Raw genomic sequence first — 566,679 nt, forward strand, 5'->3', positions numbered from 1 at the left:
CATAGGTAGGAGACGGTGGTCAGATGCCCCAGGTCTTCTGGCTTATGCTCTAGTTCACCAGGAGACCCTCTGGGCCCTGGTTGGTACCCACCTCTGTGTGATCACTTTGGAATTAGGAGGCACACTTGCCTGGAGGACAGCCAGAGCCAGCAGGCAGCTCTGTCAATGAAACAGAAGCTTCTACTGAGACAAAACTAAACTGTCTCCTGGCCTTGCCCCTTGAGGTCAGACCAAACCTCCTTATGTCTGAAGACAGTTGTCCTCACTCCTCTGGGTCATTAACCACTTGGAAAAGTGATGTCCTGAAATCATCACCCCCTGGTTTGGTCCCATTTGCTACTGGCTCTATGAAAATATTTCTCTTGGGCACCTCCCACCTCACAGCTTCTTTTACCTTGAAGGTCAGTGGGGGACAAGGCGAGGGGGGCCTCCCTAGAGCTGGACAATATATTGATAGCATTTAGGATCACATCAGATTTTTTTATTCCAAGAATCAGGCTGTGCTTATGAGATTCAGCTCACAACCCTGGGCTAAATCGGTGGGAATTAGACAGACAGGCACAGGAGGCTCAGAAGGAAACAGTAACATTCCAGGGTGACACAGCCAGCAAGAAGCAGGCTGTAGTGAAACCCTGGGCCTTTGCCTCCAAGCCTCCTCCCACCACAGGGGCTCTGGACCTCTGCACTCTGGTTAGGGGGCTTCTTTCACAAGGGCTGGTGGGAGAGTTATGCTGCAGTGGAGGGGTGTGGCTGTTTGCTCTGATCTGGTAGGACATGCTTTAAGTGATGCTGGCTCCTCACAGCCCAGTTCTCCTGGGATGTCACATGTCCAGAATCCCTTCCTGCAATGTGCAGGACTAACAGCTGAAGCCCCAGCCCCAGGTTAGTGGAGATGTCCTCTTGCCCAGCTCTCAACTTCACCTACTTCCTGCAGGGGAAGCTCTGCAGGTCTTGGGATGGAGGTCCTTAAGGACTCTGGGTCCCAGGCACCTGTGCAGATGCACAAGCCTGAGGTTTCCATTGGAGCAAATGGTCCTGGAAAGTGGTCTCCCCTTCCCACTTTCTCTCTTTCTCTTTCAGCATAAATGCCCAACTTTCTTTTATTCCCAAGTGTAAAATTTGGCTCCTAAAAAGCCACTGCCTTCGGAGGCCAAGGCGAGTGGATCACTTGAGGTCAGAAGTTAGAGACCAGCCTGGCCAACATGATGAAACCCTGTCTCTACTGAAAATACAAAAGTTAGCCAGGCGTGGTGGCTGGTGCCTGTACTCCCAGCTACCTGGGAGGCTGAGGCAGGAGATTTGCTTGAACCCAGGAGACAGAGGTTGCAGTGAGCTGAGATCATGCTATTGTGCTCCAGCCTGGGTGACAGAGTGAGACCCTGACTCGAAAAAAAAAAGCCACTTCCCACTTGTGCATGACCTATGACCTCAAGCACCAGCCACAAGGCACTCCTTACAGGAGTACCCACAGGAGATTTCTCACTTCTCTGCCTTAGGTGATCCCACTTGAGAGGAGGCCCAAGCTTCTGTCTCCCCAGAGGTGAACATCTGTTGGATATTAAGGAATCTCCTTGAGGATGGGCCAGGGTGGGGTGCGCTGGGTGAGCACCAGGTACTCTTAGCTCCAGGCATCACACTTCTCCCATGCCACCTGCTCCCTGCGGCCTCGTGTATTCGAGAGGGGAGTAGGATATGGATTAGAATCACCTGGAGAGATTTTTAAAGTGATGCCTAAGGTCCATCCCCATATATTCAAATTCCTTATTGATCTTGGGTGGCAGACACCACGCTATGAAACAGGCATCGCTAGACACAGCTTCTGTGACTGCAAGCAATTCACTCCTGACTTCTGGAGGTGAAAGGCTGTGGTGGAAATCTCAGAGCCTGCTGGAAGTAGCAAGTCCTGCAGAAAGCAGTTGCGGAAGAGAGGTTTCAGGAGCCAGGGGGAAAAAAGTGCTCATAGTGAAGCTCTGAGTTAGAGAGGAAGCAAGGCAAGGATTATACTCAAATGTCCCCAAACAGCCAGGCATAAGTCAGGGCAACTAGGAAAGATAGGGGTCTGAAGTTTGGGCCAACAGGATCCAAAAAGGCTAGACCCAAAGCATCCAGAACATGGCTTTCAAGTTGTCAACTGCAAGTCAACTGGATGAGGAAAGGTCTGGCTTGATTCAAAGTTGATCGGTGCTTTTTCCTGGAATGGGTCCTCCCCACCCCAGACAGTTCAGTGCACCTGACCAGGACAAGGGGCAATCACTGGACCTTGGTTCTGGCAGGCAGGCAGCCTTGGCAGGTAGATGGTTTAGAAATTGGGAAGGAGGAGAAAAAATGGGGACTAGTGAAAAATCCCACTGGTTAGGAAGAAGGCCTGGAGATGTCTCTAAAGACTGAATAGGGTCATGAGGAGGAAGACCAGGTTTGGGTAGCAAGTCTCCCCACTCTCTCTTAAGAGGTAGGGAAAGACTTTACTGAGGGCCAGATGCCAGGCCAGGGAGCTTGGGATGAAGAATTCCTTGAGTTTCCATCTTTCTGCAAGTTTGGCTGATCCTAAGCCCTCTGGGGTCTGGACAGCAAGCTCCACATGCTCGTCCCTCCCTACAAAGAGTAGAACCTTCTTTGGGGCCCAGGATTTTATACTGTGCAGCAACGATTTCACCCTCCACTTCTCTGTGAGTGCTTCCTATGTTGCATATGTGAAACCCACCCACAGGTTAGAAGTGCAGAGGCCTGGCTGGGTGCAGTGGCTCATGCCTGTAATCCTAGCACTTTGGGAGGCCGAGGCGGGTGGATCACAAGGTCTAGAGATTGAGACCATCCTGGGCAACATGGCGAAACCCCATCTCTACTAAAAATATAAAAATTAGCTGGGCGTGGTGGCGCACACCTGTAGTTCCAGCTACTCTGGAGGCTGAGGCAGGAGAATTGCTTGAACCCGGGAGGCAGAGGTTGCAGTGAGCCGAGATCACACCACTGCACTCCAGCCTGGGTGACAGAGTGAGACGCCATCTCAAAAAAAAAAAAAAAAAAAAAAAAAAAGTGCAGAGGCCTTACTATGGGCTTGTAAGATCCGGTTGACAGTTTTAGAACAATTCCTTATAATTAGAGACTGGGTGGTAGGGAACAGGGGTGGGTGAGCCCAGGGGTATGGTGGGAGATGGACAGATCTATTTTTTTCCTTCAACTAGGCTGAGCAGAGAAGATCCAGATAAATGCAGCCCTTCATTCAAGGCTACACTTTCTGATGGCTATTACATTTGAACTCCAAGAGGTAAACTCTGTTTCACTTCTTCTGCAAAGCCTTTTCAAAGCTTTTCCATAAAACTGTAGCTCAACACTAAGTAAGTTGTCCCTTCACTGAATCCTATAGCACAGTAGTTCTTAAATTTGAGCATCAGCCAAGCGCAGTGGTCCACGCCTATAATCCCAGAACTCTGAGGCCAAGGTGGAGGATTGCTTGAGCCCAGGAGTTTGAAACCAGCCTGGAAAACACAGGGAGACCCCGCCTCTCTACAAAATTAAAAAATATATAAAAATTTTGAGCATGTATTAGAATCACCCAGAGGGCAGAGAGAGTATGGAGCACCCCCACAGTATAGTAGGTCTGGGCTGGAGCCCAAAGATTTGCATTCCTAACAAGTTCACAGGTTATACCAATGCTGCAGGTCTGGAACCATGCTTTGAGAACCACAGCTGTTAACATATATGCTCTACCTTATAATTTCATCTCTTATTTGTATTGTCTAGAAATAGTCCTGAATTATTCTTAGCGTATCAGTCTGTCTTCTCGACCAGATTTCAATTCCTGCAGTGGCAGAGGTTGTATATATTTTCTACCACATCAATTAGCATTATTGGACACATAGTCTACTAAGTACTTATACACTGGGAAGAGCTTCAGAGAACTTGAATTCTTCAAGGAGACAGGGATCAACTATGGTTAATTATAGGATTTCCACATTTTGCAAAAGATCATCTAATTTTTCCTCATCATTCATATTTGCAGAGAAAAGTCTTCATTTCCTTGAGCAATATCCTAATCTCATTAAAGAAACACTCCAGTCTTGATTTAGGAAAAAAAGATTCATTCCTTCATCCTTCCAAATAAGGTACAGTACAACTCAATAACAATGCACATTACTGAAAAACACAATTGCGTCTTATATTGCTCACTACTCTTTAAGTATAATTCAGATATTAAGGAAAATAACTGCTAATCACATTAACACATTACAGAAATCAAAATTAACTTACCACACAAAATAAATTAAAACATTAAATATTAACCTTTTCAGTGCAACATATACAGACATCAGAGTAAGGAGTTCTAAAAAAAAGCATCAGGTTTATTATAATAAAGATAATGAAAAGTTGACCATTTTAGTAAATTATTAAGACTAAGAAGAGGAGTTGCTTTTTCAGTACTCTCTCTCTCTCTGTGTGAACCACTAGATCTTTCAGAAAGCCTGGTAAATCAATGGCTAGAGAGAACAGGTCTTATGTTAGAACATTTAAAAATATACATGTTTGTCTTACTTCTGCAATGTGTTCTTGGTTTTGGGCATTTGAGTCATTCCTCCTTCTGTGACTGGGCAGGTTGGAAGAGATCAAAGCCCAGAACCAACTAGAGGGCAGGGGTCTCCTGAGCAGTGTTAGAGCCTCATTAGTCCATCCCGGCCAAATTGACTGAAAAAGCAACTGGTGACCCATGTGCCCTCGAAAACCTGGCTTGAAGATAACAGGCAGTTTTCTGTACCTGCAAAACACAATCCCTTGAGAAGCTCCAGAAGCACAAATTCTCCTCCCTTACCAGTGTGGGTGGGTGAGTGGCAATCCCATCTTTTTCTCCTTTCTCAGGGAAAAGAACTCTAGGGCCATTCTGCCCATCTCTCCTGCGGGGACACAATGGCCAGCCCATCCCTGGCTTGGTTCCACGTGTGTCCAGCCGGGGCCCTGTCTTCCAGATCAGGGTTGGCTGCTGTCTATCTTTCCATGTAGAAGAAAACATTTCCTGTCAGGATGCTTAAAAAAAGTCACAGCCTGTAGAGCAGTGGGAAAAATCCAGGCTCCATAAGAGTATTGGAGGCCTTTTAAAAAATGTTTGTTATTTTTTTAAATGGGGGCTTTTCATTGTCTCCTGAGCCATTGGAAACAGCGATGCTCCCCACTGCCAGGTGTGTGGCAGCTTACCAGGTCAGGATGTTAAATGATTCTCTAATTGTAGTGAACAATTCATTTTCTAAAGGGCAAGGAAACACAGGGAGCTTGCAGAGATGGATTAGAAGATGCATTTTTAACTTGAAATGGAGTATTTTTGCAGCTAACCAAAGACTACCATTGCCATTAAATGGCAGAGGGATCCAATGCTTATCAGTCATTTGATTTCTAGAAGAAAAATCCCCAAATAAGCCAGGCTGTTCTATCCTGAGGCATGGACAATGGTCCAACCAGGCTTGCATTGATGCAGCCTCTTTTTCAGACCTGCTGGTTTCCAAAGGACTGACTTGGAAGGCACTTCTAGGGAGGCGTATATGTGAGGCCTCTCACTGCATGTGTGTTACAGGCATAAGGATGAGGGCACTGGCAGGTGTGACTTGCTGGACCTAGGAACTAGAACATTCACAGACACTAAATCTCAAGTCTTCGCAGGGAACCTCTGCTTCCGCCATCTGTCCAGCCTCATTCCTACGCCTCTGCAAAGTCTCTTGGATGCTAACTACTGATTGATAGAGGTCTAAAAACCAGTGTCCGTTGATTGGTCTCTAAGCAGGATGCTACAGTCAAGCCTCAACCCACATATCTGGCCCAAGGGATGTAAACTTGAACTTATTTTAGTAATTTAAAAACCTGGAGCTGTGTCAACTACGTTGCTAGGGGGTCAGCTCTGAACAGATCCAAGTGCTTCAGGTGTGGCATTGTTAAATAAGAGTGCCAAAAATGAAGACACGGGTCATAGAATTGTCTGAATTATAAAAAAAAATAAAGAGAAAATTCATAGAAATTGTTCTTCCAGACCAAGGAAGAAGAATTAGGGGAAGACAAAATTCTCTGAAAATTTCAAGCCAATTTAACATATTTTAAATGTACCTTTCACGATGTAATAAGCTAGGTGCACTTAAGAGTTAATACATAGAAATCTTTCACTTTTCAGATATTAGTAGCATTTCCTCACATAAGGAGTTTATATATTATTTCTTCATTACTCTGTTTCCAAATTTTAATGAAAATTCCTAGGGATGAGCTATCCACTATGTATTTGAAGGGACCCACTGTTTCTCACAGGCAGGCCCCATGGGTCAGATGGACCCAGATGCTCAGGGGAACAATTGCTCCTTCTCTTGAGGGGAAAGGAAGACCCACATAGTGGAGGTGACTTGTTAGAGTTTTTGTTAATAAAGCCGGCATCCTGAATGGAAATGAGGAAAAAAAAATTACTGGAATAGTTTTCCTAGTGCTCGAAAATAAATAGCAAAGTTAAACTTCTCCTTTTAAAAATAAAGCAACAAACCAACCAAGCAACAAAATGGAAAATAAATGACTGGTCCCCCTTTCATGGATTTGGCCTGAAATGCCTATGGCTCGTGGCTAATGTTCTATTTCTAAACATACTTACCGAGGGCTCACGAGGAAGTGAACCCATTTAATCACTGAGCAGTACAATATGTATTGGGTTTATCCTGTGTAGACACACACACTCTTCCTCTCTCCCCAACAGAGGGGACAGATCCCTGCTGATGGATTTGCTAAGTTTTCTCCCAGAACGTATTGAGGCATTTACCGGCTTTGTGGCTTCAATGGCACCATTTCTGAACCCCTACCTTTATTCCTACCAGTAACCCAGCCTCTGGTTCCATCTCCGCACCCTGGAAGACTTTTCCCAAGCCTTAGCTGTCTTGAAGAGGCCAGACATTTCTAATCAGTATAGCTTTTCAGTCAGCAACACATACATCATTAATGTAGAAGTCTGAAGGGGTTTTATACTTTTTACATTGACTTAAGAGATTAAAAATAAAACCATTATCCATCTAATAAATAAGACATCATCTCCAAGGGTGGCGATAGCTTGGGATGGTCTTCAATGTCATGTGTCCATGGAAGATGTTGGGCTGGTTGAGGGTCTCGTGGTTAGAGGATACAGCTTCTCTTAAAGCTAGGGTCTTCATGTGATATTAAACAGTTTCCCCTCCTTCACTTTCTTCCCCAGTAGGCAAATGACAGAAAACAATAACTATAGAAATCTCCTGTGTTGGGCAGAATTCTGTTGTGGGGAGGTGGCCCATTAAAAAGAAATATATAGCCTGGAATCCATGGCTGGCAGAAGACAACTGCACACATGTGGACTCAGACACCAACTGCTGCACACACCTCACCTAGGTGAACAGGAGTCCGTCTCTTTGCAGTTCTTTTTTAACAAGTCTTGAAATCGTGGTCCGCTGATTTCTTCTCTAGGTCACACTGAATAACCCCAAGCAGACGGAGTTCTTGACAGAGTTTTGAAGGCCCACAAAAGGCTGCACAGGTGATTACAGGCCAAGTAGGAAGGTCTGTGGCACACCCAGGCATCTCTGGCAGTGCTGTCCTGAAGAAGCCTTTCTTTATTGATCTGCCACAGTCCACCTGGCCAAACTCCTCCTCTGGGCTCTTCAGACCACTGGCAGGAAGGAAAAACAGGTTAAGCACTGTGGGCCACACCCTGGCCACGTTGGGAAAATAAGCTTAGGAAAGAGACTTGGAGATGGCAGAGCCAATGTCACCAAGTTCTCTCGGGCAGTTAGGCCCGAGTCCAAATTCTGCTGGTTCAGTCTCAGGGACCGCAACCTCTGACCTAGTACTTTCAGTGCCAAAGGAAGCTAGAGAGACTGATTGAAAGTGAGTGAGTGAGTGAGTGATAGCAGAAGGAAGGCAGATGGGGGGGAGCGGGGGGATGCCCCCTGTTGTGAGGGTCTCATTTTAATCTGGCCTGCAGTCAGATCCTGTAAGGGGTGGCTTGGTGGGCAGCCCTAGTCCAGGGCTCTGGTGGCAGAAAGGCTTCCCCTGAGGCCATACAAGAATGGACCCATTTATTTTTCAATGGCTGGGCCCTGAGGGTATCCTCTGTGTCTGTCGTGGTGAGGCAGCATGGACCGTCCTCAGTTCCTGAGTTCAGCTTAGCCTGGACATGTCTCTAGGTCCTTGCCATGGTTCTTCTAGAGGTGCTCACAGGTGAGTACCACTGGTTCACCCATCCTTTAGGCCCAGCAGGCCTGACAGGTGCTATATGAGGTTGTGATATGCACCATCTGAGGGAGAGGGACTTCAGCCCAGGTTGCCATCTCTAAAGGCCAGACCCATCCCCAGGCTTAGAGCTAACTTCTTAAATGTGGGTAGAGAAGAAGTGACATTAACAAGAAACTTACTCCACCCCAAATGACTCTGTTAGGTTCAGACAAATGCTACAGAATCTATTACAAATTTTCTTAAAAGATTAAAAACATTTTTCTATTGGTGCTAAAAGAAAAAATAAAAATATTTACCTTCATTAGCTCAATAGATTAGCCCAAGGTAGCTGAAAGGAGATGTTGAGAGGGGGCTTTAGAGGCCCTGGTTCTCATCCTCACTCCCCCACTGATTCCCAGTGGGACCCAAGCAGGCTGTCATCAGACTCAGTTTACCCACATCGCTCATGAGCCATCCTCTTCCTAAGACCACTGTAAGGCTGAATGGATTTGCATCCTCAAGAGCTGTGGCTCCTAAATCTCAAGTGCCGCTCCCGCACTCTCTGTGTGCTCCCTTACTGTGCACGATGACTATGGTTATTGAAATAAAGAACAAACACATATGTTCTTGGGGCTTCAGCTCCCTCCAGATGACCATGAGCTCTAATGAATGCACATGTGTCCAGCCTCCCAGAAGCCTTCCTCCCTACCCTCTCCATGGACCCTGGAACTTCTGAACGCCAACTGTTTACTAGGGAAGGACACCTCTGGGTGGATTCGCTTTAATGACTGTCTCTTGACCCACTATGTCCTCAAGAAGAACTTTACGATGGGCTCTCTTGGTCAAAATTGAATCCCTGAAAAGCTGGCCGGTGTGAGACTTTTCCAGCCCTGTTTGGATGAAGGACTCTTCACCTCCACAAGCACAGAGCCACTGATGCTCCGAGGAGGCTCCTGAGGTGCAAGCTGGGCCCCACATCCTGATGTCTTCATGGATGTTGGCGAAAATATCCAGGAAACAAGGTAAACTTAATGAAGATCATAGGATCTAAGGGTTTTAAGGTCATTAGAGACCTTTCATAGGCCAAATTCCTCCTTTTACAGATGAAAAAGGGGAAGTGACTTTCTCAAGGGAAAGAGAATGAACATCTCTTGAGTGCCTACAATTGGGTGATACACTATACTAGGTATTTTATATCAGTACTCCTCCAATTTGCACATCTTTTTAAGAATAAGAAAACCGAGGGTAAGCCGGGCACAGTGGCTCATGCCTGTAATCCCAGCACTTTGGGAGGCCGAGGCAGGCAGATCACCTGAGGTCAGGAGTTTGAGACCAGCCTGGCCAATACTGCGAAACCCCGTCTCTACTAAAAATACAAAAATTTTCTGGGCGTGGTGGTGGGCAGCCTGTAATCCCAGCTACTCGAGAGGCTGAGGCAGGAGAATCACTTGAAACTGGGAGGTGGAGATTGCAGTGAGCCGAGATCACGCCATTGCACTCCAGCCTGGGTGATAGAGTAAGACTCCGTCTCAAAAAACAAAACAAAACAACAAAACAAAAAAACTCTGAGGCTGTGAGAGGTGAGTAACTTGTCAAAGGTCCCACAGCCACCAGCCAGGATGTAAGGGGTCCCTACTAAGTAAAAGGCACCTATGAATAAACTAAACCTGACTTGGTAGAATGAAACAGTCTCTTCCTTTTCTCCTCTCTTCCTGCTTCATACTCCAGGAACTTCTGCCCTGACTTGGAGAAGGTGGTCGTTTTCTCCACCCAATAGTGTCTCCCACCAGAGAAGAGTCTCCTTACCTGTTTCTGAGTGGCAGCAAGCGGTTCTTCCCTTCAGGAGGGCGCTGGGCTTCTCGTGCCGGCAGATGAGGGCCCGGCACCACTCACAGTGTTTTCGGACCTGGCAGCAGCTGCAAAGACACAGAGGACCCAGTCTGGGCAGGAGCCTGGTAGGAGGGCCAGGGTGGTACAGCATCTGCCCTAGGGGCCTGCTGGGCAGCTCCAGCTCTAAACCAGCTCCAAACCAGCTCCCCATGGGGGCTTCTAGAGGGACAGGCACCATAGGGGGCTGAGGGCATTGTAGGGCAGTGGTTTTTTGGGGCAGATGCTGGCCAACAACAAAAGCATCTGTTGGCTACCCTAAAGTATTTGCTCTGTTTCTGCAAGCTGACCTGGCTCCAGCTTCCCCAGCTGTCAGAGAGAACTGGTCCTCCACTCGGCTTTCTTGATAAAGAACCAGGTGGGTAATTCCACAAGTGTAATGGCCTCAGAATTGGGACAAAGGACTGGGATAAAGTGGCCACCTCCAGCTGGCAGGGCTGTGAGGGTTTAGGAAGAGGTTATTCATCTGGTATTGCCAGTAGCAGAACAAGGAACTTGGATGGCTGAATTGACCCATGGAAAAAAATGGAAGAATGAGTTATGGATCTCAATGGCTTTGAATCCTGCTTTCAGGACTAAAATTCTCTAGTTTTGGAACATCTACCCTCTCTGTAAACCTGTGTGACCCGGAGTCCTGAGGCATCAGGGTTATAAAGGCTCCTGCCTCCCTCTGTGGGCAGGAATGGAGAGTTTTCAGACTTTGCATGAAAAAAAAAAAGCCCCAAAAGAACAGAAAAGAAAGCACTGAGTGAGAGATGAGTTCCCCACAGACGCTACCAGCCATTTCCCTTGGGCTATCGTGGAGAACTTTGTTTCCACTCATTCTAACCCTAATTCGTATATAATTTATGTATCCCTGGGCTAGGGTTGGAGTTAGGAGAAATTTCCTAAGGTGAGCCAGGTGGCAGAGATGAAGAAATAAGCCTGTTGCTGGGCTTCTCTCTTGGTATCTGGTGGGCATTTCACGATTCCCATCCCAGCCCCTGTCTTGGCACTGTCCTGCAGTGAGAAGCTGCAAAGGTTACTGGAGCCCCTGAATCTTTGGACAGCAGGGCTAAGGAGGAGGCTCTGAGACCTTCCTGCCCAAGCTGCTTATGTTACAGGTGAAAACCGGGAGCCCAGAGCAGTGTGCCTGGGCACGAGGCCCTTCTGAGTTGCAGAGTCTGGGCTGGAAACAGTACATCCCATGCCAGGGGGCTCTAAAGGCCTTGGTTCCAGAGCCATCAATGACTACTTTCTCACAGTCAGCCAGCCAGGTGGACTTGTCCTTGTCACTTCCCAGATAGGAGCATCCCCGGGCAATGGGATCAAGGCCTCTAGATCCCTCCAGCATGGGACAAGCTGGTCCCAACTTGGACCCTGCAACTCAGGAGGGCCCTAAGCCCAGGAAGCCAGCAGCCTGGCAGGAGTGAGAGCTTAGTCTCTGGCTCATGGATTCTGAACTTGGTCTCTGGCAGGGAGACCAAGGCTGGGAAGGGACACAGGAGTTGGGACTGGCCGCCTCCCTGGAAATGAGAGATGCTGTCTAGGCACCTAGATCATTCCTGTTTCCAGACAATCTGCCAAAATTAGCTCTTAGGTCCCTCTGGGGAGGCCTGTGTGGGCCACCAGTCTTGTTCCTAAGTCCCTGTGACCCTCCTGGCCATAGACACAGGACAATGGAAGGATGGGGCAGCACACACAGCTACTGGCCATGAGAAGCAAGGCTGGCAGCCCACTAGCTTGCTCCTGCTCCTCGAGGAGGGCCCTTCTGAGTGACAGAGCCTGGGCTGTGGCCCAGTCTGAACCAGAGCTACTTGTCTTCTCCCAGCAAACATGTTTTTCCAAGGCCCCTGGAAGCAGAATGGATACTGCTTGGTGGGGAGGGAAAGGCCAGCCCAGCTCAGACCTCAAACCTCACCACTCAGTGCTGCCTTGGTCCAGGAGAAGGATGTGAGCAGGTTGTGGCTACTGTCAACAAGCTGGGGCTCTAACGGGTGCCTCACTGTTACCAGAACCAGGGCCATGTGTTTCAGATGTCTCAATAGCCACAAACCAAAGGGACAGTTTGTTTATCTGTCCAAATCTTAGGCAACCTTGGAGGGTGTAAGTCTGGCTTCTTGCATCGACATGTAGCTACTGACCACAACCTTGCCAGAGGGGCCCATCCACTGACTGTCTCCACCATGAGTTAACCTACACTGAATTGAATGGCAGCCTTTAACTGTCCTGTGACTTCTTTGTGCATATCCAATTAGGTATATTAGGTTGGTGCAAAAGTAATTGTGGTTTTGGCCTTAAAAAGTAATGGTGAAAACTGCAATTACTTTTGCACCAACCTAATAAATCCCCTAAGACTCAGACTTTAGATATTTCCAGGGAATAAATCTGGCATAGTTCCAAATGCTAGGAATATTGCACTGTATTCCCAGGGTCTCTGACCCTGCACAGCAGTCCAGTCAGGAGATGTGGGCAAGCAAATGGGGCCAGGACACACCTGAAAAGGTCTCTCCTGGTCTAGGCCCCAGGGAGGCTTCCTGGAAGATACAACACAGCAACTGAGTTTTGGAGGATGAGGAGGGGCAGAGAAGTGGACAAAGAGGAAGGGCTGTGCAGAATGATGGTCATCAGCCTGTAACAGCAACAATGGCCCTCGACATGTATTTGCAAAGTGACTTCTGCAGAGAGGAAGTACTTCTGGTGCTGATGGAAGGAGGCTAGGAGCTGTCTCTAGTCCTCTCTGGAGCACCTGCCCATGTCATCACTATTCTGAAGACTCCAACAACCGTGGAAAGAACGAGCATGCCTTTGGTTCTGCACTGGCCTCCACAGTGCACCAACCCCCCAGCTGGGGATCCGCCCAGGATGCATGAGGCTTTCATGCAGCTTGGCTGCCACGCCATGCCAACAGTCATCAAAGTAGCATTTAGCTTTCCTGACAGCACTCAGACATCCCAGAAATAAGCTGTGCTGAGGTGGCCCTGTTATCTGGATATACTGCGGATGTCCCTGGTAGGGGAGGTGGGCAGGGGACCTGGCCTTAGGGGCAGCAAGTACTCACTGTATCAGCACACATGTGATGATAAGGACAGCCAGGGCCACGATGGAGACCACCACCAAGGCGGTGATGGCCTGCTTCTTCTGGCTGGCAGCCACCACGGCCAGGAGGTCCGCATGCTCACAGCGTGCACCAACGTACCCAGAATGGCAGCTGGGGAAGAAAGGAACGTCAGTGCACTCTCCTGACAAAAGGTCTTGTTACCCTAGCTCTCCAGGGAGGGCTTTCCTGGAGGGACCCAGAGCCTGCAGGTAAAGCCCAAAGGGGCCCTGCCAGCTTTTGCAATTGGAGGGAAAGGTGTCAGCAAAATGCCTGTTTCCCTGTCGCAGGCACCGCTGCTTATGTGGAGAAGGGAAGGGGAATCTAATCATCCTTATCATCTGCGGAGGCAAGCTACGGCTGAAGCAATCCATGACTATTGTGACTGTGCCAAATCCTGGAGGAATAAAGGCAGCACATGTGTTCATGACATAAGCCTCATGTTGGCAGTTCATAAAAAATCCAGGTTAGTTTTAAACCAAATGTGGTTTTCAGACTTTCTGGTGATGAGAAAGAAAACACCTGAAACCAGTGGAGACATTGGCTTGTGGTTTGCCTTTTTATCTTCTTCAAGTTTAGTTAGTTCTTCAAGTATTTACCAGGTTACTCAGCATGACTACCTGGTCATTGTAGGACTGGAGAAATCACTACTCTCCTGTGAACTCTGGTGTCCTCCTATCCATCAATACCTGGCCCACCTCCACCCAGGCTTAGTAAAGGCACAAGCAAGGTCGTGTCTGAATGTGCGTGTAGCCTGTACAGTGTGGTGCTAATACCAGGTGATGTAATTCCTGGTATTGCTACCATTCAGAGTCAGTCCTGGGCATCAAGATTTTTAAAGCTCCCAGCTGATTCCAGTGGGCAGGGGAGGGCGAGTCATTCAGAGGTTCTTTGGTATTAATCTTTCAATCACGGCCCCCTGCTATGCCCAGATGGGTCTCAAAAGTGCTTCGGGATGTGCCCTGGCCATAAGGATGGGATGGTCATTTTCTTTTACAGGCATCCCCTCACCCTGAGCCACTAATCCCCCAAGCATGTGATTCTTCTTAATAAAAGATACTTAGCTTAGACACTGGTCCCTTTGTTACTTCGTTACTCCCTTTGTATAGAGTAACATTCTTATCGTCAATAGAAATCTAAGATCGCCACTTCCTTTGCCAGGCGGGACTTCTTTTTTTTTTTTTTGAGATGGAGTCTCACTCTTGTGCCCAGCCTGGAGTGCAGTGGCGGGATCTCGGCTCACTGCAACCTCCGTCTCCTGAGTTCAAGTGGTTCTCCTGCCTCAGCCTCCCGAGTAGCTGGGATTACAGGCACATGCCACCATGCCTGGCTAATTTTTGTATTTTTAGTAGAGACGGGGTTTCACCATGTTGGCCACGCTGGTCTCGAGCTCTTGACCTCAGGTGATCCACCCACCTCGGCCTCCCAAAGTGCTGGGATTATAGGCGTGAATCACAGTGCCCGGCCTGCTGGTGAGGACTTCTTAACAGAGCAGCCCCATATCATATGCTAGATTTAAAGTTTTGTTTAGTTTTGTTTTTCCCCCAGACATGGCAGTGATAGCTAAACTTTTCTAAAGAGTTTATCTTTTGATTAATTAGCTAGCCTCTAACCTTCGCTTTTAGATTAAAAGGCCCTTGAAGACTAGGCACACTGAGAGGGGATCACAGAACTCTGAATAAGAACACTGACTTTCAACGGCTCAGGGGCTATGGGACAGGGGCAGGGTTTTTTTTGTTTGTTTGCTTGCTTTGATTTTAATAACAAAATTACATAAAGGCAAAGGTCAAGAAACAGCTCTCCCTGCAGGCACTGGCCCTTTCCTATGAGGCGGAGGCGAAGAGTGGGCTAGACTCCAGGCTGAGAGGTGATAAGCAACAGGCTTAGGCAGTGCATAAATCTAAGCCATCCATATCTCAAGAAAATCCTGCAAAGGGTCCCTCCCTCTAGCTCCTCCTCTCCTGCACCCAGATGGCTCTCCAACCTTCCAGATGGGGTCCCTGAATCGTGCACTTCCTCTGTGATATCTAGCCCTCTCTCCTGCAGGGCCCTAATCCACCCCTGTACTTTATCTCCCACCCACCTAGGTTCCAGCCAATCCAAGTTGTTGCCACTCCCCACCCCCAGCCCAGTGTTAAATCCACACACTGCACCTAGCACAGTTCCCAGCATGTGGGGACTCAGGACACACCTGCAGAATGAATGAACAACTACCCTCCATTGTGCATCTCAACTCCGGCTACCTTTTCCACCTGGAATATCATTCCTCACTCTCCTCCTCAGGCTCCATCCCAAGGACCACATTCTCCAGAAGGATGTAATTTACAGACTCGTTTACGTTCATTTTTGTCATCCATCCATCCATTCTTCCATAGCTCACTTGGATCTCCCTAACCTCTCCTCCCTGAACCCCCCAGGACTATGCCCACCTTTCTGACTGCTCTTCTCTGACCAGCTTCACTTCTGGTCCCAGCCTTCTTGCTCTTGCAGGGCAGGGCTTAGCTCTACAGAAACCTCCGGTGAACCACTGAACAGAATGGGGCCGGGGAGCCTGGGCTTTGGAATGGATTATCAGATTTGTAACCAGGAGTTGTGGACAAGCCAATGAGACTTCTATGCAAAGGGTTAGGGTTAGGGTTAGTGCTTCTTTCTCCCGGGGAAAGGTACCATAATGAGGATTTGCAGAGTCTTTTGTGAAAGTCTCAGCGTATAGGAAGGTGAGCAACCCATGACAATTTCACACAGCTTGAAACGTTTCTACTTCAACCAGCAGGCCCTGGGAAAGAGGGATTCTAGCACCTCACCTATTATTTGGCACTAAAAACACTGCGATTTAACACATCAATACTGGAGACCCCAATACATTTCATTTAAATAAAATAGTGGCAGCCAAGTGCTAATTACAACACATAACATTCACTGCAAGCATTAGGCTAAACTCCTACATGAATCATCTCTTTTAATCCCAGCAATCACAACTGACCTGTGAGGTTGCGACTATTATTTACCTTGTTTGACAGATGAAGAAACAAAAGCTTCTAGAGGTTTGGGAACTAACAATCTCACCCAGTAAGGCTACCTTTCTGGGTTAATGCAGACTGGTTTGGAAGATACCCTGGGCTAGTGATTTAGTGACAAACACAAATCTGATCAGGCACAAGAGATGGGCTACTGATTGTCCTGGAGCGAGGTCTCCTTGCTCAGTGTGGCAAGGGGCAAAGGTGCCCCCAGACAGTGCCGTCTTAATGCACCAAGGGAGATAACCCCCTGGGCTGGGACACACCTTGCTGACTTTCCATGCTTTTTCTACCAGAGGAACATTTGCCATTCATGCATGCTGGCCCCTGCAAATCAGCTCTGCTTTAAAACCGCCCCAGCAGGAGCCCCAGCCCCTTAGGAAAGTCTTCATGCCAACAAGAATGCCTATCACTCTAGTGTTAATAGCTGCAAACGCTCAACTCCCAGTCCCACACAGTGAGGGAACCCAACATGCTTCTGAGCGAACACTTCCCCAAGGTGGGAGGCACCTGGGTAACTGCCTCATCATTGGGACTCCAGGTCATGACCTAGAAGAGCTCCAAGAACAGTGCGTCTTAGCCCCAAGCAGCCCAGTGGGTCTCACCTACAGTTGGGACCTCCCCAATCAAAATCTCTCTGCAAATGGGGCCTGGGCATTTTAAAGAAAGGGCCAAAAGGTAATTCTGACACTGCCAGAGTTGAGAGCCACCATGAAGTTTTTAACAGAGAAACCAACGTTTCTCAACTGTGGCTGCCTATTGAAATTGCATGCAGAGCTTTCAAAAATCCTGATGTCCAGGCCACACCTTTAGATCAATTAAATCAGAATCTCTGGGAGTCAGTCCTGGGCATCAAGATTTTTAAAGCTCCTAGCTGATTCCAGTGGGCAGGGGAGGGCGATCCTTTCTCTTCCTAGTTGTAATAATGGAAATGCTTCTCAGCTGCTCTTTATGACGGAAAAAGAAAAAGGTTTGGTGACATACTTTTTTTAAAAAAAAAACTTCCCAAGCTTCTACTAATATTAGACTTAATTATGCTGATTATTTTAGGCACAAGTCACAGAAGGAGTGGGAAGAGTCACCTCACCTGGCTGCAAATGAATCACACTTGATCCAGCTGCTGTTCTCTCCTTTGCCTCAGGTAGGCGTTGGTTCTCACCTGGCTGCACATTCCACAGGGCTATGAGACAGTGGGTGCACTAGGACCAAGGGCACGTGTATTGGGCTCACACATTCTCAGCCTTTCAAGAACCAGATTCACCAAGTCCTATAACCTCTGTGCTCTGGGGGCTGGTGGGGAGAGGGCTGGAGTATGGTCAGCCCTACTTACATACTCCTTCCAGCAGGACCTCACAACATCCCTTGGCTGTGGTGATGGTGCCAACAGCGGCCACAATAGCAAACACTTGAGCTCATATGCTGTGCTGGGAACTGGGCTTGAATGTTCTCCAGTGCTGTCTAATAGAACTTCCCGTGATCATGACAGAGTCTATATCTGGGCAGATGAATACAGTAGCCACTAGCTACCCTGAGGTATTACATCCTTAAAATGTGGCTAGTGAGACTGAGAAACTAAATTTTAATCAATTAATTTAAGTAGTCCCACTACTTAAGAGTCCAGTGGCTCTTGTCATAGGCAGCAATTGCTCTCTATATATTATCATCCCTGGGTCCCCATTACAATCCTATGAAGTATTAGTATCCTCATTTTGTGCACAAAGAAACAGAGGCTTAAAGGGGCCAAGTCACTTGTATGGGAGACTCAGCTGGACTTTACCTCGGTCTGCCTGACCTCCCATCCATGCCTTTAACTGTGCTGTCCTCCTGCCTGGTGTGTGACCCCCACTCTGGGAGGACCTGCACTTTCTCCAGACCTGTGGATGGCAGTGATGTCATCCTTCTTAACCCTACCCCCACCACCTGCTGATGGATCTATGTAAGGGGGCTCGAGTACCAACAAGAAAACTGCCCCCAATCCTAATCTCTGGGGAGGCGCCACCTTGGTCACACAGGCAGCCAGTTATGAACTGATGGTGGTCAGGTCTCTTCGGGTGTTTAACTCTGTTCAGATTCCACTGGAAGGGTCTGTGGCCAGGGCCAGGTGGAATGTTTCCCTTGGCTGACAGGAATTTGCTTTCATACTTTGCTGTGGGAAAGTTGTCAGGGAGTTGGGTCACCGAGGAGCATTTGGGACAGGTGAGAAACTTCAAACTGGTTGCCAGGGGTAAACTTGTCACCTGGGTGTCTTCCTTCAACGGTTTTCCTTTGTTTGAAGGCTTCTGCAGGCAGCAGACCAATGGTGTGGGGAATCTGCCTCGGGGAAAAAGTGGTGAGAGTCCTAACCTTGCATTTCTATAGCTTTACTGTCTTTGCAAATTCTCTTCCCATTAGTTTTCTGATGTGGTTGGGACTAGGGGATTTATTAAAGGGAGCTGTAAAATACCATCTAGGGTTCACTTGAAGCATAAATATGTAAGGCTAGTTTTCACCACCTTTGGCAGTCTGTGACTAGTTATTTGTTTAAACTTTTTTTTCTTTCCTTCATTTTATAGCGTGAGATGTCATTTTAGGTTCTCTGGAAACCTAAAGACTGTTGTTCTTATGGAGGATGGAGTTTAAGACTTACGATATTTTAGAAAGTGCTCCCTCTCTCGAGACTAGAATCCTGGCTCCCTGTGGGTTTGCTTGATGAGGCCATGATAGATGGGGCCTGACCTCAGGGTATGTCAGGCTTATTGACCAGGATGTGTGTGTCAGCTTCCCAGGGCCGGGCAAGTCACAGGAGCAGGGACAGAGTGTTCTACTTTCTCTGCATGCACTCAAGAGTTTCTGGTCTAGTGGGAATTCATTAATTAGAACATTCTTTTGGGTACTGTAAATACAAAAAGGGATAAGGTGTGGTTCTGTCTTCCCAGAGCTCACAAGCCATCAGGGGGTAAGGAGTGCCGTCAGAGGGGTCTGCAGAGGACCCTGTCCCAGGGCTGAACACATGCAAGCCCCAAGGGGTCCCACGGATGGCAAAGTGAGCCAAGTGGCCTAGTGTAAGCAGAGCAGCAGGGCAACAGGTGACCAGGGACCAGTGTCATGTTGCTGTCGGGAATTTTGGGGAGAGGTGGAGAATGAAGGGCTGGAGAGCGCGAGCCCTATCTGGGGCGGCACACCTGAGTGAGTCCGAGCTGAGGGGCTGTGTTTGGAAGTTCAGGCCCGGTGTTGCCATTCTGCTTATTCAAGAGGAGCTGGATGTCTGCATGGAAATGTGAAATCTCCCTTCTAAAATGCTGACAACTGATTAAAGCCATCTAAGAACAGCGTGGCTCACTATGTGTTGCCATGTAAAGCATTTCTGCAGACTGAATACTGTCCCTGGGCCATCAAGATCCAGGGGGGAAACTGAGGTAAAGAGGTGTAATTGCTTGCATGGCCGTGCCTCCCCCAAGATGGTCAGCTTTTCCAAATGCGAGTGTGTCTCAGCTGTCTCTGTAGCCCCGCACTTGGCCCATAGGAAAAACTTGTTAAGAGTTTGTGGTCAGGGAACTGGGCTTGGGGATGACCCTGGCCTTTCTCAGGAGGAGGGTTAATTTGCAGGGGGAAAATGCCTGGAAGCAAAAGAGCTGAGTGGTTTGAGGTGAATTTTGCCAAGCAGAGGCACAGCACCCTCTGGGCAGCAGCTGGGAGCATGGGTTCTGGTGCTGGAATGATGGGACTGAACTCCACCTCTGCCGGTTACTAGCTCTGGGACTCTGGGCAAGTTGCTCAACTTCTCTGAACCCCAGCTTTCTCACTTATACAACAAGGGTAATAATCCCTACTTGAGAGGGGAGTTGTGAGGGATCCATGGTTGCGGTATGCAGAGTGCTGGGTACCATGCCTGCCATGAACTAAGCTTTTATTGAGCACTTACTATTATTATTAATAGTAACGTGTATGATGTGAATGTGGAGAGATGGCCAATCACCCTGATTAGCAAAGTGTAAGGGTGTGTGAATGTGATGGACAGTTCCCTTGGGCCAAGAGCAAGGCTTGGGACTGAGGGGAATGGGAGAGCAGTCACCCACCCCAGCGTTCAGAAGGCTTCTAACAGCTGAAGAGGGGGCTCTTCTGCCACACAGGTGGCTGTGGCTTGGCTTGCCTGGCTGCCAGCTCTTGGAAAATTTACACCAGCCCTGATCTGGTGGGGAGGGCACCTGAGGAAGAAAAACTGAGCTTCTGACTCACTTTGGGTCAGAACTTGGTAAAGACCTGCCCTTTTTCTCCAAAGAGGATTCTCTCTACTCATAGCCCAGTGCACAAGAGGCCCTGTATGCTTGATTCTGGGCCGAGCCCTGGACGTGGCTGGTGGGAGAGTACCTTCTGCCTGTTGTACAGGGAAGCTTTCTGATATCTGGGTCAAGAGGGCAAACTTCCTTCAGGGCCAGTGTTTTTCCACAATGACCAGGGCACTCATGAAAACAACCCCATCAGTCCCCCAGGGGCCCCTAGTATGTTAATTATTAATAAGAATGATAATCATGAATAATGACAGTGTCTATCATCATCATCATCGTGCTTTGTATTAACAGGGTGTGGAGGCCTGTCATCTGGAGGAGTTTCTTAGCCCTGCGGTGTTCCGAGGAGGAGGGTGGCCAGTGTGCCTCTCCTTCTTTCTCTCCAGGTGAGGGCTCAGAGGCACCCTGAGGGGCCTGCCCAGACTCACACAGCTGCACCTCAGACAGAGGAAAGCCCTGACCACACCGCCTACTGCAGCAGGCTCTCCTGGTCCCCAGGCTCCTGGGCTGATGCATCTGATGGCCTTAAGCATCATGGCTAAGAACTCAGCTTCAGGAGCCAAAGAGGCTGGCTTGAGTCCAGGCCCTGCTATGCGGGCTGGGTATAGCCTCTCTTTCTTCTTCATGGGGTCAGTATGATTAAATGAGTTAGCACACGGATTGTACTTCAAACAGTACTTGACATGAAGCCAAAACCTTAATAGGTGCCAGTTTTTATTAATGATTAGTATGAAACTGCCAATCCTCAACCATATTTTACCTACAAAAATGGCAATTTCATATGGATCCATGACTCTTAACTGGGGGGCAATTTTGCCCTGCAGAGGACATTTGACAATGTCTGGAGATATTTTTGATTGGCACGGCCAGGGATAGTAGTGCTATTGGCATCTAGTAGATAGAGGCCAGGGATACCGCTGACTTCCTTCAGTATACAGGTCAGTTTCCACAACAGAATGACCCAGCTCCAAATGTAATAGTGCCAAGGTTCAATATAGGTCCCCCTAATAGTATTCTATTATAGACAGACTGATTGTCTTTAAATATGTCTTTCTGAAACCCACATGGCTTCCATTGCCTAAAGAATAAAGACAGCTTTCAACAGGCTCTGGCCTCCACTTTGTCTCTAAGCTGGTCTCCTCTCTGTCTCCCTGGTGTAGCCACACTGATCTGCAGTAGCAGATCCCCTGAGCATGTGAGGCCTGGAACAACCTCTCTACTCCCCCTAACTGGTCTAACCCTAACACCTGCTCTGGGAAGCTTTCTTCGAGTGAATTTCTTCCCCAACCTGGCTGACTGTGGCAGTCGCTGTGGCTCTGAACTAATGTGATTCCCAGGTCCCACTCCTGGAGATTCTGATTCCGTAGGTCAGAGCAGAGTTCAGTAATACTTCGAGAAGCCCCCCAAGGAGGATGATGCTCAGCCAGGTGTGGAGACCACCATGCATGTCCTGCATCTTTATTTCTAAGTCGCTTCTGGTTCTGTTACCATTTATGTACACTAGCCCTTCACCTGCACTTCTGGCTTGTTTTATGAGCTGGATTGTGAAGATGCTAGAGGGCAGAGACCACATCTTAGAGACTTTGGCCACTCAAAGTTATCCATCCCAGTGCCTTGTGCTCCAGAAATTCTAAGTTGTGAATTAAATTTGAATCCAAGAATTTTCAGACTTTGCTAAACCCATGAGTGACCTGAGATGCTTGTTAAAAATGCAGGGCCCCAGGCTTGAACTTCCCGGGGTTCTGCCTCAGTGGCTGTGGGCTGGGGGCCTTGGAACCTGGATTTTTAGACATCTGGTTTTGAAAAAGGTGTCCCTCAGCCCCACTGTTCCAATCCTCTGACACATCTGGCTCCAGGGGTCTCGGAGCCTCTGGCAAGTCTTATGGAGGTAAATGCTCTTCTAATTGGATATTGGACTGACCCCAGCCCCAGATCTCCAGGAGAACAGGGGATACTTACACACATGCTGGCTTGTCCTCCTGCACCAAAAACCTGCAGGTTCCATGGAAGCAGAACTGAGTGTGGGAATCTGGGCAGTCATTAAAATGGGACACCACTGCTGCAGCCACGGGCGGGTCTGCTGGGGAGAGGAAAGATGCAGGGCTCAGATCCAGGAACAGCTGACATGCAAACCCCACACCTCCCACCCTACCAGTCAAGAAGGTGGAGCCCCTGATGGCTGGGACTTTGGGTTCTCACCTGGGGCACACCCTCCTCAGCTCTCACTTACTTTCTAAAGCCTAAGACAGGCCTAGAGCTCCTGTATAGCGTGCTTTCCAGCTTTTTGTTTTTGTAGACAGCAAAACAAATTTCCCCTCAAACTAACGTAATTCAAAGACAACAGAGCAATTTTACTATTTCAACACAAGAGCTACCTAATTTCACTTTTGCAAAGTGACAGTGATTTTTTTTTAGATAGCTGTCATAAGAATCTGTTTTGAAAGCAAGAGAATGGAAAGGTACAAAAGAATATTCTGTAACCATTAAATTGATGCAGAAGCAGAAGAGTTAATGATGCAAAAAGGTGCTTATGATATACAGTAAGTTAAGTAAATGGGTTTCCAGTATTGTCTGTATAGCGGTGGCTCACGCCTGTAATCCCAGCACTCTGGGAGGCCGAGGCAGACGGATCATGAGGTCAGGAGATCGAGACCATCCTGGCTAACACGGTGACACCCGTCTCTACTAAAAATACAAAAAATTAGCCGGGCGAGGTGACGGGCGACTGTAGTCCCAGCTACTTGGGAGGCTGAGGCAGGAGAATGGCGAGAACCCCGGGGGGCGGAGCCTGCAGTGAGCCGAGATTGTGCCACTGCACTCTGCACTCCAGCCTGGGCGACAGCAAGACTCTGTCTCAAAAAAAACCAAAAAAACAAACAAACAAAAAAACCAAAAAAACCCAACACAAATAGAAATTAGACATGAAGGAGTCTGGGAAGGACATACACTAAGATGGTAGCAGGGCTTCTCTTGGTAGGATTAGGAGTGATAAGGCTATAAAGATTACTTAGAGTCCCATTACTGGGTATATACCCAAAGGAATATAAATCATTCTATGATAAAGATACACACATGCGTCTGTTCGTGGCAGGCCTATTCACAATGGTAAAGACATGGAACCAACCCAAATGCCCATCAATGACAGACTGGGTAAAGAAAATGTAATACATATACACCATGGAATACTATGCAGCCATAAAAAGGAATGAGATCATGTCCTTTGCAGGGACATGGATGAAGCTGGAAGCCATTATCCTCAGCAAACTAACGCAGGAAGAGAAAAACCAAACACTGCATGTTCTCACTTATAAGTGGGAGCTGAACAAAGAGAACACGTGGACACAGGGAGAGTGTGGGGGGAGTGTTCTCCCCCCATACCCTTTTGGGGGAGGGTGTTGGGGGAGAACATTAGGGAAAAGAACTAATGCATGCTGGGCTTAATACCTAGGTGATGGATTGTTATGTGCAGCAAACCACCATGGCACATGTTTACCTATGTAACGAACCTGCACATCCTGCACATGTACCCTGGAACTTAAAAAAATTAAATAATTTTAAAAAAAAGATTACTTAAAGCAAGAAACCCATATGAGAGCAGCACAGTCAGTGTTGGGAAATTCTTTTCTCTTTCCCATAATGGGGAGAGAGGAAAAAGAGCAGAGTAGGGGCTGAGATGGGTCCTACTCAGAGCCCTAGTACCATGACTCTCACGAGCTTGGGGTGGTCACCAAACCTCTCAGGGTTTTCCATCCCTGGCTTTCAGACAGGAATAAAAATAGCCAGCCAATTCAGGAGCACCGTCATGCACAACAGACCTGCTGACCAGGCAGCACTTTGGGCTTATTTTTTTCCACTCCCATTTTGTCCAAAGTAAATTTGAGGCATGGTATGTAGCTATTTCAAGACAGCTCCATCGATATAGTCTCCACTGCTTCTTTCAACAGGTCCTCTTATGCTTCTATTTTGGGTATTTCAGGAGTGAGTCTTGCCCACTTAGTTTTTTTGGGGAAAAAAATCCATGTTCCTGGAGCTCTTGCTCTCTGAGAAAGGACAGAACATTTAATATCTTGGGAGATTTTAGACCATCACTAAATATTAAACTCCTGTTGCTATCTTTCTATTCATGAGCTGCTTCTAGAAGTGTCATCATTTTAGAAATCCCATAATTCCAGGGGGGAAAAGCAGAGGCTAAAAATACAACAGAATCCTTGACATTGAAGGAGACACATTGTGTAGTGGTTAAAAACATGGGCTTTGCAGTCAGAGGCACGGGTTTGAATCCTGCCTCTGCCACCTGAAGCAGCTGGCCTCTCCTAGCCTGCCTCTGCAGCTACAAGACAGCGGGTCCCCCTGCCTCCTTGGTCCTCTGCGGTTGAATGAGGTAATGCTTGTTAAGTTCTGTACTCAAGAGATTGTCTGGTATGACACTCAGCTGTTAGCTCTCCTGTTGTCACCACTGACAATCCCAAGATATGAATGAATATCCACGTGATAAAACCACTACAGTAAGTAATCCCCCCATACATTCAGTGAGGTATAACTAAAAGTCCAAGTGTCCCCTTTAGCCCTTAATGACAGTTACTGTCTTTCACACATGAGGACAAGCAGAGAAGCCCAAAGCCAGGTGGAGATATCGACCTGGGGCTGCTGGACCCTCCTCTGAGCAGGAGTCTGCAGGACTGCTGGGTCCAGTTGCCTGGGCTGGTTACAGTCACCTGCATGTGCTTGGCTTGAGTGGTTGAGGAACAGGCCCAGTCACTGGCTAACAGTAGACGCTGGATGCTGAATTGAGACAGGAAGGGTCTGCTGTAGTTTGCATAACTGGCTTCTCTGTGCTCACTGAACTTGTCAAGGAACAAACACAGAGAGATGAAGGGGCTAGACTCTAGAGGCCAATGCAGGCCGGCAAGGCAGCAAAACTTCATCTGTACTTACAGCCACTTCCCATTGCTCACGTTAGCTCCGCCTCCTGTCAGTTTAGCAGTGGCATTAGATTCTCATAGGAGCGGGAAACCTATTGTGAACTGTGCATGTGAGGGATCTAGGCTGTGTACTTCTTATGAGAATCTAATACTTGATGATCTGTCACTGTCTCCCATCACCCCCAAATTGGACTGTCTAGTTGCAGAGAAACAAGCCCAGGGCTCCTCCCGATTCTACATTATGGTGAGTTGTATAATTATTTCATTAAATATTACAATGTAATAATAATAGAAATAAAGTACACAATAAATGTAACAAGCTGGAATCATCCTGAAACCAGCACCTCTCCCAAGTCTGTGGAAAAATTGTGTTCCATGCAACTGGTCCCTGGTGTCAAAAAGGTTGGGGGCTGCTGGGCTAGTGGATCTCATTTGATGTACATGTTCAAAAAGGCTTTTGACAGGCTCCACAAAAGGCCGTTTAAACCACCACCTCCAAGTGGCTAGAGGAAGTCCCTTTGTCAGGGCTTTGGGCTGGGTTCCTCCAAGTGTGATCTGCAGACAGACAGCTTCACATTCCCCTGAGTTTGCCTGCCACCCCTACCCAGCCCAGACCTACTGAATCAGGATCTCTGGGGTGAGGCCCAGAAATCTGTGGGACAAACTTGCTAGGTGATTTTTTAAAGTCAGGCCTATTGAAATAGAATTGCTATACTGTAATGTTTGCCCTGCAGGTAATTAATTAATTAATTAATTAATTTATATTTTTATTTTGAGACAGGGTCTCACTTCATCATCCAGGCTGGAGTGCAGTGGCACGTTCATGGCTCACTGCAGCCTTGACCTCCTAGGCTCAAGCAATCCTCCCACCTCAGCCTCCAGAGTAGCTGGGATTAACAGGTACATTCCACTGCACCCAGCTAATTTTTGTATCTTAGTAGAGAGACAGAGTGTCACCACATTGCCCAGGCTGGCCTCGAACTCCTGGGCTCAAGTGATCTGCCTACCTCGGCCTCCCAAAGTGCTGAGATTATAGGTGCGAGCCGCCACGTCTGGCCCCCTGCAGGTGATCCTGATGCACACTAATGTTTGAGACGCAGGCTTGTGTTACACAGAAGCAAAGGATAAATGGGCTCTTGCAAAAGTGGAAAGGCCAGGGTCCTTTTTGGAGCTGATTATCTTCCAGCTCTTCAAACTCCTGTGTGACTCTAAAGCCTGAAATCTGCTGAGGTTCTTCGTGGTAAAGTATTAGGTCAGTAGAAATACAAAGAAAGAGAAAACTTGGAATCTGTTTTGGAACACTTCTCTAAAACTGATTGGTGAAGGGTGGACTCTGCTATGGTCTCATTTAACCCCTATTGATGGATACCTTTGCCTCTTTTTATAAATGACATGAGGTGGTGTTATAAAAATAGGTACCATAAAAAGGCAATGCAAACGAGAAACAAGTGTGTGTGGGAGAAACAGCGAGAAGGAGAGAGACGGGAGAGAGGGACATAAAAAGGAAGAAGGAGGGAAGGAGACAGGAAGGGAGACAGAGAGTAGAGAGAGACGGGGTGGGGTTATGAGAGCGATAAGAGAGAGAAGGAACAGAAGAAGAGGGGAGGGAGGGAAACAGGAAGAAACAGACAGGCGGGCAGTGAGAGAGGGAAGGAGAGATTGGGACAAAGGAAAGTAAGGGTAAGGAGCAGCAATGAGCAAAACAGGCACCAGGTTAATACACAAAGATGGATATCAGAAAATCACACGCACATGCCAAAGCTGAGGGACAAATCTAACTCTATGCCTCCTGGCAGTCTTAGCAAGGATGTATAAGGTTCATTAGATAGGAATATATATACTTGTTCTGCACAAGCTGGACAGGCTCAGCTTTCCCTAAGTCTGTGGTTGGAGAGCAACGGTCAGAGAGCAACTTCTCTTCTTCTGCGGGTGTTTTTGAAGGGGACTTCATGTGCTGTGGTGGATGACATCCTGAACAATTTCCCAAAGAAGCATCTGCCCGTGTAAACCATCAGTTCTTTCACTTCACACAGCTCACTAAGAAGCCAGAAGAGTCCAAGCTGTGAAGAAGCTCCATGCAACAGTAACAGTGATGGCAGATGACATGTGGTGGTCTCGCTCTGTGTATTCAGAGACCAGAGTGGAAACAAGCCTGAGGCTTAGAGTGCAAGTTCCTGGTCCTCCATAATTCCACCTGTCTGCCTCAGCCCAAAGGGCAGAGAGGATGAAGGGAGCTTGATGCTAGTGGATTATCATTAGAAGGTTGTTTATTAAAAAAAACCCTTTTCCTGACTACAACCATGATACATTCACTCTTGAAACTTTTTCAAAAGTTTCAAGACATTTTCTCATTACAAAAGTGACATATTTTTAGGAAATTAAAATAAATCAATATATAATAAGTACCATATTAGAGAATAAAACCCATCTGTAATCCACTATGTAGAGAGAACCATGTAAGTATACACTGCACACGAACATGCACCTAAACTTACTCTTTCTATTCTGTTACGTGCATTCTCCTCCCCGCACCCCCCCCACCATATAACCAAACTTCTTAAAAACAAGCATTTAATTCAAGTTCGAGGTTCTTTGCGCAGGGTGCTGTCCTGCCCCCACCACCCAGGAAGTTCAATGTGCACCATGTGCAGAACGGGTTCCTCTTCCACTGGCATATTTGGCAGCTTTGTAGCTTGTCACAGGTTTTCTGATAGGGGATGTGATTCACACTTGAGACCTAAGTGGACAGGGAGGAGTGGGTCAAACCACAGTCCCAAGGGCAAGCCACACTGTGACCACTCTGCTCTTCCTGTGCACCCTTAGGATGAGCCAGCTCCAGGAGGGGCAGCACTGGGGCTTGTGCGCCCCTAGGGTGCTGTACGAGCCTCGTGAGCTGATGTGCTTTACTAAAGCCATCTCCAACAAGTGAGGGCGGAGTAACTGTTCTCATTTGAGGGCCTTTAAAGGTGTTTGTCTTAGATCCTCCCAGACTCAGCAAAGAACACCCCAAATACCAGGGCAGGGTCAGCCCAGGCAGACAAGGCTATTCCTATGAGAGGCACTTTGGTGAAGGTAGGGGAGGGCAGGGACAGGGATGTCACTTATTGAGTGCTTGCTAAGTGCTGGGGGCTTTCCTTACATCATCCGCCAAGTCGAGGCAGGGTAGGCGGCCTGCTTTAACCTAAGTAGTCTCCATTTTTTAGATAAGAAAACTAAACTGAAGCTTAGACAACCTTGTCAATGGGCAAGGGTTTGCTCAGTAACTTAGAGTACCATCTCCTCCTTGGGGGGCAAAACTGCCTCCAGTTATTTTATAAAAATGAGCATTACAAGGAACCCCCCAAATTCCTGGTATCTTTCCTAAGAATGATTCTCTCAGCCTCTCTCTCAGAGTCTGCCTCTTTCTTTTCTTCCTGCTTTTCTCTCTCTCCCCCTATTTTTTTCTCTATCTCCCTTCACTCTCCCTTTCCCACTCTATTGTTTTTTCTGGAAATTCAAGAAAATAGCGAGTGAGGGAAGGAAAGGCCTAGAGACTTAAAATTTAAAAAAAGAATCACTTAGAAAAGGAAGGTGGCAAAGGCCAGCAGGGAATATCCAAAGAAAGTCTCCCCAAGATGTGCCAGCTGAGGGCAGAGAAGGACTGGCACTGGCCCCCAGGACTCTGGCCCATCTCCTCCAGACACCAAGTCTGAGTAGCACTTGGGGCTGACGATAGGAAAAGCAAATGTTCCAGGTTTTGGAACAGACCTCATATCGAGCCCACCAGCAGCTGGAGTTTCAAAGCCACTCAGTTCCTGTTGCCATGAAATTTATGAGAGGCCCCTCCAGCATGTTAACCAAACGCACATCTTGCAGACACCACTGCTCTCTGGGGAAGCTGTGAAAGCTTTGCCTAGAGACCACAGACCCACTAACAGGGCCTGGAGCCCAACCCTACTTACAGGAAGAGGGTCTGGAATAGCAATTGAGGGGCAGGGAAATCCCCCATCCAATTCACAGGAGGGGTCTCCGTAGTTCAGAGGAGCCAGGGAGACAGCCATCTGGACAGCTCCTCCCAACAGCCCTGCTCCCCTGGGAGCAGCATCCACACCCCTGAGCGCAATCACCCCCTTTAAAAGCAGCCCTAATTGGACTTCATGCTGTGCTGGTCAGCGGGAGCCGGCTGAGCCTGTGGCTCTTAACTCTCTTCCCCAGATGTCAAAAGTTGTGAACACGTTTGCCCATTGCAGAGCTTACATCATTTACAGCCATTTCATAACTTCCTCAGATATCATGGCTAACTTTCTAACAATTTAATCATGACGTCTGGCTTTTTAGTAGGAACTTTCAGCCAAAGTTTCTGACCTGGGACTAAATATTTTGTCTTCAGATACTACAATGGCAAAGCCAACTAATACTTTTTGGATGTCTAGGAGAAAAGGCAGTAGATTAATTTAGTAAAGATGGGAGTCAGCAGTAGCTACTGGGGAAGCTGGCGGGGGGTATAAATCTGATACTCCCAGGTATCAAGGCCTCCATTCCACCCTGAGGCCAGGCTGGAGTCACCCAAAGCTCTGGACTCAGCTCTGGGATGGGAGGCTGGCTTCAGGGCAGCAGCAGGCCCAGTTTACAAGGGTGGAACTCCAAGCTTGGGAGGTGATGCGTGAACCTGCAAAAGCAGCTATGGAGTGAAGGAGAGGCTGGTGCGGAGGCTTACACTCGGGTGGCAGAACTGCTAAGCCAGAGCTTAGAGAAGTAAATGGTCTAGAACCCAGTGGCTGCCCAGAGAGACTTGGTGAGCAGGGATCCTGCTCCCCTGGGCAGGTGGGGGGAGGTGAGAATAATTCTTACTTTTTGTGAATGATCCCGAAGAGGAAGGGCACTGTCAGCATCTAGTGTGGCAATGCTACTGACCTTTGCAGAGAGAGCAATGCCCTATCAAGGAAACTGATCGACAGGGGCATTTCCTGGGGCTGTGTGTGCAGGCAGAAGAACAAGAGGGTTTTCAAATGAGCAGCGGATGTCAGCAGAGTTACGGAAAGGGAATCCCTGTCACATTTACAGTAGGAAATTGATCTCAAGTGTTACCAACTAATGAGGGGAATTCAATTTTGCTGTCTTAGAGGGGGGTGTGTGGGATGGTGGAGATGAGATAAATATAATTATGCAACTCATTCATTATTAAACCCAAGATCACTATCTTTTAAACGATGGATATAAAACCATTTGAAAACAGAGTTTAGCCTGCAGTACCATCATTTAAGAGGGAAGGGGCCTTCGTTGTAGTTAAGCAGTGAAAGAGAGAAAGGTAACTATAGTGCTACAGTTCTCTTGCTGTTCCACTTGTTCAGCTGGGTGGGGTGGGGCAGGGCCATTTTTGTCTCTATCATTCCCCAACCCCAGATTCACAATTTACTGAGAGAACTCCTATGCTTAAAAGAGAACATATTTTTCCTATAACATAATCCCTGAAAAATCTCCTAATTCTTCAGTGATCTTTTCCAATATTGACCAAATCTGACCCTATTTGCTTTTTAACTTTCCCTGATCATACACTGACTTTAGATCCTACCCACCCCTCCATCCCCACTGAAGGGCAGAGACTCCATATTATCTCACCAAACATCAAAAGCACCCTGTGGGGTTAGCATTATTAGTCTCTATTTTTAAGATAAGAAAACAAAACTGAAGCTTAGATAACCTTGTCAATGGACATATAGCTGGAATGTAGTAGAACTGAAATTTGATCTCAGTTTTCTCTGATATTGAGATACTGAAGAGCTATAGAAAATTAGGATGCTATTCAAGTCCAGAAAGACAAATGCTGAGAAGGCACATGATCCCAACCCACAAATCACGCTGGCAGTGAGGAAGGGGAACACTTAACTAGTGAACATCTTCTAGTAATCAGAAAGGGGCACTTTCAGGAGAAACAAGAGGAAGTATTACTTTATTTGGGGGAGGAGTGGGGAACTATACATATGGAACTTATTATTCTCACAAGGGAGCAGTGGTTGAAAATACAGATGCAAAAGAGATTTCTACATGTCCAGGGATGATGGTTAATTGAGGAGCTGCTGGAAGTAGGGTGGTGGCTGGAACATGAGATGCTATCAGGCCTTCCACTAAGGGCAGGAACCTCTGGGCTACACAGTGCTCTTGTCCAGGAGCTCAGAGCAGGCCTAAGATGGACTTCTGAATTGCTTTTGCAGCTTCAAACAAGATGCTGTAGGGGAAACCTAAGGGAACATCTGAGCCATTTTAATTCCCTCTGACCATTTCTCCCTTTGGGAAAAACCCAAGGGGCATCAGATGTGATGGAACCAAATTCAAACAAAGATATTGGTAAAGAAACACACAATTTAGTTTCTACTTTCCTACAAAGATACTGGTTATTGATAACACAGCAGCCGTGTGTGTGTGTGTGTGTGTGTGTGTGTGTGTGTGTACTGGGAAAAAAGATAGAGTCAGAGAAGCCCCAGTGGGGTTCATCATGCTTACTTTGAAGGCAAAAGCAGAGTTTGCATCATTTTGGTACCTTTTCATTTTCCAACAGGGAGAAGAAAATCAGATAACATGAACACAGAAGTATTTTGCCAGCTTTCAATTTTATCTAAAGTACCTGGTCTTAGAGTTTTTAACCCAATGTAGAATTTTCTGAGGTTGGACTATGATGATGATGACATTATTATTAGGAGCAGCTACTATTGGATTGTCCACCTACTGCAAGTGCTATGCCCAGCATTTTATAGAGCGAATTCTATTTAATCCCCACAAAAATCTTGCAAGGAAATCCTCACTATCTCATCTTACAGATGAAGAAAGTGGAGCTGAGGGGGGTTAAAGTTGTTCAATGATGCGAAGTCAGCAAATGGCAGAGCGGAAACCAGAACTCATGGTTGGTTTCCTCTAAAGCTCTCGCCCTTTCTAATACAGCACACTGTCACTTCAGAGGGCATGGTGCGTGTGTGGATGTGTGTGAGAGAGAGTTGAGAGTTAAGAAGTCCTTATGGGCATCTTCCACACACTCAAGATGACTCTCATTTGGAAAATAACAAATCAGGAATTACCAGGAAAATTTAGGGGCATTTTAGAATTAAAAGGGCTAAGAGTCCCAAGGCAAATGGCTTTAATTAGCAAAGAGGCTTTGGGAAATTAAAATAAAACCTCAGTGGAATCATGTTAAGTGCAGGCTAAAACCAGAGACTGTATCCATCCAAAGATGCACGACATACATATTTCAACTTGGCCTGTTACCTGTACCCCGACTCCCCCTGGGAAGACCACTACCTCCCCCAAAAGGCACAAGGAGGAGAGAGGCAGGTATGAGACTCCACAAGCAGCCTGCCAATCACCATTCTACATTCATTATGGATTAAAATGCAATGGAAATAGACAGGAAATATACTGGACGAAGATCACACTCTCTGCCACTAAGCTCCTCTTCCTCCTCATGACCCCATTTCTCCAGCTCCCAGGTTGCTTCTTCTATCCCTACTACCTTGGTCTTAGTAATTTTAAGCAAAAAAAAAAAAAAAAAAAAAAAAAAATTAAGAAAATTACAGGTCACGATTTTGCTTTGAGGACTGGAAGCTAAGCCTCCCCCTTTTCTTTTAATATGTGATAATTTGATTTCAAAGAGACAAATCATTTCCTTCTTTCATCTCTTCAAACCAGAAAGCCCCTTATTGTAATTACATCCTCTTGGTGTCAACCAGCATTTGGAAAATACTTTACTTCCAAGTTCCATTCACAAGGTAAACAAGGAGGTTTATGTTTGGCTTTCATCAGCTGGCTTTGAACGAGAATGTGAATGGCTCTGGGAACTGGAGCCCAGTCCTGCTGGATGGGGAATTCTGTTCTGGCTTTGTTGGAGGAACAGCCCCGTTAGAGCCCAGGGCTACCTGCCTTTGCAGTCTCTGTGTGCCTCTATTCTCCTTATAAATATCAAAATTGTTAGGTAAAGTGGTTGGCAGGAAACTCTCAATCCACCCTTAGGAAAAAATGCTTCCTCTTGTTGAGTCTTTGAACCATAATCCCCTTAAACCCTCTACACTGAGCACATATAAGCGCTATTGGGATGATTGTTTTTCTAGAACATTTTATGTCCTCAGAACTTTTGACAGGTGCCTTTTTTCATCGGCAGTTTGCAGATGCCGTGTGGGTGGAAGAAGGATACTCCTCATTTTAAGTGAGGAAACTGAAGAATACAGAGGTAAATTTAAGGCAAAGCTCAACAGTCTTAAAAACATAGAAGTGAATTTGTAGTTGGGACTATGTCCCATGACAAAGATGTGACTCTCTTTCCTATTCCCTCTGAGTTTTGTACAGATGATTTTGCTTGTCCTTAGATAAAAGCCCTTCAATCAAGATTATATTCAAGAGGAAAGAAGCTGAGATGTAAGAGAGTGGTCGAATTATACGCAATTATTTTTTTTTATAAATTTTCGAATTTCATGAAGTGAGCATTTTAGAGTTTGAACACAACCATTTAAAATTAAAACCCCATAACACTATAAACACAGTTAAAGCTTAACCAATTTTTATTGTTAGTGTTTTATTCACAGACAGAATTGTAGTGTTATAGAAGACTGGCCTTGAGGAATCTAGATTTAATCTGCACAAGAAAAATCATGTTACTGCCTCATGTTTTATCAATAAAAAGGAAGAAGGAGGAAGGAGACAAAATAATCATTTAGAGAAGACAGAAGATGCTTAGAAGAAAGATGTTTGGTAAGAGATGACCTCGGGCTTGGTCTCTATGGACAGAAACCTCACACACTCCTACCATAAACAACAAAATCCCAAAAGAGTACAGCCTATTTGATCCATTTCCAACCACTATACTTATGTCACTTTTTTTCTTTTAATTGAAAGAGTTCAGCTGGGAAACTGCTCTCTGAAGGAGGCAGGGAATATGCAAAAGATAAAGTGTGGGCCAGAGACTCCCAGGAGTTCCCCTAAATCCAAAGTCCTTTTTCTCCTGAGAATAGAGACTACATTTCCCAGCCTCCCTTGCAGTTAGGTGTGACCATGTGACCAGGATATATGGCCAGTGGATCTCAGCAGAGGTAACATGCTCCACTTGCAGGCTTGGTCCATAAGAACCTCCCGGTGTGACCTCCCTTTGTCTTTTCCCAGCTGCTGTCTGATTAGAGAGGCTCCTGCAGGACATGGAGGAGGGAGGAGCCACAGGATGGAAGAAGCCTGGGTCCTTGAATAAGCACATGGAAAGAAGTCTGCAGGGCCAGGAAAACCTGCAGAGCCTTTGACATGAGCAGGAAATAAACAATATTCAGGGTTTATCTGTTACAGCAGGGAGTGTTACTCTAATGCCAAGCCTGAAGTCTGGCATTAGGGGTTGGTTAGAGAATTTCTGATGTGGGATGAATCCTCACAATAAATCATATCCTTTTCTCTCTTTCTCTGTCTCTTCTGGGAGCCTCATCCAAACATCAACATGCCCTGTGCTTACAATCTGAAGTCAATCTGGCCCTGATTGGGAGGCTCCACTTTGAAACCCTGGTCCCCAGCTTAAGGTCTGTTCTGTCCGTTCTCCATCCTGGAGGGATCAGGTCGACCTTCACAAACCTCTCCAGGAGTAGTAACAGTCTTTTGGGGTGAGGAGTGAGATCAGCTTTGTAATTGAACAAAGTGTGGATGGGGCAAAGGCTGCTTCTGCAACTCTATAAAACAAAATATAAAATGGTGCCGCCACAATTGACAGCAGGCAGGGCACAACTGTTTTGATGGAAATGCTATACAGCTGATGCAAATATACTGCATTCTCAAAACCCTCTGGGCAGAAATCGCCAAGGCAGGACAGCATGGTAACTACTATAACATCAATCTTCTTGACATAGAAGATGGATGCCCTACAGTTCTCCAAATGGCCATGATCATGTATCTCACCAGCTGCAAAATCTTAAATCGATACCACTGGAAAAAAAAAAAGCATGACCATCCTGGCCCAGAATATCTTGATCATATCTTGTTATAACTGGGAACTTCTCATCCATCCATTCTTTAGTTTTACTGGCAATGTGTTACACATCAAACAACTTTTTATAACAGCCCCCACAAGGGATTTTATAATTTGTTATTTAAAAGTTATGCATCTTCATTGTATAATTTTTGGAAATACAAATATCCTAAGCAAATGACTTGCTGTCTTATCACTGAGAAGAAATAACCTGTGTTTAGAAAACATTTTACAAATGCTTATTATTTTTAGTAGGTTGCCTTTTTTGTCTTTTGTATAAAAGATCATGTTTCTTTGACTTCTTTCCCCTTTTGTGGTGATTTAGAATATAAATACTCTTTTTAATTTGTTTACATTTTAAAAAAATTTAGTTTATTTTCTCAATTATCAATGTTAAAAATGAAATTTGATGTGTCATTTGATAAAAAATTAGCATGCTTACTTCCTCCTTCTTTTTCTTCCCAGTTACCAGTTTTTATTTGTCATCTGATTTCATATCCTCATTATTTTATATATAAAACTTATATTTCAGTAATTAATTTTGACATCTGTACTAGTATAACTAAACTGACAACAGTTGCTTGGACACATTATCGCTGGTTTTGAAAAAATTATATCCTCCCCATTTGGGGGTTTTTATCTTGATATAGCTGTTATCTAGTTGAAGAGGCTCTTTGGACATTTTTTCCAGGAAGGGCATGTGAAAAGTATATCCATATAACGAAATATTATATGTCTGAGAACATCTGTGTTTCATTCATGTACATGGCTTTGCATATGAATGACAACTTGGGTCATGAGCTTTGGACCCCATAGGCCTCCCACCACTGACTTCTGGCTTGTAGTTGATGAAAAAACTGAAGCTAGATTTACTATATTCCTTTGTAACCTGCTTTTATTTTCACTTCAGTGCTTATAAGACCTTTTCTTTGCAATGAGAACTGGTTAAATTACCCTGAAGTTAATGCTTTCAATCTTAAGGACAAGTCTTTTTCAGCTTAAGAAAGTTCTCTTTAATGATCTTTGATGATTGTGTCAGCCTTAGTTTTCTTTTTTCCTTTTGGAATTATCTGTATATTGGATCACCGGGTCCTTTTTTCCTTTTTTTCTCATTATTTTTGTTTTTCAGTCCTGAGTTCTGGGAGAAATTTTCCAGCCCATTAAAAAAAATTACTGACTTTACTGTGATATCTAATCTTCTGCTCATTAGTGTATTATGGATTTAAAATTGGTCACCATATTCTGTCATCTCTTTGTAGCTGTTTCTTACTTGTTTCATAGATGCAGTGTCAGCTTCAGTCTTGAAGACATAAATTAGATTATTCAATATCTTTACCCATTTCTTAGGAATAGAGGCATTAGTTGAAATTCCTCAAAAAATCTTCTCATATGATGAAATCCTTTCTTGTGGCCAGCGATTTCTTGCATCATCATCTTTACAGAGAAAGATCTGCTTTCGTGTAGCATCATGGGGAGTTAATTTGGGCTTCAACAGAGACAATGGCCCTATTCAATATTTTGGGGCTAGATAAAGACAGAAAAGGGGAAGTTTAACTGTAGCGCCTTCAAATACCTAAGAAATCTATTTGGTAGAAGCAGGAGACAACAGGTACACACCAAAGAGTTTTCTCTTTTCCCCTGTGTTTTCCAGACATTCATGCCATGCCAGTAGTGAGAGCTGACTGAGTTTGTCACTTATTGTGGCCTTGACTGTGTCCTTTCTTAAGGCATTGGCAGGATCCAGATGGCCTGCCCTCACCCTCATACCTTGGCCTTCCAAGGTTGGGCTGTTTGGGTGATTCTGCTCCTGACAATCCTGTCTTCCAGAGGAGTGATTGTTGGACTAGGGTAGGAGGGCTGCCACCTGCACGCTCACTGGCAGAAATTCTTCAGAGCTTCTAGTACTGATATACATTTAGAAATGGTTTCATATTTCACAGATCATTTCAGTGAGTGTCCAAGGGTAGATTGGACTAAGGGAGGAGTAAACGTGGTATGCTGTAGTGTTAATTTCCCTGGAAACCCTTTGCTTATGGACGTTTTCTACATTATATGCCCACATGGTGACCAATATAACAGTGCCTCGCCACCCCCACCAACCACTTAAAAAGTTTCTCCATGAGGCTATTTTAAAAATGAGTGCATTCTCAGTTCTCTCTATGGGAATCCCCAGCAAAGCATCAGCTAGTATTTTTGCATGCTCAAAGAGTGGACTGATTTCCGTTGGTGGATATCTGAGCCTTCCCTGGATAATATCCCCCAGAGCTGCAACCCCCCTCCCTCTCTCCAAGGTGTGCCAGGATTCCCCGTGAGGAAAACTCCATGCCAACATTCCTGCCTCTTCCATGATCTAAAGGCTCTGCCTCATAAAAAAGTTGGGAATTCCTGGTTTAAATCCCCTGGGCTAAGTGTAAATCAAGCAACTTGGAGCTCTGCTCTTACAAGGAGAAATGTTGGGGGATTCCAGAAACACCAGGGTCATTTTACCTCTTAATAGTTTCTCCAAGCCATACTGGTTCAGAAGCAAAGACCTCATAGTTCCATGAAAAATTTGTTTTTCCTCAAAACTAAAAGAAATGAAGCCCTAAGGGTCTCATTTCACAAAATTCTCCCCTAGTCCAGAAGTGAAATATCAAAGAGTTGGAGGTACTCACAGCTAACTTTCTACCCAGTCAGGGTTCTGCATATGGTGTCCCTGGGAGAGGACACCCAGCCTGTGCTCTACTCTTCCAGTACTCAGGGGCTCAGTCTCTAAGGTAGTACTAAGTACTACTGCCCCAAATAGAATGAGCTGCCTTAGTACTGGCATTCTATTTGGGCAGATTATTGCTAGGAGGTTCTTCCTTAAACACATTAACATCTGCCTCCCAGAAACCTCTGTGTATTGTTTTGAATTCCATCCTTGGAAGCCACACAGAATAAGTCTCCCTCTTCTATACAGCAGTCCTTTCCCATTTCTATAGTCAGCCACCAAACCTCTGGGTCTTTGTGGTCCTAAACTCCCCTTGACATCCAGCCTCCAAGGTAGCTCCCAATGATCCCTACCTCCTGGTATCCACAGCCTTGTGAAGTCCCCTCCCATACTGTCTCAGGGCTGGTCTGTGCGACCAATAGAATATGAATGGGATGTGACTTCAGAGACTAGGTCATAAAAGGCACTGTAACTTCTGCCTTGTTCTCTTTGTCTCTCTCTCTTGGATTGGTCACTCTGGAGGAAGCTAGTTGCTAAGTCATTGAGACACACAATGGAGAGGTCCATGTGGAAAGACTGAGGCCTCCCAACAATAGCTTGTAAGTGAGCCATTCTTCAGCCCCACTCAAGCCTTCAGATGACAGTGCAGCCCCAGTTGCCATCTTGACAGCAACCTCAATGAGAGACCCTGACCCAGAACCTCCCAGCAAAGCCACTTCTGAATTCCTCTCAGACCCTGTGTGGGAAAATAAATGTTTATTGCTTTAAGCTACTAAATTTTAATTTGTCATATAGCAATAAATAACATACACTTTGAGTTTCTATAAGTATTCTTTAAGCAAGAAAGTCTGCAAACCTCTCACCTCAGGGAAAATTCTGATTTTTTTTTTTTTTAGTGCCTTTCTTAAAATAGTCTACTATAGAGTAATGGGGACAACAACAACAACAAAACACATTTACCAAATACGTTGGATGTTGGCCTTTGTGCTAACAGTTTTATACGTACTACCTAAGTTAATTCTTATAAAAGCCCTGTGATATAGGTTCTATTATTCTATCCATTTTACAGATGAGGAATACAGGTTTAGAGAGGTTAAAAGCCTTGCCTAAAGATGTAGGGCTAGGAAGAGGCAGAAGGGAAATCCAAAAACAGGCAGTGTGACCTCAGAGTCCTAGCTCTAAAGCTCTAGGTTACAGGAACAGAGTACAGTAGGAAAACCACCTCCCATGACCTGATTTCTACATTGATAGAACTTAGTTCTCCATCAATTTTGCCAGCAGTCCTGGAATGCTGTTGGATTATATAAATTTGTGGTCAGCTAAGGCCTCTGGCTGTTTCTCCACTTAAACTACTGTCAAATTTGGCCTCATATCTTCCTGATTAAATCATTACTCTTAACCTAAATACTGACTGTTATTATAAATGTGTCACTGTTCAATTTAACTTGGTTGGTTGGCTGTGATCCATTGTTCTGGCTCAAAACTTTTTTTTTTTCTCTTGAGTCTTTATTCTATCATCCAATACTTCAGCTATCATTCTGGGCACTGTGTTGTCTCTAAATCTGATAAACTTTTCCTTATATGTCTTCCTTTGATTTGCTCATAAAAGTCTCAACAGGAAAGAAGGATAAAGCCTGCTGGCACACCCAGGAGTCCCCCTTCTAGGTCAATGCGAATACATCAACAAATGTTTTCTGAAGATGACCTAGTTAAAAACGTCCTACCCTTCCCAAAAGCTTCTAGGTAAACCCATGTTGAGTATGTTTGGGGATCTCTTCATTTAAAGAGGTCACTGGCATTGTTCCTTCTCACCAACTAGCCAACTGTGAACTCTTGTAACTCATATTTCTCCATTTTGTCCAACTGAATATTTTGATTTTGTCATGTGCCTTGTTGAACTCAACGTGTATCCTCTTATACAGCCTTATGCTGGTGGCATTTCCCTCATCAGTCTTACAACACTAAAAAAGAAGTAAAGTTAATCTGCTGTGACTTTTCATTCTTTATTTGCTGTAATAAATTGGTCTAATGTTTTCCTGGGAGTGTCAAGTTTTATAATCTACATTCTAAACAATCTTCAGGCATTTTTACATCATTAAAGTCAGAAATGTATTTGTCTTTTTCCATTCTCTGAGCAATTTTTACATTTGCTGCTATTTCTTAAAAATCACCAACAGGGATGGGTGATTTTTGCTACAGGTTTCTCAGTACATTGAAGTAAAATTCATCTGTACCTGTGATGAGTAAACTCATCTGTGGTATTAGGGGTCTTTTACTAGGATACTCACTCAACCTTTTATTTCATATTTACTATGTTTGTTTTATTCTTTTTGACAGAAAATATAAAAGCAAAATTATGTCAATAATAGTCTTTTCCTGGTTTTGCACTAACCTTTTCTACCTGCCACAAGAGATGGACTTATTCCTTCCTTTTTTTACCTGTCTGCTCCCAAAGATAGCCTCAGAAAACCATTGGTTTGTGGCCAATAGCCACAACTCTAGTTCTTTCTGTCCTTCAGTTTTCCTGACATTCTCATAAACACCTGCCACCTAGGAGGCACTAACGTGCTTGTTCCCTCAACAAAGTGCTCTTCCATTCTATTCTTTGTCACCTCTTGGGACACATCCTTCTTTTGATGTTCTTGCATAACTTACTAGATGATGTATCAGAGAATTCCTTCTGCAGCCACATTTGGGTTCCTTACAGTCTCTCTCCCCTTTACTTTCTCATGAACCCTTTGACTACAAACTCAGAACTCTATGAGCCTCTCAACTGGCCTGGCCTTATTCCCTTGTAGAATCATGCTTGTGGGATCACATGTGGTTTTACCCTGAATTTTTGGACACTCTGATTGCCTGAAATTGAACTCTACCTAGTGTTTCCTTCTCTCACTTCTATAGCACATATAGATATCAACCTGTTATCCTTTCTGATCAAGACTGCATTCACAGAAGCAGGTGTCCCTGTTGTCTTCTTTATCTTCTGAGTAATACATAACCAACAAGTATGTAAAGAATTCTTCAGGTGTTCAATTTGCAGCATGCTGAGATTTCCAGAAAATATACCCATCTGAAGTTTGTTGCCAAACCACATTCTATCCTTATGACTACTTTGTCATCAAGATCCAGACAATATTAATTTCTTAGATCAACCATCTATCTACAGAATTGATCTATGATGATTTAACTTTTGATATCCCGATTATTTTTTCTTGAAGCAACTGTCCATGTCATTATTGAGCCTATTTGTTTATTTGGGGCTGCCTGGCAAACATTTCTTTACTTCATAACAGCACTCAGGTTTTCTTTTAGGGAATTACCTCTTCCCCTACAGGTTTACATTGGCTTATCACCATGTTCAGATGTGCTACCCACCCTTCCATCCTCTTTACCTCAAATATGAATCTTGATAAGAAAGACAAAAAGATAATGCTGATGGAATTCATGCATTATAACTGTGGCATGTTGAGCAGAGTTTCTGTTCTGAGATAGAATCTGCCATTCCTGATTCCTGGCTTCCTGGAGTCATCTGGGTTACTGTTCTGTTCTAAGGGTGATTCTCCAGCTTTCCCACAGATTCTGTGTGCTCCCAACAGCCTTCCAACAAAGTTGCTTTTGTTCAAGTTAGTTGGAATTGATTGTTGCAACCAAAGAACCCTAGTTGATGTATTCGGAACAAGATCTGTTCTTCAACTGACTTCTTATAATGCTATTCCTTGTCACCAATTCTCCAGTGCCCACAGGATCATGGAATCACCCATTCAACTCACTGCAACCATTGATTCGCTTCAGTTTTCCAAAAACATTTCCTCAACAAGCCCACAGGCAGAAACTGAATTAAAATGCCAAGTTTCATCTATTCACTGCCCCCAAAGTGAGCTATAAATCTGTAGTTACCCAAGGTGGTAAGTCTTGTTTATAGCAATACTGTGTTCTGTAGCCTTACCGCTCTTCCTTCTTCTCTCAAGCTCACCCTTCCTAAATTGATACGCCTACCTTCACAGTCATCCCCCCCCTTTCTTTTTGAGACAGACTCTTGCCCTGTCACCCAGGCTAGAGTGCAGTGGCACGATCTGGCTCACTGCAACCCCCGCCTCCTGGGTTCAAGTGATTCTTCTGCCTCAGCCTCCCGAGTAGCTGGGATTACAGGTGCCCGCCACCGTGCCTGGCTAATTTTTGTATTTTTAGTAGAGATGGGGTTTCACCATGTTGGCCAGGCTGGTCTCGAACTCCTGACCTCATGATCCACCTGCCTCGGCCTCCCAAAGTGCTGGCACAGTCCCTTTTAGTGTTTTATGAAATTAGAAAATAAATCCAGGATCACCTCTGAAGACTGAGAATCAATCCAAAGGAACCGAGCACTGCTTAGTTTTCAAACCATCCCTGCTACCCTTCCCATAGCATCTGGCTTGACCATTTTGAGACTTTTTTCCCTCCCTGCAATTTCAGCTTAGGGACATACTGATCAGCTCAGTGGCTCTTTTGCCAAACATGTACTTACTTACTTCCCTGTCTTTGTATGCTACAAAGACATTATAGCTGAAATTATATTCATATATTGCATTTATACAGGCAACCACCCCACTCTGGTGGCTGGCTGTGTTGGCCCTTCTCCATCAAGTCTCAGATGAACAGTCAAGAAAGACCAGATACTTACTAATTGGCTACATCAGGGGCAACGCTGTATCCTTCAGCAGGAAGTCACAATTCACAATCATATTTCCTCCTCCTGGAACCGAGGACTCTTCTACACTCCCAAATGCCAAGCTGATAGTATTTGAAAGGCAAAAGCTCACAAAATATATATCTTAATTACAGTGCCCTGAACATATTTTTCCTAGCCTGCTACATCAGGAAGTCATTGCTTTCTACTGCCCACTGGAGTGGACTTTTCCCTCACCTACCCACTTGTGACACTCTTCTTGCAGATGGAGGTCTATATTTTGCCTCCAGCCAATATGGCAAAAATGACCTCTGTAGACTTAGATGGTGAAACAATGAATATTCTGACCTATTCCACAGTGGCCCTTAAGGGACGAAGGGTACAGGGAACAAAGGCAGGATATTTTGCCTCCTTCCATCCGTGTCTGAGTACCTCTAAGGTATACTCCTCTTGGTTGTATGAGACCCCAACCACAAACACCAAAGCTGTCTCTCAAAAACATCTAAGCAAATTGCAACAAGATCCTTATAATTGCACCCCCTGCCTTTATTCATTTCTTGTGTTTTTTGTTTGTTTGTTGTTGTTGTTTGTCTTTTTTTTTGAGACAGGGTCTCACTTTGTTGTTCAGGCTGGAGTGCAGTGAGGCAAACACAGCCTCCTGGGTTCAAGTCATCCTCCTGCCTCTGCCTCCCAAGTAGCTGGGACTACAGGTGCGCGCTACCACACCAGGCTACTTTTTGTGTTTTTTTGTAGAGATGAGGATTTGCATGTTGCCTAGACTGGTATCAAACTCTTGAGCTCAAGCTATCTGCCTGCCATGGCCCCCTAAAGTGCTGGAATTATAGGCGTGAGCTACCATGCCTGCCTATTTCTTGGTGTTTTTTTTTAGACAGAGTCTTGCTCTGTTGCCCAGGCTGGAGTGCAGTGGCACGATCTCGGCTCACTGCAAGCTCCACCTCCCGGGTTCACACTCATTCTCCTGTCTCAGCCTCCTGAGTAGCTGGGACTACAGAAGCCCGCCACCACACCCAGCTAATTTTTGTATTTTTAGTAGAGATGGGGTTTCACTGTGTTAGCCAGGATGGTCTCGATCTCCTGACCTCGTGATCTGCCCGCCTCGGCCTCCCAAAGTGCTAGGATTACAGGCATGTGCCACTGCGCCCAGCCCTATTTCTTGTTTTTAATCACTTTTGAAATTGCAAAAGCAATACATGTTTAAGAGAGAAAACTTGAGAGAACAGAAGAGTACAAAGAAAGAATAAACTCAAAGCATGCAAAAGCCATTCACAGATAACCACTATTAAAACTTTGGAATATAAATATTGTCTTTATTTTGTGTTCTGTGTGCCCAACAGGGAATAAAACGATACTACTCATGAACACTTCCCCAACTCAATTAAGTATTATGCTACAGGTTGAGTATTCTTTATCCAAAGTGCCTGGGATTGGAAGTCTTTTGGATTTTGGATTTTTTCAAATTTTGAATATTTGCATATACATATATGAGATATGAGATATCCTGGGGATGGGACCCAACTCTAAACATAAAATTCATTTGTTTCATATATACCTTATACACATATCTTGAAGGTAATTTTATATAATATTGTAGATAATTTTGGGCATGAAACAAAGTTTTGACTGTATTCTAACTGTGACCACATGAGGTCAGGTGTAGAATTTTCCATTTGTGGTGTCATGTTGGTGCTCAAAGAGGTTCAGATTGTGGAGGATTTTAGATTTCAGGTTTTGGGATTAGGGATGCTTAGTCTGGACATGGTAATCTTTGATGGCTGAAGTTTTCATCTAATATATACTGTTTAACCAATCTCCTCTTATTGGGCATTGTGATAGCTTCCCAATATCTCACTATTATGAAACATTATATGAAACCGAATATCCTTCTACATAGATCTTTGTTCACGCACATTTATGATTATTTTTCTGAGAGTAGAATTAGTGTGGCAAAGGAATGCTCCTTTTTCTGAGACACATTATCAAGCTGCATTCCAGGAAATTTGTAACAATTTACACTCCCCTGAGGAGGAGATGAGTGTTTCTTCATAACCGTTCCAATGCTAGATATTTTTCATTTCCCTTCTCGTCAATTTCGTGGCAATGTATAAGAATCTCTTATGTTAACTGCATTTTCTTAATTTCTTGATGTAGATTTTTTTCATATGATTATTAACATTTGTATTTCAACTTTGGTTAATTAGCTGTTTATATCTTTTGCCTACTTTTCTAGTGATACATTCTTTCTTGTCTATTTGAAAGTACTCTTTAAAATACTAATAACTCTGTATCCCGTTATATATGTTACAAATAATTTGTGGTTTGTGTCTTCCTTTTGCTTATGCAGAAGTCACCCTGACATTATTAGAGGCCTTCCCTTTCTTAAGATTATATAAATATTTACCTACACTTCCTTCCATTATTTTATTGCTTATATTTAATTCTAAACCATCTATATTTAGTGCATAAGACGTATTTCATTATTTTCTAAACAGCCAACCAATTATCCTAACTCCATTTGTTGAACAGTTTATCATCTCCTTATTGATTTGAAATGTTACCTTTATCATAGGCTAATAACTCACTTTCAGTCTTTCTACTTAGTTCTACTGAGATTCTGTTTCTGTACCAGCACCAAAGCATTTACTGTAACCTTGCAATATGTTTAATATCTGGCAGTACAAATTTACAAATTTGTCATCTTCCCTTGCCCCTACCCCTCATTTTTTTGAAAACACTTTGAATACTCTCCCGTTTGTTTTTCCAGGTGACCGTTAGAATCATTTATAAGTTCTCTTCCCCATATCCAAACCGTTAGAGGACTGACATTATAATTATACATCAAGTTAGAGATAACTGGCCCATTTACAACAAGGAGTTTTCCTAGTCACAAATGTGCTATGCTTCTCCATTTATTCGCATTTCTGTGATGCACCCTGCAGTAAAGTTCCATGGAAGTCCTGCATACAACCACCACTGCTGGATTTATTATTTCTCTGTAACACCGTCAGCTTACTTTTAACCATCCCTGACAGAAAAAGGAAAGGCCTCCAGCCACCAAGCCCTGCTATAATACCATACATTGGAGGCTGGAAGGGTGTTCCAGGGCTGGAAAGATGGCACAAAAGATTCCGAGTCAGCAGCACGGGCCCCAGTAGCAGCTCTGTCACACTCACTCTAGATGACTTTGGCCAAGTCCTTCCCATCCCTGGGTCTCAGTTTACTCCTCTGTAAACTGTGCTGCCTGTCTGTTCCTGGGGAGAGGGTGCCTGGCTCTGTGCCACAGGCAGAGGCTCCCTGGGCAGGTGAGCGCCTTCTCCCACCAGCTGTTAGAAAAAGGTGGGCGTTGGAATGCTGCTCAGAGGCACCCTGGCTTCGCTCAACCTGGAGTTTCACACACCCATTCCTTAACCTCATTCTCTCCCTATTTCATTCCTCTTCCCACGCAGTGTTTACTAAAATCTCTCAACACCAGACGAAGCACAAGACCAGGATGTTCTGGGCTGCCTGGGGAATGTTCCCACAACGGTGAGCCGCTGGGCAGAGAATCACACGGTTGCCACCCATTCAAGGCGGGGGCGCCCCAGTCTCCAACTCAGGGGTCACTGATGTGCTCAAGGACAAGAAAACCATCAGACAATGTCTGAGAGAGGGGCTTTTCCTTCGGTGCTTACAAATAAAATACAAAAATCCTCACAGGAAAAGGAGGATAAAGGCTGTGGTGGCTTTGCTGTTTGTTTACAAAGCAGTCAAGGGACAAGTGAGAACCTGTGTGGCATTTTATACTCACTGTGTCTACCATGTAGGGTCTAGCTATAGGTTCTCTTTTATAGTCTAGGAACTTGCTGTTCAAAATGTGGTCCACAGACAAGTGCCACTGGTGCTACCTGGGAGCTTGTTAGAAATGCAGAGTGTCAGGCCTCACCCCTGAGCCACTGAATCTGAATCTGCATTTTAACCAGGCCCCCAGGAGAGTCCTCCACACATTGTAGGCTGAGATATGTAGCTCTGGTTTACCGCCTTTCAATCTTCCACACGCATTGCAGTCACCTTGGAAAAGTACCCATGCCAGGGCCCACCCCCACACCCAGAGATAATGATTTAATTGTTATGGGGTGCAGCCAGGACAATGGGATTTTTAAAAACTCTTCAGGTGATTGTAACATATAGCAAAGTTTGAGAACAACTGGTCTAGTATACACACAAATAGATTAAAAGAAAAAATGAGAAATCCCTTCCTGGACTATAAATAGAATCATAGAAAGTTTATAAACAACTGTAGCAAAATTTATTGAAAATAAATTGAACATATAACCACCAATCTGATGTCTTTACCATATAGTGTCAATAAATGATGCACTTGAGAAAATAACAACGAATTGCACTATTCAGAGAAGGTAAAAGATAAGATATTCTCTCTCCCATCTTCTTTCCACCTTGTGACTAATTAAAACAAAACCTCCTCATATAGTAATTTTCAAATGATGGCAAATGGGAACATTTTTGTGCTTCAGCCTTAGCACAATTTTCCTTTAGCACTGGAAATTTCAGTCGGATAATGCGCTTTGCACTGCAGTTACGTAAGTACAGTGGAAGTTCTTGTGTTCACTTATAGAATACAGAGTTTCCTTTTACTCACACACTCCTTTAATGCAGTTGGACATCAATCTTTCCCGCTTAGAAAGGAGGTTTTGTTTCACTGCCAGGGGATAGAACTTCCAAAAAACACAAATGTCTTTCAGCATCATGTTGAGTAAATAATCAAGGGGGTATGAATTGGTCTCTCTCTAACTTCCTGCCTTATTTTGCTTTCAACTCATAGGTGAGTTATGAAAAGACATCTGCCCTAACGTTCTAGCCACCTAGGCAGGATGTCAGCTCCAAAGACAAGTCTCAGCTTATGGTGCTTCCCATGCTTTTTTTGTTTATCTGGTCCTGGAGTCCGCTTACAAAACATAAAGTGTAGATATGTCTGTGGACCAATTAGTGCCTTTCCATTCAATTCAAGCCATTCATAAAATTGACTCAGAAAAATAGAAAGTGGCTCTTGGTTCAGGTTTCCCCAAGCAGATCAGGTTTTATATAGGATATCACGATATTCGGTGGGGAATTGATCACAGAAAAACTGACAGCATTCTGTAGTCCAAGCCCAGAGGCAGCACAGAGTTCACCCACCCACCTACCCATCTACCTTTAATTGAACTCCTATTAAGAAGGCACTGTCAGCTCCTATGGCCCCACCAGAAACCCAGCAAGTTTGCTGAGATTGGGTCTGAGGACAATGAGTGGAGGTTCAGGATGGTGCTTCCTTCAGGCTATTCAGCAGCCAGGTATGTAGTATCAGGGATGGGGTTGGAATGGGGTCTCCCAGGACAAACCCATGTTGGGGCATGGCAACAATAAGGTGTGGGGAGGTTGGCCAGGACCAGTGGCTTTCAGTTCAGTAAAGTGTGGGGGGCCCAAAACCCTCCCAACCCAAACCAAAGTTTTCAGCTTGGTATGATTCAGAAGTCATCCATACCACACCAGGCAAGGAAAGCCCACTCCACTCAAGATGGCTCCACCAAAGCCCACCTGTGCTTCCATGAGTCTCTGGATTGTGAACTGGCCTATATGAAACTTGGTTTTTAAAAAAGTTCATTCCCTTTATCTTTTTGAAAATTCAAAAAGTATGAAAGTGTACAATGTCAAGTCTCCCTCTTACCCTGTTCCCAGCCAGCCATGCCCCTTCCCCGGAGACAGTGGCATAACAGGGTCCCATGCACATGACTGTTGGCACTGCCTTTATTCTTTGAAGGGCTCTTCCTTTATGAGCAAAAGACACTTTTTGCTGTCCTCTGGCCCCCTAAGGAAAGGCTCACATATGGCTTCCCTGCCCTGTGCAAGATTCCATGGCTCTGTCAGTTTCCTACCCTCATCCCTTGGGAAGTCCCAGGGCAGCACTCCACACATCATAGAGTAAGAGTGCATAAAACCCACCAAATGAGCTGCACAATGGCACATCTCCAGCTTCTTGTAGGTGAGAACTTCAATTCTACATTTTTTAAATTTCTTACCAAATATTAACTTAGCTCTTTCCTTGTGCAGGAATACTTGGCTAGATGCTGCAGAAAAGAAAAACCATGAGCAAGTCATGCCTTATATTCACAGGATCTTAGACCTGCATGAGGTCTAAGATTTATGATGATACAGGGAGAGGAAAAAGTATCAAGAAGGGAAGAAATGGTGGAAGGTAAGAATATAGACAAAACTTTGGGACCTGACATAGCCAGGGCTTGGGAAGGGAAGAAGAGAGAGCAAGCTTGTCCTATATTGATGCGAGCTACCCCATAACCTATAATTGCACCTTAACAGATACTTGAATGCGCCATTTCCTTCTCCACACCTGGTGAAGGTGGAGCCCAGAGGAGAGGACTCTAGAGCAGGAATTAATGGGCTCTGGCTTGGATCATGGTCAATCGAGCATGGCCCTGACATCTTCTCAGCTGGACTGTGGTCCCTTGAGGTCCAGTGTGGACAAGATGAGTGGCTGCATGCCCCATTTCTCACCATCGCCAGGCAAACAAGCATTATTTTCCCATTTCATAGACAAGGAAACAGAAGCAAGAGGTTAAGTGACTTGTCTAAGGATGCTCTCTGCTGGTTGGCACCAGGGCCATTCCAGAGCGCCACGACTGTCTGGTGATTCAGGCCCAGGCTTCTGTTTTCTTCTCTCACTGTATGAGGCTTTGTTCACCTTGATGTTTCTGGACATCCCTTTTAATTATTGAACTGAATTCGTGTAAAGTAGGGGTTTTCCATATTCTCATCTTTAACTTCAAAACCCAGGTTCCATTTCACAACTTTTCCAAATGTTGGGTTAACAAGTCATAACTACGACCCTTTTACATGTTTCTTAATCACCAATTGTGCTTCAAATGTGCTCTGAAAAACAAAGGTGCCTTTCATGTTATTCCCTGATTAAAAAAAACTTTACATTTAGTTAGAATGCTAAATTCTATAGCAATTTGTGTCCAATGGTTATAAGACTAATTCATTCTGATTTTAAAACTCATTCTCACTTAAAAATTTTAAAATGTAGCCCTCATTCCCTATAGGCTCATATACAAATATGAAAACTACATGTATATATTTATCTTTCATATATTCAATCTCAAATGGTAATGAATATTGATTATGGTTCCTGTGCTTATATATAGATGAAAGAATGTACATGATAAAACCCAAATGCTCCACGTACCAAGTTATTAAACATGCCATATACCCTGTAGTATCAAGCAGTAACTCTCACCATTCACATTTCAGTTTCCTTCAGCAGCACTGACTGCGGCTTTCTATGGGCCAGAGAGCATGTGAGGAGACTCAGGAGGCCCACCTTCCCTTCTGGACAAGTGACCGGGGGAACCTGGGCTGTTCCACTGCATGGCCTTGACGTGACACTATAGCTTCAAACTTCTTATTCTGTATGTACAAAATTTTGCAGTGATTTTAGCATAGGAGTCTGGGTAGGAGGGATCTTTCAGGACATCTTTGCAGAAAGACCTAGGACCACCATGGGAGACTCTGTGAGGCCTCCACCCCCGATTTGTTTTGGTTCTGATGGCTTCTAACCTCTGTGTTTGCCTCCACAGTACCCTCTGAAATGTTCCAGAATCCCCCATATGAGAACACACTATTCACCCAAGCACCCACCCCAAAAAGGAAAATGCTAACAACAGTGTAGCCAGCTTTTAAAACAAATAAACTAAAATCTACTCGGCAGCCTCACCCATACTTACCAGTGCCATAACAATGACATACCTAATGATGGTTAACAAATGCTTAAGGAGGAACAGAACTTTAGAGCAAGAAGGGAACCTTAGTGATGAAGAAAAGGAGCTCTAAAGAGGTGACTTCCTAAGGTTGGGACTAGAATCTAGGCCTCTGAACTTCCCACTCAGGACCAACTCGTGTATACGCTCTACATTAGTACAAATTTGATTTTTCCTCCTTTTCCAAATGCATTAGTTTCCCATTGCTGCTATAACAGATTACCACAAATTTAGTGGCTTAAAATCACCCACATTATCTCACATTTCTGGATGTCAGAAGTCTGAAATGAGTCTTATGGGGATAAACTCAAAGTGTCATCACCAGGAGGGATGGTTCCCTCTGGAGATTGTAGGGGAGAATCTGTTTCATCTTTTCCACCTTCTAGAATCTGCTTGAATCCTCTGGCTTGAGGCTGCATCACTCCAAGCTCTGCTTCCCTCAACACATCTTCTCTTCTGTTTGTGAACCTCTTCCCATCCTCTTATAAAGGTCTTGTGGTTATACTGGGCCCACTCAGATAATCCAAGATACTCTTCCCATTTCAAGGTCCTTAACCCCACCTGCAAAGTCCCCTTTGCCATGTAAGGTAGCATAGTCAGAGTTTCTGGAGAATATGAGTTGGACATCTTTGGGGGACCACAATTCAGCCTTCTGCACCAAATGAAAATAATTTCCTTCTGTTTGTTCAATCATCTGTCTGTGCTTGGAGTTTTCCTGATAAGTATCTGGCTGCAATGAACACTAAGCTAAGTTTTGGCACAAATCCACCCATGCTTATTTCCTTAGGATAAATTTTTAGAAGTGTTATTTCTGGGTCAACAGATAAGCAGGGCTTATTTTTCAGCCTTATGATAAGTATTACCAAATGGCTCTCATAAATGTTGTACAATTTATATACCCAATAAGTCTCCGACCTTATCTGCTTTGTACGCAGCTCTTATTTTTATCTTCACTAATTTGACCAATGAAAATGATATTTCATTAATTTGCATCTCTTTGATGACTAGTAAGGCTGGACATCTTTTCTATGTTTATTGGCCGTATGTAGTTTTTCTTTTGTGACTTGCCTATTCCAATAATTTGCTTATTCTCTTATTGATGTGTTAAAATTTTTGTTATTGGTGTGTGAGTTTATTTTACATATTAAGGATATAAATCCTCTTTAGGATTCAAACACTAGCAAATACGGATTTTATTTATAGTGGTTTTCAGGAGATGTTCAGAAAATTATAATTTTTATGTCTCTATTTTCCTTTATGGTTTCTGTTTTCAATGCTCTGATTAGACCTCCTTTTGTGTAAGCTATATAAATATCCACTTATTTCCTTGGAGAAATTTTATGCTTCCATTTAAAAAGTATTTCAATCACCTAGAACTTATTTTAGAATGTCATTACGTTTTTAGATCTAGATTCTTTTTAAATGTTTAACCTACCATCTCAGAATAATTTGTGACATGGTCCGCTCCTTCCCTATGGATGTGAAATGCCACTACTATCACATGTCAGCTTATGCATAACTGGGTTTCTTTTGGAGCTTGCCATGCTGGCTCATGAATGTGTCTATTCTTGTCCCAGTGTTGCAATGTTTTAATTATTTCAGTGTTTTAATGTTTATTAATATTTGGAGGTACAAATCCCTCCACATTTTACATGAGCATTTTCTTGTGCCTTAAAGGTGAACTTTAGAATCATTTAGTTAAGTTCCCCCTTATTCATCCTAATCTTGTGGAAAGAGTAACTAGAACTGCCTTGGGTTTCTAAAGTAATAATGGGAAGAACAGTTCTATAACCTTTTACTTTCCCAGGGGCACAGGTCTCTCTATTAGTCAAATAAATTACCTTAAAAGGAAATTTTATGGTATTCTTCAAACAGATTCTGACACATCTTTTAAAGATTATTTCTACTTGGTCTATAGTCTATATTTTACAACTATTTTGAAGGTGATTCTCTCCAGTATATTTTTTATTGTTACTATGATTATTGTTATTTGAGGGAGATTCTTTTAAGTGTATAATATCATTAACTATAAGCACAATGTTGTACAGCAGATCAATAAAGTTTTTCATCTTGCATAACTGGAACATTCTACCGTTTGAATAGTATAATAATTCCCCATTTTCCCCTCCTGCTCAGTATATTTTTAATTGGTTATTGATGGTTTATAGGAAAACTACTGACTGTTTTCTTACTTGCACCCTACTGGCTACTTTTAAGATTTCTAATAGGCATTTGTGGCAGTTTGTGCGTGCTTCCTTGATATATACTCATATAATTTGTAGAAATAGTGATTTATCTCTTTTCCAACCAGAGGCTCCTGAGCACTGAGGAGCCTGGCTGCCGTGGAGATCTCAGCTGAATACTGCAAAGCTGCTGCCATACCCACATGTGTGAACCTGAAGGCCCCGAGACTGGGGGAAGGAGGTGGTGTTACCAGAGCAGTATCACTGTTATCTGAAGCTTGGACACTGCTTTCCAGTTGCTGCCATAAATTATTTTTATTGTTTTTTAAAAATGAGACTTTAAGACACATATTGCTTCTCAAATAAGAGTCATTCGTAATCTTCACACTCAAGGCAGATCTCCACAGCTCCCTCCAAAATATGCTTCTACCAGAACCCTTTCTTGTTACCACCAAGTTCTTTTGCAGAAAATAGCAGAAAAGGACCTATTTCAAAGGCCATGGACAAAAAATTTTGAGCCACAGGGAAAAAAAAACAGAATACTTCATGCTATTATACCTATGAAGATACAGAAAGAGGCAAAAACTTAATATTGAACCATAACCTCAGACCTGACTCTGGCACAAACCTTTATAGGCAGACAAACCTGAGAGCAAATATTGGCTCTTTGTGACTTACTAATTCTGACCTTGGGCAAGTCACTGAAACTCTCTGGGGCTCAGTTTCCCCATGAATCAATAGGGAATGTTATAAAGGCAAAATGGGTGATATAAAGCACTTGGTATGGTGCATAGTGTTCCTTCCTTCTTTACTTCCTTCATTCATTTACTCACTCAACAAAATATCAAGTGTCTTGTATGCGTCATGCACTGTGCTGGGTACTGGGGATCCATTAATTAACTAGACAGACAAGGTCCCTGCCCTCAAGGAACTTAAGTCTAATGGGGGAGGCAGGCAAATAAGTAAATAAACAAACGAAATCATTATAGACAGCACTGGGTGCTACTAAGGAAATGCACAGAGATGTGATGAAGAGCTACTGCCAGAATCACCATGCAGGGAAAACTTCTCTGAAATGGTGAAGCACATCTGAGACCCGAAGGACATGAATGAGTCAGCCACTGGAAAAACTGGGGAAAGAGCATTCCAGGCAGAAGGAGGAGCAAGTGCAAAGCCTAGAAGTTAGAGAAGGACATGATACATCTGGGAAAAAGAAAGGAGACCAGGGAACCGGAGCATAGAAAGTAAGGAAGAAAGACGTATGAGCTACAGATGGAGTGGGAATGGGTGTTGCACCCGGCAGAGCTCTGCAGGGCAATGGAGAGCTTGGACTTTACTCTGAGAGTATGTTACTATGTATGTTCTTGTAGCTGTTGATATGAGAGATGCAGTATTGGGTTTGCCATTTAAACCAGAAGCTTACACACATTTTTAACTATTTTCTTTGCAACAAAGTATATGACATAGATCTTAACTTAGGAGGCTCATTTTAAGATTGCTAAGCATTTCTGTTCAATTCAGTGAATCTCCAAGGTCCACAACCAGACCTAACCCCATGCACAAAATAATGAAAAGCACTTTCTTCACCTACTATATGGGAGGCACTGAAATAAGAAAAGCCTGCACCAGTGGTCACTGCCTACAAGGAGCTGAGGTCCTTGAGCATCTTCTCCTTTGGGCACATTGCATCCCAGCCCTGCTAACTTCTGATTAAGAACCAGCTGTAGAAAGGAGGGCCAGGCTGGTGGGTAGGATAAGAGAAAGTGGCCTCCAGGTTTTGAAAAGACAGTGGTGGCCTGTGATCTGCTGCTTGACATAAAACTTCCACTGCCAAGAACCTTGGCCATGTCAGCCTGACCAGTAAGAATCATTTTACAGAACCTATGTCACAGCTATCCAGGCTAAGCAATTCTTTCCATCATTTTTTAAAGCTAATTCATATCAAATGCGCAAATCTGTATTTTCACAAAAGGTGTTACAGTTATTTACTTGAGGTACTCTTGCATTGTTCTGCCTTGAAAATTGTTAGATACAAGAGGAAAAATAACTAAAAACAGCTTATTCCAGCATTAACTCTTAGCTCTGCCAATGGAAGAAAGCCAATGTGGTATTTTTATAACCAAAGAAAACTGACTGTTGGTACAATTTCCAGTTTACATAACAGTAGCATTCCAAGAGCTTGTTTGTAAATCATTTGGTGAGATCTCAGAATCCACAGGAAACAGAATATTACAAAAAGTGGGTGAAAGAGCTGGAGCAGCTCATAAAAGCTGGTCTTACCTATTGCATACCTCACCTCTTAAACAGAGTGCTGCTAAATCTGCCATTCTTAACAATACCACCAGGGACAATGTTGGGCACAAATTTTCTGAGAATATGGATTCCTTATGCTGTTCAAACCATCAGCCAGCAGGCTTGGGGCTCCCCCAGGGCCCTGCCTTTCCTGGCATGGGACTAGGGTGGCAGGTGGGAAATAGGCTGCAGGAAGAGGAGGAGATGAGGTTGCAGAGGACCAGAGGTTTGAGGCACCAGTTTCAGATTAACAGAGAGTAAGGGCAACGGGGCTTGGGCTAAGGGTTTTGGAACAGGCTGGAGAGAAAAAAATCAAGACAAGGAATGAGTTTTTTCTTCTCTTTATCCCCTTTATCATCAAGTTAAGTGGAGGGGAGGGGAGGTAGAAGGGACCACCCATTTACTGACTGTAAAAGGTGGCAGGTGCAAAGGTGTGGTGGATGCTGCCCCTCCTCTCCTGGTTTTGTGTGTGGCAGTGAGATCATGTCATACATATATGACAGCTTGCACAGATCTAGTTTGCATAAAAGTCCACACCTGCCAGTGTATAATGGCCAGTATTTGTTCTATATTATAGTTGACAAATGCTTTCACATTCATTTGATCTTTACTGCCTTCAACAGACATGCAAAACCAGATTCGGTCTGTGTTAGAGTCAGGATTCAAGAGTCCTTCCCTCTTTTTCCCCTACACTTGTGGTTTTCAACCCTGGCTGCATACTAGAATCTCTGGGGGAGGTTTTAAAAATTACTGATGCCTGGATGCCATCCCCAGGCCCTGTAAATTAGAATCTCTGGGGTGGGGCCAGGACACTAGTGTTTTTAAAACTCCCCAGGTAATTCTAACGTGCAGCCATAGTTGAGAACTCTAGTTCTACTCAATGGTCCTCAAACTTACAGTGAATATGAATCACTAGGGGAGTTAAAAATGCAGATCCCCAGGCCCTACCTCTGAGATTTGCATTTGGCCTATGAAGCAGACATTCCCATTGCTTACCAGTGTACACTCACCTCTATTTCTAGGTATATAGAGGCCTTCCCGGTCTCCTTGGAGCTAGGTATGGCCATATGAGTTGTTTCAGAGAATGAAATGTGAGCACTGACAAGTAACGCATAACTAGGCGGGAGTACCCAGCTTGCTGATGGATCCCACTTGCTGATATGGAGGTCTAACCTGAACTATCAGTTTTCCTGGGGAGTATCCCAGGGCCCGCAGTGGACACAGAGTGACCGAGAGTTAAACCTGCTGTTAAGCCAGTGAAATTTTGTCACTGCAGCATAACCTAACATCTCCTGACTGAACCTTTTAGTCTGGAGTAAATCTTAATTTTTACAAGCGTTCTGGGTGATTCTTATGCCAACAGCCTATGGTCCACACTTTTAGAAGTAACCTCGATGCCATATTAACTTTCTGTACTTCGTTTCTTTATAAAGAAATAGGTGAGCTACAGAGAGCTAGTATTCACTTATTTACTCAACTTTTATTTTGTATCTATTGTGTCAGACATTGCACTAGGGGTTCATCCGTATGCAGAGCATTTTCACAAGTACAGGGACATGAGAAAGCACTCAACAGCTGGCTGCAGCACAATATTGGGGTGAGACTGAGGAAGGATGACCCTGGGGCTGGCGTTTAGGGAGAAACCCAGGATTGAAGGAAAGGATGTGAGTGAAAACAAATGTGTCGCAAGGTTCTAAAACTGTGAAATAAACATAAGCCGCATAAGTAATTCTATATATTCTAGTAGCCACCTTTAGGATAAAAAGGTGAAATTGATTTGAATAATGTATTTAATTTAACCAAATAAGGTCAAAATAGTGTTACTTCAATAAACAAGCAATACAAACATTTATCGATAAGATATTCAGTTTTAATGTACTAAGTCTTCACTATATGGTATATGGTATCTATTTTCAACACATCTCCATTGGAACTAGCCATGTGTCAAGCACTCCACAGCTGCATGTGGCTGCCATATTGGACGATGCAGTTCTAGACAGAGCTGCCAGAGGCTTCTCGGGATATCCTCTTCAAGGAGGTACCACATGCAAGTGGCCTGGGCATCAGGAACTCTTTTACTTAAAAACAAAAATATTAACTGAGAATCCTCTCTGGTCCAGATTTTTAATAGTATCAGCCTTTGAACACCAATAAAAATACACTGATATTTTAAAATATTGGTATCATCAAAGCTCTCTCCCCAAACAACATCCTGGTTCAGGGGCTACATTCACTCACAAAGTGATACTACTTAAGCAGAGTTTAAAAAAAAAAAAGTTAACTTGTAGTCTTAATGGCAAAATGTACTTTTGGAGAATTCTTGTGGCTAAATGAGTTAGTACTACTTTTTTTCCAAGAGCAACTATTTGAATAGCCCTGTAGTACCAACACTCTACCAAGGTTGATCATTTTGACTTGAAACGTGACCAGTAGGGAGGAAGAACTGCTCAACTCAGCTCCTTCTCCCAGTGCAGTAAAACAGACTGTCTGGTGCTACCTCCACTGTATCCTAAATCAAAGGGGCTCTCTCTCCTAGAAGAGCTGGCCCTGGGCACCCTTGCTCTGAGCCATTTGAGTTCTTTATACAGGAACTCCTTGTGTAGGCTTCCATATAAGCCCCCTTATCAGATGGATGGCTTGCAAATATTTTCTCCCATTCCATAGGTTGTCTCTTCACACTGTTGATTGTTTCCTTGGCTGTGCAGAAGCATTTTAATTGGGTGTAATCCTTTTCTCTATTTTGTTTTTGTTGCCTGTGCTTTTAGGGCCATCTCCAAAAAAAAAAAAAAAATTGCAGAGACTGATGTTATGGAGCTCTTTCTCTGTTTTCTTCTAGTAGTTTCACAGTTTCAGATCTTACTTTTAAGTCTTCATCCATTTTGAGTCGATTTTTGTATTTGTTATGCGATGAGGGTCTTAAGTACATGAACTCCTGCATATGTTAATTAGCTTGATTTAGCCATTCCCTAATGTATACTTATATTGGAACATGTACACCACATATATTTTTTGGTCAAAAAAATTTTAAAGAAAAAATTTTTAAAGTGCTCTTTGCTTGCAATTTTTTTTTTTTTTTTCTCCTCCAGGGAAACTTCTTCAGTGCCCTCAAGAGAGGACAGCCTGCATCCTTCCTAACACCATTTTGTTCACAAGTCTGGCAGACAGTCATTTAATTCAGGCAATGGTTTGCAGTTCTATTTGTCACCTTCACCACTGAGAAGAACCCAAGGGCAATGACTGTCCTTGGTTCATCTCTGATGCCCAGTACAGCCCTCTGCAGTAAGCCCTCCTGCTCACTCACAAAAATGCTTAAACAAGAAAGAGAGAAAGTCAACTTAAATTGGGCCAAAGAGCCCTTCAGTATAATAATACCCTGTTACTCCAGGGTACCGAAGAACTCTCTTTTTCTTTTTTTGAGCAGGTATGATTTTCTTCCACGTTGTCCCCCAGATGGTAAAGAATTTAAACTCAAATAGCTCTAGTTCCCCAATTAGGTATACTCTCCATTTAATGAGCTAATTATTTTCCATCTTTATACATTTCTAACCTGTACTCTCACTTCAATTCTTACAGCATTAGCATCAAAAGGGAAATTAGGCGCTAACTTTTCTCACATAAAGTGCTATGAATAGTCTCCATCTGTGATCATCACCTCTCCCTGAACCTTTCACACCAAAGGAGAGCAACCTGTTTGTATTTTAAAGAACAGTGTGAAAAGGGCTTCTGTGGAGCAAGCGAGCAAGTGAGAACATGACTTCCTCAAGCAAATGGTCCTGCCGTTTTCACCTCTGTGCTTGTGTGGCAGGTTCTGGGCACTTGCAGGGAGCTGAGACCTTCCTTTGCCTTCCTCTTCTGCCCTCCTGTGCCTCTGCTTCTCTGGCCTTCAGCCTTTCCACACAGCAGCCCTGGTGGTTCCCTCCAATTTATCGATGTTCCTCCTGAATCTTGTTGCTGGAATAGTGCAAAGCATTCCACGTCTCCCATAAGTAAAGGAAAGCACCGAGGGGGTGTGTTTTCTCTGCTTTGGGTGCTGTAATTCTAAAAGTAAAGCTCAGTGTTTTGGCATCTACTGGAATAGCGGGTTCCATGACCCTACTTCCCAACAGCCAAAGTGTGGCTTCCTTTGATCTGTTTTTGTTTGTTTGTTTTTGTTTTTGTTTTTGAGATGGAGTCTCACTCTATTGCCCAGGCTGGAGTGCAATGGCATGATCTAGGCTCACTGCAACCTTCGCTTCCCGGGTTCAAGTGGTTCTCATGCCTCAGCCTCCCGAGTAGCTGGGATTACAGGTGTGAGTCACCATGCCTGGCTAAGACGGGATTTTACCATGTTGGCCAGGCTGGTCTTGAACTCCTGACCTCGAGTGATCTGCTACCTTGGCCTCCCAAAGTGCTGGGATTACAGGTGTGAGCCACCACACCCAGCTGATCTGTTCTTTAAGTGTCAAAAATAACTCCTTAGTGTTGAGTTATGCGATTGATCCTGTCATGGCCCTTATGACTTTAAGCTCAAATCATGTCTCTGCCATCAATTGGCTCAGGCCATCTTGGTATTTCAGATACCATTTCTTACTTGAATGTTATTGCTTTCTGTCTTTGTAAATCTAAATGAAAAGAATTATAACAAATACTTACATAGGACTTACCTGTGTCCTATGTAAGCCTCGCCCTGTTCTAAGTGCTTTACGTATATTCTCTCATTTCATTCTCACGGAGACCCTGTGGGGTAGGTTCTGCTGTTATCTCCACATTACAGATGGGGGACGGAGGCACAGAGTGGTTAAGAAACGGAACTAGTTCAACCATTGTGGAAGTCAGTGTGGGAATTCCTCAGGGATCTAGAACTAGAAATACCATTTGACCCAGCCATCCCATTACTGGTTATATACACAAAGGATTATAAATCATGCTGCTATAAAGACACATGCACACGTATGTTTATTGCAGCACTATTCACAATAGCAAAGACTTGGAACCAACCCAAATGTCCAACAATGATAGACTGGATTAAGAAGATGTGGCACATATACACCATGGAACACTGTGCAGCCATAAAAAATGATGAGTTCATGTCCTTTGTAGGGACATGGATGAAGCTGGAAACCATCGTTCTCAGCAAACTATCACAAGGACAAAAAACCAAACACCGCATGTTCTCACTCATAGGTGGGAATTGAACAATGAGAACACATGGACACAGGAAGGGGAACATCACACACCGGGGCCTGTTGTGAGGTGGGGGGAGGGGGGAGGGATAGCATTAGGAGATATACCTAATGTAAATGACGAGTTAATGGGTGCAGCACACCAACATGGCACATGAATACATATGTAACAAACCTGCACGTTGCGCACATGTACCCTAAAACCTAAAGTATAATAATAATAATAAAAAAAAAAAAAGAAACTTGCCTAAGGTCATAGTCCCCAGGGGGCACAGTTAAGCTTTAAATCTAGGTCATCTGGCTCCTGACTTTAACCACCGTGCTATCAAATACTTACAGTTTTTATTTGTAGGCAACTTTTCATCAAGCCAAATTTAAATAATAAAAAGGCATGATTTCCTCACATGTTAATGAGAAGCGGAAATCAAGCGATCCATTTGCTCTGACCTAGAGGCCCCGTCCTTGGACATACACCCAAGGTGGCTAGCAGATGGTGAGCTCTGTGCACAGAATCAAGCTAAGGAGAGGGAAGACTGCGTTTTCATCCCCACTGACTTTGTGACTTTGGAGTCTGACAGGTTCAATCCCCTGTGCTTCATAAGCCTACTGACACAGTCATCTTCAGTCAATTCACGAAAAGACTCTTTTAGGAAACATCTATTTGTGACCAGGTTTGTGCAAAAACATTTACAATAATAAGAACCTAGACACCACAGAACAAAGTCCATCACAGGAAACAAGTCAGTGTTTGTTGAGTGGAAGAAAATGTATACAGGCTGGGCACGGGGACTCATGCCTGTAATCCCAACACTGGGAGGCCGAGGTGGGTGGATCACTTGAGCTCAGGAGTTCGAGATGAACCTGGGCAACATGGCAAAAACTCACCTCTAAAAAAACACAAAAATTAGCCTGTGTGGTGGCATGTGCCTGTAGTCCCAGCTACTTGGGAGGCTGAGTTGGGAGGATTACTTGAGCCCAGGAGGTGGAAGTTGCAGTGAGCTGAGATAGCGTCACTGCACTCCAGCCTGGGCAACAGAGCAAGACTCTGTACCAAAACCAAAAACAAAACAAAACAAATATATATATATATATATATATATATATATACACACATACATACATACATACACACACACACACACACACACACACACACACACAGAAGATTCCATAGTTTTGTGATAAGATAAAAATAAAAGCTTATATATACATACATGCATATACTCACATGTGCATTGGTATATATGTATACATGTGCACATTCACACATATAGTTATACACACACATACCTGGCTTTAAGCTGTATGTCTAAATTTTAATGAAATGAAGGGTTAAAAACCCAAGAAAGTGGTTTCCAATCTGTCTTGGGGAAGGGGAAGAAAAAGAGTCACACAGTTATTTAATGCAAAGTGTTTGTAAATCTCCCCTCAAATAACACCTGTGGTCTGAGTGAGATGTATGTGTATCTGTGTGTGTGTATGTTTTTGAAGCATAGTGGTGAAGTGCTTAGAATTCTGCAGCCAGTTACCTGGGTTTAAATCCCAGCTCTGCCACTTTCTAACTAGGTGACCTTGGGCAAGTTACTTAACTTCTCTGTGCCTCAATTTTGCCAACTGTAAAATGGAGCTAATAGTAGTACCTTCTTCTTAGAGTTGTTGTAGAAATAAATAAAGCTAAATGGAGCAGCACCCAGCATATAGGGAGTACTCTATAAGTGTTAGTTCATATTATTATGTAAATTCTATTGTGATTGATAAAATACAAATTCATTTTAAAGTGTCACTGAGTTCTCATAGCAGCTTTTGACCATTATGTTTATTAACTCATTTAATATAATTTACGTTAATAATAAAGGCACAACTACTCTCTGTGGGGTCTCACACAATTTTGATGTTAAAAATGGATCTTTATTCTGAAAAAGGTTGGGAAGCACTGGTCAAGGGCTGAATCCCTGGGAAATTGCCCACAATGGCAACTGCAATCTGGTTATCATTTGGTCAGGGGTGCATCTAGGTTTCTAGAGCCTGTCACTGTGCTGGGCTGTTTCTTTAACAGGATATCAGATATAGAGGCTCCTGTGGACTGTTAGGTGATTAATCGTATTTCTATTTTTCATATCTAAGAGCACCAGGAAGATGCATTTGTGGCAGATTTCATAGCAATACCCGACAAGTTTCACTTTCAAGATCTTAAAGATACCTTTCTGGACCTACTGTGCAAGGCAAGGAGACATGCTCATTAAATCCAAGCCCCCAAAAGTCAAAACGAAAAAAGACCCTAAAAGAGGGATTCCTCCTGAAGCTGCTAAGTGACAACTAGGAAGGAAAAAAAAAACAAAAAACTTTCTCCTTTTGAGCCCCCACTACATTGTGAATAGAACTGAGGCCCTCCATTCTGCTTCATCTAATCCATTTTCTCCTGTGTTTTGGTATTTAAGAAACATTTTAGTCAATGCAACCTGGTGATAAAATGGCCAGATGTGTGAAATCACTTTCCATTACACATTCTGATAACGTAATTGGGCCGTAACTTTCAAGACAGGAAACGAGGAAAGGAGATTCTGAACAAATCCATAAAGCAAACAGTGGGAGAGCCTGCTTGTGGGGACATCTGAGCCTCACTGGATTAAAATAGCTGCAGGTCTCTTCATCAGTAAATAACCAGATGCTCCAGGTCAATCTCTGAACTCAGAAGCCAGGAGTTTGGGCTTGCACAGCCAGAAAACAGAGCTGATGTTTCACCAGAAAGCCACCGTGTTCATCATTTCATCACAGTAAGGCCAATGAGAGAGAAGACGTTTGAGGTTTGAGGTGGCCCAAGTTCTGAGGTTTTTGACTTTTCTTTACCAAAGTCCTGGGTGAATACTAGAAAGTCAGTCCTGGGTCACACACATTTCACAGACTCCCAGTGACCAGCACTGTCCGGCCGAGGTAAAGCAAGAACTTGGGGGATGGAGAAGTGCTGTCACCTTCTGGTGAGAGTATCTCAGCCTACAAGGGCAGTACATTCAGCCTCATCTTCCCATCCAACTGTAATAAAATGTGGTTGATGACTAAAAATGCAGATTTCTGGATCGCATGCTGTAAGGGCCTAGGAATCTGCATTTCAACAGAGTCAGCAGGATGACTGTTACGCACACTGAAATGTAAGACCACTACCATAGGACTTAACTCCAGGTGGCAAAAAGTAACCATAAAGATACAGCTTTGCTTCACACTGTATGCATCACCAGTAATGATAAAAAGGGTAGTAACAGCAGCAGCAGCAGCTAACACTTAGAGTAGCTGCCGTGTATACAAACAGTTGCAAGTGCTTTATAGTCAACTCTTAATTGTCACATCAACCCTATGATAGGTACTATTATTATCCCCATTCTACAGGCAAGGAAGCCAGGCACAGAGAGGTTAAGTATCTTGCCCAAGGTCTCACAGCTAGTAGGTGGCAGAGGTGGAATTTGAACTTGGACTGTCTGGTTTCAGAGTCTTCACATTTGAGAGACTGACCATAGACCTGGATGCCCAGAAAGACCCAACCTCTCTGTTGAAACCTGGAAGTGTTAAGTACTTGAAATTTCTGCAAAGTGGGTCAATATTTAGGAGTCACAGGCACTGAAGAAGAGTTTGGATGAATATTCCCAGACTTCTGAGGCAAAGTGGCAAATGCTGGGGACAACTCATCCAGACAGCAAAGGTCCTGTGAGTGCTGCTGTGCAGGGGAGTGAGGCCTGGGAGCCAAGCTACAAAAATGGGTGTCCCTCATGCAAGGCGCCACTGTTTCCCCATGCTCTAGAAACAGCCGTACTGCCTGAGCCTCGGAGCCTCGGCAGGTGCAGTCACTGGACTGCAAGGCCGAGGCAGCCTGCACTCAGTGCACACTGGCCAACAGACCTGCAGGGCAGCCACTGCCTCTTCTTTCTAGACACTGGAAAAACAGGAAAGCACAATGCAAATGAAATTCACATATAGTCTCATTAACCAGAGATCATTAATGTGAACACTATATGCCCTGTATTTTTGCATCTGTGTATATAGTTTATAAGTTCGAGTTACATCATCCAATTTTATATACTACTTTTTCTATGTATATATCATGTGTATTTTCCCAATCTTTAAACATTCCTCATCAACATGATTTTAAAGGGCTACATAGTAGCCTATCTGTCTACCTGTTCCATAACTATTTTCCTCTTGTTGACATTGGCTACTTTTCACTCTACTGGATAATAACCTAACATCTGATTGTTCTGTAAAACAGATCCCTAAGTACGATAGTTGGGTCACAGGGCATATACAATTTTTAAGTTTTCACTTACTAATACTAAGGAATTCGGTTCGCTATTAATGTTAAGCTATTTCTCAGGAGGTTATGTCCATATTCACATCCATTAGTTTTGTCATTTGCCTTGCCTCTTTTGAAGATGGTAGATGCGCTATTAACTGAGCTCCACTTAAACCAAGGCCCTGATTTACCTAACCCCATACTCTCCATTTCTTTGCTAAAGCATCTAGACCAATGCCCTCAGCATGCAAAACCTCAGTTGGCTACTCTAGTTTATCAACCTATTTCTGTTCTCAACAGTTAGGCTATATATTTACCAAGAGGCCATTTGCATTTGTTGCCAAACCTGTTTATGTCAGCTGTACTCATTATTGCACTTATGTAACTTAATTACATATTATGTAAATTAATGAAATACCTGTGCATAAGAAAAGAGCTGTTGTTTCTATAAGTAGAGAGTTTTGGAAAAATGAAGACGAACTGCTGCTAAGTTAGGGTGGATAAGACAACTATAAAAGACTAGGAGGGCTGGGCATGGTGGCTCATGCCTGTAAACCCAGCACTTTGGGACGCTGAGGCGGGTGGATCATTTGAGGTCAGGAGTTTGAGACCAGCCTGGCCTACACGGCGAAACCCTGTCTCCACTAAAAATACAAAAATTAGCTGGGCGTGGTAGCCGGTGCCTGTAATCCCAGCTACTGGGGAGGCTGAGGCAGGAGAATCGCTTGAATCTGGGAGGCAGAGGTTGCAGTGAGCCAAGATTGCACCATTGCACGCTAGCCTGGGTGACAAGAGCAAAACTCCATCTCAAAACAAACAAACAAAAAACTAGGGAGGTGAAGGGGGGGAATGTTATAGGTCTAGAAAGATTTATGGCACTTACTCTGCAAGTGTCTAAGCTCTTATTTATGAATAAATCAAATCTGGAAATTATAGAAGAAGTGATATGGGTGTAATTCATGCAAGTAAAGTGATGCAGAATGCCAATATATGAATCTATTAATAACTAAAACAAGAGTCATGAAATGGTACCTGTCCTTCCTCCATGTGATGCACTCTGAAATTCTCTAAACTATTCAATTCCACTTTTAAAAATGTTGATTATGACCCGTAAAGTGATTCTGCAACTCAGTTTGAAAAGACATTGACTTCATTCCACTCCTTCATTTTATTGATGGCAGAACGGAGGTTCAAGAAGATTTAAGAGGTCTGTTAAGGTGTTGCAGCCAGTGAGTCAGAATTACGATTCTGGACTGCATATCCTGTGTTCTGTCTACTACCCTGAGCAGCTTTTGCTCAAAAAGCACTGACCCAGCACAATTTCCTTTGCAAAAAAAGTAGAAGGTGAAATGAGAATGTGGATGACAAGGATAAATCTTGGAGAGGAAAGGAAGAATCCCTCATTCCCTCCTAATGCTCTTCTAAGCATTCTTTAAAGTAAACACAAATGAGTGTATGTGGTTTTATCCCCAAACTGAGACATACCAAGTGTCTTGTATTATAGACACATATTTGGAGCAGGTGAGCCATGTAGTACCTGGGTAGAAAACATGAGCCTTCTAATTTTAGAATGACTTCAGCTCCATGTGGGAAAACTCTAGACAATGGAACGGGGAAGCAGTTTGCAGTTCTGAAAAGCTTTTGTTAGGCGAGATGAGCAATAACCAGATTGCTTGCTTGCTGGCTGACACACGTTCTACCTGTTTTCCAAACAAGTAAAGCCTTCAAAGGCTTTTCCCTATAATCTCATCTGCCTTCCTTCTGTGCACCCCCAGCTCAAACTTGCCACCTAAACGTATTTAAGCCCAGGGTCACCACTGAGATCTGATCACCATCTCCCTAAGCCAGCTGATAATGGTGACATTCCCCATGAATAATCGCACTGTAAATTTCCATGTTCTTTCATCCTCACCTCTGAGAAGCCTCCCAGACACTAAATTAAGCAAGCCTTCAAACATGCCTTGATTCCAGGTGGGTGTCCCTAGACACAGGCCAGAGGAAGGAGCAGAAGTTCAGAGGTTTAAAGTGCCGCCCTGAGTACCCAGCTCATGCAAGGCAGATAGCAGATGGAAGCCTGGAGGCTGGTTCCCGGGCGCCTGAGTAATGCCCTCACCACACCCCCTTGGTCATTAGAGTGAGTCTCATGGAAATATGAGAACCAGATGGGCAGCCTGGGAACTGTGCAACATTTCTCAGGGTTAAGCAAGTAGCCACCCAACAACTTCTTAACCAGGGTGCATTCTGTCCCTCTTAAGGGGCATTTAAAAGTGTCTTTTGAAGATAGGTCATAACTCCTTCCTGGAGAGGGTGTGACAGGTGTTCTAAGCTATAGGTGCTGCCACCCTCGTCCTGCCTCCAGCTAATGTTTCTCTGCATGCTTTACAAATTGACAACCAACCTGATAAAAATACTCTGTCCCCAACCATGCTATTGATTTCACTCCCATGGCAACTATTTTCTAAATCATGCATTAAGCAGTCAGCCAAGTTTGCCCGTATCATTGTGACACATTCCCCCACGGGTTCCCATGCTGTCTTTTCTCACCTGCATGGGAGGCTCCTTGAGGACAAGGCAGAGAAAGCCTGCTCCTTTGTATAGTTCCAGCAACTAGAATCTTTGAACCTGAATGTAAAAAAGCATCTAGTTCCAAGAAAATCAAATACGTGTCAGTGACACTACCACTTCCCTACCTTGGGCCTATGACAATTAGCATCACCAATGGATCAGTGCAGTACTTCCTAAAACCTGCAGTCAGCCTTATAACCCTCCCCACCCTGGCTCTCCAAGTCATCTCTACCAATCCATCAGTGTGTGGTCATGTGAAAAACCTCACAGGCCACTTCTGATTCAAGTCCAATAGATGAGGAAACAAATCCAAACAGGAACCAGAAAACTAACTTGCCCAGTGACTGGACAAAAAAACTCAAAAAAACCCTCAGAAAACTCAGAAAAAACTGAGACCAAATGGCCCAAAACCCATGATCTCTCACCTCCAGCCTCAGTCACCACATCCCTCTGCTGTCCCACTCAAATTGTCTGAGAAGCGTTTACTAATGACAATGCCAGTTTCCTATGACGCTGGCATCATCTGCCCTTTATATTTGGGGATCTAAGAGAAATGAAGACAGGAAGAAACCAATGAAATGTCAAGAAGAAAGGCCAAGAGCAATGGTCAAGTTATAAGAACACAGAACTTTTTTTTTCCCCAAAATGCACAAGAAAGGCCAGGCGTGGTGACTCATGCTTGTAATCCCAGCACTTTGGGAGGCCAAAGTGGGAGGACTGCTGGAGTCCAGGAATTTGAGACCAGCCTGGGCAACATAGCAAGATCTCATTTCTAAAAATAAAAGAAAAAAAATGCACAAGAAAGCCACATGAGATAAGCCCCATGCTCTTTTGAGCCCATTTAACACCTTTGATTAGCACATGGAGTTTGCAATTTTCTCTCCACAATGTTCCATTAAAGTGTGTCGGCTTCACCCTGAGTACTCCTGTTGCCCTATGCTCTAGTGCTGTCACTCAGGAATGTATCAAAACCTATCTTGCATCCGTTATTATTTCTCATTCCCATCAACTCTTACAGTGAGAAGGCCTGCAAATTTACATCATGGGTAAAGTCCTTATAGCTTTTGTTCTAAAATTACCCATTTTCACACCTAACTGGTGGGGATGGTTTCACACCATTTACATTTTTCTGGATGGTTTGTTTCTGGATTGATTCTGGGATTGAGTAAAGGAGCCCACCAGCATCCAGAGCATTGGGAGTTAGGGGCACTCAGATGTGAAAGTCACTCAGCAGAGACATGAATACATTTTATGAAAACAGTGTTCACCTGAAAAGAAATATAAGTAGAATGCAAGATACAAAAACATGAAAGTAAATGCAAATTAAAACGAAGTAGCACAAAATTAAATACAGCATCATCTACCTTCCATATCTGAGGATCTAACAAAAAGGAATCATCATTGCCTTTCTGGTGCAGTAATGGAATTGTGGTGACGTTTTAAAAGGCTTTATCTGTTACGTATACGCATTGAAGTGTTACGAGTGAAGTGGGCTTTGCTTTAAAATACCCCGGCACAGGGAGAAATTAGAAAGATAGGGAGAATAGATCAAAGAAAAATGACAGAATGATGCTAATTGTCAAAGCTGGGTGATGGGTATACAGGAACTGATTTCACTATCTCTTCTTCTGTGGATGAAGGTTTCTCTAATACAATGTTAACAGAGAGTTTTACTTATTAGTCATGAATACACACACACACACACACACACACACACACACACACACACTTGCTACAATGACGGGCAGTGAGTGTGGCTGGTGGGAGTTGGTCCCCAGTTTGAGCTGCGCCCACCACAGGATTTCAGCCCTGTGCGGTGATGAGAGAGTGGGTGGGATGGGGTGGGAAGGCCTACCAGGGCCTGAGCAGTCCTCTAGGGGACAGGAAGGACACCCTAAAGGAAAGAAAGTTAAGCATAAGCCTGATCTAGTCATAAAGCCCCAGCCTTTGGAGGTGTGACTATAACACGGTCATCACCACTTGGACTTTTCTCCTGGCCCAGCCCTCTCTGGATTCATGTCTGGGTCTCATGGGGCAGGGCCAAGAGTAAATAACTCTGGAAAGAGTAATTTCATTAAATCTCTAAGGCCCTGGGGTGCAAGTTCTGTAGCTCAGTGACCCATCAAACAGAGAGCAACAGAGAGGGCAGACGGGCAGCCACCTCCCTCCTCTGCAGACTGGCAGCCAACCCGGGGGGCTTGAGGCTCTCTGGACTTTAGAAGGTGTGGCACTGCCTCTGCTCTCACAGACCACCTCAGGCCCCCGAGTGGCACTGAGCTGGTTACAGGGTAATATGCAACGCAGCAGGGGTTCAACTGCTGTTTTCTGACCACATGTCACAATGAGGGGAAGTAAACCTCAGAGATGTTCTCATAGAAAGTTCAGGAAGAAAAGATGGAACAGAGGTTGTTCACGACTGCAAAAAGAATAGTCCCCTTCTGGACAAATTTATCAGGTCTGCCCACATCTGCCCAGCAGGGCCTAGGGAACCCCAAAAGGCCTAGGCAGGAGTTATGCCAGGCTCCTGGGGAACAGGCTCCAGGGCGACATCCCTTAGGGTTTTCTTGTCTGTCTGAATGGATGGAGACTTGGAGGAGGGGGTCAAATAACCAAGAGGACCCCCTTCTCTATGCATGGCAGTGTCAGCACTTGCCATCATTGCAACTTGTCACCTGATTCAGTGGAGAACATGGCTCTTGGCCTACCAGGTCTTAGAGTGTGAATCAGGAGGAGCAGGAGGAAGGCTTCACCAGAGAGCCGGGAAACTAGGGATAGAGGCCTGGGGCACAGGACTCCATCTCCCCCTTCTGGCTTAATCTCAAGGCCTTTATACCTCAGTTCTACCCAATTTGGCTTAGAAGAGAACAGGGAGGGTGAGGAAAACACAGGAGGCTTCTTAGCCCATGGAGATGCGTGGAGATCATAGTGACAAGTATCAAAATGAGTGGTAACCCCCAACTGGCCCAGTGTCCAGGTTCTCTCAAATGATACCCAGTGCGTAAGTGTTGCTAGAGTATCAGTACTTTCTAGTGTTTGGGCAGGTCACCAGAGGTCTATCTGTAGGAGGGGCAGAAGGTGAAGCTTGGGGCAAGTGCATTCTAGAAAGGGGGTTGGGGCAATTCTGAGAATGGCATGGTGAAGTTACTAAGCTATCCTCTTTTTCCTCCCTATATGTTCATATCTGAGTCCTTTGTGGATGGGAGGTAATTAAAAAGTGAAAGTACTGCTTTATGGAAACCCTAGTAGACCCTGGACTCCAGATGCACTGTTTTGAGGTGGACACACTTACACCTTTCCACTTCCAGCCCCAACAAAGCACGACACAGAGTGGGACAGGCATTTTCTTCTGTGTCATCATGGACCACCAAGTGGCTTAGGCACCTTAAGGGTCCAAGCGCATCAAGGATAACAGTAGCAAGGGGGACTGGTGGGGCTGCAGGAGCAGTGGTACCCAGTGGGACTGGCAGTGTCGCCTCCAGTGGGTTTGGAGGGAAAGGCCTGAAGGAGGAGAAGAGACCAGGGACACGGTGTGGTTGGCTACAGAATTTATGAATAGGTAAGAAACCCGCCCCCTCCCACTGGAACCTCTCTGAAATAACTATGGAGACACAGCAGGAGGCTAGTGCAGTAACAGATGGGAGCAGAAGTTACTGAAACACACTCTGTGCTAACCAGGGAGTTGTGGGACTGGTGCACTCACACACTGCTGGGAGAAATCAGCACCATTCACTCGGAAAGCTATCTGGCAGTTTGTACCAAGGGTCATAAATCTGTATTTATTCCTGTTTCCGGAGACACATGCTGAGGAAAGAATCCAAAAGGTGGAAAAAGCTTCTAGGCATGAAGAGGTAGCATCATAACTTAAGAAACTAGAGCCACCGTAAATATCCAATGGGAAATGTTTCATTAAATCACCCATGTTCACTTTAATGAGACAGCATGACATTTTAAGAGAAGAGATTTCAAGACTTTCCAGCAACATGGAACAATGCACAGCCCCAACATTTGAGCTTAAAAAGCAGGAATCCACATTGTTTCCTCACCAGGACTACTCGTATAAAAATATTAACACACATGGAGAAAGGGCAAAAGCAACATGCAAATCAAACAGAGGTTGCTCCCCTGCAGTGCTGTGGCCACTGATGGTTTGCCTCCTACATGTCCCAAGCTCTCCACTATTTTGATTTAGAATCTTTAAAATAATAATAAAAAAAAATACCGATTTTTTTTTTTTTTTTACTATAAGTATTAAAACGTAAACCAGAAAATAACTAAACAAAGGTCACCGATGAGGGTTCAGAAATCTGGGTTCTACTTCAGGTGGACTATTACGAGAGTGGGGAAAACAGCTGGCCCCAAGCTCTGGGGTCCTGCAGGCCCTGTTTTGGCACACTTGCCCACAGGAATTGTCTGAACAGCTGAAGAGAGACACGTAGGGGAGGCCCCTGAGGGGGCCAGGAACAGCCCCCCCTTGGGCCTGCAGTTAAGACCTTCCAGTGAGCGCCTCCTCGCCCCTGAGGAGGGGGCAGAGAGGACTCCGGGACAGGCGTGTGCTCGGTGGGCAGGAGGCCAGGGAGGGAGCTCTTGAGGAGCCACACAGCAGCAGGCCCGCTCCCTTCCCACACACGATCCACACACCCACGGCAGCTGCACTCACCACTCAGCGGGGACGTGCTGTTCTCCAAGGCCTGGCACGCAGCCAACACAATACCTGTTGGGTGGAGGAGAAGAGGGAAAAGGTCAGAGTCTGCTTGGCAAATGATGTCCTCAGACGCTTAGAGGGCAGGCCCTTTGACAGGCAAAGGTTCGGTAGTTTCACAGAGTGGCCGGTAGACAGGCTCAGCTACATAATTTGTGGATATCAGTGCAAAATGAGCACATGGGACCCCTTGTTGAAAAAGTAAGAAGAAAATGCCCATGAAAAGCACTGAAATCCAGAGCCTTCCACTTCTTCCCAGTCTCTCTCTCCATCTGTCAGGGTGGTTTTGGCCTTTGTTTTTTCTTAACACCTTATAAATATATATTTTTTTATGGTGGGAAAATATACGTAACATAAAATTTACCATTTCAACCATTTTAATTGTACATTTCAGTGACATTAAGTACCTTCACCCTGTTGTTCATGTCATCATGTTTGTTTGCTATTTATGTCATTGCTGTCCTTTGGGTATGAGGATACCCACAGGTTGAGTGCAGCCTCTCACAGGTATACCCCAGGGACAGAGTGTGTAAGGGAGCAAAGGACCCACTCCCTCTGGGGTTTCCTTCCAGCTGGCAGCCGGGCCAATGTGCTGTGACCCAGCTGGGGGTTGAGGGGTCTAGTCAGGTATCTCTTATTCCCAGGAAGTGGCTGTCCCAACCCAAGATGGATGGGTGACCCCTTAAGGATATTGCCTCCTCCCTGCCAGGATGTACTAGGTACCTGGATCAGGGGGAGTCAAGCAGCTCACCCCTCTCTAGTTGCCCACTGAAGATGCCATGGAGCTGCCAGTCCAGAATGGGGACAGCTGCCACCATGCCGTACCCTGAGATGCCATGTACTTAACCCCAGGCCCTGCCAGGGATAGATCATGGCAGGAGCAAGAAAACCTAGGGGAGGCAGGGAGATATTAATAAGCAGGACCACGGGAACAAAGCCTCTAAGCCCCCAGTGCATACTGTATTGTCCCACTGGACTTCACCTACAAGACGCAAATTTAAAGATAAAACTACAAGATTTTTAAGACTGCAACTGCAGAGTGTTAAACCTCAAGCTCAGGGCCCTTGTGAGCATGGGGTCCTGTGTGACCTATACAGGTTGCATGCCCATAAAACCAGCCCTGCCAACAGATGACCTTTATGTGCCTTCAGATTACAGTACTCGAGGTTTCTGGAAATGGTAGCAACCTTCCAATGAAGAAGGAACCTCTTCTGAGTTATGCAATCAGCATGAGCCACATTAGAATGACTTCCCAAAACTGAAACGCAAAAAGATGCCACAGTTGCTGTGCCGAGGGGCTGGGCCTCTGACAGGTTAGCTCAGAAAGCAAATGAATCAAGTTAGCACAGGAAACAAGCAAAGTTCTGTCTGTTACAGGATCGATGCAGCCCCCTACTCTGCAGGCTGTGAGGGTTCCTTGCCCCTTTTCACTTAGGGTGTAGACACAGAAGTCCTGACTCTCAAAGAACAAAACACACTTGGAATAGATAAAGCAATCATGCTCCCGATGTTCCTTCCAACCTCTGAAATGAGAAACATAAGAACTTCAGACTGCTTTTACTGGAGGTCTGGCATGGACCTCCGAAAGACTTTTACAGAATCCTAAGCCAGATGTTTGGGCTGGAGTTGGAGGCAGGGCAGGGGGACAGGGAGAGAAAATCAGTAAAATCATGCATGTCTTCCCTGTGCAATTCTTTCTTGCTGTCCAATTGATGCTAATTTTGGAAGCAAGGCTCCCAGGGCCCCTCTGTCACCCACACACCAGTGTTAAAACAAGGCATCCCCATCCAAGCCGGGAAAAGTCAGCAGTTGCCCCCTTGAAGCTGGGGAACAGTCATGTTCTGACTTCGCTGGCACTGCCACAAACCATCCTTGGCTAAAGTCAGCCAGTGACTCATAATAGTGTTCAAGGATGACACCGGGGATGCTTTGCATACTCTGAGGGGAAGCGTGACTTGCCTGTCACAAACTGCCCCGAACTAAAGAATTATCTTCATGCCCTGTTCCTGCTCCCTATCCTGTCAGTCAGGGTGAACCCAGTCAGCATGGTTCCTGGGCTCCATGTTGGCCTCTGTTTAAGCAAAACCCAGACAAGAAAGCAAACACTGTACAGCTGAATCCAGGACAAGACACTGATGAGCACCACTGCTCCAGGAAGATGAGGGTGTGCAATGGGGGCCTGCTCCCCAGCCTTGGGGCAAATTACTTCACCTTCTGTTCCTCACCTGTGAGCTCGCAGCTGCTAAACTCACAGAGGTGTTTTGGGAATGAATTAAAGTTTGCAAAACCACGATGTTCCACAGATGAAAGACACTGGCTTTTTATTCATAATTTGAGCAACACAAGAAGAATAGGTCCTTTCTATACCCTCACGGAAAACAACTTCTTGGTGCCCTGGGCTTCACTCTGCAATCTTGATCCATGCCTAGCATCAGCTGAGGCCCTGTGATGAGCGGCAAGGCCTCTGCTTTGTCTTCATCATGTGGTGAACCTAAGAGGACCCTGGAGCAGGAGGACAGGGCTCAGGTCTCTCACTTTGCAGGTGGATGTGTACCACTTTTTGGGCATGACCTAGTCCCAGGCCCAGTGCTAATGTTCTGCATGTGTTCTCTTACTTAGTCCTTATAACAACTCATGACATAGGTGCCTCCCAACCTTCTGGTCCAGCTGGTAGAAATGCCCAGTCATAGAGATGAAGAAACTGAGGCTTAGAGAGGTTAAGAAATTTGCCCAAGCTCCTGCAGCCACATTCAAACTCAAGTGTCTCCAACTCCCATGCACAAGACAGTGTCTAATTACCAGACCACACCACAGTCCTTCTCACCATGGCCAGTTGTGACACAGGTGTGTATTCAGCAGTCACAAACCCCAAGTTAGTCCAAACAACAGACTCTGCAGGCCCAGCGGCTGAGCCTTGATCCGTCTCTCCCTGAGAGTCATGCATTGCCTCTTGGGGATTCTCCCACTGCCTCCAGTCTCCCTGCCATGAACAAGGTCTAATGAGGGGCAAAGGTATGAGCACCCAGGCTCACCAGCTGCCCAGCCCTCTGGCCACACGACTGTGCTTAGAAAGCCAGGCTGTGTGAGGACCTTCCAGAAACATGTGGCCTTGGCAGGCTCCAAGGGTCACTCCAAACAAAGGAAGGATGGGGAGAGGACAGCCACAGGCACCGCAGCCACATGCAGTGGCTCAGGGAGACACACAGTGCACAGGCCTGGTGGCCCACAGCCACAGGCTCCTCCTGCCTAAGTTTCAAAGCAGGTCCTTGCCCGCCGCAGGCCCTCGGGACAGGAAGGCTTCTAGGAATCCCTTCTAGGCCACTCCTGCTGGCATCCTATTTCTGTTTAAATAGCTCCAAAGAGGGAAATCCCAAGACTGTGGACTTCAAAAAGAAAAAAGAAAAGAAGGGGGTGGTATCAAGGGGAAAACCACATGCAACGGAAGAAAACCCTTATGAAAGGCTGATCCTGTGTCCCTCAAAATAGAGTGGGAACCTGGTCTGCCCTTAGGAAGGACAAGTGTTGCCATGCTTATCGTTCAGCTGTTTGGTACTCAGGTAAATGTTCCCAACAGAAACAAGGTAAAAAGGAGGCTCACCCATTTAGCTCATGAGTCCCCAGAAGTGGAGCCATCCCAAAACCTATGTGCTGATGTGTCAATGGGAAATGCTCTTAAGAGAGGCTGGACACCCCTCTCCCCTGGGCCCCAGAGCAGGATACCCCCACTCCAACTCCTCAATCAGGCATGGGACTAGCAATTCTGCACAGATACCCAGGCTGTGCCTTCAGCGTCAGACACCCTTCATCATCAACCACCCATTGGCCTGGTGACCACCTCTTCTGTGGACACTCAGCTATAGTGCCTGGAGCTGGGAGGAGCATCCTCTGGCCCCTGACCACCTCAGCAGAGTGGACCATGTCCTGCTCTGGCCTCTGCTGGGGCTGGGGTTTGCTTTCAGGCCCCTATGTACTCCACTGCATGGATCAGTTGCTCCCTCTAGAATATCAAGAGCTCTACCTTTCACCTGTTTGGGATCCTCTAAGCCAGACTTCCTGCATGAAGGGATGAAGGGTAAGTTTTTGTTTTCAGGGGGATGTGGGAGGATGAAGAGGCTGCAGCAGGTCCTTTTGGATGAAGGATGTTCTGGATTCAGACGAGGTGGTGAGGAAAGGCCTTTGGATGAAGAACACGCTCAGGGCGGGAGGATAGGAATTGTGCTAGAGGGCAGGGCAGAAGGGAGTGTGGGTATTCAGAGGGCAGCAGGTTTCCCCCTTCCTCCCCTACCATTCTTAGACCTGGCAGGTCCTAAGGAACAGGAAGTAGTTAGTGGTACGTAGACGGTGGGAATCCTGCTGCTCAGGGAGAGGTCTGCAAAGGCTCCCATGTAGGCATAAATATATAAAGAAATGGGCCACACAGAACCCAGGGCCAGATAGTATAGGTTCATGGCATCTTCCCTTATGAATTATATCCCAACATTCAAATTTTATTTGCAAGCATGGCAGGATTTTAACTGCGTAGCAAAAATCACTAAATTGTATGATTTCATCAATATTTTTAAATCCAAGAGGTTGACAGCCAGGTGAGGATGCTGGCTTCAGGGTAAGAACTGATTAAGAAGGAAAAAGGGAAGGCCCTGCAGAGGAGGACTATGAGCAAGGCTGGTAGGATGAGCGTACCATGGACTATCCATAAACTCATTGGGATATTAAGGTCAAAAGTAGCCATGTGGCATCTCCATTGGACAGCAGCAAGTTCCAACTAGAAAAATCTCGGGAAATACTTCATGATTATGACATCACAGGAAATGATCCAGCATTACCTGAAAGCTCATAGGAATTTTCCATATCCATCTAAACATATCTGACAATAGCAAAAAACAAAGTATTCAGAATGAATCTTCAGGATCAGGGAGGCAAGAGAGATGGGCAGATGGGTGCCTGCACCACAACCCCCTACCACTTTCTAGCCTGTCACAGCACAGCAGAAAGGGGCTTTGCCATCAGGCCTGGGTGCAAATCCTGGCTCTGCCACTCCTTCACTGTGAGATCTTGGCTCTATTATGTACCCTTGCTAAGGCTTGGTGTGCTCATCCATAAAACAAGGATAACAGCCCTTCATGGGACTTGCAAGGATTAAGTGAAACAAAATGAAATAGAGTACATGAGGTCCATAAGTCACCATGAGCACCCACTGAACACAGCACTTGATGGGGCTTCATGTTGGTCCTGTTTCATCATAACTTCCAGGAAGTTCAGGATGATGAGGAGGTGGTCATGACCCTCCTCCCTTTGGAAATCACTAAGGGAACTTCAACGAAGGGTTTTACTTGAGGCCCCGGGGTCGCCCAGCTGCAGGCTACTGATGTTCCATGGACTGATCTTGAAATAGCATGCCTTTTACGCCTTTTGAGGGTTTAAATAGTCAAAATTGTGAAACCCGGACTCCACTAAAAATACAAAAATCAGCTGGGTGTGGTGGTGGGCATCTGTAATACCAGCTACTTGGGAGGCAGAGGAGGAGAATTGTTTGAACCTGGGAGGCGGAGATTGCAGGGAGCCAAGATTGTGCCACTGCACTCCAGCCTGGGTGACAGAGCGAGACTCCCACTCCAAAAAAAAAAAATTGTTATTTACTTATGTTAACTAATCAAATATTTATTTAGCACCTACATACTGTGAGCAAATTAAGTAAAAAAAGAGAAATCTGAGACCTTTGACTTTCCCTTAAAATGTTCAAGTCACGTGGGACAGCAACTACCCGAGAAAAATGGAATCCTCCCTACTTCAACAAAGGCAGACAAGTGTAGGCTGTTGAAGTTATCACTACAGCCCACCAAGGCACCGGACCGACCCTATATTCCCATAGATGCTTCCCCTGCTTCCATGCCCAAACACTATCTCCAACCTCCACCACTCTCCACAAGGCCTGTACCCCAGATCATGTGTTCAAAATTGAACTCATGTCTTCCACCTCTTCCTTGGTTCTGGGCGGGACTGATAACTAGGCAGTCATTGTCAGCCCTTCCCTCTCCTTCACCCAGTATCCAAGCCAAGCCCTCCTACACACCCAGCCTCCACACCGTCCATCCTATCCATCCCCCTGCATCCCTGCTGTTACTGCCCCAATTCAGGCCCTATCATCTCTCCCTGTGCTATCAAAATAGTTGTTAGACTGGTTTTCTTGCCAACAGCTTAAAAAAAAAAATCTTTGCTCCTACTACTAGACTGACCTTGCTGAATGAAATCACTCCTATCCTCTAAGCTCTCCATGGGCTCTGTACCACTCACAGAACCCAGCGCAGAGACAGAACCCAGCCCCAAGTCCTGAGTAGAGATTTAGCATGCATAACCTGATCCTAGACCTCGTTTCCACCTAAACTCCACCCATTCCCTCCTGTCAGGTCCTCTGACCCCAGCTGCCCAGCACTGCCCCTTTTCCCTGCACAAAAATTGGCACTCCCAACTTGGTGCCTTGGGTTCATGCTACTAGGATCCTCACCCAACTTCTTATGGCTGCTGACTTTAGTTTAGTTGCCTGAGCCTCAGTTTCCTTCACTGTAAAAGCAGATAAAGATATCCAACTCTTGCACAGGGTTGTTTAGAGATTAAACGAGAGACACATGAGAAAAATGTGGTATATTGAGTGACACACAATAAACATGCAACAAATGGTAGCTGCTACTATTGATAGTTTTTTTTGTTGTTGTTTGTTTGTTTTTTTTTTTTTTTTTTTTTGAGTCTCGCTCTGTCTCCTAGGCTGGAGTGCAGTGGCACGATCTTGGCTCACTGCAACCTCTGCCTTCCGAATTCAAGCGATTCTTCTGCCTCCGCCTCCCGAGTAGCTGGGACCACAGGCACGCGCCACCATGCCTGGCTAATTTTTGTAGTTTTAGTAGAGACGGGGTTTCACCATATTGGCCAGGCTGGTCTTGAACTCCTGACTTCATGATTCACCTGCCTTGGCCTCCCAAAGTGCTGGGATTACAGGCGCAGGCCACCGTACCGAACCTATTGACAGTTTTCATTCACATCATGCTGATCTCTCAAGTCGGCATATCCCATCCTCTACCCATGGGAATCAAATTGGCCTCTCAAAGCCTTGCTCAAATGTCAGAAATAATCATTTCTTCCTCAGAGGAATCCTTACTTTATTCTGCCTTGCAGTTCAGAAGTTTTTACATCTTACCTGTCTCTCCTCTCTAGTGCGGTCAGGAGCTGTGGCTAAATCATCTCTATCCTTACACCTGGCCTAACGCACCTACATAGGATTTTAATACATTTATGTTGAACTGAATTTCTCTAAGAGGTCACCAGCTTGAAAACAGAGTTAAAGTCTCATCAAAGACTTGGACTAGGGGCTGGGTAGTGAGTAGTGAGGGTGTACAGATGGGGAATGGGAAAACCTGCAGATCCTCGGGAATTCCTTTACTTCTAGTCTAGATCCCTGCCGCTACAGCTCTAGGTCTTGGTTCTTACTCTAATTTCAGTGGAGATGAGGAGCACTTGAATTTTTATTTCCAACTTTTATTTTTTATTTATTTACTTTTTTATGATGGAGTCTTACTCTGTTGCCCAGGCTGGAGTACAGTGGCATGATCTCAGCTCACTGCAACCTCCACCTCCCAGGTTCAAGCAATTCTCCTGCCTCAGCCTCCTGAATAGCTGGGATACAGGTGTGTGTCATCACACCCGGCTAATTTTTTATATTTTTGGTACAGACGAGGTTTCACCATGTTGGCCAGGCTGGTCTTAAACTCCCGACCTTAAGTGATCCACCTGCCTCGACCTCCCAAAGTGCTGGGATCACAGCCAACTTTTATTTTAAGTTCAGGGGTACACGTGCAGGATGTGCAGGTTTGTTACTTAAGTAGACGTGGGCCATGGTGGTTTGCTGCACAGAGCACTTGAATCCTGACATTCATTCATTCAACAAGTGCTCACTGAGCACCTGCTGCACCATTAGCGGGACATTGTCTAGGTGCTGGGCAGAGAGCAATGAATGAAAAGTCCCTTCCTATGAGAAAGGATCCTTCCAATTCTCAAAAGCCATTGAACTCCATTATAAATAGCTGTACCATTGTTCAGTTGGGTGGTAAGTTAAATCTGTGTTTTTCTATTTAAATGATATTAAATATTCCCACTACAATATTGAAAAATCCATGAGGAATGAAGGAACTGTCATCCTTATCCAAAGCCCGGATTTAAGTCTGCTGAAGTGGCCTGTCAAGTGGATCCTGCATTGTTTGGTCACCCGATGAGATGACCCCTGAAATATTTTATTTTCCTACCCTTAACTCATTTTGTTGGCTTTTCCTGAAACTTTTATAAGAACACAAAGACTTCCATCCAGTGACCCCAAAGAGGCCTGGCCATATCCCAAGGAGGCTAAGACAGAGGAGTGAACGCTCATTGTGAACGTTCGTTGTGAATGTTGTGTCCCAGGGCTCTTCAAGCAAAGGCAAGACTTGCCACAAGGAGTTTACAATCCAGATGATTGAAGCAAACACACTCACTGGTGTTCCTGTATCTCTGATGCTCCCTATTACAGCCCTTTCTTCCACCCAAATGTTTCTACCTAGTCCGGGTCTCTTACAAACACTAACTCCTTCTCTTCTGCGTAGAAAAGCCTCCTTACTGCCTGACGTCATTTCTACCAGCCTTCCAGGTCGAGCTCAATCCCCAAGTCCTCCACGATGCCCCCTGACCACTCTGGCAGGCAGAGCTCCCTGCCTGCACCTCCTAATACCCACCAGCACTGGGCTGGGTATAAGATCAGGTCACTCACATGGACTAGTATCTCCTGTCCCTCCTTCTCTCAGCCCAGACCTCATTTCCCACCATTACTGATTTAGGAGAGCTGGTTACTATCTTTCCCTACTTCAAGAGACAAATGAGAATATTGGCAAACTGCTTTGAACTCTTTAGAGTCAATGCCACTAACAAGTGCCCAGAACTGACACCACAGAAGTAACCTAGTTGTTACATAACCCTTTGCAGCTATGTTAACAGAGAAGTAACATAGCTGCAAAAGGAGGTGAAATGCTTTTCCTGACATCTGGAGAAGCATGCAAAAAATAAACAACTAAATAAAAAAGGCACAGAGACCCTTGGAGGAGGAGCCAGTTGCTTCCTGTTGAGACACTTTTGTTTCTAAGGCCCGGCCACTGTGATGCAACAACTCACACTGCCACACAGACATCTTCCTGTATTCTCCCCAACATGTTACCCACTTCAAAGCCTTATAGAATAAGGCTGCCCACTGATCTGGTGGTCCGAGAGAACCCTCTCTCATAAAGCAAAGCAAATAGCAGATAGGTAAAACATCTTTATCCAACAGTGTTAACCAGGATGCAGCACGCATCTGGCTAGAGGTGAGGAAGGCCCTGTGCTTGCTCTCACCTGTGCAGATCTATGCCACACCCTTTTGTGCCAGGAGGAAGCAATTGTCTCTTCCGAAGAGTTTAAGCCTTATCAAAGACTTAGACCAGGGGCTGGGTACTGAGTCAACCTTCCTCTTCCCCAGGCCTGCTCACGCACTGGCTGGCTGAGGGCCCCCATCCAAATTCCTGGAATTTCAAGGCAACAGGGCGAGTATCGCCGAGCCCTCTCGGGCTGGCTGGAGTTCCCCAGCTGCTGAATCACCAACAGGCTCTACCAGGGCCGAGTTCTGAGGTTGCAGAGAAGCCGTGCCAAGCTGAGGCACTCTGAAAACCTGTTCCAGCTGACTGGCACTGTGACACGAGGCCTTGAGGTGTCTCTGGAAAGGGTTACACTTGATTTTCCCAGAGTCCAGGAGGGAGGAAGAAGGGGATGGCGGCAGTGGGCTAGGGACAAAGCTGGGGATAAAGTGGCAGATGCTATAGCTATCCACAGGGCCCTGGGCCCTTTGCATTGTGAACCAGCTGAGCAGAGGGCACCTGGCTGACAAGAAGTACAGGAACCAAACACCACCTCTGGAAGGATCCATGGGGAGGTTATAAGTCCCTCCCTATCCGTGAAGGCCCATTGGCCCCATCTCAACTTCCCTGGCCTGTGATGTCTCAGAATTACCATCCTCTGGGCCCAGGTGAGCAGTGGTTCTGCTGGTGTGCACCTCGGGCCAGCAAAGTTAGACTCTTGGTGGCTGAAATCAAACCAAGCCCATCCCCTCAGCTCAGTCAAAGCCATGTGTGGGCATCATTCACACAAGTGGCTTGAAAGTAGGGTATGAGCAGGGAGGAGGTAAAAACAAGCAATCCTTGAACTCTGTCCCATTTCCTCCATGTGAATAGCTTGGTGATGACAAACTCATCCCTGCACCCTGGTGCACAACACCCTGGACACCCCGGAACCACCCTGCAGAAGGCATTGTGAGGCTTTGGGTTTGGGCCAATACAAATACCAGTGTGACTTGGCAGAATCTCAGATCAATGCAGCATCAGCCTGGAAGTAGGGGATGGGGGAAGGGGACAATGCTGCCCCATTGCTAATCCCCACTGTCCACCTTGGGGGCTGGCCACAGGACACCCCTTAGGCATGCTCACTTGAGTTGATAAGGGTGGCTGATTAAGAAGCAAGTTCAATCAAGAAGGAAACAAATCCCCAGAACTACAGGTTTTCAAGAGTTAAGGGGTAAATACACTTACTTCTTGCAGCTCCACATTTCTCAACCCACATCACACTGCAAACTGGCAGAATCTCTAAGTTCTCCTCCTTGGGCCCCAGAAGCAAGGGGCAGGAGGAGGGAGAAGAGGCTAGTAGGGGAGAAAGGCCTGGGCAACAAGTGCAGGCTCCAGGTGCTGAAGAGGAGGAGTGGACGGGGTGGTACTCAGATTTACTCCCTTTCACTGGGAGACCTTGACCAGACCACCCGCTAGCCCAGGGGTTCTTACTGCTGGTAGCAGATGCCCCTTAGGGAGCATCTGAGAACCTGTGGTGGGAGGTGCTTTCTGACTGTCACAAGGACTAGGGGGCACTACTGGTACTTAATGGTGGGGCCGCGGATGCTAAGTTTCTGATTTCTGTAATGCACAGAACCTTGTCTTGCTTAACATATTGACAGTGCACTCTGTTGAGAAATTCTGGGCCCCAACAGAGAAAGTCTCTTCAACTGCAGGTCATTTAGTTTCCAACTGTATATGGGCAGATGTACCCAAAACTCAGGGGAAATGCAACAAGCTTGTAGTCACATGAGCAGACAGGGCCACTCATTAGAGCCTTGAAAATGGTCACAGAAGGACCATGGTGATCCAACCTGCCCCATTTACCTGGAATGCTTTTTCCTGTCAGCTCTTCCCTCTATTCTCCAGGTCATCAGCCTGTGCCTGTCTTGTCTGTCTCTTTGTATTAACCCAAAGCATTCAGGTTACACAACATGAAGCCTATTTATAAAGTAACAAGACTGACAAGTCACAAAACCCACTCCAGGTGTTTTATAGTGGTGGGGTTCCAATGAGACTCGGAAGCCCCAAGAGGGAAGAAACACACGGGGATGATGCATTTGACTTTCTTTTGGTCCACTGCCAGATTTTAAGGCCCCTAATGTATCTCCCTCAGGTCAATACATGTTCTTACCAGCCACGTGTAGCAAAGCTGTTCAGTTAATGCCCCAAATGCACTTAGTTGTATGGGCAGAATCTCATTTATTGACTCGAGACAAACCAGTAAGGAACAAGGCATGCCAACCCCAGAGCTGTGGGGCAGAGAGCATCATGTATCTTTTAGCAGTGTCAATTTAAGACATTTTAAAGGAAAACAAAAATCCCGGAGAAAATGCAATAGCTCTGCTATGGGAAAATGGGAGTGGGATCTCCCCTACCAACCCTGCTCTAGTCCATTTTCCCCTTTAACTTTTGCTGGGGAAAGGGTGGTGATGAGAAGCAAAAAGGAGGGAGAGGGAAAAGAGGAAGTTTTCTGCTAGGATGGTTTAGTTCTAGCAAGAACAGAGACCAGCAGGAAGACTACAGAAAGAAGAATGAAGGTGGCAGCATTTCACCTTTAAGTCCCATGTAAGAGTGCAGTGAGAAAAGGGTTTCAGGTTACTAACAGTTAGTGTATTTCTGAAGTATTTTCTGGAAAAATTAGACTCATCTAAATGAAAGTGGTTCAGGAGTCAAAACCAATTGATAAAGTGGTCCAGACACTTTAGAAGACAGTTTTTCAGTTTCTTACAAAATCAAACACACCCTTATACAATCCAGCAATAGTGCTCCTTGGTATTTACCCAAATTAGTTGAAAACTTATCTTCAAAGAAAAATCTGCATATAGATGCTTACAGTAGCTTTAATCATAACTGTGAAAACTTGGAAGCAACCAAAATATTCTTCAGTAGGTAAATGGATAAACAAATTGTGGTACATTCATACAATGGGATATTATACAGCAATGAAAATAAATAAGCATCAAGTCACATAGAGAAAGCTTAAATACATATTACTGCATGAAAGACGCCAGTCTGAAAAGGCTGTATATTGTATGATTCTAACTATATGACAGTCTGAAAAAGGCAAAACTGTAGAGATTGTAAAAAGATCAGTAGTTGCCAGGGGCTTGGGAGAGGGGAGAAAGGGATGAACAGGTGTAGCACAGGCAATTTTTAGGTCAGTGAAATGACTCTGTACAATACTATAATGGTGGGTATGTGTCATTATAAATCTGTCCAAACACATAGAATGTACAACTACAAGAGTGAGCCCTAATGTAAACGAGGGACTTTAGTTTATATCTAACTTTAGTTAACTAATATTAACTTTAGTTAATAATGTACCAAAATTGACTCATCAATTGTAACAAACATATCACACCAATGCAGGATGTTAATAACAGGTGAAACTATGCAGTGGGGTAAAGCTCTCTGTGCTTTCTGCTCAATTTTTCTGTAAATCTAAAGCTACTCTAAAAAAGTATTCTATTACCAGCTGATGACAGTTACAGCACTGTGAAGTTGGATGACTTTACTCTGCACTCTGGATTGTCCAGTCATACTGTTTCCCTAGGTTCAAGTACAACGTCCTTCTCCTAAGGAAGCCATGGCAGGGGCAGCTTGAGTCAGACATTTCTGGAAATGCAGAGGAGACACTGCTTAGTCGTGGATGAGCAGCCTTGTACGGAGCACTGTGGCTCTCAGCCTCATCTGCTGCCCTGTGGGCTCAGCTGATTGCAAAGACAGACAAAGCTCACTTCCAGCCTTTGCCATCACTATGAATTCTACCCTGCTGAAAACAGAGAGGGCAGAAGCACGCTTATTTCTCACCTATGGTGAAATGTGTTGAAGGGCTATGTTCAGTAACATCTAATTTTAGTCAACTAGTCTTAACTTTAGTTAATAATATACCAATATTTTTGATATATTTTGAACAATTGCTCATTAATTGTAACAAACATACTACACCAATATCACATGTTAATAACAGGGTCATAGTAGCATGTATTCACAGTGGCTCCCAGGGAGAAGCAATGACCAGCTTCGGTCAGTAGCTGATCTCGCCGGGCTGGGCTGCCCTGTACCCCAAGCCTCACTCTCACACTGGGAGCATGTCAGACGAGAGGAGGCCGAGAAAAACAATGATCCCTGTGGAAAGAGGCATGGAAAAGGCAGGGGTTGGGGGAGTGGGGAGGGAAGGGTAGAACGATGTGGGGGGCGGGTGGGTCTTCCAGAGAAGTCATCTAGTAGAAAGGTTGACAGGCACACAGTCAGGAATCTGAGCAGCCTTTGAAACAACCAAGAAAAGCCAGTATCCTGGTTTTAGTGCAACTGGCCTTGCTTGTGTGGTTTCCCACAAAAAAGATGATGTATCTTAGGCGCTCTGGCTCTCAGCTGGGGATAAGTTATCAATACAATTTTTAAAAATCTATTGTCAGTGAGCTCTGTGACCAAGAGGGCAGAACCTAAGAGTTACTACAAGGGTAGTTTAATTCAACTTCTTGACCCTCCAGCTATATAAGGGAGGGCTCCCAAGTGGGTATCAGACACGGCCTTTATCATAAAATGAAGCTACAGCTACACAGAATTCTTCCAGCCTCCTCTCCCTGTTCCTTCTTACACTTCAGGAGAGAAAGGTACAAGAGAGCACTGGGTGGGACGAGGGGGGCTTTTAATTGTCCAGCATCCACCTCTGGTGAAAATGTGTAGCAAGCAGCTCACTCCCATCCCTGGCTTTATCTTTGTTGCCAGCACTGTTACAACCTGACATTTTATGGTATGTATGTCTGTTTGTTTTCTGTCTCCTTGGGACCAAGTCAGGTGTGTGAGGTGGAGGGGAGTGTTTTTGGTTCACCGTATTCTCATTGCCCAGAACAGTGCCTGACACATAGACAAGCTATCAGCAAACACTTGCTGAAAGAATTGTTTCTTTTCAAGCCAAACCTGCCAGGCAGTTCCGCAGAGACATCCAGGGGGCATGAACTACAGAAGACAACACTTGGACTCTCCTATTTGAGCAGCAGCACTTTATAAGCACCTTGTGGAATCTAGGTGATTTCCATCTGGAGTAAGGAGACACTGTTCCAACCTTTCTGTGATGACAGTTCTCCAACAAATAACACAGACACTGGAGCATTTTTCATCACGGATGCGTGTAAATAAATAGTCATCATGGATGTCTTTTCTGAATAGATGACATCTGACACAGGCCTGAATAAAACGAGGGAGCCAGATCTGGAAATATCTGGAGGAAGAGCACGTGCAAAGGTCCTGAGGAGTGAATCCCCCCGCCCCAGTCCTAGAAAAGAGCAGGTGGCTGCTGTGGCTGGGGGAGGGCACACCGGGAAATGAGGCTGGAGAGATGCTGGGGCAGACGCCTCCAGTGGGGAGCACTAGGGGCCTGGACTTTATTCCAAGCTGGGCAGCCCCTGGAAGACTTTGAGCAGAGGAGCAATAACATCTGATGCATGTGACAGAAGAGACACTCAGGGTCCTGGGGACAGAAGAGGCCTTAAGGAGGCACAAGTGGGAACTGGAAGAATGGGGTGAGATCACTGCAGAAGTTCAGGCAAAGGTCACAGTGGGGTGGCCACTGGGACATGAGAGTTGTCAGACATAGAATATAACAGAAACAGAGCCAGCAGAACTTCCTGAGGGACTGAATGTGGGGGTATACTTTGGCCTCATTCTTCCCTCTGCCTCTATCTATACTATTCCCTGCCTTCTCCTTCTACTTCCTAGGCTATGTTCAACCTCCAAGGCCAGTTCAAGTACCAATGTCTGCAAGAACCTTTCCTGACCACCTCAGATGGGAGATTCTGTCTCCCTCAAAAAAATTTAAAAAGCAAACATGAAGAAGTAGGAACTCAGGCTTAGAGATATCCATTAGCAGGCTCAACTCCTGTGAGAGTCAGACCTACATGAGTAAATCTTATCTTGGTCTGGATAGTTTAAAACTTCTCTGAAGCACTTTCAAGTTCCCTTCCAGGGTCTGCCCACCATCCCTGAAATATTAATACTTCAGGATGCTGCCACCTGGAATGAAGGCTTTGTCCTTGGTCATTCACAGGCAGATCCCAGGGATCTCCATCTAAGGCAGTGGTGTCCAATCTTTTGGCTTCTCTGGGCCACATTGGAAGAAGAAGAATAAGAACACACATAAAATACACTAACAATAGCTGATAAGCCAAAAATAAAATCACAAAAAATCTTGTAATGTTTTAAGAAAGTTTATGAATTTGTGTTGGGCCACATTCAAAGCCCTCCTGGGCCACAGGCGGCCCATGGGCCACAGGTTGGACAACCTTTGTCTAAGGTAACCCCAGGTTTACTTATAAGACATGCATTAAATACCCAGGAGAAATTAGCCTGCAGATGACAACGGCTATGCCCAAGGCTTTCTGGAAGCTCACACAGTGTCTCATCTAGCTCAGCACAGACCTCAGCAATACCACCTGCAGGCAGGTCTGACAGCAACCCAAGCTCAGAGGTGAAGGGTCCACAAGGACCAAAGCAAACAGGCTCGGTGCTGGCCTGGTACCAGAGCACGTGCAAGCTGCAAATGCCCAGCCCAAGACTGTGCTCTCCTCTAGGTTTCTATGCCCTCAATGTACCACCTCTGCAGCAATCCCTGAGGCCCCAGGTCTCCACTTTCCTTTATATCTCCACACTGCACCTGTGGGAGAAAGTTTAACAGAGATAGCCACCTCCACTGAAGTGGGTGTGATGATGCTGAGCTGGCTGCTCGGGCAGGAGCACTGAGACATACCCTATATCCTCCAGGGAAAGGAGTCCTCCCCTCTAAGAAAAGGTAGAAGGCAGTGTTCCTTCTGACTAAGAGCCAGACAGAATACTCATGTGATAACTCAACAAGGGCCCAAAGTTGACAGACCTGAACGTCCACACAGAGTATGGTCAGTCCCATTAGCTGTGTTTTTTTGCCTCTTACTTCGAGGGGAGGCAGACACCCCAGTGTGTCCTGAAGGGTTTCAAACATACCAGTCCACACCCTCATGGGCTCTTTGCCTTGCTGGGAAGCCAATCCTGTCTAACAGGACTCCGTAGTGATTCTCCATGGCTATGGTACTAGATTTATGGAACACCTTTTAAAGCCTCAAGTACTGCGTTTAAAAAAATAAAAAGCCATGAGATATAAGCAACATAAGTGGGGACACCTTCAACTAATTCTTAGAAACACATATTTTCCTCATTCTTAAGGAAAAGAGTCCACCATCTCAAGCAAGAATGCAAATACACTGCGCTTGTATCACCACCTCCATACAGAACCCACAGCAGACATTACTAATTGATCACAGCACTACTTCCTGCTGAACTCAGATGCAGCTTCCAAGTCCTTCTAAACAGCCACTTCCAAATGATCACAGTTGTCACAGAAGATGGAATATTTCCCACTTGCTTCAAACAATATCTGCTGCTATGTCAAGGATGTGGGTGGAAGGAAAAAAAGAGGGAAGTGAAGAGAGACTCTTAAGGGTAAAGTATGTCATCAATGAAAACATTGATCAACCCTTGAATGTCACTGCAGAGAATGAACACAAGGGCAAGAGGAAAGGTGAAATAAGAAGTCCATGAAGTAGGAAATGAAACCTCTACTTGAAACACACCCACACTCTCACATACTCACACAAAATTATTGCCAATGGAGCAAGAGGTCATCCAGAGACACTCGTTGGTATTGACTACAAAATGAAAGTGGATTCTTTTCCCCCCAGTATAAGGGAGGCAGTACACAAGAATATCAACAGCTATTCATACCAATCTATCTACCTCCTTAAAGCAAATGGTTTTTATATAAACAAAGTTCCAGATTTTCAGAAAATTTCTGCCTGTGAAGCCTCTGAAAATAGCTCATCAGGTGATAAACAGACCAGTTGAAAGCGACGAAACCATTTATGGGAGAAGCTAAAATAGAGAAAACCCAAACCAGCACATAGCTAGGGAGTTTAGAACAATCCAGATTTTGTTCTTGCTTTCTAATTATCTTATTGGGAACCTAAACATGAGTTTTCCCAAAGTTAATGACTTTATCTTCACGGCCAAGCAGGGAGGCCATTCATCTACTTTTGCTCTGCCCCAGTGGAGTCAGATGACATCACAGCCCCCAGAGAGCAGGCACGCTTGGCTTTGCCTCCAGCCTCTGGGGCCTTGGCTCAGGGAAGAGGAGCATGCACACAAAGATAGGGATTCCCTTTCCAACACAATCCTCTTCCTCATTCACAAGGGCGGCTGGTGCCGGCCTTGTTTAAAGTATATTCAAGGGAAGATGCATATCATATCTTATTTACTGGGATAAAAAACATACACTAGGCTCCTACGCCTGTGGTTCATTTCTCAAGGCTCGGGACTCAGAGAAACTGCCCATCCTCTCTTAGCCCATCCCCATCCGTGGCCTGTGAACAGTCACTGCTAGAGCAGAACCCTCTCCCTGCTTTAGGCAGTTCCTCCCCCAGAGGAGCCAAAAACAGCCAGAAAGTGCTGTTCCCTGATTGTAGGTGGTGAAGCACATCTCTGAATAATTAAGCAAGTGTATATTCTTTTTCTTTTTTTTTTTTTTTAACAGGGCCTCACTCTGTTGCCTAGGCTGGAGTGCAGTGGCACAATCACTGCTCACTGCAGCCTCGACCTCCCTGGGCTCAGGTGACTCTCTCACCTCAGTCTCCCAAGTAGCTGGGGTGACAGATGCACACAACCACGCCCAGCTAATTTTTGTATTTTTTTTTTTCATAGAGACAGGGTTTCACCATATTGCCTGGTCTTGAACTCTGGGCTCAAGTGATCCGCCCATCTCAGCCTCCCAAAGTGCTGGGATTACAGGCGTGAGCCGCCACGCCCAGCGGTTTATTTTCTTTACTGCTGGAAAACAGCGTCTTTTCCTTGTTATCACTCACTGGTTCTGTGCAGTTTGGACTCCTTGTGTTCTGAGGTACAAGCTGAAAAGATGAAGAAATTTCGACCCAAAGGGACTGCTCTGTTATAAAATGTTAAACCTTTTCCCCCTACCCCCACCCCCCAACACCTGCTGAATGTTACAACGGAAGCACATCAATCAGGTGAGGAAGAAAAATTTTAGATTGTGGGTCACAAAGATTAGCTGACCCAGATGAAGATCAAGGAAGCCTCTAGTGCAATGTGGACAAAAACTGCAGAAAATACCACAAGGGCCTCTGGTCTGAGCAGCAGAATTTTTAAAAGAAGCTAATGTCTGTGTGTTTAAATCTCAGGAGATAGGTTAGTTTCTTGGCTTCTGAAAACATCAACTCTTCCTCCCCAACAGACCAGCAGGATAGGCTGCTGGATAGGCTGCTGGTCTTGTTAACTGTGTTAACTATGTTAACTGTTAACTGTTAACAAATTAACTGTGTTAACACAGTTAACAAGTAGTCAACTTTTGTCGAGGAGAAGGGGTGGGCCCTGCAGTAGATGTAATCTGCTTCAAGTAATTCAGAGATGTGAATGATTTGGAATTACAAGCAAATTAAGGGGAAACTCTCCTAAAGGAAGACCATAAGGTCCTTTAAATAAGAGACAGATGTTTAAAATCCACATTTTTTTTTTCCAGAAGCTCATTCATTGCAAAGAAGTCTGTCTCACTGGTTGTTTTGTGTGTTAGCAATACACTGTTTGCCAATGCATACAACTCTCTTTATCTAAAGGAAAAAAAAAAATACACCTTTAACAAACATTTGTAGAATGCACACACTGTGGCCCTGCTCTAACACTTGGGGATGCAGACCCGAACCAGATACTGAAGTGTCCACTATTCGGAGGTACAAAGACCACCCAAAAATGCTGCCAGCTGAATGAAGTTCTTACATACAAGTAAAAGAGCAAATGCTATTTTTGTTCTCATCTGCTGTTCCTTCAAGTCAGTGGAAATGCCTGTGCTTTTTGTAGGTTCATGTCATCGCTAAAGTTGGTGGGGACAAGTCTGAAAGTAAGCCAGCTATTAGCAACTGTGCTCTCGCAGGTTCTATCTTTAGTTGGACTGTGAAGAACTAAAAGTGTTAAAGTAAAAGTGTTAAAGACTCTGCAGCCTTCTGCCATTGTTTGGGGGAAATGTTGGTGGGGAGGTGTAGAGGGGGATGAGGAGGAGGTGAAGCCAGTGCCCCAGGGGCTGTGGCTCAATGTGCCCCATGACTTCCAGGCGTGTCACTCACTGGGGGACAGACTGCCTACATCAACAGATCACTCTTCAAATCAAACACCTTTAAAAAAAATTTATGGTAGAAAAGCAAACAAGCCCCCACCAATGAATTTATTATTAGAGGTTCCTTGGTCATAATAAAATATGTCAAATAGCATGCCTCTTGTGATCATCTGAATACCTGAACTGTTGACTGAAGGAGGGAAAAAACCACTCTACCATACTTGTTTTTTTATATTTCCTAGCACTGGGAAGGGCAGTATTTCTTTTTAACCAGCATGACAACCACCTATGTGGGAATTACTCTCATCATGGTAAATATGTCGGAGAGTGGCTGTCTGAAAGTCTGGCTGCATTTAGCCCAAGTCTGTTACACGATGGTGCTCTCACACACAAACAACTCCAGGCACCTCAGCATCCACAGCCTTCCACAGGCTGATATGGAGAGTCAGAATGGAAGCAGCATGGCTAGGATGGCAGGCAAGGGTCCTGGGCTCAAATCCTTATTCTGCTACTTGCTGGCAGAGGGAACTTGGGCAAGTCACCTAACAATTTTGTGCCTCAGTTCAGTTTTTTTTTTAAATCTCTAAAATGGAGATACCATATCTCATAAGATTGCTAGGTGGGTTAAAGGAGTTTGTACAATATGTAAGGTACTGGAAGAACTATGAGCCAGGCAACCTTCTAACTATTGGCCATTATCTTTTAGAAGAAAGCACCCTTGCCCTGTCATACCAAGAAGGTGCCCAAGGTGTCCACTGTGTACCTCATGCCATATTGTAAAAAACTGTGTGTCTGCTCCTGCCATGATCTATAAAAAATTCAGGAGCTGAGGGCAAGGGCTAGGTCATGGTTCTCTTTGCATTAATAACACCAGACCCAGCAGAGTATCTAATATACAGTTAAATGTTTACTAAAGTGAACAATCCACAAAATAAATCACCAAAATAAATATGTAGATACATAGCATCTCCCACTTCGTGCTGATCTTAGTTTTGTTATTCATTCCATTGCCTCTATAAGCATTAAGTAAAGAAAGTAGCTACCTCAGGTGAATTAAGCACCAAATGTTACATTAGGCCTAGTTCACAAAAATCACAATTACTGTTTGATCACTTAGATATATCCTACATGGGATGATAGCATAGATATTCCACATGCCTCTGCTCTCACTATTAAAAGAAAAATGCCCTGCTTTTTATCTGAAATCCAAAACATCCAATTTAGTTGAAAGGACTGTTTTGTTTGTTTTTCCCTCTGTTGCACCGTATGGGAAAGAGACACTTCACAAGAAAATAAGGTCGTATTACATAGTGAATTGATGTTGTTTTCCTAAGAGTAAATCCCTAACTTTGAAGTGGTTCACTGGTGCAATACCAGTCTGTTAGCCAAAATCTTCTACAACCCATATAGGATTCAAAAAAGAATTTATTTGAAATTATGACCTCAATAAAAGAAAGCCCCATTATCTTGACCCTAGTAGAATGCTTGTCCAGGAAACTGGAGTAATGCTTTTTTTCTCTCTCTCCACAATTAAAGTTAAAATTGAGCAGAGTTCTGTTTAACTAAGTCAGGAAGAAAACTGAACTCACTGGAACTTCTCATTCACAAGTACTGAGGGAGACTATGTCAACTACAGGTATCACATGAGCATAAAGAGTTTATTAGAGAAGACCTTTATTGAGAGACGCAGAAATAGCTTCTGAATCATTAAAGAATGACGAAGTTACTAAGCAATCCTTAATGTGTATGTGCACCTAACAACAGTGTCAAAATCCATGAGGCAAAAACTAATAGAACAGCAAGGAGAAATAGAGGAATCCACTATTATGGGTAGTGACTTCAATATCCCTCTAGCAGAAGTGGTTAGATCTGGCAGGCAGAAATCAGTAAGGACATAGTTGAGCTCTGGCAACAGCAGAATACACATTCTTCTTAAGCTCCTGTGGAACATTCACCAAGAGAGACCACGTTCTGGGCCATAAAATATACCTTAACACATTTAAAGAAATAGAAATCATACAATGCATGCTCTCAGACCACGATGGAAATAAACTAGAAATCAATAACAGAAAGAGAGCTGAAAAATCCCCCAGTACTGGAGAAGAAACAACACACTTCTAAACAACACATGGGTCAAAAAGGAAACTCAAGAGCAGTTAAAAATATTTTGAACTAAATGAAAAGAAAAATACAACTTATCAAAATGTGTGGGATGCAGCAAAAGCAGTGCTTAGAGGAAGATTTATAGCACTTACTGAATATATTACAAAGAAGAGATATCTAAAATCAATACGCTAAGCTTCCACTTTAGGAAACTAGAAAGAGAAGAGCCAATTAAGTGCAAAGTAAACAGAAGAAAGATGAAGTGATTCATTTTAGTTACTGTTTTGCTCTGTGCTGAGTATCTGAAAATTAGTCATCCACATGGGATAGCACAGGCATATTTCATTTGATAGAACTTTGCTTTATTGTGCCTCACAGATACTGTGGTTTTTTGTTTTGTTTTCTTTTTTCTTTTTCTTTTTCTTTTTTTTTTTTTTACAAATTTAAAGTTTGTGGCATCTATCCAACAGCAAGCGCTCACTTCGTGTCTCTGTGTCACATTTTGGTAATAATCACAATTCATTATTATTATAATATCTGTTATGGTGACAGGTGCTCAGTGATCTTTGATGTTACTATTGTAATTGTTTCGGGGTGCCATGAACCACACCCGTAGAAGACAGCAAACTTAGCTGATCAATGGAGCAGTCAGAACACACATTTATCAGTCATTTCTCCATCTCTCTCCTTCTCCTCAGGCCTCCCTATTCCCTGAGACACAATAATATTAAAACTAGGCCAATCAATAAACCTACAATGGCCTCTCAGTTTTGAAGTGAAAGGAAGAGTGGCATGTCTCTCACTTTAAATCAAAAGCTAGAAATGATTGCACTTAGTGAAGTCTGCATGTTGTAAGCAGAAATAGGCCAAAAGCTAGGCTTCTTGCTCCAAACAATTAGCTAACTTGTGAATGCGAAGGGAAAGTTCTTGGAGAAAATTAAAAGTGCTACTCCAGTGAATACACAAATGATAAGAGAGCACAATAGCCTTATGGTTGTTATGGAGAAAGTTTCAGTGGTCTGGAAAGAAGATCAAACCAGCTAAAACTTGCCCTTAAACCAAAGCCTACTCCAGAGTAAGCCCCTAGTTCTTTGATTCTGAGAGAGGTGAAGAAGCTGCAGAAGAAAGTTGGAAGCTAGCAGAGGCTGGTTCAAGAGGTTTAAGGAAAGATGCCCTCTCCATAACATGACAGTGCACAGCGAAGCAGCAAGTGCTGACGTAGGAGCTGCAGCAAGTTATCCAGAAGATCTAGCTAAGACCATTGATGAAGGTGGCTACTCTGCACAATAAATTTTCAGTGCAGATGAAACAGCCTTCAATTAGAAGATGATGCCATCTAGGATGTTTGTAGCTATGGAGAAGTCAATGCCTGGCTTAAAAGCTTCAAAAGACAGGCTGATTCTCTTGTTAGGGGCTAATGCAGCTGGTGACTTTAGGTTGAAGCCAATGTTCATTTACCATTCAAGATTCCAAAGTCCTTATGCTATATCTACTCTGCCTGTCCTCTACAAATGGAACAGCAAAGCCTGATTACAGCATATCTGTTTACAGTATGGTTTATGGAATATTTTAAGCCCACTGTTGAGATCTACTGCTCAGAAAAAAAAAGCATTTCTTTCAAAATGTTACTATTCATTGACAATGCACCTGGGTCGCCCAAGAGCTCTGATGGAGCTGTGTAAGGAGCTTAAAGTTGTTTCCATGACTGCTAACACAGCAACCACTATGCGGCCCATGCTCATTAAAGAGCAATTTCAAATTTCAAGTCTTAAGACCTACATTTTATAATGCTATTGCTGCCACAGATTTGTGATTCTGCTGATGGGTCTGGGTAAAGTAAATTAAAAATCTTGTGGAAATGATTCACCATTCTAGATGACATTAAGAACATTTGTAATTCATGGGAATAGGTCAAAATATCAACATTAATAGGAGTTTGGAAGAAGTTGATTCCAACCCTGATGACTGACTTTGAGGGGTTTGAGACTTCAATGGAGGAAGCAACTACAGATGTGGTGGGAATAGCAAGAGAACTGGAATTAGAAGTAAAGCCCGAAGATGAGACTGAATTGCTGCAATTTCAATAAAATTTGAACAGATGTAGAGTTATTTCTTCTGGATGAACAAAGAAAGTGGTTTCCTGAGATGGAATCTACTCCTGGTGAAGATGCTGTGAACATTGTGGAAATGACAACACAGGACTTAGAGTATTCCATAAACTTAGTTGGTAAGGCAGTGGTAGGGTTTGAGAGGACTGACTCCAAGTCTGAAAGAAGTTCTGCTATGAGTAAAATGCTATCAAACAGAATCACATGCCACAGAGAAATCTTTCATGAAAGGAAGAATCAATTAGCATGGCAAATTTCATCGTTGTCTTATTTTAAGAAATTGCTCCAGTTACCCTAACCTTCAGCAACCACAACCCTGATCAGTCAGCAGCCAACGACATCAAGGTGATATCCTTCACCAACAAAGATTATGATTTGCTGAAGGCTTAGATAATTGTTAGCATTTTAAACAATACAGTATTTTTAATTAAGGTATGTAATTTGTTTAGGCATAATGCTATTGCACACTTAATAGAACACAGTATAGTGTAAACATAACTTTTATATGCACCGGGAAACCAAAAAGTTCATGTGACTCACTTTATTGTGATATCTGCTTTATTGTGGTGGCCCGGAGCTGGGCCTGCTGTATCTCTGAGGTATGCCTATACTTCTCAAACTTTTCCATCAAAACCCCCGTAAAATGGCAGAGAGAGGGAACTCATACCTATCCCTCTAGTCTGGGAACACAGCCTGAAGCAATCCAATGGAAGAAAAAAAAATCACAATTTACATAAAGCCTTATCTTTTATCCTAAAAATTAACTTTGATATTTTTGTTTGTTTGTTTGAGGTGGAGTCTCACTCTGTCGCCCAGGCTGGAGTGAAGTGGCACAATCTCAGCACACTGCAACCTCCGCCTCCTAGGTTCAAGCGATTCTCCTGTCTCAGCTTCTCAAGTAGCTGGGATTACAGGCACCTGCCATTATGCCCAGCTAATTTTTATATTTTTAGTAGAGTTGGGGTTTCAACATGTTGGCCAGGCTGGTCTTGAACTCCTGACCTCAAGTGATCTGCCCGCCTCGGCCTCCCAAAGTGCTGGGATTACAGGTATGAGACACCACAGCCAGACAACCTTGATATTTCAATCTTGCATCCTATTCATTAACACATCTAAGTTTGTTTTAATATAGAAAACAATGTTATGACTTGCCACTTAAGTTCCTTTTTCATTCTCTAGTTGTTCCCGTGCCAGGTGTGGTCTGTGGTTCCACATATGCCATGGCATACTCTACACTAGTACTCCCATTTGAGAAGGGGACATGAAAATAGACAGTCTCAGTTCACCAGAATGTGGAGGATTGCAGGCCTGCCTCATGACCCGGCCCAATTCTTATAAAACACTAAGTTCCAGAAACAATAGGAGAGAGGATAAGCAGGTTCACCATGCCTTTCAGTACAGTAAGACCCAGTGCCCACCAGTCTCTGGCCAAGTGAGAGAATGGCCAGAGAACAGAGAGAGAAACGTGGTAAGTAATCCTTCCCTTCAACATCACCTAGGTAGGAGGGAAGTCAAGGTCTCATTATGAGGGTTAGAAGTGATGGGTATCCACTGGAATACACTTTATCTTCTTGGTCCTGAATATTTTCTGCCTTAATTTTCTAGTGCAATAACACATTCCAACTCATAAGAGTGGTTCATTATAGCCATGATCCTTAGATCAATGGAACAGAACAGAAACTCGACAGACAGACCCAAGTACTCCTAAGAATGTATCAAGTGACAAAGTGAGATTTGAGATCAGTGAGTGGAGAATAAACTATTCAATAAATGATGTTAGAATAACTGGATCATTATTTGACAAAAAGGCAAGTTAGATGTTTACCCCACATCTTACACCAAAATCCACACCCAAAGAATTAAAATTTAGATTTGAAGGTAACTACATAAATGTATGAGGGGAAATCAGAGATCAAAGAGTCACAGAAAATCATTTCTACCCCAAGACTAAGTATTACACAAAAGTAGAAATCATAAAGGGATTATGAACAGATTTTTAGTCCCTAAGGTTAAAAACAAAAAAATTACACTTTTAGTAAACCTAAATACAACTCACATAAATTTAAAAGGCAAGATGACAAAATATTTTCAGTGTGTATTTTTAAAAACTGCTTACAAATCAATAATAAAATCACTAACCTACCCAAAACAGGGCCTAAGGATACAAACAGGTAACTCACAAGAAAATAAATTTAAATACTCAACCATGAAGCAGCATTCAATCTTACTGAAAACCAAAGAAATACAAATTAAAATGAGATACCATTTTGCCAACAGAATTAGCAAAGTCTAGAGAATGAAAATATTCACAACCATTCACACATAAACAATAGAAGTATAAACGTGCACAGCTTTTCTGTTGTCAAAATATATTAAGAGACAAAAAAAGTGTGAAACTTTTGACCTAGTGATCAATTTCTCATGATTCATCCATAGAAAATAATTTTAAAATGCTGATAATAACTCAGTGGCAAGAATTTTCATTTCAGGTTTGAATATTTAAAAGTTTAAAGCAATCTATATCTCCATCAATAGCGATGGATTAATAAGTGATAAGAGTTGTATAACAGAATATATCCTAGCCATTAAAAATTAATAGTTTATAGATATATTTATATGTTTGCCACAGAAATATTTTCCCCATATACTGTAAGCGAAAAGCAGATTTTAAAACAGAATCTAGCAATGTTGTGAAGGGAAAAAAATGACTATACAAATATCTGTATCCTTGCCCAGAAAGAAGGCTGGTAGGACACCTGGCAGTTAAATCTAGTAAGAGGATGTCTCTGGTGAGTCAATCTGGGGGTGTTTTTACACGCTGTTTGCAGATTCTGATTTCTGCTTCATTTTGGGAAAACAATGTGCAGGATTGAACTGAGGCTGGTGGAAAAGGAGTGTGTCGTGAAGAGCTCACACAGGGAGATGGCAGCAGAGGATGCACGTGTTCTATGAATGAGAAGAGGCCGGTGCTGTGGCCAGCACAGGGGTGTGCTTGTTTTGAGGGTTTTCTTTGTTGGGGGAGGAGAGTGCTTGATGAGATTCAGAGAGAGTCCAGATCCAGAAGGATTCTCCATCTGTGTGATCTATGAGTTTACCTCACATTCCTAAAAACTGCTCAGGCCCCAGGCTTGCTTTCATTCCAGTTCAGGGACCTATGATTCATCCCCTGAAACCCTAATTATAACACCCTAGGTCTGCTATGTGCAAAAAACATCTGTCATTGTTGAAATTTGCTGGCAGGGAGTGTGTACAGCACGCAGACCGGCCTGATGATGCGATCCTCCACTGCAAAACTTAAAACCCAGAAACCATCCCGAGGTGAGAAGGGTTCCAGCCAAAAGTTTCCAACTGCGCTCGGTGACAAATAAGATGGACAGGTTATGGCCACCATAATTCATTTGGCAATTCCTCAGGGCTGCTGCCATGGCGGAAGTTACAGATCTTAAGCTCTGTCAACCCCCCCAAAAAATATATATCATAAATTTGAGTTTTCCTTGTTAGTTGCTAAGAACTGGGAGAGGGAAGGGAGGAAAGTCTGTAATTGCAAACACCTTGTTTATCAGCTTCAGCCACTTTTGTGTGACCACATTACCTGAACTATTAGCCAGTTAATCTCCTATGCCTCTTGGAAGTACAGTAATTACAAAGAGAATGCCTCAGACCTGGCAAGAGATGATGAAAACGAGTAAAGGTATATCTATCCTCTCAGCGCCTAGGAGAATTGTTTACTGACCTCATTCAAACTCAGACTAAAGCCCCTAAGGAACCCAAGCTGAAGATACGGTCTCATTGTAAGAATCTAATATTTTAACCTAGAAGTGCTGATTTTAAAAACACAGCAGAAAATAAACAAAATCAACCAACCAACAATAAATTCTCTCATATAAGCATTGGTTGTGCACCTAATGGACACAATGGTAAATTTGGAGGTTTTTAAGGTGTATTTGGAGGTTTTCAAGCTTTTTAAAGTTTAACAAAGCATCAAGATGCTGCTCAGCAGCCTCAGCTACAAATTACAATGTCATATACTCTCCAAATCAGAAGTGGCATTGCTATAACAACTGTGGTATATGCACGTATGCAGACAAACTAAGGTTATTTACCTGGTCTTATGGGAACACTGTTACTTATGAAACTTTTCCTTCAATTTTATTTAAAAGAAGGGTATTTGCACTTTGGGAGGCCGAGGTGGGCAGATCATTTAAGGTCAGGAGTTCGAGACCAGCCTGGCCAACATGGTGAAACCCTATCTCTACTAAAAATACAAAAATTAGCCGGGCGTAGTGGCGGGCGCCTGTAATCCCAGGTACTTGGGAGGCTGAAGCAGGAGAATCGCTTGAACCCGGGAGGTGGAGGTTGCAGTGAGCCAAGATTGCGCCATTGCACTCCAGCCTGGGTAACAAGAGTGAAACTCCACCTAAAAAAAATAAAAAGAAAACTTAAAAATAAAAGAAGGGTTTTTTCCCTCTAAATATCATCAAGAAAAACAAACTTTAAAATATGTCTTATCTTGGGGGCCTTGATACTTACTTTATTTCACATTTGTTAAAGTCATATTACTAGGCCTGGCATGGTGGCTCATGCCCGTAATCCCAGCACTTTGGGAGGCTGAGGCAGGTGGATCTCTTGAGTCCAGGAGTTTGAGACCAGCCTGGCCAACATGGCAAAACCCCATCTCTACTAAAGAATACAAAAATTAGCTGGGCATGGTACACAGCTGTAATCCCAGCTACTTGGGAGGCTGAGGCACGAGAATTGCTTGAACTCAGGAGGCAGAGGTTGCAGTGAGCTGAGATTGCGCCACTTCACCCTAGCCTGGGCGACAGAGCGAGACTCTGTCTCAAAAAAAAAAAAAAGAAAAAAAAAGACTACATTAACTGGGGCCACAGATACAAAAAATGTTTCTTTAATTAAAAGGAGTTCATTTATAAATCTATGCTAAAATTTTAGAAATTTGAGTTGAATAGATTGTGAGGAAAATATGTAATTACCAAAACTGACTCAAAAAGTAGAAAATTTGAACTGACCACTAAAAAGGGACCAGGCCAGAAGCTTCTTAGCAATTTCTTTCAAGCCTTCACAAAATTGTTGGTTATCCTGATACTTCAACTAGCAGAACACAAAAAAGATGAGATGCTTTAAAATTTATTTTATAAAGCTGACATAATATTGATATCAAAATCTAAAAAAGAAAACAAAGCCCCAAATACTTCATAATGGAGCAGATCTAGCAGTTTATACAGAGAATAATACCACATAGCCAAGAAGAGTTTATTTCAAGAATTTAAAGGTGGCTTTAACATAATTGAGTCAATCAATGTCCTCAAAACATTTGAGGGAAAAAACCCACACATTATTGCCTCCTGCTTTAAAAAACTAACAAAACAAAAAATGCCAACTCTTTTAGTAAATTATGATGAGAAACATATTTTAACATCATAAAGAATATATGTGTATATATAATATATAACCAAAAAGTCAGCTTCGTACTTAAGTGTTAAATGCGCAAACATTACCCGTAAAGCCATGAAAAATACAAGGATATCTACTGCCTTTTAAGAAACCATGCTCTTAAAGTCCTGGTCTATGCTATAAGTAAGAAGAGATTCAAATATTAATAATTTAATATTTAATAAAAGATTAAAATAAGATATTTAATAAGAGATTAAAATATTAAAAGGAAGGAGGCAAAGTTATTATTATTCAAGCTTAAATGATCATCTACCTAGAAAACCTAAGAGGATCAACTGAAGGACTATTAGAATTAACAAAACTCGTTAAGATATAAATATGAAAAAAAAGCTTTTATATACCAGCAATAACCAATTAGAATAGATAGCAGGGGGAAATGTCTCCCACATTAGAACACAGGTCCACGAGAACTGGAACTCTGCCTCATTCTTGGCTGAATCCCTAGCATCTAGAAGTGGTCCCAGCACAGAACAGGTGCTTGGTAATTATTTGCAGAATAAATGAGTGAACACATTCACAATAAGGGCAAAAATACCAAATAATGGAACCAAACTGATATTCCATAAACAGATTCCAATACTTAAGAATTTAGCATATGAAAATAAACCAGGCACAGAAAGATAAACTTCACATGTTCTCACTTATTCATGGCAGCTGAAAATGAAAACAATTGAACTCATGGAGACAGAGTCGAATGATGGTTACCAGAGGCTAGAAAGGGTAGTGGGTGGTGTGGGAGTGGAGGTGGTTAAAGCGTACAAAAAATAGTTAGAAAGAATAAGATCTAGTATTTGATAGCAGAACAGAGGACTATAGTCAATAATAATTTAATTTTATATTTTAAAATAGCTAAAAGAGTATAATTGGATTGTTTGTATCACAAGGGATAAATGCTTGAGGTCACAGATGCTCCATTTACCTTGATGTGTTTATTACACATTGCATGCCTATATATAAAAATATCTCAGGTACCCTATAAATATATATACCTACTATGTACCCACAAGAATTAAAAATTGTAAAAATGTTGGAAGGAGACCAAGGAGATGAAGGACACGAAGGAGACGAAGGAGATGAAGAAGACAAAGAAGACGAAGATGAAGACGAAGAAAAAGAAGAAGAAGAAGAAGAGGAAGAAGAAGAAAGCATATTGTGTCTCATTTTAAACTGCTAGTAGGGCAGAACTGAGATTTGAATCCAGAGTCTGTGAGAGTCCAAGTCTTGTGCGCTTAGTTCCTATGCCACAGTATGCCCCAGATCTTATAATTTTACAAAGAACCGGTTTTAGTTGTTTTAAAAAAACAGAATTTGTCATATGATGAAAATGGAATTTCAAACCACAGGGGGAAGGGTAGATTATTCCATAAATAGCATTTTAGACTACTAACTGGTTAACTGTTTCAAAAAATGAAAATGAGTTACATCTCACAACATACCCTAGAAAAATTATAGATAAAATATTTCAACATAATATATGAGATCACTAAAGAATTACAAGAAAAAAAGTAAGAAAATATTGGCATATCTTGGAATAAGAAAAGGTTTTCCTAAATATATAAGTAAAGGTAGAACACTAATGGGGAAAGATGCATAGTTTCTGCTACATAAAAATAAAAACCTTAGGTATGTCAAAATACCATAAACAAAACAGTAAAAGATAAAAAATAAATGGGGGAAAATACTTGCAATGTATGACAGAAAAAGGATTACTATTCTTCTCATATAAAGTGTTATTATAAAACTCCAAGAAAAGGATGATCAATCAATAAGAAAAAAATTTTTAAAGGTTAAGATGCAAGTAGCAAAATGACAAATGTCCAACAAATTTACTGACTCTAACAAATACTACATATGAAAACTGGGCTGAGATCATTTTTCTCCAATCAACTTGGCAAATGTTAAATCTAACTTACAGTGTTATGGAAGATCAAGAAAGTGAGAGAAAAGGCCAATTTCTAGAAATTTATTCTAAATATTACAGGATGTGCCAAACATTTCTGTACAAGAATGCCTGTTGTATTACTTCTTTGACTTTAGGCACTATAGATTTAATATATGCTTCTTATAAAAAATTAACCAATTCAGAGCAAGACACTGGAACCTGCCCTTTTAAATTTAGTGTATTGCAAAAACCCTTCATTACTTTTTTTTATTTTTAATGTCAACTTTTATTTTTAGATTCAGGGGTACATGTGCAGGTTTGTTACATGGGTATATCGTGTAATTCTGTGATTTGGGGTACAATTCATTGTTACCCAGATAGTAAGAATGGTGCCCAATAGACAGTTTTTCAACACTTGCTCCCTCTCTCCATCCCAATGAAAAACCTTATTATTATTATTTTTGTTTTGAGACAGGGCCAGGCTGGAGTGCAGTGGCTCAATCATGACTCACTGCAACCTCGACCTCCCAGGCTCCAGTGATCCACCAGCCTCAGCCTCCCAAGTAGCTGGGACTACAGGCATGCACTACCACACCCCGCTAATTTTTCTTTTTTCTTTTTTTTTTGAAGAGATTGTGGGGAGTATCTCACTGGGAGCTGCAGACAAAGCTGTTCCTATCTGGCCATCTTTGATCCAGCCATGGTGGGAGTCTCACTATGTTGCCCAGGCTGGTCTTGAACTCCTGGGCTCAAGTGATCTGCCTGCCTCAACCTCCCAAAGGGCTGGGATTACAGGTGTGAGCCACCTTGCTTGGCCAGAAAACCTTTTAATAGCTAAATCTTTTAAATAGCTACACAGTAAATCATTGTACTGACATAGAAAAATAAAGGATTTAAGAAATCTCCTTAAATAATTATAGCAGTGTGGTACTAGCAACTTGTTCTTACAAACAATTCAATAGTCACCATCTTCTACATTTTTCTTTGCACATTTCAACATGTATTTATGTAGGATATATCAAAAAGTGAAATTGATGACTCAGAAGTTATGCCCACTTAAAATTTGTAGCTATTGCCACGCTGACTTTTAAAAAAATGTTGTATCGGTTAATATTCCCACAACAATGTGTGGATTATTCATAATAGTGACAAATAGGAAAAATCTATATGGTCAAAGTGCTTCAAAAGTCGTTACAATAAATGTAGTCAAGGGAGTATTTCCCAGCCACTAGAAATGCTATAGATGAATGTTTAATGACCCAAAAAATGTTTGTTGGCTGGGCACGGTGGCTCATGCCTGTAATCCAGCACTTTGGGAGGCCGAGGCGGGCAGATTGCCTGAGGTCAGGAGTTCAAGACCAGCCTGGCCAACAAGAAGAAATCCTGTCTCTACTAAAAACACAAAAATTAGCTGGAAATCACTTAAACCTGGGAGGCAGAGGTTGCAGTGAGCCTAGATCGTGCCACTGCACTCCAGCCTGGGCAACAGAGCGAGCCTCCATCTCAAGAAAAAAAAAAAAAAACATGAAAAACAAACAAAAACTATTATGAAAGATTAAGTTACAAAAACAAGTACATTAAACAGTGTGAACCCACTGGAATTCATATATGCTTTTAAAGAATAGATACTTACACTATCTATATAATAGTATAAAAATAGAATAAGTATAGATAGTATACTATCTATACTTATACTACTATATTATATATATAGATAGTATACTATATATGCTATATATGTAATATAGTATACTATCTATACAATATATACTATCTATATATATACTATCTATAGATATATATAGAGATATATATATCTATATATAGAGAGATATATATATCTATAGATAGATAGTATACTATAAAGAATAGATCCATCAGGTTCTAAAACAAAATGTGAATCAGTTATCTTTCCATGGTGGAATTATAGGTCATGAAAACACTCTCTTACACTTGTCTTAATTTTCCAAGTGTTCTAGAGAAAAAATATGATTTGCAATTGTGAAGACATTAAATTATAATCTATTTTTTAAAACAATAAAATGCTATCCTGAAGACTACCAGCATTAGTGATGCAAGACTTTATATGCAACCACCCTTGATTGCCATAATAAAGAATTTTTCAGGATTAACATGAACACCACCAAGTGTTTGCCAACTGAGTACCTCAGAGTATCCTGCACTGGGTCCCCACGAGGTCATCAAATACTTATTGGTCCCTGCTGAGGCTCGGCCTGTGCTCAGAGGTGCCAAACACAGAGGTGAGGAGGAAGAAGCCCTCAAACTGATAGAGGAGAGAGGTTAAGCACCAATCAACATTAATCCAAACCAGAACACAGTGGGGCCAGGGCTCTGCTACCGGGGTTCCCAGCTGGAAAAGTTAACACATTCCAAGATGAAAACAGGTGAAGCAATGGCAGCCTGGTTGTTACCTAAAGGGGTTCCGTCTTGAGGAAACCCTAAGCAGCAGCAAATACTTCAAGGGTACAAATGCGAAGGTGAAGAAAACGGAAAGCCTTTCACAGTAAGGGAACAACAACAACAAAAATTAAAGCCAAACGTGCTAGGCATAGAACTCACTTGATTAGGGGAGCAGCTCCATGTGAAACAAATTTGCTTCCTCTGACTTAGAGCACTAGCAAAATACATTAAATTCCATCTCAATAAACTTCCAACTTTTTCTAAGCCCAGGTAGCAACTATTTATTTCTTAAGTCATACTCAGTACAACAAACGTGTAATCCTTAACAGAATTTACCATTTTACCCAGTTTTTACCTAGATTTTTAGTGTTATTCTAAAGGGAATGTGCCTTGAAGAGCTCCTAAGAGATGGTTTTGGTAGTGTAGATTTCTGGCTTTCTTGAGCCTATGAAAGATTTTTATACTTGACATTTCCTAGGGGGAAGAAAAGGCTAAACAAAACCAAAAGCCACCATAAAAGTCTCCCAATCTTCCTCTATCTAAGTGCAGTCTTAAACATATTAGCCCTTTAGCAAAGAGCTATGTTCATATTTTTAATTAGGTGATTAAAAATATTTGAAACGGCAGCAAGACAACGGTCAGCTTTTGGTAATCCAAAGGAAAAGGTGACATGATTAGCACTGGCAAGCTTAAGTTTAATAACATGGGATCGTTACATTTTCCATGGATAACGAACAAGAACACTTAAAATGAAGACGTCTCAGCAAGAGGGCTAACTCTGTCCTGGTCGGCATGACAGGCCTTAAAGTGCCTTTAATAGTAGCTTGTAAATTCACGGTGGCATTTACAAGCGTCTGAACGTACTTTAGGTAACATGCAATTGGTTAAGCCAAAAGTTTCCCTAACAGCAACTGACTGAAAAGCAGTGGTTCTCCAAGGGTCCCTTCTGCCCTTTCCCCATCAGCAACATACGCCACACCTGGGAACTTGTCAGCCAGGCAAACCTCCCACCTACTGAATCACAACCGCAGTGGAGGAGGCCTGGCCATCCATTTTAACCAGCCCTCCAGATCATTCCAATGTAAGGCCTGCTGTAGAGGATACTACAGAGGTTTTGAGTGTGACACCAAGCACAAGATGCCTAATTCAGTGTGTACAAGCCATTTTCATTTCCATTAACCAAACCTCCTCTTCCCGTTGCCCATCCCTTTTAGAGGGCAGTGCAAAGAGTAGGACCTTGTTCAAGACACACTTTGAAAAGGTCCTTAGGCCTAATGGAAAAGTCATCTATTTTTCATATGTTGCCACAGTAACAGTAACAAGAAGCATCACTTATTCCTATAAGAAAAGTCCCCTTTGCAGGGGACATTGAGTATTTATAGAAAGATCACTTTATCCTGAGGAACCCAAAATCTGGAAAAGCAAATATGGAAAACTCAGCCTCTAAGGCTTCCATATACAGCTTTACAGCCCATGTTCTAAGTGAACACTCCCTAATTATGGCTGCCCAATACGGAAAACATGTGTCCTAGGAAAACCTCCACTGTCTACTCTGAAAGACATCACGTCCAGGTAATAGAGAAAAGAAACGTCTTCTTTCAGTTCCCGTACTGGTCCCTCAGTCCTGACTTAAACAGGGAAGGTGATCTATTTCGCCTCTGCCCATCCTTAATGCTACTTCATTTCCTATGACATCATTCTTTAGGTCCACATTCGGTCCTTACTTACGGGAGTTGCCATAAAAATAATAAAGCTTATCTCTGGATTATAAAATCCATTTTTGTATCATAAGATCAGTTGCATTTTGTGTGCAGTCCTTATTTTTTTTTATAAATAGCTTCCATATTTACCATCTCATTTGAGTCTTACAACAGCCTGTGAGGTGGGCACAGTTTTATTATTCCCACTTTACAGATGACAAAACTGGAACTTAGTGCTAACTTCCATAAACAACTGATCGTTGAATACTAAAGGAGATACAAAAAATTTGCATAAAAAATTAAATAATTAAATAATTAAAATTAAAAAAGATTAAATTAAAAAGAATTAAAGAATTCATGATGTCTAAAAGAACCTCCAGGGCCGGGCACGGTGGCTCACGCCTGTAATCCCAGCCCTTTGGGAGGCTGAGGTGGGTGGATCACGCGGTCAGGAGATGCAGACCATCCTGGCTAACACGGTGAAACCCCGTCTCTACTAAAAATATATTTAAAAAATTAGCCGGGCGTGGTGGCGGGCGCCTGTAGTCCCAGCTAATCGGGAGGCTGAGGCAGAATGGCGTGAACCCGGGAGGCGGAGCTTGCAGTGAGCCGAGATCGCGCCACTGCACTCCAGCCTGGGAGACAGAGCGAGACTCCGTCTCAAAAAACAAAAAACCAAAAAAACAAAAGAAAACAAAACAAAAAAACCCTCCAGATTTGCTTGAATTTGTCATTGGCCAAATCATATTCACCAGAAATTACCTAGGTAGGTTTTTAGGTTGGGTGATATTTTTCGAAGGAATGGTAAAGAGCATGGAGATGAGATAAACGAAAACCTACAAACTCTCCCAGTTATACAACTCACATAACCTGCAATGATGTCTGGAATTCTATGGGGCCCAAAGTAACAACAACAATGATGATGATGATAAGATTAAGATCTTACTACATACCAGGCACCCTTCTGCATACATTAAATATATTCAACAACCCTATTAATATCCCCATTTTGCAGGTGAGAAAAACAAGGCATAGAAAAGCTAAGTAACTTGCCCAAGATCACACATCTTGCTCCGTGAACACAGAGGAGGAAATGTAACTGGAAATGCCAAGCCCCCGTGCGGTCTGCCTGCCAGTGATGGAAACCTGACATGGGAGGGCAGCCACCACAGGAACCTGGGTTATGTTTCCAGTGTTGCCATTTGGGCAACAGTCTTCACATTCTCTTACTGAAAACATTAATCAATGCTCAGGTTCCAAGTAATCAAACATTAACCGAGACTCCTAACAGCCAGTTCCTTCTCAGACTAGCCCCACGGAGGTTTCCTAGATCTCGGGTAGCGATGGAACACTGGTTGATTCTCCTGGAACTGCCTTCAACTATTTAAGAAAAATCAGAGGGGAAAGCAGCTTTGAAGGAAATGTGCAAAGTAAAGCTATATGTGGGAGGCAGCAGTTCTAGTAAACGCACAGAACTCACAGCTGTGATTTTTCTTTTAAAGACATATAAATAAAAAGGAGTCCTCACTGGTGTAAATTACTCCTGCCTTTTTTTTTTCTCCACTTTTTTCAACTGCTCACATTTTGGAACTGTGTGAGCAAGTTTTTACATATTGATCAATCTTTTAAAGTTTATACATCATTTTCTTAAAGAAGGAAACAAAGATCAAGCTGAAAAGAACATTCAGGCAAAAGAGAAAAATTACATGATGAATGAATGCAGTCTTTGTGGGCGAGAATTCTGGGATGGGAGTGTGGGGTGTAGGGACAGCTTTCAAACACTTACTCAAATGTGCTTATCTTCATCATTTCCTGCCTCTAATTTTTACCGAATAACCACCTTGAGATCCCAGGAATTCAATAGGAAACTCAATTTAACAACAAGTTCCAGGGTATTCCACATAATCTCTCTTTAAGGCAAAGTCCCAAAAGAGAGATGGGACTATAATGACCACAAGTTAGGTGACTTTTCATATTCACATTCCTTCCACGTTCTTCGACAATCCTGGTCCAGTTACTTACTGTGGACCCTGTGTGCTTTACTTTCCTCTGCTATATAATGAGAATAATATTAACACCTTCTTTATCCGGTTGGTGTGAAAACTGCATGAATAAATGTAAAGCACTTGGACTGTGTCTGACACAGAGTAAAATGCTCGAATAGCATCAGCTGTTATTACTACTACTACTTACTACTATTATTTGCAAAAACATTACAAGGGATAATTATATCCAGGAAGCTTCCCTTGTATTGGTAATGTTTTATTGCTTTTTCTAAAATTTAAATCAGAGCAACAGTCAATACATGCACACAAAAAAGGCAATTCTTCAAAAATGTGGGGGAAAAGCCTCCCATACCCATGTTACCTGCTGGTGAGTTTCAGGTAAGGGTGTAGCTGGGAGCATCCGGTTCCAAGACTGCCTTGTATTTCTCTTACAGGATGCCTCCCCTTCTGCTGCGGTTTTTAATCAGCGTTTCTAGGGCAGGCTTGCAGGCGGGGCCGCGAACCCCCTGTAGTTGTACACGGAGCTGGGTGAGGCTGCGGCTCTGGGCATTTCTGGGGAGGAGTTCCATGGCTTTCCACAGACTCTAACCACCCTGCAGCGAGCCGCATGCTATACGGGTTAAACTCGGGGCATATCGAACGAACAATTCACTTCACGGAAGACTAGCAATAACCAGGACACCTGCGCTATTGATCAGCTATCTCAACACCAGAGAGACCCACCAGCACAAGGGGCAAGAATTGGCCAGGAGGCGCGCGGCGCTGCGCCCTCACCGCGTCCAGACAGACCCTTGAACTTCACCGCCAAAAAACGCACCGCTCCGCAGACCCGACCCGGGAGAGGGGTTTAACTTCCCCTCACCTTTCCCATCCCTCCTTCATTTCCAAGGACATACTCAAAGGAAACTGGCAACACTCGGTCTAGGGTTTCGCTCCTGCCCTCGGCGGACACCGAAACCACTTCTCCCAGGGAAGTTAATTAAAGGAACCATTAATCCGCCCAAAAATCCAAAACCTACCCCCAAAGCTCAAGAGCTCTGAAAAGAGATCGAGGGCGCCTCTGCCGATCTTGAACATCTCTGCTCGTCGCTGGGGCTTAGAGGTGGGCAGGGGGTGCCAAAGGGGCGCAGGCAAGACCCGGCCAGAGGGTTAGACGCCGGCCCCCGTTCCGAGGCGGCCCAGTCTACACGCCAGCGACGCCGGCTGAGCCGGGCTTGGAGGCAGCCAGGTAAGCAGGTAGGTGTAGGCATGTGTCTGAGCAGACACACAGCTGCGGCGGATTAAAGTTCAAGCCCGTTCACACTCCGCTTCCCCTTCCCAGGTGTTCTCACGCACGGCCCAGGCAGCCACTTTCCCGGGGAAGCCTCGGCGCTCGACCGGACAGTCCCCTCTTTGTCATTCTTAATGACTCCCCTTGCCTCCCAGGCGCCAACCCATTGAGACTACTCGCTTCTCTCCACTCTCCCAGGCGGGCGCAGAAACCCCCGGAAAGGGGAACTCGGCGGGGACCGGGGGAAGCAGGGTGTCGCGCGGCGCAGGGGGCGCCGCAGCCGGCGTACGTACCCAGAGCGAACAGGGCGAGCTGTCCAGCCGAGGGGACCATTTTACGGGCGGGCGGGCAGCAGGCTCTCCAGCCTCCTGCCCTACCTGCGGTGCCCGAGTGGCGGAGCGGCGCCGCGGTGCGGGGGAAAAAGACGCAGACTAGGCAGGGCCTGCCCCCGGCGCGGGAGGGCGGAGGGAGGACCGAGCGCCTCTCTGCTGGCACTCGCCCCGCAGCGCTGCCCGCCGGGCGGAAATAGGAAGGCGGCTACCGTCACCTCCTCGCCACTCGGCGACCGGGGCACAGCTGACCCCCCCCTCCCGCCCCGATGGGGGTGCCCCCCTGAGGGCACAGAGGGTGGGGGTTTGGGGTAAGGGGCGGGGACGCTGAGCGCACCGAGCAGGGCGCGGGCTGCTGGGCGGGGCGACCTGGGATCCCAGAGCCTGGCGGCGCGAGCCGGGCACCCGGGCCGACGAAAAGGCAGGAAGCGCCTGACTTCAGACACCACCCCCGACTGCCAGCGCCGTGCGGCAGCGGACTCCAGCGTGCGGGGTCGGCGCCGGCCGCGTAGCCGGATTGTCCTGGGCCGCAGTGGCGGCTTCCAGGCTCTAGGCGGCGGAGCGGAGCCGCCCGGGCACCCGTTACCTACACCGAGGGGCCGCTCCTGGGGCATCTCTGGGGCGGGGAAGGCTGGAGGCTGGGGACGCAGCCAGGAAAGGGACCTGTGAGTTTCGCCGGCCGCTTGCCAAGACTTGGCTCAAGGAAAGTGGTCCCCTGAATCAATGAAGAATTTGTTAAACCAGGTTTCCCACCTGTGCCACAGTTCCCATCAATTCTGGCAACGCCTGCCGCCTTACCTCCCAGGCAGGCCACATCGTTAAGATCAGTCTTCGTACTTCTGGCCTGGGACTGATAAAAAATGGGTCTCTGTGACGAATCTGGTTATATGGCACCACCAGCTGAGGCCAAAAGCCTGCTAGCCTGCCACCAAGTGTACCCCGAAAGAGGGGTGTGTGGGCCCGAGTCACCTGGGTGGTCCTTTCAGGATTTGTGGCTCTGAGGTGGCCCCTGGTGCTGGAATTTGGGGAGGTGGAGGGGATAGAGGGAAGACATTCTGGGCGAAGAGTGGAAGATCCATAGGTTCCTCGGTGACCCTCATGGGGACAGTACACCCGGGAGATTCATGTTCTCCAGGTACCCGGAGCTCACGGACTGACCCTCTTCTCCTGCCTCCTCTGGCCTACGTGCTCCGGGTAGATCCACTTTCCTTGAAGGTGGGGGTGGGGGCTGTTGGGCCTGGGGAATCTTTTGCTGTTTACTTGGGGAGGCTCAGGCTCTCACGGTTGACCTCTGCCCAGTTTGTTTCATGTAAGTAGAGCAACCTAGTTTCAAGAAGGAAGCACCAGGCCATTGGTCTCAACATTTGGGCAGGAAGCACCAGTGTAAATCATTCCTTTCAATAGATTTGTCGGAGCATACTTTGTTCTTTTAGGGTAAATCTTTTCCTTGGTCCACCCCATGCATGTACAAGGCACACATGCACTTCCTTTAGTAGGTTGTCCCTGACTCCCACTTCCTTCAGGTTGATCTTGACCTGCTCTGGTGGTTTCCCTGTCTCCTCCCTAAACTAGTCTGCTTTGGCTACAGAAGGGGAGGAATCAGGGGTTCCCCCACCCTTCTCCTGTTCCCCAGGACTAGAGAAGGACCTGACTCCTTGCTTCCTACTGGAACACGCAAATCAAGCTCACTGTGGCTGAGGGATGGCTGCCCAGCCGGCTGAGGGTCATGTTCAGCAGTTTCTGCTTATCTGTCCCCTACCCCCAAAGTCAGAGGTGGAGGGAAGTAGCAGAATCAAGTCAATTTCCTTCATGATTGGAAAATATTTTAAATCAAGAGGTAACTTGCAGGCCAGGCATGGTGGCTCACACCTGTAATACCATCACTTTGGGAGGCTGAGGTGGGTGGATTGCTTGAGCTCAGGAGTTCGAGACCAGCCTGGGCAACATGGTAAAACCCCCCATTTCTACTAAACATACAAAAAATTAGCCAGACATGGTGGCGTGCGTCTGTAGTCCCAGCTACTTGGGAGGCTGAGGCACGAGAATCACTTGAACCTGGGAGGCAGAGGTTGCAGTGAGCCAAGATTGTGCCACTGCACTCCAGCCTGGATGACAGAACAAGACTCTGTCTCAAAAAAAAAAAAAAAAGAAAAAAAGAGATGGCCGGGCGCGGTGGCTCACGCCTGTAATCCCAGCACTTTGGGAGGCCGAGGCGGGCGGATCACGAGGTCAGGAGATCGAGACCATCCCGGCTAAAACGGTGAAACCCCGTCTCTACTAAAAATACAAAAAAAATTAGCCGGGCGTAGTGGCGGGCGCCTGTAGTCCCAGCTACTTGGGAGGCTGAGGCAGGAGAATGGCGTGAACCCGGGAGGCGGAGCTTGCAGTGAGCCGAGATCCCGCCACTGCACTCCAGCCTGGGCGACAGAGCGAGACTCCGTCTCAAAAAAAAAAAAAAAAAAAAAAAAAGAAAAAAAGAGATAACTTGCCATCTTACAAACTAAAGAGTATCCAAATCAAAGTACATTCTAATGCTTGAAAATCATTAATTCTCCCTCCAAGATTTTCAAAAGCTGGTCCATATCTGTGGTTTTATAACCCTCCAATTCATTCAAGTCAAACAGGTCATCAGGGGCTGGGTGTTTTTTTTTTTTTTTTTAACTTAAAGATCATTTTTTTGGTAAACTGAATTGAAATGATTTTTAAACGTTTAGTCATAGAGGAAACCTAATATCCTAAATTGTTGATGCTCTATCTTTTGTATTTTATATATCTCATTTAATCCTCACAATAATCTTATGAGATAGATCCCATCCCCTTTTATAAGAGAAGAATCAAGACTGAGTGAATTTAGTAACTTACCCAGAATTACACAGCCAATAAAGGGCAGAGCTTGATTTTGAAAGCAGAACAAGCTGGTTCTGAGGCTTATGTGCTGGCTTCTCTGCTATACTGCCTCGGTTTCCACATTTTCAATAAGGATAATGCTTAACTCATTGGGTTGATGTGAGTACTAAATGCAAGAATTTATTTGCATACTTAGCATAATATTTGACATCAACAAAACTACCTATTATTTAAAGGAAAACTCCCTCAGTGGACACACCTTTCCCTTGTCTTAGTTCCTTACCACTATCTTTATGTTATCATTTTCATATCAGCTTCTTTGCTTGAGCATATGCATGTACATGCACGTGCATACCTCTTCCTATGGGAAATATTTTCATAGGTGAATCAGGAGGTATGAAGTTGTTTCTCAGCTGTGGTGTGAAAGAAATAAGAAAAAAATTGACAGAACGCGATTTAGAGCAAAGCAATCATTTTTCCTAAAGGGTGGTGTGACATTTTGTATTGGAACACCTCACTCTCTGAGCCGAGTGAAATTCCAACTGTAGCCCCTTGAAGCTGTGTGGAGACTCAGGTATGCGCCTTCACCTACAGACACTGCATCTGTCTCGCGTGGCCACTGCAGCTCCTGTTTCTCTGCACGTGGAGCCTGATGATTATGTGGCCTTCCCACTAAGAGTCTGCCTGGACTGCCTTTGCACACACTTGCTGCAGCTGGCCTTGAGCTCAGTATAATCTCTTCTGTGAGAAGCCAATCACAGCCTCTCCTCCCTGTGCAAACAAGAGAACTATGTTATGCTCTACTGAGAGCCGGTAAACCGCCCTGTCAGTTTTCCCTTTCCTTTCTCCTACATGCTTATTATAGAGGGTATGTTTAAAGAGCCCTCTTCTTCACTGTGATCAGCCTCCCCTTCCTTCCTGATTCATTTGTGGAAGTGATTGTGGAGCTATGAGCACCAGAGCCTTCCCTGAATAATTCAGGCCAGCTGAGCTTGCTGTTTTAGATCAGCAGTTACCCAAGATACTGGGGATTGAACAGCCCAGACATTCTTTGGGAGGAAGCACAGCCATGGGCCCAGCATTGAAGGAATTACAATTCCCACAGTCAAGCCCCAGGGAGCAGTAACTGGGCTGGTTCAGGTGGCTGCAGGACCTTCCTGGGTGACAGCAGCAGACAGCCAGGCTCAGAGGGAAAACAGGATGGGGCACCTGGTGCAGAGGGAGGGCAAAGGAGAGATGTCATCTGTGTATGAGAAAGAAAGAGGGAAGTTTTATTAAGGACTCTGGAGAACTGTGTTTAGGGAGAGTGAGGAGATTTTAATGTGTTAAGGGATTTAGAAAAAGAAATCTATTGTCTAAATATCAGCTCCCTCTGGGGCCTTAGCTATTAGTGTGTTCCTTATCTCTTGCCAAAGGAAAAAGTAGGAAACCTTATGCTGGGCTCATTTTTACAGTTTTCATCACCAGCATAATGGGCGAGGTAAGAAGAGATAAGAGGCATTTGCTTTGTTCTCAGCTACCTGCGTGATTTTCGTTGCCAGTGTTGTCCAAAGATTGGTCTGACCTTCTGCTTAACATCTGCCATCCCCCAGCTCTCAGGCCTACGTTTGGAATGCACATTGAAGTTGAAATTGAAGCTCAAATCTTTCCTTTCCAGAGGAGATTTCACAGAATGGCTCTAAAGCCCAGTATTGAAGTGTGGAGGTTGGTGTTCCACTAGTGGTCCAAGCAGCTCCATGTCCTAGTCAAGGTGCTAGGTCAGAGTCTCTGGGACTCAGGGCCACCAGGTGGCTACCACGTGAAAGACATTATATAGTTTGTGAACTTCCTAGACGACAGGATGCAGTAGCAGTACCCACAGGATTGAGCGCAGCTGCTGTGAAGCCATTCCATTAAGCGTGCTTGGAGGCAGGATAGCTTTGCATTCAATTCTGTCCTCCTATCTTTGCTACTTTCCTCAGCAGTCTCAACCACACAGCCATACCCTTCTGGAGACTGGAAAGATTGCCCCAGCAGGAGTGCCCCTGGGAAAGTCCTAAATCAAGCACCCAGAAATACTCAGGCAAGTACACTTAATGATGTTGATGGAAATAGGGTAGTGATGATTAACAGAAGCAAAAGAGAGATAGGAGAAAGAAAATATGAAGAATCAAGGAAGGAGAAATCAAAGAACTATAGAGAGCTGAAAAGGTGGCTTGGTAATTTATTTTTCAGTATGGGTCAGTGTGCCTGATAAACTCAAGAGATTCTCCCCAAGCTCAGAGGAAAAGGGAAAATAAATTGAGAGAGCTAAGGTATGAGACAAAGCCAAAGCCAGAATATCCAAAATACTGATGGAGTGCTCAGAAAGAAAGCAGAGAGCTGATAGAAGAGAAACTTCTTATATCCCCCAACAGGAGGAACTAGTGATGGGAAGAGGGTGTTATGCCTCCCACAAGTCTATAAGGTGGAGAGGATCTTGTTTAAAGAGACTATGAAAGGTGCAAGGATAAACTTGCATTCTGTGACAGACATCCAAACCCTCACCTTGAACTTCTCATACCACCCCCACCCCCTGCTTCCAAACTCCATTGAAGAACCAAAGGAAAATAATGGTAGGGGAAACTCTATGTCATTGTTCAAAACTGAAAGAAGGATTCCACCCACATGCCAGACGTTTTAAGGAATTTCTGTAAGACTTAATGCAGATGAGACCAGTTTGACAGAAGGATTTGACAACCTTCAATTCACCTCAGAGAAAAGCCTCTCCAGGGAAGGACCCCCGCCCCCAACCCCAGACTCAGTAATGCTCCCAAATTGGTCATGACAAGAGCTGCAGGCAAAAATAAACCACAGAGGCCGGGCATGGTGACTTATGCCTGTAATCCCAGCACTTTGGGAGGCCAAGGTGGGTGGATCACCTGAGGTCAGAGTTCGAGACCAGCCTGGTCAACATAGCGAAACCCTTTCTCTGCTAAAAATTCAAAAAAATTAGCTGAGTGTGGTTGTGGGCAACTGTAATCCTAGCTCCTCGGGAGGCTGAGGCAGGAGAATCTCTTGAACCCGGGAGGCAGAGGTTGCAGTAGGCCGAACTCGCGCCACTGCACTCCAGCCTGGGCGGCAGAGCATGACTCTGTCTCAAATAAACAAACAAACAAACAAACAAACAAACAAACAAACCACAGAAAACTCATGTGGGGCAAGTCTCCATCCTCTTGAAACATTTAGGAAGTGCCCAGGTACTGGGGTGCATACAGAGCAGGGATCCCACTGAGGGGATCCTAATTTGGTGCCTGGTACAGAGACAACATTGCTGGGGGGCAGTGGCGAAGGCAGCCACACAAGCTCCTTGCTGGCTTTATGTGTTTACAACAGTGGGGAAAAGAAACTCTTCAATATGAAGGCGAAACTCTGCTCTCTTGGGGGCCCCCACAGAGCACCACTGGCTCTTAATAGTTTTCTTTCATCTCTTTATTCCACATGTGTCCATTGCAAGCCTGTTGTGTTCCAGGCACTGGGTTAGGCACTTGTCGACAATGGAGAAGTGAAGTGTTTTCTGCTTTGTGGAGCTACTCAGGCAAAAGAATCAGGTTACCTCCAAAGTTAAAAAAAATCATAACTGACATTGACATTTGACATAATTGCCAAAGTAAACAAAGCAATACCCATGGAATTTTGAAGGGAAATGATTGTGACACAAAATTCTGTTTCTTACCAACATATTTCAGATAATCTATTTAAAAGTAAACCATTTATGTACCACTCCAAATGAAAACGAAAGAATCCACAGAAAATATTCCAGCCAAGCAAATAAACTCAATAAAGTGAAAGAAATGTCAGTGAATGACAGCAATAAAATTTAATGTTGAACCTAACTCCTGATTTTTAATATGTTGTACTGCTCACTGTTGGTTGTCAATAGGATGGAGATTTTACTTTCCTTCCTGCTAACAGAATCCCAATTTTGTTTGGTTGACAGCATGCCTCTGCCCACAGGAGGAGGCACGACAATCCCTTGGCCTTTGCTGATGATTGGCCTCGGGCCAGGCACATGACTAAATCTGGCCAATGAAATGTCAGGGGGAGTCTCCTGTTAGGCTTTTTGGGAAGGAATTTGCTTCTTGATAAAGTCAAGCAAGGTAGCTTGACTTTCTGCCTCAAAGTTGGTTGTCAAAAGATGAAATATCTGGAGTTGTGGCATCCATCTTGTGACTCTGAGGAGGAGGCCAACAGAATCTGAGACATGCCCACCTTGATATTGAAGAGCTAGCTGCTGAGCCAGCCCTGGACCTGTTTCTTTCACCCATGTTTCTATGTGGGATAATTACATGTCCATAATGTCTGAGATATGGAAGAGCGTTCTAAAACAGTATACATGGATTAGGAGTTGGGACTAAATAATAATAAAGTAAATCTAAAGGCCCATATTATTGTCTTAGAAATTGGGAGGACGGGGTGGCGTAGGAGAAGGGAAAGTAAAAATGTGCTTGTATTTGCTTGTTTTTCCTTCCTTCCTTCCTTCCTTCCTTCCTTCCTTCCTTCCTTCCTTCCTTCCTTCCTTTCTTCCAAGTCTTGCCCTCTCACCCAGGCTGGAGTGCAATGGTGCAATCTTGGTTCACCTCCACCTCCTGGATTCAAGCAATTCTCCCACCTCAGCCTCCTAAGTAGCTGGGATTACAGGCATATGCCACGAGACCTGGCTTATTTTTGTATTTTTAGTAGAGATGGCGTTTCACTATGTTGGCCAGGGTGGTCTCAAACTCCTGACCACAGGTGATCTGCCTGCCTCGGCCTCCCAAACTGCTGGGATTACAGGTGTGAGCCACGGTACCAGGCTCATCTTTTGTTGAAGAGAATTAATAGCTACCGTGAAATCTTTCCTCTGACAGAGAAATTTAAAATTTATTTAAAAATTTAAAGGTAACTAGTAATAGAATAAAAATAGAATTTATCCACATTTCTAAAAGAACAAAGAGAGTGAGCAAGAGATGTTGTGTGTAACATTAATGTAGCAAGAAGAAAGAACAAGGAAAATCCCAAGATAGAAAAGCCAGGAAGCATATAAAATATGATCAGATGGTAGAAGTAAACACAAATATATCTGTGTTCTCGTTAATCATGAGTAGGTTTAACTGCTCCTTTAAAATACAAAATCTGACGAGAGGCTTATAAGAAACACACCCAATAGTGATTTATATCACTATTAAGCAAAAACCATTGCTCAGTAAATGCAAACCAAACAAAACCTGGGGAGGTGATACAATGAGGAGAAAACTAAAATTCACAACAAAAAGGAAATTAATATATACACAGGATCATTTTAGTCAAAACTGTTAGAAATATAAGAAAACCTACAAGGACAAATTTATAATTCCTTTGTATTGGTAGATTGTAACATGAATGGCCCCCAGTGAAGCAAACTTCCCATTACCCCCTCCTTGTGTAGTCCCCTCCCACATGGACTGTGGGTTTGGCCATGAGACTTACTTTGGTTGATGGAATGTGAGTAAAGAGAATGATGCATGCAGAGACTCCATAAACTCCTGTGCATTAGGGCTTGTGCTCTTGGAATGTTTCTGCATCATGAACAGCTGCCAATCTAGTCTACTAGAGGCTAATGAGGGGCTGCATGGAGCACAGCCCCCATTACTGAACCCAGCCCCCCACCCCACCTACCAGTTGAATTTGGCTGTAAGAGTGAACCCAGTCAACCCATAGAATTGTGATAAATAATAAAATGCCATTGTTTTAAGTCACTAAATTTTAGTGGGGCTTGTTGTGCAGCAGTAAGTAATGACCACACTTTGTCAAACCCGAGCATCTCTTTCTGTCTGTGGCTCCTCAAAAGGAAAAATTAAGTAAAGTTATGATTAATTTGAATAATTTGTCCGATATAATTAATACATACAAATCAACATTTTCTACTCTGTAAATATATATTCCTTTCAAGTATCTTTAGAAGATTTTAAAGAAATGATCATATGCCAACCCTCAGAATCTTAAGTAATTCTAAGAAAACACTTTTGCCGGGCACGGTGGCTCACGTCTGTAATCCCAGCACTTTGGGAAGCCGAGGCGGGCAGATCACTTGAGGTCAGGAGTTCGAGACCAGCTGGCTAACATAGTGAAACCCCGTCTCTACTAAAAATACAAAAATTAGCCAGATGTGGTGGCACATGCCTGTAATCTCACCTACTCGGGAGGCTGAGGCAGGAGAATCACCTGAACCCAGGAGGCGGAGGTTGCAGTGAACCGGGATTGCGCCACTGCACTCCACCCTCCATCTCAAAAAAAAAAAAAAGAAAACACTTTTTAGGTTATAGCCATTGACTATAATACAATTAAACTAGAACTTAATAACAAAAGGACAACTTAAACATCTAATCACTTGGAAATAAATTTTTTAATCCATATTACTCTTGGATCAAAGAGAAAATGTATGCTACAAAATGGTTATGAAAGCAAAATCAAAACATTTGGGATTCAGCTAAAGTTATATGCAAAGAAAAATTTGTAGACACAAATTTTCTTTTATTATCAAGAAACTAAACTCACTAAATTAACAATTTGACTGAAATGAGAAGGAAAAAGCAATAAAGTAAAACTATGGAAGGCAAAAATATGGGTTTACAATTAAAGCATACCTTAATGAATTTAAAGATTGGAAAGAAATGCAAGAGCATTTTGAAAATAATGAAACCATAACAAGACTAATCATGAACAGTAGTGAGAAAATTGAAAATGCACAACGTTGGGAATGAGAAGTGGCATAGAAAAGGTGTTTTAATTATAAGAAAATATGTAATTGAATGTTAATGAATTTTAAAATTTTATTAAAATTAATAAATTTTCCAGGAAAATATAATTGCTAAATTGACTCAAGAACTAGAAAACTTGAAAAGACTAATAATCAAAGAAGAAAGGGATATGTTGTTAAATAATTACTTTATAAAAAAGGCCTGTTCCATAGAGTTATACCGTGGATTTCTTTTCACTCAAGAAATTTAATGTTCTTGCTGTTTAAAATATTCCAGAACATTAAAAAAGAATGAAAAAGGTCCCAATTCAGCTTTTGAAGCTAAAGTAACCCCGATACCCCAAACTAACTAAATTAGCAAAAACAAAAAGCAAAAAAAGAAAACAGAAGATCGATCGGACCTAAGAGTATAGATGAAAAAAGGTAAATAAAATGCTAGCAAATCAAAACTAAAATGTTATTAAAAATAATACACTGTGACCAAGTAGAGTTTGTTCTAGTAATTCAGGTAATGTTTCATTAATATAAATAATTACATCTTAAAATCAAAGATAAAACTTATAATTATCTACAGTGGCTGGAAAATTTCTTTGTTAACTAGAAACAGGGTATTTCATTTATGTAAAGAATACCTCTGTTAAATCAGCATTGATAAAATCCTTCATATTAAGACATTTGAAGTATTCTTATTAATGGGACCAAACAAGGATGCCAATTTAACCACAATTATATAACATTTTCCATACAGTTTGATTTGTGTGAAGAATCTTAGAATCTTAAGGTTTTTTGATACTGAGTACATTTATCCATTCTTTCCCCACTTCAAACAAGGTATTGTTTGAAATAATACTTTTATCATATGGCAAATTCTTTAACATTCTTGGTTCCACGCCCCCCCCCCGGACTTATATTCTGTATTAATTATTTCTCTATCTCTGTCCCCTCCCACAACTTCACACTGTTTTGCATTAGTTTAACTTCATAATGTGTTCTTACGACTATTTTAAATCACACATACACACATACACACACTCCCCCAAACTTCCCTACAGAAAAGTTTTACCAATTAACATTCCTACCAGCTGTGTGGTAGGCTGTTTCCAACATTGGGCCTTTTTCCCCAAGCCAAGTTAATATAAATTATTGATTTTTTGGGTCACCTACAGCTTGGAGAATCTGGTGAAAACTACGAACTGTTTTGCCTACTACTCCCATATATATTTATATTTATATCCACATCTCTATATACCAAATTGCACATATTATTATAGGTGTTTATAGACTCTCTGGAGTTTATGATGGATCCCAGGTTAACAACATCTGCAGTAAATATTCATCTATACTTATTCTTGCACATTTATATTTTACATTTTTAGCTCTTTAATTCAATGGAAATGTATTTTGATGACTATTTACAATATATTCCTAAAAATGTACAGTATGATCCAATTTTTGTCCCTCCCCATAAATATATTATATACATGCATAGAGAAACAGAAAGCTGCAGATATAGCAAAATGTTTCAATACTGTGGGTGGTAAAATTGAGTGATTCTTTGTCTATTCTCTGTTTCTTTATTTAAATTTTCCACAATAAATCTATTTCGCTTTTGTAATAAGAAACAGATTAATTTCTTTCAGAAGGAAAAGCAGTGAGAATGGTTTGGTTGGTTACAGAGCTACAGGAATGAGAGGTGGGAGAGTTTCTCTTCCTTTGTGGGTAGAGATGATTAGGGGGTCGTGGAGAGTGAAGTTTGAACATCAACTGTTTGCACTGGTGCACCAGGGCAGGCAGGAATCAGAGGCTGTCTGGGCCAATCTCACTGCCTGGACACAGGCGCCTCAGTGTGAACCGGGGCCTGTGATGGGCCGATACTGCTCGTTCCTGGAACAAGGGCCCTGTGTCTTCCACTGTCCAACACAAAGGACAGAGTTCCCCTGTTTACTTTGGATTAGAAATGTTCAAATGAAGGACAGCAACAACATTTGAGTTTTTCCTCTTTTCAGTTTCTTACAAAAAAACAAATTGTAGTAAGTCAGAGATTTTTTTGGCATCTTCGGTGAATAAAATCAATCAGACTAGATCGCTGAAGGAGTCTTAAAGAGCTTCCCTTGTTTACTATGTTTTTTAGATTTATGGCTTAAAGCTTAAGAAGTAGCAGTGACTGACTAGGCCTCTGAATTGTCCATTCATTTCCCAAGAAATGAGGCATTCCCAATTCCTTGGTCAGTTGGGCGAAGTGACCTTTGACCTTTGGCAATAAGCTCATTCTAGGCTGGAAGTAATCACATAATTATGGAAACACTCCTTCCTTTTGTCCAACCTCCCACACACTTCGAAATACTCCTTTCCTTTCAGATGCTCATTCAAAACCCCCCTCAATTAGACCTGCTAAGACATAGAGTTTGTATCAGACATAGAAGTCTTTAAATCATCAAAGTCTAAGTGGTCCCATGTTGAAAGACTGTGCCTAACACTATAGGGAATAAGACCTTGAATACCATGGTGGTAAGGTGGAAACTGTGTGGCCTTTTGTGATGTCTGGGTTCAAATCTTAGCTCCAGCACTAATGGCTAAGGACAACTTTCTGAACGTTTCTGATCGTCAATTTCCTTACCTGTAAAATGGGGGATATGATAGTACCCAGCATATAAAGTCATTATGAAGATCAAATGAGATGATGTGTATGAAAGGGTGTAAGTCAGAGCCTGGCATATGAAAATCACTCAATGCATAGTGGCTGCCATCACTGCTGTGACTTGCAACTGTTGTCACCTCACGTGGAATAGGTGGTTACAGCATTCGCCCAGTCCAGGAAGATGGGGCTAACCTGGTGTGTGTATAGGACTAGAAAAGTAGTTTGCCAGGACAGTGATTTTCTGTCTGATACTGGCTTGTAGTTGGGTAACTACCATAATATCAGTAATTACCAAAGGAAGTGGATATAGAAATCCTGGGGAAGGGCTTTTGTACTCCATATCTCCCCTGCTCTTCCAGTACTGTGAGAGTGAGAATGCCCATCTGTGATGAGAGGTGCTCCGACAGGGATGTGATGTGCACATGAATGATACAGAAAGGGGAAAGGGAGCCTGCTAATTTTGATCCATTTTATCATCTTCTGCCCTGTCAGCTCTAACCATTACTAACATCATCAGGGGCAAGTATCTGAAGTGACATTTGCTTGTTGTATCCCAGGTCATAAGGGTTCCTCAGTGTGACGGTTAATCTTATATGTCAACTTGACAGGGCTAAGGTATGCCCAAATAGCTGTGTGTGTCTGTGAGGTTGTTTCCGGAGGAGATTAGCCTTTGAATTGGTAAACAGAGTAAAAATCTGCCCTCATCAATAAAAGTGGGTATCACCCTACCCAAGCAGGGCCTGAATAGAATTAAAAGGTGGAGGAAGGGCAAATTTCTTCTGATTGAGCTGAGACATCCACCTTCTCCTGGTCTTGGACATCAGCATTCCTGGTTCTTGGGTCCTCAGACATGAACGGGGGCTTACACCATTGGCCCTCACTTCTTGAATCTTTGAACTGAGACTGGGACTTACAACCTTGGCTCCCCTCGTTCTCAGCCCTTAAGGCTTGGACTGGAACTACATCACTGGCTTAGCTGGGATGGCAGATTTGGGACTTCTTAGCTTCAGTAATGGTGTGAGCCAAGCCCTCCTAATAAATCTCTTTCTCTGTATCTTCATAGCCCCTATTGTTCTTGTTTCTCTGGAGAACTTTGAGTCATATACTCAGTCTGCCCTTTTGGGGGTGCTATGCAGAGTTGAATCTCCAAAGGTCTGACACAAGGAGTGGAATCACGAGCACCATGGCAGGGCCTTCCCACTTCTTTTTATCTTGAGTTTCTACTGGCCACCAGCAGGAATGCAGAAAGGAAAAGTGTAGTAAATCCTCATTTAACATCATTGATGGGTTCTTGGAAATTGCAATGTATAACAAAACCAGTTTTACCATAGGCTAATTGACATAAACAAGAGTTAAGTTCTTACGGCATATTTCTGGTTACAAAAACATCACCAAACTTCTGAATAAAGACTAAAACACTTCTAGTATTAAACATTGAAATAAATGTGAGCTATACTGACATTTAAGAAAGATGAATAAAAACAAGTAAGATTATTATTTACCCACTTATTCCAGTTCAGCGGAAGGGGTGGCTGGAACCTACCCTGGCAGCTCAGAGCACCAGGCAGGAACCAGCCCTGGACAGGGCACCGGCCCACCGTAGGGCGCTCATACACACACCCGCACTCACTCACTGGGGCCCTGTAGACACAACAAGGAACCTGACATGCACATCTCTGGGATGTGGGAAGGAACTGGAGAGCCTGGAGAAAGCCCACACGGACACAGGGAGAATATGCAGACTCCACTCAGACAGTGGCTCCAGCCAGGAATTGATTTTTTTTTCTCATCAACATTACAACAAAACGATAGTGAACAAAACATTATTTGAGGACCCACTGTGAACCAACAGATTTTAAGATATAGCCAAGATCACACAAAGAAAATCCCCTAAACATATGTCATTTCTTTACACATCACGTTTTCCGAATTCCGATGAGAACAAGCGTTTATTCCCCCACAGGTAGATGAGCGATGTTGAGAGCAGAAGTGATTGCTCTGAGAAACTGTTGGAAAACCAAGAGTCTTAAAGTCAGTAATTTATTTGACGATTGATGCTTCAGGGGACAGGAGCCGTTTGTTGGGCTTCACGCTCACTTTAGAACCTTTCGTTGGCCAGGCGCGGTGGCTCACACCTGTCAGCACTTTGGGAGGCCGAGGCAGGTGGATCACGAGGTCAAAAGATCAAGAACATCCTGGCCAACATGGTGAAACCCCGTCTCTACTAAAAATACAAAAATTAGCTGGGTGTGGTGGTGGGCACCTGTAGTCCCAGCTACTCGGGAGGCTGAGGCAGGAGAATCCCTTGAATCCAGGAGGCACAGGTTGTAGTGAGCTGAGATGGTGCCACTGCACTCTAGTCTGGTGACAGAGCAAGAGTCCGTCTCAAGAAAAAAAAAAAGAAAAGAAAAAGAAAAAAAGAACCTTTTGTTGCTTCCTTTCCCTGGGCTGTATCGTCTCTCTCCTTGCCACCCCACTTGGCCTTGCTCTCCTATCACATTTTCCCTTCCCTCTTGTCCTCTCTCTCTTCCTATTTCTCACTTTCTCTCTCTGTTTACCAGCAATAGGAGAAAGTAAGCATCATAAGATTTTTTATTTAATGTTAACGTCATTGATTTTAAGAGATCTTTATGTTGTCGTTTTTTCTTGTTTTAATTAAAAACCTAAATCTAGTTGACCTTATTCAGATGTAATTCACTTAACTTTTTTCCCACTGTGTGTGCTTGTATTTTAAATTAACAACAATCCTTTGACTTCTGTGCTGATCTGAAAGGTGTTTTATCCTGCCATTTTATTTCTTACTGTTAGATAACTGGACCTCTAGTGTGTGTGTGTGTGTGTGTGTGTGTGTGTGTGTGTGTGTTTTCTTGCAAGCATTTTTATAAACTTGACAATGTATGTTTGCAAATATAGTAGTAAGTAACTCAGCATAATCCAGTTCTTGCCCATGACACAGCCTTCACCTATGCTCTGAAACTGCACCTCAGATCTGAGAAAAATGTGCCCGCCTGGTCCTTGACTTAGATATCACTAAAGATCTGGCCATCAGCCTCTTCCTGATGCCAGACACAAGTCAGGTGAGTAACCTGCTTCTCCAGTTGGGCAGGACTTTGGGATTCCCCTGGATGAGACTCCTGGGTAGGATAGATCCCCTGATATTACTGTTGGATCACACCGAATGAGATAACCAAATTTTCCTTCTCATGGTGCCACTTACAAAGGGCTTCTGAATAATTATCTGTTTGATCCTTACACCAACCCTAGGAGGTGAAGCTACTAATGTTATCCCCAATTTAAAGATGTGAAAACTGAGACTCACGGAAACTAGGTGACTTGTCTAGGGTCACACAGCCAGGAAACGTCAAGGTGAGAATTTGAACCCTGGCCTTCTGAACTTGAGATCCAGGGCCTGGCACAGAGTGGGCCCAGCAGACATTTCTTCTTCCCATCACACCTGCCATGAGCTAAAGAAAAGTCATCACTTCTGTCTTGTAGGACCGGCTCTTCAGGGAAGGACATCCCCACAACCAGGACCCCTGGCAAAGAGGAATTAAAGACCCAGTTGTGTTGTGATGTTCATTATTCAGATCTCGGAGCGCTCACGGATCTCTTGGATGTCCCCTGCCAGCTCAACTGATGAGACTGCTACTTTATGTACCACTGCTTGAAAAAGAAGGGAATCTCCTATTTCTCACACAGGATAACAGTTGAGAGTCATTGCCACAATAAAACAGACATGTTAGCGGTCAGGTTCATATAAGGACTAAGCGGCCCCATGAATCACATAGGACTGGCTAATCCTAGGACACTCCTCTCTGTGGTTTGCTAGGTAGCAGAGAGGGGAAGCTAAATAGTAGTTTCTAATAACAACTGGGAAGGCTTTTTCTTTTTAAATAAAAATGGAATTGGCATAATTGGGAATGAAGATAAAGCTTGGAACCAAGTTAGAGAAGGCAAAGTGTACGTAGAAGAGCTGTTACAAATATAAAACTTGGCTGCGTTCTTTGTGAAGGCTCAAACTTGGGAAGGTTAAATACCATAAATTTTTTCATTTGTTCTGTATTTTGATCCTGAAAAGAAAGCTGGCTTTGCCCATGTATTACTTTAAAAACTTGGGGGAAAGGAGAAGAAAGGGACAAGTTTTTAAAAACTGTTTGAAAACATTACAGCTGAAAGAAGCTACATAGGAGCTGGGTAGAGAACCTAGTGACTAAGAGAATGAGGAATGCCGAGTACGCATCCTGTGGGCGGGGCTCTACCCTTGCCGCTTTCAGGTACGGGAATCTTGACACCAAACATGTTCTCACATGCATGGTGGTGTGAATGATTTGAAGGAATTTGTAGTTAGTATAAGGAAGAACCTGGAACATGTTTAATGATTTACCCCAGGAGATCATAATAAACAATGTAAAATTTGGGAGACATCTCTGAGTTCCCTGGCTCTTGCAGAATTCAGCTGGGCAGTCAGAACCAGTACTGTGCCCTCGGGTATGTCTCTGGAAGTCCCAGGAAGATAAGAGATATCTAGACATGAGACTTGGTTGAGGCAACCCTACTCACCAGCTATGCTCCCAATCAAAATGCCCTCCTTCTAATTCTATTAGAATTATTCCCACACTTACTGCATTCTCATATTCTCAGAAGCACGCACACACACACACACAAACAACCTTCCATGCTTCCAAGTTTAAATGACTCCTGTTAACTCCTAGTTGCCTTTAAGGGCTCAGCCAAAACCTCACCTTTTCAGGGGCCCCCTTGATTCCTCAAACATGGTCAGGGCCACCCATGGACTCTGATACTGCCCTATAGACCTCTCAGTGGCACTCATAGCACTTCCTTTGTCCCCATCTCAGCGTGTTTTGTCTGATCCCACAATGCAGGTATGGATGCCCGTCCACCCCAATATACCTCTCACTGGATTCTCTTGGCCTTGCAGGCATCTTGGGGTGGTCAGTGGAAGGATCCCCAGAAGGATGTGGAGGCTGTGTGCCTCCTAGGTGGAAGTGGGAATCAAGCTGGGCATTGGAACCATGGGGATTGGGCTTAGAGAAGAAAGTCGCTGATTTTGTGAGCTCAACCACACAGCACCATCTTCCCAGCAGTGATAAGGCCTCTGATGGAGAGCTGCTAAGGTGCTGTGAAGTCCAGACACTAAGCCTGTGAACTTGGGTCCCTCAATGGGGGCTTGCCATAGTCAAGCATAGAAGGAGGGGCTCCTCCACAGAGGCCAGCCCCTGTGGGAGCCACCCAGTCTGAGGAATAGGGCTCTATCTCATTTTCCTGGATGACATCACCCAGGAATAGCAGGGATCAATGGATGAACATCAACAGCCTGGGCTTCTCAAGCCAGATTTAATTTTTCAAGCCAGATTTAAAAGGTCTTTTCTTTCATCTAAATTTATAACTATTATGCCCATAGCACAAGTATAATTACATAAGGACTTCCAAAATTGTTAGTTTTCATGTCTACCTTCCTCTGTTAGAAGTGTATATACCTAGCACAAAGTCCAGAAGGTGCTTGATTCTCAATCAATATTCATTCAATGAATGAGTGAACTAATCCTTGAAACTCCTTAAATCTTCCAATAATCCCAAGCCCTTTTGTTGGAACCTTTGACCAAAACAAAGTCATAAAACCACCACTACCCCACATGTCTTTGGGAACTAGTCTATGTTAGCCCTGCAAGTCTGAAAGCTTAGCTTTGTTTTGTTTTGTTTTTATTTTTAAATTTTTTTTTTCCTACAGCGTCACTCTCAGGATATGACAGCATCACTTTTGAAAAACAGGTTGTTGTTTTTTTTTTTAAAAAGGTAAGAAGACAACAAGGAGTCGGCCTCACACACTATGGATTAGATTTCTTAATCAAGTGTTCACCTTCCACCTCTCGTGGTCCTACCATATCACCCTTTTCTCTTGTGTTTTTCCAGATTTAACTGCCTGATCAAATAGTTTTACAAGAATAAACTCAGGAAACAGGTTGAGAAATGAGCAGCTGAGACTGGAGTGTTCACTTTGCAAAGAACATACTACGAAAAGATCTGCACTCTAGGAGGTCTCAGCTGATGAGGAAGATGCTAGCACAGTGTCCTATGGTCAGAAAAGATGACCTGGCAAGAGGGGGAGTGGAGGAGAGGCAGGAAAGGGGATCCCTTCATGCTGAAATCAATGCAATGATGTCTGATATATACAGAAAAACAGGTCTTGTATAAATATGTCATTATAAGTGACAAGATAATAACATTTTCTAGTGTATGGATTCTATTTCTTTATGTCATTCTGGTCAACCAAAAACAATCCTATTTGGCAGATTTCTGGCATTTTGCCTCTTCCCCTAATGACAGATCTAAACACATATATAAAAATAGGTGGCCACAAAGAAATAACTTCTGGCTTTAAATGTCATTTGGCTAGAAATGTCTCAGGCAGCCTCTCCCAACTTTCCTGTGATATCTTTGAAAACAAAGAGAAAGACAAGAACTCAAAACAAGCACCAGAAACTTGACCCAATCAAAGTCTTACCCAGATTCTTGGAAGCATTGTTCTTAATTACAAGGCAAGAAACATAGGATTGATACAAACCCATCCAAATTATGCCTCATGTAATAGAAGTCAGTGGGAAGCCAGCTGCCCCTATTTTCTTAGAGACACAGAGATTCACGGTCTGTACCAACCAGAACACTAAGCGGGCACCCATGTGCCATGGAAGTCCTGCTTTTTGAGGATGCCAGTACTACATCTATTTGGAGATAGCACCTCCCAGGAAATAACTGGCCAGGAAGTGTGTGTATACGTGGGGGAGGGGTAGGAAGAAGGAGAACCAGCAATTTGTACTGTATCTTGGGAGGTGTAACTTTAACTTTACAAGCTAAACACTACAGGCAAGGGTGGAGACAGGAAGATTCCTAATAGCAGGACACTCTATCAATTGCAGTTTTGCAGGTGACTCTGTGGGTCACAAGAATAGAGAACCAGATGGGGAATGTGCTACCTCAGTAGAATGAAAATGTTATTTGGTGCATGTCTGCTAGAAACTGAAAATTGGTCTGGACTCATGCATGTCAACTTGTACTTCAGGTCTGAAAAGGGGATGCATATGTATAAAATTCAACAGAATGTACAAATAATTAAGATTAATAAGTGACCTGAGCAAGGATGCAGAATACAAGGTCAATTAATTTCTATGTACTAGCAATAAATAATTTTAAATGAAGTAAAAATACTATATACAACATAAAATCATCAAATATTAAAGAATAAATACAATAGAATATGTTTAAGATCTCTACATTGAAAACTATAAAACACTGAAGGGAAAATGTTTAAAAGACCAAAATAAATGGAGGAATATACCATGTTTGTGGATCAAAGCATACAATATTGTTAAGACGTCAATCCTCACTAAATTCTATTGTAATCCCAATCCAAATCCCAAATATTCTTCTACAATATGGCTTTGCCACTGCCCCATCAATAGAAGTTTACTTTTTCTCTCTTTGAATCTAGATAGGCTTATATGCTTCATGGCTTCCTCGGCAGGTGATAAATGGCAATTCAGCTTCAACCTGGATTACAGGAATAGCCATTGTTTTAGACTTCAACTGTCACGTAAGCAGTTCAGCTGAACTGAGGCACCATGACGTGAGGAAGCCCAAAGTCAGCCTATCTGGAGGGATCACATGGAGAGGTCCCAAGACTACACAAAAAGAAGATGATATGAATGCCTGGCCAGCCCCTAGCTGCTCTAGTTCCTTGCTGTTCCAGCTCCAGCCATCATCCAACTGCAACTGCATGAGAGACCCCAGAAGCATAGAGCTAAGCCCTTCCCAAATTCCTTCCCACAGAAACCCTGAGAGATAATAAATGACTGTTGTTGTTTTCAATCACTGTTTTGAAATTGGTTGTTAGGCAGCAAGAGAAGCCAGAACAGGGACCTTGGAATACACAGAATTTCTTAATCAGGATACAAAAAGAGCTAACCACAAGCTTTAAAAAATGATACATTGGATTTCATTAAAATTAAGAACTTCAGTTTATCAGAAGATACTACTTATCAGAAGAGAGTGAGAAGGTAAGTGACAAAATGGGAGAAGTTTTCACAAACCATATCTGACAAAAGGACTTGTATACAGTATGTAAAAGAATGCCAAAAAGTAAGAAGAAAAAGACAACAAACAACCCAATAAAGATGTTCACAAAACCCTTAAACAGTCACTTTATAAAAGAGAGTGTCTAAATAGCTAATAAGCATATATCAAGTTTTCAATATTATTATTCATCAGGAAATAGGAATTGAAACCACAATGAGAAACCACCATACACTCATCAGAATGGCTAAAATCAAAACTAACAAGAGTAAGCATTGGCAGTGATGTGGAGAAATTGGAACCTTTATATATTGCGGATGGTAGTATAAAACAGTGTGACCGATTTGGAAAATTGTTTGGCAATATCCATTAAGCTAAATATAGTTCTACCTTATGACCCAGATATTTCACTGCTAGGTATATACCCACTAGAAAAGAGTTCATATGTTCACCAAAAGGTATATACAACAATGTTCACAGCGCCTTAATTAATAACATCCCCAAGCTGGAAATAATGAAAATGTTCATAAACAGAAGAATGGGCAATAAATTATGGTATATTTACACAACAGAATACTCAACAATAAAAACAACAAACTACTGATACCACAAAAGCATGGATAAAGATCCCAGACAGTATGCTGAGCAAAATAAATGGGCATGAAAGAATACATACTGTATGTTTCCATTCATAGTAGTCCCCCCTTATCCGTGGTTTTGCTTTCTGCGGTTTAGGTGCCAGTGGTCAACCTCGGTCCAAAAATAGATGAGTAGAGTACAATAAGATATTTTGGGAGAGATGGGGGGAGAGAGGGAGAGAGAGAGAGAGAGACCATATTTACAAAATTTTTATTGCAGTGTATTATTGTTCTATTTTACTATTATTGTTAACCTCTTGCTATGCCTAATTTATAAATTACACTTTATCATAGGTATGTAAGTACAGGGAAAAAAAACATAGTATAGATGAAGTTTGGTACTATCTACAGTTTCAGGCATCTACTAGGGGTCTTGTAACATATACCACATGGATAATCCAGGGACTACCTCATATGTTCAAGAGCAGACAAAATTAACATAATGGAAGTCAGAATAGTGGTTACTTTGCAGGGGTAGAAGGAACAAGGGAGCTTTCTGGGATGTTAGAAGCATTCGGTATCTTGATCTGGATGGTAGTTACACTAGAAAATACATATGAAAAAATTCATTGAGCTATACATTTAAGAGTAGTGATTCTACATATTTTACTGAATGTATATTATACCCCTACTAAAAAGTAGAAAGAAAAAACAGAAAAAAATATGCCAGAATATTAAGTGTATAACCAGACCGTCCTGAGAAAACTGGCATACACCACCACCCTATTTTTTAGGGAAAGGGACAAGAATGATATAAGGAAGTTTTTAATGGAAACTAAAATGTAATAAATTAAAATCCACTTTGAGTTCAGTAAAAAGCAGAATTAGTGCTGAAGAAAACTGAATTAGTTATGAGAATGAAAAAAACAGGAAAAAACACCTCATAATTAAGATGAAAGGGGCAAGTCATGAAAACAAGAGAGAAGATAATAGGTATAGATTGGTGACCAGAACAAAGCAGACCAGAAATAATCAAAGATATGGCAGAAGAAAAGTATTTGAACTCTAGGTAATAGCAGAAGAATTCCTTGCATCTCACTCAAAATTTGTGAACAGGGACCCATCTATGGCAGAACTGCCTAACTGACCACCATAGCTTATGCTCCCCTTTCCATGGCACAGTGTTGTCAGCAGGCAGCTTCCCAGACAGGAACTGCATTTCCCACCTTTTTCTGTATCTAGGACAGGCCATGTACTAATTCTCATTAATGAATGTTACACATGTTATTTCCAGACCACTGTAGTTAAAAAGTCATTATACCTTCTTCTCCCTTTTCTGCCAGCTAGCTATTGATGCTGGTGATGTTAGAAGCCATTAGTTGAAGATGGCACGTGTTCCATCAGCCAAGGTCCCTGAATGACTGTGTGGAGCACAGTCTTCTCTTAAGCCCCACTACAAACCAGAAACTACACATTAGACAATTCTGTTGTGTTAAGCTACTGAAATATTTGGATTTATTTGCTCCAGTAAATATAAAGCAATGGGAACTCTCATAGTTGGCTGATTGGAGAGGTACAACTACATTGGAAAACTGTTCGGATTACCCAATAAAGTTGAACATGTAGATACTCTTTGACCCAGGAATTCAACTTCTAGTTATATATCCTATATGCAATGAATGTTTACAGCAGTATGGTTTATAGTAGTGAACAATAGGAAACCACCCAAATTTTCATCAAAAGTATGTCAGATGAGGGCTGAGCACAGTGGCTCATGCCTGTAATCTCAGCACTTTGGGAGTCCAAGGCAGAGGGATGGCTTGAGGCCAGGAGTTCAAGACCCACCTGGGCAACATAGCAAGACTCTGTCTCTATAAAAAATAAAATAAAAAGTAGGTCACATGAATTGTGACATATTCATAACAATAATAAACCACAGAAAAATAAGCAAAACAAATTACAGATTATACAGAAACATGGATAAATATAAAAACGTAATATTTAGTTAAAGAAGCATGTTCCATAAGAATATATATAATATGATTCCTTTTATATAAAATACAAAGATCAGGCAAAATTAAGCAATATACACCTACGTCTTGCTTAAGGACTTTAACCCACTCTTGGAAACCCCGCTGCTAGGTAAAAAGCCATTAAATAAAAATATTTTTTCATTCCTTAACTTTCAGTGGAAAAATTATGATATACTCCATTGCAACCCAAGATACCTAAACAAATTGTATAGATAAAAATATGTTGATCAAGCAATGAAAAATAAAAGCTCTAAAAGTAATAAACACCAGCTTGAAAGGAAATAAAAACTATCTTAAATGTATGTGATGACATTTATTGCATTCACAGAGATTGTAGAGAAGTCTATTCAGAAAATATTCACGTTATTTAGGTGGTCTTAGAACAAGAAATGACAGAACATTTCTCAATGCATTTCTCAAAGCTGGTATAACCCTGATACCAAACTGGACAATGACTAGAAAAAAAGAGAGAGATGACTTTAAATTATTGATCTGACCTATGAATATAAATTTTAAAAAAATCATAAAGAAAATACTAGCAAATTGAAATCATCAGAAATTTGAAAGAAATACTCCATGACCAAGTAGACCTTGTTGAAGTAATGTAAGAATGGTATAATTATGGACATAAATGCTTAATTTATCGCATTGTAGGTCAAAGAGAAAAACACAGTATTAATAGATATCAAAAGTAATTTGATAAAAGTCAATATTTACTTTTTATTAATCCTCTAGTAAATTGGGAACAAGGGGTTTTTTCCTTAATATATATTTAAATAAAACCGACTGCCAATATTATTTTCAATGATAAACACTAGAGGTATTCCATTCAAACTAGGAAAAAGACAAGGAACATTCTATCGCCTATTCTTATCACTTTTCTGAAAGTGCTAATAAATGCAATTAGATCTTTAAATAATTAAGCAGTGCAGGTTGGAAAAGCAGAGAAAAATGATCATTTTAAACATATTATCAAATTTTCTACCTGGAAAAATGTTAGATGGATGGAGTGGTGGGGGCAGTCCTCCCTTAGTGTAGGCAGTAAGAGAGTGTATATCCTGTGGAGAATTTTAAAAACAATGATAAATTGACTAAAAGTCTGCCTGCTTTTATAATCACTTGAGAGGGACAGTTCTAAACAACGCCAGTAACAAAATATTCTTCCTCCTAAAAAATACTCTAACTTCTATACAATTGTTGCAGTTATTGTTGAGTTTAAATAATGCATGTTTCCACTTAGTTGATTTTCATTACTTATCCATTAATAAACATTGTGTCCTACATGGAATTAATTGAGACCTCTCAGGTAAATAGTCAGCCCCTGATACACATGGATTTAGTTACACGGGTTGTTTGGAAAGTAAGTTTATAACAATTTAGAGTCATTTAATCCTGCTTCAGAGGCACTTTGTGTCTCCAATTCTGTGGCACTACATAGTCCTACACTGAAAGAGATTTGCAATAAACAATAAAGGCACAGTAACTGTAAGGGTAAAGAAATAGAGCTGGAGTTACTTCAATTTGGTCATGTGACCATTGCCAGAAGAATTCAAAAGGGCAGAGTTTGAATGTCTTGATCATTTTCACCAAGAATAGAAACTCATTCTTTTTTTTTTTTTTAACCGCTCCTTGTAGATAAGGACTACCCCATGGGCAGCACGCTGACAGTAGCCTTTAAACATTTTATTTATTTATTTTTGAGACAGAGTCTCAGTCTGTCGCCCAGGCTGGAGTGCAGTGACATATTCTTGCTCACAGCAACCTCTGCCTCCCAAATTTGAGCAATTCTCCTGCCTCAGTCACCTGAGTAGCTGGGATTACAAGCACGTACCACCATGCCCAGCTAATTTTTTGTATTTTTAGTAGAGACGGGGATTCGCCATGTTGGCCAGGCTGGTCTTGAACTCCTGATCTCAAGTGATCTGCCCACCTCGGCCTCCCAAAGTGCTGGGATAACAGGTGTGAGCCACTGTGCCTGGCCAAGAATGAAAACTCATTCTAAAGCAATGGATCAAGTAATGGCAATGTTTGCTATGATCCTCCTATTTTCTATGATTTTTGCAAGAGAAGAAAAACTTCATAGGTTTTTATAAAATGTAATAGAAATATATGATGAATTTCTTGGTGAAGATATTTTAATGACAGCATCATTGTAACAACAGATGCAAGGAAGCCAGGGAGGATCCCCTAGCGATAATCTAGGTGGAAGGAGATGGTTACCGGGACCAGGGTGATACTGGTGGAGTTGGTGAGAATTTTGGGTGGATAGCAATGACAGGAATGGCAGGATTGACTGATGGTGGTGTGACAGGAAGAGATTTCTGGCCTGAGCAACTGGGCAGTTGGAAATGCCACTTACTGCCATGGGGAAGAAAATGAAAGGTACAATCTTTTTGGGGGGGTGCAGAAGTTAGTTTTGGACATGCTAAATTTAAGAGTAGATATCTAAGCAAATTTGCCAAATAGGCAGCTGAATATACCAGTCTGGGCTGGAGGTATGGATTTTGAACCCTCTTGAAGCAAGAGGGTCTGTTTCATGAGCTGGGATTTTGTCCTACCCATGCTGAAAACAAATAGGAAAGGACAAATAACCAACTTCATAATTAAAATCTTTAGGATTAGATGATTTAGCTTGGATCACACAACTGCAAAGAACAGATTGCATCTATTGGGGTCCCCACCCATGCTTTGGACTTCAATTGTGTTAACCTCAACATCCTCAGGAATTGCTCTGTAGCACATTGACATGTGATCCAGAAATGCATCAGTATCTGGTTTTTAACTAATGTGATGTCAGTGAGTCTGTGATGCAGCTGAAGCTGGAAAATCTCCTCCATATCAATGGATTCAGGCAGGTCCCCCATAGATGCTACAGGCCTTTGTTATAGGACCTTGGCTCATCAAGAAACAAAAAGTTTTTAATATTGCTCACCTATTCTAAAATTGTTTCTATGCCTTTCTGAAAATTTTTCCCTTTTAAGAAAAAACCATGAGGGGCAAGGTCAGGGTTGGAGGCCCTCCAGCAGTCCATGATGGTGATAATGGGCATGCCTGCTGCGGTCCCCAGTCTCAGCCTTGCTGTCTCTGGCTTGTAAAGCCTGGTTTGGGTATCAAGGGCAATACTAGGGTTTTCTGGATACAACTGTAACTTGCAATTAAGAGCAACCCAAAGGACAATTTGGCAGCTATGGAGGTCATGCTGCCACCTGAAACTTACAAATGTAACTACTTCTTACACTCCTACCAGCATTCTGTGTGGCCAACTTTAATTTGCATTTCTTTGTATACTAGTGAAATTGATCATTTTCTTAATATATTCACTGGCTGTTCTTTTTTCTTCTTTAAATTCTGTCATTTTTAACCAAAATTCTTGTTATGTGTAGTCTGTTGATTTTATTTTTAGTAGTGCATGAATTGAAATTGTTTACTCCATAAGAATTTCCATTTTTTTTCTGTTCTGTTCTAAATGGTCTCTGAATACATCCTGAATATTATCTTTGAACATTTTATTTCATTTCTGGTGGTAGCACTTTAGGGGTGTCCTGATGTTTAAAACCAGCTAACTTGTTAATCCCCTCCCCATGAGCGGCCAACTGGAGTCAATGAAGAAGCCTTCATTGAAATCTCCTCCAATATTGCTGCATTTGAGGGATTCATATAACCCAGCTGAAATATCCATGGTCAAGCCAAGCCTTTCCTGATAAGATATATCTGCACAATGCTGTTTAACCATATCTACTTGGGCATTCTGGATTCTGCACAGTCTTCAAAAGTGAATGCCTGAAACCAAACACCCAACCCACTCTCCACACACTTTCTTACATCTTCTATGCATTTGGACATGGTGATGGATGTGGGGGTGGGGGAATGAGGAAGTGACTGCTAGGGCCCCTGAGGTTGTAAATGCTACCAAAGTCAGGATTTCTAGGGGAAATAAAAAGCTATTTTAAGCAGACCAATTGCTGTCACTCTAGTTTAGGTTAAACCCTACAAGCTCCTCTGGAGTTGCAGCTGTCTTTGTTCAGCTGGGATAGCTGTAAAAATAATAGGGCCCATCACACACAGCACACATACTGTTGTACTCTTTCACATCGGCTCTAGGGTTCTGCTGGGGTTATAGACACTGTTGCCCTTGCAATGGTCAAAATAAAACCATTCCGACTGAGGGCACCCTGATGCCACAATTTATGGAACGTCATAAATTCATTAATAGGTAATGTAGCATTTGTATAAGCTCTCTATGATGTTGTTGAAAGCTTGCTGATAGCATGGAAGAGGACAACTGAACAACAACAACAAAAATCCACCTTTCATCATCACAACAGAAAGCACGGAGTATTTGAATCTCTAAGAATAGTTCTGCATTAAATCGACAAGTTGTCTACCTGGTGCTAAGATGGAGAGAGGAAAATAAGCGGATGGCACTTTAAATTCATGAAACCACGTTTCAGTTTGGGAGCTGATCCTTATAGATGCCCTAATAGGACTTCAGTGAGATCTAGGGAGCCTCCCCAGCCCAGTGAGTCTCACGACGAAATCTCTAACATCTCCCAGTCCGTGGCTTCTCAAATAAAGCGACTTCATTTAACTGCATGAAGTTTATCTTTATCCTCATATGCAGCTTGAAAACTATTCTCCCCCATCCATCTCTGTATCTGTGCCAACAAAAGGAAATATATATATACTTGTAAGCATATATGTGCTTATATGTATGTATGTGTATGTGTGTACATACCCCCCCACACCAACTTATAAGATAATAAAAAAAATTTTCTGTCAAACTTCAAGCAAATGTTTAAAGTCCAGAGATAATTCTAGCTCCAAACATCACCCAAGCACAGTAGTCCACCAGGAAGCATAAAGCTGATAATTTTCCCTTCCTGTGATCACAGCTGATTCAGCACTGCAGGATGTAGAGTGAAGAGGAGAATCTAAAAACTCTAAATCAGAAAACAGAGCTGCAGCTTCTTAAAAACTTCCTAACTTTATGTGTATCTTTAGATATGCCTTGGAAACCCTGGATGTCATAGTAGTTTGATTTTTTAAAGTGGGCTGTGGATGTCACACAGAGATGGTAGAAATGCAACGAGTCTACGCGTTGTAAGAAGGTGTTGCAGGGACGCCGAAGGGGCTTCTCTACCTGCTTTCATCTAGCAGAGGCCCCCTTTCCTCTCTCTCTTCCTGTCTCCTTTCCCCACCCTTCCTCCTCACCAGTCATATTTTCCAAACATTTTGCTCTGCAGGTAATTCGTTTCCCATCAGGTGACCCTTGCAGCCTACGCTCAAATGTGTCTTCTGCAGATCATAGTTGCCAGTTGACCTACTCGTCTTCCTCAAACCCTTTTTTGTGCTTCTTTCTTATAAACCTGCATGATGAAGAAGCTACAACAGGAAAAATGTGTGGACATGAAGGGAACTTGTGAGTAGGTGCTGTTGAGTACATGCCTGTGTGTGTATATGTGCTAGGGACACCTACCAGGGAGGTCCAAGTGGATAAGGCCTTCAAATAAGATTCTGATGGTATAAACCAATTTGGTTTACACATGCTTAGGAGTGTGACATGGTTTTATCATCTTTTTGGAAAAGCTTCTATGTCTGAGGGATGTGCTTGAGGAGAGATGGGTGCAGGGAGTGGCGAGGGTGCTGGGTGTGAAGGCTTACATTGTGTTTGGAAATCAGCTTCAGGTTTGGTGTTGCACATTTTTCTGAGAGTTTCAGAGCTAGTGTTTCTTAATTTTTGAGTCTTTTGGAAAATATCATCAAACAGCCAAGATTAAGAGAGAGATGGGGGCAGGGAAGGGGGTTTGAGGCTGCTGAAGCCCCAGGTTCAGATGTAAACCCCAGAGGGGTTTCAATTCAGGGATCTCAAACCCTTACCTGAGCTTTATTTCTACTATTCAGAGAGTTTCCTCACAACTCACCCTATCCCACCCACAGAAATAGTCATTTCAGACTTATGGGGGCAGAAGCATTTTCTGAGAACCTGGTACTGGTAGTTTTTGGTACAATATTTTAGCAAGATAGGGTTATAAGAGCTCTTAAACATCTTGGTTTAGTTTAGACATAATGGCTGCAATCTTATTTATGGAATGAAGATTAAAAGACGTAACCAAAAAATGTTCGTGGGGGCAGGCTGAAGTGGGTTGCTGATTAAGAGATTAGCTTGATGACATTAAGATGAAAGTGAAGGGGTAGGGGGAGATGGCTGGATTAGTTAAAAACATATGGCCAGTGTAGTAGACTACAGATGCGTTTTCACAGTTTAAGGCTTCTGTTCCTAGTAAGAGATTTAGTGTGAATATAACCCTTCAGGATACAGTCATTCCTTCTGTGGCTCTTTGCTTTAGTTTACATACTTAGCAAACAGGATACAAGCCTCCTACCCTGAGGGTCTGTGGGGGCAAGCAAGTATTGGCCATGGCACACATCTCAGGTTCGGGACCCACCCAAATTGTCACATCCTTACCGAATTCTCCCTGCCTCCACTGCATCCCCAAATGGCTTGGACATGGACTTGGGAAGGCTTTCATTGGCCTCCAAATTGCCGTATGCAGGGTTTCTGCCTGAGACACCCAGCACCTCTCGCAATTCAGTGTCGGGCTGACATTATTCTCAAAGCCTCATCACTGATGACAGTGAGGTGAGCAAGAATCAAGGGCTTCGTTTTTTAAAACAATCTGTCAGCAGCTTTCAAAGTTGAATCTCAGGTCTTGTCCTCCCCTAGGCTTTAGTGATCTCTGGTAAACTGAATTAAAGCACATTAAATGCTCATTTAGGAGCACATTGGCCGCCTTATCCAAAGACACTTGCAAAGGGTGTAGGAGACTGGCCTAGTTTAGTAGCATCCAGGCACAGTGAGGACGTGGCATCATTTTGGCCTTCAGCCTCCTGCAGTCTCTAAACCTCAGTATCTGAGTCTGTTTTGGCTGCTACAACAATATGCCTTAGACTGGGTAATTTATAAACAGTACAAATTTATTGCTTACAGTTATGGAGGCTGGGAAGTCCAAGATCAAGGCACCAACAGATTTGGTGTCTGGAAAGGGCTAGTTTTCTGCTTCAAAGATGGCACCTTCTCACTACCTTTTTTATAAGGGCAGTAATCTCATTCATGAAGACCTAATTACCTCCCAAAGGCCCACGTCTTAATACGATTGCATTGAAGATTAGGTTTTAACATATGGATTTTGAGGGGAAACATACCTTCAGACCATAGACTGGTTTAGCCTGGATTCTTTAGAATTGGGCCTGATGGAACAGGAAACAATATTTTAAACAGTTAAAACAAAAGGTGGGTGGTGTGGGGAGGCGTGGTGGCTCATGCCTGTAATCCCAGCATTTTGGGAGGCTAAGGCGGAGGGATCGCTCGAGCCCAGGAACTGGAGACCAGTCTGGCCAACATAGTAAAACCTCATCTCCACCAAAAAAAAAAAAAAAAAACCCAAAAATTAGCTGGGCTAATTGAGTAGTCCCAGCTACACGAGAGGCTGAGGTGGGAGGATCACCTAAGCCTGGGAGGTCGAGGCCGCAGTGAGCCATGATTGCATCATTGCACTCCAGCCTGGGTGACAGAGAAAGACCCTGTCTCAAAAAAAAAAAAAAAAAAAAAAAAAAAAAAAGAGTACGGAGACAATGCTAGCCACGGAGATGGTCAAGAGGCTCACCTTCACTATGGGCTCTTGTTCTAAAATCAGATTGTGGTAATGGCTGCACAATTTTGTAAATATACTAAAAAGTGTTGAAAATCATTACAGCACGTGAATCATACCACAGTAAAGCTGTTAAATAAAAAAGAAAAAAATATGGATCACAGACACCTACTTCTCCTGGTGGATGAACAACTGGTGACTCCAGCATAACCCAAAGCTGCATTAGAAAACCCTAAAAATTCTGTTTTCTCTGAACAAAGTCAGTGAGCAGAAATTCCAACGATGCAGATTCTGCCTTAAGAAGGGGCCTTCTAGTTTACAGTCCCCTAAAACTTAAAGTATAATAATAATAATAATAAAAAAGAAGGGGCCTTCTATTACAAAGACCCAATTAGCGAATGGAAGACTTTCTATGAGGTAGTGCCCTCCCTAGCACTAGATTCATACTCAGCAGTCTACCAGGGACAGAGGACCAAGGACTCTGCATTGAAACAGGTGTTGTGATGCCTCCTGGGATGATTCCAAGCTCTGAGGTCAGGGATCCTAGTGTTGGGATGTGGCAAATCCCCTTTTCTCTCTGAGGCTCAGTTTGTTCATCCAGAAGCTGGGGATGTTTCTGCTACATTTCTAATTCATTTGGATGGGATGTTTATGTGATGCTCTGAGATGTTGATCAAAGAGGCCAGAGGAACACAGATTCCCTGAAGACTTAGACTTAGGTAATGACAGGAACTCGGCAACTGACAGACTACAATTGTGTGCCCATAATAATAGTAATTAATGCAAGAATAATAACTTCGTTTTCTATTTCCTATTCCCACTTTTATTCTGGGAAGCTCACAAACCCAATAGAAAAAAAATTTGGCCACTTCTTGGGTGTGGTCTTATTGTAGTATTTTAATGTTTGCTTTAGTATTCATTGTTTTAAAAAATTATAAAAGTGCTATGTTGCCTGTAAGAAATTTAGAAAAGGCAGAAAGCAATGAAAGGAATATAAATTAAATGAGAATCCCACAACCCAGTGATAACCACTATTAACATATATATTTGTTGTATTTTGGTATGTATCTTTCCAATCATATAGAAATATATTGTTTTACAGAAATTATAATGTTTGTAAGCTAATTTCTAATTTAACAATATATTGCAGTCTTTTCTAAGTCATTAAATATGCTTCTAAAATTATCTTTAATGGTTGCACAGTTTTGTATTACACTCTATTAATAGAATAGATAGGTTTATCTATTAATAGAAAATTAATATATTACATGTATTAATAATTACATCAATAAATTATAAAATTAATATATAGTTTATGTTAAACTATAAAATTTTTATATTAGTTAACATATTTTATATATTACTATATATTAAAATGTAAAATTGATATATGTTAATATATAAGCATATATTAATATATTTAATCGATTTCCTATTATTGTAGCTTTAGGTTACTTCCAATTGTTTCTGATATTGGCAATAAAATTTTTTAGGTCAAGATTTTGTGCATATAAAAATATGCATTTTTTTTTTTTTTTTTTTTTTTTGGAGACAGAGTTTCACTCTTGCTGCCCAGGCTTGAGTGCAATGGCGCGATCTTGGCTCACTGCAACCTCTGCCTCCTGGGTTCAAGCAATTCTGCCTCAGCCTCCCCGGTAGCTGGGATTACAGGCATGCGCCACTATGCCTAGCTAATTTTGTATTTTTAGTAGAGATGGGGTTTCACCATGTTGGTCAGGCTAGTCTCGAACCCCCGACCTCAGGTGATCCGCCCACCTCGGCCTCCCAAAGTGCTGGGATTACAGGCGTGAGCCACCGAGCCGGACCAAAAATATGCATATTTTTATAAATGCTCTGGACATGGACGCTAGATGTGTAATTTCTGGTTCAAAATATATAAATATTATTCAGATTTTTGTTATTTATTTCTAAAAGGTCCTTCAAAGAGTTTGTGTATATTATACACAAGCCATCAGGGCATGAGGGTACCCATTTCCCCACGTCTTCTTTAATTCTAGTTATTATCATGATTAAATATGCCAGTTTTGTAGCTATGTATTCAACGGTATCTCATTTTTTTAAATTTGCATTTTTCTGGTCATTATTGAGCTTGACTATTTATTCAGCATCAACATTTGTTTATATTTTTCCTTTTGTGAATTGTATCCTCATGTCTTCTGTTCATTTTTTTGTTGGACAATTCATCTTTTTTTCTGTTGATTTATATATATTACGGATAGCAAATCATTGCTTCCTTTATAAGTTGCAAATATTTCTTCCCATGTTGTTGTTTGCCTATTAATATTTTTTTGGAGGGAAAGATAAGTTTATTCTTTTCTAACTTTATTTTTTATTGCAGTAAAATATGCATATATAATTTACCATCTTTACCATTTTTAGGTGTACAGGTCACAGTAATAAACACATTTATATATTTTTTTCCCTTTATCCCTCCTTCCCCCTTACCCTTCCAGACTGGCCTGTTATTTTTATTTAAGATTTTTTTTGATATACAAATTTCTTAACATTGTCAAAATCTAATGATTTTATTCATTTACAATTTCTGTCTTTGGCACAATTCTTAGAAAGTACTTCCGTACCCAGAATGTATATAACTATTTTTCTTTGGAGTTTTTATAATTTCACAGTTTACATTCACATCTTTATGTTACCTGGTATTGATGTGGATTTATTGTGTGAAGTAGAAATTTCATTTTTTTCCAAATGGTTAGGCATTAGACCAATTATTGAAAAATTTACTCTTATTTATCTAGTTTGAGGGGCCACCTTTATCATGTATTACAATTTCATGTATATTTTTATCTGTCTTTGGACTTGTAATTCATTTTCATCAATTTGCCAGCCTTAGCCTATGTTGCTCCTAGACTATCTCAACTAGTGTTACTTGTTATCCATTATTTTGTTATATGTTGTAATATCTGGTAGGACAAATGGCTGCTCATTTCATAGAAGTTTATTCTAGATATTTGACAATTTCTGTAGCTATGGTTATTGGAAACTGTTTCTCCATTAGATATTTGTAACTAGTTACTGCTTTTTAACTACATGCTTTAGCATGTCACAACTAACTAAATTGTTTTTATTAGTTTGAGTATTGTTCCGTAGAAAGCAGAAAAATAATTTATTCCAAAAAACGACAGAGCAATCCTGAAAACAGACTTTGGTGTATTTCCATCACTTGGGGGCAGATGTTTCTTCTGCGCACTTTCTCTTTCTGATTGTCTCACTGGGGTCTTCAGCACCGCAGCAGCCTCTGCATATGTCTCAAACACATGGCTTGCTGCCATGTTGCGAAAGGACAGGAGCCATCTTCAGATGCACAGATTCCCTAAAAGAGATTTAACATATTTCTCTCATATGTCAGAAGGGAACACAATACTGAAGTTCAGAATAAGCTATTCAAATGTTCAAGACATCTGAGAGCCAAGCAGATGTGTTGAGGAAGGCAGTCAGGAGTAGGAGGCACTCTTGCAGATAAATGAATGCCTTCTGTCACCAACATAACAAAGCACTGAGCAGCGTGTCCTCTTCCTTGAGGCCAAGGATGCTTGCGTTTCATATTTTAGTTGTGGTCCAAGGAGAGGGTTGAGGTGGGCTGGAATTGCAGTTAGTCAAAGGAGATGGCAGCAAACTAACTAGGTTGTCAGAATGGTGATGAGAGCTTCCCAGTGAGTACCCCGGGGATCAACCAGGGGACCAAGGCCCGAGAACACATTTATCCAGTGAAAGCGCTGTGAGGTTTTTGTACACCAGGGCTACCACCGTAGCTGCCACCTCTGTACCTGCTGATGCACTTTTGTCCCCTTGCAGTTCTGATATTTGAAAAATTGATTCCCTCATATTTCCTGCTAGGTAATAATATCTGCAATTGATGAAGATTTAATCTCTTTCCTATATATGTTTTTCTCTTCTTTATCTTTTTTTTTTGTGTTTTACTGCATTGACTAGCCATTTAATTTTTTTTTTAATTTTTAATTTTTATGGGTACATAGTAGCTGTATATATTTATGGGGTATATGAAATTGACTAGCCATTATAGACCAATGAATAAACAAGCAAACAAGACAGACCTATCTTTGCCCTATTTTTAACCCCTGGAATGCTTCTAACTTTTCACTGCTAAATATATTGTTGGCAATATATTTATTGCCAACAATAATTTGGAATAATATATTGGAATAATATATTATTCCAATATATTATATTATTTATATTATAAATAATATAAACAATATAAATATATAAATAATTATAAATAATTTATAATATATTTATAATATATTATATTATAAATAAATAATAATTATATTATAAATAATAATTTGGAATAATTTGGAATAATATATTGGAAATATACTAAGACATTTCTTTCTTGTTCTTATTTACTAAGAATTCTCTTTTTTAAAAAGGAATTGGCCAGGCGTGGTGGCTCACGCTTGTAATCCCAGCACTTTGGGAGGCTGAGGCGGCAGGGAATCACCTGAGGTTGGGAGTTCGAGACCAGCCTGACCAAGATGGAGAAACCCTGTCTCTACTAAAAATACAAAATTAGCCAGGCGTGGTGGCATGTGTCTGTAATCCCAGCTACTCAGGAGGCTGAGGCAGGAGAATCACTTGAACCTGGGAGGCGGAGGTTGCAGTGAGCCGAGATCACTCCATTGTACTCCAGCATGGGCAACAAGAGCAAAACTCCGTCTCAAAAAAAAAAAAAAAAAAAAAAAGAATTGATAAATGTTCCTTTGCTATTTTCCTATTTATATACTAAATTCTAATAATAGATTTTCCATTGTTGGGCCAGAATTGCATTCTGGAAAAAACTATTCTACCTGGAATAAACGTTGAAAATATACACTGTGTGGTATATTATTTAAACTATACTACTCAAAAAGATTCTCTAAATACAATACTAAAGATTGTATTTAGAAATTTTCCCACTGTGTGGATAAAATAAAATGGCCTGTAATTTTTGTTGTCATTTTTGCCTTCAGGGCTACGTTAGCTTTATTTTATAAATTGAATTTTACTTGATTAATCAGAAAGCCTTTTACATTTTTGTATTCTCTAGAGCAATTTTTAAAAGTCTCTCCCTTAATTATTTTTTTCTTAAAGCCTTGAAATAACTTTCCCATAAATTGTTTGAATCTGCCCTTTCAGAACGTTGCCTCCCAAGTCATTGGCGAGTGCCCATCGTCAATGTGTTCTCTCTCTCTCTCCTTATATTCCACATTCCCTGGTCTGACATCTTCAAGGTCTATTCTCAGATGTACTCCTTGGCTCCTCCCAGTATCTACGGGTGAGGTCCTACAACTCTTCCTGGAGGAAAAACCATATTTCTATCCTCAGGCTGGTTTGGCACATGATCGTTGTTGTTAGCCCATAGACAACTATGAGCGACAAGGGTGGATATCACAAGGTACCTGCGTCAGGTGAAGTCTCTGAAGTGCCTCCAGGCAAGGGGAGATGCTCTCTCTCTGATAACGGGGAGACGGCCACTTCTCCTGGTGCAGACAATTCAGGGGTGTCTGGGAGTTCAAGATTATTAGGTTCATATATCCAAATGTCCACATCTCAGTTCTCACAGATTCATTCTTTTTGTATCACTTCAACATGTGAGACCTACTGTGAATACAGGTAGTCTCTTTTTCTATTTTGCTACCTCTACAATTAGATACTGGGCCTGACTTTTGACGCAGTCAGCCTTATAGCTGCTAGAAATGAAGGATCTCATTAAACGCTTCTATAGAAGCAATTTGGCTTACATAGCATGTTTTGTGTGTTCAGAGTTGGCTGTCCTGATTCCACCATTTTCTTTTTTTCAAGACTTTCAATGCAGTTAACAAAAGCTGGACAACTCCATAATCCTTGTAACTGCTATTGCCATCCAACTGTCCAAACGCTACCCCTACCACTTAACCCAACACATTCCCTCCCAGCTGTGCCTCATCCCAGTCAACCCCAGGTAAGACTTCTAGTAATTTTGATGTCAATGCATGTTAGGAGTTCTTGTCACCCTACTTACCGCCAGTTATGGAGACCGATGGCCATCTGACCCAAGAGTGGCCCATCTAAAGTCCCACCCTGAAGGTCCACTTTCTAGGACTGCTCTTACTACCAACTGTCATAGCCTGAGTTCCCCTTAAAGCAGAGTCTGAGACCAAAGCTTAGGTATGAATGTTCATTTGGGAGTGTGGATCTAGGGGTTAGGACAGGAGCAAGAGAAGAATAAAAGAAATAAACAGGGAAAGAGGGAAAATCACAACAAGGATGTGTTATCAAGTTGAACAACTGCTACAGGGTGCTCAATCCCAATGGACAATCTGAGATGTGTTATGACATGTGGCTCAAGGCCTTGCTCCTGGGAAAAGAGAGGGGAAAGCATTTATCCACTGGCTCCCTGTTTCTCCCAATTCCTGGTTGAAGGTTGCCCCAAACGACATTAAATATTTCTCATCTTGGTTGAGCAGGCAGGGTGCCACTACATCCTGCACTGAGGAGTGTCAGAGAAGGCCTGGGGCAGGGTGAAACAAAGTGCTGTTGGATTGCACCTGCTGGAGGTTGTTCAAAGCCAGAGCAGAGCTGGTAGCCATAGTTGTGAGTGAAATAAGAGCTGAGGCCCAGAGGACTAATTACAGTACCCACAGCTCGGGTATCCACAGTTTGGGCACTACCTTTAGTCCTCTGGAACTAAACACTGTGATTAGGAGTTTTCTTTTACAACTTTTAAAATATCTGAGGTCTGCAGATCACTTGAGGTCAGGAGTTCGAGACCAGCCTGGCCAACACGGTGAAACCCTGTCTCCACTAAAAGTATAAAAATTAGCCGGGTGTGGTTGTGCGCACCTGTAGTCCCAGCTACTCAGGAGCTCTGACGCAGGAGAATCCCTTGAACCCGGGAGGCAGAGGTTGCAGTGGGCTGAGATCGCGCCACTGTACTCCAGCCTGGGCAACAGAGTGAGACTCCATCCCAAACAAACAAAAAAAAACAAAATCAGAATTAGTAATGTAATCAGGCTTTCTATCTCCTATTGAGTTCATTTTGGTAACTTACATGTTCCTTTGAAAATCATTTCATTTCATTAAGATCTTCAAATATGCTAGCATGATTTTCTCTCTCCCTCCCTCTCTTTCACTACGTTTTTAAAGGGTTGTCTAAATTAGTGTTATTTGTTTTTTTTTTTTTTTTTAGAAAGAGTCTCACTCTGTCTCCTAGGCTGAAGTGCAGTGGCATGATCTTGGCTCACTGCAACCTCTGCTTGCCAGGTTCAAGCAATTCTCCTATCTCAGCCTCCCTAGCAGCTGGGATTGCTGGTGTATGCCACCATGCTTGGCTAATTTTTTTATTTTTAATAGAGACGGGGTTTTGCCATGTTGGCCAGCCTGGCCTCGAACTCCTGGCCTCAAGTGATCCACCTCAGCCTCCCAAAGTGCTGGGATTACAGGCGTGAGCCACTGTGCCTAGCTGTTTTTGTTTTGAAGTTTTTTTTTTCTTTTCATAAAAACCAGCCTGGATTGAATTATTAATGACACTTTTCTGTTTTTCAACTTATCAATTTCTGCTTTCATTATATGAATACTTTTTAACAGCTTTATTTTACATTTAAAAACTTTCCTATTGAGATAAACAATTCATTTATTTTCATTATTTCTTTTAAAAATAATAATAGCATTTTAGAATATGATTTTCTTTCTGACTATGGCTTTGTCATCTGCCAAAAGTTTTGAAACTGGTGTTTTATTGTTGCTATTTTCAGAACAGTATTTAATTATATGTTTTATTTCCTTTCTTACTCAAGAGTTATTTAGAAGAGTGTTGCTTAATTTCTTGCTATTTTAATTCTACTATTTAATATTTTTCTCACTAATTATTTGTGTTATGATTATGGTCAAAGAGAGTTTACATTTTTAAGAATTTATTGACATTTCTTTATGGCCTAATATGTTACCTCAGTTTACAAACTGGCCATTTAAAAGCAATATTAATTAGGTACTTGTGAACTATAAATGTTGAAAAGCTTATTGATTATTTAATTCCTTTATGTGTCAATTTAATGCATCATGGTCCATGATGATAAGAAATGATAAATGTTATCACTAAGATTATAGTCTTATCCATTTCTGCTTGAGTTTTAAGATCTAATTTTTAATATTTAGCTGCTATCTTATTCAGGACATAAACACTGATGAGCTTATCTCCTTTGTGAATTGCATCTTGTATTGATATAATATTCCATATGTTTTTTTCTTGAATTCTTTGTTCACTATTAACATTGTCATTCCTACTTCAGTTGTTGCTTTGTCTTATTTTCATTTATGTCCTATATTTTTGTACATCCTTTTAAAGAGGAGCTTTGTGGGTCACTTTATTTTAGGCCTGCCATTTGTAAACACTGTATATGACTCAGATTTCTGTGGAGGAAACAGAAAACCCCTTATGTGTTTTAAGTGAAAAGGGATTTAATATAAGGAATTAGGTGCTTACAGAAGCATTAGGCTAGGCTGAAGGAATGAAGAGGTTGGCAGCCCCCACTGGACTCACAGCACCACATCTGCTGCCGTGGGTCGAGAAGTTACTGCTGCTGCTGCCAGCACAACTGCCTCTTAGCCCATGAAGCTGGTGACCAGGCACTGGAACACAGGTCTGGCTGCTACCAATAGTCTTGTTTGTCCAAACCTGTTTCCTGTCAACCAGCAGCAGCAAGGTGGCCTCCACTTCACCTCCACCTGCTAAATCTCCCTTGAATGCATCTTATTGGCCCAACCTAATTTGCACCTAGCACCGTCATTTGGAAGGCCTTTGAAAAAGGTAATTTTTAGTTTTACAACCCCTCCAAGTAGGAGGATGGAATGGAAAAGCCATTCCATCTTAGGAAAGCCAATCCAAGAATCTACCATATAGTTTTGAAGTTTGCCTTTTGAATTCTGAGAACCCTTCTGTTTCAAATGGAGAGAGTAGCCCAGTCACATTTATTAGAAATGATATTGATCTAACTTCTTTATTCTTATGTTTATGTGCATTTCTACTTTTCTTTTTAATCTTTTGTCATACTGATTTTTTAAAGTAATTTGCAAGTTTTGTATTCTATTTTATTCTACAATTATTTTTAGTTGAAGTATACATAAATAAATATATATTTAGATTATGTATATCTTTAGGTTAAGTATATACTTCCATACCTTTTTCAGGGTCAAGCATGAATCAGTATCTGTCAACCCATGTACCGGATATCCTAGTCAGGGGGCTCTTGCTGGCAAAAAAGAGAAGCCTTCCGCCAATCTGAATAGAAGATGATTTCAGTGAAAGGATACTTGGTGGATCATAGAGTTGGTGGGAGGCCTGGAGAGCCAGGCTGGGGGAGTGGGCAGGTGGAGCAGGCTGTTTAGAGTCCTGCTGCTGCCAGTCCCACAGCCCCAGGGCACAGGCCTCTTCTCCTCACCTCCCTTCCTCTAGGTTCAGACCCTGGGCAGGGCTTCCTAGTAGCTGAATTTAGGCCATCCACCTGGGCTCTAGTTGTTTTTTTTTTTTTTTTTTTTTTTTGAGATGGAGTCTCGCTCTGTCACCCAGGCTGGAGTGCAGTGGCACGATCTTGGCTCACTGCAACCTCCGCCTCCGAGGTTCAAGCGATTCTTCTGCCTCAGCCTCCTGAGTAACTGGGATTACAGGCATGTGCCACCATGCCCAGCTAGTTTTGTATTTTTAGTACAGACGGGGTTTCTCCATGTCGGTCAGGCTGGTCTCGAACTCCTGACCTCGTGATCTGCCCGCCTCAGCCTCCCAAAGTGCTGGGATTAAAAGGCTGGCCCCACATTCCACCAAGACTCGCACAGTGGCTGATTCCTTGAACCTAGGAAGGTGTCAGGTGCTGTACCCCAAACATTGAAGTGTCCGCGGTACATATCCCCTCATTGTAAAAGATGAGAAATTTAGTCTGTTTTCCCTTCTTCTTTTTAGTTTGATCAACAAGCACTTATTGACTGCTTTGTAAGAATCAGAAATTGTCATAGGCACAAATTATGTAAATCAAAAGGCCAATTCCTGTCTGCAAGGAATGCATAGTTTGGTACGGGAGAGAACTAGATACTTAAAGGTGCTGTTTTACTGTGATGGGACACATACTAGGAGCATGTATGTTCACAGGGTGGGATTGGAGCAGAGGAAAGAGATGCTTAGCTCTGTCTGAGTGGGAGAGGATGAGTCTGATATGATCTCAAAAGAGGATCATTTTCCAGGTGTTCAGGGTAGGGGAGAAAGGCACAAGCACTCGGATATGTGGAACAACATGGTGCACAGAAAATATATGCACTTTGCTGTCACCAGGACAAGTGTCACCTGTGTAGGCAGGACCAGAGGAGCTGGGGCTGGAGAGTTAGATGGGGCCACCTCACATTAGAGGTGACCGACGGAAGAGGACCCAGCAGAACATGGCCATCCCTACCCCAGCCACATTGGAGCCTGCTGATTCTCTCTCTCTGAAATTTGCTGAGTCTTTGGATCCACAGAGCTTCTAACCCTGCTGGAGCCTGGAGAAGAGGAGAGGGGGGAGCAGAGAGACAGTAGAGATGAGAGAAGGGTGCTGAAAGATGTACCCCGCTTCTGGCTCAGTGAAGACATGACATTTTCCCACAGTTCAGTAGGCACCAGAGAAGGTGGCAAGGCTTGAGTGGCCTTTAGGTTAAGGGGCCCCTGAGGCATTTTCTGAAGGGAGGACCACCTGTGTCAGGAAACTTGCACAGGGGGAGGCCTCACTGGGTCAAGAGAGGACAGCATTTGGATGGCTGACCTTCAGGGGCCACTGAGGACCCACTGGTATTAGCCAGAGAAGTAGCAATACCAAACAGAGTGACCACAAGAGGGACCTTTTGAAAAGAAAGAAGGAAACAATAGTTGCTGGAGAGGATGTGGAGAAACAGGAATGCTTTTACACTGTTGGTGGGAGTGTAAATTAGTTCAACCATTGCGGAAGACAGTGTGGTGATTCCTCAAGGATCTAGAACCAGAAATACCATTTAACCCAGCAATCCCATTACTGGGTATATACCCAAAGGATTAGAAATCATTTTACTATAAAGACACATGCACACATATGTTTATTGTAGCACTATTTACAATAGCAAAGACTTGGAACCAACCCGAATGCCCATCAATGATAGACTGGATAAAGAAAATGTGTCTCATATACACCATGGAATACTATGCAACCATAAAAAAGAATGAGTTCATGTCCTTTGCAGGGACATGGATGAAGCTGGAAACCATCATCCTCAGCAAACTAACATAGGAACAGAAAACCAAACAGCGTATGGTCTAACTCATAAGTGAGAGTTGAACAATGAGAACACATGGACACAGGGAGGGGAACATCACAAACCGGGGCCTGTTCGGGGGTGGTGGGCAAGGGGAGAACATTAGGACAAATACCAAATGCATGCAGGGCTTAAAACTTAAATGACAGGTTAATAGGTGCAGCAAACCACCATGGCACATGTATACCTATGTAACAAACCTGCACGTTCTGCACATGTATCCAGAACTTAAAGTTAAAAAAAAATAAGATCTGGGGATCTAATGTGCAGCATGGTGACAACAGTTAATAATGTTGTATTATATACTTGGAATTAGCTAAGAGAGAGTTTATCTTAAGAGTTCTCACCAAAAAAAACAAAAATTAAAAAGGGAAACTATGTGATTTGAGGGATGGATATGTTAATTAACTTGATTGTGGTAATTATTTTACAATACATACCTATATCAAATCTTCATGTTGTACACTTTAAATATATACTTTAAATATGGGAAAAAAAAGAAAAGAAAGAAAACCCTTCATGTCTATGCCTCCAATGGGCTGAGTCTTCTCAATAGCCTTGGCATTTGTTGGTGGCTAATTGAGGATGCCAAGGAGGGATTTCACTACAGGGCTTGGAACACAGCAGTACTTCCTTAAAATTATCCTTAGAATCTCTTTCTCCTTCCAGCCGCTGCTCAAATCCTACCCTCTTCCACCACCTCTTAAATCTTTTTCCTGCCTGCATTTTCTTACATAAAGCAATCTACTACTGCCATCGGTTCATTCACTCACCGGAACCTGTCTTGCCAGGACCTGACCTCAGCAGACTGAGTCATACCAGCATCATCCTTGTTGGGGCCCAGGTCTGCATCCCGCTTCCGGCCCCAGCCCCACTGTTAGCTCCATCAGGTCCTCTGGGGCACACCAAGGAGGCCGTTTTCTCTCCCTTTTTCTGAATTAGATCCCCAGAAACAAGACATCAGGCTTCCTGGGGAAATCTAATTTTGCTCATGAATTTGACCATTCATTGTTGCTCAGTTACCTGTGCCCAGCTCTTTCTGCCTTTTCAAACTGCACTCAGCTGTGCCCTTGAATGAACTGGGGCAGAAGTCCTTAGGTCCTGATCACACATGCTGTTCCCAACTTCCCTTCCCCTTGACACGCTGTGGTGAACTCTGAATTCCAGCACGTCTCCACTCTGCTGTAGAGCCTTTCTAGGGCTGGCAAGCATTCTGCCACAGAGCTGGTCTTTGTGGCTTTATGCCCACAGTAATTACTAGGGCTGGGCCATGCAACCGTCTAACCTCTTCAATTTACAGCCTCCAGGATCTGCCACCCCTGTGGCATTTGGAGGGTGTCTAACCACAGACCGGACGTGCGTGGTAGCAGGTGGTCTGCTTGATTGCTGGTCCTTCAGTGACCCCTCTGCTCTCCAGTGGCCAGACAGGGATTCAGAACATGCCCAGGCATGTCTGCTACTGACGTCCTCATCCATGAAATTCCCAATATCTGCAGAAATTGTGTATTTGTACATGTTGATTCTATAATAAATACTGAATCCCAGCCTGTACTGCAGAAAGGCTTCCTTAGCCTCTCAGTCTGGCTTACGTAAAGCAGCGTAAGTGTGATTCTCCATTTCACACACCGGGGCCCTTAACATTCCATGCCCTCATGGCTCTAATTCTGATTTTGGAACAGACCCCACCATTTCCCTCTTTTTGAAGGTGACTTTGCAAGGATCACATAACTCCTGTTGGGCCAACTTCCTTTCCCTTGTACTATGAGCATAACAACTAGATGGTCAACCCGAAAGCTCATTCTTGTCACAGTTCTGGGGGGATCAGTTACCTGAAGCATACTCAGGTTGAAACCCCAGACAAACCTTACCAAATATGATGTGAACATTCCAGTCTGCCCTGTAGACCCTCACTATGGTATCACATCCCAATAAACACAAGCCCACCTCAAAAGAAAAAAGAAAGATTGATAAGTAATGCAGGTCTTTACTTCTTGTAAACCCAGAAGAGAGGATTACATAGCACGTCAGACAAAAATATCTCTTAAAATCCTTTCTAAGCAATTCTTGTTATGCCCGAACTTTGATTTCTCATCAGTTTCTTATGGTGAGTGCCCTATACCTAAATCCCTCCAGTATTTCCTCCATTTCTTTGCCTCTCTGTTCCTTTCTTTCTTTCTCTCTTTTTCCCTCTCTCCTTCTGTCCTGTTATTACATTTCCTTAGTGTTTCATTGCATCTGCTTCTCTGGTCAGCAAAACAAAACCATCTCCTTTGAGGCCCACCCTTCTTAAAAGGACCAGAGGGATAAATTTTTTTTTCTGCAGTTATTTTTTAATTAAACTTTTTATTTTGAGATAAATGTAGGCTCACATGCAGTTTTAAGAAATAATACAGATTAATCCCTTGTGTGTTTCCCCAATGGTAACATGTTGCCAAACCATAGCATAATTTGATATTGTCATCGATACAGTCAAGTACAGACCATTTCTATCCCATAAAGATCCCTCATGTTGTCATTTTATGGGCACATTTACTTCCCTCTCTGTCACCCTTCCTTAGCCCTTGGCAATCACTAATCTGTTCTCCATTTTGGTAATTGTGTCATTTCAAGACTGTTATATAAATGAAATAATACAGTAGATAACCGTTTGAGAGTGGCTTTTTCACTGAGCATACTTCTCTGGATTCATCCAGTTTGGTGCCTGTATCATATTAATAATTCCTTTTCATTGCTGAGTAGTATTCTACAGTAAGGATATACCACAGTTTATTTAACCATTTACTCCTTGAAAGACATCTGGTTTGTTTCCAGTTTTTGGCTATTGGAATTAAGCTGCTATTCATGTAAAAGGTTTTGTGTAAACCTAGGTTGTCATTTCTCTGGGATATATATATATATCCAGGAGTGCAATTGCTGGGTCATTTGGTAGCTATATGTTTAATGTTTTTAAAGAAACTGCCAAACATTTTTCCAGAATGACCTTTCTGTCCTTGCCAGCATTTGGTTGGTGTCACTATTTTTTAATTTTAGCCATTCTGGTAAGTGTGTAGTGACATTTCATTGTGGTTTTAATTTGCATTGTCTTGATAGCTAATGATATGAAATATCTTTTCATATGCTTTTTTGCTATCTGTATGTCACTTTCCGTATCTTTTGCCCATTTTCTAAGTGGATTGTTTGCTTTTTTACTGTTGAATATCGAGAGTTCTCTATATATTCTCAATACTAGTTCTTTGTTAGATGCATGGTTTGAAAATATTTTCTCCAATGCCCTTTCTTTTCACCCACTTAAGAGGGTCTTTCACCAGACAAACATTTTTAAGTTTGATGAAGTCCAATTTATCAGTTTTTCCTTTTATGGACCATGCTTTTGGGATCAAATCTAAGAATTCTTTGCCTAACCCTAGATGTCAAGCATTTTTTGTGTGCTTTTTTTCTGTAAAAGTTTTATAGTTTTACATTTTACATTTAAATCCATGATTCATTGTTGAATTAATTTTTGTGTAAAGATGTGAGACTCAGAGGTTCATCATGTCCAGTGTCCCAGCACCATTTGAAAATGTTGAAAAGCTATCTTTCCTGTATTAAATTGTTTTGCATCTTTGTCAAAAATGAGATGGGCATATTCATGTGGGTCTATTTCTGGGTTCTCTGTTCTGTTTCATTGATCATGTGGCCTTTGTGATCTTTGCCAATATCACACTGTTTTGGTTACTGTAGCTATATAAGAAGTCTAGGAATTGGATAGACTGCTTCTACTTTATTCTTCTTTTTCACAGTTGTTTGAGCTATTCTAGTTATTTTGACTGCCCATATAAATTTTAGAATAATGTTGTTTGTGTCTTTAAAAATCTTGCTGAGATTTTGATAGGAATTGTGTTAAAAGTGTACATCAATTTGGGGAGAATTGAATTTGTTACTATGTTGAGTCTTCCAATTCATATTGGAAGTCTTCCATTCATATTTCAATATTATATCTCTTCAACATTATATCTCCCTATTAGTTATATCTTTGGTTTCTTTCATCAGTATTATATACTATTCAGCATAGAAGTCCTATATGTTTTGTTAGATATACATCTATTTCTTTTTTAGTGATTATAAATGATATTGTATTTTTCATTTCAGTGGCTGTGTGTTCATTGCTAGAATATAGAAATACACTCTTTTGTATGTTTATTTTGTATTCTGTGACCTTGCTGAAGTCACTTATTAGTTATATGAAGGTTTTTTAAAAAATATTCCTTAGGATTGTCTATGTGCAAATTGGGACAGTTCTATTTTCTCCTTTCTAATCTGTGTGCTCTTCATTCCTCCCAGCTCCCCATTATATTGGTTAGAACTTTCAGCACTTGGTAAGTAAGAGTAGAGCAGACATCCTTGCCTTGTTCCCAATCTCAGGAGGAAAGCATTCAGTCTTTCTCCACTAAGTATACTGTTAGCTGTAGGGTTTTTTTGTAGATGTTCTTCATCAAATTGAGGGAATTCCTGTCTATTCCTGTTTTCCTTTTCTTTTTTTCTGAGAGCTTTTATCATGAATCAGTGTCAAATATTGTCAAATGTGTTTTCTGCAACGATTAATCATGTGATTTTTCTTCTTTAGCCTGTTAATATGATAGATTACATTGGTTGACTTCGAATAGTGAGCCAGCCTTGCTTGCATCCCTGGAATAAACTTCTTCACTTGGTCATGTTATATAAATCTTTTCATGGATTGGTGAATTCTACTTGCTAATATTTTGTTTAGAATTTTTGCATCTGTATTCATGAGGACTATTGGTCTGCAGTTTTTATCTATCTATTTATTTATTTATTTATTAAATATTTTTTAGTTTATCTTGCTGTTCTTTTTTTTATACTTTAAGTTCTAGGGTACATGTGCACAACGTGCAGGTTTGTTACATATGTATACATATGCCATTTATGCAGCCAACAGACACATGAAAAAATGCTCATCATCACTGCCCATCAGAGAAATGCAAATCAAAACCACAATGAGATACCATCTCACACCAGTTAGAATGGTGATCATTAAAAAGTCAGGAAACAACAGGTGCTGGAGAGGATGTGGAGAAATAGGAACACTTCTACACTGTTGGTGGGACTGTAAACTGGTTCAACCATTGTGGAAGACAGTGTGGTGATTCCTCAAGGATCTAGAACTAGAAATACCATTTGACCCACTATCCCATTACTGGGTATATACCCAAAGGATTAGAAATCATGCTGCTATAAAGACACATGCACACGTATGTTTATTGCGGCACTATTCACAATAGCAAAGATTTGGAACCAACCCAAATGTCCATCAATGGTAGACTGGATTAAGAAAATGTGGCACATATACACCATGGAATACTATGCAGCCATAAAAAAGGATGAGTTCATGTCCTTTGTAGGGACATGGATGAAGCTGGAAACCATCATTCTCAGCAAACTGTCGCAATGACAAAAAACCAAACACCGCATGTTCTCACTCACAGGTGGGAATTGAACAATGAGAACACTTGGACACAGGGTGGGGAACATCACACACCTGGGCCCGTCGTGAGGTGGGGGAAGCGGGGAGGGATAGCATTAGGAGATATACCTAATGTAAATGATGAGTTAATGGGTGCAGCACACCAATATGGCACATGTATACGTATGTAACAAAACTGCACGTTGTGCACATGTACCCTAGAACTTAAAGTATAATAATAATAATGATAAAAAACAACAGCAAGATGGTCTGCTGTTTTTAAAATTTATACTGCCTTTTTCTGGTTTTGGTAACAGGGTAATATTAACTTCATAAAATGAGTTGGGAGATGTTTTTTCCTCTTCTGCTTTCTGGAAGATATTGTGTAGAACTGGTGTTAATTCTTATTCAGTGTTTGGTAGTGAAATAATCAAGGCTTCGGAATTTCTTTTGTAGGAGTTTTATAACTACAGATTAAATTTTCTTGATAGGTAAAAGGTTATTCAAATATGTTTTTTATTGGGTAAGTTGTGATAGTTTGGTTTCTCCAAGGAATGGTTTTTCTGAGAATTTCTGAGAATGAAATTCTTTTTTTTTTTTTTTCTTTTGAGACGGGCTTACTCTGTCACCTAGGCTAGAGTGTGGCGGCACAATCACGACTCATGGCAGCCATGACCTCCTAGGTTCAAGCATTTTTTGTAGAGACAGGGTTTTGCCATGTTGCCCAGGTTGGTCTCCAACTCCTAGGCTCAAGTGATCCACCCGCTTCGTCCTCCCAAAGTGCTGGGTCTACAGGCGTGAGCCACTGCATCCAGTCAGTATTCTCTCGTTTTTGATGTCTGTAGAGTCTGCAGTGATATCCTCTGTTTATTACTAGTATTGGTAATTTGTGTCTTCTCTCTTTTTATTTGTCAGTCTTGTTAGAAGTTTGACCATATTCTTGATATTTTTCAAAGAACCACCTCTTCCTTCCATTGATTTTATCTATTGTTTTCCTGTTTTCAAGTTTATTGATTTGTGTTCTTTGTTATTTTTTTTCTTCTGTCTGCTACAGGTTTATTTTGTTCTTTTTATGCTAAGTTCTTAAGATTGGAGCTTAGGTTTTTTATTCAAGTCTTTCCTTTTTTCCCAATTATATACGTTTAGTGCTGTAAATTTCCCTCTCGGCAGCTTTAGCTATGTGCCACAAATTTTTAATATGTTATATTTTCATTTTCATTCAGTTCAAGGTATTTTTAAACTTCTCTTTAGACTGCATCTTTGACCCATGTATTATTTAGAAGTATGTTATTTTGTTTCCAAGTGTTTGAAGATTTTCCTGTTATCTTCTTGTTATTGATTTCTGGTTTGATTTCAATTGTGGTCAGAGAGCATGCTCTGTATGGACTTACTTTTTGTATCTATTGAGATTTGTTTTATGGTCCAGGATATGGTCTATCTCGGTGTATGTTCTCTGTGGGCACTTGAAAACAGTGTATATTCTGCTGTTTTAGGGTGGCGTATTCTATTAATGCCAATTTGATACTTTTGGTAGATGGTTCTGTTAAGTTCTTCTATATCTTTGCTGATTTTCTGCCTAGTTTTATAAAATTTTGAGGGGTGATAGTGTTGAAGTCTCCAACTATAATTATGAATTTGTCTATTTTTCCTTTCAGTTTTATCAGTTTTTGCTTCAAATATTTTGTAGCTCTGTTGTTTGGTACATACATATTTAGGATTTATGTATTTACCCTTGATGGATTTACCCTTTTATCATTATATAATGTTCCACTTTTCTCTCACAAATTTGTTTGTTTTGATGTCTACTTTATCTGATGTTAATATAGACAATTTTGCTTATTTTTATTTTTCCATTTACATGATATATCTTTTCCCATCCTTTAACTTTTAATCTGCCTATGTCATTATATTTGAAATGAGTTTTTTCTTGACAGCAGTTATAGCATGTTTTAAAATTTACTTTGCTAATCCTTCTTTTATTGGGTATATTTAAACCTTTTAATGTTATTGTTCATATGATAAGGCTTAAGTTTCCCATTTTATTTTTTGTTTTAAGTTTATTCTCTTTGTTAGAGTTTTTTCTTGCCTTCTTGTGAGTTACTTAAATAATTTTTTAGAACTCCATTTTGATTTATCTATGCTGTTTTTGAATGTCTCTTTTTGTATAGTTTTTTTTTAGTGGTTGTTCTAGGTATTACATTATATATACATAACTTATCACAGTGTGCTGGTGTTTTCATTTTACTAGTTTGACTGAAGTATAGAAACTTTATCTACCTTTGCACATCTTTATCTTCTCCCACATCAGACAGTTTTATAATTTCTGCTTCAATCATCAAACATAATTTAGTAAACTCAAGAGGAAAAGGAAAGCCTAATATATATTTACCTATATTTTTGCTTATAGTAATCTTTCTTTCTCTCTCTTTTTGATGTCCCAGTATTTCTTCTTTAACTGCTTCATTTCTATTTATAGAATTTCCTTTAGCCATTCTTTTAGGGTAGGTTTGTTGGTGTCAAATTGTCTTAGTTTTCCTTTATCTGAGATTGTCTTCCTCTCTGGGTTGGCAGTTTTTTTCTCTTTCAGCACTTGAAAAATATTGTGCCACTTCCTTCAGGCCTCAGTGGTTTCTGATAAGAAATCCTCTCTCATTAGAGTTATTTTTCCTCTATTGGCAAGCTTTTCATCTGGTTGTCTTTAAGATTTTTTTGTCTTTAGTTTTCAAAATTTAATTATAATGTGTCTTGGTATAGATTTCTTAGGTTTTATCCTGTTTGGGGGTTTATTCAGCTTTCTAAATCTGTAGGTTTATGTCACTTGGCAAATTGAAGGAATTTTTGCCTTTATGTCTTTAACTACTTTTTCAGTCCTATCCTTTTTCTTCTCTCCTTCCAGGACTCCAGTAACATGAATGTTAGATCTTTTGTTACAGTTCCATAAGTCCTTAAGGCTCTGTATATTTTTAAAGTTAATTTTCTCTCTTTTATTCATATTGGCTAGTTTCATTGTTCTATCTTCCAGATCATGAATTCTTTCCTACATCCCTCCATTCTGCTGTTGAGCCCATCTACTGAGTTTTTTATTTATTATATTTTTCAGTTCCAAAGTTTACATTTGGTTGCCTTTATATATATATATATATATATATTTTTTTTTTTTTTTGATGGAGTTTCACTTTGTCGCCAGGCTGGAGTGCAGTGGCTAGATCTTGTCTCACTGCAATCTCTGTCTCCTGGGTTCAAGCGATTCTCCTGCCTCAGCCTCCTGAGTAGCTGGGATTACAGGCATGCGCCACCACACCCAGCTAATTTTTGTATTTTTGGTAGAGACAGGGTTTCACCATATTGGCCAAGATGGTCTCCATCTCCTGACCTCGTGATCCGCCCCCCTTGGCCTCCCAAAGTGCTGGGATTACAGGTGTGAGCCACTGCCCCTGGCCTATTCTTCTCTTTCCTTCCTGAGACTTTCTGTTTCTTTGCTGAGGTGTTCTGTTTTTTTCATGTTTGAAGTATATTTGTAATTTCTTATTGAAATATTTTTATCATACATGCTTTTAAATCTTTGTCAAATGCTTCTAACATCTCTGACCTCTTGATGGTGGTGTGTATTGGCTTTTTTATAATTCAGTTTGAGATCTTCTTGGTTCTTGCAAATCAGATGAATGATTTTCAATTAAAATCTGGACATTTTTGTTTTGCATTCTATAACTCCGGATATTCTCTTTTAGCTGGCTTTCTTTGATACTGCTATGGCAGGTTCCTTAGGTCCCAGGTCCCTGGTTAGTCTGCCTTCTTCTCTCCCCCTTTTAGAATCTTCTTATGCTTATTTTACATATAATGTCCAGGATTTTTAGCTGTGATTTGCAGGAGGAATAAGAAAAAGTACAGCTATTCCATCTTCCCAGAAGTGTTTGTTTGTTTGAGACAGAGTATAGCTCAGTCACTCAGACTGCAGTGCAGTGGCACACTCTTGGCTCATTGCAGTCTCCACTTCCCAGGCTCAAGTGATCCTCCCACCTCAGCCTCTCTAGTGACTGAGACTACAGGTGACTGCCACCAAACCCAACTAATTTTTGTAATTTTTTTTGGTAGAGATCGGGTTTTGCCATGTTGCCCAAGCTGGTCTTGAACTCCTGGGCTCAAGGGATCTGCCCACCTCAGCCTCCCAACGTGCTAGGATTACAGGTGTGAGCCATCATGCCTGGCCAGAAGTAGAAGTCAGGCAATAATTTTAAACCATTACATGTAAGTTATTGTCTTTGTCACACATCAAATCAAAATAATATTTTTGTTTTATACAAACTGTTCTAGGGGCTATATAGCAGGTGGATTTGAGCATAACCCAAATGAAATCTGATAAATTTTGAAGTTATTGACAGAAATGAAAAGACATAGTGGTAGGGTGGATGGAGAGAAAGGGAGAATTCTAGGAATACCATAATGTGCTGCATAATGATGTTTCAGTCAATTAGGGACCACATATGGGACAGTGGTCCCAAAAGATTACAATATCATATTTTTACTGTACATTTTCTATGTTTATATATACAAATACTTACTACTGTGTTACAGTTGTCTCCAGTATTTAGTACAGTAACATGCTGTACAGGTTTGCAGCCTAGGATCAATAGGCTATACCCTATAGCCTAGGGGTGTAGTAGGCTATGCCATCTAGGTTTGTGCAAGTACGCTCTATGATGTTTGCACAACAAAGAAATCACCCAACACATTTATCAGGCATATCCCCAGTGTTAATCAATGTATGGCTGTGTTTAGGAGACAAAACAGATAGGACTAAGTGATTTTTTGAATATAGGGAATGCATGAAAGGAAAGAGGCTAGACTGTTTTTTATATCTTGGGATCCAATATGGTGGGTTCATTATAAGACTGGGAACGCAGGAGGAGGAGTAGGTCTCATAAAGAGGAGAAGGAAGAAAGATATGTTTGGTTTTAGATACGTTGAGTTTGAGAGACTCACAGATCATCCAAGTGGAGTCGCCTATCAAGCAGTTATATATGCCGATGTAAAGAAGTATAGGGGAGAGGACAGAGCTGGTTCTACTTGTTTGAATGTCCTCAGCACAATATGGTAGTAAAACCATGAGAGAGGGAGTGACTTGGGTAAGAATAGAGAAGGAAGAGCAGTGCGCCAAGGAGCAGGAGCTTGAATGTGGAGGAATAAGAGGGAGGGGAGAGAGTGGAGAGAGCAAGTGCAGACCTGCTTCTCACAGTTTGGTGCACAGGGAAGGATAATGGTAGGAAAGGAGCTACATAGTGAGGATTAGTATTAATTTTTCACTATGCTTATAAGAAGAAGAAAAACATACGGTAGGGAGGAAGTTGAAGATGTAGGAGAGACTGGTGGACCAAGGGGCAAGCAACCAACTGGGGATGTAGAGGAAGGACTGGCTTCAAGCCCAAGTCCAGATACTAGATCCTTTGAGTCTGGAGAAATGGAGGTGAAGATGAGGCAGATGTAGATAAATCTTCAGATGGGGAGCAGGAAAGGGAAGTCATTTATAGATGCCCACTCCAATTACCTTAATGAAGTGGGTGGTAGGTCCTCTCCTGGGATAAGAGCGAGGGGGAGCTTGGACATGATGCTAAGGACTTGAAAAGAGAGAAGGTGTTGCCTATGGACAAGGAAAGGGGTGTCGGTTGGGTCTGAGTTCTCAGCTTAGGTTGGACACATGGACCCTGCAGTGGCAGCCCCACTGTTAAGGACTAAGATGGTTTTCCAATCGAGTACACAAGTCAGCCCTAACCGTATTTTAATCTGTGTAATGTGGGCCAGAATTGATACGTTCTTGGCAACAGAAAAAAATGAATAAGACATCTTACTGATGGTTTTTCAATGCAGAAAAAAATGTTAATGTGAAATTTGCTCTACAAGACATTCATTTGTAAATACCACTGGTAACAGACTTGTATGGTTTGTGTTGTATAATTAGTGTGAAAGAAAGAAAGGAATTCCATGAATTGCCTATATTTCACTGCTTGGGCACCGAATCAACTGAGGTCAGGTAATAATAAGCAGTCTTGCTACCAGCCTTATTCATTGAATCATCTCTTAGGTTGCCAAGACAATGCTCTTCTTTATGCCACATGGAGGCCTAGCCTCTGTGATTGTAGGAACTCCTGCCAACTCAGCTCTTGGCTTGGTGACCCGAGGGTTCTCAGGCCACATCCTCAGAGACAGCCGGTGCCACGGACACATCCGTTGTCTTGTTGCCACACGATAGCTATTGAAAACCCCAAAGTGGAGACTCACTGCAGAACCTCTATTCAGTCCACACAGAGCCCCAGGGAGAACAGGGCTGACGTCAGCCTGGGAGGTGAGAAGCCCGAACCCAGAGAAGGCAGGCTGTGTTCCAGGACATGACAGTTTCTGTGGAGAGAAGATATATGTCCTTCTCTCTGCTAGAGCATGGCTAAAGCTGGAGGGGCAGTGAAGCTGAGCCCTCTAAGGAGTTCAGTTCATGCATTATTCAGGAGGTGGCCAAGAAAGGCTGAGATGGCAGAGGGAGACAGAAACAAATTTATATTTCAAGCTGAAGATTCCATTATGAAACCAAATTCTATTTAAATGAAGTCCTGAGTCTGGTCATCCAAGTAAATCCAGGAGTAAGAGGAGCCCAGGGTGGTCCCTCTATCCCCAGGCAGTGTGAAGAGTCTGCTATTGGTCCTAAATTTGCTTGGATCATCTCTTCCTTTCACTAAAGAAAGAACAAAAACAGGCATTTATTGAATACCGTTTGTGGTTCGCCTTCTTGAACAGGCCTTCCTTAATCTTCACAACAACCTGTAAAGCAAAGATAAGCACTTACCTTTTATAGTAGAGGAGAGTGAGGAGTGGAGGGGGTTAAGGAACTTACCTACTGACAAATAAACATAAGTGGTGGGGCTGGGATTAGGACCCAGGTTTTGTGACATAGAAGCCTACAAATACTCTTCCCCTTGTATCCAAAGAAACCAATAAAGTAATCTTCTCTGTGTTTCTTTCTGTTCAAGGTGCCCACTTATGCATCCTAAGAATTTGTAACTCAAGATTGAATGACCTCAGAGGGCAAGTGGGCATTTGCCCAATGGCTTAGAGGGTTGGAGGGTCATTTTTCACTTTTATGGATTTTGGAAAAGGCACAACTCAATGTCTTTGAATTTGATGTTTCTCCCTGCCTAGAGCACTCATTTTATACTTGTTTATATCCTGATGCAGGTACGTCCTGGGAGACTGGACCTCAGTAGCTTCATCATTTCTGGAACGGGGACTTGAGGTATTGGTTTTTTGGGATCCAAAAGTCAGAACACATGGTCTAACGAAAGCCTGTTTATGATTTATAAACATGTATGTATAAAAGGAATAACAACCGAAACCCATCTACTTGCACAGGTTAATAAATGATTTTTATGGAAGGGTTCACAATTATGAGTCATCCTGGCTGAATCTGCAGTAACAGCATCACGCTGAGAATGGGGGAATATTCAGGACACCCTTGCTGAATAGAACTCATTTTAATTGAGCTGCATGATGTCCTGACACACAGAAATGCCTTGCCAGCTTTTCAAGTGGATGTCCTGCCCCTGTTGCTGTCAAAAGATGCTACAAGTAGAAACACCTTCTGTTAATAATCCCGAGTGGGTCACGCATATTTTCCTTCAGTAGTCGTGCTAATACTCTCAGGAAGTGAGCCTCTTTGAAGCTACTGAATCTCCTTCCCAGTCCCCAGGGCCTGGTGCTGGTCCCCTTGGCACACGGTCTCCAGGTACATCTCTTTGGGGTACCAGAGTGGCACGTCCCCTGCAATCTGCTTGTAACCCTGAGCAAAGACTTCACGCTGCTGACCAGGCCCATGGCCCATGTGCCCTGTCAGGCCTCTGCTACTTAGCCTGGCCACAGCCTTGATGTCACACCTGTCCCTCCACACCATTCTGTGATTTCTTCTGTGATTCTTTCTTCCATGGATGATGTTCTGCTTAACCCTTCCCAATAACTGGAATAATCCCTTAGAATATTGATCCGTTGTAAATCACTGCTCACATCCCCATGTCTTCAGGTTTTTCACAGAGCCTTCCTTCCACTTCCTGCCTTGAACAGCTCTCTCTCAGGAAAAGCTGGGGCCTGGCACCCATGGGTGTAGCCTGGGAGGTTGAAAGTTTTGTGGAGAAGACCCACCTCCAGCATAGCAGCTGGGGAGTGCTGTATTCATGGCTGAGTGAGGCGTCTAGGTGGGTGAACCTGAGAACAGTTTCACAGGGCATGTGCCTCCAGTGTGGTGCAGGGAGGTGCCAAGATGATCAGCAGAACCAAAGAGGTCCTGTCCTTGGGACAAGAAGGAAAAAGGCAATGTAAACCCGACACTGGTGGCCTCACCTCAGTAGCAGACAAAGCTGAGGAATAAGACGATGCCAAGTTCCCTTGGACAAGCTGACCCTCAGCAGAGGCCAGTGAGGCTCAACAGAGGCCAAAGGCCATTCTGGCACCTCCCTCTCAAGTCATGAGGATGACATCTGAAAATAGAGATCATTTTACGTCTTCCTTTCTAATCTGAGTGCTTTGTATTTCTTTTTCTCACCCAGTTGGCCTTGCTAGAAGCTTCCAGTATATTTTTGGAAGTTTTAAGTGTTGCTGTGGCTTCTTCCAAGCCATTTGCTCTTGGGTGGGCAGGGGATGAGCAGGCCATGGTACTGCCCCTTCCTGTGGCCATGATTCCCCGAAGCCCTGTTTCTATTAAAGACACATTTATGGCCAGGCGCGGTGGCTCACACCTGTAATCCCAGCACTTTGGGAGGCCGAGGCAGGTGGATCGCCTGAAGTCAGGAGTTTGAGACCAGCCTGGCCAACATGGCAAACCCCATCTCTACTAAAAATACAAAAATTAGCTGGGCGTGGGGGCGGGCGCTTGTAATCCCAGCTACTCGGGAGGCTGAGGCCGAGAGAATCGTTTGAACCTGGGAGGCAGAGGTTGCAGTGAGCCGAGATCACCCCACTGCACTCCAGCTTGGGCAACGGATTGAGACTCTGTCTCAAAAAAAAAAAAATTATAATGATCTATGAAATTATCTGAATAGGCTTTAAGAACTTTCCAAGTTTTAGTTTTTCTCCTAGCTTCATACCCCCTGTTTCCTTCCAGGTGGGATTGGATGAGAGAGACTTTCAGAATGGCCATCCCACAACCACCTCTAAATCCTGGAAGATGTTCCTGGAATACTGCCCATGGGACCCCTGGAGCCACATCCCTAAGGATAGACTAGGGAATCAAATAAGCTGGAACACTGCCCAGGATCCTCTGTCCATCCCCTCTTCCTTGCATGTGGACAGAGGGCTATTGCATCCCCAGCTACTGCAAACCATTGGATAGTTTAAGGGACTGGTCATTTGGTTGATTTTCTGTAAATTAATCTGGAGACATCTTCTCTAGCATAAACCTGAGGGAGGGAAAGCCAGTCCATTCCTACCAGAACAGGATAACGTGGAAGAAAGAGGAAAAGAGGGTGGGAGTCAAAAATGTCTAGTTTGCCACCAACTGCCAAGCACCACTCTAAGGTTGTGAAGGCTGCACATGGCAGTAGCTCCAGGACTTACTGCATGAGAAGAGAGAGCAAAGAGGATATGGAGAGAGGACCTGATGCTCCCAAAGCTCACACTCCTTGACCATGTAGTGCCTATGGAAGAAGAAATCTAAGAATGTTATGACTGCGACTTAGAGGGGCAATGGCTTAGCTCTGATCCTGCCACATGGGATGAAAGTGAAATCCTGCAGGCAGAACCAAAAAGAGCAGAAGGTGGGTGAAGTGTTAGTGGAAATGGATAGTATTTGGCTAGAAGATCCAAGGGAAGCCTGAATCCCATCTAACCATCACTTCTCCCTCTGTGAGGCTCCGGCAAGAGCTGCTCATACAAGGAGCAAGAGCAGAAAGGCACTCAAGTGTCACATGATAGCGGAACCAGAGCCTAATCCCTTCCAGAGCAGGTCAAAGCTGGGGTGGAGCAGGTAGCTTAGGAGCTCCCTAAGCCTGAGTCCAAGTCTTGGGGGTCTTGTCTTCTTCTGGTGGGTTCCATGGTATGGGAGGCTGAAGCAATCAGCAATATGCTCAGGCCAATCCTCAGTGGGAGAGAGGCATGGTGCGGCCCATGATTCTGGTGCATTAAGTGTAAGTGAGAGTGGAGCCTGGCTGTGCCACCACCTCTGTAATAATGCTGCCACCTCTGTAACGATGCTGCCACCTCTGTAACGATGCTGCCACGTCTGTAACGATGCTGCCACGTCTGTAACGATGCTGCCACCTCTGTAACGATGCTGCCACCTCTGTAACGATGCTGCCACCTCTGTAACGATGCTGTCACCTCTGTAACGATGCTGCCACCTCTGTAATGATGCTGCCACCTCTGTAATGATGCTGCCCACCAATAAACAAGACCCAGGTGGTTCCCTCAGTGTTGATCAATCAAATTAGCAACTATTCCTTTCTGGAGGAGTTGGGAAGGGGATGGGTAGACTGGTTGATGGAGAAGTGGGAGATATTGGAGATAACAATGACAATCATTTAAACTGGACCTGGAAGTTCTGAGAAAATGCCATAAACACAAACCAGACATGGGGCATGGATATTTGAAAGAAGTCGAAAAAAATATTATTTGTATTTGTGGCTAGAATATTCAAGAGAATTAACTAAAAAGCTATTATATAAAGAAACTAGTTATGTACTAGAAAATAATAGAAATACCAAATACTTTACTACAGATCGCCAGTAACCAGATAAAAAGATGATCCATTCATTAAAGTATAAGATACCCTAGTAAGAAATCTGTATGACCTAATGGAAAAAAAAAACCCTGCAAATTCTATTAAATGATATTGAGACAAAAAAAATGCCATGCTTTTTTCCACTTAAAATTATGTGATGAGCATTTTTCAAGTCAATAAACATTCTTTTAAAACATCATTTAGAAAAATTGCATAACATCCCATTGAATTGATATAACAGCACTTACTAAACAAATTGCTTTAAACATTTGCAACATTTTCATTTTTTTTGCAACTTTACTTGCAAAAACAACAACAGCTGTACATAAATCTTTGTCCACCTTTCAGTTGTTTCCTTAAGGTAAATTTCAGAGGTTTTTGCATGGTTTTATCATAGAAACATAATTGCTGACTCAAAGCATGTGATATAAAGATTTCTAGAGAGCTTGGGCTCATGATCAAGTGAGGCTACCCCTTTCACTGCATTCTTGGTGGCGGTAACTATTATTTTTAAAATTTTTGCTAAATATGATAGCTAAAAAAATAGCATTTTATTCTTTTTGCCCTTTCTTTTTTTGCATAAACAAGTAAAGTGAACAGAACAGGGATTAAGAGTAAGGGCTTGAAAGTTAGACTGAGCAGGACCCAGCTTCTACCCTTTTGCCCTCACCAATTTTTAGACCAGGGATAGTATGGTGCCTTTCTTACAGGCCTGCGAAGAGTATAGGAGATGATGCCTACAAAGCCCGAAACTGTCCTGGAGTTGTCATCCAGTGCTGGCTCCTGAAACAATTATAATGAACCCCGCCCCCCCCCTTCCCAGCCTCTGGAAAATACAGCATCTCTTGGCCTGTCTCTTAGGCTTTCAGTTCTGACATCACTCCTGAAAGCTGCCTTGGGTGTGTTGTCTCCATATTCCCCACCCTCCTGTGTGTGCCTCTAGTCCATGAGAAGTTCCACCCTGGCCAGAGGGGAGTGTGGATGCTCTCTCTCTAAGATGCTGGTTCTGTGTCCCTTCACTTCAGGCCAGGGCTGGGCAGCAGCTCTGGTGGGCTACTCTGGGCCTCTGCACTCTGACTACCAGTGCAGTGGAGAACTCTGTATATCTAATGAGCTCAGCCCATCAGCATTAACACTCAGAGTCCTCCACTTCGATGGCAGCAGACATTGCTACAATCACACTCCTGGACTCTGCCATCACATGCTTCTCCCTGGGAAAACCACGGTCAGCCCTGGGATCTCAGAGCCACTCTTCATAGGGGCAAGGAAACGGATCAGCAAATTTCTAAGGATGGGTTTGGAACTGAGTTGAGTGTGCCTGTCTGTAGTATCTCCCACAGTATCTATGTGGGAGTATCTTATCAATGCAGAATTACTTATGACAGAATAACTGAGTATACTCATATTAGATCAGGATGCTCTGATGTGATCGTCTTGTTAGGGGCCATTGATTGCAAAGGGACCATCCCCTTTGGGAGGAGGTGGGGCTTCCCCCTAAAGGGAGTGGAGTTTCCCATTGTCAATCATCTTGGAAGGAGTTTTACCTGGAATAGTAAATGAGGAATAGGGAGGCAAATCTCAGAGCGAAGAGATTCAAAAACCCTTTCCTCTCTCTGGGTCTTGTCGAGTTGGTTTGAACTTACAGGCTCAAGAGTAGAGCTGGTAGTGGAGAGAAGCTGGCCCCTGTCCCATGGAGGTGTGATCCTGGGCCTGGGCTGCATCTGGTGTCGTCTCCCTGACCCATCACCCCTACCATCTCTGAACCTTCCGCTCCTGGCTTAGCCATTACTGCGAGGAATTAAGGGATGGGCGTGTGCTTGTCCTTGGGAGGAGGTGCTTCAGGCAAGAGCAGCAGGAGTCTTGGGAGATCCCCAGCTTAGTGTTGGTGAAGGCTCGTTGGTGGCTCAGCTGCCAAGAGTGAGACACAGGCCCTTGCTGCCAGCAGCGCCCAGCAGAGGTCTGCGGAACATGAAATCAGTTCTGCTTGAACCTCAGAAATCCTTAGAAGGGCAGAGACAACTAGATACAACACTAGATTCCTGCAGGAAAGCATCATGGGGGTGATAAGGCCATATTAATTCTAGGTATAAATAGAAATATGATCTTGTAGGCTGATGAGGCCTAGGGCATACCAGTTACAGTTTAAAAGGGATAATGAGTTAGAAGGTGCATTTTAAAAGTGGAATATTTAACCATGACAACACATGTTTGCAGCCAAATCCATGAAAAAAAGTTCAAAATCTCAAAGATTAATTTCTGGGAATGTGGAAAGTCAGATATCTTGAAAAATACTCATGGCACATTTATAATAACAATTAAAAATATTAAGACCCTAGGAATAAATCCAATAAAAGTATGTAGCTATCAGTGGAGAAGATGATTAAACTTTACAGAAAGACATTAAAGAAGGCTTAAATACATGGGAACTTAGAGCATATGAGAAAACTCCAAATCACAAAGATACCCTATACCCACCACCTAGGTTTTACTAACATTTTATTCTTCCTGCTTTATCATGTGTCTGTCCATCTACACATCCCTCTCTCTCCATCCATCAATCTGTCTTATTTTTTAAATGTATTGGAAGGTAAGTTGCAGGCATCAGTATGCTTCCTCCTAAATAGTTTTGCATGCACACCATTAGTTAGGGAGGCTTGAGGATCTTTCAGCCACCTGTGTAGCATGGATTCAGGTCCCAAACTGTATGAAGGCCAGCTTTTATTTACAAATTCACAGCGAAGAGAGCCCTTCTTTTTTTTTTTTTTTTTCTTTTCTTTTTCCTCTACCTAGAGCCAAGGCTGAGACATGCATTCTTGCTGCCTTCATTTTTGTGGGATCGACATTTTCTTTTATGCTTTTGTAACTGATGGTATAGCCCTCGGTAGTCACTATTTTATTTGAGTCTCCAATACACCCTTCCACCGTGGGAGCATCCTGTCCTATGTATGGCCATGCAAATGATGTTCCAGTCATGGGGAATTGCCATAAGTCCCTGGGCCTACCACTGACTGTTTCTCACTCACCTCTCTGGATTCCCACCCTGTTTGTTTGGGGCCTTTAGAGACGTTCCTTAGTGTCTTGAAAGCATGTGTTTGAAAACATTTTTTAGTCAGGCATGTAGTCGTGGTCTGTATTGTGCATTGTGGTATAAAGTAGGTTTGACTGTAAATCCATACCTCCCACCCAGATGGCTACATATGTCCTAGGAACTGTCCCCAAAGTCGTCATTGTCTTCATCAGTTGCCATCTTAAGGTTGGCACCCTCGGGATTGTAACATTGTGACTTAACCAAATTCTAGGAGCTTTTTTCCTTTCCTACTTCTCTTTCCCCTCCTTCCTTCTTCCTTTTGGCTGAACACACATTAGCAGAATAGAATATTCCACCCCTCTGTATAGCACTCCCAGAACCCCCCACTCCAGGAGTAGTTAGGGGACCACCATGTAACAGCACAATATTGCCAAAACTTGCTCTTCCTTTGTGTAAGAGGAAGGTGTCTGGCCATTAAGCTGGTGGCCAAAGACCTTAACTGTCTTGGTCTGTAGAGGCTGCTGTAACAGAGTGCCACCGTCTGGATGGCCTATCAGCAACAGAAATTGGTTCTCACACTCCTGGAAGCTGGAAGTCCCAGATCAAGATGCTGGCAGATTTGGTGTCTGGTGAGGACCTGCTTCCTGGCCCAAAGACGGATGTCTTCTAGCTTTGTCCTCACATGGCAGGAGGAGGCAGAGAGCCCTCTGGAGTCTCTTATAAAGGTACTAATACTGTCAGCCTCCATCCTCAGGACTGAATCACCTCACAAAGACCCCACCTCCCAATATCATTACACTGGGGGTTAGGTTGTCAATATATGAATTTAGGGGAACATAAACATTCAGTTTATTGCACCCACAAATGAGTCCCACTCAATAATTCATACTGTAAACTCCAGTCCAGCCTTTGCTTAGATAGACACAGTGTGTGCCAATGACCTCACATCTCTAGCAAGGCTAGGAGATCCAGAGGCTGGAAGCACCCCAGGAGCCTCTTGCCTAACTGTGTGTTCTGCTGATGGTTCAGGAAATCCATATACAGTACTACCAAAGGTTCCAGAGATCCATAAAGCACTATTTTTACAACGTGAACTTCTTCAACTAAACCCTCTAGTCCTGTATAGCCCAAGTCCGGTGACTCAGTTTGTAAAGGGTTAATTACTTGTGGAGTTCTTCTCTGCCTTGGAAAGTAAAGAAAGCAAGGAAAGCAGGTGACAGGAAGCTAACAGCAGCCCCTCTAGCTGTCTTTGCAGGAGAACCTCCTATTGCAGTTAGGTAGCCCTTGCAGGGTATCTGGCTGGAGGTCAGGTTTCCCTTGGAACACCCCCTTGCTCAGCTCACTAAGGGCAGCAGGGTTCCTCCTGGAGAGCTTTTCTGGAGGAGCCACCAGGTGTGAGCCACTTATGGCTAGCCACATCCGGAGTTCAGACAATTCATCTGGTGTGAAACCTCTTCTGGGAATATTCTCCTAACTCAGCAGAGTGGAGTGAGTAACCTGCTCCCAGGTGCCTGTCACAGCTTGACAGGTCAGCCTGACCTCACATCTAGAAGGCAGGTAGTAAAGCTCAGGGAGTGTTGCAACCTTGGTTTATAACCACAGCACGTGTCCAAGGTAGACAGAATGGAAGCGCTGAGCCTGATACTCCACAGGGCTCACTCCTGAGAGCCAGGCCAGCCTCTGGGGATGACAGGGGGTCCCACCCGCTTCGCTGTGATACCGGCCCAGCCTGCCTGGGAGCCACTGCTCCCCAAGCAGGGCAGAGCATAAACAGTGCACCTTGGACACACCAGCATGGAATGCATGGGGGCACTCCTCGCTTCTGGGTGCCCTGTGCGTTTTGTTCTCCTGCATCTTCAAGGAAGAGAGGAACACTCTGGAAATAGAAGACTCAGGGAAGAAGCCCTTTACTCCTCATAGGGCGTGAGTGTTTTTAGCCCACCAAGTCCTGTGGCCCAGAACCTGGGTCCCACCATGACAGAAAGATAAAGTGTATCTTTTCAGAGAGGACCTCAGATGACTGTGGCATGGTGCTTGGCATTTCCTGAGAAATGTTGCATCCAGCCAGCCTAAGTCTGTGCATCAAAGGTTGTGAGCCACCATCTTGAAGATCACAGTTGCTAAAACAGAAATTAAGTGACAGGGAGGTGACAGGTTATAATGTATCAATAAGGACAAACAGGGTAGAAGGAATCAACCTCAGCCTGGAAAAATTCAGACCCTGCAGTTGTTGGCAAAGAAAAAGGCGTCCATGGTCTGGCTGAAAGGCTGACTTGCTGGAACACTCCAGGGAACTGGGCGCAGAGAGTGTCAGAACTGTTCACAACATTCTAAACCCAGTCCCAGTTTGGGCCTAACCTTAAGCAAGGACTGGCTTAGGGAATCTGTTTTCCACATCTTGGAAAAGGGTTTGATGATACCTACTACTTGGATGTGCACTGAAGGATTTAATTAATGTTTGCAAAGCACTTTGAGATGCAGTTGTAGGGCCCACAGCCAAAAACATAGCCAGCTTGTTTAGATTGGCAGTAAAAAAGTTAAGCACTCTTTACTAATTAACACCCTATTAGTATAACAGCAATATCCATGTTGAGTTACTCAAGACCGTGTTTATTTTCACCACTCTGTGTAGTTTGGTTTCTAAGCTAAGGAAGTCTGAACTTACCTGGTGGTGTGAGGTAATCAATTACTGAAACCTCCCTTCAAGCCAAACTCTACCGACAAAGAAATATGCTAAGATGGGTGCATGCCAGGAAATGCCAGTCAAACAGGTGCCTGTTGGGGAAAGACCATAACCAGAAACCCTGGCAAATATTTCCCAAACCAAAGCTCCCTGGACTCCAGAATGCAGTTCCTGGGAGGAGCCTGGCTGGGCATGAGGAGGGTGCCACCTGCTGGCACCAGGGTGTATTTTCTGTGATTTGCAAGCCCACGTGCAAGTGTCTGCAGGAACAGAATTTAAGACAATTGGCCAGGTGCGGTGGCTCACGCCTGTAACCCCAGAACTCTAGGAGGCTGAGGTGGGCGGATCACCTGAGGTCAGGAGTTCGAGACCAGCATGGCCAACATGGTGAAACCCTGTCTCTACTAATCAGTTGGGCGTGGTGGCGCATGCCTGTAATCCCAGCTACTTGGGAGGCTGAGGCAGGAGAATCACTTGAACCTGGGAGGCAGAGGTTGTGGTGAGCCGAGATCGTGCCACTGCACTCCAGCCTGGGAGACAGAGCAAGACTCCACCTCAAAAAAATTATTAGACCCACCTCCATTTCTATAAATGGCAATAAAGTCCAACATAACCATTATGGGAAAGTAAAATACACAAATATAGGCCTGTGCGATGTAGTATACCTGGAAAGTTTAGAAAGGAGCAGAGGTTGCTTTTTGCAGCTAATAATCTTGCAATAACAATGGCAGATTTATAAATTGTACTTCAGTCGGGACCTACGTTTTATCTAATTCTATTTAACATATAAATATCTCTTAATTAAGCTGTGTTCACCAATTGAAAATGTCTACACTGGATTTGGCACAGCAATAAATTATGCTTGCATTAATTTTCATCAATGTCGAATTTGTTGGCTTCAAAACATTTTTTGGTGTGCTACCAGCCCTAAAGAGGTTATGAAGTTGAGAGTAGAACTGTCAACACAGGCATAATCCACTAAGTAAGTAGCTAATGATTGCTAGACAATAGATGAATAGCCAAACATTGAGAGTAGCCAACCTGTACACAAATAAATTAATCTCTGAATCAATTCATTCAGAAGGTGAGGAAGTGAGCCGTGCAGATATCGGAGGGCAAACTGCACAAGTCAGAGGGCACAGCAATGGAAAGGTGCTAAGGAGGGAGTGTTCCTGGCATCCTAAGGAGGAGCAGGGAGCCAGTCCTAGAGTAGAGTGAGTGGGGCCCTTTCAACCTGGACATGTGGAGCAGTCTTGAGTCCAACCAGAAGCTGGGAGTCCGGTCTGGCCCAGCCTACCCCACCCCAAATCACAGCCAATCTATAGACCTAGGAGCATGGAAATAAATTATCAGGGTTGTAAGTCACTGAAATTGTAAGACCATTTGTTATGCAGCATTATTATAGCAATAGCTGACAAACACATTAATCTAATAATCACCCTATTGTACTAGCAGATGAGATCATACAGGTAATGGGGGTGAAGGGCAGATTTATAAGGTCTTGTAGCCAGTAATGGAGGAAGAACACCAGGAGAGTGGTGTTCAGAGATCAAATGAAGAAAGAATGTTAAAGAAGACAGCAGGACCCAAAGTATCAAATGCTACAGATAAGAGAGTGACCATATACTTTACTATACAAAGTATGGCACTTTTAAAGTCGAAAAAGGGCACCCAACTTTGGCAGGACAACAATAAGCTAGGGATGTTCTGGGCGAACTGAGATGTGTGGTCAAGTAAAGTGAGAATTGAGGTTTGAACACAGATTTAGCAACTAAGAAGTCACTGATAATCTCCCCAAGAGCAGTTTTGGTGAACTAGAGGGTTGAGTTTAGTCCAGTTGGATTGAGTTCAAGAAAAAGTGGTAAGAGTGTGAGTACAGGCAACTTTTCTGAGAAACGTTGCTGTAAATGAGAAAAGTAAATGGGGAAATAGCTAAAGGGAGATGTGAAAACAATATTTGGCATTTTTTTAATAGGAGAAGGATATAAATGTTTATTTGCTGATGGGAATGATGCAGCTAACAGGAGAAAGTTTGTGATAAGAGGGAGAGGGAGAAATGCTATGTGAGGCCCTTGAGTATAGGAGAGAGGCTGGGATCTGATGGACAAATGAGGGTGTCGTCCTCTGCTAGGATCAGGATCCACTCATCCAAGGAATAAGATGGAAGGCAAGGAGTAGACACAGAGTGAGAGATGATGGAATGTTTCTTTTAATTTTGTCAGTGAAACTGAAAGCAAATTCGTCAGCTGAGAGGAGGAGAGCTTGCAGGAGGAGAGAGGGAAAAGTTTGAAATCACTGATACAGGAGCCCAAAAGAAATTATTTAGGCAGTTAGTGAGGGTAACAGAGTCCTCAGTAAGGTTTTCCTTTTAATGAAAAGCAGCCCCAAGATCATTTCTTTTTTAACAAAGAGCATCCTGAAAACTCAAGCTGCAGATATAGAAAAGCAAGCTAGAAGCTTGCACGGGCGAATGCCAGCAGCTGCGCCAATAGAAAAGTGATACCTGGAAGCAAGGCATGTTCAACATGGAGGCTCCTTCTTCCCTTTTCTTTGTCAACATGTGTGCAGTAAAGAAGCAGACAACCTGGGGCCGGCCAGACAGAGGATTCATCTGCATAACAAAAGATTAGGATGGGGTGGCCAGCTTCTTCCCAAGCTATGTAAATGGCACACCTGGTCCGACCAATCTTTTGGGCCCTATGTAAATCAGACACTGCCTCCTCAAGCTAGTCTATGATACCCCATGCATTTCACCTCAGAACCTGAAGACGCACTCCAGAGCCCCTCTCTATTTGCAGGAGAAAGAGCTTTTCTCCTTCTTTTGCCTATTAAACCTTCACTCTTAACCTCACTGCTTGTGGTCCATGTCCTTGATTTCCTTGGTGTGAGGCCACGAACCTTGGGTGTTACCCCAGACAAACAATGCCATTTCATTACTACCCAGGACATGGGAGACTGATTACACCAGGGGGACACTGTCAGGCCTCTGAGCCTAAGCTAAGCCATCATATCCCCTGTGACCTGCACGTACACATCCAGATGGCCGGTTCCTGCCTTAACTGATGACATTATCTTGTGAAATTCCTTCTCCTGGCTCATCCTGGCTCAAAAGCTCCCCTACTGAGCACCTTGTGACCCCCACTCCTGCCTGCCAGAGAACCCCCCTTTTTCCTTTACCTACCCAAATCCTATAAAACGGCCCCACCCCTATCTCCCTTCGCTGACTCTCTTTTCAGACTCAGCCCGCCTGCACCCAGGTGAAATAAACAGCTTTATTGCTCACACAAAGCCTGTTTGGTGGTCTCTTTACACAGATGCGCATGAAATTTGGTGCCGTGACTCGGATCGGGGGACCTCCCTTGGAAGATCAATCCTCTGTCCTCCTGTTCTTTGTTCCATGAGAAAGATCCCCCTACAACCTCAGGTCCTCAGACCGACCAGCCCAAGAAACATCTCACCAATTTTAAATCTGGTAAGTGGCCTCTTTTTACTCTCTTCTCCAACCTCCCTCGCTATCCCTCAACCTCTTTCCCCTTTCAATCTTGGCACCACACTTCAATCTCCCCCTTCTCTTAATTTCAATTCCTTTCATTTTCTGGTAGAGACAAAGGAGACACGTTTTATCCGTGGACCCAAAACTCCAGCACCAGTCACGGACTGGGAAGGCAGCCTTCCCTTGGTGTTTAATCATTACAGGGATGCCTCTCTGACTATTCACCCATGTTTCAGAGGTGTCAGACCATGCAGGGACGCCTGCCTTGGTCCTTCACCCTTAGCGGCAAGTCCTGCTTTTCTGGGGGAGGGGCAAGTACCCCAATCCCTTCTCTCCATGTCTCTACCCCTTCTCTGCCTTTCTGAGGGGCAAGAAACCCCCAACCCCTTCTCCTTCACTCTTAGTGGCAAGTCCCGCTTTTCTAGGGGAGGGCCAAGTACCCCAACCTCTTCCTCTCCATGTCTCTACCCCTTCTCTGCCTTTCTGGGGGGCAAGAAACCCCCAACCCCTTCTCCTTCACTCTTAGCAGCAAGTCCTGCTTTTCTAGGGGAGGGCCAAGTACCCCAACCTCATATCTCTGCACCCCGATCCCTTATTTCCATACCCCAACCTCATATCTCTGTGCCCCGAGCCCTTATTTCCACACCCCGACCTCTTATCTCTGTGCCCCAATCCCTTATTTCTGCACTCCGACCTCTTATCTCTGTGCCCCAACCCCTTATTTCCATGCCCCGATCCCTTCTCTGCTTTTCTGGAGGGCAAGAACCCCCCACCCCTTCTCCGTGTCTCTACTCTCTTTTCTCTAGGCTTGCCTCCTTCACTATAGGCACTCTTCCACCTTCCATTCCTCCTTCTTCTCCCTTAGCCTGTATTCTTAAGAACTTAAAACCTCTTCAACTCTCACCTGACCTAAAATCTAAGCATCTTATTTTCTCCTGCAATGCCGCTTGACCCCAATACAAACTCGACAGTAGTTCCAAATAGCCGGAAAATGGCACTTTCAATTTTTCCATCCTACAAGATCTAAATAATTCTTGTCGTAAAATAGGCAAATGGTCTGAGGTGCCTGACGTCCAGGCATTCTTTTACACATCAGTCCCTCTCTAGTCTCTGTTCCCAATGCAAGTTATCCCAAATCTTCCTTTTTTCCCTCCCGCCTGTCCCCTCAGTCCCAACCCCAAGCATCGCTGAGTCTTTCTAATCTTCCTTTTCTACAGACCCATCTGACCTCTCCCCTCCTCGCCAGGCCGAGCTAGGTCCCAATTCTTCCTCAGCCTCTGCTCCTCCACCCTATAATCTTTTTATTGCCACCCCTCCTCACACCTGGTCGGGCTTACAGTTTCATTTCGTGACTAGCCCTCCCCCACCTGCCCAGCAATTTACTCTTAAAAAGGTGGCTGGAGCTAAAGGCATAATCAAGGTTAATGCTCCTTTTTCTTTATCAGACCTCTCCCAAATCAGTGAGCATTTAGGCTCTTTCATCAAACATTAAAAACCCAGCCCAGTTCATGGCTTGTTCAGCAGCAACCCTGAGACGCTTTACAGCCCTAGACCCTAAAAGGTCAAAAGGCCGTCTTATTCTCAATATACATTTTATTAGCCAATCTGCTCCCGACATTAAATAAAACTCCAAAAATTAAATTCTGGCCCTCAAACCCCACAACAGGATTTAATTAACCTCGCCTTCAAGGTGTACAATAATAGAAAAAAGTTGCAATTCCTTGCCTCCACTGTGAGACAAACCCCAGCCACATCTCCAGCACACAAGAACTTCCAAACGCCTGAACCGCAGTGGCCAGTTGTTCCTCCAGAACCTCCTCCCCCAGGAGCTTGCTACAAGTGCTGGAAATCTGGCCACCTGGCCAAGGAATGCCCGCAGCCTGGGATTCCTCCTAAGCCACGTCCCATCTGTGTAGGACCCCACTGAAAATCGGACTGTTCAACTCACCTGGCAGCCACTTCCAGAGCCCCTGGAACTCTGGCCCAAGGCTCTCTGACTGACTCCTTCCCAGATCTTCTCGGCTTAGCAGCTGAAGACTGACACTGCCCGATCGCCTCGGAAGCCCTTTAAACCAGCACGGACACCGAGCTTCAGGTAACTCTCACAGTAGAAAGTAAGTCCGTCCCATTCTTAATCAATATGGAAGCTACCCACTCCACATTACCTTCTTTTCAAGGGCCTGTTTCCCTTGCTTCCATAACTGTTGTGGGTATTGACGGCCAGGCTTCTAAACATCTTAAAACTCCCCAACTCTGGTGCCAACTTAGACAAACTCTTATAAGCACTCCTTCTTAGTTATCCCCACCTGCCCAGTTCCCTTATTAGGCCGAGACACTTTAACTAAATTATCTGCTTCCCTGACTATTCCTAGGCTATAGCCACACCTAATTGCCACCTTTTCCCCCAGTTCAATGTCTCCTTCACATCCTCCCCTTGTATCTCCCCACCTTAAACCACAAGTATAAGACACGTCTACTCCCTCCTTAGTGACTGATCATGCACCCCTTACCATCCCATTAAAACCTAATCACACTTACCCCACTCAATGCCAATATCCCATCCCGCAGCACGCTTTAAAAAGATTAAAGCCTGTTATCACTCACCTGCTACAGCATGGCCTTTTAAAGCCTATAAACTCTCCTTACCATTCCCCCATTTTACCTGTCCTAAAACCAGACAAGTCTTACAGGTTAGTTCAGAATCTGCGCCTTATCAACCAAATTGTTTTGCCTGTCCACCCTGTGGTGCCAAACCCATATACTCTCCTATCCTCAATACCTGCCTCTACAACCCATTATTCTGTTCTAGATCTCAAACCTGCTTTCTTTACTATTCCTTTGCACCCTTCATCCCAGCCTCTCTTTGCTTTCATTTAGACTGGCCCTGACACCCATTAGGCTCAGCAAATTACCTGGGCTGTACTGCCACAAGGCTTCACAGACATCCCCCATTACTTCAGTCAAGCCCAAATTTCTTCCTTATCTGTTACCTGTCTCGGCGTAATTCTTATAAAAACACACGTGCTCTCCCTGCCAATTGTGTCTGACTGATCTCTCAAACCCCAACACCTTCTACATCCTAGGCATGGTAAGATACTTTCTACTTTAGATACCTGGTTTTGCCATCCTAACAAAACCATTATATAAATTCACAAAAAGAAACCTAGCTGACCCCATAGATCCTAAATCCTTTCCCCACTCCTTTTTCCATTCCTTGAAGACAGCTTTAGAGACTGCCCCCATCCGAGCTCTCCCTGACTCATCCCAACCCTTTTCATTACACACAGCCGAAGTGCAGGGCTGTGCAGTCGGAATTCTTACACAAGGACTGGGATCGCGTCCTGTAGCCTTTTTGTCCAAACAACTTGACCTTACTGTTTTAGGTTGGCCATAATGTCTCCGTGCAGTGGCTGCTGCCACCCTAATACTTTCAGAGGCCCTTAAAATCACAAACTATGCTCAACTCACTCTATACAGCTCTCATAATTTCCAAAATCTATTTTCTTCCTCACACCTGACACATATACTTTCTGCTCCCCGGCTCCTTCATCTCTCTGATCCACCTGACGTTCACCCCATTTCCCCACATTTCCTTCTTCCCTGTTTCTCACCCTGATCACACTTAGTTTATTGACGGCAGTTCCACCAGGCTTAATTGCCACACACCAGCAAAGGCAGGCTATGCTATAGTACAAGCCACTAGCCCGCCTCTTAGAACCTCTCATTTCCTTTCCATCGTAGAAATCTATCCTCAAGGAAATAACTTCTCAATGTTCCATCTGCTATTCTACTACTCCTCAGGGATTATTCAGGCCCCCTCCCTTCCCTACACATCAAGCTCAGGGATTTGCCCCCGCCCAGGACTGGCAAATTAGCTTTACTCAACATGCCCCGAGTCAGGAAACTAAGTTACCTCTTAGTCTAAGTAGACACTTTCACTGAATAAGTAAAGACCTTTCCTACAGGGTCTGAGAAGGCCACCGCAGTCATTTCTTCCCTTCTGTCAGACATAATTCCTCAGTTTGGCCTTCCCACCTCTATACCGTCTGAGAGCAGACCGGCCTTTATTAGTCAAATCAGCCAAGCATTTTTTCAGGCTGTTAGTATTCAGTGAAACCTTTATATCCCTTACAGTCCTCAGTCTTCAGGAAAAGTAGAACAGACTAATGGTCTTTTAAAAACACACCTCACCAAGCTCAGCCACCAACTTAAAAAGGACTGGACAATACTTTTACCACTTTCCCTTCTCAGAAGTCAGACCTGTCCTCAGAATGCTACAAAATACAGCCCATTTGAGCTCCTGTATAGACGCTCCTTTTTATTAGGCCCCAGTCTCATTCGACACCAGACCAACTTAGACTGTGCCCCAAAAAACTTGTCATCCCTACTGTCTTCTGTCTAGTCATACTCCTATTCACCGTTCTCAACTATTCATACTTGCCCTGCTCTTGTTTACACTGCCGGTTTACACTGTTTCTCCAAGCCATCACAGCTGATATCTCCTGGTGCTATCCCCAAACCGCCACTCTTAACTCTTGAAGTAAATAAATAATCTTTGCTGGCAGGACTATGCTGAATCTCCTTAGGTATTCTCTAATCAGATGTCCTAGGTCCTCCCAATTCTTAGACCTTTTATACCTGTTTTTCTCCTCTTATTCCATTTAGTTTTTCAATTCATACAAAACTGTATCCAGGCCATCACCAATAATTCTAAATGACAAACGTTTCTTCTAACAGTCCCACAATATCACCCCTTACCATAAAATCTTCCTTCAGCTTAATCTCTCCCACTCTAGGTTCCCACGCCGCCCCTAATCCTGCTCGAAGCAGCCCTGAGAAACATCGCCCATTATCTCTCCATACCATCCCCCAAAATTTTCGCCGTCCCAACACTTTACCACTATTTCATTTTATTTTTCTTATTAATATAAGAAGACAGGAATGTCAGGCCTCTGAGCCCAAGCTAAGCCTTCATATCCCCTGTGACCTGCATGTACACATCCAGATGGCCGGTTCCTGCCTTAACTGATGACATTCCACCACAAAAGAAATGAAAATGGCCTGTTCCTGCCTTAACTGGTGACATTATCTTGTGAAATTCCTTCTCCTGGCTCATCCTGGCTCAAAAGCTCCCCTACTGAGCACCTTGTGACCCCCACTCCTGCCTGCCAGAGAACAACCCCTGCTTTTTCCTTTATCTACCCAAATCCTATAAAACGACCCCACCCCTATCTCCCTTCGCTGACTCTCTTTTCGGACTCAGCCCGCCTGCACCCAGGTGATTAAAAGCTTTATTGCTCACACAAAGCCTGTTTGGTGGTCTCTTCACACTGACCCGCATGAAAGACACAGTAAGATTGCCCACCAGCAGTAAAGGGCATGCGGTCAGGAATCGAAAGTGCAATCAGCGGAGGCGACTCCGTTTCTGCTTAAGATGTAGAAAACTGCAAAAGAAAATATGCTACCCCATTCTAAGCTGCTACACAATCACAATTTCTCTGGAAACCATCAGAGAGCTGAGGTTACACAGCAACAAACTACTTGAATTTCAAAGAGAGGTAAGGTTTCCTGAGGAGAGATGGAACTCACTAACTGTAACACTTGTGGCAAAGCTGGGGAGGAAGGAGCTCCAGAAGGGACAAGTGGGTAAGAAGAAATAAGCTAAAGCACTGGCCAGCCACCAAAGGCCAAGTGTGAGCTAGTGTGTCCGTCCAGACTCCCTGGGAGCTGTGACCCAGGGGCCTTTGGGCTCACTCACAAGCTCCTCCCCACCAGTTTCCATGGGCAGGGCGGGAGATCCGAAAGCCCTTCCCTCAGAGGCACAGGCAGGTTAAACAGTTCCCCAGGCCCTGCTCTTGGACAAGAGAAGAAGAAGAGTGACAGGACAGGGCAAAAACATATTTTAAGAGATAGTAGTCAGTAATTTTATAAAGATAATGAAATACATCCAATGACAGATCCAAAAAACTTGGAGAACCAAGAAGGATAAACACCAAAAGATACAGATAAAACAAACCAAAACAGAAAAACACCTGGACACAGCACAGTGTCCCCGGAAAACCACTGTTAAAGAGAGAATCCTGAAGGCAGCTAGTGGGGAGGAAGGGAGGAAAGGGCACATGACATATAAAGGAAAAAAGAATCGCAGTAGAATCTCCTTAGAAACCACACAAGCAGAAGATAGTGGGGCAACACCATTCAAATACAAAGAGCAAAAAAGTTCTCCATCCAGAACTCTCCTTCCAGTGAAAATAGCTTTCAAAAATGAAGGCAAAATAACAACTTTTTCAGAAAAACAACCAAGAGAATTCGTTGCCAATAGACTTATGCTACAAGAAATGTTAGAGGAAATTCTCCAGGCAGGGGGAATATGGCACCAGACAGAAACTTGGAACTGTAAAAAGAAATCAAGAGCGCTAGAAATGCTGAAAATGAAGGTAAATTAATTCTTTTTAATTGCACTAAAAGATAATTTTCTAAAGTGAAGTCATCAAACATTTTGTGAAAGGGCCAGATATTAATAATAAATATTTTAGGCTTGCAGGACATACAGTCTCAGTTGCAGCTACTCAGATCTGCTGCTGTAGTTGGAAAGCAGCCAGGACATGTGTAAACAAATGGGTGTGGCTGTGTGCCAGTAAACTTTATTTATAAAAATGTTTGGCTGACCTGATGGTCATGGTTTGCTGGCCTCTGGCCTAAAGCAAAAACTATACAAATGCATTGTGGGGTTTAAAAACATTTAAAAGTAAAATGTAAGACAAAAATAGCACCAAGGATCAGAGGAACAAATTGGAAGTATACTGTTGTAAGGTTTCTACACCACTGTGAGTGGTATAATATTATTTAGAGGTATACTGTAATAAGTTAAAAATGTACATTGTAAACTCTAGGGCAGCTATTAAATATTTTTTTAAAAGAGGCAAAAGAATAAGCCAGTAGTAGAGACACAATTATATCATAAAAAGTACTCAATCCTGAAGCAGACAGAAAAAGAGGGAAAAGAAGGAATGAAGAACAGATGGGACAAATTGAAAACAACTAGCAAGATGGTAGAGTTAAACCCTACTATGCCACTAATTAGATGTAAATAGTCTAAATACTCCTATTAAAAGACAGAAATTGTCAAAATTGTATTTTAAAAGGCTCAACCATATGCTGTCTAGAAGAAACTCGCTTTTTTAAAACTTATTTTAGGTTCAGGGGCACATGTGCAGGTTCGTTATATAGATACACTTGTGTCATGGGGATTTGTTGTACAGATAATAGTTCATCACTCAGGTACTAAGCCTAGTACCCAATACTTATTTTCTCTGATCCTGTCACTCTTCCTACCCTCCACCCTCAAGGAGGCCACAGTGTCTGTTGTTCCCTTTTTTGTGTCCATGTGTTCTCATTATTTAGCTCCCACTTACAAGTGAGAACATGTGGTATTTGGTTTTCTGTTGCTGCGTTAGCTTGCTAAGGATAATGGCTTCCAGCTCCATCCACGTCCCTGCAAAGGACATGATCTGGTTCCTTTTTATGGCTGCGTAGTATTCCATGGTGTATATGTATGTACCACATTTTCTTTATACGGTCTGTCACTGATGGACATTTAGGATGATTCTGTGTCTTTGCTATTGTGAATAGTGCTGCAATGAACAGTTGTGTGTACATCTTCATGGGAGCACGATTTATATTCCTTTGGGTATATACCCAGTAATAGGATTGTTGGGTCAAATGGTAGTTCTGTTTTTAGCCCTTTGAGGAATCACCACACAGCTTTCCACAATGGTTGAACTCATTTACACTCCTACCAACAGTGTGTAAGCGAGAAATCCTTAATATGTTTTAATATGAACATACAGATGGGATAAAAGGATAGAAAAAGATATACGATGCAAATGCTAATCAAAAGAAAGCTGAAGTGGCTATATTCATATCAAAGATTTCAAAGGAAAGAATATTACTAGGGATAATAAAGAGCAACATTACATAATGATCATTTCACAACAAAGCCTTAACAATCCTAAATGTGTATGTGTCTAAGAACAGAATTTTAAAGTAAATGAAATGAAGGCTGGGCATGGCAGCTCATGCCTGTAATCCCAGCACTTTAGGAGGTGGAGGTGGGTGGATCACTTAAGGCCAGGAGTTCGAGACCAGCCTGGCCAACATCGTGAAACCCCGTCTCTACTAAAGATACAAAAATTAGCTGGGCATGGTGGCGCATGCCTGTAATCCCAGCTACTTGGGAGGCTGAGACAGCAGAATCACTTGAACCTGGGAGGCAGAGGTTGCAGTGAGCCCAGATTATACCACTGCACTCCAGCCTGGGTGACAGAGCGAGACTCCATCTCAAAAATAAATAAACAAATGATTACATGAAATTAAAGTAAATGAAATGAAAACTGAAGTACTGAAAGGAGAAAGACAAAGCCATAATTATAGTTGAAGACTTCAAAACTCTGTTCTCATTAATTGATAGAAAAAGTAAATAGAAAATCAATGGCAGTATAGAAGACCTGAAGAACATGAACAACCAACTTGACCTAATTGACGTTGCTAGAACAGTTCACCTGGCAACAGCAGAATACACATTCATTTTGAGTGCACAGGGAATGTTCATCAAAATAGGTCCATCATGTTTTGAACCACAGAACAAACTGCAACAAATGTAAGAGAATTAAAATTATAAGGTACAAACGGTCAGAATGTTTTTATGCTCATATCCCCCCTGAATCATTTGTGCAGGTTTAGGTACAAGGTAAGCAAGAGTCGGATTTAACTAGGTTCGGGATTTTTCCATGTGAGCTTGTGTAAAGAGGGAGCAGGTAAAGGAGTTTTAAGGAAGTGATTATAGGATTGGACAATGGAATTTAAGCTAGGTAAGACATAAAATAAGAATATGAGGAGCATTGAAAAATATACTAGGATCAAAGGGCTGGAAGATCTGATAGTAATTATTGATGTTTGAGTATCAGAAAAAGCAAGCTGGCTATTTACATGATGATTGTCAGAGTGGATGCTTGAAATAGATATTATTGGTAAAGCCAAGGTCAGAGGTATAACCACAGGAATGAGTAACTGAGGTACAATGGAGAACATGCTCACTGAAAGAGACAGGGTCGAGGAACTGAGATGCTGGGTACTGGAAACGTCATCCGTGTCACTAATAAAACATCATCAATTGTGAAAGTAGCAGTGTTGAAGAGCATGATTGTGAACTAAGAGCTAAAATCTTTGAGGAATAAAGGGAAATGACTGGGTGGTGTAGGTGACTGCCACAAGATGCGTGGGTAGTATGTAGTCTGATGACATGAGATGTTATTAGTAGGAAAAGAAGACCTGTCTAATACCAGCAATGAGCATCAAGCATAATGCCCTGCCAGACTCAATGGTGCTAGGAAGCAAGAGAAAAACACCTCCCAGAGGAAGGCTACAGAAGAAGCAATGTCCTTAAAAGAATATGAGCTTCTCAAAGAGAATCAGGCAGCATTCTAATTATTTCCTTACTGTGAAACAGGTAAAGTAGCATGAGGATTTTAATGTATAAATTGGAAGGCTATGCACACAATTTTTTTTCCTTTCCACCTGAGACTCCAGTAAAATGATGGTGAAGGAATAAACTCGTATCCTAAATGAATTGGGAAAGAGATCATTGGTAGGTAAGGGGTTTCAATGAATTTCTTACAGATGAAAAGAGAATGTAAGACATTTCATGAAGAAACAGTGTGAAACAAAGCATCTCAGAATATGCAGGAGGAAACTGCAGCAAAGGAGAAAGCCAATGGCCCCAGGAAGCTCCAGAAGGCTTCAGGACCAGGCCCCAGTTGGCAGTTATAAAGGAGGGCAGGGGTAAGAAGGAGGGTCCTAAAAGAAAGGAGTTAACTCAAAGTGGACCCCTCTCACTTCCTCTTTTTAACCCTATTGCCAAGAAATACATTGTAGGAAGCCCGGCATTTCCTTCAGGTCAAAAATTACAGGACACTTCTCTAAAGATACTGAATGTACTCCCAGGGGCCAAATAGGACTCCTAGAGTTGGTAAAATCCTTGAGAGTAAAGCCTTCCCTTTATGCAATTGGGAAATCCCAGTTTAGAGGCTGACTTTCTACAGTTTATCTAAAAGAGCATTGGGCCTACAGCTGATCCCTGCCCACACTGCAGAGCTTCTAGTCAGCATACGCATTCCTAGGAGAGAGCTAGGAAGAAAAATAGACACACCTTGGATAAGCAAGTAAACTGATGGCAGTTCTGGAGAAAAATCAACACCATTCCCCATTATTAAGTAGAACCAATCACCAGAAAGAAGACAAACACCTGAGCATAAAATGACAAGGCTAATTCAAACAGAACAAATTACTCCAAAAGAAATAGGTAACTTAGTGAAGAAAGGAAAACATTAAAAAAAAAAAAAACAACTCTAACGAATAGCCCCAGAATTTTTGAGTTGTTGTATGAATATGGACAAAAACATAAGCAGAATGCTATTTAAAAGGAACAATAAGAAAATTAATTAGGAAAAATTAATAGAGTAATTGAAGGATAAAGTCAAAGAAATTTCCCAGAACATAAGGCAAAGAGATGGAACCAGAGAGAAAGGATCTATTTAGAAAGTCAATTATCCGACTAATAGAATTTCCAGAGTGAGAAAACAGAGAAAGTGGATCAAACAAATCATATAAGAAATTTTCCCAGAGCTGAAAAGAAGCAGTTTTTAGCCTTAAAAAGTTCACATAGTGCTGACAATCACACACTCTTTAACACATTTCTGCACACTGAAGATAGGGTACATCTAAAAGCAGAGAGAGAGAGACGGAGGAAGTGGCCAGTGGGGGGAGAGAAACAGAAATTCCTTAAAAATCAGAAGTCAGATTGACATTAAACTTCTCATCAGCAACTAGATTCTAGAAGATAATGGATCCAATTCCTTCTAGGTTCTGAGAGAAAATTATTTTGAATATAGAATTCTATATATTGCTAAATTATCAATCAAATGTCAGGCTGAAATAAAATATTTTCAGAAATGCAAAGCAAAGGAAGTGTGGCTGCCATGAGAATGTGCCTTGCAGATCTCTGATTACAGGAGTGTAACTGACCATGGGCCCCACTTTTGTGCCTGAAATCTGTTGGCACATTTGTGTCATGGCTGCTCCCAGCCAAAGACTGAATGTAGCAGAGATACTAACCCAGACCCATTCCTGGGAGACAGGGGACTCTCCAACAACTGTGTCAAACTTTTCGTCTGACTGAATGGAATCTAAAACACTTCTACCCAACCTTCTCTCCCTCTCTCCATCATTCAGGGTCAAACCTGCATCATGCTCTGATATCTCTCCAAGCCTTATCCAGATCTTTCTCTATTTTTACTCATGACTTGAAATTTACTTTTCAGGGGACCCAGACTAATAGAAAGTTTATCTCCTATGGAACTTCTTGAGGAAAAAACCTGCAAAACCAAGGGTGAAAAGGGGGAAAAAAACAAACAGAATGAGCAAGACATGAGATATAAATGGCAAACCTAACCAGAGTTCAGTAAATAGGAAGTTGTGCAACAGGTCTGAAAAAGAAATTAGAGTGGATGTCTGGTTTGAATACGGCTGTTCAAAGTTACCTTTCTCCCTCTCTTTTCCTGGAATTTATCCAAAAGCAACAAGGAAAATGAGACACAAAACTGCAAACTTCACTTTAAAAGAAGCTTAGAGATAACTAAAACACCAGTCTATATGATAAGTAGAAGAACTGCCATAAACAGGGAGCTTGACGGGGGCATTTGCGTACAGAAAGGATGCTGCAGAGAGAAGGTGCTGTGGCCACAGATCTCAGAAAAAGCCAGCAAAATTACCGATCTTAAAGATGAAGGGAATCCTTGGCAGGCAAAATCAAACCCTTGTTTTTCTAATTGTGTTGAGGAGTACTCTATCAGTAAAAGTGACCCTGAATCTAATTTGGTTCCAAAATACAAATGCGATAGAACAAGAAATCATACTGATAAGCCATAATAATGGAAAGTGGTCTATCTCTTTGGCAGTGAGGGAAAAAAGAGCTCTTGCATTAAAACAAACAAACAAATGGCACACTGGCCTTTCTTCATTAGCTGGGAAACAATAAAAGTGAAACCAGCACACACACAAATTCCAGTTAGCCTGGAACATGGCCCTGGCCCCACTGACACATGAATCTCATTCTAAGAGGTGTTCCAGAAATAACTCATTTTCTGCAATGTTGAGTAATGTAAAACAAAGCAGCATATAATTTATATGAAAATGTTAAAAGAAAAGGAAAAGAAGAAAACAGGGAAAACAAAAGACAGAGAGCCTGAAAATGTTGTCATGGAGCAGATGAAATTTTGACCACAAATATTTCACCATGGATTAAACATATATGCAACAGACAATTATCTTTCTAAAGTAAGAGGACAAAGAAGAGATGCAAGAGCTGGGGAAGAGATGATAAAACAGCAGGAGAAGATGAAAAGTAAACTGGCAGAACTTAAAAAAGCAGTAAAAGAAATAAATGAAGCCATGATTGAAATAAAGGAAAAGAAACATTGTGAAAAACAAATAAGAGAGACATAAAATATTAAATTTAAAAATCAAAATGTTAAAAAGGATTACAGAGGAAAATTAGAGATATCAGATACAGACAAAAGAGATCCAACATACATTAATTGGAACCCCTGACAAAGAAAATCAAAATAATGAACCACATATATTTACTTTGCTAAATATTTGGACATGGTGAAAGGTAGTGAAAGTATATGCTCTGGTCTCCCCTTTTTGACAGAGGCCTTTCAAAATTCTAAGCATGCCTCAGAGTCTTCCTTGGCTTTGAAGCTACGTGGACTTGGATTTGAATCTTGGCTCTTCAAGTTGCTACAAGAGGCTCCAGCAAGTTATTTAATAGCTCTGGGCCCCAGTATTCTCATCTGTATAATGCACCTGTTAATACCTACTACATAAGAATGCTGTGAGAATTAAACGAGAATTGCGCATAGTGCCTGAAACGTAGCAGGCAGGGTAAACAAAGAGATCATTTAACTAGAAGAGAGCCATTGAAGGGAATCCTAACCAGATCCCTTTTTGTCTTTTGGTAACCAAGTCTTAGAAGATAAGAGAGAATAGTAACGTTCCTTAGGCTAGACAGTGTACCGATGTGGTGCCAAATTCCTGGGCTTGAATCCCAGCTCCACCATATACAAGTTGGGAGATCTTAGATAAGTTACATAACCTCTCTGTGCCTCAGTTTCTTCATTTGATAACAATAGTACTCATCTACTAGGACCGGTATGAGAATTCAATGAATTAATATATATAAAGTAGTCAGATGACCTCTTGGATGATAATAAATACAGGCATGTGTCACACAACAGCTTTTCAGTCAACCAACAGGTTATAATACAGTACTTTTACTGTAACTTTTCCACATTTAGATATATTTAAATACACAAATACCACTGTGTTACAATTGCCTACAGTATTCAGTACAGTAACATGCTGTACTGATTTGAAGCCATACAACATAGCTGTGTAGTAGGTTATACCATTCAGGTTTGTTTAAGTACACTCTATGATCTTCAAACAATAATGAAATCAGCTAACACTGCATTTCTCAGAAAGTATCCTCAGCATTAAGTGACAGATGAATAAATGTTGGCTATCACTGGGTTTGGAAAATTAGCCTTGAGGGCCTCCAGGTTAAGATGTCGAGTTGAAGCAACAAAAGCAAAAACAGACAAATGGGATTGCATCAAACTAAAAAGCTTCTACATGACAAAGGAATCAATTAATAGAAAGAAAAGGCAACTCACAGATTGGGTGAAAATATTTTCAAATCATACATCAAATCAGAGGCTAATATACAAAGTAAACAAGGAACTCAAACTACTCAATAACAAGAAAACAACCTATTAAAAATGGGCGAATGACTTGAATAGACATTTCTCAAAAGAAGACATATAACTGGACAACAGATATATCCAAAAATGTTCAACATCTTTACTCATAAGAGTAATGAAAATTAAACCACAATGAGATATCATCTCACACCTGTTAGATTGGTTGTTATCAAAAAGAGGAAAGATAACAAGTGTTGGTGAGGATGTGGGGAAAAGAGAACCCTTATGCACTGTTGGTGGGAATGTAAATCAGTACAGCCATTTTGGAAAACTGTGGAGGTTCCTCAAAAAAACTAAAAATAGAATTATCATATGATCCACCAATCCCACTCCTGGGTATATACCCAAAGGAATTGAAATCAGTATATTGAAGACATATCTGCACTTCCATGTTCATCGCAGCGCTATACACAATAGCCAAGATATGGAAACAACCTAAGTGCTCATTCATGGATGAATGGATTTTTTTTAATGTGGTGTATTTGTAAATGGAATACTCTTCAGCCTTAAAATAACCCAGGAAATTCTGTCATTTGTGACAACGAGGATAAACCTAAAGGACATTTCAGTGAAATAAGCCAGGCACAAAGAGACAAATACTGTGTGATTTCATTTATATGAGGAATCTCAAAAAGTCAGTCTCATAGAAGAGAGTAGAATGGTGGTTACCAGAGGCTGGGTGGCAGGTGGGAGGGTTGAAAGGGAAAGAGGAGACACTGGTCAATGGGTTTGAAGTTTCAGTTAGATAAGAGGAACAAGCTCTGGTGTTCTACTGCACAGCACAGTGACTATAGTTAATAATAATATATATTTCAAAATAGCTAAAAGAGGATTTTAGATGTTCTTGCCAACAAGGAATGATAAATATTCGAGGTGATGAATATGCTAATTCACCTGACGTGATCATTCTACAGTGTATACATGTATTGAAACAACACATTTTACACCATAAATATGTGTAATTCTTGTCAATTAAAAATAAAACAAAACTTAAAAATATAAACAAAAATCAATTTTTAAAAAGATGCCTATTTGAATATATGTCTGATGTCCCTCGCCAGTAAAGAAATTTTAAAACAAACCGAAAACATAAACTCACATGGACAAGAGGAGAGAACAGCTATAAAATATTTGAAGCTAGAAAGCAGAAGTGTGAGTGGTAACTGGATTAGCAGATCTGATAAAGCTGAACCTTAAGTCATCTATAGAGAAAGTGAAGAACCAACTTGATTTATTCCACAGAGTCCTCAAAGGGCTCAGAACTGGGCAGCATTGGGCACCTCCAGAACTGTGGATGAAAGGGTACTCAAAAAAGAACAGGAAGTGAAATCCATTGAGAAGTGATTAGATTCCCGAGTTCCCTTCTTTACTCCATACTCCTGGTGACTGCCCTTTTCCCACCCTCTCAGAAGACTGGGAGTTTTTCTGTAAAGAGGGGAAACAAAGGCTTGAGCACTGCACAGAAAACAAGGATACTTAGTTAGCACATACAACTGAATTCCAAGACCCCCAGTCCACTTTCCACATTCGTCTCCCAAAATGTCAGGATCCAGAAGCTGGAGAGAAGAGTCTTTCTTGAGGAATCTAAACAGCCTAAGAAAAAAGATCCTGAATTGGAGGTTCCCAGCACACAACCCTGAGACTACTCCACCACGAAGCTCTAATCTATCAAGGCCTTCATACACTCAGAACTTCTTAGAACAGCTTTTTAGACCCCAATCTTAGTCAAGAACAGACAGCCAAACACTGACAAAGTTCTCTAATGTGGAATAAAGAGACCCAAACAAATAAATAGTGGAAAGAAACCCCTAGAGAAAATAGTCAATGCAGAAAGAATAAAACTTTTTTTAAAAGTTGTTAATATTCCTGGAGAACAGGAGAGATTGCATCAATGAAGGAAGAACAGGATGTTATTTTAAAAAGAAATAAAACATTTGATAAACAATAACAACAACAGAAGCTCTTTAAAATGAAAATATGATGATGGAAAGAAACTCGATAGAACTGGAAACTAAACTGGAAGAAATTTCCTGAAAAATGGAGGAGAAAGACAAAGAAATGGGAAGTAGGAGAGACAATATAAGAACATTAGAGGGTAAGTACGACAGATCCAAAATCCAACCAATTGGAATTGCAAAGGAATACAGAGAAGGCTGTGGGGAATAAATCATCAACAATAGCTGAAGAAAACTTCATATTCTTATATGACTTTCTAGATTTAAAGGGCTCAGTGAGAATCCTGCAAATTGATTAAAACTAAACCTATGTGAAGGCATCTCATCGTGATCTTTCAGAACCCTGAGGACAAAGAGAAGATTTTAAAGCTTCCAGAGAGAAAAACTATACTGTATAAAAAGGAGGAAGAATCTGAATGGCTTTGGGCTTCTCAATAGCAACACCAAAAGCAAGAAGACAGTAGAGCAAAGCCCCCCAAATTACAAAAAGTTACTGAAAATTTTTCCAACCTAGGAAATTTAATTTTTTTCAAGCTATAATTCTGTAGGTAGCCAATAATCAAGGAAGTATATGGGCATAATAAAGACATCTTTGGACATGCAAAGTCTCAAAAGCTCTGCCTCCCATGTCTGCTTTCTCAGGAAACTATTAGAAGCTGTTGGAAGTAAAGCAAGAAAGAGAAGGACATGGGACATGGGATAAAGAAAATGAATTTCAGCTAGGTGCAGTGGCTGACGCCTGTAATCCCAGCCCTTTGGGAGGCCGAGGCTCCTTTGGGAGCCCTTTGGATCATGAGGTCAGGAGATCGAGACCATCCTGGCTAACACGGTGAAACCCCGTCTCTACTAAAAATGCAAAAAATTAGACGGGCATGGTGGTGGGCGCCTGTAGTCCCAGCTACTTGGGAGGCTGAGGCAGATGAATGTCATGCACCTGGCAGGCAGAGCTTGCAGTGAGCCAAGATCATGCCATTGCACTCTGCACTCCAGCCTGGGTGACAGAGCGAGACTCCATCTCAAAAAAATAAAAATAAAATAAAATAAAATAAAATAAAATAAAATAAAATAAAATAAAATAAAGAAAATGAATTTCAACCCAGGAGAGAAGTGAAGGAAGTCACCAAGAGTACGGTGAACAAAGATCCCAGAGTGACATCTGATGACGTACAGGGCACCTGGGTCAGACTGAAGCAGTATCCTCAAGGGACAGCCACAATGAGGAACATCATCACTGTGTCCATCACTGTTGTACCATCATTTTAACCTGATCAGACTGTTGGAGCATGTACTCCATTAAAACAAGGTATTAAACTAAAAAGAGGAAGATATCAAAGAAACAGAGAATCCAACTCAAAGAAAAAGGCAAATAAATAAATAAATAAATAAATAAAATAAAATAAAATAAAAAAATCCCAAGGATGGCAGCAAAAAGGAATCAGTCCCAGAAAGACAGGTATACAGCAGCCTGGCAAGCCTAGAGAAAAACCAGCCTAGATAGGAGAAGGCAAATCTTCATGAGAGATGTTTCTAACAGAAATTAAAAACAAAAAAAGAACAGTTAGATTGCTTGATGTTGTTGGCTTTATAGAAAAGTGTTTGGGAGACTTTCAGAAGTTGCAAGATAAATTAGCAATAAGTACAGAAAATTAAGTAAATAAAAAGAAGGCAATTATTAACTACAGATGAAACAAAAGGTAAGAAAGGAAACATAATCATAGTGCACGACAATGCTCAGCTGTGAATAATATTTGTCCAGGCATAATGATATAAACAGATAATATTAATCTGACCAAAAACCATAATCAAATTGCATGGGGAGGAGGGGGGACAGGAAGCAGACGGATAGAGATGATGCTGTAAGAGAACTAGATCCTCATCTAGCATAACAGGAAGTCAGTAGATAATATCTCAAATTGATAAAGTAAAAGATAACAGAATATACATGTTGTTTAGAAATATGAAGATATGTAAACCCAGGAAAAAAGCAGTTGAAAGTGGAAGACTCTAGAGAGGGGAACAGGTAGGGGTGGGGAAGGATGGGACAGGGAATCATGTTTTGTTACAAGTATATTAGCTCAATTTGATGTTTGGAACTGTGTGCACTGAAAAAAAAAAACTAATTTGAAAAATCAATTAATTTCTCTTAGCAAGAGGTGTCTCATGGCTGCCCTGACTCAAACGTAAGGCTTAGAAAATAATGACAATCTTGCCCCTCCCCAAAAAACCCAGCCTCTTATTTTTGTGTAGCTGTGTATTTCTTAAAGTATGTTATTATTTCAAAGAATTATACCCATATCAAATATCTTGGAGACGAAGAAAGTTATTCACAGGGAAGAAAATTATAACGAAGCAGGAAATTCTTAAATGCAAGTTTAAACACCTTCCTAAACTTCAACCATTGTAATTTATCATGTAGCTAATTTCCTTTTTGACTTATTGGGAAATCTTTAGGTCCCCCCCATTCCTGTGTTGTCTGGTTCAGCCCTTGGCCTGTTGATGGCCTTTTAGCTCCTTGGGACCTGCTCTGGGGGAGCTCCAGGGACTCAGGCTCCTCCTGGCTTCAGCCTGTGTCCAGTTCTTTTTTTTTTTTTTCCTATAATAGTGAGCTTTAAGATTTTTATTTTATTTTATTTTAAAAATGTTAAGAGACAGGGTCTTGCTGTGTTGCCCAGGCTAGAGTGTAGTGGCTATTCACAGGCATGATCATCATAACTACTGTAGCCTTGAACTCCTGGCCTCCAAGGATCCTCCTACCTCAGCCTCCCAAATAGCAGGGATATCAGGTGCACACCACAGTGCATGGGTCCCGTGCCCAGTTCTTTCTTAACTGGCTTATCTTCCATTTGACAGGCAAGAATGCACCCTCCCTGGGGACAGAGACCTGCTCATCACTCTGAACCTGGTACAGAAAATGCCCAAAAATTATTAGTTGAAAGAACAAATTGCTTTCCTAACCTCAGAACAACCCTGAAGTGGCTGTTAGAGCTGAAGGGATCCTAGTGTACCTAGTCCAATCACCTTATTTTGCAGAAGCTCAGATAGGAGCCAGCATGTGTTCAGGCCACTTTGTGAGTTAGATGCTGAGCTAGAGATATTCGTTTCCTGTGGCTGCTGTAACAGAGCACCACAAACTGGGTGCCTTTACAACATCAGAAATCCAAAATCAAGGTGTGGGCATGGCCAGGCTCCCTCCAAAAGCTTTAGAGGGGGATTCTCCTTTGCCTCCTCCAGCTTCTGGTAGCTTCAGGAGTTATTTGGATCACGGCAGCCTGACTCCAATTTCTGCCTCTGCTTTCATGTGGCTGTCTTCCCTCTTTGTTTGGGTGTCTGTGTGACTTCCTATGGCATCCTCCTTTTGTGTCTTCGCATCGTCTTTCTATAAGGACACCAGTCATGCTGGATTAAAGGCTCATGCTACTCCAGTATGACTTCATCTTAACTAACTGTATCTGCAATGACCTTATTTGCAAATAATAATTCAACCTATAACAGTATGGAAAACAGATTTTCTGTTCCTGGCTTGGCAGGTTTACCACTAGGTCACCTGGCTGCCCTTCTCTCTGAGTTAAGTGGCCTAGCTCCATCCCTCCTGGTAAAGATGGTTCTTCCATCTTGCTGATAGGAGTACTTTAAAGTTACTGCTTAAAGGTGAGTTTGCACTTTAAAAGGAGCTCTTAAAAATCAGAGGTTCCAGGTCAGGAGATTGAGAACAACCTGGCTAACACAGTGAAACCTGGTCTGTACTAAAAAGTACAAAAAATTAGCCAGGTGTGGTGGCACACGCCTGTAGTCCCAGCTACTTGGGAGGCTGAGGCAGGAGAATCGCTTGAACTCAGGAGGCAGAGGTTGCAGTGAGCCAAGATCGTGCCACTGCACTCCAGCCTGGGTGACAGAGCGAGACTCCATCTAAAAAAAAAAAAAAAAAAAAAAAAAGTCAGAGGTTTCATGAAGAACTAAATAAATAAAATACGTGATAAGTTGAGAGACAGAATTTCAAACTTGGTGAAAGGCAGTGGGGGAGATATTTGAGAACGTGTCCATCCTGGCATCCCTCCAGCCCACTTCCTGAGTTTTGCCCTCTACTCATGAGCCCAGACATGACAAAGGGCATTCTGACAGAGAAAGGCTCACCCTGCCTCTGAGAAGATGCAATGTCAGGACCACTGTCCTCTTCTGCTTCCCATACCTCAGCATCCTCCTTACCCTGGGGCTCCCAGCGATGGCTGGAAGGTTGGAGAAAGGAGGTGGAACGGAATGCTCCCTTAACACTCACCTTGCCCCTGTCACTTTGAGTCCATGCCTTTCCTGCCATGTTCAATAGCCTGCTCCCCTCCAGGTGCCACAATGACCCAACCAAGCCCACAGTGACAGGGAAACAGGAGCCCAGGATCATGGATCTCTTTCTCATACGGAAGAACAAGGATGATGGTCTCACCCTTTAGGATGACACAATCTTTTGAGTTGGGACGTGCTGTCTTTGCTTCTTTTCAATGGAGACCACAAGCCTCTGTGGATAACAGGCTGGCGGGTCATGCTGGTCCTGTAGTGTTTGTTTTTAAAGCCACGAGAATCAATCTGATTCATGTCCTTAATGATTCAGCCTTCCCTGTAATTGTGAGAGAGGAGAGGTTTGTCTTGCGGCCTCCACGTCTCCCTCCTGGTTATCTACCCTTCTCCCCTCCATTGCCATAAATTGCACCAATCCTAAAGGCAGTGGCCCACACCTTTGTGGTAATGTGTCACCCCCCCAGGAGTCTTCACACTGTTAAAGAGCAAAGCAGTGAGGGGACTCTGAAGGACAGAGCCTTTTGTATGAAGAGGGCCATTTGGGGATAGGGGTGAGGTTGGATGGCTTCCAGTCCGCCCTCCACTATCTGTGCTTGGAACTGATGTGGGTGGTGGGCTTTCCTGCCAGGAGCCCCATCTTCCAGCTGGAGGAGGGCCTGAAGGGCGACGCTCATGGGCTGGCAACGGCGAAGGCGGGTCAAGGGCCCAGTGAAGTGGCCACAGGGACCAGATGCAGGGAAACCGTCATGCGCTGCCACCAAAATAAACTTCAAAGGCAGTGACAAGATAGACATGCTGGGTAATGACATCCTGGAGCTTCCTTTCATCTCAGCATCTGGAATCCTGAAAACATTCATTATGCCTTCCTCCCTTTGAATGGAGGAGGAATCGTGCAGTTGTCACTGAGGCAGGACATCTCAGGCCCCTGGGAAAGAGCCCTGGGCTGGAACCAGGAGTTCCATGGGGTTCCAGCCTCAGCCCTGTCAATGCAGTGGTTCTTAGGCAAATTCCTTAACCTGAGTTTTGGTTTTGTTTTGTTTAAAAATGGAAATAATAATAATAATAATAATAATAATAATAATAATAATAAACAGGAACTTTGGGAAGCACTTGGCTCCAGGTATTGTATGAGGGCTGCACCTGCCTTATCCCAGGAGGCCCACACAGTACCTCAGGAGACCAGGGTGGCCACAGAGCCCGTTCTGCAGATCAAAAAGCCAAGTCCTTGAGAGAATGATTGACCTTGCCAGTAAGTAGAGGTGCTGGTGTATGAATGCAAGTCTGCTGGCTGCAAAGGCAGGGCCGATAGGCTGAAAAGAAAGTCTAATAAGTGGAGGTTCTTCAGAAAGTTCTGCCTTCCACAGAAGTCAGGGGCAGGCGAGGGAGCAGAGTCTGGGCCCATCCTGCCTTCCACACCAGGTCAGGCTGTGGCATCTCAGAGCCAACTTCCCTGCTGCTGGTGCTTGTGCAAGATTTAGTCAGATTTCTAGGGACTTGATGATATGGAAGGAACAGCATAGAATGTCCTAGACTAAAATGTTGTCTTGTTCCTTTCAAACCCCTCACTTGGCTTCTTAAACCTTCAGCCTAGGAAAGCCAAACCGTTCTAGCCTTAATCAGTTCTGGGAACGCAGTCACCATAGTAGGAAGAAAATTTTAACAACATTCTTCTGTGGTGTTGCTTTCTACCCCTCCCTGGGGCCGAGGAACATTATTTGATGGTGGAAAAAAAATTAGGGGTGGGGAGGGGAAGTGTCTTTTCTCCTTTTGCTATTGGAAAGGAGATTGATTTTTGTAATGAACAATGATGCACTTCAAATTAATGCCATCAAGATTCCACAGCACCATAGCCTGATCCTTGCTCTAGTACCTGTGAATGACCAGCCAGGAGAGAAAGCCCTCCAGGGCCTTGTGCCCTCTGCACCAGGAAAGGCAGCCCCTCAGAGTGCCTGTGGTTTCAGAGCTTTCTCCCCCTAAGCAGGTTTGCTGGGCACCGGGCTGAGCACCATGGTTACACTGGGTGGAGGATGGTGAGATCCCCCCACTTCTGGTAGTGAGCCATGGGAGACCACACTTGCACTGAAGGGCCAGGTGAGGAGTAGGTGAGGCGGGCACAGGAACACAGGATGGTCAGGACACGGGATGGTGTCCTCAAGTCCAGCAGGTGAGCCTGGAGGCATAGTTAGGGCCAGATCCAAAAGGTATCCTTGCAAGTCGTGTTGAATGAGTGGCGTGCCCAGTGAGGAATGGGCAATCTTGAAGGATTTTTTTTTCTCTCTTTTTTTTTTTTGAGATAAGGTTTCACTCTGTTCCCCAGGCTGGAGTGCAGTGGCACGATCTTGGCTTACTGCAACCTTGACCTACCTGGCTCAAGCGGCCCTCCCACCACCTCAGCCTCCCAAGTAGCTGGGACTACAGGCATGCACCACCAAGCCCAGCTAATTTTTGTATTTTTTGTAGAAATCTGGTTTTGCCATGTTGGCCAGGCTGGTCTTGACCTCCTGGGTTCAAGTGATCTTCCTGCCTCCGAGTAGCTACTGCCTCCGAGTAGCTACAGGTGCAGGCCACCGCGCCTGGCTAACTAAAAAAAAAAAAAGAAAAAGAAAAAAAATTTTTTTTTAAGAGACAGGGTCTCGCTATGTGGTCCAGGCTAAATCTAGAAGGATTTGAGGCAAGAACGTAGAAGAATTTAGAAAACCTAGATGATTCCTGTGTGAGAAGAGCGCCCCCGGGAGGCCTCGTGGCAGGACAGCAAGGCTGGGAGGGTGCTGCCAATTCACCAAACATAAATGACTGGGCCTGAGCCAATTCCCTGAAGACAGAGATACGCGTTATTTTTAAGCTTTTTGTTCAACTTTCTGCAAAAGAAACCACTGTCTATTGAATATTCTATGTCGCTAGTGAGAATTTAAGACATAAAGCAAGATTTCCTCAAAAGATAGTCATTGTTTTGTGATTGGCTTCCAGGGCTGGAGTATAAACTTGAGGAGATGAAATCAAACATTCATCACAGGATTTCAACATCCTTTTCTTATTTCAAATTGTGGCTGCTTGTTGTTCTTCATTTAGGGACTCACTTGGTGGTTATAATAATATTGACAGCTGACACAGAGCTTCTTCCATGTCCTGCTGGGTTCTAGGAGCTTTATTTATTTATTTTAGACAGGGTCTTGCTCTGTACCCCAGGCTGGAGTGCAGTAGTGTGATCTTGGCTCACTGCAGACTTGACCTCCCAGGCTCAGGTCATCCTCCCACATCAGCCTCCTGAGTAGCTGGAACCACAGGTGCACGCCATCATGCCCAGCTAATTTTTTTTTTGTAGAGACGGGGTTTCACCATGTTGCCCAGGCTTTCTCAAATTCCTGGGCTCAAGCAATCCTCCCACTTTGGCCTCCCAAAATGCTGAGATTACAGGTCACCACGCCCAGCCTAGGAGCTTTAAACAGATCAAATTGTTTCATGTTTACAATAACCCAAAGAGCTGCGCATCACGATTGGTTTTTTTGTTTGTTTGTTTCGTTTTGTTTTGATTTTTTGAGGCAGAATCTCGCTGTGTCGCCCAGGCTGGAGTGCAGTGGTGTGATTTTGGCTCACTATAGCCTTCACCTCCCATGTTCAAGTGGTTCTCTTGCCTCAGCCTCCCGAGTAGGTGGGACTACAGGTGCCTGCCACCATGCCCAGCTAATTTTTGTATTTTTAGTAGAGACGGGGTTTTGCCATGTTGGCCAAGCTGGTCTCAAACTCCTGACCTCAGGTGATCCGCCTGCCTTGGTCTCTCAAAGTGCCGGGATTACAGCCTTGAGCCTCCCACAGGTGAGGGCATTAAATAATCACACAGCTAGCAGTGGCAGAGCTGGGACTTGAACCCAAGCAGCCTGGCTCCAGAGCCCCACTTACCTGCCTTCTCATGATATAACATGCCCAGGACAGGCCAGCACGTAGTGGTACCAAAATGCAGGCAGGTTCTTTACCCGGAAGCATATATGCAAGGTTTTGTGTCTGTGTTCATTCTCCTGGAGGGAGAGTCTAGCTCTTGACACCTTCTTGATCCCAGTGGGTTAAGAGCCTCCAACAGTAACATTCAGGAGCCCCGGGGTCTAGCACTGCCTCTATCACTAAGCAGCAGTGTGACGTTGGGCAAGCTGCTTCACCTCTGTGCTTCAGTCTCCTCATCTGTAGAATGGAGGAGGAGCAGTAAACTATGTGATCTCAACAACTTCTTCCAGCTCTAATGTTCTATAGCTCTGAATTAGTTCTATAAATGTCTGAGCCTCTACCCTGCATAAGCCAAGGTGCCTTGCTAGGTCCTGGAGTGACAAGGAGGAAGAAGAGCATCCTGCACCTCAGAGGAGCTTGCCTTCTCATCCAGGAAAACAGCCACTAGGTCTTGTCTCCCTCAAGGACAGCTGGGGGCTGAGAGAGGAGACAGCACCATGATGTTGGGATAGCGCCCTGGGGTGACAGGAGCCACGAAGCCTGTGAGCTGGGTTTTGGACTCAGTCACCCCCTGGGCATTAGGACAACTCTAGGTGCGTCTGGGGGAGGCCTCAAGAGGGAAGTGCTAGCTGTTCTGTCACTATGGCTGTGTGGAGCCCGAACAGTGAGTGGAAAGAAAGTAAGAGACATGATCCCATATGCCCCGCAAGCTGGCTCATGGGTTATGGGTGATATTTATAGACAATACAGCTAGGATAAAGCCTAGAGCAAAAGGCCAGGTCAGCAAATGCTGCTGCCTCTAGTGACAGTGATGAGAATTGTCGCACAGAGGCTGGGATTCGAGACCTATGGTATACTCTCAGGAGTGGCAGTGTTTGGGAGATGGCTAACAGATACGATGAAGGTGCCTCCCTAAATGCATTGAGGAAGTAGCCACCCAAAAGTGCAATCTGTGGCAAATAAGTTGTCATCCTGAGCCGGATCACCTCTGGGTGATCTGATAAAGTTAGTTTTCTAGCCCTACAAGGGAGAAAGCCAGAATGACAGTGACCCAACAACAGGCCAGCGCACTTCCTGCCTGTGTGTATCATGCTCCAGTGCCCAAGAATGGGAGGGAGAGCATTGCTACGGCTCACCATTAAGATTTTAACACCATGAGAGGGTTCCTGGTGTCACTGCATGTCAGTATCACCGTGAGGAAATTCTTGCAGCCTTTAGACCCCAGTGAAGGCAAAAGGAGGCTTTACTTTTTCCAGCCCTCGTTAACCTGACAAATCAACCAGCTGTCTTAGACAAATCTTGGCAAGCGTTTGTCTTGCCTTGTTTATAACAAAACATTTCCCACCCAAGCCTGTGGTCAGGTTTTGTTTTTTAATGAATGGGAATGAGGATATTGCACTGCCTTCTCAGGAACTTCACAGAGAGTCACTACTGTTTCCTGACCTCTCCTTGGGACTTCAGGAAGCGATACTGACCTTAGACCCCAATAAAAGGGGCTTGGGTCCTGTGCCTCAGAGGGCCCTGCCTGACCCTTTCTTTGGCCACGCCTTTCATGAGGGTGGAGTGAGCGGGGCCAAGGAGACACGCTCACCTGGTGCTACACTGTGCCCTGGTGATCTAGGACCCCAAATTCCCTGCCCAAACAGCTGCAGCCTACTTCTAGGGTCCACACAGGTTCTTCCCAGAGTTCATTTTCCCAGGGACTCACAGGGTGTCCAGAAAGCAGCCATTTGCCTGGGGGTATGGGTGAAGCCTGGGCATGCACTCTGGGTGTCCACATGTGTGCTCACAAGGCCACCTGTGTCACGGGATGGACACAGCATTGGGAACAGGAGGATAATGGTCCTCTCCTCACACTGCCATTTTCCTCTGGGGAGCTCCAGCAAGTCTGAACTCTACATTTGAACCTAGCTTTCTAGCTCATGACGAATTTGTAAAACTAGGAAGATAGAATATATTTAACTTAAAATGTTTAGCTTGATGTAAAACTCTTCGATGTCTAGAGTATTGAGCCTCCAATGATATGCAAACCCTGCACCGCCAAAGGTTCAGAGCAGTTGTGTTGGCCAGAAATGATCTTTGTTGTATGCTGAGATTGTACAAAGCAAAGACCCACCTCTAGAGAAGCACTCCTGTTCCTAACTCTGAAGTCAGGATATTTTGAACAGGTAAAACAATGTAAACTGAGATAATCAATTTTAAGTTTATTTTAGAATGATGCCAATGATGTGAGTGTGGCTGTGTGTGTGTGCATGCATATTTGGATGTGTGCGGTTGTGTGTCTATGTGTGTGTGTGTGCGTGCACATGTGTTTGTGTGTATGCATGCATTAATTTTAAAAATGGTAGAAACCAATGTCTAGAGGTCTGAATCAGTGGAAAATGTTATGGTGTCCCCACTGAAAAATTCAAAATTAAAATAATCTTAAATCATCAAAAATTATTCCCCTAGATTCTGATTTTTTTCCATATTGATTATTTCCCTGTTTTGCAGATGAGAAGACTGTGGCTTGGAGACGTTAAGTGACTTACCCAAGGGCACAGAGCTCATGAACCTGAATCAGGGTTCACGCCAAACAGTGTGGCTCTGGGGCCCCGGGCTCCTGTACACTATTCTGCATGATCTCTTGGCCTGGAGAACAGACCCAGGTGGACTGGGGCCATCACTCTGGATGCCCAAAAGATGAGGACTTCTTAGGAAGTTGAGCAGCGAGCACTAGATATTATTAATAGATGTCAATAGCTGCTCAGACATAGTAATCAAATGAATTCTAAGGTCTTGAATGTAAGGAGACTCACCACTTATCCTTCATCCCTTTGCTGGTGACAAGAAGAGACCAAGGTTTGTGATGGTACTGCTGGGGGCTGCCTGTCAGAAAAAGGAAGGCATCCTGCTTGGACCGGTTTCTGCAGAGGAAGGAAAGAAAGGAAACGTCGTCCCCTGGTGGGCATCGTTGGTAGCGGCAGTAGGCAGCCGACCAGCATTAGGTATGAGGAGGATGTTAAGGCAAGGAGGTTTCTCGAGTCCTGGTGAATTATCATGTTGTAACTATCCCATGGCCATTTAAAAGGAATGTGCATTCTGCTTAAAGGATATATATGCGTCTATTAAATCAAGATGCTTTTATTGTTACATTCTTCAAATCCTCTATATTCATATATAAATCCATGCATATGAAAATATATGAATATATAGTCTAAATTCATATATATAGTCTATATTCATATATGTATATATTTCTTGTGTCAATTACGAGGGGCAGAGAGACATGTTAAAATCTCCTGGCTATAATTTTTATTTGTCTATTTTCCTTCATACACTGCTATGGTTTGAATATCCCTTCCAAAACTCATGTTGAAATTTAATTGCCATTGTAACAGTACTAAGAGGTGGAATCTTTAAGAGATAATTAGGCCATGAGGACTCCACTGTCTCGAATGGATTAGTGTTGCTATCATGGGAATAGTTTCGCTATAAAAGAGTGAAGAAAGACCCCCTTTTCTCTCTCACCCTCTCTTGCCCTTCTGTCTTCTGCCATGGGATGACACAGAAAGAAGGCTTCACCAAATGCTGGTGCCTTGATCTTGGACTTCCCAGCTTCCAGATGTGAGAGAAATAAATCTGTGTTCATTATAAATGACCCAGTCTCAGGTAATCTGTTTAGCAGAAAAAACAGACTAAGATTCCCCCAGCTGTTTTTGCTTCAGATATTTAAATACATTCAAATACGGTGTTGCTATTTGCAGTGTACAGTATGTTACTCAACACAAAAAAAAGTTTTCTACTGTGATGTCTTCACTGTGGATTGGGCTTTTTGTGTAAACTAGGCCCCTAAACCTTTGACCCTGTCCTGTTCTTCCTTCCGTTACATTTGCTTAATTGTTTCTTTGCACATTCACTCCTTTATCATTTACATTTCTGCTATTTGATATGTATCTTTTGTACAGCAGACAATGGATTTCATTTTTTGACTCAATCTGAAACCCTCCCTTAAAAATTATAATAGTTTAGTCCATTCATATTTATGTTGAAAACATATATTTAGTCATACTTCTTTTTTTTTTTTTTGAGATGGAGTTTCGCTCTTGTGCAATGGCACTATCTTGGCTCACTGCAATCTCCGCCTCCCAGGTTCAAGTGATTCTCCTGCCTCAGCCTCCAAAATAGCTGGGATTACAGAAGCATACCACCACACCTGGCTAATTTTGTATTTTTAGTACAGATGGGGTTTCATCATGTTGGTAAGGCTGGTCTCAAACTCCTGACCTCAAGTGATCCTCCTGCCTTGGCCTCCCAAAGTGCTGGGATTACAGGCGTGAGTCACCACGCTCGGCCTAGTCATGCTTCTACTTGGTGTTCTGCTTTTCATTTTTAAAATGTTCCCTTGCCTTTCCCCCCTTTTTTCTGACTTTTGGTGTATAAATTAATTTTTAAGAGCTTTATGGAGGTACAGTTGACATGCAATAAATAGCACATATTTATGTATATCAATGTATATAACAATTTCTGATATATGTGTACACCCATGAAACTATCACCACAGGTAACGCACATCTCCATCACCCCCAAAGGCTTCCCCGTGCCCCTTAGTAATCCCTCCGCCCCACATGACACCCACCCCTATCATCACTGATCTATTTCCTGTCACTCTAGATTAGTCTACTTTTTCTAGGATTTTATGTAAATGGAATCATACAGTATATACTTCTCTTTGGCTTCTCTCTCTGAGCATTATTATTTTGAGATTCATCTATATTGCAGCGTGCATCAAGAATGTATTCCTTTCATTGTGGAGTGTTATTCCAATATATAGGTATATCACAGTTTATTCACCAGTTGATGGGAATTTGGGTCACTTCAAGTTTTTAGCTATTACAAATAAAACTGCTATGAACATTTGTGCACAAATCTTTGTATGAACATATGCTTTTATTTCCCTTGAGCAAACATCTACAAGTGGAATGGCTAGATCATTTAGTAGATATAGGCTTAATTTTTTTTAAGAAACTGGTAAACTGTTTTTCAAAGTTGTACTGTCTACATTACCATCAGCAGTGTATGAGACTTCCAGTTTCCCCACATCCTTGCTAACACTTAGTATAGTCTTTGCTCTTAAGTTTAGCCATTTTAATGGGTGGGTAGTGGGATCCCATGTGGCTTTCATTTTCATTTGATAATCCTTTCGTGTGCTTATTTGCTATTCAACTGTCTTCTTTAGTAAAGTGTATATGAAAATCTTTTGCCATTTTAATTGGGTTTTATTGTGATATCATTGAGTAGCCCATGTTAAGAGTTTATTATATATTCTGGATACAAGTTCTTTATCAGATATATGCTTTGCAAATATTTTCTCCCAGTCTGAAATATTCAGCCCAAAATATTAATAGTGCTGAGTATGAAAAACTTTGCTGTAACTGTTTTATAATTTTACTGACAATTTTAGGTTTTATAGGATTTATATCTTTAACTTATCACAACATACCTTCACCTTCAACTGATATTACTTCATGTATAGCAGAAGAACATTGCAGTAGTATATTCAATTTCCCTCCCCCAATATTAGTGCTATTGTTGTCAGACATTTTGTTTTTACAAGTTATAAACCCCATGCCTCAATGTAATTTTTGTTTATACAGTCAGTTGTCCTTTAAAGAAATTTAGAGTGGGCACAGTGGCTCACACCTGTAACCCCAGCACTTTGGGAGGCCAAGGTGGGAGGATCACTTGAGCCCAGGAGTTCAAAACCAGCTTGGACAACATCGTGGGATGCTGTCTTTACAAAAAAATATAAAAAGTAGCCAGGTGTGGTGGTGTGCACCTGTGTCCCATCTACTTGGGAGGCTGAGGTGGGAGGATCGCTTGAGCCCAGGAGGTTGAGGCTGCAGTGAGCCATGGTGGTGCTACTGCATTCCAGCCTGGGTGACAGAGTGAGACTCTGTCAAAAAAAGAAAAAAAAAGAAAGAAGAAAGAAAGAAAGGAAAGAAAGAAAGAAAGAGAGAAAGAAAGAAAGAAAAGAAAGGAAGGAAAGAAAGAAAAGAAAAAAGAAAAAAAGGAGAGAGAAATTTAAATAACCCCCAAATCTTACATCTTTCCTCCTGTAGTTACCATTTCTGATGTTCTTCCTCCTTTGTGCAGATTCACATTTCCATTGGATATTTTCCTTCTACATGAAGAACATTAAGATTTATTGAAGGTGCTGCTTCTGATGATGGATTTTTTTTTCAGCTTTTGTAAATCTGAAAAAGTATTTCATCTTCACTTTTTTGTTATTGTTAAAAGCCCAGCTGTGTAATCATCTTCACTTTTGAAAGAGATTTGTACTAGGCACGGAATTCTACGTTGACAGTTTCTTGTTCAGTACTTTAAAGGTGTTATTTTATTGTCTTCTCACTTGTACTGTTTTTGAGAAGAAATCTGCTTGTACCTCCGTATTTGTTTCTGTGTGCATAGTTTTTTTATTTTGGTTGCTTTTAACATTTTCTCATTATCACTGGTTTTGAGCAATTTGTCAATGATGTGCCTTGGTGTGATTATCTTCGTTTCTTGTGCTTGGGTTCATTGAGCTTCCTGGATCTGTAGCTTTATAGTTTTAATGAAATTTGGGGAAATGTTGGCCATTATTTCTTCAATTTGTTTTTCTGCCTCCTTCTTTCAGAAACTGAAAGCACACATATATTATGCTGCTTGAAATTGTCCAAGAACTCACTGATGCTCTGTTAATTTTTAAAAATTCTCTTTCTCTCTGTGTTTCATTTTGGATAGTTTCTATTGCTATGTCTTCAAGTTCACCAACCTTTTCTTCTGCGATGTCTAATCTGCTGATAATTCCATTGAGTGTATTTTTCATCTCACACATTGTAGTTTTCATCTCCAGAAGCTTGATTTGTGTTTTTTTTTAATATCTTCCATGTCTCTACTTAACTTTTTGAACATATGGAATACACCTATAATAATACGTCTGCCAAATCCAACATCTGAATTAGTTCTAGGTCAGCTTTGATTGATATATATTTTATCTTCATTGTTAGTCACATTTTCCTGTCTCTTTGCAAGTCTGATAATCTCTTGTTAGATACCGAATGTTGTACATTTTTCTTGTTGGGTGCTACATGTTTCTGTATTCTTGTCAATAATCTTGACCTTAGTTCTGACATGCAGTTATTTAGAAACAGTTTGATCCTTTTGGGTCTTGTGTTTAAGATTTGCTAGACAGGACCAGAGCAGTCTTTATTCTAGTGCTAATTATTTCCCACTACTAAGGCAAGACAGAGTTCTCTCAAGTGTACTCCATCCAATGACCCATGAATCATGAAGTTTTTCAGTCAGCCTGGAAGGGACAGACACTATTCCTGACCCCACGTTGGTACTGGGCAGTGTTACTTCTAAGGCTTTGGGTAGGCTGTTTTGTTTTGTTTTGGTTTTAAGTCTTGGGTAGTTTCCTCACATACATATACTGATTGGTATGCATCTGAATACTCAGAGGGGCACATCTGCATCTATGTACAGTCTCTCCCTTCTGCTACCCTATCCTGCAAACTCTAGCTAGCTTCTTCTCCCAGGACTCTCAGCTCCATCTGCTTAACTGAGTTTGCCCGGATTCACCTTTCCTGTGCCATGGCCTAGAAATTCTATTAAGGCAGTAAGCTGGGACAATCATAGATAGGGGTCACTTCCTGGATTTCTCAACTCTCCGGCATCATTGTTCTTTACTGCTGGATGTGAAGTGGTTTGAAGACCATTGTTTCATATATTTTATTCATTTTTTGGTTATTGTAGGCAGGATGGTAAATTTAGTCTATTACTCCATCTTAGCTGAATTCCTATTCTTATTTTTCTCTTTAGTGATTTGGAAGATATAGAGCCTTTTAATAAGGATTATCTTTTAAATTCTTATAAACCATCTCTAAGTTCACAATTGGCTGTGGACTGAATGTTTACGCCTTCCCAAATTCATATGTTGAAATCCTAATCCCCAATGTGATTGTATTAGGAGGTGGGACCTCCTAATTTTGGAGGAAGTTAAATTATGAGCGTGGAGCCCTCATGAATCGGATTAGTGTCTTACAAAAGATGGTGAGAACTCTCTCACTATCTTTCCACTATGTGGAGATACAAGGAGAAACCGGTAATCTACAGCCTGGAAAATGGCCCTCACCAGAACCCAACCACGCTGACATCCTGATCTTGGACTTTGAGTCTCCAGAACTGTAAAAAATAAATGTTTGGTGTCTGACCCACCCCATCCCTGGCCATTTGTTATAGCAGCCTGAACTAATACAACAATTTTATATGTAATTGAGCCAATATTCTTCCAACAATTTAAAAAATAATCTATTAAATCTCTTTTGCCAATAATGAGAAACTTAGCATGTTTAACTCCCTGCTGCTCCAAATTATTATTTATTATATATATATATCCTAATAACTACTTTTAAACATTTGCATTGAGTTGGTTAAATTAATGAAAAATTAGACTTAGCAATACATTTATGTGGTTTCATTGCTTGCTACCTTATTCTAGTCAAATGCCTTTCTCCTTCTTGAGTTATTCACTTATATACATTTTCCAATCCACTGGACACGATTGTCTAATTTTTTTCAAGGGATGGGCTCGGGATCCTTCCATGTTTAGACACGTCTTTATGTTCTCATCTATGATAAATAACATTCAACCTGCTATTGATGGCTTATGCCTTGTGTTTACATATGGCAGTGTTTTTCATCACTAAAAAAAAATGTTTCTTGACTTAAAGTGCTCCCTTTTCATAACTGGCTGATCTTTTCGGTAAATGGTATATTAATAGAGATTTCCTGAACCATTCTCCTGCTTCTTGCAGTAACTCAGTGGCATTGAGGACAATGTGTTCTAGTTTCCCAGCTTGGTCTTCTTTTAAGCTACTAAATTGTGACGTGATTTTTCTCCATGCTTACTCTTAACACAGTGAGATCTCTATCCAGATTAGAGTTCGCTCCTGTCAGAGATGTGCATCCCCCTTGTGCAAAGGCACAAATGAAGAGAAAAGGAACATTTTCTATTTCTTATGGTTACATTTTGCCAGATTTGAGATCTAGTTATCTGGGTGGCAGTGGTGGAATCCACAATAACTTGGCTGAAAGTTTCTTTTTTTCATATTTATCCAGGTAGCCAGGATTAGGGGGGCCACGGTGCCCTTCCTTGATCCTATCTGGATTCTGGTGCTTCACATCCCTGACTCTTCCTCACTTCCTCGTTACTTAGATCTTGCAAATAGGGTCCTGGCAGTGTGAACCCCAGCACTTTCCTCATTGTTCTTGAAACCAGGAGGGGCCTCCACCACATTTTCCTGACGATCTCTCTGCCACCCTCACTGCTCCCTCTGAGTAGGAGCTATCTCAGCTGTAGGTCCTTCCCACTTCTTCTCCAGCCTGACTTTCCTTTCACATGTAGTGAATTGTGGGTTTCACTTCCTGCAGTTTCAGTTACCTATGGCCAACCAGGGTCCAAGAAAATTAAATGGAAAATTCCAGAAATAAACAATTCATAAGCTTTTGTTGTTGTTGTTTTTGAAATGGAGTCTTATTCTGTCACCCAGGCTGGAGTGCAGTGGTGCAATCTCAGCTCACTGCAACCTCTGCCTTCCAGGTTCAAGCAATTCTTCTGCCTCAGCCTCCCAAGTAACCTCCTGAGACTACAGGCGCCCGCCACCACACCTGTCTAATTTTTGTACTTTTAGTAGCGATGGGGTTTCACCATTTCGGTCAGGCTGGTCTCGAACTCCTGACCTCAGGTGATCCACTCGCCTCGGCCTCCCAAAGTGCTGGGATTACAGGGGTGAGCCACCGTGCCTTAAATTGCGTGTTTGTTCTGAGTAGTGTGCTGCAATATCTCATCATCCCATTTGTTCAGTGCTATCTACCTGGGAGCACAAATAACCCTTTGTCAGTGTATTCACGCTGTCTACACTACCTGCCCACTAGTCACTCAGTAGCCGTCTTGATTATCAGATTGGCTGTAACAGTATCACCATGCGTGTGTTCAAGTAATGCTTATTGTACTTTTATTACAGCACATTGTTATAATAGTTCTAATTTATTATTGTGAATCTCTTACTGCTCCTAATTTATAAACTTTCTCAGAGGTATATATGTATAGGAAAAATCATAGTGTGTCTAGGGGTCAGTGCTATTTAAGGTTTCAGGCACCCATGGGGGGGTCTTGGAAAGTATCCCCAGCAGATAAGGGGGTACTGCTGTATATGCGCTGGAGAAATTTCTTAATATCTCTGGCAGATAGAGGGCACTCTGCTCCTACATTAGTTTCCCTTTAGTCATAGTGCAAACTTAGGAAGAGTTCAACTTGTGGGTTTGCGTGACAATCTTTTTTTTTTTTTTTTTGAGACAGAGTTTCGCTCTTGTTGCCCAGGCTGGAGTGCAATGGCACGATCTTGGCTCACCGCAACCTCCGCCTCTTGGGTTCAAGCAATTCTCCTGCCTCAGCCTCCCAAGTAGCTGGGATTACAGGCACCCGCCACCACGCCCGGCAAATTTTGTGTTATAAGTAGAGACGGGGTTTCTCCATGTTGGTCAGGCTGGTCTCAGCATGATAATCTTAAACTGTAGCAAGCTTTATAAAGTGGTGTCAGCAGATTGACTATTGTCCTTGACCTGATCGATGTACACAGCTGTGAGAGCACACAGAAGTCATATTCCTTACAGGTGGATTCCTGGGTGACTGCAGCAAGGGAGAAACTGATGGCTTTGGGGCACCCGAGGGGCTGGGTTCCTTGTTTCCAAGTTTACAGGAGCTGTGGAAACTTCAGGATACCTGGATGCAAGAGGAGGAAGAGGGGCTCTACCCTTGGATACAGGCAGTCTGTGGAAAGCAGACGTGCCCATAACAGTGGGCCTGAGAGTAATGACGGGGACTGCTCTTGTGCTCAGGGCACCCGGCAGTGAGCAGCAGTGGAAAGAGCCAGGGCTTGGTTACCTACAAGACCTTAGCTGAACTTGGGCTTTACCACATATTAACCTGTGGCCCAAGAAAAGTCTCCTTACTTCATCTGTAAAGTAAGTAGTAATAACAGAATCACCCTCTGGGTTTTATGGGGGCTCAGTGGGTGCGATGCATGAGATACTTAAACAACACCTGCCACATATGTGTGGATACTCAAGGAATACTGAGCTTCCACAGTAGTTTTTGAATAAAGAGGAGCCAAAGGCTCTCTTTCCTCTTTTCTCTCTTCCTTTTTCCCCACCTAGTCTCTCCATTCTCCTTTCACCCCTTGGGGTGACTTCTTAGCCCTCTCCAAGATTCTCACTCTGGCCTGACACCCTCTTCCATTCCAGCCTATAGATCTGCCGCTGCTGCTGCCCTGCAGGGCCGTCCACATGTGTGTTTGTGCAATGCTCCTCCCCTATCCCAACCCACCTAAACTGAGCTTCCTCCACAGAGCTGTTTCAAATCCACATGGCCATTTCCTTTTCAGGAGAGTCTAGTATTTTATAACCGCCCTTCCCAAATCAGAACACAAGTAGACACATGTTCAGCTTTCCGTGTGTGAGAAATGGCCTCAAGGGTACAATTTTCTTGCGTGGTCCATGTTTCCACAGGGCCCCCTTTCTGACTTCTCCCCTGGGAGCCAGGAGAGCTGAGGAGCCGACAGAGATGGGGCACACACACTGGGAAGCCAAGCACGTTAGATTTACTAGGGTCATGTCTGCAGGTGAGGTAACAGCACACACATACAGAAATTCACGGGCAGAGATGCCACCGCAGCATCACCGTCAGACACCAAAGCAGCAGGAGGGCTCAGGAAGTGGCTTTGGAAAGTTCTCGTGAAAATCAAAGGGCAGCTTTGGTGCTCAGAGATTCAAACAGAAAACTATACAAAACCAACCCATAAATATATATATATATATAATATGTGTATATATATAAAATTGCAAAATAAAAGCCCAAGAAACTAACCACCGATCTGCACGTCAGTGGCTCAAAAAGTGTTAGCATAGAGAAAGGCAAAACCATCTGTGGGGGTGATGCATACTCAAGGGGGCCGGCATTTCAGTAGCAGAAAGAGTATTTACATGGAACCCCTATTTGAAACCTCACAATACTAGGAAAAGCTAAACACAGACAATGTATGTACAAGGGAAGACAGTAAGTACTCTTGCGTGACGATTGTCAGACACAGACATTTCACTGAAACCATCCATAGCTTTAGAGAACACTGCATTCTATCTAGACTGGGTTCCTGCTTGCCTGCACCCCAGCCAGGCGATCTCAGGCTCTGGACCGTATGTTCTCCCCCACCTGGCCTCTTCCCGGAGAGAGCAAACACTAAGATGTTGGTTGCAGCATAAATTGCAGGAATTTAAAGGTGGGGCAGTCCTTGGGTATCAATCAATCACCCACAAAGCAGGACCAACAGGTGTGAGGTGGAGTGGAAGTGTGGGGGTGGGGTTCCCTGAAATATATTCCCATTTTATAATGTGTTTCAAGTGTGGCCACTCTGCCCTTGGTCCAATTGCCATCCTCCTTCTGATTCACGTTAAAAGGGGAGATCTGGCCTTTGGGTTTTTAAACATTATACAAGATAATTTGCTGGGGGAGAGAAGAGTTTAGGGTCTTTCTACAGTTATTCTCCCACCACCCCCCAAACTCTTACGTTTTCTTTAAACTACCTAGAGATAAGCAATTTGCCGATCACAGCTGGCCTCAGTTCGGGACACAGTGGGTGAGGAGAGGAGCCCAGGACCTGACTCTACTAGAAAACTGCCAGTGCTTTCTCACACTGAGCCTCAGACTCCAGCTCTGCCTGAACCCCTTCCCTGCACCAATAATGATCATTTCTCCCCCATCTGCAGGCCCCAATTTCCCATAGCAATGACCCAACTTTTGGGAAAATCTAGAAGGTAAGTGGCACCAAACATCAATATAGCCAAACCTAATATCACCTAAGTATGAACCAATGCGACCCATTGTTTCTGTATACATAAGAACACTCCCAGCTGGAGATTCTTCCTAATTGTTCCTAAGATGAAAAGCCTACATTCTCAAGGGAATTGTCTCTATAAAAATGATGAAAGGTGTTCTCCACTAAGGGACACCCCACTGAAGTCCCCACACTGCTTCCCGGTGAGCGTGGCTGCTCATTGTGAGAGGTAAAGGGATGTTGGGCATTCCTTGGTGACCGAGCTCTACGTGTGGTCTCTCATTTATGACAGAAAGTGTGCCACATCTGAATAGGTTGGTTAGACGGGGCTTCTGGAAGTAATTACACTCCATGTACGCTTTCTTATGTTATGGTGCAAGTGGAAATGTGCACAGATAACCAATGTGCACATTTCATGAGTTTACAGTCACTACAGGCCTCTTACTTCTTGCATTAAACTATCCCTTTCAGAACAGATGTGAAACAGATGATAGGCTGCCTCACTGGCTTTTAGATTGTAGGGTGCCCTGTCCTTTCTGTGGGAGTGGAGAGCTTAAATTTAGCCTCTCCCTCATTTCTTTTCAGACTCTTTGAGTGCTAAGGTCTTAGAGTTCAACTGAGCTCCAGTGATGAGAGAGAATGTAAAAAGACCTGTTTCCTCTATGCTCAGTCAACTGCGACTGTGCCAACCAACTCTAGGGCTTCTGCTGACCTGCATGTGTAAAATGAGTAAGGGGTAAATGTTCTCTCATTTGTTCACTAGTCAAGAACTGATTACCCTTGTCCCAAAACTAGAACATAAAATTCACACAAAAGAAAAAACGTGTCAGCTGGCACAGTGGCTCATTCCTGTAATCCCAGCACTTTGGGAAGCCGAGGCAGGTGGATCACGAGGTCAGGAGTTCAAGACCAGCCTGGCCAACATGGTGAAACCCCGTCTCTACTAAAAATACAAAAATTAGCTGGGCAAGGTGGCGGGCTCCTGTAATTCCAGCTACTTGGGAGGCTGAGACAGAAGAATCGCTTGAAAAACCGGGAGGCAGAGGTTGCAGTGAGCTAAGATTGCACCACTGCACTCCAGCCTGGGCAACAAAGAGCAAAGCTCCGTCTAAAAAAAAAAAAAAAAAAAAAAAAAAAGAAAGAAAAAGAAAAAACATGTCATGCAGACCTATGCGTAGGCTGTGTGTTTACCCTCCACATACCTTCATGGAAAAATTGAAAATTATTTTTAGACTTTCAGAGGCGAATCATGCTGTTGGGCAAATGGTTCTTTCAAATCCATGGCAATCAAAGAAGTGGATTTATAGCATTTTCCCCCACACTAGCAGTAGCCCTGCTACAACAATGCCAAACATCTGAATGACTGTCTTGCCATGTCACCATGAGCAAGTGACGGTATCATCCACAGGGAATGGGATTCAAATTCAGTCTACATGGATCAGTGGCAGAGGGCAGTGCTTTACAGTGGGGTTCTTACTGTAAGAACTTACTGCTCTTCATCCAATTTCCCCCAAGTCCTTTAAAAAGAACTTATCTGTTCACAGAGGAAGAACCCTGTTTTAGTTATAGGAGAGTGGAGGGGGTCAACTGGCCAAAGTAGGACAGTTACTTGGGTTGCATGCAGGCCAGGAGGCTCTTAGGGAGTCCAGATCTGGGCTAGAAGGTGTCTCTTTCTGCAGTTTGGGAGGAAGGTCACATGGTATGGACGGTTCTCTCACACCACTGTTGGGTGCAGCCAACACTACGCAAGGAGCCGTTGGAGCCAAGCCTGTCTCTGCGAAACCACTAATCCTTCTTGTCCTCTCTCCTCCTGCCTGCCTTGCGATGGAAATAAGCTCAGAAACCTCTCCACTTCCCAGCTCAGCCAGCCACAGAGCAGCACATTGGTTCAAATGTTACCCTTTTCTCTGGCACATCCAAGCACAGTAGCTCAACCAGACATGAACCTACTGCCCACCAAATCTGAGCTCTTGAATACACATTTTCTCCAGTCAGATATTGGTCAAAGTTTTCAGCCAACTTTTATCCACAGCCAAAGAAAATGGCCTTTCCTTTCTAATAGCCTGTAGATTTGTTTGGACCACATGTCTGTTTCTGTAGCATTTGGTGCATGTCCTCAAGCCTGGAGCTAAATGTGCCACATTCTGTGCAAGGGAAGAAGAAATGGCAGGATGGCTGGACACCTCTCCCAGCAATTCTACACCAAGACAAAATAAAACTGGAAACATTAGCTCTTTGAATGCTCCCCTCTCCTTGTTGAAAATCCCTCTTAAGGTGCTTTATCCAAAGACTTTTATGGAAATAAATTTTGTGTTGGAAACTCACTATCTGCTGTAGAGGAAACATCGTGTAAAGCAGGCCATCAACTATGTTTTAGTATTGACATTTCAAAAAGGCCTCATAGCTCCCATGCCACCATCCCACGCCCATCCAGTCCACAGTCTCCATTCAGCCACCAAAGGGATTTTCCTAAAATGCAATTCTGATCATGACTCTATCCTGATTTAAAGGCTCCAGTGGCTCCAAACCCCTTCCATGACAAGTCTAGCTCCTCCACACTTCCTACCAGTTTCCTTAGGATTCAGCCCTGCCTACCTATGAAGGGACCCCTCAACCCCTGAGCTTCCACATCATGCTCTGGCAATGCCACGTTGCTCAGCGGAACCCATCATGGCATTTCATGCGTCCACACCTTTGCACATTCTTCCCTCATTGTGGCATGCCCTGCCAATCCTTTCATTCTACTGGAAATTTACTCTTTGTTTTAAAACCTTAGCAGCCATTGCTTCTCTCAGGGTTTCTCTGGTCCCCAAGATAGTTAATTGATGCTTTCTTATGCCACCTTGGTACCCTTGCCTGTTTTGCAATTTGTCTATACACCTCCTATGCTCATGAACTTCTTGAGGGCAGGAACTATGCCTATCCTCATGCCTGGCCCTTGACCCAAGCTCAATGCATGTTTTTGGAATGCATGAGGAATGAACCAACTGACAGGTTCATCTATCAATAGAAAGTGGGCCCATGGCATAAATTCCCAGAATAATGCTGCAGCAAGACTCCACCCAATGAGGCCTAAGTGAGGCCTCATTGTCAAGGGAATAGAGTGTGTTGAATGCAGAGGCAATCAACATCACCCCCGAAGTAGAACAACTCGCACACAAAAGGCTGCATCAGAGGTCGTGTTCACCATTCTCACAACATCGTTTGCCACTTATTATTCTAGTCATAATGATGGCTCTCTTTCAACGTCAGCATAATGCCTGGTGCTCAGTGGATCCTTAACAAATACCATGTAAGGATAAATGAATAAGTGTGAAATCTACTTTTTAAAAGAAGGCATCAAGGGATTGGCTTTTAAAGGCATTTCCCATATGACAGATTTTTCTGAGGCATGAGTGGGTTGTCCCTCCTAAAATTTGACCCAATCAGGAAGTAGAACAGAGATGGAGCCTGGGGTAGCAGTTAGGAATCTGCACTAGAGAGACACAGTGTCAGGTTTACCTTGGTCCTAGGTCAGTTTCCTTCCTTCTCAAGAAATAGCCAACTATGGATGGTATTTCCCGCCCCAACCAGAAGGCTCTTGCCTCTCCTTTGTCAGAGGCACACAGTAGCATCACCACAGTCCACATTGACCAGGAACTTCACGTGCAGTGATGAGGATGAGCACAGGGTGTTCCCTACCTTTGCTTCACGTGCTAACATTATGCAATGGAGAACAGTCATAGAGACAAATCCTGGATGAAAACCACCACCCCTGGGGATTAAAGTTGTCTGTTCACCATAGCTGTTAAGAGCAAGGGCTCTGGACTCAGACTGACCTGGATTCAAATCCAGGATCCAGATCTTTCTAGCCAAGTCAGCTGGGACAAGTCAATTATCATTTTAGGGGGTCAATTTCCTCACCCACAAAATGGGAATGATCTTACCCCCCTCAAAGGATTACTGTGAGGGTTAAAGAATGTAATGTATGTGAAGCCTGCACAGTGTCTATAGATAGCAAGTGCTCAAAAGTGGAAAACTATGATTAAGAACTTTCAAAAATATTTTCACGATAGTCAGATCAAAAGGAAAAATATTCTTTCAAGACACGGTGCTTTCAAGAGAATGGATTGTCTAATTTTTAGGAGCCAACAAATGCTCATTAATCAATGCCCCACGGAAGAACATGAGAAGACAGTGTTGGCATTTAAAACAATAACTGTGGCCATTACCAGGCCCCAGGATGGACAGATAGGGACAAGGACAGGGATACCCAGCATTTCTCTGAGAGCTGGTGCAAGAGGATTAATCCTGAAGGGCTCATTTCTGATTCTCCTCTGCTGGACAAAGAATGACTGAGTTGGAACCTCAGAGGGTGCAAGTCAAGGTGCCAAGAGTAAGATGCCAGTTTCGGTCTGTAAGCAAGTGTTTCTGGGGGTGAGGGAAGGTCAGGGGAAACCTGACCACTGGACAGGAGTGAGGCAGGTACAGTGCATTGCTCCAGGTGTCATGCAAAGCTAGAAAGTCAGCATTTCCTCTGTTGTTTTGATCCTCCTTATACAACCCAAAGCCAACAGAGGATTTCAACTTCCCCAAATTTCTGCCCTGAGCATTAAACAACTTTTTCCTATGCTAAATTTGGTTTTAGTTTTGAAGTGCCTGAGATGCACAATTCAAAGGGGTCAAGTTCCTGGCCTCTTATGTTGATGAAACCATCCCCAATCCTCAGCTTACATGGCTTGCCCCTATGCCTACCACCTCTTATAGCTCTTCCATCCATCATTCAAGAGGTTCCATGAAGAAAGCTCAGGGTTAATGTTTGGGGTAGTACAAGCTAAGCCATCAGCCCTTGGGAACAAAGATTACTTTCTGTTGGAGGGGTCAATTTGGCTAGTCACTTTGAGCAGCAGGGCAGGGACCCAAAGTGGAAAAGAGAAGAGATTTTTAAATGTAGAGATAGCTCCATCCACAGGAGATTGGATTCCTGGGAAGAAATGGACCTTACTCAGGGGAAGCCTTGACCTCTGATTTAGTCTGAGCCTGTGAGAGCTCACGGCCCATTTCTGGCCTTCTTGCCCTAGGCTCAGATTGGTGGACAGCATCCAAACAAAGGCAGCCCACAACTAGGCAGTGTTGTGTAGTAGAAGGAGCACTGGACTGGAAGTCAGGAGACCTGAATTCGAGTGCAGGCTCTGCCGCTAACTAGCTGTGTGACCTTGGGCAAGTCACCTGATTTCTCTTGGGCAACTGTAAAACGAAGGGTTGGTCGGGTGATCTCTAAGTTCCCCTTCCGAATGTGGTCCAGGGTCCTACTCTATCCCTCCTTAGCCCTGTGCTTGCAGGGACAGAGATGGGAGAAGGGAAGGGGAGGAGAGAGAGGAGGCAGGAGGGAGCCCAAGGGTGTCATGAATCAGGACTCCACTTTCTCCTTCTTTTTGCTCTTTTTCAGGAAGGAGGGGGTTCGGAATTTCTTTTTCTTCTTTGAGGGAGACTTGGAAGGTGAGCCCTCTGGGGACATGGGGCCGCTGGTGACCGACTCGGTTTTGTCCTTAGAGGTATCAACATCCGTGTCAGCACTGGTGGTCATCTGGCTCAGGCCTTTGCTGAGGATTTCCTCTGCCGTCTGCTCCTCCTCCCTCCCGTTGACCACCACCCCTTCCGGCTGGGTTGTTTCGGGCTCTGTGGTGGCGGCTTTGCTTGTTTCTGTCTTCTTAGTACCTTCTAGAAAAAGATCAAAAGATATGACCTGTAAGATTTCATTCAGGTGACAGCTTCCACCTGGGGCTAACAGAACCATTTCTAGGGAATTCTATAAAATCAATCCAGAGCGAGGGGAGGGCCAGCCTGATGTTGAGGGATGGCTACCAGAGACAGATGGAAGGACTGGGTTCTGATCTGCACCTTCCATGTGGCCTGTCCTGGGAACACCCCCTTGCAGGCTGGCAGCTCTGGGCTCTTGTCTATGAATTTAGATGGATATTAATGTCTGAAGTGGCAGGAGGCCCGGCTGGGGTCCAGCTCAGAGTTTTTCTAGGCAAGAAAGAAGAAACAGACACAGAGAAAGGAGAAGGCGTGAGGTGTACAGCTTGGTGGAGACATCTAAGCATTGCTGTAACCAGTTTAGTTTCACCAATAAAAACATGGAAATTACATGTCCTCAAACCCATTTCATTTTCTACACCAGTGAGGAACTCCAAGAAATATGGAGAATATCTTCCCAGTAGGCAGAGGGAGAGTGGAATTCCTTATATAACACAGACCCCATATTTCCAAGACATGTTAGTCAAAAGGGGAAGACCCCTGGTCAGCCCTTTCTAGCAGCCACTGGGGCCCCCAGGTCTTTATTCCACCTGGGAATCTGTCGGGATCGCGGGAATGTTCAAGGCCAGAGTTACTCAGGCCCCAGAAACCAAACCCTCCTGCCACCCTTTCTCCCCCTCCCCACTCTCACTCAACCTTGCTTCCACACAACCTTTCAGATGCCTGGATGGGGTGAGAGTCAGGGAGATTGTAAAACCACAGACTGAAAAGTAGAAAGCAAGGTAAATATTATCTGATGCCTCTCCTCCCCACTGCACAGTTAAGAAGGCTGAAGAACACAGTACCATGGTGGGCAGACCTCGGCTTACCAACTTCCGGTTCAGCTTCTTCTCACGACGGGAACTGAAAGGAGTGTGTGTGGGTGAGCACGTGTGAGTGTGTACAAGTGTGTGTGAGTGTGCAAGTGTGTGTGTGGGTGTGTGAGGGTGTGCAAGTGTGAGTGGGCAGGTTGTGTGTGGTGTAAGTGTGTAAGTTTGAGTATGCAAGTGAGATTGTTTGCCATGAGTGTGTCTGTGTGTGTGGTGTGAGCATGTGCGAACCAGTGTGTGTGACAGTGAGTGGTATATGAGTGTGGGAGTGAGCGTTTACAAATGTGTTTGTGTAAGTGTGTGTGAGTGCACATGAGCATATGCGAGGGTGTGAATGTGTGCGAGTGAGTGTGTGACACACCTGTGTGGTGTGTGTGTGATGGGCACATATGAATGCAGTGTGTGTGTTGCCACATCACAAGAAGGAACCCGGCATGCTGAGGTGTATGGAATCGTGGGTGATGTGGAAGGTATAGTCAGTGTTACAGAGGGAGCGAGTGAAGGACTCAGTTTTAGGAGAAGCCTGGGGTCTTAACAGGGGTGAAGTCTGGGGAAGTGCACGGTTACATGGAGGATGGGACAGAGTGGGGTAACTTGTGGACAGTTAAAGTGGACTAGTGAACCACCTGGGCCAGATCTCCCTGTAACAAAGTCTTTGCAACTCCTGACACTGCTGGGCAAGTCAAAGTGCCCCCTCCAGACCACTGCGGAGCACCAGCTCCCTCTTGGTATCAAAGACTTTGGCCACTGCTCCCAGTCTTCCCACTGCCCAGCCCATGTCCTGTCATCCTCATCCAGTGTCCCATCCCGTCCCGCCACGTAATACTGTGGCCATCACTTGGCAGTACTCTTGAGTGCCATAAACCAGGCTGGACACAACCATCTCTCTGTCCACTCTCCTATTCCCACTTCGCCTGCTTCCTGCCATACCAAGCTGCTGGTCCTGGACCTCTCACTGTCATCCCAGCCCATTCCCCTCTGGAAGGCCCTTCTCTCTCCTCTGTGTCCCCAGCCTTCACTCCATATAATGAATCACCTTGAGTGTTACTTCTTCCTTCAAGTCTCTCCTGATCCTCGTTCCCACTTCCAGGTAGAGTTTATCACTCCTTCCTTTCTGCCTCTGCTATCTAAACTTCCATCACAGCATCTGCAAAACGATCACACTTGTTTTTTTGTTTTTTTTTTTTTCCCGAAACAGTCCTGCTCTGTCGCTTAGAGCTGGAGTGCAATGGTGGAATCTCGGCTCACTGCAATCTCCACCTCCTAGGTTCAAGCAATTCTCCTGCCTCAGCCTCCCAAGTAGCTGGGATTACAGGTGCCCACTACCAAGCCCAGCTAATTTTTGTATTTTTAGTAGAGATGGGGTTTCACCATGTTGGCCAGGATGGTCTCGAACTCCTGACCTCGTGATCCGCCCACCTTGGCCTCCCAAAGTGCTGGGATTACAGGCGTGAGCCACTGCATCCAGCCCACACTTGTTTTTTATGCCTATCTCCTCCCCCTTCTACACTGAAATGAATTAGGGCAAAATTGTGTCTAATGACCTATGTCACTAGCTCACAGAAGGCACTCAGAAAAGGTCTGTGGAATCCATGAATGGTTGAAGGCATGAGCAAATAAATGAATATGTGAATGGATTTATTCTAACCAAGCCAATATCATCACCTAATCTTTTCTTATCTATCCCAGCCTGAGCCTTCTAAGCTGAACTGGATCCACTCATGTAAATGAACACCAGCCCTGAGTGCTGGCCTTTGTCTCCTGTACCTATGCCCTGGTCTTCCCTCTCATCTTCCTGGGCTCTCCAGGGCTCTGCAACTTCAAACTAGACCCTCACTGCAGGGCCTTCACTTGGATGATACATTAGGATGCATTTCTCAAGACTGACCCTTGGCGCTCTCCTCTAAGATGGTTGGGGCACTTGCCTTCTAGCTCCGTGAAGACAACTATGGATAAGAGGGGCTCCCACTTTCTGTCCAAGTGTCATTTCCTGCCTGGTGGCAATGAGTATCTTCACTCCAATGGCCTCCTTCAACCATGCCCCTCATCCATGTCCCTTTGCCCATACCTGCCCTGCTGTCAACCTAAGCAACAGCCTCAGCCCCTGGTGTGTGTCTGGTTTAGGAGAGCAACACCCAAGGTTCTTCTCACCATGTAGAAAGTGGGGGCCACAGATGGTGCATCTGCCATGATTCAGAGAGGTTCCACATCATGAATTGTTTGAGGAGTCATAGCAAATGGAAAATGGGGCTTGGAGGAGCCAGGTTCCCAACTAAGGTCACCACTCCCTCAACTATAGAGTCAGAGACCACTGGAGGGTTCCACTGGCCAAGAGAAGGGACAGGGCTCCAGAAATCAACATGTGTTAGGCCCCTGGAAAGTACTGAGGACAGGCTCTGATAGCCTAGACCCCTCCTCTGTCAACAGGCTGAAAACCAGGCTGGGAGAGGCCCCAGGAACTAGGGTCAGATGGGAACTCACCTTCTAGCCTCTTCTAAGAAGAACCTTTGACTTTATCTCCTGAATGGTGGGAACCTGGAGCTCTGGGAATAGGGGATATTGTGGGGGTGAGTAGAGTGGGGCAGAAGCTGGAAAATGGGGGCTCTGTCCAAGGATGGTGACTGGAAAGCTGGGGGAGAGACAGGAGGCAATGGGAGAACAGGTGACGGGAACGAGACTGGACTCTGAAGTCAGGGCCCACACCCAGACCCTGTGGGTTGGGAGACAAAGGACTAAAAGGCTGCTAGAGGCTGGAGGAGGAGGGGGGCTTCTGTGGGAGGCGCAGAGCTGGTTTGGACACACTGCCTCTCCAACTTGATTTCTCACTAGCCCACAGCCTCCAACCACTGGCTGTGTCTTGGCCACCAATGAACATGTGGTGGTTAATTTTAATGTGTCAGCTTGACTGGGTAAGGGATGCCCAGATAGTTGATAAAACAATATTTCTGGGTGTGTCTGTGAGGGTGTTTCCAGAAGAGATTCGCTTTTTGGTGGGGGGATGGAATTTCGCTCTTGTCACCCAGGCTGGAGTGTAATGGTGCAATAACTCACTGCAACCTCTGCCTCCCGGGTTCAAGTGATTGTCCTGCCTCAGCCTCCCGAGTAGCTGGGATTACAGGCGCATGTCACCACGCCCAGCAAATTTTTGTATTTTTAGTAGAGACAGGGTTTCACCATGTTGGCCAGGCTGATCTCAAACTCCGGACCTCAGGCGATCCACCAGCCTCAGCCTCCCAAAGTGCTGGGATTACAGGTGTGAGCCACCATGCCCGTCCAGGATTAGCATTTGAATCAGTAGTCGGAATATAGAAGATCTGCCCTCACCAACATGGTTGGACACCATCCAATCTGTTTAGGGCCCTCTCACATAGAACAAAAAGGTGGAGGAAGGGCAAATTCTCTCTGTTCTTGAGCCGCGACACCCATCTTCTCCTGCCCTGAAGCTTAGAGCTCCTGGTTCTCAGGCCTCAGACTCAGACTGAGTTACACCAGTGGCTTTCCTGTTCTAGAGCCTGGAGACAACATACTCTTCAGCCTCCATAATCACATGAGGCAATTCCCCTAGGAAGTCTCCTCTTATCTCTCTATATATCCCCTTGGTTCTGTTTCTCTGGAGAACTCTAATACAGTCCCCTTCCAGGAATGCCAGCTCCCCCAGCTTCCTAGGCACCACCCCTGCACAGCCCATGCCACTCCTGTCTGCCGCTCCAAGCATGTACCTATCCAAGGTCTGGCTCAAGCCACACTGCATCTGGACAGCCTCCCCTGACATTGGACAATGAGCTCGCCTTCCTGTAAACCCACTGCTCACATATTCATTTTACACTTGCATGTGTCATTTATCTTTTTTTCTTTTGAGAGTCTATTCATCACCCAAGTACACTGTTTATGACAGAAACTCTTTTACGTCTCTAACAATCATCATGCAGCTCAGTGACAACATGTTCAAGCCATGTTTACTGCTGCTGACGTCTGCCAAGTGAGGTCAGATGAAGGCTCAACAGAGGATGCCTTGTATCAGCTCAGCAGCTGGGCTCTTCTGTGGCCGTGCACTGGGGTAAAGACATGGAGAAGGAATATGGACCTTGCATAATTGAAGGAGCAAGGCTGCCTTTCCTTCTCTTGCCTGCTGACATCTCAGGCTCAAACACATGACCTCTTGCCTCAAGCCCCCCAGCTTTGAGAAGCCCTCTCTTTGCAGCAGGGAAGACACCAGTGGAGGGCCTAGAAACAGGATTTGCTGACGCGCTTCTGAACACAAGGTCAATCAGATGGATCCTGACCTACATTCCAAATGCAAGGAGAACTGGTCACTGCCATGTACAGCTTTTACTTTTCTCTTGAAAAGGCAGTGCCACACCATTGCATAGAGAGGTCATAGAGAGATTCATTAAAGACCTTGAAAAAAAACATGTCCTATGTTGACACAAGGGCTGGGCACTCATGCAGCAACAGTCAAGAAGGCCCACGGGTGCTCAAAGAACAGAGCAGAGGGGAAGAAGAGCAACAAGCTGAGCTGCCCATGGCCGACCATTGAGCTGGATGCTGGCCACGCAGAGAGGTTTGCAACAGAGTTTCTGTCTGGGTTTAAATTCTCAAACATCCGTGTCTGAAAGAATCACCCAGAGAGCTTGTGAAAATGCATCTTCTTTAGTGTTGTCCTCACAATAAACTGAAACAGAAGGTGGACCAAGAAATAGAGATTTTTAACAAGTCCCCAGGTAATTCTGATACAAAAGGCCCATTAGCCACACATTGAGAAACATAAGTTTAGAATGCTATGCTTTATCCGACGTTTACTTACCCCCAAAAACTGAGAGTACCACTGATAAAAAAGAAAGTAGAGCTTCTCATAAATGGATGCAGTGGACTCTGTGACTCCCATCCACTCACCACAGCTAGGATACAAATGTTCCTCTAAGTACCCAAATATACTTTCAGTATCTGGTAGAGCTTGTGTGCAAATATGACCCCAATGAGCTATCCCTCCGGGTATCCACACTGAATCTGGGCTGGCCCTGTGGCTGGCAAAACCAATAGAATGCAGTGGAAGATCCACAAAGCAGGCCTCAGGCCAAAGACTTAAGAAGGCCTAGCAACTTCTATTTTCACAGTTTTGGGAGCCTTATACCACCATGTATAAAGTCCAACAACCCTGATGGAAAAACATGTAGAGAGGCCGCATGGGTGGGCCCTGAGACCACATAGAGGGAGAGAGAGACAGACAGAGAGACAGACAGACAGACAGACACCCAGCCATCTCAGTGTCCCAGCTGAGCCCAGCCTTCTAGCTGCCCCTGCTAAGGTACCAGGCATGTAAGTGCACCATCTTGGAAGTTCCAGCTTAGTCAAGCTCCCTACTGACTGGAGCCCTCCGCAGATATCACATCAATTAGAAATCATCCAGCTAAGCCCCAACAACCCCAGTCAACCCACAAAAGAACTAATTTCCGTAATACTAGTTCTTATTCTATACCATGACTTAAATCAAATATTATTGCTGCATCACAAACCACCCTAAAACTTAGTGGCTTAAAACATCAAGTACTGTATTAGCTCTCACAATTTGGAGAACATGGTAGATAAAAAGGACTAACTTATGTAAAGCATATTACAAAGTACTTTTATATTCAGTAGCTCATTTTATCCTGACAACATGCTGTGGGTTAGGAAAGGCAGATTCATGTTATTCCCATCCAGCAGTGTTTTTAAATGACTTGTTTGAGATGGCTAGATTAGTTAGTGGCAGAGCTGATCATGTGATCATGTGATGTCAAATACAGGGCTATTTCTTTGCAGGCGTAGCCAGTTGCCCTGAGGGTTCAGCAGAGGATAAGGTGAGCTGGGACAAGGGTCTGACAGGAGCTAAAGAGAAGGTGATAGCACAGATGACCAGATGCAAAGGCTCTCTCTGATGGCCAGCCTTCAGAGAGGCTGATGGGGTAGGAGTCAGGTAGACAGATGAGGAGTGACACTGAGGCGACTCAGCATAAGAGAATTGAGGACATGGTGGCAAATGGTTGGAAAAAGCCATCCCTGATCTGATGGGTGGGCTAGATGTGAAAGAGCAGAGACTTGCATGGTGGGTCAGTTCTGTCTGCCCAGGAGTCCAGCAAGCCTGTGAGCAGCCTGGCCAAGGCTTCACACCGGGCTCCCCACCCAACTACAGCTTGTGTCCTCGTCATGCAGGGTCTGCTCCAAGGTGCCATGCTCCCTAGCTCTGTCTGTTATAGGAAGTGGGTTATGGGAAGTATCTTCAAGACAACTCTTCTAACAACTCAACCGTGGGCCCCTCCAGGGGAAGAATGAAGAATCCTGCTATAGGGTGTAAAATGTCAGGCAGTGGGTAAACAGCTACCCCACCCATTGCATGCCCTTCCTGGCCCTTGTCCCACTCCTCCATGAGCCTCCTCTCCAGCCCTGGATTTCCTTCCTGCAGCTGGAACACATGTCCTGAAGACCCTAGCAGACCAGGCCCTCTATGCATCCTTATAAGGCAGTTCAGGCTCTAGCCCAAAACCTAGATGAGGCCACAGGTTCCTTCAAGGTGCCTGTGCATTAGGAAGAGGGGTAGGAGTGAGCGCCTGAGAGCCGTAAGCACTCTACCACCGGGAGTGCCCGAGAGTTGGCCCTACTGCCTGCAAACTCTTGGGAGCTTGTTGCTTCTGGGCGTGTGTGCCTGTGTGTTTGTGTATGTGTGTGGCCTATGTGTGTATATCCACATCTCATGTAGAGAAGCCTAATCCATGCATAGTGCATGTGGAATTGGCCATGAATTTTACAGCCAGGAAACTTCCCAAAGGCAGAGTTGTGAGTCGCAAAAGAAAAATGTGGGGAGAAATCTATTTCTTTTGAAAAAAAAAATCCTCCCTCCCCCATTGCAAGGGTTGCAGTGAGTTAGTAAACAGCCTCTCTATACTTACTACAGAGACAAGTATTCAGAATCGGAGGAAACTCCTTTGATGAAGGCACAAATGGGAAGAGAAAGGAAGACATTGTGGAGACAGGTTGACAACACCACAGTGAGACACAATGAACACAACAGTCGGGGTACATCCACTTGGGGCTCTGGCCTCAAGCAGACGGGTTTCTTCTGGCAACACTGGGCCTGCACAGGAGGCAATAGTTTGCTTGTGGAGGGAGCTCAGGGTTGGGGGATTCTATCAGAATCCACACGTGTGGCCGTTCTACTCCAGAGGGAGAAGATTCCAATAGGCCACCAGATTTCTGCTCTCTGGGTAGCAGGACAGCTCTGTCTGGTGGGGGTCTCCGGGGACCTGGGATGGAGTGTGCATGCCCTGGAGTGATTCCAGGAGCTCAGTAAAGATACTTTTATGATTTAGGTGGCCAGGAACTATAATTCTTATCCACTTTATGTATACTATTAACCATAACCGTAATTGCATCTTAAATTATTTAAGTCCTGCTTTTACTCTTTCAAAGTATGTTTTCACCTACACTTCCCTTATACATATATAAAAAGGGACTATATGAGTAGCCCCATCTGACAGTCAACAAAACTGAGGCTCAGAGATGCTGATTTGCTAAAATTAGCTGTTATTACTAGTTAGCAGTTCAGTTGGGCCTCGAACTCCGTTCTTTAAGCTAGTAGCTCTCTATTGAAGCTGTTTTCAACCTGGAACACACTTTAGATTCCCCTGGAGAGACGTGAAAACTCCAGGCTGTACTCCTAAACCCACCTGACTCCAGACTTTTCTGAGTTTTCCTTAACTCAGAAAAGCTGGGGATGGGATCCAAGAATCAAGACGGTTAAAGCTCCGCAAGTGATTCCAATGTGCGGTTAAGGTTGAGTATGACATCATTACCCTCACCTGGGAAATTCAGCATCTTAGGCCACATCCCAGACTTACTAAGTAGAATCTTCAGTTTCACAAGATCCCCAGGTGGTACCTATACACGTTAAGGTCTGAGAAAGGGGCTAGTGCATCTGGAAAGGCCTAACAGCCCCGGCCATGTCTGAGTTGGGGCAAGGAGCCGGGGGCCAGCCAGTAACTTATTCTTCATTGCTTATACTGGGTTTAAGCTGCAAGGTGTAGTGTTATAGCTTGTGAGTGAAACAACATGAAACTTGATAACCCCTATTTCTGATTTCCTAGAAATAGCAGAGGGGAAAGATTTTCAGATTAGGGGCAACACGAGTGGAAGGCAGGGCACCTTCCCAGCCTGCAGATGCACCCCTCTCCCTCCCTCCCAGCCTACTCAGCTGGACTCACCCTCTAAAGACTTGGAAGGAGAGACTAAAGGGCTCTTTGTCTCTGCCTCCTTCGCTGGGCTCTGCACTGGAGAAGCAGGTGCAGACTTTGCAGGTGAGCCAGGCTCTTCTGGGGCAGTTTCTTTCTCTCCTGAAAAAACAGAAAAACACCTCAGGATAGAGGTCAAATAGAGAAGAGATGGGCAGGGAAATAAAGCCTTTTAAAAATTACTTTTTTCTATTTGGTCATCAATCCTCCTGGCTGATAATGAGACTTCTAGCTGAAGTTAGCTCCTCCCCCTGACCTTCTTAGATTTCTGCTACTTCCCTGGGAAGGCCAATGGGAGAGGGTGGAGTCATGTTTCCTTCATCAAAACACACCTACCAATATGTTACTCCAGATGTGGAGGGCAACGCTGAAGAACTCGCACACGGCCGGACCAGAGCCTGGCTCTCGTTCCTGTCCTGTCTCTGAAGAGAACCAGCCAGGAGCTTTGTGTCGTGAGCACAGAGCACATCAACGGGTAAGAGGTGGACCCACAACCACCAACTCCCCTTATTTTATTTTTTGCTGACTCCCCTTAAAAACACCCATGATTTCTTTGCATGTAACTATTGTTTAATTCATCAAATTTACATTTTCTGTCCAAACAATCCCTAGGGATAAAAAGTGCCATGTTCCTCTATTTGCTTTTCAATTGGCACATTAGAGCTCCAAGCAAGCCAGCAAGGGTTTTTTGGTTTTTGCTGTTGTTGTTTGAGATGAAGTCTCCCTCTGTCACCCAGGCTGGAGTGCAGTGGTGTGACCTCAGCTCACTGTAACCTCCGCCTTCTGGGTTCAAGCAATTCTCCTGCCACAGCCTCCTGAGTATCTGAGATTTTTGGCGTGTACCACCATGCCTGGCTAATTTTTGTATTTTTAGTAGAGACGGGGTTTCACCATGTTGGCCAGACTGGTCTCGAACTGCTGACCTCAGGTGATCCACCAGCCTTGGCCTCCCAACGTGCTGGGATTACAGGCCATTCCTGGCCAGCAAGGGTTTTTTAAGTGTCTGCTTTGTGTCCAGGAAGGTGGCTGACTTGGGGTGAGGAATGGAGATGGTGGAAGAAGACCCTGCCTTGAGGGAGTGTCAGTCTAGCCCAGTGGACACAACCAAAAGCTGAATTATGTGTCTCAGACCCCAAGTGGTCAGGAAGCAAAGAGAAGGGACAGCTCAATTTGGGTGGAGTAGAGAGGGTGACAGGGAGGCCCTTCCTAGCTGGAGAGGGGTTTGAGAGGAAGCCGGGACTGATCAGGCTAGCCAAGAAGGGGAACCATGCCAGGAAGAGACAAAGGTAGGAACAAGGGCATACAAGCTACTGTGAGTGAATATTTGGGAGTCAACACAGAGAGATGGGCTTCACTCAAGAATCTGAAATAAAGGAGCGAGAAAAAGACACAAAGGTGTCAGCTGGTGGAGGGTTTTGATTGCCAGGCTAAAAGGCTTATAGTAGACCTGGTGGGAAATAATAATGATGACTATGATCATTATTATAGCTAAAATTGATCTGGTGTTTACTGGCCTAAGCCATATTTGTAGGCACTTCTCTAAGCACATTACAAGTATTAACTCCTTTATGCCCGGTAAGAGGGTCAAGTGAGGTCATGAAGGCACCGAGTAACTGTCAGGAACAGAGCAATGAAGGGCATTTTTGTGATTAATGGAACTACAGTAGAAATATTCTTTGATGATGGGGCAGGAAGGTCCTCTCTTGGTAGTCCTGAGCTCTCCCCTCCACCCTGGGGGACTTGGAAGCAAGGGTGTGCCTCAGGGTCATTTACCATCAAGTTCTAGTTTCTTCCTCTCCACCTCTTTCTTGTACTCCTCCAACTCCTGGTCAGTGAGTTGGCTGAAGGGGTTGGGCACCGTCTCCTCTGAATCGTCTTTGGTATCCTCGTCTCCCTTGGACATCAGCTGGCTCTCTGTAGACTGAAAGTTAACCACAGAGGGTGTGTCGCTCTCTGAACGCCGCAGTTGGGGTGCAGGCCCCAGCTTCCTTTTAGATTCATGTGGCTGCAAGCGGTCTTGCTAGGGACAGCGTGGCATGCAGCTCCTTGGAAACAGCTCAGGGCCTTGGGGTAGGGATTGTTCTTTCCTCCCCATTGCTACCTTACCCCTAGATTTTGCAACTGGCTGGATGAATATAGGGGGTCCACAGTCTGCCCCTGAAATAAAATCAAAGGATGCTCCCGAGCAGAAGGAAGACACACCTTTATTGCAATCCCTTCTATGGACACTTCCAAGCCATCACTATGCAAATACAGTTGGTGGCCCAAAGCCAGTCAGCCAAAGCCCAGCAAGCATAGCATTGGCTCAAGCAAGCTTCATGCCAGCCATTCCCCACCACTGCCCTCCCCGCCCCCACAGCAGTGCAAGCCACAACACACAGCATTAAGTTATATGCACAACACACAGCAGCTTCAGTGCTCTCAGTCCAAACTGTTAGTCCTGTTTCACACACAGTTGTAAGTGACAAAGGGGCCAAGGTTCCTGAGTCTCAGATCTTCAACCTGCCTGTACCGCAGGTCCCTGCAGGGATACTGGCAAAATCACTGGGTTTTGCCACCTCTGTGGAGCCCGTGGTTCTAGGGAGCTGACCAGCCGGCCCTTACATAAGCTTCAGGAATTCTTTGACCCCTCTAGCCCAAGATAGGAACTAAAATTCAGACTCCACAGCCTTTTTTCCTAATTCAGCATCCTCATCTTGGCCTTTGAGGATGCAGTGCTCTGAAGCTGAGGAGCAAAGAGAGTGAAGCCAAAGGGAGGTGAGCCTGGAGGCTGCCAGTCCTCCCTGCCCTGGCCCGCCAGGTCTTCTGCCCCTGGGCCCCTTCCAAAAGGGAGGCCACAGTAGGCCTAATGTAGGGAATCATGGAGTCAACCGAGAATCCAAGACCAAAAACCCAAGAAGAGGGACTCCGAGAAGAGCACTTGGTATAAATGGCAGGGGAGATTTTTGTTTGTTTTTTTAACAGTGTTGCTCATTGTAATGAACTCTCACCTCCCGCCAGAACATGGCTATTTCTATACTTGACCCTGCGGGATATTCAGTGTTCCCCATCTTGGCTGAGTTGGGGTTGGGGGGAGGTAAGTGTGATGATACAACTTTCACACTTCTCCTGCCAATGGGCACCCACCCTGTGGGCTGCAGTCTTGACCTGAAATCATTGCATCATCACAATTTGCCCTGCAGAGAGGAACATTTCCTGTATTTCCCCAATTTTTACTGCTAAGGAAAATGTCATGCCCATTGCTACCTTGCAAGGAGCAGCAGTGATTTCAAACACATGCCAGAATTCTGAACTTCACCCCTTTTGCTAAGCACTAGACAAAACACTGTTCTATCTCAAGCACAAAAACAATTACAATACTTTCTAACTCAATGTGGGTTTGTGTGGGTAATATTGTCCCTTCCCATCCTGTAGGAGCATGGGTCCTGTCTATATACCCCTTCTCTATGGGTACATGATCATCTTTCCAGAGCTCTGGTTGGATGATGTCATACCAGGCTCAGAGGTCAGAGACTCTCAGGGCTGGGCACACCTGGGGCACCTGGGAGTCTCCAGCCCCAAGCCTATGAGTCCCCACTTCACGGGGTAGTAAGGGAGGACAGAGTGGAGTTCCATGGCAGGAGGTACGGAAGCCGGCCGCATCACTCCTGCAGGCAGGCTGGGCTGCTGTTCTCCAGCCCAGTGCCCACAGGGGCCATCAGACATTGTCCTCCCTGGTCCTCACAGCACCCCTGTGAGGTTGGCCTCCATTTTGCAGCAAGAGCACCGGCACCCAAGATCACAGGGGAAGGTGGGTATGAGGACTCAGGGGTCCTGCAACCCAGCCCCAGGCACAGAAGACCCCGAAGGCAAACACGTTTCCCCGCCAGTCAGGGGCAGCCTCTGCTCTACCGGGCTTCGGCTCTTCTCGGCAATGACGCTCGCCAGGAGCTGGGACTGAGGCCCCGCTGACTTCACATCTTGTCGGTTTTGTTCTCGAATCTGTGTGGAAAGGGGAGAGGAAGAGTGAGCTGGCTGTTCAGGGTCAGCGTGGAGTTTGGGAGGGGGCATACGGGTGTGCCTGGGGTCTAGAAAGGTCCTCTAGCGGTGTGGGAGCCCGTCACCTATCCTAATGCAATCCTTGTACTTTAAGGGGGGGCCTCCAAGTCTGTTCCAGGGTGAATTAGCAATTTATGTAAAGCACCAGATTTTCATGAAACCAGAAGGAGCTGTAAACTATGAAAAGTAAAATGAGGCATAGTTGATCCTAAGAAGCCCCTGAGGAATTTGTTTTAAATACAGATTCTAGGCACCCCCCACCATTGAATCTGAATATCTGGGGAGAGGGGAGAGGGGAGAGGGAGGGAGGGTGGTAGAGGAGGGTGACCCAGGAATCTCAACTTTCAACAAGCGCTGTAGGGTATCCGGGTCCACACACTGCCACACTATCCTGTGAGCGATCTGATCTGTTAGAGGTGCCTGCTACAACTGCAGTTTTAAAGTAACATTAAAAATACACGCAAGTGAACTGTCAGGCAAAAGTCCGGAAACAAACACAGCAATCTTGAAATATTGCCAATAAGCCAAAAGGAAAATGGTATAAAATTTATTAAAACTCATTTTGTGGGCAGGACTTTCAGAGACAGCTGGTGTGTAAACCAAGCTGTGCTCTAGGTAAAGGGTTACGGGACCACAGGAGTACAGCGCTTAGCACAGCACCTGGGCCATGGTCAGTCAATGGTAGTTTCTCTCTCCTGTGAGGCATGTGAGATGTCAGCGAGTCAGGCACATCCTGGGAACTCAGCTCCTGTTTGTGGGACCTGAGACCCCCCAGTGTGGGAGAAGAAAGAGTGGGATAAACAGACCCCACTTACCTTGTTCCTCATCTCCAGTACTTCCTGGGGGTCAGTATAGAGAGGCACAAATTGGTTTGGGTTTTCGATGCGAATCGGCATGCCACTGCTGGATTTCTCCACCTCGTCAGCCTTCATCCACTGCACAAACACAAGGTCATGGGGCTGAGGTGAGGGAACAGGCCCATGAGTCCTCCCCAGTGGTCCACCCACGAGATCTGGGCCCAACATCCTGCATGGAAGGTCAGCAAGCCTACTCATAGACACTCTCTCTTCTTAGGCCTCTTTGATGTCTGTCTCCAGGAGCAGAGAATGGCAACAGATGACCCAGTTACCAATGAAGGCCCTCAGGCCAAAGGTCGGCTATAAAGAACATCCAAGAGTTGGGGTCAGAACCTTGGGAACCAGCTTTGATACACAGGCAACCACTTGGGCTTCAGTATTAGGTAACTTGATTTGAGTTTGGAGAGCTTCATATTGTTTTATGAAGAGCTATTCTATTTGGCTGTTGGCTACTTTTATGTTAATAAAAAATTGAGAGCCTGTGGGTGGGGACAGGGAGAGAAAATATAACTTCATAGAAGTGGCTGTACAGCCCACCTCCTGGGCTTGCATCAGATCTGAAGTCCCAATGTTAAATGCTCCTCCCTTGAATTTCCCAAGAGCCCCCTGTGGATGTGGGAGAAAGAAGCACAAACCAACTGGTTCTGGGTCATGTGCCTGGTCCAACTGCCCTCTGGAGAAATCTGCTCCTTAGACCCAAAAACTCAGGCAGAGGTGCAAGGAAGAAGTGGTCAGGGGCTCAGTGGGCCTGAGCAGCTGCTCCCAGAGGCCTAATAGGAAGCCCAAAGAGGATGCTACTAACCTGGGGCAGGAGAGGTTTGTTCTGTTCCCGTTTTAAAAATGCTTCACCCTGCTAATGCAGCCTGCCCCTCTCTGCCCGGGTCTGTCCTGGGCTCCCCCTTACCGTGGTCTTGGGTCGGGGGCTGCCCATGCTCCTCTGGACCTCATCGGCCACATTGACCCGCAGGTAGGTGTTGGGCGTATTGAGCCAGCGGGTCTTCTCCTTCTGCTGCTTCTGGGCATGCTGTCGCAGGGCGGGCACCGGGGCACCGTCCTCCTCAAACACGAAGGCTGTGACCGTGGCTGGAATCTCCACCTCACTTTTGTGTTTGGTTTTCTCTTGAACAAAGGGGTGGCGATACGTGTAACCTGTTCTGTAGCCCTATAAAGGACAAAAATAGAACCACTTATGGGGTGAGAAAAAAGGCCTGTACCTGCACATACATGCACACACACCTTTCCTTCCGTCTGCTTAAAGGACTCTTCATGTAAACCCAAATCTCCATTAAACAATCTAGGCTTTCCACTCTTCTGGTATATTTCAGAACTGTTCCCTCCTCCTGGTCCCCCATCCCCTCTCTTTCTCTACCCCAACAAGTCCTCTGATCAGGGCTGAGAAAATCCCTAGACCTTTGTGGACCAGATAGACAGAGCTCCTCATCCAAATGGAGCCACAGATTTCCTCTGGTCCAGTGGCTCCCAGCCCTGGCTGTACACTAGAATCACGGGGGGAGCTTCACACAAACACTGATGCCTGGGCCCTGATGCAGAGTTGCCCATTTAATCAGATCACAGTGTGGCCTGGGCTACAGGATCTTTAAAAGCTTCCCAGCTGATTTAACAGTCACCCCTCCCTTCCTTGACTGTGAAACTTCTTAACAATTTCCTTCTAGGAACCCTGAAATCAGACTCAAGAACATTCCTGTCTCCTAAGCAAGGCCACATCCCCTCAAAGCTGGAGCTGACTGCTTCTTGGAGAGAACAAACATTCTGGAATCTTGGCAGCTGTTGGAGCAATATTCAGCTCTCTTTGTCTTCTTTTATTTTTAAATTAAAATGACATTATTTTTCTGATTATAAAGGAAATACAGATCCATGTAGAAAAATTAAGCAAAATTAAAAAAAATAAGGAAAAAACGGAATTTTATGCAAACTCTCACCCCAGAGACAATCACTAAAAACCTTTCCAGTCATATCTCTATGCATATACATGTGTGTCCATATATGTTTGATACTAGTAAAATGGATATTTCCAATTACATATAATGGCTACTTAACTATTTTCCTTTGTAAATTGTTTATGTTCTCAGCCCATTTTTCTATTGATGTTTCTGTTTTTCACATTGATTTGTAAGCTCTTTGTAAATTAAGAATATTAATTTTTTCACTATCATAGATGGTGAAAATATTTCCCTCCATACTTTGTCTTTTACCTTGTTTATGGTGGGGGAGTGGCTTATAGAAATGCAAGTTTTGAATTGTTTAATATCATATCTATTAATATTTGTCAAGATTGCAGCCTTTTGTGCCGTGCTTGATAAGTCTTCCCTAACACAAGGGCATCAAAAACATAAGTCTATGTTTTTTAATACCCCTATGAGTTCACTTTTTATGTTTACCATTTTGACAAACCAGGAATTTATCTTGTTGAAATAAATGAAGTAGCATCTGCCTTAGCTTTCCTTCCCAGATGGCAAGTAGTCTATCTTTCCCTCACTGATTTATAAAGTGCCTGCTTTTCCTGTGTTAAATTCTCATATATTTTGGATCTATTTCTGGATTCTCTAAGCTGTTGCATTGTTTTGCACATCCATTCTGCTAGTGCCACGCCATTTAGTTGCCAAAGTTTTATCACACTTTGTCATGAGGTGGAATTAGTATTCCTAATTACTTTTCTTTTTATAACATTGCCCTAGCCATTCTGAATTTCACATGGAAGGATATTTTGTCAAGTCCTCATACCTTCCCCCATTTTTGAAAGAAATCCATTGACTTTATTGATTAATTTTGGGGAAGTAACCTCTTTACCCTATTGAAGCTTTCTAACCAAGAATAAATTATAGCTCTTCACTGACTTCAGGTTTTCTCTGATGTCTATTAATAAAGTTTTATGGTTTTAAAAACACGGATTATGCTTTTTAGTGTTTTATGATTGTGATCCATTTGCAAATAGGATTATTTTCTCCCATTATTATATTTTCAAAGTAGTTAAGATACAAAAACTACTGATTTTTGTATATATTTGCATAATTGTCCACCTTAAACTGAAATCACCTTTGCAAAATTATGACAGTACTCTATCTTGCTTCTAGCCTCACAAGCTGGCTGGCTTTGCTCATTCCTGGATGTGAGCCAAACTAACTTCAGGAGAAATTTAGTTTATAGTGTAAATGACGATAGCCCTTCCCAAAAACTAAACTATCCTTGTAAAACTGATGAAAGACCACCAAGTTAGGAAGAGGAAAGGGGCCTGAATTTTACTAAAATGTAGGCATAGTTAAATAATTACCAGCTATTATTCCAGAGGTCACACGATTTGCAACTTCCCCAATTACTCCTGTAAATAATATCACTATTATAGAACCTAAAATTGGCCTTTGGAGGTATCTTTTCAGGCTTTCACATTTCTGACAACTGGATGGCTCTGGGACTCAGTCAGTTCTGTGGCCCTACCCACAGGCAGACTCAGTGCACGAGGACCATATTCCACACTTCTATGATTGTATCCCCAACCAATCAGTATCACCCATACCTTAGCCCCCTACCCACCAAACTATCTTTGAATCTTCCTGGCACAGTGGCTCACACCTGTAATTTCAGCACCTTAGGAGGCTGAGACAGGTGAGTCACTTGAGCCCAAGTGTTTAAGACCAGGAATCTTTGAAAAACCCCCTTTGAAAAATCCCTAACCTCTGAGGCTTCAGTGAGATTGATTTGAGTCTGTCTCCTGCATGGCATGGCCAGCCTCGCATCAGTTAAACTCTCTCTTTACTGTAATGCCATGGTCTCTGTGAACTGAATTTGCTTGTGCAATGGGCAGGAAGAACCCGTCAGGTAGTTACAAAAGTATTCTCATTATTTTTAATATTTTTTCAGTTGTTTTTTTTTTGGACTTTATAGGCATGTAACCATATTATCTGTAAATAATAGTTTCCTTTCCTTTATAATATTTATACCTCTTATGCTTCATTGCCTTGGATTGAATTCCAATATTATTCTAGAATAATATTAAATAATAGTGCTATGACCAAGAATAATTGTTTTGTTTAAAAGTTTAATAGGTACATGCCACCATGCCTGGCCATGTTTTGTATTTTTTGTAGAGATAGGGTCTTGCTATGTTGCCCAGGCTGGTCTTGAACTCCTGGGCTCAAGCGATCCACCTCTGACTCAGACTCCCAAGGTGCTGAGATTACAGGTATGAGCCACCATACTGGACAGATCAAAAGTTTTTATCCTTTGATGCTTCAATATCATGAAATACATTTAAAAGATTTATAGATTGATATTATTAAGCCATCCCTGAATTCTAGGAATGAGCCACCAGTTATTGTATATTATTATTTTACTATTAGGCTTGATACTATTTGCTAGTTTTCATGTAGCATTTTTCATCAACGTTCAAAGAAAAATTGGTCTAAATATATTACAATTATTATGGCTTAGTATTCTTTTTTCACTCCTCTCAGAAAGAGTTTAAATAACAGAATTATCTGTGTCTTAAAGGTTGGAAAGAATTCTTGTATGAAACCATCTAGTCGCGGTGCTTTCTTTAGGCATAGATTACTCAGCATACAAATGTTAATGGGAGTTGCATTTTCACTGTGGATTGTACCTTTCATTATTATAAAGCGGCCCTCATGGTCAGCCTGGTAACAAAGTAGAGATGATTTGGAGGAACTGAAGACAGGGAGAAATGTATTAATTATTGCCATAACCTTGACATGATAAAGAAGGCCCAAGATGGTAGCAGTGAGGATGGGAAAAATGAATCAGATGGAATGTTATAAAGATAGATTTCATCTTTCACTTCTCTGAGCAATCTAAGAAGTTACAGCCTCTTATGCAATTAGCTCCTCATTGCATATGCTTTCCTCTTGTTCTTGAATTGTCACCTGTTTATATCTCATATTATCAGCTAAATTGTTAGCCCTCAGAAGAAGAAAGAATGTCTTAAAATTTTTTTTGTATCCTTTGAAGAGCCAGCCCACTCCTAGACACATACTAGTTTAATTCCTTACATGACTGATTGGTTCATTTATTCATTACAATAGGATATTGTTACAAAGGTGCTGCCTAGGATTAAGGAAATTAGTAGTATTATGTGTTTTCTGTATTAAAGTCATGAAATGGACAGAAAGACAGAACTAACTATATAAGAGGTATGAGCAAAGCCCCAGTATAAGATAGGCTCTGTGTCCCAGTTTTTACTGGAGTATGACCTTTTTTTTTTTTTTTTTTGAGACAGAGTCTCACTCTGTCACCCAGACTAGAGTGCAGTGGCACAATGTCGGCTCACTGCAACCTCCGCCTCCCAGTTCAATTCTCCTGCCTCAGCCTCAGCCTCCTGAGTAGCTGGGACTACAGGTATGTGCCACCATGCCCAGCTAATTTTTTGTATTTTTTTTTAGTAGAGACAGTGTTTCACTGCATTAGCCAGGATGGTCTCAATCTCCTGACCTTGTGATCTGCCTGCCTCGGCCTCCCAGAGTGCTGGGATTAAAGGTGTGAGCCACTGCGCCCGGCCTGGACTACGACTTTTCATAGAGGACACTGCAGATATGAGAACATCCACAGCACTTAGTTGTGGGTGGCAAAGTCCACAGTTTACAAAAATTCAACTACTGTTAGAATAACCACACATTCTAAATCAAATTTCCCATCAATGAGGCTTCAACAACCTAGTTGTGATGCTGGCAATTCTTGTGCCCACCTGATGCCTTGTACTTCCTGGTTCCAGGGGGCTAAGCCTCAATGGACTGGCCTGGAAGGGCAATGGCAGGAGACTCACCAGGTTGTCCAGCATCCTCATGAGGGCCTCAAACTCATGCTCCCCCAGCCGACTCTTCTGCATAGGCCCAAAGGTGCTCCCGGCCCACTGCACGGAGCCCACCTCATGGGGCCGGTGCTTCTCCTGCTCCAGGAGGATGAGGTTCTCCACTCCCCCGGCACTGGACAGAGCCGACACCTGTAGCAAAGAGCAGAGAGCCCTCAGCCCATGTGCACATGGGTACCCTGCACTTATCTATGCTCCTGTATGTGATGAGAGAATGGGGAGTCCAGAGGAGAACTTAGAGGCCAAACTGAGAAAGAGCCACCCATACTTGATGGGCATGCCCCCATTTCCAAGAAAAGAGCTATTAGTTTATTTTCTGATGCCAGTTCTTAGAGATTATAAAGAAGGAAACAGCAAGCATTAAACCTTAAGAATCAAAACAGAGGACTGAAAGTTACCTGGGATACAGACTAACCTAGAATTGTGATTGTATCTGGGGAGGGAGGGAAGATGAGACAGGAAAGGACTTCAAAGCGGACTTCAGTTCTTGTTTGTAATATTTTGTTCTTCAAGATTTGAAGCCAGAGGTTATGAATATGTTTGATCTGATTGGTAGGTATGGGTGTCTATTATGTTAGTCTCTGCACTTTTCTGTATGTTTGAAATATCTCCTATTTTTTTTTATTTTTATTTTGAGACAGTGTCTCTGTTGCCCAGGCTGGAGGGCAGTGGCACAATCTCGGATCACTGCAGCCTTAACCTCCCAGGCTTCAGCTATCCTCCCACCTCAGCCTCCTGAGTAGCTGGGACTACAGATGTGCACTACCACATTCAGCAAATTTTTGTATTTTTTGTAGAGATGGGAGTCCTGCCATGTTGGCCAGGCTGGTCTCGAACCCCTGGGCTCAAGCAATCTACCTGCCTTGGCCTCCCAATGTGCTGGGATTACAGGCATGAACCACCATTGCTGACCTCTCCTATATTTTTTTAAAAGTCACTTGAAAGAAATAGGCTGGCTCCCAAGCCAATGAAATTTATTTGTAACCTCATGGGATGAATTCACAGGTCCAAAGGAAAAATACATTCTCCACAATGGGGTTAGTCAGTCAAGGAAGCCCAGAGAAAGGAGACAGATAAAATGCTTGTAGTGTACAGCCAAGCACTGTGCAGGGGTGAGAGTTCCCACACATGGACTTAGAGTGTCTGTCTCATTGTCAAGGCTCCATGGGGAGGGCAATGCAGGTGGTTGTAGGCAATGGACTCTGAGTATTAGGACAAGAGGTGTGTGTATATAGCAGGCAATTTTGGAATGATCCTAAAAAACACTCATTAATCTAACAAATCCCCTTTTTTTTAAATTCTGTGCTTATCTAATGGTACATTCTATTTACCCTCATGTATCTACCACTCAGATATAATTGGTTAGGGTTTGGCTTCCTGGATGACAAATCTAGCTACATAAAGAGACAATGGCTTATGAATAGTCCAGGTGGTGAGCCAGGTGTTCTGCACTGCACATTATTATATTAGCATTCCAATAAGATATGATATCCCATGTTAGCCTGCTTGTTATGGGAAACTGCTTTAATTATGCAAACTTTCAGTATTTTTGTGACAGTTATTTTTTACTGGAAATGAAAAAATCCAATTTAACCTGCTGACAAATGCAGGTCTATGAACCCAAGAGGATCAGGGACAGACCTTAGAGTATGTTAAATTCATCATTTAACAAATGCCCCTGTGATACTTCTCTGAGGTCAGCCAGGCAGCCCTCCCAGGTGACCCCCGTCACCCTATGAAGAGAAGGAAGCAAGAATATTATCTACGCCCTTCTCGTCCAAGCCATGTGTCTAGCAGAAGATAAACAGACTTCTCCCACTGCCCCTCACAGTCCTGGTGAGGCAGCGCTTCTCCAGGTAGTGTTTAAGGGCACAGACCTGGGCACCAGGCTGCCCAGGTTTGAATCCTGGCTCTGCCACTTACCAACTGTGTGACTTTTAGTAGCTATTTACCATCTGTGTACCTCAGTTTCCTCTAAAATGAAAATAGCAGAACCTACCTTGTGAGAAGTCTTTAAGGTAATAGATCTAAAGCACTTAGTGTATCACCTGGTACATATGGGGTGAAGTATAATGTTCTAATGAATGAATTTTGAGAAGCGCTATTCCCTGGGGACCCATACTTAATGGAGAAGAAGAGAGGGAGAGACTGCCCACAACCTTGCAAGAGCTGCCTCCTCCCACCTCCCTCTTCCTCCCCCAGTTTCCATGGTGATGGGTAGCAGATGGAGAAGAACTGCTTGAGCTTCTTCCCATCTGCCTGTCGGCAGAGCAGGGAGCTGCCTCTCTCAGCAGGGGATGACCCAGTTTCCTGGAACCCCAAATTGATGGGGATCAGAGAGAACACCATCCCCAGGAGAAATAAATAGGCTCTCAGCCTTGAACTACTAACATGACCACAGCCACGTTCGCTTGTTTGCCAAGGTCACCAAGGAAGAAAACTTGGCCCACAATGGAAACAGAGCTTCAGTGCTGGCCGCTTCACCCAAAAATGACCTGGCTAGGGCTGCGCTCCCAGCGGCACCTGCAGTCACTGTTACCTAGGCTCTTTCATGCCCTGATCCACCCACACCTCCTCTAGGCTTTCCTGCTTTTTTCTTCCACATCTTCCAGCTCTATTCCCGTCTCTAGAAGCCTCTCTGCTCTACCAGCTGGGGGAAAAAAAGGTCACTGGAGCTTGCCCGGGGTTATCTGTCTGCATTGCCTGAGGTCCTGTAACAAGGTCTCAGCAAACCAATCCTGAAACGAAAGTGATAGCAGCTGAGGGAAGGGGGCTGTCAGGTACAGAAGCCCACAGCTCTGCCCTTGAAACTGCCCAGAAACTGTTTCTGGGGTTCTGGATCCTGGGAGAGGCATACTTCACCATGTGGGGTGGTGCGACACATGGGCATCCCTCTCCCTTCATTTTTAGGGCTGAGCTGTCTTTGCAGAGATGATGTTTTTACAGGAGATATTTTCTTATTGAAGAATCTTCTCCAGAAGGAAGATAGGGAGCTCTTAAGAGTTCAGATGTGGGAAAGGGAGAGTAGCTTCCCGGTATCCCAGAGGCTCCACCAGATTCTTCCACCAGTCAGTGGTCAGAGCTTAGGGCCAGAATCTTTGGTTGGGCAGCAGCCGGAGGCGCTACATCACATCAGAAAGGCACCAGCTGGGTCTGTGTCCACCTGCCCCTGTTCTGACCACTGCCTCTAATACTTCATCATTATCTTCACAGCTATCCTCACCACATATCCTTTTAAAACGATTGAAAAGGTCCCACTGCAGAGCCTCCACCAGCGACACTTCCAGGCAGATCTCAATCTCCCCAGAGTGCCTCCAAGAGAAAGACCTCTTCCTCTGGGTGCTGCTCTGCCTAGGCCAGCCAGGAGAGGGCGGACGGGACACCAAGGGGCTGGGCAAAGAGCTGACTCATCCAGGAGCAACGGGCCTCCATATGTCAGTTGAGTCCTAAAAATAGCATCAGCAACACCCCTCTTTGTGTCCTCACAGTGACCCGCTGGGCCCCACGTCTACAGTTGAGGAGACAGAGGCTCAAGCAGGGCAAGTCCTCTACCCAAGGGCACACAGCCCAGAGTGGGGAGGATGGAGCCTGGTCAGCCTGGTCTGGTTAATAAGGTCTTTTCAGGGTTGTGCAAGGCCCCCTACCTGCCCCTGACCAACTTGCCACATTGAAAAGTGTGTGCTTGGCTTATCCAACACCACCTTGTTGTCTATACAACTACAGGTTTGTCTGTTTTCCTACTGCTTCTCCAACTCCTCTAGGGGGTTCCCTGATCACTGACACTACTGTCTTCTCCATCCCTTCCCGGTTAGGGATTTCATGATGGCTTCCTGGATATCACTTGGGGTTGCTCTGGCTGTTAAGGCTGCCACGTCAACACTCTGATTGGTCTGCTTTCCGCTTCTTTTTCTGGACGTGACCATGTCCCTGGCCTTTGCAAACCAACCCCCTCCCCTCAAAACAAACAAACAAACAAACAAACAAACAAACAAACAAACACCTACCTGTGTGTCTGTTGGGCATAGGTGCAACAGGTATACCCCACGTAACATATGAGCATGGTAAAAAATTTCTTTGCCTTATTACAATTTCTCCCACTGTCCAGTTGATGAGCCCAGGCAGCTCCCCAGACTGGGCACTGACCCCTAAGAAGTGGGTATTTATTGCTTGTTAGACAATGTTGATGCATTTTTCAAAGCCACAGAACTAATCCTAAGTGTGAAACTTTAGAAGGATAAGATGGTGCCAAGGCAGAGAAATAGGGCAAGGCTTTTAGATGGCTGGGATCAAAAGACTCCCTGAATCACAGCCAACAGGGTCACCACGTTTGCCCACAGGCCCCTGTCAGAGCCCACTCCTGGGCCCACTTTCCAGGAGAATTTGCTCACCTGTATCTCACATGCAGCCTGCAGGTGGAAGATCTTGTAAAATGCCTCCTCTACCGTGTCACCCAGAGCAACCACTCCATGGTTTCTTAGCACCAGGATCTGTAGAGAAATAAATAGTCAATTAAAACCTTAAGTCCTCTAAACTTTAGTTAAGAGGGAGAGGTTTTCCATTTTATTTAGATCAACTTCCACAACCAATCCCAGGGCCCCTTCTCCCAACTCCTTATGTTCTCTAATCAAATACCCCAAAGCTACCCCACATGGGATTTTAACTCAAAGCATCTACCCTAAGAAATTGAAAAGACATTTTAAAACTGGGACTAAATAGCTTGATCAATTTCTTTAGGCAACGCCTGGGTTTTTATGCATTTTAAAAATTGAAATTGAAAAGGCATTTTAAAACTGAGACTAAATAGCTTGGTCAATTTCTTTAGGCAATGCCTGGGTTTTTAGGCCTTGGAAAGCTTAGAAGCTTGAAAAACTGCTGTGTATATTAAAGTGAATGAAGTTGTTTGCTATCCAATACAGAGTTCCCACCTCAATAGCAATCTCTTGCTCCTGTGACTTAGTTGACGTGGGAGTCAAAACCCAGGGGGCGGCTCTCTGAGAGGTGGCCCTACAGAAACAGGTGAGTCACGTCACCTCTTTGGGTCTTAGGTTTCTGCACCATAAACTCAACAAGGCCCTGTCAGCTCTGAGATCTCACAGCTCTAGAAAGAGGCCACAGTGACCTTCTCATCTAACTCATCGGTTTTATAGAAAAGAAAATAAAAGCCTGAAAAGACTAAAAGTCTCAGCCGTGGTGGGTCACGCCTGTAATCCCAGCACTTTGGGAGGCTAAGGTGGGCAGATCACTTGAGGTCAGGAGTTCGAGACCAGCCTGGCCAACATGGTGAAACCCCGTCTCTACTAAAAATACAAAAATTAAAAAATTAGCTGGGTGTGATGGGGCCTGCCTGTAGTCCCAGCTACTCGGGAGGGTGAGGTGGGAGGATCACTTGAACCTGGGGGCTGCAGTGAGCTGAGATCGCACCATTGTACCCCAGTCGGTGACAGAGCAAGACTCCGTCTCAAAAAAAAACCAAAAACGGAAAGTCTCTCAGCTAATTAGGGGAAGCATCTGAACTAGAAGCCAGGGGTTCTCACTATTAGTGCAATGTTTTAGACTCAGTCAGGGAAAGCTGAGTAAAAGTGGGGGAACCCAAACTGAATTTGTACCAAGAGCACAACTCCCCAAAGTTCAACTGCATCTTCCCTCTGAAACTTTTCTTCGTTGGTTTTACTCTCAAGAACTCTCTGGAACCAGATGACACCAGCCTGGGAGCTGGGACACAGATCCATGTGTCAGATCTGTCTCCAGGCAGAGCCTGGGCTGAAGCCTGATGGCTCTAAACATCACATCCTCTCCTGTTGAAAACAGCTGGTATTTTTTCCTCTCAAGTGCCAGAGAAACAGAAAGAGACGATGGCTGTGGCCCACAAAAAGTACTACAAACAATGAATACCCCATCTCTCAAATTCTTGTAGCACTTCGTAGATGTGAATATTTCATCCCTCTCCCCACACTCTAAATAATGTTCTGGAGGATGTCAGGAGAGAGAGGTGGGATACCTCACTGTGTTAGAGATGAGAAGACAGGGACTCATGGGAAATGATTCAGGCAGTGCATTCCTTGCCAGGACAGCGGCAAAGCATCCATCAACCAAGACTAGCCTCCGTGGCTGTGCCATACTGAGCTAACCATCCCCAAATATGTGCTGTTATAAAACAGGGCTCAAGAGTTCAGTCAAGCAACAACAAGATTCCATTTTTCTCTTGCAAGCTAGTGGAAAAATAAAGGCGACAACACTCAAGTTTGGGGAGACTGCAGGGAAGTGGCACTCTCATATCCTAGACATGGGGTGGAAGAGTGAACAAACCGTGTGGGGCAATTTGGCGGCATGAAGTGAGAGTTCTAGCCCGTGCAGCCCTAGGAACTTATCCTAAGAAACTCATCTCAAGTTCACACAAAGATTTAGCTGACAGGATTTTCATCAATGTGTTGTTTTTATTAAGAAAAAACTCAGGAAGAAAAAAAAAATTTTTTTTTTTTGAGACAGGGTCTAACTCTGTTGCCCAGGCTGGAGTATAGCAATGTGATCACAGCTCACTGCAGCCTTCACCTTCTGGAGTCAATCGATCCTCCCACCTCAGCCTCCTGAGTAGCTGGGACCACAGGTGCATACCACCAAGCTTCACTAATTTTTGTATTTTTTGTAGAGACAGGGTTTGGCCATGTTGCCCAGGCTGGTCTTGAACTCCTGGGCTCAAGTGCTCCACCCACCTTGGCCTCCCAAAGTGTTGGGATTACGGGCATGAGCCCTGCACCCAGCTGAAAAATACCTTTTAATGTTCAACCACAGAAGAGTATTCAGGTAAATTATAGCACAACTATTCCCATAATGAAGTCTGTGAATAGTTGTGCTATAATTTAATTAAATTTAATAATTAAAAATGGTGATAGAGAAAATATTTAATAACATACAAAGGTAATTACTATATATTGCTGAGGGAAAACAACTTATTTTATGATCCTAGTTTTGCAAATATAAATTTCAATATATTTGGGGTACACAGCAAAATCTCAGGGTAGTGGGATAGAGATCTTTCTTTTTTTTCCCCCCTCTCTCCCTCCCTTATTGTCCAATGAACATATGTCACTTTTGTGATGTTGGCTTTTGACAATGCCACTCTAGATTATTGTCCCAGAAGAGCTAAGCTAACCTTGCAGGTGGGTCCAAGGCACTTCTGCAGGTTGATCCGATCGGCTTCCTGCTCCATTTCCCCATTGAAGTCATAATAGGCCATGTCCCCCACCAGCAGGGCATTGTGGGAGACAGGCAGGAGGCCCCACTTCATGGCCGACACCTTAGAGAGACAATGGCATGGTTAGCACCTGCAGCCCTCCCTGCCCTTTCCTCAGAGCAGCACAGTCCAGCTCTACTCTGGGGGCCAGTGAGGGGTGAGGGGTGAGGAGTGAGGGGTGAGGTTGGGGAGCAGGCACAAGAAAGGCCTGGGCTCCTCTACCACCTGGCTTGGGCGTTGTGTCACGCTGCTTGCTCTAGTGTCTTTCCATCACTGTTTTCACAGCAGCCATGTCAACATATCACCTTTTAGAACTGCTAGAAAGAATGCACTCCAGAGACCTATTGCTGCCCCTCCCACTCCCCCCACCTCACACACAGCTTTGCTCTTGTCATACAACTCTGGGAAGAGGCAGGCTGTGGTGGAGTTTGTACGAGGCTAGGGTAAGCAGAGTCCAGATCTCTTGGGGTAGGCTGGAGACCCTCAGCTTTGGTTTCAGTGCAGACTAGGTCACAATTTTTAACAAACAGAGAGGCCCATTGAAAAGTCCCATTTTAAAATGAATGAAATTATTTGCTGCCCAGTATAAAGGTCCCACTTCAAAAGCAATCTCTTGCCCCTGGAACTAGGACAATACAAGTGCTGGGGACCAGGGTTGAAACACATTCCCCCACCACTTATTAAAAGTAAGCTGCTCATGGTGGACAGAGTGTGCAATAATTTATTTATTTTTTTTTTTAGCAAGGAGCATGGAGAGGTTTAGAAGAACCCTTGCCCTCCTTCATTCATTCTGCCCTGACTCAGCCCTGAGCTCTGCAAAGATGCATGCTCAGCACAAATACATCTTCACATCTTAGTCCAAATTCTGGAAAGTCTGAATGCTCACAACCAGTGTGTTTTGCTGAGAAAACGGGCTGATGACAAGTCAGCCTACTCTGTCCCTGTACATGTGTGGCCTGGGGGTCAGCAGGATAGGGTAGGGTTCGGGGGGAGTACCCAGAACTGGTTGTCTGCCTGCCGTCTTTCCAAGTGACATCGCAGTGTCTTAGGTACACATGGAGAAATGATCAGAGGGGGACAACCTGCTCATTGAGTCTCTTCTTTGTATTCTTTCCCAGTTTTGCTTGCTCCGTCCCCTACTCTCAGCCTACCCTGAGCTATGGGAAAACGGGCACAGTCCAGGTTCCCACTAACTGGTTGTCCTCTGTCAAGATATCTCCTTGCCAGAGCCTGGCTTCGTGGGGGCAGGCCCCACGCCTTGGTCCAACAGGACTGACCTGAGTAGAAACTTAGCAGGTACTGCTTGTGTATGCAGTATGTGGGGGATGCGATGGAACAGACATTCCATGTCTTCACGTTATGCTATGACTTCAGTAGTCAGAAAGATGGAGAGGCTGGGCGTTTCCACGTTGGGAGTTCTCTCGCTTCACCTTGGCCTGAGTTCTAGATCTTTCCAGACTGTTTTAAGTGACGAGATTGCTACAACCTCGGCAGCCTTACGTCTTTCCTTGGGTGGCTGAGAAGGAGTCCACTCACCGCTGCTGTGGCCGGTGTGTGCAGGTGGATGATGCAGCGCACGTCGGGCCTCGCTGCATAGATGGCCGAGTGCAGACAGAAGCCTGTGGTGTCCACTGGGAAGCAGCTGCTGCCCTTCTCCACCACCTCTCCCAGAATGTTCACCTTGATCTGCGCCAGGGAAGAAGAGAGACTTATGGCAACAGGGTGGCCGAGGCCCCGCACTCCTCTCCCAGCTGGTGGGCCCAGCATGTGCCGCCCACCTGTCTTCACACATTCCAGACACCATGAGCAATGACGGACTTGGTGTTGGAAGAAAACAAACCAGTTCCTGCCCTCAGTGAGTGCACAGTCTAACGGGACACAGACGATTATAATTCAGCAGGAGAAATGCGAGAGCAGAGTTTCTCAGACTTTGTTCACGTGAATCACCTGAAGCCCAGTCAAATGCAGGTTCTGATTCAGAGGCTGAGGGGGCCCTGAGAGCCTGCATTTCTAACAAGTTCTCAAGTGATCCACAGACCACACATGGGGTAGCAAAGTGCTAGAAAAGAGTCATGCACAGAATTCTCTAGACAGAGACAGGGGGAGTCTTTCATCCCATCAGAAAAGGAGCATCTGAGAGGCCTTCCAGGGGGAGTAATGTCTACACTGAGCCCTTTCTCAACGAGGCTCAAAGAGGCTGCGGCTGCTTTACCAGTGACAGCTCTAGCCTCACTCCGTGCCCCTACTCCCCTGCCTCCTGGATAAAAAGTAGTAAAATATTCAATCACAGAATGTCCTGTGTCCTGAAAGCCCACAATCCAAGGTAAACAGAACTCTCTCTCAAATCACTCAGCACAAATCCAAATCCTGAAGCCAGCCCCTCCCAGTACGCTCTCACTGAACACCTCCCCGATTTCCCGGAGTGCAATCTCCCGGCAGCTGGAAGTTAACCTAACTTCACTGACTGCAGTTGTTCCCTGGACATTAACAAGCCAGATGATAGTCTCTAAAACTCATGACAACTTTAGCCCTTAAAACTGAGACACCCGTGACATCCTGAATGTGGCACACAGGGCAGTTCCTCAACTTGCCCATCACCCCCACCCCAGAAAGTCCAGGCAGACAAGATGGGTATCAAAGCAGGGAGACAGACTCTAATGTGGGCGGAGGGATGTGCTGCTGGCGTTTGCTTACACAGAAGCATCAGGAAGATGTTCAACAAATCTCCACTTACAATATCCTATTTTAAGTGAATTTCACAGACTTCAAAGCAGCGTGACCCCTAAAAGCTGCAGCAACTCTCCCGCCTCAGGTACTTTAAACCCAAGTGTGGAGTGCTGCCCTCTGGTTTCCCTCAGCCCAGCTCCCCCACTTCCTCAGACATGTGGCCTGTTTAGAATTCCCTCTCTCAGATGATCTCTCTCTGATCTTACATATTTTATATCTCATTGTTGGATGTGTGATCTGTTGTCATTCAAGAACCTCCACAGCCTAATACAGCAGCCACCCTCCCATACGGTGCCTTTGTACAAATGAGAAAGCAGGTACCCCCTCTTGAGGACAGCCCAGGGACATAGGGCTTGGTGTGTGGGTATTGCCTTTGTGCAAATTCAAAACAGAAGCCCAATGCTAGGACACTTAGTGAGTGGAGCACAGGTTGGATTTCACCCTCTCTTCTCTTCCTCATTAGCCAGGCTCCCTTGTGCAGTGCACAAACTGCACAACCACACACAGCAGCCCTATGTCTACACACAATTCATAAACATCTCATGCCCATGACTCAAACCTGTATCTCTAGCCTGCATCTCTTCTGAACCTAGAATAACCAAATGCCAACTGACATCTCTTGAAAGTCCCACCAGCTTCTCAAACTCAATCCCATATTCCCAATCCAACTGATCAGCAGGCCTACTAAGCATAGAGGCCCGGAATTTCCTTCCCAGCTTGCTGTAATAACCCCACCTAGGTGTCGGTTGGCCTCTACACAGCTTTCAGAGTGATCTTTCTACAACAGAAATCTGCTTGCATTACTCCCCTGCTCGCATTTCAGTGGCTCTGAGTGTCCAGCAGAATAAAGCCAAAGCACCATAACAGGATCTTCCATGCCATTTATCACCTGGACCCGATCCCCTTCCCAAGGTCACCTCCAGATACTGAATACTTGAGCCAGACTTGGCCTGTCTTCCCAAATGCATGCACAGGGCTCTGGTATGCATCTGGGTTTGATGCATGCTGCACTCCTGCTAAGGACACAGTCACCTCTGCCAAACCTCTCCTTGCCACCATGATCTAAGTCTGCTTACCCCGCTGGTTCATATCCCACTGACTCCACTCCTGCACCATGGTTTCAGCTAGACGCCTCCTCCCTCATTCCCTCTTTCTCCTACAGCTCCTGGCGGGGTAGGGTGCCCCTTTCCAGGCTCCCCAAGCTTCCTTCACCTCTACTGGAACACTCGGTAACCCTGAGCTTTCATAGCTGATTACCTCGCCTCTCTCCTCCAACCAGACCATGAACACCTTACGGACAGAGCCTGTGTCATCCTTTTCTCTGTGGTCCCAACTCTGACTTGGCCATCATCTCCTTGGGTAGCCTTGTGCAAGCTGCTTACCCTCCCTGGGCACCAGTTTCCTTTCTTACCTCTCAAGTGGCCTTGGCCATGGTAGAAGTCCTGCCCTGCCTAGATATTCTATGACTTGCTGAGCCTGGACTTTTGAGTGAGTAGCCGCGCTCTACACCTGAGCATGTCTCAAGCCTGGCAGAAGCCCCCAAGGTAGTGTCCTCCTCTCCGAGGTACATGGCATAGCAGCCACAGCCCATGTATCTGAGAAGGATTGGGCCTTTTCTGCTTCTAAGACAGTCCTTTCTACTGCTTTCCTCCCCCCATCTGGAAATATTTCCTGAACTAAAGCAACTTTTGCAAGCCTCTACCTCATCTAAAAGGAGCAACACTGAAAAGGGACCCAGAAGCATCTCTAATGGTGCCAGTGCTGGACAAATCTCGTGCTGCTTTGGGTCTTATTCTAATGTATCCCCCTAACCAGAAAGGCCCCCCATTCCCAACCATTGTGGTCTAATCCCAGGTGTAGCCATCCCATGAGTCTGCTGAGAGGATGCCAGGCCCATCTCCACTCCCTCCTCCCTCCCACTGCACTTGCCACCTCCTCCTGGCAATTGGTCTCTTGGTCGCATCATGCTCTGGACACTTAGTTTGTTCCATGTGTCTTCTCTGCCCTATCAGATTGTGAGCTCCACAGCGCAACAGTGACCAATTTGGAGATGACCTAGCACTGTGGGAACAGAGAGAGTGCTGTCATTTCAATAAGGAGTGGGCAGTGATGCTGGACTGTACTCACCAGGCTGGACGCTGTGACTTCACTGCAAGAAACTCCCTTAGGGCTGATCAGGAAGTGGTCCTGCTCCTTGCTGACTCTCAACTGGAGGAAAGACACAAGTTCTCAGGGGCAAGGAGGGAGAAAGGACATTTCCAAGGACACTGTGCTTGAATCCCCTCTTCCCCTGAATCTACTGCACCCAAGTCCATCTCTAATGAACCCTTATCTCTCCCCCCCAGCCATAAGAGATAAAAAGAACTCAGCTTTTATTTGGAGCAGGAGAAAGGGAGCTACAAAAGGAAACTCACTATGATCAAGGGTAGCTCTAGGATAGGATCCAGGAGTTCCTTCCCATCCAAAAAAGTGCCCACTGGGCAGGATGCCTTATCAATGACCACAGTGGTTAAAAAACTTGGAAGGGTTCAGTGCATTTTAGCCAAAGGTCACCAGCAGTGCCATGGCCATGCCAAGGGTCAGGAGTTCTCCCTTTGGGTTTTGTGGGACCACATGCAGTGCCCCACCCAATTCCAGGGCGTTCTGCTCACCGTGACATAGGTGTCACTCAGCTGGGCCCAGCCATAGAGGTCCAGGAGTCGGTAGACACTGCTGATCTTGCACCGCATGAGCCGCTCCCCTTTGGCCAGGTTCAGGGAGTCAGCTGTGTGGAGGTCATTGATAGGCGTCATCATGGAGACATCTGCAGGGACAGTGCAGTTCTCTCAGGGCCAGGGCCCATCTGCCCTCCCCTTCCTTGCTCCAGTGTTCTCCAAATTCTCACTGGCACTAAAACTGCACAGGAGACTTCCCCAGGCAGGGAATTAAACATTCTTTGACCCTTACCTGGGGCAGGAGTCCACAGAATCGACGTCTGTGCCCAATAAAGTCTGCTCATTCAGATAAACTTTTGCTCAAAAATCATGGCAAGTCTCAAGGCCACAGAATGAAGGGTTCTGGGAATGCCACACAGGTTCTGGGAATGCCAAGCTTACCATAAACTCTGAAGATGGGCACTGAATCAAAGCAAGAATAAACCTCTGAGTGGAAACATGGGTATATTTCATCAGTTATTATTAATGAAGAAGTTACTCGTCATTAAACCAGCTATTACATTGTTTTAACGACACCATGTAATCACATTTTCTGTGATTTAGAAACAGGGAAAATAGAAAGCCAGATCAGAGCTGGGTGCGGTGGCTCACACCTGTAATCCCAGCATTTTGGGAGGTCGAGGCGGGCGGATCACAAGGTCGAGAGATCAAGACCATCCTGGCCAACACAGTGAAACCCCGTCTCTACTAAAAATACAAAAATTAGCTGGGTGTGGTGGCACGCGCCTGTAATACCAGCTACTCAGGAGGCTGAGGCAGGAGAATCGTTTGAACCTGGGAGGTGGAGGTTGCAGTGCACCACTGCACGCCAGCCTGGGGACAGAGCGAGACTCCGTCCCCCACACCCTCCCAAAAAAAGAAAGCCAGATCAGCCTGAAAGTAACTTCCTCAAGTTTTTCTAACAAGTCATAAACTTCTGGAAGTGAGTGCAGCTGTGGCTGGCTGAAAGGCCAGAGGCCTCAGGCAGGGTACCTAGGCTCCTCTCTGGGCATGCAGTCCCTTAGCTATACGGTGGTTCTTTCTGGGAATTTGAGGGGATGTGGAAGGGATTTGGAAATGGGCCTAGAGGGTTTGATAGTCTTGTCCTCAGGGCATGCAAGGGTCTAGGATATGACATCCAGTCTATCCCGTTAACCATGATGACCACTGCCTACATGCCTCAGGAAGGGAGCAGAGGGCATCTGAGCTCTAGCATCTGAATCAGCATCTAGGAACTAATAAGAGAATCAATAGGAAAGGTTCTGGCTTAAAATGGTGTCTGGCTGGGAGCCTCCTGATGCTGCCTCTCCCAGCTCCCACCAAAGATTTTAATGGATCAGGATGCTCTTTGGAAGCTTTTACCACCTCTGTGAAACTTGCTGCAGTACGATGTATATCCTGCATCGAGTGTGCCATTAGTGGAAGTGATGACGTGGTCTACAAAAGCGAGGGCGGACGATGTATGTCCTGCATCGAGTGTGCCATTAGTGGAAGTGATGATGTGGTCTACAAAAAGCGAGGGCAGACTGGGTGCTGGGCCAACATCCAGCGAGCAGAGTAGGCCTTGAATCACCCATGTCAGGAAACGCACACAAGGGCCTTGCCAACCAGAGGTGATACACCTCCAGGGCAGGTGCCCTGCAAACACAGATAGCAGGGACAGCAGTGGTCCAAAAGCCTAGTTAGACTGCCAAGGACAACAACAAACTTCCAAAGTTAAGGATTTCTAATTCAAATTGACCAGTTTGGGATTGCCTCCTCCCCTCTGTGGGTTCCCCAGACAAGAAATTACTTCTCTGCTTCATGCCTAGCAGCGAGGAGGGCATGTCAAAAGCACAGGGCCCCAGGCAAAGGTGGGCAGGTGGGGCTGATGTTGGGAGGTCTATATAGTCTATACCACAGTTCTTTGAATACTTCTCCTACAAATAACCATGGGGCCCCAGTGATGGCCAGGGGGCCAGAACAGGTCTGAAAATACTCACCCCATCACATCATCTGTGTCTGTATCAAAGACAGTCCCTCTCCCCAACCCCGTGGAGGTTCAACTAAGAGGATGACCTCACCCACAGGTACAAGGGGCAGAAGAAGAAGAGAACAGGAGGGCTCAAAAGGAGCTCCCGATCCCCTGCTCTGAGTCTCAAGAGAGGTGGGATGAAGACAGGTTGATTAATGAGTACAAAAACACAGACAGACCGAATAAGTTCTAGAATTTGAAAGTACAATAGGGCAACTGTAGTTAACAAGAATTCATAGTGTATTTCAAAACAGCTAGAAGAAAAGACGTGGAATGCTCCCAATAAATAAATGATAAGTGTTTGAGGTGATGGTTATTCCAATTATCCTGATTTGATCATTATATTATTATTTATATATAAAAATGTCGCTTGTACCCCATAAATATGTACAACTATTAGGTATCCATTTTAAAAAGAAAATAATATTACAACAAGTTTTTAAAAGCTTATTCTAATTGGCCTCACGAAAGTTAGGATGGCTAAATGTCACGTTTATAAATCAGATCTAACTGAGCCATTTAGTCAAAGTACCTAAGAAAACACAGAAAAAGATGAAAACTCACCATGGTCCCTGAAAGCTAAGACTTAAGGGCACACTGATGCTCAAAACCCCAATTTCTAAGGCAAATGGAGCTAGACAGATAACAACCTATCTGGGCTTGAACTCTTGGTACTTGAAACTTCCCCTCTCCGCATCCCTGACTCAGATATCCTGGATGTGTACCAAGCAGATTTCCAGGCATCCATCTGTCTTCCTGACAGATGTTGATTGGTGAGGCAATGGGAATGCTGGTCAGCCCCATTCCTTTCTCAGGAGGAAGAGTATAATGACAGACGTGGAAAGGATGGTAGAGAATATGACAGATTTGGGAGATAAAAACCAGAGAGCCCGGCTATAGATAAGCCATGTGAATATGGTAGAAGAAACATTTTCTGAACTGTAAAAAAAAAGACCTGTGCATGTGAGTACTCACTGATTATGGGGAAAGTTCATATAAAGAAAAAAACCTACAATTATATGCTTCCTGGTAACATTTCTGAAATACAGGGATAAGGGGAAAATATCCATAAGCATCTAGAAAAAAAATGTTTGGCGACCTAAAAAGGAACCAAAAAAATTGGCTATCCCATTTCTCTGTTACAGCCACAGAATGTCAGATGGCAATGCTATAGGAAGTTTACAAAAAATAAAAACAGGCCAGGCACAGTGGCTCACACCTGCAGTCCCAGCACTCTGGGAAGCGGATGCAGAAAACTCGCTTGAGCCTAGGAGTTTCAGACCAGCCTGGGCAACACAGTGAGAACTCGTCTCTATAAAAAATTTTAAAATTGCCCAGGCATGGTGGCACATGCCTGTAGTCCCAGCTACTTGGGAGGCTGAGGCAGAAAGATCACTTGAGCCCAGGAGGTTGAGGCTGCAGTGAGCTGTGTTTGCACCATTGCTCTCCAGCCTAGGAGACAGGGCAAGATCCTGTCTCAAAAACAAAACAAAAAAAACCCCACTAAAATAAAGTGGCTCCAAAAAGGTAAAAATAAAAGGAAGATCAAAAATACACCAGGCAAATATAAACAAAAACTACGCAGAGGTCATCACATTATTATCAAAATAGAAGTTGGGCAAAACAATATTCTCTTATACAAAGAAGCTATTTAATAGGTCATTTTATATGAATTAAAGGTGCAATCAATAATGAAGCTATAACTATCAGTCATGCTTATGCCGTGAATATTTCAAGACATAGAAAGCAAAAACTATCATAAATACCAAGAGAAATGAACAGAAATCAAATGTAATGGGAGAAAATTGTTTACAAAATCAAATTAAGACAAAAATATAGATTAAATACCATGCTATAGAGATGGTATATACCCATTATCATTTTTAAATGATATTATTAGGTCACAGAGAATACCTGAATATATCTCCAACACAGAAATTAAATAGGCCATATTTTCTAAACATAATGCAATAAAATCCAATGCTATTAGCAAACCTTTAAAAGACTAAGCATTCAACCACTTGGAAATAAGAAAACACTCCTAGATAGCTCTTAGAAGAAAAATAAAGTCCAAACAGCAACTGCAAGCTATTTAGAAATTAACAATAAAATAATTACTATGTGTCAAATTCCTGAGATAAGGCCAAACATATACTCATAGAAAAAAATTTATAGCCTTAAATGTCTTTATTATTGAATTCAGTATAAAAATAAATACATTTTATGCTGCTCTAGAAAATACATAAATAACAAAATAGAAAAGTTATGGAAAAGGATTAATGAATATAGAAATAAAACTAATGAATCAGGAAGCAGAAAGAATAACAGGACCAATAAGTAAATCCAAGAATTGGCTTATGTGAGATGATCTATGAATAAACAAATATCTAGATTGGTCAATAAAGAGAAAGCAAAAATTTACATAGCACCAGGAATGAGAATGGGATGTTATCTCATCTACTTTAGCAGGAAATTTGAATGATAAAAATAATATTGTAAATGACTCATAATTTTGAAAAACTCCATAAAATGGTTTATTTTACACAAAATATATGACGAAAATTTAACCAAGAAGCAGCAAAATAAATTTTAAAACCCCAGATGAAACTGAGGACAAAAACATCAAAAATCCCTAAAAATATTCCAGATCTAGATGACATTCTAAGTGAATAATAAATCTCAAGGAACAGAGATTTCCTATCTTATTTAAACTATATCAGGGTAAAAAAGAGAGAGAAATCACCTTGATTCATGTTATGAAATTACAGTCATGGTATCAATACTAGGTAAAGACTGCCCAAAAAGTGAACTGCTAACCAATCTCATGTGTGAATATGAATGCAAAAATCTTTAATAAAATTCTGGAAAATCAAATCCAGAAGGGTATTTTTAAAAGAATGCATCAAGACCAAGAATGATTTATTTCAGTAATGAAAAAGGAGTTCAATACTCAGAAATCTGTTACTAAAACTCATCACCTCAATAGTTCAAGGGAAAAAAAAACCAATAAATGGCCAAAATGTATTTTATGACATTCAACATCCATTCCTGAGAAAAACTCATAGTGAACTAGAATAAAAAGATATTTCCTCAACACGATAAAAAATAATTGTCTCAAACTCTTGTGGTAAAACAACTTCCATTAAAGTCAGAAATAAGACAAGGATAATTAATCTATTATTAAACATTGTTCTGAAAGTTCTAACAGATGCAATGAGAAAACTGGAAAAATAAACCAATGGGTAAATGTTGAAATGAAGGAAGCAAAATGATCATGATTTGCAGATTATGTGATTTTTGTATATACAATACCCAAAAGAATTAACTGAGATGATATTAAAATTTAAATAAGAGTTCAATAAGGGGCTAGTGTATACACACATGCACACACACACTTATATGTATATATATATCTAACAATTTATCTTAAATGAGAACTATAACCAGAAAGAAAATAGAATGGATAAAGATTCACTTAAAATAACAAAGTTATTTAAAAATTTCAGAGTAAACTTCATAAGAAATTAGTAAGAACTACATGAAAATAATTACTAAACTTCTCTGATGGATATGAAAGAAGACTTAAATAAATAAAAGACATATCTCATTTCTGAAAAGATTTACAATTCACTCATGTAAATATCTTTAAGTACCTACTATGTGCCAGATACATTCTAAATCAAAGGATATAGCAGTGGACCAAACTTACAAATTTCCCCTACAGAGCTTACATTCTAATATAAAATTATAAATTTATAAATTCTTCACCAAATCAATTTATTCGTTTAATGTAATCCCAATCAAAATCCCAAAAGGAATTTTTAAGGTCAATGGGGGGACTTGATAAAATAATTCTAAAGTTTGATTTTTGTTTTTGCTTTTTTGAGATGGAATCTTGCTCTGTCACTCAGACTGGAGTGCAGTGGTGCAATCTCAGCTCACTGCAACCTCCACCTCTAGGGTTCAAACAATTCTCCCACCTCAGCCTCCCAAGTAGCTGGGATTACAGGCATGCAACACCATGCCTGGCTAATTTTTATATTTTTAGTAGAGACAGGGTGTCACCATGTTGGCCGGGCTGGTCTCAAACTCCTGACCTCAGGTGATCCACCTGCTTTGGCCTCCCAAAGTGCTGGGATTACAGGCATGAACCATTGTGCCTGGCCTAAAGTTATTGTAAAGAATAAACTTGTACAAACAGTTGAGGAAAATTGACAAATGCATAATTAAGGGTATTTGTTCCATCAGATGATGAAACATGGGAAAGGTATTTCTAAGCATGCAATCAAAAGCAGAACACACAAAGGAAAATTACAATGGTTTCCGCTACACAGAAACTAAAGAATTCTACAAGACAAAAAAAATGCCATGGACAAAACTAAAAGACAAAGGAGAAACTGGAAAAAAAAAAAGCAATATATTTGACAGATAATAGAGAAACAGCTTTACTTTATAAAAATGTAAAAATCTATAAGAAAATAATACACTAATAGGAAAATAGGCAAAGGATGTAAAAAGGCAATTTACTATAAAAAGAAAGTCAGGGGCGGGCACGGTGGCTCACGTCTGTAATGCTAACACTTTGGGAGACCGGGGTGGGTGGATCACTTGAACCCAGAAGTGCCAAACCAGCCTGGGCAACATGGTGAAACCCTGTCTCCACAAAAAATACAAAAATTAGCCAGGCATGTGGTGCGTGCCCGTGGTCCCAGCTACTTGGCAGGCTGAAGTGGGAGGATTGCTTGAGCCTGGAAGGTTGCAGTGGGCTGAGATTGCACCACTACACTCTAGCCTGGGCAACAGAGTGAGATTCTGCGTGAAAGAAAGGAAAGAAAAGAAAAAGGAAAGGAAGAAGAAAAGAAAAGAAAGAAAAGAAAAAGGAAAGGAAAGGAAGAAGAAAAGAAAACGAAAGAAAGAGAAAGAGAGAAAGAGAAAGAGAGAGAGAAAGGAAGAAAATCATGTCCAATATGTATGTGAAAATACATTAATATATCCAACCTCATCAGTAGTCAAACAAATGCACATTAAAACACAAATAAAGTATTATTTGTCACCTACTGAATCAGGAGGATGAAACAAATGGTAGTATACACTATGGACCAGGGTAGAGGAAATGGGCACTCTACCGCATTACTGTTGGGAACGTAAATTGGATCCATTTGGAGAAAGGATGTAATCTGCCATTCTGCATTAAAGTCTTTAAAACATGCATGCATGTACTTCAATTCAGCAATTCTACTAGTAATTTATCTTAAGAAAATAATCACGGATATAATCTCAGGTTTATTTACAAGGATGTTTATTGCATTGTTCCTAACAGAAAAAGTTGGAAATAACCTAAAAGTCCAACAATGGGAAATTTATTAAATAGCATGTATCCACCAAAAATTATATTATAGAACCATATTTTATGTGATTACATTTGTGTTTGCATAATCTATATATGTTAAGAAAAAAAGGACTGGAAGGATATATGTTCACCAAAATATTAAGAATAGTAATATGAGGGCTTTAAGAACACAGTAGAATGATTTCTGCTTCCCTTTCTTGGTTATTTTCACAGTTTTCAGCCATAATCCTGTAATAATCTTATTGAGGGGGAGTTATTTTTTGATGCTTGTGTTTTAAACGTTATGGGCAGAGCATAACAGCCCAGGAGGGTGGCTTCCTGCATAGCCCTGGCTGGCTCCTCTCAGCCCTCATCTGTGGAGTCAGGTTGGCCTGTCTAGTGGGGCATGGAAACACAGGCTTCAGTGGTCTCTTCCCGTCCACTGAAGTCACCTCCACCCTCTTATTCCTGGCATTGGGGTAATTTTTCTGTGGACGTTTAATTTGCAGCAACATCAGAAGCAGAGCCAGGTACCTCTCTGGCTGCTGCTGAGCTCCCCAAGGCCTGATAACACAATGGGCTGCTTACTCCATAGCCTGGCAACCAGATGCTTCTTGCTGCTCCTCCCTCTCTTCCCCACCCCACCCTCCCCTCCACCTCTGCTCCTGGCAGCTCCCCAGACACCACATACTCATGGAAGATGTCGGGAAGACTGCGTGGGAGGTGCTGGCCATGAAGTCCGCGATCTGTCGCAGGGCCCAGATGTTGGAGGAGTTGTTCCCCTTCTTCATCTGCTCCTGGATGAGGCCTTCCAGCTCCTCCCTGAAAGACTGAAGCAGGCCCCGAGGTGCTTGTCCCCCCACAGCCTCTCACACAGCTGCCCAACAATGAGCTCTTCCAAGTGCCCACCCCTTGCCCCTGGGTCAGCTAGGTCAGGGCCATGCTCAGGGTCCCCAGCTACAGGGGACACTGAGCAGTTCCACTAGGACCTCAGGAATTGCTGTATGGGAAGCAACAAAGAAATGCTGGGAATGGATCTTGTGTTCCCTTGCCCTGTGGGCAGTAATCCAGATTCCAGGTCCTTTCTGTGTCTAAATGAGGGCCAAGACCCCTCCCCACCATCAGACATGGTAGGACTTCACTTTAGTAATGAAGGACATTTTTTTAGGCAGAACTGAATGGAGAGAGCCACCATCCCTCTCCATTAGCGATGCCTGTGATTCTTTCGGGCTTCAGTTTCCTCATGTGCTTAATGAAAGGGTAGGAGGAAGAACAGGAAGATTTGATGACCTCTGAGGTCACTTCCACTCCTGATGTCCAACTCTAAGCCTGGCTTTTCAGACCATGAAGCCATAAGCAAGGAATCCTGCCCACCAGGTGGCAGGAGAAAACACTCAGGAGGAAATGGGGGGCCACTTAGGTGTGTTGGCCAACCTGTAAAAGGGAAGAAGGAAGCAGGCCCTCCTCCAACCCCTATTTACTGCCTGAGCCCTGAAATCTGGGCTGGTGCTAACTCTGCCGCCTCTCCTAACCCCCTTGCCACCCCTCCTAGTCACACTCTGGGGGTTTTCCCAGAGGCTCTTCACCCCAATGCTTTCAGCATCTGCCATATTCCTCCCAGCTCCCCAACACAATATCTGGGCACAGATATTGGACCTCGGCCCATTCCCTGGAGCTGCTCTGTGTGGCCTGAGTATGCACCATGGCTCCCAGCCAGGGTCTCACACAGCCCCTGCACAGGCCCTGGCTCTCTGGAGCCCAGAAGGCCAAGGCAGAGCGGCTCCCATCTCGAGCCCATCCTGGCAAGCAATTGGAGATGCCAACTCTGTCCCTGGGCTTCCCGATCCTTAGGATCATGGGCTGATTCCTGAGGCCCCCCAAGCTCTTCCTCAGTCAGACCCCTCTTGCCTCCACCACAGTGATCTCCCTCTGCCTTCAGTGGTCCACAGGGCCCACCCTTCGGCCTTCTCAAGGCACTACCTGCCTCAAGGAGGAGCTGTGTCCATGCCAGGCAGGAACCAACTGGCCCCAAGTAAGGAGGGATGTGAGTGATCCCGACTTGCCTTCCCTTCCCACACCCCATCCCACAGCCCGGCTGAGCCCTCCACTCTGCCCACCTCCTGGGGCTTCCAGGCTCTCCTCAGCCCCATCCCATTCATGTCAAAGCTTCATTTGTCCCGACAGAAAGTTCTTACTTTGTGGTGTTCAGTAAAGGGAGCCCCAAGCCCTCCTCCTGGCACCCTGCTGGTCTCTAGTTTACATGGATTTGTCCGTTCACTGTCATAGCTTTTGGTGAGGAGGGAAGACTGGGAACTGAGGCTCCGAAGGGGCACAGGAAACTGAGGGGGACTCCTGTCTCCGTCCCACCTCCCCCCGCACCAAGCCAAACTGCCACACACAAGCCAGGTTCTGCCATCCACCAGTTACAAGGGAGAGTGTCAAGGCCCCAGGTGACCAGATCCGTCTTGCTCAGTGGGCTTACATTTCTACTGACCCTGAGCAAGGGAAAGAGGAGTTACTCATCTTTCGGGTGGGTACACGTCCTGAAGAGCCAGCGCCCCCTGCGCCCTCTCCCGCCCGGGTCAGCCCCACTCACGGGACTCTGCAGGATCATGGTGACGCGCTTCTTCTGCTCCATCAGGTTGAAGTCCTGCCGCAGGTCCGCCGCCCGGTTGCGAAGGCGCATGTACTCGGGGTCGTCCTCTGAGAAGCGGTCAAAGTAAGGCTGCCCCTGCGGGGGCGGCGGCGAGGCAGCCTCGGGGACCGTCTCTTCGCTCATTTTCCCGGTGGGTTTGCAATTCGCTCCTGGAACTCTACAGAGAAGGGGAGAGGGTATGCGGTCAGGTTGGTGCTCCCCATCGGGGTACACGTTTCTCAGAGCACAGGGCTAGGTTCAGTTGGATTCTCAGTGGGGTACGGCTGTTCCTAGGATGGTAGAGGCAGAGCCTGGGGAGGAGGGCAGGACGCCAGCAGCGGCCCCATATACCCATCTATAGGGGCGCTGCTGTGCCATGAGACTAAGTAAAAACATGGGTTCAGGTGTCCACTCCCTTCCCCAACTAGCCAGCCCTTAAATGGTCACACTTGGCTTGGAGTAGAGAGTTCCCCGAATGGAAACATGACCTGCAGACCTTGTTGAGCATTTCTGTGATGCACACCTATGCAGTGGTAAGCTACTTACTGGAAATCAGTACTTCATCTAAAATGGAAACCCTCTAATAAGGCCCCTCAAAAATTATGGTGGAAATAGCTAATGCATGCTGGGCTTAACACCTAGGTAATGGGTTGATAGGCGCAGCAAACCACCATGGCACACATTTACCTATGTAACAAACCTGCACATCCTGCACACGTATCACAGAACTAAAAAGAAAAAAAAATTATGGTGGGAAATTCACAAAAGAATACTACTATTAAACAGGGCCTACTAAGACTACTACTAAAAGAGCACAGGAACTACTGAAACGTGGGAAGCGCTTTGCCCAATGCTTTTCTTTACAACTTAAACTTCGCTCTGGCCCCTGGAAAGGAATTTATTGGTGAATCTGTTTTTCTGAAACTTGTTTTAATGCAGAATCAGATTCTTATTCCAAGTTTAAAAAGAGGTGTGCAACTTTATTAATGGAAAATTATTTTCTCTCCAATCCCATTCAACTCATGTTGAGAAACAACAACTAAATATGGTTTGCAGGGTGCCATGCTGCCCGGCTGCCAGAGCCCCACGTGCTGCGTGTAAACCTGCTCCCTGGAGCAAGGACCACGACAGCCTCTGGAAAGTCAAGCTGGGGGAAACCTGTGGATTTTTTCTAATCAAGAATACTTTTTAAAATGTGTGAATGATGAATGAAGAAATGTTTTCTGTTGCTATCTTGGAGCCCTTCTGAAGAGTAAGCCTGCAGTTCCGGGCTTCACTTCCCGGCAGTGGGAATTTGCGAAGCCCGTCTCCTTTCCTGTGTCGGCACTGCAAGGCCTTCAAATCGGTGCTCTGCCCCTTCAACACCCAGGGTGGCCTTACAGAGCGTTGGCCTTCTCCCTGCTGGCTGATTCTCTTCTCAGCAGAAGGCAGCATGTACTTTGGCTGAACAATAATTAGCTTTTTAACATATATGTGAAGATACAAATAAAAGAGCATTACAAGGGACCAGGACACCTGGGTTCTCATCCATAACCTGCCACTCCCTTGCTTTACCTCCATGGGCTCCCATTCCATGAGGAGATGGAATGCTCTCTTGTTCTTTGGGAGAAGACTCCTGGCCTCCCAGGTCCTGATCTGCCCTTTGCCTGTGGCTGGCCAGTCCTGGCTCCCTCCGGCCTTGCTCCAGCAGTCCTGTTGGCCCCAGCCTACCCTTGATTCTGGTCAGAAGCTCATTACAAAGGAGGCTTTGCTGATGTCCAGTAGAGCATATTCTTGTTGTCCCTGAGCTGCCTGTAACCTCTTCTTCCACATTCTACCAGAACTCCACACACTACCTTTGCAGTCTCTCTGGGTGGGGTGAGGGGAGAATGATGCCATAGATAAGCTTGGAGGACAGTGGAAGGCCATCCCATCAGCCCAGAATACACAGATGGTTTCCTGTTGTTCTTGTTTGCATTCTTCCTCTAGGGGAAAGGCAAACAGTTCGTTCAAGGGAAGGCGCATGGACAGAGTTCCTCAAGGGTCAGCTGATGGCCTGAGCCCTCAGCCTAGAGCAGTGGTTCTCAACCTTGGGTGCACAATAGCATCACCTGGGAACTTTAAAAAGTACTGATGCCAGATATTCTAATATAATTAGTCTGAGGTATGACCTGGACATCAGGATTTTTCAAAAGCTCCCTAATCCCTAGTGAGCAGCCTCGGTTGAAATATCCATAGTTTAGATGTTAATGGTTGCAACATGTAATGGAAGGCATCCATTCCAGGTGTTGGCCATTTCTAGCAAGTCTGACATAAGATGGCACAAAACCTCACATAATCTGACTCTCACATCACAGGCCAAGTCCCATAGCTGTCTAGGCCCCTCCCCTCGTTCAAACCACCATCTGCTATCATACACTTGGCCTGGGACATGTTACATTAAGTTTGGCCTAAAGCTGCCTCCTTACATATTTTAAGTGTGGCCTAAGGGCTTTTCCACGTATAATAAACTGTAACCCAACTTGATGTGTAATAGACTGTAACCTACTCTTGTGACAAGTAGCTGAGTCTCAGCCAACCACAGCAGCTGAGCTTCCACCAATCACAGGTAGCCAACTATTCAAACACTATTCCAATAAAGCAAATACAAAGCTGTAACCAATCCAGTCATTTCTGTATCTCACTTCCATTTTCTGTAGGTCACTTTCCTTTTTCTGTCCATAAATGTATCCAATCATGTGGCAGCCTCAGAGTCACTCAGAAACCATTCTGATTCTGAGGGCTCCCAAGTTCCTGAATCATGCTTTGCTCAAACTCTGTTAAGTTTAATTCATCTAAAATTTTTCTTTTAACAGGCAGTGGGAGTGCTCCAAATGCCACCATGGCCCACTTCTGCAAAGCTGCCAAACCAGGACCTATGATCTTAATCATTCCACTAGTTAGTCATCTTCTTATGAAAGCCCTTACCTGATCTCCCCCAACCAGCACCACACTTACCAGCGGTGTTGACAAAATATTTGATAATAGGGGACGGAGATGAAGGGTCGGAGGTAGGGGAAGGGGTCTGCTGGGAGTGGGAGCCAAAAAAAAAAAAAAAGATTCTGTAAAGAAAGATTTTGAAACAGATTTGGCAGGCTGCTAGAATGGTTGTGGTCATACTTGGCAACATTTAAATCCAGACCCTTTCCTTTCATCTGAATGGAAAAAGAGTGAGTCAGGGATGTTGCTGGTGGACTGAGCTCTAGACTAGAAGTCAGGGACCTGCAATCTTGCCCCTATCTGTCACTCAGTAGCTGCATGGGCTTGGGCAAGTCATTGCCTCTCTCTGGGTCTCACTTTGCCCAGCTCTAAATCAGAAAATGAACCAAATGACCTCTGGGGTCCCTTCTAGCTCTGACACTCTATGATTTATCTGAGTTGGAGACAGATACATTCGTGTAATAAAGGCGGAAGCATGGAGGATCTGGGTTTCCTGGAGCAAGAGATCTTCCCGCTTTCCCCCAGAGCCTCTCCCACAAGTCAGATGCCAAAAGAGAAACATCTGCAAAGAACACACATTGGCCTTGTGGATTCCAGTCAGTCCCACGTGCATGGCGTTAGTTAAGAATATTTCACCTCTATCATGCTCACACCCAACCTCATCCCTGGACCTTGAGGATAAGAAGGGATGACAAAGTCAAACATAATAGAACTGCATCAGAGCCACACAGACATGTGGCCCCCACTCAGATTCTTCTGGGCAGGCAGCACGGCAGAACAAAATTCTTCCAGAGACATCACCTCATCGAACCCCACTCCTTCTCTGTTTAGTGACTCATCATAGTAAATTAATTCTCTTTGGCACTTTCAAAGCCCTGAACCTTTTATATTATTTTTAAAACAGCAACAAGCAACTCCCCTTCCCCAGTGAGTACACTGGATGTGAGCATAGGCATGTGAGCCCCCTGTGCTCCCTAGGACTCCAGGCTCTAAGCCAACTGAACTCTCAGCTTCTCTGGGACTGGGATCATTTTGGCCAGCACAGCCTTGTACTGAGCCTTCCAGGCAGGAAAAGGTTGACCCTCTCCCCTTCCCCATGGAGTGGTTGCATTCCCCAGTAACTGATCTGTGAAGGCTGTGAAGTAGCTCTGCCCTCCCTGAAGTACAAAGAACCAAGAAGCTCTGGGCCTGATGGACAGGAGCTCACACCGCTATGCCCCAGGGCCTGCCTTCCCTTCTTAGAGCCCTGCCCCAGAGGGTTGCTCCAGAGGTACTCCGATGGGGGTGGTGTAGGACATGGAAGCCCTGACTCCATCACCATCACAGCAGGGGCCTGAGCCAACCCTTTGGCTTTGTGAATCACAGGCATCCTCTTGTGCTCCTTCCTTCTGTCTCCAAAAAGTTATGTGCAGAATGGCTTAGCGATTAAAAGCACAGACTCTGGAACAAGACTACCTGGGTTCAAATCTCAGCTGTGCCACTTATTATCTGTGTAATCTTGAGCTAGTTAACTGCTCTGTGCCTCCGTTTCCCCACATATAAAATGGGGACTGTAGTAAATTAACTACCTTGAAACGTACTTGTGAGGATTAGTGAAGTTAATGTATGTGGAGTATTTAAAACAGGGCTTGGTATATAGCAAGTGCTATTAACTATTTACTCTTATCATGTGTGATTGAGGGGCTTAAGTCATCTTAGCATTAGGAATTCAAGTAATGAGAGGCTTGTGATTCAATTATAAACAGGTGCACACTAAATAACTGTAATTATGTGTTTTAGTCTAAAAAACTAATTCAATCTTGAGCTACATCGACAAAAAGAAGAACATCCAGAAAAAGACTGAGAATGCCCAGTTTCCCAACCAGATAATGGGAACAGGTCAACCTCGATATCACAAAAAAGAAGCTCACCAGGATGCTGAAGATCAGAGGAGACCAGCGTGTGATGAGCCAGGTATGATATAAGAAAGACTATATGTCATCTTTGTCCCTGGTTCCTGGCACAGAGTTTCAAAAACCTTTGGAATTCCTAAAATGCCCAAAAGACAGTAGGAATGTCTTTTGTTATTCATCATGAGCCTCTTTCAACTGAACCTGAGTTTATACTAATAAGGTGACCTATGATAGGCCCTTGGTTTCAAGGAAGGGTCTAGCCACCCCAGAAAACCCAAGCACATGATTAGAAGCCTGTAGCAGCAGCTCCACCCCCCACCAATCCCGCCACTTCCAAAGTGGGGAGAGGGGCTAGAGATTGAGTCCAGACAAGTGGCAAATGATTTAACCACTCATGCCTCTGTAACAAATGCCCCTTGATTTTTAAAAAAACTCTGGACAGCAAGGTGTAACAAATGCCCCTTGATTTTTAAAAAAAACTCTGGACAGCAAGGTGTGGGGGAACTTCCTAGTTGGTGAACACATTGATGTGCTGGGAGAGTTATGGGCCTGGATTCCACAGGAGAGAGCACGGAAGCTCTGTGCGCCCCACCTTACACTCTGACCTATGGATGCATCTCTTCCATGTGGGTGTTCCAGAGTTGGACCCTTTGAAATATGATTGCAAGTACCATACTTTCGGTGAGTTCTGTGACTCATTCTAATGAATTATTGAACCTGAAGAGGGGTCATGGGAACTCCTAAATTTATAGCCAAGTCAGTTGGAAGCATGGGTGACCTGGGGACCCCAGTTGTGGCTGGTGCCTGAGGTGGGGATGGTCATATTGGTGACCTTGTCCTTTATCTTGTAGTAGTTAGCTTGTGTGCCCTTCAACTTAGGGTAGTTCATGTCAGAATTGAATTGAATTGTAGGACAGCCAACTGATGACAGGGAATTGGTGACATAATATTACCAGGCAACTTTTATTCATGATGTATTTTCGCCCCCAGGACCAATCTATGAGGTCGATATTATTGTTCCAGTTTTACTTGAACAAAATAAAGATAGGCTGGGTGCAGTGGCTCATGTCTGTAATCCCAGCACTTTGGGAGGCCGAGGCGGATGGATCACCTGAAGTCAGGAGTTCAAGACCAGCCTGGCCAACATGGTGAAACCCTGTCTCTATTAAAAATACAAAAATTAGGCGGGCATGGTGGTGTGCACCTGTAGTCCCAGCTACTTGGGAGGCTGAGGCAGGAGAATCGCTTGAACCTGGGAGGCAGAGGTTGCAGTGAGCTGAGATCACACCACTGCACTCCAGCCTGGGTGAAAGAGGGAGACCCTGTCTCAAAAAAAATAAATAAATAAAAAAAAAAAAAAAGAAACTGAATCACAAAGAGATTAACAAACTTGCTCAAGGTCACACAGATAACAGTGGAATCATGATTTCAACCAGGTTTGTCTCTAGCCCCACATCCTGCAGTTCTCCACTCCATCATTCTGTCCCAGAACATCTGCTGGGCTGCCATGTGGAAGAAGAATTAGGCTGGTTCTCTAGAACCTCAGAGGCCAGAACTAGGAAACCAGGTGGTTGTTACATACAGGCAGATTGCAGCTGAGGGCATGGGGGAGAACTTCCTAAGGGCAAGAGCTGCTCAGTAATGGGAAGGTGGAACAGGCTGCCTTGTCAGGTGGGGAGTTCTCCCTGCTGGGAGTCAGAGTGAGCACAGGATGCTGTAAAGGGGCTTCTGTCCTTGCTGAACCACGGGCAGGTGGTGGACTAGTGACTTCTAAGGTCCTTCAGATTCTATGGTAGGTCTTGAGTCAGCAGGATAAGGGGACTTCATAGCAATGACCTGAGTGTCTGGAAGCTCATCCTCATGCAAAGGGCCTTGTCTGTACCTCACGTGATGGGCCCAGCCAAAAAGTGTGCATCACCCCCGTCACCACCAGAAACTACTGCTTACTTACCGGGAGGCTGGCCCAGCCCTGTCCAAGGCTCCTTCTGTTCACTGCTCAGTCTGCACCCCCTAGCTCCACTCTCAAGGGTGCCGGCCACATCTACACAACCTCAAACATCCAGGTGGAAACTGCAAAACACAAACACGACAAGTGTCAGGGCCTGCACCACCATGACTCTTCACCTGATTTATAAGAGCTTCTGGGAAATTCCTTAAAATGAACTTGAAATGAATTTTTATTTTAAAAGCAAATTATGCCTTTAAAAAGGTAAAGAGGCCAGGCACAGTGGCTCATGTCTGTAATCCCAGCACTTTGGGAGGCCAAGGTGGGGGGATCACGAGGTCAAGAGATCGGGACCATCCAGGCCAATATGGTGAAACCCCATCTCTACTAAAAATACAAAAATTAGCTGGGCGTGGTGGTGGGTGCCTGTAGTCCCAGCTACTCTGGAGGCTGAGGCAGGAGAATTGCTTGAATCCGGGAGGTGGAGGTTGCAGTGAGCCAAGATCGCGCCACTGCACTCCAGCCTGGGGGAGGGAGTGAGACTCTGTCTCAAAAGAAAAAAGGTAAAGAAAGCTGCATTATCTTTACAATTGGGATCAAAATTCCTTTTAAAGAGAAGAATTGGAGAATTTCTTTGCTGAGTGCTGGCTGGCAAGGCCTCCAGGGAAAGCGGTTGCCCTGGCCTGGTGGAGGGCGCAGAATGTGGAACTCCTGCACGAGCCCAGACGTGGTGGCGAGTTGCTGGGCTGGGAGGATCTCCCTTCCTGAGACCCCCAAAACACTTCACTAACAGCTGCTAAACTCACAGATGCTAATGTGAGTGATGTTTGGATGCAGCCCAAGACGCAGAAGCAGCCTGAAGAATATCGCATCCCAGGAAAATGGGAGAGTTTTAGATTTGCACAGGCTGTCCATGGGTGAATTCAAGGCCATTTCACCCAGAGTTCAAGGGGAAGAAAGGCCCCAGCTAATACCTGGATAAAAGGTCCTAAAGTACTACTGAAGGAGGAATATAAAGTTGTTAATACCTTACAAACTAGGGTGAGTTACTACTCCAAAACTCCTAGGAATCAAGGTCTTCAAAGCATTAATTGTCAAAATGTTTAAGAATAAAGACAAGTAATGACAAGTGATCATTTTCCATTTTCACTTGGACATCCTGTTGTTCTGACCCAGAGCTGCTGGGGGCTGTCTCACCCAGGGCTGGCAGCATCCCTGAGTACCCCCACCCTACCGCCACCTGCCCATGGCTCTGGCTCACTGGCAGCTCACTTCATCCCTGACCCAATGCTGTCCAGAGTGGAGGCATTCGAAGAGACTCGTCCCACCAATGAGGGACAAGGAGAACTCATCTTGGTAGGTACAATGTGCCTGTGGGAATCCAGGATACCTGCACACCCACTAAGGCTCAGCCTCCTCCTCAATCCAGCCAGGGGGCCTGGGGCTCAGTGTTTCAGTGCCAGATGGTCCCTGAGCCCAGTCCTGATGCTCGCCCATCTACTTAGGAACAGGTTGCTTCTAAGAATGAGACTGTGCTCTGCACATCCAGTGCCGGCTGAGCTCCTTCTCCCAGAGGTTCTATTTTTAGCTAGAACAGGGTCCTAGCCACCACTTGATGCTGCCTTTCTCCAATGGCCTCCCTTCCAGGGCTGGCCTCAGGGTGGGGTTTGCTGATGTATCTCCACTGCCCTCCCTAAGAACCAATCTTGCAGCCTCAAACACCAGCTTCCTCTCCTTCCCCAGAAGGTCTGAGGCTGCCCTGTGGCCACAACCTGCTAAGATTTGAATTTTCAGAATCTCAGCTATTTTTTGTGTGTGCTAATAGAATTCATCCTTTGCCCCTAGAAGTAGCCTGCACCATTCTTGTAAGAAAGCAAACATTGACCCCCAATGTAAATATACAGTGAACAAAATAATTCCCACCCCAACCCCCATTGCTGCTGAAATTCCCCACCAGAGCACCATTCCTTGGGTTATGGTGTTACGCCCTAATTAAAATGAAAATAGTCCTGAGAGGTATTTGAGGCAATTGTATTAGCTAGAAACCATTGTCCTGTGGCAATGAAACTGTCAAATCTCTGATTGGGGAGTTGGGCTGAGCAGGCAGGACAGGCACCAGATCAGCAAGTTTTAATGAGAGAAGGGAAGAGAAAGAGGCCTAATGCCAGGGCTGCTCTAGAGAGGCCCCAGCACCTAGAGCAGGGCTGCCATCCTGGGGGAGTTTAGATAATCCTGGCCAGACAGAACCCTCTGAGCCTGCTGAAGCTGCTGTACCAAGCACAGCATCACCTCTTGTGCAGACTTCAGCTTCCTAGCACATGCGTTGAGAACCTAGCTCTCTCCAGCTTCCAGCCCCCACATCCCTCAGGCAGAGCAGAGATGCAAGGGACAGTGTGAGCCATGGTGCCCCATGTAGTGAAAACAGATGCCTGACACCCCCTGGGTGGTTCAGAAAGCACCAGAGGCACAGCCCCTCAGAGCCACCTGCCCCCTGCTCTTGGTGTGCAGTCAAGCTGGGCTGTGAGGCGGCAGGAGTTAGGGCAGTACATTCTAGTCCTTGTTGGCTGCCCTCTGAACTGTGAACCCGGACATTAAAACACTCAGGGGCCTTTGCCTATTCCTGTGTCCTGCAGCCTCGTTAAAAATCAACCTGCAAATGGACCATCACTCCTGCTCACCACACACCGCAGCCTCCCCAGCCCCCTCCTCTCTGCCCCCTACCAACCAGGCATCCCACCATGGGATCCCACCTTGACTCCCTCTTTTTGCCCTGCACATTTAATTGGTCACTGAGGTCTCTGGTTTTATGTCCTAAATATCTCTCCACCCGCAGCGCCAGGCCCTGAATCATGCCTCCATCTCTCCATCCTTTAATGATCTCTGGTCCACAGTCCTTCCTGGCCCATGCCTGTCACTGCCCTGCTAAAAATCCATCTCTGTCTCTAGTGGCCGTGTTCCTTAACCTTTTTTTTTCTTTTTAAAGCCCTGCTTTTCCAACCAAAACCTAGTCAAATTTAGCCTTTATTACCAAAATGGCAGGTATACTTTTCACATTTTCCAAATATAAAGTGTTAAATCCAAATGGGCTTTGTCAAACCAAATGCACACCCCATGTTAACAATCCAAGCCCATCGATGCCCAGCTGGGAGCTGTGCGTTTTTCTCTCTGCCAGCCCCTTCTCCTTGAGGACAGCTACCCTGTAGGATGAGGCTGAGACTCAGATGACACCTCTATTCCCAGCCCCCTGACCTCTCTGCATTTGCCCTGCTCTCCAGGGGCTATTCCCAGGACCCAAGAGGCACAAAGCAGATTCTTGGTTGGGGCTGGAGTCTGCCAGGAACACCCTCCTCTCTTCACCTCCTCCCTGCATTTCATGTGTCCTCTCCTCTGGCAGCCTGCCCCCTACACCCCCGCCCTGGGCTTTCACATCACTTTTACTTGCCTCTTCCATTCCACTTGCAGCCTGGCAGCAACAATCTATTACCGTGAGCTCCTGGCAGGCGGCCTGTGTCTCTGCGTTTCTCTATCCTCCCTGTTGCCATAGGGCCTGGTGCCAGTTAGGTGCTGAACAAATGTTAGTTGAAGGTAAATTGGGAAGAGCTGGGCCAGCTTAATGAAGCAGCCCTGTCCAGCCCTGAGGTCCCAGCAGCAAGTGAGGACTGAGGGGAGCTCACGGTACAGTGTGAGGAGACAGACCCTGAAGGGTAAGGTGCTGAGTGTTCATGGAGGAGTGCATGGCAGGTGCCTCAGTGCCCAAATCACCTCTTGTCTTGGTATATAACTGAGTGGCTGGCCCCTCAGCCACCCTTCTTGCCTAATTTGAGACAGAACCCAGCAACAGATTGCAACTCTTACATTAACAAATCCGACATTAATTATGGGGAGACAGAGAGGAAGGTAATATTACATACCATGCATCACACACAACAACCTCCTTGGCTCTCCCATGTTCAGCCCTGCTCTCTTCTCTGTCTCTCTCACCTCCTCCCTTGAGCACCCCCTCACCTCCCTCAGCTGGGACCCTCCTCTCTGCACAGAGGAACCCAGGAGCTCCCTCTAGGCCTGGCAAGCTCACTTCCTCACACCTCTGCAGCCCCTCAGCAGAGTCCCTGCTTGGGATTCGCCCTGGTAGGAGGGCAGCTGGAGACTACACATCATGAGACACGCTTCCTGTCACCAAGCATCTTCTTCCCTGTCCCACTGAAGACCAAGTACATGTAACCACTGGAGTATGAAATCACATTTCTATGGATCGTTCCTTGTGGCTATAAGAGAAACAAAAGGTCTACAAGGGGAGTAATAGATGCCCGAGTTGTCTGACTTTTTGTTAAAATCGGCTTAAGCTTCATGTGCCCTAAGCAGAGGCAGGCGCCATCTCCTGCCACTTCAGTGGGGGAGTCTCCAGACAGGAACAGACAGTCTGTGTGGCTCAGCACCCAGAGCTCAAAGTGGAAAGACGCAAGCTGCCACTTCCCAGGTGCTCCCCAACAGCCATGGCCATGGGTCCCTCAGCAGTCCTGGCCTCTGAAAGCCCCAGGCCCCGGCCCCACGGATCAGCTCCCCACAAGGACGGCATAGCATTTGCTCCAGGACTTAGGCTAGAAGTCAGAAGCCAGACTTACCGATCCCTAAATGAGACTCCCACAAGTGAGAGAGGAGATGGTCAGGGCTGAGCTGCTGCTACTTTTACAGAATAAATGAAGACAGTTGAATAAGGGACTGGACCGCACCCTGCCTGATGTGTTCAGATAAAGAGAAGGCTCATGCCTCTGGTGGGTGGGATTATGGGGAAAGCTTATCATCATTTTTTCAAATGCTTCTGAATTTTACAAAGTTCTAGATTAGGTATTAACTGCTGTGATCATTTAAGCCAAAAATAGTTGAAAAGAAGAAAGAGAGAAAGAGGCAGGACAGCGATGGTAAAGTCTATGTCCATCTCCAGACACCCCCTTAGTTGGAAGAATCCTTTAACTCCTTCACTGCTGCAGACCCCATAAGTACTTATTTCTGGGCATCCCTGGTGCAAACATTCCTAGTGAAGTCCAGTGAATTTTAAAAGTCCTCCAGCAAACGACCTCAAACCTAATAGTTGGTAGGCAACGTTTTTCTGTTCTTCTATCCAGGAATTGGATTGTTGTGGCATGAATGGACTGAGTATTCTTTCTTACAGACTTGGAATCATTCCCATACCCTCTAACTAAATAAACAGTTATTTGTCAAGTATCTGTTGGTGCCCGGGAGTGAGCAAGAACTAGAACTGGATGTGAGAGGGAAGATGGCTGGGAGAAATGAGACATGGCCCTGCCTGCTAGAGGCCCACAGTCATGTTCGTATTCCTGAAAAACTTGCATGCAAGTGAAACATACATAGATACATGCACATATATGCAGATATGTAATTAACTGTTAAGGGCAACACACTACAGGGCCCCAACAATGAATGCTGAGGTGATCAGAAATGAATGTGTTTAATGCTTGTTGGGAAGGGAGACTGGAAACCTTGGGTGCACATAATGAGGACCAAGGTCCTGAGTTAGATCCTGAAGAAAGACATTATTCAATCAACAAAAGCTGTGAAACTCCAATAAGTGCCCAGTGCTATGCCCAGCCCTGCAGTGAAGGACCCAGCATCCTGGTTTTTCGGGAGAGGAAATTGAGGCTGCAGGAACCTGGGTGACTTGATTCAGGCCACAGAGCTGGTGAAAGGCAGAACCTGGGTTTGAACCCCTCTAGTTCCAGAGCCTGTTCTCCTGTTACTTCACCACACTTTCTGCCCCTCATTCGAACAAAGGGGAGCAGATGCCAGGGGCCTGGTAGGAGGTGGGGGAATGGACATCAGCAAGTGGCCAGAGCCCAATTTCTATATTCCTGGCAGAAGCCTTGAGGACTTGGCCAGCACCAGAAAGGATGATTCTACTTCCTATTTCTGGCATGCGGGGCTCAGAACCAAGCTCTTCCCCAGCACAGAAATGGGGATTAGGAGGCAAGGAAGAGAGTAGGCACCTCTGGTACTCACTCTGACAAAGTGAACTTAGCTTTTAGGTAAAGAAGATCCTGCTGGCCCCTCAAGAGGACAGGTGGGCTGCAGTGGTGACAGCTGGTGGTGGGTCACCCACCTGCACTCCCAGGGCTGCCAGTCACTGCAGTGTGGGTACAGCCACCTATGAGACTTGCTTCATCTGGACTCAATACAATCCTTCCACTAAAATATCTGCCATGGGTCAGGACCTGGCTCACCACTGGGGATGTGAAGGGATGCAATCGTAATCCCATTTCTCAAAAGGCCCAGGACAGGGGCATGGGAGGCGGCTCTAGAGAGACGATTACAATACTGGGGTACAGTGCTCTGGTATAGGTTCATGAAGGTCACCAGGGGGTCCTAACCTCAAGGCTCCAGCACTGGGCTTTAACCCACTCATCAGCAGCCTCTGCCACTGATCACAAAACCATGTGGACCTCATGCCTTCATGAAAGGGAAGAAAGGGTTGTTGGGGAAGCCCTGGTGATGGAGAGACAGTGCTGAGCTAGCAGGATGGCTGGGCTCAGTCTTCCCACACTCAGTGCCTTCAGTAAAAAGGTCAAACTTGGAAACTATGCAGATAAAAGCCCATCAAAAAGGCTGTCTAATTGAGCTGACTGTCCTGATTCACTGTTCCACCTCAGGCTGTCCTGGAATCCAGTCACAGATACTTTTAAGCAGTCACCTTGCCTGCCTTTGGCCTTCAGGCAAGTCAGTGGAGCTATATTTTGAAAAGTTTCACCTCAATCAAATTCAAACATGAAACAGTTGATTCTGCTCTTTGGCCCAATCTGAGAGCATCTGTCCTTCAATAGGAAGGTGAAGTGTAACTCACTGGATCATGTGACAGGATTGTCTTGTCCCCATCCCCAACCACCCCCCACCAAGAAATCAAGGAAACAGCTATTGGGTATGTATCCTTTTTTGTCTAATAGAATAAACCATATCCTAAGCCATAAGATAAGAGGTGGGAATAAATGCTCATTTGGCAAATTAAGGTTGAAATTGTTTTGTGGGGTTTTTTTTACTGGGCATTTCCCCCCACTGTTTGGGCATAAGAGAAAATAGGAACACTTTGCATCTAAACTGGAGGGTAATCCTGCACTATCCCTCCCCTCTCCAGACTGGGGAAGCTGTGAACGTTCAAAACTGAAACAAGACTCGGGAGTGCTGGTGTGGAGGAGGGGAAGGAGGAAAGTTAGTAGGCCCAGAGAGAGGAGATGGTGGGAAGCAGAGGGAGTATGTTAAGGGTGGGAGGTCTAAAGGCTCACATGGGGAACTGCTGGCCTCCGGAATCTCCATGTGGAGACATCTCAAAAGCTGAGCAGTGAGGCTCAGGCCATGATAGGGTGTTAAGAACAGGATGGCAAAAATAGGAGAGATGTTGTTCGACTGTCCACTCCTCTCCCCGATGATTCTGTATTCTAGCGTCTCCTGCAGGATCCCCAATTAACCATATGTTGGGTCTCTGTTCTCTAAATCTATCATTTTTCTTCTCATTAGTTCTATTGTTGACATATTCCCTACATTCTGACAGTTTGTATTTCCCATTTCACTTATTGGATTACGGGGATATTAAGGAAAGAGCTATTTCACCTTCTGTATATTTCTGTGTATGTTTGCATATCCATGTGTCAGAGACAATGCTATGTGCTCCCCAAACCCATTTCCTCTTCTTCCTGGGCGCCCATGTTTCCCAGGCCTGCTTTTGTCTGGACAGAACCCTAGGGAATGTAAGCCAGCAGAAAGTAAGCAGAAATGATGGCATCCCCTGCAGCCAAGGCAATTAAGAGTGGAGGTGCCTTCTCCACTCCCTTTCTCCTCCCTTGCCTCCCTGCTGGAGGCAGAGGATTCAGTGGAAACTCCCAGGCTCTAGGAAATGACGCAGCCACCAAATGGAAGAAAGTGGGAAGTCACTGCAAGCAGCCCACTGAGCATCTATTTGATTGGAGATTCTGAGGCTGTTGTTATGGCAGGTCACCAACCCTGAAAAACATATTCCCACCCTTTAGGTCAGAATAGTCTTATTCTAGTGTCTCCTGCAGGACCATCAGTTATCTATATGTTGGATCTCTGCTCTCTAAATCTACTGTTATCTTCTCACTGATTCTGTTGTTGACATTTTCCTTACATTCTCACAGTTTGTCAGTATTTCCCACTTCACTGATTTTGATTCAGCAAAATTCACATGGATTTTAATGCTGATATTAAACATTTTATCACTTTGCATACTATCCTTACTTTATATCCATTTTCACCTCAGATCTTTCATCTTAGTCTATTCTCCCCCCATGACTCTATGTCTTAGAAGCCATGTCTTTTTGAACCATGTATACTAAGGATACCAGCTTTCTGACATTCTTCTGGTTCCTACAGCAGGTTATTATCAGAGCTAAATGCTCCTTTTGAGTCCTACAGATCATTTATCTTCCCCTGAAGTGTATTTTCTCAAGATATTTCTAATTGTTTTCCTTTATTCTCAAATAAGGTGAAATCAAGTCCCCTAAGATACAACCTTCAGGGAAAATAGCTTCCGGCAAAATGTGTTGAGAAAGCCACGTGTTTTCTGGAAATCAAGTGTGGTGCACACATAATTAATAGTGACTTTTAATGTCTCCAGGCAATTTCTGTACTAACATGAACAAAGAAATTACCTTAATGATTAGTCCAATTAAAATTAGAGATACAAAAGGACAAGTATCAAGGAAACCAGCCCAATCCCACATGCAGATTATAAAATGGGTACTCCATTTATAGAAAACTTAAAATTCAATCAAACTCATTTCTGGATGGTGGAGTGATTGGCGACTAACATCAGACTTAAGGAAATAAATACTTAGGCGAGCCCACAAATCTTAAAATATGACCCCCTGCTTTGCAATTTCCTGCAATGCCATAAAACTATTAATAAGATAGAGGAAGGAGGGAATGAAAAATAAACATCATGATAACAATTTGATAACAGGGTTAGCAGATCCTGGAGACCCAGGCCAGCCTCACTTCTAGGACATCTCCTGCTTAAAGGAATGGCATGGGAGGTGAGTCACACCAATGAGCATAAAGAACACCTTTCTTTGTTGTAGGTCTCAGAAGTGAAGGCTGAGAGATCCAAGCCCAGGTGTTGATTTGATAGAGGGGTAAAAATAAAACGAGCATTGGCATGACTGTATTCTTCAATTCTAAGATATCTCTGATTGATTGGCACACCAATTATTTTAAATATTACTGAGAAAGAAAAAAAAAACATTGCTAACTATCATTATAAGTCATCATTGATTGGCGGACACATCCCAACTTCAAAGATGTTGAAATGCTGGGGAAATGTGTGTCTTAGAATCAATGAAGTAAGGAACTCAACTTAGAAGTTGATGTCACCATTTTGGGACTGCCTTTTACATGGTGGGTGGCAGATCATCTACTGGGTCAGGGAGCTGAAGGATGAGACAAGAGAAATAGGCCATGAGGGCCTTGGGAGAGCCCCTTGACACCTGGATTCAGGGCTTATCAGTAGACCAGATTTGTTGGCTGTCAATCCATGCTTCTGCCCAGTACAGTGTCCTGAGAGCTACAACAAGGCAGACTGATGTGCATAGCCCCCAAACAGGTTTTCACTCAGTGTATATCTCAGTACCTCTGCTGAGGAAGCAACTTCCTGTACTGTGAAATAAGAGCTTAATGTCATAAGGCAAGACCAGACTAAGATGAGAGGCAACAAGATGAGATAAAAATGGAAATTGACCCACCACCTATATTTCTGATTAGGCTCAGACCATGAAAACCACAAGGGCTTTTGTTCTCCAGGGGGACATAGTACAGAGTAGGTGCTCGATCAATGCTAGTTCCCATCCCCTATATTCTCTCTACAAGAACACTCCCAAATCTGCCATTTGATTCTGCCCTATGTTTTCCCAAAGTTGGGAGTAGGAGAGAAAATTAAAAACTATGGTGGGGAGGAGGTAATTAACTTCATAGAGGCCCCAAACTATTTCTCTACATGAAGGACCCAGGGAATTGGTTCCACCATACAGGACCATGGCTACAAATCCAGGCTCTGAATGGCATTAAGGGCCTAGGAATGAATCCCAGCTCTGCCTCTTTCTAATTATGTGACCTTGAACAAGTTGCTTAATTTTTCTAAACCTCAGGTTCTTTGTCCAATGTGGAGAAGAACAGTCCCTCCTCAGAGCATTATCTAAGATAATATATGAAAGCACAGGCTTTGCACAGGGCCCAACAAATAGTAAGGACTCCACAAATGTTAGGTGCTACTATTAAATCATTCCTCATATGGATTCTTAACATTACAACAATTGAATTTTTTTTTTTTTTATCACAGTCTGGATTCTATCTAGTCAGCAAGCACACATCTGGGCTGACTGCTCCATCAAATGTTCTCAAGGGAACATCAACGAATCTGAAACTGAGCTGAATAAAATCAGGCAGGTTATGTCTGCTGCTCAATTTCTGCACTACAAGACATAGGTAGATTTTTAGCTGATACGCACTTTAAATGGTGGGCTCCACTTTTCCGTCTGAGCAGGTAATCTGCAGCCCCCAGTGCTGGTTACAACACTGCTTGCATGCCTGGTGAGAATGTCTGGACTGGGTTACAGGTTTTTTCAGCTAATTCCCTGACCCCCTTGACCCAGCCAGTAATTATAGGCACAAAATGCTGTGCCCAGCCGTCTCCTGACACACTTGCACCGCAGGAGGATCTTCTTTGAGCTTGGAACTCAAAGAATGGGGTCAGATTTTTGGCCTGGAGAAAAAAAATGGCAAAGGGCTACAAACTAAGGCCAAAAACCATGAACGGTATAAGGAGGGTAAATGCAAGGGGAGACCCCACCTCTCACCACTTAGAAAAGGGCATTTCAAGCACATTCAATGAGGCTTCATATACTGGTTAGCAAACAAATGGAATGTATTAGCCCAAGGCAGGGTATGGACCAAAAGTGCCCAGTGATGAGGCCACAGTGAATATCCACCTAACGACCTTCTTGGATGATGTACACATGACATAGGCCTTAAAAGCTGTCTTGTGGAAACATGTACCTTCATCGTGTTAAATGAAAAAGGTGTTGGGGTGGACTCAATATACATACTTTCAAGTGCCTTCTCTGTCCAGACACTGTGCCAGCACTGTTCTGCCATGAGCCTGTCATTCCAGGACCCACCCCGTGCTGTGGAGCGAGGGCCTTAGCAGCTCTGTGGCCTTGGTGAGCCCCTCCACCACTGCGTGCTCATTTCTAAATGGTGACCATTGCAGTACCTCTGTCATAAGAAATGTTCCTCCTGCATTTCTGGGTAGCCTCTTCATGAGGGATTCAGAACTTGGCTCAGCTGCCAGCTTCCTAATGAAGCAGTGCACCTGCCCAGGGCAGGTATGTCTCTGCCCCCGCCCACCCTCACACTGCTCCCCGACACACACTATGCACGTGGGTTTCCCGGAGCTCAGGCCAGGTTGCATGGCTCCCTGGGCTGCTCCCCCAAGCTCCCCACAAGGAGGCCTGCTGCCATCACTCTTGTGGCTCTAGGCCCCCCTGCCAGGCTCTCTGCTTTTGCTTTGGATTCTCCTTGACTTGGGCCCCCTCTCAAGGCTGCAGGACTTGGGGTTGCTGCTGGCCACGGCTGTGCTTGTGCTCCTCTGACGCAGAGGCGAGGCACTGTACTAGGTGCCAGCCACTCAGTGGTGAGGGAGATGTGCTCTACATCCTACACATGCCAACAGCTGGGGGACCCCAAACTTTACACAGTATTGGGTGTGGACAGGACAGATGCCCACACTGTATCAAGATATTTTTGATACACCCAAGCCTCTTTGCACCCAAGCCTCTCCAGAAAGTGGAACAAAGGCCCCTGATGCCATCTCTCTCCTCTACTGCCTCTTCTTTCTGTCAGGAAGATAACCTTTTAAACCCTTCATAATTTCAGAAGCATTATCCCATAAGGGTGAAGAACAAAGACTGTGCAGTCTGCCTAGTTTATATCCTGGGTGTACTTTTACAAGCTGCGAGGGTTACCGAACCACCCTGTACCTCAGTTTCCTCATCTGTAAAGCAGAGTGGTAATTATGGTAGCCACCCCAAGGGGCTGTTGCAATTAAATGGGTTCATCCATGTAAAACACTTAGGATAATGCCTGTCATAGAAGAAGCATTCAATAATGCTGGTCTTATTTGACAGTTTACAGTCAGTGTGGGTAAATCAGAAAACTAGGCTGGACTAGCTGAAGAAGTTGAGCGCAAGTGAGGACCTGGGAAGAATGCTGTCTGGGAATGTTCCAAGGGAATCTGTATTGGGTTGAATATTCCTCCCCAACCCCCTGCCAAAAATATATATATATATATGTGTGTATGTCCTAACTCCCAGAGCCTGTGAATGTGATCTTATTTAGAAAATGGATCTTCACAGATGTAATAAAGTTAAGCATCTCAAGATGAAATAATCCTGGATCATCCAGGTAAGCCCTAAATCCCTTCACAAGTGTCCTTATAAGACACAGACACACAGGAGATGGCCCTGTGAAGATGGAGGCAGAGATTGGAGTGAGGCAGCCACAAGCCAAGGAACACCAGGAGCCATCAGAAGCTGGGAGACGCACGGAAGCATTCTCCCCTAGAACTTCTGGATGGAGCACAGCCCTACCGACACCATGAGTTTGGACTTCTGGCCTCCAAAACTGTCATGGTGCTTCTCCAACCACAATGTACATACAAACCACCTGAGGATTTTGCTAACCTGCAGATTCTGATTCAGCAGGTCTGGGGTGAGGGCTGAGAGTATGCATGTCTCAAAGGCCCCCAATGATGCCAGTGTTGCTGGTCCACAAACCATACTTTGAGTAGCAAAGTTTAAGAATGTATTGTCTTGGGAGGCCAAGGCGGGCGGATCACGAGGTCAGGAGATCGAGACCATCCCGGCTAAAACGGTGAAACCCCGTCTCTACTAAAAATACAAAAAATTAGCCGGGCGTAGTGGCAGGCGCCTGTAGTCCCAGCTACTTGGGAGGCTGAGGCAGGAGAATGGCATGAACCCAGGAGGCGGAGCTTGCAGTGAGCCAAGATCCCGCCACGGCACTCCAGCCTGGGCGACAGAGCGAGACTCCATCTCAAAAAAAAAAAAAAAAAAAAAAAAAAGAATGTATTGTCATCAGCAGCACCATGATGACAAAGGAAACCACTGGAAACAAAGGGGCAGAGGTTGTAGATCCAGTCAGCCACAATGCTGGGCCACTGTGACAGCATATGAGAGCCCAGCTTTCAGCTGTGGGATAAAGAGTGGAAGGAAGCCATTGACCTTTAGTGGCACTTGTCCCTGGGATCAATCAATGCTTCTGAATTGAATAGCAGCTCACCCAGGCAGTGCTAATGAGTTTTGACTGCTCCAGTTCATCACTCCCTAACAGGGTCAACCAAGAAGTAGTCTCATCCTTTTTGCTAGGGGTGAGAAAAAGGTTTTATGATCCCTGCCTTATGGAGGGCCCAGAACAATTCCTGGGAGAATGGAAATGTTGGTGACAGAATCCCAGGTTCCTAACTTCAATGAACTTGATGGAAATGTATAAATCAGGACTTTTGTGTTAATGCTTTTATGGGCGAAAAACACTTGATCCAAAAAGACAAGAGTTCACCTCTAATGTAGCCCGTGCTCTTCTGAGAAGCTCATTTTGGTAGACAAGAGAGGAGAGGCCCCTGGCATGCATGCCCCAGGTTTGGGGAGGTAGCTTTACCCACTAAAACAGCCTATGTCAAGAACGTTTTTAAAAAGCTGGTCTACGAAATCCAACACAGGAATTGGTAGGAGATACAGAGAGCCCTTAGCCTACATTCTCACTGGATTCTCCCACTGCTGTCTCTCCAGTCCCCAACCCCACAATGCACACAGGGTTATATTTCAAAATGCTCCAGAAAAACCATCCATGACTTCTTGTGGGCCACAGCCAAATGGTCACAAAGCTTTTATACCATGTTCAGGCTTTGATCGATCAGTAGTGGCTACCTAGAAGGGCTTGAGTCCTTCTTCACGCTCCGTGGGAAGAATGCTAGGATTGATTTCCAGTGTCTGCCATAGACTCGGAGCAGGAAGACTGGCACTGTGCCATTTCTTTCAGGACAACAGGATAAAGTTATCTTGTGGCTTTCAAGCTCCTCGAGCTACCATTAAATCATCTCCCACTCTTACATGAAACGCTTACTCCAGACAAAGCCCATACCAGCCCCAACACTCCCCAACATGTGACCCTGCCTCTGTGGCTGGGGTCCAGCAGAACTTTCCCCTTCCTCATCCATCCTTCCATTCCCCAACGCCTAATTGCCTCTCCCTCTCCCTCTCCCTCTCCTGGGCTCCAGTGCCTCCCATTCACCACTAAACTGCCTTCTTTTCCTGCTATACTCATCTCTGTAGATGAGTCAGGACAAAAATGACTCCTGTATGAGTATTTCCGGATTTTCCACTCCCTCAGACCCTTTTCTTCCCTGAACTCCCAGAAAAGCCTGCCTTGACTCACTGGCTCCTTGGGTCTTTAGAATGCAGAATTGGCCAGGCGCGGTGGCTCATGCCTATAATCCCCGCACTTTAGGAGGCTGAGGTGGGCAGATCACTTGCAGTCAGGAGTTCAAGACTAGCCTGGCCAACATGGTGAAACCCTGTCTCTACTAAAATATACAAAAGTTAGCTGGGCGTGGTGATGCATGCCTGTAATCCCAGCTACTTGGGAGGCTGAAGCAGGAGAATTGCTTGAACCCAGGAGGCTGAGGTTGCAGTGAGCTGAGATCGTGCCACTGCACTCCAGCCTGGGCGACAGAGGGAGACTCTGTCAATAAATAAATAAATAAATAAATAAATAAATAAATAAATAAAATGCAGAATTGCCAGGGAAGAGAGACAGGATAAGAACAGGAGGATGGGACCTTCAAGGACGTCCGTGGATTTGTAGGGGCCTTTTGTTGAGAGAGGAGAAGCTTTGCGAGGTTCAAGGGCAACGGCAAGGCAGAGAAAAGTGGATTTAGAAGAAACACTGCTGTGCTCCGCATTCTCCCCATGTCATATTCAAGAAATACAAGTAAATGTTTGGAGTCACTACAAGGAGCTTCTGCTGGTCACTCTTGTCCGTCCCTGAGGCCACTGCAGTGCTCTCTGTCTGGACCTCATAGGCCACGGCCTATATGTGCTCTCTTTCCCATTGCCTTAAAAGGCCATTTCCAGTACCTGTCTGCCAGGATCTGGGCCGGGCTCCAGTGTGACAGAGTCGGGAAGGCCCTTAGCATATACCCAACCCCCTCGCTTTATAGATAAAGAGCCTGAAGCCCACAGCGGGGGTCAGTCTGCACCTCAAATTTCACAACAGCTGAGATGCCTGTGTGAGGAGTCAGTCCTGGGCTGATGTCAGAGTGTGCCTGCCAATACCACTTGCCCTCCTTCGAGAAGAGGTGCACTAGGTGAATGGATACCAAATCAATCCAGTTTGACAGGTATTGATTGAAGACACTCTCTGAAAAAGGTGCTGTGTGTGAAAATACATTAAATGCTCTAGAAAAACATGCTATGGACATTGCCCTTTTGCGAGTTATTTTATGATGGGATATATACTTTTTGCACAGACAGTAACCATCCCCGCTCATGGGAGAAGCCCTTTGACGTCTGTACCTTTGGGTCTGGCCTCATCTGTCCCTTTCCACCCACAAGCATAAGCCCTATTCTATCTCCTCTTTCTCATCCTCCTCCTACCCACACACAGACACCTTCCTTGAGGGCTTGCCTTGTCTTCCTCCCACATAGGCAAGTCCAGTGCAGAAAAGGCACCTTGGTAATGTTTGTTTTTGGTGGTGCGGGAGTAGGGAAGCCTCACTGAAGACCACTAGGGCCTGTCGGCATGGTTTTCCACCGGCAAACTCTCAAAGATACGCTGAGCTTCCAGCTCTCATTGAATGTCAGAGTTACAGGGACTTCGAAGGCAGCCTGGCCTGGGCCTTCACTGGCCTAACCATTCCTCAGCCTTTCCTGCTGACCCCTGCAGGCTCCCATGGCAGCTGGCTCCATGCTGGGTTGGGGGCAATTAGAGGCACTGCCTGAAGATGGGAGGAGATGCCAGGGCACTCCTTCCCTCATGCACTGTCTCAAGAAATACCTCCTCCGTGGCCCCAGCTTCTGCCAGAGGCCCACCATGCACCATGTTCCTTCCAGTTTCTGCAAGGTGACCTTGACCCCTGGGCTGGAATAACACTACCTCCTTCCTCCCTCTGCCTCAGGGTAGGTCTCTGAGCCACTTCCCCAAGCCTTGTTTGTTGGTTGGTTGGTTTTCAGCTCCTTCATTACCTGCGTAAATTTTCTGCATTAAATTCCCTCGGTTGGAACACTTGAAGAAATTTCTATTTACCTTGTTAGGCCCTGACTGAAACATAGCCCAACCTCTTCCCCACCCCTTCATTGAACTTATGAAGAAACCAAGGCCAAGAGTGGTGTGCTTTGTCCAAAAAAGACTCACGGGTACTTAGTTGTCAGTGACTGGCCTGGGTTTCTCAGTTTCTGTCCTCCACACCTCTGCAAAATATGGCAGGACATGCTTCATTTTTAGTTTTAATCCAAAAGAATCCAGAGTCATTGGGATCAACAGTTTTGAAATGTGTGGCTTCTAAGGAAAAACCACAGTTGCAGTTCCAGTCCTTTACACTTTCTAAATACCCCCTTGGACCATCAGAAACTATTTAAACCTTGTTTCTGAGAGATGGAGATGTCAACTAGAGTAGACCAGACTGTGACCACAACCAGGTCACTGCCTGCTTCCAGGCTTGCATTTCCAGCCTGCATTTCCATATTTAAGGAAATTAACATAATACGAAATGACCATTTCTAAAAGCATTTAAAACTTTCTTTTAATATATGTAGCAAAATTCAAGTCCACACATTTTTGGACCAGATGGTTTCTCAACTCTGCAAAGTAGGTTTAAAGTAATAGTTACTTAAGAGTGCCATATATTTTAAACACACAGTGCTTCTGCTAATTAACACTTCATGATTTCTCAAGAGTCCCACAGGCAATAGTTACCATTTGTAAATGGTGAAATATAGTGTCAAGAAAATGAATCCTATTTTGCTCCCAAATTGCAGCCCTGGGATGCTATACATGAGATATCTCAGCCCTTCCCCCAGTGTGAATGGAGTGGTGAGAAGATGAAAGTGACTGCTCTGGGGTTGGATGCTGGGGACATGTGAGCATGATACCACATCGGGCCTCTGCACACAGAGGTTCTTCAAAAGGCAGACCCCCTCCACCCGTCATGGGCCTATGGGCCAAAATTAGTCACACAGATGCATGCAAGTTAAACACTGACCTAACAAGAAGACATGGACACACAGGCACACATTTACACACACCTGTTATGTCCTGTGTTTGCAGGACAAAATAGCCACAGTCTATGTGAGCCTGAGAGGCAAGGCAAGCTAACCTACAGGCATGAAGTGAGGCTGGCCTCTCTGCCCCAAATCTTACCAGGCCACTTACACATCCTCCCCTACTCCTCTTTGCCTGAAGTTCAATCATTTGAAGATTGATTTGACTAATATGTCTCCTCTTTTTAAAAGTCAGTGCTCCTGGAAGAGTTGATCAGATACAGTCACATGCTGCATGATTTGGTCAATGACAGACCACATATGTGATGGTGGTCCCATATGATTATAATACTATATTTTTACCGTACTTTTTCTATGTCTAGATACACAAATACTTACCATTGTGTTGTAATTGCCTACAGTATTCAGTATGGTCACATGCTGCAAGGTTTGCAGCCTAGGAGCAATAGGCTATACCATATTGCCTAGGTGTGTAACAGGCTAGGTTTGTGTAAGTACACTCTCTGATTTTCCCACAATGATGAAATCACCAAACAATGCATTTCTCAGAACACAGCCTTGTCATTAAGCAACATGTGATTAAATTTTTAATCCTTCATACATCAATGCGGCCAAATGAGACAGCTTTCTTCCTGGTGCTTTGCAGACATCAGGGGCTGACAGGTTGGAGAACCCAAAGAATATGGAGTGCTTAGGGGAATATATCAGGAGGATGCAGGCTGCCTTGCTTTATTGTAATGGGGAGCCCTGGACACCTGGGCAAGTGGGGAAAAGGGGTACTTAGAAACTGATGGGACACCAAAGAGAAAAGGAGGAAGAAATGTCTGCTTACCCAGGGTCTACACAGGACTACCCTGCCTGGACAGGATGCCACTGTCCACACCTACTACTGTCTCAGGATTGCTTCCTCTTTAGGGTAAAGGAGATGTGAGCAGAAGGCTGACACTAAAGTATGGGACAAAGGAAATGGCAAAGACCATGTGCGATTAGGAGAAAGTTCATTGGGGGACACTTCTTTATTGAAATCCTAAAAATAGCAAAGAACTAGACTGTGCTTTCACCTGTCACTAGACTGGAAGTTTTAAGCAGACAAAGCCTTGTCTGACTTTGTGCATCACCATATCCCCAGCACCCAGAATAGCGTTAAGAGGTGTGCTCAGCAGGAATTGGTTCGGTGCATGTACACACCAAAGTGCAAGCAGAGGACACCTCAAGACCCTTCTAATCCCCTCATTTCCTCAAGGCCCAATGATCATGTGTGGCTGCACAGATCTCTTGCTGGAGTTATAAATGGGCTGCTGGAGAAAAGACAAATCCCTCTACGGACCCCACAGCGATGGACTGCTGAGTTCTGCTGTTCCCCAGGGACACTGCCTTCATTAGGCAGCACCTGCTATATGGCCAGCCCATATGTGTCATGTCAGGCAGTCCCACAAGAGGAGGTAGACAATGCACCAACCAACCTTAAGTTTCCCTTAACCAAACCTTCCAATGAGTGGCAGGCTCTGCACCAGAAGACAACAAATGGAAATTCTTTGGGGTGCCTTCCACCTTTCATTTTTGAAGCACCACAAGCAAAATGAAACCACTGATATTCTGTGGGACCTGATGCCCCAAGGTAATGTTTATGGTCATATTTTCAATCTTCCCCTCCCTTCTCATTGAGTTGAGAGGATGAAGTGGCACAGGCAGCAGGGGAGAACCCAGGCATGATTCTGAAGGAAGGCAGGACAAAGTGAGTGGGCTGGAACCAAAGCATGAAGTTGTACGAAAATATATAGTATGAAGCCTTTAGGTCTTCACAGTTTGCAGAACCATTTTGTCCACCAAAAACAGCTCTGGATGTAGCCAGCAACACTCCTTCCTAAAGCTCGTCTACACAGATCCAGATGCATGCACCTTGCTGAATGCTGAGCTTACAGTAAGTCCACAACTAATTCCTGTCCAATTGAGAAACATTTGAATGCAATGATATCTGGATCAATTGAGATCACATATATATGAAGTAGAAAGTTTCTCCTAATTCCTGGGTATGCACTTGACCCCTGCCCTATACAGAGAAGGCAAGGCACTAAGCTGGCATTCTAGGCACTGCATCATGAGGGAAAAGCACTGGACAGACTACGAGACCAGGGTCTGGTCCCGGATCTCCCTGAGCCATCCTCAGATGGCTTTCAGGGATGTCAGAGGTGAGCATGGAGAAGAGGATCCTGTCTGTCTAGAGCCAGAGCAGTAAGGTCCCCGGGGGCTGGGAGGTTGTTGCCTCTACATAAAGAACTCGGCCAGCTAAAGTCTCCTCTGAACCAAGCCCACTGTTTGCCTGGAGAAGTCAGTGTCTTTCCTTTGGGGAGATGAAGGAAACAAAGGAACTGTTTGGAGGGCTTTAGAATGCCACAGCTCACCACTGGTTATTTGGGGGAGGAGGATGTGCAGGAGCTAAATTTGAGCCCCAGTGTTGCGAACTTCACAAGGGGAAAGAGTTGCTGAAATGCCTGGGGGAAACAGTGTAGGGTTCTGGCCTCCATCTGTCTGTTCATACATCTGTCTGATCTGCCTTCCCCTGCTAATTAATTCCCATCTCATCACAGCCACTCTTGGCTCATGAGTCTCTCTCACAGTTTCCCATCTAGGTTATTTAGCATTCAAGGATTACATGCTACAAAAATTAGCCACGTTTGAACAAATTAGCTACTTTTATAAGCCCAGGGTCCAAGGGCCATTTCTATTAGATTTGGCATAGGCTACAATTTTGCAGAATCTTTTCCCTGAGTTTTTCTGGTGGCAGATGTTGCCTCTTGCAGAGAGATGTAAAATCACTGCTGGCTCGTCTTCTCCCCAGTGATCCCTCGGCTGCTTTTTAAGGAGGCTTTAATAATGCAAAGGAAGGGAAGGCGGTGCATGCATAAAACACCATGCCACTATCAGGATGTGCTGCCTTGAAATCAGGCCTGGTGGTTAAAGCAAATGAACCAGTTTTTAGAGGAAGTTTTCTGGTTTGCACTGAGCATGAAGGTTTGGATTGCAGAGGCTTTTCTGAAGATGCCATCAGACAAGTGCAGGTTTGAGCCAACATCAGCTTATCAAGCGCTGAGTTTAATTTCCTCCCAGCAGCCAGGCCACACAAATCATTGCCTGTTGAGGAAGGAAGGAAGGAATGCTTTTGATGTAGCCATTGAAAGTGGTAAGAGTGAATGCAGATTTGGCTGAGTACCTGTTGGCTAACAAAACATGTTATCAAAAAGGTGTTCTGGGTATGGTAAAATGTATCAAGGATCAGAGGCAATGAGGCAGAAGGGAACGGAAGATTCTATATCTGGATTCCCAATTTACAGATTACATAACTGATGTCACTGTGCCACCTGGGAGGGTTTTAATATTGTTAATAATACAGTAAGAGCTGGCGAATTTTCAGAAATGGCTTGCTGTACTGATAAAGAAAGGATTGCCTTTCTTGTCCCCAAGTCCCAGTGCTTTCCACAGACACACAAAAGCCCACCCCTAGCAGCAGATGAGCAGACTTCATCTCTGTTGTCAAGGAAACCAGTCCGTTCTTAGCTCTAGAATTAGAAAGCCTGGGTCTGGCCTCAGCAGTGCCTTCCGCCCACTTCTCCTGCCGGGACCTGCTATCTCCACCCCCCTCTCCCCGGGGACACTGAAGACCCTTTCTCTAGCAAAATTTCTAGCACATCACTGGAGTTGGGGGCTCTATTAATGGCTCAAACCAACCATCGGGTGGGTGCACAGGCCAGATGAACAGACACATGGGGGAAAAATGAGTTTATCTACATAGAAAAGGAAAGGACAATTGGCATGGATCTAGGACAATGGCCAAGTGATTGACCCATCTTATATGAATGGCTTAGGGAAGCAGGATTGGCCACTCAGTGCTGGCCCAGCACTTTCTCCCTCTAAAACATCTACCCCCACCCCTCACCCCCTCAAAGCACACACACATGTTGCTCTAGATGACAAAGGTAGCCCACTGGCATCACCAATGGACCAGACCTGGCACTCTGGCCTGCCCCAGGGAAGCCTCTTGGGGTAAAAGGCCTTGGTAAAATGCTCCCAGGTCAGGGCACTTAGGGGAGTTAGGGGTAGCACATTGGTCTGGAAGGAGGGAAGAGAAGACCCCAATGTCACTACTTCTGAGGAAGGGAGAACTGAAATGGAAGAAAGACAGAGGAGTGAGCCAGCCACTGGCAGGAGAGGAGAAAGGATGACCAGTATCTTTGGGGATATGCTCTGTGGAAGAGGGTGGGCATGAAATTAAAGGGAGCTTGGACATGACACCCATTCAGGACAGTCTTATCCAAAAAACAACCATGTGCTTAATTCTCTGAATTCCCCAAGCCGACCACCTCTGTACCCTTTCTGAATTTACCACCATCTAGCTTGCATTGCACCTATTTGAGTAAGTGTGTTATCTGTCTTTCTAAACCAAGAGCCCTGAGAGATCAAGTTCTGGCCCATCTTTCTATTTCCCATAGCCCTGGAAGAACTTGTGTGTACTAGGGGCTAGTGAGGATTTGTCTTCATGAGTGAATCCTTATTTTAGACACTGTGAAATCACCTACAGAAAGTGTTCAGAATTTTGAAATAATTATGAGGAAAAAAAATGTTAAACTGTTATCTCGAAAATTTCAAACAGTATTAGTTCGATTTTCACTTTTCCTAGTGCTTTTTCCAACTGTCACAGTTATTATAATTGCTTTATTATTATTATTAATGATGATGGTGATTGTTTTTTTGTCAGCACAGGAAGGTACAGTGAGACACCCAAACAGAGAAAAGAAGGGGAAAAAAAAGAGTGCCCTCTGAATGAAACCCTGTGAACACACAGGATGTTTGCAGGCAGAGATTTGCATAATGATTAAGTGAAAAGAAAATGACTCCTCAGCTACTTGGACTAGATGTTAATCTGACAGTATTAGCACATCAAAACTCCATCACATGGGGGGCACAGTTCGCACAACCCAAATTTAAAGTATCTCAAGTTTTTTTTGCTAGAATTTCTCAAACACTCCAGGGGAGCTTTTAAAAATTTCCCTTTTGCTGCACCCACATACACAGCTACCTCCATGCCTTTTTCCTCAAACCTCGACCTCCACACCCCTAAAATTTCCTCTGCCCCAGCCTGCTTGCTCTGCCTGCTTTCCCTCCTCCCTCTTTCCTAACAAACTCAGTGTCATTGTGCAAATGTAAAACCTCATTCCACATATTCTTCCTTGATCCCCACACCCATGTTCACCTCTCCTTCCAAGCCCAGTCTCTATCTCTATTCCCCCGCTTTTTTTTTTTTGCTTTTCTTTCTTTTGAGATGGAGTTTCACTCCGTCGCCCAGGCTGGAGTGCAGTGGCGTGATCTTGGCTCACTGCAACCTCCGCCTCCTGGGTTCAAACAATTCTGCCTTAGGTGCCCGCAGCCATGCCCGGCTTTTTTTTTTTTTTTTTTTTTTTTAGTAAAGATGGGGTTTCACCATGTTGGCCAGGCTGGTTTTGAACCCCTGACCTCAAATAATCTGCCTGCCTTGGCCTCCCAAAGTGCTGAGATTACAGGCATGAGCCGCCACACACAGCCCATGTTCCCCCACTTTCCATCGCAGAAGCCTGACCAGGCAGTCATGCCATTCCCCCATCAGGAGGGCACAACAGGGCAAGGGAAGAAGCCCTATACTCAAATCCAGAGTCTCTAACTGCCGGGGGTGGGGGGCAGAAAGGCTGAGAACAATCAGATAGAGGGTATGACCTGTCTCCCATCACATAAAGACTATGTCACAAAGGAGAACTGGACAGGTATGATGGCATAAAGGAGAGAGTCAAAGAGGTACTAGTTGGATTGGCACTGGATTAAGGGCTGAGCCAGCTAGGCAGAAGCCTGGAGTCCTAATCATCAAGTAGTGTTAAAATGTCATCAGCATAAAGGAGAAACACAGCACCGGTTAACTGGGATTTCTGGATATGACTTCTCACATGGTGACAACATTTAAACTGGTTCTGTTCCTATTGAGTAGACAGAAAACTTATGATAGCTCCTCACCTGTACTGACTTAGAATTTTTAAGTATTTTTGCAAAATGACCCTCCAGGTTTCATGGTATAAGCATGACAGTCCCCTGAAGTCTGCCACAACATTCAGTTGAAATTTCTAAACCAAGTAAGACATGACACAGGACACAGTGCTTTGTACTGAGATAAGTTATTTAGCTTACTACATAACTTCTAGAACTTTTCATATACTTTTCAAGAAGCTGCCTAGTTCAGAAGATCTTATTAATGGTTTCTGAAGAGAAATCTATTTTTCCTCACACTGTATTGGACATAATGAGAATCTATTTCTCCCCACTGTGTTGCTGTTTTTTTTTTTTTAAGTTGAATGAATGCTCGAATAATATGAGCTTGGAGGTAAGCAGAATCATTAGTCCAGGAGAGAAGGAGGGAGCATCTATTATAAAAAGGAAAAAACAAACAACCCCATCAAAAAGTGGGTGAAGGATATGAACAGACACTTCTCAAAAGAAGACATTTATGCAGCCAACAGACACATGAAAAAATGCTCATCATCAATGGCCATCAGAGAAATGCAAATCAAAACCACAATGAGATACCATCTCACACCAGTTAGAATGGCGATCATTAAAAAGTCAGGAAACAACAGGTGCTGGTGAGGATGTGGAGAAATAGGAACACTTTTACACTGTTGGTGGGACTGTAAACTAGTTCAACCATTGCGGAAGACAGTGTGGCGATTCCTCAAGGATCTAGAACTAGAAATACCATTTGACCCAGCCATCCCATTACTGGGTATATACCCAAAGGATTATAAATCATACTGCTATAAAGGCACATGCACAAGTATGTTTATTGTGGCACTATTCACAATAGCAAAGGCTTGGAACCAACCCAAATGTCCATCAATGATAGACTGGATTAAGAAAATGTGGCACATATACACAATGGAATACTATGCAGCCATAAAAAAGGATGAGTTCATATCCTTTGTAGGGACATGGATGAAGCTGGAAACCATCATTCTCAGCAGACTATCGCAAGGACAAAAAACCAAACACTGCATGTTCTCACTCATAGGTGGGAATTGAACAATGAGAACACTTGGACACAGGAAGGGGAACATCACACACCGGGGCCTGTCATGGGGTGGGGGGAGGGAGGAGGGATAGCATTAGGAGATATACCTAATGTAAATGACGAGTTAATGGGTGCAGCACACCAACATGGCGCATGTATACATATGTAACAAACCTGCACATTGTGCACATGTACCCTAGAACTTAAAGTATAATAAAAATAAATAAATTTAAAAAAGAGGCTTGATACTGTTTTGAAACATTCAATTCATCCAAGTCCCCCTGTTCTGATTCCATCTCCCAAAAAATTCTTCTGATTGTGATTCAGCTTCTCACATTCACATGAGGCCAAAGGAGCACAAGTCATGGGTAAAACACTACAGCCTGCCCCTGATCTTCACTACCACTCTTTAGAGTGGAAATTACTATCCCCCTTTTATAGAAAAGGAAACTGAGACCCAGTGAGTTTCAGCAACTTGCTCAGGAGCACACAGCCAATAAGTGGCAGAGCTGAACAATGGATCTGGGTTCATCTGATTTCAAAGCCCAGTACACCATGAGGCCTCGTGTTGTTTCTGCAGCTTGTTTAATTCTTAAAATAAATTAAACACTACTTGGGAGACATATCTATAAACAAAACAAAAATCCAATAAGGGAAGAACAGGATGTTCAAATGATTATAAATATCCTAAGAAATTCCAGTTCAGGATGCTGTCTGGCTAGTGATCCATGAGTCAACCTCACCTAACTTTTCACTAAAAACCAACGTCAATTCACACACAAAATTAGATCATAACACATAAGAACTTCAAAAATGAAGACTGACAATTAGCCTAGGGCCAGAATGATGAATGATCATTTACTCATCGAGATCTATGAGACTGAAAAGAGAAGCATGAAGAGGGATTCATATAGGCACTTGTCTTTGCTACTTGGAGGAGAGAAAGCTAATCAGCTGAAAGATAAAGCTTTATTCCACCCTCACTGCCTGCCTGCCTCCTAGCTCAGGGTCTGTACCCTCCAGAAAAGTGAGCAACCTTCCCACTGTGATATGGAAGCTACTCCTTGAGAGGCCACAGCCATTTCACACCTGTATTGCCTCATGCTTCATCTGTACCAGGACCGCAGTGCTGGTCATGCAACATGGCCAGGGACAGATGTGGATTCCAATGCTGTATTGCAGCCAGAGATTTGAAGACACACATAAAAAGTGCCTGTGACAGGATGGGTGTGGGAGTCAGACAAAATCCACCTCTAGGCTACTTGTAAAGAGATGTATCTATGATCAAGTCATAAAATATTACTTAAAATAATTAGCTGAGCCATAAGCAGAAGATTGAAACTGGACCCCTTCCTTACACCATATACAAAAATCAACTCAAGATGCATTAAAGACTTAAATGTAAAACCCAAAACTATTAAAAAACCCTCGAAGACAACCTAGGTAATACCATTCTGGACATAGGAATGGGCAAAGATTTCATGACAAAGATGCCAAGAGCAATTGCAACAAAAGCAAAAATTGACAAATGGGATCTAAGTAAACTTAAGAGCTTCTGCACAGCCAAAGAAACTATTAGGAGAGTAAACAGACAACCTACAGAATGGGCAGAAATATTTGCAAACAGTGTATCTGACAAAGGTGTAATATCCAGCATCTATAAGGAACTTAAACAAATTTACAGGAAAAAAACCCCATTAAAAGGTGGGCAAAGGACATGAAGACACTTTTAAAAAGACGACATACATGTGGCCAACAAGCATATGAAAAAAAGCTCAATATCACTGATAATTAGAGGGCTGCAAATCAAAACCACAATGAGATACCATCTCACACCAGGTCAGAATGGTTATTATTAAAAAGTCAAAAATTACAGATACTGGCAAGGTTGCAGAGAAAAGAAAACACTTATACAGTGTTGGTGGAAGTGTAAATTTGTCCAACCGTTGTGGAAAGCAGTGTGGTGATTCCTCAAAGAGCTAAAAGCAGAACTACCATTTGACCCAGCAATCTTATTACTGTTATGTACCCAAAGGAATATAAATCATTCTACCATGAAGACACATGCACACATATGTTCATTGCAGCACTTTTCACAATAGCAAAGACCTAAATGCCCATCAATGGCAGACTGGACAAAGAAAATGTGGCATATATACACCATGGAATACTATGTAGCCATGAAAAAGAATGAGATCACATCCTTCGCAGGCACATGGGTGAAGCTGGAGGCCATTATCCTTAGCAAACTAACACAGGAACAGAAAACCAAATACTGCATGTTCTCACTTATAAGTGGGAGCTACAGGATGAGAACACATGGACACAAAGAAAGGAACAGCAAACACTGGGGCCTACTTGAGGGTGGAGAGTGGGAGAAGGGAGAGATCAGAAAAAATAACTACTGCATACTAGGCCTAGTACCTGCATGGTGGAATAATCTGCACAATAAATCCCCGTGACACAAGTTTACCTACGTCACAAACCTGCACATGTACCCCTGAACCTAAAATAAAAGTTAAAAAACTAAAATAGATAATAAAATAATTAGATCAATAAATATGCACCAGGAAAAAATAAACAAACTATGGCTTATGATATTTATATCAGAGACAATAAAAGTTAAGGTTAAAAGCTCTAAGTGATTCAAAATATTTTTATATTTGAAAAAAGTAAACCCCATAATGAAAGTATCCTATTGAACAATTATGTACTAAATAACATAGCACTGGACTATATATGTAAAGCAAAAACTGTTGAGAATCAGTAAGAAAATAACAGGATCATAATAATAATGGATTACTTTAATATGCTTTTCAGTCCTTGACAAAGAGGCTTAAAAAAGAGGATAGGAGAATACAAGAAACCTGAATCGGTTGACTAATTAGACTTAAAGGTATCCCTCCTCACTATCCACAATCTCACAATACAAACAGAAACCTAATAGATTTGGGTGGCAAAAATTACATTATAGTAAGCAATTTCACTGCAAGCATGCAGAGCAGAGTAAAATGCTGGTTAAAAACAAAACACCTCAGCTAACAATTTCTTCATTCTAGGAGAAGCATCATTTATCCTCAGGGAGATGGCAGAGTTTTTGTTGTCTTGTTTTTTGTGGGGATTTTTTTGTTTGTTTGTTTGCTTTTTGTTGTTTTTGTGTGTGTGTCTAAGAAATTTTTTATTTTTATTTTTATTTATTTATTTTTTTGAGACAGGGTCTCACTCTGTTACCCAGGCTGGAGTACACTGGCACAATCACAGCTCACTGCAACCTCCGCCTCCCGGCTTCAAGTGATTCTCCCACCCCAACCTCCCGAGTAGCTGAGCGTACAGGCGTGTGCCACTATGCCTGGCTAATTTTTATATTTTTAGTAGAGACGGGGTTTCACCATGTTGGCCAGGCTGGTCTCAAACTCCTGGCCTCAAGTGATCCACCTGCCTTCGCCTCCCAGAGTGCTGGGATTATAGGCATGAGCCACCGTGCCCGGCCTTGGTCTAAGAAATTTTTTGATGGGTCCTTTAAAATGTGAAAAGTGAGTTCCTGCTCCTTTGTCAAATTTCACAAATCTTGATGTGGGAGAGGATGATTTAAAAAAAGAAATGATAAATTGCCCTGCAGAGAAAGTTACCAAATATCAGCAGTGGGAAAATAATGGGAGACGGAAAGAGAGTCAGGAGCATCAAGACAAGAACACGGCAAAGAACAGTAGCTTATAGAAAGAAACAGCCAGTGAGAAACTCCCTGTAACAGTGAATGATCAATAAATTTTGAGAATTACTGACATCTGACATTGAATTTAAAAGTTGTTTACAGCCTTACACTATAATTACCTTCTGATATGCCCAATCCTTTGATTAAGAGTCTGATGTGCAGAAGAGCTTCGTGTTAGTGGTGCTCTGGGAGAATAAAGGAGAAAGGACAGTGAGAGCAAATGTATTAACGAAGAGGGCAGCTCCTTTGGGAGGCAAGCTTTTAAGTGTGATGGATGCTATTGTTCACCAGTATATGTTTCCTCTCTACTTTGGCGTACAGGAGAAGATGACATTTCCCCACCACATTCCAGGTCAGCATTCCCATACGTATTTTTCTAGTCAATAAAATATGAACAAACGTTCTTCTGGGAAGAAGCATGTTAAAGCCTTCCTCCTGCTGCAGTCACCAGCAATTTCCAGATGATGACAACTCCATCAGCTAAATCTCTGAGTAAGGAAGACATGGGACAGGACCCACACACACACTGAAACTCAATGGACATGCAACAGGAGCAAGAGATAAATTTCTGTTGTGTTCAGCCACTGAAATCATATGGTGTCTTGGTACTGCAGTATAGGTTGGCCTGTTGTGATCAGCAGCCTCGGTCACAATACCAGCTCCTCCCCCACACATCCCACCCAGCTGTGGGCTCCCAGGCAAATCCATTAACCAATTTTGACATTTCTCTAATCAATAATAAAATGAAGATGTTGGACTGGATTTGAAGTTTTCAAACTGTGTTCCAAGAACCTGGAAGTTTCCAAGAGGTACATCAGGGATTCTACAAGCATTTGATCCAATCTGTTTTAACTATTTAAAAGGCCATTATATACTACACCTTTAATATTCCTAATTCAAATACATCTGAGACTACCAATACCTTGTGCTAATTCTTCTTTTCCTTGACGTCAGAATAAAGCTTCCCTGCCTATGCAGATTTAAGAACTACCCAAAACATGTTTTTGGTTAAGAAAGTGCTATTTCTGAGCTAGTTATTTTTTAGAGAGTAAAACCCATTTGTGTCTGCTCACATGAAAATGTATAATCAAGTACATTACCAGAGAAAATATTCACTGGGCCCAGTGACACACCAGAAACAGCTCAGCTACATCTGCTTGGAATCAGCTCTTGACAAGGCAGAACTAAGTTGTAGGTGTTCTTAGCTAACTTTTAATATTTATACATATTATTTATTTTAGATGAAGTGAAATCATTTCCCTTAAAAAAAGAAATGGACTGCTGGTTGAAGAACAGGAATTCTAAAAGAAAATATGACGATATCTGCAATCAAAGTGATGGAGCTCAAGGTGAAACATCAAGTCAGGCTCAACTGGTACCTATTGATTCTTCAACTCTTGTTGCCTATAGAACAACAGTGAATGAAATAAGAGGAATGCCGCAAAGAAAACAAAGTACTGTAGCCATTATCTGTCTTTGGGGCTGACCTTTTAGGGCAATACAATCCACTCAAGTCCTTGATGTGCTCTGTATGTATAAATCTGGCAAAAGAGTTCTATGTTCCCTGCCATAGAACACCATTTGAACAGCACCTAGGGAGCCTACAAATGAGGTCCCTGGCTATACTTACATACATCTTAATGTTATGTTTTTTTAAGTTATGTGATATTTAAGTTTGTCAATGTATGTTTAACTTTGCCCATGAGGGAAAAATATACACTCTCTTTGAAAATCTTATTAAATCCTATCCTATGGATCCTATGTTACAGATGTGTTAAGTGAGAATCTTGCTTCAAAAATATTAGTACTGCTGTTGCATAGCACAGTCCACTCAAGAATCCAAGACTGTATTTAATGAATTAGCTAAGGAGGTCAAAATTATCACAGCAAAGTCACATCTTATGATAGACTGGTCAGCGTCCATAGCCTGTCAGTACGGTCAATATTGGCTGGAGTCAAAATTATCATTGAACATCTCCTCAGTGGACATGAGGAATAGGGCATGGCTCTCCATGTATCACCCCACACAGTACTGTGCATGTGTAATTGGATAATACATACAGTAGCATATGACTCATAAAAGGACATGTGCAAAATATAATTTGGTTGTATTTTTACTCCACTTCTCTGAGAGCTGGATTACCATGAAAGAAATGTGAGCATAAGGCACCTCTGGTCGAAAGGAAAAGTTCAGCATTTCACAGAGGAAGAGGCAGCGTCTTATGGCTGTCTCCTCTCTCCAGGCTGCTTTGTATGTTACCACCAGTCAGGTAATTTATTAGGGACAATATCTGCTTCAAAACACTTAACAGTGGGAGAAGAAGAGAAGAAAATGCTCTTTCTTCTCAACAAGTGTGTAACATTTCAAAGAAGTTTGTAAAATTCTGAAATACTTGCCAGGTCTATTTAAAAATAAATCTGGTTTGAAAAACCTAGAGTAGAGGCTTCCTGGAAGCTGTGGCTATACTGTATTTAAAGTCATCAAGTCTTGTAAGGAAAAACAAGAGTCAACAATGAAATAGGAAGAAAAAAGTGTTCCAGGCCAGATTACTATAGCAGGTACAAAGGTCCTGTGGTAGATCAGAGCATACAGAGCATGAGGAATTAAAGGAAGGCCAGTGTGGCCAGAGCAGAGCTGAGAAGCCTAGAGGGGACAGCAGGGATGACACATGGCAGCCAAATCATGCTAGGTCATAGCCATCCAGTCAGCCATTTACTCATTTGTTCATCAATCAAATACTTATCTTCTATGTGTCAGACACTGTTCCTGGTGCCAGGGGAAATACAGGAGTAAACAGGCCAGGTAAGGAGCTTATTTTTAGTGTTTACATCCTAAATGGATAATACATCCTACACTCTTAAAACTCAGAGTAATAAGAACTATGACAAGAATTAAAATAGGGCAACATAGTCACCATTTGGTAACCACCATGGAAATAATTGGAATTGGCAAAATTTGAATAAACCCTATAGATTAGATAGTAGGATTGTACCAATGTTAATTGCCTGGTTTATGAAAGGTTTGTCGATGTTAATTGTCTAGTTTACAATTACCAAAAATTGTATTGGGCAATTATGTAACAGAATGTCTTTGTTTTCAGGAAACACACATTGAAGTATTTATTATAGCATGATATCTGCACTTCATTCAAACGGTTCTGAACTAAATTGTGTGTTATGTGTTTGTATAGCTGTATGTGTGGACAATACATACAGACATGCTGGGACAGGGAGAAAAAGGGAAAATGACCTCTGAAGAGGTGGAAGGCTGAGATATAAATGACATGAAAGGGCATTCCTAGTGCAGGGAACAGCTAATGTAAGGCTCGAAAGCTAGACAGCATTTGATGAGTTGAAGGAGCTGAAAGAAGTCCATTGTGGCTGAAGCTGAGTGGCAAAGGGTAAGGTCTATGAGATTCGAGCACAGAGGAATTCTGCCTTTTTTCTAAGAATAATGGGAAACATTAATGGGCTTTAAATGGAGGATAGCAAGGTCCCATTTTCATATTGAATGCTCACACTGAAAAATAGAATAGGGGATGGGTCACTAGTGGGCGTGTGGGGGTCAGTTAGAGGCAGCAGCAGATGTTCAGGTGGGGAAGACCGGGCTTGGAATCAGGGCCTGGGGGAGCTGGAGAACAGTGGATAGGCTTCGGATGTTTAGGAGACAAAAACAAACAAAACAAAACACAGGACTTGGTGGTGACTTGAATGTACCTCTAATTGTCTTCTTTCGAGCATTGGATCAGTTAATGGAACTGAACTTAAGATTTCAAGGTGAACGGCCGGGCACGGTGGCTCACGATTGTAATCCCAGCACTTTGGGAGGCCGAGGCGGGCGGATCTTGAGGTCAGGAGATCGAGACCATCCTGGCTAACATGGTGAAACCCCGTCTCTACTAAAAATACAAAAAATTAGCCGGGCGTGGTGGCGGGCGCCTGTAGTCCCAACTACTCGGGAAGCTGAGGCAGGAGAATGGTGTGAACCCGGAGGGCGGAGCTTGCAGTGGGCCGAGATCATGCCACTGCACTCCAGCCTGGGCGACAGAGCGATACTCCGTCTCAAAATAAAAAAAAAAGAAGATTTCAAGGTGAACTATTAAAGTACCCCAACCCCATTCTTGCTGTAGGGTTGTTGTTGTTGTTTTTGTTTCTTATTCCCACACTCCTTTCTGGACAGTACCACAAAGTACAGAATCAGAGGAGAGGGAACAAGTTAAGATGTGAGAGGAGGGCTTCAGAGTGTGAACATTGTACTTAGATGTGAAGGGGTTGGTCTCTTCCTGAGATGCAGGCCGCCTCTCTGAGGTTCACAGTGTTTCTAACATCCCCACACAAAACAGAAAAATGGCACGTGCTGGGAAAGCAGGAGGGGCAGGAGATCTCCATCCAAAGCCAGACTATAGCCTCACCAAAAACCCTCCCAGGAGAGCAGCTAGGAACAGTAGATTGCTTGCCCCTCTTTCCTGAGAAAGCACAGCAGATGCTTTTTATATAATGTCCAATTACTCCAAGGAATGTCACCATCTTTATGATTAATGAGTTTATATACTCAGGGACATATGTGAGGTGGTATCCAAGGACAACAAAAGACCCTGCAGAGAGGAGATAAATTGAGTCCAACCCCTGTAGCCAACAGTTAGAGAAACAGATTAATTGTATGTATTACATAAATATCACTCAATGTAAGTTATTGTCAAAATAAGGACTGTTTTTATCTAAATTCACTGTGAAACAAATCTATTTTGAAAACCTACAGGTTATGGAAATGACAGGGAAAAGTTGTAAATAATAGATATCCCTTTTTCAGAACTCAATAATGAGCTAGTGAGACTGTCGTTATGATAATGACTTGTAAAATAGCACCCAATAAATAAAATACCTTTTGTGATTAAAGGGATTCTTCCAAGAAGGAATCGAACCAAGCAAGAATATTCCAACTTGCTTTGTAAGGCCCAGCTCAAATGTCAACCCCTTTGTGAGATTTTCTCTGATCTCTGGAGCAGAATTAATAGGCCTCTTCTATGAGCTCTGAGGGCGCTCATCAGTGGGTGGTGGAATTATTTACCATGGTAAATCTCTCGAATAGTTCTCTTTGATTACAGTACCTAGCATACTACTCAGCTTCCTTTTCCTTTTGGAGCTTTAAAGAATATGCAAACATTAAAAGCATCAGCAGTAGTACAGCTTGCAGCTGCTAATACTTATGGAACATTCATGGGACCAGGCACTAACTCCAAGCATTAACCCTTTAGTCCCCACAATAACCTTACTGAAGTAGGTACCACCAAGATGAGGAAACAGTAGGAGAGGTGAGTAGACATGTGCAAGTTCCCATTGCTAGTACTTGGGGGCAATTAGGATTCTAACTCACGCAGTCTGACTCTACCACTTCCCCAATAGGGTAGGATGGGAAAACACTGGGCCGGGAGGGAAAACAATTGGAGTCAAGTTTGTATTTATTAGTTTGTCAGCTGTGTAGCCCTAGGATACTCACTGAGTCCACTGGCCTCTAGGATTTCTCTGCCTCCTCAGAATTCAGGTCTCATCCACACTCTGGCAAGATAGCAACAGCCCCCATGCCTGGCCTTCCCACCACTGACCCACAGCCTGGGCCTGCCAGGTTAGCATCTGAGCCAAATGTTTTTGGATAGATTTACTTAGGCATCATTGTTATCCAAATGTCTACTCTTCTCACAGTTTTTGAAAACTGGGCTAAGTGCTGAGAGACAGCAAAGATTTAGCAAATGGTCCCTGCACTCCAGGAGCTAACAGTCCAATATGGATTTTTTTTTTTTTTTTTTTTGAGACAGAGTCTCGCTCTGTCGCCCAGGCTGGAGTGCAGTGGAGCTGATCTTGGCTCACTGTAAGCTCCGCCTCCCAGGTTCACGCCATTCTCCTGCCTCAGCCTCCCGAGTAGCTGGGACTACAGGCACCCGCCACCACACCCAGCTAATTTTTTGTATTTTTAGTAGAGATGGGGTTTCACCGTGTTAGCCAGGATGGTCTCGATCTCCTGACCTCAAGATCCACCTGTCTCGGCCTCCCAAACTGCTGGGATTACAGGCGTGAGCCACCATGCCCAGCCTAAGAGTCCAATATGGATTTAAACAAGAAAGCTGAACCTCAAGATTACAATCCAGAGCTGTATGGTAAGTGCTCTCCCATCATGCCACATGCTCTCCCATCATGCCATGTGCTCTCCCATCATGCCATGTGCTCTCCCATCATGCCATGTGCTTTCCCATCATGCCATGTGCTTTTCCATCATGCGTGTGCTCTCCCATCATGCCACATGCTCTCGCATCATGCCATGTGTTCTCCCATCATGCCACAGGCTCTATCATGCCACATGCTCTCCCATCATGCTATATGCCTTCCTATCATGCTATGTGTTCACCCATTATGAGTCATGCTTTCCCATCATGCCACAGCATAGTCACTCAGGCAAGAGAAACCCATCCTGTCTTCTGCTACATTACCCTTTTCTTTATATCTTCTACACACATTTTGTGTTCAGCGACAGTATCTCTTTAGGGACTAGTGACTTGGGAGCCACTTATAATCTCAGATTGACCTTTCTGAAATATTACTCAGTGGAAATTTGAAAACAAATTGTTTCCTTTGCACTCAATGGGATTAAAATTTGAAATTCAATTGTTTTTTGTATAGTAGGTCAACAATCGAAATGGTACAAAGGCATTTGCTCTTTTCAGCTTCCACCTTTGGATATGAGGCTTTATGTGACCTGCACTTCCTTGAAAATTTATAATGGCATAAATTTTTAATGGTTTTTAAAAATCTTGACATATTATTGCTGATAGGAAAAACAAGTGTTTTTTTAATCTTTGCACCCAGAACCAAAAAAAGAGCTTGTGGTCACAGCAGGGCATGGAGATGGCACAACCTCCATATAGTTTTTCTCCTGGGACACCATGCCCTCACTTGTGAAGAAAATTTCTGTTCTTAAGTTTGAAGACATGATTGCCTTATCATGTGGGTCCTGCCCTCCTCCTCACTCCAAGTATTTAGAGGTAAAATTAGAAATGTCACATATTCAAACACTGATAAAAAAAAAAAAAAAGGAATCCTTTTTTGGAATCTATTCTGTGTCTCTGTGTAGCTATCATTGACATTATTATTCATCAAAGTAAGCTGAGTTATGCTGCAGTAACTAGACTCCTTCCCTCTGGTCTTGTGTGGCCTCTCTGACCACTTAAGGTAAAACAAGGAGAACTAAAAGACAAAGATCTTTATGGCTTCTCCTGCCACAATAGGCTCCTCATAGCAGGTCCATTTTATCCAGATCCAAAGCAGAGCACTTCCTACCTGGGAATGGAGACTTGCTCTTTGGCTCCCCTGGTGATTAGAACGTGTGACCACAGAAGTGATCACTGAAAACCCCTGCCACTGACAAGGTCCTCTGAGCCACTCTTTGAGAAAGTGAAAGCTTCTGTCTTTTCACCACTTAAAATGCTGGCCAGAAGAAAGCATTGCTTCTACAATGCATTTCAAGTATATTACTTTAAATGTGGCAGCTATATGTCCAAAGGATTTTGGAGGTTTGTAGAGAGGTAAGTCCCAAATGCCATTATTGCACATTAAAGAAAATGAAATTAGCTTAGGAGTGCAACACAGTTCAAGCCATTAAATAATTTTAAAGGCACTTAGTGCAGCATTGAGCTATATAAGTATGGGCACACTTAAACTGCTTGAGCTGTACTGAACTAACTCAGTACAGATCCTGTTTGGCAGGATCAAACTTGGAGGCTGTATTAGTCCGTTCTCATGTTGCTATGAAGGAATACCTGAGACTGGGTAATTTATAGAGATAAGAGGTTTAACTGACTCATAGTTTTGCATGGCTGGTGAGGCCTCAGGAAACTTACAATCATGGCAGAAGACACCTCTTCACAAGGCGGCAGGAGAAAGAATGAGAGCCAGCAGGGGAAATGCCAGATGCTTATAAAACCATTAGATCTCATGAGAACTCACTCACTATCAGGAGAACAGCATGGGGGAAACCACCTCCATGATTCAATTACCTCCCACAGGGTCCCTCCCATGACACACGGGGAATAGGGGATTATAATTCAAGATGAGATTTGGGTGGGGACACAAAGCCAAACCATATCAGAGGCTAATGCTAAAAACCTAGAATTGCATAGGAAGCACTCTCTTGTGAAGGACAGTTAGGACAAATGTTTAACAAGGGCAACTTCCTGGTCACTAATGCCAGGGGAAGTTATATGTGTGGCAGTCACTGCTAGCTAGGCAATATTCACCTCCCCTTCTTCCTCCCTATCAGGGAACAATATGGCCAGCTAAAAAAAAAACCGCATTTCCCAGCCTTCCCCAAAGCTAGAAGCAACCATTTGATACAGTCTTGGTCAATAACGTGTTAGCACAAATCTTCTGGGAATTTCTGAGAAAGTCTAATTTCCTGATGGAAATACTATCCTTTTCCCTCACCTCTTCCTCCTCCTTCTCCCTGTCTAGAAGGTAGTTAAAGGCTGGAAATGGAGTAGCTGCAAACTTTCAGGATAAAAAATACCACCTGCTAAGCATGGCAGAGCAGGCAGACAGGAGCCTGGCACATTGGTACCATAAGGAGTCGCTGCACCAGCCCCGGGTTGCCAACCTCTGGACTTTCTGGGGAATGGAAATAAGTCCCTATTTGGCTAAGCCACTACGGCTAGGTTTCTGCTTCATGCAGCTGGAGGCAATTCTTAACCAATATAGAGTGTCACACAGACAAAAGACTTTCCTGTCCAATCAGTTTGGGGATCAGTAGGGTATACACAGGTCCTTGTTACAGGACCTTTCTGAGCCTTTCATATCGTAGGTGCCTGATGATGCTCTTGAGAGGGGGGCAGAGTACAGTGTCTCCCAAATTCTATTGGCCATGGACACTTATTTCATGTTACATCTCTTGGGAATAATGTCCCACCAAATATACCTTAGGAAACAATGCTCCAAGTGTGCACGTGCTCATGCTCGCTCTTTCTTTTTCTTTCTCTCAACCAGGGAAACATCATGCCTTTCCAGGAGGTACAAACATAAATTCTTAGCAAATGTTGAAACATAAAAGTCTCTCAAAATTCATGTCCCCAAAGTGTCTCCCAACAATTCATATCCACCTGAAACCTGTGAATTTGTCCTTATTTAGAAACAGGATCTCTGCAGATGCAATCAAGTGAAGATGAAGTCATAGTGGATTAGGGTAGGTCCTAAATCCAATGGTCAGCATCCTTATAAGGAATGGGAAGATTTAGTCATCAAAGTCATAGAGAAGACACACACACACAGAGGAAAGACCATGTGATGACAGAGGTAGAGACTGGATTGATGTAGCTGCAAGCCAAGGAATGCCAAGAATTACTGCCACCCTCCAAAGGTAGGAAGAAACAGGGAAGGAGTACCCTAGAGCCTTCAGAGGGAGCACGGCCTTGTCAGCAGTTTGATTTCAGACCTCTAGCCTTCAGAATTGAGAGAGAATACATTTCAGTTATGTCAAGCCATCTCCATTTAAGGAGATCTCCATTTAAGCCATCTCCATGTAAAGGCAGCCCTGGGAAATTAATATACTCTGTAGCATTATAACCATGTCTAAATTACTATAATTTTTTCCTGTGTCCAGGAATGAGAATTAAGGGCCAACACTGAGACCTGGCCATGTAGAGAAACTGCCTCCCCACACCCTAGCTCCTCTACCATATTTTACATTCTTATAAAAAATTGATATGCTTCCTGTCACGTTTCCTTGAAATCAAATAGCATCTTGAAAACTCTGACTTTAAAAATGGGAGACGCTGACATTTGAATATAAATGCCCTAAAGAAAAACTTTTCAGGAGCCTTGAATTTGCCATTAATTAATCTGCCTCACCTTGGATCAGTGCCTTATCTTTTCTCAGCTTCATGTGTCTGATTTCTATAATGAAGAGGTTGGACTGGAAGATCTGTTTGATCCCTTCCACTTTGACACTCTGGAATTCCAGAGGGAATGTTTCAGTATATAACAGTTGACGCTTGTTACTCAGAAACCTAAAGATGGGCAGGGCTGGTTGGGATGAGGTCGGAGCAGCAGGCCCTTACTAATGCTTAGGGTACCTTGTTAGCTTTTCTGAGTCCACTTATATAGAAAAATCTTACTTCCTAGGATGTCTCTTTGAACTAAACTAGAAAAAGGAATACAGTGTTACGTTTGGTGTTATGTTTGCCTTAGCATATTAAAAGTCCTAAGAGAGAGATTCTTTTGGAGGGTTGTGATAGAAACTACTAGGACAAAAATGAATGTATCTCCCTTTCCCATTCTTAAAAGAAACTTACACTCCTAAAACTAGGTTAATTATTCACATTACAAAAGATGTCTTTACTTTATTAAAAAGCTTACTAAAGATTTCCTTTACAATAAACGGCATAAGAAAGTAGTTGCTTAACTGCTCTTCTCCAATCGAAACAACTCGATTCTTTTAGACTTTGGTCATATGAGCTTGTTTCCATCTACTTGACTATTTAGGTTGTTTTATCCAGAGCACCAATCATTTATCATCATACACTGTAACTGTGATAACCAGCACAGAGAACAATATTCTCAAAATCAATCAAGATAAAGGAAACTTAAGAAAAGGAACACATCTTGGAGCTTGAAGTCATTCTCTCAAGATATCTCCCCAGTTCCAGAAAATGCAAGGATATGATGGGAAATACAAGAGTCGCCGCTTTTCACAAGGGCACACAAGACACAATGTTTCAGCAAAGCACATCAAGACATTGTAATTATCAAACATAAACATTTTTAGTGCCTTAAATGCATATAGCCTTTGTCAAAAATGGTTTCAAGCCAAAGACACTACAAATTCTGTAACACACACGCGCTTTGGACATTTGCCAATGGACATTTGCAATGTCATTGGTGCCTAACAAGGACACAGAAACCCTAATTCTCTAAGCATATCAATGGCATTATTGAGTATTATATTCATAACAAGGGAGAAAAATAAACCAAGAGAATAAATTGGGTTTTTTTAGGTCATTAACTGCAGGTCTATGTAGGGTTACCTAGTTATAAGTTATAAAGTTTATTCATGTATTCCATCTGCAAATAATTATTTATTGCCTTTTATGTGTCCACTTTTCTTATCCAAGAAATGAGAATAATAATACCACCTACCTCACAGGGTTATTGTGATGATTAGACTTTAAATACTTATAAATATAAATATATGTCATTAACACAGCCTGACATGCAGGAAGTACTGAATAAATATCAGCTACTACTATTATAATGGAGCCAAGTAGAAAGATTTGGGATATGTTTTGGAGGACTGAGCCAGCAGAATTTGCTGATAGACTGGATGAAAAAGTGAAGGAAAGAGAAACCAAGGACAACTCCAAAATCTTTGGCTTGTGCAACTGGGATGATGACACAAGGAAAATGCAGAGAGAAATGGGTTTGAGTAAAGAAATCAAGAGCTCTAAGAGGGTCATTTAGGGTTGGTCTGAGACGCCTGTAAGACATGCATGTAGAAATGTCAGGGAAGCAGTTGGATATACAGGTTTTCAGCCTCACTACCCAAAGTAAGATCCGGAGACCAGCAACATCAGCATCGCTGGGAGCTTATTGGAAATGCAAACTCTCAGGCCCCACTCCAGACAAATGAGACTGGAATCTACATTTTAACAGGATCCCCAGGTGATCAGTGTGTACAGTAAAGTTCCAGAAGCAATGAAGTAGAGTTCTGGGGAGATAGGAACTTTGGATTCATCAGCACAAAAATGAAGTCTAAAGCCAAGGCCCAAAAGAGTTCACCAGAAAGAGTGTATAAGGAAGACAAAGTGGTGCAGGGCAAAGCTCTCTCACACTTAGAGGTCTGGTGGAGGAAAAGGAACTGCACAGAAGAAAAGGAGGAACAGCAAGTGAGGTAAGGGAAAACCAGAAAAGGGCAGTATTCCAGGCCAGATAATCCAAATGTTTCAAGAAGTGGTCAACAGTGTTGAGTGCTGCTGACAGGTCAAGTAAGATAAGAACAGAGAAGAGGCCATTAGATTTGGCAATATGGAGGTCATCTTCAATGATCTTGACAAGAATAGCCTCAGTGCCATAAAAGAGGACAAGTATAAACAGTGGGGAACAGGAAGAGATACAGAGCAAAGGCAACTCTTTCAAGGAGAACATAAAGGGAGAAATGGGAGGAGGGGGGAAGGAAGAAAGAGGTTGATGATGCAGAAAAGAGAAAAGCCAATTGCCATGGTGGTGTTTTTGAGATGGTGAGAGGGAAAAGGTCCCAGAGCCCAGAAGAAAAGATGGCCTCTGATAGAAGCAGGGGCCACTCAACCCAGAGCAGCATGTCAGGGATGTGTGTCAGGGGTTGGGGGGTGGGAAGACAGGAGAGCTCCGGGATCACTGTTTCTGTTTCTCAATGAAGCTGGAGGCACCCAGAAAGGTGGGTGGGGTGGAGAGGAAAGGAAATTTGGAGAAAAGAGGAGTGAATTCGTCATTCTGGAAAGTGATAAAGTAAATGCCTTAGAACTGCCAGGTAGCACAGGATGCTTTTTTGAGATTTTCAGCCATGCATCTGAAAAAGCCTACGCTCTCCCATAACATGCTTCATTCCTCCAAAATGTCCTCATGTTCTAATGCATAGAGGCATAAATCACAAGAAAGTGCATCTTCTCCATCAATTCTCATTATTCCTGTAAGCATTTTATTACATTAAAGGTCACCGTCAGCAGAACAAGGCTAGACAAGGGCGTCATCACAGAGCCACAGCAAGATGATGATACAAAAAGACAGAAGCCTTCTATCCCCTCCATGAGATTTATGGCTGAGGGGTGAGGCAGGAATTAATGACATGAAAACACAAGATGCCTCAAGGGAGGGAGTTCCTACAATTCACAAGAACTGCTAGGAGATCCCTCCTGAGACAAGTGCTTTGGTAAACAACACCAAGTACTGTTAATTGCCTTTAACTGAGTTTTGAACAAGCCCAAAGTCAATAATGCCTCCTTGGTTACCTTCCTTCCTGCTTGGAAACCAATCGAATTGAACAATCACATAATTCTTCGCAGCACTTCCAAATTCAGCTACATAAAGCCCACTTCTGTGATCCACAAACGAAGAAGCTAAAATGTGGCTCTCCCACAGGACACTATTGCCCCACAGCACTCTCTTCCACATCCCAGGTACTCAGGGCCTGGGTGCACATCTCCTCCAGCCCTATAGTCACCTCTATCTATTTCCACTCCTTCAAAACCCCATCACCTTGGAAGCACAGTCTTCCAACTTGACTTCCTGTCACTCCTCCTTGTTACTCTCCTCTACTGCCCAGCCACTCCTCTCATTCTCCGAGGACTCCAGCTCCTGGCTAACCATCTTCCCCTCCACCACTCTCCTTACTCATTCCTGCCGACGTTGACATCTACATGGTGATCCACCCGACACCCACCATCACATCTTCGTGGCCTCCAATGCCACTTATCTCTCCTTCCACCCCAGCCTCAGTCACCCTCTCCCGTGGTCATACCCTAGATCTTGCTGCTACCAAGATCACCACTTTCAATGTGTGGATGTCAACATCCTACTCTGACCATCCCCTTCCAGCCCAGCTCTGGCACCCCACCTCCTAGCAATTCTCCAACATCTCTGATACCTGCTAATCACCTTTTAATTATCTATCTCCAACTCTACTTTTCCCATCTCTTCTCATGTAGCTTAAATTATCCAACTGGATAACCATTCCCTTGCAAAACACCTCTAACTCCTCTGCCCTCTCACCCACCACTGTTTCTACCTCACAGAGTCCCACCCTTAGTTAAACCCTATGTGACCTTGCCCCTGCCTGCATCTGGGCCATTGACCCTTGCACAAAACTCTGTGGACTGGACTCACTTCAAATTACCCTCTACACCTTTCAGATGATTTCTTAACATTGCCAAGCAACCTGCCCTTCTCTCGAAGTACAGACTCTTCAACAGGATCATTTCCCACCTTCTCATCTCAAATCTCCCTGACTCCCTCTTCGCTCCACTCTCGGCCAATGATGTGGCCTCAAATAGCATAATGAAAATGCCTGCAATCAGCCAGCACTAGCTTATCCTCTGATCCGTCTCACGAACCCACCTGCAACAGCTCACTGCTGCCTCCCAAAAGAGCCTTCCCTGACCACTCTGGCTAAAGCAGCCTCCTCCCTCAGGTTAAAATGAGTTTATCTTCTGCATAATGGGTATCAATGCTTGAACCTGTTTGTTTTTATGCTTAGTGTCTGTCTCTCCTCACTAGAGTGTAAACTCTTGGCTCGTGGCATCCCCAGCACTGCACAGTAACCACACATAGAAGGTGTTCAGTAAACACTTGTTGACTGACTGATGAGCTGGGTTGAACGATACACTTACCTACCATTGTGACCAATTACTCATCATCTAGTACACCTCCAGCAAATGTAAATGCACATTTTCTTAAATATTTTTTATTTAGCCCTCCCTCCCTCTCCTCATAAAAATGAACAGTGGGGCTGCTATCCAGGTCAAATTTATCTATTTTAAAAAATGTTTACGGCCGGGCACGGTGGCTCACGCCTGTAATCCCAGCACTTTGGGAGGCCGAGGTGGGCAGATCATGAGGTCAGGAGTTCGAGACCAGCCTGGCCAACATGGTGAAACCCTGTCTCTACTAAAAATACAAAAATCAGCTAGGCATGGTGGCACATGCCTGTAACCCCAGGTACTTGGGAGGCTGAGGCAGGAGAATCGCTTGAACCCGGGAGGCAGAGGTTGCAGTGAGCCGAGATCACGCCATTGCACTCCAGCCTGGGCAACAAAAGTGAAACTTCATCTCAGCAAAAAAAAGAAAAAAAAAAAAAAAAGAGAAAGAAAGAAAAATAAAAGAGGCTGAACACAAGCACAAATTGCAGGTCTCTATACAGAGCAGCAGATCCTGCCTACCCCCTTTCCTCCCCCAACATACAGCGGTCCCCAGTCAGGCACTCAGTTGAGTTAACTCTTTATCTCAAAATAGCATGCAGACACAGTTCTTTTTGGATTTATTAGCTTCAATCACTAGATGGGTGTTCTTAGAGAAACTGCACACACTGCAGGAGAGAACTAGAGCCCTACTATGGTGGTGTTGGTGCCCGCAGATTAAAGCCTATCTCTGTGGGTCACTTACGGAGCCCCAGATAACAATTCATGTGAATTTCACCCTGGATTGAGACATTGGAGTCCTAAGAAAGATGAAATCCTAGCATGCTACTTATTGTGCAGTAAGCAATATCAACTCAGTCAGATACTGAACACTGTTAGGAGTTTTCATTTGTTTTAATTACCTTATAGACAAATCATAGAAACCAACGATGGCTAGGAAATAGAGTATTTTATCAACTTTGATAGTACAAAAGTAAATGTACAGCTAGAGAAGGAGGGAGCAGGCAAGGAGACGTGGTGGTAATAGCCTTATCTATGGCATAGAGTCAGGTGACACGATCAACAGTGGATGGAATGGGAAATCTGGTTGTAGTGAATCTATTGTCTGGAGTTGTGGGGATGGCCAGAAGAGAGGTGAAGAGATGGAGTTGTAGTGCAAGTAAGCTTCAACCTTGAGGGTTTTTTGTTTGTTTTTCCTTTTGAAACAGAGTTTAGCTCTTGTTGCCCAGGCTGGAGTGCAATGGTGTGATCTCGGCTCACTGCAAACTCTGCCTCCCAGGTTCACGCGATTCTCCTGCCTCAGCCTCCCAAGCAGCTGGGATTACAGGCATGCCCCACCACACCTGGCTAATTTTGTACTTTCAGTAGAGACAGGGTTTCACCAAGTTGGTCAGGCTGATCTTGAACTCCTGACCTCAAGTGATCCATCTGCCTCGGCCTCCCAAAGTGCTGGGATTACAGGGATAAGCCACCGTGCCCGGCTGGTTCAACCTTAATTTTTATGGCAGAAAGTCACTAGACAATGATCACAGTTGATACATTCAGAAACAGCAGTACATGCATATTATTTTGGGATACAGAGGTATCTACAGCAGAACAAAAAAACACAGCTAAAATTGGTTTGCCTGTGGATAAGGGATTTGTGGGGGGGGGGGATTTGTACAGGGATTGTTGCCTTTTATTAGAAGCCCTTCAGTCCTATTTGATTCATTAAGTATGAACAAGTGTTGCCTTAAAAACTAAAAGTTTGGGGACAGGAGACGAATAAAGAAAAATAATGATATATTTTATGAAATAAGAGAGAGGAAGTCTCACACACAGTATGGTGGGAATGAGTGTGGAATGGTTAAGCTGGATACTGCATAACTATGGTAACAGACGTAGCTAATTTAAGACACAAATGAGGGTGTTGGAAAGATTTAAGAGAAATATGGTGTTAAGAGGGAAGGAGAATAAATTCTAAAAAAAGGGATGCTGAGATAATCAGTATGGATGCTCTGCCATCTGACATGAGGAAAGCAGGAAAGAATCAAACCCGCCCTCACTTTTCCTGTCCTGTCTTTTCACGGTAGATTTTTGAAAGTAAACCCCTAGATATTCTTATGGAGACTCCATGCCGAGTAAAGAAAGCAAACATGATAAAATTCATACTCAATAAAATAACACAAGCAGAAAATCACATCCATTGTTAAATGAAATTGTTTCATAAAGCCTCCATGCATTTCAAAGTTTAATAACTTCATTTGTTCTTTGAGAAAAACAATTTAAAAATAACATTCAAATGCCCTTGTATTGATTTTCCCTTCAATAAAATGATTCACAATCAAGCACAAACATTTAACGACCCTTTCAAAATTCCACAGAAAATTACCGAAGGAACGTAAAAATAGGAACAAATCTCCATCACTTCTGGTTACCAGGGAGGCTGCCATTCACGCGGCAGGAACTGTGAGGGATCGACATCTTTATAACATCGGTTCTTCCCATCTGGGAACATGACATTCTGTTTCTTGAGTAAATATTGGTAATGCATATTTTCAGTGGAAATAGTCCATTTCATCAAGATTTTCACAGATGATGGGATACAATAATGCACAATGTTCTTGAGATTTTACATCTTTTCTCCATGCTGCTCCATATGTCATTTCTAGCTTTGTGAATTTTTTTGCCTTTGTATCTTAATTAGGCTTTCTGGAAGTTTGCCTATTTTATTGGCTTTCTAAAAGAACTAACTGGCTGGATAAAAGGTGGGGAGAGGGCATATAAGGAGGTGGAAAGAGTTGTTTTGGAAGGGTTGGGAGGGTGGGAAAGCATGTTCAGAAAAATGGAGTAGTTCAGCCTACCTAGAGGGTAGAGCGTAAAGGAAAAAGAGGAAAAGCAGTTGAGGCAGGTAAGGAGCTTGGGCTTTATCCGGAGGGTAGAGAAATGATGAGATTAGATTTTTGTTTTAAAAAGATCAACTATGCAACATAGTGAGACCTCGTCTCTACCAGAATTTTAAAAAAAATAAGCCAGGCATGTTGGCATACACTGTACTCCCAGCTACTTGGGAGGTTGAGATGGGAGGATTGCTTGAGCCCAGGAGGTTAAGGCTGCAGTGAGCCATGATTGCACTGCTGCACTCCAGCCTGGGCAACAGAGCGAGACCTTGTCTCAGAAAAACAATAATAATAAACTATGGATGGAGGAAGACTGGGCTGGAAGCAGGGAAGAAGGTGGGGGGACTCTAAAGTAATCCAGAGTTTCAGCCAGGGGCAGTGTGGCCATATGAAACAGGAACCCAAGCAAAGTAGCCCAGGCAGAATGGAAGGCAACATCGACATGGAAACCAAAGTCTAGCCTGGACTCATGGAAACTACTAGAATTGTCATCAATTCAGGGAGCCATGGGGATGGGGTGAAGGATGTCAAATGGTCCTTAGAGCTGCTACTGATAGAAGCCACAGGGATTTACTACTTGGCTTAGAAAGTTTTTTTCAGCCACTTCACAGCTGGAAAAAAGGCACAGAGAAAACCATTCCAGGCATTAAATGGAGCACTGAAATTTGTATTCAGGTACCTAGATCCTAAGCTCCCTGGCCTCCAGATCCTGCCCTGGAAGCTTGCAGGATGAGGCCCTATGTTAGATCAAATACATTACAGGTATTTACTGCTGGGTGGAATAGCGTTTATTTACATACTTTTGTATCTTTATTTTTAGCTGCATCTGGTGAAGTGATCAGAATCAACCTTGTTTGAAGCTGGATATATTAAATCCCCACTTTACTGGGAGCTCCCTCAGCACATGTCTGAGGAACTGAGGGTGCTGTGGTTTGGATATTTGATCCCTCCAAAGCCCATGTTGAAGGAGGGGGTACCTGGTGGGAGGTGTTTGGGTCATGGTGGTGGATCCCTCATGAATGGCTTGGAGCCATTCTTGCAGTAGTGAGTGAGTTCTCACTCTTTTCATTCCCATGACAGCTGGTTGTTAAGAAGAGCCTGGCATCTCCTCCCCTCTCTCTTGCTTCCTCTCTTGCCATGTGATCTCTGCACACGCCAGCTCCCCTTTGCTTTCTGTCAGGAGTGGAAGTGGCCTGAGGCTTCCACAAGCTGCCCAGTCTTCCAGCCAGTAGAATCATGAGAAAAGTAAACCTTTTCTCTATAAATTACCCAGCCTTGGATATTCCTTCATAGCAACACAGGCAGACTAAGATGGGGATCTGCCACTCAAGGTGGCAGTGCTGATAGATTTCCCACGGCCCTTAGATTTATATCCCTCATCCCCACCCCACTGACCATACCACAGCCCATCTAGCCCTGTTTCATTGAGCCTGGGGATACTAGCACTCAGCTGAGAGGACACCACTGCTTCTTCCCAGGAAAGCCCCTTGTTGATACTCATGGGCTGGGTGATATTGGCTGGCACCATCTGTACTCTAACTTTTACAGAGTCCTTAAAGAATCTAGGCCCAGTGTTTGTTCTCTTCTCTAAAACTCAAATCGATGTTTTCCTTACTATATTTGTCTTTGGACACTTTGAAGAAAAGAAAGGCAAATATTTAGGTCCATGGTGCCATCTTGAAACCTACACGTGCGTGTTTATAACCCTGAACCTGCAACTCAGATCTCGGGTCCCAGCCATGACACATGCATACGTCTGCCTCTCTGCTGGCCATCCCCACCTCAAACTCGTCTTGTCTAAAACTGACCACTGTCTTACACAAACCACTTCCTTCTTGGCTGTGCTGGATTCCCCAATTTAGAGCACCAAGCAAAGTAGGGCTCCAAATATTCTTGGAATAAATTTGATATATATTTTTTGAAGCATCAAAGTAGTCACCATGGAGATGTTATAACAATGAATAAGATACAAATGGTACAGTTCTAATTTTTTAAAGTTTCAGAGAAACAAGTCTGATGTACTTTGTTTGAGGATGCAAATTTAGATTATAAAATTATAAAAGCAAGCAAGAAAATGGTTACCATAAAAGGAAGGTGAGTTGTTACCTCCAGGGGGAAGCAGGGTGTGGTTCAAGGGTGCACTGGGCTCTGGGAGCTGGCTGTGTCCTGCTTCTTGACCTGCATGGTGGTCACACGGGCATTCACTTTATAATATTTCACTAAACTGCACATTTGTTTCATGTCCTTTCCTATATCTGTGTTATGTTTTATATATTTTAAGGTTTTTTTAAATAAAGTAGTCATTACAAGGGAAAGAAACAAAACTTTTGTGGACTTTCATAGTTATTTTGATAAAGTTGGCCACAACTTATCTTCCATCATACAAAATGCCAGAAGACAAAAGAATAATATTTGGAGTTTTTAGGTAAAAAGATTAAGATGAAGAAGTGTATGCCCCAAAAGGATGATGTTACTGTGAAACAGCAACATAAAGAAGTTCTTAGGCAAGCAAGAACTACCGGAATATACTATCTTTCCTGAAAAAGATTCCAACTAATCAAGGAATAAGTAAAAATGAAGATTGAGCATAGGAAATGGACTGAGTATTGTAACCTATGTAACTCTCAGTCTAGATAGCAGCTGTTAGTATGGTTAGGAAACATAAATGTCAAAAATAATTCTGGAAAGCAAAAGCATGCATTACTTTTTTTTTTTTTTAAAGACAATAATCTGGATCTAAAAGCCAAAATGTTTTTAAGGCAAAAAGTTAGTGGGGGTAGATGGGCAACAAAAAAGAAATTAAAGCTGGGCACAGTGGCTTACACCTGTAATCCCAGCACTTTGGGAGGCCGAGGTGGGTGGATCACCTGAGATCAGGAGTTTGAGACCTGCCTGGCCAACATGGTGAAACCTGGTCTCTACTAAAAATACAAAATTAGCCGGGCGTGGTGGCAGGTGCCTGTAATCCCAGCTACTCAGGAGGCTGAGGCACAAGAATCACTTGAACCCAGGAGACAGAGGTTGCAGTGAGATGAGATTGTACCACTGCACTCCAGCCTGGGTGACAGAAAAAAAAAAAAAAAAAAGGAAGGAAGGAAGGAATTAAAGTATACTAAATCTCTCATTATTTATGAAAGAACAAATAGACACAACTTTTTTTTTTTTTGAGACAGAGTATCGTTCTGTTGCTCAGGCTGGAGTGCAGTGGTGCAATCTCGGCTCACTGCAAGCTCTGCCTCCCGGGTTCATGCCATTCTCCTGCCTCAGCCTCCCGAGTAGCTGGGACTACAGGTGCCCGCCACCACGCCTGGCTAATTTTTTGTATTTTTAGTACAGACGGGGTTTCACCATATTAGCCAGGATGGCCGATCTCCTGACCTCACGATCTACCCGCCCTGGCCTCCTGAAGTGCTGGGATTACAGGCGTGAGCCACCGCGCCTGGCCAACACAACTATATTTTTTAATGTTAATGAAGACTAGTAGAAAAAAATGGGCAGAAAATTTCCCTTTTATCTAAAGAACAAGGGACTCTTACACTACATTTAAGTTAAGAAAGGGGGTGGAAAAATAGCTTGGAATTTTTTTAATGTAAAATAAAATTTTAGAAGATCTGTGACTGTATCACATATAATAAATGTAAATTGAGTCACAATTGGATTAAAAATCCAATTATGATGCTTAAAATAGACAAAAATCAAAATGACGTAAAAGAAGAAAGCTTAAGAAGAAAGAGAATGAGCATCACACCAGGGAAATGGAAACAGAAAGAAGGCAGGACCAGATTTCTTATCACACAGTAAAATTTAAGACAAAAATAAAAATACAATGAGACAAAGCAGGTCTGGAAATATGGAAGATTCACCCCACAATGGAGAGTCAAGGGTCACAACATTTGTGTCACAGAGGATAACCAGTCATCCCCATTTGCCTGGCACTGTCCCAGCTTTAGCACTGAAAATCCCTCATCCCAGAAAACCCATCAGTCCTGGGCAATCAGGGCCCTGAGTAATACAGCATCAAATATAACTATGTAAAAACATATAAAATATACACAAATACATGTTTATATATATAATTACATAATTATATATCAAATAAATATATAAATATAACTATATTATATGGATTTAAAGGGCATGCTAAAGGACATAGCAAAAGGAAAGCGGTCAAAAATTTCATTTTCTTTTTTTTTTTTTTGGAGATGGAGTTTCATTCTTGTTGCCCAGGCTGGAGTGCAATGGTGTGATCTCGGCTCACTGCAACCTCCGCCTCCCGGGTTCAAGCAATTCTCCTGCCACAGCCTCTGGAATAGCTGGGATTAGAGGCGCCCACCACCACACCCAGCTAATTTTTGTATTTTTAGTAGAGACGAGGTTTCACCATGTTGGCCAGGCTGGTCTGGAACTCCTGACCTCAGGTGATCCACCTGCCTCGGCCTCCCAAAGTGCTGGGATTACAGGCGTGAGCCACCACACCCAGCCAAAAATATCATTTGAGACTAACATCTTTTGTATTCTTTGACAGATCACTTAGGTACAAAGAAAAGTTTAAAATAAATTTGAATAACATAATCAATAAACTCATTTAAATCTATACAACTGAAGTTTAGACTCCACAGAGGATACACTTTCTCTTCATCTCTTTCAGTAACATTGGCAAAGCTTTCCTATGTAGTTTATCTTGGAAGACAGACCGGGATGAAATCTTTACTAAAAGCCTGCCATTCCATGAGTGCTCTTCGAGTTTGGAAGATTTGGTGGTGGTTGTCATTGAAGACAGGCAGTTTTTCATATTATTGCTTTAAAATTCTTTCAGGCTAAAATTGTAGCAGCCAATGTATGTGGAGTCAAATATTGTGGCTGCAATCTCTTCTAAAGATTCAAATTTCTATTCCAAGAATCTGTGTGTGTCCCTGTACATAGTTCAAAATGCTTAAACTATATAAACATCCCTTTTGGCAGAAAAAATTTCTCATGACCTCATGGTTGACCTAAGTCACTTTTATTAAAATGTAACTTAAATATGTATACTCATAAATACCAGTTCTAAACACCTATGCTTTACAGCTTTTATATTATTAAAATGCCAAAACAATGTACAAATACAACTATCCACTTTAAAATATCAAAGTAATAAAATTAATTTATTGCAATAGGTAAGTCTTTCACATGTAACAACTCATTCTTATAATATCACCATGCAATCAATGCCATATATTTATTCCTATATTATTATAGGAAATTGAGCAGGAGAGAGGTTGAATAACTTGCCTAAACTCTCACAGCTAGTAAGTAGAAAAATAATTTTTGAAGTCAGACAGTCTGGTGTCACTTAACCATCAGAACAAATTACCCATCTCATTTTCTTTTCTTTTTTTTTTTGAGTTGGAGTCTCGCTCTGTTGCCCAGGCTGGAGTGCAGTGGTGTGATCTCGGCTCACTGCAACCTCTGCCTCCAGGATTCAAGTGATTCTCCTGCCTCAGCCTCCCGAGTAGCTGAGATTACAGTTGCCCACCACCATGCTCAGCTAATTTTTGTATTTTTAGTAGAGATGGGGTTTCACTATGTTGGTCATGCTGGTCTCGAACTCCTGACCTCAGGTGATCCACCTGCCTCGGCCTCCCAAAGTGCTGGAATTACAGGCGTGAGCCACCGCGCCCGGCCCCATCTCATTTTCTTAGATGTAAGGTACCTATTGGAGAGTTACTAAATATGCATTAAATGAAGATCTAATTCAAATATTGTTAAAATCCACAACAGCAACTTTTCTGTTGTGTTTTTACTACATCTGCTGCTAATAAATTGCTGCAAACTTGATCCATACAAAGATGAACTGGCGTGAGATCTTCAATCCCTGCCAATAGAGCAGTGGTCGCCAGGAGCTGTTCTTTTGGAGTTGGCAAGTTGTGTGTGTCCTGTGTAGACTCACTCTCTCCACTATTCCAACTCCCCTTCCCTTCACCCAGGCTGTGGCTGGAGCCACCAGGCCTGCCCATGGCTCAAATGGAAAGATACAAAGGCAAACGCAGACTCCAGCATCAGTTTCAGCCTTGCCATCAAGATGATCCAGAACACATTTTTACTGCTAATTATTTATGATTATCACTGGAATAGGCCAGGCATAGTGGCTCATGCCTGTAGTCACAGCTACTCAGGAGGGAGAGGTGGGAGGATCGCTTGAGCCCAGGAGGTCCCGGCTACAGGGAACTATGATCATGCCACTGCATTCCAGCCTGGGTAACAGAGCAAGATCCCTACTCAAACAGTCTGGGTGACAGAGCAAGATTCCGCAAAAAAGATTATCACTGGAATAAAACCACTAATGTCAGAGAATACACAGATCTTTCAAAATACGTATATCTTCAGAACCCCAGGGGGCTGAGAGACCTGTGGCATGATATCATTAGCTCATGCTGAGGGCCATTGTGAAAAACAACCCTATGAAACTTGTCCTTGTGTCTGATGAGGAGGTGATCGAAGGCATCATTTCAAACACTATGTCACATTAGGAAAAAGTTCCTTTCTGGTCTCGGAATCAAGAACTGTTGGTTGGGCAAAGTGGCTCACACTTGTAATCCCAGCACTCTGGTAGGCAGAGGCAGGTGGATCGCTTGAGGCCAAGGATTTGAGACCAGCCTGGCCAACATGGCGAAACCCCGTCTCTACTAAAAATGCAAAAATTAGCCGGGCGTGGTGACACGCACCTGTAGTCCCAGCTATTCGGGAGGCTGAGGCGTGAGAATCACTTGAAGCCAGGAGGTGGAGGTTGCAGTGAGCCGAGATCATGCCACTGCGCTCCAGCCTGGGCAACAGAATGAGATTGTGTCTCAAAAAAATATAAAACATAAAAAATAAAAAAGAATTGTTGTGTTTTTATGTTCTGGCCATATAATGTTTTGTGTTTTGTGTTTTTCCCACATAGCTGTTATCACAATTTGTAATTATATATTCATTTGAGAGATTTCTTGATGAGTGTCCATTTCTTGCATTTGTCTTTAAGCGCCCATTAGACACAGACCACGTCTATCTGCTTTATCCCTTTGTTCCCAGTACGTCTTACAGAACCTGGCACGTAGTAAGTCCTCACTGAATGTTTGTTGAGTGAAGAAGTGTGTGAATGAGTTTAACAAATAAATAAAACATATAAGCCATGGGTTCGTCAATTTCTTTTTTGCTTATGCTGCAAGAAAGTTTAGAGCTGTTTTTGTTTCCTGCCCGTAGCCATTGTAGAAGGTCTCATGCTCATGTTTTTGTATCAGCCTCACGCTTAAGACCATTTTATGACTCCACCCTTAGTGTCCTTTTTTCTTTCCCAACTACTTCCAAGTTAGGCTGCCTTGCCATATTTATGAATCCCTGTAAACTATCTTAAATCCCTTGTGGAAGAGGTGGTAATAAATAAATATATCTACTAGTCTTTTTTATATATATTTAAAATCTTAACACTAAACCCACTGCCAGCAAACACATTTGCTCAACTGTTAACCTTAAGAATAGCTGAGATTTGCTAATTCCAACACTATACTAATATTTAAAACAAATTCAATCCAAGCCTAGAAACCACAGCATATCATGTCAGGCATTGTTGTACATTGTGTATATGACAAGCATATTTCTAATAAGGCTAGGCAATTTGGTGGACAAGAAAGAACATAGGGCTTACTACAAAATTCTTATGGATTTTGGATCAAAGAATAATTTATCTTTAGTGGTTTTTCAAAATGTGTTGACATCATACCAATAATGAAAACTTTGCTTTTACTTGTGCCCTATGCAGGGAGGAGTAGGGAAGAAAGGCTGGGCAAGATCCTGATCTATAGGAGAAAAGTCTCTACAGAGAAAAGTTTGATCACATTACACAATTAAAGTAGAACCTTATAAAGTAAAAATATTAAATGGTCTAAACCCCCCTTTTAAGTCTCTAACATATATTATTCATATGCTAATGGAGATATTATTTGCAAGTCTGAAACGTCATAGTTCTCTTCTTTGGTCAGATTCATTTAAAACACTTTTACTTCAAATGCTGACTTGCTATTTTTCTCTTAAAACGGAACATAATTTTCTAATGCCATTAATGAGAACACCCCTCACTGCACAAGTTAAACATCTCAGGAATCCCAGCTAGATCCACAAACTAGACATGAAAGCAGTTGCTTGCACCCTCTCCAATCCCTTTGCTTCTGCCAGGATGCCAGACCAACCACTCCTTTTGGGTTACTCGGGAAGCACGAAATGTGCATTTAGGAAACTGAGATTTGATTTCTATTATCGATAAAGCTCATCTGAGTCAGTTGAATCTTAGACGACAAACAGCAAGAGGGAAGAGTGGGTGTAAGGAAACAGATGGGTATTAATCATGTGTCAGAGATAAATGACAGTTTTTTAAAGAATTTGATAGGGTGTGGGCTGGAGCTTGCTTTTTTATTTTCTATTTCTATTTCCTATTTTCTATTTTTAGTTTTGGGCAAGAGATGGAGATTAGGGGTGAGAAAAGGAAGGAAGAGAAAAGGCAAGACAATAGGCCAGACCCGAGAGCCTGATCTGCATCCTAAAGCAGTCTGCCCCTCCCTCCCTTCCCCCCAACACCAGGTAGGCTGTGGTGTGATTTAAAAATAAGCAGACACCGACTCCCGCCTCCGGGACCGGGGATGGCCTCCGCCCCGGCTGCAGAAAGGGAGGGGAGGCAGGGAGAGGAGAGGGAAGATGGAAGAAACAGACTGGCAAGACCCCCTCGGGTACAGTGGGATTTTTCCCTCCAAAGTGGTGGAGCCGCATAAAATCAAAACCCACGAGGCCCGCTCACGTGCCGGTTGCCCCGATCTCAATGTAGGCGGCTGCCGACGCCGCACCTGCTCGGCCGGCCACTGCGGCTGAGCGCCGCGCAGCCAGCGATCGCGAGGCCCCGGGGGACGCGCCCAGCCCCGCCAAGCCCGCCTCGCACCGCTACCCCGGAGGGCGGCGGCCGAGCGGGAAGGAAAGAGAGGGGAGGGGAGGGAGGGGAGGGGAGGAGCGGCCCCGCCCGGCTAGGCGAGGCGAGGCTTGCCGCCCCTCCATTCGGACCCAAAAGAAAGCCCCACCTGTCAGGCGTTACGCTCCGGGCGAGGGTCCCACCATCCCCAAGCAGGGGCCAGTGCTTGCAGCCCCGATTTCCTAAGAGCCTCGGATGCTACATCATCACCAGAAACCTTTAGGCGCAAAACACACCGCTGCCGGCCAGGGCTGCAGCACCGACGCGCTCGGCAACAGACGCGCCCCACCTGGGCCAAGCGGCTCCCGCCCGGCCGAGGGATGCCAGGGTCTCCGCGCCAGGAGACCAGCGACCCCAGGCAGCCCACCAGGCCCGCTCCCCAGACCCTTACCTCCTGCGCGGCATCTTAGCTATCTCCGGTCGGCCACTGCGGGTTGGTTTTGTTATTTTATGGGTTTGGGGGGTGGGGTGCGCTTAAAAAATCCACCCAGCTAATCTGCAGGGCAGCGTTTTCTGCCCATGCTGCAGCCCGCGCTCGTCAGAGCTGCTGGGAGATCCCCCAGCAGTGCAGCGGCTCCGCGGCGGCGGGGATGACTGGCCACCGACGCCGCAGTTCCTTGACAAAAGGCTCGGGTTCCCGCTAGTCCCTCACAGCCCTGCCGTCAGAATTAAAGCCATTTCCCGCACGAGGCTGGGAGGAAATGAGAGCTCTCCTGGCCCTGCGCGCTGACAAAAGGCCGCTGCGCGGTGCCCACAGCGCCCCCTCCAGCAGGCCGCGCCGGCCGCCCGAGGGCCGCGGTGCTGCAGTGCCCCCGCCCGCAGCGCCCCCCACCGCCCCGCAGCGGCCTCGCCCCGCAGCACCCCCACTACCGCCCCGCAGCGCCCCCCTCCTCCCCGCAGCGCCCCCGCCCGCGCCGCCGCAGACCCCCCTAGCCAGGCTTCCAGCCCCCTTCCACCCCCGCCCCGCACCACTCACTACCCGGGATGGCCAGAGCTAAGCAGGGGAGTCTGTTACTAGGGAGAAAATCTGAAACAGAGCTCCCTTGGGGGAATGTATTCTCCCTGGAAGGAAGAAAGCAAAAGTCTTAGACTTGGAATATTTCTTTTCGTCTGGAAAGGACAGCTAGCCTTCGGAAGATAATTCTATTAGTGATTTTAATAGCAATTGTTTGACTGAATTCCAAACCAAAATTCTCCCTGTCCTGATTCTCACTCCTTTTCAACCAGGACAACATTTTTGTTGTGGCCCTGCCCTTGGGGGCTGTGGACCCAACGCTCTCCAACTCTCACTACATTCTCCTCTCACTCCTTTCCTTCCTCAGGTCTCCCGCCCCAGAAGGAACAGGTGTGTAGTGAGTGGGGAACTGGATAGGGAACCAGAATACTTCGGTTGCCGTCTCAGAGCTGCTCTTAACTAGCTGTGAGACCTTAATCAACCCACTTAACCTCTCTGGGCCTCGTTGTCTTCCTCTGTAAAATGACAGTGTACCTAAGGCACCTCCCATTTCCAATACTTTCAAGGCCTGGCCCTCAGAGAGTAGGGGTGTTAAGAGATAGCTCTGGACTTTTCACCCCCATAATCTCCACCAGTCCCCAAAACTCCCCTCAATCAACATCCTCTCCAAGGGCTTTTGAAAATGTGCTTGTGAAAATGTACAGCTTCCAGAAAAGCCTCTGGCCACTGATCTGAAACCTGATCATGGCCCCTCTGCCCTTCCAGGTTCTGGGGCACCACAGCCCTCAGACACCCCCACAAAAGTCACTGGCCCCCACCACAGTGCTGCTGTGGAACCAGAATCTCTGGAGGTAGGCTCAGGATTGGTAATTTTAACAAGCAGCCCTAGTGATTCCTTTGCACACTAACACTTTAGAAACACCACTCTGAGAGCTACTACTGATTTAGAAAAGAAAATGCTAACGACAACCCTAGATGCCAGGATAAACTTGTCTTTCTGCTTCAGCCCCCCTTCCAAGAAACATACATGCATACCTGGTCCCTGCACCCTCCTTCCACACTCAGAGCTTCTCACTCATTCTCATTCAGAATCACCGAGTCCACAAGACTTCTCCCCATTCTCCTGTCAAAACCTGCTAGAAGAATTACAACAGGCTCAGCCACACAAGATGAAACCCCTTCCCCTCCCCACCCCAGGACCTAGGTCTGTCTGGTCAAAGAAGCCAGGACGTGTTATGTTTATTGAGTCATTCCTGGCAGCCATAGCTCTTTTGGTGCTAATGGGTGATGAGATCTGAGAAACAGGGAACCCCTTCTCCAGAGCTCAGAAGTCACAGGTAAGGTGGGCTCTATATCTTAATAGAACCCCCAAAAAGAATGGAGAATTTTTGTTAGAAATAGCAGGTTTCATAAGTCACCCCAGTCATTTCCATCCCCCAAAATTTCTCTTCCTAGTGTGTTATTTTGTTTTCTCACATGAATCCTAGCAAACCCTTGTTGGTTCCTGGCACTGTTCTGAGAGCTTTACATGCATTTTCACATAATCCTTGCAAAAACTCTGTGAGGGTGGTACTATTATCATCCCCATTTTATAGATGAAGAGACTGAGGCACAGGGATGTTAAGTCGCTTGCCCTAGGTCACACAGCTAGTGGGTGGCTGAGCAATGAATCAAACTCAAGTGCTGTGGCTCCAGAGTTTGTGGGCCCTAACCACTACACTGCATGGCCTCCCAGAGGGGACAATAAACTTTTTTTTTTTCTTTTGAGACAGAGTCTCATGCTGCCCCCCAGGCTGGAGTGCAGTGGCATGATCTCAGCTCACTGCAACTTCCTCTCCCCAGGTTTAAGCGATTCTCCTGCCTCAGCCTCCCGAGTAGCCGGGATTACAGGCACGCACCACCACACCCAGCTAATTTTTGTATTTTTAGTAGATATGGGTTTTCACCATGTTGGCCAGGCTGGTCTGGAACTCCTGACCTCAGGTGATCTGCCCGTCTCAGCCTCCCAAAGTGCTGGGATTACAGGCGTGAGCCACCACGCCTGGCCAAAAATAAACTTTTTAAAGCAGAGCTGGTACAAGACACTGAAAGGCTGATAAGACTAATACATTCTCCTTCCCCCCGGCAAAAAAAAAAATGATTCTGCTCCCCTAGTCATCACAGGAGATACATATATATATTTATGTTTATATATGTATATATTATATATATTACATATACACAATATATATTATATATATTACATATATTTTTATATATATATGTCCGGCCTCTCCCAGGGTCTATCTGATACTGCATACTGAGAAGGTGGTGCCATCCTGGGACTTTAGGAATTGTCCAAATGTCAGAGAGGAAATAAGACTTCATTAATTCCCATATTCATAGCCTATATGAAATTTTAATTGAAGTTCCAGAAATTCTCAATTTCAAATTCACTTCAAAATCCAGGAAAAGGAACCACAACTGTAGTTGGCTCCAACTGTCAATGGGAGACCAGGAGACTTCAGAGCTCCCACTGCAACAAGCCCAAGATGCCTGGCCCTTAACTGGGGCCAGAAAAACACAAGAGACCCCCATGTCAGACCGGGGAAAAATCACAGCTGGCTAACCCTCCATGGCCAGATAGTTTAAAATTAGACTCTCTGACTGATTTGCAGTAAAATTTCTCATCTTCCAAGTCTTCTGACAAAAATGTTTCTGGCCAAGAATAACTAGTAGAGAGAGAAGCTGGCAGTGCAACAGTGAGCCCCATCTCCTGGTATCCATTGCCCTGTGTATTACCCTCTCCTTAGGTGCTGGCACGACTGTGGCTCACTTCTAACCGACAGGATAAGGCAAAGATAATGGGATGTTCACTTCCGTGATTACATTACATAAGATTCTTTGTCTTGCTAGCAGACTGTCTCAGTTGGCGTCTTGACCTGCATGCTTTCATTAGTAGCCATGTTTGGAAGATCTACATGGCAAGGAACTGAGGGTGACATCCAGCTAATAGCCAGCTGGAAACTGAGAACTTCAGTCCAAAAAAGTCCTAGAGGAAATGAATCCCACTAACCATCACATAAGTTTAGAGGCTGATCCTCCCCCAGTTAAGCCTTCCACTGAGAACCCAGCCCTGGCTGACACCTTGATTTCTGCCTTGTGAGAGACACTGAAGCAGAGGACTCAGTTAAGTCATACCGAGACTCAACTCCTGGCCACAGAAACCATGAGATAATAAATGTGTTGTTTTAAGTTGCTTAGTTTGCATTAATTTGTTACACAGCAATAGATAACTAATACGGGGGCTTAGCACTCTATAGGCCCAGGCATGCTTATCAATGGCCTTTTCTAGGGCATGCTGGAAATGCTGGAGAAATCAACACCCCTGGGATCAGCCCTCAACCAATGACCATTAGGAGTTTGTGGATAAACAGCCTGGCTCCCTCATCCCTGAGAGTTGGGAGAATACCTCAGTGTTCTCCATTGTCTCCCAGAGAGCCTCAGCAGGATTGAGCCCCAGCTGCCCACAGCAGTAACCTACCTGCTCACTCACGCATCTTTTATGGGCTTTTCTTCCCTATATCACTTTCCCACTCCCTTACAGGTGCCTCCCGGGCTTGCTTCCCAACTTACACTCAAATCGTAATCTACATTTAGGGGAACCCACTTTAAGATGGGGCAAGGGAAGGAAGACAGTGCTTTCAAAGGAAGACCACTGATAAGTTGTAAGTCTAGATGTTCTGAAGATACCCAATAAATGAAAGTTCACCTCTATGGCTGATGCTGCTCTGGAAACAGAAGTGAATTGGGAGTCCAGGGCCTAGGGCTCCAATCTCAGTCCCAGGGAATGTGTGGACTTAGGAAAGACCCTGACCCCTTATTCTCCCTTACCCAGCTATAAAGTGAGGGTGACAGCACTTGCTCTCTGTTATGGGCTGAATCTCATCCCCCTCAAATTTATGTGTTGAAGTCCTAGCCCCCAGTGCTCCACAATGTGACTGTATTTGGAGCTAAATCCTTTAAAAAAGTAATTAAGGTAAAATGATGTCATATATGTGGGCCTTAATCCAGTATGACTGAGGTCCTTATAAGAAATTTGGACACAAACTGGCATAAAGGGATGACCATATGAGGACACAGCAAGAAGGTGGCCATCTACATACACTCCAAGAAGAAATCATACCTGCCCACACTTTGATCTCAGACTTTGAGCCTCTAGAATGGTAAGACCACACATTTCTGTGGTTTACCATTACCATCTGGGATGCTTTGTTATGGGAGCCCCAGAAAACTACTACATCCTCCACCTGGCCAAGGTTGTCATGTAGACAAAATGGGACGCCAAGTGAAAGCACTTATGGTCTTATTACCTATTGAGACAGCCAGACAGTGTAACCCCAGCCACACCAGGAAATAACCAGAGTGGTTCCAGAGACAAGAGAGCCCCAGACTCCAGTTCCCACCCTCATGTTAGGTCCAGACCTGGAGAGCTGTGGATAGAGCTCTTCATGTTGAGCCCTGATAACATGTAAGTCCCTCTGGGGGAGGCCTTCCTGTACCCGATGTTAAGTGCACTAGTTCCTCCTACCAGCCCACAAGAATTTTCTTTTATGATCACTGCTTGCCCAGCAGGATTTATTATTCTGCAGTTCTTATTCCTAGAAGGTGCTAAAGCTTTCAGAGTCTGTCTTGAAACTTGGAGCTGATGCCTCAGATAGACCCAGGGATTTGTTCCTGGTACCATGACTCTCTTACTACCCAATGCCCCTCAGGCAGCTAGACCCAGCAGATGGCTCTCATTCTGATTCTGAGGAATTCCGCTTAGGGTGTGTACAACTCACATCAGTAAGGGCTTCCTCATCCTTACCCCGAGACCCAGTTCCATTACAATGCCACATTCAAAAGAAATAATCCCACTGCCAATGCCTTGAAAAGTTCTGCAAGTCATTGAATAGACGGAAAGGAGAGGGAGCAGGGGAAATTCTCTCTCGTCCTCTTTGTTCAATGTAGTCCCACACCAGTGGAAGTTATCCCAGGAATTCCTAACCCTTCTCCTACCTTCCAGAGCTTTTCTTCTGTAGGTAGCTCTCTTTCCTCTCTAATAAAGATGGTGATATGGTTTGGCTGTGTCCCCACCCAAATCTCATCCTGAATTGTAGCTCCCATAATTCCCACTTGTGGGAGAGACCCAGTGGGAGATAACTGAATCATGGGAGTGGTTTCTCCAATACTGTTCTCATGGTAGTGAATAAGTCCCATGAGATCTGATGGTTTTGTAAGGGGTTTCCCCTTTTGCTCGGTTCTCATTCTTTCTTTCCTGCCACCATGTAAAACGTCCCTTTGCTCTTCCTCCATCTTCCACCAGGACTGTGAGGCCTCCCAGGCCATGTGGAACTGTGAGTCCATTAAACCTCTTTTCCTTTATAAATTACCCAGTCTTGGGTATGTCTTTATTAGCAGCATGAGAACAAACTAATACAGCTAGTCTCAACTTCTGTTCTCCTTCCTTCTCTTCATTTACACCATTCCCCCTGATGAAGACAAGGGACCCAAAGCCCAGTAGACAAGCAAACAAAGCTACTCTTTAAGGTGGGGGAAGGAAAAAGGCTATGATCAAACATCCCAGTTATCTATGAGGGTATTTCTGGATGAGATTAACATTTGACTCAGCAGACCAAGTAAGGCAGATTGTCCTCCTAGTGTGGGTGGCTTCTGGACTCCAACTTAAACCATTGGCTCTCCTGGTTTTCAGACCTATGAACTCAAGCTGCAACCATCCTATTGGCTCTCCTGAATCTCCAACTTGCTCACTGCAGATCTTGGTACTTCTCAGCTTCCATAAAGGCATTAGCCAATTTCTTGCAATAAATACATAATCTTCTGTTGGTTCTTTTTCTCTTGAGACCACCAATACAGATTTTGGTACCAAGAGTGGGATGTTGCTGTAAGAAATACCTAACAATCTAGAAGTGGCTTTGGAACTGGGTAATTGATAGAAAATGGAAGAGTTTTAAGATTTATGCTAGAAAAAGCCTAGATTGCCATAAAGGGACTGTTGGTAGAAATATGGATGTTAAAGATATTTCTGGTAAGCATTCAGAAAGAAAAGAGGAGAGCTGGAGAGAAGCATTCATCTTCTCAGAGAATAATCAGAAACAGAATGTTGGTAGAAATAAGGCTGAAGCATGAGAATTGCCTGAACCTGGGAGGCGGAGGTTACAGTGCACTGAGATTGTGCCATTGCACTCCAGCCTGGGTGACAGAGTGAAGCTCCATCTCCAAAAAAAAAAAAAAAAAAAAGTGATCCTGCTATAAAGTGGCAAACAATCTGGCTGAATAGCATTCTAGTGCTTTTGGGAAGGTAGAACTTGCAAGTGATAAAATTAAATATTTAGCAGAAGCGATTTCTAAACAAAGTATTAAAGGTGCAGTTTGGGTCCTCCTTACTGCTTATAGTAAAATTCGGGAAACATGAGATAAACTGAAGAAATCAAAAGCAAAAAGGAATCAGAGGCTGGGTGTGGTGGATCACGTCTGCAATCCTAGCACTTTGAGAGGTTGAGGTGGGTGGATCACTTGAGGCCAGAAGTTCAAGACCAGCCTGGCGGACATGATGAGACCCTATCTGTACTAAAAACACAAAAATTAGCTGGGCATGGTGGTGCATACCTGTAATTCCAGCTACTCAAGAGGCCGAGGCATTAGAATCGCTTGAACCCAGGAGGTGGAGGTTGCAGAGAGCCAAGACTGTGCCACTGCACTCCAACCTGGGTGATAGAGACTCTGTCTTAAAAAGAAAAAAAAAAAAAAAGGAACCAGAACTTGGGGACTTGGAAAATTTCTTAACCTATCCATATTGCAAAAATTAAGAAAGCTTACTCTGAAGAGATCACTAAGGGTGTGGCTGAGCAACCATTTGATAACAGATCATGAGTGTGACTCATATACTTAATTAGCCATCTCAGCTGAAGCCAGGAATACCGACGGGATTATACCAGAAAGACCCTGATAGCTGGAAAGAAAGGGGACAGAGAAAATGGGAAAGAATGAAGGTAAGCTGTCAGCCTTCTCAGATTCTATAGGACTAGACCATATCACTATTTGGCTACAAACATGCACTATTTAAGCAAAGGAAAGAAATGACCCCAAAGGCAACTCAGAGATCAGGGTGGCCACTCAGTGTGTGTGTGTATGTTTTGGAGGAGGGGGCACAGGCAGGAGAAGAGCTGAGTTCCTCCTCAGTTTCCGAGGGAAGGTCACCCTGCCAAGCCACAAGGATGACACTGCATCAAAGCAAAGAGGATTTATTCTTGAGGCTTAAGATATAATGGAATTTGCCTCAATAGGTTTTGGACTTGCTTGGGACCCATTAACACTTTGTTTCCTATTTTTCCTTTTTGGAATAGGAATGTCAATCCTACACCTGTCTCACCATTGTGCTTGGGACGCACATAACTTGTCTGGTTTCAGAGGTTCACAGCTGGAGAAAGATAGGAATCATAGCTCAAGTCTCACCCATACCTGATTTAGAAGATATTTAAATGAGACTTTGTACTTTAAAGTGAGAATGAGTTTAGATTCTGGGGGCTGCTGGGGTGGAATGCATATATTTTGCATGTGATAAAATGAATTTGGGGGAAGGGCTAGGGACAGAATGCTATGAACAGCATATGTTCACCCAAAATTCATATATTGAGAGCCTAACCCCCAATAAGGCTGTATTTGGAGACAGGGTCTCTAGGAGATATTAAGATTACATGAAGTCATCAGGATGGAGCCCTAATCCAATAGGATTGGTGCCCTTATAAGAAGAAGGGAAACCAAAGCTAGCTATCTCTCTGCCATATGAGGACACAGTGACAAGGCAGTCATCTGCAAGCCAGGAAGAAAGCCCTCATCAGAAACTGAACAATGCCAGACCATAATCTTGGACTTTCCAGCCTCTAGAACTATAAGAAATAAATCTCCGTTGTTAAGCCACCCAGTCTATGGTATTTGTTAAGGCAGGCTAAGCTAATTATACTTTCTGTACCTTGGTTTTCCCATCTGTGAAATGGGGATACTTATGCCATTATCTTACGCTTGTTGTAAGAACAAGTTAACACATGGAAAGCATAGAGAACAGAATCCAGCATATAATAAGTACTATGTCTTTGTGAGCAATGGTTATAAAGACGAAGTCTTTGTGCTCAAGGTGTTTGGCTGTCTACCTTGCACAAAAGGTGCCATTTGGCCTTAGCTGGGTATCTAGAAACCCTTGAAAACTCTCACTCCCCTTGGCCAATGTTTACAACTCTTTTAGCTTAAGTCTTCATTTCTATTAAGGTTAATTTCTATTGGAAGGGTAACAGTCACTTATTTCTCAAAGCAATGAAAAAAAGATGTAGGTCCCCAGAGGATGACAGTGAGTTGGAAGCAAAGGATGAAGCCCCTGAAGCCTATTTCTTCAAAGCATGAAGTTAAGGAGAAGGCAGAGTGGAGTAAACTTGAGAGAGGCAAGGCTATTTAAAAGGGTAATTGTTAAACTCGGAATTACTACAAAACTTCTTTTTTAAAAAAGAGACTCCCACGGGGCACAGTGGCTCATTCCTGTAATCCCAGCACTTTGGGAGGCTGAGGTGGTTGAATCACCTGAGGTCGGGAGTTCGAGACCAGCCTGACCAACGTGGAGAAGCCCTGTCTCTACTAAAAATACAAAAATTAGCTGGGCGTGGTGGCGCATGCCTGTAATCCCAGCTACTCAGGAGGCTGAGGCAGGAGAATCACTTGAACCCAGGAGGCGGAGGTTGCAGTGAGCCGAGATCACACCGTGCCACTCCAGCCTGGGTGATAAGAGTGAAACTCTATCTCAAAAAAAAAAAAAAAAGAGAGACTCCAAAACTTTCAAGACTGCATTTATTTGTCTCTAGAAGGTAACCCTGGGCCTTTTCATTTTTCATACTTGTGGAAGTCTGAAACAGAGAAAACATTCCATTATAAATAGTTAAAAATAAGAACCGTTTACAAAAGAAATAAAGAAATATGCAAAAAATTAATTTTATTAGTAATCAAAGATGTTTAAATTTAAAGATACTACTTTTTTACCCATTAAGATTCCTTCTTTTAATAGAGCTCATTGCTAAGAATGTGATGGAATTAGCACTCTTATTATACAGCCAGTGGTGTTATAAATTGGCACTATGCATCAGGTTATAGAATGACCTACCTGTGACTCAGCAGTTCTACTTCTGGGAATCTATCCTGCAAAAACAATACAAAATACAGAAAGGGCTAAACACATCGGTTATTTGTCACGTTTAAGAGAACAAAAAACTGAGAACATAGTGGCCAACAGTAAAAAAATTGTCCCACCTAATGGGTCACATAAACATGCCAGTGATAGAAAAATCAAGAACAGGCACACAATGTTATGTACCTGATGATAATTTTTTATTTTAGTTGCAAAGGAAAAGAAATGGGAAGGATTTTAGTGTATTTCCATCAGTGGTTTTACTAACGTGGCAAGATCATTTTGTCTCTGCTCAATTTTCTGAAACTCTCAACTTGAAGAAAAAATAAACCCATGACTGAAAAATAAAGCCGCTCAAGTCATGGTCAGGCATTTTGGATACTGAAACCTATTATGTACATCACTGTGGATGGTAAAGCACCGCAATCAAATGCTTTAACTTAGCCTTAAACATTTATCTATTTTCTAGTCCACCCTCCTTTACATTTCAAAGTTGAGTTTTGTTAGAACGAAAGTGGTTAAAAAGGACTTAACACTATCACCCACATCCCCCCCAACCCCAACACTTCACTGACTTGCAGGTATTGGGCAAGTTACTTCTGTTCCTTAGTTTCCTCACATGTAAAATGGATATAATTGTTTGTATAGCACAGGGTGGTTGTGAAAATTAAATAGGTTAATATGTATACACTGCCAGGAGCAGTCTCTGACACAAAATATGTATGAGTAGCTTTTTTTTTCTAATCTTGATCGAGTCTTTCCACTATACAAGTGATCAACATTTCTTTCTTTTTATAGTTCAGACCTAGCTTTGGAAGCTTTATTTTTAAAATAAATTTTAATTTTTTTCATATTTAGAATTTTTTATACTTGAGACAAATTCATATAAATTTACCTGAAGGATTAAAGGATGACAATATTCTGCCTATAGTCTACTGCATTTTAGAACATTTATTTTAGTTTGTTTTTAAGAATTAGCTGGAAAATTTCAGAAACGTAATATTTAAGTATGAGAATAGAAAAACTTGCCAAAGTTTATAAATGTTGTCTTTATTGTCACAGCTCATTAAAAATTGGCTGTTGGTCTCATCTAAGCCAAAGAGTTTAAGGTCCAAGAAGAGGGTAGTCTGGAGAATAGAAACCCAGTTTGCTGCTTAATATCTTTAAGAAGGCAGGCACACTCCAATTGTTGGCAGTGTGGCTGCAGAATTTGACGTATTATCCAATGTACATTCCTCCACCCACTGAGCCAGGCTTGGTGAGGGAGATGGGGTAAACAGAAATCCTTGCTCACTCAGCTTTAGAGTTCAGTCCCTGTTCCTATGATAATCTGAAAAGCAAGGCTCTTTCCAAAATCCCAGAGAACCACAAGCATAGGCACCATCACAGCACCAGCCCCTAAATCCCCAAAGTATAGAGAGCACAGTAAAATCCCAGGGCTATAAATGCAGTCGCCGGAGCAGCTTTTCCTCTGAGCCACTGTGCCTTTAGACCAGGGCAGAAAATCCCAACACCTTACCAGGTGAAATATGCTACTCTGGTGCAGGAAGGAGTGGGGAGGACTGGGACAAACCAGAAGGCACCCACCCCATTAAATGGGAAACAACTTTGGAAAATGCTGGGCTGACTAATCTCATCAGAATATGCCCCATGGGCTATTGGTGAACCCCAGGGCAGATGACTGTGCTTCTCAAGCAAAGCGAGACCCATCACTTACTGTGGTAGAAGTTTTACCATCGTATAGAGCCACTACCTGGGGGAATGTGAGGTGGAAGACAGAAGAAAGAGGCTTCAGGTCTTTCCCAAGGTGCTAATGAATTCATCCCAACTAGCCAAACCGTCTCATTTCAGAGCTTAAAATGCTATAGGAAGAAATGTCCCCAGTGAGTAATTTCACAGATTACCGCAACTTGGAACAGGGGTGGTAGGAGTCTACCATCCACACAGGATTCTTTCTCTCAGAAACTCTTTCAAGGAACATTCCCATGACATGCCAGAGTTTGGAAATATATACTGGCAGCATACCAAGGCCCCTGTAACAGATACTATGTCTCTCCATATGTCCCTTTCCAAAGGCCCTCAAGCCCCAGCACTCTTGGCATCTCACTCCAAAATTGAGGGTGGTCTTTGTCTAGAGACATGGTCTCTACAGTGTCACTGGCAACTCTGAACAAAATTTAGAGCCATGCATAATATGAAATGCCAGAACCATAACCACGAGTGGCAAATAGAAGGAATATACAATGGCAAGACAGCGAACAGCCTGCCATCTAGCAATGCCAACCCCAATATGGCAAAAACCTACACTTTGAAGCTCTAATTTTAAACAGGCCTCTCCTGGACCTTGAAATTAATTTTTCTCCCTACCAACACCACATGCTGTGGCTTCTCATGGCTCACGGCCCTCTCTGTCTGCACGAATACTTGCCAATTCATTCCCCGAGTGAACTTCTGGGGCTCTGGCCCCAGACGTTAATCTCCATCCCTGTCATCAGCAGATTCTCATGCACTTCATTTGGGACTTTGCCTCCCAGGAATGTTGTTGATCTTGCACAGCCTGCTCTGACCCCATCTCCAAATCCCCCAAAACGCCCATCCCTGCCACTACCAGGATTTCATTCCCTGGGTCCTCATCAAGGGTAGGGAAAAGGGTGCCACTCCTGCAAACTGAAGCTGGAGAGGGCCTGCCTCCCAAATCTTAAGCTCCTCTGGATATGAGCATTTCTGTCCAATGAGTCACATTATCTGTCACTAGGTCTCTAGTCTGGACAGGATCCTGAAACCTTATGGAGTCACCGCTTCAGGAAAGCTGGGCTGAATCTTTACGAGGATCCTTTTGTCAAATAAAGGTCAGCCTGAGCATCACTTCCTTGGACCCTTTTTATCTTGAGCCCACCCTGGTTCCTGATTGTAAAATGCAAGCTTTTTATACAGTTAATAAAGGTGATATTGAATAATCGCTCAACTCACATATAATTAAAGATCTCAGAGATAAATGTTAACAAAGAGAAAACTAGCCAGAAAGACGGCTGCACAGTAGGTACTTCAAAGAAAATGCGAGTTCTTCTCCCTCCTAAACAATTCAGTACTAATGTCATCAGTTGGGTCACAGTTAGGTAGTGAGAAGCCACAGTGACCCAAGTGAAGTGGTATCAGAGCCCAAGCAGGGTGAGATGGCACCCACATACAGAGGCAGCCCAGCGCAGGATATCAGAGATCCAGCAGATGAGGGGCATATTCACATGGGGGGTGTGGTCCAGTGCAAACATGGTACAGCCCAATCAGGATGAGAACGGCAGCCCCATGAAAGGAGTGGAGGCCTGGCCTGGGGACTCAGAGCCCAAGCTGGGTAAGAAGTCCATGGAAAGGGGCAGTTCAGCATGGAGTAGAGAAACCTGAGCTGAGTAGGCCAGGCACTTGTGTGTGCAGGTGATTTAGCGAGAGCAGGGAGAGGAGGAATCCACATATGAGGGGACCGGCGTGGAACGTCAGAGCCAAGAAGGAGGTTTTTGCGGAGGTACAGCTTGCCATGAGTGTTAAAGTTCAAGTGGGTGAGGAGAACAGCCATGTGGTGAGGGGATGGCAACAGAGATGGGAGATGGGTTATACACAGGGGCATCCTCAGATAAGTGGCTGATTCCAGGGCTGGGATAGAAAAGTACAAGATGAGCTTGGAACACCTTCTGCCAAAAAGGAAATGATCAAATAATCGTGATGACATATCAAACAGAAAGGCTGCCAGCTTAAGGAGCTTTCGCTGGCCACAGTGGGGACAATTGGAGCAATAAAATAATAAAAAATGATAGTATATAATAATCCACTGAATTAAACAGAAAACCATGAGCTCATACTAATATAAAAATGTCTGTATAAAAACAACCAAAATGTTCTAAAATATTTACGTGAACAGTTAAACTGTGGTACATCCACACCACAGATGACTACTCAGCAAAAAGCAGAGGAACAGACCATTTATACAATGTGGATGATCTCAAGGGCATCATCTGAGTGGAAAAAGACCATCTGTAAAAGTCACATAATGTATGGTCCCATTTTTATAGCATTCTCAAGATAAATTATAGAGGTGGAGAACAGATTAGTGATGTCCAGGAGTTTGGAAGAATGGAGGGTTGGGAGCAGAGTGTAGGTGTGACCATAAAGGGGCAGCGTGAAGATCTTTGTGGTGATGGAACAGTTCTGCATCTGGATTGCAATGGTGATTCCATGAATCTACACGTGTGATAAAACAACATACAACTATGCATACGTGGTACCAATGTCAGTTTCCCAGTTTTGATATTATACTATAGTTATGGAAGATGCAACCATTGCGGAAAACTGGGCTACGGATGCACAGCACTTTTCTGTACTATTTTTGCAACTTCCTGTGAATCTATAATTACTTCCAAATTACAGATTTGATAAATAAATATAGAATGTTTGATGAGTAATGAGATCTTTACATAGTTTCAAAGCACCTCCTCACAAAATACATATTAATTACAAAAGAAAAAGATTAAAGTGAAAGGCTTGGCAGTCACCACCTTAAGCAAGTGATCAAAGTGAATATCCTTAGAAATAGAATAAATCAAAATCTGCCCCATGTAATAGGATGCAATGAGTAGAAAACAGCATCACTTTTGTTATTCCTGCCGACGATGCATATCTGAATCTAATCGAAAGGAAACAGACAAATGCTGATCAAGACACGCTCTATAAAACAACTGGCCTGTAATCTCCAAACGTGTCATGGTTATAAGTCACAGAAGCACCAAGAAACTCTCCTTCCAGACTGAAGGAGCCATGGCAACTAAATGTAATTCATGATTCTCAGCTGGGTCTTTTTGCTAGAAGAGACATTATTGAGACTACTGGTGAAACTTGAATGGGACCTGAGGATTGTATGGCGGTAACGCCGCAACATTAATCCCCAGACTTAGTGGTTGCATTGTGGCTATGCAGGGGAATGTCCTGTTTGTAAGAAATGTACACTGAAGCCTTAGGGGTGATGGGACATCAGGTTGACCCTCAAATGTGCCAGGAAAAAAGTTCTTTGTACTGCACCTGCAACCTTTCTATAAGTTGACTATTGTTTCAGACTAATTTTTTTAATTTTAAAAATTAATGGCTGGGCATGGTGGCTCATGCCTGTAATCCCAGCATTCTGGGAGGCTGAGGTGGGCAGATCACGAAGTCAGGAATTTGAGTCCAGCCTGGCCAACATGGTGAAACCCCATCTCTACTAAAAATACAAAAATTAGCTGGGTGTGGTGGTGTGAGCCAGCTACTCGGGAGGCTGAGGCAGGAGAGTTACTTGAACCCGGGAGGCGGAGGTTGCAGTGAGTCGAGATGGTGCCACTGCACTCCAGCCTGGCAACAGAGCGAGACTCTGTCTCAAAAAAAAAAAAAAAAAAATGATTTGAATGTGAAAGGATGAAAAATCCTTGACAAAACTGATGAAATACTAGAATGCTTCTGCAAAAAAATGGCACTCTTTACAATCAGGCCTCAGAAGTCATACTTGACAGAAGTGACATGCACTGTCTATAAAAATCTCAAACGTCGAGTCTTCCTTGGTTCATTCTACAAATTAGCACTCTTCCAATTAACAACAAACTTGGTTGGCTAAAAAGACTAAATATTAAGTGTTTTACTCCCTTTTTTGAAGGAAATTCCAGTCAGAACATCTCTGGCTTTTACTAGGAAACGTTAGTCCCCACTCTAAATTAGTGTACTATACGTGGCCTATGCCCAGGTTCAATTATCCTTGGAAAACAAGGACCTCCCATCAAATGTACTTGCTACTAGTACTGCCAAGCACAGGCCTGCTCTGCTACTGCAGAGGCTCCTGTCCCAGCCCAGGTCCAACAGGACTGGCAGGAAGGTGTAGCCAGGTGGCTCACCATGACAGTGACATGATGACACCTACCTGACAAGGATCAATGAGGATTAAGTGCAAGTAAGATTTTCACCTTGATACTAGCATTTGCAGAAGCATTACTCTTCTTAGATAGTCAGGCTCAAGGTCTAGCTCAGGTCATTTTTTTTTTTTTTTTGAGATGGTGTCTCACTCTGTCACCCAGGCTGGAATGCAGTGGCATAATCTCAGCTCACTGCAACCTCCCCTCCCAGGTTCAAGCGATTCTCCTGCCTCAGCCTCTTGAGTGAGTAACTGGGACTACAGGTGCCCGCCACCACGCCTGATTTTTAGTAGCAATGGCGTTTCACCATGTTGGCCAGGCTGGTCTCGAACTCCTGACCTCAGGTGATCCGCCCACCTCGGCCTCCCAAAGTGCTGGGATGACAATTGTGAGCCACTGCGCCTGGCCCCACTCTTTTGTTGTTGTTGCTTTTAGTCATTCCATGTCAGCTCATGTAGTAGCAACAGGAATTCTGTCTCCTATGGGTTGACTGGCCAGCGAAATCTTATATCTCAAGTGGTCAGAATATGAAAATCTACACTGAGCATATGCACAAATGAATCCTAGAACACAATTAATCTAATCAGAAATGGAAGCCAAGGCCGCCCACCACCTCTCTCCCCACCCCTGCCCTGCCCCCACCAGCCAGCAGGAAGCCTGTAGGACCTCAAATCAGAGCACAACATTGGTGAGAGCCAAGTGAGAAAACTCAAAACACTGGCTACAGAGCTAGAATACCTGTGGCTCATTATTGCTCACTAATCAATGTTGATTGCTCATGAGTCAAGAGAAGTTGGTATCTATCCAAGTGACGTGACAGGTATTATGCCAGATACTTTGCTGACATGATATCATTTGGAGTTAGTTATCTTATATACAAGGTAGGTACAATTATTATACCCATTGCTCAGATGGAGAAACTGAGGATTAGAGGCATTTAGTAGCTCATGCAAGATTATACAGCTAGCAAGTGGTAAAACCAGGGTTTAAACCTCAGTAGTCTGTTCCCAGAGCCTACTCTCAACTGCTCGCCTCAACTGCCTCCCTCCAACCACCATCTGTGACTCCACAGCCCCCACTGTCCCTTATATCATACCATGCAACATGTTTGTTACAGCATGCTTACTTCACATTCCTATACACCTTTCTTATTTCAATAGTAATTGTGTTGCAGAGTAGGATAGAGCAGGGGCCTCATTTATGAATACCAGTTCACAGCAAGGGCAAAAAGTCCACTTCTGGACTTGGAGAAGCATGCTGCCACTTCCAGCTGTCTCTTTAGTTGACAAAGTAATAACAGACAATAAACTCCTTTGTTATTTCATTTAAAATGTTGTCTTACAACCAGCACCACCCCCCACCACAAAAAAAAAAAAAAAGTATCACCAAACATGCATCTTTATGTATGGCAAGCTACTTACTTCTTTTTCTGGAGACCATAGAGTCCAGAAAACCTTTTGATGGGTTAAATAGGATCATTTAAAAGATAAACTTAGGTCTGTATTGGGTGGTTCTGGGGTTAAATAGGATCATTTAAAAGATAAACTTAGGTCTGTATTGGGTGGTTCTGGGGTTAAATAGTTTCATTTAAAAGATAAGCTTAGGTCTGTATTGGGTGGTTCTGGAGGAGTTTCCCCTTCCCTGGAGCCGCTTACCAGTTAATTTAGAAACAAAATAATCTCCCAAACTAGTAAACCCCACTGCCCCACCCAAAGGCTTTCATTAAATTATCTTGTTTTAATCATGTTTTAGCATGGAAAAATGACTCATATCTCAAAGTATACATTTTAAGGTTCTGATATCTGTATGGGTATTTAAGAAGGAATATTTTACCAGACTTCTGGTTGGGGAGATAATTTCAGTCGTAGACATCACACTGTGGCGACAAGCGTGTGCTGGCTCACCACTGCCACCATCTGCCCAAGGCCCTTCCTCTTCATTCTTCAAGCCGAAAGCACAGCTGATATGTTGGGTGATGTTTCTTGACAGCTGTCTTGCCGAGGATGTATGTGATTCAGAACTGTTGTTACTATAGCTCTGCTCATCTGGGTCTTGTTTCTGGAAACCATATTTAGTTGTCAAACAGTATAATATGACAGAAAGATTTTGATGACTTAAACTAATATATTTCAAAGTTTTAACTGATGAGGTTTCATTTAAATGATAAGGGCAATGCTTAAGTCATTATGGAGAGAAAAGCATTGTTCAATTGACCGTATTTTGTTCTCCTATCATCTTAAAATGTTATGCAATAGGTAACTGCATTAAAAATATTATGGCATGGAACAGATGGTATGTTTTACAATGAACAAAGCACTTCTGTTACACAATTGACATGCAAGAGAAAACTAAGGTAGCCACCTACACATGTCCAAACACTGTGACCATACCAAAACCCAACCATCCAGTTTGACCAACAGGACAATTCACTCCTGCCATCGCAGAATGTAGCTTCCTAGCAGTCACCTGGCTAGGACTAATGGAGAAGAAAAAAATATTCAAAGGTACTATCATACACCTGGAGATTTCTGCCCCAAATTTCTAGGATAATTGTTTCTTTTCTCTCTAGTATCTCTCCTTCTGTTCCTAAACATGATCAAATTTCTACATAGGAAAGACCTTCACTTGATCTAACAACTTTTCTGCCTTTTTTTTTTTTTTTGGCAGGGGGTGCAGGGAGTGGGGTGGGGGGTGGTTCTTCTTTCCACTCTCGGACTTCTAGGTTTTCTTTTTTTTGGGGGGGGACAGAGTCTCGCTCTGTTGCCAGGCTGGAGTGCAGTGGCGCCATCTCAGCTCACTGCAAGCTCCGCCTCCCAGGTTCACGCCATCCTCCTGCCTCAGCCTCCTGAGTAGCTGGGACTACCGGCGCCTGCCACCACGCCCGGCTAATTTTTTTGTATTTTTAGTAGAGATGGGGTTTCACCATGTTAGCCAGGATGGTCTCGATCTCCTGACCTCATGATCTGCCTGCCTCAGCCTCCCAAAGTGCTGGGATTATAGGCGTGAGCCACCGCGCCTGGCAGACTTCTAGGTTAAATGGACTTGAAGTTTGCCACTTTCCTCTGAATCTGCTTGGATTCCAGATATTTACCAATCATGCACCCTCAATCTCCTCCAAGTTGATGCCCAGCCCAATTCTCTTTCACCTTTCAAGTGCTAGACATGGTGCTTCCCCCAGTCCTGGCCTTCTTCAGCCTCTCTGTAACCTCTCACACTCCTCACCTTTAGTTTCCTAAGGTTCTCTCCTCCTCAACTTTATGACCCCATCTTGTTCCTCTACCTTCTTGCCACATTCTAATGATGATTCCTTCCTCCTACCAACAGAGTTGCTTAGGGCTCATTTCTAAGGCCTTTTCTCTCTTCCTATTTTGTTTCCCCAGATGACTGATTCATTTTCAGCCCATCAATGTTTGCCTTTCCCTGGAACAAGTCCATAAAACCAGTCCACACTTTACTTTGCCTAATGGACACTTCTGAGCTATCTCACTCTCATAATGGTGGTGACATTATGATACTTCACAGTTTACAGGGCCATTTGTGTCATTCCTGCTGAATGGTTGCAAAACCCCATGAGACTGGTATCACCAGACCATTGCTGAGCTCTTCAGTTGGCCTTAGGGAGGGTCTCTCCTAAGAGAGGTTCCTTGGGGAAAAGAAATGCCTCTTCCTTCCTGTGTCCTGTCTGATGTGCATTCTACTGTAGGGAAACAACCAAAGTGCTTTTAGGAAAGCCCCCTCCTATGTCCAGCTGTAGAAATCCTATCAAAGATTCAACAGTCAGGAGCTAGGTGCCCTGGATAGTGACCATAGGCAAGTATAGATGGTCAGGGACTCAACTCTAAAGCTCATGTAGCTCTGGGTTCAAATCCCAGTCCTGACTTTTTCAGAGCTGTATGGCCTTAACTATATTTTGGTTTCCTTCTCTGTCAAATAAGGGTCATAAAAATAGCTTAGAGGTTATAAACCTTAAGTGGAAAGTATACATATATCACTTGGCACAGTGTCTCGTACATAGAAAAGGCCTAATAAATGGTGGCTATCATTATTCTAAAATCTTACACCTTTACCTTTGAGTCTTTGGCTCCTTCCAAAAGATCACTGAGAACCTGTATATATTCAGTCGCACCTTTAAGGATATCAACTTTGCTGGGCTTCCTGCTTTGGGGAAGAAATGGCACAAGTGCCTTCAATCTGGCAAAACCACGGTTGAGATTTTTTATCTAGAAAACAAAAAGGCACAGTAACACACAGAGAAGCCAATTTGTATAGACATCTCCCCAAGCTACAGAAGGGGGTTGTTTCCACTGCCTCCTTGTCTGAGTGGCAAATCTAAACAGGCATATGCCCCAAAGAGTCAGTGCTCCACCAGCAGTGCAGTTCATAGTAAAGGAAGAGGGAATGGCATAAACTTGGTACTATGGGCAGATGGGCTGCAAGGTGTGTTCATGTTCATGCTGAGCTCACTCCTCTTCTTTTGAGAGCATACCCGCTGTATCATAATGCGGAGGCAGTAGAGGAGTGGCTAAAATATGAATTAACTACACCCAGGTTTAAAATCCAGGTCTATCATTTACAAGAGTGTGTGGAATACTTCACATCACTAAGCCTGTTTGTTCATCTGCAAAATGGAAAATATCTTAAAGCTTTTTGGGGGGTGTGATTAAGTGATATAATGTACAAATAAGATACCTCACCCAAACCTGGCACATAGAAAGTCCTCAAGAAGTGGTATTGCTGGTGATGAATCAAATGTACAAATACTTGTCAACTCAAGCACTGAGCCATCAGCTCTTCAAACTCTTTCCCCACTGAGTTAATGATATAGAGGCAAGGGTGAGAATCCAGAGAGTTGGTGAGACTTCAAAGGCTCCTCATATTTTATTTTTCTCTCTTCTCCAGAGTCTAATCCCTGTCTCTGAAGGCCTATAATTCTGATGTTCATCCCCCTGGGAGATACAGGCCTTGGGAGAACTGGCTCCCACTATGCCACAAAGCCAATATATATTGAGTATATCCTACCCTGGAGCAAACCAGACAAGGGACATAGTTGGCCAATTCACAGGAGAATACAACAACCACTCAGTGTATAAAAAGAATTTAATAATCAAAGAACTACAAACTAAAACAGAAATTAGATACCATTTTTTATGTATCAAGGTGGTAACATTTTTGTTTTATCATACCCAGGATAAGGGATAGCTTGAAAAAGAGAACAGTCCTAGACCTGTAAGAAGGGATAAAAATTAGTAAACCTATCTAGAAAGCAATTGGGTAACTTGTATCAAAAGCCATTCCATTGTATATGCCTTAAGTCTCAGTAATTTCACTTGTAGCATTTTATTCTAAGGAAATTATCAGACACGCACATAGAGTTACACCGATAGGTACCGGTAAAAAGCTACAAACAGCAAACATGCCTAACAATAAGAGACTGAATACATTATGGTCCATTTTTGGACAGACTATGCAGTCAAAAACTATTCTTTGAAAGAATACTTAAGAATATAAGAAAATGCTTTTGATAATGTTAAGTGGAAAAAATTACACAAATATGTACTGAATATTTTGTAAAAATTATATATATATATATATGAATACACAAAACTAGAAAAAGACTGGGTGGATATACACAAAAATGTTCACAGTAGTTATATCTGTGTTGTGTCTCTTAACTTCTTCACTCATTTCTGTCTTTTCCAAGTGTGTTAACCTTATCATTATAAAGAATAATAAAGCTTATTCGTGTTTTAGTGGATAAAACCAGGACTGATTCTCTGGAGAAGACAATTCCTTCCTGGTGGGAAGGACCACTTAAACTATTAGATCATAATCTCTTTGTAGGGCCACCGAATCAGATCACAGGGTTCTGTCCATCAAGAGTCTAGTACTGGTAAAAGAGGAGACTTAAAGAAGTCTCCTACTCTCCTGTCGTCCTTTCTGCGCTTGCCCTCTCCCTGCAAAGCTCCTACTTGATTCACTGGGACATTTCTGAAAGGCCTAGGAACAGCCCCGGGCGGTACTTCTCTCCCCAGTCCCAGTCCTGAACGTGCGCTCTGCTCCCTCTTCTACCCCTCACCCTTCTCTCTCCTGGATTCGCCTCTGCTGCAACCAAACCCGTAGACTGCAAACGCTAGGAAGGAGACCATGTCTCCCAAGTTTGGGGCTGAGTTTCGTTAGATAGTAAAATCTACCAGCAGGTGCCGCTCCAACCACGGCCCACAGGACCCTTCCCGTTTGCGAGTTGCTGCGGCTCGACTGGGAAACACTCACTTTATCTTGACAGAGTTGAGTGGGAGTCTTGGGTGCACACTGGGACGTCGTGTTTCGTTACTTTAAAAAAGAAAAGTCACTTCCGTCAGGCCCCCCTTTCTCCTCACCCTCGTGTGTGCTTCGAGGCCGAGATGCAGAGAGCAAGAAAAAGGAGCGAAGGGGATCCCTGCGCGTCCCAAGCACCCACCAGCGCCTACGGTGTGAGATGAAGGCGCACCCCCTGGGCGCGAAGCTTTTAAAGCACCTGCCCAGGGAGACATTTTTGAAGTTGTCAGGGCCCCTCCTCTGTCCCCTCCCAGACCCGGGTCCTGCACAAATCCTGGAGGGTTAGCGGGCGAGGCGGCCACCGCAGCGGCCGCCAACGAGCAGCTGCACGGAGGTGCAGAAGAAGGAGGCCACTGCCATTCTCCTGACAAGCTGGGGGCGTGGGAGGCCTCGGGAGCTCGAAGTCGCCTCGAGCGGGGGTGGGCGGTGAGCGGACCCCCGGGTGTTGACCAGGTGTTTGGTGGTAGAGCAGGGAAGGGGGGAACGGACGTCGACCCTAGGGATCCCTCACCCGCTCACGCTCCTTGGCGTTGGCCACACGCCGCCGCTCCAGCACCAACTGGAGGTTTTCAGTGGACGAGTAGCCGCCCGAGGGCAGCCGCTTGAGCCGGCAGACAGCGGCCAGCTGGGGCAGCGGCCCGAACTGCTCCCGCAACACGTCCTCCAGCACCTCGGCTTGCGGGGTGCCCAGGAGCGCGGGCGGCGCGGCGCGGGGATCTAGGACGCCGGGCGCGGGGTCCATGGCAGGGCCGAGGCCGCTGAGGCCGGGCTTTCACCTGCGCACCCGGGGCCGCACGAGGCCCGGGCGGGGGCGGGGCGGGGGCGGGAGCTGGACCACCTGCAACCATTCCCCGGCTGCGTATTCCAATCCCGGCCTCCTCTCTGGAGGCTGCGTCCAGGCATCGCGTTGAATAAGCCGCACAGGTGTGACTCGGGAGCGCTGGAGCGCAGCCCCGGCTGCACACCTGGAACCGCCGGGAGCGTGGTAGTGGTGTTTTTCTCAATCCACATGCCACGGTTCCAGTCCCCCAAATTCCCATTTAATCAATCTGTCTTGGGGCCTGAGCTTCTGGCTATGTGTATACAGAAAAATGTGATGGATATCCACAAAACTTTTTTAAGAATTCGTTTTGAAATAAAAGTTGCGGGGAAAATGGCAAGAAGAGTTTCTAAGAGCTCCTGTACCCCCTTCGCCACGCTCTCTACTTGCTAAGTTTTCACGTTTGCTCCGTTGCCCTCTTTCTCGCTGTGAATATTCTCATTTTCATTATTCTTTTTCCATTCTATTTGAACTATTTTCTTTTTTCGCGAGTGGGGGGATACATCGCTTTATTCATTTTCCCCCTTTTCCACACAGACCTTTATTGTCAACACAGCCAAACACAGTTGTTACTTCAGAAAATGTGCTGGAAAATAGCGATCCCAAACTTGTTTAATAGTAGAGTACAATTTAGTACTCTAGAAATAATTAACTACATCTTCTGTTTTGAGTAGATTACTCATGAGAGTTTGTTTCTCTGGAGGTTATCAATATAACTGGAACATTCTGATCTTGCACCTGAAAATCAGACATGTTTCTGGAAGCCCTCTGTAAAATCATTCCTTCCAAGCATAGAAATACATTTTTTTTTCTTTGGTCTGAGAAAATATTTTTTCTACGCTTTTGTTTCAGGTTCAGGGGTATATGTGCAGGTTTGTTAAGTGGGTAAATTGTGTGTTGCTGAGGTTTGGTGTACGAATGATCCCGTGGCGTAAGTAGTGAGCCTAGTACCCAATAGGTATCCTTCCAACCCACGCCCCCCTCTTACTTCCCCCTCAAGCAGACCCCAGTGTCTATTGTTTCCATCTTTGTGTCCCTGTGTATTCAATGTTTAGCTCACACTTATAAAGTGAGAACAGGCAATGTTTGGTTTTCTGTTTCTGTGTTAGTTCCCTTACAATAATGACGTCTAGCTGCATCCATTGATCTATTCTTTTTTTAAAGTTTTTAAGTTGCAGACATGCTGTCATATCACCTCTAAATACTCCAGTGGGTATTCCCCCTAAACAAGGCCTCTCTTCCACATAACCGCAACACAACCACTCAAACTAGGAAGTAAGCATTGGTACTGTGCTACCATACAATCCATGGACCCCATCAAAGTACCACCAGCTGTCTCAACAATGTCTTTTTCTCTTCTGGTTGGAATCCAATCCAGGAGTACAAGTTTTATTCTGTTGTCATATTTCTACTCTCCTTCATTCTGGACCATTTCCTCCATCTTGTCCTGTCTTCATGCCCTTGACAGTTTAAAAGAGTAGGGGCCTTTCATTCTGTAGTATGTCCCTCGACCTGGGGTTGTCCACTATTTGCTCATGTCCAGACCCCAGCCATGCCTTCATGGAGGGGCTCCATATAAATGATGCTGGGCTCTTCTCAGTGCATCACATCAGGAAGTACATGAGGTTGATCTGCCCCACCACTGGTGATGTTAACCTTAATCGCCTGGTCAAGGTGGTGGTGTCAGGTTTTTTCACCATAAATTGATAAATATTTTGTGGGCCAGGCACGGTGGCTCATGCCTGTAATCCCAGCACTTTGGGAGGCTGAGGCGGGCGGATCACGAGGTCAGGAGATTGAGACCATCCTGGCTAACATGGTGAAACCCTGTCTCTATTAAAAAATATTAAAAAATTAGACGGGCGCGGTGGCGGGTGCCTGTAGTCCCAGCTACTCAGGAGGCTGAGGCAGGAGAATGGTGTGAACCCGGAAGGCGGAGCTTGCAGTGAGCCTAGATCTGTGCCACTGCACTCCAGCCTGGGCAACAGAGCAAGACTCCGTCTCAAAAAATAAAAATAAAAAAAAATTTTGTGAGGAGATACTCCTTCTCATCCATTGTTGACTCCTACCTGAATCAACCAGCACTACAATTAGAGGCAAATGATTGGCATTCTACTGTGAAAAAGAGCTTTCCCTTCTTCCCATTTATTTATTCATTTTGTATTTATGTCAGCATGGGCTCATGAATTTCTATTTTAGTCACAGGATATAATTTATTTACATCATTATGTTAATGCTCAAATTGTCTCAGATTTGGCTTATGGGAGGCCCTCTAAGCTGGCTCCTCTGTCCTTTTCATATGACTCCCTCATTCTTTGTGCACTTTCTCACTTGTCCCAGGAAGGCTCTTCTTGAATTTTCCCAGCCCCAGCCCAGGGATCAGTCTATTCTTCTTTTAGTGGAAGGTAGGATTTAGAAACCAAGATCTGTGTGCTTGCTTGCTCATTCCTTTTGGGATGTCATTGCTTCTAAGCCCTTTTTGCAGATATGACACATATGTAGGTAAGTACACATGCATGTATTATATTATAATAATGCATATAATATCCTCTAATATAATATAATGCATATAATAACTATATCTGTGTATCTAAGTACATATATATTTAAAACCATGAGTTCACACTAATACCTCCAACTCCAACCCAACACCTCAGGTTCCCTCTAGTTTCTCTGCTTTCCTTTTTTGTAACTCCTCACCCCATATCTGCTTTTGTAACTCCCTTCTCCAACAATGAGAAGCTTGACTCACATTATCCTCAGTGTAATTACTTATTTGCTCAATCCCTGTACCTAACCAATTTTCTAACCACATCAGCCACCTCTTAGGCCCCACCCTTCTTCAGCTCCCACTCTGACATTGCCTCCCAGGAAAGGTCAAAGGAAAGAAGGGGACACACCAAATGTTTGACTGAGGTTCCTTGAGCATGGCCTGGGAATGGGGAAGTGTGACTGCACATCACATCCTCTATATAGCTTATTTCACAATAAACACGGGCCACTTCTGTAATTTAAAATATATTTTTAAGTAGGAAAATACTTTGTTTGCGCTAAGTTCATTTGGTGTTGTCTGCTGGCAGGCAGATGGAAAGCAACAAGGGCCAAAAGTGTGGGAAAAAGCTTAAAATGGAGATAGCTTACCCATTTACTTAACTTTCCTTGAAAGCATCATAAAGGACATCATTGATATTATTCTATTTTATTGCCAAACCTTGCAGTGAACAAGGTGGTGTACATTAGGAACCCATTGTGAGCACACCAGATTTGATTCCTTCATACCTGTGTTCTTCCATAAACTCCAACTCTTAACTTTCTGGCCTCTGGTCTGTTAGATTCATACGTTATGTCATTGTTCTCAGGGAAAGCAATCATGTGAACTGATTTAAGCTAAAGTGTTACACCTGATGGTGACTTAGGGCTGATACCTTGCCATACACCCAATAATACAATGGCCTAATGAACAAAAAGTTTCACTATCCTCTAACAGTGTGAAAGGTTTAGGTCAGCTCTGCTCCTCAAGGTCACTTGGGGACTTAGGTTCCTTCCAAATTATTGTTCTTCCATCCCTTAGGGTCAACTCCCCTACAGCATTGTCATCATTGGCATGGCTGAGGCTCGGTAGCCACCGTATCTGGGTTCCAGGAGAAGGGCACGGAAGAGATCTTAAGGCCTGACCAGAGGTGGCACATAGGATTCAACTCACATGCCATTGGCAGGAATTCACACATGGCTACACACGGATGCAAGAAAGGGTGGGGGAATGTAGTCTGACTGGGGAGCCATGTGCCTGGCTACAATTCTGTTCAATGGGGAGAACGCATTTGGTTGACAACAGGAGTCTCTGTCCTAGTGCCCCTCTTCTGTGCTCCAGTAGTGCCCATAAGCCTCTGCGAGATCATTTATTTCTCTTATTTTGGCTCCTTGAAGGAGGATCACTGGCCACAGCATCTCCAGCACCTACGGAGTGCTGGCTTGGCACACAGTAGACATGCAATAAACATTTGTTGAATGAGTGAGAAGGCAAATGAATGAATGATGCTTGCAATGAAGTAAAAAAGCTACTTTGACATGGGTAAAATAAGAACCTGCTTATTCAGGTAAAATCTTTCACGTTTTGCCATAGCTGCTTGACCCTATAATATATATTTGTGAATAAATAAATAGATGAATGAAAAAGCTTACCTAAGTTTACATAGAAAGTAGGAAGATCTCTCTGCCATGGAAAATTGAAGGATAAGTGTCCTCTTAGATGCTGGTGATATACTATGGTTGATATACACAGTACTGGCTCAGTTGCATTCATCCTATACTGCTCTATGGGTCTAGTAGGGAGTTTCCTGTTCCAGGCTGCCTGAAGTATGTGAACATCTTTAGGTCCCAGAATGCATTGCTCTCCTTGTGTTTGCTATTCCTGCTTATTGCTCTTCCTTTGTGGGACCAGACCTCTTGGGATGCAACTGATAACATCCTCTCTTTACTGCTTTTTTGTTTCCTGAGTCCTAAATACCTTGTAGTCCAGTACAATGCCAGCCGAATGGAGTCCACCCTTGGAGTAAGGATGGGGACACACAGCTATCTCAAAACACAATGCCTTGAAGAAAGGGGATCCCTGTCTAGTTTGCTGATTGATACAGACACTAGGTCTCTGAGTCAATGGTGCAAAAAGCAGGATAAGGCTAAAGGACCTTTTACCAATTTCTTATTGTTGCTCTGTTTCAAAAAGCAAGACATGTGCTTGCTTCAAATCATGTTTCTGACCTCAGCTCCATGACTATTACAGGTAGTCGGTAAAATTTCTCTGGCAATTGAGTTACTACCTGTCTTGGTTTCTGCTGCTGCTGTCAGTTTTGCCTTTTTCTGTGTGTTATTATGTATTTTAGAGGGAAATGAGAAGACTCTTGGTCAAATGCCATTTTAAAGAGAAAATTCCCCTAATACTGGCTTTAAATAACACTTTTTTTTCATTTAAAATTAAGAAAGCTATTTTTTCACTTAGGGAGAGTTAGAAGGCATGCAGTAAGAAGGAACTCTTCACCTTTGCCTGATGACATAAGGCTGGGTGAGATGATGACTTAAGGCTGGCACATATTGAATGCTAACAAATGTCACCATTATTGTCACTTCTCTTGCTAGAAAAGCTGTTTCCCTCCATGCCTGTGGGCGGCTAAGGAAAGGTCAAGACTGCTCTGTCTACCTGGGGACAATTAAACAACACTCCTCCCGAATCCTGCCTTGGAAGGGGAGGGCAGGGACAGGAAGGAAAGAGGGGGAACCTTAGCAGTGATCAGGACACACTCCAGGCAGAGGCTTCCAGCAGGCCAGGGAAGCAGAATCTCAGTTTGGACCCCTGGATTTGGAGCATTTGAATTTTTCTGACTTTGGGTAGGGGGACATTTTTGTTTGTTTTTCCCTTAGGCTTTCAATACTCTAGCCTGTTTTACTTGTGCAAAGGGGCCTATGAATGATATTCCTAAAGCCAGGAAGAGGTAATCATGTTAAGCAGAGTGAAAAAAAACCCCCAGGGTTTCAGGGTTGTTGTTTTTTTTTTTTTAAGCAGTACCTCTTTAACAAGCCATCCCTTCCTTTCAGGAACTCCCACCCCAGGTGCCTCATCACCCCACCCCACCCCTTCCAGAAGGGATTGAGAGAGATAAGGTAGGTGGGGTGTCATTCCTGAGCTGTCCCCTTAGAGGCCTCTGCAGGGAGCCTGCCTTGCAGCAGCAAAGACCTCAGGCCATTCCCCCCAGCAAGGCTCAGTGTAGGCTCAGAAGCTCTTCTAGCTATTCTAAGCAGATGCCAAAGGATTTCATTCAGGATCCTGCTGCTTACACAACCATCAGAGGGCTGGAGAGGCAGGAGGAGCTCTGAGTTTGAGAACACACCACTGCCACTGCCATCAACCCCACAAATGTGGGGAAGGGGCCTAGGACACGGTGGTGGAGAAACGCCTGGCCCCATCTCCTTGCTTTCCACAGAAAATATACAAAAGGACAGGAAGGTGAGCTCTGCCTCACTTTCACCCTCTCAATGTCCTACAACAGTTTCTAATTAAATCATCTTAATTGGCATTCAGAACACTGGGTCCTAATTCTGAAAAATGAAGCTTCTGCAGTGCCAAAAGGCATGAGGTGGAGGCAGCCAATCCACATTATCTTCTCCTACGAGACACAGAGAAATTGCCCTCGCTCCATCTCCAGCCGGTCCACCTTGTCAGTCTTTGCCCGTTAGTTACCCTAGGCCTAGCTGAGAAGAACTCTCCCCTGCTGGGTCTGCCCTCCTGGGCACTCAGCATCCCTTATCACGGTGACCACATTGTGGCTCACACATGCCACCTTTCTCCCATTAGCTCAGGCAAGACAAGAAAGAGCTGCTAAAAAAGCAGCTTTAGTAAAGGAAGACCAAGAATGCATTTTAAACAGGGACCAAAGACTATAGTCAAGCCTATATTGCCCAGAATTCCCATCCAAATCGATTTGGCAATTTCATGTTGTTCATATTCACATAAATTCACATTGTTATGATGATATATTATTTTTGACACAGCATTATAATTTTATCCCACTGTATCCTGGGCATTAGACTTTCCTCCCATTGTGCACATGAGAAAATTGATAGAGTTAAATGACCGGGCAAGGTCACGCTGCCGGTCAGTAGCAGAGCCAAGTCTAGAACTCAGCTTTGTCACATTCACTGCACGTTTGTCACATTCACGTTCACTGCAGCTCTCTTTCCTCCAAGTCTGAGTGGCCTCCAACCCAAGAACACTCAGCACAGCCTCACATTTCCAGCTGCTTGGGTCCCGGCACACAGGTCCTGCCTGCTTGCTATGTGGATTATTTCACTTCCCTTGGGGGCCTTCTCTTCCTCCACCCCCACCAAACATGAGCTGGGATTAGTGTATTGTCTACACCACCAGCAGGGTTAAAAGAAGTTCAAAAGTGCCTCTCAGAGAGAGAACAGAGAACAGAGAAAAGGAACAGGCACAGAGACTCTGCCCTTGGGCTTTGTCTCCAGGAAACTGGCCAAAGACCTTCCCTTCCCAGAGCCCCTTAGCTCAAGAGCTTCTCATTGGTGCTGCTGTGCTTCAGAGCCCTGACAAGACATAAAGAGAGACCTACAGCCTCGTGAAGAGGCCCTGGGAAGCTTACAGCCATGTGAGCTGCAGTGGCCTTGCAGAAGAGCTGAGAAAATGAAGCAGAGAGTGGGGGCTACAGGCAGAGGGCCATGGCTGTCAAGGGGGACCTTCTGCAGCAGGGCGTTTGTATGACCTTCAGGCAAGTCATCTGTATTCATCCATTTTCACACTGCTGATAAAGACATAACTGAGACTGGGAAGAAAAAGAGGTTTAATTGTATTTACAGTTCCACATGGCTGGGGAGGCCTCAGAATCATGGTGGGAGACCAAAGGCACTTCTTACATGGCAGTGGCAAGAGAAATGAGGAAATGCAAAAGCAGAAACCCCTGATAAAACCATCAGGTCTCGTGAGACTTATTCACTACTACATGAACAGTATGGGGAAACCACCCCAAAATTCAAATGATCTCTCACTGGGTCCCCCCCGCAACACGTGGGAATTATGGGAGTACAATTCAAGATGAGATTTGGGTGGGGACACAGAGCCAAACCATATCATTCCATCCCTGGCCCCTCCAAATCTCATGTTCTCACATTTCAAAACCAATCATGCCTTCCCAACAGTCCCCCAAAGTCTTAACTCATTTCAGCATTAACCCAAAAGTCCACAGTCCAAAGTCTCATTTGAGACAAGGCAAGTCCCTTCTGCCTATGAGCCTGCAAAATCAAAAGCAAGCTAGTTACTTCCTAGATACAATGGGGGTACAGATATTGGGTAAACACAGCCATTCCAAATGGGAGAAATTGGCCAAAACAAAGGGGTTACAGGGCCCATGCAAGTCCAAAATCCAGCAGGGCAGTCAAATTTTAAAGCTCCAAAATTATCTCCTTTGACTCCAGGTCTCACATCTAGGTCATGCTGATGCAAGAGGTGGGTTCCCATAATCTTGGGCAGCTCCACCCCTGTGGCTTTGCAGGGTACAGCCTCCTTCCTGGCTGCTTTCACAGTCTGGCATTGAATGTCTGCAGCTTTTCCAGGCACACAGTGCAAGGTGTAGGTGGATCTACCATTCTGGGGTCTGGAGGACGGTGGCCCTCTTCTCACAGCTCCACTAGGTGGTACTCCAGTAGGGACTGCGTGGGAGCTCCAACCCCACATTTCCCTTCTGCACTGCCCTAGCGGTGGTTCTCCATGAGTTCCCTGCCTCTGCAGCAAACTTCTGCCTGGGCATCCAGGCGTCCATACATCTTCTGAAATCTAGGCAGAGGTTCCCAAACCTCAATTCTTGACTTCTGTGCACCTGCAGGCTCAACACCACGTGGAAACTGCCAAGGCTTGGGGCTTGCACCCTCTGAAGCCACTGCAAAGCTCTATGTTGGCCTCTTTCAGCCATGGCTGGAGCAGCTGAGACGCAGGGCACCAAGTCCCTAGGCTGCATACAGTACAGGTACTCAGGGCCCTGCCCAAAAAACCATTTTTTCCTGCTAGATCTCTGGGTCTGTAATGGGAGAGGCTGCCACAAAGGTCTCTGACATGCCCTGGTGACACTTTCCCCATTGTCTTGGGGATTAACATTTGGCTCCTCATTACTCATGAAAATATCTGCAGCTAGCTCAAATTTCTCCTCAGGAAATGGGATTTTCTCTTCTATTGCATTGTCAGGCTGCAAATTTTCCAAACTTTTATGCTCTGCTTCCCTTTCAAAACTGAATGCCTTTAGCAGCATCCAAGTCACCTCTTGAATGCCTTGCTGCTTAGAAATGTCTTCCACCAGATACCCTAAATCATCTCTCTCAAGTTCCAAGTTCCACAAATTTCTAGGGCAGGGGCAAAATACCAGTAGTCTCTTTGCTAAAACATAAAAAGAGTCACCTTTGCTCCAGTTCCCAAGAAGTTCCTCATCTCCATCTGAGACCATCTCAGCCTGGATTTCATTGTCTATATCATTATCAGTATTTTTGTCAAAGCCATTCAACAAGTCTCTAGGAAGTTGGAAACTTTCCCACATTTTCCTGTCTTCTTCTGAGCCCTCAAAGCTGTTCCAATCTCTGCCTGTTAGCTAGTTACAAAGTCGCTTCCACATTTTCAGGTATCTTTTCAGCAACACCTCACTCCTGGTACCAATTTACTATGTTAGTCCCTTTTCATGCTGCTGATAAAGACGCACCCAGGACTGGGAAGTAAAAGAGGTTTCATTGAACTTACAGTTCCACATGGCTGGGGAGGCCTCAGAATCATGGTGGGAGATGAAAGGCATTTCTTACATGGCAGCAGCAAGAGAAAATGAAGAGATGCAAAAGTGGAAACCTCTGATAAAACCATCAGATCTCATGAGACTTATTCACCACCAAGAGAACAGTATGATGCAAATTATCTCCCACCGGGTCCCTCCCACAACAGGTGGGAATTATGGGAATACAATTCAAGATGAGATTTGGGTGGAGACACAGAGACAAACCACATCATCATCCAAACTCTCTGGGCTTTATCTCCCCATTTGTAAAGTGAGGGTTCTAATAGAGCCTTCCTCAGAAGTGAAGTGAGGAGTGAAGTAGGCCATCAGCAAAACAATCACGACTAATGCTTGCACAGTGGGATCCGTGTCCCATGCACTATCCTAAATTCGTCCTATGCATTGACTTTCCTAATTGTCACAGCACCCCCACGAAGGAGGTACTGTAGTTACTTCCATTTCACAGAAGAGGAAACTGAAACATGAAAGTCAATGAACCAGCTTTCCCAGCTAGAAAGGAATGAAAATGGGATCGGACCCAGAGTGTTTGGCCTCAGGGCCTGGGTCTATAACCTCCAAGCTCTCCTGCCTCCCATAACCCCCACCATGTTGTTAGTTAATGGTAGCATGATTTATGAACCAAATAGAAAGTCCAGAAATGTGGTTATCATACAGACAAATCCTAAGTGACCCAGGCTAAGGGGTGGTCAGAGCACCAATGCAGAAGCTACAATCAGAGCTGGTTGAGGAGACACTAAGGGGCTTGGCTCAGTTCCAGTGACCCCATGGCAGAAGTGTGATGAAAAGCTCATTGGGGTCATCTTGAAGAGGGCCTGGGATCCCAGTCCTGGCACCTGTATGGTGGAGAGTGGAAAATGCTTGTCAGGTCTAAGAAGTCAAAGATTGCAACAAAAGCAGGGCTTTGGGGAGATTCAAGAGGCAGTGAGATGCAGCTGCTTTGGGGAGTGAGGCAGGGTTGCACTATGGACAGCCTGCTGCTTGGGGCCCTGTCCTGCAGGAAGAAGCCAGATGGCATGGACCCTCTGGCTATCCTAAAGCACATGGACCCTCGTGCCTCCCAAGAGAAGCCAAGGCATCCTTACTCTTCCGTGACTCTCATTGGGGCCTGGGACTCTCACTGGGGATGGGGAGGTCCTTGGAGTTGGTTGCCTAAGCTGCAGCAGGAATTGCTGGCTGGCAAGGTGGAAAAATTTATAACTGGCTCTTATAAGTGAGAACAATACACAAAAGAGAGGGTCCTTCTGAGAGGCATGGTGGAGGCACACAGGAAGGGTTGGTCCCAGGCCCAAATTCATGTGTCAGAGCAGTGAATGCTGTGTGTATCTAGTGCATGAAAAGGGCTGGGCATTTGTTGGTAGACATCAAAATTACTGACTAAGCAAGTGTAGATTTTCCTCTAAACCAGTGACATCCCTCATCCTCAAAATGCTGTTACATCTTCCTCCAGAATGTGAGAAACTTCTCCCTGCCCCTGGAAAACCAGGTCTGAGAGTCATTTCGTAACAACTGTAATGTCTATAGCTTCTCCTACTTATGCTAGAGTCAGGCTGTCCCCTAAAGCACAATGAGTGGGACCCCAGACTCCACGGTGAGCCTCATGCCCGGAAAGACTAAAAATCTCTGGGAGAGAAGGCTGTGGGCACCTGAGTGTCAACATCATACCCTGTGTGGTGGCAGTTGTCTGTCACAGCCTGCTAGTGCCACCAAAACAACCCAAGGTCACAGAGAGTGGCAGCTGTACAGAGTTCCCACAGTGGAGGCAGGGCGGGCAGGCCCTCCAGTGAGACAAGCCGGCCACGTCCCCCAGGTCACCCGACAACTGCACTCTGTCTCCCCAGATGGTTCCAGTCAGTCTATGGAGAACTTCATTCCTCTGCCTCTCTCTTGAGGAAACTGCAGCTTTCGGAACCTCCCCTGAAGGAGAGAAGGGGGCAGCGGGGACATGAGAATTGACCCTGAGGAGTTGGCAGGAGGGAGTCCTTCCTGTTTACCCGCCCCAGTCCAGCCACTTCTTTGTTACCTTTAGACGGCAGGGCAAGGTTGGCTGGATTGATTATGACAGCTCCTTGCTGCTCCACACCATCACCTCTCCACAGGACTCCTTCCTGGGGTTGTGAGAAGGGGCTGAATGTACTAACTACCTCTGCTCCCTGCTAGAATGCTAGCCTCATGAGGGCTGGGATTTTTGTCTGTTTGGTTCACTGTTGAACCCCTAAAATCTAGAAGAGTGCTTGGTACATAGTAGAGGTGCAATGAACATTCCTTGAAGGAATAATTATTGATATAAAGTAAAATTCCCGAAGTAGATTTCATAGTTAATTGATCTTGGTGGCTGGGCTTGTAATCCCTGCACTTTGGGAGGCTGAGGTGTGCAGCTCACTTGAGGTCAGGAGTTCGAGACCAGCCTGGCCAACATGGAGAAACCTTGTCTCTACTAAAAATGCAAAAATTAGCCAGGCATAGTACATGCCTGTAATCCCAGCTATTCAGGAGGCTGAGGCAGGAGAATCGCTTGAACCCAGGAGGCAGAGATTGCAGTGAGCCGAGATCATACCACTGCACTCCAGCCTGGGTGACAGAGAAAGACTCCATCTCAAAAACAAACAAACAAACAAACAAAACAACAACAACAAAACAATAGTTATTGGATCTTGGGCCAGGCACAGGGACTCATGCCTGTAATCCCAGCATTTTGGGAGGCCAAGGCAAGAGGATTGCTTGAGCCCAGGAGTTTGAGACCAGCCTAGGCAACATGGTGAGACCTCATCTCTACAAAAAATAAATAAAATTAGCCAGGTGTGGTGGCATGCGCCTGTGGTCCTAGCAACTTGGGAGGCTGAGGTGGGAGGATCACCTAGACTGAGAGGTCAAGGCTGCAGTGAGTCAAGATCTCACCACTGCACTCCAACCTGGTTGACAGAGCAAGACCCAGTCTCAAAAAACAGTGGGGGTTGGTTGGGTGGAGTTAGTTATGAATCTTTAGACATTAAACAAAGTAACTGAAATGGAAGAAGAAGAGGCGAGAATGACCCCCCGACCGATCAAAGCCTGTGCGCCGCTGCATCCCGGGCCCAGCATCTAAGTCCCACTGCTGTCACCGCCGCCACCTTGCCCAAGAGGAAGACCGAAGGGGATGTTAAAGGAGATAAAGCCAAGGTGGACACACCTCAGAGAAGATCCACAAGGTTGTCTGCTAAACCTGCTCCTCCAAAGCCAGAGCCCAAGCCTAAAAAGGCCCCTGCAAAGAAGGGAGAGAAGGTACCTAAAGGGAAAAAGGGAAAAGCTGATGCTGGCAAGGAGGGGAATTACCCTGCAGAAAAAGGAGATGCCATAACAGACCAGGCCAGGGAAGCTGAAGGTGATGGAGAGGCCAAGTGAAGTGTGTGCATTTTTGATAACTGTGTACTTCTGGTGACTGTACAGTTTGAAATACTATTTTTTATCAAGTTTTATAAAAATGCAGAATTTTGTTTTACTTTGTTTTTTAAAGCTATTATGTTGTTAGCACACAGAACACTTCGTTGTTTTTTCTGGGGGAAGGGCTATATGTCACTAATAGAATGTCTCCAAAGCTGGAGTGATGTGAGGAAAACACCTTTCCCTTCTAGTTTTGGGAGACTTCCTCTTGGCTCCCGGGAGGAGGGATTCCCTGACTTTGATACACATGAGTACCTTGGCACTAAAGCTTTGTGTTTGGAAAAAGCAATTCATTTTTATGTCCTCTTCTCCCTTTCTATCTTTCAGCATAGACTTAACTCTCTTAAGCCCAGACATCTGTTGGGACCTCATCCCCAGTCATTGGTTACCAGTGTGTCAGGCAATCTGGACTTTCCAGTGGTGCCACTGAGATGGCACCTGTCTAAAGAGCAGTGGTTCCGTTCCTAGACTGTGGATCTTCAGATACATTCTGCCATTTTCATTTCACTTCCTGAAAGTCAGGGTCACCTCGTGAAAAGTTGTTAAACAACATGCTAAATGTGAAATGTCAACCCTCACTCTAAACTTCCCCTGTTCAGAGCATCAGATGAAGACTTCATTGGGTTTTATAGTGGCTTTCTGATTTTTGGCAGTCCACTGAAGAAGGGAGTTTGAAAGTTGTTGCATACTGTTAACAATTGTCTTCCATGTCCTGCCTGAAATACCATGATTGTTTATGGAAAGTATCTTTAATAAAGCTGGATACAGTTCGGCTTGGAAAAAAATGTAACTGAAATATATATATAATATATATATAATATATAGGTATATAAATAAAGGCTCTTAAAAATAAGAGGAAAATGTGACAAAATGATAAACATCATGAGAGAGTTTTAAAAAATCCTCTCAGAGAAACTGATTGATTGAGTAGACAAAACATAAATGAGAATGTAAAATGTTTGCATAATGAAAATTATAAGCTTAATCTAATAAATACACCTATAGAACATTTATAAAGAGTGAGCATATACTAGGCCACAAAGAGAATCTCAGGAAATTCCAAAAAAGTAGGCCATGTTATTTTTATTATTATTATTATATTTTATTATACTTTAAGTTCTAGGGTACATGTGCACAACATGCAGTTTTGTTACATAGCTATACATGTGCCATGTTGGTTTGCTGCACCCATCAACTTGTCATTTACATTAGGTATTTCTCCTAATGCTATCCGTCCCCCAGCTCCCCACCCCCCAACAGGCCCTGGTGTGTGATGTTCCCGCCCTGTGTCCATGTGTTCTCATTGTTCAACTCCCATCTATGAGTGAGAACATGCGGTGTTTGGTATTCTGTCTTTGGGTTAGTTTGCTTAGAATGAAGAATTCCAGCTTCATCCATGTCCCTGCAAAGGACATAAACTTATCCTTTTTTATGGCTGTATAGTATTCCATGGTATATATGTGCCACATTTTCTTTTTTTTTTTCAAAAGCGTTCTCACTCTGTCGCCCAGGCTGGAGTGCAGTGGCGCGATCTCGGCTCATTGCAAGCTCCGCCTCCCGGGTTCACGCCATTCTCCTGCCTCAGCCTCCTGAGTAGCTGGGACTACAGGCGCCCGCCACCACGCCCGGCTAAATTTTTTGTATTTTTTTTAGTAGAGACGGAGTTTAACCGTGTTAGCCAGGATGATCTCGATCTCCTGACCTCGTGATCCACCCGCGTCAGCCTCCCAAACTGCTGGGATTGAGGCGTGAGCCACTGCGCCTGGCCATGCCACATTTTCTTAATAAAGTCTATCATTGATGGACATTTGGGTTGGTTCCAAGTCTTTGCTATTGTGAGTAGTGAAAGTAGGCCATGTTACTTAATACTGCTTCCTGATGACACAAAGCTAGGAAAACCCTAAAATGAAGAATAGAAAAACATACAAAGAAAAATATATATACATACAAACATTTGTATGTATAATTGACCCATGAGCAACCTAAGTGTGAATAGCATGGTCCACTTATATGTGGATTTTTTTCAATAAATATTTTGAAAAAATTTTTGGAGATTGCCACAATATAAAAAAAATTGCAGATGAACCAGGTAGCCTAGAATTTTTTTTTCTGAGATGGAATCTTGCTCTGTTGCCCGGGCTGGAGTGCAGTGGCATGATCTTGGCTCACTGCAGCCTCTGCCACTCCAGGTTCAAGCAATTCTCATGCCTCAGCTTCCCAAGTAGCTGGGATTACGGGCATGAACCACCACCCCTGGCTAATTTTTTTATTTTTATTTTTAGTAGAGATGAAGTTTTGCCATGTTGGTCAGGCTGGTTTCAAACTCCTGACCTCAGATGGCCCGACCGCCTTGGCATCCCAAAGTGCTGGGATTACAGGCATGAGCCACCACACCCGGCCGAAATAATTTTTAAAAAATAAGACAAAGTTAGGTCTGTCATAAATGCATAAAATATATGTAGATGCTAAATCAATTTTATCATTCACTAACATAAAATATATACAAATCTATTATAAAAAATTAACATTTATCAAAACATATGCACACAAACACAGACCGTACACGGTGCCATTTGCAGTTAAGAGAAATGTAAACAAACTTAAAGATGCAATATTAAAAGAAAACTGCATAAATTAGCTGTGGTACATACTGTACTATTGTAATAATTTTGCAGTCACCTCCTGTTGCTACCACGGTGAGCTCAAGTGTTTAAGTATCCACTTAAGACACTACGTGATGCTAATCGTCTCCCATAAGCAGTTCCTCACTCCAGTAAATTGCATATGGCAGTAAAAACTGATTTAGTTCTCATGTATTTTTCATTTTCAGTGCAATATCATAAACCTTGAATAACATCATGGGTTCCATATGAGATGGCACTAGTGAGTCTGGAAGCACTCCCAAAAAGCAGAGAAAAGTCCTGACATTACCAAAAAAAGTTGAATTGCTTGATATGTGCCATTTATAAAGGTCTGCAGCTGTGGTTGTCTGCCATCCCAAGACAATTGAGTCTTGCAAAGGACAATTGTAAAATAAAGAAAAGGATATTTGTGAAACCATCACTGTAGCTACACCAGCAGGCACAAAAACCTTGCACTTTTTGCAAAATATCTTTTTAATCTCTTATTGAAAAATGCAGTTTTTATGTGGGTGCAGGATTGCTATAAGAAAGGCATACCTGCAGACTTGAACACCATTTGAGAAAAAGCAAAATCCGTTAATGACAACTCAAAGCAAAAGGAAGGTAAAGAATCTAAAGCAGGAGAATGTATTGCCAGCAAACGATGGTTTGATAGTTTCAGAAAGAGGTGTGGCTTTTAAAATGTCCACATGACAGGAGAAGCAGCTTCTGTCAATCAAGAGGCGGTAGACAAGTTTCTGGAAAATCATTCAAGAGAAACGGTATCTTCTTAAACAGGTTTTTTTTTGTTGTTTTTGTTTTGTTTCGTTTTCTGGGTTTTTAAATTTTTTTTTTTTTTTGAGACAGGGTGTCACTCTGTCACCCAGGCTGGAGTGCAGTGGCGTAATCTTGGCTCACTGCATTCTCCACCTCCCAGATTCAAGTGATTCTCATGCCTCAGCCTCCCAAGTAGCTGGGATTACAGGCACAGCCACCACACCCTGCTAATTTTTGTATTTTTTGTAGAGATGAGATTTCGCCATTTTGCCCAGGCTAGTCTCGAACCCTTGAGCTCAAGCAGTCCACCTGCCTCGGCCTCCTAAAGTACTGGGATTACAGGCATCAGCCACTGTGCCCAGCCTGAACAGGCTTTTAATGTAAATGAAAGTGCCCTATTCTGAGGGGGAAAAATGCCACAAAGGACATTTGTTAGTAAAGAAGAAAAGCAAACACCGGAATTTAAAGCAAAAAGGGATAGACTAACTCTACTGTTTTGTCCAAATACAGTTGGGTTTATATGATCAGGACTGCCCTTATCTGTAAAGCTGGTAACCCCTGATCCTTGAAGGGGAAAGGTAAACACCAGCTGCCAGTCTTTTGGTTGTACAACAAGATACGCATCCATTGATGCTTTATCCCAAAGTCAGGAAGTACCTTGCCAATAAGGACTGCCTTTTAAAGTTCTTTTGAGGCCAGGCATGGTGGCTCTTGCCTATCATCCCACACTTTGGGATGCTGAGTAGGAGGAGGGCTTGAAGCCAGAGGTTTGAGACCATCCTGGGAAACAAAGGATGAAACCCCCATCTCTACAAAATTTTAAAAATTAGCTGGGTGCAGTGGCATGAACCTGTAGTCCCAGTTATTCGGGAGGCTGAGGTGGGAGGATCACTTGAGCCCAGGAGTTCAAGGCTGCAGTGAGCTATAATCATGCCACTGCACTGCAGCCTGGGCAACAGAGTGAGACCTTGCCTCTAAAAAATAATTAATTAAAAAATATTTTTTAAAGTCGCTTATGATTTTCTGCTCTACAACGTGTGTAAAACAGCCTTGTTAACTGCGGAATAAGCGACCTTATCACATCTCCTGAATAGAAACTAGGAGCACATCTGATCTGATGCATTTTAATATTGCCTTCATTTTTTGAAAAGATTAATTCAACACTTCTGTGCTGGGACTAAGCAAAGTCAGTCAAAATGTGCCCTTCACTCTTCTTTCCACTGTACTCCAGCCTGGAAGACAGAGCAAGACCCTGTCTCTAAAAAAAATTTTTTTGTATTTTGTTAAAAAGAAAAAAATAGGCTGGGCGTGGTGGCTCGTGCCTGTAATCCCAGCACTTCGGCAGGCTGAGGCAGGCAGATCACCTGAGGTCAGGAGTTTGAGAACAGCCTGGCCAACATGGTGAAACCTCATCTCTACTAAAAACACAACAATTAGCCAGGCATAGTGGCACGTCCCTGTAGTCCCAGCTACTCAGGAGGCTGAGGCAGGAAAATTGTTTGAACCCGGGAGACAGAGGTTGCAATGAGCCGAGATGGCACCACTGCACTCCAGCCTGGGCGACAGAGCTAGGACTGCTAGGACTTTGTACCCCTATGAAGTCCCTGTAGTTTGTGTTCAACCTCTGCTGTTTTCAACAAACTAGCAAAAAGTTACTAGCTATAAAGCCCTTAATAAAAGTGTGCTTGTTTTGAGACAGAAGGAACGCTGAGGGAAGGAGAACCAATCCAGGGAGGAGAGAGGGTAGTGGCCGCCACAAGGAAAAAGCCAGCACGAAGCTTTTGTTGATCCAGCGAGTATTTATTGAGGACCTGCTGTCTGACAGGCCTGTGCTGGGTGCTGAGGCTACAGGGGCACAGCAAGGCTCTTCCCTTGAGAAGCCACTGATGTCACTGGGTCACTCGAGGTAAGCATGTTTGAAAGGGCTGAATCAAAGAACAAGGCAGGAAGTCCACAAGGCCAACGGAAGGTCCCAGAGAACAAGCAGAGCTCAGAGGCTCCGAAGGCATCGAGGAGGAGGGTCAGTATTGGCAAGCAGGAGCAGCCCCTCAGCTCTGGCCTGCCCTCAGGCCACACCCTGGCCCATGGGCTTCTTGCACACCCACTGATAGGGGGTGTCACAGGTCATGTCATTCCACTTCTGCTGAATTTGGACACAGTCTTCAGTCTGCCCATTCTTGTGCCGCCAGTTGTCAGACTGATTCTTTTCCCAAAACCCGAAGACAACAGGGCTTTATACTGTTAGATGAAGGCAGCATCCCTTCCTGGTGCTGTGGCTCCTAGGGAGCTGACATGGGATGAGTCTAGGGAGCTGACTTGAGATGGGTCCTTCATCCCCTAGTGGCCCTAGGATGAGGACAGGGCTGGGAGAAGGAGTACCCTGAGGGTGTCTGTGCTCAGGTTGCTCTTAGTTACTGAGGATCCAGGGACAGGGAGGGGTGTCTATGAAGCTGCAAGCTCCCATCCCAGAATTCACAATAATATACTTTCTGAGTGGGCAGGATCCCTTGGAACCAGGCCTGAGTAGGGCAGGGGGAAAAAAACAGAAAGACCCACTCACTGGCTGCATGCCAGCCTCAGGACCTGTCCTTTCCTAATGACCCTCTGTGGAGGAGTCCAGGTGAGAGCGATGACCACACCTGTGTGTCCAAACGCACACACATCACACACATACCACACATACACCTCGCACACCACATGCATTACACATGCCACATACATGGCACACACACCACACATACACCACATACACACCACACACGTCACACACACATATACACACAACACTACCACTTACTGGGAAGGGACACACAGTGTGTAGCTAGGTCCACCAAAGACAGTGCCTGGGACAGCGCCAGATGGTGGCTAGACTCACGCTTTGTTCTGGGCGGCGTTGAATGGTGTCCCATCTGTCCAGCGCCAGGAGCCCTCTGTGCCCCTGTCAGTGAGACCGATCCAGTAGTACACTTTACTTGTGAACTCTACCAGAAATGCCTGCAGAGAAAAGGCAGTGTCAGTTTGCCCCTGTGTGTGGGGAGCCAGTTTTCCAGGCCACCTGGAGAACCTGCTTATAGATATACACATAATTATATATGCATATCAAAAACTGTAAACAGAATTTTAAAACACTTTTATCTCATTTGGGGAAAGTTAAGAGGTAAGACAAAACTGTGTACTATAGAATTTTTTAGGATATCTAAACTCAGGGTAAAACCAAAGGAAAACATTTCTACTTCTTTAGTAAATGGCTTGTGTGAAACCTCAAGCTCTCACTCTTTTTTTTTTTTTTAATAGATGGGTTTGCTTGATGAGGATTGTGATCTAATGATTGTTTAGCAGCAATTTTACCAAACTGTAAATTCTTTCATTAACAGGCATTATAAACAGATAATACTAATCTTATTTAAAAATCATGAGTGCCACACTGATGAATATACAGCTTATGAATAACTTAAAAAGTATTTCCCATTTTAGGCCAGGCACAGTGGCTCATGCCTGTAATCCCAGCACTTTGGGAGGCCAAGGCAGGCGGATCACCTGAGGTCGGGAGTTCGAGACCAGCTTGGCCAGCATGGTGAAACCCCGTCTCTACTAAAAATACAAAAATTAGCTGGGCATGGTGGCAGGTGCCTGTAATCCCAGCTACTTGGGAAGCTGAGGCAGGAGAATCCCTTGAACCCGGGAGGCGGAGGTTGCAGTGAGCCAAGATCGCACCATTGCACTCCAGCCTGGGCAATAGAGCGAAACTCTGTCGCAAAAAAAAAAAAAAAAAAAAAAAGTATTTCCCATTTTAAAAGGCAAACACAGGATACAAAAACCTATACTAAACAAAGAAGCTATAATATGGATACACGATTGATGTGTCTAAAATGATATATACAGTACGTAATTAATGTTAATTATGTGATCAGTACATTTTCCCATTTGATTCCCTTCATGCTTCACTTTCCCCAGAAATTGAATTCTGTACTCCCTCTTCTAAAATTGGTACAATCAGGTTATCCTTGGACATCAAATTATATTTCATCACAAATTTAATAAACCAATGGCACAAAAATGTTTCATTTTCATATTCATCAAATATCTGCCAATGATGAAAATAAACATGTGAAAATATTCTGTAAATTCTACGGCATACTGATTTTGGTGTCACTACAGATGATTCCTTTATGCTAACCCTGCTGGGAAAATATTTATTGCCATTCAGAAGACATGCAGCACCAACAAGTGTGTGTCTAGTATAGTCTATAGCACGACACTCTTTTGGAGTTTTATGAGCTATGCAAAGAAAAATCCATTGTTCAGCTGCTGTCATTTGAGTACAAGTATCTGGATGGCATTCACGCTGAAGTTTGACAGCAAGTCCAATTAGCTCAAGGCACAATTGTCTTAAATGTCATACTTCCATACACCTTCATCTTGGCCTTTAGGTGCTTCAAGAATTTTGTCAATATTGGAGCAATCTGCTCTTATGTTCTGTTGAATAGACTGTTGAGCAGCTAGTGTACTGTCCATTTTATCAAAGGATTCATCAGGCCAATTATAGATATCCTGTGCCTTGGTGCCCTGCCTGTTCTGCCTCAGCACTGCCATCCCCTCTGCCATGACCATAGTGCCAGCACCTCCCATAGCTTATTAAGAAGATGTGTTTTACGAAGTTGCATGTTCTTTCTCAGGCCAGTAACAGTGGTCTCAGGCGAGCCAACAGGGGGGTAGGCAGTTCTGCAAGTCAAATTGGACCACAAACATTGTGGTTCTTTGTTAGTAATCCTGGCAAGTTCTGATAAGGACCACGACAGTGAGCCACCTGGGACGGTATTGCGTTTGGTGGTCCTCGGACCCATAGTTGTGTGCCTGGTCTTCCCAAGAAGCCTGGGTCTCCTATTCATGGGCCCTCTACAGCAGCTGGATTAACTGACATTAAAATCAAGACAGGCTGGATGCAGTGGCTCACTCCCAGCACTTTGGGAGGCCCACTTCGGTGAATAACTTGAGCCCATAAGTTTGAGACCAGCCTTGGCAACATGGCGAAACCCCATTTCTACAAAAAAAATACTCCCCAAAATTAGCCAGACATGGTGTCGTGCATCTGTAGTCACAGCTACTTGGGGAGCTGACCTACTCAGTGGGCTGAGGTGGGAGGATCGCTTGAGCAAGGAGGTCAAGGTTGCAGTCAGCCATGATCAGGCTACTGCACTCCAGCCTGGATGACAGAACGAGACACTGTCTCCAAAAAAAAGATGACTGGAAACAAGCCTGAGAGAAAAACAAATGCAAGAGAAGGGAAGTGTGCTCCTAGCACTTAAGGGCATCACCTGATGCCACCTCCCCTTGGCCTTCCTCCCTGCTGATGTCTCTTGACCTCTGGTGTCTCCCTCATTCATGGAAGACATGGAGGTTTGCTGTCAGGGATTCTACCTCCAGTGCATATGCTCATCAGAACTCACTCAATATTTGCTCCCTGCCTGGCAGAGGAGACATGGAGGTCTCCGTCATACCCACTGAGAGCAGGAAGGCCAAAACACCAAAGTCCCTTATTCCACACCAATTCCACCAACAACACCCCATGCTCGCAGCTCTGACCTGCTCCTCCTTGGAGGCCACAGATGCCAGATGGGCTCCCTGGGACACGCAGAACTGCTCAGCCTCATGCCAAGACTTCTTGACACTAGAAAAATAATATAAGCTTCCACCATTGAACTTCCAGCCTTGCAGGACCATCTGGAGAAGCTGACCTGGAGCAAAGATTGGGGAGAAAAGAGAACCAGGAGCTGCTGGTAGGAGTCCCAGAAGGAACTTTTCTGACCTCTCTAGGGCCTGCCCACTGAGGTTCACAAGCCCATGAAATTCTTGATGTGCAGTGCTCCAGGAGAAAGGCCTGGGGGGCTGCACTGCCATCTCACTACCCAGCACTCCAGGAAGCAGCCCTCAAGACGCCTGGCTTGGGCACTCCTGGGAGGCTCAGGCAGCTCTCTCTTTCCAGATACCTGCTTCCTGGCTATCCTGCCCTCTCTCCCAACTCATTGCTATCACCTGACAGTCCTCTCCACCCCAACTCCTGCCATCTTCCCTGGGGATTTTACAGGTATCCCATAGCCTTACTCATTACCTTGTCTTCATCTCCATCCACTTGCACTGCCACACCCATGGCCATCCTGGGACCTGGTCATCACCTGGTCTGCCTGGCCTTCCATTTTTCAAACTCTTATAGCTCATCCTGTGAGCACAAGCCCCAATTCTGTCAGCTCTTTCTTCCCTCCCTGCCACAACAGCCTGCTCTTTGGCGTCATCTATGCCACAGCTGTTTGAAATGGTGCCGCACAAGCTCAATTAATCACCAAATTGTTCTTTTGTTCAACGTGCATTGTGCAACGTTCCTTAACTTCTTCCAGCTAGCCACTGCCATACTGTACAAAGATCAATCAGACATGATTGATGCCCTTAAGGAACTTAGAGCCTAATAAATGAGACAGATGGAAAAAAGGTGTTGAAGATGCATTGACTAAAAAACACATGCACAGTAGAATAGTCACGGAAGAAGGTATGGTCTGTTTCATCTGAGCAGGAGGTGGGGCTCAGGAAGGACACCCTGGATGAGATGTTACTGGAGCTGAGTCTCTCTTTCTTTCTTTTTCTTTCTTTCTTTCTTTTCTTTCTTTCTTTCTTTCTTTCTTTTTTTCTTTCTTTCTTTTTTTCTTTCTTTCTCTTTCTTTTTCTTTCTCTCTCTTTCTTTCTCTTTCTTTCTTTCTTTCTTTCTTTCTTTCTTTCTTTCTTTCTTTCGCTCTCTCTCTTTTTCTTCCTTCCTTTCTTTCTTCCTTTCTTTCTTTTTTTGAGACAGAGTTTTGCTATGGATGCCCAGGCTGGAGTGCAATGGTGCGATCTTGGCTCACTGCAACCTCTACCTCCCGGGTTCAAGCGATTCTCCTGCCTACCCTCCTGAGTAGCTGGGATTACAGGTGCCCGCCACCATGCCCGGATATTTTTTTTGTATTTTTAGTAGAGATGGGGTTTTGCCATGTTGGCCAAGCTGCTCTCAAACTCCTGATCTCAGGTGATCTGCCTGCCTTGGCCTCCCAAAGTGCTGGGATTACAGGCGTAAGCCACTGTGCCCCGTCTGGAGCTGAGTCTTAAGGGACTGAGGAAGAGTTTGCCAGGTGTTCAATGTTAAGGAGAGCACCCCAGGCAGGGAAAAGGATCAGCACAAAGGCATAAAGGTCAGGAACAGCCGGGCACAGCCTGATCTATTCAAGCTACTTGGTATTCTTGGGACATAAAGGATGGGTGAGTGATGAATTTGGACAGGTTCACCAGCACTAAATGGTACATCCCATGTGAAACAGTTTGGATTTTTTTTTCCCTATGAGCAATGGGAAGCACTGCAAGGTTTTGAGAAGGATGGTAATATGTCCAGATTTGCACTGGAAAAACGTCAACCTGGTGGAAGCTGAACCAGAAGAAGGTACTCCTAATGAGGACAGAAACACCAATGATAACACAATGGCGAAAGTCCCAGTAAGAGATGGGTATAAATCAGGGGTTCGAAAAGTGTGGTCCCAGACCATCAGCATCACCTGACAACGTGGTAGAAATGCAAATTTTCAGGACCACCATAGCCCTACTGAATCCAAAATTATGTTTTAACAATCTGCTTCAGCAAGCCCTCTGGGGGTTCTGATGCCCAGAACTAGTCATCTAAACCAACCATTGGCAAACTCTAGCCTGTCAGCAGTGTCTTTTTAATAAAATTTATTTTATTATGAGCGTAGCCATGCTCATTAGTTTACTGTCTTTTTCTTTTGCTTTATAATTACGAACAGAGTTGAGTAGTTGTAACAGAGATCGTACAGCCCCAAAGCCTAAGATATCTAGTTCTTTGTCCTTTAAGAAAAAAAATTAAGCTAATAGTTCTCAGCCCAGATGCCAGTAGATCCACCTAGGCATTTAAAAAAGAATACTGATGCCAGACACCCTCACCAAAAAAAAAAAAAAATCACAGTTCTGGAGGTGGGTCCCCAGGCATCAGTATTTTCAAAGCTCCTTGGGCGATTCCAGTGTGCCCCCAAAGTGGAGAAACACTGGGCCCAGCTAAAGCAGCAGTGAGAGCTGGGAGGAATAAGGACATTGGGGCACTAGGAGATGTGTGAAGAAGTGGGGCCTCTGACCCCAGACCAGGAACCGGGCAAAGCAGTAAAGTGGAACGTCACTGCTGCCCACCAAGCCCTCATTTGTTAGCCCCCATTTCTTCAGTGGCTGCCCCAAACACTCCCTTCTGTCTCTCAGCTGCCCTCTTGTCCACAGGCCAGTCAAAGAGAACTGCCTGAAGTTTCCAGAATCTCATGATTTTGTGTCTCCATGCCTGCAAACCCTATTTGCTTGGCAAACACCTACTCATCCTTCAGGATGAAGTTCAAGAGCCATCTTCTCACAAAGCATCTTTTGATCTTTTCCCCACAGATCTCTTCCCTCCCCCTAGAAGATTCCTTTTCCCTTCTTTTTGTTCTGCCCCCAACCCCAGTTCTCAGTACCTGCTTCTAACCTATCAGCCTTATACCTGTCTGTATGTCTTTCATGCAAGTCTGTACTACTAGCCTGTAAGCTTCTCAAGGGTACCTATCACACCTTATTCACCTTTTTACCCAGCACACCACTGGGCCTCAATAAAGCATCGGGTGAGGGCATGAATGCTAGGTACTTTGTTAAAGGCCTTACATGTGTGAACTCATTGGATCCTCACTGTGATGCAAATATTATTGTCTCCCCCTTGCAGATGAGAAAAGTGTAGCTCAGAGAAGGTAAGTAACAGGCTCAAGGTCATACCATTTGGGGTATCAGGAAGTCAGAAATAAGGCTGTGTGGCCCACTAGCCCATGCCGTCCTTATCACACACGTGCACCATTTACAGTTGGTTTCCCGTGTTCATTTGGTCACCGTGACCAGGTTATAAGCAACTTGAGAGCAGGAACTTCCCACCTCACACCATCTCTACAACTGCCCAGTTTCCTTGGGCCCATTTCCCTGGATTTGGTCAAGGAGATGCATGTTGCAGTAAAAAAGAGGCTGATGAGATGGAAGACTCTACCCTCTCAAGAGACTGTGCCCTCCCCAAACGCGACTCCCCTCTCCCACTTACTTTGGGTTCTTTGTAGCTGTTCCTGTGAAGTAATGACCACATGGAGGGTCTTCAGGCGACTCTGCTCCTGCTGGATTTCCATGGTTAGAGCTTTGGTGTTCTCTAGATCCCCTCTTAACCTCTGGATCTCGGCACTGGCCTTCTGCAGATTGCTGTCTAACATCTGGGTCTGGGAAGTTAAGGCTGAAGCATTCTTCATTCCTTGTTTTAGGGTCTGTATCTCTCTGCTGGCATTTTTCATATGACCATTTAAGACCTGAATCTGGGCATTTAAGGTATTCACATTTTCCATCTCTGACTTGAATACCTGAATCTGAGTATCTGTCTGGTCCAGACGGCCATTTGCTTTTTGGGTCTGGGCTGTGACCATTTTCAAATCCCTTTTTAACACGTGAATTTCATCACCAGCTCTTTCCAAATGACCTCTTAAGAACTGGATCTCAGCACTAGTGTTGTCAAAACTGCTTTTTATAAAGGCCTGGGTCTGGGAGTTTAAAGCATTTGTGTTCTGCAAATTTTCCTTTAGTCCCTGGATCTCAGCATTGGCTCCTTCCAAACTATTTCTTAAAACCTGGTTCTGGGTCCTCAAGTCATTGACACTATCTAGATGGCCTCTCAAAACATAGATCTCAGCATTAGCGTTCTTTAAACTGCTATTGGCTAACTGAGCCTGGGTATTTGCCGTTTCCAAACTGGCATTCAACATCTGAATTTCAGAGTTTGCATTTTCTAAGCCTCTGCTTAGCACGTGGAGCTCAATGCTGGTGTTTTCTAAACTGCTTTTTAAGAAATTCAGCGTCTGGAAAGTTAAAGCATCTGCCTTTTCAAGGTCTTCCTTGAGCCTCTGGATCTCAGCATTGGTTCCCTCCAGGGAACTCCTTAACATCTGTGTCTGCAAACTCAATGTAGTGGCATCCTTTAGAACTCCTTTTACCATCTGGATGTCAGCATTGGTGTTTCCCAGATGATCACCGAGCACCTGGAGCTGCGAATTGACATTGTCCACTCTGCACTTCAACATCTGGATTTCTACTACCCAGGCACTGGAATTCTCCATGTGGCCTTTAAATGTCTGGATAAGCTCTCGCATTTCTGCCTCCCTGCCAAAGTGGTGATGATCTGGAGGGAGGAAGTGAAGAAGGCAGCCAAAGAGGCCCATTATGTAGGGTAGCATTTTATGGGCCACCCAGAGTGTTTCTAACATTTCCAAGGGAAATGGGTACTGCACAGCCCTCAGTGCTCCCCCAAGCACCCTCCTGGTCACACAGCCACCCAGACCCTGGGGACGGTCCACCTGAGAATGTGGGCCAAGAAACAAAGATCTAATTCACTGTTACACACAAATGAAGGGGTCAGAAGGATTGAAATGCTTGCCTGCTGTAAGCCAGCTGCCACCAGGAGTCATGCTGGTAAGGCTTGGATTATTTTGTCGTTATAATTGCTCAACTTGAAAGTAACTGATTTTATCATTTAGAGCTGTTGAAGTTTAATTTTACTGGAATTTCACCACAGATGGGTCATTATGGGAAAGAAAATAGGTATGAATAAAGCCTGTGGTTAGTCCTACATTATATTTGTACACCAAGCATAGAGCCTCTTGATTCACCATTGTTACTTGATAAAAACCACCACAAACATAAGTTTTATGATGGCAAATTCCATGGAGAAGAAAACACAAAGGAAAGAAACAGAAACAAAACAAAATAGGTGTGCTGGGAGGAAGTACCCTGTTCAATCAACAGGGCTATGATAGAGGCATGCCATGCCCTCCAGGTAACTAACACTGGACCTCAGCTGAGATGGCCTTTTAAAGAGCCAGCACCCCCAGTGTTACATAGGGCAAGGGTCCCTACAGAACAGTTTGAGGATACAGGAAACCTGAGTAAAAGGCCTTGCGCTGGGGTCGTTGAAGGAGACCCCACAGCCCCTTTAATCTGCAAGGTCTTTCCCACCAACCTCACATGCATCTACCTCTGGTCCTGCTAGCATCCTTTGTTCACCTCATGAACTAGGACCTAATCTCACACATCCATGATCCCCTTCTGATTCCAGTCTCCCCTCAGGAATAGGGAGAAAAACCCAAGATGGCAGGGACCCTTTCTGGAGCATCCATGTACTATTTCTCATGCACTGCCTATGTAGATGTGTGAGACCTCAGTTACTGTGCTAAGGTAAGAGAGGGGACCTTTCAAGGTACTGGGAGTTCAGTCAAAGATTCTGCTTTGTAAAGATAGACAAACAAATCAATGCGACAGAATGGAGAATACGGAAGTAGACCCCCACACATATGGACAATCGAATTTCAACAAAGGTGCAAAGGCAATTCACGGAGAAAGATAACTTTTTCAACAAATGGTGCTGGAACAATCAATTTCACACCATTATACAATAATTAACTCAAATGAGGCAGAGACCTAAATGTAAAACTAAAAACCGGGCTGGGCATGGTGGCTCACGCCTGTAATCCCAGCACTTTGGGAGGCTGAGGTGGGCAGATCACGAGGTCAGGGGATCGAGACCATCCTGGCTAACACGGTGAAACTCCGTCTCTACTAAAAATACAAAAAATTAGCCAGGCGTGGTGGCGGGCGCCTGTAGTCCTAGCTACTCCAGAGGCTGAGGCAGGAGAATGGCATGAACCTGGGAGGCAGAGCTTGCAGTGAGCCGAGATCACGCCACTGCACTCCAGCCTGGGTGACAGAGCGAGACTCCGTCAAAAAACAAAAACAAAAACTAAAACTAAAAACTGTACAATTTCCAGAAACAAAGGAGAACATCTTTGTAGCCTTGGATTAGGCAGATTTCTCACATACGAGATCATGAGAATAATCCATAACAGAAATAAAATGATAAATTAGACTATCAAAATTAAAATCTTGTTAGGAGAATGACAAGACAAGTCACAGACTGAGAGAAAAATATTTGCAAATCACATGACTAGCAAAGAACAAAGAGTACATACTCTATGATCTCTTATCTATAAAACTCTAGAAAAAGCAAACTAATCTATAGTTACAGCAAGTAGATCTGTGGCTGCCCAGGGATGAGGAGAGGAAGGGAGAGGAAGGAATTACAAAGAGCCACAAGGAAACTTTGGGGTGAGGAGGATGACTATGTGATGATGATTGTGGTGATGGTTTCAGGGGCACACACATATGTCAAAACTTAACAGATTGTATGCTTTAAATATATACACCATTAGACCTCAATAAAACTGTGTTTTTAAAAAATTATCTCTTTCTGTGAGGATGGTGGAGCCCATTCAGTGGTCAGAGGGTACCAGGAGAGAAGCTCATCCTAGGGTCTGAGCATCTGAAGGCCCCAGTTCCCTCTGCACCCCACCCCCACTGTGGCTACTCACTGTTGGGTTCAAAAGGTAAATGCCCAGTAATGTTGTCTCCCAGAATTACGGCTTGCACAGGCTTCGGAACAGGTCTTGTCTGCTGTTGAACTGAGACATTCCATTTTTCCAGGTCAGCAAATCCCCAGCCCTGAGCCTGGGAGGATACGCTGTCCCACACAGAGGTAGAGTTCCAGAACCGGGGAGATAGCAGCAAAGACCCTCCCAGGGTTTCCCTCATGAACCTCAGTTCTTGGGAGGCTCCCCCTTGGACAGTGGCCTTTATCTGTTCCCAGGGAAGCTGTGGCTTGGGCCTGGAGCTGGAGGTGGAATGATCTTTCTGGGAGCAGAGAGGCCCAGAGAGTGTGCATCTGGGGCCCCTGGGGACTTTGTGCTGAAAGGAGAGAAAGTTAGTGAGATTTGGGTCACCTGGGGGCTTACCCACTACAAAGAGAGTCACAAGAGAGAAGACCAAGGTCACAGCCATAAATGCCGGGGTAGCCTGAACGAGCCTCGGTATCTTGGGGGCTGCAGGAGCCATTGCCACAGAGTCCACCTCTGCAGGGGAGAAGGCAGTGTCCAAGGTGAGAGGGTGCTGTGCAAGGTAAGAGGGTGCTGTGCAGGCTGAGACACAGCCTCTCTGATTCTGTTTCCTGGGTTGTCTAATGGGGATGATAACTCCTGCCATGCTTATCATGCAGGTGGTTATGGAGAAGGAAGACAAAACACTTTGGGCTGTTCACCAGAGCTAGATGTGGATATGGTAGCAACACAGAGCTGAGGAGCTCTGAGACCGAGACCACCGATCTCCAAATCTCAAGGAGGCTTTGGTGGTGCACAGGGCACAGAACCTGGCACAGAGCACAGAGCAACAAAAGTGTAGTTTGAATGAAAGAAGAAAGGAAGGGAGGGAGGCCTCACAGGACCAGCTCAGTGTGCAGAGCCGGGATTCCAAGCCAGGACCATCTGAATTCAAAGTTCATCCCCTTTCTCTTGCCAGGTCTGCATCCCCAAGGACAAGGGTCTGGGGAGAGCAATAAGACAGCAATAAGCTGCCTTATGGCAGAGGGCCAAAGGACAGGCAGGCTACTCCCTCACTGGGCAAGAGCTGGGGCCCCAGTTTTCTCACCTTGGGGGTGCAGGGAGACACACTGGTTATCTGTGCAGAAGCGGACTGCCTCACCGTCCATCTCTGCTTCCTTGATCCTCCAGCACTGCTCCCAGCCACTGGCTCCTGGAAGGGCCGTCCCGTGGACCAATGGCAGTGGAAGCAAAGCTGAGACACCCACACTTATATGCTCCTGACCACCCTCCCAGCTCTTCCTCCCTCCCTGCCTGACTCTGCAGAAACCCGCCCCAGTGGGCCCCTCCCCTAGAGGCTCCCAGATACCCATCTGCCCTATTTTCTTCCTCTTCCCATTAGCACCTTCCCGTCAGTTCTCAGCCCCATCATCCCAGCCTCTGCCGCATCCAGCATAACCCCAAACACACCTCTTCTTCTCTGGGGGCTGGGACTGGCACCTAGGAAGGGGGTCTCAGCTTTGCACAGAAAACATCCTTATGACTATGGCTGACCTTTAATTCTAGCCTCAGAACCTCTTAAGTAAAAGGAGTCAGGTAAAAGAGGGGCCAGGTCAGTGCGGCCGATATTTGCAGGTCAAAGGAGGAAGCGGGGTGACCAGCCACTTGGGGACTCACAACTGAATTATAGTATACAGGAGGATGTGCGGAGGTTATATAAAAATACTACATGATTTTGTACAAGGGACTTGAGCATCTGTGGACTTTGGTACCCATGGGAGTCCTGAAACAAATCCCCTGCAGATACCAAGGGACAACTCTGTAAAAAATATATCTGGTCTTCATCTCAGTTCCTGACACAGAACTCCTAAAACGCTTAGAGTTTCCTGGGTGACAGGAGTGTTTTTTGTTATTCATAATAAGCCCCTTAGGACTACACTTGGGTTTATGCTAATGAGGTGACACAGGGTGGACCCTTAGATAATTTCAGGCTGGAGGCTGGTCCCAGAAAGACCAAACATGGGATTAGACTTTGGAAGACTGGGACTTTCAGCCACCCACTCCCATTCCCTACTCCCAGACCTCCAGGTATGGGAGATGGCCTGGGGTCTGGGCTATAACGACTCTTAAAAAATGAGATTCAAGGAGCTTAGGGATTGGTGATCCACATGCCAGGAGGGTGTCATGCCCTGACTCCACAGAGACAGAGTCTCCTGCACTTGGGACCCCACTGGGCCTTGCCCTGTGTACCTCTTCATCAGGCTGTTTTTGTCCTTTACAATAAAAGAATAGGAAGTACAGTGTTTTTCTGAGTTCTGTGAATTGTTCTAGTGAATTATGAAAACTGAGAGGTTGTTGCAGAAACCCCCTAATTTTTTGTTTGAGACAGGGTCTCCCTCTGTCACTCAGGCTGGAGTGCAGTGGTACGATCATAAGTCAATGCAGCCTTGAACTCCTGGACACAAGTGATCCTCAGTTCTCAGCCCCAACATCCCAGCCTCTGTCACATCCAGCATAACCCCAGCATAACTGGGACTACAGGTGTGTGCCAACATACCTGGCTAATTTTTTATTTTTATTTTTTTGTAGAGATGGGATCTCTTTTTATACCCCAGGCTGGTCTGGAACTCCTGGCTTCAAGTGATCCTCCCACCTCAGCCTCCCAAAGTGCTGGGACTACAGGCATGAGCCACCTTGCCTAGCCAGAACCCCCAAATTTGTAGTTGACCAGGCAGAAGTGGGGTCACTACCTCACTTGTAGCTAGCATCTGAAGGGGGGCAGTCTTGTGGGACTGAGGCCTTACCCTGTGAGATCTGTGCTAACTCTGGAAGTTAGTGTTAGAATCTGTTTGAATTGTTGGATGCCCAGCGGGTGTCAGAGAATCGGCTGGTGTCAGGAAAAAGCACACATTTGGTGTCAGAAGTGGTGTCAGAAAATACCAAGCAGGCCCCAACTTTAGCTGATTGGATCCATGCCTCCTGAGGTGACCAGGTTCTCAAGACTAACTCCAAAGAATCTGATGGAGCAGGCTGGGGCCAATGTGTGGCTTTCAATGAGCCCTATCCCTTCCAGGAGGAACAGATACTGCTTCAGGGGTTCCTGCTGCTGGGTGGGCCTAGCATTAGAAGAGAAGGCATGAGGCATCCCAGTGGACAGTGCCATGGAGCTGTGCAAACGTGATGTCCCTGTCCCTGCCACAGGGGTTACCAGCTGAACAGAACCAATATTCCCATGGCTGGTCAAGGAACCCCTCTAAAAGCCAGTGCTGGGGTTACCAGCAGATTCCTGTTCTTTGGTTCCTTCTTGTCTCCATTACTTCAAACGGTCACAATCTTTTTGAAATAAATCACATTTTCTTTCACTTTGGAAAGTCTAATTACATATTACACCATCATAGCAACTCTTAAACAAACTCACAACCTTGCAAATGGCTTGTTCCATCCATGTTGTGTTGTTTCTTTGCTACTTTCACCCTCTGTTCCTATGTCCCATTCTCATGTCTTTTGCACAGATCCTGGGGTCAGCCTCTTATAGGTCCCCAGCTGCCAACTAACAACACTGCAGACCAACCACAAAGGTGGAGAAGCCACACGGAACGTGCCTCCTCTGAGGCCGGGCCAGGAGAACAGCTTTGGCCCAGGAGGAGCCTGTGCCATGCGTGGCTGATGTCAACCCGGCAAGCAAGTCGCCCCGTGGGTAGGGGATCTGCAGACAGGAAGGGAGCGGTTGCCCACACCCAGTTCATGATGGTGGGGGTGTGTGTGTTTGTGTGTGTGTGTGTGTGTGTTGAACTGTGCAGTGTTAGGGGCCCAATGTGTAGAGTGCAGAGCCACCATTTGCTGCCTTTTACCTCCTGTTTGTTGAAAACTGACCTTAGAGAGGAGGGCACAGCAGGAATGAAGGGTGAAGGCACCTATTTCTGGACTATCAACAGCGCTGCCTGAGATCCCAGTGGTGTCTGCCAGACTCCTTCACCGCCACATAGAATGGGATGGAAGCTGCTGGAGGTGCCTCCCTAGAGGCCCATCAGACACCCAGGGCTGGTGGCTGAAAAGAAAGGGCTTGTCTTGGTTTCTGTTTCCCCATACACAGGAAGGGCCCAGGCTGGACCTACTCAGGACCTATTTCCTCCTGAGGCCTGAGAGCTGAGGGAACCTCGAAGGCAGAACTCTACGGATCCCTTGCCCAACTGGAAGGTCAGAGTCTGGGCCAGGAGAGGGGCATAGTTCTTCCCTGGCCTCCCCACCCACCCTCCGGGCCCTAGCTCTTCTATTTCCCACAGGAACACCATCTACCAGCAGGGCAGAAAAACCAGGGGGTTGCTATGTCTTCACTGAGAGGCTTTCTGTTCTCTGGCCAGACAAAAACAAATGGGCATTAATACAAGAACTGGCCAGGCACGGTGGCTCATGCCTGCAATACCAGCACTTTGTGAGGCCGAGGCAGGTGGATCACTTGAGGCCAAGAGTTCAAGACCAGTCTGGCCAACATGATGAAACCCTTGTCTCTATTAAAAATACAAAAACTAACTGGGCATGGTGGCAGGTGACTGTAATCCCAGCTACTCGGGAGGCTGAGACAGGAGAATCATTTGAACCTGGGAGGCGGAGGTGGCAGTGAGCCGAGATTGTGCCACTGCACTCCAGCCTGGGTGACAGAGCAAGACTCCAAAAAAAAAAAAAGAAAGAAAGAAAGAAAGAAAGAGTCTACTTGGTGGGACTAAAGCCAAACCAGAGGGAGCCAGAGCCAGGAGAGGGAGAGAGGCGGATTCTTCTTTATGTTTTTTAATCCAGGACATTTTATTTAATAGTAGGGACAGCTTCTTGACATGATGTGAGCACTTGTATTCAGCAGTACAAAGTGTCCTGATTTTACACCCTACAAAATACAGCAACAACAATTCAACACATTTACAGGCCTGAATGCAAACCACCTGGCTTTTATTCCGTTCGTCTCCTAACTGTTCTCCCTGCCTCTCCTCTTACCCCCTCTCAAGTCCTGTCACCATGGTGCAAGCATAATGATCTTTTCAAAAAAAATTAGATGTACACACAAATATTACTTAGCTCTCTCAGCTGGGAGAGGCAATGATGTTCAAATAGCAACAGCCACACAGCCCCCAGGTTTTGATTTCTAACACCATTCTCCAAAAAAAGGAAACCAGGGCTCATTAGAGAAATGGCTGACTCTAGAACTGGGGCAGGAAATACTCAAGATGAGCCTGGAGCATCTTGTAGTACCAGAAAGTAAGGAGATGCTTAGTTACCAAAAAAAAAAAAAAAAAAAAAAAACTGAGGGAAGTATGTCAAAATGACACAGGAACCAATGAAGGAGCTCCCAATGGCCAAAGCCAGAGCAATTTGAGCAAAAACAAAACAAAAAAACAAATAAAATAGTATTGGATTATAACCCAAAGTGTAAGAGAAATATCTGTGAGTCCATACTGACATAAATGAATGTCTGAGTAAGTAAACAAATAGATAAGTCTCTAGGGCAGAAAATGTCCAAATATTTTATGTAAATATCCCATTCTGAGAAAAGTAGAGTGTAACTTCCTACTCTTTCAGTGTGAACTGCATATAGTGACTTCCTTCCAAAAAGTTCAGTACAGGAAAAGGGAGAAAAGAGTAATTCTGGAGTCAATAAACTTGGCAAACACTACCCCAGCCTGGAGATCAAGGTCAACGCCAACAGTAATGAATTCTATTGATGGTATGTACCCTTCATAGGATGTGATGAGAATGGCCCTTTATCTCCATGGTCTTCCTCCTGAAACTCAGTACCCCAATGTAATCATGAGAAAAACACCAGACAAATTCCATTTAAGGGACAATCTACAAAGTACCTGACCAGTGGGCTCCTCAAAACTGTCAAAGTCTTCAAAAACAAGGAAAGACTGAGAAAATGTCACAGCCAAGAGGATCCCAAGGAGACATGATGGCTAAATGTAACGTGGTATTCTGGATGGGATCCTAGGAGAGAAAAAGGATGTTAGGGGAAAACCAACGAAATCTGAATAAAGTATGGACTTCAGTTAAATATTGGCTCATTAATTGTGACAAATGTACCATACTAATATAAGATGTTAACAATCGGGGAAATGGGAAAGGGTGGGTATATAGAAACTCTCTGTATTATCTTCACAATTTTTCTGTAAAGCTGAAACTATTCTATAATATAAAGTTTTTAAAAAAAATTTTTGAGACAGGGTCTCACTCTATCACCCAGGCTGGAGTACAGTGGCGTGATTACAGCTCACTGCAGCCTTGACCTCCCAGGTTCAAGCAATTCTCCCACCTCAGACTCTTGATTTGCTGGGACTACAGGCACACGCCACCACACACGGCTAAGTTTTGTATTTTTTTTTTAGAGACAGGGTCTCCCTATGTTGCCCAGGCTGGCCTCAAACTCTTGTGATCAAGTGATTCTCCTTGAGTTCTGTGCTCTGTGAACACAGGCATGAGCCACTGAGCCCAGCCTAAAAAGGTATTTAAAAGATATTAGGGATGGCTGGGTATGGCAACTCACACCTGTAATCTAAGCACTTTGGGAAGCTGAGGCAGGAGGATCACCTGAGCTCAGGAGTTTGAAGCCAGCCTGGGCAACATAGCAAGACCTCATCTCTACTAAAATTAAAAAAAAATTAGCTGGGCATGGTGGTGCACACCTGAGGTTCCAGGTACTCAGGAGGCTAAGGCAGGAGGATTGGTTAAACCCAGGAGTTCAAGGTTGCAGTGAGCTGTGATTGTGCCACTGTACTCCAACCTGAGTGGCAAAGGGAGGCCCTGTCTCAAAAAAATCAAAATTAAAAAAAGACATAAGTAGTAATTATGGAATCTCAGAAGACCAGAGTCAAGCTTTAGAGTCTATGCTGGCAGGAGGAATGCTCCAATAACGGCAGCACTAAATCTAGTCTGAGCTCTGAAAAAACACCAGGACAAATCAAAGGTCTCACATGGTTGAATCTGACCGGTGGTCCCTGGGTCACATGACTGCACTTTAAAAATAAATAAATAATTAAATTAAATTAAATTAAATTAAAACAGGGTCTTGCTCTGTAGCCCAGGCTAGAATGCAGTGGTGTGATCACAGCTCACTGCAGCCTCAATCTCTTGAGCCCAAGCAATCCTCCCACCTCAGCCTCCCAAGAGCTAGGATTACAAGTCCGCACTACCACACCCAGCTAATTTTTTTTGTATTTTTTGTGGAGACGGGGTCCCACTGGGTTGACCAAGCAGATCTTCAACTCCTGGCCTCAAGTGATCCTCCTGCCTTGGCTCCCAAAGGGCCTCCCAAAGCATCTAGCCTCATGCCTGCACTTTTCTGCAAGGAAGGCTGTAAGTGCTAGTTCTGCTTCTAACTTTAAAAGGTGAACTCAAAATACAGGAAGATACCTAAACCAAGAAGCTGTTCAGGATAAAGGAAGAACCACAAGAGTGTGACAAATGTTTTCCAGTGACATAATTCTATTGCATGTCTGTAGATCTTGTTATTCCTGGAAGCATTTAAGCTTTCAAATGTAACAAATCATTTGTCACGCTTCTTCAACACTAAGTAAAAAACAGATGTCACTCATCTGCCTAAAACACTTCAATGTTTCCTCCTTGTCCTTCACATAAAATCCAAAACCCCTCCTCTGGCTTTGAAGGCCCTCCAACAGCTGCCTGTCCCCTGCTTCACCTCACACCACACTCCAGCTAGACTGGAGTTCTCTTGGTGCCTCAGGCCTGTCACACTCCTTCTCTGCATTTTCTGTTTTCTCTCTCTTTCCTCGTCTGTGTCCCCATCCCACTCTGCCTAAATTCTGCTCATCTCTCAAGGCTCAGCTTATGTGCCTCTTCCTCAGGAAGCCTTACGAAATCCTTTCGCTTTAGGCTCCCACAGAACAATAAAAGTTTCCTTTTTGAAAACACACTGAGTTTATCATAAATTGGGTAGCCTGTGTTTTCTCCCCCAAAAACAGAGATTCATTCTGAGACCTGAAAAAAAAAAGAAAGTTGCCTTGGGACAGATAGGAGGGGAGGTTCTTGGAGGTCTGGGATGGGAACAGAGAGGCAGAGAGAAAGGAGGGCCTGAAATCTGTGAGGGAGGCAACGCATTGCCCTGCTGGGGGCTACCTGGAGCCCTGGCCAGGTGGGGTCACCAAGGGAGCCAATGGCAGCCCCCATGCCCAGGGCCCAGCCCCAACCAGGGCAACAATGCCAGGAATAATGCCAATAATCCCAGAAGCCAGGGTGCTTTGTAAGAAAAAGGGGAAGTGCTAGGCAACTACACACGTGTGTGCGCGCACACACACACACACCCCACCCAAATAATGGCTTATCTTCCAAAGCACTGGGAAAATTAAAGCAAAGAAAGCATAGCTCATACAATATGAGAAAAAGAGGAGAGAGAGAAAGAGAAAGCGAGAGAGAATGACAAAGAGAAAATGAAGTGATTCAATAGATAGATAGATCAATAAAGCATAAAAACAGAAAAATAAAATATAGTACATGTTCACGAGCATTAGGACTAGTTGGTCAGTGGGGGTGATTCAAGTATTTTTTTCTCTTCTTTTATATTCAAACACAAAAGGATAAATTTTTCAAGAGTATTTTATTGCAACATTGAAAGAGGGCATGTCAAGCATTGTTAGCCTGCCAAATCAGAAAAAAAAAGAAAGAAAACAACTAATGTAATACAATAAATACCCAAGTTGACTGAGAAAAAGTTCTCACCTGTCCCTGGCTCCCAACTTTTCACCTGACAATGGAAAAATCCCCAGAATTTCACAAGAAATACTGTGGGGTCCATGATACGAGGAGCTGCCCAGGTATTGATAACACCCCAAGACCTGCTAGAGACAGGACTAGAGCACTATCAATGGTGGGACTTCCTGGGCGAGGCCACACTGCCAGCAGAAGGGCAGGTGCCCATGTAGCGACCTCCCTGGAGAAGCAAGGCATGCATACAGTGGGGGAGGGAGCCAAAGTCACAAGACAAAGCAAAGCGACAGGTGTCCCAGCTTCCTCAAGGGAGGAAGCCAAGGCAATGCTGCACTTGTTGGGTTCAGGCTGGGGCACAGACTCCAGATAAAAACACATCCTCACTGACTCAGGCTCTTTCAGTTTCAAGAAAAAGCAATGGTTGGGGTCAGGAGCACAGCCTCGTAAGGTCCCCATGCACAGAAACCAGGAGGATCAGAAGGGCTGGGAGGATCTGAGGCAGCCCTGGGAACGGGAGCAGCCGGAGCCCTTCAGGCTGCCCTCCGGGACCTCCATTGCGACTCCTCTGAGCCGTTCTCTTTTCTCTGCCAACTATAATCCTCTGCAGTCACTTCTTTTTTTTTGAAACAAAGTCTTGCCCTGTTGCCCAGGCTGGAGTGCAGTGGTGGGATCTCAGCTCACTGCAACCTCTGCCTCCCAGATTCAAGCAATTCTCCTGCCTCAGTCTCCCAAGTAGTTGGAATTACAGGTGCCCACCACCATGCCCGGCTAATTTTTGTATTTTTAGTAGAGATGGGGTTTCACCATGTTGGCCAGGCTGTCTCGAACTCCTGACCTCAGGTGACCCACCCACTTCAGCCTCCCAAAGTGCTGGGATTATAGGCATGAGCCACCATGCCAGGCCTGTATTCATGTCTTTCCCCTGCCTCATAGCTTCTGCTCATTGCTAGTTTCTTCCAATGCCACGTGACGGCCCCTCCAGCCTTTCTCTTAACTCAGTGCCTTCCAGCTCAACTTCCTTTTGTTAACAGCCTCATCCTCTTGCTATTTCCTGGTTCAAATTCTTTCCCAGAGAAATGGTCTGATTTTCCCAGCTCATCTCTTTGCCAAAACCAACCAGAGATCCCCGACCAGCCTTGTTCTTGTCACCTCCCATTTCCTCCATTGGTGAGGGAGGGATCCCCTGCTCTAAATAGGACAAGATGGCCAAAACAAGACATTTGACACTGTGCAGGTGAGACTGGCAGCAGTTTACTAGTCACAAATACAGTCTACTGGGGAAAGATATCATAAGCCACACAGGGCCACATGGGGTCACCCTCAGGAGCAGAGTGAACCAGCCAGGGCTGTGGGAGGCAGGCCTTGTAGTAATAAAAGGATGAGATGCCCCGGATTCCTGTAGGAGGATGTGATTGGCTTGTTTGAATAGTTTCTCAGGCTGGCAGAGAAGTGAAACCCATTAAGTAGAAAACTGGGTGGCATGCAGCTGGTCCAGATGATAGGAAATTAGCCAGGTGGGGACCGAGGGCAAGGATATATCTGGTGAGAGGCAGGGAACTCAGGGTTAGGTCTTTGGGGCCCTGTGAGGCATAAAATGTCACAGCAGCACGTGGTATTTCAGGTCTTACAATACAAGCCTGTGCCCTCAGCTGTGACCCATTTGCACCCAGAACAACACACTGCTGGTTACAGTTATTTAAGGAAGCATCTTTTCCTGAGGACCTTAATGAAGACCTGTGCTCACTCCACCCTCCTCTCCTCTCTGTGGTGGCTGCTGCCTGGATTCCAGCTTCAGCCACTGGACTTGGGATTTGGAACTGATGCCTGTGGAACTGGGTCTCTGTGAAGAGTGGGGAACCTGCTGAGACTTGTTCTTGGGAATTGAGCTATAGACTAGAAGATTGTGCAGTAAACAAGAAGAAAGATCACCAAGATCGTGACATTGGAGACCTTGCTCTACTTTAATAAAAACTAGAGATAAGTACTGGTCACATTTTGTGGCATTTCCAGGACTGGAACTTCCCCAGTCCTTGTTATTTTTGACTCCCCAGATGTTTCCTGAGGATACCCTAGAACTTCATGTCCACCAGAGGAGACTGCCTTTCCCACATATTCACCTGGACAACCAGAAATGAAAAAGTGCACTTGGAGTGAGTCCTTGACCCAGGCAGCATTTTATTCTGAGGAAGCTGGAAGGTGAATTCATGAAGGCACTGAAGGCTGCTTCCCATGCACAAGACACAGGAAGATAGGAAATGCAGAAGGAGGAGGAGGTGCCGGAGAGGTGAGGACAGGGGCTGGATGGACGCTGGGTGGAAGGCAGGGCTCGGCACTCCAGTGTACTAAGGGAGTGGAAGGAGAAGGGAGGCTGGGTGCCAGCCGAGCTCTGAAGGAGATACAAGTCCGTGTCAGCCACTGACTTGAACCAGAGAAGAACGGGTTCAGGCTTTAGATGATGTGGATGAAGAAACCACTGGGGACATACCATGAGCAGGATTTCCAAGAACAGAGCTATTTGCACTGCAAACACAGCCAGCTGCTAGCTGCCAGCACAGCTAAGCAGAGACATGGAAATTCTAGGGGGTTTGGCCAAGAAAAGCCCTGGATGACAATATCAGGAGAATTGCTTGGTTGCTCTGGAGTAACTTTGATGTGATGAAGCTGAGGTTTCTCTGAAAGAGTGGAAAACCCCAGGGTGTTATGCCGGATTACGGGTCTTGATCCTCCTTAGCAGGGCAATTGGAACTTCTAAATCCTCTCTACCCACCCCTCCCACTTTAACCTGAATTCTCCTTTCCATTCCAGCTGCCTCCAAGACGTCAGAGAATTTCCAGCCAAGACAGACGGACTCCAGAATGCCACTGTGGGACAATTTTGAAGCAAGAAAAATTAACGTGCAAAGTCATCCTGGAGTCTGGGGAAGAAAGAGGCATTTCCTCATGTTTAACAAGCGTTGGAGCTCAAAGAGTGAGCTTGGGAGCCTGTCCTGTCACGGTTCTGATGGGACATAGGGTCGCTTACAAATGAAAAGAAACGTTTTGTCACATGGGGCATCATTCCAGGCCTGAAGTGAGGGAGCCTTTATATTGCCACAGTGTTCATTGTTCCCAGCATTGTTGGGCTCACCTGGAATCCAGAACCTACCAAGAGCGGGGAAAAAGATGGATTTACAAAGTGGAAAATCAAAAAGAACTTATTTCCAGTGAAGAAATGAGTTAACTCAACCCAAGCTTTTGTCCTAGGGAATGGCATAGCAAATGTCTGCACCCAAGCCTCAGAGGAAGGGGACTGGTGAGACTTCGACCTCTAAGCTTTCACATGCCCCAAGTCCAGGCCAAACCAACCCACCACTTTCAAGTCCCTACACAAACCCACACTGTGAAGACCTAGACTCATGACAAGATCCCTGAAGCTGGCCAGGTAGAAGGCCTTGTTGCCAAACCCCAGAGGGCGTGGAGGGCTCAGGTCCACAGCCAGTTGGTGACAGGGTTGTGCTCGATCTTGGTTGCAATGTTCCTGTCACTCTAAGACAGGGAAGAATCAGAAACCCTGTCTCATGGGGAACATCGCCCCCACTCCCTTCATGCCCTGGCCATGGCCGGGGAAAGTCAGGCTGGCACGGAGGGCTCCAGGGGCTTACCTCACACTTTGGACCTTGTTGAATGGCGTGTCATCCACCCAGGACCAGTCCCCTTCCATCCCTGCTTTAGTCAGGCCAATCCAGTAGATGAGTCCCCCCGCTGTTTTATACAGAAACTCCTGTAGGAAAGACAGGATAAGCAGAGGTGCGGCCACACTTGGAGCTTGATCATCTGTCTCTGGGTGTTCTTCACCTGCGCTCAGTGACAGCCCTGACCCACAGATGCGCTGCACAAACTGGCCTCTCAAGCTTCTTCCTGCCCTTGCCCAGAGCCCAGATTTCATCTTCCAGATTATGATGTGTCCCTGCTCTGCAGCTAACAAGCTCAGGACTCAAGCCTTTCTGCCACTCAGGAAGCAGGTGCTGAAGCACAGGAAGGCCTCAGCTGAACTCCAGAGCACGGACCGCAAGAGAATGGTTCATATGATAATACCTGAATTAAATGAGCCCTGAATCCACATACGGCACTGTGCTGAGTCGTCCATATGCATTCTCTCCTTTCCTCTGAGGCAGGTGCCATCACCATGCATGTTTCATCAAGTGAGGGCCAGTGAAGTTTGCCCAGTGAAGTTGGGTATTCCACCCAAGCTGCTAGGACTAGTTAGATGGCAAGGTTCAGGCTCTAGAACTACGCCAGAGCCCAGGCTCTGACCTGCTCTGCTATCCCACCTCCCAGATGAAAAGGGCCTGCCCAATTTCTGCCTCACCAGGCAGGAGACTTCTTGAGTCATGTGGAATCATTAAGGCTGTTCACAAATATTTCTTTTTTTCTGGGCACATGGAAAGTAGATCCTCTCTGCCCTGTTCCAGGAGTACTGGAATCCAGGATCCTCCCAATCCAGGAGTACTGCATAACTTACTTAACTTAATTAACATAACTTAAGCTAGTGAAATGTAAGCAAAAATGAGGTATGTTAAATCTGGGCAGAAGCTTTGCACAATATGTCAAGTTCCCCTTTCCTGCCCCAGCAATTGTGGAGACATATTAAGATGAAGACTCCTTGGGCCTGGGTCCTTGAGTAGCCACAGTGAGCACAGCCCCCTTGCCGGCCCTTATTCGACATGCTACTGAGAACCAATCCTTCTTCATTAGGTCATCAATATTTGGGGATTTTTGTTCACGCAGTATAATCTTGCCCATCCTCCCTGGCCCAGTGCTCATACGCCCCCTTCACAGAGCCCATAGGCACAGCACTCACCTGCTCACTCTCTGAGGTCACCGAGGTCAGGTGTGAATTCCTGGACACACAGAACTGCTCGGCACTATACCAGGTCTTTGGAATGAGAGAAAAGTAATAGAAGTTCCCCTTGAAGTACTTCCAGCCTTGAGAAACCACCTGTAGAATATCATCTAGAGAACAAGAGGTAAAAGTGAACGCTGGTATTCTTGATTTCTTGGGATGCTGGCTTGGTGGGGGCACTTGAATGAGGTCTCAGAGACAGCAGCAAATGGAGCTGTGCGCTGGTGTCCTTGGGTCCTTGTATAGGAGATTAGGGACACTCTTTCAAATCCTGAAAGTCAGACAGAGACTAATAGAGTCTCTGGGACTGGAGAGGTTATAATGCAAGAGGTTGGACAAAGAGTGTCTTCCCCATGATGAGGAAGCAACCCTCCATCGGCCATGACAAGTGGCTGAGCCCCTGGACTCTAGAAAGGAACTTGATGGGAAATGACTAGGTGTGGGCCAGGGTGGACATCCCCTAATGCTTTTACATTCTGCACTTTTGTGTGGGAGCTCTAGCTGGACCCTGGTCTCTTTTCTCCTAACAGCCCCTAAGTCCTCCCCAACCTCAAGCCCTCTCTCCTTAACTTCCTAGCCCATGGCTGCCCCTCTTTTGCCCCCACTCTCCTCCCCAACCCACCAGCCCAATGGCCTCAGGTCTGGGACAGGTAAGATCCCATGGGCCACTGGTCAGCTTCAATGTAATTTTCTGAGTCACTTACTTTGTCGTTTGAGCAACTTGCTCATATTCTCCAAGCTGCCCTGGAGTGCCCGGATCTTTGTATTTAAAGCACTGGCTTTCTCCAAATCACTTTTTAACTCTGGGATTTGGGCATTTAAGGTACTGACTTCTTCCCAACTTCTTGTTAAGATCTGGATCTGTGCGTTGGCCTTCTCCACACTGGTTTTTAACTTCAGGAACTGAGAACGCACATAACCCAGGCTCTCATTCACCATCTGGATCTGAACGCCAGCTGCCTCCATGCCGTCACTATTCTTTTTAATTTCAGAATCCAGGGTGCTGATGTTGTCCACACGACCTTTCAGCAACTGGACATTGGTCTTTACATCTGATATGGTGCCCATAAACCGGGGATCTGGGATTGAGAAAGTCAGGAGGTCAGCTGAGGGGAGTCCCAGGGACAGGAGTGGGGGTGTTGTCAGGTTGATCAAAGGAAGGGAAGGAATAGGCTGAAGCTTCCCAAAGAACCAAGACAGTCCAATGGGCCACCCCAACCCTCCAATCATTCATTAACGTACAACAAACGTGCAATGGGCACCTACCATGTGCCAGGAACACAGGTGGATACAGATAATGGGGAGATTGATAAAACACAGGCTCTCTGTGAAAAGATTTCACAGGCAAGCAGAAGCAGGAGTTAGAAACCATTCCTGAATTTTCTGAGTGTTCAGGGAACATTTGATAAAGGGTGCCCTCCATGAGCCCCACCACTGTCCCCAGAACTTGATTCCCCCTAGACCCCACCCCTTGGTTGCCATCCCTCTGTTTTCAGAAACCCCTGCAGTGGCCATCTGCTAGGACAGCACCACTCCCCCACATCTGTCCATGGGCCCCTCTGTGACCATGGGAAGAACCAGCCACTAATCTGGAAGTGGCTTCTCCAGAGAACATGGAAGAGGAGATTACAAAACTGTTTCTCCCCTTCCCTTGCCCCACCCACTTTCACATTCTGCTCAGGTCCCAGGCCTGGGTACCAGAGAGAGGATCAAAGATAAACCAAGAGGCTCAAAGGCGAGCCCTGAGGAAAATGCGATGTTAGAGGCCAGGGGTCTAGGATGGGGCAAGGGGGACTCTGCTCAGAGCCTACAAGTCTAAGCCCAAATATGTCCCGAGGCCACAGAGGGAGAAAAAAAAACCCAACAGCTTCTTGGGTCCCTTTGCTCTGCTTCCTGGAGCCCTGGCAGGAGGAAGAAGGCTCTGCCAGCAGCAAAGGCCATGAAGCCTGACAGAGCCAGAAAAGGAAGAAAGATAAACCATGCAACATCAAATGAGCAGGAAGCCTCCCTAGATGTGATCTTCACAGGGACAGGAGAATGAAGACAGCACCAACGAGTCCTGGGGAGAGGGGACTGAGTCATGGAGATCTGTTGGCTCGTTGGCCAGGCTCTCCATCTGGTGAGCTGGGGCCAATGATACATGAGGCTCGGTCCTTCACAGGGTCAGGAGACATTGCACTGTCAAGGACTGTCCACAAGGCTCTAGATCCAAGGAGCAGAGCTCAGATTGGTGGGGGGTGGACGGGGAGAAAATAGCACAGGATGTAAAACTAGATCAATGTTTCCTGAGGACAAAAGAATGTATCCTTGAGCACCAATGTGCAAATGCTAATCCCAATAATCTCCCAGAAATTGGGAGGGAAAGAGCATCAGCTCACCGTACTGGGGGCAGCACAGCCTGTTACTGCACATGGAAAGAGGAGGAAGGAGACAAATGAAAAAGCCACAGGCAGGAGAAACCCGGAGAGCAGGGAAGTGGTCTCGATCTGAAGGGAGCCGGCTGGCCACAGAGAGGGGCTAAGCCCAGACGATGAAACATGAGGACTTACAAAGGACGGCCTGCAGCAGGACGGAGGCGACCAGGACCAGCGTCAGGCAGATTAATGCAGCACGGACTGTGGGTGTTTTCCCCGGGACCAGAGATGGACCGGACTTGGGAGGAGGCTCTGTTGGAAGAAGAAGAAAATGTGTGTTGAAGGAGCAGCAAAGGGCAGGTTTGCACACAGAACACGGAGCAGGTTCTCAGCAGCGATGTGGCTTGCCTCGGGGCCAGAGGGAGATGTTCTGTTTGTCCACAGTGAAGTGCGCATCAGGGGCCTCCTTCTCCACAGTCATCCTGAGTGCTCACCCTTATCCTGGGAGCACAGGTGCTTCTGGCTGCCTGTCTCTCCAAGGGCTCTTATCTAGAGGAAACAGGAAGTCAGTCCCACAGCAGGTCACCATATCATCCCAACTTCCCTATTCCTGACTAGATACCTTGTCTGGCTTACTCCCATCCTCAGAAGTCTGAGCTTTCAGGAAGAGGCCATTTGTTGTCTTCTCTGGGGGTCTGTTACATGGATACATTAACCATCTTGTCCCAAACCTATCCCATTTCTCTTGTAAGACTCTCGTCATCCATCCACCCATCCATTCACCCCACAAATACAGGCTGAGTGCCTTCTAGGTACTGATGCTCTACCAGGCATAGGGCCACAGTGATGAATAACTCGCAGTCCTTGCACCAAGCAGCTCATAGTCTGGTAGGAAAGACAGACATGAGCAAATAAATTGCAAGGTGATGAGCACAAGAGACAAATATGCCCAGTTCAAAGAAGCATATGAAATGGAGTAATGGGAAAAAAAAAAATCCAGTAGAAAGATAAGCATATGCCAAAGGATGGAGCATAAGATAGCATGGAGTGCTTGGCAAATTGTAAATAGTTGCAATATTGCTGGAATGTAAAATATACATTCCAACAGGAAGGGGATGCACACGGGGTTGAAGAGGCACCTGGGGTCTGATGATGAAGATCCTTCTGATCATGTCAAGGAGCTGGACCTCTGGCTTGTGGGTGACATGGGGCCAATTAAGGACTTCAGGCAGGAGAGAGACAAGGACAGGGACACTGTAGAAACATCACTCTGATCCTGGTGAGGAGCAGACTGGTGGGGAGAAGCCTGGAAGCAGAGATACCAAATAGGCAACCATTGCAATAGAATATCCTGCTTCCTGTTATTAATGCATCTTGGCTGATACAATATCCCTTTATAATATGCAACTTGGAGATTCAAAGTGTAAACCTAAGACTTGGGTTCTCCTCCCTGCTTCCTGCACCATGTGAGATTTTCAAAAAAAGTAGGGGCGCTCAGCAACCTCAGACTAGGAATCGTTCTGTTTCTCTCTCCTCTCTCTCTGTCCGCACCTCCTCTCTCCTTCTTTGTAGTCCTAAATAGAGAGTTCCATATGTGCAAGAAGCTCAGGGCACAGAAGAGCTGATTTGGGCTCAATGAAGGACTAAATTTTCTCCTGGGCGGCTTCTCATGCTTTGAAGAAGTCTGCCAAATCTGAGAAATTTGGCACATGGCAGACTCTAGACAAATATTTCTTGGAATATAGGAAAGAGGAGAGGAAAGAGGGAGGGAAGGAAAGAAAAAAGAAGGAAATTGGTCCAGATAATTGGAGGATGGGTGAATGGATGAATGGATGGATAGAGGATGCATGGATGGATGTGTGAATGGTAAGTGACTTGGAGACTTGATAGCTGATCATGCCACTCAGACATTTACACAGTCTGGGGCCTGGGATCTGCCTTCTAGAAGCTGCTGCTTTTTTCCACTGTCTCCAGAAGTTCTCATTCATCTTCAATGCAAAAGCATAAGGGGAAGTGTGATTTACTCCTTACCCAGGAATGAACAAAAGCTCTGGCCGCAGGAAAAGAAAGCTGTCCTGGGCCTGCTGAGGCTGAGCCAGTGGAGCTGGATGACAGCCTGTATCAGGGACCAGGATTAGAGGTTAAGTTAACAGGGCCAAGGAAATATCTACCTATGCTTTCAGGGGCTACTGCCACCTTTGGTACTTGGGAGGATAGTGGCTGCACGCTCAGCCCATGCCTATGTGCAGCTCATTGTAGTTACAGGCCCTTGATGCTCTCTCTCCAGCTAACCGGGCCTCAGGCTGGAGTGGCTTCTCGGACTGGATGAGGGAACCCAGAGAGGACCCCACACTGGGAAGCTCTGGGAAGGAAACTGGGTAGCAAAGATGGTGTCTCATTTGTTCTGTCCCATCGCTTCCCTACCCAGCCTGTCTGTAACTTCCAGGCCTGCTGTCTGCTCTAAATTTTAACATTTGATAGTCCCGAATATGAGGGCCTGGCTCCACATCACTGCCTGCCTCTGGGTGTCCATGAAGATTCCTACTCTCTTCAGGTGGCTCGTGTGGTTGCAGAGCCTTGGTTCCATCAGGGCTTAGACAGGATTAGAATGTTCCACTTCTGGACTCTCATGCTTGGGACCCAGCCTAACTCCAGAATCATCTCTGCCCTTCTGCTCCTGGCTCCTGGCCCTTCATCCATAGCCTGTCCTATTTCTGGGCCTGGGGATAGAGAAGAATCCAAATTACTCAAGACCCTGGTAGAAGGGGCCTTGCAGGGGTCCATGTCTCCTCCTGAGGCATTTGCGGGAAAGAAGCCGCCACACAGTGTGCCTGGGAAGTGTCTTGTCCATTTCCGCTCGGTCAGGAAGTTGGGTTTTCTCTGCTGGTTTGTGGTATGAGTTATACTTTATAGAGCCCCCCAGATGCCCTCTCATTGGTCCCAGGAAAGGATGAGGAAGCCTTAGCGGCTGGGCCCATGGCATAGGAAGGGGCTGGAGCAGGGAGCATTTACTCCAAGTGATGGAAATGCAGGCTGAGGTAGGTAGAATAGCTACCGCTAGGCGAAAGGCTGTTCCAGCATGAGGAAGCTGAGCAAAGGCATGGAATCCTGGGCTGTGGGCCTTCTGGGGTTTCAGAGGAGGTGGATGTAAAAGTCCCAAACCATAGGAAGTTTCATTTCCCACTTTGTGGAGAGGGAGGGAGTCAGAAGCCATCTTCCTATTATCATGCTCATCTACAGGTCTTTCCTGAGCACCTCTCCTGTGCAAACCTCTGGATGCTCTATCTGGCACCTGGCCTGGCAGGAGAAAAGACAGAGAAGCAGGCAGGTGCCTTGGCCACACTTTCCAGTCAGGAAGGTGGGCAGTTCTCCCGGGCACTCAGACAATGCCCTGCTCTTCCAAACAGAAGAGGAACTCTGGCCAGACCTAGTGACCAAAAAAATCACCGCTGTGATGAGAACGGGAAGTCTGTGCTCATTTTTTTAGTTTCTCCTCTTCCTGTGTTCCTGGGGTTCTAATATTTTCTCTGGATAAGGATGGAGGAAGAAAACAGCTTGGTCACTTTTTCCCTTTCTCTGGTTGAGACTATGGTTGGGCCCAGCCTTATGCTTGGAGGAGAACCATGGGTTTAATCAACAAGACTGGAACAGAGACCTGGGTTGTATGAAATGCTCCAGCAGTGCCAAGAGTCATCTCCAGGGAGGAGTCACCCAAGTCCCTCAGTCAAGTCATGGAGGAAAGTAGAGTGAACACCAAATTGCGGAGTGGGGACAGGGAAGGAGAAGAGAGGGAGGAGGGGAGAATGACTCTGAAATGAGAGGAGATTACAGCTGGTCACACCTGGCTTACATAGGGACTCCTGTGATGTGATGCGGGATTTGGCCCACAGCCTCCAAAAAATCAAGGGATTCCATGCCACCCTCCGGACATGCGCCCTGGGCACAGGGGATAGGGCAGAGAAACCAAGGAGCATAGGTGGCACCATTCACTCCTCTAGTCCTGCTGTGCACTAGGTACCAGGACACAGCAAGGAAAAAGACAACCACAGACCCTGCCCTCAGGAATGGTTTTCCTATTGTTGAAAAAATATGACATCCTTAATGCTGGGGAGAAGGGAAGGCTCTCCCGAGACTAAAAATGACTGACGACACTATAGGGGCCTTCCCAGGTCTCCTTGGACCCTGATAACGGGTTCCTCTTTTATGACATTATATGAGGACAGGTCTCTTTGGAACAGTGACAATAAGCCAGACCCTACTGATCAGGGTATTTCACCCAGTGCCATCATAAATAGTGTGATATGTAAATAGGCTGGCAACCTAGCCACATGGAAGAGCTGCTGTGTACCCGGCAGAGGAGGCTGCCCCAGACTACGTCATAAGTCAAAGAACTCATGCCTATAGCCTCAGTGGGAAGGGCAAATCTATGTCAGGAAAGTAATGAAAGGCTTTTGGGAAAAAAAATGTGCATAGTTTCTTTTTAAATCTTTTATTTATTATATAATTAATGATAATTAATTATAGAAAAAAATCCAAGTAAGAAAAAAACCCACCATAGGCTGGGTGCAGTGGCTCATGTCTGTAATCCCAGCACTTTGGGAGGCCAAGGTGGGTGGATCACCTGGGGTCAGGAGGTTGAGACCAGCCTGCCCAACATAAGTGAAACTCGTCTCTACTAAAAATACAAAAATCAGCCAGGCATGGTGGTGGGTGCCTGTAGTCCCAGCTACTCGGGCGGCTGAGGCGGGAGAATCACTTGAACCTGGAAGGTGGAGATTGCAGTGAGCTGAGATTGTGCCACCGCACTCCAGCCTGGGTGATAGAGTGAGACTCTGTTTCAAAACAAAACAAAACACAACAAAACCATCGTAGAGAAAACAAATGTTGTACCCATAGTTCAGTCTTCCTAACCACCCACGTGTATATGTATACACATCTATATCTATAGCCATAGCTGTGTCTAATCATAACTATGCATATATTATATACATATTCACAACACAATTCCTGCTTATTTTCCCTAGCATCCTTCCCCACCTCTCCTGCCTTTCTTTTTTGTTTTTTTGTTTTGTTTTCTTTTGTTTGAGATAGAGTCTCACTCTGTTGCCCAGGCCGGAGTGCAGTGGCGTGATCTCGGCTCACTACAACCTCCGCCTCCAGGGTTCAAGCAATTCTCCTGCCTCACCCTCCTGAGTAGCTGGGACTACAGGCGTCTGCCACCACATCCGGCTAATTTTTTGTATTTTTAGTAGAGACGGGGTTTCACCGTGTTAACCAGGATGGTCTCAATCTCCTGACCTTGTGATCCACCTGCCTTGGCCTCCCAAAGTGCTGGGATTACAGGCGTGAGCCACTGCGCCCAACCTCTCCTGCATTTCTGATACCAAAAATCCCCCTCCATTGGGAAATTTTTTCAGTTTGTGATTCAAATGGGGCTGCTGATCCTAGATACCCGCAGGTGTAGGAGTGACAACTTGCAATGATGGGTGCCCAGGGTTTGGGTAGGAAGGTAGCTCTCCTCTCTCCCTAAACTGAGGGACCTAAAGATATGACTATAGGGCAGCTAGTAACCAGTTCCTCTGTCATGTGGAAGACCCCAGTAGAATAAGACCAGCACAGAGACAGAAGCTGTAACAAAAAATGAAGAGACAGAAAGTGAGTCCTGGTGCCTTTGAGTGCTGGATCCTGTTGAACTTGAGTTCCATTCCCCACAGACACTGTGTTTCTTGGTTTGGTTATGTGAACACAAAAATGAAAATCTCTTATTTTCATTTGAATTTAATTGGATGAGTTTCTGTTTCTTGCAACCAAAGAGTCCTGTCCAATGCGTTATGTAAGCATATACATTTTTTTTTACAAAACTAGACTTATACCCTATAGTGTGTAAGTTTTTTTTGTGTAATAATATATTATGGATAACCTTAAAATCAAACTTACATCTGCATAATAACTTTTATTTTTATTTCATGCTCTATTGTAACTTCATTTTCACTTTTTATATTTGATACATTTGGATTTCATGATTTTCCATTTTTTTCTTATCTCTTATGGTTTTGTTCAAGTATTCCATGATTTTAGAAAGGAATCTAACTTATCCATTTCTAAATGGGTAGCCTGCTGTCCAGATACCATTTTTTAAAACCATGCATAATTTTATCTCTGATTATGAAGTACCATCTTCATCATGTGTTTCATAATATGTTTGAGTTTGTTTCATATCTTTAAAGGTCTGTTTCTGGACTTTCTGTTGTGTTCCATTTGTCTTTCTATTGATATAACAAAACTCTACAATATTAATTAGTATAGCTTTATAATAAAGGCCCTATCTCCAGACACAGTCATATTGAGGATTAGGGATTCAACATGTAAATGAACAGAAAACACAATTCAATCCATAACAGAGCTCATAGAACAGACTAGCAGAAAAATATAACCCGTAATAAGGATAAAAACCAATCTACTGAAACGAACCCAGAAATGATACAGATGTTAGAATTTCCAGACAAGGACATTACAATAGACATTATAACTGTGTTTCTTGTGTTCAAACAGTTAAATAGAGACATGAAACATTTAATAGATACAAATTGAACTTATAATGACTGAAAAAACTACAATGCCTGGTATGAAAAATACACTGAAAGGGATTAATGGCAGGTTATAAATTGTAGAAGAAAAGATCAATGAAGTTGAAGATATGCCAATAGAAACTATGCAAAATGAAGCTCAGAGAGAAAAAATAACAGAACATCAGGAAGTCTGAGACAACTTCATGCAATTTAATATACGTGGATTTGAAGTCCTCAAAGCGGGTGGAGAGGGACAGAAAACATATTCAAAGAAACAATGGTCAAAATGTTTCCAAGTTTAAGAGCTATTTATTTATATAATAACATGGATGGGTCCATTCCAAGATGGCCAAATAGGAACAGCTCCGGTCTGCAGCTCCCAGCGTGATCGACATAGAAGAAGGGTGATTTCCGCATTTTCAACTGAGGTACCTGGTTCATCTCATTGGGACTGGTTGGACAGTGGGTGCAGCCCACAGAGGGCGAGCCAAAGCAGGGTGGAGTGTCACTTCACCCAGGAAGCACAGGGGTTGGGGGATTTCCCTTTCCTAGCCAAGGGAAGCCATGACAGACGGTACCTGGAAAATCGGTACACTCCTGCCCAAATACTGCTTTTCCTACGGTCTTAGCAACCAGCAGACCAGGAGGTTCTCTCCTGTGCCTGGCTCAGAGGGCCCCACACCCACGGAGCCTTGCTCACTGCTAGCACAGCAGTCTGAGATCGACCTGCGAGGCTGCAGCCTGGCTGGGGGAGGGGCATACACCATTGCTGAGGCTTGAGTAGGTAAACAAAATGGTCAGGAAGCTCAAACTGGGCACAGCCCACCACAGCTCAGCAAGACCTACTGCCTCTACAGGCTCCACCTCTGTGGGCAGGGCATAGCTAAACAAAAGGCAGCAGACAACTTCCGCAGACTTAAACATCCCTATCTAACAGCTCTGAAGAGAGCAGTGGTTCTCCCAGCACAGCGCTTGAGCTCTGAGAACAGACAGACTGCCTCCTCAAGTGAGTCCCTGACCCCCGTGTAGCCTAACTGGGAGACACCTCCCAGTAGGGGCAGACAGACACCTCATATAGACGGGTGACCCTCTGGGATGAAGCTTTCAGAGGAAGGATTAGGCAGCAATATTTGCTGTTCTGCAGCCTCTGCTGGTGATACCCAGACAAACAGGGTCTGGAGTGGACCTCCAGCAAACTCCAGCAGACCTGCACTGACTGTTAGGAGGAAAACTAACAAACAGAAAGGAATAGCATCAACATCAACATCAACAAAAAGGACATCCACACCAAAACCAAGCCAACATCAAAGACCAAAGGTAGATAAAACCACGAAGATGGGGAGAAACCAGAGCAGAAAAGCTGAAAATTCTAAAGAACAGAGCACCTCTTCTCCTCCAAAGGATCGCAGCTCCTCGCCAGCAACAGAACAAAACTGGGTGGAAAATGACTTTGACGAGTTGACAGAAGTAGGCTTCAGAAGGTCGATAATAACAAACTTCTCTGAGTTAAAGGAGCATGAGCTAACCCATTGCAAGGAAGCTAGAAACCTTGAAAAAAGGTTAGACGAATGGCTAACTAGAATAAACAGTGTAGAGAAGACCTTAAATGACCTGATGGAGCTGAAAACCATGGCACGAGAACTTCGTAACACATGCACAAACTTCAATAGCTGATTCGATCAAGTGGAAGAAAGGATATCCGTGATTGAAGATCAAATTAATGAAATAAAGCGAGAAGACAAGATTAGAGAAAAAAAGAGTAAAAAGAAACAAACAAAGCCTACAAGAAATATGGGACTATGTGAAAAGACCAAATCTACGTTTGATTGGTGTACCTGAAAGTGATGGGGAGAATGGAACCAAGTTGGAAAACACTCTTCAGGATATTATCCAGGAGAACTTCCCCAACCTAGCAAGGCAGACCAACATTCAAATTCAGGAAATACAGAGAACACCACAAAGATACTCCTCAAGAAGAGCAACGCCAAGACACATAATTGTCAGATTCACCAAAGTTTAAATGAAGGAAAAAATGTTAAGGCCAGCCAGAGAGAAAAGTCGAGTTACCGAGAAAGGGAAGCCCATCAGACTAACAGCGGATCTCTCAGCAGAAACCCTACAAGCCAGAAGAGAGTGGGGGCCAATATTCAACATTCTTAAAGAAAAGAATTTTTAACCCAGAATTTCATATCCAGCCAAACTAAGCTTCATAAGTGAAGGAGAAATAAAATCCTTTACAGACAAGCAAATGCTGAGAGATTTTGTCACCACCAGGCCTGCCTTACAAGAGCTCCTGAAGGAAGCACTAAACATGGAGAGGAACAACTGGTACCAGCCACTGCAAAAACATGCCAAATTGTAAAGACCATTGATGCTATGAAGAAACTGCATCAATTAATGGGCAAAATAACCAGCTAACATCATAATGACAGGATCAAATTCACACATAACAATTATTAACCTTAAATGTAAATGGGCTAAATGTCCCAATTAAAAGACAAAGACTGGCAAATTGGATAAAGAGTCAAGACCCATCAGTGTGCTGTATTCAGGATACCCATCTCACGTGCAGAGACACACATAGGCTCAAAGTAAAGGGATGGAGGAAGATCTACCAAGCAAATGGAAAGCAAAAAAAAGCAAGAGTTGCAATCCTGATAAATAAATCTCTGATAAAACAGACTCTAAACCAACAAAGATCAAAAGAGACAAAGAAGGCCATTACATAATGGTAAAGGAATCAATTCAACAAGAAGAGCTAACTATCCTAAATATATATGCAGCCAATACAGCAGCACCCAGATTCATAAAGCAAGTCCTTAGAGACCTACAAAGAAACTTAGACTCCCACACAGTAATAATAGGAGACTTTAACACCTCACTGTCAATATTAGACAGATCAACAAGACAGAAGGTTAACAAGGATATCCAGGACTTGAACTTGGCTTTGCACCAAGCAGACCTAATAGATAGCTACAGAACTCTCCACCCCAAATCGACAGAATATACATTCTTCTCAGCACCACATCGCACTTATTCTAAAATTGACCACATAATTGGAAGTAAAGCACTCCTCAGCAAATGTAAAAGAACAGAAATCACAACAAACTGGCTCTCAGACTACAGTGCAATCAAATTAGAAATCAGGATTAAGAAACTCACTCAAAACCACACGACTACATGGAAACTGAACAACTTGCTCCTGAATGACTACTGGGCAAATAACAAAATGAAGGCAAAAATAAAGATGTTCTTTGAAACTAATGAGAACAAAGACACAACATACCAGAATCTCTGGAACACATTTAAAGCAGTATGTAGGGGGAAATTTATAGCACTAAATGCCCACAAGAGAAAGCAGAAAAGATCAAAAATCGACACCCTAACATCACAATTAAAAGAACTAGAAAAGCAAGAGCAAACATATTCAAAAGCTAGCAGAAGGCAAGAAATAACTAAGATCAGAGCAGAACTAAAAGAGATAGAGACACAAGAAACCCTTCAAAAAATGAATGAATCCAGAAGCTGGTTTTTTGAAAAGATCAACAAAATTGATAGACCACTAGCAAGACTAATAAAGAAGAAAAGAGAGATGAATCAAATAGATGCAATAAAAAATGATAAAGGGGATATCACCACCGATCCCACAGGAATACAAACTACCATCAGAGAATACTATAAACACCTCTATGCAAATAAACTAGAAAATCTAGAAGAAATGGATAAATTTCTGGACACATACACCCTCCCAAGACTAAACCAGGAAGAAGTGAATCCCTGAATAGACAGGCTCTGAAATTGAGGCAATAATTAATGGCCTACCAAACAAAAAAAGTCCAGGACCAGATGGATTCACAGCCGAATTCTACCAGAGGTGCAAAGAGGAGCTGGTACCATTCCTTCTGAAACTATTCCAATCAACAGAAAAAGAGGGAATCCTCCCTAACTCATTTTATGAGGCCAACATCATCCTGATACCAAAGCCTGGCAGAGACACAACAAAAAAAGAGAATTTTAGACCAATATCCCTTATGAACATCGATGCGAAAATCCTCAATAAAATACTGGCAAACCGAATCCAGCAGCACATCAAAAAGCTTATCCACCATGATCAAGTCGGCTTCATCCCTAGGATGCAAGGCTGGTTCAACATACTCAAATCAATAAACGTAATCCATCACATAAACAGAACCAATGACAAAAACCACGTTATTATCTCAATAGATGCAGAAAAGGCCTTTGACAAAATTCAACAGCGCTTCATGCTAAAAACTGTCAATAAACTAGGTGTTGATGGAATGTATCTCAAAATAATAAGCGCTATTTATGACAAACCCACAGCCAATATCATACTGAATGGGCAAAAACTGGAAGCATTCCCTTTGAAAGCAGGCACAAGACAAGGATGCCCTCTCTCACCACTCCTATTCAACATAGTGTTGGAAGTTCTGGCCAGGGCAATCAGGCAAGAGAAAGAAATAAAGGGTATTCAATTAGGAAAAGAGGAAGTCAAATTGTCCCTGTTTGCAGATGACATGATTGTATATTTAGAAAACCCCATTGTCTCAGCACAAAATCTTCTTAAGCTGATAAGCAACTTCAGAAAAGTCTCAGGATACAAAATCAATGTGCAAAAATCACAAGCATTCCTATACACTAATAACAGACAGAGAGCCAAATCATGAGTGAATTCCCATTCACAATTGCTACAAAGAGAATAAAATACCAAGGAGTCCAACTTACAAGGGATGTGAAGGACCTCTTCAAGGAGAACTACAAACCACTGCTCAATGAAATAAAAGAGGACACAAACAAATCGAAGAACATTCCATGCTCATGAATAGGAAGAATCAATATTGTGAAAATGGCCATACTGCCCAAAGTAATTTATAGATTCAATGCCATCACCATCAAGCTACCAATGACTTTCTTCGCAGAAGTGGAAAAAACTACTTTAAAGTTCATGTGGAACCAAAAAAAGAGCCCGCATAGCCAAGACAATCCTAAGCCAAAGGAACAAAGCTGGAGGCATCACGCTACCTAACTTCAAACTATACTACAAGGCTACAGTAACCAAAACAGCATGGTACTGGTACCAAAACAGATATATAGACCAATGGAACAGAGCAGAGGCCTCAGAAATAACACCACACATCTACAACCATCTGATCTTTGACAAACCTAACAAAAACAAGCAATGGGGAAAGGATTCCCTATTTAATAAGTGGTGCTGGGAAAACTGGCTAGCCATATGTAGAAAGCTGAAACTGGATCCCTTCCTTACACCTTATACAAAAATTAATTCAAGATGGAGTAAAGACTTAAATGTAAGACCTAAAACCATAAAAACCCTAGAAGAAAACCTAGGCAATCCGTTTCAGGACATAGGCATGGGCAAAGACTTCATGACTAAAACACCAAAAGCAATGGCAACAAAAGCCAAAATAGACAAATGGGATCTAATTAAACTAAAGAGCTTCTGCACAGCAAAAGAAACTACCATCAGAGTGAACAGGCAAATTACAGCATGGGAGAAAACTTTTGCAATCTACCCATCTAACAAAGGGCTAATATCCAGAATCTACAAAGAACTTAAACAAATTTACAAGAAAAAAAACCCCATAAAAAGTGGGCAAAGGATACGAACAGACACTTCTCAAAAGAAGACATTTATGCAGCCAACAGACATATGAAAAAATGCTCATCATCATTGGCCATCAGAGAAATGCAAATCAAAACCACAACAAGATACCATCTCCCGCCAGTTAGAATGGCAATCATTAAAAAGTCAGGAAACAACAGATGCTGGAGAGGATGTGGAGGAATAGGAACCCTTCTACACTGTTAGTGGGAGTGTAAATTAGTTCAACCATTGTGGAAGACAGTGTGGTGATTCCTCAAGGATCTAGAACTAGAAATACCATTTGATCCAGCGATCCCATTACTGCGTATATACCCAAAGGACTATAAATCGTGCTACTATAAAGACACATGCAAACGTATGTTTATTGCAGCACTATTCACAATAGGAAAGACTTGGAACCAACCCAAATGCCCATCAATGATAGACTGGATTAAGAAAATGTGGCACATATACAACATGGAACACTATGCAGCCATTAAAAAGGATGAGTTTATATCCTTTGCAGGGACATGGATGAAGCTGGAAACCATCATTCTCAGCAAACTATCGCAAGGACAGAAAACCAAACACCACATGCTCTCACTTATAGGTGGGAATTGAACACGAGAACACTTGGACACAGGGTGGGCAACATCACATGCCGGGGCCTCTCAGGGAGTGGGGAGCTGGGGGAGGGATAGCATTAGGAGAAATACCTAATGTAAATGACCAGTTGATGGGTGCAGCAAACCAACATGGCACATGTATACCTATGTAACAAACCTGCACGTTGTGCACATGTACCCTAGAACTTAAAGAATAATTTAAAAAAACATAGATGAATGCATTTTACTATGTGAAATAAGCCAGACCCAACAGACAACACATTATGTGATTCCATTCATATGACACCCGAAAAAGGAAAAACTGGAAGGATGGAAACTGATTAGTGGTTGACAAGAGCTGACAGAAAGAGAAGTGGTTGCTAAAAAGTAGATGCACAAGGGAACCTTAAGGGTGATGGAATGCCTTGCATGGTACTGTGTTGGTGTACATCACTCTATGCATTTGTCAAAACCCACAGAACTCTACATAACAAAGAGTGAAATTTCAAAAGTAAGAAAAGGACATGAACAGACACTTCTCAAAAGGAGATGTACAAATGGCCAATAAACATAAAAATGCTCAACATCATTAATCATCATAGAAGTGCAAATTAAAACCACATCTCACAGCAGTCAGAATGGTTATTACTAAAAAGTCAAAAAATAATAGATATTGGTGAGGGTGCAGAGAAAAGGGAACACTTATACACTGTTGGTAAGAATGTAAATTAGTTTAGCCCCTGTGGAAAGCAGTATGGAGATTTCTCAAATAACTAAAAGTAGAACTACCATTTGGTCCAGCAATCCCACTGCTGGGATTCTACCCAAAGGAAAGGAAATCACTCTACCAAAAAGACACCTACACTTGTATGTTTATTGCAGCACTATTCACAATAGCAAAGTCATGGAATCAACCTAGGCGCCCATCAATGGTGGACTGAATAAAGAAAAAATGATATATATACACCACGGAATACTGTGCAGCCATTAAAAAGAATGAAATCGTGTCCTTTGCAGCAACATGAAAGCAGCTGGAGGCCATTAACCTAACTAAGTGAATTAATACAGAAAGAAGAAACCAAATGTTCTCACTTATAAGTGGGAGCTAAACAATGCGTACTCACAGACATAAGATGAAAACTAAGTGGGAGCTAAACAATGCGTACTCACAGACATAAGATGAAAACAATAGATACTGAGGACTCCAAAAGTGGGGAGGGAGGGGGACAAAGGTTGGAAAACTACCTATCGAATACTATGTTCACTATTTGGGTAATAGGCTCAATAGTAGCCCAGGCTCTTCTCTCTCTCTGTCTCTCTCTTTTGTTGTTGTTGTTGTTGTTAATAGAGAAACAGGGTCTCACCATGTTGCCCAGGCTGGAGTGCAGTGGGTATTCACAGGTGCAATCAGTGCACTACACAGGCCAGAACTCCTAGGCTCAAGTGATCCTCCTGCCTCAGCCTCTGAGCAGCTGAGACTACACATGCATGACACTGCACCTGGTGTAGGCTCTTCTTTGAAGGAGAATCTGGAAATTACATCTCCATGTCCACTACATAGGATAGTTGATCCTGACATTTGAAGGAAGAAAGTTCACTGACACAGAAATAGGGTATAGTAGGTAGTCTCAATGATCCCTGCCTTCATTTCCTGTGAGCTTGGAATCATGACCTTCCTCCACAAATCAAGTCTTCAGATGGGACCACAGCCCCAGCCAATAGTTTGACTGTAATCTCATAAGAGACCTTGAGCTTGATGCACCCAGCTAAGCTGCACCTGGATACCTGCCCACAAAAACTGAGATGATAAATATCTGTTGTTTAAAACCACTAAGTTTTAGGGTAATTTGTTATGCAGCAATAAATTACTAACACAGGGGGCAGGGAGGGTTATGAATAGGACCCAAGCAATGTATATCTCATATCTACCTATTTCAGCCTGCAAAGCTTGGAATTCTGGAGCTCTTAACAAACAGGATGATCAATAGGCTAAGCTCCCTCAGATGTGAAGGTTTGGTTCACCCTATCAAGTAAAGGACCCAGATAGCTGATGTGCTAACTAAAGGGAAAAGGAAAAAAGAATAAATGAATAATCACGGAGGGAAGTCATATGGCTTCATGAACATAGCAGAAACAAGAACTAAAAGGACTACCTGCATTTCTTCCTTTCTGTATTATATATATTTTTATATTTTTAATTTCATTTTGCTTTTCTTTCTTCTCTCTCTCATTTACCATTGGATATAACTGTTCAAATATCCAAATGGAATAATAACAGAACTAGAGGAGGGGCTGGGCACAGTGGCTCGTGCCTGTAATCCCAGCACTTTGGGAGGCCGAGGCGGGTGATCACCTGAGGTCAGGAGTTCGAGACCAGCCTGGCCAACATGGTGAAACTCCGTCTCTACTAAAAATACAAAAATTAGCTGGGTGTGGTGGTGGGTGCCTGTAATCCCAGCTACTCGGAGGTTGAGGCAGGAGAATCTCTTGAACCTGGGAGGCGGAGGTTGCCGTGAGCCAAGATTGCACCACTGCACTCCAGCCTGGGTGACAGAGGGAGACTCCATCTCAAAGAAAAAGAGGAGGAAAATCAGTCGTTCAGTAATCCTAGACTTAAAGCTGGATGCAATAACTTAAAAGACAGTGTGGCGGCGGGGGGTGCCTGCTCTTAGAAAGAGCGTATGTTTTCTGTTGGGTAAGATACAACTGCTCCAGATCAGGTGACAACAGCTTGAGGAAATGTCAGCACAAGGAAAAGTATGTGTATGGGTATTGGGCTGTAAAGATAGTTGTCTTTTTGGCCTGTCCAGAATACCCTTACTGATAAAGATGAATCTCAAAAATCTATGGTAGGCAGGACCCCCAACTCCCAGTGAGAAGACAAAAAGAGTTGTTTCTTCTTTCTAACTGCCTGGCAGCTGGATCTCAGGCATATTGTCCAGGCTCAGGCAGTCAGACGCCACCATCTGTGTGATTGAGACAATAATGCACTCTTTCTTTGGTTCTGCCTCGTTTTCAAGTCTTCCCATTGAATCTGAGAGCAAATGGCCACCCTCTGAATAAATTCCCTTTATGCTTAAGTTATGCAGACATAGGCTTGTTGTTTCCAATAGAGAACACTGTGACTGGGTGCAGTGACTCATGCCTGTAATCCCAGAACTTTGGGAGGTGGAGGCAGGCAGATCACTTGAGGTCAGGAGTTCAGGACTACCCTGGCCAACATTGAGAAACCCCGTCTCTACTAAAAATACAAAAATTAGCCAGGTGTGGTGGCGGGCATCTGTGATCCCAGCTACTCAGGAGGCTGAGGCAGGAGAATCGCTTGAACCTGGGAGACGGAGGCTGCAGTGAGCTGAGACCACACCACTGCACTCCAGCCTGGGTGACAGAGTGAGACTCTGTCTCAAATAATAATAATAATAATAATAAATTTTTAAAATAAACCCTGTGTAATATACCCACCAAGTTATCCCCTCTCCTTCTAAGAGTGACCCAGCCTTCCCAACATGTGTTGCCTCAAACACTAGTCCAGGATGTTCTTCCCAGAAAAGGGTCCAAGACTAAATAAGTTGGTGAAATATTTCATACTGTCTACTTTTTTTTTGAGAATCATATTAAAGTTCCTGAGAAGTCCTGTGTTAAATATGTTTAACATTTTTATACCGGGGTTTCGGTATCATTTTGCTTTCACACTCTCTTCACAGATGACACTTCTCACTCTGAGAAACACTGGCCTGAATTCAAGAAAGGACGATTCAGAGAGACTGAAGTTCTCTCTGATTTCCCAGTTCTAGTTTGCTCTGTGAGATCTTGCCACTTCCCCAGATGAATCACACAAAGAATCACCACCCCCTTCACAGGAAGCCATGCTCCCCACAGAATATCATCACCCTTCTATTGAGTACTCTCTACCTTCCCCATTACGTTCAGATGCTTCCTCAGACATTTATAAAGTGTTCTATTCTGGGGTCTGTTTAGGGCTCTCTATTCTGTTTCACTGGTCTTCAAATTATCTTGATATCCCTAAACTAATAGCTGCTTTATAAAACATCTTAAAATATGGCAGGCCTCCTTCTTAACCTTTTCTTAATTAAAATTTTCTTTGCCATTTTTAACTTGCTCTTTCAAATTACCCTTTGGCAAGTCCTATTGGGATTTTAAGTGGAGTTTTAGTAAAGCTGTAAAATAACTTAGGGAGAGTTGATGTCTTTAGGATAGTTTTTATATCCACCTGCATGTGGTGTTTCTCTATTTCATTTATACCTGTCGGTCAAACTTGTTTTGGTTTTCTTCTTGTGAGCACCAACCTTTTGTTTGAAGGGAAGAAGACAACATTATTATTTGTAGATGATATGATTTTTTTACCTAAACCTGGAAGAGTTATTTAAATTGATGAGGGTTAATCTTCATATAGACAAAAATAATCCACATTAATAACTTTCCTATATACCAAAACCAGCTCATTAGAAATGGTGGATATGCAGAGAAATTGGGGGGCTTCATATATATTTAGGAACAGAATTAACAAGACTTGGTAATGGGCTTGGTGTAGAGGATGTTGGGGTGGAAGCGTCAGTGAAATATTTCAGAATTTGCCCCACTGTCACCCTGCGAGGGAAGACCATGTTGGATTATACATTCACCTTTCCATCCTAAAACCCAAATTTCTGCTTCTTGATGACACTTCTCAAGGTTTTTGACATTCCTGGTTTCAGGACTGCTGGTATGGTCTTAGCTACTTCATTCTTTTCATTTTGGTTAGCTAGTCAGCTCCTACCCCACCATTGTTCCCAGAAATCTGCCTGTAGGATTCTCTGCAGCTATTTTGCATCACTCTTCTCTGGTTGTTTTGATAAAGTGGGAAGAAAGATCCTCTGTGGGAGTTACAAAGAGGAACTGAAAAGAGGAGTGAAGATTTAGAACAATAGTAAAGGATAACAGAAGAGGAAACTCACTAAAGGCAAAGAAATGGGTGGGCAGCTCAGAGACTGCTTATTCATGGTGGTCTGTAAATGTCAAAGGCTCTCAGACACACATGGAGGTAGGCAAGGGAAATGCCAAAGCTCCCTTTCTGGGCTCACTTAAAACCTTGCAAGTTATAACCGCAGAAAAGAATATATATATATATATATATATATATATATTTATATATTTATATATTTATATTTATATAAAAATATATATAAAAGAAAATATATATGTGTATATATATAAATGTAAATATTGCTATAAAGGAATCAAATTATTGAGAAACACACCAATCAGAATTACAGACTTTTAGGGTTAAAGGTTACCGTTTACAGTACATAACAACAATCTCTGAAGTCCAGACATCTTAAAAGACTCCTTTGTAACTGGCCAGGTGCAGTGGCTCTCACTTTGGGAGGCCGAGGCGGGCAGATCACCTGGTCAGGAGTTCAAGACCAGCCTGACCAATGTTGTGAAACCCCATTTCTACTAAAAATACAAAAATTAGCCGGGCATGGTGGTAGGCACCTATAATCTCAGCTAATCGGGAGGCTGAGGCAGGAGAACCACTTGAACCTGGGAGGCAGAGGTTGCAGTGAGCTGAGATCATGCCACTGTATTCCAGCCTGGGAGGCAGAGTTAGACTCTGTCTCAAAAAAAAAAAAAAAAAAAAAAAAAAAAAGACTCCTTTGTTATGAAACAGAACAGGATTATACACCTTCAACAAGTCCCCCCACTGGGCAAAAGAGTAAAACTGATGCTCTTTGTGATTATTCTCAATATACCTCCTTCTCAGAACTTGCTTTAAATAGATCTGCTTTCCTGTAGTTTTGTGGGAAGGACTATTTCTCCTCATGTCTCTAAGATCTGTTTTATGAGCACCATTCTTAACATTAAGCCTGTTCTCAAGGTTAAGACCATTAGTCCAGAAGAAAACTCCTGAGAAACTTCAATATGAAAAGTAAAAGAGTAGAAAATAATTTTAAACAAATGGAATACGCAATTGTTCATTGGTGTTTAAAATTGGCCTCTTAGGTTTAGACACAAAACTCTGATTTGAATTTTTGCCAGTTATCATTGTGTAAATATCCCCACAATAGCTGATTTCAACTTGGCACGATGTCACCAAACACGGTTGTGAAGAGAGGCCCACAATAGGCTCCCGTAAGCCTGTAAAGGACAATGCCAGGGCACCACTGTTTTCCTCCCATGGCCAAGATCTATCCAAGTGTGTGGTTTTCCCCCAGCCTTGCTCTCCAGAAAGGAGAAGAGAGGGGTTTGCCTATAGGTTTGGGATGGAAGGACAGAGATACTAGGAGTATGACACTGTTAAATGCTACCCAGGAGACCCAGAGTAGGGAAAAGATGCAAAGGCCCCAGTATAAAATGGAAGGAATGAGCCCCAGCCCCTTAGAGGAGTCTCCGTTCTGAGAACTTATCTGTCGATTTCCACCAACTTCCGCCAACAACCTGCTGTGGCTTTTAAGTTCTGTCTGTAGACTCCAAAATGAACTGTTCCTCTTCCCTGGCCACGAGAGGCCTGGCTGCCCTCATGCCACAACTCCCTGATGTGGGCATGGCTCCTTTATGTGATTGTGGCCTATGGTCAGTTTCTCAGGAGTGGGTGATTGATAGGGAAAGCTCTGGTGCTTTCCCTGGAGCAAGAACCACCAGGACCACAAAGGCCTCATGTTTGGCCACCAGCTACCTCCCTACAAGGAACAAAAACCCTTTCCATGAGTGTAACAACTCCAGGGACCCGAGGACATTTCCTGGGTATGTGGGGAGAAATTAGATGAATAACAGCAGAGTAAAACATAAACCTGATCCCACTAGTCCTTTGCTTCAAAAGAGTCTCATTACCCTTAAAAGAAAAGAAAAATATCCTGATCATCTAACAAAACCCTTTGGGATCTGGAGCCTATCTTCACATTCCCATCTCTCACCACTCTCCTCACTGGCTTTCTTTATGTTTGGAAATATGCCAAGCCCATTTCTTCACAGGCCCTTTGCACTTGTGAATGTATATATGTAGGTATGTATGTATTTACATACATGTACATATATCTTTTCTTAGTGAACCACTTGAAAGTAAATTGCAGCATTTCAGCGTTATTTGATATTTCAGCCCTTACCTAAAAACAAACAAGGACATTCTCCCCCCATAATCCTAATACAATTACCACACCCAAGGAATTTAATGTGGATAAAATATCAAAGCCGTTATAAAAATTTACAGACCAGGCACAGTGGCTCATGCCTGTAATCCCAGCACTTTGGGAGTCCAAGGCAGGAGCATCACCTGAGTCCAGGAGTTTAAGACCAGCCTGGGCAACATAGTGAAACCTCAGCTCTACAAAAAACTAAAAAAATTTGTGGTGGTGCATGCCTATAGTCCCAGACACTGTGGAGGCTGAGGTGGGAGGATCACTTGAGCTTAGGAGGTCGAGGTTGCAGTAAGCCATGATCACACCATTGCACTTCAACCTGGGCAACAGAGAGGGGCCCTGTATCAGAAAAAAAAAATTTACAAAAACCCTTAAATTAAAATATTTACCCAAAGAAGTTAGGTTTATTTCCTGATCCCAGGATCCAATTAAAGTTCACACATGGTATTTGGTTGTCACGGCTCCTTAGTTTCCACTAATCTAGGCCAGCCTCATAACCACAACCATCACTTACACACACTCCCCTCTTTTTATCTTTCATCATATTAACATATTAAAGAGTTCATGTCCATTGCTTGTAGAATGCCCAATTCTGGACTTGTCTGATTGCTTCCTTATGATTAGACTCAGGTTGTGGTTTTCTTTTAAAATAAACTGTTAGTGCAACTTGACACCCCTCATGTGAGGGTGGTGCTGAGTAGTGGCTTAGCTGGGAACCCAGCAAGTGTGTTCCAACTGTTGCCCAACCTGGCCTCCTGGTGTCCCCTGGACTCCACAGCCCTGATGCTGCTCAGGTTTTGAACCCTCCCCCACTAGAAAAATACTGAAGAATTTTCTGTGCTCCAGAGCAAGTGCTCCAGAGCTCCTAGGACCAACTGTTTATTGCCTTTGGATAACAATGCCTGAAACACTGGAACAAACATGTTTTGACGAAGGACATGGAAACTAGGATGTACCTCTATCCAGAAGCCTCTGTGCCAGAGACCTTAATCAAGACCAAGAAGATGCCCCACTAGGCAGAGAGACTATTTACTGACAGTGTTACACCCAAGGGGTGTATATCCTTGAGGATTCCATTGTGGGACCACAGAACCAGACATGTCACCCTCACCTATAATACCAACCGCACCCAGCTGGTGTGGAGAGGATCAATGCATTTATTGAGTGAATCCTGAAAACAGAAGCTGGATGCAAATCTACTGAGATGCCCTAGGACTCCTCTAGCGGCATCTTTAAATCATCTGGGAATTTGGCTTGGCCTGGTTCAAAACTAACATGGTCAAATGAAGATTTGTGTTTCTGGCCAAGATGGAGTAACAGAGATTATGTTTACTCTCACACCTAAGATAAAACAGACAATATACAGAAAACAGTGGTTTTTAGGACACTGGACATCAGGCAATGAAGAATAGTGATCCCTGAAACAAAGGAAACAAATGAGGTAAGCTCTATGACTGCCCTAGCTTACTACCTGCAGAGTTTCCAGGCCACAGCACCAAGAGGAAGAACAGAAGGCACCAGGCAGACTCCCTGAGTTGAGAAGACAGAGCTGAGAGTCCAGGGATACCACAGTAGCTAGAGTACACAGGACAGAGCATGTAATCCAGATCTCTGGAGTTCTATATCTGAGCAGACAGGAGAGAGCTGCTCAGATACAGAATTCCAGAGATCTGGAGCATTCAGCATCAGTCAGCACATGTGTGTGAGGAAAGCACCTGAAGCTGGAGAAAGAACCATTCAAAGGGATTAGAAGTAAAAATGTTGCCCATGCAAAGCCTAGAATGGTGCCTGTTTCCATCAGCCAGACTAGAAAATTTATAATTCACAGGGCATTGGGTAGAGTACGCAGGACTCAGGGCAGGAAGAGCATCAGGAAAAATAGCTAATGCATGCTGGGCTTAATGCATAGGTGATGGGTTCATAGGTGCAGCAAATCACCATGGCACACGTTTACCTATGTAACAAACCTGCACATCCTGTACATGTATCCTGGAGCTTCATAAAATAAAATAAACTGTGTATTTAAAATAATAATAAATATAAGGTCGTGTTTGTCTACAAACAAGGATAATTAGACTTTTTCCTGTCCAATTTGGTTGCCCTTTTTCTTGACTAATTGCTCTGACTAGGACTTCCAGTACTATGTTGAATAAAAGTGGTGAAAGTGGGCATCTTCGTCTTGTGCCAGATGTTAGAGAAAAGGCTTTTGGTGTTTCCCTATTCAGTGTGATATTAGCTGTACATTTGTCATATATGGCCTTTATTGTTTTGAAGTTTATTCCTTTTGTACCCAGTTTGTTGAGAATTTTTTAATCATGAAAGGATATTGAATTTTATAGAATGCTTCTTCAGCATCTATTGAAATGATCATATGCTTTTTGTCCTTAACTCTGTTAATGTGATGTATCATGTTTATTGATTTGCTTATGTTAAACCAGGCTTTATCCCTGAAATAAATTTCCCTTGATTATGGTAGATGATCTCTCTAATGTGTTGTTGGGTTTGTTAGAATTTTGTTGAGAATTTTTGCTCCTATGTTCATCAGGATATTGACTGGTAGTTTTCTTTTTTATTGTGTCTGGTTTTGATATTGACTAATGCTGGCCTCATAGGATGAGTTTGGACGTTTCCCCTCTTTAATCTTTTGGAATAGTTTGAGTAGAATTAATATAGCTCTTCTTTAAATGTTTGGTAGAATTCAGCAATGAAGCAATCAGGTCCTAGGATTTTTATCGATGGGAGACTTTTTAATTAGTGCTTTGATCTCATTACTTGTTACTGGTCTGTTAAGATTTACTATTTCTTCAAGTTCAATTTTAGTAGGACGTACATGTCCAGGCATTTATTCATTTCTTCTTGGTTTTCCAATAGGTGGGTGTATAAATATTTATAATAGCCTCTAATGATCCTTTATACATCAAAGGTATTAGTTGTAATGTCTCATTTTTTATTTCTCATTTTATTTATTTGGGTTTTCTCTTTGTTAGTCTAGCTAAAGTTTTGTTGATTTTGTTCATATTTTCCAAAAACCAACTTTTTGTTTCCTTGATGTATTACATTGGGTATTGTGTTTTTAGTCTTAATTTCACTTATTTCTGCTCTGATCTTTATTATTTGTTTTCCTCTACAAATTTTGACTTTGGTTTGTTCTGGCTTTTCTAGTTAAGGTGCACTGTTAGGTGTTTATTTGCAGTCTTTCTACTTTTCTTTAAAAAAGTGGCTCCAATTTATGGCTCTAGTTGATGCCTCACTTTCTACTTTTTTGATGTAGGCATTTATTGCTATAAATTTCCCACTTAGTGCTGCTTTTATTTCATAGGTTTTGGTGTGTTGTGTTACCATTTTAATTTGTTTCAAGAAATTTTTAAAATTCCTTCTTGATTTCTTCATTGACTCACTGGTCATTCAGGAGCATATTGTTTAATTTCCATGATTAGTACAGTTTCCAAAATTCCTCTTGTTATTGATTTCTAGTTTTATTCATTGTGATCAGAAAATATATTTGATATGATTTTGAATTTTCTGAATTTCTTGTGATTTATTTTGTGGCATAACATGTGGCCTATCCTGAAGAATGTTCCGTGTGTGGAGGAATAGAATGTGTATTCTGCAGCTGGTAGGTTGTTGTATAAATGTCAGTGCCATGTTTGGATATGGTTTGTCACCACCAAAACTCATGTTGAAATTTGATCCCCAACATGGCAAAGTTGGGAGGTGAGCTTAGTGGGTCATAGGGTGGATCCCTCATAAATGTCTTGATAAGTGAGACTAGATTAGTTCTTGGGGAAATGAATTAGTTTCCTTGAGAGTGGGCTATTATAACACCAGGATGCCCCTCAGACTTTATCTCTTCACATGTGTCCATTTCTCCTTTGACCTTCTCTACCATCTTTTGACCTAGCACATGGCCCTCACCAGAAGCTAGGCAGATGCTGATGCCATACTCCTCATACTTCCCAGCCTACACAACTGTGAGCTAAGTAAGCTTCTTTTCTGTGTAAATTACTCAGTCTCAGGTCCTCTGTTATAGTAACACAAAATGGATTAAGTCAGATAGGTCCATTTGGTATAGAGTGCAGTTTAACTCTGATGTTTGTTTGTTATTTTCTGTCTGGATAATCTGTCTATTACTGAAAGTGGGTGTTGAAGTTGCCTAATATTATATTGCAGTCTATATTTCCCTTTAAATCAATTAATATTTTCTTTATACATTTGGGTGCTCTGATATTGGAATGCATAGTTACAATTATTATACCCTCTTGCTAAATTGACTCCTTTATAACCTCTTGCTGAATTGACTCCTTTATCATTATATAATGACCTTCTTTGTTTTTCTTTACACTTTTTGACTTAAAGCCTATTTTATCTGATATGAGTATAGTTACTCTTGCCCCTTTTTTTGCTTCCATTTGTATAAAATATCTTTTTCTAACTCTTCATTTCCAGTCTGTATGTTCCCTTATAGGTGAAGTGAGTTTCTTGTAGGCAGCACATAGTTGGGTCTTATTTTTTTAAAGCATGCAGCCATTTATGTCTTTTAATTGGGGATTTAGTCCATTTATATTCAATGTTATTTTGATAGGTAAGGACTTACTACTGGCATTTTTGTTACTTGCTTTCTGGTTATTTTGTAAGTCTTCTTTTTCTTTCTTCCTTTCTTGCTCTCTTCCTTCGTGGTTAAGTGATATGTCTGGTAGTATGTTTTTAATTCCTTGCTTTTTATTTTTAGTGTATCTATTACAGGTTTTTGCTTTGTGGTTACTGGGTAATTTATAAAGGAAAGAGGTTTAATTGACTTACAGTTCTACATGGCTGGGGAAGCCTCAGGAAACTTACAATCTTGGTGGAAGGCAAAGGAGAAGCAAGTGCCTTCTTCACAAGGTGGCAGGAAAGAGAGAGAGTGAAGAGTGACAGGTGCACTAAAATCTCAGCCTTCACCACTATACAATTCATCCTTGTAACCAAAAACCAGTTGTACTCCCAAAGCTATTGAAATTTAAAAATACTTTTTAAGAAAAGAGACTGGCATTTCTCCTGCTCCCTCTCTTGCCACATGACATGCCTGCTCCCCCTCCACCTTCCACCATGAGTAAAAGCTTCCTGAGGCTTCATCAGAAGCTGAGCAGATGCTCGTATAACCTGCAGAACTATATGCCTCTTTTCTTTATAAATTACCCAGTCTCAGGTATTCCTTTATAGCAATGAAAAATGGACCACTACAAGAAGGAAGCTGTCCACTCTAGAAAAGACCCATGGCTCATCTCAGCCAGCCCTGCCTATGAGCAAGGCACAGCACATCCTCCCAGGAGCAGAAAAGGCAGATGCCACAGGGGGAGTGTGGCATCTCCACTGGGCGGGATGTTACTGGGGTCTTCCAGCCCCACTGACTTCTCGCCCAGTGCTTCTTCCAGTGGAGCAGCATGGAGCAGGGATAAAGCTCACTGTCCAGGTGGCACCGCTTTGTGGAGCACTATGGCAGGACACAGTCACCTCTGGAGACTGGGACAGAGACAAGGAGAGAAGATACCTGATCTCAGCTCACCTTGATCCTCCATGCCGCTCTCCTCCTTACTTGCAAATCCTCCTCCTAAACCAGTCCCAGAGGCCAAGCCAGGAGATCACACCTATAAGGGTTCTGGCTTTGTGGTCATTGCCAGGTCTTTATGTCCATTACCTTTGAAGAAAATCTAAATCAGTTTCTAAAATTGAAATCAAACCACGTCTCTTCCCTGCTTAAGAGGTTTCCATAGCTTTCCTTCCTCCATGGGGAAAAGTAGACTGAAGAACCCCAAGAAAGCCTGGTAGCTGAGGCCATCAGTGGCTCCTGAACTCAGTCCGGTATTAGTGCAGTCACAGGCGATCAGCATGTTAATCAAACCCATCTATAAATGTTTATGTTCCTGACGCTCCATTTTAAAAGGCAGATAACATAGAATATATTTTAGAAGATGTGGAGCAGATGTTAGTAGCAGATGCTAGAGAAGCAGGAAAGTGCAGGGGTGAAGACCTGGGCTCTGAAACCAGACTGACTGAGTTGGAGTCTTCGTTTCCCAGTACTGCGTGGCGTTGGGCAAGTGTCCAGACCCTTTGCCTCGTTCCCTTATATATAAAATAGGGGATGAGATATCATCTAACTTATGGGATTGTTTTGAGGGTCAACAAGTTAATACCTGTTTTAGAATGCTTGTGAGAATGCCCGGCACTGGATAAGCGAATGTTGGGTATTATTAAATAACATAGCCGGGCATGGTGGCGCATGCCTGTAGTCCCAGCTACTCAGGAGGCTGAAGAGAGAGGATCGCTTGAACCCAGGAGTTCGAGTCCAGTCTGGGCAACCTAGTGAGACCCTACCTCAAACATATTTTTAAATAAATAATAATAAAAAAAATGTTTTCAACAACGGAGGCACACAGACTTGACTTCCCACACTGCATTTTGCTTGCCCCCGGCCCTAAACATACCCCTAAGCTGCGATCCACTGCCTCTTCCCTCACGAGCATAGACCCCTCCCCACCACTCCTTTGGTCATATTTTGGGAAAGAGTCCTTAAATTAAGTTCCCTTTAGCGCTGCTCTTATAGGACATGGACATCCACAAGCTTGATCTTTCTCCCTGCCTAATTCACACCCAGGCTCAGATATGGATCTGTCCTTCCCTTTAAACATCTGGTCATTAAGAAAAGTTCATGTCGAGAACGCCAGAGTCCACAAGAGTGCGGGATTCCTGAGATCCCTGCCGAAGCGGCTCCCTGGCATTACAATTCCGCCGGCGCTCTCTCCCTCAGTGACCTGTAGATGGCGCCATTGCCTCTGCCTGGGCACAGAAGGGCTCCTGCCGCTTGGAGTTCTGTTTTCACTATGCGTGTGAATCTGGTCCTCCTTAGGTATTTGTTGGACTGAATGATAGTTATAATGGAATCCTGGCCTTCCAGGAATCCCCGACCCCCTCAATGAATGTAGTAGTAATATTAGTCATCTCATTCCTACATTTCACTCCCTAGGCCAGGACCCCTGAGATTTCAGTAAAGGTATAAATTTGCTGAATTCTTTGAACCAAGCGCCAGGTGCTGGCTTCATGGAAGGCAGAAAATTGCTTGCCTTGTCCCCAATGAGCACACATGAGTAATCAGTCTTCGTCTTCCGGATGTAGCCAGGGTAGCAATGGCCTCGATCCCACCAGCTGGTGACTATTAAATATGCCAAGCCCTGACAGGTTCAGTCCTGAGAGTCCGGAACCTCTAGGAATGCCGGGGGTTCTTGTTACAAAGAGAGCCGAGAAACAGGAGTCAGGTGGCAGTGACACTCCATGCTTCCCCTACTCCACCAAAGCTGTTCTTGCCACAGTCACGGTGAACTGACCCTCCTGTTTACAAATTCAACTGGCATTTTCCTATCTGTTGATTTTTTTTTACCTCTTGGTGACATTCTTTCCCACTCACACTCCCTCACAAGGCCCCATTTCTTGGATACTTGTGGCCTCACGCACTCCTGGTCTTCTCCTGTTTGGAACCTCCAGGAGTTCCTTCTCTCTCACCTCTCCCCTAGATGCTGGACTTGCTGATAGGTCCGTTCTTATTCCTCTTCCCTGCTCTCCACACAGATTCTCCCTGGACAATCTCCTTCCTCCCCACCTCACTCCCCAATTCTCTTTCAGTCTAAACCAGTCCCCCAGACTTATGAATCCAGCTACCACTGGCCCTCTTTGCTTGCTTGCCACATGAACTCTTCAAAAACAATAAATCCATACCTGAACCCGGCCCCAGCACCTGACCACCACATCCCTATCCCCACCCCAGCCAACAAGTCTGACCCTGGTTCTGTGCTCCAGTCTCCCGAGCCAGACAGTCAAGTATCACCCTTGACTCCTGTGTTAGTTTTCTACGGTTGCTGTAACAAATTATCACAAACCAGGCGGCTTAAAACAACAGAGAGTGACCCTCTCATCGTTCGGAAGGCCAGAAGTCTGAAAAACTGTCAGCTGCATTGTGCTCCCTCCAAAATCTCCAGGGGAGAATCCTTCCTCACCTCTTCCAGCTTCAGGCATTCCCTGGCTCCTCCGTGTCTGATTCCAGCCTCTGCCCCCATCTTCACATGGCCATCTCTTCTGTCTCTATGCATCCTCTTCTAAGAAAGCTCTCCTTGGATTTAGAGCCCATCCTAAGCCAGTATGATCTCATCTTTATCTTTACCTCAATCATATCAGCTAAGATCCTATTTCCAAATAAGGTCTCATTCTGAGGTTCTGGGTGGACATGAATTTGGAGGGGATGCCATTCAACCCACTGTAATTCCTCCACTTCCCCGCCACAATCTAATTTAATGCATGCTACCTGGGTTTTTTGTTTGTTTGTTTGTTTGGGTTTTTTGTCTGTTTGTTTGCTTTTTGTTTTTTCAAGACAGAGTTTTTGCTCTTGTCGCCCAAGCTGAAGTGCAATGGCACGATCTCGGCTCACTGCAACCTCCACCTCCTTGGTTCAAGCAATTCTCTTGCCTCAGCTTCCTGAGTAACTGGGATTACAGGCACCTGCCACCACTCCTGGCTAATTTTTTGTATTTTTAGTAGAAACGGGGTTTCACCATATTGGTCACGCTGGTCTTGAATTCCTGACCTCAGGTGATCCACCCACCTTGGCCTCCCAAAGTGCTGGGATTATAGCCATGAGCCACCGCACCCAGCTGCTACCTGCGTTTTTGTTTTTCTATTCTTTCTTTCTTTTTTTTTTTTTGAGACAGAGTCTCCCTCTGTTGCCCAGGCTGGAGTGCAATGGCGGCATCTCAGCTCACTGCAACCTCCGCCTGCTGGGTCCAAGCGATTCTTGTGCATCAGCCTCCTGCGTAACTGGGATTACAGGCACCCACCACCACACCTGGCTAGTTTTTGTATTTTTAGTAGAGATGCAGTTTCACCATGTTGACCAGGCTGGTCTCAAACTCCTGACCTCAGGTGATCTGCCCATCTTGGCCTCCCAAAGTGCTGGGATTACAGGCATGAGCCACTGCGCCCAGCCACATGCTACCTGTTTAACATCTTTCCATCCACCTACTTCTCTCCATCCACATGGTCAAGCCACCAATTCCTGCTCCCTGGCACCTGGTCAGGTGTCCAGGCCCCAGCCTTGCCTTCCATCCACTCCTCACACAGCAGCCAGAGGAATTGTTTCAAAACAGATCTAACCCTGCTGCTCACCTCACAACCTGCAACACACACACACACACACACACACACACACACACACACACACACTCCCAGCGTCACTGGGAGAAAGCTCCAGCTCCCCAGCCAGCGCTCTGCAACACACCAGTCCCTCTGTAAGTGGTCCCTGCCCTCCTTTCTGGCTTAACGTCTAACAACTGCCCACCCACTTTCCAGCCGCCTTCCTCATGTCCCAAGCCTGCCTGGGCCAAAAGCGCTCCTGTGGGCTGCAGGTGCCACAGCGCCCAGGTCTCTGCAGATGCTGCTCCCTCTGCTGGAAATGCCCTCTCCCTGCCCGGCCCACCTCACTGACTCCTTCAAATCTCAGGTTAGACGCCGATTCCTCTGGTCAGATAGCCCTGGCCCCCAAATCAAGTGAGATTCCCATTCGGGCTCTCCCAGCTCTCCAGGCCACCCCCAGCACAGCCCTGTCACACTGTACTATGTGTGTGTTCCTTGAGAGCAGGCACCGGGCATGCTCACCACATAGTCTCTGCACCTAGCTCAGTACCTGTCACTTCACAGCAACAAACACATTGTGAGCACCCAGCATGAGTTAGGGACAGTCCTCAGCATCTTCCCTGCACTAACTCATTTCATTTTCACAACAGCCCTGTAAGGTGGTGACTTCACAGGAGGCCCATTTTTTTTAGATGTGGAAACTGGGGTACAGATACATTAGGTAACTTATTCAGAGTCACAAAGCTATTAAGCAGCAAGTCTGGTGTTCCAACACAGGCAGCCCAGGTGCAGAGTCCAGTCCTAGCTATAATGCTATACTCAACCATGTATTGAAATAACTCTTTATTGGTTCAGTTAGCTAATGTAAAATGGAGCCAGCCTGACCCCAAGAAGTTAGCTGACTTTTCCTGAGGTTGTCTAGTGAGGTCAGAACTTTGACTCAAGCCCTCAGACTTCTAGACCAGTGTTGCTTATGAACCCACCAAAAAGAGACCAGGGGGTCAGGAGTCACTGGGCTGCTGCAGGTGCAGGATTCTCAGAAAGGCTCCTGAGAAAAAGGGGCCCTCTTCCTTTGCTGCCTTGTCCAGAAGTGCTCATTATAGTCAGGACAGAAGCCCTCCAGCACAAAAGGACACCCCGGCAGCAAGTCTCCTGGTACCCAGCACTATTCATGAGGTTCTATTAAAACAAACAAACAAACCCTTTGTATTTTTGTAGAGACAGGGTTTCACCATGCTGGCCAGGCTGGTCTTGAACTCCTAACCTCAGGTGATCTGCCCAGGGCGTGATGGCGGTGCCTGTAATCCCAGCTACTCAGGAGGCTGAGGCAGGAGGATCGCTTGAAACCTGGGAGGCGGAGGTTGCAGTGAGCCGAGATCGCGCCATTGCACTCCAGCCTGGGCGTCTGTCTCAAAAAAAAAAAAAAAAAACCACCTGAGTTCAGATCCAAACCTCAATTTGATCAGGCCTCTAAATCTAATTGCCAGATTAAAGGAAGTACAGAGGATACTGCAACATGGTGAGTAAGTCCAAAGAATGAGAAATGCTAAGGACAACGGCTCTAGTTACACACACACACACACACACACACACACACACACTCATACATAAAGAGTAAGATGAATGGTCACAGATTTTAAAAGCCTTAAAGATGTATCAAACAAACACAATGTATGGCATTTGTTTGGATGCTGATTGAAACAAGGTACCTGTTAAAGAAAACACATGTGAGACAAAAGAGCAAATGTGAACAATGACTGGCTATTAGTACTAATCTGTAGGTATAATTACTGTGTTTTTTGTTTGCTTGTTTGTTTGTTTTTGAGACAGGGTCTCACTCTGTCACCCAGGCTGGAGTGCAGTGGCTCGATCATGGCTCACTCACTGCAGCCTTGACCTCCCAGGCTAAGTGATCCTCCCACCTCAGCTTCCCAAGTAGCTGGGACTACAGGTGTGCACTATCACACCCAGTTAATTTCTTTATTTTTTTTGTCGAAATGGGGTTTCGCTGTGTTGCCCAGGCTGGTCTTGAACTCCTGGGCTCAAGTAATCCTCCCACATCTGCCTCTCAAAGTGCTGGGATTATAGGCATGAGCCACCATGCCCGACTAATTATTACACTTTTTAAAAAAGAGTTCTTACTTCTTAGAAATACATACGGAAGTATTTACAGATAATAAAATAACTTCAGGGAGAAGAATAGGGATATAGATAAAATAAGGTCAATTGTGGAATCTGGGTAATAGGTATATGGTGGGGGAGTTATATTATTCCCTCTACTTTTGTACTTGCTTCTAAAATGCATAATAAAAGACTAAAATAAAAGAGTCACCCTCACACAGTGAACCAGGCAGCTGCAGCCAACCAGTCAGAAATTATGGATTATGAATCCACTTTATCCAGTCAATTCTGTTCTGGAGTATGGTGATCCCAGAAGGAGGTTTTGAAACAGTAAAGAGCCCCTGGATCTTAAAGAGGAGTCAGCTCTGGTAGGCTCAGAAGCCTGACCCTGGCTAGGTGAAGTGGCTCACACCTGTCATACTAACACTTTGGGAGGCAGAGGCAGGAGGATCGCTTGAGGCCTAGAGTTCAAAACCAGTCTGGGCAACATTACAAGACCCTGTCTCTACAACAACAACAACAAAATTTTAATTTGCCAGGCATGATAGCATGATCCAATAGTCCAAGCTACTCAGAAGGCTGAGGCAGGAGGATTGTTTTAGCCCAGGAGTTCAAGACTGCAGTGAGCTATGATAGTGCCACTACATTCTAGCCTGGCAATAGAGTGAGACCCTGTCTCAGAATAAAAATTTAAAAAGAAAGCCTGACCCTTATAGCTTGGCTACATTTATAGAATATAGAATATTTATTCTTCTTCGCTCTTTTTTTTTTTTGTCTTTTATTGCTATTAAATATTGTTCTCCTTCAGTCTTTGGTAAAAATCTTTTATGAAAATTCCAACTTTTTTCACATGTGGCTAAGGGAAGCAAGGAAAGTTGAGTTTGTTTACCAAATGTTGAGACCCTCAATCCCATCCCCAGCCCCTAAGACACCTGGTCTTCCTCTGCAAGCAGGAGACTGGAAGAGCCTTCTCTGGGAAATCTAACCGGCCCAGGAGAAAGATATTCAAGGCAATGAAAATTGATAGATTTTTCTGAAGAAATTGAGAGGAGTTGTAGAGAGTTGGCAGAGTCTGAGGTTGAATTATTTCAAAGCATATAGAAAACTAACCAAATGAAAAGAAAAAATAATTATTAATTTTTTAAAGTAGTATAGGAAAGGAAAATATAATTGTGATTCAGCTGTGAATAATGTTTACATATTCATAGCAATATGATTACTGAATACTGATATACCAACTGTTATTTATTGGTTTGCCGCATCCATTTCCATTACTGTTATGTTCTTCCCTAAATCACAGCAGATGGAAGGCTAGAAACTATTCTTCCAGACTTACAAAAAGTTTGGGATCTGATTGTGATTTTAGATCTGCCACAGGGATTTTTTTTTTATCTGTTTGGCCTATCAATAATCTAGAAGTGTTTTGAAATCCCTCACTAGGATAGTAAATGTGTACATTTCTCCCTATAATTCGTTCGTTTTTATGTTATCATTAGAAACCATGTTAATTGCTCCCAGCACTTTGGGAGGCCGAGGCAGGCGGATCACGAGGTCAGGAGATTGAGACCATCCTGGCTAACATGGTGAAACCCTGTCTCTACTAAAAATACAAAAAATTAGCCGGGCGTGGTGGCGGGTGCCTGTAGTCCCAGCTACTCAGGAGGCTGAGGCAGGAGAATGGCTTGAACCCAGGAGGCGGAGCTTGCAGTAAGCCGAGATTGCGCCACTGCACCACTGCACTCCAGCCTGGGCGACAGAGTGAGACTCTGTCTCAAAAGAAAAAAAAAAACCATGTTAATTGCATACATGTTTAGAACTGTTGCCGGGTGTGGTGGCTCATGCCTGCAATCCTAGCACTTTGGGAGGCTGAGGTGGGAGAATCACTTCAGCCCAGGAGTTTGACACCAGCCTGGGCAACAGAGGAGAACCCATCTCTACAAAAAATAATAAAAAAAACATTGGTGGGTGTGGTGGTGCACACAGTCCCAGCTACTCAGGAGGCTGTGGTGGGAGGATCACTTGAGCCCAAGAGTTCAAGGCTGCAGTGAGCCATCTTTGTGCCATTGCACTCCAGCCTGAGGGACAGAGAGAGACCCTATCTCAAGAAAAACAAAAACAAAAAAAACCTGTTTTATCTGCTTAGTGAATATTTTGTCATGAGAATGATATTAATATGGCCATGCTTGCTTTTTTGTTTGTTTGTCCAATGTATCTTTTTCCCTTTCTTCACATTCAGTTTGTCCGTATCTTTACATCTTAAATGTGTCTGTTTAAAAAGACATATAGCTAGGTTTTCTGTCTCATCTTTTTTTAGTTCTTTCTCCAAAAGCGTTTTCAGCGTAGGTCATCCTACAGTATATATTGAGAAAAATGTTTAGTATGCCCTCATATCTGAGTGACAATCTGCCTGGATATAAAATTATAATTTTCAAAAGAGTCACCCTCACATACCCCAGCAGGGTCTATGTTCTGCCCTGATCATACCTTCTATAATCTGAATGTGTCCCTCCAGAATTCATTTGTGTTAACCTACGTGGACACTGGGGTGGTATGAAGAGGCAGGGCCTTTGGGGACATGGTTGAGTCATAAGTGCTGCACCCTCATGGATGGGACTAGAGCCCTTAGAAAAGAAGTTGAAGGGAGCTCCCTGGCCCCTCCACCATGTGATGACTCAGCAAAAGGGGCCATATTTGAAGCAGAGCAAACCCTCACCAGACAGAATCTGCCAGCACCTTGATCTCAGACTTCCCAACCTCCAAAACTGTGAGCAATGAATTTCTACTGTTTATAAATTACCCAGTTCATGGGTTTGTGTTTTTGTTTGTTTTGTTTTGTTTTTTGAAATGGAGTCTCTGTCTGTCTCCCAGGCTGGAGTGCAATGACATGATCTCGGCTCACTACAACCTCTGCCTCCCAGGTTCAAACAATCCCCCTGCCTCAGCCTCCCTAGTAGCTGGGATTACAGACACGTGCCACCACGCCCAGCTAATTTTTTTTTTTTTTTTTTTGTATTTTTAGTAGAGATGGGGTTTGCCATCTCTGTTGGCCAGGCTGGTCTCAAACTCCTGACCTCAAGTGATCTGCCCACCTCGGCCTCCCAAAGTGCTGGGATTACAGGCGTGAGCCACCACGCTTGGCCCCATAGTTCATGGTATTTTTGTTACAACAGTCTGAATGGACTTAAGGCAGTACCCCATGGGTACCTGCCCAAACCTTCTGGGCCATTTTCACAGGCTGAGGGAGCACCCAATGGGTATCCTAAAGCAAAAAGGTTAGGGCAGGGCAAGCCACAATTAAAATAATAGCCTGCCCAAAGTTAAACTGCCACCTCCACTTCTTTGCAGCTTTTAAATGACAGGGTTGCTCCAGGGAGTAGTTCCAGCTACATTTCAGAAATCACAGGATTTTGCTCTTGGCTTCAGCGGGAATGATGCTGGTATTTCTCCAGTAAGCTCCAGGAAGATCTCCACGTACATGGAACCCTCTCTTAAGCAATTTAAGTGAACTGCTGTGTGCGTAAAGAGGGTGGCCTATGTGGCTGTGTGTGCATTTGTTTGTGCATACACAGGACGCCCCTGGAAGGTTACACAAGAAACTAACACTATTGAGTGCCTTTGAGGAGGGTACCTGGGTGACTGGGGACTGGAGTAGGGAATGAAGCTGTTCCATTGTTTTATAGCTCTTGATTTTTTAAAATTTAATTAATTAATTAATTAATTTATTTTTGAGACAGGGTTTCACTTTGGCATACAGGTTGGAGTGCAGTGGTATGAACATGGCTCACTGCAGCCACCTCAACCTCCCAGGCTCAAGCGATCCTCCCACTTCAACCTCCCAAGCAGCTGGGACTACAGGCATGCACCACCATACCCAGATATCTTTGTATTTTTTGTAGAGACAAGGTTTTGCCATGTTGCCCAGGCTGGTCTCTAACTCCAGAGCTCCGCCAATGCACCAGCCTCGGCCTCCCAAAGTGCTGGGATTACAGGTGTGAGCCACCATTCCTGGCCCTTGGAGTCCTTTTGATAAGAACACTAATCCCATTCATGACAGCTGTATGCTTATGACCTAATCACCTCCCAAAGTTCCCAACTCCTAATACCATCACATTGGTGATTAGGATTCAACACATTACTGTGGGGGGACATAAACATTCAGATCATAGCAGGATGAGAGCAGCTCCCTCTCACCTCCCACTCTGGGACTGTGCTTCTGGAGAAGAGTTGGCTGGGGATGCCCTTCACATGGGACAGAGAGTGGATTGGGAAGGAACTGTCATCCTCCTGAGCATTAGGGACCTCCTTCCCCAACATATTTGATATTCCTGTTGTCATGTTTTATCTGTTCAGGTAAAGCTAATGATTGTCCTCTTACAATGGCAAACAACAAAGAAGAAATATCACCCCATATCTCCAAGGGCCTAATCTCTGGCAGCCTGCCAAGATGTAGGATTGGAAGCTGAGGAAAAGGGGGCGTGCATCCTGGAACAGAGCAGATGCAGATACACAGAGTTGAGCTGTTCTCCGACTCTTCTGTTCCCAGGGCCTCCTCCTAGAGAAAGCCCAACTCCTGTGGATTATACCAAGCCTTGCTCAAGTGCAAGCTCTCCCTGGCTCCTGATCCTCCTGGTGCCAGGCTCGCCCTTTACAGCCACAGTTATTTTCGAATGCATCACCCGTATAATCTTCCTATGTCTATCTCCCCTACAGACACTCAAAATGGCCTCTAGTCACTAAGAGGAAGAGGACAGTGACTGACGTCTGGCCACAGGGGTACCCTGGGGTGGGAGCTGCCGTTGTTCACTACAGCAAGGTGGATGTTTTCATTATCATTGTACCCCCAGTACTCAGGGAGTATTCCGGGAGCATAAAGGACTCCTCTTGGGTTTCCCATCCTAATGGGGCTGTCCGTCCTGCCCCTTCCCTTATGGACCAGGATTAGGGAGCGTGGACTGCTGCACTGGGCACGAACAGGTGTAACCAGAGAAATTAGACACGCGGCCAGCTTCCCGGGCCTGGCCTCGTTGGAGACATCCCCCACTCTCCCTCCTTTTCCCACCCCCATCCACCCATTTCTGGACCCTAGGGAGCCATAGCCCACCACCCGGGGTGCCTGCGCAAGGAAGTCGGCGAAGAGCGAAACCCCTCGGTGCTGTAAGTTTGCGACCAGCAGAGGGCAGCACAAGGCCGCTTCCCTGGAGGTGGCCGGCAGGACAGCTGCAGCACTACTGGAGGCGGGCGGGCACCGACTGGCGGCGGCCAGGGTAGGAGAGCCCTGTCAGTGTGAAATTAGCCTGAAGACTGGGGCGTGGTATTAGTGCGTACGCCAGGGGCACGTCCCGGTCCCTGACACCCAGGACACTGTCGTTACCGCCGCCTTCCTCCATCAGTGTGGTACCAAGGGCCGTGTGGTGCAGTGATGGGGGCACAGGCTCTGCCATGAGGCTGAAAGGATGTTTCCACTCCACCGTTTACTGTGTGGCGTTGGGAAAGTTACCTGACCTGTCTGAGCCTCAGCTTCCCCATCTATTACATGGGGTAATACGGCCCACCTCACTGGGTCGTTAGGGAGCTCATAGGCACACCGGTAAGTGCTTAATATTCACCTTCATCAGCACTTTTCTTATTGCGTCATAATTGCCCAACTGTGTATCTCTCCTTGTACAGGTTTCCTTAGCACTTGTGGGAGATTATGTTTGGGATCTATATCCAGGAGTGGAATTTCTGGGTCACATGGCATGAAAAAGTTCCCAGATGCCTGAGCTGCCTGGTCCTCAGGAAAAGGAGGGTGGGGCAGGGGGGTGTCTCCAATCTCAAAATACCTGTCAGGCATTTTGGGATTACAGTGCCCAGCCCCGTCCCTCATCAAAGTAACTGCTCCGTGAGCTGTTGTGAAGCCAAGCTGAGTGGGAATGAGGTTGCCACAGCTCTACACTGGGCGCTACACAGCCCCTGGCTGACCTCAGACCCTGTCCAGATCTCCTCAAACTCCAGCCCCTTGGAGCCCCCTGGTGTTGGGAACAAGACCCCCCAAATCTGGCCATAAACTGGCCCCAAAACTGGCCATAAACAAAATCTCTGCAGCACTGTGACATGTTCATCATGGCCATAATGCCCACACTGGAAGGTTGTGGGTTTACTGGAATGAGGGCAAGGAACACCTGACCCACCCAAGGCAGAAAACCGCTTAAAGGCATTCTTAAGCCACAAACAATAGCATGAGCAATAACTGCTGCAGTTAACTAGCCCAACCTATCCTTTAATTCGGCCCATCCCTTTGTTTCCCATAAGGGATACTTTTAGTTAATTTAATATCCTATAGAAACAATGCTAATGACTGGCTTGCTGTTAATAAATATGTGGGTAAATCTCTGTTTGGGGCTCTCAGCTCTGAAGGCTGTGAGACCCCTGATTTCCCACTTCACACCTCTATATTTCTGTGTGTGTGTGTGTCTTTAATTCCTCTAGAGCCACTGGGTTAGGGTCTCCCCAGACGAGCTGGTCTCGGCACCTGGGTAGCCCAAACTTCTCTTGCTGTGTGAAAGGAAGGGCTGTTCCCTCCCCAAGCCCACAGTGGTCCTCACCCACCTTGGGGGTTTGGGCCACCTGAGAGTGCCTGCCCAGGGCCTGGGTCTCCATGAACTTCTGTGTCTCTGTCTCTGTAGGTGCTTGTTTCTGTGACTGAGGTTGGGGATTCCTAAAAAAGAAATAAGACCCCCCCATCTCTTTCTGGCTTCTTTTTTATTTCTTAGAGACAAGGTCTCTCTCTCTGCCACCTAGGGTGGAGTGCAGTGGCACAATCATAGCTCACTGGAGCCTCAAACTCCTAGGCTCAAGTGATCCTCCCACCTAAGCCTCTCAAGTAGCTGGGACTACAGATGCACATCACCACACCTGCTAATTTTTTTAAGTTTTTTGTGCAGATGGGGTTTCACTGTGTTGCCCAGGCTGTTCTCAAACTCCTGGCCTCAAGCCATCCTCCTGCCTTGGTCGGTCAAAGCACTGGGATTATAGGCATGAGCCACCTCATATGGCCTTCTGTCTCCTTCTTTAACAGCCAGCAGTTGGTGCATATAATTAGTCCTCAATTCTTCCTCAAAGAAAACAAGTTTGAAGCTCAGCCCAGTTGCCCCAGCCTGCACCCAAAGAAAATGTTACTTTTCTTCTCACTGCACAGCCCCACATAGGCTCGGCCAAAGGGGAACAGGATGGAGTCTCCCCAGGGAGTGTGGGCTGCCTCCCTGAGGGAGTGCTGGAAAGAGAGACATGTCCTCTTCGGTAGGAGATAGCTGGTGAGAGAGCGATCCTGGGAACCGTCCCCTGGATAGTTCTGTGCAGCTGACCTGAGGCCAGGGAGCCCTAGCACTGTCTTCTCCCTCATGGCCCAGAGACAGGGAAAAAAATCTGTAAGAATTAGCTCAGGGTAATTTTTTCAGTCCCCATTTACCTTCTGAGCCAGGTAACCTTATGCAATGCACAACGTGCCCAACTGTATATGGCAGAAACTTACATCCTCGCGCTTCCATAGGAAGTAAGATCTCAGACTGTAAAGAAGACTGCGACCAGGCAGGTGTCCACTTGTCCACCCTTGCTCTCTGGGGCCATCAGGGGAAGGTGGTGGTCAATGTTCCTGTGAAAAAATACTGCTTACTCCTGTCAGTGGACCCACAATTCCCTTGTTGCTCCTTCCAGAGCAGCTGCTTCTGGGCCTGATGGTGTCTACAGAGCAGTTTCAGGAAACCTGTGTCCTCCCTTTCCACTGCCTGGCACGTCCCAGCCAACATGGCTGACTACCCACCTGTGCTCAGCATTGTCTCCTGGCAACTGTCCTTATTACCTAACTCCAGCTTCAATGTCTCTTCCTATTTCTCAAATCAGGAACACTTCTCAGTGATACCTATTTTCCTCCCAAACTGTGGTCTCTGACTGAGTCCCTGGTCTCCACCACAGACTTGATGACACTCTTACATATGGCTAAATATGGCGTCCTCAAACACGCATGCTAAACTAAAAACACCACTTCTAAAAATTTATCTGAAGAAATTCTGGCACAAGTGCAAAGATGTATGTTTAAGGAGGGTTATGGGAGAATTCGTTTGTGGTAGTGAAAAACCTCTGAAGACTCCAGATGCCTATTAATAGGGAAATGGCTTAATACTTTATGGGTCACTCAAGCTATGCACTTCCATGCAGCTGATAAAAAGCTTTCCAAGACGTTTAAAGGGCTGGAGGTTGGGAGGGTTGGAAAACAATACGAACAGTCAGAGCCCTTATAGGTTTTAAGAAAATAGAGGACTACATGCAGCTAAATGCATAGACCTGGAAAAGCCAAGGGCCAATAAGCATTTGGGTGGATGCTCAAGATCATTGGTAATTTCCAGAGATGTGGAAATTAGAGCAACAAAATATCCCTTGATGCCTAGCTGACTGGCAAAAACTCAAGAGTGGGAAAATACCAAGTTGACAGTGGAGGGGATGTGTGGATACACAAAACTACGTGCACATTGGTGAGTGTAGACTGGAGCAGCCATTCTGGACAGCAAGCTGACAATATTTAGGCAAGTTAGATGTTTCTAGTGACCCAGAAACTCTACTCCTGGTATAGATCCCAAAGATATTTTCCCACAGATGCTTAGGGAAACCTGTACAAGGAAGTTTGTTGTGGCTTTTTTTTTTTGAACAGGGTTTTGCTCTGTCGCCCAGGCTGGAGTGCAATGGCACCATCTTGGCTCACTGCAAGCTCCACCTCCTGGGCTCAAGTGATTCTCCTGCCTCTGCCTCCTGAGTAGCCAGGACTACAGGCACATACCACCACACCTGGCTAATTTTTGTATTTTTTGTAGAGATGGGGTTTCACCATGTTGCCCAGGCTGGTCTCAAACTCCTGAACTCAGGTGATTCACCTGCTTCGGCCTCCCAAAGTACTGGGATTACAGGCATGGGCCACCATGCCCAGCCTGTTATGGCATTATTTGAGGAGGCAGGGGAGTTATTGGAACCACCTAGATATCTAATCTTGGGAGAGCAGAGAAGTAAAATGAAGTGGTTGCACACCATGGAGAGTTATACAGCCATCTGAAGCAACAGAGATGGATCTTTAAAAATATAACATGGGGCCAGGCGTGGTGGCTCGTGCCTGTAATCCCAGCACTTTGGGAGGTCAAGGCAGGCAGATCACTTGAGGTCAGGAGTTCAAGATCAGCCTGGCCAACATGGTGAAACCCCGTCGCTACTGAAATACATAAATTAGCTGGGTGTAGTGTTGCACACCTGTAGTCCCAGCTACTTGGGAGGCTGAGGTGAGAGAATTGCTTGAACCCAAGTGGCAGAGGTTGCAGTGAGCTGAGATTGCACCACTGCACTCCAGTCTGGGTGACAGAGCAAGACTCCATCAAAAAAAAAAAAAAAAAATGGCCGAATAGGAAGAGCTACAGTCTGTAGCTCCCAGCATGATCGACACAGAAGATGGGTGATTTCTGCATTTCCAAGTGAGGTACCTGGTACATCTCATTGGGACTGGTTGGACAGTGGGTATAGCACTCGGAGGGCGAGCTGAAGCAGGGCGGCTCACCCAGGAAGCGCGAGGGGTCGGGGGATTTCCCTTTCCTAGCCAAGGGAAGCCATGACAAACTACCTGGAAAAACGGGACACTCTCACCCAAATACTGTGCTTTTCCCAAGGTCTTAGCAACTGGCAGATGAGGTGATTCTCTCCCGTGCCTGGCTTGGCAGATCCCATGCCCACGGAGTCTTGCTCACTGCTAGCGTGCAGTCTGAGATCCATCTGCGAGGTGGCAGCCTGGCTGGGGGAGGTGCATGCACCATTGCTGAGGCTTGAGTAGGTGAACAAAGCGGTCAGGAAGCTCAAACTTGGTGGAGACCACTGCAGCTCGACAAGGCCTACTGCTTCTAGACCCCACCTGCATGGACAGGGCATAGCTGAACAAAAGGCAGCAGACAACTTCTGCAGACTTAAATGTCCCTGTCTGACAGCTCTGAAGAGAGCAGTAGTTCTCCCAGCACGGCGCTTGAACTCTGAGAATGGACAGACTGCCTCCTCAAGTGGGTCCCTGACCCCCGTGTAGCCTAACTGGGAGACACCTCGCAGTAGGGACCAACACGCACCTCATATAGGCAGCTGCCTCTCTAGGACAAAGCTTCCAGAGGAAGGATCAGGCAGCAATATTTGCTGTTCTGCAATATTCACTGTTCTGGAGCCTCCGCTGGTGATACCCAGGCAAACAGGGTCTGCAGTGGAACTCCAGCAAACTCCAACAGACCTGCAGCTGAGGGACCTGACTGCTAGAAGGAAAACTAACAAACAGAAAGGAATAGCATCAACATCAACAAAAAGGTCATCTACACCAAAACCCCATCTCTAGGTCACCAACATCAAAGACCAAAGGTAGATAAAACAACAAAGATGGGGAGAAACCAGAGCAGAAAAGCTGAAAATTCTAAAAATCAGAGTGCCTCTTCTCCTCTAAAGAATTGCAGTTCCTTGCCAGCAACAGAGGCAAAGCTGGATGGAGAATGACTTTGACAAGTTGACAGAAGTAGGCTTCAGAAGGTCTGTAATAACAAACTTCTCCGAGATAAAGGAGGATGTTCGAACCCATTGCAAGGAAGCTAAAAACCTTGAAAAAAGATTAGACGAATGGCTAACTAGAATAAACAGTGTAGAGAAGACCATAATAGCCTGATGGAGCTGAAAACCATGGCACAAGAACTTTGTGATGCATGCACAAGTTTCAATAGCTGATTCAATCAAGTGGAAGAAAGGATATCAGTGATTGAAGATCAAATTAATTAAATAAAGCAAGAAGAGAAGTTTAGAGTAAAAAGGTAAAAAGAAACAAACAAAGCCTCCAAGAAATATGGGTCTATGTGAAAAGACCAAATCTACATTTGATTGGTGTACCTGAAAGTGATGAGGAGAATGGAACCAAGTTGGAAAACACTCTTCAGGATATTATCCAGGAGAACATCCCCAACTTAGCAAGGCAGACCAACATTCAAATTCAGGAAATACACAGAACACCAAAAAGATACTCCTCAAGAAGAGCAACCCCAAGACACATAATTGTCAGATTCACCAAGGTTGAAATGAAGGAAAAAGTGTTAAGGGCAGCCAGAGAGGAAGGTCGAGTTACCCAGAAAGGGAAGCCCATCAGACTAACAGCAGATCTCTCAGCAAAAACCTTACAAGCCAGAAGAGAGTGGGGGCCAATATTCAACATTATTAAAGAAAAGAATTTTCAACCAGAATTTCATATCCAGCCAAACTAAGCTTCATAAGTGAAGGAGAAATAAAATCCTTTACAGACAAGCAAATGCTGAGAGATTTTGTCACCACCAGACCTGCCTTACGAGAGCTCCTGAAGGAAGCACTAAGCATGGAAAGGAACAACTGGTACCAGCCACTGCAACAACATGCCAAATTGTAAAGACCATCAATGCTAGGAAGAAACTGAATCAACTAACAGGCAAAATAACCAGCTAACATCATAAAGACAGGATCAAATTCACACATAACAATATTGACCTTAAAAGTAAATGGGCTAAATGCCCCAGTTAAAGGACACAGACTGGCAAATTGGACAAAGAGTCAAGACCCATCAGTGTGCTGTATTCAAGAGACCCAGCTCACATGCAGAGACATACATAGGCTCAAAATAAAGGGATGGGGGAAGATCCACCAAGCAAATGTAAAGCAAAAGAAAAAAAAAAAAAAGCAGGGGTTGCAATCCTAGTCTCTGATAAAACAGATTTTAAACCAACAGAGATCAAAAGAGACAAAGAAGGTCATTACATAATGGTAAAGGGATCAATTCAACTGGAAGAGTTAACTATCCTAAATATATATGCAGCCAATACAGGAGCACCCAGATTCATAAAGCAAGTCCTTAGAGACCTACAAAGAGACTTAGACTCCCACACAATAATAACAGGAGACTTTAACACCCAACTGTCAATATTAGACAGATCAGTGACACAGAAGGTTAACAAGGATATCCAGGACCTGAACTCAGCTCTGCACCAGGCAGACCTAATAGACATCTACAGAGCTCTCCACCCCAAATCAACAGAATATACATTTTTCTCAGCACCACATCACACTTATTCTAAAATTGACCACATAATTGGAAGTAAAACACTCATCAGCAAACGTAAAAGAACAGAAATCACAACAAACTGTTTCTCAGACCACAGTGCAATCAAATTAGAACTCAGGATTCAGAAACTCACTCAAAACTGCACAACTACTTGGAAACTGAACAACTTGTTGCAGAATGACTAATGCATAAATAACGAAATGAAAGCAGAAATAAAGATGTTCTTTGAAACCAATGAGAACAATGACACAACGTACCAGAATCTCTGGGACACATTTAAAGCAGTGTGTAGAGGGAAATTTATAGCACTAAATGCCCACAAGAGAAAGCAGGAAAGTTCAAAAATCAACACCCTAGCAACACAACTAAAAGAACTAGAGAAGCAAGAGCAAACAAATTCAAAAGCTAGCAGAAGGCAAGAAATAACTAAGATCAGAGCAGAACTGAAAGAGATAGAGAGACAAAAAACCCTTAAGAAAATCAATAAATCCAGGAGCTGGTTTCTTGAAAAGATCAACAAAATTGATAGACCACTAGCAAGACTAACAAGAAAAGAGAGAAGAATCAAATAGATGCAGTAAAAAATGATAAAGGGGATATCACCACCAATCCCACAGAAATACAAACTACCATCAGAGAATACTATAAACACCTCTGTGCAAATAAACTAGGAAATCTAGAAGAAATGGATAAATTCCTGCACACATACACCCTCCCAAGACTAAACCAGGAAGAAGTTGAATCTCTGAACAGACCAATAACAGGCTCTGAAACTGAGGCAATAATTAATAGCCCACCACCCCAAAATAGTCCAGGACCAGATGGATTCACAGCCGAATTCTAACAGTGGTACAAAGAGGAGCTGGTACCATTCCTTCTGAAATTATTCCAATCAATAGAGAAAGAGGGAATCCTCCCTAACTCATTTTATGAGGCCAACATCATCCTGATACCAAAGCCTGGCAGAGACACAACAAAAAAAGAGAATTTTAGACCAATATCCCTGATGAACATCAATGCGAAAATCCTCAAGAAAATACTGGCAAACCGAATCCAGCAGCACATCAAAAAGCTTATCCACCATGATCAAGTCAGCTTCGTCCCTGGGATGCAAGGCTGGTTCAACATATGCAAATCAATAAATGTAGCAAGGCTGGTTCAACGTATGCAAATTAATGAACATAATCCGTCACATAAACAGAACCAATGACAAAAACCACTTGATTATCTCAATAGATGCAGAAAGGCCTTTGACAAAATTCAACAGTGCTTCATGCTAAAAACTCTCAATAAACTAGATGTTGATGGAACATATCTCAAAATAATAAGAGCTATTTATGACAAACTCACAGCCAATATCATACTGAATGGGCAAAAACTGGAAGCATTCCCTTTGAAAACAGGCACAAGACAAGGATGCCCTCTCTCACCACCCCTATTCAACATAGTGTTGGAAGTTCTGGCCAGGGCAATTAGGCAAGAGAAAGAAATAAAGGGTATTCAATTAGGAGAAGAGGAAGTCAAATTGTCCCTGTTTGCAGATGACATGATTGTATATTTAGAAAACTCCATCATCTCAGCCCAAAATCTCCTTAAGCTGATAAACAACTTCACCAAAGTCTCAGGATACAAAATCAATGTGCAAAAACCACAGGCATTCCTCTACACCATTAACAGACAAACAGAGAGCCAAATCATGAGTGAACTCCCATTCACAATTGCTGCAAAGAGAATAAAATTCCTAGGAATCCAACTTACAAGGGATGTGAAGGACCTCTTCAAGGAGAACTACAAACCACAGCTCAATGAAATAAAAGAGGACACAAACAAATGAAAGAATATTCCATGCTAATGGATAGGAAGAATCAATATCATGAAAATGGCCATACTACCCAAAGTAATTCATAGATTCAATGCCATCCCCATGAAGCTACAAATGACTTTCTTCAGGGAATTGGAAAAAACTGCTTTAAAGTTCTTATGGAACCAAAAAAGAGCCTGCATTGACAAGACAATCCTAAGCAAAAAGAACAAAGCTGGAGGCATCATGCTACCTGACTTTAAACTGCACTACAAGCCTACAGTAACCAAAACAGCACGGTACTGGTACCAAAACAGACATATAGACCAATGGAACAGAACAGAGCCCTTAGAAATAACACCACACATCTACAACTATTTGATCTTTGACAAAAACAAGAAATGGGGAAAGGATTCCCTATTTAATAAATGGTGCTGGGAAAACAGGTTAGCCATATGTAGAAAGCTGAAACTGGATCCCTTCCTTACACCTTACACAAAAATTAACTCAAGATGGAGTAAAGACTTAAATGTTAGACTTAAAATCATAAACACCCTAGAAGAAAACCTAGGCAATACCATTCAGGACATAGGCATGGGCAAGGACTTCATGACTAAAACACCAAAAGCAATGGCAACAAAAGCCAAAATAGACAAATGGGATCTGATTAAACTAAAGAGCTTCTGCACAGCAAAAGAAACTACCATCAGAGTGAACAGCCAACCTACAGAATGGGAGAAAATTTTTGCAATCTACCCATCTGACAAAGGGCTAATATCCAGAATCTACAAAGAACTCAAACAAATTTACAAGAAAAAAACAAACAATCCCATCAAAAAGTGGGCAAAGGACATGAACAGACACTTCTCAAAAGAAGACATCTATGCAACCAACAGACACATGAAAAAATGCTCGTCATCACTGGTCATTAGAGAAATGCAAATCAAAACCACAATGAGATACCATCTCATGCCAGTTAGAATGGCAATCATTAAAAAGTCAGGAAACAACAGATGCTGGAGAGGATGTGGAGAAATAGGAATGCTTTTATACTGTTGGTGGGAGTGTAAATTAGTTCAACCATTGTGGAAGACAGTGTGGCAATTCCTCAAGGATCTAGAACTAGAGTTACCATTTGACCCAGCGATCCCATTACTGAGTATATACCCAAAGGATTATAAATCATGCTGCTATAAAGACACATGCACACGTATGTTTATTGCAACACTATTCAACAGCAAAGACTTGGAACCAACCCAAATGTCCATCAATGATAGACTGGATTAAGAAAATGTGGCACATATACACCACAGAATACTATGCAGCCATAAAAAAAGGATGAGTTCATGTCCTTTGCAGGGACATGGATGAAGCTGGAAACCATCATTCTCAGCAAACTATCACAAGGACAGAAAACCAAACACTGCATTTTCTCACTCATAGGTGGGAATTGAACAACGAGATCACTTGGACACAGGGTGGGGAACATCACACACCGGGGCCTCTCAGGGGGTGGGGGGTTGGGGAAGGGATAGCATTAGAAGAAATACCTAATGTAAATGATGAGTTGATGGGTGCAGCAAACCAACATGGTACATGTATACCTATGTATCAAACCTGCATGTTATGCATATGTACCTAGAACTTAAAGTATAAAAAAGAAAAAAGAAGTGAAGCCTGAAGATGCGACTGAATTGCTGCAATCTCATGATAAAACTTGAATGAATGAGGAGTTGCTTCTTATGGTTGAGCAAAGAAAGTGGTTTCTTGAGATGGAATCTACTTCCAGTGAAGATGTTGTGAACATTATTTGCAATGGCAACAAAGGGTTTAGAATATTACATACACTTAGTTGATAAAGCAGCAGCAGAGTTTGAGAAAACTGATTCCAATTTTGAAAGAAGTTCTATCGTGGGTAAAATGCTGTCAAACAGCATCTCATGCTACAGAGAAATCTCTCATAAAAAAAAGAGTCAATTGATGTGGCAAAAAAAATACAATTTTTTATATATATATATAGTTGCTCTTCCCTTCCTGAAAATGTCATCCAAAAGCCATTAGGTAGGGCCAAGCAAGGTAAGCATCCCCATAAGGGAGAGTGTCTGCCATGGTGAATCCGCATGGGTGTGTTGGGATCCAAGCAGGGAGACATCCACACAGTGTCAGCATCAGATACCTCAGCCACAGTGGGGTGAGCAGAGTCTCCTCAGTGGGGGTGGGGCACAGAGAGGCAATGCAGCCACAGGAAACTCGTTACACACCAGGAAACTGATCAAATATACATACTGAGGAAAATAGGAGACAGATTTCTCACTGTTCGAGAAGGTAGCATAAATACAGAAAAGAAGAAAACTAGAAAAAGCTCTTCCAGCCTGGGCAATATAGGAGGACTCTGTCTCTACAAAAAATGGGAAATTAACTGGGCATGGTGGTGCACACCAGTAGTCCTGGCTCCTCAGGAGGCTGAGGTGAGAGGATCACTTGAGCCCAGGATTTCGAGGCTGCAGAGAGCTATGATTGCACCACTGCACTCCAACCTGTGCAACTAGAGGACTCTACCTTAAAAATATAAATAATAAATAATAAAACTCAATAATATAAAAACAAATAACCCAATGTGAAAAAGAGCAAAGGACATAAATAGATATTTCTTTACAGAAGATATACAAATGGCCAAGAAACACATGAAAAGATAGACAACATCATTAGTCATCAGGGAAATGCAAATAAGAACCACATTGAAATACAAAGTCACATCCACTAGGATGGCTATAATTGAAAAAACAGACAATAACAAGTGTTGCCAAGGATGTGGAACAATTGGAATTCTTATTCATTGCTAGGGGAAAATGTAAAATGGGACAGCCACTTTGGAAGACAGTGCGGTAGGTCCTCAAAAATTTAAAGATAGAATTAGTTGTTTGACCTAGCAATTCCACTCCTAGGTATGTACCCAAGAGATATGAAAATATATGGCCACCGAAAACTTCTCCAAGAACATTCACAGCAGGATGTATTCATAATAGCTAAACAGTGGAAACAACCCAAATGTCCATCAACTGACGAATAGATAAACTGTGGTATGTCCATACAATGGAATTATTCATCCATTAAAAATGAAGTACTGATTTATGCTACAATACGGATGAACCTTGAAAACATTATGGTAAGGGAAAGAAGTCAGTCACAAAAGACCATATATTGAACAATTCCATTTATATGATATGTTCAGAATAGGCAAATCTATAGAGACACAATGTAGATAGTTACCTAGGGCTGGCAGGGATGGGAGAATTGGGAGGTGAAAGCTAACAGGAATGGGATTTCTTTTGGGGATGATGAAAATGTTCTAAAATTGATTATAGGAGTGGTTGTACAACTCTGTGAATATACATATTAAAAAACATTACACAGTGTATTTTAAATAGGTGAAGTGTATGATACATGAATGATATCTCAATAAAGCTATTACCCCCAAAAAAGGACATTTGGGACAATTCACAAATTAAATAAATAATATAGTAACAAAATATAGCCTATTGAATACATTAGGAATCCATTTGTTGATATTGATCTAAACAATGCACAAAGAGCTTGATGAGGGGCAGGATATATAGATAGTCTAAAAGTTCCTCCCTGCAAAATACTTATTAAATGCAAAGGGAAAAATAACCTTACAGGGAGAAACTTAATTCTCACTCAAATGATCAAAGTTAACATCACCAGTACAGGATATATCAAAATCATGTACCATCTGATAGGACACAATGAGAAGAATTCAATATCACTTCTGTGATATTCCTGCCAAAGATGCATAGTCTGAATTGAATTGTGAGGAAACATGAGATAAATCCACACCGAGGGGCTTTCTACATAATAACTGGCCGTGAAAGTCAAAGACTGGAACTAACTGTCACAGATTGAAGGAGACTAAAGAGACGTGACAACTGACTGCAATACATCTTTACTGCATCCTTTTGATAATAAAGGACATTTGCAGAACCATTGACAAGGGGGTCTGAGGAGTCAATTGTGATAGCATTAATTTTCTAATTTTGATGATTGCATTGCGATTTCAAGGGAGAATGTCCTTGTTTGTTAGAAATACAAAATAAAGCATTATGTCAGCAACTTGAGTTCAAACAGGTAAGTGGAGGAGGGGGTTTCTTTGTAATGCTCTTGACAATTTCTCTGTAAGTTTCAGACTGTTCAAAATAAAACAAGGAACTCCAATATATACAATCTAACTAACTGGTCCATATTCTTCAAAAATATCTGTTACAAACATACACAAAAAAAGCTGATAAACTGTTTCCAGGTAAAGGAGGCTAACAAGAACTTAAAAACTAAATGCAATGGGTAATATTGAATTAAATCTGGGACCAGAAAAAAATAATAATATTATAAAGGATATTATTGGGACAATTGATGAAATTTGAATAAGATCTGAAGATTATATATCAATGTTAAGATTCCTAATTTTAATCACTGCAATGTGGCATGTAGGTGATGGCCCTCAGGAAATGCACGCGAAAGTATTTAATAGTAAAACGGCATGGTGTCTGCAACTTATCCTCAAATGCTTCCATAAAAATAATTTTAAAAGAGAATGATAATGCAATTGCAGCTTAAAGACAATACTAGAGTTTTGTAATATTCTTGCAACTTTCCCATAAATTTGAAATTGTTTTTAACAATTTTAAATAATATTTAAAATGAAATATAAAACTCAATACCATGTACATACAATAAAAACGCACACCAAAAAAAAGAGCTTATTTTGTGAGAATATATGACAACAAAGACTAACAGCAAATACAACCCAGTGGTTTGGAGGAGGGGGTTGTGAAATTCAGGGAGGAGAATGTGAGTGCGTGAGTGCTCAGTCTAAAAAGATTAAACACACAATTTTTTTTTTAAACGGAGCTTCACTCTTTTCGCCCAAGCTGGAGCGCAATGGTGCGATCTCGGCTCACTGCAACGTCCGCCTCCCGGGTTCAAGCGATTCTCCAGCCTCAGCCTCCGGAGTAGCTGGGATTACAGGCGCTAGCCACCACGCCCAGCTAATTTTTGTATTTTTAGTAGAAACGGGGTTTCACCATGTTGGCCAGGCTGGTGATCTCCTGACCTCAGGTGATCGGCCCACCTCGGCCCACCTCGGCCTCCCAAAGTGCTGGGATTACAGGCATGAGCCACCGTGCCCGGCCTAAATACACTATTTTTAAAACAGACTAGGGAGGGGAGCTGCCGAAACAATCCCCAAACTTCTCACTTCACACTTCTGAGGAATGAGATGGGGTAGAAGTAGGGACAAGCATGAAGGGAGGTGTCATGTTTTATCTTTATCTTTTGGCACTGTTTGAACTTTTATTATATAAAATACAACCACATAAACAAATATGTAATTTTTTAATACAGACAAAAAAATGATGGAACATCTATATAATGTTACCAAGACAGCTGCTAGGAATGAGATAGAGCTACTTCCATTAACATGTAAGAAAACTATGACCTATTTTTTTAAGGCAATTTGCAGAGTGGCAGGGAATATAAATCATTGTTGCAAAAAACATCTAAATAGTTCACATATGCAACGTAGTAACTATAAGCCATGCTACTTCTGCACAGAGGATTAAGGAAGGACTTGTAGACACTTGTCTGATTATTTTATGAGTTTGTGTTCACTTATAATCTTTAAATTAATCTTATGTGAATATATTCTTATTAAAAAATCAAATAATATATGTATTGCTTTTATGATTTAAAATACATATTACTGTGGTTTAGAGAAGAAATTGTTTCTTAAAGGACAATTCCTATTTCTTTCTTCAGCCTCAAGAGTCAGAAAGCAAGACAATTAGTATTTTTAAATAAGGAAATGTAAACTAGTTTTCAGTAAAACATAATTTACAACAATAATGATTATGTAATCATGCCTCTATTAATACAGCAACCGTTTAAAATAATGCAAATGCACAATAACCAGGCTGTCTGTTTCCAATTTCCTTGGACTGGATGGCGAGAATCCCACTTTCCTGGACTTTTCCACCCACATTTATGATCCCTCGCAGCGTATAACCACTACGTACCTCTCCAAACCCAACAAACTTTGCAGCCTGCGCAGACAAAGGTTTCTATGTTTCTCTCTCCATTTCTACTTGGCAAACCCCTGCCTGGGGCTGTACTCGGGAGTCACCTTCACTTCCTTGCTAAGTCAGGTGAAGCCTTACCTGACTTTCTCCAGGCTGGGGAAAGAACCCCCACACCCCTCACCCACTCCCCGGCTCCCATTGCCTCTTCTTTCCTCTCCCTACCGTGCTGCCCACTTTGCGCGGTAATTTTTGCTCCAAGGGCCTGCCTCCCAGAGGCTTGGGGTGCAGGGAAAGTGCTCTAAGGGTGGGACTGATTTAGTCTGGACATTCCTGACCGGTAGCACCACGCCCATAATGACCCGAAAATAAATGCCTGCGTAAATTGCTTTGGGAAGCGGTTGGGCAATTTATTAAGAGTAGTGAAAATGTCCCCTTCCTGCTGAAACAGTAAGAATCTTGAAGAAATAATCCTCCCCAAAGGAGAAAACTATATACACGAAGATTTTAGGTTGTGTATTATTTTCATACAGAAAAACTGGACACGGAAGAATATCAAGTAATTGAACGGTTAAGTAAATTACACAGTAACATAATAGAGCATTACTCGGCCATTGAAAAGTATACTTATGAGGATCATAGCACATAGCAAATACTGAAGTGTGGCCTCAAGTAGAAAAGACTGAATACAAAACTACATGTTCACCAGGACTAACATTATGCAAAATAAAGATGCACATTTAAAAAAAAAAAAAAAAAAGACTGAGTCTTTTAGGGGTAGCACGGGGATATTTTTCCTGCTTTCAATTCTATTATTGCTGTTCTAGCCATGCGAACAGTGCACAGAGGTTGGAAGTGGCGTCAAGAGGAGTCTTACCATTGTGTATATGACTGTAAAACTGAGAAAAAGAAGGTAATATCAGCCTGGGGAATGCATTTCTAATGGCGGGACTTCCTGCACCTTGACCTGCCAGTCGGGGTTGTGGCCCGGCAGTGGCATTCCCAGGGGGTCTCAGAACAAAACGACGGCCACAGAGTCCACCTGGACAAAAGGGCAGGGAAGGGGCCCCTCGCCCTTGACCCTTGGGCTCTGCTCCGGCCACCCTGAGCCGAAGGCTGTTTGGGTGAATGCGTGGGGTTTCTCCGGCGATCGATCCCTTTGGACTGGCTTCCCCACTAGCAACCTGCGCGTCCCCACCAGAACCAGCCGGCTGGCCGAGCGAAAGCCCGGTTTCGGGAGACCTTGCGGGGAGAGCAGCTGGCCCTCGCCCACCGGGCCGCGCTTTGTCTAGGGCGCGAGTCCGCCCGTTTCCGGCCCCGCCCCTCGCCCTGGTCCCAGTCCGCCCCTCCCCCTACCCGGCTTCCGCGTCTCCGCTCCCGCGCTGCCGGCTTCCGCGGCTTCCCCCACTTCTCAGCCTGCTTCTCTCTCCCCTCTCCTTCCTTTCCTGTCCTTTCACACTCGCGCCCCAGCCCCCGTCACCATCTACCCCAAGGACTTGCAAACTTCGCCCCTGAGGAGCGGACTCTTCGGTTCTCCGTGGAAAATCAACCAGACCCAAAACAGAGGTCCCGGGTTTGGGGATACCACGCCGCGCGCCTGAGCATCCGGGCTCCATTTCTCCAGGCGACATCTGCGGGAAGGGAGACCTAAAGGCCAAGGCTGGGGACGAGAGGCAGGTGCCTGGAGTAGTGGACGGTGGAAATGGCGACGGCGGCCTGCACCCAGCGATCCCGAAAGTGCCCATGTATCCGTCCATCTGGGTTTTTTTTTTTCTTAGATCATCCACCAAGGCCGGGGTTTCCGAGTGAGGCGCCCACTTCGCATCCCACAGTACCGCCAGGTGTGTTTCCCATGAGCTCTTTAAGAGAGAACCCAAGAGCTCTTTAAGAGAGAACCCAAATAATGTGTGAATACCTTCTCCAATAACTTCAAGTCAGAGGCTCAGACACACACACACACACACACACACACACCCCTAAAACATATTTATTTCGTGGAAGAGCGTGTATCCCTCGGCTGTCCTTCCAGCTCTCCCTTGGTGCGTGTGCAGGACGCACAGAAGGGTGGAGTGTGGGTTGCGATTATTTTTACACAGAAGGTGTCACACTCTGGGATCTGTTCCGCAGGGAGGCCACAGGTGCCAGGAGACGCGGGAGAGACTGGCTCCTGCCAAGAACATTTCTTTGCATTGTTCAGTGCGGTTTTTTATTTTTATTTTTGACTGTTTGTTTGCCTAAGAGATGACTTCCCTTGCCAGAAAAAAAAAAGTGTTGTAAAAATAAAAGGAAACGGGATTACGATGTAAAAGACGAATAGATAAACCCGGTTCCGCAGATCTGCGGCGCGCGCGCCTGGCGACCTCGGATACATTCATTGAAGTTGCCGCGCACTCGTACCCGGGTTCACCTCGCCCCTCGCTCATTCCTCCCGACCAAGGCCCATGGTCAGAGGTGTCCTCGCCCCGCGGCCGTCAGAGGGCGCGGCCTACACTCGAATGCCGGCCGAGCCCTCCACGCGCTCGGAACTTGGGCTTCCCGGTGCAGCCTCCCCGCGATCGCAATGCCCGCTGCCTTTCCCGAGCCCAGTCCGGAACCCGCCTCTCTCGGGGACCTTGACCTCGCGCGGACCTCGTCGCCTTGCTTAGCTCTCCCTGACCTGCTTTTGAACCCGCTAATCCCGTCCCGAACTCTCGCCCCGCGGCAATCCCTCGCCCCGGCCCTGGCGCGCTAATTCCCGCTGACCCCGCCGCCCCGCCGCCTCTCTCCGCTCGCGCGGCTGTGACCAGGATAAGGGCTTCCCGCCTCTGAGTGCAGGTGTGATCTGGAGCTCAGGCAACTACTGCCCCCGCATTGTCCCCAGCCCGCGCTCGCACCCCCAGGACCCAAGCAAAGCGTCTCTTGCCTCAAACATTCTGCCCTTCTCTTGCTTCCTCTTGTTTCCCTAGCATAATTCATGTCTTTCTTTAAGAAACCCATCGGACCCACAAAGATCAAAATCTTCGGTAACACACCAAACTGGCGACGCTGTGGGGAAGCAAGCACTCTCCCAAGTGGCTGGCGCGCAGTGAGGGCGCAGGAAAGGTAAGCAGGAGACCCGCCGCTAGGAGCCAGAGCCAGGCCGGCGAGGCGGGCAGGCAGGAAGAACCGCGGACAGGGCGACTTGATCTCATTTTTAAAACCGGAGAGTGAGATGGGACGAGAGCTTGAGCTTCTAGGGATGGGGCTGAGATTCTGGAGAGACACCTGGTAGTCATTTCTTAATCTTTTGTGCTGCTTAGAATTTTTTCTTAGATGCATGTTTTCCTTTTAAAAGAAAAAGAAAAAAAAGAAAAGGCAGAGCGGGGTGGCTCACACCTGTAATCCCAACAGTTTAGGAGACCAAGGAGGGAGAAGCCCTAGCGGCCAGGAGTTCCAGATCAGCCTGGGCAACATAACGAGACCCTCGTCTCTGCAAAAAAATAAAAAATAAAAAATTAGGCGAGTGTGGTGGTGCCTGCCTGTTGTCCTAGCTACTCAGGAGGTTGAGGCAGGAGGATAGCTTGTGCTTAGGAGTAGAAGGTTGTAGTGAGCCGTGATCGTGTCACTGCAACCAGCATGGGCGACAGAGTGAGACCTTGTCTCTTAAAAAAAAAATAGTAAAAGTCATTATTTTAAAAGTTGATGAAATTAGTTCACACTACACACATTTACAAACACAGGTCACACACACACACAAACACCTCCAAGGCAAGGGTCTGCACATTTGTTTGGGGTTGTTTTGTTTTGTTTTGTAAGCAAACTGAACCCAACACAAAGCACTGTACTCCCCTTCTTGGTGTTTATTACAGGACCATGGAGGCTTAGTAAAAAGCATTTATTTAAGGGGAGTTATTTTCAGAGGCTGTTTTCTAGCCAGGAAAAAAAAAAATCGGATACTTAGACTTATCCCCTGGTATGTGCAACATGTAAACAACCAGGTAGCATGCTTCTCCCACCCCCAAAGATCAAACTCCAGGGTTCCAGCCTTGGCCCTGTATCAGTCTGACTGCCCCTGGAAGGTTGGCCATCTCCAGTGATATAGGCTACATGACCGACTATTCGAGTCTGTTTGGCTCACAGCTGTCCCCTAGTGCCTGGCATATTTTAGGAACTCAATAAACATTTGTTAGATGACAAATATTTCAAAGAATGTGCAACAGCTCCTGGAGAACTGTTTCCAGTAGATATAAATTCCTAGCAGCATCTTGGGGTAAGAGGACGGGCCCCCGAGGCTGCCACCTCTAGAGGGCCTTGGATAGTGGCCAGTGCCTTCCCACACAGGCCCAACAGTCACCCAAAACAGGCTGTCATTCAGCTCCTCACCCTTGCATTTTGAAAGTCCTCTCCCAGGGTCAAGAGATAGAGAATTCCTCTAGCCTGGTCCCACCCAGGCCAGTGGCTCCTAGAGACTCAGTCCCTAGGTAACCCCTCCTATTCACCATGGACAATAGGCCACTCAGCAGACAGGCCTTGGATGCTTGTTGGGACCCACCTGAGCCCGAGAGCAGAGCTTCTGGCTCACATGGTGAAGGGGAAACCAGAGAGAGGGTGACCTAGGAAGAGGTGCCAGAGATGCCTGGCTCCTGATTGCCAAGGTCAGTCTGGAACCCGCTTGCAGGTGACACAGATCACTGATCGCAAATGATTATTGCTTGAGGCAACAGGGCCCTAAACCTGAGGGTTTCCTAGCACTGGGGACATGGGAGACAGGTGGTTAGTGACCTTGAATGTACAGTGTTCTGGCTTGCACAGAAGGCATGGCAAAGACAAAAAGGACAAAAAGATGAAAAGGAGACCTGCCTACTTTGTAGTGACTAGTGGCAAAGACGAAAAGAAGACCTGCCTAAGTGGTAAGTCACTGTAGGCAACCTCTCTGAGGCACAGTCAGGAAGGAAAGGTGAGCCACTGCCCTTGATGGAAACACAGAAACGAAATGCTTCAAATCCATTCTAACAATGACATTTAAATTTGTGTTTTACTGGATTTGTTTGACTTTTAACACACCACAAATTCAAAAGGTATCAAAGGATATAAAGGCCGCCCATGCTGACCTCCAGGCCCCTCCCCAAAGACAGTCCAGAGAGCAGTCCCAGTGATCCAAACTGCACCCTGAGCTTTCCAGGAGCATCACGTGGGAAATGCCTGGGAAATGATGCCTGCCCCCTCCCGTGTCTCCCCCGCGACACACAAACACACACACACACACACACTCACACACAGCCTTTGCAATCTCCGTTTGCCTCTTTGCCAGAGGACTCAGATCTTTCTTGGGCTCGAGTTGCTGTTCCTTCCCTGAATTGTTCTTCCCTGGGCCTCAGGAAAGGCTGATGAATAGGCTGGGGTTCTCAGGTTGGGAAAAATGCAGGATCTGGCTTTGGGTATGAGACTGGAATGATAAACTCAGAATGCTCCCCAGGGTCTGTGCCAGGGCCGAGTTGGATGAAGACAGGGCTCCAGCCTGGGCCTCACAGCACACTGTCCTCTGAGCCCAATGGCCACTTTTGGGAAAAAGAGGGTTGAGCCAACCTGGGAGGAGAATTGCTGTCCTCAGCCTTGGCAGCCAGTTGCATTTCTCCTGCACCCACCACCTGGGACAGGCACTAAGGTAGTCAGTGTGGAGGGCCCTGGAATCTGGGTTCACAACCCGCATGCTGGACAGTCTCCCGCTGCTCCCCTTGGGCATGGCTAACCTCCTCATTTCTTCATTCACCCTGGCAGGAGGAGGAGAGGGAGCAATTAGGGCTACAGTGTGTTCTTGGCTCTAAGCCTTAAATGATACAAGCTTAAATCTTTCCTTCAGCACCCACAGAGTGCCAGGTAAAGTGCACTGGGTTAAGTGCTCTGAATATATTAATTTACTCCTCTTAACATTTCCAGAGGTTGATACTAATATTACTCCCACTTAATGGATGAGAACACTGAAGCCTAGAGAGGTTCAGCAGCCTGTTAGCAACTAGTTAAGTGGTAGAACCAGGATCTGAACCCAACCTAGCCAAGAGCCACGACTCTGAATCATTGCTCCAGAGACTGTATTCCTATAAGGCTGCAGTCCAGGTGGCTCCTCCCCATTGGACAAAACCAGAAAGAATGCTTCCAGAAGGTGACTGATTAGCTGGGGACCCATAGCCATCCAGTGGCATTTCCCAAGCCTTGCCGGGCTCATCTAGCTGTTCCCAAGAAAACTCCCCCACTCTTCTGGTCAAGCGCTGACCTGAAGGCTGAAAACCAGTTTGGGAGTCACAGACGTGCTCACACAAAAGGTAGAAATAATCCAAATTTCCATCAATAATGAATGGATAGACAAAAAGTGAGCTAATCATACAATGAAATATTCTTCAGTCAGAAAAAGAAATGAAGTACTGATACACGCTACAACATGGATGAAATTTGAAACATTATGCTAATAAAAGAAGCTAGGCACGAAAACCACAGATGATATGATTCCATTTATATGAAGTATCCAGGATAGGGAAATCCATAGAGACAGAGAGTAGATTAGTGGTTGCTTAGGGCTGGGGGTTTGAGGAGATAGAAGGCTGGGGGATCGAGATTTCTTTTTGAGGTGATGAAAATGTTCTAAAATTGACAGTAGTGATGGTTGCACATATCTGTAAATACACGAAAAACCATTGAATTATACACTTTAAATGGGTGAATTTTATGATATGTGAATTACATCTCAATAAAGCTATTACCAAAACACAAAATCAACACAACATACACACATAGTTCTAGAACTTAAGGCCACCACCCAGTCAAGGTAGATCCAGGCTCTGCCCTGCAAGTGTCCATGTCCTTGCAGTCCAAGTTTCCTTCAGTCTCTGTAGAGGCCGCAGCTCCCCTGCAGTGAATGATACTGCCCCTCAATTCAAAAGGCCCCTCCTGGGCTGTGCCAGGAGCCTGAATCCAGCCTACCGAGAACCTCTTAGACTGGGAGAGAGCTCCCTTCACAGAGTGAAATTGGAGGGAGGGGAAGAGATTTTTGCCTTGGCAGGGCCCTTGGGGTCCCACACAAACCAGCTATATGACCTTGGTCTCAGTATCCTCTTCTGCAAATTGAAACAACTGAGCCCCCGTCCTAAATAGTCTTGTGAGTATTTCATTAAATTATGAGTCTAGCACAGCTTCCGGCACTAGCCAGTGTATTCCATGTTAGAAAACAGATGAAGGATTGAGTGAATTTAGGGGATGACATAGATAAAATCAGAGTGGTAGGAGTAAAGGGATTTAATTTGTTAAGAAAGAAGAAAAAGTTTTAGAAGATTGTCTCAAGTCTCTTGCATCTCTTTTGTTCATTCCAACTCTGCACCCAGTGGGATTGTAATTGTCCGAAATGGACAAGTGAAAGAGGGCACTCCTGGAGAAGGCAGAAAAGAAGAGGGGAAATTAAGAAGCAAGAAGAGGGAGATGGAGGAAGGAGAGAGTGTTGGTGGGGAGGTTACCAGGGAAACTGCCTCAAAGACTCAAGGGACAGGAAGGACAGAACTGCCCAGGGAAGGGGTGGCTGAGGGGAGGGAGAAAGGCTAAAGAAAAGAAGGAGAAGCGGAGGCAAAGGGAGGGGGAGGTGGCCAAATCATCAGGTGAGAGGGGAGGAGGAGGAAGAGTCACAGAGAACTACTGGGGAGAAGAAGGAAGAAGCCAGCTAGTCTGGGATCAATCTGGAGACGAGAAGATTACCAAGTCAGGAGTCCAAAAGCCCCCCTTCCAGAACCTGGGGACACTGGTCTCCACTGGCTGCCGACTGGGACCTCTCTCCCTATTCTGGCCCAGCCATCCTCTCCCTGCCCTTGGGCAGCCCTGGAGAATCCTGAGTCCTGTGGATGGAGAGGCTTTTCAGATTAAGCTGGACACCTGGAGGTTGGGTCCAGTCGTGTCCTGCCCGGGTCTGTTCAACCATCCCCGAATGAACCTCCTCCCCGCAAAACTTCTCCCATCTCCCAGACTCCACCACCCCTGGCTTGCCTCCTCCTCCCTGACCCCACCTAAAGTCCTGACCATTTCTCATTTCCTGAACCAGAGCATGCTGATCACCACTGGCCTTTGCTCCAGCAAAGTGCCAGCTTCCCCAGCCCTCAGGTGGTTCCTAACCAGGCTTCACCTGGAAGGCTTTTAAATATATGGATGGCCACTAGGAACCACTAAGGAGCCATTTGGTCTTCAGCTGAGCACCAGTCATTTTAAGTTGTCTGGGTGATTTAATATGTGGCAAGTGTTGAGAACTCCAGTTTGCCTCCTTCCTTAAGCTTCCTGACCCTGGACCAAGGCCACAGCCAAGGCAGTACTGCCTGATATATATTTGCCTGGTTAGGTACCTAAAGGATCTCCTCAGGTCTGGCATGTTAGCAGTGGTCACTCCGGTGTGGCCTTCTTTACAGCCCAGCCTAGACCCACAGCCTCCCTGGTGGAAGCCCTCCTGGGTAGGCCCTGGGGCTCAGCAGATCAGGAAAGTTGCCAGCACCTTGCATCGGGCCTGGCACACAGGCAGCAAATCTTGACGGGCTCTAGAGCTCCCACCACTTGGCTGGAATCCCTGCTGGGGCAGAGAAGATGGAGCAAAGGGGCGCAAACCAGGTAAGTGCTGCCTTAGGGGGCTCCCTGCTGTGCCCTAGAGGTGTCTTAGGGGAAACTAGGTCCAGAAACCCACACTGAGGTGGCAGAGGGAAGGATTCAGCAGCAGCTGAAGCTACTGTCCTGCAGCCCAGAGCACACAAGGCCAACTGAAGACCCTGTGGGCCTAGGCCAGAGAAGGTAAACGCCAGGTTGGATAGGTGGTAGGTCCAGAGGTGGTGCAGTGGCTGGAGTCTTTGGCTTCTCACCCTGAACCAGTCAGATTCAGCACAGCAAACTTGGGTTCCCTGTTCCCCACTAAGGGGTAACCTCTCACCCATGCTCATAGAGAGTGCCCCTACAGCCCACGGGTCCTTCTCCTGCATAAACCCCAGAGTGCAACACTGGCATCCAGCACAGACATGCCACGGGTCATTTTGTGTTGTCTGAAATAAGCAGTGACTGAGCCTGCAGGGGCCAGTGATCCAGGAGGGGCCTACACAGTGGAATTTGAGGAGCTCTCCCACCTCTCTGGACACCCCAAGGAACTGCCTGTGGTCTCACTGTTGGAGCTACCTCCTTCACTTTCAGTGCTGCTACTTTTCTCAGAAATAAATATATTTTTATTATTTTATGAAAATAACAATACTTACTGTAAAAATACCAAAATCCAATACCATCACATCTTAAAATGTCAATCCTTCCCTAGCAGCGGGTGGGATAGCGGGTCACTCCCAAACAGGCTGGTGCCGAGGTCAGGATCCCAGGCACTAGAGGTGGGGCACAGGCAGGGGGCTGGAGAAGGAAGCAGGGTGCAGAGGCTTTCTGCCAACTCACTTATGCTCCCTGAGTGGTTTCTTTGAGGATTGTTCCTCTCTGCTCATCCCAAGCTCCCAGCTCTCTTTAGCTGCAGAACTCCCATTCCTGCATGATGGCTGAGCAGAATGGCAGGCAAAGACTGGATTTTTGGGGAGGAGGGCAAGTGCCACTGAGGATTTCCCAAGGGCCTTAAGGTGGGCCCCAAAACCAGCGAGGAGAGAGGAGGGCAGGAGACCCAAAAAGAAAGTTAGTGGAGCAGAGCTGAGGAACCCAGGCTGCCTGAGCCTCTGGGGCTCTGGGTCTGAAATGGCTGGGGGGATGCGCTAGCTGAGAGAGGCAACAGGGTCGTAGAGGCAGAGGGGTCAAAGGGGAGGACAGGAAAGAAGCAGGAGGAACCCGGGAAGGCACCCGACGCCTGCGCACCGCCGGAGAGAGGCCAGGCCCCAGGCTCAGCTAGAGGCAAGCGCACCCGAAGGAGCCAAGCTGAGCAGGACAGAGTCCAGGCCTGGAAAGCCGGCCTGGAGAGCCGGCCTGGTGCACCGGCCAGAGCACCCCGAGGGATACGAAAGAAGAAAGAATGCTGGACACAGGTTCTGAGCACCTGAACCGGATACTGAAGGCTCTGCCAGCCCTCCAGAGCGCTGGCAGTGAAGGACAGAACGGCTCCGCAGAAAGGTACTGGGTAGTGTCTGGGGGAGCCTGGCCTACGAATTCCACCCACTCACATACATCCCTTAGCTCCCCTAGCACCCAGCACAGGCCTCACATTGCCGACCCTAGAGAGGGCTGCTGCGGGTCGTGGTGTTGGGGGTAGGGGGCAGGGGAGTGTATTTATCCACAGGCACCAGGGATCCAGTTCCTAGCACCACGAAGGCTCGGGAGGTCAGTCCCTCCCGCTGAGCGGCCAAAAGGCAAGAAGGCGGGTGGTGCGGGTCTGGAGGGTCCCGGGGGAATGACCAGAATGGGCCCACGCCCCGAAAAGGCGGCAGGAATTGGAGGGTGGCGGAGGATGCTGAGCAAGGTTGAATCCAGAGAGGATGGCCTCTTTACCCGACTTCAGCCGGGCTTTGGAGAAACCCCAGGGGATTCCAGTTCTAAGGGGAGCTGGGAGCAGGAGTGCCCCTCCCTGCCGAAGGTCTTGCCATTCCTCCCACTGAGAATGAAGGACCTGAACCACCATTGCCCTCCCCCCACCGTCTGGCATCTCCCTTCCAACTCCCCTAGGTTCAGTTTCTCAATCATCTTACCAAAAAAGAGAGGAAGTAAAGAGTCGAAAGAAATTATCTGGGCTCCTGGGGTATTGGCGGGTTGAGATCACAGTGAGGCCGCAGGTGGAGACTGAAGGTGAAGAGGAGAGCAGCAGGCCCGGGACAGGTCCCAGCTTCGAATGAGGAATCCCTGATCCCAGTGAATTCGTGCCAGGCGGACTCACCACTCCTCCAGCTCTGCGTCCGTCTTGCACTGGGCAGGAAGTTTCCTCTAGACCCAGGCAGGGACCCAACTTACGCACGCTTTGTTCTCCAACCCACGCACATACTCTGAAGGCGCGGTACCGCACCCCTACATCCCCCAGTACACCCTCACCATGTGTCTGTACCCGGGCACATGTGGCCCAGCCTTCCTCACCAAGGACCCGGGGGACTTAGCGAGGCAAGATGTCCTCTGTCTCTAGGAAGGGGAGGACGCCGGTGGGAGCCTAGTGGCTCCTGCACAAAGCGCCTTCTTGGTGGGGAACTAGACCGCCCAGGCAGCGAGCTCAGGGAGGCTCGGGGGCCGAAGCGGCCTGGGGTTCAAGAACCTGTGTTCCAGAGGCTGGCCAGGCTCCCAGCTCGGCCTGAAAGGGGTCTGACTAGTCAGGGAAGGGCTCGGTGAGGAGACCCAGTCCTCCTCTCCACTCCTCCTCCATACACACCCCGGCGCCTCCGTACACAGAAACCCTGGTTTCCTTACTCCATCCCCGCATGCACGTGCACCGGGGCTGGCGCCCCACTGCCCAGACCTGCCCAGAAGAGAAAGCCAGGATTCCTGAGGGAGGCCGAATCTTATACCTCCAAGAGAGAACGTGAGAAAGGAAGAATAAAGGGTGCAGGAGAAAGGAGAAGACTGGAACACCCAAGAGTCAACACCTAGCTGGCTTGGAGCTGGGCAGTGCTCCCTGCAAGGCTCCCCGGGGCAGACAGGGAAGAGAAAGCTGCCAGAACCTCCGGGGTCCTGGCTCCGAAGGACTCTATGGGAGGCTTCTGACTTTTCCCAGGAGTGTGCTGACACCTAGGACCTCATCCATGGGCCCTGGAAGAGGACTCCGGGACTAAGACCCGAGTTACTGGTGTGGAAAGATGCCATTTGTGAAATGAAAAATTAAAACGATGACAACAAACAAAGCCTGGCACGGTCCAGCAAGTGCTGTTTTTCTGTTTTTGTCTGCACAGAAACTGGGGTCTCATCTGCAGCAAGCAGAACCGCTAGAGCTGGGGGTAGGGGTGCAGTGTCCAGGCAAGCCGAGTGTTTGCTTATATTTCTGTTTATAATTTTTGTATACTAGATGCATCTTACTCAAGTAATAAAAATAAACTTGAGAGAGCCAGAGAGGCAAAAAACTGAAGTGCAGAGTAGAAGTGGTGGTTGGGTGAGAGACAAGACTTTTGGGGAGCTTGGCGGATGGAGAGGGAGAGGGTCTGACCTGCATGGCAGTCATTAAGGAGTTCACTGCCACTCCCAGGGCCTGGCCGGGAGGAACAGAGTGCAGAGCTCACCGCACATCATGCAACATGGATTCCTTCAGCCGAGCTCGAGCTCGGTTCCACTGGATCACACTTTCCCCAGGACCCTCCTGAAACCTCTTTCTCACTCCTCCCTCCTACATACATATACATTCCTACAGCCCCGTGCCCCAGGCCCACAAACTCTCAGCACCTACAGGTAGTCCACGCTGCTCTCCCTCTGAACCGTAACTTAAGCCTTGGGCTCAATCCCACCTTTCCTGCCCCCCCGCCCAAATCACTTTGTGGCTGCATTTCCCTTCCTTCCTTCCTTCCTTTTTTTCTTTCCTTCCTTCCTTCCTTCCCTCCTTCTTTCCTTCCTTTCTTCCCCTCTTCTTTCCTCCCTTCCCTTCTTTCCGTTAGTATTACCAGCAAGACCTCCCGACCTGCCCTTTTTACCCTCCCCTTTTCCTAGGTTCCATACCCTAAGTGGAGTAGTTGTTAATCACTCAATTAAATAATTGGTGTGTGTCCCCCCCAACCTCACCTTCTGCCGGGAACATCTGGCATCGGAAACACACAACCATTCACATGCACATTGGACACACACTATGCCACTGAAACACGCACACACTCATACACCTGCTTTCCCACTCACAGGGATAATGGAGGCTGCACCAGGGACACACTCAGCCATGCTACAGCCACTTTCACGGGCATATCCACGCCAGCTCTCACAGACACCCTTAACCAGATTATTGGACAGACCAAAGCACCCTGCTCACGCCAGCAGGTCAGAAAAACGAAGGAAAGTCTGAGATTGTAGTGCTTTAGGGGAAGGGTCACAGGCCTTGTTGCTCGTGCACACATTTGCACACACACCTTCGTTCTCAATCTTTCGTCCAGGCCCCCTTCTGAGTCAAAGAAGGCCCCTTCTGGTGCGTTGAGAGAGACACTAGGCTCGGGAGAGCGCTGGCCTCTCCAGTAAATGGTGGGGATCCGCACGCCTCAAAGGGCTGCGCCCCGGGACCCCAGCTGCTCCGCTCCTCACAGCCTGACCCTGCTTCACTTCCAGCCGTGCTCACCTCCGCCCTTTACCTCTCCTCAGCCTCGGAGAAGGCGGGACCCGGGACAGCGACAGAGCACGGAGAAAGCTCCGCGGGGGAAACAAGGAAATCCCCACCTTCTATCCCTGTCTCGTGGTGCGGTCCCCTGTGACGGCCTCAGACCTGCGGGGAACCCAGGACTTTGCCGCCTACCACGGTCTCAGCCTTATTCTCGAGCCTCTGGGCGCCTGCAACCGGCTGTCTGTCTGTGTGCCTGTTCACTCTCCCCCGGGGATGCGGGTGAGTCGGTCTTCTTGCCTCACTTTGCTAGCCTTATTCGCCCACTCTTGCCTTGCTCTTCCAGGAGGGCCGGGGGAGGGGGTCCTCCGGTCTGGGTTCATGAGTGTGGGTGTGGGTATAAATCTAGGGGTTGGCGCACTGAGCCTAGGCCTGCGCCCCCGCCTCCAGCACCCCCACCGACCCCACCCCGCCAAGCGCCCGAGCAAGGCCAACCTCCTGTTCTCTGCTAGGTCTCTCCGAGGTCGCCTTCTTTGCGCACTTTGGTTATTGATCCTGCTGAACCGGCCGGAGCGCAGCGGCTGCGCTTCTCTGGGAAAGAACGGAGTGGGGAGGTGAGTAGGCTAGGGGAACGGTGGAGGGGAGGAGAGGTTGATCAACTTTAGGAGGGGGTGTAGGGCGTTCCTCAGGGCCGCCCCAGTCTCCCTCTGCCGGGCTTGGAGCAGGGCTAGACTAGGGGTGGAGCGGGACCACCGCTCCCCTCCCCCTCTCCCCCTGGCGCGGAGCCCCGGCGCAGCTGGGAGTCTTGGAAACCTGACTCCCGCCCAATCAGCAGGGAGGGGAGGAGCAGCGGCCAGGAGCGGGGCCTGAGGAGGAGGAGTCGAGCGGGGGCGCGAGGGGCGGGGAGCGGCGCTCCCGGCCAGCGTAGGCTGGCTCCGCCGTAGAGGGGTTGGCAGTGGCGGTCAGCATGGGCGATGGGGGCGCCGAGCGCGACCGGGGCCCCGCGCGCCGGGCGGAGTCTGGTGGCGGCGGTGGGCGCTGCGGAGACCGCAGCGGAGCGGGGGACTTGCGAGCTGATGGCGGTGGCCACAGCCCAACGGAGGTGGCCGGGACCTCAGCCTCCAGTCCCGCAGGCTCCAGGGAGAGTGGAGCCGACAGCGACGGGCAGCCCGGGCCCGGCGAGGCAGACCACTGCCGCCGCATACTGGTGCGAGGTAAGGGGACAGCCCGCGGCCCTGCTCCACTGGACCCTCACCCTACCCATACTGGGGCCCCCGACCTAGCTGCAGCTGACACCTCTCAATTCATATATTCATTCATTCGTCATCCAGTCATTCATTCAGCAAATATTATTTTGAGCGTCTATTGTGTGCTGGACATTAAGCTGAGTGCAAGGGACAAAGCAGCGAATGGGACCGAAGCGGTCCCCGTTTCTCCGCCTCTCGGGCCAGTCCCCTAGTTCTAGGCCCATTCGGAACGGCTACTGTGGCGGGGGCAGAAATGGAGTGCGGGATGCTGAGAGCCTGGACTCCGTCCCGTGACCCTCAAGGCAAGTGCGGAGAAAAGCGTCTTGCGCGCTCCGCGGGGACAGGACGTGGAGGGAGCAGCGTCGGCAACCGCGGGAGGAAAAGGCCCCGGCTCTGCAGGGCGGCCGGGGTGCTTCCTCGCCTCCTGCCTAGCCGCGTTTCCCGTCCCCGGCAATCGGGACCCGCACGGATTGCCCAGGGGAGACGGCGCGGGACGCGGAGGGTGGCGTGCGCGGCGCTAGCCCGCTGTGCTTCACTCTCTCGGTTCCCACTTCCTCGCGGCGCCTGGGCCCAGCCGGCTCTCGGCGCCGCCTTCCCGCGGCCTGGCCTTTCACGTCCTTCTCTTTCTCCCTCGGCCCTCGTCCTCCTCTCGTCTTTCCCGGCCATTCCTCTCAGCCGAACGCGCCTTCCCAGCACCTTCTTCCTGCAAGCTCCTCCATCTGGACTGCGACCGATTACCCAGCTCTTCCCGGCCTCCTCTCCGCGAGGCCGAGGCTCCCCAGGTCCCCAGCGCCAGCCTTTCGCAATGCCAAGGGCTCCGCTTTCCCTCGATCTGGGCCTCGCCCGGCGAGATGAGAGGAGAAAGGGGACTCCGGGGTCTTGCCCTCAGCCCGACCCCAGGCCGCGGCCAGAGCCTGAAGTCCGCTGCCTCCTCCATCCCTAAGCCCTGGGACCGGGAGACCCAGCGCCAGAAGAGGCCACTGGCGGTAATGGCTCCCCCAGGCTCCTTCCTGGGCTCCCTCCTCCCGGCTTCCTCCTGCTGCCTCTTTCCAGCCTCTTCACACGCGCCGCTCGGGAGAGCCACTGGGCCTCTGGAGGCTACCGGCCCGAGCGGATTTCTTTGGCCTCCGCCTGGGGAAGGCGAACAGGCTGGAAGCTGGCCCTGGGTCGTTCCAGCGAGGGGATTATGTTTGATCTGAGCTCGGCTACCCTCAAGCTGACTGGGACACCCTGGGCCAGTTGGGCACTACCTCTCTGCGGCTGCTGGGTGTGGGTGGCACTGGGGACTGGAGGGTAGAGCATGCATGCAGCCCAGTGTGAGGGTGACTGATGACTGCCTTGAATACAGAGACAGGGGCCTTAGCTCTGGGAAACATTCCTGGTGCCAGATGTCACTGGGACAGTAGGTGCTCACTGCTACTCATAGTTGACTGCTTGAGTCAAGGCAGTTATACCATCAGGAATTCCAGCAGGTGTGTGGACCTGTTGGGCACCAGGGATTAAATCCGATTTTATTCTTTAGACTGTGGGATGTCTTGAGTGAAGGCATAAGCAGACCTTTTGGTTCCATTAAAAATATCTGTAGGACTGCCAGAGAAATCAGTCCTCCAATCCCACACATTCCCAGGGGAGGATCTAAAGTCACTGCCTGTGACACTCATCACCTTGAACCCCACCTATGGGTGGACATTTTCTTCCCCCCAGGACAATTGTGAGTTCTGTGCCCACCTAACATCCTCTCCACTCTACTAACCCTGTATGTAGAGCAAATAAGTTTTGTGTACAGATGTCAATTAAATAGCCTTCAGGGGTAAACTCATAGGAAGTGGAATTCAAAAGTGACCCTCCACCCTGTGAGGTGGGGCCACCCAAGCTGGGAGCAATCCACAGCCAGGCAGAGATGGGCTTGCACTGGATGTGAGACAGCCTGTGTGCGTCTTCAGGGGGTGTACTTTTATAAATGTATGTGCACACACAGAGGTGCCAATGCATTTGTAAAATATAATCGAAATATTAGACATAAAGCATAGAGGATATATTTACACACTTGACAGAAATGAAAGGCAAATGGGGCTTTTATAAATCCCTCTGCCCTTCCCCATTTAATGATAGGGAGGTTATTATGGGCCTGAAACGCTCAGGATGTGATTTGCCACTAATCTCTCCTAGCCAGGGTCACCTGTGTTACTGGCAGTCCCACCATGGCTCAGGGCTCTGATCAATGAAACAGGCCTGGCACTGGTGAAGGAAAGTCTGAACTAACTGCCTTGGCCCCTGAATGAACATTCCTTCCATAGGCCTTCAATACACTTTGCCCTTGACCTCAGAGAACACATCCTCCCAAAGAGCCTTTGGAAGGAAACCACTAAAAGGTAAAAGGGAGGCATTTGCCCTTGCTGTCCTATGTCAATGTTGGGTTGGGGCCTCCCCAGGACCTGTCCTTTCTTGGGGAGGCCTCACCCCTTCTGGGTCCTTTCTGCCTCCCTTTCATTCTGCACTCCTCCACCTAAGGGCATACCACAGGGGGGTGGGGGGCAGGTTTGTTGAGGGAGTCCTTTGGCACAGGGAGTAGGAGGAGAGCTTGGGCACCAGAGTTAAGCAAAATTGGTTTAGATTACTGACCTTATAGCCCTTTAAACCTGAACCAGTTTCTTTGTTTCTCTTTGCTTGTTTCCTTATCTTACAAAGGGACCCATAGCCCTTATCTTAAAGGACTTGCCAAGAATCAGAGGTGATGTCTATAAAATTGCAAACACCCAGTAGGATCTTCATAAATATTTGTTGACAGAAGGAAGGGTGTAGCTCTGAGGTGACCCACGAACCACTTTTGATGGGTGGGGCAGTGGACCTTCGTTGTCTGAGGCCTCTCCCAAGTCACCCCTTTCCCCCTCCTTCTGGCTCTGGGCCCGGGGCCTGGGCTGTACTGGAGGTGAGCACCTAGGGGTTAAGAAGCCACTAATGGTAAAGGAAAATTAGCACCATCTTGCAGACCACACAGTGCAGCCCTCCCCAATCTCCTTGGTGGGACCCTTTTTGGGCCAGTGACTCAAGCCTCTGCGAATACAGGGTGGAGAGCCAAAGAGGCCAAACGTGGTGCGTCTCCTGCCTCAAAATGAAGACTCCTACATGTCACACATGGGCACGGACCAGAGCTGCTGAGATGATAGGCCGGGCGCATAACAGGCACCCCGCACATCGCACCGCGGACGCAGCGATCCTCCCATTTGTACCCTAAGGCCTGAGAAGGCCGCTCCACACCTCCGCGTGCACAGTCCCTAGACCAGTGAGGGCGGGGACGGGGAAATCCTTTTGTTTTATATTGGAAACCTTACGCCAAAGGCAGGCAGGAAGCAACCAAAGGAACAACAGGCCGCCTGAGCCGTGGCTCAAACAGCACAGGGCAGTGGCCGAGCACCAGGCTTTTCGGTGGAGCTGGGATACCAGCAGGCAGAAGAGGTGGACAACTCTGACCGCAGACTCCCTACAACCCCGCGATCGATGCTCCACCTGCACGCTCAAACGCACCTGTTTCCCAAATTAATCCAGACGCGAATTTAACGACCGATTTTGATAGATCCGGGAAATTCTGTCCACCAGCGTCACCCAACACAGCAACTTTTACAGACAATGCGTGGCGTCCGTTCCTGCTCACCCAAAGCGGCCTCTCTGGGCTGACAGCCACCCCTGCGGGTCCTCAAACCCCACTCGAAACCCTCCGAACCCCTGTGTCTGGGAGCAGTAGGGTGGGATGACTGCAGGATCCCTTGAAGAAGTGACTCGCTGCAACCCCACCACCAGCAGCAAAAACGCTTTCACCCGGGAGCTGCATGGATGCGCGGATGGCTGGGGGCTGAGGGGACGCGTGAAGCCCAGGCCTCTTGCTTGGGCTGGGCGATTCCCGCCGTGGGACGGGTGGGATTGACCTTAGTGGAGTCCAGTCCTTCGGAGAATCCGCGGGCAGTCGGGACCCACGCTCCGGAAACACCCAAGTCCGAACTCGTACACACAGCACAATGGCGTGCAGCCGCCGGGGCCCTAACTCCCAGAGACGCGTCTGAAGAAGCCATACAAGGGGGCGCAGCTTCGGGGCTCTGGCTGGGAGGTTACTGCAGGGACAGACGCCTCGCCTCCAGCAGCCGGGTCCAGGCTCAGGGCCGGCCGGCCTCTGCTCGCTTTCTGCTTGGATTACCAACAGCCACTGGGCTTGGGGAGATCGGCCGGGCCGCAGGCCTAGCCCTGCTGAGCAGGCGTTTAGTAAGGACCACAGGACTTTAGTCTCAATATCTGAGTCTGTTAATAGACCTGACAACCGAGGACCAGCCCCCAAGGCAGACGTGGAAAGGTGTAAATGGTTCATGCAAGGAATTGCACTTTGAGATTTTTGTATTTGTTTTATTTTTTGGTTTTAGCATTTGTAGAGGGTTTCTTTTTTGTTTGTTTGTTTTCTTGGAGTTGCTTTACGTTATTTTTTCCTTTTACTTGTTTTCGGCAGGAGGCCCACATTCCCATAGCGTGCCTATTCCTATGCCGGGCCCTCTCATTTGGGTCTTCTTTTGTTTCCCCCCCTTCCATAACCCTTACCCCCACAAACACACACTGAAGCAGACCAGCAACCCGAAAAATCATCTTGTAGGTGTGTCTTGTGTGCCCAGTTTTCATTTTCAGGGAACGGTTCAGGAAGATTAGACAGCTCCTTCCCTCCTCAGGCGATTTCTGTTCCCCGCCTGGTCTGGTAGACCCAGGAACCCATGGAACTGCCACCGCATCCCCTTGCCCCACACACCTGCATCTTCAGGGATGGTCCCCCAGGTAGCTTCTGGGGAGTCCGAGGGGCAAGGAGGCCAAATCCTTTGGAAGCCCGGACAAGGAGTGGGTACCTGGGGCTACAGGAAAGGGAGGAGATGGCAGTGGCATGCACCCGCAGTCAGTCAAAGCCACCGGGCTCAAGTCTTCCTCTTTTGCGCAGCACCGGTAAGGAGAGAGGGTGTCTATGCATCACGTTGGCCTGGGTGCCATTTCCCCAATTACCCCTTGGCTGCAGGCTCCCTTCTTGTTGGCTACATTTCTTTGATTTCTATTTTAATGGTGGGAGGTGGAGCATATGAATTTTGCCTATTTGCTCCTTGCTTAATATAAAATCACAAATAATGCTAGACCTGACTACCCTTGGAGAGCCAGTAGCCGGTTACCTGGCTGTGCATCTGCAGATTCTGTACCCCAGTTCAAGATACTCTGATAGAAGACACCAACGCTGCATGGGCCTGCCCACCAATCCCTGCGGCGAGACAGGTCTAGGAGGCTAGTTCATTCCTCATACCCCCAACCCAGCTCATCCGGGAAGGCAGTTGGGGGTTTCAGTGTCCTGGGTTCTCCCACTGTTGGTGGATGCTGACTGGGGACATTCAGCACTGCAGAAAGAGGTAGCAGCCCCAGGCTTGGATGTGGCCTACAGAGCCAGGGTGAATGCACCCGGAAAGTCAGGGTGAGTGCCAGACTGAAGGAGTGTGCTATAAGGCCCTGGCGGAGGCTTGGGCTTGTAAAGGCTCAGGGCCCTCCTTGAACCATCTCCCCCGTGGCCTTAACATCTTTTATTCTTTCTTTTTTTTTCTTTTCTTTTCCTTTTTTTTTTTTTTTTTTTTTTTTTTAGATAGAGTGGTTGCTCTGTTGCCCAGACTAGAGTGCAAGGGTGCAATCATAGTTCACTGTAACCTTGAACCTCTGGGCTCAAGCGATCCTCCCTCATCGACCTCCCAAAGTGCTGGATTACAGGACTGAGCTACCGCGCGTTTCTTGTTCTTTAACTTATTCTACAAACATTAATGCGTACTCACTGTGTGCCAGACTGATCCTGGCTCAAGCTGCTGGCACGCAGCTTCCCATAAATGTAAGCTGTTTCTGCCCAGCTCCCACAGTCAGGCCAGAAACAGCTGGGTAGAGACTTCCCCGCTGAAGTCGAGGGGGCGGGCTCCCCGAGCCTGCTTCCCTTGAAGCCAGGCAAAGACCACGTAGGAGGTGGTCACTGTGCCCACCAAATCCAGGCGATCTTCCCGGATGCTTTTAGTGCACTGTAGGCACTCAATAAATACTTCTCGAATAACTTAAATGGGACAAAATTCATCAACATGGCATAATTCTGTAGGTATTAATTAGGCGGCCAACGCCTTCTCCCGGAAGAACGTGTGTTCTAATATTATCTTATTTTTTGACGTTGCAATGTCCTTCTTATATGAAACAGTGATCATGGCAGAACATAGAATAATTGTTAAAGCATGAAGTTGACAACCCCATAGTTTCGAAATTTTGTTTCTGCAATCCGCAGCTTTGGGAAGCACTGAATTACAAAACCTGAAAACCCTCATATATGTGGCGGCTTAGAGGCCGGCCTAGGCTGGAGCGGAGGTCTTGGGAAGCGCTGGGCCGCTCGTAAAGTCAATGGTGAGTCTCCCGGCTTTCGGCTTTCGGCTTTCGGCGGCAGCCGGGTGTGAGGTTCCACGGGCAAAGCCAGCCAGAGGGTTGACAGAAATAACTGGATAAATCTGTGCCCCTGCCCCTGCCGGCTCACACGGCTGCAGCCCACGGCTGGAGCCAAAAATAACCGCGCAGTTGACGCCACGGTTTCTTTAGCGTCTTGCTGGAGACATTGACTTTCAGAGCCCCTGTCCCGCCTTCCATTCCCCACTACTTGGCAGCCCACCGCGTCCACCCGCGGAGCTGCGGAAGCCAGGGCCGGGCAAAGGACACTCTACGAGGCACAGCCTCCGGCAGGGCCACACTTACAATGTAGACAGGAAAATAGAGGATTTAAATTCAAAAAGTAATACGAGCTCGATTTTTTTAAAAACCGGAAGCAAAGAAGGATCCCAGGAACAGCCACTGTTTTCAATTCTGGGCGAGTCCTTCCAGGCGATTTTTCCACGCTCTTATAGACGAACAAATAAATAAAAGCAGAACTATATTTCATAGGCTGTTTTGCAATTTACCATTTCAAAAAAATTTAATCTGCAGTGATCATCTTCTCTGCTGAACCAGTTCTTGCTGTCCCTTGACTGTAGAATTAAGTATTCCTTTAGTTGGGGAAAGCCTAATTCCCCTAAAGACTGGAGGGACCTTGGGGTTGTTTTTCCTTAATATAAACACTGTGAAGTAAGCTCCGAAGGCAGGGTTCTTCTAGACCTTTGACTGTTTCTGTGGGATAAGTTTCTAGCAGTGTAATTACTGCTTCGAAAGATTTACACACACAATTTAAATATATTTCATTTACTGTAATAGGTAATTGTAAAATAGATAATTAATTCATCAAAACATCTTTTTTTCAGACATCAGGAGATGGGAGGTCTCACTATTTTGGGTTTAAGCTGGACTCAAGTGCTCACATAGCTGGGATTACAGGTGGGAGCCACTGCACTTTTTAAAAAGTATCCGGTGAAAAACCTCTCCCATCCCTGTCCCCATCACCCACTTCCCACCTGGTTCAAGGACTTTCTAATATGTCCTTCCAGATAATGTTTATGCCTATGGAAATCAGTGCAGTTATATAACTTTTTTCTTCCAATATATCTTGGGGTGTAAATAACTTTTTGTTTGTTTTTTTTATAGATGCATAATATTCCATTTAAGTGGACTAGGTGGATCATAATGTATATCATATAACCAGTACCCTATTTGTGGACATTTGGTTATTTTCTTATCTGTTGCTATTATATGTAATCCTGAAATAAATAAACTTGTTTCTTAGTCATTTCCACATGTGTGAGTATATCTGTCAGAGAAGTTCCTAAAAGTGAATTACTGGGTCAAATGGTATCTGTGTTTGAAATTTGCAAGATAATGCCCAATTGTTTGTCCTCCATAAGATGGAAGCAGTTTACACTGCCACCAGCGATGTCTGAAAGTGGTTGTTTCTCCAAAATTTGCCAGCACAGTTCACATTTTACATCCTGATGAACATAGTCAAGTTATTCTGCAGGAGAAGTTTAGTTACTTATGTCCACCCCTTTGCCCTGTCCCCACACTGGACATTTTGTATCATTTCATCTTTGTCGATCTTCATATTCATTAGCCAGTTGTATTTCTTCTATCTATTGATTCATTTCCTTTGACCAGTTTAATTTGCAAATATACCTTTTCCTTATTGATCTGTAGAAACTCTATGTATTGCTTTCAATATGTGTTGCAACATTTTAATTTACAATTTATCCTTTGATTTTGTTTAGGATGGTCTTTTGTTTTCAGAAGTATAAAATGTCTTTTTATTTTTATTATGTCATTATATTTATTTTTTAGAGACAAGGGCTCACTCTGTCACCCAGGCTGGAGTGCAGTGGCCCAACAATAGCACACTATAACCTTGAACTCCTGGCCTCAAGCAGTCCCCCCACCTCAGCCTCTGGAGTAACTGAGACTATAGGCACTCCCCACAATGCTGGCCTAGCTTTAATTTTTTATTTATTTTCTTTAATTTTTTATTTTTAATTTTTTTTAGTAGGGACAGGGTTTCACCATATTGAGGAGGCCAGTCTCAAACTCTTGGCCTCAAGCAATCCTCCCACCTGCGCCTCTCATAAAATATCTTTTTAATTACAAAAGCAATCCATACTATTTTGCTATGTCATGTAAAATTTAAAAGTTTCTAATTTCCCTTACATGATACACTTCCACTCCTAAGATTTACCTTCCAAACTTTACCTAGTAATTGAAAAATATAAATATGTAAGTTATATATTACAAAAATTGGATTTTTTTGCAATGACTTTTTTCTTAATTAAACAAATTGTCTTAGCTTGCAAGTAGAGTAAAAGAATATTTGTGGAAATCTTTCTTTCTAGAACTCCCTCATTCTTTTTAACCACTGTATAGGATTCCGTTATGTAGATATCATATAACTTATTTAACTAGTCCTCTATTAATGGATATTTAGGTTGGTTGTACTTTTTCATTATTACAAACAATGCTGTAGTGAACATCTTTGTATCCTAATTTGAACAAATGGTTTGTTTTATTTTTAATTATTCTTATCTTTTTATCCCAGGCAACACCTACCTCATTTATACCATAGAATGAGTGCTCCCTTGAACAAATGGTTTTTTTTAAATCTTATTTATGAGACAATTTGGAACATGTAAAACCAGGTGGGATATTTTATTATATTAAGGAATAATTGTCGATTTTTATTGTGATAATAGTATTATAGGTGACTTTTTTAAGAGTCCCCCCTTTTTAAGAGATACATGTTGAAATACTCATAAGTGAAATGTTATGACTTCTAGAATTTGCTAATAATTACAGCAGAATAGAAGAAAGAAGATTATTCCTGAGTTTCTAATAGTTGAAATTGGGGGATAGGTATATCGGAGCTCATTGTACTGCTCTCCCTAATTTTGTAAATATTTGAAATTTGTCATAATAAACTGTTTAAAGTAACAAGAATCATTTTACATATACATGGTATGAATATAATTACAGGATAAATTCCTAGAAGCAAACTTTTAAAATCCAAGGATATACATTTAAAGTTATGATAGTATTTCCAAATTTTATACCAAAACTCTTATATTGATTTATACTCTTAGCCATCTTGTATAAAAGTGTCATTTCTCTACGTCCTCCCAACTCAGAATATACTTAATTTTTTAGAGTGAAATCTTTTCAAGTGACAGAATAATCTCATTTTATTAGTAGTTTAAATTGCTAGTGAGGTTAAGCATGTTTTTATGTAGTTATTCTTCATTTTAATATTCTCTTCTGTGAATTTTTCATATATTTAGCCATTTCTCTATCGGATCACTAATTGTTTTCTCATCTTCGTAAGTGCCACTTATATAGTAAGGAAATGAGCCCTTTTTCTGTGACATGTATTGCAAACAACTCCCAGGTCACTTTCTTAAAAAAAAAAACAAAACAAAACAAAAAACCCACAAAAAAACAGCAACAAAAAACTTTCTTTGTGGGATTTTTTTTTTTTCTAAACTGAAATTTAAACTCTAACCACATTTAATGGTTGTTCCTTTTTGGGCTTCTAGATTCTAGCTCCTAGTTAGAAAAATCTTCATCCAGCATTTAAAACATTATATATGCATACACAAACATATTAAAATGTTTGCTACCAAAAAAATTTTATTCCCTAGTCTTTTCACCAAAAGAAATAATAAAGAAAGACAAAAAATGAGTTGAATCTTTCCTCCCTGATCGGTTTCCACTCCTCAGAGGCAAGAGAAGAGTGAGGTGCTTCTTTTGCCAGACTTGTTCCTATGTGGTTACAAAAACACAAACACACACACAGAAAGAGTTTACTTTTACTGTTTTTTTAATATAAAAATGGGTTTATGCACACTTGCCATTTCACTTAGTAGTATACAATAAACATCCATCCAGGTTATGTGTCTCATTCTTGTTAATGTTTACATATAGCCAAAGTTATTACTAGACTGTGATTTTATCGACAATTTTCCTATTGATAAACATTCAGCTTTTCCCCCTTTTCTCCCTCTTGCAAACTATGCTACAAACAGTGGGTCTGTATTTATCAACTACGCCAACGTTTCTGTGTGATAGAAAGCTCTATAAAAATGCTGGGACAAAGGAACAGTGCATTTTAAGTTTAGCTAGGCATTATTCCTCTTCAAAAACCATATATTATATCAATTTATGTTCTTATTGAGAGAGCTTGAGAGAACCTAATTCTACTCAGCCTTGCCAGTACAATTTTCCAAATCTGATAGATAAAATATGGCATCTCAAAAAACAAGGATATCTCATTGCTGTTATAACTTTCATTTTTCTGATTCCTCTAGCCCGAGTATTTTTTCATATTTATTAACCACATGCATTTCTTCTTCTCTGAATAATTTGTTCGGTTTCCCACTGGACTGCTTGACTTTACTCACTGGTTTACAGAGGCTGTGTGTATACCAGACATTAGGACTCTGTTAAGAATTCATTATGAATATTTTCTCCCCATCTGTCTCTTACCCTGCAGATGCGTTTATTTTTAGGTACTCAAATATGTCATTTATTTTCCTTTCTAGAAAGTTATTTTATATTTGTTCTTCAATTTTTAGAGCTTTTATTTACATTTAAATTTGTGTTTATTTTTGCACACAGTGTGAGATAAATAGCTTTATTCCAAATAATGAACTAATTGTTCAAAAGCTATGTCTCTAATAACCCTGTCTTTCCTCCAACTAATTCAAAATACTGTCTTCCCAACATACCAGATCCACATAGACACATGAATTTGCTTCATAACTCTTGTGCAGCATTATACCATTTTAGTTGCTGTAGATTTGTAACATATTTGCTGTGTGGTAATGCAAGTATTCACTACTATTGTTTAACTTTTTTTGTTGACTATCCTTGCATTTTCAATGTTCCCAATAAACTTGAGAATGAATTTTCCATAAGGAATTTTTATAGCAATCACATTATATTTGTAGGTGGGGGCAGGAAGGGCCTTGCACACTTAAAAGTCAGCATATTATCGGCCAGGCATGGTGGCTCATGCCTGTAATCCCAGCACTTTGGGAGGCCAGAGGGGGCAGATCACTTGAGGTCAGGAGCTTGAAACCAGCCTGGGCAACATGGCGAAACCCCGTCCCTACTAAAAATACAAAAATTAGCCAGGCGCGGTGGTGGGCGCCTGTAATCCCATCTACTCAGGAGGCTGAGGGAGGAGAATCGCTTGAACCCGGGAGGCGGAGGTTGCAGTGAGCTGAGATCACGCCGTTGCACTCCAGCCTGGGTGACAGAGTGAGACTCCGTTTCAAAAAAAAGTCAGCACATTATCAGCTTATCGTGCAAAGAGACTACCTAGTGCTAGGTAGGAAAAGAAGTGAGATAGGGCTTTGGAGGTGGGGGGGATGTCTATTGGGAGAGGTGCCAGAGGGGCACCAGAGGTCAGAAGCATAAGCTAACTACTATCAGGCCGGGGGTCACCACCTCTCCCAAGCAAAGGCTCTTGGGCAGAATTCACCCTCCCACATACCCTCAGAGCTCACTGCTCTTTGAGGAGACTTGAGGGGTAGCAAAATGCAGGACTCATTTCATTTCACCCTAATAAGTGCCTACCTGCAAGGAAGCCCTGGAATGAAAGCTGTTCCTCTTTCCAGATGCTCCTCCCAAACTCCTCCTAGAAAAGGAGCAACTCAAAAAAAGAGGACTATTTTAGTAAGATAGGCTATATTTTGCTGCAGAGACAACCGCAAATTTTAGAGGCTTAACAAAACACAAATGCATTTATCACTCACAGAAGTCCATCACAAGTGGACAGGGGCTCATCCTGATACTCAGAAACCCAGGCTGGTAAAGCTTCTTCACTCCTGCTTCCAAGACCATCACAGTAGAAAGGGTGTGGCAACACACACACACTCTCTGGTTATTGGGTTTTGTTATTTAGGGCAGGGATGGTAATATCCCCTTATCTTATTTTATTGCCTTCCCAACACTCGTCTTTGCCTTACATATTTTTAAAATTTATTTTTTATTAGAAATAAATTGCTTGAAGGCCGGGTGCAGTGGCTTACGCCTGTAATCCCAGCACTTTGGGAGGCTGAGGCGGGGGGATCACTTGAGCCTTTTGAGACCAGTCTGGCCAACATGGTGAAACCCTGCCTCTACTAAAAATACAAAAATTAGCGGGCATGGTGGTGGGTGCCTGTAATCTCAACTACTCAGGAGGCGGATGCAGGAGAATCGTTCGAACCCAGGAGGCAGAGGTTGCCGTGAGCCAAGATCACGCCACTGCACTCTAGCCTGGGTGACAGAGCGAGACTCCGACTCAAAATAAATAAATAAATAAATAAATAAATAAATAAATAAATAAATAACTTTACATTTATTATCTGTCTCCCTCCCCAGTACAAGGTTTACAGGAACAAATGCTTTTCTCTTTTGCTCATTTCTGTATCCCCAGGCCCTAGAATAATATTTGACAAATAAGGGCTTATTAAATACATGTTGAATGGTTGAATATATTCAGTTGTTTTAATCTACATAAATGAGATTAAACTACATGTTATTCTGTAACTTACTTTCATACACTAATGTCTGTTCACATAGCTTATTGCCTCATTCTTTTCAATTATTACATGGTATTTTATAATACAAATGTACCACTATTTGTTCAGCCATTTCTCTTGTGGAAAATACTGAGGATGCTTTCAAATTTTTGGTGTTTTGAGCAGTGCAGCAACACACACCATTGTTGTATATACTTTGGAGCACCTGAGCCTGTGTTTCTCTAGGACAAATACCAACGAAAATAAAATCAGGCCAGGTGCGGTGGCTCATATCTGTAATCCCAGCATTTTGGGAGGCCAAGGTGGGTGGATCACTTGAGGTCAAGAGTTTGAGACCAGCCTGGCCAACATGGTGAAACCCTGTCTCTACTAAAAAATTACAAAAATTAGGGGGCGTGGTGATGGGCACCTGTAATCCCAGCTACTTGGGAGGCTGAGGCAGGAGAATCACTTGAACCCGGGAGGCGGAGGCTGCAGTGAGCATTGATATTGCACCACTGCACTCCAGCCTGAGCAACAGAGTGAGACTCTATCTCAAAAAATAAAATAAAATAATTGGAGCAAAAGTTATGTGCATCTTTAATCTTGATAAATGCAGCCTTAAAAGATGGACTCAATTATGGTTCTATTAATAGCGTATAGGAGTGTAGATTTCCCTACAGTGCACCATTGTTATTAATTGTCATCATTGTTTTTAATCACTTGTTAATGTCCTTTCAACCTTATGGGATATAAAGGGCTTTCCATTGTTGCTGGAACTTGTATTATATTGATTACTATAAAGCTATGCTTATCCTTTCATATGTTTATTGGCCATTTAGCTGTCTTTTTTTGTGAATGACCCAGATAAATTACTTGACCATTTATTTTATCAGGCTATTTACTTAAATTTTTTTTTTTTTTTTTGAGACAGAGTCTCACGGTATTGCCAGGCTGGAGTGCAACGGTGCGATCTTGGCTCACTGCAACCTCTCCCTCCCAGGTTCAAGTGATTCTCATGCCTCGGCCCCTGAGTAGCTGGGATTAGAGGCGCACGCCACCACACCCAGCTAATTTTTTTATTTTTAGTAAAGAAGAGGTTTCACCATGTTGCCCAGGCTGGTCTCCAATGCCTGGCCTCAAGTGATCTGCCCACCTCGGCCTCCCAAAGTGCTGGGATTACAGGCATGAGTTACCACAACCAGCCTCTTTGACTCTTAAATGTATTTTTTTTTTCAAATCTGTTTCTTGTACTTTACCTTGATTTTGGTGCTTTTGTCATCCAAGTTTTTAGCTTTAATATAGTCAAATACATCCTTTGTGTTTCCTTTACAGCCTCCAGTTTTTTTGCTGTTTGTTTTTTGTTTTTTTTGAGACCGAGTCTTGCTCTGTCTCCCAGGCTGGAGAGCAATGGCACAATCTCAGCTCACTGCAACTTCCCCTTCCCTGCCTCAGCCTCCCAAGTAGCTGGATTACAGGTGCCTGCCACCGCATCCAGCTAATTTTTGTATTTTTTAGTAGAGACGGAGTTTCGCCACGTTGGCCAGGCTGGTCTCGAACTCCTGACCTCAGGTGATCCACCTGCCTCAGCCTCCCAAAGTGCTGGGATTACAGGCGTGAGCCACCACGCCTAGCCTACAGCCTCCAGTTTTGCAGCTTGCTTAGAAATTTCATCCCAAGCCTAGCATTCTAAAAACATCCTCCTATATTTTTTTGTAATGCCCTTATAATTTTATCATCTATGATTTGGTCTTTAATCCAGTTGAAATGTGTTGTTATTTATGGAGCGAGATAGGAATTTAACTTAATTTTATTCCAAACATACAATTTATGGTCACCAATCTGCTTAACGTGACTTATTGACTAAATCACTCTTTTCCCATCTTGAATGCCCTTTTATGATAAACTCTATGACTATGGATACATGTGTCTAATATCCCCTTATCTTGTACTTCCCATGCTATTGTTTCCCCACATGCAGTCATTTGAGTCCCATCTTCATTTGTTATATTAATATTCCATTTATTTTCTTAATATTTTAGCATAATGCATTTTAAGATTAAATTTCCACTTTAGCCTCACCCTAAGCCTATAAAATTATAGGTTTAAATTTTTTTCTAGTAAACATTAAAATAAATGCCTAACTTTTTAAATGACATGCTTATTTATGTACAATTTTAAATCATCTTACAAACCATAAGTGGAATACAGAGACACTATCGTGTTTTTTCTACTAATGGATTTGTCAATTTCTGTGACAACACATCACTCTAGCTTTGTGGCATGCTTTTGTTGTCAACTTTTTATTTTGAAATAATTATAGACTCGCAAGGAGTTATAAAAATAGTACAGAGAAGTCCCATGTATCCATCACCTAGCTTCTCTGTAGATGGCATTTTACAAACCTATAGTACCTTATCAAAACCAGAAAATTGACATTAATACAATATAATTAACTAGACTACAGACCTTCCTCAGATTTCACCTGTTTTTCCTTGCACTGTTTTTTTGTTTTTTGTATATAGTTCTATGACATTTTATTACATATATAGATCCATGTCACCACCACCACAGCCATGATACAGTACTGTGGTGTCACCACAAAGGAACTTCCTCTTACTACTCATTGATGGCCAGGTCCTTCCTCCATCCCCAAATCCTGGCAACCACTGATCTGGTCTCCACCTCTATAATTTTGTTACCTTTATATTAAATAAATGGAATCATATAGTGTATAACTTTTGGGAACTGTTTTTTCCCCTCAGTATAATTTCCTGTGTAAATTGTTGTGTGTTTCAATCGTTCTTCCTTTTTTTCCTGAGTAGTATCCCAGAGTACAGTTACACCACAGTTTGTTTAACCATTCACCCATTGAAGGACATCTGATTTATTTCCATTAGGGGGCTATTACAAATAAAGCTGCTATGATCATTTGTATACAGGTTTTTGTGTGAACATAGGATTTCAGCTGGGCTGAAATGGGATTACAGCTCACGCCTGTAATCCCAACACTTTGGGAGGCCCAGGCAGGTGGATCACCTGAGGTCAGGAGTTCGAGACCAGCCTGGCCAACATGGTAAAACCCCATCTCTACTAAAAATACAATAATTAGCTGGTTGTGGTGGCAGGCGCCTGTAATCCCAGCTACTTAGGAGGCTGAGGCAGGAAAATCGCTTGAAACCAGAAGACGGAGGTTGCAGTGAGCCGAGATCGCGCCACTGCACTCCAGCCTGGGCAACAAGAGTGAAACTCTGTCTCAAAAAAAAAAAAAAAAAAAAATCAGCCGCGCATGGTGGCAGGTGCCTGTAACCCCAGCTACTCAGGAGGCTGAGACATGAGAATCGTTTGAACCTGGGAGGTGGAGGTTGCAGTGAGCTAAGATTGCACCACTGCACTCCAGCCTGGGGGATAGAGCGAGACTCTATCTCCAAATAAATAAATAAATAAATAAAACAAAAACAAATATTTCATTTCCCTAGAATAAATGCCCATTTATTCTGGGCATTTATTCTGGGTTGTAGGGTAAGTATATTTTTAACTCTTTAAGAAACTGCCTGGCTAGTAGTACCATTTTCCATTCCTACCAGCAATGTAAGAGAGATCCAGCTTCCCTGCATCCTCACCAGCTTTTCCACTCTCAGTATTTTTTCTTTTTGCTGTTCTGATAGGTGTTTCTTATTGCAGCTTTAATTTGCCTTTCCCTGATGGCCAGCAATGTTGAACATTTTTCATGTGCTTATTTGTATGGCATGTTTTAATATTTGGTGGCAAGTCTGAGGTTGCCTTTCTCGTCTGGGTCATGCCTCCATGACCCTGAGGGAGACAGCTGCACTTGGCTGCTCCCTGAGGTGGCAATCCCCCTTTTAGGTCTTGTATAAAGAGGGAAGGATGGTTTGATCTCATGTTTAGGGACTCAGGCTCAGATGCTACAGGGTGGGCTTGAGGAGGCTTATTAAGGGGAGGGTAAGACACCAGCTGTAACAGCACCCTTCCTCCTATTCATACCCCACAAAACATGTTTGATAAAATCAGTGCCTTTGAGATGGATTCACTTGGGAGTTTTGCCACAAAGTTCTGAGTCTGCTCTCACAATTGGAAATTATGGAACCTGAGCAAAGGAGACTGATCCAGTCACAGTGGGGTCACACATATTATCCTATCTTTTTGAAATGTGAACAGAATTGGAGTTGGGGAGCTTGAGTTGTCCTAAGAGGCCTGTAGTCTCTAGAACACATCCTTTTGATAGGCTCTGCCCAGCAGCTTGGCAGGACCTGGCCTGGGATGGGGAGGGAGGCCACCTCTGAGCAGTGACACATCCTCCACCCTGGCTCACCTTTTCCCTGAGGCTGACTATGAACAGGACGGTGCTTGAGAACCTGTGAGATCTGAGCCAGGACTCTTGAGCCAGGAGCCAGAGCATACCCTGGAAGGGGAGTGTCAATTTGCACTGGCAGGACCCAGAAAGAGTCAGTCTCCTGGGGTGGGACGCTTGGAGGGAGGGGCTCAGGGTAACCCTCTAGAGCAGGGATTCTCAAGGTAGGTCCCACCGTCCCTGTGGATCACAAGGAGCCTCCTGCCAGACAGCACATCCCGAATACAGCTCTTTCCATTATGTTCTCTAGGGGAATGATGAACCCATCCAGAAGATTCCATCTTTTACTCATGACCAGGTCCTCTTCATTTCAACCTATTAATTGAATTATTAAGAATTATCAACCGAGGGCTGGGCACAGTGGCTCACGCCTGTAATCCCAGCACTTTGGGTGTCCGAGGTGGGCAGATCACGAGGTCAGGAGATTGAGACTATCCTGGCTAACATGGTGAAACCCCGTCTTTACTAAAAATACAAAAAATTAGCCAGGTGTGGTGGTGGGCGCCTGTAGTCCCAGCTTCTTGGGAGGCTGAGGCAGGAGAATGGTGTGAACCCTGGAGGCAGAGCTGAAATTGCGCCACAGCACTCCAGCCGTCTCAAAAAAAAAAAAAAAAAAAGAATTACCAACTGAGGGTAGACATAAAGTAAAATGATGGAGGCGGGCGCAGTGGTTCATGCCTGTAATCCCAGCACTTTGGGAGGTCGAGGTGAGCAGATCATGAAGTCAGGAGTTCAAGGTCAGCCTGGCCAACATAGTGAAACCCTGTCTCTACCAAAAATACAAAAATTAGCCAGGCATGGTGGCGCACGCCTGTAGTCCCAGTTACTCGGGAGGCTGAGGCAGGAGAATCACTTGAACCTGGGAGGCTGAGGCAGGAGAATCACTTGAACCTGGGAGGCGGAGGTTGTGGTGAGCCGAGATGGTGCCACTGCACTTCAGCCTAAGCAACAGAGTGTGTCTCCACAAAAAAAAAAAAAAAAGAATAAAAAAAAAAGACGGTGTTTCAAGAGTTTCTTGGACACTGCCAGTAGGACCTTGAATAAATTACTTAAATTTTGTTACTCCATTTCCTCATCTGTAAAATGGGGATCATATAGTTCCAAATTCATGGAGACATTGAGAAGGTTAAAGTGCTTAAAACAGCAGGGTGTGGTGGCTCACACCTATAATCCCAGCACTTTGGGAGGCTGAGACAAGAGGATCACTTGAGCCCAGGAGTTCAAAACCAGCCTAAGTGAGACCCCATCTCATTTTTTAAAAACAAAGAAAAAAATAATTAAAAAATAAAATAAGTCCAGGCACAATGGCTCACACCTGTAATCCCAGCACTTTGGGAGGCTGAGGCGGGCAGATCACTTGAACCCAGAAGTTACAGACTAGCCTGGGCAACACGGTGAAATCCCCTATGCCCCCCGTCTCTACAAAAAATACAAAAATTAGCAGGGCGTGGTGGTGTGCTCCTGTAGTCCCAGCAACTTGGGAGGCTGAAGTCGGAGGATTGATTGAACCCTAGAGGTCGAGACTGCAGTAAGCTGAGATGCGCCTCTGCATTACAGCCTGGGCGTGAGAGTGAGACCCTGTCTCAAAAAATAAATAAACAAAACAAAATTAAATTTAATTAAGTGCTTAGAACAGTGACTGGCCCAGAGCAAGTACTGCAGACGTTTGTCAGCCTTTGTTACGGCTGGAATGTCAACAGCCACTGCCCATTCTGGCCGCGTTGCAAACTCCGACTGCGTGCGCCCCCTGGAGGGTATTGGAATTCCTGCACCTGTGGAGGGTTGCTTGCTTTCTTGGGCTTCCTCAAGGCGGCCTTGTGTTGGTAAGCTTCCCATTGCCAATGCTAAGTAATGGAAATTCCTGTTAGTTTAGCTTCGTTATCATGGACATCATTTGTAGGGAGTGATTTTGTAAATCCTACAGGATGTGATGCTGCATATTTCCACAATCTAATTTGTAATATAAAATGTTCTAATAACTAGATTTCAAGCCATCAGTATATGTGGGTCACACATGGATCATCTCCACCCCTGTAGTTAAATGTTACTAAGTTCTTTATCAGGAATGTGTGGGGAACGTGGGCTCCAAATCACTCTTCAGTGGGCTCCAAAATATTGGAGGCCCTCTGTGCGGAGGGCATTGGTCAGAGCCCAGGAGTGGCCCTGCTGTTCAGGACTAGGCACATGGGGAGTGGCAGCAGCCCCCCTCTGGAAGGCATCCAGCAGCCTGATATGGTAGCAGTTGTCCTTGGGCTCCTCCTAGGGACCTCAGCTCCCCAGACTGTCCTCTACCGCTCATCAGCTAGCCTCCTCCTCATGGACCCCAGGTCCCAGGTCTGTGGATGCATGACACTCCTTCATGCATGCATGCATGCACAGACACACACACACACACACACACACGCACAGCTTAGGACCTGGCTCTGACCTCTCCAGTAAGCCTTACCTGATTGATCACATTCAATTCTAACCCATCATCCCCTATGTACTTGAGGACCCAGCATATTTTTCCCATCTGTTCCTTACTCTGCAAAGGCCCAGAATCCTGGCTGGGACAGAGTGAGTCCTTTCTTCCCAGACCACATTGGTAGACCTGGCAGTTGTACTGAGGCCTATTCACATACATTTAGCCACCCATTAGATATAATACCCTGCATTGGGTGGTTAAGGAATCTGGGCCCAGAGAGGGTGAGCAACTTGTCACAGGTCATGCAACCAGATCCAGGCCTGAGGAGCTCTGCGATAGATCACACCACCTTTTATTAAGATGCTTTCTGGTGATCTAACTCCCTAGCTAATGAACTAAGCTGGCTCCTTTCATGGCCTCTGCAGATGCCAAAGGGACAATTCGGGAAATTGTCCTGCCTAAGGGCCTGGACCTGGACCGGCCCAAGCGGACACGTACATCCTTCACTGCCGAGCAGCTGTACCGCCTGGAGATGGAGTTCCAGCGCTGCCAGTATGTGGTGGGCCGCGAGCGCACTGAGCTGGCCCGCCAGCTGAACCTCTCCGAGACCCAGGTAAGAGACCAGGGCCAGGCCACTCCACTCTTGTCCTGGCAGCCTGGGAACTCCTGGGGATATGAGGCCCTGTGAGCTGCTACAGGGAGACCCAACTTTGGAGGAGTTCAGACAAGCATGAGGGAAAGACTTTAAGCTACAGGTAAACCAGAGTGAAAGAGCAAATAAATATAGCGCCGACCACAGACAGTCAGGAAATGCCAATGGGGGCCTTCTGGATAGATCAGGCACTTTTGGATGGAATATGGAAAAGGTTCAGAGAAACTGGGGAAGAGCAGCCCTCAGGGCACAGGGAGTGGCTTGGGGGGGTGTTGGCATGTAAGAGGAGTGACAAGAAGGGATGGTGAGGGCTTGGCTGGTTGGAAATAACGATTCTGGGGAAGATGAAACATTATAAAATTGGGCTGGGGACCTCTCGCTTCTCCATTTCTGGCCCTTTCCCACCCTCCATCACCTTCCCTTCATCTCAGGGTGCCTCAGTCTCTTGTTGGAAAGGAGGGGTCTGCACACCCCCTTCACCTGGGTAGGACTGGCATTTTAACAGCAGTGTGCTTAACTCAAAAGAAAAAAACTTTTGTAAATTAAGCACCTACCCTGTATGAATGGAGACCCTTCAAGCTGGTACTAGAGCTATAAAATACTACCACTACTACTACTACTACTAATACTTAGTACTTACATGTGTCAGGCACTAAGTGCTTTGCCTATGTTAAGTAACTAATCCCTCCCAAGAAGCAGATGATGTCATTCCCATGTTACACGTGAAAGGAAGTTATGCCCAAGGTCAGACAACTAATTAGTTCCGGAGCTGGGCTTTGGACAAGCAGTCTCTCATCTTTATGCTGCCTATAAACTGGGCAACCTTCCTTGAGATTGTCAAAGAATAACTCAGAGACCCTTCTTTCAGCCAGAGCTCTAGTAGTTTGCTCTCATATATGAGGGAGATCAATCAATACATGCATTGTAAACGACGGCCAAAACAGGATTGATAAAGTGGAGAGGAAGGGAGGAGGGGAATGCGGAAGCACTGGTCTGGAGCAGTGTGCTGGTTTCCTTCCTTGGAGCGAGGCGGGAGGCTGTGCTGGAGTGAGGGCTTCCCGTCTGTGCTGTGTGGCTGCTGTCCTCCCCTGTGTCCCTGCCTCAGTGAGGTCAGCTCTCCCTGTTTCCCTCAGCATAATTCCTCCAGCCCCTCAAATCCCCCCAACAGAGTGCTGTGCAGCCCACCCCTGGGGAGGGGGTAGTCAGATGCGCCTGGAAGTCCTCCTGGTCCCCTTGAGAGGTTAGCAGGTTCCTCCTGGGGTACACTGAGAGTAGGGCAGAGGAAGAGGTGAGAAGGGGTGAGAGGCAGAGGAGGGGCAGGCCGGGAGGAGGGGCAGGCCGGGAGGAGGGGAAGGCCGGGGAAGGACAGCAGCTGCTGTCCTGCAGGGCCGGGTCATCTCCACCTGCACTTGTTTTTCCCCAGCTGCCACTGCAGAGCTCCCAAACAACCCTGCGGGGCCTCCCTCCAGCTGGGCTCAACAGGGGGCTGGGAAGCCAGGCTTGTGCTCAGAGAGGAGGCTGCAGTGGCAGGGCCAGGCCAGAACTCCTGGGGAAGTCACTGAGGCCCGTATTCCCTACACTGAGCTGCCCTTGGAGGTCAAGCCCAAGCCCCCCTCTTCCAGGAAGCCTTCTGCAGGCACCTTGCCCTCTTCCCAAGAGACCCTTCCACATGGCGTGACCTGGAGAGACAGATAGTGTGTGTGTGTGTGTGCACGTGTGTGCATGTGTACATGTGTGTGGTGTTGGATGTCCACCAGTATTTGCTTCCCTAGGACAAGAATGTATTTATAGGCCATGGCTCCTCGTCGTGCTTCACAAGGAGCCCAGAACACAGCTGGACACATAGTAGGCCCTCAGCAAGTCCTCCGCACTGTTCTCACTACAACCCTCCTTCCTCTGTCCCCAGTCCTAGGGTTGACAGATAGTAAAAGTAATGGACAGCTGATGCTTATTGAGCGCTTCCCATGCACCAGGTCCTGTTCCAAGGGTGTGACATAGTCTAACTAGTTTAGTCCTCACCACAACCTTATGGGATACGTGTGAGATTTTTCTTCCAACACCAGGTGTATGGTATGTTCCAACCACCAGCAGGCAGTGCTCCAATTCTCCAGCATCACTGAGTATATTCAACAGTTCAATACTGACACTAATTCCCAGAGCTAGCACAGACCCTACAAGTTAAGGGCTCTGTCCCACAAGACAGTGCCACAGCAGACTCAAGTTCCAGGAGCCACCTGTGCTTCTGAATGGACTGGCCTAAAACCGGGGGCTCCCACATCGCCCTCTGCAGGTTTGACAATTCACTAGAATGACGCACACAACTCAGGAAACACCTCCCCTACACTTGCTGGTTTATTATAAATGACACGAGTGAGGAAGAGCCAGATGGAAGAGACACAAAGGGCAAGGTAAGGGGGAGGTGCGTGGAGCTCCCATGCCGTTTCCAGTGCCCCCATTCCCAGCACTTCCACGTGTTCGCCAACCAGAAGTTCTCCTGGTCTCCTTGTTCAAGACTAAATCCAGGCCGGCCTGGCACAGTGGCTCACGCCTGCAATCCCAGCACTTTGGGAGGCCAAGGAGGGAGGATTGCTCAGGAGTCCAGGAGTTCAAGACCAGCCTTGGCAGCAGAGGGAGACCTTATCTCTAAAAAAAGTTTTTTAAAACATTTTTTACAGTTTACACTGTAAACTGCAGGGTGTGGTGGCACACACCTGTAGTCCCAGCTACTTGGGAGGCTGAGGTGGGAGGATTGTTTGAGCCCAGGAGGTCAAGGCTACAGTGAGCCATGTTAGCTTCACTGCACTCCAGCCTGGATGACAGAGCAAGACTCTATCTCAAAAACAAACAAAAAAAGACTATAATCCAATCTCCATTCCCCTCCCCTCCCTAGAAGGAAAGAATGGGGGCGGCTGAAAGTTTCTACCCTCTAATCACAAGTATGGTCTTTCTAGAACCAGCCCCAGTCCTGAAACTACCTAGAGATCCACCCTGAATCACCTCATTAGCATACAACAGTAAGTCTTATTTATTTATTTATTTATTTATGTTTACTGTAGAGACGGGGTCTCGCTTTGTTTCCTAGGCTGGCCTGGAACTCCTGGTCTCAAGTAATCCTCCCTCCTCGGCCTTCCAAAGTGCTGGGATTATAGGTGTGAGCCACCATGCCCAGCCAATAAGAGTATATTGTTTCCACTTTAAATAGAAGGAAACTGAGGCATAGAAAAGTTAAATAGATAACTTGCTCAAGACTTGCAGCGGGTGCATTCATGGGTAATAGTACCCATGAAGATGGCTTTATGGGTACTATTATCCCCATTTAAGCAAACTGAGCCTCAGAGAGGTTAACTAACTTGTAGCTAGAATTCTGTGGCATTCTCAGTATGTTCACCCATAATTTTGTTCAAAAATATTATTGAATACCTACTATATAGCAGGTACTCTTCTAGGCACTTGGGCTTTGGCTTAGAACAAAACAGACCAGGCATCTGCCCTCGTGCAGCTAAGATCCACAGAGACAAAGACAAACCGCATTTCCAGGAGTGATGAGTGTTGTGAGGGAGCTCAAATGGGGTCATAGGAGAGAGACTAAAAGGAAGTGTTTTACTGGGGTGTTCAGGGAAGGCCTCTTTGAGAAGATGACGTTGAGCTTAGGCCTGAGTGGCAAGGGAGAAACAGCCAGATGAGGAGCCAGAAGGAGACGTCAAGGCAGACGGTAACTATGAAGACGTGAGGGGCAGGAATTGGCATAGAATGTTCTAGAAGTATCAGAAGGCCAGAGTGGCTGGAGCTACAGGGTAATTGGGTAAGTAGGTAGGGGAGGATCATGCGATGCTTAGAGACTATGGTAATACATTGAAGAGAAAGTGACAGGAGATGATTGGCATTTTACAGAGGTTCTCTGGCTGCCACTTGGGGAAGGGACCCACAGGGGAAAGGAGTGGACAGGTGTGGACAGGTAGGAACTACTGACATGGGTCCTGAACAGAGCAGTGGTGGAGGAGAGAAGCGTACTAATGTGAGAGGCACTCTAATTTAGTGCTGGAACATATTAGGACTTGCTCATGGATTATACGCCCAGGGCAAGGGAAAGGAAGTGGTTTGGGTAGAACAACTGGGAGAATGGTGACACCATATAATGAGTTGAGAAACTGGGGGAGAAGCAAGATGGTGGGAGCATAATCAAGAATTTTGTTTTGGATCAGTTAAGTTTGAGATCCCAGCGGAGATGTCAAGAAAGCATGTCAGATTTTGGGGGGAGGGCTGGTTTTTCTCTGGTTTAAGTTATCTGAGAGTCTCTGTCAGAGCTCTTTTGGGGGAAAAGATAAGAAATTCCTTCAAGTGCCCTCAGATAATGGATGGACTCCCCAGGGATTAAAAACAGAAGCCATAGCCTTGTTGAAATTCAATAACAGGAACCATGGTGTAGCCAGGAATTGGAAGAGACTGGAAGCCAAAGGCTCTTTTGGGCCCGAGGGATTCAGCACCAGCTACTCACAGAACTTCCTCCCAGTGCTCTGCTGAGTATGTGCTCCAACTGCTCTCCAAAATATCTGCTTCTCTCTCTGTTTCTTCCTCTCCTCTCCTCTCTTTTTATCTCTTCTCCTCTCTTTTTTCTCTTCTCTTCCTTCTGCCAAATAGCATCTCTACCTTCTTCCCTGGATACTCAGAGGACCCAGGCATGGTCCCAATTCAGGCAGAGAAAACACAGAGCTTGCTCAGGGCCCATTTCCATGGCTAGTCTCTTCTTTAATCTAGCATGCCCAATTCAGCTCAGTTGTCTGCAGATTTAAATCTGAAACCCACTTACAGGATTGGGCAGGCAGAATGGCGAAGCCCTTTCCTTGGCTCTCCACCACTCACAGGGCTCTACAGGACAAAGGGTCCACCAGAGTAGGAACAGTGAACAAGACACAGTGCAGCTGACCTCTGTCCCGGCCTTGCCCAGACTCCATGGCTGTGCAACAGAGGCTAAGCATGGCTGCCCTGGAGAGCAGGGGCAGCCTCAGAGGAATCTCTCTCTCAAGACTATCAAAAGAACCCTCTGCCCACCTTTGTCAGCCCAAGGGTAGCATACACTGAAAGTTCTTCTCATGTCAGAGAACATGGACAGCCCCACTTAGTCCAGTTCTCCTTGGTTTTAGAAACCTTCTGATACACCTTGTCACCATGCTTTGTTTGAAAAAGAAAGTTTGGTGTTTGATTAAAGCAGCATTTCTCAAGGTATGCTCTGGAGACCAGCTGTACGTACAGCTCCCCTGGGGTAAAATACAGATGCCTGTGCCACCCTCAGCCCAGAGGTTCCCAGTCAGATTTCTAGGGAAGACCCCACAACCTATATATTTTTTGTTCCAGGTGATTTAATGCACAGTGATGTCTGAGAATCACTGGCTTATGGAAAAGTGAGCAAATCTGACCAGATGATGTGATCACCATGTTGCTTAAAAGACTTCATCAACTGCCAGCACTTTAATAAGTCTGTGATTATTAGCCCACCGAGTCATCACAACAAAACTATGAGGAAGAGTTAAGAACCCCATTTTACTGGTGGGGAAACTGAGGCTCCAAGAAGTTAAGTAACTTGACTTAAGTCATCTAGCTAGTTAAGGGAACCAGAATTGAATCAGTGGCTGTCTGACCTCTGATTCTCCACGATAGTTTGCTACTATATATTGTCTCCTCCACTATATTGTTTGCTACTTCAACCAAAACACTTACCGTGTTGTAACACTTACTGCTTGCCCATGACCCACCCTGCTAGTGTCTGACAGCCAAGAGGGTCAAAATGGAGTTTTATTTATTTTTGTTTTTTCAGCACCTGGCAATGCCTGGCTTGCATCAAATGCTTGATATTTCTGTGTTGCCTGAATGAATGACCAGAGTACCAGGGTCCAAGTAGGACATAAGAGGATGTGGCTGCAGAGGAAAGGAAGATGAGAAGCTGGCTCAGGACTCCCCTCCTGCAGCTGGGCTGGAGGACGTTCTCAGGGCCAGGAGCCCAGGAGCCAGGTGGAGAACAAACTGCCAAGTCCCAATATCCCCCCGGGATGCCCACCTAGCTTGGGTAAGAGCTGCTCCAGCCCTTCAGCATTGTCCTCAGCCTCATGCTTGATGCCTCTGCCTCAGATGGCTTCTTCCAGAACAGCACGATAGATGGTACCTTCCTAGTGCAGATTACAAAAACCAAGCCATCCTAGATACACAGATACCACTCACCTCAGATTAAGTATGGGCCCATGGTCACAGAAAACAGTCTTCAAAAGATGAATGCCATTTCCAGATCAACAATGAATCCTGGAATTTGATATTGACCATGAGCCCAAAGAAGCTGGTGGATAATCTCCTGGAAAATTCCTCTGTAGTCCTGGCAGCCAAGTGGAAACTGTGCCCATCTCCTGGTGCGCGGCCATGGATCACAGTGTGGCCCAGAAAGAAATCAGGGAGGGGGCAGTGCCATGGGTCACAGTGTGGCCCAGCAAGAGATCGCGGAGGGGGGCGGGGCAGCCACCAAGCACTCACTGAGTCCCAGGGAGTCAAGATGGCAGCCTCCAGGAGGCCACACAGGACCCTGAGAAAACAGAGGAGGGAGACAGCCCAGAAGGTGCACTGGGCAGGTGAGGGGAGAGGCACAGCTGCGGAGGTGTGCTGGCCCCGCCACCCTGTGAAGTCGGCTAGGAATGGTTTCCCAGAAGTGGATAAGGACCGATCACTTTGGATTTAACCTTGAGAAGAGGATGAACCTGAGATGGAAATGAAGGTTTCCTGGGGCAGGAGGGACACATTCAGAGGGCTCTGAGCCTGTCTGTTCTTCAGAAAGACAGAGAGACAACATTTGCAGGGCCCTGTGAACCTACCCGCTAGGGCCTGAAGGGCCTGATAGGCTTGGTGGGCCTGATGGGCTTGATGGTGGGAAGTAGAGAGTTGACCCTTCTTACTCTCACCCTTGAAGTTTGCAATGCTGGGAAGCACATTAGATTCACCCACAGAGCTTTAGAAGAATACCCAGGCCTCAGCCCCATTCCCTAGAGATTCTGATTTAATATGGGTGAGGCATGAGGCCCGGACATCATCCCAGAAAATTCCAGTGTGCGGCCAAGGTTGAGAATTCCTGACCTAGCCCATATGTGGCCAAGAAACAAGCACCCCTGGTCCCAGCCCCTGCTCCATCTGCCTCTGACTTCTCCTCTCCTAGGGTCCAGGCTCACCTTCTCAGGAGACGCCCAAACCCAGCACCAGCCCACACCCGCCTCTCCTTGCTACACCCAGAGCTGCAGGAAGATGGGATATGTGGGAGAGCACCTTGTAAATGCCTGGTCATTCCTCATCTGTCACACCCCATTACTGCCACTCCCTGAGTACGAATTGCCCTCTGTTTTTTGGGAATGAGTTAGTGCCACTCCCCCACTAGACCCTCAGCTTCCCAAGGACTGGAGTCATGACATCTGTGTCTCCTCTCCCTCTAGTTCAGAAACAGAGCTAGAAACAGAGAAAGCCAGCGATAAATAACTATTCACATTTCCTGTGGGCCAGGCGTGATGCCAAGCTCCCTAAATGGGTTTTCTTCTTTCATCTCTGCAATAGCCAAGTATTATTGTCCCCATTTTAAAGATAAGACACTGAGGCTCAGGGGTTCCTGGAGGTGGCCTGGCCTCAGGTCCTAGGACGGGGAGGTGCTGGCTTGGCTAAGAGGTCAGGAAGCTTCCCAGCAGGGAGGGGGAATGCAGCAGTGTGCAGCGCTATGGTCCTTGAGGATCTGGTGAGACTCCTTCCCTCAGCAGTCAGATTCCAGAGGTGACAAATGGGAAAGGGTTTTCTTCTTTCCAGTCATTGCCTTCAGCTAGACTTGGCTGAATCTTCCTTGACCATCCCTTACTGATATCTTCTTCAAATGTCCCCTCTTCAGGGAGGCTGTATGTGCCATTCCATTAACAAAACAGTCACCCCCCTCCTTCCTTTCTGCTATCCTGCCACCTTTCTCTAAAGCAGTGCCCCCCAGAGTATGGCCCTTGGGCCACTGCCAGCCCATAAACTGTTACCTGTCTATGACATGGTAAGTATAGAAATAAAGAATAGGTATTTAGAAAAGGCCTGGAGCGGTGGCTCATGCCTGTAATCCCAGCACTTTAGGAGGCCGAGGTGGGCAGATCACGAGGTCAGGAGTTCGAGACCAGCCTGGCCAACATGGTGAAACCCTGTCTCTAGCAAAAATACAAAAATTAGTTGGGTGTGATGGCACACGCCTATAATCCCAGCTACTCAGGAGGCTGAGGCAGGAGACTCACTTGAACCCCGGAGGTGGAAGTTGCAGTGAGCCGAGATCATGCCACTGCACTCCAGCCTGGGCTACAGAGTGAGACTCCATCTCAAAAAAAAAAAACAATGTATATAGCAATCTTTCCAGTAATTCATTTTAATTGTATTTTTTAAAGTATTGGTCCTCAACAAAATTGGACACTTTATAAAGTGGTCCTCACCTCAAATCATTTGAGAAACACGGCTCAAAGCCCTTGCTGCCAATTGACAGACAGGCTTGTTTGTGTTTGTTGTTCATCCTCTGCCTCCCCAACTCCACCGCCCACTCCACGTGGCAAGGATTCACTGGGCTTTGTTCACTGCTGATTCCCTGGGCCTCAATGTATATCTGGTGAGTGAATGAATGGATAAATGAAGCAATCAACCTCAAGTAGGTCTCATAACTTTCTGGTCACTTTTGATTATTGAATCTGCATCCGCCAGGTGCGGTGGTGTGCACCTGTAGTCCCAGAACTTGGGAGGCTGAGGCAAGAGGATCACTTGAGGCCAGGATTTTGAGGCTGCAGTGAGCTCTCATGACACTAGTGTACTGCAGCCCAGGCAGAAAACCAACACTTTGTCTCTAAAAACAAAAATAAAGAAATAAACTCAATCCAATGTCCTTCAAAACACCAACTCACATCTAGTTTAAATCTCATCTTCTCCTGAAGCCCCACACCTGCTTCCCCACTCAGAACAGCCTTGACTCACTGCTTGCCAGCAAGGTTTGAGGTTTGAGGAAAGCACATCTCACATAGGAGCATGAACACCCAGTCATCCTGCTGAAGAACTACAAAAGGACCCCTGCCCACTCTTTACCTCCTCCCAGTGCAGCCTCTGGAGGGGATTGTGATCTGTCTCAGTCACTTGCTCCCTCTTCCCCCAACAGCCACCTCCTCCAGGATCAGACGACAGGGGGTGGCTTCAAGGAGGCAGAGATCTTTTTAAAAGACTGGACATCTTCTGGTGTGAGGAGGGGAAGCACCAAGGCCTCACTTTCTGAAGGCCTTTGCTGAAGGGCCAGTCACTCCTAGCAGGTGGTGATGTCTGGCATGGCCCAGGTGGCCCAGTCTGTCTTGGCTCTGCCTGTCTTCTTAACCTGGGCAGCCCTCTGGCTCAAGCCTTCTCCTCCACCCATCTCTTGGCAACTTCTCAAAACCACAGCAGTTGCTGGACTATTAAATCTTCCAAAAGCTGGAAGGAACCAGCAAGGTCTTCCTGACCTTTTCTTATTGGGCCCTCCCCTCCACGGTTCTCACCCTCCCTGCCGGTACACCTGCCCCAGCTCCAGGCGAGGAGCAGGGTTGGCCTCTATGTTCCCAGGGAAACAAGTCTGGGTGCTCCCATGGTGGCCTCCATGACATGGGCCTGTAGATGCTGTGGCCTGATGAGTTTCTGGAGTGGGGCATGAATGCCAGTCTCTCCTTCTAGTGCCTACAAGTGATTCTTTTGGGCCCTCCCCCAACTTGCATCTGCAGGGCAGCACACCCTTCCTCCCATGAGGTTTTGTGGCCCCCAGGGGACTGAGCCTCAGCTTCCTGCCCAGTTCCCTTTCCTCATGTAGAGTAGGAAGGGGTTTGGAGCACTGGGTGTTGGGTAGTAGAGGCAGGGCCAGTTCTGCCTCCTCTCAGAGGCCCTGAAAAAGACCTCTTCCATGATTCTGGTGACTTTCTTCAGACTGTGGCACCTCTTTGTCCTCAGCTTTGAATGTGTGGCCAACAGAAGTCCCCCTCAACAACCTGCCACATCCAGTCACACTTGGTGTCACATTGAGAAACTTGGCCTTTATAGGTGATGGGGTAGGAGGGTGCTGCTAAAAACTTCAAACCGGGCAATGGCCAGATTGGGTTAGAAAGAGCTCCCTCCAAAGGCAGCGTGGCGGCCAGCATGGATGCAGAGACCTCACCATCCCCAGACAGGCATCTGGCCCCTCCTCTGGTCATGCCCCTCCCTACGGAATGAGGACTCTGCAAAGCCAAGGGGTCTCGCCTGCCAGAAGCCTGTGCCCACCTTTGAGACCACCCATCCCTGCCAACAAAGTGTCCAGTTTCAGAATTCCCCGCCAAATGGCCCTGAGCCACATCCGGCACCTGCCTGGGCCTCTCCAGGGTCAGTCTTCCCAAGGGCAGACCACAGACATTATTCAGCACTCCAGGCCCAAGAAGCGGCCAATGGGGGGCTATTTGCAGACTGTGAACAGGCTGGGGCAGCCACACACGTGTGGGTCAGAGCCAGGGTGGGCCATGAGCCAGAGGCTTCCATTTTTTCTCTTGCCCCAGCCCTCTAGATGTTACAGTTTAGACCTGGGGCAGAGACACCTTTAAAACACTGGCTTCTTCACCTTGGAATCACCTGGTGAGCTTTAAAAACTACTAAAGTCTGGGTCCCAGGTTCCCCCGTTCTGAGTTTATTGGTCCAAGGTGAGAAGTGAGTTAGGGGCTTAAAGCTCCCCAGGTTCTCATGGGCAGCCAGGGTCGAGAGGTGCTGCTGTAGAGACAATGCCACGGTCCAGGTCAGAGAGAACAAAGGGAGAGAGGAGGGTCTGTTCTAGGCAGCTGGGAGACAGGCTCCTGCATGAGTGAGTGGAGGCAGCCATGATGGAAGAGGGAGCGTGGGAAGCCTCTGTTTGGAGGACAGAGCTGCACATGTGGGGTTTGGGGTGTTTTTTGAGATATCCATGGGGAGATGTCTAGCAGGCAGGTGGATACATGGCCTGGATCTCAGTTCAGATCTCTGGGCCTGAGGTAGAGTTGGAATTACCAGCACATAAATGGTGGCTGAGGCTGTGAACTTGACTTTGAGCCAAGGGCATGTGGGCCAAGAGGAGAACATCAGTTGTACTCCCAAACTCCATTCTCTGTCTGTCGATCCATTCCTCCATCCTAGGCCAGAGTCAGTTTAGTAGTAGAGGGGCCTCCATAATTTGGGGGACCAGAGTCCCTAATCAGTTCGCCTACAGCAGGATGGTTGTGGGGAGACCTTAACAACAATCTGCTCTTCTTTCCCTCTTGCTCCACCCTCACACCCCACCCCCACCCCCATCCACCACCTGCCCCAACCCCATGCCCTTCCTCTCCTTTCCTCCTCCCACCTGCCCCCACTTTGCTTTGCCTGTCCCATCTCCCTCCTTGACACCCCCTCCCCCACCCCAAGGTGAAGGTCTGGTTCCAGAACCGCCGCACCAAGCAGAAGAAAGACCAGAGCAGAGACCTGGAGAAGCGGGCGTCCTCCTCAGCCTCCGAGGCCTTTGCCACCTCCAACATTCTGCGGCTGCTGGAGCAGGGCCGGCTGCTCTCTGTGCCCAGGGCCCCTAGCCTCCTGGCGCTGACCCCTAGCCTGCCAGGCCTACCTGCCAGCCACAGGGGCACCTCCTTAGGTGACCCCAGGAACTCCTCCCCACGCCTCAACCCGCTGTCCTCGGCCTCAGCGTCCCCCCCACTGCCGCCCCCTCTGCCAGCTGTCTGCTTTTCCTCGGCCCCGCTCCTGGATCTGCCTGCCGGCTACGAACTGGGTTCCTCGGCCTTCGAGCCATACAGCTGGCTAGAACGGAAAGTGGGCAGCGCCAGCAGCTGCAAGAAAGCTAACACTTAAGACTCCCACCCTGTGACACTGAGTCCCGAGCACAGCACCTTCCCAGTCTCCTGTGCCCCAGCGGACAGCACTGAGCAGGCCCCGGAGAGGAGGGGCTGCAGCCACACACTCTTCCCCACCTGCCCCCCAGCTCAGAGACTCGTGACCAAATGGCCTTGGTCCCGCAGCTTGTGTGCGTGAGTGCAGTGTGAGTGTGTGTGTCTCTCACTGAAATAAAAGGAAAACAATGACAAGAAGGGAAATGGTGCCCACAGCACAACTACTTACCCCTCAATCCCTTCTATCCCTCTTGTCACTGGAAGGGAAAATGGGCTTAGAGTCAGAGGGACCTCAGATGGGAGAGGGCAGAAACTGGGATTCTGGGGGTCAGGGGACTCACATGTGTCGGTCAGCAGGCACCTGATTCCCACTCAATAGAAGCCCATGGCACCAACACGAATTCTTTGGTTAAATGTTGCCCTTTACAAGCTCTCTTTCAAACATAAAAATACTTGAGAGAGGGAAACATTGTCACCTTGAAGAGGGTGAATGGTGAAAGGGGAGACCAGGTTGAGAGAGAGGGAGAGAGAGCATCAAAGCTAAACACAAGCAAGAGTCCAGATGTTTAGAGACGGCCTACCCATCACAAACTGCAACATGAAACCCTTTAAAATATCTATACACAGCCTGGCCAACATGGGGAAACTCCATCTCTACTCAAAATACAAAAATTAGCTGGGCATGGTGGCGGGCGCCTGTAATCTCAGCCACTCAGGAGGCTGAAGCAGGAGAATCGCTTGAACCCAGGAGGTGGAGGCTGCAGTGAGCCAAGATCATGCCTCTGCATTTCAGCCTGACAACAGAGGGAGACTCTGACTCAAAAAAAAAAAAAAATATATATATATATATACACACACACACACACACACACACACATACATATTATATATATTTCATATTGCTCAAACAATATAAATTTTTTTAAAGTTAAATAAGAGTCTTGCTCAAGACTCTTTTATTTAACTTTTTATTTTGCAGTAATTATAGATTTACAGGAAGCTGCAGAGATAGGACAGAGAAGTTCCTTCCATTGGCAGGAACTCAATAGTATGAGACAGATAGGCTTCATCTTCCCTAACTATAGTACAATATCAAAACTAGGAAATTGGCATTGGTACCGTGTGTGTGCATAGTGCCATGTCATTTTATAGATTCATGGACTCACTGCTGCAATCCAGATGCAGACCTGTTCCATCACCACAGAGATCTTCCTCATGCTGCTCCTTGATGGTCACACCCACCCCCGCCCTCCACAGGAGAGTTCTTTGAAAGGATGGGCATTAGGAACCAGAGACCTGAAATGGGTCCTCAGGAGGGAGGATGCGGGGTAAGATTTTGACTCTGTGAAGAGAAATAACAAGCACAGTCTCCTCCAGTCTGCTCTGAGAAACATAGTAGCTGCTGCTTTGGTTTCAAATTGGCTGTCCTGAGTCACCTGGAGTGGGTGCTTGGGGACAGTGATCCCTAGGCAAATGTACTTCTGCCGTTCCCTCTGCTCAGTGGTATGGTTTGGGGAGGAGCTTAGAAATGCAGAAATCCTGAGCCTAGAATGAGGCATGGGGGTGACTAGAAGACCTTGGGTTGGGCAGGTCCAGCTACCACCCAGGGTCCACCCTGCCTTGCCCAGAGGAACTGTACCACACTCCACTCACCAGGAGAAACCACAACTCTTAGTTTCATGACATGAAGAGAGAGTTCTTGGGAAGCAGTGGTGAGGTCTTGGGTGGAACCCAGGCCAGGCTGTGCACATAGTTTGATTTATAACTCCAGGTATTTAGTTATACAATACAGGGACCTCCATTTTACTTTCTGACCTGGGCTGGAAAGGTCAGGGCAGGCCTGCTGTATAGAAATCTGGAGGTGAATGTGAGAAGATGAGACACGGTTCTATGATCAGATGGAGAGAGACCAGCCCTCATTCTCAAGAACTCTCAATAGTATGAGACAGACAGGCTTCAGGAGACCCAGGTCTGTGGGTTGAGACACAGGCTCAGCTTTTGGGGGCTCACAGCCCAGTGGCAGGGACAAGAGAGGCCTCTCCTAAAGGGCATGACTTAGGAAAGAGGCTAGATGTGTAGTAAATCTTGGCTGCTAGAGAATCCAGAGAAGGCTTCATGTAGGAGATGGCACTGAGGCTGACCAGGAAATAATTCTCTACAGATGTTCAAAAAGATGACGATGGAATTGTCAGGGGGCAGAAGTATCCAGGTATAGTCAGGGCAAGGAGTGCAGGGTAAGGTCAGGTTGCGAGAACAGTGAAGAAAGGGCAGCCTGCCAGAAGTTGGGTGTGGAGAGACCAGAAAGAGCTGTGGTGAGGGACGAGTGTGGGAATGTTGACAGCACCTGATGGTCCAGGGGAGGAATTGAATTCATACAGTTTGGGGTTGGCGGGGAGGAACCGCCTAGCACAGAAGAAGGAAAAAGCCAGCCCTCCCCTCTTCCCTTCTCCCTCCACATCCTCCAGCTCTCAGGTGACGGGGGCCCCTCCCAGACCTGCACAGCTTGGTGTGGGGAAAGCTTGGGAGCCAGAGCCCCAGGCTTCCTTGTTTACTGTCAACCTAGAGGAGGAGGAGAGGGAGGGGAGGGGGAGAGGGGAGGGGTGGCTGCAGGGGAAGGCTGAGCAGCTCTCTCCAGCTCCAGCTGGACCTGAAGTCTCAGAGCTGCCACCAGCAGCAGGCTCAGACACTGGGCTCCCAGCTGGGGACTGCTCCATGGCCATGGAGATAGACAGCAGGCCTGGGGGGCTCCCCGGCAGTAGCTGCAACCTAGGTGCAGCCCGAGAACACATGCAGGCGGTCACCCGAAACTACATCACCCACCCCCGTGTCAGTGAGTAGCCCCTCCACCGTGACGGGTGAGGTCAGGGTGGGGAGCTGGGGTGGGCTGCCAGGTTCCCGGGCCCCGCTTCTTGCCTCAGAAAAGGAGGAGGACCCAAGACCTGGGGAGACCTGGAGGGCTCTCTGTCCAGCAGAGTGACGCAGTGGGGCCACCTGGACCAGAGGCCACCTCTGCAGGTGAAGGGTTGCAGGTCCCCAGCCCAGCCCACCCCAGAAGAGAGGGCTGGGGAGTAGCTGTCATCAGCCCAATCCTGCTGTAACACCCGAAGTCCAGAGATAGCTTCCAGTTGCCCCTGAGAGTGGGGTGTGCTGTGCACCTGCTCTTGTGTAAACGTGCCTGTGTGAGGAGTGTGCACCCAAGCACTCAGAGTCAGGCGGGGTGTGATTAAGTGTACTTGGAGTGGTGTGTGTGGCAGTGCAGAGTGTCAGCGCTCTCAGCCTGAGGAAATAGGTGCCCCGTGTGCGTCACATCAATGGGTGCATGTCGTATGTGTGTTCTGAGGAGGGTGCCTGTGTGCATAAGCAGGTAGGAGCATGTGCCTAGGGGGTGCTCCCACCTTCACTTGGGGTAAGGAAATGTGTGACTGCATGCTTATGCACTCAGGGCAAAGGTGTGTGTGTGTGCACTTAGGTGTGATGTACGTGTGTGCATGTGCACTCATGGAGAGAACACTTGTGTATGTGTTCTGGCAGTGTCACATATCTGAGTATGGTGAGTGTGTGTACAGCTGGGATAAGAATGCGTATCCAGGTGTGGGGCATGGAAGTGTCTACAGGTGCTGGGATGTACCCTTGTCAATTTCAGAGGGGAGGCCCTACTTGTGGCTCCTGTGCCTGTCCTGCAAGGGTGGCCCAGATGTCTGGGGCAAGGTCCAGAGGACCAAAGGGAACCCCTGCATCTCCTTGTCCAAGGTCACTCTCCCTGGCCTGGTGAATTCTCAGGCCGCCCTGCTCACTGGAGTAAACCAGCATGGCCCGCCACAGCTATGCAAAGCCAGAGGCTCACTGGAGTAAACCAGCATGGCCCGCCACAGCTATGCAGAGCCAGAGGCTCACTGGAGTAAACCAGCATGGCCCGCCACAGCTATGCAGAGCCAGAGGCTCCTAACAGGGAGTGTGGTGTGAGGGGAAGTGAGCCTGATGCAGCCACCCCACCTCCCTCTGTTCCTCTGTTGCTATCCAGGCCAGGAGAGGAGGTGGAGTGAACTCAGAGGGTAGCTGAGGGGTGAAATCAGAGTAAAGGGGCCCGGGGGCGCATGGGAGGAGAGCCCTGGGGTGTGGGGCACCTCCTGAGGCCTGAGGCAGGTGCTGAGGGTGGAGCACATTCCAGCTAAGAAGAAATGGTGAGAATGGGGTGGGTCAGATTTCTCAAGCAAGGCCTGTAGGCCCTGCCCCATGGAGCTCGGGGGAGGATAGGAGGTCCGGATACTCCCTAGGCCAAAGCTAGGGTCACCAAGGCCCAGAAATATGCAGTGACTGGGCCCCCTTGGGTCCAGAGCCCAGGCCTGGAGCCCTGAGCTGGCATGTGTGACTCTTGCCAGTCTGTTGTGATGAGCCCCACTCCCTGCAGGCCGTCCCTCCTCCCTGCAGGCACCCGGGAGTTGCTGGGTGCTGAGTGTGGTGTGTGATCTGCACCTTCATGCTCTGCTTTCCTTCTTCCTGGAAAGTGCCCCCACCTCCTGATACCCAGGGACCCTATAGGTACCATCTAACCCCACACTCCTCTGGGCAGGTTGGCCCAAGCCTGGAGCCACCTCCAGCCAGCTCTTTCCCACCCAGCCCCTTATGTATAGTCAACATGCCCTGGAGGTTCTGACCCAGGCTGGAACCCAGGGATGGCTGTGCCCGCCCCCCATGTTTGCATGCTTCCCTCGATGCTGGCTCTATATGGCCTCCACCCAGGAGAATGTGTTCACACCAAACAACCCAACAGTGGACCCAGAGCAAAGGTCAGTGCAGGGGAGCCCCTCTAGGCTCTGCTCCCTGCCAGCGCCTTTACTTTTGCTGCCTATCAAGTATCCTCACAGGATGCACCGGGCCAGCCTCAGCCCAGCCCAGATGCCCTCCCACCCCCAGGGGAAGGCTGGGATTCCTTGGTGTGTCCCTTCATCCACAGTGTCTCCCAATCCCCTCCCCGCCTCACTCACTTCCTCCTCAGGCTCTGGGAGTGGGAGGGATGAGGGGGGTGGTTCTCCCTGGGGCCTGTGGACAGGCGCAGGGCTGGCAAGGGTTTGGAAATTTAGGGCTGCACCCTCAGTACGCCAGAGGCAGGGCCACTCTGTCCCTCTCCACCTGTCTCCTCCCCAGCCTGGCCTCCTACCCTGGGTCTGTAAGCACTCCCAGACAGGAGAACTCTGGGAGAAAAGCTGGGGGTGCCTAAGGGCAGGGAGGCCCCAGTGCTCGCTGGGCCACGGTGGAGGTGAGTCCAGGTGACTTAGGCATTCCCCTCCCCCGGGGGAGGTGGGCTAAAGAGGCCTGAGACTTTAAGGCTGATTTCACTGCAGTGGCTGAGAGAGGATTGGCTAGAAAGGAGGAGACACTAGAAAGAGTGGAGGCAGCCTGGGGAGCTGACCCTGCCAACATCTACCTTGGGAAAGAAGGGTCCCCTGTGCCTCCCGTGGAGCTAGAATGGTTCCCCAAGGGCCTTGGCTCCCGGCTGGGGAGGAGGTATCCTGGAGCTTCATCTGTTTGGGCAGAAGATGTTGGGCTTGGAGGGTGGAGGTGCCCAGCAGGAGCAAAGGTCAGGAAGGACAAGCTGGCAGCCTGGTTGGAGGGATGAAGCCAGGTCAGATCCCTGAAGATCCCCCAGGAGCTTGAGTGCCAAACCACTGTCTTTGCCTCCCCACCTCGGTTTCCTCAACTGGAAGGGGAAGGAGTTACACGGAGAGAGTCCCAACAAGCAGGGTCTTGGGCTGAAGAGCCCTCAGCTTCCAGCCCCTGCCCTCCCTCCTCTAATCCCTCCAGCGGGATCAGGGAGGAGGTGCGGGACCTGCTGCCCCGGGCTTGCCCCCATCCCGGCCTCACGCATGGGCGCCTGTCTCAGCCCTCTCCCAGGACGCTGCAGGTGTGGCTGGGCCAGCGCTAATTAGTGGGCCGCGCGGGGGCCCCGCTGAGCCTTTGACAGAAAAGGCGGTAGGGAGGTGGGGGCAGGGAGGCGCTCCACCAGCCAGAAGTCCGGAGCGCAACCCAAAGTGTCAGCTAAGACAATGGAGAGGGGGTGGGCCGGGCAGCTGGAGGGAGTGTCTGCAAAGTCTCTGGAAGGCCCATGGAAGGAGCGCCCTTTGGGTCTTCTGATCCAGCCCTCTGCCTGTGGCAATGCACCCGCTTCCCTCTCCAGGGTCAAGGCGAACATCCCAGGGTTGCAGAGTGGGCCATAATCGCTGAGCGCTGCAGGATACCGTCTTGAACTGTGGTGCGTCCTGCCAGAAACTAGCCCACTTTCTGGGCCTCGTTTTGCCACTCCATGCAAGGGACACACGGAGGTAGGGGCGGCAGTGTACAAACAAAAGGACCGGCTTGCAGTCAAGGACACCTCTGTTGCTCAGCCCCCATTTTGGCTGTGTCCAAACCAAACAGCCTAGAAGAAAAGATCAGGCTGGCTTAACAGGGGAGAGGCAGAGCTCTAAGACATCTGACGGGAGAGACATCCCTCTAGGGTCCCAGTCTGTAGTACCGTGGGACAGCAGTGGGGAGAGGACCCAGTGGGCTGCAGTAGTCAGTCAAGGGCAAGGCCTTGAAGGATGGGCATAGTCCAATGCTGAACAGAAACAGCCGCCTAAGTGGATTATCTGCAATGATGGGTCCAGGCCATGAAGCGATGTGTTCACCCAGAGCCAGGCCTGGAGGCTGCGAGAAGCCCAGGAAGGCAACTCACAGCTGAGGCTGATGTGCTAAGATGTTGAGCTTCGATATCTCACCCCGGTCACCCGAGCGGCCTGGCCGGGGAAGGCATCTGACTCCCAGAGGACCTGCAGCAAGCACTTTGCAGCTGCCTCTAGGCCCCTTCCAGCCCAGCCCTTCCTCCTGAGGGAAGGGCTGTGTGGATCCCCTAATCCTCTGTCCCCCACTCTGCTGCTGCCCCCACTCCCAGGTGGAGTTGCTGGATGTCAGGGCTAATGGGGATTCTACATGACAGGGGCTGTGAAGTGGGGGAGCAGCTGTGAAGGAAGGGAGGAAGTTGAAAGACTTGTCTCCTGAGGCAGTGGAATTAGAAATGATTCCCTGGACTTTTCTGGTCCTTGGGCCCCATCCCCTCCCACACCCCCACCTCCCTATCCAGCCCACCCACCCTGCATCTTTACATCACTGCTTTCTTCCCCCAGCGCAGCCCTTTGGCAGGTGTGGCATGCAAGATGCCAGCTCTCCCGGGGGCTTATAAAAATGAGGGTCTCTCCTGCCTGCCCTGCATCCCTTTGCTTGCACAATCCACTAGCAATCCAGACAATCTGATCCAAACACCATGTGGGTGTGGGAGTGCTGTGGCTGTTTGGAGTTTTTTTTAATTGATGGGAAGGGTAATGCCCAAGCCTCTGTCTCCTACCCTTTCTCGTTGAGGAGTCTTCCTATGCCCAACAGCCCCTTAGCCCAGTACATCCTCTTTCTCTTCTACTCTCTGCCTTCTCAGGAAGTATGGCTGGTGCTAGGGGTGCAACCCTTTAGGCTGGTCAATGGGACTCTCATTTGGTTTGGAGGCTTGGGAAGGTCGGGAGGGGGCACACAATGGTTCTGATGTGGGAAGTATGAGAAGGAGCAGATGGGGTCAGTTAACACCTTTCATAATCCATCCACAAAGATTTCTTTTTCTTCTTTTTTTCTTTTTTCTTTTTCTTTTTCTTTTTTTTTTTTTTTTTTGAGACAGGATCTTACTCTGTCACCCAGGCTGGAGTGCAATAATAGCATGATCAGAGCTCACCGCAGCCTCAACCTCCCTGGGCTCAGGTGATCCTCCCACCTCAGCCTCCTGAGAGCTGGGACCACAGGCACGTTCCACCATGCCCAGCTAATTTTTAAATTTTTCTGTAGAGACGAGGCTTCACCATATTGCCCAGGCTGGTCTCGAACTCCTGGGCTCAAGTGATCCACCCACCTCAGCCTCCCAGAGTGCTGGGATTACAGGTGTGAGCCACTGTAGCTGTCCAAATATTTCTTGAGTGTGTACCATATTCCCAGCACTATTCCATGAAGTGGGACACAACGATGAGCACCACAGATGATGTCTTGCCCTCCTGGAGGTGACAGGTCTTACTGCACCTGAAGCGAGCCTGTGCATGCCAGCCCACTGCCCCTCTTTCTGTTCCACGAAGGCCCTGGATGAGTCCTTTCTCTCCTCTGCCAGAAGTGCCCTTTCCCCAGCTCCCTGGGGGCTGGCACCCCTTGACCCTGAAGGCTCAGCTCAAACGGCCCTTCCCATAAGATGCTTCCTCCAAGCGCACCCAGTCTGGTCTTCCCTCCCACTCTCGTTCACCCATCCTGATCTTTCCCTTAGGAGCACCCACTGCAGTTTGTAATTATGTTATTTGCTCTGTATCCTTCTTTTAGCCTGTAGGCACTTCACATTTTCATTTGTCACTTTCATTTGCCTAGCTTAGTACATAGAAGGCATCCATGCAGTAGATATGCTTGAAGAAAGGAAGCAGGGAGGGAAGGAAGAAGGCAGATCTCAGAGGAAAGGAGAGGAAGAAGTGGAGAGCCAGGCCAAACCTCGAAGTCCTCCAGCACCCAAAGGTCTGAGAGCGAGGAGTGTGAGTCTTCAGAGGAGGCTGACAGGCGGCCCCAGAGGGAAGCTTCCAAAGGACAGTGCACCCAGGCTCTGAGTGTAGCCATCGGAGGCCACTGAAGCCAGAGTGGAGAAGGCCAAGGAGAGGGTGGAAGGTGGGGAAGGAAAGCCAGCAGTGGGGGGCCATGCTTGTGAGGGGAGGAACTGGAGAAGGACTGGGACTGAGCGAGGTTTATTTTGTACTGGAAACATCAGAGCTTCATGGGAAGACAAGAGAGGGAGAGAGAGACAGAGAGAGAGGCAAGGAGGCTCTGGTCCTTCACCCCATGGAGTCATCTCTAGGGCCTGTTTCCCGGTGCAGGGGAAGGACCCACTATGAAGGAAGCAGGGACACCTCCTTAGTGGGAATAGGAAGGAAGAAGAGGGTGGCTCAGGTGCAGGCCAGGCAGGTCTGTAAGGTAGGTTTGAAGGCAGGGAGCTGAGGGAGATCCCCTGCTCTGGCAAAGTGCAAGTTGAACTTATCTTCTCTGGCTGTCCTCAAGGCCCGGAGTTTTCCAAATGGTTGTTACACTTGGAGGATCCTTATAAAAATCTGTGCAAGAATCACCGTGCCCAGTTGATCTTCCTAGTCCAAGTCCTGGTGAAAAGAGCTTAGATCAAACAAAAAGAAGAAGCTTGACCACACATATCCAGACTGGGAAGGGGAGGGACTTTTGGTTTTTCTTTGGCATGGGGTGGCTCGGGGCCAGGCTTGCCCAAAGCAAGAGGGTAAGTGAACCGAGAACCAGTGTGGTCCAGCAAGAAGCACAGGGTGGGTTCCCAGCCCCAGCTCTGCTACAGATGTGCTGTGTGGCCCTGGGCAAGGCTTCTCACACTTCTGGGCCCCATTTTCCTTGCCTGTGAAAGAGGGGTTGGGCCACTCCCCTCTGCATCCTGCCAGCCTGTGGCTGACCCAGAGGCCTCACAGACCCCCTGCCCACCTTGCCAAATGCCTTCATCTCAGGTGTCTCATCTCATTGGTGCATCACAAGAACCTCAGAGAAGGGCACTGGTCAGGACTATGGGCAAGGGACTGTCCCAGGTCTCTCAGCCAGCCTCTAGCAGAACCAAAACTAGGCTTGCCTCCCGCAAGTCCACAGCTTCTTCTATGGGAGTTAGGAAGTATTTTTTGGCATCTAACCCAATTCCCTATGCAAGCTGAGCTCATTTGCCATGTGTGGGTCTCTGCAGCTGCCACATCTGCAGGCATTTCCCTCCTTCCCTTGCCTTTTCACTCCCTCCCCTCCCATGCTGAGCACCCAGTGAGCCTGGGGAGTCCAGGAACCTTGTGATGAGAGCAGAGGCCCCGTCTGGTTTTTCTCACTGACGTCTGCACCCCCTACACACCACATACACACACACACACACACACTGCTCAATCAGTGTGGGGTGAATGGAGGGAAATGCAGTCCTGGTGAGGGCAGAGGAGGGCACTTTTCGGCCACAGCCGGGGGCCAGGAGCTTTTGGAAAATGCTTGGAGTGAGAGAGGAGGGAGTGGGTGAGGTGGGGGTTGAAGCCAGAGGGGAAGCAGCCTCAGGGATGAGAGGCCTCTGTGTGGTGGGGGCGGACTCTGAGGAGGCCTCTGCCCTCTGCCTGGCCCTCCCCCAGCCTCCTGCAGGTGTCCGAGCAGCAGGGGCCCTGCGGGCAGGGGCATGACCCTTACAGCAATGGTGGCTGGCCCTGTCACAGCTAATGACCCTGACGGCCCAGGCTGGGAAGGAGGTGGGGTGTGGAGAGAGGAAGGGAAGGCAGAGGATGCCTCTGTGTGTGTGAGCAGGGTGTTTGGGGTGAGACCCCTACTCACCCCCGCCCCTCCCCCAGCCTACAGGACTGTGTGCAGCGTGAACGGGCCCCTGGTGGTGCTGGACCGGGTCAAGGTAAGACTCTTCTGCTGCCTCCCTGGCACTAAGGCCAAATCCCAGGGCGCCTCTCCCCTGCCCTGCAGGATTTCTTCTAAATTACCCTTTCCCTCCATGGCCCCCAGGGCCTGCTCTGTTCTCTCCATCCAGGCACCCACTCCCACTCTCCTTCCCTAGCTGTATCCCCAGCCGTCCAAGCTTTCTCCTCCCTGCCTTTTCAGTAAAAACCATAAAAACCCCATGGAGGCCCAGCCCTGGGCCTTGGGAAACCTCCTACTATCCCTAACAAGCTGTCCTGCCTCCGTTTCCCTATCAGTGGCATGGACGTACCTAACCTCCTCAGAGGAAGGCTGGACCACAGCACGGCTGTACCTAACCTCCTCGAGGGCTAGACTCTCCCCACCCTCGACTCTCACAGGATCTTCTTTTAACGGGAAAGAGGAGGAGGTGGCAAGTCAATGCCAACTAAATTTTCTAGGGATCTTGATGGCCTCCAAAGGCCTTTGGAATATCTCAGTCTCAGCAACATGGGTGGTAAGTGAAGTGGGCCCCACCAAAGGTAAGTGGGCTGTGGGCTATTTTGTAGCCCCTGGGAAACTGGCAGACACTGACAGTATCTTGAGTCCTGGGGTTGGGAATTCTTGAGCCATAAAGAGCCCTGCAAAGGTACAAGATCACTCTCTTATCCTCCCTCCACCAACCAGCCCCACTCCCTCAGCCTCCCACCCCACCTCCTAGCTGAGCAAACTGGAAGTCTCGGTGCCCCTTTGACCCCTCTTGTCCCAGACCCCACACCTGCCAGCGCCCATGTCTGTAGCTCCCTCCCACCCCACTGCTACCTTGTGATGGCGATGGCCTTGGGCTCCCAGCCTGGCACCCTCCTATCCTGTCTCCATCCTCCAGCCCTTCAGACCTGACCCTTGCATCAAATTTGCCCAGGGCTCTCCAGTGCCCTCAGCTTACAGGTCTTTTCTTTTTTTTTTTTTTTTTTGAGACGGAGTCTCACTCTGTCCCCCAGGCTGGAGTGCAGTGGCGCAATCTCGGCTCACTGCAAGCTCCGCCCTCCAGGTTCACGCTATTCTCCTGCCTCAGCCTCCCGAGTAGCTGGGACTACAGGCACCCGCTACCACGCCCAGCTGATTATTTGTTTTTTAGCAGAGACGGGGTTTCCCCGTGTTAGCCAGGATGGTCTCGATCTCTTGACCTGGTGATCCGCCCGCCTCGGCCTCCCAAAGTGCTGGGATTACAGGCGTGAGCCACCGTGCCCAGCTGCTTACAGGTCTTTTCTATGAGGGTGCCTGCAAGCCTTTCCACTCACTCTCATCACTCTCCCTTCCCTGTGTAGAAACCAACACCTGAAATAGTGTCTGCATGGGGCTGCCATTTGAGATCTCTGGGCACTTGCATGTCATTTTTTAAAAATGTGATCAGTAATGTATGTTTATTAACAAATTAAATTACGAGATGTCACCGCCAGTTTCACTGCTATAATTTTAAAGCAGTGATGAGCACAAATACTATTTTGAGATACCTGCAACGACTGTAATGTGGTATGAAAATATCTGTGATTTCTGATGGTAACAAAGTCACAGGTACCGTGGAAATGCTAATTCTACCGTGGTTTGTTCCTTACATTCAGAACTAGAGGAAACACTAAATTTGCGTAAACGTTAATGAATGTAAAAATGTAACTTTCCCATTCAAGATCACAGAAGCCCTGAGTTCTCTCTGTAGACTCTGAGATAGGTTCTAGGCAAAGAACCCTTCTCACAATTAGTTGGACAAGAGGATAGAGTATGTAGAAAGGAATGACAAAGAATGGGGGATTGTGTCTGTGCATTTTATAATAGACACACAATAATTGTACATATTCCTGAGGTACACAGTGATGTTTTGATACATATAATGCATAGTGATCAGGTCAGGGCAATTAGCATATCCATCATCTCCAGCATCCTTTCTTTGTGTTGGGAATATTAGTATCCTCTTTCTGGCTATTTGAAGAGATATATATATATATATATATATATATATATATATATATATAGTTGTTAACTACAGTCATCCTATTGTGGTATAGAACACTAGAACTTATTGCTCCTGGCTAGCTGTAATTTTGTGCACAGATTTTTCCCTCTGCCTCCTAGACTACACTTCCCCCTATTCCCTCCCTCTGACTCATCCCCAGGGTTGAGAGGTCACCTTCTCCTGGATGCCTCTCCCTCTTCTCTACTTTTTGTGGTTTTATTAGTGGCATCCACTGAGGTATTTGGTCAAGATCTGGCCATGTATCTCCTCCCTACCCTTCCCCACACACACCGTGCCCTGCTATTGGCCATGAACTGTGTTTTGTTCATCTTCAGCTCCAGAAGCCCAACACAGCATTTTTACTGAACACATAGGCTATAGTAGGTGCTCAGCATGTTTGCTCAAAGGAAAGGTGAGTACATTAATGAGATAAATGAATGAATAAATGTTAGCATGACTAGCTATGCACCTGTCAAAACCTGAGCCAACAATATTAAATAAATCAGACCCATTCTTTGCTAACAAACAGATTCTGAGTTCATACGGACATTACCACTTGACCCCCCAGTGTAAGGGACGCCCCAGGAGGAAGTGTGGCTGAGTAGTTAAGTGCAGCACACTGGGTTTGGATTTTAATCCCAGATCCATCCCACTCTTTTCTGCTAGCTACATGCCAACCCTAGATCAACAGCATTAGCACTGCCCAGGAACGTGTTAGAAATACAAATTCTTGGGCTCCACCTCAGACTGACAGAATCAGAAGCTCTGGGGGTAGGGCCCAGAAGTCTGTCCTCACAAGCCTTCCAGGTGAACTGATGCTCAAGTTAGAGAACCATCAATCTCGGATTGTAAATCCCAGTTTCCTCATCTATTAAATAATAATAGGATTATTGTGAGGTTCACATCAGACAAATGTAGTATTATTCTCCCTTGAGAATAGCCAGCAATGTTTCTGCCTGGAATGCAGAAATGCTAATAAGCCTGATTCAACAGTTGGTGCCACCTCCTGCCCCCTCTCCACCTCCACCACACTCTCCACCAGACCTGCCATTCTCCATGGGACCCAGTGTGGCATGGAGTCGGAACCTATACAGGTGTCCATTTTCTCCACTGTAAAATGAGGCCGATCTAGGAAACCAGAACTAGGTCCCCAGACCTGTGGTTTTGCGACTATCGGATGCATCTGTAGCTTTGGCAGAGAAAAATAATTGGGTGGTGGAGGCACCTCTCCCCATCCCTCTCCGTTGCCCCTACCCCTTTCCCTCTACCAGGATTTGGCAAATGCTACAATTCTGTTTCTACAGCGCCACCTTCTGCCCACATTGAATCACACAGGCAATTACTCTTCCTGCTTCCGTCCTCAAATGTAAGAACATTTGAGGGAAGAATTTTGTGTAGATCAGAGGTTCTTAGCCCAAGGAATTAGGCCCTTGAAATTGTGTGCAGACCTTTGAAGGTATGCATGAATGTGCCTGTGCATTTTTCTGGTAGGAGTTTCTACAGTTTCGTCTGATTTTTCAGGGTTCGTGACCCAGAAAAGTCTAACTCTCTGATTTGTATAAGTTGAACAAGCATCAGAATATCAGGGGTGCAGGGGGCTTGTTAACAGGCAGATTGCTAGGCCCCACCCCAGAGCTCTGATTCAGCATGCCTGGGGTAGGAGGCCCAAGAATGTACATTTCTATCAAGTTCCTAGGTGATGCTGCTGGTATGGGGACCACACGGAGAACCTCTGTTCTAGAGAATCTTCTGACTCCTGTAGTCTGTGATTCAAATTGGTCCCTGTTTGAGAATTGGAGTAAGCACTCACCTTAACCACCAGACTCCATCCCCAATGTCTGTGGCTGCTTTCAAAAGAGTCTGCATCAGCTCTGAAGACAATTTCCAAAGAGGAGCCTCCGCACTGCCCTGGCCATTGTCAGCAGGAGGGACCTTAGAGGCAGCATTCCTGTGCACAAATCCCGACAGGCTTGCTAAGAACTTCCAGTCCTCCGTGTGTAGACAGCAGCTCCCCTGTGCCTGGCCACTTGCTGGTTGAGAGCTCAGTTGAATCTCCAGCACGGGGTTACATTGCACTGAGTCATGCCCTCTTCCTGCAGCCCTCTTAGTAACCGACATCAACCGAGTTGATGGGATCAGGCCTGCTCAGTATGCGGCTGGGAAATAGGGCCCCTTAAGATACAAGCTCCTGGACTAGCTATCCCCCACGGGAATTCTCCCAGGTACCCACTGCCATAACTGGTCATGAGATCCCACCACCAACAACAATAACGACGAACATCCAGCACACACTTAGAGCCTGGGGCTCTTCCTAAAGGTTCCAGACACTACACCCTCCATGCCTGAGTGTGAAAACCTGATGGCCCTTCCCCAGATCTGACCACAATTTCTGCCATTTAAAGTTCATTTTCTCTGATTTTGTCCTTCAGGGACACAGAACGCACCACTCTCCTCTCCACTCTCCTCTCCTGCCACCCTCCCTCTCTCACCCACATAAACTCACATGAAAATGATCACTTTTTTTTTTTCTTTTTGAGACGGAGTCTTGCTCTGTCGCCAGGCTGAAGTGCAATGGCACGATCTCTGCTCACTGCATCCTTCTTCTCCCGGGTTCAAGCGATTTTCCTGCCTCAGCCTCCCGAGTAGCTAGGACTACAGAAAATGATCACTTTTAAATCACTCCACCGCCTGATTTCTTTGGGGCACACTCTGGCCTGTGTTCTGTACAGCAACTTTTCCCCTGAGGTTGAAACAGCCCTCCGTCACCTCCAGGGAGATGACAAATAATGAGGCAGGGCCCGTTTCGTATCGAAACACAGGTTATCAGAGTGGGAGAGGAAAACGAGCCGGGACGTGTGTTCCACGCGTTTCCCAGGCCCTCGCTGTCCGTGCTCCTGGGCTCCCTCTTGTGGTTGAGAACCCAAGACGCCTGGGTGTTCGGAGCTCCTCCCACCTCGGAGCCCTCCTCCCCGGCCGGCCTAGTGCTGAAGCCCCCACTCCGCAAGGCTGAGGGGTGGTTTGGGGAACCACAGGTCACCTTCCTGGCATCCTCTTCACAGGACAAGGGAGGACTCAAGGTAGCGCTCCCTTCCGTGTGATTGTCAGGGCTGCAAACCTAGTCTCAAGTTCGACCAGCAGGGGTTCCCTGGCGGAGTGGTCCCTACTTGGTCACACCTTGCTGGGGAATTGGACCCTCCGCCCCAACCCGCAAGCCCTTAAGGTCACTAGTTTGTGGCCAGTAGGTGATATAACGATAGTAATGATGATGATAATCACCAGCACTGTGCTGTAACATGTCCTAAAAATGTATTATATTTTAATTGCAAAAATAATACATGCTCCTTGTAACTTAGTGAAAAAGAGGAAAGACACGTAAAGTTAACTATCTGCCCCTAACCGCTTTATTCTCAGCCCCGAAAGACCCTGCTGAATACGCTCAAACACAGGCAAATATGTTAGAGGTTGACCTCGGGGTCAGTCCCTTGAGAGCCAAGGGACTGACAGTGGATCCACTGACAGTGTCAGCGGATACACATTTTACGCATTCTTTTGGATACTGGCATAGCAGGCGATAGTATGGATGTACTGTAACTTACTCAATAGTCCCATTATTGACAGACATTCGTATGTTCTCAGGTTTTGCCATTACAAATAGTACAATATTGTATCCCTTTTAAACGGACGCTTTTGTGGTTATAGGATAGATTCCCAGAAGTGGAATTGCTGGTTCAAGTACTTTTTTATTTCAAATTAGATATTGACAATTTGGGGCAAGATGGCTTGCCCAGAAGGGTTGTGGTAATTCACATTTCCACCAACCAGGTATGAGAGGACCCACTTCCCCACATCCTTGCTGGCCCTGAATATGTTCTCTCTGTAGTTTTACCTATCTAATAAATGAAAACTAGTACTGTCTCGCTTTTATTTACATTTCTCTGATAACTAGGAAAGTTGAGTGTCTGTCCATATGTTTACCATTTTGATTTTGCTTCCTTCTCCGTGAAATCTTCCTACCAAGCAAGTTGTGCATACGGGAGCTCCTTGTTTATTGCTCACAGGCTATCTTTTGCAACAATAAATGAAACAAAGATTTCATCTATTGTGTCTCTGCCATACAGAAGTTTGAAATACTCATATGATCAAATATTTTTTGTTTATACCTTCTGAATTTCTTGTCTTGCTTAAAGACATTGCTCATCTGTCTTTTAATTGGATTATTCAGAAAGATAGGAAAGAAGAAAAGCTCTTCCAGTATTTTTTAAAAATTGTTTTTACTTTATATTTAAATTTTTTTTACATGCCTGGAATGTATTTGGGTTTATGATGTGGTTATCTTCTAACTAGATATCCTCTTATGTTCTATATATTATTTCCCCTCTGAGAATTAATTAATATACAACATTTGTTCTATAATAGTCCTATAAAATCTGGGATCTCCTTCTGGACTTTTTTTCTTTCCTACTGATCCATTTGTCTACCTCATATCAATTTACTGCTTGACTTCAGTAGCTTTATAACAAGTTTTAATATCTGAAAAGGCAAGTCCTCTATCTCTGATCTTTTTCATAACTACTTTGGCTATTCTCAGACATTTATGTGAACTTTAAAATAATTTTATTAAATTTTAAAATAAACAATAATCCATTAGGGTTGGATCAAATTTATATACTTTTCAAAAGGATTAATGTTTTTATGCTAGTAACTAAGAACATTAAGACAATAATGTTCTTCATTGTTTAGGACTTGTTTTATGTTATTCCATAATTTTTTTTTGTACCTTTCTTGTTATATTTATTTCTAGCTATTTTATGAGTTTTGGCCCTATTGCAGATGGGATGGTTTTCTCCGTTGCCTCTTCTAACTGGTTACTACTAAAATAGAAAAAAAAGGAGGGGGGGAATGATTTTTAAATATTTATCTTATAAACAGCCAAATTATCTTATTCATTCTAAAACCTTCTTTCTAAACCAGAACCTCTTGAGTCTTTCTAAATGTATAATATAATCTGCAAATAAAGGGAATTATGTCTCTTTTTCCGTCAGTATACTTTTACTTTACTTTTTATTTTGAAACAATTTCAATTTTATAAAAATTTGCAAAGATAAAAATAGTAGTAGGAACATCCATGTCACCAACGGTTAATATATTATCTCATTTGCTCTATCATTTGCTCTCCATGTGTGACTGTGTGTGCATAATTTTTTCCTGATTTTTTTTTTTTTTTTTTTTTTTTTTTGAGACGGAGTTTCACTCTTGTTGCCCAGGCTGGAGTGCAGTGGCAAAATCTTGGCTCACTGCAACCTCCAGCTCCCCGGTTCAAGCGATTCTTCTGCCTCAGCCTCCCGAGAAGCTGAGATTACAGGCGCCCTCTACCACGCCTGGCTAATTTTTGTATTTTTAGTAGAGACAGGGTTTCACCATTTTGACCAGGCTGGTCTCGAACTTCTGACCTCAGGTGATCTGCCCGCCTCGGCCTCCCAAAGTGCAGGGATTACAGGCATGATCCACTGCGCCCGGCCTTCCTGAATCTTTTGAGGGTACGCTAAGCTCAAGTACTTCAGTGTATATTTCCTAAGAATTAAGATATTCTTTTATATAACTACAGTAGAGCTATCAACTTCTGAAATTTATACTGATACAATACTTTAATCTACCATCCACATTCCAATTTATCAGTTTACCTGATATCGGGTAAGCTGATAAATTGGAATGTAGCATTTTTTTTTTCACTCCAGTATAGGATCCAGTCTAGGGTCAGGTATTGCATTTGTCATGTCTGTCTAGCTTCCTATAATCTGGAACATTTTCCCACAGCCCTTCTTTGACTTCCCACAGCCTTTCTTTGACATTTTTGAAGAATACAGTCACCTTCAACCACCACCTTTAAAAAAATAGAACACTCGGCCAGGCGCGGTGGCTCATGCCTGTAATCCCAGCACTTCAGGACGCCGAGGCAGGCAGGTCAGGAGTTCGAGACCAGCCTGACCAACATGGAGAAACCCCATCTCTACTAAAAATACAAAACATTAGCTGGGTGTGGTGGCACATGCCTGTAATCCCAGATACTTGGGAGGCTGAGGTAGGAGAATCGCTTGAACCCAGGAGGCAGAGGTTGCAGTGAGCCAAGATCGCACCATTGCACTCCAGCCTGGGCAACGAGTGAAACTCTGTCTTAAAAAAAAAAGATAAATAAAAATAAATAGAACATTCTCTGTTTATGTTTAATTTTCTTTTTTCTTTTTCTGGTCTTACTGTATAAACAAAAACTTCCAAAACAATGTTAGGTAACAATTATAATATAGGCATCTCTGTTACTGATTTTCATTGGAAATGAAAGTAACGTTAGCATTTTACCATGTACAAGGATGTTGATGTTGGTTTTGGTTAATAGTTTAGTGTTCAAGTAGTTGCCTTCCATTCCTGTTTTATATAGAATTGTATTAGAAACAGATGCTTGGCCAGGCACAGTAGCTCACGCCTGTAATCCCAGCACTTTGGGAGACCAAGGTGGGCAGATCACCTGAGGTCAGGAGTTGGAGACCAGCCTGGCCAACATGGTGAAACCCCATCTCTACTAAAAATACAAAAAATCAGCCGGGCGTGATGGCGCACACCTGTAATCCCAGCTACTTGAGAGGCTGAAGAAGGAGAATTGCTTGATCCTGGGAGGCGCAGGTTGCAGTGAGCCGAGATCTCGCCATTGCATTCCAGCCTGGGGGACAGAGTAAGACTCTGTCTCAAAAAAAAAAAAAACCACACATAAAACAGATGCTGAATTTTATCAGAAGCCTTTTGGCTTCTATTTACATAATCTTATAGGATTCTTTTTTAATCTATGTTGACGAACTCTCTATTATTATGAATTTTGTTATCAAATATTGACAAATTCCCTAAAGTTGATTGCTCTAGTCTTGCATTCTTGGATTAAATCCTACTTGGTCATACATGTTTATTTAATGCACTGCTTGATTAGACTAATAATTTATTTCTGCATCTATATTAATAAGAAATATTGATCTATAGTTTTCCTTTTGGCTCTATCTTTAATGTATTTGGGAATTGGGGGCTTTCTATTTGGTAGTTGTTTCCTTCTAATTGTTATTCATTTTATTTTATTAGCTTAGCTAGTTCCTCCCGTACAAGGCTGAATAGAATGAGAATAGCAGGGATTCTTGCTTTGCTCCTAATTTTAAACGGAATGCTTTATGCATCGTATCATTGAATATCATATTTTTCTGTAGGGTTTGTTTGTTTGTTTGTTTTTTGTTGAGACAGGGTCCCTCTCTGTCACCCAGTGCAGTGGTGCAATCTCAGCTCACTGCAACCTCTGCCTCCTGGGTTCAAGTGATTCTCCTGCCTCAGCTTCCCCAGTAGCTGGGATTACAGGCACCCACTACCACACCTGGCTAATTTTGTATTTTTAGTAGAGATGGGGTTTCACCACGTTGGCCAGGCTGGTCTCAAACTCCTGACCTCAAGCGATCTGCCCACCTCAGCCTCCTAAAATGCTGGGGTTAAAGGTGTGAGCCACTACACCCAGCCTATGTAGGGTTTTTTGAGGATATTCTTTTTGGAGTTAAGAAATTTCCCTTTTATTTCCTGTTTTCAAAGAGTACTTTTGTTCTTTTTTGTTTTGGTTTTAATCATGGATGGGTTTTTTTGACTTTTTTCAAAATGTTTTTAGGTGTTCATAGTTTTTAATCTTTTAATTTGTTAATAAGGTGAATTACATGAATAGATTTTCTCATATTAGACTAGCCTTACATCCCTAAAATAATCCCAACTTGGTCTTTTAAAATTTCTGTTTATGTGTATATGTTTATCTTCATTTCTTTTCTTTACTATTTTGGCTTATAACTTGGTCTTTTTTATACATTGCTAGATTGGGTTAATATTTTGTTAGGATTTGTGCATCCATGTTCACGAGTGAGATTGCCTACAAGTTTCCCATAATTATTTTATTTTGGTATCAAGGCTATAATTGCCTCATAAAATGAGTTAAATACAGTACCTTCTCTTCCTGGCTTTGAAGAGCTTAAGTTTCAAATTATTTATTCCTTGACTGTTAGAACTCACTGGTAAAACTATCTGGGATTGCTATTTAATATCTTAAAGATTTCAGGATTATTCTGGCTTTCAATATCATTTTCAGTTGGTTCTGGTTTGAGTTATATTTATTCATGTTATCTAATTTCTCAAATGTGTTGCATAAAATTGTTCATAGTTCATCTTTTTAATATTATCAGTTTATCTAGTTGTGAATTTATCCCAACAATTATTTATTCATGCCTTTCTTATTTCTTAATCTGTGTTGCCAGCAATTTGTCTACTTTATTCAGCTTTTCAAAAAACCAATTGGCTTTGTTGGTCTTCTCTATTCTATATTTGTTTTCTGTTTTAATAATTTCTCCTCTTATTTCCTCTACTTTCTTTGGGGTTTTAATGCTGTTCTTTTTTCTGACTTCTCACATTGCATACTTTTAGCTTCTTCAACATTTTTCTTATCTAATATAATCATTTAAAGCTTTGAATGCATCACACATATATTGACATACAGCTTTTCACTATTATGGGAGCGAAATGTTTTCTAGTTCTGATTATAAATGCTTCTATAGCTAGAATGCTTTTCTTTCCAAATGTAAGAGGTATTTCTAACCATTTTTTTGCTGTTGTTATTGATTTCTAACTTACTTTTATGGTCAGAGAATATGGCACAGCTTTATATCTTTCATAGGTAATGGCACAAAATCATGACCTCCTCATTCTTTTCCAGATAATCTGTTATTTCAGTTTTGATTGCCTCTAATGACAAGGAGTAATTCAGAAGCGTGCTTTAATTTCTCAGAATATTAGGAATTTGGGAGGAAAGTGTTGTCTTTTTACCATCAATATTTTGTTTGTTTGTTGTTTTGGGTTTTTGTTTGGTTTGGTTTTGTTTTTCATAGAGATGGGTCTCGCTGTGTTGCCCAGGCTGATCTCAACCTCCTAGGTTCAAGTGATCCTCTCACCTCAGCCTCCCAAAGTGCTGGGATTACAGGCGTGAGCCACTGTGCCTGGCCCCATTAATTTTAGTTGGATTATGATTATGGCTTACTCCCTGGTAAATCAGCGACCTGGGAAGTGAGGTGAGGGAGCCTAGGGGATGCAATGCGTTTGCTCCAGGACTTTTTCCGGGAAGAAGGTGCAGGTATGGGGCTTAGATCTCTTGGTGCTGATGACAGCTGACGATGAGTGTCAATGGGGATGGTGTGCTCTGCTAGCCCAGCTTCCCAGGCCAAGTCTGTGACCTCCTCTAGCTGTGGGTAAAGACTGGGACTTGGTGGCTCCCAGAGCGTGCACAGACAGCAGAGCTCAGGGATTCCCCGGGGCAAAGCTCTACCTGCCCATGTGCTGCCTGTGGTCCTGGAGGAACAGCCTGATGGTTTGTTGGTTTGGTTTTTGGTTTGGTTTGGTTTGGTTTTCTGAGATAGGGTTTCACTCTGTCACCCAGGCTGACGTGGGACATGATCACGCAGTGGCATGCAGTGGCATGATCATGGCTCATTGCAAGTTCGACCTCCTGGGCTCAAGTGATCTTCCTTTCTCAGCTACCTGAGTATCTGGGACCCTGATGTGTTATAAAAATTGAAATATAACTCACATACTGTTAATTCAGTAGCTTTTAGTATATTCACAGTTATGCAAACATCATCATAATAAAATTCCAAAACATTGTCATCACCTCAAAAAGAAACCTCATGCCCATTAGTCCTCACTCCAGTCCTCCCTCTCCCAGCCCCTGAGCACCAACTAATCTACTTTCTGTCTTTATGGAATTGCCTATTCTGGACATTTTCTATTAATAGAACTGTGTAATATGTGGCCTGCTGTGCCTGACTTTTTTCACTTAGCATAATATTTTCAAGGTTCATTCATGTTGCGGCATCTATCAGTGCTTCTTTTTTTTAATGAATTGGCATATTTGTTTATTTCTCAATTCGTGAAAATGTCCTTAATTTGTTGATGTAGCAAACAAATTTCAACTCTGCTAGGCAAAAAAACAAATCTGCTTTGCAGTGAACTTCATATAATTCAACTGCATACAGGCAACACACTATATATGAAAAAAGTTACTAACTGAATTATGGGTATTAACTACTGAAAAGAGTTAACAGTTTATTATAATTTTTTTTTTCACAATCTAGGAAGCTGGCAGCCAGCAGCAGTTCTAACACAATTTCGGGTGCTATTGGGAATTCGGGAATCTTGGTGGAGCTGTTACTGTAGTGAAACTTGTTCGCAAAATACAAGCATACTTTTACTAGCACATGTGAAGGAATCTCTCTAAAATTGACCTCATTGGTTTTGTTCTCAGCAAACTGATCTGGGCCATTCAACATAGTTTTTATTGTGCCTGGTGTTGATGCCTGTTCTCTTTTTACAATACATTCATGACCATTGGATGATATCAATTTGACATACATGGCATCAGGGACTTCATAGCCACCATAGGTTTTCTCCTCTCCATCCATTTTGTTCTTATGAAATCCTCCTTTGCTTCCCAAGGAACTTGAGAAGTTTTTCATTAGCCCCACAGCCACCATAGCCGGGTCCCCATGTACTGCCATAGCCCCATTCCAGGGCTGCCCCCTGACCCGGCTGCCTGCCCCCATGGGTTCCAGGGCAGTCCCTTCCTTTTTAATGCTGAATGATATTCTATTGTATGAATACATCATATTTTGTTTATCCATTCATCAGTTGATGGACATTGAGTTATTTTCACTTTTGGCTATTATGAATATTGCCAGACTGCTTTCCAAAGTGGCTGCACTATTTTCTATTCCTCCCAGCACTGTATGAGCATTCAAATTTCTTCACATCCTCAACACTTGTTATTATTATTTTATTTTATTTTTTTGAGACGGAGTCTTTCTCTGTTGGCCAGGCTGGAGTACAGTTGCATGATCTTGGCTCACTGCAACCTCTGCCTTCCTGGCTCAAGGGATTCTCCTGCCTCAGCCTCCCAAGCAGGTGCCCGCCACCATGCCTGGCTAATTTTTGTATTTTTGTAGAGACAGGGTTTCACCATGTTCCCCAGGCTGATCTCAAACTCCTTATGTGATCCACATGCCTCAGCCTCCCAAAGTGCTGGGATTACAGGCATGAACCACCTTGCCTGGCCTATCTTTTTTATTATAGCCATCCTAGAGTGTGTGAAGTGGCATCTATCTCATTGTGGTTTTGATTTTCGTTTCCCTAATAACTATTGATGTTGAGTATCTTATCTTGTGGCTATTGGCCATTTGTATGTCGTCTTTGTAGAAATGTTTTTTCAAATCCTTTGATCAAATCCTTTTGATTATTATGGTTTAAAAGTTCTTCTTCTTTTTTTTTTTTTTTTTTGGATGGAGTCTCACTCTATCACCCAGGCTGGAGTGCAGTGGCGTGATGTCGGCTCACTGCAACCTCTGCCTCCTGGGTTCAGTGATTCTCCTGCCTCATCCTTCCAAGTAGCTGGGACTACAGGTGTGCACCACCACACCTGGCAATATATATATATATATATATAGCATTTTCAGTAGAAACGGGGTTTCACCATGTTGCCCAGGCTGGTCTCAAACTCCTGATCTCAAGTGATCCGCCCACCTCGGCCTCCCAAATTGCTGGGATTACAGGCATGAGCCACCACACCCAGCCTGAGTTCTGTATATATTCTGGATATTAGCCTGATTTTTAAAATCCTTGATCCCTGGAAGGACTGCGTGAGTCAATTCTAGTCCCATGCCACTGGTATCGAAGGACGCCTGAGCAGAGGGAAGCACTTTGCGAGTGTGTTTACCCCTAGTCCACAGAGGCAGAAACAGATATGCTGTCCAGGATCCCGAGGCAGCCCAGTCATTATTACATCTTTATTGAGGTTTTACAAAGTGCCAGGCACCATGCTAATGGATCTGCATATGTTATCTCATTTCCTCCCTGCAGCAGCCGTGGGAAGTAGGTGTTATTATTATCCACATTTTAAAGACGAGGAAACTAAACCTCATTACTTATGACTTACGTATTTAATGAGTTACTGAAATCGTAAAGTAACTTCCACAAGGTCAGGCAGCTACTAAGCTTCAGAGTTTCAGCTGTAACCTGGTCTTGCAACTCTGAAGTGGGTGCAACTGCCTCCCAAACAGAATTCAAACTTTCACTTCCCAGCCCCTTGAGTTCATTTCCACAAGTGTCTGGACACTAGAGGGGAGAGAACAGTTTGGGACTGGGTCAGGGAGGGCCGGAGGAGGAGAAGGGACTTTGCCTCCAGTCTCACTGTCACGTGGCTGCTCTCCCCTCCTGCCAGTTTGCCCAGTATGCGGAGATCGTCCACTTCACCCTCCCAGATGGGACTCAGAGGAGCGGGCAGGTGCTTGAGGTGGCTGGCACCAAGGCGATTGTTCAGGTGAGTGGGGTCAATGGGACATTGGCTAGTTAAATCAATGAATTAACCCATAAAGTTCCCACACTATCTACAAACTCTGAAGGCAGGAAATGGTCTATTTCCCTGAGAGCACAGAAAGTGCCCAGAATGGGTAGCCCCATTCCCTCCAGCAGGCCCCTTAGTGGAGAAACTCCCTCTTGTTCCCACAGGTGTTTGAAGGGACATCAGGGATCGATGCCAGGAAGACCACTTGCGAATTTACAGGGGACATCCTACGAACTCCGGTGTCAGAGGACATGCTGGGTGAGGGACAGGGAGGGGCAGGGGTGGGGGTGCTCCTCTGCCCTCCCAGCCCAGCTTCTCTGACCAAACCCTCAGCACACTACACTGTCACTTCCTGTTTACTTCCTGCCTGTCTCTCTGGTGGGCTCTTTGAGGTCTGGGGTATGTCTTCTCTCTGATTCCTGACCCCAGCTCAGGGTCTGACATACAGGTGTTCAATAAATGAGGAAGGTGGGTTCAATAAACTAGAGACACAGTAGGTAGCCACCTATTTGGAGCCAGGCTGAAAGGGACTGCTAAGCCTTGAATATCCCCTAATTCTCTCCCAAGACCTGGCCTGGCCCTCTCCTCTCTCTAGTCCTGGAATCCCCCATTAGAGTCATGGTCCTGGGCCAAGGCCTTGCCTGTAAAGGTTTCCAGGAGAGGAAGGAAGACTCTCACAGGACAGTCCTTGTAGCTGGCTCTCTGGGTTACCTGTGGGCTGCCGGGGAGGGGGATACAGGGCACTCCTGTGGGGAGTGGGTGGGAGCTGGTGGTGGTGTGGAGGGTAGACAGTAGTGAGGGACACAGGGCTAGCCTGAGCACCCTGCAACACTCCTCGTCCACCCTCAGGTCGGGTTTTCAATGGCTCCGGCAAGCCCATTGACAAGGGGCCAGTGGTCATGGCGGAGGACTTTCTGGATATCAATGGTGAGTGACTGGAGGTTCTGGATGGCTTCGGGACCCAGCCCTAACACCTTCCCCACTCTTGGAAGTTCTGCCCAGACTCACAAGCAGATCAGATGTGATGGGAGAGCAGCAAAGGCCTCTCTATCCCCAAATCTTCCACTGAACCCCAACACTGCCGTCAGCACTCCATGTCCATCCCCTGTAAAATGCCATCATCATTGGGCAGTGTTCCACGCCTGCCCGAAGGCCATCATGCCCCTGCCTTTGGCTTCCTGTCCACAATCCTGAGAATGGGCTGCGGTGCTCTGCCGGCTCTCGTCCATTCAAGTGGGCACCTTCCCCAGGCCTCAAACCCTATCCCATCTGTTTACTGAGGACACACTGGGAGGCCTGTGGGAGCCCGTGGCTTGCCCTACGCCACACAGAAAGTCAGTGGCAGAGCACAGAAGACTCATCTGCTCAGACAGGAGGCTGAGTCACCCGCAGGCCCTCTGAACCCTGCACTAGTATCTGGAGGTGGTGATGAGGGCTCTGCCCTCTTGGGCCCTGAAGCCTCAGCCTGAGTTTCCACCTGCCTGCCACTTCCAAAGCACAAGGGCAGCTCTGTCCAAGGTAGCACTGGGCCTGTGGCTATTTAAATTTAAACTAATTCAAACAGAAAGAAAGTCCCATTTCAGAGTCACACGTCATGTGCTCAATAGCCATTTGTATCTAGGGCTACATCAGGCAGCACGGCCAGAGCACGTTTCTATCATCACAGAAAGTTCCGTCAAACAGGGCGGCTCTGGAGTCTGGGGTCAGTGTCGAGGAGAGCAGGGAAGGGTTTGAACCCCTGAGCATGGCTCTGTGATCGCCCTCTCCCAGGCCAGCCCATCAACCCGCACTCCCGCATCTACCCCGAGGAGATGATTCAGACGGGCATTTCTCCTATTGACGTCATGAACAGCATTGCCCGCGGCCAGAAGATCCCCATCTTCTCAGCAGCCGGGCTCCCCCACAATGAGGTGAGGCCTGCAGGGCCAGCAGGCATGGCTGGGGGAGGGACAGAGCAGAGGCTGGGGCTGCTGGACCAGTGAGGACAGCTCCTGTGCCAAGCAGGCAGGGGCTGGCAGGGCTGGGGTCGCCAGCATCGAGACTGGCAGCTGTCCCTGGGCAGCTCAGGGACTCAGGACTGCACAAGATTTCCTCCAGGTCCAATCTTCAGGCTGCCCCAAATGAGGCAGCCCATGGGGAGCTCCCAGAGTAGAAAGTCCTGCTTGGGGGAGCTCACAGCCCCTACCACCATCCCTGCACTCATCTTTACTCACCCGCTCCTGCTTCTCTCAACCACCAACAGTGAACAGCCGCTTCCTCTCAGAGCAGCTGGTGTGACAAGGTCTCTAGATGCTCCTCCAGCCACCCAGCACCCTGATCACTCAAAATGGCCTGAGTGATCAGAGGGCATAAGTGCCCCCACCCTACTGTGACCCTTCCTTCCCAGCTCTGGACATGGTGTCTTGGAGGCCCACAGACTACAGGCCCAGGGCAACTCTGTGTCCAAATAGCGCCCCCAGCAGGCTGTGGAGGGGTATGGAGCTGCCCTATGCCAAGGTACCCAGACCCATAAAGAGGCAGTTGCTCTTTGGGACTGTTACTCTGTCCTGCCTCTCGTGTCAGGCACCCCCAGCCCACTAGCAGCCCACAATAACTCCCACCCCCCACCCCAAGAAAGACTAGCACCTGGGGCAGCCCCCTCACCTCTCTGGGCTTGGATCCCTCCCACCAAAGGCCATGAGCCAGTGGTGCTCAGTGGGACAGGGGTCAGCTCCGACTCTGACGTCCTCCTGCCCAATCCACTCTGCCCTAGATTGCCGCTCAGATCTGCCGCCAGGCGGGGCTGGTGAAGAAGTCCAAGGCTGTGCTGGATTACCATGACGACAACTTCGCCATCGTCTTTGCAGCCATGGGGGTGAGGAGACTTAGTAGACTGGCAAGTTCTGGAGGCTGTGAGCAGGCAGCCTGTCTCCCTCAGCCCCTGGCATGACCTGATCTGATGGGGAAGCCATCAGTGTCCCGGCCAGCCAGGAGGGGTGAGGATGGGAGCAGTGACCACGGCCATGTGTCCCTCAGGGTGTCCCAAAGGCAATCACAGTGGTAGGATGGGCCCTGGGTGGCCTGAAGGAGGGGAAGCCAGGGGATTGGGGGAAAAAAGATAGCTTCAGGAACGGGAGGCCTGGGAGGCCAGGGAGGTGGGCAGAGCAGCAGCTGGCGACAGGAGGGGCAGGGATGGCACTGAGCAGAGCTGGACTTAAAGAAGTCTCAGCCTCTCCAGGGGGATCTGACAAGGCCCTATGAGGACTGGGGCAGCAAACCCAGTGCCTGCCCTTTCCAGCCCCGGGGTCACCCCATGGCCTTGGTGTCTTCACCCCCAGCGACTGGTAGCTGGTCAGTCCACAGGCTTTCCTGAGGACACCTGGGAGGGGCCAGGCCTTGCCCTCAGGCCACAGGGCCCTACCTCCAGCCCACCCTGCTGTGTATCCAGGTGAACATGGAGACAGCCAGATTCTTCAAGTCTGACTTTGAGCAGAATGGAACCATGGGGAACGTCTGCCTCTTCCTGAACTTGGCCAATGACCCCACGTGAGCTTTCCCTGATGCCCAAACTGCCCTCAGGTGGGCAGACCCCGTCCCCTTCCAAGACCTACAGTACCAGGGCTCCAGGGCATCCCAGAACTACAGCCATACGCCAGAGCTGGGAGAACAACCCTCATTGTGTAGATAGGGAAACTGAGGCCTGGGAAGGGCTAGGAAAACTCACAGGCAGAGGGAGCCAGAACATGACTCTGTCTGCTGCCTGTGCCCTCTGCTCTTCCCACAACCCATGTCCAGCCACCATTCCAACTCAGGGCTCCTCATCTCTGTGTCACATCCACAAAGTCACCCCAAGAAGATCAAACTGCTATTATAAAAGTGTAGAAAATGGGAGTTTAAATCTGGGGGTCAGGTGGATGAAAACAATTCTAATAAACTATCCTGGGTATTTCTGGAGGGTACTCCAGAAAGCAGATAATAGAATTCTGGAGGTTTTGGTGACATCCCCAAGGGGAAGAGCCACAGCTCCAGAGCTGGGAACTGAGAGTGTCTGAAGCTGAGGTACGGTATTCAGGAGCACTTCACGTGGGAAGGGTTCATAGGGCTGGCAAGCATAGGGACGAGCACATTAGGTGTGCTTTGAGCAGTGAAAGGGACAGTGAGAGGAGCAGTGAGAGGGACGAAACCATCCAGAGGACATGCAGTGAGGGTGCTCCAGCTGACCCAAGTGTGGGTGCCCTAGGATAAGACAGAGCTAAAGCAGGTGCCCCCAACTCATCTACAGTGTGATATGCCAGAGTCCTTCCCCTTCGGTCCACAGGGGACAAAAGCCACTCTCATCTTCATCAGGCACTCCTGGCCCTGCCTGGCTTTTCCCACCCAACTTGCCTCCTGGCCTCAGCCCCTGTCCCCTTTCCTACCTTGGACAGTAGGCGAGGTGTGTGTTGGAGTCTGCCTACTCCCAGGAACCATGGCCCTGGCCTAGGGGATGGGGGCAAGGGCTCATCTTATCCATTCCTCTGCCACTATGCACAACACCAGCTTCCCAGTTCACCTTGCGCTCAGCCCCCAGGCTATGTGGTGCATTAGCCCAGGCCTCCAGGCTCTCTAAACACCTGGCTACACCTCCAGGATCGAGCGGATCATCACCCCGCGCCTGGCGCTGACCACTGCTGAATTCCTTGCCTACCAGTGTGAGAAGCATGTGCTGGTCATACTGACGGACATGAGTTCCTATGCAGAGGCCTTGCGGGAGGTAAGCTGGCTAGCAAGGGGTGTCAGATTCCTCCCTACCCCTCCCTAAGCCTGACACCCCAGACGGTCACCCTGCAAATAGAGGGGAGCTGGTCCACCCAAGCCTGCCCCACTCCCATGAGTTCCAGGGCTTGGTCTCAGCCTGGCCATTCCTCCCCTGCCCCCCACTCCATTTCTCACAGGGTCACTGAACCTCCCACCCACCCTTCCTAGCTTCAGCCTCTCATCCCCTTTCTTACCCCAGTGCCCATGGATATTGCAGGTCTCTGCTGCTAGAGAGGAGGTGCCTGGGCGCCGAGGGTTTCCTGGATATATGTACACAGACCTGGCCACCATCTACGAGCGGGCGGGCCGCGTGGAGGGTCGGGGAGGATCCATCACACAGATCCCCATCCTCACCATGCCCAACGACGGTAGCCTCCTCACAGCCCACTACCCTCCAGAGCTCCCCTGTCCTCCCTTTTCCAACCAGATACTTAAAGGGCCCACGTTGCTTTGCACAGATGTGCAGCAGCGCTTTTCCTCCATCGAGATAGACACTGCCCTTTCCTCCACCATCCATGCCCCCCACACATCCCTATCACTCCCATGAGGGAAACAGACCCCAGGTGGCCCTGAGTGGTTGGAGACCTGGGCCCCCACCCACACTGAGGCCAGTGAGTTTTCTTGTAGATATCACCCACCCTATCCCAGACTTGACGGGCTTCATCACAGAGGGACAGATCTACGTGGACAGACAGCTTCACAACAGACAGGTACTGCCCTGTCCCTACCCACTTCCTGCTCTCAGCCCAGAGAAACACTGAGGAACAGATGTTTCACTGCCCCCAGGCATGAATTAGGAGGGGCCAGCCAAAGCGAACCCCAAACAGGAGACAGCCACAGGGAAGACTGCATGGTTCACAGACAGAAGACAGGCCTGAGCAGAATCTGGTTTACCTGGCTCTGGGATCTTGAGAAGATAATTTCATCTCTTGGATCCTAGGTTTCCTCATCCATAAAATGGGAATAATCAAATATATCACCCAGACGCATTGTGGAGGATAAAAATAAGTTGGCATATAGAAAGCATCTGGCAGATAGTCAATACTATTTGCCTTCCCTTTCCAGTTATTTGCTTCGGTGGGCAGAAAACAACGGCTAACTAACACACATCTGTCCTGTGTGTAGGTTAAAGGTGACCTCTATGACGTTTTTCTCTTTGCTTGGCAGGTATTTTTTTTTTTTTTTTTTTTTTGCAGCTATTAACCATTAAGCTTCAAAGTGGTTTTTGTCCACATTATCAAAAGTTTTGAAATACTGAGCCTTTTATTAACTAATGCCATGTCATCTTCCCCCTCCACTGTTCTGTCTAGGGCCACATATAAGACAGCTGATGCCCAAGCCCTAGAATTTGTGGGAGATAAGAGAGGGTGGGTGTGGCTGTTGACCCCTCGGAATGTAGGATAAGTGAGGAGCTTCTCCTGAGAACAATTTGGGGACAGGGGGAGCAAAGCTTGAGTCCTGCTGTCCACCACTCCCTTTTTCTTCTCCCTCAGATCTACCCCCCCATCAACGTGCTCCCTTCCCTGTCGCGGCTGATGAAGTCAGCCATTGGGGAAGGCATGACAAGAAAGGACCATGGAGATGTCTCCAACCAGCTGGTAAGGAGAAGAGGGTCCGGGGGCTGGTAGGTCCTCTAGTTTCCGAAGCTGAAGGCCTGAGCCCCATCTGAAGGACAAGCTTTTCTCCTGGCAAAATTCCTTTCCGAACGGGGTCCCAGTGTGGCCAGGTTGGGGGCTACTGGACTCCCGTGGTAAGCCCGCAGCGGCCACCGACGCCTTGCCCCTCCCCCAGTACGCCTGCTATGCCATCGGGAAGGACGTGCAGGCCATGAAGGCAGTAGTTGGGGAGGAGGCGCTCACCTCTGAGGACCTGCTCTACCTGGAATTCCTGCAGAAGTTTGAGAAGAACTTCATCAATCAGGGTAAGGCGCGTCGCTGGTGTGGAGCCAGTAACCTCTTCACCCTCCTTCCGCCCCACACACATTCCTAACACTCCCTCCCGCTCTGTCCCTAGGCCCCTACGAGAACCGCTCGGTGTTCGAGTCGCTGGACCTGGGCTGGAAGCTGCTGCGCATCTTCCCCAAGGAGATGCTGAAGCGCATTCCGCAGGCCGTGATCGACGAGTTCTATTCCCGCGAGGGGGCGCTGCAGGACCTCGCGCCTGACACTGCGCTCTAGCCCCGCGCGCCGTGGCACCCCAACACCGGCAGGGAACCTACCCTCGGCTCCCGGGTCTCCCCTCCCTCGCCACCCCAACCAGCGGCTTCTGCGCCGCCCTCCGCCCTCCGCTGGCTCCGAGGTGGTGGGGGCGCCGCACGCTCCATCCCTTTCCCTCGCTCGATTCCTTTTCCCGCGCTCCATGCCTCCCCCTCGACTCCCGGTGCTGCGGAAGAACTGAAGGTTGCGATGCCTTACTCTGACGGGAGCATCTGTATTTTTATGTTAAAAGCCCACAAAATAAAAATAAAAAGTAACTGAGATGAATTTACCTTCGTTGAAAACAAGATTGGCAAAAGAAAGATAAAAATGAAAGGAAAAGATAATTGTTGAAGCTGGGGGCTGGGGTTATGAGCACACGGAGTTCATTAAACTATTCTCCCTATTTAAAAAAAAAAAAAAAAAAAAAAGCCCAACGCGGATGCTGAGACTGTTGTCCCAGCTACTCTGGAGGCTGAGACGGGAGGATCGCTTGAGCTCAGGAGTTCTGGTCTGTCGTGCGCTATGCTGATATGGTGTCCACACTAAGTTGGGCATCAATATGGTGACCTCCCGGAGACGGGGGCCATTAGGTTCCCTAAGGAGGGGTGAACAAGTCCAGGTCTGAAACCAAACAGGTCATAACTCCAGTGCTGATCAATAGCAGAACCGTTCCTGGGAATAGCCACTGCACTTCAGCCTGGGCAACATAGCGAGACTCTGTCTCTTAAAAAAAAAAATAAAAATTAAATTTAAGCCCGGCGCGGTGGCTCACGCCTGTAATCCAAGTACTTTGGGAGGCCGAGGCGGGGGTCACTTGAGGTCCGGAGTTCGAGACCAGCCTGGTCAACATGGCGAAACCCCCGTCTCTACTAATACAAAAAAAATTAGTTGGGTGTGATATCGCACGCCTGTAATCCCAGCTACTAGGGAGGTTGAGAAAGGAGAATCACTTGAACGCGGGGGGCAGAGGTTGCAGTGAGCTGAGATCGCGCCACTGCACTCCAGCCTGGGCGACAGAGTAAAACTCCATCTCATATTAATTAATTAATTAATTAATTTTTAAAAAGCTGCATTAATGTCTTAACAGTTGACAATAAAATTTTTCTTAGGGAGATAATTATCTTCCTTAAGAAATAGCTTGGGCCAGGAGCGGTGGCTCACATCTGTTAATCCCAGCACTTTGGGAGGCCGAGGCGGGCGGATCACTTGAGGTCGAGAGTTCGAGACCAGCCTGACCGATATGGAGAAACCGCATCTCTACTAAAAATACAAAAAAAAAAAAAAAAAAATTAGCCGGCTGTGGTGGCACATCCCTGTAATCCCAGCTACATGGGAGGCTGAGGCAGGAGAATCGCTTGAACCTGGGAGGCAGAGGTTGCGGTGTGCCAAGATTGCACCATTGCACTCCAGCTTGGGCAATAAGAGTGAGACTCCGTCTCAAAAAAAAAAAAAAAGAAAAAAGAAAAAAGAAAAAGAAAAAAGAAAGAAAGAAATAGCTTGATAGGCTGGGTGTGATAATTCAAGCCTGTAATCCCAGCACTTTGGGAGGCTGAGACAGGATTGATTGCTTGAGCCCAGGAGTTAAAGACCAGCCTGGGCAACATAGTGAGACCCCTGTATCTACTAAAATAATTTTTAAAAATCACCTAGGTGGCACACACCTGTAGTCCAGCTACCCAGGAGGCTGAAGCGGGAGGATTACTTGAGCCTGGGAGGTCAGGCTGCAGTGAGCCGTGATGGCGCCACTGCACTCCAGCCTGGGCTGCAGAGTGAGACAGGGTCGCCCCCTGTCTCAGTAACAAACAAATAAACACACAAATATCTTGATAAATTTCATGTGGAACATGAGCTCAGGAGCCTTGGAAGGGACAACCAAGGCCACAAAAGATGTGTGTGACTCTAAACAGCTCTGCCTGAGAGATGCTAGGTAGAATTTGGTTTGCTCCAGACAGGAAGGGAGAAGAGTTGCTAGGGAGAGGGCCTGAAGGACTTGGGGGGTATGAGTGCAGAAGACTGAAGATCCCCAGTTAAGAAATGGATGAAGAGTATTCTATAAATTAGGCTGCCTGATGTTCCTTTGAAAGCTGCCAACTTTTTTGTAATATCAATCCCTCCTCTGTCTCCCCTGCCCCATCTACAGTGAAATCATGAATGCTTCCTAGGAAGGGAAAGAAGGGTGGTTTGGGAGGATAGAACTTCAGCAAAGAGCTGAGTTTCATTTCTAGGTAAACGTGTTGTAGATGACGTCAGAATTATTGGATCAAGAGCTAGGACCAAAGGAGGACCTCCCCATTCCCACCCCAAGATAATTTACAGCCATCTTGGGGAAAGGTTTGGGTGTCCGCTGGGGAAAGGTTTGGGTGTCCGCTGGGCAAAGAGTTGTTTTTAATAACAATTTCATTGAAATATAATTCCCATACCATACAATTTATTTATAATTGTAAGAGTTAAGTTTTTGGTATAGTCACAGAGTTGTGCATCCATGGCCACAATCAATTTTAGAACACTGTCATTACCACGAAAAGAAACCCTACACCCTTAGCTTTCACCTCTCAACACCTCCCCACAATCCATTCACTCCTCAGCCCTAGGCAACTACTAACCTACTTTCTGTCCATGGATGTGTCTGTTTTATTTCATATAAATGGAAACATACAATATGTGGTCTTTTGTGACTGGCTTCTTAGCAAAATATTTTCAAGGTTCATCCATGCATGCATCAGTACTTCATTTCTTTTTATTACCAAATAATATTTCACAGAATGGATATACCACCTTTTGTTTATCCAGCAGTTTATGGACATATGAGTTGTTTCCACTTCTTTGCTATTATGCATAATGCTACTATGAACATTCCTGTGAAAGTTGTTATGAGGACATGTTTTCATTTCTCTCAGGTAGATAACTAGCAGTGGAATTGCTGGGTTGGATGGTAACTCAGTTTAATGTTTTGAAGAACAGCCAGCTGCTTTCCAAAGTGGGTGCACCATTTTCCATTTCCCCAAGCAGTGGATGAGGTTTCCAATTTCTCCACATCCTCAGCAACGCTTATTATCTGTCCTTTTTATTATAGCCATATTAGTGGGTACAAAGTGGTATCTCATTGTGGTTTTGATTTTCATTTTCCTAACAATGAATGATGTTGGCTGTCTTTTCCCATGTTTATTGATCATTTGTATATCTTCTTTGGAGAAATATCTATTCACATCCTTTGCCCATTTTAAAGTTGGGTTGTCATTCTATTATTGAGTTGTAAGACTTGTTCACATATTTGACATACCAATTCCAGTCCTTTACCAATGATTTGCAAATATTTTCTCTCATTCTGTGTGTGTGTTGTCTGTTCACTTTCTTGATGATGTCCTTTAAAGCAAAAAAAATTTAATTTTGATGATGTCTTGTTTATTTTTTCTTATGGTGTCATATCTAAGAACCTATTGCCTAATCCAAGGTCACAATGATTTATGCTTATGTTTTTTTCTAAGAGTTTTAGAGTTTTTTGTTTTTGTTTTGAGATGGAGTCTCACTCTGTCACCCAGGCTGGAGTGCAGTGGCACGATCTCGGCTCACTGCAACCTCTGCCTCCCGGGTTCAAGTGATTCTCCTGTCTCAGCTACCTGAGTAGCTGGGACTACAGGCACGCACCACCACACCGGGCTAATTTTTGCACTTTTAGTAGACACGGGGTTTTGCCATGTTGCCCAGGCTGGTCTCAAACTCCTGCCCTCAAGTGATCCGCCCTCCTTGGCCTCCCAAAGTGCTGGATTACAGGTGTGAGCCACCACGCCCAGCCGAGTTTTACAGTTTTGTTTTGTTTTGTTTTGTTTTGTTTCGAGACGAAGTCTTGCTCTGTCGCCCAGGCTGGAGTGCAGTGGTGCCATCTCGGCTCACTGCAAGCTCCGCCTCCCAGGTTCACACCATTCTCCTGACTCAGCCTCCCGAGTAGCTGGGACTGCAGGCGCCTGCCACCACGCCCGGCTGATTTTTTGTATTTTTAGTAGAGACGGGGTTTCACTGTGTTAGCCAGGATGGTCTGCATCACCTGACCTCGTGATCCGCCCGCCTCGGCCTCCCAAAGTGCTGGGATTACAGGCGTGAGCCACCGCGCCCGGCCGAGTTTTACGGTTTTAACTGTTATATTTAAGTCTTTCATCCATTGTAATATTTTATATTATGTGAGCCAGGGTTCCAATTTCATTCTTTTGCATATGGATGTTCCAGTGTCCCATGTTTTGGAGAGACTATTCTTTCTCCCATTGAATTGTCTTAGCAAAAATCAGTTGACCATTAATGTGACAGGTGATTTCTGGACTCCAAATTTATTCCATTGATCTATATGTCCATTATTATGCTATTACTACACTTTCTTAGTTACTGTAGATTTGTAATAAGTTTTGATTGGGAAGTGGATGTGCTTCCACTTTTCCAAGATGGTTTTGGCTGTTCTGGATCCCTTGAATTTCCACATGAATTTTAGGATCAACCTGTCAGTTTCTAAAAGGAAGCCAACCTGAATTATGAGGAGGACTGCATTAAATCTGTAGATTGATTCGGGGAGTATTGCCATCTTAGCAATATTAAATCTTCTGATCCATATCCATGGACAGGGAGTATCTTTCTATTTATTCCAGTCTTCTTTAATTTCTTTCAACTAAGTTTTGTAATTTTCAGGGAATAAGTTTTGTTCTTCTCTTAAATTTATTTCTAAGTATGTTATGCTTTTTGATGCCATTGTAAATGGGATTGTTTTCATAATTCCATTTTCAGATTGCTCATTGCTAGTGTATAGAAATACAAATGATTTTTGATATTGATCTTGTATTCTGTAATCTTGCTGACTAATTTATTACTTTGAATCGTTTTTAAATGAATTCCTTAGGGTTTTCAGTATACAAGATCATGTAATCTATAGAGATAGTATTACTTATTCCTTTTGAATCTGGATGCCTTTCATTTCATTTCCTTACCTAATTTCCCTGGCTAGAACCTCTAGCACAGTGTTAAATAGAGGTGGCAAGAGTGGACACCATTGTCTTGTTCCTGATCTTAAAGGGAAGTCATTCAGCTGTTCACCATTAAGCGTGATGTTAGCTGTGGGTTTTTCATAGATTTCCTTTATCAAGTTGAGGAAGTTCAATCTATTCCAAGTTTGTTGAGTGCTTTATAATAAGAGGTGTAGAATTTTGTCAAATGATCTTTTTTTGGCTACTGAGATGATCGTGGTTTTTTATCCTTTATTCCATTGATATAGTGCATTATATTGATTTTCAGATATCAAACCAAACCTATATTCTTGGGATAAGTTCCCTTTGTCATGGTGCACAATCTTTCTTAATATGTTATTGGATATTATTTGCTAGTGTTTTATGGAGGATTTTTGCATCTATATACACAAGAGATATTGGTCTGTAATTTTTTTTTCTTGTGATGTCTTTGTCTGATTTTAGTAGCAGGGTAATACTAGCCTAATAGAATGAGTTGAAATTGTTCATTTTTCGTTTATATTTTGGGAAGACTTTGTGAATAATTTGTATTAATTCTTCTTTAAATGTTTGGTAAAATTCACCAAACATCTGGACTTGGACTTTTCTCTGTCGGCAGTTTTTACTACTAACTACTACTACTACTAACTGATTATCTTTAATTATTATATGTCTATTCAGATTTTCCATTTCTTCCTGAGTCCATTTTGGTAGGCTGTGTTATTATGGGATTTTTTTCCCTTGTTATCTAAGTTATCTAAATTGTTGGCAAGTAATTGTTCATAATATACCCTTGTACTCCTTTTTATTTCTGTAAAGTACATAGTAATGTCCCCCTTCATCTCTTATTTTAATAAATTTAGTCTTCTCTCTTTTTTTTGGTCAGTCTAGCTAAAGGTTTGCCAATTTTTAAAAAATAATTATTTTACTGATGCATAATAGATGTAGATAATTCCAGAGTACATGTGATAATTTAATAGATTCACATAATTTTTAAAGATCAAATCAGCGCACTTGGGACATTCATCACCTTAAATATTTGTCTTGTCTTTATGCTAGAAACACTCAAATTATCCTCTCCTGGATATTTTGAAATGTACAATAGATTGTTGTAAACCATAGTCACCCTACTGATCTATCAAACACTAGGTCTTATTTCTTCAAGTTTGCCAAATTTGTTGACCTTTTTTAAAAACCAACTTTGAGGCCAGGCATGGTGGCTCATGTCTGTAATCCCATCACTTTGGGAGGACGAGGTGGAAGGATCACTTGAGCCCAGGAGTTCGAGACCAGCCTGGGCAACATAGTGAGACCTTATTTCTACAAAAAATTAAACAAAATTAGCTGGGCATGGTGGTATGTTCCTGTAGTCCTAGCTACTGAGGAGGCTGAGGTGGGAGGATCACTTGAGCCTGGGAGGTTGAGGCTGCAGTGAGCCAAGATTGTGCCATTATACTCCAGCCTGGGTGACAGAGTGAGATCCTGTCTCAAAAAAATAAATAAATAAAAAATAAAAACCGACTTTGAGTTTAGTTAATTTTCCCTGTTATTTTCATCAATCTCAAAGCAGTCTCTAATTTTCCTTGTGGCTTCTTCTTTGACCTATTTGTTATTTAGGAGTGAATTGTTTAATTTCCACGGATTCGTGAATTTCTCAAGTTAATTTCTTACTCATTTCTAATTTCATTCCCATGTGGTCAGAGAACGTTTCAATTATTTTAAACTTATCGGGTCTTGTTTTATGGTCCAGCATATTGTCTATTCTACAGAATGTTTCACGCGCACTTGAGAGGAATGTATACTCTGCTGTTGTTGGATGAAGAGTACAACAGATGTCTTTCAGGTTTAGTTGGTTGATAGTATTGTTCAAGACTTCTACTTCCTTGTTGTACTTCTGGGTACTTATTCTATCCATTACTGAAAGTGGGATATTGACGTCTTCAATTATTATTGTTGAATTGTCTATTTTTTCTTTCAATTCTGTCAGTTTTTACTTCCTATATTTTTGGACTCTGGTGTTAGGTGCTTATATGTTTATAATTGTTATATCTTTCTGATGGATTGACCCTGTTTTCATTATAAAATGTCCTCCTTTATCTCTAGTAACATACTTTGATTGTGGGTTTTATTTTGTTTTGATGTTCAAGTCTATTTTGTCTGACATTAGTGTAGCCACTTCATCTTTCTTATGTTTACTGTTTGCATAATATATCTATTTCCTTTTCAACCTACCTGTGTCTTTGAATCTAAAGTGTCTTCTGGGCTGGGTGCAGTGGCTCATGCCTGTAATCTCAACACTTTTGGAGGCCAAGGTGGGAGAATCACTTGAAGCTAGTAGTTTGAGATCAGCCTGGGCAACATAGTAAGACCCTATCACTACAAAAAATATAAATAAATAAAAAATAAAATGTCTCCCATAGACAGCATATAGTTGAATATTGACTTTTATCCAGTCTGACTGAGTGTTATTACTGATATGGTAGTATATACATCTGTCATTTTACTTTTCTTTTCTTTTTGTTTTATTTATTTCTGACTTCATCACTTTTCATTTTCTGTATATGTCATGTCTTTTTCATTCCTCTGTTTCTCCTTTAATCTTTCTTTTGCATTAAGTGAATATTTTATTATGTAACATTTTAATTCCTTCAATCATTTTCCATTCTATTTTTTTCAGTTGTTTTCTTAGTGGTTACTCTAGAGCTTACTCTATTCATTTTAGCTTATCAGAATCTATTTCAGATTTATACTAACTTAATTCCAGTGAGATACTGAAACATTATTCTTCTATTACTCAATTCCCTTTTCTAACTTTTTGTACTATTGTTATACATAGCGCATATATAATATGCAAATAATACATTGTTATAATATTGCCTTGTATAGTTTTATATCATTTAAAGAAGCTGAGAAGGATAGTAAATATATATTTATAGAGTATATTATATTAATCTTCTATACTATTTCTGGTTCTTGTTATTTGTTCTCACGGGTATGAGTTACCATCTGCTGTTATGTCTTTATTCCAATACAGATTTGCTCCCACCCACCTCATTTTTGTTGTTATTGTCAAATAGATTACACTTCTATACATTATAGGCCCAACAATACAATCATATATGTTGTTTTATACAATTTATTTTTAAGTCAGTTAAGAGAAGGAGAAGAAATATGCATTTATATTGTTTTTGTAATTACATAGTCATCTTTACCAGTGCTCTTTGGATTTGTTTTGTTTTTATTTTGTGAAGATTCAGATTATGGTGTGGGGTCACTTACTTCTAGTCTGAAGAACTTCCATTAGTAATTCTTGTAAGGCAGGGATGCTAGCAACAAATTTTCTGAGTTTTTGTTTGTCAGGCAATGTCTTTATTTTGCCTTTATTTTCAAAGATAGCTTTTCTGGATATAAAATTCTTGAGAGTTGTTTTTTGTTCAGCATTTTGAATATGTTACCCATTACCTTTTGGCCTCCATTGTTTCTGATGAGAATTCAGCTATTGATCTTATTGAGGTTCCCTTGAATGTGATTTGTTCTTTTTCTCTTGCTGCTTTGAAAACTTTGTCTCTCAGCATTTTTAGTATGATGAGCTTAGGTGTGGATATATTTGTGTTTAACTTACTTGGAGTTTGCTGAGCTTTCTTAAATGTGTAGATTAATCTTTTTCATCAAACTTGGCTAATTTTCAGCCATTGCTTCTTCAATTACTTTCTCTGCTCTTTTCTCTCATCTCTCCTTCTGGAATTCCCATTATGAGTATGTTGGTGTGCCTAATGGTGCCCCCCGACTTTTTTTGAGGCTCTGTTTTCCTTCATTCTTTTTTCTCTTTGTTCTTTGGATTGCATAATCTCTACTGCCTATCTTCAAGTTTGCTGATCGTTTCTTCTGCAAGTTCAAATCCACTATTGTTCCTCTCTAGTGAATTTTTTGTTTCAATTATTATACTCTGCAATTCCAGAATTCATTGGATTATTTTTTAATGGTTTACCTTATCGATAGTCTCTATTTGTTGAGAAATTGTCACCATACCTTCTTCTACTTTTTTAAATCATAGTTTCCTTTAGTTCTTTAAACATAGCTTTAATGGCTGGTTTGAAGTCTTGGTCTGTTAAATCTGATATCTGGCCTCTTTCATAGGCAGTTTCTGTTGTCTGCTTTTTTCCCCCTATGTATGGGTCATGTTTATTTGTATATCTCATGGTTTTTTGTTGAAAATTAAACTTTTTAGGAAATATATTGTAGTAACTCTGAATTCTGATATCCCTTCCCCCCTCTCGGGCTTGTTTTTGTTGTTTGCTTGTTTGTTTAGGGACTTGGATAGGCTCTCGTAGTGAACTCCTTTTTTCCCTCAATGTAAATCTGATTTAAGGGGTATGACTTGTTCTTTAGGGTTCCTGTCCTGAGCAGAGCTCCCCACCCCTACAATATAGTGGGCACCCAGACACCTGCCTTCCTCCAAATCTGGTCCCAAGAGGCAGACATTCCCTCTCCCACCCATTAGAACCTGTCTTTCAAATTTTTCTTTCTCCCCCAAAAGCATTATCCACTTCCTTCCAAATGGATACTCCAGGGTGCTGTTCTGAAAGTCCTGTTTCCTACCCCATTACCACCACAGCCAGAACCCAGACTCACCACTGGAGGACTCCCAATTCTCACAGCCAAGTTCCCCCACCCTGCTCCCATTCATGAGCGAGCACGCTGCCTGGCCACAGTGAAAGTGTCAGCTTCCACAGCCTAGGCCCATCTTAGGGTGTGTTCCTGCTCAGACAAATGGATCTCAGCACTCCAAGCATGATTCTTTAGTTTCACGTACCTGGCCATTTCTCTGGGGTGTACCACTCCTCCTGGAAGACAGCACAGGGCCAGGTTCCAATGTCCCCTGGGTCTTCACAGTGCCCCTAGCCCACACAGCTCTTTTCTGGGACTATCCCACTGGTTCTAATTCTTTTACCCAATAGAGGCTTTAACCTCAGGAGTTTTTACTAGTCAAGCTTCAGTTGAAAGTGACAGAAGCTCAATCTAAACTAGCTTAAGCTTCAAGAGGATCCTGGGGTGGTTTAGAGAATAGATGAGGAGCATCTGGCCTTGGGCACTGGCCCTGGAGTGTACAGACAGTGCCTCTCTAGGTTCTCCCCCAACTGCTCCCTGATGGACCTGCTCCCCTCAGCCTTCCATCTCCCTTGCCTGGAGCTGTAGAACCAGTTAATCTGGAGCCACACCCTTACCATCACCTTCCAAAGAAGAAATTGAACCCTTCTCTGGGCATTTTCTGCTGTCTGCCCTTCTCATGGTCCAGCTTCTGTTGTTCCACCAGGCGTTATCTGTTTGCCCAGCTGCATGGCTGTGACCAAGGGTCTTTAGGATAACACATTCTCTCCCCCCGGGGACTCTGCTAGTTTCCTGTTTCTTCCTCCCTTACTCTATTGACCCTTCTCCCTCAAAATCACCTGCAGCCTCTTGCCTCCCTGACTGAGGCAGAAAGGCCTTAAAGTGGTTCTCAACCCTGGCTACACACGAGAATCACCTGGAGAACTTTACAAATACCAATGCCCAGGCCCCAAACCAGATGAATTAATCAGAATCTGTAGGGGTAAGACCCCTGCATTGGTGTTTGTACAGCCAGGGTTGCAAAACACTGGTATAGAGATGTAAGATACCCCAGTTCAAGATAGTGAGGATGAACTTGGAGAGGTACTGAGATGCTCTCTCCAACCCCACCACATACACAGGGTCCTGTTGTAATTATTAGAATCCTAACACCCCAGAAGCAACAATAGCCCAGGAAATCTTCAAACTGTATCCCTGAAAAGCACTGTCACTTTATCTCAACTTGAAGCCAGTTGCTAAGGCCCTACCTGGGGCAGATAGCCAGCATGATTTGCTAGTTTTGAAGGTGTTTGCCAGGTATGCTGAGTCCTGGCTACTGGGGTTGGCAGACAAGTGCGCTCTCAGAAGACAGTACCCTGGAAAGGGAGAAACGTGATTCTGGGTGGATAATCTGTATTCTTGTCCCTCTCTGCAGGTCACTGTGGTCTTAGGGGACCTTCTGTCCTTTTCTTAGGGGAAATACCTGGAACGCTGGGGTACAGAGGAGAGACCATGGTAGGGGTGGAGTGATGTAGTCAGATATGCCCAGAGTTGACCCTGGAGCCACAGGAGCCTTCTGATAAACTTGGGGTCATTCCTGTTGAGAAGGGATGAGAATGTGGATGGCTCAGTAAGACAACACTGATTCAAGCAACAGTTATTGCTTAGCTACTCTATATTCTAAAAAGTCAAAAGGCAAACTGAGGAAAATATTGACAACAAATATAACATACATAAAGGGTCACTATGCTAATAAGTTTTACAGATCAGTAAGAAACACATTAAGGCCCTCAAAGAACCATGTGAGTAAAAGAATTCCTAGAAGACAAAACCACTGATAATTAAATGTTTAACCCTTGTTGGTAATCAAAGAGCCACATTAGAACATCATTTCCACTACCAAATTAGTGAACATTTACTTAAAATCCTAATATCTGATGCTAGCAATGGTTTGAATAGTTCTTCTTTGAGTAATAGCAGATTCACAGGTAGTGCTTCTCTGCTAGCACTGTTCTCATTGTTTGCATTCCTTCATTCCTTGTAAAGTAGGTGCTATTATCCCCATTTTGCTGCTGTAGCAACTTGTAGGGACCAGCCCCACAGGGTGGGTGGGTTTTTCTCCCCGTGTGCGGAGATGAGAGATTGTAGAAATAAAGACACAAGACAAAGAGATAAAAGAAAAGACAGCTGGGCCCGGGGGACCACTACCACCAAGAGGGCAGAGATCGGTAGTGGCCCCGAATGCCTGGCTGTGCTGTTATTTATTGGATACAAGGCAAAAGGGGCAGGGTAAGGAGTGTGAGTCATCTCCAATGATTGATAAGGTCACGTGAGTCACGTGTCCACCGGACAGGGGGCCCTTCCCTGCTTGGCAGCCGAGGTGGGTGGGGGTGGGGGCGGGGACAGGGGGAGGGAGAGAGAGAGAGAGAGAGAGGACAGCTTACGCCATTATTTCTGTGTATCAGAGACTTTTAGTACTTTCACTAATTTTGCTACTGCTATCTAGAAGGCAGAGCCAGATGTACAGGATGGAACATGAAAGTGAAACAGGAGTGTGACCGCTGAAGTACAGCGTCACAGGGAGATGTTTAGGCCTCCAGATAACTGTGGGCGGGCCTGACTGATGTCAAGCCCTCCACAAAAGGTGGTGGAGTAAAGTCTTCTCTAAACTCCCCCTGGGAAAGGGAGACTCCCTTTCCCGGTCTGCTAAGTAGCGGGTGCTTTTCCTTTGCATTGATGCTACCGCTAGACCACGGTCCGCCAGACCAGGGTCCGCCAGACCACGGTCCACTTGGTAACCGGCGTCTTCCCAGACGCTGGCATTACCGCTAGATCAAGGAGCCCTCTGGTGGCCCTGTCCGGACATAACAGAAGGCTCGCACTCTTGTCTTCTGGTCACTTCTCACTATGTCCCTTTGGTTCCTATCTCTCTATGGCCTGGTTTTTCCTAGGTTATGATTATAGAGCGAGGATTATTACAATATTGGAATAAAGAGTAATTGCTACAAACTAATGATTAACGATATTCATATATAATCACGTCTATGATCTAGATCTAGATCTAGTATAACTCTTGTTGTTTTGTATATTTTATTATACTGGAACAGCTTGTGCCCTCGGTCTCTTGCCTTGGCACCTGGGTGGCTTGCCGCCCACAGAAACTAAGTCAGATAACTTGCCAAAAGCCACACTGCTGATGTGCAGCGCACCCGCTTCACTGCAGGTGGAAGTGGAAGTGAATAATAACCTTCCTGGAAGGCAGTCTGCAAGCCCATATTGACAGCTGAAAAATATTCATTCCCTTTCACCTAGTGATTCGACTCCCAGGAATCCATTCTAAGAAAACAACCAGAGTTGAGCCATTTCGTTCTTGGCAGCACATGTGAAACAATGGCACATCCATTATGACGCTGGGCTCTGGTTGCGTCATAATGTACGTTTAGTATGTGGAGTGACAATGGGCGCTAGCTCGTAATATAATGCTATTAATAAACGAAAAGAGATACAAAAAATAGTCATGATATGCATATATATTGCAATAAACCATGATTTCTGTGCGTGGTGGGATGGTAATTTTTAATTTCCACATTGAATATTTCTGTTTTCTACTTATTAGTTTGATAATCGGAAACAAAAGCCAAGTGTCTTTGTTGTTTGTGTGTTTGATGCTGAGTTTCCCGGGCAGCAGGACTGGGAGGTTGAGTGGGGGTTTTGGCTCAGACCGGGAGCAGAGCGGCGGGTGGGGAGCGGCAGGCGGGCAGGGTCCCCGGAGGCCCCCGGGCTCTGCCCCTCCAGCTAGAGAGGCAGCCGAACCCTAGCGGCCTGGAAGGGGCCGGGAAACCGCGGCCAGCTGGCAAGGAGTGGCCCCCGGGGGCGGGGCGCCGGCGGGTGTGTGAGTAGCCCGCCCGGCCCGGGTCCGAGTTCCAGCCCCGCGATGGCCTCCGCGGGCAGCACCGCTCGGCGGGCGGGCTCCGGAAGCTGGCACTCAGAAAGGGGAGAAGGGAGAGGTGCTCGGCCGCAGCCAACTCCAAGTGGCTCCATGCAGCAGGCGAACAAAGTCTCCTTGAAGGCCACCTGGACTGACGCGGAGTCCAAGCAGCCCAGGTGGGTAGCGGGAGAAGGTGTCCCGGCTGCAGGGAGCGAGAACCCGGCCCAGCGCCTCCCTGGTGGGCAGGGCCTGGAGCGGGCGGGGGCGGAGGCTGCGGCCCGAGAAGCCAGCAGAGACAGGCTGGGGCCAGGGATCGCCTCCCGAGAGGTGCCTAGGCCGTGGCCCAGAGTCGCTTCCCCACTGCCCCGCCCACCAGCCAGGCGGGGGCCAGGGATCGCCTCCCGAGAGGTGCCCGGGCCGTGGCCCAGAGTCGCTTCCCCACTGCCCCGCCCTCCAGCCAGCCCCTGCCCGACCTCGCAGACCACCTCAGTGCGCAGGCGACTGCCCTCGCCAGGCCGCGCCGCCCTGCCTCGCTCACCCCGCCCCGCGCTGACCCCAGCCCCAGCAAGGAGTCCGACCAGACGGCAATCGACCAGACGGCGATCGGGAGCTACTACCAGCTGTTCGCAGCGGCTGTGGGCAACGTGGAATGGCTGCGATTCTGTCTGAACCAGAGCCTCAGGGAAATCCCCACCGACGACAAGGTAAGGTCTTGAGTGTTGGGGCAAAGACCGAGGTCCCTCTCCCGCTACGCTGCTCGGAGTGGTCACCTGGAGAAGAGATATCCTTTTCTGGGTAGATCTTCCTAATTTAACTCATCTTCTGGCTGTGGAAGGACCATTTTGGGGGCAGGGAGGTTGGGTGGGCTGATGAACACACACTGGTTAATTAGCAAAAGGGTGTGAGCATTCCTGGGGACACAGGGAAGAAAGTGAAGGTAACCCCAATAAATTTATATAAATTGTGGACCCTGGGACCTCAGTCCCACTCAGCCTCCTCCTGCCTGCTCTGAACCTCACAGGGCTTCACTGCCATCCACTTCGCCGCCCAATGGGGCAAGCTTGCATGCCTGCAGGTCCTGGTAGAGGAGTACAAGTTTCCCGTGGACCTGCTGACCAACAATAGCCAGACACCCCTGCACCTCGTCATCCACAGGGACAACACCACCGTGGCCCTCCCCTGCATCTACTACCTGCTGGAGAAAGGCGCAGACCTCAATGCGTGAGTCCAGCCTGCTTCAGGAGGGAGGCTTCGGGCACAGGCACGGGCACAGCCCTACTTCCAGGCAGGCAAATCCATGCAGGACAAGCAGAGGGGTTGCTGGAGGTGACAAGGATTGGGTCCCACATAAAGCAGTCAGGAATCCACATGGTGTAATAAAGAGACTGGGCTTTAGCCGGGCATGGTGGCTCATGCCTATAATCCCAACACTTTGGAAGGCCGAGGCAGGCGGATCACCTGAGGTCAGGAGTTCAACACCAGCATGACCAACATGGAGAAACCCCATCTCTACTAAAAATACAAAATTAGCAGGGCATGGTGGCGCATGCCTGTAATCCCAGCTATTCGGGAGGCTGAGGCAGGAGAATTGCTTGAACCCAGGAGATGGAGGTTGCGGTGAGCTGAGATGGTGCCATTGCACTTCAGCCCGGGCAACAAGAGCGAGACTCCGTCTCAACAAAAAAAAAAAAAAAAAAAAGATTGGCCTTTAACAGACCTAGTCTACATCCCAGCTCTGCAACTTGCTAGCAGACAGCAGGACCTTAGGCAAGTCACTCAACCTCTATGCCCCAGTACTCTGGCTCCCAAACTTAGGTGTACATTGGAATTACCTAGGGAGCTTAAAAAATATGAACACCTGGCCGGGTGGCATGGTGGCATAGTCCCAGCTACTTGGGAGGCTGAGGCAGGAGAATCGCTTGAACCCGGGAGGTGGAGGTTGCGGTGGGCCGAGATTGCTCCAATGCACTCCAGCCTGGCAATAGAGCGAGACTGTCTCAAAAAATAAAAAATAAAAAAAATTAGGCTGGCCGCAGTGGCTCACGCCTGTAATCCCAGCACTTTGGGAGGCTGGGGCGAGCGGATCACGAGGTCAGGAGATCAAGAACATCCTGGCTAACATGGTAAAACCCCGTCTCTACTAAAAATACAAAAAAGTTAACCGGGCGTAGTGGCGGGTGCCTGTTGTCCCAGCTACTTGGGAGGCTGAGGCAGGAGAATGGCGTGAACCTGGGAGGCAGAGCTTGCAGTGAGCCAAGATCGTGCCACTGCACTCCAGCCTGGGCGACAGAGCGAGACTCCGTCTAAAAAAAAAAAATTAAAAAATATAAACACCTGTGTTCCAATCCAAAGGCTGTGATTTAATGGGTCTGTGGTGTGACCTGGGCTTGGGAAGTCAGAAAAGATCCCCAGGTGCTTCTAACTTGAAGCTAAGTTTGGGAACCTCTGTCTCAGTGTCTTCAACTGAAACTTGGGAGAATAGCAGTACCTATCACATGGGACTACTGTGATCACTGAAAAGTGCATGGCATATAGGAGACTGCATTCATTCAAAGTATCAAGTATGCACTATGTGCTAAGCACTATGCTAGAGTCACAGAAATGGTCCCTCTCCTCACGAAGCTGACATTCTAGTAAAGGAGCAGACAGTGAATTAGCAAACAAATAAATGAACAAAATCCTGACAGAGCATGGGAAGTGGTTATGAAAAAATAAACGGGGTGATGGTGTAGGGGGTAAAGCAGGTAGGGGGAGGATCTATTTTGGATGAAGCAATCACCTCTAAGGAGGTGACATTTAAATTGGAACCTGAAGACAGAGTGAGCCAGCCATGCAAAGAGCCAGGGAAAAGTGTTCCAGGTAGAGGTAACATCATATGCAAAGACCATGTGTTGGGAAAGAGTGGGCAAGGTCAAAGGATAAGATCGAGGAGGTTAGGCCCAGGTCATGCAGATCTTGTGGGCATACGGAATCTGGTGAGGCATAGGGAAAGGGCAGGGGGCTGGTTGGTTTAAGAGTGGATGAGGTTAGTGGTCTCTGAACCAAGCCAGCTCTCCTTCCAGCAGTTCTTAACTATCACATACCTTCTAAAGTCAGATTTTTACTGTTCACTTAGTCCAATTCCTCCCTTTACAGTAAAGGAAATTGAGGTGCCAAAAGGGACAGACATAGCTAGGATCACCCAGTGGACTGATGGTAGAGCAGGGCTTGGAAACTGGTGTGTCCATCTATCTGATGGACAGATGCTCTTTGTCTTTCCTTTCTGCCCTTATCCCCACTGGTGGGGCCTTCCACAGTCAGACATGCAACGGCTCCACGCCCCTGCACCTGGCAGCCCGTGACGGCTTGCTGGACTGTGTGAAGGTCCTGGTGCAGAGTGGCGCCAACGTCCATGCCCAAGATGCCATGGGCTACAAACCCATTGACTTCTGCAAAATATGGAACCACCGTGCCTGTGCCCGGTGAGAGTGTGAGAACCACCTGGAGCCTGCCCACCCCCTTCCCCTCCCCCAGCCTTTTCCCTAGGGCCCTCACCACAGCTGAGCCTTTAAGGGGAGGGTTGGGAAGCCAGACAGCTGGAGGATGCGCCTACTGCCCAGGATATTTTGGATGAGGCAATCACCTCATCACCTGGGCTTGGGGGTAAGTCTGCCCAGGTCCCCTGCTCTCTGGGTTGATCACTGCCCTCCTTTCCTGCCCTGGGGCCCCTGGCTCCTCAGCAGGAGGGTGGTGACCAGGTCATCAAGGACTTTCGTCTTTCACCTAAAGGAAGTAGGGAGCCAGAGGGCCCCGGGCAATGGGGATGGCTCATCTTGCTCCTCTCCCTCTGGCCACTCCCCTCATCCCCATCCAAGCCCTCAGCAGCAGCCAGTCTTCCCAGCCCAGGTGGAAGCTCTGTCACTGTGGGATGACACCCCCGCCCTGACCTTGGCACCAGGTTCTTGAAGGATGCCATGTGGAAAAAGGACAAGAAGGACTTTGCCCGTGAGATGACGAAAATGAAGATGTTCAAGAGCCAGCTGACCCTCATGGAGCACAACTACCTGATTGAGTATCAAGTAAGGGGGACAGCAGGGGGGCCAGGGGACAGCTGCTATCCAGGCATGTGAGCAGAGGGGGCAGTGACCCACATATTGTGGAGGAGTGGCTAGAAGCACTCCCACCCTGAAAGAGCCACCCTTTCGCCTGTACTCCCACCGGGTACTCTGACTGAAATTCCGCTCTTTTAAATAAGCCAGTCTTTTGGTCAAAAGTCTTATCCTGTGTTAGAAAGCCAATTTAAGCAAGCTTAAATTCGCAAGTATTTCTGGGCCCCTCCTAGTGTACTGCCTCTTTCAGGATGAGAACCTTCAATGAGACCAAGGCACTGCCTGTAACTGGGGCTCACACTCTGGTTAAAAAGATCCACCCTTCCTTCCAGCAGGCACTGGGCATTCACTCTGTGCTAGGAACCTGCTAGACCCTGAGGTCTAAAGATGAACAATATGTGGTCCCCACGCTCAAGGAGCTTAGAGTCTAGCAGAGGAGGCAGGTTACAGGCCCATCAAGGAGGAGAGGGTCCAGGAGGGTGTCAGGAGGCATGATGCTTAAGAGGAGTCTTGAAAGATGCGCAGCAGTTGGCTATATGAAGGAGGGAAGGGCTAACCAGGCATAAAGAGCAGCCGCATGGAAAGGCATAGAGGCACCTGGGAACATGATGTATGCAGAGAATGAAAACTCAGAGCAGCTGGGGATCAGATGTAAGTTGGAGGCTGACAAGATTTGGCAGGAGCCCACATCAGTGAAGGACCTTGGCTGGGGAAGAAAGGGGATTTTAAGCAGGTGTAATTACATAGGGTGCAAAACCCAGAAAACTCAGAAGATACTGGGAATCTTAAGTGAATCCTGAAATGGGGAGGGCTTTGGGGCTGCTGACTCCGGCACACCGGGTCTGTTTCAGTTCCATTTCTCTCCAGTTCTCAGCCCTATCCTCCTCTGATGTCAGGGTCACCAGTCCTCAGAGTCACACACTGTCCAGAGGAGGCAAGGCCCATCTGTTTCCTGTAGCTCTAACCTTTTCCAGAAGCTCCTTGCATCTTCCCTCATCTCTTATGGCCTCAATTCGATCAAGTGTCCATTCTCGTTCCTTTAGCTAGAACTAAAGGAAAGCCATATGCTGACTGACTTAGGTCTGGGGCAAGGTCTGATGGAATTATGATGATTGGCTTAGCCCAATCAGAGCCTGTGCCTGGAGCTGGGTCAATCTCCAAAGCCTCTGATTGCTTAGCAACAGTCTGGGATAGTGAGACAATGGCGGTGGGGGAGGTTCTATGACAATATATGGAAGGCTCCGTGGAGGCAAGGACAGAGCTAGATTGAGTTGCTGCCACCGGGCCTGGAGAGCCAGCCAACTGTATCCTCCCTACATGACTTCTCAAGGCCCACCACTTCCAAGAAGCGTGTCCACATCAGGCCATCCAGTCCTTTCTGCTTTCTCTTTCCAGGGTCAAGGATGCAGTGTGCACTTCCCATTTGCCTTTTCCCCCATCACACCAGAGACTCTCCTATGGCAGGACATTTCTCTACTATCAGACTGTGGATTCCTTTGGAGAAGAAGGGAATTGTCTTTCTGTAAGACTTGAGGTTTTCCCTAGGGCAGGGACTGTGTCTCCCATGTCAAGTTGGAGTCTCACCTAGGGCAGAGGCTACATCTCTCCCATCAGATTGGAGATCCCCCCTTTGGGAGAGGTGCTTTGTCTCCCCACTCAGCCCAGGGGCTCCCTTATGGAAAAAGTTGTCTCCCCCATCGGAACACCGGCTCCCATAAGGCAGGTGTTGCTTCCATCAGACTCAGACTTTCCCTCCCATCAGACTCAGAGTTTCCCTCATCCTTCAGACTGTGGTTTCCGAAAGCTACAGCCACAGGACCTCCTTGCCCAGAAGCAGAGGGCAGCAGTCCTCCATGACTCTCTTGTGCCCTCTGTTGTTGCAGAAAGAGCACAAAATTCTCAGAGAAGCTGCTATCAGAAAGTGGCTCCACGGCAAGCTGCACCCAGGCCACTCTCTGGTCTCCAATACCAAGCAAGCCCGGGCCACCGCCCTCTCCAAGACCCCAGAGCAACGGGAATCGCAGCGTTCCAGGAGCTTCCACCCCTCTGTGGATGCACGCCTGCAATGCATTCCACAGCCCACGGAGATGCCCAAGCCCATCTACAGGAAGCCCACGGTCAAGCGGCCCACAATGTGGAATGTTAGCAACAACCCCGCCAGACCCCCCACCACCCAGATCAGCCACTCGCAGGGCATCCGCCTGGGCGTGCATCCAGACCCCACTCCGGAGCACGACTTCAGCAGCTTCCTGGAGGTGAGGCCTGATGGGCACGGCGGTGCGCGGCTGCACACAGTGGACGGCCACTGGGTGGCGCCCGTGCCGCGGCTGCCTTTTGAGGTGCTGCTGCGCATGCTGTACCCACGTGTATGGCCATACAGAATGAAGGTGCCCCAGGGCTTTTACCCCATCAGCATGAGGGAAGTGCCCAGGAAGCGGCACCTGGGTGACAACACCTTCTGGACCGACACTCTGGCCATGAACCTGCGTGACACATTCGATGAAGCCTTCCTGGCAGCTGTGCGATCTCATCAAGGACTCCCCACCCTGCCCTCCCCACAAACCAACCCATAAAGTTATTATGGCTACCTCTCCCCCTGAGGCAGCCCAGTGAAGGCTGAAGTGTGGCAATTCACGTTGTGGGTGGCGAGGAAAGGGGGAGGGGTGCCTATGGGCTTCCCACTCCCAAGCTCGAGGAGTCACCCTTCCCAATCAAAAGCCCAGACCCCAGGCCTCCCTTTTCTCTGCAAATAAATCTCTTGGCACCCCCCCACCGCCGCCAGGAAATCCAAGTTAGGTTGAGAGTGGGGGGTCAGACACTATTCTTCACCTTGGCATTGTAAAAGTTGTCACATTTTGGCACCCCCACTGCCCTCCCAGCCCTAAGGGCCCAGGCTTCCAGGATGGAAGGACCCACTGGGAAATTCTGTTTCTTGTTCAGATTAAGCCCTTCCTGCTGCAGGCTCTAAGCTGAGACCCAGAATGGGGTGGAGGGCAACTAATATGTCCCCCTGGCATGGGCTTCCCTGCTACTCTGGGCTGCCATCCTTATTCCCAGCGGCTACTGAGGTTTCTGCAGTTCAGGGAGGCATGGGCAGTACATCAAGGGAGGGGAGGGATGTGTGGTTTCCATTCGAGTCTATGAAAGCACTTGTACTTCCTCCAGGAAGTTAACTGGCTTCCCTGTATCCCCTTGTACACATCACTACAATTCATTCATTAAACAAACATTTATTGAGTGCTTTCTAGGTGCCAGGCACCAAGCCAGGCACTGTTAATACAAAAATTCCAACACAATCCTTGCCCTCAAGGAGCTTACAGTCTACTGGGGAGATGACCATTAGGCAGGCAAGTGAGCCCAGAGTGATCTGTGTAGTATGCCAGGGTGGGGGTCGGGAGGAGAGAGTATAGCCAAAGCTCCTTGGAGGAAGTCAAGTCTAAGTTGAGATTTGACAGAGAAAGTACCCTTTCTCTGTGACCAAAAGAAAGGAGGAATCAGAGTGGCAATGGAGAGCCACTGCATCTCTGGATACAGGAGGCTGGGACCCAGAATGCAAGAAGGCAAGTGATGAGACCAGAGAGGTGAGCAGGGACAAGGACACCATGAGTCTCACAAGCCATGCTGAGGGGTCCAGACTTTATCCTGAGGGCAGCAGGGAGCCAAGGAAGGTTTTAGGCCAGAGAGTGACTTGATCAACTATGCAATGCATTTTAGGAAGATAGCTCTGGCCACATGATAGAGAAGCAGTAGGAGGCTGTCACGATAATCCAGGTGAAAGCTGATGACAGTGGGAGTGGCTCAAATCAAGAGATGTTAAGGTAGACCTGACCGTTTTGAGAGATTGGATGTGGTGGGCAGAAAGAGAAAACAGGAATAGAATAAGTTTCCTGTCTGGCTCCTGAGTGATCTCGGGGTCAAGGGAAGTACCCAGAAGGGGCAGGTTTGCAGAAGACAGCAAGTACCATCTGGGCCATGGACCTGAATTGTCTGTGCACCTAGAGGGCAGCAAAACTGTGGTTCAGGTGATCAGGAAGGATGTTGGGGCTGGAGGTCAACTCTAAATTCCTCACCATCCTTGAAACCATCCAGATGGATGGGCTTCCCTAGGGAGCCCACAGCAGAACCCTGAAAGACCCTACTGTGCATGGGCAAGTGGAGAAGCCTGCACGGAAGCCTGAAAGGAACAGCCAGGGAGGTAGGACAACTAGCCACAGAGGTGCCAGGGAAGTGCCATCCAAGAAGCAAGGGGTGATCAGCCATGTCAAATGCTGCCCAGATCTAGTAAGACAGGAAAGGGGTCTGCTGGATTTAGCAAGCCCTGGGAGAACACTGGCAGTAGAGTGGAGGGGGCGAAGCCACATCATCAAGGTGAGGGACCAAGCAGCAGAGGGAGGAAAGTAGGGCCAGCTGTCAGCCCAATGGGAGGATGATGCAGGCTGCCAGTATCCCCTGCCTTGTCTATCCTGGTGTGCATAGGAGAAAAGGGCCTGGCAATCTCGTTCACACTAAGAGGAGACCAACATGTGCTCTTCCTCTCAGGGAAAGGGGAAAGCTGGTATTCTTAAGAGAAGGTAAATGCTAAAGCCAAGGAAATGAAGGGCTATGATGGAACTCCAGGCATGATATAGAGGAAATATTTTCAAGCACAGGGGTTTTTCCAGTGGCTTAAATGTATCACATGTGTACAGTTCATCTCTGTACCTGCCAGCCTCACTTTGAGGTATAGAACATGGCCAGAAATGGCTCTCATAGGGACTTCATTCCAATATGTACTGTTGAGCACTTGCAAGGCACTATAGTTGGAGTGCAAGGTCAACAAATGCAGGTCTGTGCCCAAGACCTGGCCTGCCTTCTTAGAAGGCAGATATATCTCCCCAGGAGCCAAGAGTGCACAGACGGGCCAGGGCTTGGATGCTCTTAGAGTGACAAACAGCTTCTCCCATTAGTCCCATTTCTTTAAAAACAGGCTGCCTGGAAGCTAATTTTTATTTTGTTTCTCCTTGAGCCTAAGATAGTATTCAGCCAGAAACCACTCCTTTTCCCAGAGGAAGATTTATAAATAGGATATTGTAGATGTTCTTCTGAAAATCTAGCCCAGTCCTAAATTGTCCCCTCTCCTACTCCCAGTTTGACAGTCACGGAGCCTTGGGGAAAGAGATGGAAGAGAGTGCATCAGAGAGGCTGCCTATAGCCCCACTTCCCACTCCTTGAGCAGGCTCAGCTCCTCACCCCTGCCCCCTTCCCATTAAGGGCCACAAGAACAGTCCCTTGGGAAGGGCAAGACCCAAACCCAGAAAAGGAGTCCCTGGAGCAGAAAAGTGAGTCCAGTCCAGAGCAGAAGGTTAGCAGGAAGAAAGGAAGATGAACTGTCAGGGTATTAAGGCAAACAGTGCCACCTAGAAGCGAAGCTTTATTCAAACGGAAATCTGCACTTGGACAGAAATCACCGTTCAACAGCAAAAACTATTTCTGTTGGACATGCCAAGCCATGGCCCCTCCCCATGGCCACCTGCCCAGAGAACTTGTCACCATCTGCTCTTAAGCTTCACAGACCCTGCCCTGCCTGCCCCAGCGGGGCCAGAACCTCCTGACCCACCTTGGAAGGGACAGGGGAGGACTGAGGGACCTCGGCCTCCTGGCTAAGCAGGCTCTGCCACCCTCCTTGGTGCCCTCTGAGGTTACAGCCTCTTGAAGCATCAGATCTGAGCCAAGCTGAGCCCCCCAAGGAGGGTGGGGATGGGGCTCCAGAGTTGAGGGGAAGAAAGCCAGGGCAGGTGGTAGGTGCCTTCCCGACTTCTGGTCCCCACCTGGCATAGAGGCCCAGGGGCCTGACTCTCCTGATCTTGCCCCCCACATCCTGCCTGCATGGGGGTCAGTATATCTTCTGACGACTGGGTAGAATGGCCTCTTTGATGAAGGAGAAGACAACCAGGATCCCTAAGCGTTTGCCCCGCTTGCCTTTGGTGAAATAATTGGAGACGACATCATCTGTGGAGATACAGGCAAGAATATGAGAGAGAGAGAGAGTGTGTGTGTGTGTGTGCGCATGTGTGTGAACACGGCCCTCCCAACCCCGAGTCCAGGTGTCTCCAACACAGGGCTAGATTCAGGTTCCCTCAGTGGACCCCTGCCAACCCAGGCCTTGCTGGCTTGCCCCCACCTGGGCCCCTTACAAATCCCTTCTCACCTCCTGGCTGCATGGTAGAGGGCAGGACGTTCTCCCCGGCCGAAAGTGACACAAAAAACGCAAACGGAATTATCCACAGGCAGAAAGTGAAATAGGCCAGGACCTGGCAACAAGAGAGACTGAGAAGAGGGTGCCCCGGAGGTGCCAAGAGTGGGCTGGGTGTGGTGACTGCGTGTTGGTCAAGAGTGCACAGGGGGCCACACCTGATCTCCAAAGGGGGCCCAGGCCTGGGAAGCAGGGAACGCCACCCTCAGACATGGAAATCCTTCTGTGGGGAAAGGTGGAGGCTGAAAATGACTGAATGTGGCCACAAACCCCATATCTTGGTCGCTAGGACAAGCAACTCCCCTGGACTGAAGGAGGCAGACAAAGTGCTAAGCCATGACTGACTGACCCACACCCCCCAAAGAAGTGACCTTGCTCTTCCCAGAGGTTCAAACTGGAGCAGCAGGGTGTGGAGAAATCGTGGGAGAAGAAAACCTTGGCGGCCACTGGGAAAAGCTGGGGCTCAGGGGTGCAGTCCATCCCTGCCCTGTGAGGACTGTGTCAGAGAAGGTCACCCTAGTACCCCTTCCTGACCTCAGGATGACCCCTCGAGGGGGACCCAAAGGACTCACTGAGGAAGAGCAGTGTCCTCCCCACCTCGGCCAAATGAGCACAGTCTGTCCCCATCCACACAGCTTTCTCAAACCATCTATGTTTTGTTTTTTTCAAACATGTAATCCTTGAACAGATTCAGTTTCAAATCATAGCTAAGTTTATAAAGTAAACCATGCAAGTTCCCTTTTACTACCCTGTCCCTGTTAACAGCTGAATGTGCTGGACACTTCTTACCTCTGAGAAGGGATAATATTCTTCTGCAAAAAACTGAAATGCTAGGTAATGATTCACCACCACTAGTCCTGTTGAGGGAATGAAGAGTCAGTCAGTTTAAGGGGAATAACAGAAAGCTGTACTTTTAACTTCAAAAGGCCCTCAGAAGTTGGGAGCCTCCATGGAGTCTTAGGCCTGACTTTACACTCAACTCAGAGTAGGCTACTGCCTAGAACCGTTTCCCATCTGCTAAAATGGGAGAATGAGCCTCAACCTGCCCACTGCACAGGGCATTCTGAGTAAAATTAGAAGAAGGCTCTTTGCATGTTATAAAAGTGAGACTTCTATGTTACATAATCCAAAGCATCATGACGATGAACCTCGTTTTTCGTGGATGTGAGGGCTAAAGAAAGCTCTCCCACAGTGACAGGTGGGGAGAAATCATGGGTGTGCAGACCAGACGCCCCTAAGAGGCTCTACTCCAAACTCGCAGCAAGGAGAAGGCCTGCTCAAATAAACAAACTGGGCAGCAAGGAGAAGGCCTGCTCAAATAAAAAGGCTCTCACTCCTCAGGAATAAAAGGGCAAGACTTGCTAGATGCTTTGAGGTGCAGTCTTCAGGTTCCTCAACATTCTGGGGGAGGGGGTCCCTCCTCATCCTGCCCCCAGGTAAGGCATACCGGTGTGAACTGATACGTTCTGGACACACACACACACACAGCCACCCCTCCTTGGTGTGTAACTGAGTTTATAAAAGAGGGCACGTGTGCATATCCTGGACACAGGCTGCTCAAGAGACAGTCATCCCTGCCGGTTCCCATGGTGAGGTGAAGGGCAGGCACCAGAAAGAACATGTCCCCTGAAACTGACTGTCCCCTCACACACACCTCACAGCAATTCTCATGTCTCCTTTCTTCTCTCCTGCCTCTCCCATTCTAAGGCAAAGACTACAGTTCTGCTATGCCTAGCCACACTCTAGGGCTAAGAGATAATGGGAGGTAGGATAGTGCCTGGTGCCCACAAGATCTTTTGGAAAAACTCTTTTAGGCATTAAAGGGCAGATCAAGGGAGTGAAGTCAGGGGAGCCTGCTGCTGAGGGGCTGGGGGCAGGACTTCTTCCCTGGACAGAGGGGCCTGGTCTCCATGGAAGGGCTCCCTAACAAACCTCTGCTGAACAAATTCTTTGGTGAAATCACACCCAAGGAAGAAACCAGTTTTGGCTTTAACAATATGCCCTTTGTGTGGATAATATTCACCCTCCAGGCTCTCTCATAGAAATAGAAAAGTCACTCTAAAAAACCCCTAACTCCATCTGATACCCTGACTGAAAGCTAGGGTAGCCAGCAATGATGAACAGGAGCAATGGCAATCTTGGCAACCAAAATACTTTCCGAAGCCTTTTCCAGGAATATCTGTAAATACCTATATGCACCTACTATATGCCCACTGAGTCTCCCAATAGTTCTTTCAGAAACATCCTCTCTGAATAGATGGAGAAGCTAAGGCCCAGAGAGGGCCAATGATTCCCCAGGGTCAGAAAGTGGTGGCAGGGCAACGCCAAGAAGACTGGGTCCTCCACATCCAGGCTCAAGCCCGAGGCAGCGGCAGCCAGTGAGAATGAGATGAGAAGCTGCAGCCCCCAGGAGGCATTCACACCAGGCCAGAGTCTGCAAGGTGCTCACAGCCCCATGAGGCTCCAGTCCTAACAATGACTTTGGGTCAGAGGACTGGACGGACAGCTGCCTGCCTACCGGAAGGGCTTTGGGCTTTTTCTGGCCAAGTGGTTTTTTTGAGGCTGGAACTGCTCAGTTGGGGGCCCTGCCTCAGCCAATCCACAACCTCTTCTTTCCCAAACTCTCCTTCAAACTTACCTCTCTGGGAAAGCCCTCCCTGTCTGAGTCCCCAGCCCCAACAAATTCTATTCACTAGAGCCAAGGTGGGCTCTAGAGTCCTCAGCAGTAAGAACCGCATCTTCCCAACTAGCCTGGCTTCCTGGAGGACTTCAACAGCTGGCTTCCTTTTTCTGTATCCCCTTTAGTGCCCAGGATGGAGATGGGCACACCCAACCACATCAGCTGCCTCCCCAACTCTGTCCCCTCTCACCACACGACAGGATGAAGTTAGGCGAGGTCAGCATGATGAAGGGGAAGGTCTGGAGGAGGCCAAAGTAGACGAGGTTGGTGAATAGGCCCACTCCAATCATGCTGGTGGGGAAGCGCTCAAAGACGTAGAGGCCAATCAGTACAGCGGTGGAGAACTGAAACAACCAGAGGCAGACAGTGCAGGGCGCTTCTTCCAGGCAACGTTCCTGGACTCACCAACCCCCAGCCCGCTCTGGGCAGCACTAGGTTCATGCTTCAATCTCCTCATTTCACAGGTCTGGCCTCCCCAGCTAGGTTCTCTGCTCCCAAAAGGCAACATTTTTTTTTTTTTTTTTGAGACGGAGTCTCACTCTGTCATCCAGGCTGGAGTGCAGTGGCGCGATCTCCTGGATTCAAGCAATTCTCTTGCCTCAGCCTCCTGAGTAGTTGGGACTACAGGCATGCACAACCACGCCCAGCTAATTTTTGTGTCTTTAGTAGAGACAGGGTTTTGCCATGTTGGCCAGGCTGGTCTCAAACTTCTGATGGCCTCCCAAAGTGCTGGGATTACAGGTGTGAGCCACCGCACCCAGCCCATTTCTCAAACTTTTTGACAGCAACCCACAGTAAGAAAAACATCTGCCAGGCGAGGTGGCTCACGCCTGGAATCCCAACACTTTGGGAGGCCAAGGCAGGCAGATCACCTGAGGTTGGGAGTTTGTGACCAGCCTGACCAACATGGAGAAACCCCATCTCTACTAAAAATACAAAATTAGCCAGGCATGGTGGCACATGCCTATAATCCCAGCTACTCGGGAGGCTGAGGCAGGAGAATCGCTTGAACCCAGGAGGCAGAGGTTGCGGTGAGCTGAGATTGTGCCACTGCACTCCAGCCTGGGTAATAAGAGCGAAACTCCATCTCAAAAAAAAAAAAAGAAAAAGAAAAACATTTTACACTGTGACCCCAACACATATATACATATATATGATTCAAAGCTCAAATTTCAATTCTATTTATGTTCCTTTTTTTAAAAAATGCTGATTGTGACCTACTATACAGCCAAATAATGAATCATGCCTACAGTTTGAAAAACACTACTGATAAGTACCTACAGTTGTCAGTGCTTAGCAAATGACAGTTGGCTGAATGAAGGGCTAATTACTGTGCCAACACCCACAAGCTGGGCCTCTGGACCAGAGCTGAGGGCTATAGTCTTGCCTCCACTGTGAACTCCCAACCTCAGCCATGCCCAGAGTGCACATGGCTGCTGACACCAGGCGACTTGAGGGGCTGTGGACGCTTTCTCTCCAATGGCACCCCTACCCCCAGCCTTTCCTGCAGCTGAAGGAAGTCTGTCCACCAGCAGTCACCCCTATGGCTTTGATATCAGTGGCAAGGACTGTGTCTTCAGTAAGAGAAGCCTCCCATGAGACCAGGGAAGGGCGAGGGCAGCGAAGCTGTGCCGATCTTAGGACAAATCACTTGATCCGATTAGAAAGATGGCAATGAACATATATGCAAAACTGTCTTATGGCTCCTCTAAGTTTTAAATGCTGTGAGCAGAGCAAAGGGCTAAAGACAGCGGGAGAGAGCTAAGCAAAGTCAAATCTACGGTCTTGTCAACAGAGAAGTACACTTCGCTGTCACCTTAAGGACTAGAGCACAAGGCCTGCAGTGAAACAATGCCACTTGGGGAAGGCGGCCAGGGAAGATCTGGGCCCAGGAGTGCAGACCCAAAAGACAGCGTTCAGGGCAAGGAGGTAAGAGTGTATGCTCAGGAAACAGCAGAGACACAGGCCTCATCATCCATGCCAAACTCTCCCCACTTCCTGCTTTTGAGGCAGGGCAAAAGAGTGAGGAGGACTCCTGGAGAAAGATGCCACTTACCCAGATCATGTATTTTATGATCCTGCTGGTGGCCACTGTGTATTCTTCTATCAGTTCTGCCAGGTAATAGAGTCCAGCCGCTGCAGGGTGGGAGGCAGGGAGACTATCAGCCAGGGTCACTCCCACCATCCTGGTCACCCCTCTCTCTGCAGCCCAGTCCCCATCCACCCTTCATGGACCCCAGAAGGTCAAGAACAAACCAAACATCCCATGTGTTGCCCTTCCAAGTCTGGAGAAGTAAAACTTTCTTAGGGCAACTAAGGACAAATCTCATAAAAATCAACGAAAGTCTGCATTTGATGCCACAGTACAATGATAACCTCTGGCTCAGAAAACGGAATTTCACGTATTCAATAAACACCTGCTGGGCACTTGGCATGAGCCAGGTCCCTGGGCTGAGAATACAGCTGAAAAAGACAGACAAGGGTCCTTCCCTGACCCAGCTTGGGAAAGGGAAGGGGAACAGTAGGGAGAGACAGACGAGTTTAGTGTGAGAAATGCTACTTTAGGGAAAGGACAGGGCACTGCTGGACCATCAACCCCTGTGGACTTCCCGGAAAAGATGACATCTCAACTGAGGCCGAATGGGAACCAGCCAGAGGAGAAGTGTCAAAGGTGGAGAGAGCAGGGAGCATGAAGGGCCAGAGGCGCAAAGGCGGCGGTAGGCGTTGGGGAAAAGTTCCGCGCGGCAGGCCCGCGAAGAGTGGGAGCCGCAGCGGTTAGCGGTCCGCAGACGCGGGGGCGGCACTCGAGTCACCCTTTCTCGGGCAGTGCCGGAGCGGACTCTGTGACACCTGGAAGGAGCCACGGTCAGGCCGGGCTGCCAGGCTCGACAGGAGGGGCAGGATCAGGCGGGAAGGGGTTGGGGCGGCGAAGGCCGGGAGCGCCGGGCAGTGGTCCCCCGAGTGGCTCCGAAACCCCCGCGATGCGACCCCCAACGAGCACCGATGCCGGGGCGGGAGCCCGCGCGGGCCGGGGTCGTGCAGTCTCACCGACAGCCAGCGTGATGAAGGCCACCTGGATGAAGAGCGACAGCCAGCTCAGCAGGTACATGAACCACATGGCGCCCCCACCCGCCCGCTCCCCGGCCACCGGGACGGGCCTGCGCGCTTCGGCTCCGGCGACACACAGCCGCCACCGCCGCCGCCGCCGCCGCGTCCCCGCCCCGCGGACGACAGGACGACGGTGCGCCGCCGCCGAGAGGAGCCCGGCCCTAGCGCTGCCCGGGGCCAGGCTCGCGCTAGCGCCGCCCGCCGGAGAGGAGGGCCAACCGCCGCTGCCCCGCCAGGATCCCCCGCTCCACTGAGGGGAATGAATGCAGACCGCTGCAGCCAGAGGGAGGCGGGACGGTGCCCAGGGGCGGAGACGACCAAGCGCCCATACTGGGGCTCGGAGTGCAGCCTCCAGTCCCTCCCTGTGCACTCCCGTACCAGCCTGGAGGTGGTCCAGGGCCGGACAGGGCCGCCCGACCGCGCCCCAGCAACCTCCCCAGAACCTGCCTCCCGGCAGGTTGCGGACAAGTCTGTCTCTTGCTATCGCAGGTGATAGGGACAAAATTATTGAATTCCTAATATGTGCCACGCTCTGTGATAAAGGCGAGGTGTGTTCTTGTCGGAAATTTGAGCAGATAATGTAAATCATTTTATAGACGGGGAAGCCGGGGCCAAAGGAAGTTGCCCTGGGTCATGCACCTAGGAAGCGGCACAATCAGGAGTTGGGGTGATTTTAATCGGTCATCCTCCGGCCTAATTCCCCTCTAGGCTGTTCTTTTGGGGTACATTCTGCACCTTTGTATCGCCTGCACCTCACCCCTTGCCGGGCACGCAGGGCGTCCGCTAGGCGCTGGATGCATTTACTACACCTCTGGGAGGGTTCCTGAGGGGCACCTGGAACCGGTTAGTCCTTGTCAACAAGTCTCCCATCTAGTGGCGGAGACAGGCATGCAAAATAAAGTATGTAGAACAAGAGTCTAGTAGGCTTATTTCAGAATCATATTTTTCCTGCATAAAAATACGTATTCCTAAAAAAAACAATTACCGTATGATTTAGCAATTCTACTTCTGGGTATATACCCAAAAGAACTGAGAAAGCAGAGACATTTGTATACCAATATTCATAGCATTATTCACAATGGTCAGAAGAGGGAAGCAACCCAAATGTCCATCGGTTGACGAAAAGATAGACATAAAGTGCTATAAACATACAATGGAATATTATCTAGCCTTAAAATGAAGTGAAATTCTGACACATGCTACAACATCAATGAACCTTGAAGGCATGATGCTAAGTGAAATAAGCCAAATAGGGAAGGACACACATTGTATGATTCCCCTCATATGAGGTACCCAGAGTAGTCAAAATCATGGGCAGAAAGTTAAATGGTGCTTGCCAGGGTCTGGGGGACAAAGAATGGGGAGTTACTTTTTAATGGATACAGGGTTTCAGTTTGGGAAGATGGATGGTGCTGATGGCATCACAACAGTGTGAATGTGCTTAATGTCACTGAATTGTATACAGTGTTACAGAATTGTAAAATGGTTAAAACGGTCAATTTTATGTTATGCATAGCTTCCCCCTCCCCCCAACAAAATACATAAGATTACAAAGCCCATCCTGGCTAACACGGTGAAACCCAGTCTCTACTAAAAATACAAAAAATTAGCCGGGCTTGGTGGCGGGCGCCTGTAGTCCCAGCTACTCAAGAAACTGAGGCAGGAGAAGAGCGTGAACCCGGGAGGCAGAAGTTGCAGTGAGCCGAGATTGCGCCACTGCACTCCAGCCTGGGCGACAGAGCGAGACTCCGTCTCAAGAAAAAAAAAAAAAAAAAGATTACAAAGCAGGCTGGGCACAGTGGCTCATGCCTGTAATCCCAGTACTTTGGGAGGCTGAGGTAGGAGGATCACTTGAGGCCAGGAGTTCAAGACCAGCCTGGGCAAAGAAAAATTTTAAAATGGCCAGGCATGGTGGTGCGTACCTGTAGTCGCAGTTACTCTGGGCTGAGGCAGGAGGATTACTTGAGTCCAGGAGATGGCGGCTGCAGTGAGCTATGATTGGGCCACTGCATTCCAGCTGGGATGACAGAATGAAAACTTGTCTCAAAAAAAAAAAAAATTGCAGTTGCCGGGCGCGGTGGCTCACGCCTGTAATCCCAGCACTTTGGGAGGCCGAGGCGGGAGGATCACGAGGTCAGGAGATTGAGACCATCCTGGCTAACACGGTGAAACTCTGTCTCCACTAAAAAATACAAAAAAAAAAATTAGCCGGGCATGGTGGCGGGCGCCTGTAGTCCCAGCTACTCAGGAGGCTGAGGCAGGAGAATGGCGTGAACCCGGGAGGCGGAGCTTGCAGTGAGCCGAGATCGCGTCACTGCACTCCAGCCTGGGGGACAGAGGGAGACTCCGTCTCAAAACAAAAACAAAAACAAAAATAAAACAAAAAAGATTACAAAGCAAACCAATTATATAGAAATGCAAGTATTAAACTATTTTTAGAAAACCAAATGTATTCTGTAATTTATGTGCTTCTCTATTAATATATGACATAAGCAGACCTATTGCAAAATCTAATAGCTACCTACCACAATGACAAAGTAGGAGTGAGGGTAAATGATATTTCAAGATATCATTAATCATATGAGAGAGTTATAGATAAAAATAGAAACTTTTCTCCTTCCAAGTTTCCAGGCGTCTTAAAATTGTCTCCCTAAATTCTATACCTGCTGACTTCTAAGGGGTCCCTGGACCCCCAGTTAAGAATACCTGAGAGATATGTATATGGGGCATGGTGGGGTGGCTCACGCCTATAATCCTAGCACTTTGGGAGGCCTAGGCAGGAGAATTACTTGAGCCTAGGAGTTCAAGATTGACCTAGACAACAAAGTGAGACCCCATCTCTACAAAAAATTTAGAAGTTATCCAGGTGCAATGGTGCCGGTAGTCCTGGCTACTCAGGAGTCTGAGGTGGGAGATCGCTTGAGCCTGGGAGTTCAAGGTTGCAGTGAACCAGGATCACACCACTGCACTCCAGCCTGGGTGACAGAGTGAGACCTTAAAGGGCTATATCCTTTTTTTTTTTTTTTTTGAGATGGAGTCTTGTTCTGTTGCCCAGGCTGGAGTGCAGTGGCACGATTTCAGCTCACTGCAACCTCTGCCTCCTGGGTTCAACCGATTCTCCTGCCCCAGCCTCCTGAGCAGTTGGGATTACAGGTGCCCACCACCACATCCAGCTAATTTTTGTATTTTTGTAGAGATGGGATTTCGCCATGTTGGCGAGGCTGGTCTCAAACTCCTGACCTCAAGTAACCCACACACCTTGGCCTCCCAAAGTACTGGGATTACAGTTATGAGCCACTGCACCCGGCCTCACCATATGCTTATTTACAAGGCTTTTCATTGCAGCACTGTAAGAGACTGAAAACAACCTAAGTGTTCATTGATAGGAAACTGGTTAAGTATATTTAGCCCTAAAAGCCAATGAGGGTGTTCTTTATGTACCTATATAGGACTATTTTTGAAAAAAAGCAAAAGAATGGGGAAAAGAATCTATATACACATTTTTTGCAGGGAGGGACAGGGTCTCACTCTGTCACCCAGGCTGGAGCACAGTGACAAGATCATGGCTCACTGCACCCTCAACCCACAGGGCTCAAGACATCCTCCCACTTCAGCCTCTCAAGTAGCTGGGACTACAAGTGCATGCCATAACACCTGGCTGATTTTTTTATTTTTATTTTTTGTACAGATGAGGTCTCATTATGCTGTCCAGGCTGGTCTTGAACTCCTGGGCTCAAGCAATCCTCCTGCCACAGCCTCCCAAAGTAGTACTTTGGTAATACAGGCATGAGCCACGTCACCCAGGCTACACATTTCTTTCTATAAAATATCTCTGGAAGGATACGTTAGAAAACAGTAATATTGCTTGCTTCCTAGGAAGAGAAGGGGTGGGGTTTCAGAGTAGGAAACAGCATTCCCACTGTATGTCTTTTTATATCCTTAAAATATTGAACTATGTAAAGATATGGAAAGGTGTTACCTATTCATAAATGAAGTTTACAATTAAAATGTTCATAATATGATGGGCCTGCTAGGATGTCTCCAATTTCCTGTTGTTACCCAGTCCCTATGTGAGGAAAAACCATTGAGTTGTGCCTTACTGGTAAGTTTGCTAACCTTAGGTCATGGGACTTGGTCATCCCTGATTGTTCCAATAGGGGAGCTTCATGTCCAGATCTTTTCTATTGAGGAGTTTGTATTGGAGACACGGAAGCATCAGTGAGTAACGGCACAGTAAAGTATCTCTCTCTCACTCTCTCTCTCTCTCTCTGTCTCTCTCATTTATTTACTTATTTGACATGGAGTCTTGCTCTGTTGCCCAGGCTGGAGTGCAGTGGCACAATCTCAGCTCACTGCAACCTCCGCTTCCCGGGTTCAAGCAATTCTCCTGCCTCAGCCTCCCAAGCAGCTGGTATTACAGGCATTCACCACCATGCCCAGATAATTTTTATATTTTTGTAGAGATGGAGTTTTGTCATGATGGCCAGGCTGGCCTCAAGTGATCCACCTGCCTCAGCCTCCCAAAGTGCTGGGATTACAAGCATGAGACACCACACCCAACCAGTAAAGTCTCAATTGGTATTTTTTTTTCCCTAAACATCTTCCCAGGGAAGGAGGAAACTATAAAAATATCCCCCATCCCTCTCCAGAATTGTAGATAAGGGAAACTGGAGGCCCCAAAAGGTTAAGTGCTTTCACCTTTGAACCAGCCTTGTTTTTCCAGGGCTGGGCACTTTCACTTCCCACAGTTTTAAAGCCAAAAGTAGCCTGAGAGAGGTAAGGCTGAGGATTCAAATTTCCTCCGATGGCAGGAAGAGAGAGGCCACCATTTCCTGAGAGTGGTGAGAAGTCAGGTCCACCTGACCCAACAGGACAGGGCGGGGCTCAGGGAGGATCCTTAGGCTGTGTTTGGGGAAGGAGTTACAAGGGGAGCAAACCCAGGCCTTGCCTGAAGGAGGGAAGGAAGGATAGCAGGTCCCCACACTCAATTCAAGGGACTCATTTCAAGAGTGAAAGGGTTTGGAGGTTCAAAGGTGACTGACCAGTTTGTTGATTTAAATATTGACAGGTGGCCGGGCATGGTGGCTCACATCTGTAATCCCAGCAATTTGGGCACTGAAGCAGGAGGATTGCTTGAGCCCAGGAGTTCAAGACTAGCCTGGGAAACATAGTGGGACCCCATCTCTACAAGAAATAAAAAAAATTAGCTGGGCATGGTGGCACACACTTGTGGTCCTAGCTACTTGAGAGGTGCAGGTGGGAGGATCCCTTGAGCCCAGGGGGTTGAACCTGCAATAAGCCATGTTTGCACCACTGCCCTCCAGCCTGAGTGACAGAGTGAGACCTTGTCTCCAAAAAACCCCACAAGGGCCGGGCACGATAGCTCATTCCTGTAATACCAGCACTTTGAGAGGCCGAGGCGGGTGGATCACCTGAGGTCGGGAGTTCGAGACCAGCCTGACCAACATGGAGAAACCCCCGTCTCTACTAAAAATTAAAAAAATTAGCCGGCTTGGTGGCGCATGCCTGTAATCCCAGGTACTCGGGAGGCTGAGGCAGGAGAATCACTTGAACCCAGGAGGTAGAGGTTGAGGTGAGCCAAGATCGCGCCATTGCACTACAGCCTGGGCAACAAGAGCGAAACTCCATCTCAAGGGAAAAAAAAGAAAAAGAGAGAAAAAAAAACCACACACAAATGTTACCATTTAATGTTTGTAGGGTGAAGGACCAACTCCGTATATTTCATGAGAGGGTTCTAGGGGAAACTAGTTATTTCAACATAATAGGTGTCTCTGCTTCAGAAAACAAAGACCAAATTTCTTTTCAGGTTTTTGGCTGAGATGAAGTGCAGAAAGCAATAATTGCTAGCATTTATAGTGTTCTTTCTCTGTGTCAGACACTGCTCTATGTGATTTGTATGTACTAACCTATTTAATACACACATCTAGCACAGGCGATACTATTACTGTCTCCATCACAGCTAAGAAACCAAGGCACGGAGAGGTTCAATATCTTGTCCAAAGTCATACCACTAATATTTTAAGCAGCCAGGGGTCAAACCGGGGCAGGCTGGCTCCGGAGTCCACATGGTTTTCTCTGGTCTTTCTGAGTTGAGTCACCTGACTTTGCAGTTAGGGTGATTCTGCCTGCCTTGTCATCAGGTGCCATTTGGCCAGTGGGCTGGGTCCTGCCTCATCTCCCTGCAGGCTGCCTGGTCCCCCGGGCTTTTCCTCTTCTCCCCTGCCTTTATCCTTGCAGGAACAAATGAATACACCTCAGGGTTCTGGCTTTGACCACCCCTGGTCCCCTCCACTGTCTTCACCCACTCCCCTTCTCATTCTAACAGACTTACACATTCACTATGCCTGAGGCCAAGGACATCCTTAGTAGGATCTGTGGTCCCAGTGGTCCACCCACACGCTGGGGACCTGCACATCCCCAGGGGCTAGGAAGGTGCGGGGAGGTGGAAGTAGGAGGCGGTACGGCCGGAAGTCGGCCGCCAAAGTTCCCCTTGCCGGGCTGTGTTGGCTGCTGCCCTCTAGTGGCGACCAGAGGAGCTGGCGAGGACCGAAGCCAGGTTCATCGCTTATGGAAAGCAGTTTTGAGAGACAGTGGGGACCCCACTACCCGACTCATGAAGGCCAGGTGGGCAGGCCCCGAGAGTACACACAGCCGACACCCACCCACCACACACACACAGTACACAAAATTGTAGACAGGGTCCACCTCGGCATCAGGGCTCCTGCTGCCCCGGCATGGTCTGGCTACAGACGATGGTTGTTGTGTGAGAGACTGTGAGAGACACTGTGAAATCAGACATGGCAGAGACAGGCCTGGAGGCCCAGGGCCCTCCCTCTGCCTAGTCTTCTCCTCCCCCGGTGTGGCTCTTACCTGGACCTGAACTCCTTCCCCACCAGCTCCCCAGGCCTCCCAGGAGCACAGCTTTGGGGTAGGAAGAGCTGAGGAGAGAGGTTACCGCCCGCCCCACTGCACCCTAACACATGCCATCCACCACACGATGTCCCCTCTTTAAGGTGCCACATGCTGGGGGAAATTTTTCCTGTGATGGCCCCTGTAGTTGGCAGGTGTGTTGCTTGGCACCCCACCTCTAAGATCTTGGTTCTGCAGCCGGCTAGCAAGACCAAAATTCTAGTGAGAGACAAACTACAATGAAAAACAATGACCCCTGCTATGTCCACATAATCTATGTGTCTAGGGAAGCTAGGCCTCCCAACCTGGTTTCTACACGGTGCCTGTGCCTCACCCAAGCAGCTGCCACACAGTCCTGGCACCCCCCCATCCCTGTCACATGCCTGCGGCCCCAACTCAGGTGGCTGGATTAAAGAGCTTCCTAGTGACAAGTCCTCAAAGGGCACTATTAATTGCCTCAGCATTGTCTTCAGCTAAACCACTAGAGGATAAAGGGCAGGGGGTGGGGCGGGGGTGAAGGGGTGGGGCTGGGGAACGACAAGAAGGAACGGGTGGGGAGGGAAGCACACACACACATGCACACACACACACACATGCATGCACACACATGCAGCAGAGCCCCTGAGCAGGGCTGCTCTAGTCCCATAGCCTGGGGCGCAGGGAGGCGGGCAGCTGGCTGATGAAAGTCCAGCCTCCCTGGGCTAGCAGCTCCTCTCCTGAGGCAGCCCCATTAGCCAGGACAGCAGAAAGCCATTCACGGTCACTCCTGTCATTAGCATAACGCGGATCACTGGAATCTCGGCTGAAGTGTCTCTCTGTCTTTATCCAAGCAGCTCCAGGGGGTCCTCCCATGACAGGAATTCCTGATGAGAAGAAAAGGTGCAGCTCTCTCTGACAAGCTGGCTCCTCTCCTCAGAAAAAAGAAAGAAACAAAGAGAAGAGGATGACATTGAATGTATCAGAGAACTAAGAAACTTCTGCCAGCCTGAGCAACTTCTCCAGCCAGGGCGACAGAGCAAGACCATGTCTCAAAAAAACAAACAAATGAAAAAAGAAATTTCTGGATGAGGAGGATGCTAGCTCTACATTCCACTTCACAACCAGGCCCTACATCAGCCTATATTTGAATACCATGGCAATTCACTACCCCACGATCTGTGAGGAAATTTTTCCTTACACTAAACAGATTGGTCCAGTTTCCACACTTGGGACTGCCAGAAAAAGCCTATATATCTAATATAATTTATTATAAATAGATGATATTTGTTGGACATGTCTTTTGCCAGGGACTGGGTTAGGTCCTTTATACACTCTCTTGTTTAACACCCACAATAATTCTATAAAGTAGATATTATTATTATTATTATTATTATTATTATTATTGAGACAGAGTCGCTCTGTCACCCAGGCTGGAGCGCAGTAGCATGATCACGGCTCACTGCAGTGTTGACATTCCCAGGCTCAGGTGATTCTCCTACCTCAGCCTCCTGAGAAGCTGGGACTACAGGAGTATGCCACCATGCCTGGCTGATTTTTGTATTTTTTCATAAAGACAAGATTTTGCCATGTTTCCCAGGCTGGTCTTGAACTCCTGGGGCTCAAGCAATCTGCCTACATCGGCCTCCCAAAGTGCTGGAATTACAGGCATTAGCCACCACACCCAGCCAAAATAGGTACCCATTAGATCCATTTTACAGAGGAGGAATCTGAGGCACAGAGAAGTTAAGTAGCAGCTAGCAAGTCCCAGGTAGGGCAATCCATACTAGTATACTCATGACACTGGACTTTCAGTGCTAACGCCAGGAAAGCCACTGGCATACTGGGACAAGTTGGTCACCCCAGGCCCCAGTCTTCCTGGCAATAGCATCCACATGCTTACCCACTGAAATACACTGCCTTGGAACGTCCACTCTTCAAATGTTTCTCACACGCACACGCACGCAGACACACACACACAATGCCCCCAAGTCTTCTTCTGGACCATGTCTCACCTTTTCACAGCCATTCTTCATTTAAGACAAGTGCCAGTCCCTTTGCCAGCCTCCTCCCTCTCTCGCCAGTGTTTCCTGGGCAGCATGTCCATCCCTCCTGGTGCAGCTTCCCCCAGGTCTTGTGCAGAGTCAGAGTCAGATGCTGACAATCAAGGGGACCATGTCCATAGGTTGAGGGTTTGTGCCCGAAGTCCTATTTTCCTTTTTTCCTTCCCAGCAGAGCCTCTATTTTGTTTAGAGCAGCAGTGTGCCCTGCTTTTAAAAAAACAAACACAAAATAGAACAACTCTCCATATCACCCTCAGCCCAACCACTGGAGGAGGAAGGTCTGATTCTGGGGCAGTGGGTGGTGGCGGGAGGAGGAAAATGCACAGTGAATCTCAAATCCAAAGAACACGTTAGGATGGTCTCCCTCGGGGGTCCCTCCATGCCTTGGCATTCTCCACTCCACCCAGACAGAGGGGAGAGAGCTGGGCGCTATCTTCTCTTTCTGTGGGGTTCTTGCCTCAGACACAGAATCCCCCATCACGCATTACCACTTGCCCACCTCTCCACCTGAAAAACACCCACCCATTTTTCAAAGCCCAGTTCAAATATTTCCTGAGTAGGCCATGGAGTGTCCTCATCTCTGTGTCCACAGTTCCCAGCACAGGTCCTGGCATGAAGAGGTACGTGAGGTGGGCAGGAGTTATCCTGCCTATGGGGATGGCCTCTGCAGCCATATTTCTGCCAAGTCACCCTCCCTCCGTTAGAGGTGGAGATCCTTGACCCAAGCTGGCTAAATGGGCTTTTTCCCACAACTGGAGAGTGGACATGAGTGAGGCCAGATTGGCCTGTGTGCAGTGTGTGGCACTGAGCCATCTCGATGGCAGCTTGTGAGCCCCGTGGTGGACATTTATGCCACGTGGCAATGACAGAGGAAGCCAGTCTATGGTGAAAAGGCCCTAGCTGATGCTTGTGAGGAGGGTACAGTCAGTGGGGTGTGGCCTCAGCCTTACAGACCCTTCCGGTTCTGGCTGCTCCCAGCACCCTTGGGTTCTTTGAGGCACTACTGAGTTTCTATTTCTTGCAACTCAAGTGTCCTAACTGCTCCAGAAGAGGAGGTTCCCAGGGGTCAACAGATGCTGATCCAGAGTCTGGGCCCTGCCTGTCCCACAGCCAGCCATACCGATGTCCCCTTGTTGTCCCCTAACTCCCAGTCTGGTAGCTCTCATCTGTGGCCGTTCATTGTAGTTAACTCAGACAGTTTGAATCAGACTCTCTAGGACGGGCTCCAGCATCAGCAGCTCTTCAAGTCAGCCTGCTTCCACAGGGCCACGTCCCATTTCTTCAGGGCTTCCACAGGGCAGCCAGGATGGAACACAGCCCTAGAGAAGGAGAAGCACAGGAGAACACTGGGCCACTAGAGTCCTGAGCACCAACACCCACCTTCTCCTATGCATAGCTACAGAGATGACGGCGGTGGAGGGGGCTGCAAGTGAGGCCAGCCCTGCCCAGCCTGCCCTTCCTCCTAATCCTACCCAGCAAAGGTGAGCCCTGGAGCTGTCTTGGTCCCACCCACCACTCGCATGCATGACACATTGGAATTACAGGTGTGAGCCACCAGACACAGCCAAAATAGGTATCCATTAGATCCATTTTACAGAGGAGGAATCTGAGGCACAGAGAAGTTAGGTAGCAGCTAGCAAGTCCCAGGTAGGGCAATCCATACTAGTGTACTCATGACACTGGACTTTCAGTGCTTAAGCCAGGAAAGCCACTGGCATACTGGGACAAGTTGGTCACCCCAGGCCCCAGTCTTCCTGGCAACAGCATCCACATGCTTACCCACTGAAATACACTGCCTCGGAACGTCCACTCTTCAAATGTTTCTCACATGCACACGCATGCAGGCACACACACACACACACAGCCCCCAAGTCTTCTTCCAGACCATGTCTTATCACAGCCATTCTTTGTATGAGACAAGTGTCAATCCCTTTGCCAGCCTCCTCTCTTTTTTGCCAGCATTTCCTGGGCAGCATGTCCGTCCCTCCTGGTGCAGCTCCCCCCAGGTCTTGCACAGGCTCAGAGTCAGCCATGACACTCTGAGTCATAGCTCTGAAACTCTGAAGAGCCCTGTCCATCCCGTGTCCCTGCCTCCTGCGCAAACCCCTCCTCCATGCCACCCGTGATCACTCCACGCGCCCTTCCTGCCCCTTCTCTCTGCCTATCCAGTTATCAGTCTTTCAAGACCTAGGTAACATCCCTGCCTCCAGGAAGCCTTCCCAACTGCTCCAGTCCATTCTAACCTTTTCTCCTCTAGCTTCCTCTTTGCACCCAGCATTCACTGTCCTCATGGGACATACTCACTGACTCCCTGTGACTTCTCTTGCTTCTTATCTGACTTTCCAGGCCTTTAAAACCTTGCCTCACTGACCAGTCTGTGAGACCCTTGTCTGCTCACCACACCCTGGCCAAATATTGAGCCAGACATGAGGGAGATGCTCAGGAGTCGATGCACCAGTGGATGCCCCCACCCCACTTTCCCACTTCCCCAGTCTGGAATGGGGAATGAGGGGCCCATCCTAAGAAGGGTCCTTGGAGAATCAGGTTGGATAGGAGCAGGCGCCCTCTCTCTCTCACACACACACAACTGCGGCTGATGGCACCAGTTGATGGCAGAGGGATGGGAGAGGCTAGATTACCTCTTAATTTCATCCCAAACCTGAAATCTCCGAGCCCAGCACAGCAGATCAGCTTCCTGTGGCAGCCATACTGCCTGTCCCACCCAAGCTGCCTGTCTTTACTCACCAGCACTCTCCATGCACCTTCAGGGGGAGGGGGCTGGGGGTGGGCAATGGTAGTGATGTGAGTCTGAAACCACAGCCAGAGACCAGTAAGAGACCAAAATCAATGTGTGACTAATTTTAGGGCTGCTGCCTTGACTGGCTGCATGTAGTGTGTGTGTGTGTGTGTGTGTGTGTCTGTGTGTCTGTGTGTCTGTGTGTGTGTAATGACAGTGAAGACAAAGCTAATTGCAAACCTCTGCCAGCCAACGGCAGCAGAATTGCATCTCCCGAGACCTTCTTGAGTCTCCTTGCCATCCCCATATGCAGTGTTGGTGAGAGCTGAGCAGGCAGCTTCTCCCCAGAGAGCCTCAGGGCAAGGCTGGGGAACAGAGTGTTATAGACGTCAGAGGCTGACAGGCACAAACCTCGGCACATCTCACACACAGAAAGGCACATACAAGAGAGGCCCCCTGCAGCTGGCAGTGCAGGGGTCCCAGGGAGTGCACAGGTAAACATGGGGCACATGAGGACTCACTCACAGACACTCAAGCAAGCAGGAAGGTACCAGACCAACCTAGACACCAAATACACACAGGTACCAGGCCCACAGACACAGCTTCACACCTGACATCCTCCTGAGACACCCAAATTAATCTTCCTCAGTCAAAGGCAGCCTTTGGCCGGTTTGGTGCAGTGACAACAGTTTGTCATACCCATCTCACCTCCCTTTCTTTGCATCTACCCAGTTTTTTTGAGGTCCCCTGAAGCGGGGCCAGCTGAGCTTCCCCTGCCCTAGACCTAAGAGGTTCTCTGTCCCAGGGTTGTGGGGTTTGGGAGATTGGAGGTCAAAGTTGGAAACTGGCTTTCCACCCCTCTGCTGGGGGCTGGAGCCTGCCCTTTCCATGGAGGGGAGGTGGTTGGGACAGTGAGGGCAGGCAAGGCCTCCCAGCTTTCCCAGGCCCCAGCCCTGGTTGCTTCACTTGCTGGAATTGCACACCGCATCAGGCCTCTGACCCCCTAGAGAAAGTCTGGGGGCAGGGGCTGGGAGAGCCTGGTCTGGAGTCTCCAGGGTCCCCTCAGGCCTCTGGGCAGGCCTATCCCGTCATCTGCCAGCAGGTCCAGAACATCCATGGGCAGCTGTGACTCTGGCCACTAGAATGCAGCTTCAAAAGCAGCTTCAGGTTCCGGTCCCAGGGTCAAGCCTGGCTGTGTGAGCCCTGATCACTCTTCCTGGGAATCTCTGGGAGCTAGACACCATGTGGACATAGCTGGATCTGCAGAGCCAGGGGTACCCACAGGGACAGTGCCAGGCACTGACTACACAAGCAGGGGAGGCCTGTGTGTGCCAGGCAGAGGAGCTGGGCCTAGGGAGGGGGTCAGAGCTGCCTCTCAGGGCTGAGCTGGGCAAATAGGTTCTTACTGAGGGCTGCCCCCGTCTGGGCTGTCAGATGCCACCCCAGATATAGTATCTCTTTTCTCCTCCTGTCCACACTACACACAGCATAGTAGAATTCCAGCTTCTCTCACTCTGGCCCTGCTCTCTGCCTTCTGTTTATAGCCCTCCTCTTTCAGATATTCAACGGCTGCTTCCGCATCATTTAGGCCAAGATCACCTCCTCAGGGGGGCCCTCCCTTATCACACTAGCTAAACAGCAGCCCCCAGCCCATTCCCCACTTTACCTTTCCTCATAGCACTTATCACTACAAGACAATATAGTCAATGTTCATTTATTCTCTGTCTCTCCCACTGGAATGTGAACTCCATGAGGGCAGGGACTTTGGCCTGACTAGTCCCAGAATTCCCAGTGCAAACAAAGTAGGCATGCACTAAATATGTTCGATGAACATGAGCAAGCATGCACATGCAACTGACACACGACAAACATGTGCACACGCAGACACACAACACACATGCATGCACCCCCGCACGCACTTGTGAGCAGAGGCATTCGCATGTCTCACTTGGCTCAGCTCCTGAGAGCCTGAGGGAAGCATTATCACCCACACTCTCCCACTCAGGCAGCCTGCAGTCGGACTCCGCTCAGCTCTCCTGGTGCTAACTCGGCCTGACACACCGGTTGCACATGGGACCTCCTGTGGAAGCTGCAGCAAGCCCACCACCATTGTGGTGGCTGCTAATTGGCTCTGTGTTGGGCCGTGGGTCATCGCTCGGTCAGCCATGGCTGATACCTTCTTCCCACTTGTCTCAGGAAAGGCGCGGCTGTCCCCTCTGCTTAGTCCTCAGCAGGCCACTGAACCGAACATGCCTGGCCACATGGGACCAACTGGGCCAGCCAGCCTTTTGGATGGTGGCTCCAGCCCCACTCATTCTTGAGAGAGAGCAGAGAGAGCTCAGCAACAAGACTGGCCCTGGGCTGAGTTGTTGCCCACGGATGTAGTGTAATAAAGAGGGTATGATGAAGGGCCCAAGCCCAGCATCTGTGCATAACCTGTCACAGTGCCCCTCCATCACACACTGACACACAAAAGGCATCTCAGGAAGGTGGAGAGTATGAAGGTGGTTAGCAGACGCTAGGAAGAAAAGGGGTGGGATGGGGAATGAAAAGAAGTGGATAATCAGGTCCCCAAATACAGAAAGATGGAATAAGTGAGTTCTAGTGTTTGATAGTACAGTATGAAAATTTTAGTTCACAAGAATTTCTTGCATATTTCCAGATGCTTTGGTAAGAAGATTCCTCACTTTCTCATTATGCTAGTTTTTAAGCTATTCTCTTTCTGCTCTCGAAATCATGCTGGTTTTTTGTTTTTGGTTTTTTGTTTTGAGACAGAGTTTCGCTCTTGTTGCCCAGGCTGGAGTGTAATGGTGCAGTCTTGGCTCACTGAACCTCTGCCTCCTGGGTTCAAGCGATTCTCCTGCCTCCACCTCCCGAGTCATTGGGATTTCAGGCATGCACCAGCATGCCCAGCTAATGTTGTATTTTTAGTAGAGACGGGGGTTTCTCCCTGTCGGTCAGGCTGGTCTTGAACTCCTGACCTCAGGTGATCCGCCCGCCTTGGCCTCCCAAAGTGCTTGGATTACAGGCGTGAGCAACCGCACCCGGCCCATGCTGCATCCTTCTCTGTTGTCTGTTGTTGTTTGTTTGTTTTTGAGCCCAGAAATAACTTCTCACCTATATGTTCAAATGATTTTTCACATGAGTGCTAAGAAAGTCCATTGGTGGAAAAGCAGCCTTTTCGAGAAATGGTGTTGGAGAAACTTGATTTCCACATGCAGAAGAATGAAGGTGGACTCTATGTCACACCAGGTGCAAAAATTAACACAAACTGGATCAAAGACCTAACCCCAAGTGCTGAAAGTATAGTATGCCTAAAAGAAAACATTGGCTACACTTTCATGACATCAGATTGGGCAATGCTTTCTGGGATATGACACCAAAAGCATAGGCAACAAAAGAAAATTAGATTCCTTGGATGACATCTAAATGACAGACACTTTTGTG

At 45.2% G+C, this 566,679-nt stretch overlaps 9 protein-coding genes, 8 long non-coding RNA genes and 5 pseudogenes across 47 annotated transcripts, besides 38 other annotated features; 9 read left to right on the forward strand and 13 right to left on the reverse strand.

The window, feature by feature from the left end:
• On the reverse strand, window positions 4,063–110,605 carry TGFA (transforming growth factor alpha). Of its 4 annotated transcripts, none has more exons than NM_001099691.3 (6): window positions 110,507–110,605; window positions 71,638–71,691; window positions 22,395–22,512; window positions 13,118–13,267; window positions 9,997–10,106; window positions 4,063–7,645 (listed from the first exon to the last, which is right to left on the reverse strand). In NM_001099691.3, the coding sequence occupies exons 1-6, from the start codon at window positions 110,544–110,546 to the stop codon at window positions 7,638–7,640; spliced, it is 480 nt and encodes a 159-aa protein (NP_001093161.1). In that variant the 5' UTR covers window positions 110,547–110,605; the 3' UTR covers window positions 4,063–7,637. The 4 variants fall into 4 exon arrangements, with proteins under 4 accessions (NP_001093161.1, NP_003227.1, NP_001295088.1 ...); NM_003236.4 differs by having other exon boundaries at window positions 22,395–22,515; NM_001308159.2 differs by lacking the exon at window positions 110,507–110,605 and adding an exon at window positions 109,963–110,225.
• Window positions 12,715–13,215: an enhancer, noted in NCBI's record as "H3K4me1 hESC enhancer chr2:70683068-70683568 (GRCh37/hg19 assembly coordinates)". NCBI's record gives its function as "activates a minimal SCP1, AML or CMV promoter by ChIP-STARR-seq in naive H9 embryonic stem cells {active_cell/tissue: H9 hESC(naive)}" and the evidence as "EXISTENCE:reporter gene assay evidence [ECO:0000049][PMID:30033119]".
• On the reverse strand, window positions 24,164–38,419 carry TGFA-IT1 (TGFA intronic transcript 1). The gene is made up of 3 exons (NR_046798.1): window positions 38,364–38,419; window positions 25,151–25,274; window positions 24,164–24,475 (listed from the first exon to the last, which is right to left on the reverse strand). It is a non-coding gene; the product is annotated as a TGFA intronic transcript 1 (long non-coding RNA).
• On the reverse strand, window positions 36,377–38,351 carry LOC107985895 (uncharacterized). The gene is made up of 2 exons (XR_001739532.1): window positions 36,936–38,351; window positions 36,377–36,842 (listed from the first exon to the last, which is right to left on the reverse strand). It is a non-coding gene; the product is annotated as an uncharacterized LOC107985895 (long non-coding RNA).
• Window positions 60,676–60,970: an enhancer, noted in NCBI's record as "tiled region #10182; HepG2 Activating DNase matched - State 5:Enh". NCBI's record gives its function as "activates a minimal TATA promoter and a strong SV40 promoter by Sharpr-MPRA in HepG2 cells {active_cell/tissue: HepG2}" and the evidence as "EXISTENCE:reporter gene assay evidence [ECO:0000049][PMID:27701403]".
• Window positions 71,053–71,555: an enhancer, noted in NCBI's record as "H3K4me1 hESC enhancer chr2:70741406-70741908 (GRCh37/hg19 assembly coordinates)". NCBI's record gives its function as "activates a minimal SCP1, AML or CMV promoter by ChIP-STARR-seq in naive H9 embryonic stem cells {active_cell/tissue: H9 hESC(naive)}" and the evidence as "EXISTENCE:reporter gene assay evidence [ECO:0000049][PMID:30033119]".
• Window positions 80,791–81,407: an enhancer, noted in NCBI's record as "H3K27ac-H3K4me1 hESC enhancer chr2:70751144-70751760 (GRCh37/hg19 assembly coordinates)". NCBI's record gives its function as "activates a minimal SCP1, AML or CMV promoter by ChIP-STARR-seq in primed H9 embryonic stem cells {active_cell/tissue: H9 hESC(primed)}" and the evidence as "EXISTENCE:reporter gene assay evidence [ECO:0000049][PMID:30033119]".
• Window positions 109,487–127,185, forward strand: LOC124907824 (uncharacterized). The gene is made up of 2 exons (XR_007086906.1): window positions 109,487–110,171; window positions 126,259–127,185. It is a non-coding gene; the product is annotated as an uncharacterized LOC124907824 (long non-coding RNA).
• Window positions 110,666–110,735: a silencer, noted in NCBI's record as "silent region_11613". NCBI's record gives its function as "represses an Ori minimal core promoter by ATAC-STARR-seq in GM12878 lymphoblastoid cells {active_cell/tissue: GM12878}" and the evidence as "EXISTENCE:reporter gene assay evidence [ECO:0000049][PMID:35858748]".
• Window positions 125,730–126,929: an enhancer, noted in NCBI's record as "MED14-independent group 3 enhancer chr2:70796083-70797282 (GRCh37/hg19 assembly coordinates)". NCBI's record gives its function as "activates an origin of replication core promoter dependent on BRD2, BRD4, P300/CBP and CDK7 cofactors, and independent of MED14, by STARR-seq in HCT116 cells {active_cell/tissue: HCT116}" and the evidence as "EXISTENCE:reporter gene assay evidence [ECO:0000049][PMID:35650434]".
• Window positions 153,005–154,204: an enhancer, noted in NCBI's record as "MED14-independent group 3 enhancer chr2:70823358-70824557 (GRCh37/hg19 assembly coordinates)". NCBI's record gives its function as "activates an origin of replication core promoter dependent on BRD2, BRD4, P300/CBP and CDK7 cofactors, and independent of MED14, by STARR-seq in HCT116 cells {active_cell/tissue: HCT116}" and the evidence as "EXISTENCE:reporter gene assay evidence [ECO:0000049][PMID:35650434]".
• Window positions 153,156–153,657: an enhancer, noted in NCBI's record as "H3K27ac hESC enhancer chr2:70823509-70824010 (GRCh37/hg19 assembly coordinates)". NCBI's record gives its function as "activates a minimal SCP1, AML or CMV promoter by ChIP-STARR-seq in primed H9 embryonic stem cells {active_cell/tissue: H9 hESC(primed)}" and the evidence as "EXISTENCE:reporter gene assay evidence [ECO:0000049][PMID:30033119]".
• Window positions 153,658–154,157: an enhancer, noted in NCBI's record as "H3K27ac hESC enhancer chr2:70824011-70824510 (GRCh37/hg19 assembly coordinates)". NCBI's record gives its function as "activates a minimal SCP1, AML or CMV promoter by ChIP-STARR-seq in primed H9 embryonic stem cells {active_cell/tissue: H9 hESC(primed)}" and the evidence as "EXISTENCE:reporter gene assay evidence [ECO:0000049][PMID:30033119]".
• Window positions 176,720–177,225: an enhancer, noted in NCBI's record as "OCT4-NANOG-H3K27ac hESC enhancer chr2:70847073-70847578 (GRCh37/hg19 assembly coordinates)". NCBI's record gives its function as "activates a minimal SCP1, AML or CMV promoter by ChIP-STARR-seq in naive H9 embryonic stem cells {active_cell/tissue: H9 hESC(naive)}" and the evidence as "EXISTENCE:reporter gene assay evidence [ECO:0000049][PMID:30033119]".
• ADD2 (adducin 2) lies at window positions 213,563–324,979 on the reverse strand. Of its 6 annotated transcripts, NM_017488.4 has the most exons (17): window positions 324,665–324,979; window positions 269,845–269,963; window positions 263,005–263,221; window positions 261,100–261,238; window positions 253,024–253,175; window positions 252,500–252,580; window positions 249,182–249,331; window positions 247,565–247,708; window positions 244,803–244,901; window positions 240,370–240,546; window positions 235,483–235,740; window positions 234,537–234,656; window positions 233,575–233,664; window positions 231,457–231,604; window positions 230,020–230,105; window positions 229,657–229,785; window positions 213,563–220,514 (listed from the first exon to the last, which is right to left on the reverse strand). In NM_017488.4, exons 3-16 carry the CDS (start codon window positions 263,185–263,187, stop codon window positions 229,681–229,683), a joined length of 1,932 nt encoding a protein of 643 aa, NP_059522.1. In that variant the 5' UTR covers window positions 263,188–263,221; window positions 269,845–269,963; window positions 324,665–324,979; the 3' UTR covers window positions 213,563–220,514; window positions 229,657–229,680. The 6 variants fall into 6 exon arrangements, with proteins under 6 accessions (NP_059522.1, NP_001608.1, NP_001171983.1 ...); NM_001617.4 differs by lacking the exon at window positions 230,020–230,105; NM_001185054.2 differs by lacking the exons at window positions 230,020–230,105; window positions 324,665–324,979 and adding an exon at window positions 324,383–324,494.
• LOC105374794 (uncharacterized) lies at window positions 230,034–237,481 on the forward strand. The gene is made up of 3 exons (XR_940230.3): window positions 230,034–230,158; window positions 234,796–234,961; window positions 236,252–237,481. It is a non-coding gene; the product is annotated as an uncharacterized LOC105374794 (long non-coding RNA).
• Window positions 234,500–235,699: an enhancer, noted in NCBI's record as "CDK7 strongly-dependent group 2 enhancer chr2:70904853-70906052 (GRCh37/hg19 assembly coordinates)". NCBI's record gives its function as "activates an origin of replication core promoter dependent on BRD2, BRD4, P300/CBP, MED14 and CDK7 cofactors, with strong dependence on CDK7, by STARR-seq in HCT116 cells {active_cell/tissue: HCT116}" and the evidence as "EXISTENCE:reporter gene assay evidence [ECO:0000049][PMID:35650434]".
• Window positions 267,148–267,677: an enhancer, noted in NCBI's record as "NANOG-H3K27ac hESC enhancer chr2:70937501-70938030 (GRCh37/hg19 assembly coordinates)". NCBI's record gives its function as "activates a minimal SCP1, AML or CMV promoter by ChIP-STARR-seq in naive H9 embryonic stem cells {active_cell/tissue: H9 hESC(naive)}" and the evidence as "EXISTENCE:reporter gene assay evidence [ECO:0000049][PMID:30033119]".
• Window positions 269,445–270,001: an enhancer, noted in NCBI's record as "H3K27ac hESC enhancer chr2:70939798-70940354 (GRCh37/hg19 assembly coordinates)". NCBI's record gives its function as "activates a minimal SCP1, AML or CMV promoter by ChIP-STARR-seq in primed H9 embryonic stem cells {active_cell/tissue: H9 hESC(primed)}" and the evidence as "EXISTENCE:reporter gene assay evidence [ECO:0000049][PMID:30033119]".
• Window positions 270,002–270,557: an enhancer, noted in NCBI's record as "H3K27ac-H3K4me1 hESC enhancer chr2:70940355-70940910 (GRCh37/hg19 assembly coordinates)". NCBI's record gives its function as "activates a minimal SCP1, AML or CMV promoter by ChIP-STARR-seq in naive H9 embryonic stem cells {active_cell/tissue: H9 hESC(naive)}" and the evidence as "EXISTENCE:reporter gene assay evidence [ECO:0000049][PMID:30033119]".
• Window positions 270,558–271,113: an enhancer, noted in NCBI's record as "H3K4me1 hESC enhancer chr2:70940911-70941466 (GRCh37/hg19 assembly coordinates)". NCBI's record gives its function as "activates a minimal SCP1, AML or CMV promoter by ChIP-STARR-seq in naive H9 embryonic stem cells {active_cell/tissue: H9 hESC(naive)}" and the evidence as "EXISTENCE:reporter gene assay evidence [ECO:0000049][PMID:30033119]".
• Window positions 290,136–290,430: a silencer, noted in NCBI's record as "tiled region #8528; K562 Repressive non-DNase unmatched - State 23:Low". NCBI's record gives its function as "represses a minimal TATA promoter and a strong SV40 promoter by Sharpr-MPRA in K562 cells {active_cell/tissue: K562}" and the evidence as "EXISTENCE:reporter gene assay evidence [ECO:0000049][PMID:27701403]".
• Window positions 292,874–293,615: an enhancer, noted in NCBI's record as "H3K4me1 hESC enhancer chr2:70963227-70963968 (GRCh37/hg19 assembly coordinates)". NCBI's record gives its function as "activates a minimal SCP1, AML or CMV promoter by ChIP-STARR-seq in primed H9 embryonic stem cells {active_cell/tissue: H9 hESC(primed)}" and the evidence as "EXISTENCE:reporter gene assay evidence [ECO:0000049][PMID:30033119]".
• Window positions 301,408–301,909: an enhancer, noted in NCBI's record as "H3K4me1 hESC enhancer chr2:70971761-70972262 (GRCh37/hg19 assembly coordinates)". NCBI's record gives its function as "activates a minimal SCP1, AML or CMV promoter by ChIP-STARR-seq in naive H9 embryonic stem cells {active_cell/tissue: H9 hESC(naive)}" and the evidence as "EXISTENCE:reporter gene assay evidence [ECO:0000049][PMID:30033119]".
• Window positions 324,114–324,679: an enhancer, noted in NCBI's record as "H3K27ac-H3K4me1 hESC enhancer chr2:70994467-70995032 (GRCh37/hg19 assembly coordinates)". NCBI's record gives its function as "activates a minimal SCP1, AML or CMV promoter by ChIP-STARR-seq in naive H9 embryonic stem cells {active_cell/tissue: H9 hESC(naive)}" and the evidence as "EXISTENCE:reporter gene assay evidence [ECO:0000049][PMID:30033119]".
• Window positions 324,680–325,245: an enhancer, noted in NCBI's record as "H3K27ac-H3K4me1 hESC enhancer chr2:70995033-70995598 (GRCh37/hg19 assembly coordinates)". NCBI's record gives its function as "activates a minimal SCP1, AML or CMV promoter by ChIP-STARR-seq in naive H9 embryonic stem cells {active_cell/tissue: H9 hESC(naive)}" and the evidence as "EXISTENCE:reporter gene assay evidence [ECO:0000049][PMID:30033119]".
• Window positions 325,655–326,219: an enhancer, noted in NCBI's record as "H3K27ac-H3K4me1 hESC enhancer chr2:70996008-70996572 (GRCh37/hg19 assembly coordinates)". NCBI's record gives its function as "activates a minimal SCP1, AML or CMV promoter by ChIP-STARR-seq in primed H9 embryonic stem cells {active_cell/tissue: H9 hESC(primed)}" and the evidence as "EXISTENCE:reporter gene assay evidence [ECO:0000049][PMID:30033119]".
• Window positions 328,302–328,351: an enhancer, noted in NCBI's record as "active region_16008". NCBI's record gives its function as "activates an Ori minimal core promoter by ATAC-STARR-seq in GM12878 lymphoblastoid cells {active_cell/tissue: GM12878}" and the evidence as "EXISTENCE:reporter gene assay evidence [ECO:0000049][PMID:35858748]".
• On the reverse strand, window positions 334,089–347,422 carry FIGLA (folliculogenesis specific bHLH transcription factor). Its single transcript, NM_001004311.3, has 5 exons — window positions 347,187–347,422; window positions 344,428–344,580; window positions 342,194–342,418; window positions 334,416–334,450; window positions 334,089–334,161 (listed from the first exon to the last, which is right to left on the reverse strand). Exons 1-5 carry the CDS (start codon window positions 347,415–347,417, stop codon window positions 334,146–334,148), a joined length of 660 nt encoding a protein of 219 aa, NP_001004311.2. The 5' UTR covers window positions 347,418–347,422; the 3' UTR covers window positions 334,089–334,145.
• Window positions 356,865–357,419: an enhancer, noted in NCBI's record as "OCT4-NANOG hESC enhancer chr2:71027218-71027772 (GRCh37/hg19 assembly coordinates)". NCBI's record gives its function as "activates a minimal SCP1, AML or CMV promoter by ChIP-STARR-seq in naive and primed H9 embryonic stem cells {active_cell/tissue: H9 hESC(naive and primed)}" and the evidence as "EXISTENCE:reporter gene assay evidence [ECO:0000049][PMID:30033119]".
• HMGN2P21 (high mobility group nucleosomal binding domain 2 pseudogene 21) lies at window positions 359,838–360,404 on the forward strand (annotated as a pseudogene).
• CLEC4F (C-type lectin domain family 4 member F) lies at window positions 365,422–382,014 on the reverse strand. Of its 12 annotated transcripts, XM_017003519.1 has the most exons (8): window positions 381,980–382,014; window positions 380,007–380,181; window positions 377,242–377,346; window positions 376,134–376,670; window positions 372,773–373,891; window positions 369,226–369,377; window positions 366,518–366,636; window positions 365,422–366,161 (listed from the first exon to the last, which is right to left on the reverse strand). In XM_017003519.1, exons 3-8 carry the CDS (start codon window positions 377,300–377,302, stop codon window positions 366,050–366,052), a joined length of 2,100 nt encoding a protein of 699 aa, XP_016859008.1. In that variant the 5' UTR covers window positions 377,303–377,346; window positions 380,007–380,181; window positions 381,980–382,014; the 3' UTR covers window positions 365,422–366,049. The 12 variants fall into 12 exon arrangements, with proteins under 12 accessions (XP_016859008.1, XP_011530939.1, NP_001308237.1 ...); XM_011532637.2 differs by lacking the exon at window positions 381,980–382,014 and having other exon boundaries at window positions 380,007–380,550; NM_001321308.2 differs by lacking the exons at window positions 380,007–380,181; window positions 381,980–382,014 and having other exon boundaries at window positions 365,422–365,921; window positions 376,134–376,223; window positions 376,554–376,670; window positions 377,242–377,378.
• MOB4P1 (MOB4 pseudogene 1) lies at window positions 367,416–368,262 on the reverse strand (annotated as a pseudogene).
• On the reverse strand, window positions 380,909–392,595 carry CD207 (CD207 molecule). 3 transcript variants are annotated; one of them, XM_011532875.3, is made up of 7 exons: window positions 392,483–392,595; window positions 392,270–392,386; window positions 390,425–390,799; window positions 389,679–389,830; window positions 388,480–388,598; window positions 387,966–387,979; window positions 386,990–387,700 (listed from the first exon to the last, which is right to left on the reverse strand). In XM_011532875.3, exons 1-7 carry the CDS (start codon window positions 392,553–392,555, stop codon window positions 387,588–387,590), a joined length of 963 nt encoding a protein of 320 aa, XP_011531177.1. In that variant the 5' UTR covers window positions 392,556–392,595; the 3' UTR covers window positions 386,990–387,587. The 3 variants fall into 3 exon arrangements, with proteins under 3 accessions (XP_011531178.1, XP_011531177.1, NP_056532.4); XM_011532876.3 differs by lacking the exons at window positions 386,990–387,700; window positions 387,966–387,979 and adding an exon at window positions 380,909–382,106; NM_015717.5 differs by having other exon boundaries at window positions 386,990–387,979.
• Window positions 387,292–388,491: an enhancer, noted in NCBI's record as "BRD4-independent group 4 enhancer chr2:71057644-71058843 (GRCh37/hg19 assembly coordinates)". NCBI's record gives its function as "activates an origin of replication core promoter dependent on BRD2, P300/CBP, MED14 and CDK7 cofactors, and independent of BRD4, by STARR-seq in HCT116 cells {active_cell/tissue: HCT116}" and the evidence as "EXISTENCE:reporter gene assay evidence [ECO:0000049][PMID:35650434]".
• Window positions 421,344–421,843: an enhancer, noted in NCBI's record as "H3K4me1 hESC enhancer chr2:71091695-71092194 (GRCh37/hg19 assembly coordinates)". NCBI's record gives its function as "activates a minimal SCP1, AML or CMV promoter by ChIP-STARR-seq in primed H9 embryonic stem cells {active_cell/tissue: H9 hESC(primed)}" and the evidence as "EXISTENCE:reporter gene assay evidence [ECO:0000049][PMID:30033119]".
• Window positions 444,507–445,157: an enhancer, noted in NCBI's record as "H3K27ac-H3K4me1 hESC enhancer chr2:71114858-71115508 (GRCh37/hg19 assembly coordinates)". NCBI's record gives its function as "activates a minimal SCP1, AML or CMV promoter by ChIP-STARR-seq in naive H9 embryonic stem cells {active_cell/tissue: H9 hESC(naive)}" and the evidence as "EXISTENCE:reporter gene assay evidence [ECO:0000049][PMID:30033119]".
• On the forward strand, window positions 444,650–446,763 carry LINC01143 (long intergenic non-protein coding RNA 1143). The gene is made up of 4 exons (NR_126384.1): window positions 444,650–444,959; window positions 445,065–445,127; window positions 446,255–446,367; window positions 446,600–446,763. It is a non-coding gene; the product is annotated as a long intergenic non-protein coding RNA 1143 (long non-coding RNA).
• Window positions 457,355–490,225, forward strand: VAX2 (ventral anterior homeobox 2). 3 transcript variants are annotated; one of them, XM_011532751.4, is made up of 4 exons: window positions 457,355–457,647; window positions 477,877–478,064; window positions 481,055–481,117; window positions 483,456–487,596. In XM_011532751.4, exons 1-3 carry the CDS (start codon window positions 457,401–457,403, stop codon window positions 481,070–481,072), a joined length of 453 nt encoding a protein of 150 aa, XP_011531053.1. In that variant the 5' UTR covers window positions 457,355–457,400; the 3' UTR covers window positions 481,073–481,117; window positions 483,456–487,596. The 3 variants fall into 3 exon arrangements, with proteins under 3 accessions (XP_011531053.1, XP_011531052.1, NP_036608.1); XM_011532750.4 differs by having other exon boundaries at window positions 483,916–487,596; NM_012476.3 differs by lacking the exons at window positions 481,055–481,117; window positions 483,456–487,596 and adding an exon at window positions 489,546–490,225.
• Window positions 458,490–459,383: an enhancer, noted in NCBI's record as "H3K4me1 hESC enhancer chr2:71128841-71129734 (GRCh37/hg19 assembly coordinates)". NCBI's record gives its function as "activates a minimal SCP1, AML or CMV promoter by ChIP-STARR-seq in naive H9 embryonic stem cells {active_cell/tissue: H9 hESC(naive)}" and the evidence as "EXISTENCE:reporter gene assay evidence [ECO:0000049][PMID:30033119]".
• LOC124906188 (uncharacterized) lies at window positions 487,082–487,194 on the reverse strand (annotated as a pseudogene).
• Window positions 492,679–522,210, forward strand: ATP6V1B1 (ATPase H+ transporting V1 subunit B1). 2 transcript variants are annotated; one of them, NM_001692.4, is made up of 14 exons: window positions 492,679–492,851; window positions 500,437–500,492; window positions 514,825–514,923; window positions 515,112–515,205; window positions 515,797–515,874; window positions 516,718–516,857; window positions 517,700–517,801; window positions 518,375–518,472; window positions 519,556–519,679; window positions 519,941–520,091; window positions 520,351–520,433; window positions 521,217–521,321; window positions 521,515–521,644; window positions 521,737–522,210. In NM_001692.4, exons 1-14 carry the CDS (start codon window positions 492,734–492,736, stop codon window positions 521,898–521,900), a joined length of 1,542 nt encoding a protein of 513 aa, NP_001683.2. In that variant the 5' UTR covers window positions 492,679–492,733; the 3' UTR covers window positions 521,901–522,210. The 2 variants fall into 2 exon arrangements, with proteins under 2 accessions (NP_001683.2, XP_011531209.1); XM_011532907.3 differs by lacking the exons at window positions 492,679–492,851; window positions 500,437–500,492 and adding an exon at window positions 500,547–501,008.
• Window positions 495,283–496,123: an enhancer, noted in NCBI's record as "H3K27ac-H3K4me1 hESC enhancer chr2:71165634-71166474 (GRCh37/hg19 assembly coordinates)". NCBI's record gives its function as "activates a minimal SCP1, AML or CMV promoter by ChIP-STARR-seq in naive and primed H9 embryonic stem cells {active_cell/tissue: H9 hESC(naive and primed)}" and the evidence as "EXISTENCE:reporter gene assay evidence [ECO:0000049][PMID:30033119]".
• Window positions 496,124–496,963: an enhancer, noted in NCBI's record as "H3K27ac-H3K4me1 hESC enhancer chr2:71166475-71167314 (GRCh37/hg19 assembly coordinates)". NCBI's record gives its function as "activates a minimal SCP1, AML or CMV promoter by ChIP-STARR-seq in naive and primed H9 embryonic stem cells {active_cell/tissue: H9 hESC(naive and primed)}" and the evidence as "EXISTENCE:reporter gene assay evidence [ECO:0000049][PMID:30033119]".
• ATP6V1B1-AS1 (ATP6V1B1 antisense RNA 1) lies at window positions 498,792–505,390 on the reverse strand. Of its 2 annotated transcripts, NR_110273.1 has the most exons (3): window positions 505,006–505,390; window positions 504,313–504,450; window positions 498,792–499,212 (listed from the first exon to the last, which is right to left on the reverse strand). It is a non-coding gene; the product is annotated as an ATP6V1B1 antisense RNA 1 (long non-coding RNA). The 2 variants fall into 2 exon arrangements; NR_110274.1 differs by lacking the exon at window positions 504,313–504,450.
• On the reverse strand, window positions 512,450–513,170 carry ELOCP21 (elongin C pseudogene 21; annotated as a pseudogene).
• Window positions 521,945–522,054: a silencer, noted in NCBI's record as "silent region_11614". NCBI's record gives its function as "represses an Ori minimal core promoter by ATAC-STARR-seq in GM12878 lymphoblastoid cells {active_cell/tissue: GM12878}" and the evidence as "EXISTENCE:reporter gene assay evidence [ECO:0000049][PMID:35858748]".
• On the forward strand, window positions 522,363–522,646 carry RN7SL160P (RNA, 7SL, cytoplasmic 160, pseudogene; annotated as a pseudogene).
• LOC105374795 (uncharacterized) lies at window positions 529,508–540,910 on the reverse strand. Its single transcript, XR_001739534.2, has 2 exons — window positions 540,472–540,910; window positions 529,508–533,087 (listed from the first exon to the last, which is right to left on the reverse strand). It is a non-coding gene; the product is annotated as an uncharacterized LOC105374795 (long non-coding RNA).
• Window positions 534,039–534,308: an enhancer, noted in NCBI's record as "active region_16009". NCBI's record gives its function as "activates an Ori minimal core promoter by ATAC-STARR-seq in GM12878 lymphoblastoid cells {active_cell/tissue: GM12878}" and the evidence as "EXISTENCE:reporter gene assay evidence [ECO:0000049][PMID:35858748]".
• On the forward strand, window positions 535,224–542,278 carry ANKRD53 (ankyrin repeat domain 53). 6 transcript variants are annotated; one of them, XM_047445904.1, is made up of 7 exons: window positions 535,224–535,594; window positions 535,978–536,122; window positions 536,440–536,639; window positions 538,715–538,879; window positions 539,356–539,476; window positions 540,902–541,028; window positions 541,390–542,278. In XM_047445904.1, coding segments are annotated over exons 1-7 (930 nt in total). In that variant the 5' UTR covers window positions 535,224–535,424; the 3' UTR covers window positions 541,392–542,278. The 6 variants fall into 6 exon arrangements, with proteins under 6 accessions (XP_047301860.1, XP_047301861.1, NP_001356612.1 ...); NM_024933.4 differs by having other exon boundaries at window positions 535,409–535,594; window positions 535,876–536,122; XM_047445905.1 differs by lacking the exon at window positions 538,715–538,879 and having other exon boundaries at window positions 535,876–536,122.
• Window positions 535,336–535,425: a silencer, noted in NCBI's record as "silent region_11615". NCBI's record gives its function as "represses an Ori minimal core promoter by ATAC-STARR-seq in GM12878 lymphoblastoid cells {active_cell/tissue: GM12878}" and the evidence as "EXISTENCE:reporter gene assay evidence [ECO:0000049][PMID:35858748]".
• Window positions 535,786–535,845: a silencer, noted in NCBI's record as "silent region_11616". NCBI's record gives its function as "represses an Ori minimal core promoter by ATAC-STARR-seq in GM12878 lymphoblastoid cells {active_cell/tissue: GM12878}" and the evidence as "EXISTENCE:reporter gene assay evidence [ECO:0000049][PMID:35858748]".
• Window positions 541,113–541,660: an enhancer, noted in NCBI's record as "H3K4me1 hESC enhancer chr2:71211464-71212011 (GRCh37/hg19 assembly coordinates)". NCBI's record gives its function as "activates a minimal SCP1, AML or CMV promoter by ChIP-STARR-seq in naive H9 embryonic stem cells {active_cell/tissue: H9 hESC(naive)}" and the evidence as "EXISTENCE:reporter gene assay evidence [ECO:0000049][PMID:30033119]".
• Window positions 542,279–542,720: 442 nt separating the features above from the next.
• On the reverse strand, window positions 542,721–551,652 carry TEX261 (testis expressed 261). The gene is made up of 6 exons (NM_144582.3): window positions 551,467–551,652; window positions 550,475–550,554; window positions 548,609–548,762; window positions 546,528–546,595; window positions 545,694–545,796; window positions 542,721–545,494 (listed from the first exon to the last, which is right to left on the reverse strand). The coding sequence occupies exons 1-6, from the start codon at window positions 551,534–551,536 to the stop codon at window positions 545,379–545,381; spliced, it is 591 nt and encodes a 196-aa protein (NP_653183.2). The 5' UTR covers window positions 551,537–551,652; the 3' UTR covers window positions 542,721–545,378.
• Window positions 551,224–551,313: a silencer, noted in NCBI's record as "silent region_11617". NCBI's record gives its function as "represses an Ori minimal core promoter by ATAC-STARR-seq in GM12878 lymphoblastoid cells {active_cell/tissue: GM12878}" and the evidence as "EXISTENCE:reporter gene assay evidence [ECO:0000049][PMID:35858748]".
• Window positions 551,344–551,873: a silencer, noted in NCBI's record as "silent region_11618". NCBI's record gives its function as "represses an Ori minimal core promoter by ATAC-STARR-seq in GM12878 lymphoblastoid cells {active_cell/tissue: GM12878}" and the evidence as "EXISTENCE:reporter gene assay evidence [ECO:0000049][PMID:35858748]".
• Window positions 552,414–552,463: an enhancer, noted in NCBI's record as "active region_16010". NCBI's record gives its function as "activates an Ori minimal core promoter by ATAC-STARR-seq in GM12878 lymphoblastoid cells {active_cell/tissue: GM12878}" and the evidence as "EXISTENCE:reporter gene assay evidence [ECO:0000049][PMID:35858748]".
• Window positions 557,587–558,539: an enhancer, noted in NCBI's record as "H3K27ac-H3K4me1 hESC enhancer chr2:71227938-71228890 (GRCh37/hg19 assembly coordinates)". NCBI's record gives its function as "activates a minimal SCP1, AML or CMV promoter by ChIP-STARR-seq in naive H9 embryonic stem cells {active_cell/tissue: H9 hESC(naive)}" and the evidence as "EXISTENCE:reporter gene assay evidence [ECO:0000049][PMID:30033119]".
• Window positions 558,037–559,713, forward strand: LOC105374796 (uncharacterized). The gene is made up of 2 exons (XR_940232.3): window positions 558,037–558,171; window positions 559,290–559,713. It is a non-coding gene; the product is annotated as an uncharacterized LOC105374796 (long non-coding RNA).
• The last annotated feature ends 6,966 nt before the right edge of the window (window positions 559,714–566,679 follow it).

Source organism: Homo sapiens, chromosome 2 (assembly GCF_000001405.40).
Source record: "Homo sapiens chromosome 2, GRCh38.p14 Primary Assembly".
NCBI classification, from domain to species: Eukaryota; Metazoa; Chordata; class Mammalia; order Primates; family Hominidae; genus Homo; species Homo sapiens.

Excerpts from the sequence above, each read along its gene's own strand:
- TEX261 (NM_144582.3), bottom strand. The coding sequence starts at position 551,536 with ATGTGGTTCATGTACCTGCTGAGCTGGCTGTCGCTCTTCATCCAGGTG. Across the intron at positions 548,763-550,474 it reads TCATAAAATACATGATCTGG|TTCTCCACCGCTGTACTGAT; the intron begins GTAAGTGGCATC and ends TGGTTGTTTCAG. Across the intron at positions 545,797-546,527 it reads AATATTATCCCTTCTCAGAG|GTCCTGGCCTATTTCACTTT; the intron begins GTAAGAAGTGTC and ends TCTTGTTGCCAG.
- ADD2 (NM_001617.4), bottom strand. The coding sequence starts at position 263,187 with ATGAGCGAAGAGACGGTCCCCGAGGCTGCCTCGCCGCCGCCCCCGCAG. Across the intron at positions 252,581-253,023 it reads TGAGTGACACCTATGTCACG|TTGAGAGTCAGCAAGGAGCA; the intron begins GTGAGCAGAACG and ends TCTTTCCTCCAG. Across the intron at positions 235,741-240,369 it reads TGAGGATGCTGGACAACCTG|GGCTACAGAACAGGTTACAC; the intron begins GTGAGTCTCCTG and ends TGTCCTTTATAG.
- ATP6V1B1 (XM_011532907.3), top strand. The coding sequence starts at position 500,715 with ATGGAGGCCCAGCCCTGGGCCTTGGGAAACCTCCTACTATCCCTAACA. Across the intron at positions 520,092-520,350 it reads CCTCACCATGCCCAACGACG|ATATCACCCACCCTATCCCA; the intron begins GTAGCCTCCTCA and ends GTTTTCTTGTAG. Across the intron at positions 521,645-521,736 it reads GAAGAACTTCATCAATCAGG|GCCCCTACGAGAACCGCTCG; the intron begins GTAAGGCGCGTC and ends CTCTGTCCCTAG.
- CLEC4F (XM_017003519.1), bottom strand. The coding sequence starts at position 377,302 with ATGGACGGTGAGGCAGTCCGCTTCTGCACAGATAACCAGTGTGTCTCC. Across the intron at positions 369,378-372,772 it reads ACAGCTACAAAGAACCCAAA|GTCAGCTTCTCCAGATGGTC; the intron begins GTAAGTGGGAGA and ends TCTTTGCTCCAG. Across the intron at positions 366,637-369,225 it reads TGGCCTCCAAGGAGGAGCAG|GCATTTCTGGTAGAGTTCAC; the intron begins GTCAGAGCTGCG and ends TTTTCTCTGCAG.
- TGFA (NM_001308158.2), bottom strand. The coding sequence starts at position 110,020 with ATGTTCAAGATCGGCAGAGGCGCCCTCGATCTCTTTTCAGAGCTCTTG. Across the intron at positions 22,516-71,637 it reads CAGCACGTCCCCGCTGAGTG|CAGACCCGCCCGTGGCTGCA; the intron begins GTGAGTGCAGCT and ends TCCTCTCCCCAG. Across the intron at positions 13,268-22,394 it reads GAGGACAAGCCAGCATGTGT|CTGCCATTCTGGGTACGTTG; the intron begins GTAAGTATCCCC and ends TTTCTTCCCCAG.
- VAX2 (NM_012476.3), top strand. The coding sequence starts at position 457,401 with ATGGGCGATGGGGGCGCCGAGCGCGACCGGGGCCCCGCGCGCCGGGCG. Across the intron at positions 457,648-477,876 it reads CCGCCGCATACTGGTGCGAG|ATGCCAAAGGGACAATTCGG; the intron begins GTAAGGGGACAG and ends TGGCCTCTGCAG. Across the intron at positions 478,065-489,545 it reads TGAACCTCTCCGAGACCCAG|GTGAAGGTCTGGTTCCAGAA; the intron begins GTAAGAGACCAG and ends CCCCACCCCAAG.
- FIGLA (NM_001004311.3), bottom strand. The coding sequence starts at position 347,417 with ATGGACCCCGCGCCCGGCGTCCTAGATCCCCGCGCCGCGCCGCCCGCG. Across the intron at positions 344,581-347,186 it reads ACGCCAAGGAGCGTGAGCGG|ATAAAAAATCTCAACCGTGG; the intron begins GTGAGGGATCCC and ends TTTGTTTTCTAG. Across the intron at positions 334,451-342,193 it reads TCTCCCCAACCAGAAGTCTG|GATAGATTCCCAGAAGTAGA; the intron begins GTAAAATATTCC and ends TTGTTTTTGCAG.
- CD207 (NM_015717.5), bottom strand. The coding sequence starts at position 392,555 with ATGACTGTGGAGAAGGAGGCCCCTGATGCGCACTTCACTGTGGACAAA. Across the intron at positions 392,387-392,482 it reads CATCTCCCTCTGGCCCCGAG|AGCCTCCTCCCAAGTCCGGT; the intron begins GCAAGCCACATC and ends TTCTTCCAACAG. Across the intron at positions 388,599-389,678 it reads TGACCTCAGAGAGTGAGCAG|GAGTTTCTGTATAAAACAGC; the intron begins GTGAGTGCTGTG and ends TCTTTCCTACAG.
- ANKRD53 (NM_001115116.2), top strand. The coding sequence starts at position 535,425 with ATGGCCTCCGCGGGCAGCACCGCTCGGCGGGCGGGCTCCGGAAGCTGG. Across the intron at positions 535,595-535,875 it reads GCGGAGTCCAAGCAGCCCAG|CCAGCCCCTGCCCGACCTCG; the intron begins GTGGGTAGCGGG and ends CCCGCCCTCCAG. Across the intron at positions 536,640-538,714 it reads AAAGGCGCAGACCTCAATGC|TCAGACATGCAACGGCTCCA; the intron begins GTGAGTCCAGCC and ends GGCCTTCCACAG.